Raw genomic sequence first — 433,765 nt, 5'->3', positions numbered from 1 at the left:
AGCCTATACTCACCGTTTACGCAAATGTGTCAGAACTTCCCCCCCCCCCCCCCTTGATAAGTAGAAAATAAATAATCATAGAATTTTAGTTAAAATTTAATAGTTATTTCTCGCATCGTATTATAAACGGCTAAAAAAACTCGTTTTAATTTTATAATTGTACATTTTTATATTCGTAGAAAGCTGGATATAATACGTTGCTAGACATAGTTTTTTCGTATGGATGAGAACCGGTTCCTATCCACCGGATTCGAATGAATACGAGAAATAGTTTTACAATATCTACACTTACATTGCCATTAGTGTTCCAACCTTTGCAGGAGGTTAATCCAAGAATAGAATTCATCTGAAATACAAATTTAACCAAATGTTTATTTTGATAATTTTGTCAAATGGGTGTAATTCTATGCTCAAATTATCTATTTAGAATATAACTAAAATCTAATTCTTAATCTGCTTTAGGATAACTTTAATTGCTACCTCAGAAGTAGCTACCTGGCCCCTCATCAATAGTTCTCTATGATATAGGCCTTTGAACTACAGATCTCATTATTGATATATTATTATTATAGTGTTAAAATATTGATAACTGTAAGGAAGTTGAAATTCCCCCCCCCCCCCTCTCCCACAAATTGACTTTTGCACTAGATTTATCTTAGTACACAAAGGGAAACTATTTCTTTCCATTATTTATTGGAATCATAAAAGTATACAGATTGTTCCAACTATTTTCCTTGTCAGATGCGTGTAATATTTGGAGTAGAGGGAATGATTTGATCCAAAAACAGGCACAACTCAATGACTAACAGTTATCAATCAGTGTAATCAAATGGTTGGTTGTTTGTCGACACCTAATTTTGGCATTAGTTTATGGCTTATCAAAATTGCTTTTAAGTTTTATTTTAAATTTAGCAAAAAATAGTTTTAATCCTTAAATAAGTCGTAAGAGTTTCCTTTTAATGTAAATCCCACCCTTGTAGTTAAACATGCCTTTGAAAATCCTTGAATATTTTCACCCTCTCTGCCGCATTTTTATCCCCCTTGTAGCGCATTCCTTTCCAGATCATAGTAAGTTTCTGCAGGGAGGGAGGGGATAGGTTAATTACGTTAATTTATAATCCATTTTGAATTATTACCAGTTATCAATAACGGACTTTTACAGGTAATAGTCGAAGGAATATTAATTTTTTGTTCTATTCCTGTGTTCCTGCGTTTCTATAATCACTTTCTCCTTATTTCCCCCTCTTCCCATCCCCCAACGGATGACACTTGTTGTATGAGTGTGTGTGTGCGTGTCCTCTATCGCCTAGCTACAGGAAAACACCGGTCAACCGTGATAATATCCTGTGCTGGGGGGTGCAAATTTAAACTTTAGTTTTGTAGATTTAAGTTTTTTTTATTACGTGTGATAATTTAAGAGTTCTTAAATGCCAACAATTGTAAGAAATTTATTTTTATTCCAAATTTCGAACAGTAAAGTTTAAGTTTTATTGAAAGGAAAATTGGAAAATATTTTTTTTTGTGAAAATAAATCTAGAATATCTTTGAAACTTGAAATTTGATTTGTTTTGCAAAAAAATATTGATTTAATTTGCGCTGTTAATTATGATTTAGTAATCAATCCTATAGCTTTCTGTAAAGGGGATTAGAAAGTTTTTAATTGATTTAACCCTGTGAAAATTTAAGATCATTTGAAGGACATTTTTTTATTCCCCTTTAATGTTAGGGTTAGTCAGGGATCTCAAGGGATAAGACAATACACTCCCACTTACGATAAACAAAATTATAAGATTACAAATGACCCAAAAGCTAGCGAATAAGAGAACGTATCTTTAAAACTGTTGGGTCCAATATAATTTATAATTCAATGTTTAAAATTAGGTCTTTTTTATTCTAATATAAAACTGACTGATATGTCCTAATTTAAGCTGCGCTTCTATAAGCTTTTATAGATATATTATCTTGTTTTTAGTAGCGAAACTACTCTATAATTCATTTTGTCAGTCCGTCCGTAACGCTATGGGGGAAAAGGGATTTACTCAGCTCCAATAGAAAATAAAATTCTGAAATTTTTTGACTACATTCCTATCATTAAGGAGCACAATAAACTTTAAAACATCAATGGCGGTCGGACGGCTTTTAAGCAGGTTTTAGGCTTTTTTTAATTTTCCACATTTTCCTCCAGATCTTTGGTGTTTATGGTCCGATTTTCAAAATTTTTTCGGTTAAAGATATCAAAATTAAATTTTCCGACGTTTGGAGAAAACAACAATGACGGTCAGGCTTCCTTTTTGCAGGTTTTTGGCTATTTTTATATTTTTTACATTTTCCCCCATATCTTTGGTGTTTATGATCCGATTTTCAAAATTTTTTCAGTTATAGATATCAAAATCAAATTTCCCGTCGTTTGAAGAAAACAACTATGAAGGCAGACTGCCTTTTTGCAGGTTTTTGGCTATTTTGTATTTTTTACATTTTCCACCATATCTTTGGTGTTTTTAGTCCGATTTACAAAATTTTTCAGTTAAAGATATCAAAATTAAATTTCCCGTCGTTTGAAGAAAACAACAATGACGGTCAGTCCCATCCACGAAATTTTGTACTTTGCTACTTATGGATGTTGTCATCCTTGTTTTCCTTTGAAAGCTTTTTTGTTATTTCAAGAAACATCTTGCAATATTTATGCAACTGTTCTTTTCTTCTCTGGGGATAAGAGATGAAGTTATTTGTTCATATTATTTGATATTATTGATATACCTACTAAATAATATGATTTTTTTAATATTACCAAATTTAGGATGTGTTTTATTTTATAGCTTGATCTATGAAAATTAAATGAAAACAATATAGAAACTAATACTATACTTTTACTTTTCGTAGCAATCTGTATATAAGATACGATGCGAATTAACGCATAATTTGTGTATTTACGTTTCCACGGAAAACATTCTTTAAAGGGTACATTTGCCTTTTATTTTAAACACAAAACAGAAGGACAACTTCTTAATTTTTTTCGGATAATATCAGCGCGCTTATAAGAGGTAAGTACAATGACAGAAAGTATTTTTTCGCCTTTTAAAAATAAATCTAAATAAATATAACATGAAATATCTTGTCATAAGTGAAGTTCCCCCCTCGCTTTACACTTCACTTTCTCCCAGCATCTGAGCATACAATGCTTTCCTCGTACATTTGAATGGCCAGAAAAACAACCCCCCCTCTTTTAATATTTTCTTGATCACAATTATTATATAAAAGGTCATGTTAGTTTCTTGTAATTGACGTAATTATCCTTTTAATATATATGTGTATTAAAAATTTACTTTAAAATTCAGAACAGGAAAGTCAGCAATCCAAAAGTGATATGATTATCATTGAGACAAAATGGATATTTTTCTGCATTAAATTGGGTCACATTCTTCAATGCAAAAACATTATTCCTACAGTTTGCAAAATTAACAACTTATGCTAATCAGAAGCTTGAGAATCCTGCAGATTAAGAAAATATTTTTGTCGCTTTTCATCATTACATTGTCCACACCACACTTTAAGTGTATTTGATTTTAGTGAGGGAGAGAACATTTGACTGTAAATTACAATATTACCCAAAGTTTTAAAATAAAATCTCTCGTTTGTTTGCTTAACTTTGACTACTTTTTTCAAATCCTGATAGGTTGTTCAAAACTTGAAGTGTCCAAATTATTCAACCAATAAGTTTAATCTACAGAAGGGGTAATTTGAATTTGATCATGAGGAGTTTATTTTATTATTCAATTTTTATCGTCCATTGCTCATTCCTTTCAAATTTACCCCAACCATTTATGAGTGGGTATTTACCCCCAACAATAAATTTTGGGGGGGTAAACACCCCCCCCCCCAGAAATTTTACCCTGGGGGTAAATTTTGGGGGGGGGTAAACAAAATTTACTCCTGCCAACAGATTTCAGGGGGGGTAATTACCCCCCCCCAAGCTAATTTTACCCCCGGGGTAAAAATTTTGGGGGTGTAAAATAAATTTGCGGCACGCCATTTTACCCCCCCCAAAAAACGAATTTCCCCCCCCTTAAAAAAATTTTACCCCCCCCCAAAAAAAAAGCTTGGACGCCCCTGCATTTTTACAATGAAGCTTCTCGTATATCATGGGATGGTTTATATAAGGTTGGGAAGGTTTTGGGGAGGTTACCAACACCTTCCACTGAGAAATCACCCTTTGAAAAAATCCCCCCCCCCTCCGTTTTTTAATATTTCTTCAATCTTTCTTTATCAAACTAGAACGAAAATGAAGATGATTAACTATCACCCCCCAAGAAAAAAAAGGGATGCTAGAGCAGTAGAGCTACTTAGGTTAGGGAAGAAACCAAAAAAATCAAAATTCATTTGTTTCCTTGTCCTTCAACCTTTGAAATTCTAGAGGGGGGGGTCATGAACCGTCAATCCCCCCCCCTCCCCCCAAAGACTTAATTGAATTCCCCTCCGCACTGCAATCGCCCCTAGAGGCCTCTAGGGGGTGTAGCCGCCGGTTTAATGTATTTAACAACAGTTTTAAGATATACTTAAAATTAGGTTTTTTTTATATTAGGTATTTTAAAATTAGGTATTTTTAAACTTAGGTATTTATAGTTAGGTGTTTATAAAATTAGGCAATTTTAAAGTTAGGTGTTTTGTCACATTAGGCATTTTTAAAATTAGGTATTTTTAAATTAGACATTTTTAAATTAGGTATTTATAAATTAGGTGTTTTGTCACATTAGACATTTATAAAATTAGGCATTTTTAAATTAGGTATTTTTAAATTAGGTGTTTTGTCCCCACTCCCATTAATTTATCTGCCATTGTCATATCCCTTTAGATTCCTGACTAAAATTACTTCAATACAGAATGCTTAATATGGCCATACTTTCATTCTGAGACTTGATTATAGAGAAGCTTCGCTTATAACATTATGTCGATTGGTCCAATACATTATTGATTTTTGATCTATCTTTCTAATATTGACGTACTATCGAATGGAAACGCCCAAACTATATATAAAGCTTCGCTCCCCAAGATGGGAGAACCATCATTAAATTTTAGTTTAAGTGCCAAAAAATGTTAGAAAATTATTCTTTATGCGCTGCGGCCAATTTGTCAAGCATCTTTTAATTCACTCCTCTTGCAAGGTTATGTATCAGGGCAGCCTTATTAAATCACGCAACAATACGAAAAAGATTTATAAATTTATTTATTATGTGTCTGTCTTTGTTTGTATCGAAAGATCCCGCTAACCGCATAGTCTATTTAGTCATGGGTTTCCTTTACAGTGAAGCTTTTTTCGGGTCCCTATAACTTTGTTGGGGGGTTGATACATCACCAGGTATCCTCTCCCAGAAGTTCAAAATTTATATAACAATTTAATTTAGACTCAAAAATTAATATTCAGCTCGTGAAGTTCTCATATTCATTCTGTTCTGTTATGTGTTTATATTCGTTTGTAACATTTAATTTTAGAGCTTCGCTTTTATTAATGTTATCATTCTTGTTTTAAAATCATGAAAATTTAATATCTTGCTTTCATTTCAATTAATGAATCAATGTCTCTCTATCTCTCTCTCTCTCTCATTGGATCTTGAGGGATAAATTTTAAATATTTCCAATACTAAAAAACAAAATCACCCCCTTCTGTAGATAAAAATTATTGGTTGAAAAGATTGGACTCTACTCAGGGGCGTCCAAGCTTTTTATTTTATTTAGCGCGCCGCAAATTTTTTTTACCCCCCCCAAAATTTTTACCCCGGGGGTAAAATTTGCTTGGGGGGGGGGTAATTACCCCCCCTGAAATCTGTTGGCAGGGGAAAATTTAGTTTACCCCCCCAAAATTGTTTGGGGGGGGGGGTAAATACCCCCTCCTAAATGGTTGGGGGTGCCTACGGCACCCCCAGGGTAGGGGTAAATTTTGAATGGGGGGGGGGTAAAATGAAAAAAAATTGTTTGGGGGGGGTAATCGCCCCATTACCCCCCTCCCCCTTGGACGCCTATGACTCTACTGGTTTGGAATGCAATTTTCAGTATCTTCGATACTTGCGTCGATTTTATGATGACTATTACACATTTTCTTTAAAAAAATTTTTAAACATTTATGTTTAAACTGCACAAATGGATTAAAATCGCCCAAAATTTGTCCCCGGCGAAGCGATCAAGAATTTTGAATTGTTAAATAATGACCCAAAAATAATATATATGGGGTCAAAGTATAATTAAAAGTAAAAGTTATATGATAATTTTTTTATGATTTTGATTTAAGCAAGGACGTCCAAGCTTTTTATTTAGCGATGCTCGCCATAACATTTTTTATATCAACCATGGAGGTAAAATTTACATGGGATGGTATTATCTCCCCAAAATTTGTGCTGGGTTAAAAATTGGATAAAATTACAAGTGTTTACAACTATTCTTGTTCTAACAAAAAATAACTGTTTTTACTTTTTTCTTTATTTCTGATATAAAAATATGATATAACCGTAATATGTTTGATAGATTTTTACACCATGATTAAACATAAATTTGTTTTGAGCTTATATATTTTGAAAACCAACCCATCCACTCTTTCGACGTTCTTGATGGCTGATATTTTATCGACGTAACGATATTATAATGTCAGTATGACAACTTATGTTTTAAAACTTATTTAAGATATTCAGAGAATCATTGCACAATAATTGTATATTGTATACTGGCGTGGCGGCTAAGCCTCTAGGGTCTTCCCCCAATTTCAATTTAGTTTTTAAAAGTAGAAAAAAAATTTAGGTCAGTTAATTTTTTTCCCTTAGGAGGGTTGTGGCACCCTTCACCTCAAATAGTTATAAACCTTCCAAGGACCTATGAGAAGCTACACCATTATGGTGAATAATATCGGTTCAGCGGTTAGCGAGATCCTTCGTTACATAAAAAAACAGACAGATATCCTGTTATTTTTAGATAAGTATTGTCTTAGTTTCTATTGTCTTATTTCTTATTTTTTGGTCGTTCTTAGAAAACCCAGCCCAAAGTTGATATACTCAAAACTTAGCAATTTCCCTTATTCTACAAGATTATCATATATCGCCTTCCCCAAGTTTTAGGCGGTTTAAGCTTGGGTTTTTAAGAAAGAAGTTTAATATAGCAACAAATAGAAGTATTTTCAAAAAGGCTACTTTGATAGCAAATATCAAAAAGCTTATATAATTTAGATATAAGGAAAATGAAAAAATAACAGTAAATTGTAAGATATACAGTAAAAATTAAATAACTTTTGGCATGGTTAGTTTTCTCACAGCCTCTAGGCATAGAGTAGCTACACTTTAAAAAAAAGTTTTAAATAAAAAAACTTAAAAAGCCCTCACTAGAAATATTTAAGATTGAACTCTAAACATCTTACTTGACTTGGATTAACTTAAGAAAAGCATCCAGAATAAAGTGCATTTATCTTTATCAGGATAAAAGTAAAAGAATGATTGTCTGTCTGTATATTATGATCACGCTAACTAATGGACATATTTTGAACGAGGGTACCTCCATCCTACTAAGAGAAATCTCCCAAGGAAAAGAATACCTCCTGCTAAAAAAGTTTTTAAACATTATTTTTGAAAGTGAAACTAAGATTTAAATTTGTGGGTCGACTACCCCTCCCCTCATATTTTAAGGGCCTAGCATCTGGTATGTTATAAAGTAAATGATCTTTAAAAACCTTAACTACCTTGGATGTGCTTTTCAAGAGAGCTGTGTTTAGGCCGTTTTGTATGACTTAAGAAAATTTTCCTCTCATTGATTTTACACTTTCAAACTTTTCATATTTTGTCCCTAAAAGAATTTAGCTTATTTTACACGGCGCAAATTTTAAGTCATTCCTTCGTAATCATCTAATCGTGGGCATAATTTCACACAATTAATTTAGAGAGAAGTGAGGGAGATGGTGGGGGTGGGGGGGGGGGTTGAGTCAACAAAAAAAACCGTTGATCGATTTTTTGAGGGGGACTTTATATCATTTACTACTTTTTTGTTTTATTAAAAAAAATTGCTGAAAATAAGAATATTTCATTTCATTTTCTTACATACTATTACAGACAGACATAGAAATATTAAAAAAATATAATAATTTCAATATTAAATTTCAAGGAGCAATTTCTCTATGATGGGTGGTGGTAGCCTCCCCCAAAACAGTTATAAACAATCCATGCAACATGTGAATCAATACATTTGGATATCCTTCTGTACACACAGACACACATAGCTCCTGTTACTTTTATTTAAGGATTATAAAAATAGTTAAGGAATAATAATATCACCCTTCTACTCCATTAACGCCAATTATTTACCGTTAAACGATCAGTGAAAAAGTAAACGTTAATGGGCAAACATAGACAAGGATGGCAACATCTTAAAAGCGAAACTCACAAAAAAATTTAATTTTTCCTCAAATCATATGGTCCAATAAGTTTTTTTGTTTGAGAAAAGAAATAAATTTTAAAGGTTTATTAAAAGTTAGGTTTAGTAACAGAAAAAGAGTCCCACTGGGATAGAAATAAACCTTATAAGGAAAGGACAACGAATATTTATACCCAGAAGTTAATTTTAAAAAAAGGGGAAAGGGTAGGAAGAGTGCGATTTATTTGATGGTCCAAGAAATTTTTTTAGAAATTAAATCCTGGTTATTATTATATAATAGTTTTGCTTCTTAAATTGTGAAATCACCACATATTATTCGAAGTTTCAGTACAATTCTTTTGTATCTTTACAAACCGCAACTGACACACAGACCAAATTAGTAGAGAGCTTTGCATTAAAAAATTAACCTTCAATAAAGGATAAATCCTATTGCCGTGCGAACATAATTCAATTGTAGCGTGGCTTCTCTATAACTTACTTATACTATGGCATAATTGTTAAAAGCGAACCATTTCTATAATAAAGGCCGGTCGGTCCGTAATGATTATCTTTTTACATTTAATTATACATGTTATAATTATCCTATCGTTTTCAAACTTTGCTATCTGATTTCTTTAACAGTTATGTAAGATATAGAAAGCGTAACAACTCTATAGTCGTTACCAGAAAGTCCGTTCGTACATCTTAAACGTGCTCATTTTAACTTTTTTGACAAAAATTTTTTATTATTTAATCTATACTATTAATCTGATCTTTGAAATAATGATTCCTAGGACAACAAGGTAGAGTATTATAAGTAAGGCATCTCTGTAATCAAATTCTAAAAATGAAAGTATGTGTATCCTGTATTTACGCAATTTGGCAACAAATTTATGTTTAAAACTATGAACCTTTTCTTGCAATCCAATCTGCGATACTTTGTAACCCAATCAATCTTGTTCTATCATAATATATTTGTATTATGTTATTTTAATCTCTTTGTTTGTCCAACAGCCAGTGTAAAGTTTTTAATGATTAATTTTGTAACTGTGACCAATCTGATTTCCAAGGCTTTATGGTCATTAACGAACTATAAACATCTAACACACATATATTTGTATGATACCAGAATCGTATTTCCAGCTCTTTTACCAAATCGTATCATGCCTAAGATATTAAAGAATTATAAGATGACTTAAACCGTAAACGTGTATTTAAAGCAGATTATAAGTAGCAAGCATTTTTTTTATAAGAAGACTCAGTAACCCCCGTCAAAGGCCATGTAATCAAATGGTTGATTGTATTTCAAACAATTCTTATTAGATTGATAGCCAAATTTTAAAGGAAAAGATTTTTTAAAGAAGCCTAGGTTTAATTTATAATTAAACTATCGATTTCTAGACAATATAATGTTTCAATATAAGGAATAAAGGTGATAAAACTATTTTAATTCTATAGATTTTTAAAGGATATATTGTAGATATAAACAATCTTGATTATATGTTTCGCAACTACAAATATCAAATAAAACACACAATAAAAAGTGCCCATAACAATTTTAAGGTTTTGATTAGTAAATCATGTTTTTGTAAGCGTAGCTTTTATATCATTAGTTTGGACTATACTTTAAAACTATCCGTTATTTATAATATGTCGATAAAATGTTGGTAACATTTTAGCATTTTATTTCTAATATTTGAAGGAAAAAAAATCCTCGAAATTCAATCTGAAAAATCAGGGAAGAAAAAAATAGATTGTGTTTTAGTATTGAACTACATTCGAAGGAGTTAACAAGTTAAAATTGAAAATGGAAAACAATAACAATCACGATAACACAAACGACCAACAGCCACCTTTCGAGGTGATCGTTCATTTTATTGATCCTGAAGGAGCTACCGGAGTGTCGGATCTGGGAGACGACGGCGCCGCTGATCACCATCATTTCCCCGCAGAGTTTCTCAACCATATTCTGGCACATATTGCTGACAATGACCTGCTACTCAATGACGAAGTAGTTGTTGCATCCAATGAGGACAACTTGAATGATTTAGCTGCACTAGAAGACACCAATAATGAAGTAAACAACAATGAATCTAATGATAGCGTAGCCATTGAAAACGTTCCATCAATTCCTACTGATGAAAATGCAGTGGAAACAATTTCAAACGAAACTGCCATGGCTTCCATTGACCCTGCTACAACAAGTCAACTAAAACCTGCCAAGAAGTTATCCAGAAAAAGAAAACTAACTCCCAAGCAGAGCACTTCAAAGTCCCAAACAAAAAAGGCAAAAATCTCCAAAAGGAAGCCTAACAAGAAAGTTAAAAAACCAAGTAAAGTTTCAAAATTATCAGCAATGAAACTTTCAAAGAAAAAGTCTCCTGTAAGAAGAGTTAAAAGAGGCAAAATTGTGAAGAAAAAGGCACAAGCCCTAAAGTCAAAGAAACAAAGTAAGTGAACTTTATAAATATATATTCTATATATGTTTTTGTGTTTTGTAAATAAATTTTCATTAAAAATAGTTTTTTTATTATTATCAATATAAAATTGTAGTATTAGCGAACCTAATTCATTAAGCTTTATAAAGTAACTTACTTTTACGGCACACGGGAAGAACGTATAGACGTACGGACATGTTTACATTTTTTTTAGACTGATAACTAACAAAAAACTTTAAATGTAGCTTAGAAAGTTTCCGCAATGCCCATAACTAAAGTTATTTTTAAGAATGAGAAAATATTGTTTGTTTTAATTTCTATTTATGTGGAACATATTTGTTTTCTAATACTCTTGACATTTAAAATAATTGCTTGCTGTGCTTTCCTGTTTATTATTTATCCTTGTTGGTAGCGCAGCTAATATATTAATTGTTTTTTATTTGACGGACTTCAAATAGAATTAAAGCAATATTAGATTTATTGACAATGCTTATAAAAGATAAATTTAACTGAAATATGATATGATAAGAAGTGTGCAAGAGGGGCTAAATTCCCCATATAAATTGATTTTGGACAGTCATGTCTTCCCTTTTTATGACACGCCATTATCATGATTATTGCTGCGTTTTTACTGCTACTTGTGAACATTCTTGTTCTTGTTTTTTTTTACTACCTATGCATTAGCCTGTCCCGGATTTGAAAAATTTTGTTAAAATTTTTGCCCCCAGCCATAATATAGTTGATTTATGCAAAATATTGACCCATGCAAAATATTTTTTCTGTAATGCAAAAATTGTGATGGTACAAGCACTGCAAAGTTTTTAAAATTTGATAAAAAGACCTGTTTTTAAAGCTCTTGTACCATCTCAATTTTAAAGATTTTTACAAAATTTCAATTCTAGTGTGTCTATATAAACCTGAAATTTACCAAAAAAAATGGGGGCAGTCTCAATTCTAACATATAATGGAAGAAGGTGTAGCAAGTAATTTTCCAAAGTAAAAATTGCCAGATTTCATACATAAATAATGTGGTTGGGCTGGAATCGATAGATACAGATATCCGGCTGATTCATAATTCTGGATATCAAGTATTTAGGGTTATATTGACACACTAGAATTGAAATTTCGTAAAAATCTTTAAAATTGAGATGGTACAAACTTTTTAAAATCTGCAAAAAGACCGTTTTTAAAGCTTTTGTTTCATCTCAATTTTAAAGATTTTTATGAAATTTCAATTCTAGTGTGTCAATATAAACCTAAATACTTGATATCCAGAATTATAGATCAGACGGATATCTGTATCCATCAAATCCGGCCTAACCCTATTATTTGTGTATGAAATCTGGCAATTTTTACTTTGAAAGATTACTAGCTACACCTTTGTCCTTCATATGTTAGAATTGAGACTGCCCCCATTTTTTTTGGTAAATTTCAGGTTTATTTTGACACACTAGAATTGAAATTTTTTAAAAATCTTTAAAATTGAGATGGTACAAGAGCTTTAAAAACAGGTCTTTTTGCAAATTATAAAAATTTTGCAGTGCTTGTACCATCGCAATTTTTGCATTACAGAAAAAATATTTTGCATGGGTCATTATTTTGCATAAATCAACCATATTATGGCTGGGGGCAAAAATTTTAACAAAATTTTTCTAAAACGGGACAGGGTACTATGCATGTAATAGAAGTGAATGAACTCTAAAGCAAACTAAATAGTGATGTTTTAACCTAAATAATCTTATTTTGTCTCTAAATCCCATGCGAAAAAATTCTTTATCTAAATTCAGCAACATGGATAGATAAATTTTAATTGATTTAATTCACGTAATGTTTTGTTGTAACCAACCATGTTTCAATTCTTGGTACTTTTCTTCAAAGTGCCTGCATAGACCCTGCAGGGGTATAACCATGCAATGTCTGTAACTGCTGTGCCCTAACCCTGCGGGACTACCCGTACCAAAATAACCTGACCTATGTTTCTTTCTCTAGTATAGTCACATTTTTTAAAGCGAAGCTTTTTCTATAATTAGGGTCGGTCCATACGTCCATAAAGGTTAGGTACGACTTAGAAAGCGAAACAACTCTATAATCATTACCAGAAAGTCCGTACGTCCATTTCAAAGATGCTGTTTTTTTTTGGACATCAAAGTTTTGTATGTTAAAATTGTAAACGAAGCATCTCTATAATTAAGTCCTAAAAATGTATGTATGTCCTTAAACAGTTTTGCAACAAATTTACTTAAAATTTTTTTTAAACGTAAACATTAATAATCTGCTAATTCAGTTCTGACACTCTACAAGTGTTCATGTTCGTTTGTCCTTCAATTTCAGAGCTTCACTTTCATGGATGTTGTCATCCTTGTTTTGTTGCTTTTTGCAAAATATTTTTTCTCGCCCTACGTATATTTATTTAAACCTGTACACTTCTTAAACATTATTGGAGTAAAGCTACTCTTTAAGTCCTAAAACTTTTCAGTAATTCAATAACAAACATCTATACTTTTTATTTTTATATTATAAAGTAAATATTCTTTCATAGCAATAATTATATTCTGAAACATAAAATATTTTTTTATAATTGTGCATTATTTTGAAATGGCTAATATACTATTGTTCAACATATTATCCTTTAGATGCTTGCAAAATACTAGCGGCTATACATACAGGCAGACAGACACAAATTTTGAATTGCGACAAAAATTGCAGACGTAAACAACTGAATTCGAATAATTTATCCGCTGCAATCATCATCAGCCAGCTGTCATACTATTTTCTATCATTGAATTTGAGCCGCTACTACATATTTCTTAATTTTTCTCCGCCAGAAAATCTTTTTCATTTCAGCAGCCGAACGGTTCATTCATTTCAACAAATCAAAGCTGTATTAAGCTGTCTTTAAATTGGGCGGCTGCAAAAAATTCCAAAATAATTTTGCATTCACTAATTGATTTTAGAATTTTGGGTCACATTCATAGCATTACTAAAAATGCAGCATATTTACCTTTTTTTCAAACATTTCTCTCAGGGCTGGGGGGAATAGGTTAAGATAAAAGATTTTAAAAAGAATTTAATAAAATATAAATATCTTTGAAATCAGCCAATAGCGTCGGAAATATAAACACAGCCAAGTCCATGCAAAAGATCAAAAAGCAATTTGCTAGCAGACGAAAAAGGGTCTCGACCACTTGGGCCAGGGAGTTATCTTCTATATACATTTATAGTCGAATTCCAGAATTCCTGATTACTTTACACACACTTAATTATCTAGAAACAAATGTTATAAGAACTTTTTCAATTAGGTAATTAAAATTTTGCATTTTCATTTACTTTTTAAGAGTTTTACATTCTTATATCTAAGTACTAAAGAAGCGCATTTAACCCGTGGCATTAATTCTTAACGTGTCGCGTCAGCTTGCAGACGTCAGAGAGGTGTCGGTTTCGAGACAAGACCACATTGGTGAAGATATATGATACCTTCTGTGCTAGGTCAGGCGCTTGACAGCAATAGTAATGTTATAGCCCATGATCAGGCGCAACTCAGAATTTGCTCAGTTAGCACTACTAGATAAAGTTCGTGGTAGTAGACATTTATAATAGGTAACATCCCAAATTTTACAACTACCTTTGATTGCACGACCTTTGTCTTGATGTCCAAACTGTGTATGGTGATGAGTTTTGCCTGTTCTGTGCCAAGGCATTTCCCTTTCTCTTACTATTAATGTCGGTTACATGAATAGGAGCGTAAGATATAGCTCTTAATGTCTTTAGTTATGACGCAGTTTTGGCCGCGATTCGAACCAATTACCTCCCCAATGCAATGATGAACAGATTCGCTGAGTGATACTGTATGATTGTAATAAAAGATATGCAAAAGCAATCATTACATAAAACACTGCACAATTTTAAATGAAGCCTTGACTTAAAAATATAAAATTATGCTGAGAATATAATTTCAAATTTACAGCTACCAGAGATAAAGGTTTCATTATGTGGTCCTGATAATATGTTTAGGTTGGCTTATTCTAGGTGGGTGTTAATGTGTTACTTAAGACCTTTAACCTAATTTGTAACTTTCGAGAATGTCAAATAGTTTTAGGAAGGTTTTGGTCTATTTTATTAAAAACGAAAAATACCTTAAAACTCAATTTTTGTCATAGAATATGTTCATATTTCTTTAGATATATTTAAATAGTCAAACAGTCGAAGCATTTAAGAATGTAGTCATAGAGTTATTTTAGGATTGCCTAATACTTTTCTTAATCGATATAATTTTTCGATACTAGTTCAGCAATATATGTTATAAGTAAAGAATTATAACCCAGACAACTACCTGACCCCTGTCTTGGGGACATTTTTTGTCTGCCAGCAAATTGCTATCTGTTGTTTAGCAGCGACTTGGCTGTGTTAATATTTACGATGTTTTTATCCCTGGAATCGACTTAACTTTGAAATGTTGAGACTTTATTAGTCTGGACGCCGTGGCCTAAAAATTATTCAAATTCACAGTTTTTCCAACAAGCAAAGTTTTTATACAATACAATTCGACTTTTGCATTACGGATAGCAATTTTATAAAATATCTAATTGTTCATAATTATAAGGGCAATTATATCCATAATTTAATTATGACTAAGAGGTTTTTTTAAGTTAAGTTGATTTTAAGGTACTAAAATGCAACAAAAAAGAAGAAAATTGCCATTATGAATAGAAAACACCTTACATTTTTAATTCTGTTGAGTAATTATTGAAAAAATCTATTTTGTTGAACCCTGTTTAATCAAAACTTTGAACTTTGGAAGCTCGTCACGAATGGGTTAAAACAAAATCACAAAAGTTAGGACACGTTCTTTAGGACAAAATAATCGTTGAATTTATTTGAAGTTAGCTTTTTATTTTTGGTTATTGCGATTCTTGTTTTGCGGTTCATACATACGTATGCAAGTGTAAATTGATTTTCACAAATGTAGCTACTCTTCAGTTTACATTTACCTTTGTATCTTTGGGATGAAAGCTGCTCTATACATTACCAGTGTTCCTATTTATAGAATCCTTATACTAAAGTAACAGGATGTCTATGTGTTTGTACCGAAGGATCTCGCTAACCGCTGAACCGATCGGGTTCTCCTTAACAGGGTAGATTCTTATAGGTTCCGGGAAGGTTTATAACTATTTTGGGGGAGGATACAACCACCCTCCCAAGAGAAATAAATTTTTATTTTACTTTTCTCGATTTAAAAAAGAGAATTCAACGAAACATAAACGTCAAATGCAACATAGACATATTTAGATGTAAAAAAACATTTAAATTGCCACTAGAGGCCTCTAGGGGCGTAGCCGCTCGTGATAAATATAGTAGTTCTAAATTCCTTATCATCAAATTGTATCAATTAGAACACACTATGGCAACAAGCTGGTCATATTATTGGTTAGAACGTATATCTACACATTTTGGTAAGAAAGAGCAATGATTCATATTCACATGATCAATCATTAATAAAAGTCTATGTGTCCATGCTGACCGCTGAACCAATATGATTCTCATTTACAGTGTACTTTTTTTAGATCCTTGGAAGCTTTATAACTACTTTTAGGAAGGATACCACAACCAATTTAAAACTAACAATGAATATGGGGAGGGTCAACTAACCCCCACTCCCTACCACTGCAATTGCACCTAAAGTCGATCGTTTTTAATAAAATTAATAATTTGAACCAATTTTAAAAAAAAAATCTTCGTCTGCTAAAAGTTCCTTTTTTAAGTTCGACGGATGGTTCGTTTGTGTCTGGTAACCTATCTGGGGCAATGAGTCTATCTGTAGAGTAGCTGCACTTGTAAAAAGGCAAAGTCTAATTTATCTTTTCAATCAATTCCTATTTTGGTGTTTTTTCTCACTTGAATTGCCATTTTTTTCTATTAACTAGATATTACGTGTTTATGTTAGTTTCTATTTGTTTCTTCAGGGCTGGAGGATTAGGGGAAATTTTGACTTCGCCCCTAACATCCAAAGGCAACGCTGAAGAGGTGTAGTGGGCACTTCCCAGGCAGGGAGAAGACACTTGGCCATACATTATACAAGCACACTTTGTTGTACAAATACATTTCTCTTTCGTTTGCTTAGTTAATGGATACATATCTTATATCTAGATTGGTTGGTTAAACAAGCAGTGTCAACACTTTCTAACCAATAATGTTAATCTACAGATGGGGTAATTTTGTTTATCGTCAATATGTAAATAATAGTTTTTTCTTGCATCGTATTATAAACAGATTTCCGCGGATCTAAAATGTAAGAATATAAGATTAACACCAGTTTTTTTAACCACTAGATGCAGATATGGTACAATGCTAGACATAGTTTTTTCGTATGGATGAAAACCGGTTCTAATCCATCGGATATTAATCGGTTTTCAATGAATACGAGAATAGTTATTTCTCGTATCGTATTATAAACGGCTTTCCGCGGATATAGAATGTACAATTATAAGATAAAAACTAGTTTTTTTAGCCCCGTGGTGCCGAAGGCACCGGCTAAAAAAACTAGTTTTAATCTTATGATTGTACATTTCTATATTCGTAGAAAACTGGATATAATACGATGCTAGACATAGTTTTTTCGTATTCATGAGAACCGGTTCCTATCCACCGGATTCAAATGAATACGAGAAATCAATTTATCGCTCATTGTCTTATTTAATACCTATATTTGAGACAACTTTTATTTAATGAAATCTTCCAATTTTTAACATGTATAAAACGGCCTGCTTTATTGCATCAAGATCCATGACAGATCTATATAGGAAATAAACGTCTATAATCAAGCTCGAGTCTTCCAAGCATATAGTGTTAAAAACTCATAGTGCTTCAATAATCCCTATTAAACTCTCACTGACCAGAACGTTAATACCCATTATTCTACTTTTTGCATCATAAATTCAGTTTTTTTAAATTCATGTTGCTATTCAAATAACATTAAAGTATTTGATTTCTATTCTTAAAGCAGAAAACTTAAATTTTAAAAATAGTATATCTTAGAAAACTTAGTTTTAAAATGAATTGATTCGTGCGACACTCCCGTAAATGTGTTCAGACATTGAACTAAATGTTTTAACCCCTTCAGGACGAAAATTTGAAATGAAAAATATTAGGATTTTAATCTTTAATAAATGATTTTAAAAAAGGAAGCAAAACGTTAAATCGTGTATTTTTAAATTGGGTGAAAATATAAACTAATTACTGAATACTCAGTTAAACAAATATTCTAACGTAAGACATTAAAAAGTCGTAGTAACGAGACAGAGAGAGGGGGGAGAGAAAGAGAACGGGGGGGGGGGAGAGAGATAAGGAGAGAGAGGGGGTAGAGAGAGAAATATAACGAGGGGGGGGGGGAGAGAGAGAGAAAGATTAACAAGGGTGACAAAATCCGTAAAGAACTACTAAATACTAAAGAACATTAAGAAATATAGAGTAACTGCACTTAAAAGAGAAAATATTTATATTGCAGCAAAAATTTGAGTAAATATGTCATTTAATACCTTAAATACAAGTTATTTTATTTGGACATACTAACGTCAAGTGATGGGGAAACTATGTAAAGCAATGGTAAAAATTTACTTTGACTTCATTGCAGGACAGTTTCATGAATTTTATTGTCAAGTTTTAATTCAATAGAACAATTCTAATATGCCAATATTAACAATCAGAACTTTCTTTTAGGGACGTACGGATGGACAGAACAACTGTAGAAATAGATCATTAACATTTTACAACCCTTCTACCCCATTTCCTTCCCTCTTACTGGATGAACGAACTGACCAATAAATGAGGTCCACACTGACAAGCTATGTAGGGAATATTTACACAATTTTTCAGGCATTGAATTGAAAAATTGAAGAGAGAAAATCACATTTCCCCCTAATCCTAGCCATCAGACGAACGGACGGACATTTTAAATTATAAATAAGCTTCGCTACTAAGTAACAGCGGAATTTGCAAATGTTCCATTATAATCTTGATTAAAAATTTAAGCCATTTAATTTTGATAGCAGCTGAGAAAACAAATATTTTAGCTATTAAAATATGATGTCTCCAAAAGACTAATAGACCATATGAATTTAGAGGAAGAAGGATAGTTTCAATACCAAAATTTCTTTTCCTCAGGGAAGGAGGGAACATTTGACTGTAAATTACACTGTTAACCAAAGTTTAGTAACCACTTTGACTAAAAAAACTTAATCAGTGTTTCATCAGTTCTATACATACTAGAAGTGTCCAAACTTAAATTAACAGAAGGCTTACCTTTGTTTATCATCATTTGGGATGTAAAATAAATATAGAACATTATCTCCTAAGATCCCTAAGTTTAAAAATCATCAACAATGATGATAATATCCATAAGTAGCAAAGTTCCTAATAGTAAAAGTAAAAACACAAAAGTTAAAAGTTAAAAGAAGAAAACGCGGTATAAGCGACAGACAGACGAACGATGATACAAATCTTCACACAAATTAGTCTCTGATATCAGAAAATAAAATTATGTTTATGTGCAGTACTGATTGATCGAAGGATAGGCGGACAGAAGTACATTGGTCTGAAAAAATTCAACCTTCTATATTAAATAGCAGAAGGGAAAATAAACATTTCCCTTACAGTAATTTTATTTATTTCGAAGCACTATAGACAGAATAACAGACTAAGTGAGGAATAAAATTATTTAACTTAATATTAATTGACTTTCCTACTAAAATTTAACAGGTAGATAAGGATGACAACATCCATAACCATAGAAGCTCTTGAATTTAAAAAAAATAAAAGGCAAAGCAAATGAAAGCAAAAAGGGTGCACAACAGACAGACATAGTAAGTACACAAAAAAATATCTTCTATAAAAGCTGGGAAATTATTTAAGAGCATTACCAATAGACCGACAGACAATATTATTCTTAGAGTAGAGGTGCATTGGTCAGTAAACATAAAATAAGTCTTCTGTCTTAACCCTGAAAGATCGGGCCCTCTACAAATTCTTAACTGATCGGATTTTATACCTTAATAATTGCATCATTCTTCTACCTTTCCAGTAAGGATATTTAATATTCTTAAGAGCATTACAGACCAGCGAACAACGTGAGCTGTAGGCTAGTTTCTTTATATTCGAATTTAGTTTTATAATCCTTTGTTTCACTAATTGTAATAGGAATGATTAATTTAACATTACCTTTATCAATACCTATTATTTCCCCTGTGTATAAATATGTGACCAAGCCCCTAAAAACTATATTTTTAAACGTGTGTTGTACCTAAAATGACAAAATTTACGTAAAATTTTTCATACGTAATTGAATTACTGCGAGCTAAATTTTTACATAGAAGGGAGATACAGCCTAAAATTTTACTTTAATTTTTAACATTATTTTACTTTATATCAAACTAGCATTTAACGGAGAGAGGAAAGAAAAATAGCCTAAAATCTTCATGGGACATATAATTTTTTTGCCAAAATGGAGAACTTTATCGGTTCAGTGGTTAGTAAGATCTTAACCAGCAAGCTAATTTGAATTAGTTTGGTGTCTGCCCCTTATGCAACAGCCACTGGGCCGACAGTAAAGTTTTATATGAGTTCCTTGCAAGTTTCATAAGTATTCAAGGGTGTGACTAAACCCTATACACTATACAGAAATCAGAAATTAAAAATTAACCTCCACATATTTATTTTAATGCATGCTAAAATAAAAAATTGCACATCCTTTCTCCTTGTGTAATTTCCAAATTTTTTATTCATGTAATCAATAAAAAGTGTCGAAGTTTCCGTGTATTGGCTTTGCGTCAATGTTTAAATTAAGCAGCAAAGCTTCTCTCTAAATGAGTGATTGTAGTTTGCAAAGTTATGCTAAAATGGAAAAGGCGCGGTCCCTTGGGTTTAGGGACTCAAAGAGTTAGAGCCACGTAAAAATATGATGTATTTATGGGGCATATTGATAGTTAGGTTAGGTTACTTAAAGGTTAGATGAGCTTCCTTGGTATAGGACCCTGCAGGGGTTAAGAGTATGTTTTTTCTTAATTTAAAATAAAATGGGACAGAGTTTCATAACCAAAAAAGATTTGAGTTAAAGCACAATAATATTATTGTTGGGTATAGGGTTAAATAAAAAAAATACCTCCATCCAAATATTAAATACTAGTGGTAGCGCCCCTAGCATTCAGAAGCTTTGCTTTCTAAGGAATAAAAAGGGGCTTAGAAATAGTCTTAACTCATCTAAAATCTTAAATAAATAGCCTAAAACCAACCATGTAGCTTACTTAAAAAAGAGAACTTAATCAGTTTCAGAATTTGAAACCCTAAGCTTTAGACAGAAAAAAAACTTATTACTTTAATAGGTTTTCTAGCGGTTTCGCCCCTAGAAGTCTCTAGGGGCACTTATGGTGGGGGAAAGTCGATCCCCATAATGAAAATTCTAACAACCAGGCCTAGTAGTATTGTTTTTGGTTTCCAATTGATTAATTTATCATTATAGAGTTAACGTTGAATGGCACCCTTAACCAAACAATTATTTACGTTTAAACCATTTTTTTTCAAGCTTTACCTAATTGTTTCTTTTGTTAAGTTTTGGTGCCTTCTTAAATCTCTTCTTTTCAGGGGGAAGTTGATACATAAATCAACAGAATAATATTAAGTTTAAATATGAACTTATTCACTCGTTTTAAAGACAAGCTCGATAAAATTCTCTGTGGCTGGCCCTTGTATTTAACAGCTTTAAAGATAACTGGTACTTGTCTGCACCTGTTTATTGACCAAGACATTCTCCTTACTTTAACCCATTTTCGGCGCCGGTAATAGCAATGTCCAAAAATATTTAAAAACCGCGTCCAATAATAACCGCGTCATCTGGACAAAACCCAGTTGGACGTACAAAATTTTTTTTTAACATAATATTTAGTAAATTTAATTGCCTAAATAAAAGCAATTTGGAATAACCTTAATAAAACAACTCCTTCCCACCCTAAGTGCCTATCAAAGCCTTGCGAACGGCAAAAATCGCCAAAGACCGGCGCCGTTGATGGGCTAATAGAAATTTGAAATTATGGAAATCTTTTTTGACACACACACACACACACACATCCAAGTAATTCTGTATAAGTCTTTCTAAAACAAGGATGATAACAACCCTAAAAGCTACTATGCTCATCCATTCCAACAGTCAGACAAAGTATGTAATATTCAACATTTTTCAGAAGTCTGAACAAAAACTATATCAAAATACTTTTTAATACATTTTAATACTCAACTACCTATAGATGCTTCACTGATAATATTGTACTTTATCGTCATTTTATCAATATTCTAAAACTAAGTTACGTATGGGTTTTTGAACGGATGGACTAACCATAAATGTAGAAAATTAAACACTTAAAAGATCTTATCTAAATAATTTACTTATATCTTTACCCATGTAGTTCTGTGACAAATTTTGGTTAATTTATTTTTACACTAATTCTACACACATACTTACACAACAAGGATAATTAAGTGAATAAGTAGCGCAGCAACAATACGCTAACAATAACAACAGTAATATGTAACACAGTAAAATATGGAGAAACATATCGTATATTTAGTAAATTTGACAATTAATTACAACATGACATTTAAAAGGGCAAACTTTATCTTCCTATGTAGAGTCTACAATGTTTCAAATATTACATACGGAGTGACAGACAGACAGATGTACATACCCTAATTATTGAGTGGATTTTCTACTAAAATGCAAATTTGTGTTGGAAAAAATCTACTGGAAGTTTTCTGTGCGTCCATAAACCGTTGTTTTGAATGCGGACAAACTACTTTAAAGCGCATCCACGCTTCCAACAATTTTTTTACACACTGGAGTTTTTGTGCCAAAAATCCTCCTTTTCGTCGTTTTGTAGCGATATTTAGATATTTAGGGCCGTAAAGCTGATTTATTATTAGAGCCCCATAAAGAGACTTTCTCGTATTTTGTTTTATTTGTAGAAACTAATCAATGGTAGATACATTCAGCTTATCTACTATTTTATAAAGTAGCAAGGTTTATCACAACCACTGAACCGATTTACTTTTCCATTTTGAGGAATTTCACATTTTTCTTTGGGGGGGGGGGGGGGGCGTAGGGGTTAATGGAGCAATTTGTCTTTGGGTTCCAATAAGTAGGCCAAAGAGGCTAAGGTCAAAAATACAATTTGATAAAAGTACAAAATAATTAAATCAACAAATAGTTTAAAATATAAATTGTAACAAAAAAACTAAAAATATGAATGTCCTTTTATAGGCATCCTCGCCAATTTATGTTACACATTTATGTGACTCAAAATTGAAGGGCCTGAGGTTTTTTTGTCACAAAAGATCACACTGCTCTTAGGGCATTTTGATATATATGATCAAATTGACATTAAAGATTTAGTTGACCTACTTCTGAAGTTTTGAAAGGAGACATTGGACTGTAAATTATACTGGTACCCAAAGTTTTAGAGAATTTGTTTTTTATTTGTTGGCTTCAAAACTTTTATTTTTATCAGATCTTTTTTGATTAATAAAAATTAGTAGTGTCCAATTAATACATCAATAATTTTAAACTAAAGACGAGATAGTAATGTTGTTCATCATGGAGTATACACCAATTTATCTTCCATTGCCTTAACCTTAAGATCCAGGGAGTAAGGGAGGGGACAATGGGCAATTAATTCAATTTAAGAGTTTTTGAAGAAAGGCCATGAAAACAAGAATAATCCCGAAAATATGGTGGAAATTGTAAAGTGATTGTTGATTAAATCTAGAAAACCATAAACTAAGAAAAAAGTTCCAAGAAAAAAAGCAATCATTTGAAAATAAGATTACCAGTATTACAGACTGACATAACCATTCTGTAATCAATTACTAGAAATATCTCCCTGGATCTCTTCAGATGACAGGGAAAGAAAAAAGAGATTTGGGGGCAAGTGATGTGAACACGGAAAAAAGGGGCAGGCAGGCGTGTAGCTGGATGGGCAAGTATGTATATGACCCGCACGCCTTCCTGCCCCTTTTTATCCTGTTTTTTTCCCCCACCTCCCTTCTCCATTTCCCTTTCTCGTCTACTTTTAAAAAGGAGGTGGGGATGAAGGGAGTGAAATATAGTATGGGAGGGGGGCCGTGTATTATAAATTTGAACTACTCTCTGTCTGCAAAACTATATATATTCAAAACTAACATAGCGAGTAACGGCATTTCTTGCGCAAGTCCCCAAACTCAGTCAGAAACTGCTAAATTCTTGCACATTCCCTTTAAGCCAGTCCCCAAAGTCTGAGACTCCTAAAGATTGAATATTCGATCCATTGTCCCCTCCCTTACTCCCTGCTTAAGATCCCTGAAATGGTTTGGTTTTAAGAATAATTGCATGGAGAGCCATGCATGGCTATGGCCACATGCATAAGCTAGAATGTAAGAGAGAGAAATATTTACCCTTGTCAGAAAAATGCCTACGGCATTAATTAAAGCTTATAGGAAGGATAATTTTGTTGAATGAGTTGTAGGAAGTCAAATTTATGACAATCAAATGTTCATATACTGTAAAAAAATAGATAACATTATTTTATTAAGGTAAATTCTAAAAAAAATTGGGGGGGGGAGAATTTTTTTTTTTTTTTTGGGGGGGGGGGGGCGTAGTCGAAAAAAAATTTGGGGGAGGGGAATTTTTTTTATTTTAGGGGGGGGGTATTTTTATTTTTTGGGTGGGTTGGGGGTGTTCCACTCCCCAAGAAAATAGTTATAAACCTTTCCGGGACCTATGAGAAGCTACACTGTAAAGCAGAACCTGATCGGTTGAGCGGTTAGCGAGATCCTTCGCTACAAACAAACAGACAGACAGACAAACAAACAGACAGACAAACAGACAGACATCGTTCTACTTTGTATTATAGATTAGATTGTAAGTTTTTTGTTGTCTAAAGCTTATGATTTTTAAAACTACTGAACTTATTTAGATCTCATTTATAGTGTAGCTTCACATAGGTCCTGTGATGGTTTTTGGCTATTTTATTCTTAGATGAAGCTATTTTGTAGTTTTAGGTTTACCCTTAGATCAAAGAGACCATAGATGGTAGGGGCGCACTCGCTAGTTTTAAATACTTCAATTAAACTATGTATATATAATGTAATCATCACAAAGGCTCTAGCTACTTATAAAAGCGGGAAGTTTGTAAATATTTTACTCAATGCACTAAATCGTTACAATTTTCATGAGAAATACGCATTTTATAAGGCATACAAAACGCTCTAATTTTCGTTCTATTTAACGAAATTTTGTAATTTTTTTTGCTGGTTATTTCATTTTACATATACTTTTATCATTTTATCAAAAAAAATTTGATCTTTTTTCATCATTTTTTGGAGAAATTAATGCTTAAACTAAGGGTATCTTTAAACGCAAAATTGACGCACTTAGAATTAATAATGCGTATTGAGTACAAAGGGGGGATAATTTCAAGACATGTATGTTCCAAAGATATCTTTTTTTCCATAAAATTTTAATGTTTAGTCCACCGGAGATTACCCTGAAAATCATATATCAATTTAGGAAGATAATTTTTGTAGAATAATTACAGAATTTACAACTTTATGTACTTTGAAAGTATAGTTAAGATCAAAGGCGTGCAAAAGGTTGGTATAGGGGTTGTTTACACAACCCTTGTAAAATTAAGGGGGATGGATACACCTCCCTAGGTGTCCACCCATGTCCACCCTCTTGACAAGAGCCTACACCCTCAGATACAACCCCTCTATAAATTCCAAGGGGGTGTAAAGGAAATAAATTTACACCCCTTAAAATAAAGTGGGGTTGGGGGAGTTTAAGGAGGGTGTATTTAAGCAAGTCACTGATTCAGATAATTCTATGCTATCTATTTTTAGGTAAATTAATTACCAGACTTTACTAAAAAAATCTAGCAATATTCTGTACAACTGTACTGTACAACTTTTAATTAGTAAATTGAGACATGAGGAAACTCTCATACATATGTAGGGGGGGGGGGGGAGTTAATGCAACCATCCCATAATCAATTAATCCAAATTTTGTTATGAAAATTGGCATGTGTAATCCTTAGTAGGTCTGTTTTTCAAAATTTAAGAAAAAGTTAAGCTTAAGGGGGGGGGGGGTTAAGGCAACCATCACGTAATCAATGCACAAATGGCACCTAGAATTCGAATTTCATTACAAAACTTGGCATGAGTAATCCTTGGTATATCTTTTTTCCCAAAATGGAACAAAAAGTTGGAAAAGTAATGGCTAAGGGCTGTTTGCTCAGCTGTTTAGCCATTTTTGGGCTATTTTCAGGGCAAATCCAGCAATAATTACGTAGGAATCATCCATTATGGATAGGTTTTAATGAGTTGAGCTGAAAAATACTACCAAAAATAGTGGCAGCTGGGTAATGGCTTATAAGGATATAAAAAATTGAATATTTCCATGGAATTCAACATTTCTTAATTAACATTATAACTTTATGTCATGGACATATTACTAAAAACACTTTTTTAATTTCTAGATTTCACTGTCATAACAGCTAAAAACTGCCAAAAATGGCTGAGAACAGCTGTCAACAGCCAAAAGTATATATTGTAGATTAAATCATCCTGCCACGGAAAACCCAGTAAAAATGTGGCTGATTTAAGCAAAAAAATGACCCATGCTAAATATTTTTTTCTGTGATGCAATAATTGTGACCTCACAAGCACTTCTAAGTTTTTGAAATCTGAAATTACCCATGCTAAATATTTTTTTCTGTGATGCAATAATGGTGACCTCACAAGCACTTCAAAGTTTTTGAAATCTGCAAAAAGAATGTTTTTTTAGTTCTTTTGTGTGATCTCAATTTTAAAGATTTTTACAAAATTTCAATTCTAGTATGTCAATATAAACCTGAAATTTACCAAAAAAATGGAGCAGTCTCAATTATAACATATGAAGGTGTAGCAAGAAATCTGCAAAGTCAAATTTCATTTTTGCAGTTTTTCTTACCTAACTTAAAAAAAAATATTTTAATTTGCTTTAATGTATGTTAAATTATACCAATAACCATATTTTAATTTTCAGTACCACCCACTTTCCAGCTAGAACTGGCTGAAAACAGCTGGGAGTGGCCAAGAGTATGATAAGTAGATAGGGCTTTTGATGTATCTAAGGGTAGGTATTTATGGGTGCTGAGCTCAAAAATACCAAAAAAAATTCATTTGGCAGCTTGCTAATGGCTGCAGCTCAGCTGGGAGCAGCCAAGAGTAGAATGAGTAGATAGGGCTTGTGACGTGTCTCTAGGTAGGTTTTTAACAGTCTGTGTAACAGCCCCAGCTGCCAAATGGATGGACCCTTACTATTTATAGTAGTATTTTTGAGCTCGGTACCAATAAAAACCTACCCCTAGACATGTCACAAGTTCTATATACTCTTCATACTCTTAGCCGCTCCCAGCCATTTTCAGCCAGTTCTAGCAGCTGGTACAAGAAATTTTAAAAATGGATATTTAAAGCAAAAATATGTTTCAAAAAGTTGATTCCTATGCAATTAATGTTAGTTTCGCCCTGAATATAGCCCAAAAACGGCTAAATGACTGAGCCGCCAGCTGTTAGCCGTCACTTTTCCAACTTTTTGTTCCATTTTGGGAAAATAGATGTACCAAGGATTACTCATGCCAAGTTTTGTAACGAAATTCGAATTCTAAGTGCAATTAGTGCATTGATTACGAGATGGTTGCATTAAGCCCCCCCCCCCCCCCCTTAAACTTGAGTTAATTCCTTTAATGATCTTGATAGCTATATGTTTATAACTTTTAATATATTTTACAATAGTTTTTAAAGTTAATGTTGGGAGGGAGATATATCCCAATCCTCTTTTTATAAAAAAAAATTTAAAATGTAATAAATTTCTTATGAAAAGTAGGTTTGGTAAAATCTTAATAAAATCACCCTTGATTTTAGTTAAAGGGGGCTGTTAAAAGTCATAAGTGGGGTGTCAAAAAATTTAGTTGTTAATAAATTAATGGAATATAACCTGATATTATAAATTTGAAACTAGGGTTGGGCCGGATATCCGGTGTGGCCGGATATCCGGCCATTTTCAATATCCGGCCGGATACCGGATATTGAAACTATCCGGCCGGATATCCGGCTCTATAATTTTTTATACTTTACACCAAAAATCTCTGCTTTTTAAAATTTTAAATGGCTATAATTTTCTTATTATTGAAGCTAGAAGAACATTTTTTCTGAACAAGTTTAACTTTATGTAAATTTATATAAGGTTTCTGAAGAAATTTTTTTTTTGCTACTTTAGTATCTGGTAATTTGGCCGGTTATCCGGCCGGATATCCGATAATTTGGCCGGATAACCGGATATTTGCCGGGTATCCGGCGTTAGCCGGATATCCGGCCGGTTATTGGATATCCGGCGTTTGAAATCAGCCGGATATCCGGTATCCGGCCAAAAAAGTATCCGGCCCAACCCTATTTGAAACATATTTTTGATGTACAAAAAGAATAAAGGAACATGTATTACGCTTTTCTTCATAGAAGAAATTGAATCATTTTTATTTGTTTTTTTTCAACACAAGGTTATTTGTGTATCTCTTGGTACAAGATACCACCATATTATTAGGTAAATCTAATTTTTTATAAATTAAGTGAATAAGTCTGTTAGACCAAGGGTAGAAACTCAGTAGATAGACAGACAGACGGGCAAGAAGAATTATCAAAGTTTTACTAAAATAGACAATTAATTAGATAAAATCCAATAGAGAACCTGTGAATGATCAGACAGACAGAGGAACAGACAGACAGACAGAGGGACAGGTAAATAGTAACAGAGAGTCTTTGAGGCATTAACAAATTACAATTAGGCTATGCTAGATGATTCATTGAAATCCAAAAGAGAGGCAGTTAGACAGATAGACAGACAAGTGGTGGGACAGACAGACAAAAGGACAGACAGACAAAAGGACAGACAGACAGAGGGACAGACAGACAAATGGGTATTGCCTAAAACAGTTTGGCTGCTATATGAATCATTAAAACCCACCGTAGAAAAGAAATTTACATTAGTTTCTTATTTCGATACTCAACGCCCCCCCTCCTCCCCCACTCAAAGGGGTTTATTATTTCTTAATATCAATAAGTGACTTTTCAGCTTAAGAAAATTGAATGTAATTTTTATTTCATCAATATATCTTAAATAGAACGAAAGTTATAATCATTTTATTGTCTACAAGATATATGCTTTGAGTAAAAATCAACATAATTGTCAGTAAAAACGTCATATTTATGCATATTTACACAGTAAATAAATTTTAAAATTGTATTTTACTGTAATGAATAACTCAAGGGGGTTGTATGAAATATCAAAAACCTAAAAAAAACCTAATTTGGTTAAATTGGTCCAAGTAATGATTGATTTAGTACAGTACGTATGAATAAGTTGTCAATTTCCTACCAGAGTCCTTGTGTCATAATAGTGAAGCATCAGGTATTGTACGTAAATTTAATAGTTGTAGTATGTACATTAAATTTTAAGATTTAAAATTCGTCATTATACAAAAAATAGGGACCTTAATGGGATAAGACAATGGACAATAATTAATGGTTGATGTTCATCCCAAATGATGATAAACAAAACTACCAAGTTAATATTATAGAAAATTTTGGACACTGCTAGCTTAAACCAGCAAATCAAGATTTAATAAAAGTCACTAACTTCAAATTTAAAAATCAAACTTCTATAAAAAAAAAACTAAAAACGAAATAGTTTTTGACAGTGTATTATTAATTAGTAATTCTTTATACAAACAATGGTTATTAATCAAATAAAAAGAAGGAAATAAAAACTATTTATTTTTTTCTTGAAAACTTTTAGCAGGGATAAGACAATGGACGATAAATTTGTAAACAACCTTAATGATGAAAAACAAAATTAACCCTTCCCTAGATTAAATTATCGTTTGAATCCACTACTAGTTTGTAACCAACAAATCAAAATTTAATAAAAGTACCCAAATTTTTGGGCCAACGAATAAAGTGGATATTAACCTTTGGTTAATATCAAAACTTACAATTTAATGTCCCCCCCCCCCCCCGTCCTGATATTTCTCTTTGAGGCGATTACCTCCCCTACAAAAGTTAACTTTAAGTTTTTAATAATCCCAGTTCAATATTCATAAAAAAATCACATTTATAAAATTATTTATAAATTTTTATGTATGATGTGTGCTCTTATTAGATAATGTTTGATGATGCTTTCGTTAATGATGTATTAGATTCGTGATTTTTATTGTCAGGAGCATAAATTTTAATAGAATTTTTGTCAGGGCTCGGCAGCATTTCATCTTTTTGACGGTTCTTGACTAAATGAGTGGATGATTTTGTTCAGAAAGTATTACATTTTTAAAAGATTAAGAATGGTGATTATGTTTTTTTCTCTGGCATTATTAGCTTGAAAGTGCGATTTTCTTAGGTTTCTTGATATATTAGACAATTAAAGACAAATTTTTGTATGCCATTGAATATATTTAAAATTACTACTGATGTAGATTAGAATCATTGAAGGAAAAACCACTTTATACAACCCAATCAAGATGTAATTAAAGTCCCCAATGTTATTTTGCCAAAAATAAGTAAAGGTATTTTTAAAACTTTTGTCGAACGGTGCAATATACACTACAGTCCAATGTCCCCTCCCTCCTTGAGGTTACAAAAGGTACGGATTGACGTTAGGTGCTGAGCTGTGGCTTAAGAAAATAGGACAGTTAAATACGTCTCCGGTTGCCGAGCCCTAATTTTTGTATGTATATTAAATAAACAGTTTTGCCCCATGTATAGGGTCCAAAAATTGTCTATATTTGGAAATTAAATCAGAATTTCATGATAAACCATTTTTTTGAGGGCGCACATGGTTAATAGGGAGTGCTGTGGAGCTTGGGAGGGGGGGGGGGGAGATTGATTTATTGCCCTCTCGCTAAAAGGGGTAATAATGATAATAATAATAGTCTGATATAAACTATTTTCATTCTTTTAGATCACGAATCATGCATTTTTACATTTTTGCCTTTTTTGGTCTAATAATAACATGATAATAATAAATTGTTTATGTCTATATTTGAGCTATTAATTTTACTGTTTAATCCCTTAACTTAAAATTAAAGGTATGATATTAATGATTATAAATGAAAATTGATGTAATAAATGATAAAATAAAGAATAAAAATAATAAATAAATGAGAAGCATCTATCCATATTCATTGTGAATATATTCCATATATGCATAATAAATTTTGGATTAACAAAGAACATAGAAGAAAAATATAGATTATTAGTTAAATTGTAATACTTTCAAATTTCTGATGTTATAATTATATTGAATACCACCCATTCCTAGCTTTAATGGAGGGGGTGGTGGGAGGGCAGTGAAATCATTACAAGAATCGAAATAAATAAAATAGCCTAAATCCATTACAAAAACTATTCAAAGCTTCTCTAAAATGGAGAACTCGATCGGTTCAATTGTTGGCGAGGCTCTAGGGAAACTTGAGAGGGGGGAGACAAGTAGCTTCACTGTAAAGGAGCCCCATACCAGATCAGTAGTTAGCGAGATCCTTCGCTACAGACAAAAAAATCTTACTACTTTATATTATAGGATAATAAATAGTCCATTTTTCATAATTATTAAATGATCAAATTGTAATTACTCCATAATTTTAATCTTTTTTATAATTTCATGTACTCTCCTTAGTGATATTAAATCTAAATGGTTTTATTTTCTATATATTCTATGTCATCATATATAAACACTACATGGTTATAAATCTAAATATAAAATTATTCTATGTATTCACTAAGGTCCAATATCTAACCAAAACTGATTGTAGAGATATCAATATTTAGTCAAAATACGTGGCCCAGACTAGCTTCATTTTCAAATAAAAATTTAAGTAGCGCAGTTTCTCTATATCTAAGGTATGTCCGAATGCCTGACTGTCTGCTTAATAAAGAATACTAAATAACTATAGATCTAAGAAACAGGGATCTAAAGGGATAAGACAATAACCGATAAATTGATTTACATTCCCATGGATGATACACAAATTTAACCCCTTGTAGATTTTAATTAGTGGTCAAAACCTTAACAAACCAACTAATTAGAATTCAATAAAAGTCACTAAAGTTGTTAAACTAACGAATAAGAAAACAGTCTTTGGGGACTGATGTAATACACAGCCCATTGTCTGCTCCCTACCTAACAACTAGATTTTTAAAACTCAAATAATTTAAAGATTTTTTCTTTTCTTATAATTGATGTTTTTTTATTTAAACAAAAGCCTCCAAACTATTTTCAATTTCCCACCCAAAAAATGATTTGCTATTTGTTTCTAATAGTCATAAAAACACTTGAGTTTACGTTCTAAAATTTCATAACGATAAATTTCTTGAAAAGTTGGGCAGTTGGAAAATTATGACTTATTAATGAAAATTGTCTGCCCCTTAACGCTTAGCCTAATTCCTTTAGGAATGATATTGAATCTTGATTGGGTTGTATAAAGTAACAGTGTCCAATAATTTTACTCTACATAAGGAGTAATTTAAGGGATTAATGGATTATTTCATCGTCCATCGTCCAAAATTTCTAAAAATTTTAAAAATTAAATATACATTAACGTTTAGTTATAAAAAAGATATTTTCAACTTGCCAACTGGTAAAAGTTAATAAGTCTGCCTATTTATAATTTATGTTCAAAGTGTTATCTTTTAAATTAAATGGTTCCTACGCTTTCTTCGTTTATTTTAACTAAATTCAAAATATTTTTTCTCAAACAAGTAGGGCAGGATTAAAAAGTTTAAACTTGTCAAGAGAAAAATATGAAATAGTAATACCAAATCTTAAAATCCAACAAACAAGGAAGTGACGAACGGACGTACTAGATCCTTAAGTTTATATAAAAATCTAGTGGCTGCGCCCCATGCATATAAAGGCCATTTATTTAAAGGGGTGAGAAGTGGGCAGAAGTATCCTAAAACCATCCAAAGGCTAAGAAACAAATAAAAAAGAGTATAGCCATTCCGTAACTTTTTAAAGCTTCCCTAAAAAGGCGAGCTCAATCAGTTTATGAGTTATTGAAATCTTAAGCTTCAGACCAAAAAAAATTACTACTTTATTATATAATAGAATAGGATATTTTTTTGTGATATTTTGGCAGGGAAGCCACAAAAAAGTGCAGCGTCCCTTATCAATTTTATTGTATAACTTTTCTCTGAACGTAACTGCACATAAAAATCAGTTTTTCTATCGTAGCCCATTATCTCAAGTGATTTTTATGACTGACGTGCCTACACACTACTCGCTGCACTGCATTGCATGGCCATACACACCCCGCTAAGACTTTTCTTTTTTCATTCAGGTGGTTTCCTTCAAAATATTTAGTCCAGCACAGAAAAAAATCTCCTTATTTTGAACCAAATTGAAAATAAGTAAAGTTTTTATTTTGGTCATTGTTAATTTTTTAGGTTATGCTATGTTATGTGTAACGTAGACATTAAGTAAAAATCTAACCAATAATCTTTGTCTGCGCATTGTGAGTTTTGTATTTTCGACCAATAAATGTCTGGTGCGATAATAATATAACATGTGTAAACCTTGGGTAAAAAGACATTTAAAGATAAACTTAACCTATAGGCATCGCCTGCGCATTGTGATTTTTCGTATTTTCGACCCGCAAAGCAACATATGCGGGCTGTGATAATAATATAAAGTGCATGGCTTGAGAGCTCCGCAATATAGATTGAGAGAGCTAGAGAGAAGCGTAGAAATCTTTCTAAAGCCTCCACCGACATTTTTCAGATTAGATTCTCCGCCCACGCATCTATCCCCCCGACTCCACATGCCCATTTTACCTCTACCCCCACGTCAATTCGTTGATTCCCCTCTTTCCCCAATTTTCATTCAATCTCCGCCTCCCCATTTTCCCTTGTTATACCTGTATAACATCCCACAACATCCACCACCTCCCCCCCACAGTGAAATATTAGAATAATTTTTGAATATTTCCTTAAAATATAATATAATACGTACTATGTGAAAATAATTAAATAAGATTAATTTACGAAAAAATTGCTAGTTTCATCAAAGTGCTTTGTCTAGCATTTAATGCCCCCCCCCCCATTATTTTGAAATAAATTGAAAATATAGGACAAAGGTTATTATGGTTACAGGTTAACCCCGCAGGGTTAGGGCACCGCTGGTATAGGCTCTGTAAGGGTTAGGCAAAGGAAACACTTTTTTCTTCTTTATTTACGAGGGGTCCGTGCTCGCTAGACACTTTGAATGAAAGCACCCTACATAATTTAAATATGCAAGTAGTTAAAATAATATAAAATATGTTGCCAGAAAACAAATCAAATAAAGTATATCCAAGAGAATCAAAACATAAAACTAATTATTTCATAATTATGAATGATGTATTTCATTAAACTTATTAATTGTTGAGCAAATTGATAAATTTCAAGACTCTAAACAAGCGCATAAATTTAACTGTGCGCCCACCGCTTTTCCTCCCTTCCCAACTGGCAGAAAAATGTGCGAACAGCCGCACAACAACATCACATCACAACACTCAGCACACACACACACACACACTCATTCAAGATTCAACAACCGAACACACTTTCAAGAAGAAAGACCCCCAACAACCGAACAAACTCTGCTGACTGAGAAAGAGCTCGTCCGAGCGCTTTCTTCAATCTTTTTTGAGTTTTAGTTAGGCGCTAGCTGTTAGCCCGTAACTTTGGAAGACGCGCGTGCGCGTTTTGTTGTTGTGCTTGCTCATATCTTGACCCACACAGCTGTGCGTGTGTACATATGTGTCTAATTATAATAGATCAACAATTTGATGCATATTTCATAAAAGTGAATAGAATATTTTCTACATATGTTTAGATTTATAGATAATAAATTTGAAAGTTAAACCATTGAAACAATAGATAAAATTGAACCCACTGAAAGCTCATATGAATTTGAACATCATGGGTTGATTCATATCTTTACCCACTTTTAAAACACATTGACCAATTTTTGCCCATTTTTGGGCCCGGTGACCATTAAAAAAACTTTTGAAATCAACTAACAAAAAAAACAGAGTGAAAATAATAAAATTATTAAGTGAAAAAATAAAATGATGTGAAATTAAAAAGTGAACCTATACCTATGCTAAAATAAAAGTCAACTACAAAAAGTTTGTAAAAAGAAAGTTGGCAAAAAGTTACGTGACACAGTTTAAAGAGTTGTCACTTTTTAATATATTATTTTATTTTGTGAGCCCCGCTAGAAAAGCTTCAAAATTGCGGGGATAAAAAAGATGATTTACGTGGACGAGACGGAGCCGGATGGAGGTAGGCACATTTATAAATTGATGGGATATTATAGTGAAATGTTCCTGGTATCACTATCGATTATCTGTATAAATCTATAAACTTTCAACGATGCAAACGGCAAGTATGGATTTTGATTGACAAAATTTTAAGGAAGGTTTGCAAATAAAGAAATTGCCATTAATCTGTTGTCTTGCAGCACATATAAATGCGCTAAAAATACTTTTTTACGCTTTTTCTTTAGTTAATTTTTCTTTGGGCTATTCCAGATTATTTCTAAACCTTCGTATGTCAATTTAACACGGTGTGCAGCAAAAAATGTTCATTGATTTTTTTGTCAATAATCGAGACAAGGAACATTTCACGTGATCTGCACTAGATCCGATTGCTGGTTTGACCCTTTGATTGCAAGATCTTTGTGAGGAGGTCCTATTTGCAACATGAGCATAAGTTTGTTTAAATATAAAACAAAAAATATTACTTTTTCACACACTACTTTTGGTAAAAAAGAAAATCTTATTAAGGGGTTATGTTTTTAGGGGGTTCACTTCCTATAACTTGAACCAAATACTACACCTTTAGCTTCAAGGGTAGTGTAAAGGAAGTTAGAAAAACAGCCTAAAACTAACCCAAGACATTTGATAAGCTTTCTTGAAAAGTACAACTTTTTCGGACCAGCAATTTCTAAGATCTTCATCCACGGACCTAAAAACCCTTACAACTTTATATTATAAAAAGATGAAAACCAATCAATCACCAAAATAAAGCTTTCCTAAAATAATCAGTCCTGTCTAGTGTCCATAAGAGACAGGGGTGGAGCGAACATTGGGTTATTTAGTCCCCAAACTTTTATAATACCTTTCCTATTCGTTGGCTCAAACACTTTAATTGAGTTTTGATTGGTTAGCTCATAAAGTTGAGTGTCCAAACGTTTTTACCACTAATTGTAATCTAAAGAATGGGGTAATTTTAAGTATTATCATTAGGGATGTACATTAATAAAGCGGCCATTGTCTCTTTAGATCCCTTCATAAGTGAAATATTTTTAGACATAATTTATACATACATTCTTTTTTTATAAGATAACATTTGTCATAATTTTCTTTTAATTTTATAATGGATTTCTAAGTATTGTTTACATTTTAAATAAACCTAAGTTTTTACAATAGCGCTTTGCTTTAATTAATGCAACTTAAAATAATACTTCATTTTCTTTGACATAAAAATGGGTTGGTTTGTTGCACTAAGAATCATATTATAATATTGCAGTTTATATCTATGTACATTTATCAAACTTGTATGTCAGTTTTCATTTTTCTTTTTTTACACTTTAAAATGATCCAACTTCAGAATATTAAACAAGGATGACAACATCTTAGTTGGTCATTGTTCATATTACATATTGCTTTCAATGACCCAATTATTGATGCCTTATCGTCCAATAATCACCTTTCTAATATACATAGATTTATAAATTATTATTCTGTGGTAATTATCATTGCAAGGTTGCTATATTTAAATAGTATACATAATCGTAACAGGAATCTTCATGTGTTAGGATGATTTTAAGTTTTAATAATTAAGTTTGCTATTAATATATGCTTTGATTTGTGAAATCTTAAGATTGAATATTGTAAGATATGAATATTTTGGACAATGTAATTTGCATATGGTGCTCTTTAGATCTACCATAAAAGTGTTTCATTAGTTTACATTTTATCCAAAAGACAAAATAAAGGTATTATCTAATAAAGTTTATGAATAAATAAGGAGAGACTGTATGTTCTATAATAACAATTTACAGAACTAATATTTTTTTTCTGAGAATATCAGGGAGGTAGGAGACATTGTGCTAAAATTATACTGGTATCCAAAGTTTTCTAAACAAGTTTTTTCATTCGTTGGCTTAAAAACTTGATTGGGTTGTATAAACTAACAGTGTGCAGCAAGATTCTTAACTAAAAATTTCAATCTACAAAAGAGATAACCTATTGATCTTGATTTGGGAAATACATCAGTTTATCGTCCATTGTCTTATTCCTTAAGATCTTGGAGAATGTCGGAATAAAGAACTTTTGCGGAAGGCATGTCACCCCCTTGTTTATACCCAGAAATAGGTCAGCTAAACAAAAAGTTTGTCTGCTAAGGTCAGCCTCAACTTATTTGTCAATTTCGATTTTCACTATTCTTTTTTTTTGTCAGTGGATAATGTATTCAAAATTTTGCTATTTATTTCGTGTTAATGCTTTTACTAGCGTCTAGGGGCGTGTGAGGGGTCTGAAACTATTCCCATTCTACACATAATTCAGAAAAAAAAGCCACAAAAAAACATTCCAGACTAAAGAAGCAGTGTCATGTGTGACGTCTAAAAAGGAAGGATGAAAGGAAAAGTGAGAAAGAAAACCCCTAAAAAAGATATGGATTTAGACTTATTTTTATGATGTTACACATGACACTTTCCAGCGCTTCCAGAATAAATATCTTAAGCTCCTCTAAATTGGAGAACCTTTTGATTAAGTGGTTAGCAAGATCCAAATAGATCTAAAGCTTACTACTTAAAATAAGAAGATAGTTGCTTTATTAGCCTCTAAGGGAGGGCAAATGAGGTCAGGGAAATAGCCTAAAACTAAAAAATATTGTAAAGCTTCCCTGAAAAGTATAATTAATTTGTATCCGAAGTTTCAAGATCTTAATCTTATTCTTAATACTTTATATTACAGTTTTTTAAAAATAAAAACAAATGTTTCATTAAAAAGTTTTAAAAATTTTTTACGTTGACGTTAAAGGTTCGAAACTTTTCAATATGAGAGCGAACTTTTTTAAAGTCACGTTTTTTTTTAATTTTAAGCATATGTACTACTGCTAAAAATGTGTATGACTTGACCATTATAAAATATATATAATAATAATAATAAATACAAATTCATGGTGGTTGCTGAATCTGATCACAGAGGGTATTCACACAAAAAAATCTAATTAGCAAAATAGCAAAATTGACAAATACAACAATTAAACAATCTACATACCCAATAGAGTAGCTAAAATGTTTATTTGTAGAAAAAGGATAAGGTAACTATTTTTACAATAAGCAAGACTTGCCAGTAACTGAAGTTAAGTAAAAAAAATCCTTATATCTATATCTACGCTTATCTTAAGTTGGTCTTAAAAAATATAGCTTAAATATCCAATTTCGTTATTTTTTAAGTATATAATGAAATATTTATTAGAACTAATTTTAAACAATAATAATGGTGATTTCCATGGCTATTATATTGATGCATTATTTTTGGGTGTAACGTAGACGCATCTACAACGACACCCAACTGCCCCCACCTACGACCTTTTTTTGGTAATAGTAAACAGGTTCTAAAAATATGTGTGTCTGTGTGGTTTTCTGTGTGTGTGTTTGTGTGTGAGTTTGTGTATTTGTATACTTTTGCTAAATCATTACTAACAAAATGCCTAAAATAAAGCATTAAAAGTCAAACACAGAAACATTTCTCAAAACTAAATTTTGTCTTTTATTAGAAGCGCAGCTTCTTTATAATTAAGGTCGGACTTTATATCTGTTCGTTAGACATTCAATACTCGTTTATACAGTTCCTACGAAGTCTACGACAGCTTCTATCTACGCAGTGTCTCCACCTAATAAGACCCATACAGCTATAATTGTAACTGAATATTCTTTTGGATTAACTGCATAAGACTTTACTATTTTGTTCTTGTACATATTATTTGAATAGTAAAAAAAAGTCACTGCAAAGAAAGTTTTCCATCATCTAGGTTCAAAAATAGAATATTTTCTTAAAATACAATGACTAAATTTTCACGAATTTAGGAATGGGTAATTATTTACTAAAATTGTCCTAATTATATTAGTCAAACTTTTCAAAACTTCCTTTTTTTTTGAATTTGGGGGAAGATTACTGCATCTTTAAATGCCGAACAAATGTACTAACAAAGTGTTTGTATAATCAGGGAGAGATAGGATAATGGTGCCCAAACCAATCTACACTCCTTTTAACCCCGATTGGTAAACAAAGGCTTAATTTCAACAAGAAAATTTGAGGTGTGTTGATTAATGTCCATTTTCCGATCCCTGAAACCCTGATGTGTAACGCAAAAGGAAAGGATCTAAAGCATGTTAGTATGTGTGTTTTTAAAGAAAAGCTTTTCTAAAACATTGCAATAGTGTAGCCCAGAACTGTGTTTATTATATGTCGATTTAGACTTAGTGATTCTTCAGGCGATTTGGCAATTCCAAGTCATATAAAGATGGTCTAAACGATTGTTTATAAAAATCTTGTCGTAAATAACCGTCTTTCCGTTAAAGCATTTTAATTGTCTAAGTATCTATCCTATGGTATAATACGTTCTTGTTTATTATACATTAATATCATATTGTCATTGCTGAGCTACTGCTGAACATAATTGTCCTTGTTATTTCTATTTGTGTGTGTGTGTGTGTGTATATGCGTGTATGTGTATATGTGTTTGCGCTTGTTGAGATTGTTTTTCCCGTATTTATTTAAATGTGTTTACAAAACCTACAGAGCGGTAAAAAGTTATCATCAGCCTTTTGTCTCCCAAGAAATTTTAATACATTTTTTTGTCTTTTTTACCCCTTTTCTCTCCTTTTTATTTATGTAAAAACTCACCTTTCTTTCTTTATATGTCTATTTAAAAAAGACTAGTGGCTACACCAATAGCCTCTAAAATGCTTCAGAGGTTTGTATAGATGTATCTCTTAAATTTGTTTAGTGGCGAGGGAGGACTTTTTACAGATGGGTTAGGATACTTTATAAAACTTTTTAAAAAGACCAAGAGAATGTTTTCATTGGAATAGTCTATCAATCTGTCTACAATTTACAATGCTTAAACTAACATGCAACTTAATACTTTGGCTTAGGATTTAAGCCATTTTTTATCTTAGCTAATGTTTTTTTTCTCTTTCTGTCCACCCCTGTTTTACTTTTCATTAACTTTTCCCTGACTTTTTTGTGTCATTTTTAATCTAATTGAATTTGCTGAAAGCTCTTTAATTCAATAAAAACAATCTACTTCTTCAGAACAATTTGAACGACAAATACATGGGTGTAAAAAGAAAGAAAAAAAGTTCTCTATTAACGTCTTTAGATAAAAAAATAGTTAAAGTTTTGATGCCTCAATTTATTTATCAAACGCAAAAATAATATCTTTCTTTAAAAAAATTAACTTTTTTTGATGCATTTTTCGCCTTTGAGCTGTAATCCCTTAAAAGTTTTTTAATGCGAAAAGAAATTAGAAAGCTTTTAAAATTAAGAAGTAAATACAGGAGCTTTTTAGAGCTCCTATTTCACTGATTGTCCATGTAGTAAAATATATAAAAATTGAAGTAAAATGTCACAGAGTATCCTGAGTATATAAAGTAGTAATTTTTTATTTATTTTAATAACCATGAAAGTGATCACGTTCTCCATTTTTGGGAAGCTTCTCATAGGTCCTAGAATAGTCTAAGGCTACTAATTTTTAAGTTTTAAGTATTGGTATGGTTTTAAGCTATTGTTTTCCCATCTTTCCACTTCGAATACGAAGCGCCTAGATGCTAGGGAAGCATTCACTAGTTATAGTTATAAAGTATGTAGTCAAAATTAATGTCATAAGAATATTGTTATATCGATTCTATGTCAGCAAGGACCTTTTTTAATGTCATATAATCGACGTAGATAACAGTCAATGTTGGTATGTCGAAAATGTGTCAGTCCTGAACTCTTCTACTTTTAATATAAAGTCAATAAGTTACTTTAAGTTAACCAGAATATATTTTCAGCTTAGCTATACTATGATATGAATGATGTTATTCTTGTTATCATTCTTAAACCTGTTAAAAACGTGAAAATGTATCAAAAATTTGCATAAAAACTTCACAATAGATTTTCAAAAATAGAATATATAAAACTGAAATTTGAATTTTATTGAGAACTTAAGTGACTTTTAAAATAACTTAAGTTTAAGTTAAGTTTAAAAGCAAAAAAATTCTCTATAATTTTCTAAGTTTAAATGATGTAGGTTTTTCTATTAAATATCTCATATGTAAATTTGATATTATTTTAGTAATACTATAAATCTTCTTAATAAACTATTACTGTCTTCATTAAATTAAGGAAAACAAAACTAGGAATTTCGGATAATGGAAAAAAAAGAAGTAGCGCGTTTTGTCGCAGGGGCTAAAAATAGGAGAAAAGCTACCTACTGTGAAAATACGACAAAACCCGCTACTTCGTTTTCTTTCCATGATCCGGATTTTTTTTTACATTATCGAAGCTAAGTAATAGCTAGAATCTGCCCGTAGGTCTTTTTAAAGTTCCACCGATAGTCAACCATAAAAAAACGTTTCAAAAATATTTACAAATGTAGGCGGTTGTTTTGTAACACCCTTTCCAGTATGGCTTCGAAACCGATTAATATCCGCTGGATTAGAACCGGCTATAAGCCATATTGAAAAATCATGTGTAGCATCGAATTACAGAAATTTCCTTCGGATATTAAAATAAATATCATATTATTAATACTATTTTTGTTAGCCCGGTCCTTCGGCCTCTCGGGACTAACAAAACTGTTTCCAATCTTTTATTTTTTTATTCTAATATCTGCAGAAAGCTTTATATAATACGATGCGAAAAATAACTATTAATACCTACAAACAACTTATAATGTTTCTTTGACGATGTTAAAAGCAAAATATTGCTGCCCTTTGCTTATAATTTTCATTGGATGGGTTACAGACCTGGTTTCAAATTCAAGAAGAGACAGACATACAGACAGACAGTGTTGTAATAAAGCCCTAAAATATATCTAACAAAGAGTTTTTTTTATGTTTGTTCAGTAAAGTTAGAAGCATTAGTAACCCGACCAAAGTAAATAGTAAAAAATAAACATAAAAAATCAAAAAGAATAAAAAAGACTGGAAATTATATTTGAAAATATGAGAAACTGTAAAAATAAAATTGTAATTATTAATAAAAACAAGGATGACAATATCAAAAAAAGCAAAGCTTTAAAATTACATGGTAGGACAAACGAAAAGTAACACTTGTAGAGTATCATACCTTAGTAAGTAAAATTGATTTATAAGTATGAAGAAAATTGTCTACAATTTTGTTGCAAATTGTTGAAAAAGAGGATACTGTTTAAGAATGTACTTACAATTTTAGAACTAGGTTATAAAGATGCTTTTAATATTACCTTGTTGTCCTAGTCATCAAAAATCAGGTGTATAGGTTTATTAGTATTACATCATAAAAAAATCTATCATGCTGATATTAACGATAGGAGCTATCCATTATATACGGACGGACCGAAGCTAATCATATAAAAGCTTCGCTTATACAAGATAAGGAAGAAATATAGACATACTAAAAAACATTAAACAATGAAAATTATTTGCTAACGGTACAGTCGAACGGACTCGGATATGCCTTAATCAAAGAATAACTACGCTACTATAAGTACTTTGAAACACTTTAGCTGCGACTTTCCAAATTATTTCAATTATTTAATTAGTTCAAATAGATAATTATTAAGTACATGCGCATCTGAAATATAATTAAGGAATGTCCGTATGACAGTCACAGCTTTAAATAATATGTATGTACATAGATTCTTTTGTAGATGTTGAAATTAAATGAAATATGTAAAAGAAATCACAAATTCAATGATTTATTTAACATTACCTTACATTTTGATTGGTTGGTTATTGGCTTTTTGTTGCTGCGCTGATTTTGAAGAAAATTTTCCTTGTTATTATTTCTAATTATATTGGATAATTAGGGTTAGCAAATTTTAATGAATTAAGCTAATGAAGTTTTAAATCTTAATATTATCTAGACATGAAATTCACTAATTCAATTAAAAAAATTAGGTCATCGTATCATACGTTTAAATCACTTATCACTGTTGATATGTCAGACTCGTGGCATCAATAGGTGTTTCAATTCTTAATTATTATAAAAAGTTTCTGGTGATCTTTCAAAGTACGACTAGAGTATGGGATAAATTGGGGTATTATTTTTAGATTATCATTGGGTCATCAGTAGAAAATACAAAAAAGAGTCTTTACCAAATATCAAATTCGGTTCGGCTGCAACTGTTAGTTTACTTGCGACTGCGGATTTTCAGAAACTGGGTAGGCGGCTGCGACATAGATAAGATTGAAAAATATCGAAGACGTTTTCCGCGGTTAGTAAAATAAAAATTACAACAAAAACTGATATTAATTTTATGACATTTTCTTGGAAAACTGTCTATTATACGACGCGGTTTTCATTATGGCTCACAACCGGTTCTAATCCAGCGGATAATAATCGGTGTGGAAGCCAAACTGGAAAATAAAATCTCCTAGTCTACCCTATGTTTATATTTTGTACAAATATAATCAACCAATTATCTCATTAAATATGAAAGGATGCCAAAATCGTTTCTCTCCCCCAATGAGATGAATTGGAAAATACCTTTATGTCGGCTAGTGTACCAACTATTATAATCCCCCCTCCCCTTACTCTTAATTATTAAAGATTTCTTATATATGCTCTTTTTTTCAGGTAAGGTTGATCAAGGTTGAGGTCCCTAAAGACGGTTGACCCCTAGGATAAGATAATCGAAGATAAACTGATATACATACCTAAAAATATTAAACAAAATTATGCCTTCTGTAAATTAAAATTAGCGGTTGTAAGTTTTGACACTAATTTGGAACCTATTAATTTGGAACCCATTAAATAAGATTCAATAAAAGTACCCAAAGTTTTGGAGCTAACAAATAAGATATTGTGTTTATAAAACTTTGGGTACCAGAGGTATTTGAAGTCAAACAGCTCCTCCTTACCTTGTTGACCCGCAAATCTGTGGAAAATATTTGAAAATAAGGACAAAAAATGGGGGTTGGTGGTCCACTCACCAAATAATCTATTCTACTGATGATCTTTCTATTTATTCATAGGAGCGTCTAGTCTGTCTAGCTTTTAATTATGACTCCATCTTTTTATTTTGCCGTCTGATTTTTTTTTAAATATCTTTTTCATTTGATTATCTTTTTATTAATATTTCAATATTCTTTTTCTATTTTTTCTTAAAATTAAAAGTCTTGGATTTCGTTAATATATTGGCTTTATATTCGTGAACATTATCTAATTCTAATATTCTAATTTTGTCTTTCATTTTTGTATGTAAATTTGATTAAACATTGCTATCCATCAAATACATTTATTTGTATGCTAGATTTTTGTTTTGTCTGTCAATTTGTCTTAATAATCTGTCATTTCATTTTTTCTTTATATTATTATTTGTCAACAATTGATTGTATAATAAGTATGATTTAAACCAATGACCTAAATGTCAACTTTCTACACTAATTTTCAATAACTACACATTTCCTGAGAAAAAAAGACCAAAAATTTGATGAAATCTGTTTTTATTTATGGAACAAAAATAACGGCTTAAAATCCATTCAATCTCTTTTTTTAATATCGAAGCTACTCTATAATCCACTTTGTCAGTCCGTCCGTCAGTCCGTCCGTAAAATGTGATTTTCTCACCTGTCATTCAAGATAGATGGCTGATTTTTTTTGTGAAGTTTCCCTATATCAATAGCATCTAGTATGTAATTTATTTTGTACGTCGGTCTGTCAGTCATACTACAAAATATGAATATTAGAAAAATAAGAATATATGAGAAAGTTTCATTATTCTTGATTTTAACAAATGCACGTTAAATCTCCTTGTCCGTATTCCCCTCCATGATAGTTTTTGCTTCTCTACTTATAGATGTTGGCATTCTTGTTCCCTTTTACGTTGACTGGGATTGGAATTTAATCCCTGGTGTTATCCGCCTGTGCAATACCTTTTTATGTCAAATTTGTGTGAAAGAAGGCCCAAAAAAGGCATTTTTTTATTCTTACACACTCTAATTCTGTTATTAGTAGCGAAACTGTCATGTTAGTAGGGCTTGTCCATGCGTATGTCGGTCCGATTGGCTAACAGTTCATCAAATGTCTAGTTGTTTAGTGTATGTTTTTTTTTGTATTTTTATTAGAGGTTCGCTCTTTCATTCTAAAGCATTATATCAGCAATGTACAATTTAACAAAATTTGTTTGAAAAATTAGCTTAATAGTAATTACAAGTTTTGTTACCCCGGGCCTTCAGCTCCTTAGGGTTAACAAAACTGAACTTAATCTTAAAATTTTCATTGATGTTCGTGGAAAGCTGTCTATAATACGATGCGATAAAAAACTATTCTATGCTCGAAATACTGTCATGGCAATTTCATTCTTGTTTTTTTACACTTAATCCCTAATTCCCATTCTCTTTTTTCGACCCTTTTGAACTTTTTTATCTTTCTATAAATCTGGATGTCTTGTCTAATGTCTATCTATCTATCTATCATTTAACAAGGATTAAAATTTTAAAAGAAAATTAAAAACTTTAAAGAAATGAAACGATAGAGCTAAAAAAGAATAAGAACATCTATTATAAATGGCTTATCATAGAAACGAGAACTAATGAACTAATATTTTTGTTTTAAAATATATCTATATTGATTGATATGCAAACTAGATGCTCATTAGGCAAGGGAATATTCACAAGGAAATTTATGGTCTTAACTGACCTTATAACCTACAAAATAAGTGTTACAGGGTAGCTTTGCTACTAAATGTGCTTTAAAAAATGTAAAAAAGGCCAAATATGTTTAATGTCTGATATTGTCAAAGTTTATTGTTAACATCACCCTCGCTCCCACCTTGGAAATGTTGTTTTCTTCAGGGATTAGGGAGAAACAAGGTCAATTGTGTTCATAAGTAGCGCAACAACATCACACTCGCACCTTATAGATGTTGTTTTCTTCAGGGTTTAGGGAGATCAAGGACAATTGTGTTCATTAGTAGCGCAAAAACATCACTCTCGCTCCCACCTTGGAGATGTTGTTTTCTTCAGGGATTAGGGAGAAACAAGGACAAATGTGTTCATAAGTAGCGCAAAAACATCACTCTCGCTCCAACCTTATTAATGTTGTTGTCTTCAGGGATTAGGGATAGACAAGGACAAATGTGTTCATAAGTAGCGCCACAACATCACTCACGCTCCCACCTTGGAGATGTTGTTTTCTTCAGGGATTAGGGAGAAACAAGGACAATTGTGTTCATAAGTAGCTCCACAACATCACCATCTCGCACCTTATAGATGTTGTTTTCTTCAGGAATTAGGGATAGACAAGGACAAATGTGTTTATAAGTAGCGCAACAACATCACACTCGCACCTTATAGATGTTGTTTTCTTCAGGGATTAGGGATAGACAAGGACAAATGTGTTCATAAGTAGCGCCACAACATCACACTTGCACCTCATAGATGTTGTTTTCTTCAGGGATTGGGGAGAAACAAGCGCAATTATATCCGCAAGTAGCGCCGTAAAAGTAATTTACATTATCTCCCTTTCTCTCCCACCATAATAAATGTTTTTTTTTCATCACAAATTAGGGATAAATAAAGACGATTGTTCTCAAATAGTGCAGCAAAAATATCTCATTGGGATCCTTTAACCGTGGACAAGTCAAAGATAAAGGGAACTATGAACTGTAAATGAATCTTCCCAATAAAACTTATAGACTTTGTTTTGCTATCAGGAAGAATATTTGTTGGGAAAATTAACTTACCGTCAGTTATCCTATCCCTGGATGCGTGGGTTTTATTGTTAACACCTGTCAGTTAGAACGGCTACACAGACATGAGAATTAAACACAATACACAACAACAGGTTAAACTCAAATTTTGCTCCAAGCCAAAACATACCACATAGAAAAATGTTAGTTGCAAGAGCTTGTGTGTTCTATAAGTTTTAAAATTATGTAATAATTTTTATTTCTGCGTTTTCATATATGATCATCATTCACACAAAATTTATTTTCTTCTGCTTAAAGTGCTTTAAAAGATGTTAGGTAATGTTAGAACTTAAAACTGGTACTTTTAAACTTTGGAGACAAAATAGATTTTAAGAAAGATAAGAAGAAATGTGATATTTAAGAGTGTTATTATTCATATTTTTATGAGGCGAAAATATAAATACTTAATAAAATTTGACAATTTTTGAGTAGAACCATACTGTACCAATGTACATGTCTAACTGAATGTTGGCACATATATATAAAATTTATAAATGGTGTGCATTCATTTCCACATAGTTACATAAATTCAAAAACAATAGCAAGGTGTTTATTGGTAGCAGCATGTGACGTCATAAAAATGAGGGAGATGAGAGGAGAAGTGGGAAAGAAAATCCCTAAAAAAGAGATGAATAATCCCTCATTTATGACGTCACGTATTATGTTGTTGAAAATGAAGCAAATGAAAATTTATAACAATTTTTGGTTCTGATGATGTGATAATATCTGCGGAATTGTGTTCACACCAAAGCATATCAAGGTCTAGCACAATGATAAAAAATAACATTTTAGGTCCTTTTTGGGCATTTTGACTTATCATCTCAATTCATTATTAATATACTTTTTTAGTAATATGTAATTTTCCTTTCTTATTAATTATTTTAAATTCCCAAAACAGCACAGCAAAACATAATGTTAAAAGTAACAATTAATTATTATCCAGAAAAAAGAGTTAATTTGATACTGAATTTGGATTGGTTGGTTCAATACGTTTCTCCCACTAATTGTAATCTAAAGAAGGGGTAACTTTGAGTATAATCAATGGGGATGTACATAAATCTATCGGCTATTGTCTTATTCCTTTAGATGCGTTTAACTATATACATGATCAAAAAACATAAAGTTTTTTTAGATTTATTACACAAAGTTGTGTTCTTTTATCAAGAGAATCTCAATTTGAACGGTATTGTCATCAAATACAAATATTTTCTCAACCTTTGTTTATAAATCCTGTGTACGTCATGACAAACTGAAGAACGGGAAAAGCGAACAAAAAGGCAAATTTTTTGGCATTGTAAGATTTATGGGGTCAAGCTAGAGGGCGCCTGGCTGCATCAATAACCGCCAAGATTCGTTATCAGATTTTGTACACTTTTTAGTAAAAACGTTGTTCTAATTTCAATTCAATCACTATGGTTTTTTTCTCTGGGTTTTCTTTCTCTTTCTCTGTCTGTCTGTCTGTCTGCCTGTCCCCCTCCCCCTCTCTTGGCATTCTGTTATTCTTTCTCTTTATCTTTTCTCTCGCTATATCTCATACTAACATTCTAATATCCTTTTTTGATACAAAATATGAAAATTATTGTTCTTGTTATTAAAGTACCTTTTTTTGTTATATGCTGTATCAATATTGAAATAACTAATATGTTTACTGTACCTTTTGTACATGTTATATGATTACTGGAGTTAAATCTAGGCAACCACGTGAACAATAAAGATTATTTGTAACATTTATATTGTAAATGTTGTATAAATATCACAAGAAAATATAAGTGTTCAAGATAATTTGTTTAATTCAAGCATGTAAGATATACTGGAAAAACGTTTTTTTTAATAAATAAAATCTACTTGTACATGATGTTCAAATTTTGTAAAAGAAAAGTGTCATAGTAATATAACAGTAGCTTTTGAATTGTTCATTCTATTGCAAAAAACGCGATCTTTGGTTTGTTTAAATGTTCATTTATTTAGCATTTTTCAAGAATGTCAAGCGTGGGAAAATTTTTAGAATGTGGGAACCATTTATTTTGATTTAAATGGTACATATGATTTTCATTTAAATTAATTTTTTGGACCCGTGAGAAAATTTTTTTAACGTGAGAACCATTTAATTTTCATTGAATTTCATTTTTTGGAAGTGTGGGAAAAAACGGGAGAAAAAATATGTTTTAGTATAAAGAAATGTTCTATCAGTTTCAAACCTTTTTCATTCGATAGATCATACTGACTTTGGAAAAACTGTCAGACCGATTTTTGAAATTCAATCTGTGAAAAAAGATATTCAAGTTTTAATTTTTTGTTTTGAAAATATTATTTTACATGTATTGACGCCATCTTGGATTATGATAATTTTTGTTTGTTAGAAGATTTTTTTTCTAAAATATTTTTAAAAAATTTACTTTTTAAAATAAAAATAAAAAAATCTTTGAACTTAAATTGACCAATAATTCAAAGATTTTTTCTCTTTGATTTGGAAGATTTTTTATGATTTTTATTTTTAATGTCAAATAAAAACACAACAGTGAAAAAAATGAAAATTAAATGAAAAAATGTTTTATGATTTTATTCATGAAATTATTTGCTAACATCACCTTTTTGTTGCAATAGAATGTTATTTAAGCAAACAAAATTTAGCATAAATGGATATTTAAATCCCAAGGTATTAAATGATCGAGCGTTAGCTCATCATTTAATACCTTGTTAATATTTTGTTTGCTTAAATAACTCAGTGTCGTTTGTTAAAAATTAAATGTAAAAGTAAATCTTAGCGAGAATAATAACAAAGGTTATTTGTACTAATAAATTGTACAAGATGTATAAATACAGGTGATAAATCATAGCGACTTTTATAACAATAATCGTTATTTGTACAACGAAATCCTATTATGTAAAGAAGTAAGGTTTTTTTTTGTTAGTCTGGTAATATCCTGCAATCCACTGAACCGATTGAGTTCACCATTTTAGGAAAGCTCAACATATTTTATATTTATATGGTCCCATGCTTTGTATTATATTTTAACCGCTAAAAAACCTAATCTAATTTATATTATACGCAATATGTTTTTATGAAAATAATACAATACCATGATAATTTTATTCGTGTCATTTAATAATAAGGTTGTTTTAACATGTATGATACATGATATTAGGAGCGCAGCTACTCTATAACGTAATTTGTCTGTATGTATGCTTTTATTTAGCTATTTATTTTAAATATTTTCTGTATCATCATTGTATAACAGTTGAATGTTCTTTTTTAAAGAATTTGTTAGCTCGTTGTTACTGCGCTAATAATGTACAAATTGTCCTTGTTATAATAATATGTACATAAATGATGTTATAAAACTTTTATTGTTATGTAATAAAAAGATATTATATACAGTGCAGCGTAGCTATTCCCAATTTGTTATGTGTGGCTTTCAATCAGACAGGAAATAAACAGTGGTTTCAAATGATTTATAAAAAAATATTCTCTCATTGATTGGCTTTTATCAAACCTTGATTACCTGGTAAAAACCTGAAATGTCCAACCAAACCTTTTTATAAAAAAAATTTAAGGGGTAATTTAGTTTAATTATCATTGCGTGTAAACATAAATTTATCGTCCATTATCTTATCTCTGCAGTTGTTCAAGGGTACGAAAATGAAAAATAAAAATGAGAAAATAAAAATAGATAAGGGTGACAACATCCATAAGTAGCGAAGCTCAAAAATTATGAATGGATATCGGGAAAATGTTAACTCTTGAGTAGTGTCATAAAAATGAACATTAAACTTCATAATCACGAAAACTTTAAAATCTAGGAATCGATCTAGCACCACAATTAATAGACAAATCTTAATGAAACTTTGTGAAAATTTGTAGAATGTTAACTTATTTCTTCCCTGAAAATTTCATCCGTCAATCTGAAATAGGAACAGATAAAAAACACAAATACCTTAAAATCTAGGAATCGATCCAGCACCCTAATTATTTTGCAAATCTTGATAAAATTTGGTTGAATATGTAGAATGTGAACATGTTTTATCCCTAAAATATCAGCTGTCTATCTTGAATAGGAGCCAAGAAATTCACGTTTCCCCCATAGCGATAGGGACTGACGGACGGAAAAACGGACTGACGGACGGAAAGACAACGTTAATTGTAGAGTAGCTTCGCTCTACTAAAAATATATTTTTTTGTTCACTTTGAGGGTTTGAAAGCTTGGGCAAACAAGAAAGGTTGTTTGAAGTCTGTAGGGTCATTCCATCAGTAAAGAGATATTCAGAAAAGCCACGTTTTTGTGTTGAATATTGTTCTTATTTTTTTTAGTTGGGAATCCCTCGATGTCTTTTTCATTCTTTATCTTAATCTGCTTCTGTCTGTCTTTCTGTCTCTATTTCATGATTATATCTAGCATCTAGTATGTCCTTTTAGCTATCTACATTTCATTTAGGAAGAGTAGCAACTCTAAAATTCATTATTACTTACTAATCACACAAAATTAAATAATCGTATTATTTAAAGTAGTAAGGATTTTTTGTCTGAAGCTTAAGATCCGTTTGAGTTCTCCATATTAGGGAAGGTTGACATAGGTCTTTTAGGCTATTTCGTTTTTAGATACAATTTTTTGTATGGTTCTAAGCTACTTTTATGCCTTTCACCGCCCCTTTGAATATAAAGCCCCTAGTTGCTAGGGGCGCAGCCGATAGTGTAGAATAAGTGAATGATTTTGAGAGAAGGGACATTTGCACAGTCTGTCTCTAAAATAAATGTCTGTTTGTCTGTCCTTCTGCCTAATACTGTTACCTAAAACCCCTAAAATATGGGAATTTTATGTCTTTAGTTTGCCGAGAAGCTTAGCATTGGTTTTAGGCAGGTTTTGGCTCTGTTTCGTTGAGTTAATTTCACCATACATTTTTTCATTTTAGCTATTACGGAGTTAGCTATCTGAGATAATCTGACTATTCATTTACTAATGATATTCATAATTCTACCTGTTTGATTGTGATTAATGTAGGTTTTAGCTCTTTGACCCTTCATTTATGGTGCAATCCTGGCGAGGATGACAAATTCCATAAAAAAAAACAAAGAAGTTGAAAACACTTTGAAAACTTGAAGGAATAATGAATAACATAAGCGTTCTGACTATTGGTTATGATTGCACAGTTGCTACGCTTGTAAGACTATGCCTTTTCTTTGTAGTAATCATCAAAATGACAATTTTAAAGATAATTTAAAAGATTTCTAAATTGTTATAACTTAAATTTACTAAGACAAAGCTAACCGTCAATAACGAAAGAACTTACGGACGGACTTATTTATATATCCTTTTGTTGACCTATGATCTATGATGCTCTTTTAAAGTGGTAAAAATTGGAAGATTAATTTTGTATTGTTAGGATGAACTTTATACATAGTTAAGCAGGAATAAAGAGAATAGGTAAATGAGATTAATAGCTGAAAGCTTTGTTTACAATAATGACTAGGATTTATTCATAAATTCATAAATTCGCTTGACTGTTTATGTTGATTTAATTGATTGACAAAATCGTTTTATTTTTCATGGAAAAAGTTGCATGTTATAGCTGCACTACTTATTAACAAAATTGTCATATAAATGGTAAGGAGCTCTTTATTCAAAGGTACAGCAAAATAGTATAAAACCATCATGGGATCTTTGTCAAGATTCCCTGTAATGGAGAACACAATCAGTTTGAAGCAAACAACAAATCTTACTGCTTTATATCATAGGATATGATATTAAGATTATGTTGTTTACCTTTATTTCTGTGACGTTAGAAAAATAATGTTACAATGTAAATATCAGTAGTTTTAGCTGTTGATTGTTGGTTTCATTGGTAGCTTATATAATTAGCGACAGCTGTTATTTACCAAAAAAATAGGATGTTCAAGACGGCTGCTAGATAGTTAGAGCTGGCATGCAGGGAGGGAGGGGACATTGGGCTTTCTATTACACTATTCCCCAAAGGGTTATAATTACGCTTTCCTATTCATTAGCTAAACAACTTAGGGGACTTTTGGTAAATTTTTATTGGTTGGTTCATTAAGTTTAGTGTCTACATGTTTAAACCACTAATTGTAATCTATAGAAGGGGTAATTTTAAGTATTATCATTGTGCATGTATATAAATTTATCCCTTTAAATCACTGGCTAACTTCTAAATAGATGTTAAACTTATTTTATTTGAAATGTGTAATTTGAATTTATCTTCTTTATTTATTTCTGTGTTTTGTTTTTGTACTTTTTACTTTAATAAATTACTTGTGCAGTATTTGAAAAATAATGCTTTTAAAAATTACATTACTCTGCACAAAAGATAGAGAAAAAAAGAGAAAGGAAGATAGAAAGATAAAAATAATGAAAAAGTGAACTATTTAGGCCCACATTCTTTAAAAAGTGTACAATATAATGATGAAACTCTTTATTTTTCTTGTTTTATACACATTTGGACATAATTTAATCATTAGAATAAGAATTATTATTTTTCAGTCTTTCTGAAGCAAAATCACTGTTTAACTAATAAATAATGAATTTTGGTGCTTTCACCCAAACTTAAATTTTAGAAAATATAAATATAGTTCTTGATCCTGTTTGGAACTCCAACATTACGAAGACCTATCCCTGCCGGTTTCTTCTATCTAACCTAACCTAACCTAAAATACATTAAGATCAAAAAGATTAGTTGTGTTTCATATTCCATAGGAAATCCGCCAAAAAACGCCTTATAAAGCAAAATAATTATATCTTAGAAATTTTACAGACCATATTCACAAAAAGTACAAATGCGATAAATCTTCAATAAATGATTTTTTTGCAAAGTCTCCTAATTTAAAGAATTTAACTTTGCCATCCAAAATGAGACCAGACCAAAAAACAGTAGAAAAAAAGATATCTTGCTTTCATGTAAAATGGGGGATGTTTATTCAATGCAAATAATATGCTAAAAAACATAATTGTCTCTAAAGTAGCACATCTATCAAAAACTATACATTCAGATTCAGATTATAAGAATAGTAAACGAAGCTTTTCATAGTGCCTATAAAAATGATATATAATGGCCTACCATTGGCCAATTAAATTGTATACTGGCCTGCCATTGGTAATTTAGTCTGTGTATTGGCCTATCATTGGTCATTTTTTTTTTAACACTATAATTAAGAGCTTTATAGTAAACTGTTATGCAGTACAGATTTAAAGAAAATAATAGAGGTTATGAGTGATATCACTATCACAGTGTTATGTTTAAACATCCAAACTCAATTGTAATGTTTTATTGACAATATCTGCAGTTTTGGGTAAATATAACAGAGATATGTTAAATTGATGAAACATGATAAATGTAAATTAATTAAAGCTAGCTAAAATTGTCTCTTCTCTCTCTCTCTCTCTGTCTCTCTCTGTCTCTCTCTGTCTCTCTCTCTCTCTGTCTCTCTCTGTCTCTCTCTCTCTCTCTCTCATTTTTTAGACCTATCTCTCTGTTTTGGCCTACAGTATCGAGGCAGTTTATCACTTTATAGCTTTTTTAAAACACATACAAACACGCTTGCAGCAGATATAATCTTTTAGGGTACTATTTTATACTTTGCTAATTATATCGGTTTGACATTACATTTACAAAGTATGCCATAAGATGATGTTATTTTTACTTACTTTTCGAATTCTACAGTTTGTTCGAGCTTCGCTAGTTTTGAACAAAAATATTTTCAAACACAGACTTCAAAATGTCGAGTCCTTATTTAGAATTAGAGATAAAAGAGAAATTAATTAGAGTAACAAACAAATAAGAGAGAGAGAGAAACAGTGAGAAGAGAAAGAAGGGAGAAAGAAATAGAGACATACAGACAGAGAAAAAGAGAGAGAAAGATAACAATTATAGAGACACTATGCATCTCAAAAACTTGAATTATAAAAAGTCAGTTTTGCTAATGAAACCGTATCATGAGTCCATTAGTAAAAACTACAAAACACGATATTCATGTTAAAATTTTATGTTAAAACGATAAAAAATCGATCAATGTGAGATTATAGAAAACAAGGATGACAACATCCATTTATTTTGATGTTCATGTATTTATCATGTAATTTATGCTTTGACAATTTAAAATTGACAAAATTCTAAAAAAAACCTAACAAATGGTAATGAAGTAGAATGATGTCTGTCTGTCCGACCGTACGGATGAAGCATAAAACTTTGCTGCTTTTAAGGGAATATACCTACTAAATACTAGACTTTGAGTACGCATTCCAGTGTGGTTCGACGGAAAGACGGACGGTTCTACGTATGTACAGACAGACTATTTATTCATAAAGTTTCTGTGCTTTTATATAACGTCCAAGACCATGTTTTTAAGATTTAGAGAAGCTGCGTTGTTTGAACTCTATGTATTTAGAACAGGCCAATAAAAGTTTTTAAAAAATATCATGCCGTATATTGATAAAAAGTTATATAACACTTAACATTGGACTAAATCCTTTATTCCGTCATTAGCCTGTAAATAATTCTCCCCATGAGTTATATTTCCGATTTAGTATAAGTTAAGTAAGGTATGGGGAAGCATTAAGGGTTAAAGCTCCCTGCAGGGGACAGATTCTTTAAAATTGATTTAAGGGGGGGGGGGGGGTTGAATTCCCAAAAGACGATACAAATAATTCTACCTAAAATCTTGTGATCTGACACCATTTTCTACTTTTTTACGTAAACGCTTAAAAGATATCTGTTATATATAGACTACATTTTATTTCGTCAGCATTAATACAAGCGAAGCTTTTTTTTACATGTATGATTGGCCCGTCCTTACGCCCATAACGTATAAATCTGTTAGTTTTGCATGTTGATTGCGTTATATTGATTTAAAAAAAAATACACTAGGATTCCTATAGGAATTAGGTAAAATTTGGAAGCATTTAAGTTTCATAATTGTTACGAGAATTTTTTTAAATTTATTGATTTTATATTTTTGACACCCAATATTTTTAAAACAACTAAGAAGGTATTGTTTTTTTTTATTTTGTTTCATCATATGAGAATTATAATTTACTTTATATGAGTAGTGTCTGTATAAATACGTCTAAATAAAAAAGTAAGTCTACAGTATACTTTCTTTTATTAATGAAATTAAAGCGCCATTACTGTATAATTGTTAATAGAATTTTTCTAGCTATCTGTCTTATATGTTATTTAGCTTTGATTAATGTTATATGTTTAATTTTTAATCTTAATTTTTGATTTTTAAAAATATTGTTAGGTATGTTTTTACTTCTGAAATTATGGTCGTTAACAGGAATGATAAAATCTTATATTAAGAATTGAGAATGATGACTACTTTGTATAGTATGTAAAAAAAAAAATCTTTTCGATTTTTTTATCCAGGGTCGATTGCTATTGTGAGGTTGAAGGTACCCGACCTCAAAATAGTTTTAAACATTCCTTGAATATTCAAGATGGTTTCACTGTAAAGTTGAACTATATCGATCATGTAGTTAGCGAGATTTTAAGCTACAGAAAGACATTCTGTTACTATTAGACGTATTTAACAATTCCTTTGTTTAAGTCATCACAATATTTTTCTTTGTGCCTGATAACCCAACATGGTTTGCTGGCATACTGTTTCCCACAAACAGATCACAATTAAATAATTCAAATTTCCAAGAGATATTATTAAAAAAAAACACTTGTTATGCCCTCGTGTCAAAAGTCAAGATGGCATAACATGAAATTTGAGCCTTGGGTAGATATAAAAAAAGTAAGATAAACAGTTAGATAGACAGACGGACATCATGGCTTCGAATCTGATTAATTTCAGATGGATTAAAATAGGTGTTGAAAAATCATGTATTATAGAAAATGTTCCACTAAAAATAGAATAATTTTTTTAGAAGTTACTAATTCCTCTTTATGAAAACTATAATTGATCCTATATTTTTTCATTTTCTTATCAGTGGATAATAGCTTGTGTATCAACATATGTTCATTGATTTCACCCCCTTGAATAAGAAACATGTGTACGCCCCTGTGTAACAAATCAAGTGGCATGACGTGAAATTTGAGCCATTTCAACAATTTCTTTAAACACGTATGGTCTAATCTGAGTCTGAGAGAGATAGATAAATAGATATATTATTACCTCATACTGTCGAGGATGCTGTCCTGGGGTATTAGGTTAAGTAACACCTATCAGACAATCAACTCTTTGCACAACCTTTGAAGTCCTAACTGTGTATGGTAATGAGTTGCACCTATTTTCTATCAAGGCATTTCCCAATACTCTAACTATTAATATCGAGCACCTGACATTGCAACAGTTGAAGCAATTTATAACGTCTTTAAAAATGATGCGGTGTTTAGCCGAGATTCGAACCTATAACCCCTCCGACAACGAGCGGATGCGCTACATGTTGAGCCACGGTCGCGGTTAGAAAGATATCAGATGGGAAAATAAAAACATAAAAAGCAAGAGAAAAAAAAATTCAAAATTGTTTTATGTTTTTATTTAAAATCTATTGTCATTTAAATAAAAAATATTCTATTTCTTGTTTTCTAATTGAAATACAAGTAAATTTTCATTAAGAATAGTTTCTTTGTTTATTGCAATCAATGCATGTTTTTTATTTAAAAATCCTTTTATGTAAAGTAAAGTCTAAAGCTTAAGATCTAAATAACTCCTTTATTTAAGTCCTGTGTTGGTTTTAGACTATTTTTATTTTTAATATAAGTCTTGGAATGTTTCAAGCTATTTTTTTAATCCCTCGATCTCTATCACTACGGATAAATTTAGAGTACCTAGATGCTAGGTGCGTAGCTGCTAGTTATTTAATTTAGTCTAACAGTCATAGTTGCAAAAGTTCACGCAAAACACAAGTAAACGTGCGAAAAGACAATTTTAAAGGACACACAGACGGACGGGAATTATTAAAAATCTTAACACGTGGAGATTTGAATTAAATCATTTGTCTATAAATAAAATTAATACTTCTCTCTCCGTTATTTTATAACTTTTGAAATTTAATGTAATTTGATACTTTTACTCAGCGCAGCTACGTCATAATTTGGGATTGTCTATGCATCCTTCTGTCTGTCTGACACACTGAGTTTTCTTGCACACACACAAACACACACACACACTTGCACTCCTGCTCAGACCAGTACACAAAATAAATACAAGCAAACACAGGCTTTTATAAAATAAACAGTCGTATTTTTAAAAAATGTATTATATCATCTATGCAATTATTTTTAAATTTTCCTAACTAAATGTGATATTCTTGTATATTATTATCCTTGTAACTTATAATTGATTCAATTATATGATATTTTTCATTTCTGTCTATTTAACCCTCTTTATCTAATACTCTACATATTATTTTTTGTCCTTTTTTCTCTCTTTATTATCAAATTTTATTCTTTCTCTCTATTTTTTTGTCTAATAACCTTTCTCTTTCATTCTATTTTAGTCTCTAGTTGTCTGTCTGTCTTTATCTCTTGTATATTTTCATTCTAAATATTATAACCACCCCCCCTCCCAAAAAAGATATCCAATAAGGTACCAAAGGCAGTAATTTCTACATGAATATTGATATAATAAATACTAATTTATTTTCAATGTCCTATCTCTGTATCTCTCATATAAAACTCTTTTTCTGACAATTGTTAACCAACCAAAAATAATTTCTGTGCAAAATTTTTTTATTAACCATGACGCTCATAATTATAAGGGTTAACTCTAAAAAAAATGCGAAGTTTTGCCTAAAATCTAGGGGTATAGTCCCTTTCGTGGCAACGCCCCTTAAGGGGCGATTCGTCGTATTTTTAAAATGGCTTTTAATAGTTTATTTTAGGTTAGGTTAGGTTATATTGGGTTAGGTGATTGCCCCGCTGGGTTAGGCAATTGGCCACGCACGGTTAGAGACCCCCCGAAGGGGCTAGAAATAGGAGAAAAGCTATTGTTAAAAATACGAAGAATCGCCAGTTAAGGAGCGTTGCTACGAAAGGGACTATACCCAAATCTAGTAAGTTTTTAGCAAGGACTTTCAAGCTTAATTTTTTTTTTTGGGGGGGGGGGGCAGGGAGGGTACAAAATTTAACTCTCCTAAAATTCTTACCTCAGGTGCAAATTTACGGAGAGTGTTGGTAGGAAAATCAAATATAATATAATTCCATATTTTTTTTTGTATCTACGAAAACATAAATTTTTTTTATGAGTTTATCACCATTTTATCCAGCCCTCCCTACTCTTGGAGGTCCCTGGCTTTTAGCTTTTCTTTTTCCAAAGGTACTCCTTATGTAGATTAGTGTAAAAGTTTGACCATTGATAAAACAAATTAGGCCCCTATAATTTAGAAGCTAACAAATGAGAGAATGTGAGAAACCATGTAAAGTAAGGCTCGGCAGCTGCTTATCAGCAATCTATAAGCAGAGGAGGTAATCCGACGATTTTATTTACTAAGTATATTTGCGATAACTTTTATTTAATGAAATCTTCCAATTTTTAACATGTACAAAACGGCCTGCTTAATTTCTTCAAGATCCATGTCAGATCTATATAGGAAATAAATGTCTATAAACGAGCTCAAGTTTTACAAGGAATATATGATTAAAACTCATAGTGCTCCAATAATCCATAATAAACTCTCATTGCCCAGAACGATAAGACCCATTATTTTACTTTATTAAAAATAAATTCATTTTTTTTAATTTCATGTTGCTATTTACCTTATATTGATGTACTTAATTTCTAATCATAAAAAAGAAAATTTAAATTTATAATATAATAAATTTAAGAAAACTCTGTTTTAAAAGAATTCGATTGTTGCGACATTTTGTGTGGTCAAATATTAAACTAAAATTGTAATCATCATCATTAACCCTTTGGTGATGGTAATGTAAAGGAAAAAGTATAATTTAAAAAATCTTTTTAAAATCATTTAAATTATTAAATATTTACTTTCTTTTAGACAGTAATGCCGGGTGAGGAAAATAGATTTATTGAGAAATAGATATGCATATAGAAAACTAGCCAATAGGGAGATAATTATATCGAGCCAACTCTAGTAATTTAAATATCAGCAAGGCTGAGCTACTCATAGACATAATTGTCTTTCTTTCATAGGATTTGATCTAATAATATTTAATATGAGTAATAATCTAATGCATTTTTATACCCCTCCCCCTTCTCAAGTCCCAGTTTTAAAAACCCTTTAAAAAAGATAACCACTCCTTTTATCAATAATTGCATATATTACATGAATTTAGGATTTGGTAAATCTGTTCATGTTTATAAGTTTTTCCTAAATTTTTGTTATGGCACCTGAAACCTTTCTCTATGGCTATTATAATGTTTTGCGCCTTTTAAAGTGATCTTAGAAAAAAGCACCTTGAAGATACAACGTCAACGGCTGAAATTTCGGCATCAAATGGCCGAAGCAACGCAATTTCAAAAAGCTGCAGGACACGGTTGCGGTTTGGGTGTCTGCGGCTCCGTTTTGATGACTTACCTCGAATTAAAAAAAACAATTTACAGATTTGAGATCTAAGTTATGTTTTAATGTCAGCTAACTTTGAAGGGTGTCTAGTTTTACACCCCTAACCACCTTTGATAAGTTAAGGGGACCTATTTAATCTATCCTTTATCCCTGCGCTCTAAAACACACACAGACATACACACTATTGCTCTATTTGGATGTTATCCCTACCCACCAAGCCCTTTATCATCCCCTTACCCCTGCAGGGAATCTAATAACCCAAAATTACTTGATATTTTGACCCTTTTCAATGATCTATAATGTTCATAAAAAGGCCTCTTTGCCCTTTTATGGAATAGAGAAAGAGGGAAAAAGAAAAGAGATTGAGAGAGAGAGAGAGAGAGAGAGAGAGAGAGAGAGAGAGAGAGAGAGAGAATGAAAGAAAAAGAAAGATTAATAAAGAAAATTAGTAAGGACCAAAGACAGAGATATTTTATCTTTGAAAAACCAAGTTATAAAATAAATTTTTCCAATAATGATAAAAGTTTTATATTTTCAAGTTTCATAGGACACAATTTTTATTTAGTGGAACATAGATTTATCTTTCACTGAATTATCCCTTTCCTATTGATAGAAATAAAGAAAACATGCAAATATGGCAAATTTATGACCAAAAATGGACATACACCGCCCCTCTCTCTCTTTTCTTTTCTCCCGTTTTGCTCTCTCTGTCGCTCTCTTTCTCTCTCTGTCTCTCTCTCGAGCTATTTCTCTCCTCTTTTCAGCATTTCAAGAGTCGTTCTCTAATTTTAGAATAGGAAAATCAGAGAAATAAAGAGGAGCAAAAATACATCAGACATCTTAAAACAAAAACAAACAAGGATGACAACATCCATAAAAGCGAAGCACTGAAACGGTAGGACAAACGGACATTAACACTTGTATAGTGTCTAAACTGAATTATCAGAATATAAAAGTATAAGAGTCGAAGCAAAATTGTAAGTAAAATTGTTGAAAAACTTCTTGATACAGGATAATGTTTATTGAGTTTATGGACATACTTACATTTTTAGGATTTGATTATAGAGTTGCTTCGCTTAAAATATTGTTCTTTGTTGTCCCAGGAATCAATATACCAAAAATCAGATCAAACGGATAATTAGATCACATAAAAATTTGCTGTTAAAAAATTAGAAAAATCAACATGTTTAAAATGGACGTACGGACATTCTGGTAATGATTATAGAGTTGCTACGCTTTCTAAATCGTACCTAACTACTACAGGAATCATCATGCAAAGTTTGAAATCGATAGGACAATTCTAACATGCCTAAATTAACGAATAAAAGCTATCTATCTCGGACGGACGTACGGACGGACGTACGGACGGACGGACCGACCCTAATTATAGAAAAGCTTCGCTTTAAAAAATAGAAAGGAAAAAGATAAAAGAAAAAAATGTGAAATGTTGTACATAAACAATTTAAGTCACCAACTTACTTATTAAAGTAAATCCTTAAGTATGAAGTCAGGTTTTTATTTGTAAGAATCATTGATCTGAGAAATTGCTGGTCTAAATAGGTTGTACCATTCGGAAGCTCTACAAATTTTTTGGTTAGTTTCAGGCTATTTTTCTCACCTCCTTTGTCCACCCCTAAAGGCGAATTTTTTTAGTGTCAGATTTGTTTTTTAAAAATCATTTAAAATAACTAAAAATGTTATTTTTCGTCATTTTACGTAATTCTTAGTGCTTGACTTCTCAGGCCCGTGGTAAACCCCTAAGGCAGATTTGTATATATATATTAGATCTTTTCATGAAAATACCCTTTTTCGAATTTCAATCTTCTGCTAACCTAAAAAGTTACTTTAGGGGCCTAGAAATATATGTACAAAATTTCAGCTCTCTATCTCTACTGGCGACCTAGCGCCAGGCATGTAAAATATCAACAGATAACGGTAGCACGGCGGTTTTAACAATATCTCAGTAATGTGCAGGTTTTTAGCTCTTCTGCATATTTCAATTTAAACACATAAGGCCAAAGATATTTTATCCAAAAAATCTTTTGTCAAAGTCTACTCTAGACCTAGCGCCAGTCAGTTTTCTAAAATCATGCATTTTATACCTGTGAAAAATGAAATCGCCAGCGCTAGGTGTAGAGTAGACTTTGACAAAAGATTTTTGGGATATCATATCTTAGGCCTTATGTGTTTAAGTTGAAATATGCAGAACACCTAAATTCACCTTCCAAGCCATTCTCTAAGCATTTTAATTTTTTTTTTGAAATAACGGGATTTCAAAACTGCCTTTTGAAAAGGCCTAAAAAATATCTTTTTTTGTCCCTTTTTTCACTGTATATAGTTACAACTTATTAAGATATTATTCTCAGTTAAAAAAAAATTGGCGCTTCCAGCACCCAAACCGGCAAAAACAGGCAGTTAAACTTCTAAACCCCTACTTAACCCCCTGACAGACCCCCCCTCTATCTCGGCTCCTGTTACAGATAGAGACGTAAAACTTTTTTCTGGTTGTTCATGTGTATTTTTAAAGAATTGCTTTTTTCTAGTCAGACCGCTCCTTATCCGCTTTTTAGCGGCCAGTTGCTAAATATTAAAACAGCTGTAGAGCGGCCAATTTTAAAGCTAAGAAAACCAAATTTTATGACAAACTATTATTTTTTTATAATAAAGAAATACCTTTTCTGACCATCGCCAAAAAACGACAAATAACAGAAACCGCCAATTTTGGCGGTAAAACGTTGGTTGGCGGCGCTAAAAAATATTTTAATCTGTTTATAGTTACAACTTATTAAGATATTATTCTCAGTTAAAAAAAAATTGGCGCTTCCAGCACCCAAACCGGCAAAAACAGGCAGTTAAACTTCTGTATCCCTACTTAACCCCATAACAGACCCCCCTATATCTCGGCTCCCGTTACAGATAGAGACGTAAAACCTTTTTCTGTTGGTTCTTTTGTATTTTTAAAGAAAATTACTTTTTCTAGTCATAGCGGTCAGACTGCTCCTTATCCGCTTTTTAGCAGCCAGCCGCTAAATATTAAAAAAGCTGTCTTTTGTATTTTTAAAGAAAATTACTTTTTCTAGTCATAGCGGTCAGACTGCTCCTTATCCGCTTTTTAGCAGCCAGCCGCTAAATATTAAAAAAGCTGTAGAGCGGCCAATTTTATAGCTAGGAAAACAAAATTATATGACGAGCAATTATTTTTCATAACAAAAAAAAAATGCTTTTTCTGACCAACGCCAAAAGACGACAAATAACGGAAACCGCCAATTTCGGCGGTAAAACGGCGTTTGGCGGCGCTAGTTTTATCTGTTTATGATCACAATAAAGACTACATACAAAAATTGGCTGGTCTAGAGCTGTTTTAGAATTTCGCTACTGGCAGCTTAAAAACTGCAAAACTACAGGTAGGAAATAAAAAATCAGTTAAAAATCGGTCAAGGAGTGGCCAAACGGTCATGGCCTTTTTATTCACGGAAGTTTATTATTACTCAAGAATAAATATATATTTATCAAAAAATTTAATTGATTTGAAGCTTACATGGACTGCCGCCACTGGCTGTGGTCAGCTGGAAACAACAGCTGATTTAAAAAAAAAATTTAATATGTCATGTAGGCATGTAAGATAAGCTTAATTTTACAATTTTAAGTCTATGAGTAAAAAAATTAAAATACACTGGAGCCATTCAAAGTTATTTGAAGACTAGGAGGATTATATCCTGCTGGATCATACCTGAACACCTAATTTTCATCTTATTTTTTACAAAGGTTGATTAAATATTACAAAAGTAATTACAAGAGAGTTGTCCTTACTTCTGATCTTAGAGCTTTGTCTTTATGGATGTTGTCATCCTATTTTTTTGTCTGTATTTAATCACTTATTAATGTTGTCATCATTGTCATATTATTTGATAAAAATATCAATGCTTTACAAATAAAATTTATAGAGAAGATCATCTTGATGTTTTTAATAATTAGATTTGTATATTTTAATTTTGTTGTTAACCCTTTGTAGACAAATTGATAATATTTCTAAATGTTATTTTTTTTAATTGTCTGCGTCTGGCATCTGACTAAAATAAAAAATCTATTACATTAGTTTAAACAATTAACTGTCTTGACCCTTTCCAGACCTTAATCAGCCAATTTTTGTATGTAGTCTTTTATTGTGATCATAAACAGATAAAAATATTAATTGGTGCCGCCAACTGCCATTTTACTGCCAAAATTGGCGGTTTCCGTATTTTGTCGTTTTTTGGCGATGGTCAGAAAAAGCATTTTTTTTTTGTTATGAAAAATAATTGCTCGTCATAAAATTTGGTTTTCCTAGCTTTAAAATTGGCCGCTCTACAGCTTTTTTGATATTTAGCGGCTGGCTGCTAAAAAGCGGAAAAGGAGCAGTCTGACCGCTTTGACTAGAAAAAGTAATTTTCTCTAAAAATACACATGAACCAACAGAAAAAAGTTTTATGTCTCTATCTGTAACAGGAGCCGAGATAGAGGGGGGTCTGTTATGGGGTTAAGTAGGGATACAGAAGTTTAACTGCCTGTTTTTGCCGGTTTGGGTGCTGGAAGTGCCAATTTTTTAAAACTGAGAATAATATCTTAATAAGTTGTAACTATAAACAGATAAAAATATTATTTAGTGCCACCAACCGCCGTTTTACCGCCAAAATTGGCGGTTTCCGTTATTTGTCGTTTTTTGGCGATGGTCAAAAAGGTATTTTTTATTATAAAAAATAATAGTTTATCATAAAATTTGGGTTTCTTAGCTTTAAAATTGGCCGTTAAAAAATAATAGTTTGTCATAAAATTTGGTTTTCTTAGCTTTAAAATTGGCCGTTTTACCGCCAAAATTGGCAGTTTCCGTTATTTGTCGTTTTTCGGCGATGGTCAAAAAAGGTATTTTTTTATTTTAAAAAATAATAGTTTGTCATAAAATTTGGTTTTCTTAGCTTTAAAATTGGCCGCTCTACAGCTGTTTTAATATTTAGCGACTGGCCGCTAAAAAGCGGATAAGGAGTGGTCTGACCGCTATGACTAGAAAAAGTAATTCTCTAACAATACACATGAACAACCAGAAAAAAGTTTTACGTCTCTATCTGTAACAGGAGCCGAGATAGAGGGGGGGTCTGTCAGGGGGTTAAGTAGGGGTTCAGAAGTTTAACTGCCTGTGTTTGCCGGTTTTGGTGCTGGAAGCACCATTTTTTTTTAACTGAGAATAATATCTTAATAAGTTGTAACTATATACAGTGAAAAAAGGGACAAAAAAAGATATTTTTTAGGCCTTTTCAAAAGGCAGTTTTGAAATCCCGTTATTTCAAAAAAAAAATTAAAATGCTTAGAGAATGGCTTGGAAGGTGAATTTAGGTGTTCTGCATATTTCAACTTAAACACATAAGGCCTAAGATATGATATCCCAAAAATCTTTTGTCAAAGTCTACTCTACACCTAGCGCTGGCGATTTCATTTTTCACAGGTATAAAATGCATGATTTTAGAAAACTGACTGGCGCTAGGTCTAGAGTAGACTTTGACAAAAGATTTTTTGGATAAAATATCTTTGGCCTTATGTGTTTAAATTGAAATATGCAGAAGAGCTAAAAACCTGCACATTACTGAGATATTGTTAAAACCGCCGTGCTACCGTTATCTGTTGATATTTTACATGCCTGGCGCTAGGTCGCCAGTAGAGATAGAGAGCTGAAATTTTGTACATATATTTCTAGGCCCCTAAAGTAACTTTTTAGGTTAGCAGAAGATTGAAATTCGAAAAAGGGTATTTTCATGAAAAGATCTAATATATATATATATCGGTGTTCATACAACCTCGTGTAAGTGTCATGCAAGGTTTAGCAAATTTGCAAAAACACACACATCAAAATATATTGGAAAAAGAAGTTTTATAGTGAGATGGTATTAGAAGATAGAGTCCTCGCCCCTAGGATTTGGGGTCTCTTGGGAGAGGACTGAAATAAGCCTAAAAACATTTCAAAGACTTTAAAATGAATAATGTATCCTACAAATATCCTAAAAACTTGTTAAGCAACTAATTGTGTTTAGTGTTATTGAGATCTTAACGTACAAACAGACAAAACCTTATTACTTTTAATAAAACAGAAAGAAAAATGCGCATTTCATTGCTTGTAAATTAGCGGAGGTGGATGTACACCACGATTCGGGCAATGGCGGCGTGTGTGGTAAAATATATCATCAGGCAGGCAAGGAGAGAAAAGGGGAAAAAAGGAGAAAAAAATGGAAAAAAGGAGAGAAAACAAATCCAATAATATAAAGTAGTATGTTTTTTTTTGTCTGAAGCCAAAGATCTCAATCACTGCATATCCAAATTGGTTAAACAATATACATTTGAGGTAGTCTTTAAATATCTTGGGTTGGTTTAAAGCTATTTTCCTCACCTCCCAAGATCTCCCCTAGAGTCTAGAGACAAAGCAAGTATGTACATATAAACATGGAAATGTGATTTTAAAGAGAGTGTTTTTTTTTTAAAAGAGAATAATATATAATTAAAGAGAGAAAGGTTAAAATAGAGAGAGAGAAAAAAAGATAGAAGAAAGAGAAAAATAAGGCAACCAGCAAATATTAAGCCAATTAAACTTCTTGAGCATGCCTTGGATATTCCTTTATATCTACTTCTTATAAATTTTAAATATTTGTTGGCCTATAATAAATTTAGTTAATATTTTAATTAATTGAAATTAAATCAGGATATACTATATTTTATTATCTTTATATAAAATTACCAGGATTTACTTTACACTTTAGTAGGTCTATAACTATTTCGGGGGAGGGTACCCACCGTCTAAGAGAAATCATCCCAAGAATCTTTAAAACTAGAATTGAATGTGCATGGTCGATTTGCTGAAAAAATGTGTATTATGCATACGTTAGGCACTAAAAACGATTAAATATTTGTTTTAATTATTTGTCATATGATTATAAGCTTAGGAACGCTTAAACTGCATAACGTTTTAATTAATTATTATGTACTTTTTAACATCAATTACATTCATACATTATACGAAAAAGCTACACATGTACTCAGAAAAACGTTGCACAGGCCAAACCCTTTTTTTCTCATTAATTCTTTTATGTAACTTTAGTAATAACAAAAAATAAAAAGAGAATTAGTCATGTTTTTAAAGCTCTATTCAGCTTTAGTTTTATACTCTCCCTCTCTCTACCTATCCAGGGAGGGAGGGGACATTATAATAATATCTCTTATACGTTGGGAAAATTTAAAACTGTTGATTGGTTGGTTCATTAAGTTGAGTTTCTAAACGCTTGAACACTAATTGTAATCTACAGATAGGTTAAGTTTGTGTATCATCATTGAGGACATACATGAATTTATAGGCTAATGTCTTATCCCTTTAGATCCCTGCTATCTATCTATCTATGATTATATTTATCTATCTATTATCAATTCATTTTCTATCTCTTTCAACTTTTTCTTCTTTTTTCTTTTTATCTTTCTCTCCCTTTCTCTTTTAACTTTGTTTCTTAAATTTATTATTTTTTTTATCTATTTTTATTTTACTTAGGGAGGGAGATGATATTAAAGATTAAATTTAGTTCATCTCCAAAATGAAAGGGGAGAGGGAGGAGATTAATTTTTCTATCTTTGTTCTATCCCTTTATCCCTGTTAATCCTTCTCTTTTTTACTTTTATCTGCTTTGCAGAAGTTAAAATAGCGATAAGTACGATAACGTTTAAATAACATTCTTTATATAAAACTTATTGTTCAAATGGTAAATTTTTCCTTGCGCTTCATGCACTCCTATAGGAAAATCATGTGTAAGCACCTAAAAATAATATTTTCTAATAATTCATCATTAATGTTTAGAACCACTTTGTTAATAGTACTCTATAATTCAAAATGTCCGTTTGTATGTCTTTTCTCTTTTGTGTAAATAGGATTTTCTCAGCTCCTATCTAAGATAGAAGGCTGGAATCTTATGTGAAGATTCCTTTCTGCAATAAGCTTTCATTATATAATTTACTTAGTCCGTTGGCATGCCGGCCATGAAATAAAAAAATTTAAATAAAAATATATTATATAAATGCTACTTTTTGCTATAAATTCGCAATATTTTTCCTGTTGTTTTGTAGGAACTGCCTCAATTTTGTTCGTCTATTCAAACAACCAATTTAAAAAGTGCGGAACACCCAAAAAGGGCCATAACTAACTTTCTATCTTTCTATCTTAATAAATATCTATCTAGCCACAAGTAAAAAATATTAGAAAATCTAGAAAATCTAAATTAAAAGTTGTTTGTCTGTCTGTTTATTAAGATCTCTCAAACCAAGAAAGATAAATGTAAATTTTTGGTACTTGCAGGGTTGAAAAATTACAATTTAAATCAAATTACAAAATTGTAATATCAGCGCCCCTGCAGCTCTACAGTAGATTATATGACACGTGTAAAATCCCTCGTTTGGGACAACTTAAATATAATACTGAATAAAAGAATCTCAGAGGTTTTTAAGATCATATAGGACAACAAGTCACTTTTTATATTTTTATATTCTGTATGTATTTTGTAACTAACATGAAATATGAGTCATCTTAATATCAACTCTTATTTCTATATCTCTCTCTAACGGCTCAGCTGTTAGCGAGATCTTAATCTTTGGATTGACAGACAGACGGACAGACAGAAATACTTTTACTTTTTATTATAGATATAAGATATGAGTCATCATATCTAGCAACTCATACCTTTTCCCTTCTCTCTTTCTCTCTCTTATTACTATTGGTATGTTTTTGCAATACTGTTTTTTTTTGCAAAATAAAAACAGCAAATTTTTGATATTTAAAATACCCTAATACCTTGTGGTCCACATTCTTTGATGAGAGAAAAACCTTTCTTACTAATAAGAAGACAAAAGGGATCTAGATTGATTGAACTTTTTTTCTCTTTATAAAAATTTTTAAAAACAAATTTTTCTTGTATATGAAGTGAATTTTAAATAAAATCTTTATCTGCTCTGAACTTCATTTAATGTTGTGTGATAAGAAATCTTAAAATTATACTACAACCCACAAATTATTTAGATACATATTTTATGGAAATAAAATGATAGAAAGATGGGTAGATGGAAAGAAAGTTGTTTAAAAGAGATCATATTTTTGTGCATTTGAATTTCCCTGTACCCCCCGGTACACCCCCTCCCCAATGAATACCAGTTTTATTTGCGGGGTCCTAGAATAAAAATCTAAATTTTTCAGGGATCTTAAGAGATAAGACAATGGACAAAGAAATAATCACCGCCATTAAATGATATGAATAAATCTCCCCTTCTGTAGATTAAAATCATTGGTGGAATCGTTTGTACTATCGAGAACAACTAATAATTAAGACTTTTGGTATCAGTATAATTTACAGTAAAATTTATTGTAAAATTGACTGCGAGGCAATGAGCAGTTAGAGGCATAACAGTTTTCGTTCATATGCTCTTTCCCTTGTAAATATAAAACAAAATTCGCTATTTTTGATGTTATCAACCTTGTTTTTTTTCCATATTAGTAAAATTCAAACAGAAAAATCTAGAGCCTACTTTTAGTCATACACTAACAAGATTGACTACTTACGTTATAGCGAAGATAAAGAACGGCAGACATAGGAAAATGCGGCTATTTGTTCAATAAAAATGCGTTAAATATTGAAGCCCTTCCTCCCCCCCAAAAAAATCCTAAAAATTCTTCAAAAATCCTAATTACTCATTAGACTTGACTATTGAATTTGTATCTTATATGTTATGGAAATGCTTTAACGAAATGTCCTATTGTTCCTGGGAATCACCCAGGAATAGGAATCACCACCTTAAATGATAAAAAAATAAGACAATTCTATTCATTTAAAGTTAAGTATAAAATAACCATATCCTAATAAGTTTAAAAGGGACGAACTAACTTTTTAGTTAGAATTTGAGTTGCTACGCTTTCTGCATTCAAAATATCACATTATACCATATTTTTTAATACACAGGATTCTTCATAGAACTGATTGATGTACAACATTTTTTCTCGTATGAAGTAGCTATGCTACTATATATTAAGGAGAGTTATTGAAAAATTGAAAATGGAAGAGAGAGTTTTTGAAGATGTATAATGCAATGGTTAGAAAAAGGCATGAGTAAAATATCATTGTTTATGTAAAGTAGTAAGGATTTATATTTTTTACTTAACTGATAGAGTTCTCCATTCTAGGGAAGCCTCACATAGGTTGCAGGATATTTTATCTTTTCATTTAATGTCTTAGTATGGTTTATGCTATCCTTTTATATAAAGTAGTAAAGATCTTTGTCTGTAGCTAATGATTTCGATAACTATTGAACCGATTTAGTTTTCCACTTGAACGAAGCTTCACATAGGTCCAAAGATTGTCTTAGGCTATTTTACTTTCAGGTTAAGGTCTTTGGATGGTTTTAGGCTATTTTTTTCATTCTTTCCTACCTCTTCTAACACAGAGCATCTAGTTGATAGGAGCGCAGCCGCTAGATATTTATAAACTAGTAAAAATATGACATATTTTTATGCAGCAGAATTTCTTTTTGAATGGATTTAAAGCTAATAATACTTGGAATTTTAAAATCCTCTTTTAAAAATCTCCTTTTCCCTGAAACGATGTTAAAGTCCTTATTAGGGCAGAGGAAGCTTACCTCATTTCTCAAATGTTCAAAATATACTCATTCCCTATTAGTCAGCACTGGCTCCCTGTCACACTGGGAAGATACTATTGTGTCGACAAACATTGGTCAATGAGTTTATGTCAACTACCATCGGCTGCGCCCCTAGCAATATTGAGTTTTATTTGCCTAATACTTTGGTCGAAACTATGACAATATTAGGCATTAGGCAGTTTTGAAAAAATATTCACTGAATAACGCTATTTTCATAATAACCTAATGTGTGTGAGAGAGAGAGAGAGAGGGGGCCCGGGGGGTGGGATAAAAGAGACATAGAGATAGAATAATTGAGAAAGGAAATGAAATAGAAAAGAAGTCAATTCTGAAAAAATACATTTTTGGGCTGCTATTGAGTAATCTTACATTTTCAAGTTAAATAGAATTATGAAAAGTAAAATCCAAGAAAACAAGGTTGACAACGCCCATATACACAAAAACTCTATTCAAAAAATTATATTTAGTCTATTAGCTGCGCCCCTAGCATTTATGGAAGCAAAAAGAACTATGGGAAGCTTTCCTAAATTAGATAAAACAATCGGTTCAGTGGTTAGCTAGATCTTAACAATAAAATATTTTTACTTGTGCATAAGAAGAGATTAAGGAAAGCAGAAAACTAGCATAAAACCACACCAAATAATACAAATGAGTAGGTTATTGTATAAAACTATAAGATAAATATATAGATAGTAAGGAAATTTATACACAGATAAAAAATTTCAAATTGAATTTGCGCAAAAAGGTGATTTCAGTGGTCAAATTATAACTTTTTGTACCTTGTTGAAGTTTTTAGGGACAAAATTACTGAAATTACTGTTTCCCGAGACTAAGTGGTAAATTGCTCAATGGCTTACACTAAAATTTAGGGTTTTGCCAACAAATCTATTATTTTTTTGTGTGTTTTTTTTAACAAATTTTACTTTTTAATGTAAACTTTCTATCTCTCTATCTAACTGTCATTCTATCAAACTGTCTATATCTTTCATTCTATATATCTGTCTGTCTATCTATCTGTCTATCTATCTATTTATCTGTCTATCTATCTATTTGTCTAAATATCTGTCTGTCTATTGATATATATGTCTATTAATATATCTGTTTATCTATCTATTTGTATTTAATATCTATCTATCAATCTATCTATCTAGCTATCTATCTAACTAACTGTCTAGCTATTTATCTGTCTGCCCATTTAGCTATCTATTTATTTATCTGTTTATCAAACTATCTAGCTGTCTTTTTATCTAACAGTCTAACTACCTAGCTGTCTTTTTATTTAACTGTCTAACTATCTAGCTGTCTTTTTATCTAACTGTCTAACTATCTAGCTGTCTTTTTATCTAGCTGTCTAACTATCTAGCTGTCTTTTTATCTAACTGTCTAACTATCTAGCTGTCTTTTTATCTAACTGTCTAACTATCTAGCTGTCTTTTTATCTAGCTGTCTAACTATCTAGCTGTCTTTTTATCTAACTGTCTAACTATCTAGCTGTCTTTTTATCTAACTGTCTAACTATCTAGCTGTCTTTTTATCTAACTGTCTAACTATCTAGCTGTCTTTTTATCTAACTGTCTAACTATCTAGCTGTCTTTTTATCTAACTGTCTAACTATCTTTCTGTCTATCTAGCTATCCATCTATCTATCTGTCTCTCTATCAAATATCTTTATATGCATGTCTGTCTGTATGTCAGTCACTCCCTTTATTTGTGGAAAATTTGAAGAGGATGGATTTCAAATTCTTGAGTTTTATTTTTTTTATTATTTTGTGTGTGTGTGAGTGTAATCTTGTGTGTTTTTAAAGTGCTTTGGAGTAATAAGTTATCTGAAAATAATTTCATACTTCAAAATAATTAATAAATTATAACTGTTTTCAAAATTCCGTTCTTTAAATCGTAGAACTTACCTCATTCGTTTGAAATTCCCAATTCCTTAATTATTTATTAATTTTACCTAACCAAATTCGATTTTTATCTCTATGTAGTTATTTATTTTACAATTGATTTAGAAATAAGGTTTATTTCGAGATTTGATTAGGATAACCATTAACATGACCCTTTTTTCTAAAGATACATTTTGGCTGATTCCTTTTTAAATATCCTAAACTGTGTCTTTGATGGTTGTGAAGAGGGAGAGACAGAGAGAGAAAAATATTGTTTTTGCAAATTGTGTTATTTTACAACGGATTCAAGGCGATGATTCATACTTCAAGGTTTTATATGAGGTTTAGGTTTAAACCTCTAAAAATTGCTTTAAAGCCCAAAAGTGCTTAGTAAAACACTGCTCAGGACCTATTTCAAGCTTCCCTGAAAAGTAAAATATATTATATAAAATTTATGATTATAACTAGGTTTTTATCATTATTTCATACCAGTAATATTTAATTGTCAAAGCAAATATATATATATATATAGCATGTCCGTTGGACTGTCCGACCAAGATATGCCGAAATGGCCACCCTACTTTGTTTAATGACGGATTTGTTGCTACAAATAAAGTCAGCCATTAAAAAAAATAAAGTCAGCCATTAAAAAAATGTTAGTTTTTGTGATTTTTTTTATAACACTTGCCAAAAAGAATCGGTTTTTATAGAAATATCATATGATTAAATCAAAACACGAATTAATTAATCTTTTAATTTAGGTAAGTTCAATAAGTTTCGAATTATTCAAAATAAGAACAAGAATGGCTTCTTCCATAATAATCATTCATCAGATTACAAATATTTTAAAAATCTGTTAGCGCAGGTCAATTTTTTTATATGTAATAGAATTAGAAATATTAATTAACAATTTAAAGTGTTGAATTTACCATTGGTTTGTACTAGGAAGGGCGGGGGGTGCCTTTGTTTACAACCCCTTGGGCATTTGCACTTTCACTATAATTCTGTGCACGCCACTGAATGGGAGACACTTATTTGTATTGGTATGATTATGAGTTTAGTGAATGGATTGCGTGATACTGTGAGAGGTGTCGTAATTATAGGCTACCCAATCAAATATCTGCCAACTATTATTCATTTTATTGTCTTTTTTTCTAGATGCAAATCTACTTTAAAATTCATATTTATCAAGTAAATCATTTCAATATAAGTAGATGAAAAAGAATAGTAAAATTATTTACAGTAGTATTACTAAACTCAGTTTCTAGCAAATTATCCGTTAAAAATTTTCAAATCTGTCAATAATAAAGTAACCTATGCTCTATTTTACCTCTCATAACGCTCTTTAGACGGACATACATACCCCAGTTATAGAACAAATGCGCTGCTCAGAATAAACAAACCAATTTAACTGAATTCCAATATATTTCTAAATATAATTAAATATCAGGTTATTGGTATTTAATAATAGTTATAGAAATTGGTTTATTTCTTTTTGCAAAATCTATCTATTTGATATTTATAAGCAGAATAAAAATTATATGATTTTTATACTGTATAATATTACCTTTTATTTTTTATACTGTCTAATATTACCTTTTATTTTTTTATACTGTCTAATATTACCTTTTATTAAATTACTGATTTTTGAAAAATTATGTTAACTTTTCAACAATTATTTTGTAAATGTTTTATTGCCTTTTAACGTTAAGTGTAATAATGGCTGGTATAGTGTATATATGATAATGTTAGTCTTTGCAAAAACATTATACACATACACAGAGTATAAAGTGTAATACTGGCTAGTATTGTATATATATGGTAATGTTACTCTTTGTAAAAATATTATAAACATGTAAAGAGTATAAAGTGTAATACTGGCTAGTATTGTATATATATGGTAATGTTACTTTTTGTAAAAATATTATACACATGTAAAGAGTATAAAGTGTAATACTGGCTAGTATTGTATATATATGGTAATGTTACTCTTTGTAAAAATATTATACACATGTAAAGAGTATAAAGTGTAATACTGGCTAGTATTGTATATATATGATAATGTTACTCTTTGTAAAAATATTATACACATGTAAAGAGTATAAAGTGTAACACTTGCTAGTATTGTGTATATATGATAATGTTACTCTTTGTAAAAATATAATACACATGTAAAGAGTATAAAGTGTAATACTGGCTAGTATTGTATATATATGGGAATGTTACTCTTTGTAAAAATATTATACACATGTAAAGAGTATAAAGTGTAATACTGGCTAGTATTGTATATATATGATATGTTTTGCCTTTTAACATTAAGTGTAATAATGGCTGGTATAGTGTATATATGATAATGTTAGTCTTTGCAAAAACATTATACACATACACAGAGTATAAAGTGTAATACTGGCTAGTATTGTACATATATGGTAATGTTACTCTTTGTAAAAATATTATAAACATGTAAAGAGTATAAAGTGTAATACTGGCTAGTATTGTATATATATGATAATGTTACTCTTTGTAAAAATATTATACACATGTAAAGAGTATAAAGTGTAATACTGGTTAGTATTGTGTATATATGATAATGTTACTCTTTGTAAAAATATTATACACATGCACAGAGTATAAAGTGTAATACTGGCTAGTATTGTATATATATGATAATGTTACTCTTTGTAAAAATATTATACACATGTAAAGAGTATAAAGTGTAATACTGGTTAGTATTGTGTATATATGATAATGTTACTCTTTGTAAAAATATTATACACATGTAAAGAGTAGAAAGTGTAATACTGGCTAGTATTGTGTATATATGATAATGTTACTCTTTGTAAAAATAATATACACATGTAAAGAGTATAAAGTGTAATACTGGCTAGTATTGTGTATATATGATAATGTTACTCTTTTTAAAAATATTATACACATGCACAGAGTATAAAGTGTAATACTGGCTAGTATTGTATATATATGATAATGTTACTCTTTGTAAAAATATTATACACATGTAAAGAGTATAAAGTGTAATACTGGTTAGTATTGTGTATATATGATAATGTTACTCTTTGTAAAAATATTATACACATGTAAAGAGTATAAAGTGTAATACTGGCTAGTATTGTGTATATATGATAATGTTACTCTTTGTAAAAATATTATACACATGCACAGAGTATAAAGTGTAATACTGGCTAGTATAGTGTATATATGATAATTAGGGTGGGTCGATTTTGGACATTTTTTTTCTGAGGCCAAAGCGGGGATCTGCACTCAATTTATATAGATATAATACACCTCTAGATGATTTAAAATTTATCCTAAGTCTTAAAACCGCTGACGACCAGACATTCAATTGTATAGCTATTTGTAAATGGGAGTCAAAAAATTATTGAATCAGAACTATGGCTTCATGGTGCTCCCGGGAAAGGCCTTGAGGAGCTGAGTCAGCAACTTTTGTCTGTTTCAAAAGATCTTGTTCCTAGCCTGAGAAAATCTAAAAAACCTCTGCAAATTGGACAATTCTCAATAAACCTTAAAAAATTGTGGTTTTTTAGTGATTTCTAAGGCTAGGAACGAGATTTTTTGAAACGGACAACAGTTCCTGATTCAGCTCCTCAAGGCTTTTCCAGGGAGCACCATGAAGCCATAGTTCTGATTAAAACAAAAATTTGAATGTCGTCTTTGCATACTAATAAGTAATGAATTATATTTTTAAATGGTCGTGTTCTAAAACTCAATTTTTTAAAATTCTTTTTCAGTCAGAAATGTTTTTAAGGTTAATTTTATCTGTTGCATATCCCCGCTTTGTCTAATTCCGATATGAACCTGCCCTAATGATAATGTTACTCTTTGTAAAAATATTATACACATGTAAAGAGTATAAAGTGTAATACTGGCTAGTATTGTGTATATATGATAATGTTGCTCTTTGTAAAAATATTATACACATGCACAGAGTATAAAGTGTAATACTGGCTAGTATTGTATATATATGATAATGTTACTCTTTGTAAAAATATTATACACATGTAAAGAGTATAAAGTGTAATACTGGCTAGTATTGTGTATATATGATAATGTTACTCTTTGTAAAAATATTATACACATGTAAAGAGTATAAAGTGTAATACTGGCTAGTATTGTGTATATATGATAATGTTACTCTTTGTAAAAATATTATACACATGCACAGAGTATAAAGTGTAATACTGGCTAGTATAGTGTATATATGATAATGTTACTCTTTGTAAAAATATTATACACATGTAAAGAGTATAAAGTGTAATACTTGCTAGTATTGTGTATATATGATAATGTTGCTCTTTGTAAAAATATTATACACATGCACAGAGTGTAAAGTGTAATACTGGCTAGTATTGTATATATATGGTAATGTTACTCTTTGTAAAAATATTATACACATGTAAAGAGTATAAAGTGTAATACTGGCTAGTATTGTATATATATGATAATGTTACTCTTTGTAAAAATATTATACACATGTAAAGAGTATAAAGTGTAATACTGGCTAGTATTGTATATATATGATAATTTTACTCTTTGTAAAAATATTATACACATGTAAAGAGTATAAAGTGTAATACTGGTTAGTATTGTGTATATATGATAATGTTGCTCTCTGTAAAAATATTATACACATGCACAGAGTATAAAGTGTAATACTGGCTAGTATTGTATATATATGATAATGTTACTCTTTGTAAAAATATTATACACATGTAAAGAGTATAAAGTGTAATACTGGTTAGTAGTGTATATATGATAATGTTACTCTTTGTAAAAATATTATACACATGTAAAGAGTATAAAGTGTAATACTGGCTAGTATTGTATATATATGATAATGTTACTCTTTGTAAAAATATTATACACATGTAAAGAGTATAAAGTGTAATACTGGCTAGTATTGTGTATATATGATAATGTTACTCTTTGTAAAAATATTATACACATGTAAAGAGTATAAAGTGTAATACTGGCTAGTATTGTGTATATATGATAATGTTACTCTTTGTAAAAATATTATACACATGCACAGAGTATAAAGTGTAATACTGGCTAGTATAGTGTATATATGATAATGTTACTCTTTGTAAAAATATTATACACATGTAAAGAGTATAAAGTGTAATACTTGCTAGTATTGTGTATATATGATAATGTTGCTCTTTGTAAAAATATTATACACATGCACAGAGTGTAAAGTGTAATACTGGCTAGTATTGTATATATATGGTAATGTTACTCTTTGTAAAAATATTATACACATGTAAAGAGTATAAAGTGTAATACTGGCTAGTATTGTATATATATGATAATGTTACTCTTTGTAAAAATATTATACACATGTAAAGAGTATAAAGTGTAATACTGGCTAGTATTGTGTATGTATGATAATGTTACTCTTTGTAAAAATATTATACACATGCACAGAGTATAAAGTGTAATACTGGCTAGTATTGTGTATATATGATAATGTTAGGCTTTGTAAAAATCTTGCCATGGGGCAATGGCGAGCCTAAAGTAAAGACACACGAATAGTAAAGGATAAATCTTCAATTTTAATTTAAAATATCTTTCCCAAACTTTAATAGCATAAATGTCTGTTTGGAAAGAGGGGGGAATGTAGAATGTCGACCATCTATAATCAATTTAATTTTTAACATATTTTGAAGGGAGGTGAAAATTTTTTTCTCTTGGTGATTTTTTTTTGGAGGGTAGAGGTTAGTGTTACCCTCCCAAAAATAGTTAAAACTTTTTTGGGACATATAAGAAGCTTCACTATGAAGGCGAGCCATATCAGCTTAGCTCAGCTCAGCAATATCTGAAAGTACAAACACATAGACAAACACACATCCAGTCCCTATTATGTAAAGAAAAAATTGCAGCATATGCTTTTTCCATGAGATCAAGTGAGCTAGGTGGTTGAGCTATTGTTTCATAATATGTACCCAAAAATGCTCAACAACAACAACGGGAAAAAGGGATAGATAGCTTGGTAAAAATAAGGAGAATAATATCAGCTAAATTTTATAACGATGATAAACAAAATTACAACTCCTATAGTTCAAATTATTCCTAATAACTTTTTACATTGCTAGTTTGAGCCAACCAATCAAGATTTATAAAAGTGCCATAAGATTTAGAGCTAACAAATGAGAGAACGTTATTTAAAAAGTTTTTGTACCAGTAATTGCTGTTTTTATACTATTTTTAAAAGCTTTTTAGTTTGAACTTATATATCCATCCATTTTTCACATTCTTTCTCTTTCTTTCTCTCTCTCTCTCTCTTCTCTCTCTCTCTCTCTCTCTCTCTCTCTCTCTCTCTCTCTCTCTCTCTCTCTCTCTCTCTCTCTCTCTCTCTCTCTCTCTCTCTCTCTCTCTCTCTGTCTCTCTCTTTCTCTCACTCACTCTCTCTCTCTGTTTTTGGGGCTTGAGTAGTTATTTATTATCTTATTGTTTTAAAATCTGGTAAACATACCATATAATACTTTAAAAGCGAAGCTTCTCTATATTTCAAATTTCTGTCCGTCTGTATCTATGCCTGTATGTTTTTTTTGGAAAATATGTCTTTCTCGACTTTTACTTGAAATAGACTGTTGAAATTTGAAATGAAGATTTACTAAACCATGAGCACCTAGAATATAATTTACTTGTTCGGTTGTCTGTCATTAGGCTCCTTTTATTCTGTTACGGACAACTTTGGTCGTTAATTTAGGCATGTTAGAATCGTCCCATGAATTTCAAACTTTGTTTGGTATTTTAGGGCACAGTTTAGGGAGGATCGATCAAATTCTATAATTATATTCAGAAAGTTCGTAAGTGTATTTCAACTATTTAAATGTATAGTTTCTACATTTTTTTTACATGAAATGATTATCTTATTTATTGATTTTTTGAATATTGATTCCTTGGACGAGCTAGGACAATGTTTTTAAACATAAGTCGCCTTATGTACAGATAAATAAAATTTTATAGATTTAATATTTCATTTCTTAATGATTAAAAACTCATTTAAAAATAAATGCACCTGCCTTTAGATATATTGATATCATTTAAGTCTTTAGGAAACACAGATATCTGTAATTTGTTTATTTCTGCCAAAATCTAACTTGTCTTGTAGGCAAATTCTTGCATAGAAAAAATGGCTGTTTGTCTGATAGGTGTCTGAATTCTATATATTTAGAATGGCGATTTCCCTCAAAGTAACCGCCGATCTCTTAACCACCCCCTGACACTTAATTTTGAAATAAATTGGAGGAAGGGGGGGGGGGGGTGTTAGTAGTTTTTCGTAAAAGCAATCGTTTATGTGTTTTACCCCGGGTTAGGTTATATAGGTAACATTAGGTACAGTGTAAACCTACAGGGTAAGAGACCCCCGCAGAGGTTAGTCATAAAGAAACTATTGTACTTTTAATCGAACAGAGATCGAAATTTTCATTTGATTTGCTCCTGTAAAGTTGTACTTGGTTGTACCTTAACTTTTAAAAATAAGAGAAGACGGGGGGGGGGTTCTTTGGTCAATAATTGATTTGAAGGAAAGCACCCTTGTAACACACCTCTTTATGGCAAGTCTTGCCTGAGGACAATTGACCAAGCAATTTGACCAATTATACCCAGGTATTCAGGGATTATGGGATTGGGCAAAATTTATTTTTTACAAGTGCCTATCTACAAATTTATGCCGAGGATTCAAACTCCTATTTCTTCCTTATTTTTGGAGAAGGGTGGTTCAGTGTTCATTACTCAGCAACCCATTTTATAAATAATTTATTGCCTGAAATAAGTTGTAAGGTCTAAATGTTTTAAATTAAGATTTTTTTCAGGATTATTATTAGTATAGGCAATTTATTTTTTTTGCCAAAGAGGTGATGGCTGACATAATAACTTTGTGACAATATACCTATGTTGATATAATAACTACACATGATTTAGACAAGATTATTATTCCTATACTCCTGCGCTGTGTAATGTTTTTGTTCTTGTTGTACTTTATATCCCCAGTCCATACCACAATCAAATTAATTAAATGTAATCATTATTAAAATTTTAATACACAAACAAAACATGGAAAACCTGGCTGGGATTTTTAATTACGAATGTCAGAAAAACAATAATTTGACAGAGAGAGAGAGAGAGAGAGAGAGAGAGAGAGAGAGAGAGAGAGAGAGAGAGAGAGAGAGAGAGAGAGAGAGAGAGAGAGAGAGAGAGAGAGAGAGAGAGAGAGAGAGAGAGAGAGAGAGAGAGAGAGAGAGAGAGAGAGAAAAGAAAGGAAAAGTAAGAGAGAGGTGGGGGGAAAGATAGAGAAAGAGAGAGAGAATAGCGTAATAAAGAGAAAGAAAGAGAGAGAAAGAAGAAATAATAGGTAATTCAACCTAAAAAGAAGTAAAAAGAAAGAGATTTTAACGAAAGCAAAAAAGATAGAGGTACAAAAAAAATCTTCCTGTAAAAATGTAAGGAGGCAATTATGTAATGCTAAAGAAAACTGCAGAAATGCGCAAAAAAATAAAAGAGAGAAAAATACTTTGGGAATTTGAATTGCACAGGTCATGCCTGGTTTTCTGTTGGGTCATATGTCTGCTTTTTACCCGGGGGCCTACATCTTTTAACAGGGAATAACGGAATGGTAAGTAAGTAAATTCGTTTCAAACATTTATGCTGTTATTTATCGACGTAGCACTGTAGTTACTAGTTATAATGTCATTTAAACAATTTTTCATCCATGACAATTTTTATTTAATAATACACAGAGGATGTTACTAATTTAATGGAAAAATGTTTTTATACCAATATGTCAACTATGACCACTTTTAATTATTCTGCATTAGAATAACGTTAAGCGATGATATGTAAGTCACGACCACTTTTATCACTTTTTTTTGTCGGTACTTAACTCCTTGAAAAACAGTATTAAACCTGCCCAGGATTACAGTACAGCATTCTTTAAAAGTGCCTTCGGCACCCCGGGGCTAAAAAACTGGTTTTAATCTCATAATTGTATAAACTTTAATTTGATGATAAATTTTCATTGAAATTATTTTTCTATTTTTTTCCAGAACCAATATTGAATAATTAAATATAATTTACAAGGTAAGCTAACTCCATAGATCTTAAGGGATAAGGCAATGGGCAATACATGATGATAAACAAAAATAACTCTTTTCAAGCTGATTGAAAAAATTAAAGACTACTAGATTATAACCAGCTAATCTAATAGAATTTGAAAAAATCCTCAAGATTTGAAACCTTCGAATAAGAGACCTTGTTTTTAAAACTTTGAGTACCAGTAAAATTTACAATTCAATGTCCCTTTCTTCCCTGGCAAACTCTAGTCCTATTATATGAATCATCCTTCTTAGTTTTTTGGTAGTAGCGTCTGGTATTTCAAGAATATAGAGACAGGACAATTGAGAAAAAAGTTTACTAAAAATTACAGAGGCTGCTTTCTAGAAAAAAGAATGTTCGTCCATCCGTTCGTTAGCCGTAACCGATATTTATGAGTTACTTATTTCAGTTATTTTTTGAGATTGAATTTTACAAAAAAAAGTGATATTCAGTGATTAATTGACAATACAAGTTCTTATTTTTAAAACTCTTTGGAACATTTAACCATTTAATTTTAAAGATATTATTTAACTAATCAAAAGAATACTCTATCCTTTCAATGCTGTAAATAATTTTTTTACTGTTAGTTACTCCTTACAGGATTTTGACCTTTTATTCGTTATTATTTTTTAACAAATAAAATTTCATATCGGGTTTTCCATCTATTTGTCTTTAACGATTGGAAAACATTTTTGAACATAGCTTCGATTATTTCCGTAAAATTAGAACCGGTTCTGAGTTATACTAAAAAATCATGTACTTTATTCTATTATAGCGTATTTTACACGATATACATTTATGATGGTTCCTTCTGCTGCTATTTAAGTGTTTGATGCTAATGGTAATAGTACAAAAAGGAGTTTATTTGTTAGAAATTCACAATAAAATACAAAATGGAATGTATCGTAGGACATACAAGCCCTAATTATAGAGTTTAAAAAAACGCAGCGGTATAGAGCTAAACTGCACAAAAAAGAATAAACTTCTCCAGTAGAATACTTATCAATTTATTCAATTCTAATAGTTTTTCGTTTCTGTACAACAATTATAGATTTGCTTCGCTACTATAATATGTATGCATTTTTCAGCACTAAAGACAGTTTTGGCCCTAGGAAGAAAGTACATCAACCATCATTAAATCCAAGCCAATGACCATATACAAACATACATACAAACCTACGTACAAGCACACAAATTCATTTTAATCACTCTAAAAATTTAGACGTTGGTCAATTTGGGTAGTTCTAGTCAGCTGAGGCAAATAGATTTAATAAAATATTTATATTTATAAACAATTGACTTCATGATATTTGTTTACATGTCCTGACCGTGCAAGGTCTTGAGTTGCACCTGTTAATGGGCCAACGCATTCTTACAATTTTTAAACATCGAGCATTCCCAAAAATGCGCCAATAGCAGAATTAGGTACTTGTTCCTTCATCTATTTGTTTTTCGAAACTCCAAGTATCGCAGACTTAAAAATGTGGAATATTTACATTTTAAACTGAGATAGGTAGAGATGCGCTAAGAAGGGTGTGACATAACTTCCTCACATGTATCATAATGATAAATCACCAGAACCGCATAATTATTACAACAGAACGAATTGTTTCTTTTTCTCTTTTTTTTCATTCTTATAATCAAACATTGCATCATATATATATATATATATGTGCTATTTTTTTGTGAATGTGGAATGCTTATATGCGGAAGTGAAAACACACCGCTAAGAAATAGTGAAAAGATGGCATCACTAATAACATTTTATGACCATCCAATGTATATATTTATTATGGAGACTGTAATGTGCATGCTACGCTTTCATTTATCATTAGCTATAATTAGTATAGAACGAGGTTTTATACTTCTTTCCAGCCTAAATTAGTTTTGTTTCCTAGCTTACAATTATCCTTGGTAGAACAGTAAGACCATGAGATTTTATGAAATATTTCCTGACTAAATTGGACGATTAGAATAGCTAAGGCATTTCCGCCTTTAAGATGCTTTTCAATGGTTAAATTGTTTTCAATTTTATCCTCTTGTAGCTTTAATTGGAAACTTGTGGTTTTGCCTCTAGCCACTAGGGGCTTCGCCTTAAAGAATGAGGGATATATCTCTTCAGATCTCTACCCTCCTTCCAAAATGATAAGATTATTTGATCAGCCATTTTGTAATTCTTTATCCTTAGATTATTAAATCTACTATAAAGCATCTTCCCTCTCCATATCTTTTAAAACCGTTGTTGGAACAAAAATGTAATTTTCTCTAAAATCTTTGGCTGCAAGGGGACCTGGTAAGAGAGAGAGAGAGAAATGGGAGGGGGGGGGGGAAGAGGAAAATGGAAATTCATTATAGTGTAAAAAGTTGCTAAACTTGTATTCTTAAATTCACAATTGTAAAAACTAACAAGATCAATATTTTCCATGTTTCAGTATGACAGCTATAAAAAGTAATTGTAGCAAAAGCTAGACTGAATAAAGACAAATCTATCGAGAGTTGGATGATTTATGTCAAACAGTATGTCGGAACCCATTAGACTGGTGAATACACTAAGTTCATATTACTCTGCATTTGTACAGGTCAGGGTTTAAGCTTTTTTTATTAAGGGTGGAGGGAGGGGACTAGGTTCAAACTATCAAATGATACAAAATATTACACAAAGACTCCCCCCCCCCCCCAAATAAAGAATTTGACCATTTTAACAGTTTTTAAAAAATTTTGATTTTTAAAAATGCAATTTGTATGTGTAAAAACTAGTTTTCGAGCCTAAACCTTAATTACAAGGCACTCTAAGAAGACGTTTGAATCTCATAGGTAAACCAGATTTTTAAATAGAGTGCTCTAATATGAGAAAATTTATTGTAATACCTATGTACAATTTAGGTCTAGGTGATTTAAATCAATGCGCCAACCCTCTTAAAAAAATTACAGCAAGCTTTAAACCATAATGTTTTTCTAAACATAAACTAATAAAGAATGCATGTTATACCTTTAAAAATTAGTGCTGTAATCATATCAACACAAAACTATAAGCATAGGTTAATATCGTAGATTAAGTATTTTATTAATGGTATTGCTTAATTTTGGTCATATTGTCGACTAAAATATCTCGTTAGGATATTTTATCGATTGTTTGTCAACCATGACCTCTTCTAAATATAAGATGCTGTATATCAGAGATAGGACAACAAACGACAAACAAATATACATATAAATACAAATACAATAAATACATTTACACCTTTTAATAAATCATAATTTTCGTGGATTAAAGTTTGGACAACTAATCAAGGTTTGATAAAAGTACGAAAATTTTTTAAGTCAACGAATGAGAATGCCTGTTTATAACCTTTGGTTGGGTAATGGTATGAATTTTCATTCAAATATTTCCCCTCCCTCCCTGTATGATATAGCTTTCTTAACTATGGGATTTATGACATTCTAAATTATATAAAATCTATTGTATACGAATACGCGAACACATGTGAAAAATTTATATTCACAAAACCAAATGCTCATATTGACGTTCATACATTTAGACACATCATATAGAGTAGCTTTGATTTAAATGGAATAATCGAAGCCCTAACTTTAAATATAAATATAAGTATTACAATATCCCCAAAAGTGAAGCTAAATAAATCAGGCAATTAAACAAATGAAAAGATACATTTATAGAGTAGCTTACATTAATCTTGTAACAATGTGCCTTTTCCTTCTAGGAATCACCACTTGAATGAGCAACCAATGCAAGTACAGATTTTAATACTTTGGGAAAAATTTATTTTCTTTTATTTAATACTAATTGCTAGGTTAAATCACACTGTGTCTTACGTTTTAGACAAATAATTTAAATCTACATATGGATAGTTATATAGATTCTGTTGGTTATGCTGGAACACCTTCCATGATATAAGAGGGGTGGAGCGTCCCTAAAATATATAGTCTTACATCATAGATAACCATAGATACATAGCTAGGTACCTTTTTTTGCCATTACAAACAATAAATAAGGTATTTTACAGAGTATTTTACACAAATATATTATTCTACAAACCAAGTTTTGATCAATGAAAGGAAAAATTTTACTCGTAATTTATCGTTCATAGCACTATTGATTATTCTATGTTTCATACACAGAAAATTTGTAGTTTGGAGGTGGTAGGCAGGTCAAATTTCAAATAAAACTGCTAAAAAAATATTTAGCAAAAACGAATGGACAAAGACTTATCTTAAATATATTAATTGTAACTATTATTTTCTCTTTTTTGTTATTGGTGCAAATATTATAATTGCTTTTTTAATGATGTAAAATATTTGCTGTAATGAATATGAACCCTAGGTTAATATGATCATAAATTTATCTATCAATAATGAAGTTGTATGGGTAAGTAAATAGACTAAAACTTGCCCTGCTTAGGACGTTTATGAGATCGTAATACTTGAACAAACATGCATACACCTAGCTACTTTATCATATATCAAGCGGTTGTGCCTCTACCATGTAGAGACTTCATCTGGGGATGGAGGGGCAGAAAAATAGCCTAAAATCGACCCAACACTTGAATCTATAGCATTAACACCATCACGGGATCTTTGTGACGCTGCACTTAAACTCTATCGTTTCAGTGATTAGCGAGATCTTAACGGACACACAATAAACCGTTACAACTTTATATGATAGAATCTTTGATTCATGGAAAGAAAACGAAGTAAAAGGATTTCGTTTCTAGCACCTACGGGGGTCTAACCCTGCGGAGCTAACATTTACCTAACAAAACTTCGTTTTCTTTCCATGATCCGAATCTTTTAAAAATATTTTTTCAGTCAATTTATTGGAGCCTTAATCCCAAAAATGAAAATGGTTTTCAATGAAATGAATCTGATGTGCGCCTATCTTAGTGTGGCATCACTGCTGCAAAATATTCACAACATAAAATCATAATAAACGGAAACTTTTACTACAGCACAAATGCCCCTTCCTAGATTCTTCTCTAATCAACCACTTTTTTATAGCTTATTTGCTATTTTGACTTTATGCAAATAAAAAAAATTTATGATGCTAAGCGGATGTGATAAACACTAGGCCTATCTTCACTCCATAAGTGATTTTATTTATAGATATTATTATAAACATGCATTAATAATTTTATATCAAATATATACAGTTACAAGAACAGTATCAATAAATAGTTGCGAAGTTTGTTATTAATAATTTTAAAAAAGACTTAGGACAAACGCAGGAGTGACAAACGTCGGAGTGGACACTTAACCTAACATTACCTATTTTAAACTATCTTATAGCTTTTTAAATGGCTAACCCTTGCTGGTGATTATTTTTATATTCATAACTTAACCTAACCTAACCTGTATAGAAATGGCTGTCATTCTACTTTTATGTAATTTAAGCCCGTGTTCCTGAATATGTTATAAGGTTATCTATCCTATTTCTATTTAAATTATACTGTATTACACATTACTGTTCTTTTTTAAAGTTTTGTCAGTTTGTATACAACCAGACGACAAACCAACACATACATAAGTATCATAGAGTAGATTTGTTACGTTAGGTACATGTACAAAATATATATTACATGTACATTTTTATATCATCAATTTTATTGAAATTGCTGATATATCTTGGATACAAAATAGGTACACATTGCCTAGAAAACAAGGATGACAACATTCAAAACTTCAAAAGTAAAGAAACACATAATATAAAGATTAATATATGAATATCTAAAAATATGAAAAAAGAATAATGTTTCTGGCGAACAGATGAACTTTTATAGGTATAGAGCAGGTTTACTAAATAAAATTTTCGAAAAGAATGGTCAAAATACAAAGTCATTTTGTGATTTAACCAATAAGATTTCAAGGTGGGAGGGGATATTATGTTGTTTATTACACTAGTCCCCAAAGTTTTATAATTCCATTTTCTTATTCTTGATGGACTTTTAATGAATTTTGATTAGTTGGTCTACATAGTTGAGTTTTCACACTTTTTAACCACTAGTTGTAATATACAGAAGGGGTAATTTTGTCTAGCATTTTGTGTACATCAATTATCTTTCTTTTTTCTATGGTATTACGTAACGTTCAATGCTGCGCTACGTATGGACTTAATTAAAATTGTTTTAATTGAAATAAAGAGCTATCAAGTATAATCAATATTTTACAGTAAATAAGTTAAACAATAATCTATTATAACATTTGGTTAGGGATCATTTTTTACTTTTATTACTTATACAAATTTACTTTAAATTTCATTTCTTTTTGCTTAATTGATGTCATTTTTTTAGGTAAGCTTTGAATTCAAATGAAAAAGAAGAACTGAAGATATTTGTAAAGTTTTATTATCAGAAGCGAAGTTACTCTATACCTATATGGTATGAACAAAAAATCATAAGTTGTCATTATAAAATTCTAGTAATATGGAAGCTACTCTATAATTTGAAATATCCGTCTGTCTCTGCGTTTGTACGTAAACTTCTTTTGGAGTGAATTCTTCAATGCTATTAAAGAGGATATTGTTTTTTTGTGAAGATTCCCGTAAAATTTCACTTTGAAGAACGGCAGTTAATTAAGTTATAGAGGAACATTACTCTATGATTCTAAATGTTCGTTAATACGCTTCCAGCTTGTCTGACCGTTAGCCACATTAAGTAGTAACATAATTTCTTGTCTGCTACAAAAGATAGATGTCTAAATTCATTGAAAAGATTTTTATTATTGATTAGCATATAACTCTAACCATGTCTGTCCGACTGAAATGTTAATCAAATATTCTATAATCATAAGCTTCACTTCTTTGTAATGTTGTCATCCCTGTTTAATGATGAACGACTTACAAATGACTTTTAAGATTATTATTGTTGCCCATGTAAAATTGTGAGGCGCCTTATGTCTACATCTCAACCAATACATTCAATTCAATACATTTTTTTGTCAACTACGTATTTTTAGAAACGCAGCTACGCTTTAACCGAGGTATATTTAAAAGTATGTAAAGCAAATATATTTTTTCTTGTTTATTGATGGAATATTGAATTCCTTTACATAAATCTGGGCCTAAATATAAGAAGCTACACAAAAGCACAAAAGGAGAACCTTATCGGCCTAGCGGTTAGTTAGAACCTTACTCACTACAGACAGACACGTATACAGACATCTGTTAATTTCATCAGTAACTTATTAATAAACATGCAAAGGTTTTCATTTTAATATTCCAATCTTTAGAATTTACTTTAATTTTTTTTTATAAAACTAGTTTTAGCTAATAATACCACACATTATTTTCTTATTCTTATTTTATATTATAATGTTAAGCTTGTTGTTGCTCCGCTACTTATGAATAAACAAGTCCTTGGATTTATAGTCATCTACGATTTTTTATTTAACTAAAAAGTTTTTTAAACCCCTAAAAGGAAAAAAGGGAACATGAAATAGGATAAAGAAATTAAAACATCCTATAATCTTTAAAAATAAGTCAAACTCTGTGGTTTTAAAAGCATAATTATTCGAGAAAAAGTTGCACCTACTTGGAGGTAATTTTTTAAATGTTTAAAATTGATTAATTTTTTTTAACTGGTATTAATTTTTCGGTTAAAGTTAGCATACCTTTACCCATCTAACATATTGGTTTCACAAAGACTTACAACAAAGCTTATTGAAATGTATTGAATCGTGAAGACAACTTATATCATTCCAAATTTCATTTTAAACAAACCTGGAGACTATATTAGTTATATATCGTATCGTATTATAGAAAGTACTCTGCGGAGAATTGAATCTAAAATTATGGGATTAATTCTCCTTTTGTTTGCCCTGAGTGGCTGCAGGTCCGGACCAATAAAGCTGGGATTAATTCTATCATTCTTATTTTTTTTTTTTTTTAAAGTATAGATTTTTCAGCTTTGCTCAAGACTGATTCTAATCCAACGGAGTTAAATTGGATTTGATTCCTTAATACAAAATTGACTGTTATCTTTGATACTAAAAACTACCTTAAAATTTCACATATCAAAGCTTTATTTAGAAATTCAAATATTTATAACTTATTATATTGATTAAATGAAAAAATAACTGCCATTTCGTTTTTTACAGGCAAATTTTTTTCACTTTATTGCCAATAATGTGGTCTGATTGTTCCTACATTTGTTACTATTGGTCCAAATGAGGGATTAGGGATCTAGTCTTTCCATTTTTATTGAATTACTGCTCTATCAAATGACCAGAAAACCAAAATAAGCTGAAAAAAATTAACAATCAAATAATAATCATAAGACAATTATTTAATTCAACACAGCAAGATATTCTACCCATAAAAATATACATAATAAAAATTTTAATAAAAATAAACACATTAAATTGTAATAAAATTAACATATAAATGTTATCAAAATATAATTCGTTGGTAAGAATTTTTTGTATATAAAAACGAATTTTTTATTCATTGATTTGTTGTCAATAACTGTCAAATATTAATCAAAAATATTATTAGTTTTTCATTGAAGCGCTACTTTTGGAAATGATTATTTTAGCTGGTAAAGGTTTATGTTCAACTTTATGTATATTATAACTGTCCTAATTTATTATTTATGCATAAAAATGTTTTTAAAGAAATGCAAAAAAAACGATGTTTGAAATAAGAATAATTTGCTGTCTCTCTTTATCAATGTTTAATGCTCAAAAAAAAGAGATAGCGGGAAAAGAGATAAAGGGAGAAAGAAAGAGAGATTTTTTGGTTGGGGGGAGGGGGGGGCATTAATAAAGAACTAATAGCAAATAATAAAAAATAGAAGAATGGATGGAGGAGGGGGAAGGGGGTTACAGCAGAAAGAGGGATGCTTTAGCTTAAAGAGCTTAATACTAAAATTTTGATAATTTATGAAAGAAAATTAAGAATAATATTAATTTATTTTTTTACAGAAAATTATTTCTTGTGAGTAAAAAATGTTTTTTGAAAATGTAAATTAAACGATTAATCTTTTTAATCGTCTAAAATATGTTGACAAAAAGTAAATATTTCCTTTTTAAGGCCCCGACTCAGGCGCCATTGAGGCATATTGCGTAGGAGGGCCTAGTAGGCCTAGGCTCCATCCAAGCCCACACCAATAGAGGGCCTCGTAATACTATCTGTTAAGCAAAGGGCCTCGTAATACTACCAAAAAATTAATAGATGAAAAAATATAAAAATATTTTTGATTCTTTCAAGACTTATCATTCTTTTTTATGATTGAAATTTTTCTAAATTTATAATCTCAATTATTGTCAGGGGAATATTCACAAGAATTTTCTATATTATTGTGAACGGACAAAATATTTGAGTTTTAAAATAAAAGCCTACGGAGGAATCATCCCAAGAAAATATTACGAACAGGCAATGTTAGCTAATGATACGATCCTTATTGGTCGGTGAATTTTTTACGAGTGCATAATCCCTCCTACAGTTCTATTGCTTGTTTTGTTAAGCTTTTTTGAGCTACGCATCATCTGGAATTATTTGTCTTTGATGTTGAAAAATTCTTTGACTTTTGTCTGTGTATTGTAAAATGGCAAGTCAGTCCGTAGAATGTATTTATTTCAATTATTCAAGTACAATTTTATAATATACACAGTTCTAATAGCAAATAAAAGAGTTCAAAGATCTCTCTCTTTCTCTATCGTTCCCTTTCTCTCTCTATCTATCTTACTCTCTTATTTTTTCTATGGCTAAAGGTGCTATTACTTTAGACAAAAAAATTTCTAAACCACTTAAATCACACAAGAAATAAGTAGACATAGAGAAAATTGACTGTTCTTCCAATTTTAATCAGCTATTGGTTAAATACGCTTTCATAAGTAAGTATTGGGGCTGAAGATTATTTTATCGTCTCTTGTCCTATCCATTTATCATATATGACGCTATACCTATCCAAATAGGCCTAGGTATCTTCAAATAGGCATAAACATATACCTCATGGGGTAATCTATATAAGTAGATAGGTATATCTTACTTTTATAGTGCCCTCAATATTTATACATTGTTCGTCAGTATGAGCAGATAGCTAAATTCATAACATATGCTTGGTAGAATTGTCCAATCCATTCAAGCATTCTAATTTGTGTAAAAATATAAAATTGTATCAAATTTTAAGATTTTAATTTTTCTATTCTTTTATTTCTTTTTTCTTTCTCTTGATATGAGTTTGCTTTTTATAAAAGAACAAAACCAAAAGATGTTGCGATAAAGAGACACTACTACATATTATTTGTTTCATTTAATGGAATAGAGACTGAGCCCCTATCCTTGAGGGAAACATCAAGAAAAATGATGACAAATTCCAATATAAACACTGCATAGTTGTACAAAAAAATATCAAAGAAGGAATAATTTACTGTCGTCTATCTTTACTGGCAACTGAGTAAATTCAGCCAGTATGATATATACAGCATTAAAAGAACTTCCAATCTAGTATATCTAGAAATATCCTCCGTCATTTGTTTAACCTCCTTTTAGTATCCAAGATACTCTATAATTTACTTTGTCTGTCTGTTGATGTATGTCACAAGTTCGCAACTACTACGCTATACTGGGGAAGGGACTTTCTCGGCTGCTAGGGTGAGATAATGCCTGTTATTTTTAACTTTTGGAAAAGTTTAATGAAAATCATTCTCTAAACTTATATCATTTTTTTTAATTATGAAAATTTATTAAATTTATTGCAATACTGTCCTATTAATTTACCACCCAACTAGTTATAAAAAACATGACACAACCCTTTTTTAAAAAAAAATCAGATAGATTAATTTATAGATAGATGGGTGAATTGATAATATATTAATTCAAAGATAGATTGATGAATTGATAATAGATTAATTTATAGATAGATGTATATGCTTATTATGATCTCGTAAACGTCTGGACTTGCCGCTTCATATTTTTCTCTCCTTTGCAGGTTAAATAATATGATTGGAAGGGTTGTTTTAAACCACTGACTTGAAAGTCCCCCCCCTTCCCTCGTTATTTGTTTTCTTTCTTTAATTAAACCTAAAATATATAAATGTAGGGTTTGGATGTCTACCACCATCCACATTCTTGCAATGCTCCTAGATGCTAGGGGCAAAGCAAATAATGTTTATGATAGTAGCAAGTCTTTCAAGCCTTTTTAGGAGACCTTCTTATCATTTTTAAGTCTGTGCTAAGTTGTTGTGTTTAGCCATAAAAAGATTGACACAAAATATATGTTTTTTATTTGAAAAGCGAACCTTTTCTACAAATATGATTTATAAGGCAATATGAGGAATAGTTAAGATATGTTTTTTACGCCGTTTCTACATTTGTATAGACCTCTAAAGTAATGGTCTCTAAAATGTCTGCCTGTGTGTCTAAAAATATTTCTTTTCTAGGTATGTTTTTTAACAACATTTTACAAGAAAGGAAGAGAAAAAAATATTGAAATAAGTATAAAAAGGCTTAAGAATAATGCATAGAAAAGTTTTCTTTGTTTACGATAACATTTTAAAAGTTAGATAAATATCCTAATCATGTTTTAGGCTATTTTGCAGATAAAAGTATCAAAAATATCTAAAATAACAGATTCATATTAGGTTATTAATAGATAGATAGACAGAGAGTCTTAGAAGATTTAGAATAATAGAAAAAAAACAAGGTATGCAATTTGATGTTGATTGATAGATAAATGAATAGATAGATAGACAGTTAATTTAAGAAATAAAAGAATGGATGGATAGATAGTAGTTATGCTATTTGATGTTAATAAATTGATTAATCGATAGATAGATAAAAGAATAGATTGAAGAAAAAATTTATGCCATTTGATGTTGATAGAAAGATAGATAAATGTCTAGATAGATAGCCAGAGCGAAGCACTACCTAAAATAGTCATGTATAGATCTATATTAGATAAAGAGTTCCTTTGTTCAACATACCTCTTTTTAGCGCAGCTACTCTGTTATTTACCTTCGTCAAATTGGTATGTTTGAGGTTTGGTAGATTAGGCAGACATAGTTCTGCTTGATTTTATTGACCATTATGTCGACGTAAATATAGGCAAACTTTTATAGATTGTCAGCTGTACGAACTTTTGACACTGACTTTGATGAGTAAAATTTTCCTCTTTTAGAAATGTAATGTATTGGTACGAATTTTATTAGTTTCCTCTGGATTAAAACGAGGTCTAGGCCACACTAAAAATCATGTATCGTAATATTTTTATTACGGTGAAAAACCTATTCTATGGATTTGATTGCTCTTGTTTTAAAAACGCAAAGTTGGGTTATAAAAGAGTTTAAAGAGATTTATTATACAAATTTATAACTTTTAGAAAGCAAGAAATAGAAAGAAAATGAGAGAGAGAGAGAGAGAGAGAGAGAGAGAGAGAGAGAGAGAGAGAGAGAGAGAGAGAGAGAGAGAGAGAGAGAGAGAGAGAGAGAGAGAGAGAGAGAGAGAGAAATGAAAGAAAAAATAGAATAATAAAAGCTTGTGATAGATTAGCGGTATTTGAATTTGAATATGAATAAAAGTTTAAGCTGTAATAATAACAATTATTAAAATAGAATATTAAATTATGATTGATAGATTGACAACCGTATTTAAATAGTTGATCTACAGAGATACAGGGATAGGATAATGGGAATCTTTATAATAAAGAAACAGGATGTTTGTCTGTATGTTTGTTTGAAGAATATCACTAACCGTTTAACCCATACGGTTCTCCTTTATAGGGTTGCTTCTCCTGGAATGGTTTATAATTATTTTGGGGGAGGTTACCACCACGATCCTAAGAGAAATCGGCCCTAGAATTAAATCCCCCCCCCCTCAAGCCGCTAGTGAATAATATATCAATACATCCTTTAATGTAAAAGTAACAGTCTCTGTGTGTGTACTTTAAAATTTTGACAACTGATGTTCCGATATGGTTTTTCTTTTTCGTGAATATTCATTTAGGTCCAGTGAATGTTTACAAATATCCACCCTCCCAAGTAAAATCTTTCCTAGAAGTTTTTTATATATATTTTTTTTATTTACATATCCCTAAATCCAAATTCGATAGGCGTTGACATTATTGTATTATATTTCATACATTTTCTAATTTTATCTATTTTAGGGTCATTGATTTATGTAAATGGTGGACACTCAGTTATATAGAAACAATTTTTAACATCTTTAAATTTTCTTTATTCTAAAGATTATCAACTTTAGTTGAAAAATTATTATATTTAATAAATTTTTACTTTTTTATAGGTCATTAATTTATACAAATGGTAGACAAATTGATTCTAGAAACCTGTGGTTTCAATATTTTGCTAGTTTTAGCATTTTGAAATTGTTCTCTTTTCAAGAGAGTTTTACTTTAGTTGAAAATCTGTTATATTTAACAAATTTTCATATTTTATCTATAATACAAAGGTAACCACTGAACTGATTGGGCTTTACTCTTCAGGGAACGTATATACTGGTCCTGCGGGGATATTAAGCTATTTTTTGATAACAATTATACGGGAGTGAGGAGAAAATTCCCCCCCCCCAAAAAAAAATATTTTTATCTTTTTAAAAAATATTTAAAATCAATGAAAATTTTGAATATTTATTTAGTTTCAATGTTTCTTCACTTCAACAGATTTGTCAAATTAGCAGAGAATAGCAAAATTACAGTTTAATTATCCTCCCCTTACTCTCCCCCTCCACTAAATTATTATTTGTAAACAAACAAATGAAAAAATTTGGATTAAAAATTTTTTTTTTAAAGGAAAGGGGGTGGGAGTTGTGGTAATGTAACACCCACATTTTCATTAGAGGGAGGGTTCTCTAGGGGCTATTACCCAAGTGAATAAGGGGGGGGGGGGTGCCGAAATCGCCCTCAAATGGACTGAAACCTTCCCTTAAATTGTGGAAAGAACTATGTAGACATTTGCGAGATCTTAGCGGACATATATTCAAATAGACAGCATATTACTTTCGTATATAGGATGACACACTATATAGATATAATAAAATGCGGATTTGAATGGACATAATTTCTTTCTGGGGTCATCCAACTTGTAAATATATTAATGAATAAATTATTACTTGGATAGTACACCAGATTTTCATGTTCTCTAATAAAGTGAAACACACAGCGGGCTAAATTAACGATTCCCTAACTTGACCCCCTCCTCTCATACTGGATGAATGAACTGACCAATAAATTAGTTCCATGTTGGCAAGCTAAATTGACGACAATTTTTTTTCCTGTTATAAAATCCACGTATATCTACATCCATTAATATATTATACATTAGATTATAATGTATTTAAATAATAATTGATAAACTCAGAAACTTAATTATTTAAATTACATAAATTAACATGATAATTAGAAATGAAATAGAACAGTTACATGGAATACGGTTCCAGGAGTGTTAAAATATTAATTTAATTTAAGTATTTCTATACAGATTAGGTTAGGTTAAGATATGTATGTACTACTAAGCCCCCCTGCAGGGGTTAGGCATTAAAAAACCTAAAAGATGGTCTAAAATAGGTTAGGTTAAGTGTCCTGTTCTGCGTTTGTCCACTCCTACGTTTGTGGCGCTAACTAGAATATGTAAATAAGTACATGGTTTCCACTCATAATATTGGTTTGTGGCTCTAACTAGTATATGTAAATAAGAACATGGTTACCACTCATAATATTTGTTTGTGGCTCTAACTTGAATATGTAAATAAGTACATGGTTACCACTCATAATCTTTGTTTGTGGCTCTAACTAGTATATGTAAATAAGTACATGGTTACCACTCATAATATTTGTTTGTGGCTCTAACTAGAATATGTAAATAAGTACATGGTTACCACTTATAATATTTGTTTGTGGCTCAAACTAGAATATGTAAATAAGTACATAGTTACCACTCATAATATTTGTTTGTGGCTCTAACTAGAATATGTAAATAAGTACATGGTTTCCACTCATAATATTTGATTGTGGCTCTAACTAGAAAATGTAAATAAGTACATGGTTACCACTCATAATATTTGTTCGTGGCTCTAACTAGAATATGTAAATTGTAAATAAGTACATGGTCGTCACTCACAACATTTGACAATTCTTTATGCATGTTTCATATAACATAGATACAGTGATAGGTCACTAGCTCCAAAATAATCTTGCCATTCCGTTAAAAATTGATAATTTATAAAACAATCTTAAACATCTGTTCTAATTTACTTTATTTATATTATTGGTTTAATTATGCAAAGATTACAGCTAAAATACGTAAATTCAGAGGCATGCAGTAGGGATTTTATCAACTCCCTGGCCATATTAGGGATGGTTGTTGCACTTCCCTTAATTTGGGTTGTCTGTCCAAAAATCTCTTTAGGCCCCCCCCCCCCCATTGATTTTGGTTCAAAGGGGTGTCAAAATTGTCTACTGGCAAAACCTTGTGCGCGCAAATGCGCGCGGATGGAAATTAAATTATTGTCATGATAATATATAATTACTAAATTAGTATATTGAATAATTGTATAACAATGCCTGCCAAAAATGCTGTAAGTTTATTGTTGCCACCCTACTTTCGGCTACATTTTTTTCTTGTTCAGGGATATTTTTTTAAAAGGAATTTTGATGATAAATAAAACGATCCCTTTTTCCCCGACTAAATATTTGTGTTTATGAATAATGTCTGTACTAAGCTAATATTGTCAAATGCTAATTATGGTCATACCATGGAAAAAAAATTTAGAAATTGGAATTTTTAAAACTTTTGATAGAGCAAACGTACTATTGAAATAGATAGTTAATATCGGGAAAACACTTATGGCTTTGTCATACAATAATGCCATAGGACCCCCAAACAAAGGTTTTTCAATAAAAATTTCAAGCTTATTTAGGCATCTTCAAATTAGGGTTGGGAAATTCTTTTTTGGTTCAAACTTTTCAGCCAGCCAGTATCATTGTTTCTTTTAAATAGAATTTAATTTTCCTTATTGATGACGATTAAACCGACTCTTTAGACGGTCCTAAATTAATGAACTGCCTGAATAATTTCACTGTGGCTGCTGTTTAGGATTAGCAACATTGTTGTTGTGTTGTTGAATGATGCTGTGCTATGCTGTTGCAATACAATTTAACTACATTAGAGTGCCAATAGTAAGTTGTTGGGTTCTAAATATCCATGTACCTAAGTTTACTGTTTACTGTAGTTATAAGACAATGGGCGATTAATTTATATGAATCCCCAATTCGAATGTAAATTAAACTGGTACCAAAAATTTTATTACTACGTAATCTTAATAATTAGATCAAAAACTTTAGGTATCAAATGTCCCCTACCTTCCTACGAAGCTCTTTATATAGATCTTATCTAGTTTTAGGCTGTTTTTCAAGTAGATATCCCCTCCCTCCATCAAAAAAAGAACAGTTTAAAAACTTTTAAAGTGAAGTACGTGTGAATTAAAAATTTAATGTTTTATTCACACTTGGTAGCTCTATTATTTTCGGTGATATAAGATATTGAAATTACAGAGATAAACAAGGATGGCAACATCCATAAGTAGCTCAGCTAATAATCATAATTCAAATTTACATTGATTATGCTAATATTGCACTGCAAATCGAGCTGGGAGGGATAAGACATTCGACTATAAATTAACCAAAGTTTTATAGATACGTTTTCTCATACTTTGGATAAACAATTTTGGGGACTTGTATGAAATCTTGATTGATTGGTTGAAGATTGCAATTTCCAAACTTTTAAAAGAATAATTAAGAAGGGGTATCTTGTTTATTACTATTGGGGATGTACATTACTTTTTCGTCCACTACCTTATATTCCTAAATAACAATGATCTAGGAATACAGTTTACTTTTTTTCCCAATAATGATCATTTTAAAACATTTTAATGATCCTTTTTAAATATTTTATTGATTCTAGAGTGTTGATTAATTCACTGACGGACATTCAGACAAAGAAAATTATTGATAGAGTGGCTACGCATCTAATACAATGACCTATACCACGTACTTATTCTAGTCCTTACTAGAACTATAATAATGGTAATAAGCAATCTATCAAGCTACAAAGTTAGGCAGCTGAAACAATGCATGCTTATATTTTTTCTGTCCTCAAAAGTACATAATTTAGATGATGGGGCTATACATAAAAAGTTTAGGTAGAACTAAAAAAGAAGGCTTTATTTAGATAGCTACATATTTTTTATTGAGGCAAAAATAGGACAACCCCATTACTAATAAAAAAAAATAGTAATGTAGAATACAGTAGAATGAAAAAGACTAAATGTCATAATAAAAAAAGAAAACATTTTTTGTTGGTGTAATCATTACAAAAACTTTTAATAGCATTTTTGCGAGAAAACGTTATGATTTTAAGCTTTTATTTTATAAAAATTAAAATTCGTTTTCAAATAAAAAAGATTACCCTTGTTGTAGAGAAACTTCATTAATAAACAATTTGAAAGTTTTGATTAAGAAATATGACTCATGTCTGTCTGCCCTACTATAACAAGCTACAAGATCTTAAGAAAAAAAGATGTAATATTGATAACAACATTTTTTTACTTACAGATTTACTTTCTAGTTTACACTAGAAATGAGCCATATTTCACTTTTAAAATTGATTATATTCTTTAGTGGGTTGTCATGTTTTATAGCTTTAAACCTGCCAGGAATCATACGAAGCGTTTCTGAAAAATGAGGATGATTACTATTATATATTTCTAGATATCCTATGCAGCATACATTCAGCTACGTTGGCAAATAAGTTTTTAGAATAAAAAGTTTTATAATCTTAAGACAATTCTTTCGCGGAAATGTTACTAAACGTTTTCTATAAATTAATCTAGTAGCATACAGAAAATCATCGTTAGGCATTTTTAAAATCTGCTAAAAAATTAAAAGTAGATTGAGGGAAAAAAGAGACTTTGACGCAGTACTAGAAAGACAGCGATTTTTAGAAATGATAAAATAAAATATGTTTATCCTTCACTAGCTTTGGATCATTCATTCTTGCCAGGGCTCGGCAGCCGCATCCGCAGTCTGCTTCAGTCAATACATCAAATTCAAGCACAGCTAATATTTGTATAAGCAGCATTATAAGTTACTTATCACTTTTGTTTTGTGCGAAGCGCATCAAAAAAAATTCAGACAACCCATGACGATATTTGAAACCCCCCTAAACCAAAATCTATGGGGGTGTATTAAAAACACCAAGAGGGGTGTATTTTTAGTGTCAGTGGATTCGCCCCTAGCCTCTTTTCACATGACAATCTTTTTTCAACTTATCTCTGTATCGTTTCTTTTATCTATCTATCTATTTTAATGTCGGTCCTTTAGCTCATCCTAGATTAGTTAATTCATGCGAATATTAATTTTATGTCAGGCCTTTTCCAATTACAAATAAGAGGAAATGTTAAAATGCTAAAAAATAGATTTATAGTGTGTATTTTTGTAGAGCAGCTAATCTATAAATGCAATATACCTGTGCACGCAGTGTTCAGTCAATATCTCACACATTAACTTAATTTAATTATCTTAACTTTTTTGTGAATTAAATTCATCTCCTTGTGACTGCGCTACATTAATGAAGCAGCTGTTAGTGCCTGATAAAAAATGACGTCATACAATGACCAATGATAAACCAGTATACATATTTACCATTGGTCAATTACAATGTATTCTGTATCCTTATACTAAAGTAACAGGATGTTTGTGTGTCTGTGTGTGTGTTTGTTTGTACCGAAGGATCCCGCTAACCACTGAACCGATCGGCTTCTCCTTAACAGGGTAGCTTCTCATAGGTCACGGGAAGGTTTATAACTATTTTCTTGGGGGGTGGGACACCCCCAACCCACCCAAAAAAATGGAAAATCCCCCCCTCAAAAAAAATTTTTTTTGCCCTCCCCCCAAAATTTTTTTTATAACTTTTTCTTTTAAAATCTAAAATAAGAAATTGGGTTATCAACTTCCACTCTCCCCTCCTCAAGTGCCCCTAGAGGCCTCTAGGGGCGTAGCCGCTTGTTCTTATAATAAAGTAACAGGATTGATGTTTGTCTGTGTGTTTGTACCGAAGGATCTCGCTAACCGCTCAACTGATTGGGTTCTCCTTAACAGGGTAGCTTCTCATAGGTCGTGGGAAGGTTTATAACCATTTTGGGGGAGGGTACCACCACCCTCCCAAGAGAAATGAGGGTGTATCAAGTGTCCCTAGAGGCCTCTAGGGGCGTATCCGCTAGTAGTGTTTAAAGCAGAGACCAATGATGATTGTCGATTAAATTAATTTACAACCGTTTCCAAGTAATTACAAACTACCAACTAAGTACATTCAAAGATTAGTAGTAAATAAAAAAGAATAATTTATCGACAATAATCCCATCCCTGTATCGCTATTTAAGCACACATAATATATATATATATATACATATATCAATGCATACCATCAGATTTAGTCAGGGTGTAGTGTGTATTCATAAAACAGGGTTATATTATGCAATTTATAAAATATTAAAATCATATAATGATTTTTAAAAAGATTGTAGGTATGCTATTTTTCTTATATTATAAATTATCTAACTTAAAAAGAATGATAGGAAGGGGGGGGGGGGGGAAGAGAACCACCTTTATCTAATTATTAACGGTGACTGGTTATCAAATATTTAAAGATTCACTTTCCTTATACATTTTTGATAAGAGAGATTTTAATCTTTTTTTTTCAAAACGATGTTTTTTTTCATTCATTTTGTCCACTTTTCTGAAAATGGTAAATAAATAAAATTGAATTATCAAGTGGCCACAGATGACAAAATATCGAAAAGATAAATTTCTTTGTTGATACTTGAACACTAATGAAATGTTTTCTTAAATCTAATGGAACAATCTATTATGTATAAAGTTAGACTTTAGCGATTTATGAATAATACCTGCCAAAAATAATATCAATATTTATGTTTCAGATCCCGAGTGTGCGTTTCACCACCGGAAAGTTACCCTCAAACGCCAGAAGGATGTTCGCGCTGTCTTCGAGATGCTCAATGAGATTGGCAGGTTGGTAGATGGATAGATAGATAGACAGGTTAAAAACAGATAGACAAACAAAAAGACAGATAGAAAATATAGAAAGTCAGACACAAAAATTGTAGTAAGACAAAGAGATAGAAAGATATAAACATAGATAGTAAGATAGAAAGCTAGACAAAAAGATAGACATACCGACATATAGACGTTCTAGCGAATACGCCCCCTAGATGCCTCTAGGGGCACTTAAGTTTTCAATTTAAGTTTTTAAAAAATAATATTTTTTGGGGGAAAAAAGAAGTAAAAAGAATCATATCGGTTCAGCGGTTAGCGAGATCCTTCACTACAGAAAAAAATCTTACTTCTTTAAATAATAGGATAGGTGAATAAACATGACATGGACTTGTATAGATAGACAGATGACCAAAATACATATAGACAGAAATACAGACAAATATAAGGATAGACAGAAATACAGACAAATATAAAGATAGACAGACAAATATAAGGATAGATAGACAAATATAAGGATTGACAGACAAATTTAAGGATAGATATACAAATATAAGGATATACTGAAAAATATAAGGATAGACAGACAAATATAAGGATAGACAGACAAATATAAGGACAGACAGACAAATATAAGGATAGACAGACAAATATAAGGATAGTCAGACAAATATAAGGATAGACAGACAAATATAAGGATAGACAGACAAATATAAGGATAGACAGACAAATATAAGGATAGACAGACAAATATAAGGATAGACAGACAAATATAAGGACAGACAGACAAATATAAGGATAGACAGACAAATATAAGGATAGACAGACAAATATAAGGATAGACAGACAAATATAAGGATAGACAGACAAATATAAGGATAGACAGACAAATATAAGGATAGACAGACAAATATAAGGATAGACAGACAAATATAAGGATAGACAGACAATTATAAGGATAGACAGACAAATATAAGGATAGACAGACAAATATAAGGATAGACAGACAAATATAAGGATGGACAGACAAATATAAGGATAGATAGACAAATATAAGGATAGACAGACAAATTTAAGGATAGATATACAAATATAAGGATAGACTGACAAATATAAGGATAGACAGACAAATATTAGGATAGACAGACAAATATAAGGATAGACAGACAAATATAAGGATAGACAGACAAATAAAAGGATAGACAGACAAATATAAGGATAGACAGACAAATATAAGTATAGACAGACAAATATAAGGATAGACAGACAAATATAAGTATAGACAGACAAATATAAGGATAAACAGACAAATATAAGGATAGACAGACAATTATAAGGATAAACAGACAAATATAAGGATAGACAGAAAAATTTAAGTATAGACAGACAAATATAAGGATAGACAGACAATTATAAGGATAAACAGACAAATATAAGGATAGACAGACAATTATAAGGATAAACAGACAAATATAAGGATAGACAGAAAAATTTAAGTATAGACAGACAAATATAAGGATAGACAGACAATTAAAAGGATAAACAGACAAATATAAGGATAGACAGAAAAATTTAAGTATAGACAGACAAATATAAGGATATACAGACATACTTACAGCTTCGAAAGAGAGACAGAGCAAACATTTTAATAATTGTTTAGGGGTAAATTTGGCCGAGTTATGAAATGTCGCAGAAAGGATGGAGGTCAAATTTTCGCCGCCAAATTTGTCACGTGCACCAGAAGAGAGGACAGGTAAAAATTTCCAATCCGTACGTTAGATGTCAGTAATTATAAGCTATAAAACTTCGTCATAATTAAAGACATTAAAATAATCAAACTTATCCTGGATTGTTTGTAAATTATGATCTAATTGTTGGTTGTGCCTTGTTTAAATTTGTGTTGTTATTAGACAATGACATGTCACATAAGTGTCCTTGTTTTTTTTTATTAAACTCCACTTTGAAATTCCTTATGTCTGTATGCTTGCAGGAATAAGGTATAACCAACAAGCGAAAAAAAATCTAAAATTATATTTGGGATGCAAATAGGGACTGAGAGGTCGTCAGTTTTTACGATGTGTTGCCCACAACGACAGCTGAAAAACACGTATAGGTTTCGTGATTTATTTTTGAATTAATTTCGTTATTGGTAGAAGCTGGTATGCTTGTATGTCAATCCGTGATATAAAAATTGTTATTTATTTATCGTATTGTAGACAGCTTTCCACGAGTAGAAAGATTATAAGTTTTGTTACCCCCGAGGGACCTAAGACCCAGGCCAACAATACTAATAATAATTCTATGACTTTTATTTTAATATTCGTGGAAAATTATCTATAACACGGTGCTATAGATAATTTTTCAGTATAGTTGAGAACCGGTTCTAATCCAGCGGATATTAATTGTTTTAAAGCCATATTGGAAATTGTCTTCTTTAAATGATAACATGAAAGTTATTGAAAAATTAATGAAATCACACTTAAAACTATCTTGACCAATAAGCATCTACACTTTAACTTATTTTAATTATCTGTTTAATCTATAATACAAAGTAGCTTGATGTCTGTCCGTCCGTCTGTTTGTCTGTCTGTCTGTCCGTCCGTCTGTCCCTTAAGATCTCGGTAACCGCTGAACCGATCGGATTCTACTCTTCAGGGTATATACTTATTGGTCCTGTGGTGGTTTTAAGCTATTTTCTTGGGGGGTGGGACACCCCTAACCCTTACAAAAACAAAAAAATCCCCCCCCCATTTTTTTATTTTTTTTATTTTGAATTTGATACTGGGGCAGATCTAATTTTTTTTTCCCGAAAATTTTAAAATTGATACTGGGGCAGCTGCAATTTTTTCCCCCGAAAATTTTGAAATTGATACTGGGGCAGCTCCAATTTTTTTTTAATTACCTCTTGGGGCAAAGCCCCTAGAGGCTAGGGGCGAAGCCGCTAGTATTCTTTTATTTCAATAAATTGTCATTTTGTATTTTTTTTTTAGGAGAAATGTTGAAAGAGAAATCGAGATAATGAATCAGCTTAAAGCTGGCAAACTGCTTCAGCTGTTCGATGCTTTCGACAATGGAAGAAATGAGATGTGTCTTATTACTGAATAGTAAGTAACTTTTTTGTCATTGCATCAATTGTTAGCTGACAGAAATAAAAAAAGATTTCCTTTAAATTTCATTTACTATAAAATTGACACCCCTTCCCCCCCCTCAACAGAAAAATACACTTCACGCCATAATTTACCCCCACCCCCCCTTAAAATACAAATTTAAAATGCCTCTCCCTATTTTCACCCTAAAATTGTTTCACAAAGTAAATCACAGTGCACGCCACTGCTTCATAATATATTTGAATGCATTTAATACTTTATATACTGTTGGCTAGTTATGACTGCGCTACATATGGACATAATTACCCCTGTTTTGTAGCCATTAGGCCCCATTATGTAAGAAATGTAATGTAAATGAATGATTTTAAATGGCCGAGCTGTGATTTGATGAGTAAAACAATTAGTCTTGATACAGTTTTGACATAAGAAGTGCAATAATTGCTTGCAGTCCGATACTTAAATATTGCAGGTTTAATAATATAGTTAACAGTTCTCTTCTCTTTCCTAATTTTTATGGAAAAGTAAATCATAAAAACTTTTCTCAGTAGCCGTTTTCTGTTATTTTCTACAAACGTTACTTAAATTTTAACGATTCAAACAACTAAATATTCAATCTTTTCTTTAACAAACCCCAGTGTACAAAACCATTAAAAATCAGAAAGGATTTTGAGGATCGAACTCCGATTTAGACGTGTAAGTGAGTGATGCACGATTTTTAGATAATTCATCATTTGCGTCAAAATTAGTTAACACAAATTATTCAATATTGGTATTTTTCAATAGAGTAGCTACTCGTTAACATATTTTATGATTTATTAACACTACCTGTCCAAATTGTTTCAGCTTACACATGTTTAGCAGACTTTTCATTATTCTATTCCTATAGGACCCATTTGACTGTAACAGTGATGCCCAAAGTTTTATAACCTTTAGATCTTATTCGAGAATTGTGATTGATTAGTTCCAGACCACTTGCTTCCAAACTTTTCAACCAATATCTTTTACACATAATCTTCCAAAGTCTTATTCCTTAAGATCCTTGCTAGAACCCCTTATTCTACTTTTATGTTCTTCCTATATATTGTAGTAGCGGATTCGCCCCTAGCCTCTAGGGGCTTTGCCCCTAGAGGTAATTTAAAGTAAATTTAAAGAAGAGAAAAAATTAAGTATTTCTGGTGCTGCCCTTTTTTGTGAAGTAGTTTCCCCAGAAAACTATTTTTTTGTTTTTTTTTGGGGGGGGGGGGGATTTTCATTTTTGGGGGGTTGGTGGTGTCTCACCCCCCAAGAAAATAGCTTAAAACCACCACAGATCTTAAGGGACGGACGGACAGACATCAAGCTACTTTGTATTATAGATTAAAATCTAACCAACAAGCTCAACTTAAAGTTTAGATTCGCCTTTAAAAAGAATTTATCAATTTTAACAGAAGGAAACTTAAGCTTTACAGAACACCCTTTGCGTCAAAAATGAAAGAAACGCGCGAAGGAAAAAGGGCTAAAAAATAAATTGATAAATTACCGTTAAACTATTATTAGAGAACCTTAAGGCCTAAATATGTCTTGAATTGTGACTTTCGAAGCAGCGCAGCACTTTTACAATTGATTTTAATAGAAATATTTATATAAAAGATATCAGGGTATGTGATATTGATAAGGGGGGGGGGGTGGTTGACTTCTCTCCCCACCCCCTCCCAGCGATATAACATAACCGCTAGTTTTCATTGTTGAAGCTAAAAATAATTTATGTTATCCATAATTTCGTGCCCCACTTTCTGTGTTATTCTTGTTGCTTCAAAATCAACTTTATTTTTTTTCTTTGATACTGAAAGTAGTTACAAGGTTTTTAAAATTACGTTAACCATGGATGATGTCATCCTTAACTTATGGCCTGTTACAAGATACTTTTAGAGGAACAACTCTAATACTAATTATTAGTTTATTTTATTTTGCAATTGACCTGTCCCCAACCTGAATCAGTGGCGTGCAGAAGGGGTGTGTATCCGCCCCTCTACACACCTCTTACACAGATAATTAAAAAAGTCACAATTCCCTCGATTATGGTTTAAAGGAGGTGTCAAATATTTAGGCGAAAAACGATGTGCACTACATGATTTTTTGCTTTTTCTCCCAAAATACTTTTTAAATTAAGCACACACCCTAAACCCTAATAAAGTAGCTTCGCTACTAAAAAATTAGTATGTACAAGAAGTTAATGTCTACTATGGGGGGGGATACTTGCTATGGCCTTACAATGATATTGATTCTTTAGCTAGCCATGAGTTGCTACATTTTATATTCGACCCATTAAATTTATTCAATACAACATCTTTAAGTTGTTTTTCAGGGAAGCTAGTCTTTGGTAAATTTATCTAAATATTTTGAAAGAATACAAGAAAAGGATGGAGAGTAAGCTCATCGATTTAAGTATATTCCGTAAATTAATGTTTAGACTTATTTTTTTTGATGATATGATTTAGGTTTTGTGTGTAATAGGTATTTGAGTAGAGATAAACTGTGCATAAAGAGGCTGCGTATTATGACAGTTTTACTTTCCTTCGGACATTTTTTAACTATACAGAAGCTGCACTGATAAATAGAAATCTTCAAGTAATATTTTTTTCAGTATGGCCTCGAAACCGATTAATATCCGATGGATTAGAACCATACTGAAAAATCATTTATAGCAACGAATTATAGACAATTTTCCCGGAATATCAAAATAAAAATCATAAAATATTATAATGTTTCATTTTAATATCCGCGGAAAGCTGATGCGATAAATAGCTATTCTGAGCAAAATTAGTTTTCCATTTTTCCTGTCGGTGTGTGTGTGTGTGTTTTTTTGTGTGTCTATGTGTAATATGTGTGTGTTTGTGTGTATGTGAGTGTGTGTGTGTGTGTGTGTGTAGAATCAAATATGGTTAATGTCAACATTCTTAAGAGTTTCTAGGATCCACAAAATTGTTGTTGATAAAAGAGCTAAATTAATATTTTACAAATTAATTTTTGTATTACATTTTAAAGCAGAAGAACGATAAATCAATTTTCAATCTTCTTTTTTTAATCATATAATTAAGAATTTAGCACTTATAAGAAGTAGTAAGAATTTCCGATCCGAAGAAAGAGGCCGGACAGAAACAGCTTAAAAAATGACGTCATGCAATACAAATGACTAATTTTAGGCAAGTATAAATTGTAATTGATCAATGGTTAAATGTATAATGTACTATCATTTATCATTTGTATTGTATGACGTCATTTTTATTCGTCACTATAAGCTGCTTCTCCCAGAAATAAAAATGAAATGTAGGCAGTACATTATTTGACAGTACAAAAACTAAAGATTTGTTATTTTACAGCTTTGTATTGGCACCCCCTATTGTTGTTGTAACACTCACAATCAATGGCTACTGATCATCCCCGCAGGGATGGATCATTGGGGAGGCAGGATTAACCCCCCGCACACCCCTCTTTAAATATAAAAGCTTTTCCAAAACTATTTATTTAACACATAGCAGTATTAAAATAATTTATGATAGAATTGTCCTTCTCATATAAAATTTAATATGCAAAACTAATATGCAGAAAAAATAAAGGTTTATGACATTTAAATAAATCTACAACTCTTCCCCCCCCCCCCAAATTGATCAAAACAGACTTTGAGAGAAAGACTATTTGCCCAATTCATGTTTTTTTTTTTTATCTTTTATCTGCTATGATACATGTGAATTTAATTGTCCTTGTTGCTTTTCCAAGTACGTAACTACGTAGTACTGGGGGGGGAGGGGGGGGGTGATGTAACCACACCCCCGTGATCACGTCCCAAACATGCCCCTGTCAATATTGATAAATCAGACCATTGGCTACTTATACATATCAGGGATCTAGCGATAGGACAATGAACGATAAATTAATCTTCTCTCAAATTTAAATTTAGGGTGATTTTGCATTCAGTAGGTGGTAAATATTGTAAGAAGATTTAAACCATAAATTCTAAGGGAAAAGACACCGGAAAATAAACAATTACCCCTTCTGTAGATAAGAAATGCTAAACAGTAGACACCGAGCTAAATTTTATAAAAATACCCAAAATTTTATAGCCAATAAATGGAAGAAATTGTTTGGGTACCAGTAAAACACTCCAAGATCTCCTTTCTCCCTGCATGTATTAGACCAAATCAAGAAAGAATATTTACCAGGGATAAGACACTGAACAATAAATTAATTCACATCTCCAATGATGTTAAACAAAATTACATTGTGTATTGGTTGAAAATAGTGGACACTAATAGTTAGGGCCGCACTAATCAAAATGAAATAAAAATACCCAAAATTTTAGAGCCAAAGAACTTTGGTTTCAGGTGTAATTTACAGTCTAATGTCCCCTTCATCTCTGATATTTATATAACTAAAAACGTATTCAACTGAAGATTAAAGTAGCCTAAAAGTTTAATTGAAGATTTTTAAATTTGTAAAATTAAGTAGCGTAGCAACTATATTATAGATAAATCCAGGGAAAGTACGTCCATAAGAAGCGCAGCAACAACCTTAAAACAGGACTGAAGTTCATGCCCATGCGTAGCGCTGCTACGAAGTTTTAACAGTAATGTTTTAATATTACTTAAATGACGTAATGGCTAACCATAATTAAAAAGAAGCTGCGCTACTAAATATGAGTTATAAGAAGTTATCATTCTTGATTTATGCATTTTTAAAAATTCAATTTGACCCGATATTAAAGTCAGATTAATGGATATGAAGATTTCATGAAATCTCTTTAACCTATATTTTTTATTGATATCGCTCCTGGCTTGCAATGACCATTATAAAGCTTACCTAATTACTTAATCGGTTCAAGCGTGATCCTTTTGAAAAATGGATATAGAATGCGTTGCTATTGTGAGAGATCATTGCATACCCTGTTTTCTCCCAGCTGGTTAATATAACAATATCTCCCACCCCTTTTTCATGGAGGAACATATTGACCATTATCAGGGGGCTATATTAGCAACCTAAATTGACGACAGTAATTTACAAATAGTCACAATATAATTCCACGTATTCTTGATCCATTTTCAAAACAGAAACACATCTCTTAAATATGAAGATACAGGAAAAAGGTAAAGGAAAATCTAATTCTTCCATTAATCTATCCCTGTAATACTGCTTTGTATAGAAACTAAATGCAATTTTGTATTTTTGATAAATGCTCTCCATTATAAGATTCCAAGAGAATCTACCTAACTTTTAAATGTTTTAAATGTACAGTAAAAAGCTTAAAAATTTTTCCCTTACTTACAGGGAAGATTCATATTAGTCCAGATCAAGTTTTAGGGCGTTAAGTGGGGTTTTATATATATCCCCCTAAAGGAAATATGGCTCTGTGAAGAAAAATATAAGGCACCACTGAATGTAATTAATCGGAGGGAATGACCCCAGAGGCTAAGTGCGAAACAACTAGCTTCAAAACTGACCAAAGCACAAATACCAATTGTCCTTTAGCAGCGCAGAAATCTCAAGCTAACTAATTTTGGCTTATTTTATCCGTTTTTAGAAACCAAATCTTGTTAAAATGTAAGAGTTTACCTTTATTGCAATTTGCATACAAGTCTTATTATTAGTGAAGTGGGTCTTCATTTCCCCGCAAATTATCATGAACGCAAATCACGCCAGTCTACATTGAATCAAGAAAAAAGTAAGTGCCGAGCTCTGGGACCTATGTATGGTGAAATTAGACATAAAACCATGATGATCTCAGGTAAAACCAAAATATTTCAGCGGGGGCTTTTTGAGAAAATTAGATTTGAAAATTTCAAGTTTGATTTTCATCCACTAGGAGTTACCTGGAATCATCATGGTTTTATGTCTAATTTCCCCATACATAGGTCCCAGAGCTCGGCACTTACTTTTGTCTTGATTCAATTATAGCCTGGCGTGAAATGGTTTCACAATAACAAATCAGCCAATAAGCAAAGATTGGGAAATTATAATAATGGAAACTGTTTAACAATAGCAAATCAGCCAGTCAGCAAAAATTATGAGTTGTTATACTGAGATTAAAGCAAAGGGAGAAATGAAGTTTGCGCTATCCTAATAATTTGCTTTCTGATGACTGAATAATGTGATGCATATGTGGAATTGATAACTCACCAAATTATTAATTGCTTTAAAATACGTAGATTTCAATGTTAAAAAATTAAATCAATTTTATCTTATCAAACTATTTTAATTAATATTTCATTATTCTTTTTAAATTCTTACACAACTAGAATGGCTTTGCACTGAGCCTCTTGATATTTTATAGGGGGGGGGGGGGGGGGGGTAGATTACAAACTATCAAACAATAATAAAAAAAACAACTCCTTTAATTCTGGTATGCAATTTTTGTATGGTTAATGTCTATTAAATGACTTTAAATATAAATGGTGATTTTGGTATAATAAATACAGAACTTTTAACAGGAAATACAAAGATTCCCTAAAAACTTACACCTATCGGTCTTGTCGTGTACGGTATCTTACAGGACATACTGATATATTCATCTACTACTTCAAATTAGGAATTGTATGCTACGATACCTATAAGCTCTATAGTTGACAAAAATTATATATTTCTTTGTCAGTGTGGCTTCAAAGCCGATTAATATCCGGTGGATAAGAACTGGTTTTCAGCCAAACTAAAAAATTATGTATCTTATCGAATTGTATTCAGTTTTCTACTAATAAAAAAAATGTACAATCATAATCATATTCGACATCTCGGGGCTAACAAAACTGGTTATAATCTTATAATTATGCATTTATATATTCGCCGAAACCTGGTTAACTTTTACAAATTTATGCTTAAAATATAACACATATTTTATATTCAGTATCGGTGGTGGAGAATTGTTTGACAGAGTTATTGATGAAGAATTTGTGCTTAGTGAGAAGGCTTGCAGGTATATTGATATCATAGAGAAGCTTTGCTTTAACAAGAACGATTACTTCCAATTATAGTAAAGTTATTGTACAATCTATATATCCTTATAATAAAGTAAAAGGTTGTCTGTTTGTCTGTCTGTGTGTCTATTTGCCTGTACCGAAAGATCTCGCTAACTGCTAAACCGATCGGGTTGTCCTTAACAAGGTGGCTCCTCATAGGTTTATAACTATTTTGGGAGAGGTTAACACCACCCTCCTAAGAGAAATCACATTTTTTACGTAGAGACTTGAACGCAACATAGAAATGTTACGTATTATTAAAAAAAAAAAACATTTAAAGTACAACTAGAGGCCTCGAGGACCTCAAGGGGCGTAGCCGCTAGTTTGTAAGATAAAGTACTAACTTTGGCAAATTTTTTTGTAACTTTTTTGTTTATTTTCAAAGTTTGGAATTAAAAAAATTAACATTTTTTCTTGCCTTTTTCGTAAGAGCCCAATTTCATTTTTTATTGAAAATATCTATTAGAAGTAAGTTTTGTCTAAAACAATATATTTTTTTACTAAACTTTTTTTACTAAACTTAAGTGTAATGTTGCACTCTTTTTTAATGAAATGTATATTTTTGTAGGGTATTTATGAAGCAAATAGTTGAGGGAGTCCACTATATTCATTCCAAACAAATTATTCATCTGGATTTAAAGGTAGGTTATGTTGTCTCAACCATGACACTTTGGTTGAGTGTGACTTCCGAATTAGCGGGAAGTTCTCGAGATCTGTTGGCGAACATACAAACCCCCAATACCAGGAACCATCAAGTTTCAACAGCAGGTTTGAATATAGATTTATTGATGAAATTATTTCAAAGTCCTGAAATTACAAAATCAATTAGTTCATAATTCCAGTTATTTATAACCACGTAATCTTAATTGCTTTTTAAAAATCATTTTTCTCTACGGTTAAGAATCTTTGGAAACTTTGGCTTTAAAGGAAAATTATTTGGTTTAATAAATCATTGTTAAATGCAAAAATAAAGGCACATAAAAATTACTAAAACATATATTAATCATAATTAAGTTTCATGCTTAGCTGGCTAAAGCCTTTTTAAAACTACATATAATCGTCCTATACACCATTCTTCCTAATAAAATTAACAAATTCTACCTGAAGTTCTTATGGTTTCAAATCCCTGGTATACTAGGGTCGTTCACACACTATGAGACCAATGATAGGCCCAATTTTGTTCTCCGAAATCTTCACACACTCATATCTCATTCAAAAGTAACGAACGTGCGCATCAAAATATATAAACAATCCATGCCGCGCCACATTATGAAAGGAAAGCCAAAAAAGACGACATTTGCGCTTAGTTTTAGGATAATGATAAGGAATTAATTTCGAACTTGATAAACACAAAGCTTCCTCGAAAAGAGGTTAAGACACACCCCCCGTTTGAAAGTCAAATTAACTTCCTTAACGAGATTCAAGGTTTTTTGCGCTGAGCACTAGCAACATTTCTCACTAAACTCAACTCACCATAATCACATGAGAATAGCCACATCCCGAAAACGTGACAATTTTGCTCCTAACTAAATGAAACCCCGTGAAATGCATACACAATATTATACTCCTCACTAGGACTCATAATACCTCACATTTTAGGATAGAAGGATGGGGATTGGTTTGTACCATACAACATTCCATGCACATGACAATCACAAGATCACATACACAAATCCTAAAATAGATAATCCTATTAATCATGATGTTGTAAATATAACAACTTATACTAAATAATAATCATTTCATAATCAATAGGTAATAAATCATTATAAATAAATCAATAAGTACCTACGAAATCAGGTTGAAATGTAAACAATAATGGTAAAATAAAACGAAATAAATCTTAGACAAGAAAATTAAGATTTATAGGTACTTAAAACTAAATTTGTTAAGCATCAAAAAGAGTAGTAAGAAAAAATGTTTCAAAATCCTTGGGCAGAAAGTTTTTCAAACTTAATGAATAAGAACTGTAATATCTTAATCAACAATAAAACTTTTTAATACTTAAAGAATAGCAAAATACTAATATCTTCGTTAGAATTTTCATCGGAATTATAAAAAAAATACCAATTTTTCTTTGTAAAAAAAATATGAGACTTTAAATATGAATTTTCAATCATTCCTTGATCTGAATAAAAATGTTTTATTTGATTGAAATTCATATATAATTTTAAAAAAAATCTGCTAAAAAAATTCTTGATTTTTTTCTTAGAATAAATATCGAATCACGCAACCTCGACACATTTATTCCTTTTTGTTAAACTTTTCAGGTAAGTTTTATAATGAATTGTACTTTTGAAAAGAATTTAAACTCAATAAAATTAAATTTGAGCATATGAAATAGAATAAAATTTAATCGCATTTCATTTGATTCTTATTTTAGGCATAAAAATAGGCATATGAAAAATGTGGCTTTTTACTAACAAAAAATCTCAATTTCCATAAAATAAGAATCAATTATTAATCATAATTTTTAACAACTGCCTGACTGATACAGCATGTTCTTCCAGGGGAGATTTATCTGTCAGCCTGAACAAGACTCTTGCAGTCTTGCTCCCATCCTCAATTCTCGTCACTCGGCCCATCCTCAAACATCTCATCAGCGGATTGGTACTCGTAACCAGAACTATATCTCCGTCAGCTAGTGGCTCCGCCATCTCATCCTTCCACTTGGACATCCGTAATATCTTCGGTAGGATCTCCTGGCGGTAGGCAGTCCAAAACTGGGCAGACAAATCTTCTAACAACTTCAACCTGGAGGAAATTTGGTCCTCCGGTTTCATCGCCACATTGCACAACGGCTGGCGGTCAACATTTCCCAGCAGCTGGCCAGGGGTAATCAGCCGCCAATTCTCCACGTCGTTCGCAGCTTCTATCGTCAATGGTCTGCTATTCATCAACTTGCTAACCTCCGCCAACAGCACCAGGAGCTCGTTGAAATTAACAGAACTATTCACCAACTTCTTGGACAGCAATCTTTTGGTTAATCCCACCATTTTCTCAGCTTGCCCAATGAAATGGTGGGCTCGGGCCGGGATCTGAGACCAAGAAAACTCTACCTGGCTGCCCAACTTCTGCTCTAAAACCTTGCGAGCACCGGATAATTGTGTGCCCATGTCGCTTACTATGATCTTCGGCAGACAATGGACAGCCTCCAACTTGCGCAGGGACAACAGGATACTGCTGGTATCATACTTTTCCAAGGCATCTAACCATAACGCCCCTGAGAACCTGCAGACCACCACGAACACCCACACCTTCTTCGTTGCTGTCTGACTCCTCGTTTTGGCGGCAGCTCTCCTCGTAACCAGCGGACCCATCAGGTCGACTTGCACAGCTTCAAAAGGCCTGCTCGGAACCAACTTGTCAGGTAACACGTCCTTCATGGTAGTACGACATTCCTTAGCCCTCTCAACACTGCAGGGCCAACACTTCTTCACCTCCATGATGGACAACCTCCTTGCCTTCACAATCCAGCACCAACGGCGGCTCTCAGCTAAAGTTCCACGGACTCCAGAGTGAAGCTCAACATGCGCTTCTCTCATAAAAACAGCAGCTAACCAATTACCAGGCTCCAAAATTATTAAACCTGGCATGTCTTCAAATATCATTTTACGGCCACCAGTAATGGCGTCAATGACGGGCTCTCCACGACCAACCATTTTAAGAATTCTCATCTCCCTGGTCACATAATTTCCTCCGGGACCAACGACAGGCCAGGTCAATGATACTTCATGCACTAATGGATTCAATGACGCATAATTGCCTTTAGCGTCATTTATCCACTCATCCTCTTGGCTTCGTGACACAATGAAAAGTTCCGCCGCCGCCATAAAATTGTACAAAGACGGCTTGTACACAGAATCTGCGGCTGCTACATGACTACCAGCGGCTGTAGTCTTACCTTCTTGTCTGCTCTTTAGCTTCTTCAACCAGGTGTTCGCTACTTGCAGGACAGCTGCCATAATACGTTTGGCCTGTCCAAATGATCTCCTGTGCTTAAACCTAAAGACATCTTCAGCGGCTTCTCCGGCAACTTTCATTGAACATAACTTAACCATTTTGGTATTCAACTCCTCTGGTGGTAAATCCTGCTTGACTTGTTCGGCAGTTTTCACCGGCCACGCACTTTCATCCTGGCGCAACCATTCTGGGCCCAATCTGTACCTGGAACCTGGTCCCAAATCTGATACCTTGCAGGTGCTTCTGGTGCCCAAATCTGCAACATTGTGTGTCCCCGGGACCCACCTCCAGTCATCCTTGTTGGTTGCAGATTGAATTTCTCCAATACGATGAGAATTAAATGTGTTCAACATAGCACTGTTGGAAACTATTTGTGATAAAACACACGATGAATCAGTAAAGTACATCACTCTGATAATATCAAAGGGCAGGGCATCTCTGATGGACTTTGACAACCTTGTGGACATCTGGCATCCCATCAATTCAAGGCGTGGAATTGATTCACACTTGACCGGCGCAACTCTTGACTTGGTGGCTAGCAGAAACGTTTCAAATCCTTGTCTAGTTGGCCACCTCAAATATGCATTACATGCATAAGCCTCTGATGACCCATCCGAAAACATCATCAAGGATGGAAGGCCAGTTGGTTCCTCCGGGACCACACAACGGTCAAACTCCAATTTAGCGACCTCAGCTCTGTCCTCCAGCGACTTAACAAGTTCATCCCGTAGACTTTTTGGAATGAAATCTTGCCAGCCCAAATTCAGCAAACATGTTTTCCGCAGGACAAGTTTAATTCTCAACAGAATAGGGCTGCAAAGCCCGATCGGGTCGAAGGTTTGGGCGGCGAACCTGTGGACCATCTTCTTTGTCAGATTCTCGTCCAAGGCGTCCTGGAGGTTGTACAAATCAGCATCCTCTTTCACCTTCCTTCCCTTGATCTTACCATCTTGGTTGACTCTTGTGGCGATGGACAACACATCGGTGGCTGGCTTCCATATCAGCCCGAGAACCTTGGTTGGCTGGCAATCATCTCCAGAATAAATGACTTGTTTGAAGGAAAAACTACCTTTGCCGATAATTCTGTCGGCCTCTTTCATCATCTCCTTGGCTTCTGGCTTCGATCCTGCTCCCGAAATAACGTCATCTATGAAGCTGTGCTTCTCAAGCTTGACTGCAACTGGAATCTGAGGTAACTTGAATTCCTCATCAGGGTAGGTAGGTATTTGTGGCTCCTTCCATAATTCAGGTTTAGCAACAATTTCACTACCGTTTATCTGTCCCTCTCCATACATCTCCTTGACCTCTGCTTCACTCTTTCCGCCGAACAGGCGGGACGTCAACTTCAGGGCTGTAACTGCCAAATTTCCCGCAGCTAACTCGCCAAAATTCACAACTTTAGTCAGGTAAATTTCAAGTGGACCGTCTGGCGTCGGGGAAAATAAAACTCTCTTCATCTGGCTGTCGAACTCTGTGGCCAGGATGGAGTTATAAAACTTGGAAATATCCGCGGTTATACCAACCTTGTAACCGCGGAAAAGCATCAAATGATAAAAAATCTTCTGCATTGGCGGCGGGCCTCCCAGCATTATGTTATTAAAACTGGTACCTTTGAACGTCAGAGAACTATTTGCACACAATCTCATGGGTGTGGAACTTGAATCCTCCTTGAAAGCAACCACTATTGATGAACAAGACTTAGGCCCTTCATACTGCAATTCTTCAGGCGTGGCTTTTTGAAATACGCCTCTTTTTATGGCGTCGTTGAATACCTCCACATACATTCCATAGGTACCTTCCTTGACCATCTTGGCACGATCCTTTTCAGCTATTTTGCGGGCTAAACTCTCATTGTAGGGTAAAGTGTGAGGATCTTCAATATAAGCATATTGACCTGTCCACTTGTTGGACTGCAAGTCTAGTGTTAAACCTGCCTCAATTATCCTCTGCCTCTCACGCTGGTCCCAGGTAGTGCCGTCGGCCATAGCCTTGCACTCTTGACAGGCAGTACATCCTGGACAAAGTGCCTGCGGCTGTACGCCAAACGATTCAGACGTCAGAAAGTCTGGCAAGGTGCCTCCACTGACACTGACAGCCTTATAAGCCGACTTTTGATCTCCAGCTCCACCGTCAGCACTCGTACAGATAAAACCACTACCAAAAATGGTTCGCCACAACATAGACTGGCCCACTTTCTGGTAGGTTGAAGGAAACACGTCAGGATGTGTATTTCCAATGATGATATCTAAGCCTCCACTAATATATGTAAACCTTTCTGGCGGCATTTTAAATATCTCAGCGGCAGTTTCGGGGTGGACCGAGCGCATCTCGTTGGCCCCGCCGAGGGTAGGCATGACAGCTGCCTCAAACTCCCTCAAATTGCCGTCCCTATCCTTCAGATAAAACACAACATTGCGGCAGGAAGACTCACTGCCGTCAGCTACAGAAATAGTTGTATATCTGCCGGTAGATTTCAGCTTCAACTTGTTGGATAACTTCTCAGACACAAGTGGCAAATTTGCCCCAGAGTCAAACATTACAGTGGCGTGGCAGGTGCCGCCGCCAGGTGCTACAACAGGAACTAACTGAAGTAAGAAGGTACAGGGGCTGGGTGCAGAACTTGACTTGTAGACTGTATTCACACCAGCACTGGCCTCATGGAGTAACCTAGAATGGTATCTGTCGCAATTATTGGTACCACAAACACCAAGCTTATCCGATTTATTACACTTGTCAGCAGTATGGCCGTCACATAGGCAGAGTTCACATAACTTCTTCTGCTGGACAACTTTCTTTCGGTCAACCACATCCATCTTCTTAAACGTGAGGCAACGGAAAATCGGGTGTTTCTCCTTGCAGCTCTCCACAGGACATGCACTGTTCCACTTGGAAGCCTTGTCCTTTCCAGCCTTTCCATTCTTATTGTCGCTGCGGCCAGATACTTGCGCGGCGGCAGCTCTGTCACGATTTCTCTTGCCGGCGTTAGTGTCATAGGACATATCACCGGCCAACATGGCACCCCTGGTCCTCTCCAGCAGTTCTACAATCTTCTGGATGTTTGGTTGGTTCATGCTACCTAGCTCCATCATAATTTTATCTCTCAAATTTTCAGGGCACTTGTCTTTAAAAATATGAATAAGAGTTAGGTGATTGTAATCCTTAGCTGCAGAACCAACGATGGTTTCTACTTCCTGCATCATGCTCTTGAAGGTAGCAATTGCGCTAACCACGTCCACAGGTTTATCCACAGGTTTCATCTTGTTCAGCTTAGTTAAAATCCTCATGAACCGGCGAGTGTTTGATAAAAACATCTGATCAAGAAACGACCATTGTTCATTATGATCTCTAATCGCTGACACTTGCTTGCGTAGTTCCGGGTTGGTTATCACCTTCTCCATACACAACATCAGACTTAACCTCTGGTCAGCAAATCCATAACCAGAGCATAGATCCTTAAAGACCTGTTTAAAGTTTGGGTAATCCGTGTCAGTACCATCGAACGACGGCAACAAACTGTTGTCCCAGCGCCCATACTGCGGGTTGGAACTCCGAATATCCACGGCAGACATACTTCTGGAGAGCATGGCAGGTGTCCCACTCTCATCCAGATTAGATGAACGACGTTCCATCTCTCTAAGCCTTCGGTACATATCACGTACTTCTTGGCGCAACTCCACGGAAATTTTAAGCACTCCCATGTCCATCTTCACCTTCTCAATGACGTCGAGGTTCCTGGCGACAGTGCTTGACCTCGCGTCGTCTGAATCATTGTCAAGCCAGTACAGAATTTTTGTACACTGCTCCAACGACGCATAAACTTTATCTGCAACAGTTTTCTGCTCACTAGCTTCATCCAAATCACGCTTGAACTCGCGCAGCTCACTAGTCTCCACGGCAGGTTTTAGACTTTTTATTAGGTCAGATTGGTCCTTGACCTCACTAAAAATGTCACGAATTGATTTTACATTCACATTTTCACATGAACTAAAACTTTGGCAGGCTTTTAGATTGTCATAAAACACTTTTAACTGTTCGTCAAACACTTCTAGCCTTTCACTGCCAATAGCGATAGCTCGCTCAATTTTCTGCTTTTTGGTTAGTGGCATATTGATTCACTAGGTACTTATTTCACAGAAAAATTGTCACAGTTTATTGCATCAATAATTCACTGGATGCTATTGATCTCTTGATGAATGCTAACGCCTATTCATCAGATACTTTGAAATTGTCTCAACCATGACACTTTGGTTGAGTGTGACTTCCGAATTAGCGGGAAGTTCTCGAGATCTGTTGGCGAACATACAAACCCCCAATACCAGGAACCATCAAGTTTCAACAGCAGGTTTGAATATAGATTTATTGATGAAATTATTTCAAAGTCCTGAAATTACAAAATCAATTAGTTCATAATTCCAGTTATTTATAACCACGTAATCTTAATTGCTTTTTAAAAATCATTTTTCTCTACGGTTAAGAATCTTTGGAAACTTTGGCTTTAAAGGAAAATTATTTGGTTTAATAAATCATTGTTAAATGCAAAAATAAAGGCACATAAAAATTACTAAAACATATATTAATCATAATTAAGTTTCATGCTTAGCTGGCTAAAGCCTTTTTAAAACTACATATAATCGTCCTATACACCATTCTTCCTAATAAAATTAACAAATTCTACCTGAAGTTCTTATGGTTTCAAATCCCTGGTATACTAGGGTCGTTCACACACTATGAGACCAATGATAGGCCCAATTTTGTTCTCCGAAATCTTCACACACTCATATCTCATTCAAAAGTAACGAACGTGCGCATCAAAATATATAAACAATCCATGCCGCGCCACATTATGAAAGGAAAGCCAAAAAAGACGACATTTGCGCTTAGTTTTAGGATAATGATAAGGAATTAATTTCGAACTTGATAAACACAAAGCTTCCTCGAAAAGAGGTTAAGACATATGTTTTTAACACATAGTGTATTGTGTAGGGATCTTAATGAATAAACTAATTAATTAATAAAGAACAATGACGATAAACAAAATTAAATTTTCTGTAGAAAAAAGGATAATTGATTAAAAATTTTAACATCACAATCAAGATACAATTAAAGTCCCCAAAGAATGAAAGATTATTATCATAAAACTTTAAATTCCAACTGATTTTTTTTGGAGAGGGGAGGCATTGCCTCCTTTGATATCGCCTTTTTTTAGTATTCTAATTTAAGGCAAAAAAAAAACAAAAAAAATGTAAAATAAATCTTCCTTTTTATGTACAAACAATGGGTTTACTAATTACCTTAGGTACCCCTAGGCTTTACCATATACAAATATTATATTAGATATAATAATTTTATAGATGAAAGGTTTTTTTTGACGCAAAGCTTGAATAAATTTCTAATTGTAAATTACATTAAAGGGGAAGGGCGAGTTTCTTGGCTGCTATTAAAACTAATTGCCTATTTTTTCTTCTGAATAAGCAGTAAAGCATGTCTATCTGTCTACTGTGCTATGCTTTTTATAGGAATTTTATGAGAAAATTGTCATTTGGGGAAAATCCATTTTTTATTATTTAAAACCTTTAAAAGACTAGTAAAAAGCTCAATTAAAAGTAAAATTAGTTTTTTAAGCAAAGGCCAAAATTGGCTTCAAATAGATGCACACAAATTATTTTTTTTTATTAAATCTATTAACATAATATAATAAAGTTACCACTATAAATAATGATAGAATAAAAAATGTTTGTGTCCGTGTTAATTCATACACCCACTGACTTAATAAAAAAGATATTCCGGTTTTTAAAATATTTTTATTCTTTAAACTTATTGTTCATTGACTTGAAAATCATAACTATAAAATTCAGCCAATTATCTTTCATAGCAGTCGAGTTATATACATTTATCAGAAGTTTGATGCCATCAGACCGACGGAACAATTAAATTGTAATCTGGATGTTAGGTGGTATAGGAAATCTTCATGCAAAATTTCAACTATCCATTCAAAATGTCAGCCACGTAAGTTTAATTTCCTTGGACTTACAGATGAAATGAAGAGTAGTTTTAAGAGGAAATGTAGGAATATACTTTTCTCTAACATAGTTAAAAACCTGACCATAAATAGTAAAAAAAAATTGTAATACACACAGACACACATCCTACTCATTTTATAAAAGGTTATCCATTTAAAAACTGGGCCCCAGCGAACGGCCCGTTTTGCCTAGGATTTTGCTTATTTTTATGGAAATTTTGTGCAATTTATGCGCAAAACACGTTAGCGACATAAATCACTTTAACGCCGGCCGCCATTATTTCATTTTAATAATTGTACAGTAATAATATTATAAGTACTATTTAAAAGCACACCTAAGTATAAACCATTCAAAATGGATTAATTTATGCAATTCTTTTTTTTTCTAATTAATTTATATGAAAATACACGATAATTCACTAAAGTCCCCAAAGCTGTTGAGCCAATGAATAAGAAAACGTTATCATAAAACTTTAGGGACTAGTATATTAATCAGCCCATTGTCTCCTCTCTCTCTCACTCTGAGTACAATAACAAAAATTAAATCTATGTGACCTCCAAGTTTAGGTAAGAGAATTTGTCAAGGATGAGGGAGAGGGGGGGGGGCGGTGCTGTTCCCGGGAGGGCGGTACAGGGAGGCCTTCAGAGGAATAATCAGGGATAGGGGATAAGTGTTACTCATAATAAACATAGGATTATAAACTACTAAGAGCGAGAGAGCGATTGAAGAAAAATGACCTTAAAAAGAAAATGATAAAATCTTTTTAAACAAAATCCTATATAAAAAGGTTGATTCTATATATTTCTGTTTTAAAAGAAAAATAATGGTAAATAACACAATTGTCTTTTTTTGTACCCTACCTCCCTGGTATGAATAAATAAAGATTTAATTTTACATAAAGGATTTTGCTCCTCCCCTCCCCCCCAAACAAAACACCGCCATTAATTATTTTTCATAATTGGTAGGCTTCAAAGCAAAGATAAGAGATAAGTAAATAACCCAAAAACTAGAAACTAATGAACTTTTCAAAATCTGCGGATATGTTTATTTGAATTATACTAAACAATTCTAAGTTTTCTTGGGTTTTAATAGGGATGGGGAGGGGGGGGGGGGGTAACAATATGACGTATACAAAGCTTTCCCAAAAAGGACAATTAAATCGATTCATTCCTTTAGAATACCTTATTTTATTTTCTTCCTTTATTTTATAGTTGCCGATTTTAAACATAATTAAAACAATATCACTTAATTGATATCTAATTGTTTTGCAAGAAACTAATATGTATATTTTCACATGTAATAATTTTTTTGGGGTATATTAATTTACAGTCCATTGTCCTTTCCCTGCATCCCTGACACACTCTCCAAATTGTTTAATTGTTATTATTCAGTACCAGACAAAGCCTTTTTAATAAATTATGAATAAAATGCATATTTAATTAATTTATTTACCATCTATTTTTTTATTAGCTTATCAACTTGTTCGCTAGTTGTAAAGTAGTAGAAATTAGATATGACTCCTACTATGTATGATAATTTATGGCGAGAGTGAGTGAGGGGAATGCCCCAGTCCGAACACAGTCACAACTACTTTCTTCAAAGACAATGATAAATGTATAGTATAGATGTTTATCCCATACAACTACCTTTTTCGTCTGTTAGCAAAATACTTTCTGTTTTTTTGTAGTGTATTGACTCTGTTGATATTTACGATGCTATTGGCTGATATTCAAAGACCCAATTGAAAGTTGGCACAGGATCCACGGTGTTTTTAACCCCTTCCCCCTCTATTGTTTTACTCGATTTCAAAGACCAACAAGCAAAAGTCGAGTAATCTAGGGATTCATAGTCTTCGTGTGCATCTGTAATCTAACTTCTGAAAATATGTAGATCTGTTTATTTACCAAACAAATTGCATAAACTTGCTGGCATTGGGCATAGAGTATCTATGCTCCTACATAATAAAAAATTGATAAATAATATACAGTAATATGTAAATATTTATAGAATTCTTTATTAAAACAACAAAAACGTCGCTTATTATCAAAGGGTTCAAATTCATTTTCTAAAGTTTGTACTGAAACAAAAAAGTTTGAATAATTAAAATATTCAATTTTGTTCTCCTTTTTTAAATATTAACTTTTTGGTCAAGTTTTTATGGGGATATAGGAATAGTTAATTGGGTTTGAAGGATTTTTTATTATACTGGAATAGTTCAATAGCATATGAAAGTAAATTCCTAATGTTGACGTTATGTCGATAAAACAAATGTCAGCCATAACCACTTAGTTTTGATGCAATATACATAGTAAACATTATGAATGAACAAGGATAACAACATTCATAACAGCGAAGCTCTGAAACAGTAGAACAAATGAATATTAACACTTGTAGGTGTCAGAACTTAATATGCAGAATATAAATATATAAGGCTAAGCAAAATTACAAGTAAATTTTTAGCAAATCTGCTTAAATACTCAATACTGTTTTAAAGCATACTTATAATTTTAGTTCTTGATTATAGAGATTTTTTGCTTATAAAATTATATCTTGTTGTAGTGGGAATATTCCAAAAGTTAGATCAATAGGATTATTTTATGACATAAAAAATTGCTGTTTAAAAGATTAAAAATCAGAATGTTCTAAATGGACTTGCCTACTTTCTGGTAACGATTTTAGAGTTGCAACGCTAATAAATCGTACCTAAATTTTATAGGAATCGCCATGCTAAGTTTAAAATGGACAACCAATTCTAACGTGCCTAAAATAAAAAAAGAGCTATTCATTACGGACTTACGGACGGTAAGTTGGACCGACCCTAATTAAAAATCATTCATGTGTTAGCCGACCTAAACTTCAAATGTTATTTTTATAGATTTCCCTGAAATGATTTAGCCTAACAATGAAAATGTATAAAATATAAACTTTGCATAATGGATAGTAATTAATAAAGTTTGTCTGACTTCCCTGTTTTACATTGGTGCTGGTATTATGTTAATGACATGTTAATCATAAATGATTGGACGATGTAAGATAAATTGATATATATCCCCAATGATGTTAATTACCTCTTTTGTAGATTTAGATTTTTGGTTGAAAAGTTTGGACACTTCAAGTTTTAAACCAACCAATCAAAATAAAATAAAAGTATCAAATGTTATTGTGACAACAAATGTATTAACCTGGTTGTAAACCTGTGGGTACCAGAGTTTTGAAACTGTGGGTACCAGAGTTGTGAAACTTTGGGTACCAGAGTTGTGAAACTGTGGGTACCAGAGTTGTGAAACTGTGGGTACCAGAGTTTTGAAACTGTGGGTACCAAAGTTGTGAAACTTTGGGTACCAGAGTTGTGAAACTGTGGGTACCAGAGTTTTGAAACTTTGGGTACCAGAGTTGTGAAACTGTGGGTACCAGAGTTGTGAAACTGTGGGTACCAGAGTTGTGAAACTGTGGGTACCAGAGTTGTGAAACTGTGGGTACCAGAGTTGTGAAACTGTGGGTACCAGAGTTTTGAAACTTTGGGTACCAGAGTTGTGAAACTGTGGGTACCAGAGTTGTGAAACTGTGGGTACCAGAGTTGTGAAACTGTGGGTACCAGAGTTGTGAAACTGTGGGTACCAGAGTTGTGAAACTGTGGGTACCAGAGTTGTGAAACTGTGGGTACCAGAGTTGTGAAACTGTGGGTACCAGAGTTATTTACATTCCAATGTTCCCTCCCTCCCCGATTAAGCTATAAACAATACATATTGACATTATTAATATTATAATGCTTTATAGTTAATGTATGTTTTGCTAAAGATGTCGACATAATAAATAATTTTGAATAATATGTTATTGAATGCCATATTATCGACATTAATACTTGAAGTTTTATGTCAATACAATCTTTCCAGGATTAACTTGTTATTCAATTTTTATGGAGTTTTAAGGTCAAAAGAAAATCCTAATGCACATAATGCTGTGTCATTTTGGAGATATCATGAAACAATCGAATGTTTTTCAATTAACCTGTTCCTTTATCTTTAGCCTGAGAACATCTTGTGTATGACACGGACCGGTAACCAGATAAAGATCATCGACTTCGGCCTGGCCCGCAAGTTCGAGCCCATGAAGCAGCTGCAGATTTTGTTTGGCACCCCCGAATTTGTTGCACCCGAGGTTGTCAACTTTGAACCTGTAGGTAAGTCATCTTTTTCTTTCATGCATCGTAGTTACTCTAAAGTCTGACTCTGTCTTGTGTTAGTATGGCTAAAATTTACAAGGGAAATAAAGGTTGCGTGATATTTTCTTATTTCTTGCTACAAATTCCAACCAAAAATAAGATACTTGTAACTATAGATTTCTTTAACTTGAGTCCTCAATTTTAGACAAGTTTCTTATTGGTCCCAGGATGGGATTTTGCTAGTTTTGACATTTTTAGACCTTTAAATAAAGGGTCCTTAGATGCTAAGGGAGCAGCAGCTAGTATAATATGAAGTATGAATGATTTTTGTCTGTGTGTTAAAAACTTCTTTTTTTTTAAGGAAGCTCTAGGTACAAGTTGCCCCCTAGAGGCCCATGCTTTTTATAAGTTAGGTAAAATATCCCAATTTTTAATAACTTTTTGTTTTTTTCTTATATATATTTATTTATTCTAGGTTACTGTAGCGACATGTGGGCACTTGGAGTAATCTGCTATGTCTTGTAAGTTTTTTTTCTAATCAGCTTCGCTACTCCATAATAGTTACATTCCTGTACGCATTCTAGAATCCTCTATTTGTCCTGTCCTTAATATATAGATCGTGATATAATATGGAAGGTTAAATATAACGAATGACAGAACTTGTTTAAGTTAGATATACCTATCAGTGGGTAATTGCAACAATTTTATCTTTGTAATAGGTATACCTAAGGTGTTTAATAAACTTTCAAAAAAACAAAGCTTAGAAATAAAATACATAGATAAAACATGCTAAACTCATATCCGTTTTTTTAAGTTGATGCGGGTATAGTCCCTTTAGTAACATCGCACCTTATGGTGCGATTCTTCGTATTTTTCACAGTAGCTTTTCTCCTATTTCTAGCCCCTGCGCTGGGCTCTATCCCTGCGGGGCCAATATCCTAACCCAGTGGGGCAATCACCTAACCCAATATAACCTAACCTAACCTAAAATAACCTATAAAGGCCATTAAAAAAATACGACGAATCACCCCTTATGGGGCGCACAATGCCATCGAAGGTGATTTGACTTTTGTGTCAGAACCTGAATTGGGACATAGTGCATTTCATTACCCTAGGTTAGGTAACTTCATTTCACTTTTCAATAAAATCTAAAATGCAGCCGTTTTTGCAGGAGGTACCATTTTCTGTGAAAATTTTAGAGGAAAATTAAACAGTTTTTAGTTAATTTCTACTTCTATTTTCAACTGAAGAAAAAATCCTTTTGTGTATATACAGAATCATTGTTGTTACTTAATCTTATCAAAAAAAATATTTAAAAACTAACCCATAATAGCCGATTTTTCATTTTGTTCAATATGGGTAAAATAAAAATATTACCATCTCCAAAGGGTTAAAATCAAAATTTCAAAGCTCTAAAATGTTGTTCATCGAAAATAAATAGCAGTTTATAAGGACTTTTTGCATCCATCTTCTCATTTAACAGGAAAAAAAACCAAAAATAGAATCTATTTTTTTTCAGTGTTGACATAAAAAAAGCATTTGATTAAAAATATAAATAATAATTTTTTTTAAAAGTGCAAAAAAGTAATACAGACTATTCAACTTTACCTCTGACATTTAATTAGATGTAAAAAAAAAATCTATTTATTATAGCAGACAATTATAATAATTTGTTTACAAAATTTTCGCCAAAGCATTACTGATAAACCAAGGACTTATTAGATAACATACTAATTGCTCCTTTGTAAAAAGATTCTATGTATTCTGTATTCTATAAATGTATTCTATAAGAAAATCATGTTTTCAAATAGACATTTCAAATTATAGAGTAGCTTTTAAAAAGTACAATCTATTTAATCTTTAAAGAATTAAAATAAAGAATAAAATTTTTTTTGAATTTTATCTTGTCATATATATGACTAGCATGGCAGTATACATATAATTAGAAATGTAGATTGTTTTATAAATAATACCTGTTTATACTCTCGAACTTGAAAAGTGTCGCTTAATTTAAACTATGTTATTCAAAAGTTAAATTCGGTAGAAAATGTGATGGAAAGTTTTATTCTACTAACCTTTCACTAACTGCTTTTACCTGGTCCCGGAATGATTTTAGGAATTTCCCCATCCCTTTGAATTAAAAGTATTAAAAGCTTCTAGATGCTAGTGGCGCATCCCCTAGTTTTACATAATATGATTAAAAACAATGTTTTTCTGTCCGACTTAATCCCAAATAAACATAATTTAGAAATAGTCACAATTTTAATAATGGATGTAGAATATTCATGGATATTATGACAGGGGGAAATTGTCGTCAATTAAGCTTGCTAACATGAAACCCATGTATTGGTCAGTTTGTTCATCCAGAAAGAGGGGAGGATATAAATGTGGTAGAGGGGGAAATGTTAATTTAGCCTTATTAGAGAACATGAAAATCCAAATAATAATATATCCATTATTAGTAGTGAAGCTACTCTATAATTCCAATGTCCGTTTATCTTTTTTATATTTTTTAAAACTGGTTTACTTTAGCAATGTATATAGAATACATGTATATATTAACAAGGGAAAATTTGTCGCCAATTTAGCTAGCTAATATGTACCTCGTTTATTATAGTTTGTTCATCCAGGGGGTGGATTGGGGTATTATAACTCTAGCTGGCTGTGAGAATTACTTTATTAGAGTAACATCCAAGTAATAGTAATATTTCTATAGCATTCAGCAAATCTGCACATGGTAGAGAAAGGTACGAATCTTAGCCTTAACAAATTTCATAACTAAAAACAAAATAAAGACCTACTGCTGATATGTCAGATGAGCGGTATTTATAGTAAAAGTAGGGGAAATGCCTTCTCCCAAAAACAAGTGCAACCCATAAACATGATCATTTTGGAAAAAGGGTATTTTACAATATAGTCTGCAATATTTTGGATCATAAGCGTGCAGAAGGGGATGTATACAACCCCATGAAACAACATTTTATGAAGATCTGCATTTCCCTTTTATCACCCTTGAATAGAGAGACAAAGAGACAGAGAAACAAAGAGAGAGAGAGGGAGCATAAGAGAGCGTGAGTTAGAAAGACAATTTTACCTATATAATAGACATTAAACATTCAATCTTGTCATTCTAATATACATACAGTACTAAGGTTTTTTGTCTGTATCCAAAATTCTCGGAAATCGCTGGTCCAACTTGGTTTCACTTTTATTTTGGTGTGGTTTTAGACTATTTTCAAGATCAATATCGCCCTAAAGTCAAAGGGTAGAACAACTCATGGATCTAAAGGGATAAGACAAAGGCCAATAAATTGATGTACATCCCCAATATTGAAACACAAAACTACCTTCTTTAGAGCTTAAGATTAGTGGTTGAAACGTTTGAACAGTTAACTTAATAAACTAACCAATTAAAAAAGTCCTCAAAGTTGTTAAACCAACGAATAAGAAACATGATTGTAAAAATTTAAGGACTAGTGTAATAAACATTGGTATCTCTCACTCTGGGAATAGCTAGTCACTTGAATCTAGTCTTTAATTTGAAATGTCCGTTTGAAAATATGATTTTCTCATAGAATACAAATTTTTAAAGGAGCATTTAGTATGTTATCCAATAAGACCTTGGTTTATCAGTAATGCTCTGATGAGAATTTCCATAAGAAAATTTATTTTAATTGGCTGCTATACTAAATTGACTTTTTTTACATCTATTTTAATGTCAGAGGTAAAGACTGAATAGTCTGTACTACTTTTTAGCACTTTTAAAAAATATTATTATTTAAAGTTTTTTATCAAATGCTTTTTTATGTCAACACTGAAAAAATAGATTCTATTTTTGTTTTTTTTCCCTGTTAAATGAGAAGATGGATGCAAAAAGTCCTTATAAACTGCTATTTATTTTCGATGAACAACATTCTAGAGCTTTGAAATTTTGATTTTAACCCTTTGGAGATGGTAATATTTTTATTTTACCCATATTGAACAAAATGAAAAATCGGCTATTATGGGTTAGTTTTTAAATTTTTTTTTTGATAAGATTAAGTAACAACAATGATTCTGTACATACACAAAAGGATTTTTTCTTCAGTTGAAAATAGAAGTAGAAATTAACTAAAAACTGTTTAATTTTCCTCTAAAATTTTCACAGAAAATGGTACCTCCTGCAAAAACGGCTGCATTTTAGATTTTATTGAAAAGTGAAATGAAGTTACCTAACCTAGGGTAATGAAATGCACTATGTCCCAATTCAGGTTCTGACACAAAAGTCAAATCACCTTCGATGGCATTGTGGGCGATGTTACGAAAGGGACTATTCCCGTTTATGCACTTTGATAGCACACAATACTATTATAATTATGAAATTATTGTTTTCTTAATGCTTATATTGACTGATCTTTGAATTAATGAAGTAAAGACCTTATTGTAGAGAAGGATAACAACAAACAAAAGTTAGAAAATTCTACTTCTTTCTATGTGCATATCTAATACTAATATATATATGCTATGTCATTTTCAAATAACTACTAGACATACAGATTCTTAATAGATTAACCCTATTAGACGTACAGACAGACGTAAGCTTTAATTGTAGAGAATGCTGACATTAAACTGTGTTGAAGTTAGAAATATGTTTGCAATCAGTTTTACACTAATGAAAATCAATCAAACCATCAGATTTATAGGCCCTGCCAAACAAAAGTTGTACTCAAAAAATGCATTAGGAAAAAATGACACGCTAAATATTTGGCGACAAATAAATTATATACAAATCACTATCGGCTTTGCCCCTCACCGTTAGAGGCTCTACCATGGGGAAAAATATTGCAAAAACACTGAAAAATTTATATGAAGCTTCTCTAAATGGCCTGATTCAATCAGACACCTTTCCGAGATTTTTAACTTCAACGGAAGAATCCTTAGCACTATATATTTATTATAGACAGGCACAAAAAACCTTACTACTATAAAAAAAGATTTCTCAAAATATGATTGAAAAGGCAGGAGTCTTGCCTTTTATAATTATTTGCAAAGGATATGTTGTATTTTATTTGACAAGCACTTTTTGAGTATAACTTAAAGCAATTGTGCTAGGTCTGCAAAGCCAAATGACTAACAGCCTATGGTAAAAATATAAATACATACATATATATTAATGTATTTTAAATAAGTTTAATTAAATTTTAGTTGTATAATGCTGAAATGATATTGTTTTTGCATTGGTTCGCTTGGTTTGCAGTAGAGGAAATATTATTTCATATAAACAGGCATAACATGCCGCGTTAAAATTTACAAACGTTCTAAAATCAAAGGGTTGGTTATCTGCGTTATCGATTATCTAAAATCATTTGTATTTATACGGTTTAAGTTAGGTTAGGATTAGGTGTATGCCATGAAGGCCCCGCAAGATAATTGTTTTCAGCAGAGGCTGGGTGTTGATTTGGCCCATTTAAAAAAATTAGCTAGCACTGTCCAGGCCTAGCCTATGTGTGTCCAATAAGATTTTATTTGTGTTTTTATTTTGATTGCCTCATTATTTCATCCCACCAACACATACATACATACAACAGTTTGGAATCTTGAATATATTTCTCTCTACTTTAATTCAATGACCCTCCAATATTGACATTTTAATCTTATCAAATATGCCTTTTTAGTGTATTGTAGTCAAAAAACGTTCAATTTAGCCTGAAATTAAAATCAAATAAAATTGGTCACTTTATTTTTTGGGTTTCTGTGATTTGCTATCTTTATATAAAGAAGCTCTACAAAGTGTCCTAAAAAATGAGCCGTGTGACGTCAATAGATCCATCTCTTTTTAAGGGTTTTTTTCCCCACTTCTCCTCTCATCCCTCATTTTTATGACAATTTGTAAAGTATCTTTTTTAATGGCAAATCATTTTTGTAGGATAAAAAATTTCTCTCAAGATGTGACAAATTATTGGTTATGTATGACGTAATATCAATACATCATCATTCTAACCAGATAGACACGAAGATGTTAGACTTATATAATAATCTTTAAGAAAATATAAATATTTTCACTCGCCCAACTGCGTACAGTGGTCAATAAAAGAATATGAGAGTAATACAGCGAGCACATAAAAATAAATAGTTCAATTCATCTTTATATACCATCAAATATGAGAATACAAATAGTTTGGATTTATTTATATGCATTTTTATACTTCTTTCATTTGCATTTTTTACAATATTGTTTTTTTAAAGACCTGAGTGATGCTGTGAGTATTGGTGCAAAAAATGGGGACATGATTCCAGTGACGTCATATTTTTCTTTCCCGAAAAAGGGAAGGGGGAAGAAAAAAAGAGATGGGAGAAAAGGGGGTTTTCCCCATCTCTTTTGAAGAGATTTTCTTCCCCCCTTCCCTTTTTCGGGAAAGAAAAATATGACGTCACTGGAATCATGTCCTCATTTTTTGCACCAATACTCACAGCATCGACCTGAGTGTATTAAAGAAAATATTCTTTTGTTTACAGCATATTTTAAGCAGGGGTAGCTATTCTAACCAACAATTCTACAAAAAATCACGAAACCTTATAAAGTACCTGGTGGTAAATTTTGTTTTTTGTCATGTAACTGAAGAGGGATGGGAAAGAAGGGGAGAAAAAGGTGAAGGGGGTTGTGGGGAAATTTACCTTTAGAGTTGTTTGTCAGAATATAATTCCGTTGTCCCTGGGTTTTAAGCTGTTTCAAGGGCCTGGAACTTTTTTTTAGAACTTTAATTTCTCTCCAGTACTTTCCCTGTTTATTACAAAATTACATCTGTTTAAAAAAGTAATAGGATATATATCTGCCTGTAAGTATGTGTGTTAATAATAAAAGATCTCTCAAACCTATTTCATCCTTTCAGTGATGTATTCTATACGTCCAAGGAAGATATTCTTAGGATAATTGTCACTGGAAAAGATTCATATGCCCCTAGATGCCTCTAGGGGCGTAGCCGCTGGATTTTAAAAACAACAAAACTAATAAATGTTTATTTTAGGGTATCCGGGCTTTCTCCGTTCATGGGTGATACAGATTTGGAGACTATGGCTAATGTTACTATTGCTGAATATGATTATGATGACGAGTGCTTTGATAAGGTAAACTATTTATTGGGGGACAAAGTGTCTCAACAATCAGCCATTTGACGTCATAAAAATGAGGTAGATGAGAGGAGAAGTGGGATAGACAACATATCAATAAGAGATGGATAATCCCTCATTTTTATGATGTCACATGGCTGATTTTTGAGACACCTTATCCCGATTCAAACAATTTATTTATTTACCCAGCTACGATATTTGTAGAATAGCTACTTTATAACAGTGGTATGTCAGTACGGCCGCCATTAGGTCCGAGATCTATCATATATGACAAAAAACGTTCAAAACATTTAATGTATATTCCTATTTGATTGACAGGCTTTAAAAACTCAAAAATATAAACCATAAAGTCCGTTTTATATGTTCGATCATGTATTTGCCAGAACTAAATCAAAATGCTTACAAAACAGACCTCATACCATCTGTACAAATTATGGCATTATACATGTTCGAACATATACAACTTACTTATTATATTAATTCAGTGGTCTAGGAAAATTAAATTGAAATGTTTTGGTTTGCTTTGTTTTAGAGATATGACAATTTGCTTTAACTCAAGATGACTTTATATATAAAATCTTTGTCTGAAGGCAAAATAATTTTATATTGAATATAATTTGCTAATTTATTTGCTAAGCCCTTTATATTTGAAACTTTAATGTGCATTTAGACAGGGGGGAGGGGATAATGGACCGTAAATTATATCGGTACTTTCTCTAATTAGTTGGCGTAAAAACTTTAGTACATTTTTTTTAATCATGATGGTTTTTTCTAGCTGCAGTATTCAAACATTTTCACCAATGATTTTCTCCTCTTCAAAGTTTGTTAAAGCTGTTATGAAAGACATAAGCCTTTCCTATTTTCATAACAGAATTATGGTTTATTTTCTGTTCCCACCTATAAGAAAAAGTAAGGCTAAAAATTAATTTGGATAAAAATGAATACACGCTTTGGGCCAATACATTTATATGAAATATGGGTCAAACTTTTCGCACTTCAGGTACAAATGTTAAACTTATCTACGATAATAATGGGGTGAAATTATGGGTGCTAGGACAGAAAATGATATTATGAAAAGTTTCTACTTGACTTGACATGTTGATTAATACTTATTGTTGTCAGGGATTTAGAGTCAGATTAATGGCGATATGTTAATTTTTCCAATTATTTTTTAGTCTGCAAATGGGCAATTTTGCTTATCAGAATTAGAGGTGTACGTATATCAATTTATCGTCCATGGTCTTATCTCTTAAGATCCTTGGGAATAACAAAGGTTTCATATTCACTATAAGTCTCAAAGTGCGTATGAAGGTGCTTTGGCTTTTGTGTGAGAACCTAAATTGGGACATAGTGCATTTCATTACCCTAGGTTAGGTAACTTCATTTCACTTTTCAACAAAATCTAAAATGCAGCCGTTTTTGAGAAAATTAGATTTGAAAATTTCAAGTTCAATTTTCATCCACTAGAGTTAACGCATAATCATGACAAGAAAAGCAAAGATTATTTATTTTTTTAAATTTTGAACAACTTTGCTTTTATAAAGTCTGTCATAAAACCTTTCTATATATGATTTATTTAAGGCTGAATTTCGTGACCTTAGCAAAGCAACGGATACGAATGGCCATGAATCAACTCTCTAAAGGAGTGGTTTTATGAAGAACTTTATAAAAGCAAACTTGTTCAAAATTTTAAATAATTACACTTTGCTTTTCTTGTCATGATTTTGCGGTAACTCCTAGTGGATGAAAATTGAACTTTAAATTTTCAAATCTAATTTTCTCAAAAACGGCTTCATTTTAGATTTTATTGAAAAGTGAAATGAAGTTACCTAATCTATGGTAATGAAATGCACTTTGTCCCAATTTTGGTTCTGACACAAAAGTCAAAGCACCTTCATACGCACTGTGTCTTTTTGATATCGTAGCTGCCCTTGAATTTGGGTTTATAAATTACAATATCACTACTAAAAGGTAAGTTAGTTTGTGTAGCATTGATAAAATAATAATAATAATAATAGATATTATTGGACGGTATATTGTGTCTGATTAACCATCTAATGTAAAAAATCTATTCAGTAACTCATAATAAGTGCAACTATTTTGAATCGGTGATTACATATAATCGCTGACAATTGAGTTGGCCCTCAGATAAACATCTAGGGTACAGTTTTTAATAAAATTTTATATCTGTTGTTTTATTATTAATTTCAGAGATGCATTGCGTGAAATATAATAAATGATTTAACAGAAAAAAAAGTAAAAAATCTTTGAAACTCTTTAAAAAAGCTACACATTGTAATCAAGAGCCTTTCTTTTATATTATTCAGGGCTCGGCAACCAAAACCGCACCCAAGCAACACATTTTTTGATAGTATCTAATCGTAGCGGCCAAAGTTAAAAGTCTACATTAGTCTACATAGTACTCAATTATAAATTTTCATGGTTAAATAGTGAACAATTTTACATTGTATCTGTTTATCTATTTATCACTGGCACTTACAAATAGTGAACATAATTACATGGTATCTGTCTATCCATTTATCCCTGGCACTTACAAATAGTCAACAATTTTACATTGTATCTATCTATCTATTTATCCCTGGCACTAACAAATAGTCAACAATTTTACATTGTATCTGTCCATCCATTTATCCCTGGCACTTACAAATAGTCAACAATTTTACATTGTATCTATCTATCTATTTATTCTTGGTACTTACAAATAGTGAACAATTTTACGAGACCTCTTTTGTATAGGTGTTGATTTGTCTTATTGAGCTGTAAATGATTTTATAACAAGTGGTACGTCAATGTCCCATTAAGCGTCTAGTAGAGCATATGAACCCCCTTCCCCCCTAGAGGTTTTAAAAAAGAAAAATATTAAAAAGATGAAGGTCTGTCAAATCACAAGAAATCATTTTATTGTTTTTTTAGATTAGCTAGGTTACTTTGCAGTTCCGTTTACTTTAGCTTTAACTTTTTAAGAAGTAGCTTGGGGGAAGGGGGAGCTACTTTGTGGTACTATTGATGTATCTGGGAAAGTATTTGATTTTATACAAAGGAGCTCAAATCAACAGAAGCATTGTAAACTAAACAGATAAAATGTAAATAAAAATGCTTGTTATAATTTTATTATATGTCGCTAAGGGGTGTAAAAAAGCATAAAAAATTAAAGGCTTAAGATACAATATTATAAAACTTAACGAAGAGACTCTTTGAGCCGTCTGTCCATTCTTTATTTGGATGCTATTAAAGATTGATGGCTGAAATTTGTGTGATGATTCCTTAGACCAATTGAGCATATTTTGTCCGATTGTATTTACGTGGAGACATTGTATTTCTATTGTCTCGGCAATTATGTAAGATAGACTGCTAAAAATTATTGTAAAGATTTGATGATTTCATCGTCTGCTTATTTTTTATTGTCACATTTTAGGAATTCAAAACATTATTTTTTTTATTTTTCAGGTGACAGATCAAGCCAAAGACTTCATTGATAAACTTCTGGTCAAAGATAAGAGGTAAGATTTGAATTCCAGTATGGATTAGATTGATATCCGTTAGATTAGAACCGGTTCTCTGCTTTACTGATAACTCATGTATCATATTAACGACAATATCCTACGAATATGAAGAAAAAAATCATAAAATTAAAGCCAGTTTAAATCTTATTTTTTTAATATCCGCGAAAAGCTGTTTTTAATACAATGCGATAAAAAACTAATCCATCCAGATAACTTTTTGAATATTATGTACAAATAATTATAACTATACTTACTATTAGCTGCTGTGCCCCTAGCCTTAAAGGGCATCTTTAATGTGCAAATAAGACAAACTAAAGCACCAATTGGACCTTTATAAATCTTCCCTGAAATGAAGATTTAAATCACATTCACTATCTATCAATTATTACTCTTTAATTGACATTCTATCAAACAATCATTCTATCTATAATCTAATTATCTATCTACATTCTAATTTCTTATACTTATATTGATATGTAAAGATTATTTGATGAATTCAAATTAATCCTTTTGTTAGATTTTTTATTAAGTTGTCGCTCTTTCTTATTCCGTTTCTTTATCTAACTTTCTTTCTTGTCTCTCTTTTTTTCTTTTACCCGATCGGTTCAGCGGTTAACGAGGTACATACAGACAGACAAACATACAGACAAATGGACAGACAAACATCCTGCTACTTTATTATGAGGATTATCTATTTTAAGAAGACAGATGATAGATGTATCTATCTATTTATTCTGTTTGATCCTTCAAACCTTGAACCACCTACACATCCCACTCCCCCCCCCCCCCGCCTTTTCTTCTCTGCAGGGATAATGAGTTAATCCAAATTACAAAAATGAAAAAACAGGCATTCAGGAATGTACATGAACTGCTAGTGCTTTCTGTTCAATATTGGAGGAAGAAAGGGTTGAAGATTAATCCAAGTGATACCTGTCTTTATTTTTTGTTCAAACAATGAAAATTGTACTTTTTAAAAATTTGGTGATCTTGAGCCATGGGACAGCCAGACAATTGAAAAAAAGTCAGTTATATCGTAGCTATGAGCTTTAAAGTCTTCTAGCGGTCAAACGGCTAAACATTTTTATTATGTTCGCAAACAATTTTAAATGACAAATGTAGGCCCATAAGTAATCGGTATTAGATAATGCTAAATAATGCTGTTTTATCGCAGCGCACTTAAAATTGCGAAAAGGAATAATTTTACTCATATTTTCTTCATTCAAGCATTTTCTGTGGATCATTGGGGTTTGTCTCTTCTAGGTAGTTTGTAAACCTTTTCAAGCAGTCTTTAAAGTCTTTAAAGTCTTTAAACTTTTGGAGATAATCGATTTTACCGTGAGCTGCATCAGAACCAAATAATTTGTCAACTTGTTTATCCCTGCAATCAAACAACCTTCCCTTTTTATCTAATTAATCAGACTCCCCCAATAATTTGCTTTGCTAACCTGTGCAAAATTTGTTTTAATTCCCTCTCCCCCTCTTTACCCATTATTCTCCTTGCAATGGATTGAAGACTTATTAAATTGACAATATTTTTACTACTTAAAAAATAAAGAGTTAGGGTGTTTGAGTTTATCAATAAGTGTCTATCTAAAAATTTAGACAGCGCTAGCAATTTTACTTTTTTTCTGGGAAGCTCGATACTGATCCTTGGCATGTTTTAATCAACATCGAGGGATGGTGACTGTACCCTCTTTCTCACCCAAAATGTACTTTTTTTTATTAAATCAAAGTCCCTTGTGTATCGTCCACTAGGCTTTTTTTTAGACAAGAAACTATTGGATTGCATGACCTTTGTCTAATTGTTGCACCTATTGGTCGCACTATTTCGTTTTCCTACTTATAAAAGTAGCAGTGAGAATCATTTTTAACGTATCTAACTAATCATCTATTGGACAACGGGCGATGCGACAACCAATTTTTTTCCTAGTTACATATCCCTCCAGCCATGGACTTCACCCACTTTGTTGTTATGAATTGTGAATAAAGAAAGAGAGGTCACATTAGAATTAATCCTAATACACATTTCAAAATTGAGGGCACAGACAGGCATTTGCTGATTTGTATTATGTTAAGGGTATTTTCTTTAACAAGGAGTTTATTTAAATCATCCATAAAGCGAAGCTTTACAAATAAAAAGTTGTACAATCAAACGGTGCTTGTAATATGAAAGAAATGGAATATAATTTAGAAGTCTGCTAAATTGTTTAAATGCTAGGAGCGTAGTAACATTTAAGACTTGATTATATAGATACTTCGCTAAAATGTTGTGCTTTATCTTCATAAGAATCGCCATCATAACATAAAATCCCTAGTACATGTCCCTCTGAATGGCAGGGTGTGCTTTGAATTTTAAGTTTAATTTGTCTATACTTTTAGTACTTTATGACCTACTAGTGGCTGCGCCACTACCATAATGGGCTCTGTATTTGCAAGATTACGGTTAGGACAAAAAGTCTTAAAGCCACCCCGGTAACTATAGGAATTTTATTCTAAAATGTAAAACTCAATAAATGTACTTTACGGCTGCGTTCAAGCGTCTAGGGCTCTTTTTTTTAAGGGGGGTGGGGGAGGTGGGGCAGGATCGGATGGACACACAAAAACACATCATATTACTTTGTTTAAATATTTTACTGTACATATAGGCCTATATTTGTATATTGGGAGGCCTATTTTAGTTTGATATGACTTATTTATAGGCCTATGTATGCCTATGCATACTAGGATAATCATTTTGATTTATGCATGTTTGAGTTTGGACTAATGACTTTACTCCGCCCAAACTGTATTTATCCAGCCAGACTTTAGAGTTCGCATATTATCAACATTACACTGCATTTTATTTTTTATTTTTTATTTTTATGTCTTCGAAACCGATTAGTATCCGTTGGATTAGAACCAGTTCTCAGTCATATTGAAAAATCATATATAGAATCGTATTAAAGACAATTTGAAATTATAATCATAACAAAGGTGGTTTTAATCTTATAATTAATTTTAATTTACGGGAAAGAAATGTTTATAATACTATGCGATAAATAATTATTATAATCGTTAATCGAACGAAATAGGGTTAATATAGTGTTGGTATTTATATCGATATTATGTCAGTCTTTGACACCATTATTGACTGATTTTATATGTCAACAAAATGATCCTTAATTTTATAGGATCCATGTTTTTAGTTCGTATATGATTTTGTTTTTCATTCATTAAACTCTTTTTTTATATCTCCCCACAAAAAGAAACACAAAAAAGATAAATAAAAAGGTTATGTTAGGTTAGGAGAGCCCAGTAGGATCTAGAGCTCCCCGTAGGGGATAGGTACGGGTTGAAAATATGAAAGGGGGTAGGGGGTTAGTTTGTTTTACATTTGGTTCATGAGATTGCACCTGAAAGTTTAATCATTTAATTTATATCTATTTTTTCGCCTTTTCTTCAGCCCTCTGTCGATCTACTTTTTCTATCATTCTACTCCTCTCAGTCTCACCTTTTTCTATCTCTTTTTCTTTTTTCCTTCTATCTCTCTATCATATTCTTTGTGTAAGACTAAGATATGCAAATGTGTAAAGTAACAAATTTTAGGCCATTTCTAAGGTTATGAAAAAAAATCTATTTTTACAGTATAGGTTTTGCTTTTGCATAAAAGCGAAGCTTAACAGGATAGACAGACTGACAGTCTAACAATGATAAAAATAGAGAACTGTTTCAAATTTAAAGAATTACCGGGAAATTGCATAAATACAGGCTGCTTTTTGTGAACGTACTTACTACAAGATTTATAAATAGAAATTTCCCTTTTCTACTGTGTCAAATCATCTCGGTAATCCTAATATAGAAAATCTAGTTTATGGGATAATTAAATCTAAATTTTATCCAGCTGTTTTAGAACAATCTTGCATAGTTTTAAATCAATTGGGCGATTCTAACATGTCTAAATTATTTGTTAGACCTGTCCCGTTATATTCAGACGTTTAAGTGATGTAAATACTATGAAATCATGTTCATTAAACTGGGCCTAAGTAAGGTTTATCTTAATGCCTAAACATTGCGACATTCTTTATGATTATATTATATCCATATTATATTACATGTTCAGAGTGCAACACATTTCAAATAAAACAAGAACATGTATGTTTCATAAGTAGCCCAACAATAACAAGCTAAAATTGCATTTGTTAAGTCAGAACATTAAAAGTATTTCTAACATTTGTCAATAAATTTTTTTTTTTTTTTAAAAGATGGCTGTATAAAGTTATATATGTTTTTAATGAAAATAGACCATCATGAAATAACAAAAGTACATTGAAAAGTACAATGATTTTGACTAATTTCTTTTGAATCGTTCTACAAAGACTGTGCTGTATTTTCTGGAGTAATTTTTGCCAAGTTTTTATTAAAAAAACATTAAGAGAAGCTACGCCTTGGTTTTTGTGCCCATTTGGACCAACACTCCTCAAGACTTAAAAAGTCATTACTTGAAAAATATGTTTTGCTGGCTGCCCTTTTTAACCCATCCTATAGATCAGGGACAAGGTGTATGGTTGGAGGAACAAATATATGCAGGGAGGGAGGGGACATTGGGCAGTTTATTACACTAGTCCCCAAAGAGTTAAGCTAACATTTTCTTATCGTTGGCTTAACAACTTTGGGGACTTTTAATGAATTTTTATGGTTGGTCCATTTAGTTGAGTGTCCAAAATTTTTACCCGCCAACTCTAATCTATAGAAAGGGTAGTTTTGTTTATCATCATTGGAGATGTACATTAATGTATCGGCTATTGTCTTATCTCTTTAGATCCCTGAATTATATGTATTTTGGCAGTAACACTTCAACCAAACTTCATGTAAAAAAAGAGATATTCTGATGTTTTTCTTTATTAAAGTTAGATTAATAGTTTGTAAATAAATGTATATAAACCTTACCTAACCCAAGAACTGAGAGAAAGATTGAAACTCTAAATATAACATGCAGTCTTATCCACGAATCCCTGGTTAAAACCCTCATAACATCATTAACCCTTTTTATCCATCTGTATACTAGTAGTCGAGTCGTTTGGCAACTTTTTAGCAGGGCTTTTGTAATATCAACATTTGCTTATGATTGCCAAAGAACAATTATAGTAGAAAACGCACGAATTGACTTAAACACTGCACTTAACAATAGCAATCAATCAGAAAAGAATTAATTGAAAATTACAAGATTTCTAAGAGGTTGACTTTTGTGATATGAATATTTGGGTTCCAAGACAAACGCAGGAGTGACAAACGTCGGAGTAGACATATAGATATGAATAAACAAATAAAAGTGTCCACTTCGAAATTTGTCACTCATGTGTTTGTCCTATGGTCAATATTTGCTTATTATTGTCATTGTCAGATAATGGATAGTATAAACGCAAAAATGCCGCAATTTTAATATCAATCAATCAATACAGAATTATTCCGCCATTTTTAGTATGCCGCCTATAAAAACATCATTTCACCCTCACAAGTTTCATAACTTTTCTGTAGTGTCATCATTGCCATTTATCTCTTCTTTCCAGAGCATAGGCCACGCACAATGGTTCTCCATTTTTTTTGGACTTGGCTTTTGTAGAGGCATCACTGAAAGATGATATTTTTCTCTCGTCCAGTTCACTTAGGAGTTCCTTTAGTAGTGTAGCATCTCTAAAATTAGGTGTGTCAATGAAAGTTAAATTGCAATGGAACTAATATCTATGGAAAGAAATATTCAACTTGATATCTATCTTCTCTTATTCTATGTTTGAAGATGCGAAAATAGATTAGCGCACATCTTTCTGCCAACTAAATTTTAGCAATGGTAAACAAAGCTATAACATACTTGAGGCAATACAACAGGCTTCTCATTTAATTAGATATTTTTGTTATGATTGATTTTAGAAAGTTTCTTAGCCATTACAAGATTAGTATTGTTAAGCTATGCACCCTTGGGCAATTCAAGACTTATTTTTATACTTGTTAAAGATTTCATTAATAGTGATCAATTTTAAGATGTAAAATAAATGGATATAAAAAGAATTATGAAATAAAGAGACAAAATCACCTTCACCACAAAGCACAACAGCATTATTTGAAATAGAATAAAATAATGTTTTATGTCGACATTATGGTATTTGTTTTTCGCCTAATATTTACGTCGATTGGCTGATGGCTGGTATTATGATAGAACAAGTTAGAAATAGTATAGATGCTCATTGGTCAACAGAATCTTTTAGACAAATTTATCTTTAATATATTACACAAAATTAATGTTCCCTGGACCATTACAGAAAGACCAACGGACCAAGAGAGTCAAATAAAAGTTGCGTATTCATCGGTCACATTTGTACAGCACAGTTCAGTCATCTATCTTTAATAGCAGCTGAGAAAGATACATTACCCGTACAGAAATTTAATATTCCCATGAGAATTACAGACAGACTGACGAACCAATGCATGGTCAACCATTGGTCAGCAAAATCTATACATCAAAATTTGGCTATATATCTTTTATAGCAGCTGAGAAACAATACATTTTCCCCCTCGGGATTGACAGATAAAGTAAACCAAAGAGTAGTTTCACTACAAAAAATTGAACAAGTACAAAACAACTCATTAAAGTATAAAAAGTTAAGTCAACACAAACAAGGCCCTTTGAACTCAAGCTAATTTCTAAGCAGGGGGGCTTCTTTTTGCCTGAAACAAAACATCAAAACAGATTTTTATTTTAGTTTTTATCTTCATATTGCAGCTACTGAATATGGTACCTACTTGTCTTAGAATATTTTCTTCCATCAATAATAATCAACATAGCACCAACTTTTAGGTTGGGCAGATGAAAATAAATCAGTTCTCTTATAAGATAATTTTTCTCTAGTCTATTCTTGATTTGCTTAATGGAATAGTGTCATTTGAGATGTAATAAAAGTTTTAAATCAACTAATGTGAGAACGTGTTAATACAAAATTGGTCAAAACACAATCTTAAAATAAACTGATCGATTGTCAACGGAATTTTTAGAGTAGATTCTCCTTGAGCAGGGGAATCTTCACAATAAAACAGTAATTTTTTTTTATACAATAGCCGTTTATCTTTTCTTCTTATTATTATCATTTTGATAAAGTAAAATGTTCTCAAATGCCTTTCTAGTTAAGAGGTTGGGGAGAGGAAACAAAGGTTTACAGAGAGAGAGCGCGCGCGCGAGAGAGAGAGAGAGAGAGAGTATAGATGGAGTTAGTTCGGAGGAAAATGTGTACTTGACAAGGATTACAACATACATAAAAGCGGAAATATTATTCAATTTTTAACAAAATATTATAGTGAAAAAATATCTCAAATTCTATTTCATAAGCTATGTATATGGACGTACAAACATTTCCTTGACCTAATTGTTAAGAGGTTTTGCGTTTAATAATTGTGCCTAAACGTTTTAGGAATGGCCATTTCAAAATTCAATTTAAAAGGATATTCAAATTATTAAGAGTTGGTATCAAAATAGCTTTCCATATATTACGTAAAAATCACTATGCACAATTTGAAATAGAAAAGACGATTTTAACATGTCACTGATCACTGTTCAAACATGAACGTGGGAGTGTATAGACGGACCTACCTTAAATTTAAGTGAGCTTTGCTTATAATAAGAAAAAGGTGCGAAAGCTCAATCCATCAATTCAGTTTTGGAAGCAGTGTCAACTCGCTGAATATTTCATCAATCTTAGATTTCAGATCTCTATCCATCTATATATTTATACATCTTTGTCCATCTTTCAATCTATCTATCTATTTCTATCTATCTATCTGAGGTTATCTATTTACATGTCTCTCTGTGTCTATCTATTTATCTATCTATCTGTGTCTATCTATTTATATGTCTCTCTGTGTCTATCTATATATCTGTCTGTCTGAGCCTATCTATATTACTGTATGTCATTAATCTATCTATTTATCCATCCCTACTACATCTATTTATCTAACAACAGCATAATCTATCTCTCACATAATTAATTATTCATTTTTCAACAATCTATCAATTGAAAATCTATTAGCAAATATACCATCAAAATTAATTAATTTAATTATCAATCTATTAGTAATTTATCTACCATTCTTAATCTATCCACAATCATTTCTTCATCTTTTAATAATCTATTTATCTATTTTAGTCAACGAGCTACAGCCGAGCACTGTTTGAAGCACCCCTGGCTTAATAATATTCAAACAAGAAGGTAAATTATGCATTTAGAACATTAAGACAAAGGATGCGCAATATTGGTATTTATTTGTCTGTAGGTTGGTTTATTGATCTGTAATGCGCTGACAGATATATGCCCTCCCTTTCTTAACCAATACTATGCATATATATATAGTTTATTTTCGAACTTATTATGCAAATTTAGTCCTTGTGCTTCTGCGTTTGGTCACCCAATCATCCAAAAGGATAGCTTTAAAAGTTTAAATGGTCATAATTTTCCTTGTTTTTTTATAATCAACGATTTTTCGCTTTCACCTATCTCTTCATCTTTTTGTCCATAGCTTAAAAAGAATTAATGAGCAGTAAACAATGATGATTATGTAGATATGTAGCAGAGCAGAAAAATAATTAGCAATTTTTTCTAAGAGTTTTTTTTCCAAGAGACATGACAGTGAAATGTCATATAGTAAGCATGATAAGAAATATATTTAATTTAATAACTGTTGTTGAGATCGGACGGACATACCTTAATTATAGAGTAGCAACGCTATTAGAAAAGAAATATAAATAATTATATGCTATTTAAAATACTTTTGTCATATAGTAAGCATGATAAGAAATATATTTAATTAAATAACTGTTGTTGAGATCGGACGGACATACCTTAATTATAGAGTAGCAACGCTATTAGAAAAGAAATATAAATAATTATATGCTATTTAAAATACTTTTGATAGCAATCAATATACGTGTATATAAATGTTTAATATAGACTTGGATTAAAACTTTAAATTAAGTAGTGCTACAAAAGAAAACTGCCAAAACCTACAGACATATGAACTAACATAGAACTTTATTATGTGGTAGTAGTGATTTTAAAATAGAATTTGAACAGAAATATAAAATAAGATTTGAATAGTGAATTTTTTTTTACTTTAACTGATGCCCTTTGATTGCAGAACCTTTATTTCATTCATTTATATTTACCGCAACTTATTAGAATAATAAGAATGAGAAGAAAATTTTTTCAGTTACTGTATCTCTTTAGGAGACTGGTCTATACGCTTTTCGAAAATAGCATAAAACCTGCCCTGAAGCAATTTTAAGCTTATCTTTAAAAAAGTGACTAATCTATGAAGCCATTTACGAGATTGTACTGGACAAACATACCTTCATACATACACCAGTGAAGCTACATTAGTTTATAGGATAATGATTACATTTTCTTCATAAAATACCCCTTTATCAATGGTGACTGATTCTTATCTTCGGAAAAAATATAATGAATCATACACAAATAAAAACGAATAACTAATCACAGACAAAGGAATGAGTAAAAGTTGGGGACCTATGGATAGGTCTTTTGCAAAATAGTTAATTTTACGTGAAGCTTTTTATAGTGCCTATACAAAATGACTTTACACTGGCCTACTAGTGGTCAATTAAAATGTATACAGGCCTGCCATTGGTAATGTAATCTTGTGTATTGGCCTAGTATTGGTCATTTGTATTGTATGGCGTCATTTTTTATAGGCACTTAATTTTCTTATTCAAATAATCCTGTGATATAAAGTAATAAACTTTTTTTTGTCTGTAGCGAAGGATCTTGCTAACCACTGAATTAGTATGGTTTTCCATTACAGTAAACAATCTTATAGGTTCAGGGAATGTTTTAAAGTATTTTGGGGGAGGGTATCTCCACCATCCAAATAAAAAATTACCCCACCAAAAAAATTTTTTTATTATTTTTTTAAAACCCCAAATTAAAAATGAAGGGAGGGTCGACTTTTCCCGACACCAACATTACAGATTAAGGTCTATTTAATGAATTTCACTATCGGACAGAAATCTTAATACAAATATATTTATTTAGATTTACTTAGTAAGCCTAAGGTCTGACGAACGTACGGATGAACAACTCTTGAATGTAAAAAAGCTTCGCCTTTTAAGACAAAGGCAATAGACATCGAAACAAATAAAAAACGCCTAAAAAATAAACATCCTATTTTGAGCAATATTACTTTTTGGCAATTTGTTTTATTAGTTGAATTGAAAAGTATTTTAAAAACAAAAATAAAACAAACAGTATAAAACATTGAACTAAATGCATGTTTGAGAGCAGCCCCTCCCCCCAAAAAATCTTCAAAATCAAAAAGATCCTAGTCTTGGAAGACGCAGCATTTTTATTATATTTATCTGCAAAGAAAGTCTGCTCTATCTCAAAACAATCCGTAGTTTCCTATCTTTGTGGGTAAAAAAAAGGGATCTACTGCAGTTCACGGTAAAATATTGCTGGTAAGCAATATTTCCAAAAATCTATGAATTTTAAAGGCTGCTAGCTGCCAAACGGCTGAACGTACAGATCATACCCGCACACCATTTTAAGCGGCATAAGAAGGCCTACAAATAATCAGGAATAGCCAAGATCCAATTATGCACAGGGAAAGCTTGACTGAAGAAAAAACGCGTAAAATAGGTCTTTTTTGCGCATTTCTCTGCACTGCGAGATAATTATGCATTATTGATTTATGGCTATTCCAGATTATTTGTAGGCCTTCTTATGCCGCTTAAAACAGTGTGCGGGCATGATCTGTACGTTCAGCCGTTTGGCAGCTAGCAGCCTTTAAAATTCATAGATTTTTGGAAATATTGCTTACCAGCAATATTTTACCGTGAACTGCAGTAGATCCACAAAAGCTTAGAAATTATATTGGTAACGAATAATTTATCTGCCATTTGACTTTTCTTGTATCCCTGATAAACCCAATTAAAAAGTCAAGACATAAATCATCAAAGAAAACTTCTTCTGACTATTTGAAAATTCATCTTTAAATATCTAGGAGCAGAAATAAATATTCAAAATTATCACTACTAAGATTGTCATTAAAAGATGCAATTATATTTATTATAGTATTAGAGTTTACTATTTTATTATTTATAAAACATAATTTATTACCTTTTTATTGCTGAGCTTCTTTTGTAGAAAATTGTTCTTTTTGTACTCCCTTGAAATTTTAGTGATGTAATTTTGAAGAACCTATCCGTAATGGTTTAAATGACTCACTTTACACTTTAAAGTATAACAAGAATAAAAATTTACATAGAGGACAATATAGCAACAAATTTTAAATTATGAAGTTTTGCTTCTGAGTTAGCTCTAAACGATTTTGTTTTGTTTTTTAATTCTTTTGAATAGTTATTTTTCACATCGTTTTATAGACAGTTTTTCGCGGATTTTAAAATGAAAAATTATAAGATTAAAAATTTTGTTAGCCCTGAGGGACCGAAGTCCCTGACTAGCAAACCTGGGTTTTATGTTATGATTTTATTGTAATATTCGTGGAAAATTTTGTGTTATACGATGCTATACATGATATTTCAGTATGACTGAGAACCGGTTCTAATACAGCTGATATAATCTTTTTTTGAAGCAATGCTGGAAAAAACTATTTCATTTTCAAGCTTAAATTACTTGAACGACGTTCTGTGTTGTTACGACGTAAAGAACTTATTATAGAAAATCTTGGAATAGTTAAAAAAATTTCGAGAGAAATCCGTGTAAAAGTTAACAAGAAGATGTAAAAATGAGTCCAATTAAAAACAAGGATGATCATTTACAAAATTTTATTGAAAGAAAATTTACTTCTTTTTTCCATCTTTTTAGTATCCCAACTTTTCTTTAACTACGTTTTGTCCGTATACCCCTAACGAATTGAAAAACAATGGCTGTACCATTTTTGTTATTGATGAATTCTTAAGATTTAATAACTTTAATGATTTAATAAAAGTTTACTTTTTTATCCATCTCTTTTTTTATATATTGAACATAATAGTTTGGACACTTAATTGGAACCAACCAATTAAGATTTAATAAAATTACCACCAAATGAATGAAAAAATATGTATAAACTGAGGGTACCAGTACCCCGTGATAATTATAAAGAATGTTCGCTCCTAAAGAAACTTAAAAAGAGTGTAACAAATAAAAACTGTTAATGACGTAATTGTTGAAAGTTGATGTTAATGTTTACAGACACACATGTTCAGGAAAAGCCACAAATATTCACTGATTTTATTCAATTGGTTTCATATCAAGTTAGGGTACAAGAAAAATCGGGTATAGTCCCTTTCGTAGCAACGCCTCCTAAAGAGCGTTTCTTCGTTTTTTTTTCACAGTAGCTTTTCTAATATTTCTAGCCCCTGGGAGGGGGTGGGGGCTCTAACCCTGCAGGGGCAGTAACCTCACCTTACATAAAATAACCTAACAACAGCCATTTTAAAAATACGATGAATCGCCCCTTAAGAGGCGTTGCCAAAAAAGGGACTATACCAAAAACTCAACAGAAACAGATAGTCATAATATCTTTAGAAATTTGAATATAATTATGTCGACGATTAGCCAGTTATGGAACACAGTAATAGTGTCTGACTGATTATGACGTAACAAAAAAAATTAGCCAATGAGAGGCCACTATAATTTTACCATTGGTCAATAACGGCCTCTCATTGGCTAATTTTTTTTTTTGTTACGTCATAATCAGTCAGACACTATTACTGTGTTCCCAGTTATGACCAATTTAGTATAGTATGTCTGTTTTTTGTAGCTTAGGATCTCGCCAACCACAGGACCAATATATTTATTTAAAGTGAAGCTTCTTTATAGGTACAGGAAAGGTTTATACATTTTTCGAGGAAGGATGCCTCCAACCTCTAAAGAGATCTTTGAAAAAAATCTCCCACCTATAAACATTTTTTTTTCTTATTCTTTTAAACAAATTAAAAAGTGGAGGATCGATGCAGTCCTCTCCCCCTCCCCTTCCATCAAGTGCTCCTAGTGCTATATTTGATTATTCCAGGTAAAATAAATTGATACTTTTTCAGGCACAGCGCTGGAAGGGCATTAACATCCGCGAAGGACAACCTGAACCACCAGCGGGCAGCCTGGAACAAGCGGGCCAGCTGCTACTACCTCTTCGATTCTACCTCGCGGACGGCCAGCCAGCTATACGAGGGTAACCTCTGTCTATCACAACAGGAAAATTTGTCAAGAAAAACACAAACACTCTTTTCAGACAGAATTTTTTTTAAAATACTGTCCTAGTGTCATTTTTAAAATTGTTTGGAAAATAAAACAAATACAGTCCTAAAGAATGTGTCTACCAAAAACAAATTAAAATAAAGACATTAAATTAAAAAAAATTATGACAAAGTACAATTAGCAAATTACAGCCTCGTTACTTCCCCCTCTTTTATTAGTTTAAAACAATTTAGCCCTTTTGAAATAACCTAAGCATCGTTCAGTAGGTATTCTTAACCTATAGGATATCACTACATTAATTGCCTAAAAATGTAAAAATACAGTCCTGGAGTAAATTATAACATATAGTGTACAGTCTTTTTACCCCACCTTTTAAATAATAAGGATAAAATCCAGTTAGGGCAAAATGCAAAAAAAATAAAGTTTGCAAATGTCAAAGAAGTGAATAAGCTCGAATACTTTGCAAACAAGAATGAAAATATCTAAATAAGTTTTAGAACGGGGACAAAAATTTTAAGTCATAAAGTAAAATGATTTAGAAGATTATATTTGAAAAAAAAACTAATTTTTTCAGTTTAATTTAAGTCCTATTATTTAGAATGTAATTATAAAGGTATTTTGCTAACTCTATGTCAATATTGTGTCAACTATGATCACTTTCTATTACCATAAACCATTAATATCTTTACCTGCTTTTAGCAAAATAAACCTCTCCATAAATTCTCATCGTAATTTTGTATCAATTATTTATAGTTGAAAGCCAAAAAATTGGCAAAAACAGTTTTATACTTACAAATAAAAATTTATGAAAGACCACTAATTAAATAAGTTAATTTAAGAGTATCTACACTCTGTCGGCGGCGTATGTACTGTATTTTTAGAATGAGAGAGTGGGGGGGGGGGATGAATGAAAAATCCCCCATGACAAATTTATCCATATTTAGCAAGTTGACGCCCCCAGAGAAAAAAAATTCTCATTCATATGCAGGGGTTAAAGACTTATATACCTTAAAATTAATATTTTTCGACCCTTTTTTAAACTAGCAGATGCGCTTTAGAATCTAGGCCTCTAAGGGCTCTTCATTCGAAAGAGTAAGAAGAATAAAAAAATAGCCCAAAACCATCCCAAGGCTTAAAACCAAAAATAAATAGCTTAAAGCCATTCCGTTACCTATGTCAAGCTTAAATAGAAAGGAGAACTCTTCAGACATAAACCTTACTTCTTTACAGAATAGAATATAAAATAATCTGTTAAATAGGCATACCTATAACTGGGAAAGTTACACTTATCTACACTTGGGTATGTTTATATCATCTATGATATTTAAACTTTGTTTCTACTTTCTAGCATTTAAACTAAATCTAGATAACAATTACCTACAACTTTGATAAAAACTTTTTTAAAATTTTTTTATGTATTAATTTTTTAATGTGCTCTTTGTTTTTCTCGTATTCATTCGAATCCGGTGGATAGCTTTCTACGAATATAAAAATGTACAATCAAAAGATTAAAACCAGTTTTTTTAGCCGGTGCCTCCGGCACCTCGGGGCTAAGAAAAACTAGTTTTAAACTTTTAATTGTACATTCTATATCCGCGGAAAGCCGTTTATAATACGATGCGAGAAATAACTATTACTATTAAATGATCCTCGCTGTTGATATGTTATAATTAAAATGCAGGCTGTATAAAAACAAGGACGCTAATTTACACAACAAAGTGCATGTACAGGCGTGGCTGATAGTTTCAAAGGTTTAGCAGTTTTGTATTTTTGGAATTGCAATGGTTCTTTGAACATGGTGCATATTCAAATTTTGAAATTTATTTAGTTTTATATTGATCTTTTGAACATTTATCTATTTTTTCAGATTAAACTATTTCTATTTGCATAAAGATGCAAACATAGAAAAATTGTGTTAAGATCTCGACAACCACTGAACCGATTGAGTAAATCTTCACATGGGACATAGGGTGGGTTTAGGTTATCTTATTTCAAAATCAAATTCTATGGATGGGTTAGTTCTAGATGCTTAAAATATTTATTGATTTGTTTTAATTGAAGCCAAATTTTTTTATAAATTCAAATTTTAAAACCATGTTTTATCCAAAATTAAAATCTAAAATTTTAAAACAGAATGAAAGCATAAAAAAAGGCAAATATAATCCTTTTAAGGATATTTCCTAATCAAATTGTACTTTGAGTTATTCCAACATGATATTCGCCCCCGCGATTATAAATATTAAAATTTTTACCGCGCAGATTGTGGTTTATAACGCAAAATGTCACTAACTCTAAATTCTTAGACTTTAATATGATTTTTCTGGTATTTAATATATCCTACTATAGTGATTTGATTTTGCGATATCCTTTTATTAAAATCAATCATAATGTACCATTGCAGAATAAGGTACAATTGCAATTACTAAATATAGGCGTCTTTTTTCATTATCTTAAATTTTAAAGGCTAAAAAAGTATTCTTCCATTACCTTGTCCTTTATGAAGTAAATACATTAATTACATTCTGTCTAATTTTACTGAAAGCTAAAGGATATCACCTTTTTCATAATTATAGGTTTATTTCTGCTAAGACTATTCAGTGCAAAGTATCCTGATTTATTTGCTATTAAAAATACAAGTTTCCTTATTCAAAATCTCCATGTTTTTGATGTAATCATCCTTGTTTGGTTACTAGGCAGATCCCAATAAAATTTTAATTTACTTTTTATCCTTTCCAATAAAGTTATTGGATTAAATACAAAGTTTTATAAAATGTTTAAAATTAGTTGCACAGCTACTTTATTATTAAGTTTATGTCTTATGTCTGTTCCTTATTACGTAATCCTTGTTAATGTTTATTTAGGTAAAATTATTCATTAAATACTTAAATACATCATCTAACAAAATGTGATTCTTAGTGATTAATTGTAATTGCATGCAAAGAAATTATTTAACTGTTTTGTTTATATCACATGTGTCAGCTAGTTATTGCTGCGCTTTTTTATGTAAGTAAAGAATGAAAAAACAATAATTGTTGAATTTTTCAGAAAATCTTATAGCTTTATTAATTACTACAAAAGTACGATTATAAATATTAATCTTTTATACAGGCAACGGATAAAGGGATAAGGTAATGAGTTACAAAATAATCTACCACTAAATTAAAGAGGGATATGAGGAAGAAACTTTTTTGACACCTCTCGGAAAAATTGGAGAGAAAATTTTTTAATTTGCATCTTGATTGGTTGATACACCCTTTTCCAACAATGATTTAATTCTAAAATAGTGCTTATGTTGCTTAATTTGAGGTGTACTATTCCTTGAGATTCCTGATCTGATCCAAAAATAAACCAGTAGACAAAGGTTGTGCAATAAAGTTGACAAATGTATGTACCTGCAGATGTTGGCGAGCATGGAGTCAACCAGAGAATCCAACAGAGACCATCAATACAGGAATTTATATATTTAAATTATTACAAGCTGTTATGTCAGACGCATGACAAGAACAAAAAAAGATGGTATGCCTAGGCCTTAAATATAAATTAAAGTTGTTATTATTAAAGCACAACCAATGTTTTATACTGTGGCGAACCAACAACTTTTTAAAAAATTACTGCTGCTTTGTCAGACTTTAAATTTTTGAGGGATGCCTTGGCCTTTTATCAGGCACAACTGTAAGGAAGAAGGTCATTACAGGGAGTAGGAGGTAAGGTAATGAGAATCTGCTACCCTCACCGTAGGCTGTTGTTGTGTCGAAAGATAGCAGCCTCGCTCATACAAGGTAAGAAAGATAGCAGCCTCGCTCATACAAGGTAAGAAAGATAGTAAAATTAATCTATTAGAATAATGATAAATAGAAAGATATGTAGAAAATAATTAGATAAATAGATAGTTTTCTGGTTCTAGTGCAGTTCTCGGTAAAATGTTCCTGGTAACGATTAACTCAAAAAAATCGATGAACTTTTAATTAAGGCTCTTAGCTGCAAAACAGCTGAAAGTACATGACATGCCCGCACACCGTTTTAAGAATAAGGATTAATATAGCAGTGCTAATTTTTTAGACTTAGCTATAGAGTTTCTATGCTAAGTGTTTTTATGATAAATATATGCATATAAGTTGACTTAATTTGGGTTGCATTTCTTCAAAAAAAGTGAATTTTAATTTGATCCTAAAATATTTCCTGTTCGTCCTACATATTCTAATTCCAGTATTTTTAGGGAAAAAATTATTTTAATTGGGTTTGACCCAGAGCTTAATTGGTTGGTAATCATCCCTCCCAAATTAGAAAAATACAGTATTATACCTATACAGTGTTTAAAAGTTTAATCCAAGAAAAAATCTTCCAAAATCAAATGGTATTTTTTCTCTATGACAATGTATCATTTAATTTATGAGGTAAATATTTAATATTTTCCATTGTCTTATCCCTATATACCTGGATTTGGCCACACAAATTAATTAAAATCAACGTGAGCTTTAAAGGGACAATTTTAATCTACATATATGCATAGGATTTTGATTAAAAATATAATTTTGCAAAACAAATTACACATTAATGTCAATAAGAGCAGCAAATGATAAAAAATATTAACAATTTTAACATTTAGGACATTTTTGTGAGATTGTTTTATTGATTTTTAAGAAAATATTTGTTAGAGAGTTTAACGATGAATAGAAAGGGGTAGAAATCATATTTTTCTTACAAAAATTAACACAAAGAGAATGATACAGACACACAGATCTTTTTAGAAAAGAGAGAGAGAGAGAGAGAAAGAGAGAGAGAGAGAGAGAGAGAGAGAGAGAGAGAGAGAGAGAGAGAGAGAGAGTGTGAGAGAAGAGAGAGAGAGAGAGAGAGAGAGAGAGAGAGAGAGAGAGAGAGAGAGAGAGAGAGAGAGAGAGATAAAAAGACAAGATTGAAAAGATTTTAGAAAAGAGAGAGAGAAAGAGAGAGAGAGAGAGAGAGAGAGAGAGAGAGAGAGAGAGATAAAAAGACAAGATTGAAAAGATTTTAGAAAAGAGAGAGAGAAAGAGAGAGAGAGAGAGAGAGAGAGAGAGAGAGAGAGAGAGAGAGAGAGAGAGAGAGAGATAGAGATAAAAGGACAAGATTGAAAATAAATGTAAAACTTTCCCACTTAAAAAATGTTCCAATTTCGTAGGGCGTTTCTGCTAAAGATATACAATATAGTACTTTAGTACTATGGGCCAAATCATTCAATTAGGGACAAAAATATGATTTCAGTACTACTTATGTATAATGAGCTGAAGTTTTTGATGATTATCATAATTTACCTTTTAAAATAATTTTACAACAGAAATTCTCAATGGTATTTTTTGCTCGAAGATAATTATTATTTGTAATCCTATTGACTGTATGTTATATTGGTATTTAAAGTTTTATTATTCGTTGGCTTTGTACATTGGGCACTTTTATCAAATCTTGATTGGATTGTCTGTTTTCAGTGCTGACACTTTTTAACTAATTAGATAAGTCTACAGTAGGGGTTATTTTGTTTATCCTCATTGGGGATGTACATTTATTTATCGCCCATTGTCTTAGAAATTAGAGGGTTAACCTAATTCTTTTATAAGAAACCACTGTGAAAAGTGAAGTAATAGGGAGGGGGTTTTAAAAATACTGCCATTTTTATCTAACTATTTCACCCCCACCCCCCACACCTTTAAGGCCCTCCTACGTGTTATCTTTTCGATGACGGGTAAATAAAATCTGAAATATAAAATACGCAAGTGAGTACAAAATATATACGCATATTTTGGTCAATTTTAGTGTTTTTAAAAAAATGCAAAATATAATGATAACTATTAAAACAATTTTTAAGTATAACTTTTATCTTATTAGGATAACAATTAAAAAAGAAAAATATTTTTACTATATGCAATTCGTGTTCAAACACCTAATTGAAAAAAATAATGCAAGATATAGCTTTTATTTTAAGATAGACTAGGGGCAACGCCCCCTAGAAGCCTTTAGGTATTATTAAAGTGCGAGGGGGATAAGTCAACCGTCTTTCTACTTTTTAATTTGAGTTTTAATAAAAAATATTATAAAAAAAATTTAGGTAGGGGATTTGAAATTGGCGCATTTGTATAAACACCAGTTAATGCACAAAAATAAGGGGGGGGAACAAAACAAGTTTTAAAAAATCCGAGATTTCGAACTACTGTCATCATCTTTTCTGGGGCCTATCCTCCCTCCCCCCCTTATTTTCCAAGTTTATCCAATTACCAAGGTCAAAACAAAAACACTGCAAAAAAAGAAATAAAATATATTTAATAATTTCTAAACATTTTTGATATATTACCTAATTTCTAATTAGAAAACATAAAATCTTCAAAATTATTCTCTTGAAATTATATGCCTAGAAAAATTTTAAATTTTACATTGTGTTAACTCGTCATAGTAGTCACCATCAAAATTACTTTCTAAATCTATATAGTGTTTAATCGTTATAGAAATAACCATATGAAAAATTTGCAATGATTTGATAAAATGAGAAAGGCTTTAGAATTTCATAATTCCTAGAATAAACCTTATCATAACAGGAATTTTCTTACCACTCTAAATTTACGATGAAAGATATCCGTATTGACGGACGTACAGGCATACCCAAATTGTAGAAATTTTTCCTTCAAATTTATTTTAAAAGTTCTTTTTACAGTATATGAGTTTAAAATTTTCTATGCATATGTTTTGGGTACTAAAAGCATCAAGTTACACTTAGCAATATCAATCACGGACACAAAGACTTTCAAATAGGCCTAAAATTGTAAATCTATTAGGAATTATCAATTAGGTAACAGAAACTAATGTAAAAATGATAAGATTTCTGTCTGTGTGTGCATTGTAAAGGATCTAGGTAACCGCAGAACCGATATGGTTCTCCTTTACATTGAAGTTTTTCATAGTTCTAGGGATGGTTTATAACCCTATGATGAAAGAAATAACTATTCTTCAATTTACCTATCACTGTCTGTCTGTATATATCGTCAGAAACAATCCCACAAATTTTTGCATGAGCGTAGGAGGACATACACAATAGTAGAGTCATTATAAACATAGAGGGCTTATAGAATTATACAGGGGTTTAATGTATCAATGAACACATACAATAATAGAACAATCATATACTTAAACGGCTTAAATAGACGTCAAGAGGGCAAAAGTACAAACGCTTTATTAGACAAATTTATATTACAAAAATAGAGAAATTAAATTGTAATGTGGTGTCAAAACTAAAAATATTAATGTATAACCATACCCAAAAGTAGACTAAGATTATAACGAGGTAAAATATCAATGTACAAACTTAATTTACTAAATTTTCTTGAATAAGACAAAATATAAGTTACAGAGAATTGTTTTTTAAGCACTATATGAAGCTACCCTGAAAAACGGAGTTTATGGCTTTTAGTCAATCTATGACATGAGTTTTCATTATAACACATGGAACCAAAATTTAAATTTATAGAAATCCGTTCATACTCATTTTAAATAGAATACTGCTTTTATAAAACTTATGTATACTACTTTTCAAAAAAGCAATAAAAAGAATAAAATGAGCATTTATATCCTAGATATCATTTAAAGAGAAAGTTTTGTATATTACAGCCACCTTTGGTTGGCTATTTCCTGCGGGGCTTTGATACTTCTTACTTAACCAAAATGTGAAAAATATTTCAATAGAAATATAACAAAATTACCCCTTTTGTAGATTAAAATTATTCAATAAACAAGACAACGTGGTAAAAAAAACTTTGGGTACCAATATAATTTACAGACCAATGTCCCCTCCCTCCCTGAATCCTTTGAAAATATTTTAGATCCGGATCTGAATTTTTGCATTCTTAATTCTTTATCCTAAAAAGGAGAATTATGAAAACAAGGTTAATGGATTTTTAGGTTGGGTGCTGCTTTGGGTTATTTTACCGTGGAAACTAAGCAGAACATTGCACCTATACGGGATTGCACCTATTCCACAAACTATCCTTTATATTGGTTAGGTTTAGTTTGTAAAAGTTTATTATAGTTAGGTTGGGATAGCACACCTAGTTTATTGGTTAGGTTATTATAAGGTTTAGGAATCCCGCAGGGTATAGGGAACAGGGGGTTGGTAAAATTCCTTTGGAACAATTTTACTATTAAAAGGTTGTTTAAATTGAAGTAATAGGCATTTTAGAACAAAATTACAGCTTAAAATTTTTTTTCATTTTCTTTGTCCATTTCTAATTCATGAAGGTGCCATACGGACGCACGGTCCTAAAGACTTCATTTTGGCGAAGCAACGCTTAAAATTTACGAACTATTTATCTTGTTTACAAATATTTTTGTTTGGTTTAAAAAGACTAAATAGTCTAAATGATTTACAGTTTACTATTTTGACCATTTAGGTTTTTTTACTAAAAGCTGGGACATTTAGTAAAATAGAAGCGAAGCTTTTATAATTAGTAAATAAAAATCTTTATTGTGTTTTAATTTTTGTAGTAAATCTTCTGTATGAAAATTTTGTCCGTACGTTATATATAATATGTCTTTTTCAGAGATTTTTTCTCATTTCTTTCATAGCCTTAACAATAATTAACATACCTCAATTAACAAATTTAATCATTAATTATTAAAATATTTCTACTTCATTGTACTATTTTTTTTCATTTTCTGTGTAAAATCCTTATGCAGTTATTATTAAACCTGCTACCTTTCTATTACTGCTGTAACGGCAAAATACTGACAGACCAACCTACCAACTAACAAACACGAATTGTCTACTAACTTCATTCTTTAAAAAGAACAAATTATATTGAAGATAAGTTTTTAGTAAGTCTATATAATACTAAATAATGAACTGTTTAGTAGAAAATCTACTCTATACATTGAGCCTCAATATCGGTCTATCCAAATGACAGATTTTTATCATTTGCTTATAATTCGCTGAACTAAATTTTACCCATCCAACAAAAGTTACTTTTGATACCGTAACCCTATCTTATTTCTCTAATTTGGATAAAAATCATTACTGGGTGACAACATAGGGTTCTTTTTTAAAATGAAAATATTTTTGTTTTAGCTGCACTACATATGGACATGATTATCCTTGTTTATAAATAAGTCTGTAATACTAACTAATGACTGCACTGGCAAACAACAAAAAAAGACCAAAAAACGGGTATTTTCCAAAAACATTCATTTTGCCCAGTAACAGAGATTTAAACTCTGATATTTATTTACTTTTCGAAACAAATAAAACATAAATACAAAAATAACTCAAAAAATAACATATATGCTTGTGCCTACATCCTTAGTTAGTAGCGCAGCTACTCTATAACTTGGATATGACGTAAGTCACTATGTTACTCCGATTTTATGTAGAATTTAGACATTCCAATCTAAATGTATTTTTTCTCTAAGATTTTTTCTACAATATTACTGAATTACAGTTTACAATCATATCTAATCTAAAAATTAATACTAATGCTGTCAATTTGCCAATTGACAAAATTGTTCTTTTTTTCCTAATCCATTTCCCTACCATTGCATTGGATGTGTCTATGAAACTGGTAAACGATGTTAGTAACTTGTATTATATTCTATTACAGTCTATAGACCTACACTGTAAAAAACAACATCAACAATTATGTCCATAAGTAGCACGGATAACAAATTAACAATATTAAAATGAAAACAATGAAGTTTAATACAATATCAGATACAACTTTTTTTTAAGGAAATCCTAATCACTGACTTTTTTATCTTTGTTGGGAGGTATTTAAAATATATTTACGAATTTATAATTTTTAATAGTGTACCGAAGACAAATTTCAAAGTGCATGTATTGAAGTTGGTCAGTCTTTAACGCGTTAAAAAGTACAGAACTATAAGTCTATAGTCCAGGGCTTTATTATACAAACAGATCTATAGTTTTTGATGTATACACAGATAACTACCTCCTCCCCCCTTTTTTTATTGAACTTTTTCGTCTGCTAGCAAATTATTTTCTGCTACTTGGTGTGTTGATATTCCCGTTACCATTTGTTGATTTTCAAAGACCCAACTGAGAGTCGGCACAAGGTCATTGCGATAGGGAAATACAGTTATTTAACCCTTTCTCCCTCTGTTGTTTTTACTCTAATATGATACAAATAGCAACGTAAGTTAGATATTGAGATAGAAATGCTTAATGATTGACATAGTGTAGAAGTAAATTTGTTTTTAGTAATGCACCATTAAAGTTCACCCTTCAACCCAAACGCAACCCTTTTAAATCATTGTCCATTACGTTGGTGCTATGTAATTGCCATTTTATTGATGGAAGCTACTTTTTTTCAAAATTCTTTTGAAAAACCTACAATAGATGCCAAATTTAGACATAGCCACTGCATGATAAATCACTCTTTTTCTATATACATACACAAATGCAAGAATTTCAAAGATTTTGTGTCAGTGGAAAAAAAACTTATTTATTGGCGGATTTCAGACAAAAATGCGTTTAATAGGGATAACAGAAGGGTATATTTTGGACTCTTAAATACCCATAAAATTTTTAATTTGACCTAAAGCATTATTACTTATATTCCTGCAACTAACATTTTCCTTTGAATAAACCATCTTTCTCATTTTTTCTACTTTTATCTTATTTTTATCTACTTTTTTTTATGAAGTTATAAATGTTGTCATAACTCTTTTATACTATTTATTGTTTATCTATATATTATCAAATGTTTTTATGTCTATTTAAAAGATTTTTGTTGATTCCCATATCTTATTGTATAATATTGGAATTCCTCCCGCCCGGGATTTCACCCATTAGCTGGCTGGTCCTAGCCCCTAGCAGTGATATTGTGTTGGAATAAAAAAAGGGAAGGCAGGCCTCCTCAATTACATTTTTAGGGGGTTGATGGCAACCCCTAGCACAACCTAACCGCACGCCTATGCATGGAAGTTAAGTTGATAATATATAACTTCTTAACCATCGTTATCTCATGATCTAAAATATCGTAACCTGTGATTTATGTACAATCTTCCACATATTTCTGTGTAATTCTATTTTTTCGGGGGTTTTATGTGCTACTTATTGATATATTTGTCCTTGTTTTAAGCGTTTATTGTACCCCGTGTTTTATGTGACAAAATAATTATGTAATTCTTCACTTATACAAGGATAACAATGTTAAAATGCGTAACATTTAACGCATCCTCTAGATATTAAGTAGTCTGTGCTGAGAAAGCTGCAAAAGTTTTTTTTCATTTTGAAATTCAACGAATCTACTCATTACCTAAAACTGCGAAAACATATAGCTAAAGGTCTTGCAATTAAATGGAAATTAAAGAGAATTGTAGAAAAGTTTCTTGTATAAAGAGAGAGAGAGAGAGAGAGAGAGAGAGAGAGAGAGAGAGAGAGAGAGATCATGATAAAGGCCACTTACTTAGTAAATTGAAACAAAATTCTCAGACATTCCAAAGGCTAAGCTTTTTTACAAGTAGGGTCGGTTGGTTCGCACGGAAAGCTTAATTTTGATTTGAAAATTTTTATTAAATTTTTTTATATTAAATAAAATGATTTTTGTTTGAATTTTAGGACCGTTAGTAAAATGCTTTCAGCTTATATTCTCTAAAATGTAAAAAATTAAAATTCAAAACGAATCAACGTCGACTGTTTGTGCCTTGCTAAATTGTAAACAAATGAGCGGACAACCCTACCACCAGGAAGGAAGGGGACATTGGACTTGAAAATACTGGTCCCCAAAGTTTTATAGATATATTACTAATTTGTTGGCCTTAAAAACTATGGATACATTTGTTGATTGGGTTGTGCAAGCTGTAGCTGTCCAGACTTTTACACCAATGATTTAATTATAGAAGGGTTAATTTTGTTTATCATAATTTATGATCTGATGTCCCATCCCTCCCTGCATACCACCCAGACTACTGTAATAAAATGTAACTCAAGAATACCTAGATAGATCAAGGGAAGATAAATCTATCTACCCAGCTATCCAATAAGAAAATACAGGAATCTTACATAAGGAAGCTAGAGGATGTATGTATGTTTGTCCAGTTAGATCTCAGAAACTAGTTTACTCATAGGACCAAAATTTTCAACAAAAAAAAAGGTGATTATTGATACTGGGCAGGTTTTAAGCTATTAAGCAGGTCTAGAAAAAATGAGGTGAAGCCACGAGCTAATTATAAAGATTTTTTCTTTATAAGGCAATATTTTAACTTTTATTTTTTTGGAAAATTTTTTTTTCTTTCATTGATCAAGCCTTAAGTCTTTTCAGTTAATTTCAGTTAACTATAAACTGACTTATATGAGAAGGGGGAGAAGGAAAAAAACTGTATTTGGGCATTAGATAATTAATTTTCAAGATAATTTCTAAAATGATTTATCTAAGTATCTAAATTGATATTAAAGAACCATTTAGAAATTTTCATTTTATCAATAATATATTGTATACGTGCTTATATTTTAGGAAAGCTATGTATTGATTATCGTTAGGTTTAAGGCTATTTTCTGAAAATTGTAACGAATTATTCTAAAGGTTTTCGAGATTTTAAAGTACACTCATACATACTTACTTTTAATATGAACCCCCCCCACCCATATATCCCAAAAACGCCCGCCAGATAAGTATTAATCTCAGACATCAAATTTTTTTAAGCAGAAAATGATGATTTGTAAATAATACATTATTATTTTCATTATCTTACAAACTGGTATTTTTATAATTCAATTTTCAACAATAAAAGGGTATAAAAAATTGTTCCAGCAAAAATCCGACAAGTTTAACCATAAAATTTTAGTTTAAACAAGGATGACAACATCCTCTAAATTAGACTATAGTCTAAAGAATATCATATTTGTTTGTTTTTTGAAATATTTCTTGGAAAATTGCATTAATGCAGAATACTATTTAAGGAAAATTTATAAGGAAACTTCATATAAGAAATACTTCGCTTATAACATTGTACCTTTTAATAATTTTTCTAAAATCAGATATCAGATGAATCAAATAATTACATCATATGGAAAATTATCAGAAAAAATTTTTGGACCTAAAATCTTTCTGGTAATGATTATAGATTTGCTATACTTTCTAAGTAGTACCTAACTGCTACAGGAATCATCATGCCAAGTCAAAAACGATAGGACAATTTTAGACTACCTTAACGATAAGATCCTTCCATTACAAACGTAGCGATGGATCTTAATTAAATAAAAGCTTCCCTGGAAGTGACTCATTCAGGATTGTTGTAAACGTTGTATTAATTTTTAGCATTGTCTAAAAATTACAACAACATTAACGTATAATCAAAAAAGTCGCAGCAACTCAAAAACTTCGCAAATAATTATTTTGTTAATAGAATTATTCTATCTTTTAAAATGATTTTTGAAATGGCAAACCCTAAAATATTGATTGTGAGTTATTATCTTTGAAGGATCTCCTAGATAACTTTCACGGATGTTATTATCCTTGTTTGATTTGATTTAAGACAGTTTAGTAATAGTTGTTGTTATCTTTATTTTTGTGTCATGATATTTACATTTGCCCACGGATACGAGGATAATAAATTTAAGATTAAATAAGATTAATAATATAATAAAAGAATTTTGTTTTCTTTTGCTTTAAAGTCTAAGTTTATCATCATATTACTTTTATTGAAATGTTATTTAGAATAACGTTATGTATATAGTTTGTCAGCAAGAAGTACTATTTTTATCTAATGACACACAGTCGACACTTCTAAGGACGTAAGAAGAATGGTTTGTCGATATGCCATGCAGTTATACTAGGTTTTTTTCCCTAATAAGAGTATAATTAAAAATGTAGTGTTTTCGTAATTGTTTTTTATTAAGGCATGCTATTAGTAAAAAAAAAATTATCCTTATTTAGTGAAATTTTCTCTTCAGACGCTATTAACTATTCCGTGTAACCCTGAATTTTTAGTAGACTTGATGATTAATAATACCATTGTCTACATATCAACTATGCACAACTTCTTGTTTTCATTACATTTTTAATAGCGCGCCTACTCTATACTTTATGTCAGGGGTTTCTGTATGTCAATCCTGTGAATACCCTTAACTTTCACCACATGCTTATTGCTTAAGGTTTGGAGATATGATCCATTTTAGCGTTTAGGGGAAATAAAATCGGTTGCTAATTACTCAAAGTTTAACAACCAAGTTATGTTTTTCGTTGGCTCAAAAAATTTTAGAACTCTCATTGTATTAACTTTAATTTCTTGGATCCGGACTTTCAGTGTCTAAACTTTACAACCAATATTTTTAATCACAAGAGGGGTAGGTTATCATTTAATTGTCTAGTGTCTTAACCCTGAAGATCGCTGGTAATAATTATCTAATTTGATTTGTTTCTAATATTGGATGTTGTCATTTTTGTTTGAACAAAAGTACAATTAGTTTCATAAAAGTAACTTGTACTTATCAATAAACAAGTATCAAATATTTGTATAGTAGCTAAGATTTTAAAAAAATTTTATATCAAATATATTTCTTAGTTTCATATATTTCTAAACACGCTTATAACTATTTAGGGAATATTGTTTTTTTTTATTTGAATACGCGGACAACTGTCTGCAAAGTCATACAGAGAAATGAGAAGTCTTTTTGTTGTAATTTTGAAGGGAAATTTAACTTCGATTAATAAATCCCTGTATAATATAAAAAAATCTAAGATTGTTAAGATATTATATTTCAACAAAACTGGATTATTAAAAAAAACATTTATACCATAGATAACTACTTATTATAGATCAACGTTTAGGTAGAAAGTTTTTCATTGTCTAGCCTGTGTTAAAAAGAGCATGTGGCACAGTTAAAGTAGCTGAACTGCTATTTTTGATAATAACAAAAAAAACTCTACTTATTAATCATCTTTAAATTGGGAACATTCTATTATTTGATTTTAGTATTCTATAATAAGTGATTATCATTTAGTAGACATGTCAAAACACAAACATAAAAAACAAGGACAAAATTGTTATAAGCAGCATAGCATGTCGGATATAATCCAAACCTATAAAATTTCTTAGAATTATACTAGGAGTGGGGGGTTTTCTAATTCTTACATATCCATTTTTAACTATGAAAGGGGAATCCCAAGCTCCTTGAGCTGGTTTAGGATATTCTATAGGATACCATCTGACATTTCATACTTGAGGATTTTTATCTGATATTTACGTAGATTTTAGGTAGAACATCAAAGAGTTCTAATTATTTTTATAGTGTAATCATTTTACATTTACATCAAACTAACTTTAAACTTTTGAAAGGCACAGTTTTTCTGTATTTGTCAATATTCATTTGTTAATATATCTGATTTGTTAGGCTTTAATTTTACAAATGTTTTCATCCTTGTTATTATACATAACAGTTATGAGATGGTATTAATATAAATATACTTGGTTTGTTATGCAAAAATAAGACTAAGGCCCAATTTGCAACCTTAAGTAGGGAATTGCAATAAAAATTGCTTTAAATTTGTACATGTCAAGAAAAAATGCCTGACTTTGTTAGGGAAAGGTATAGGGAATATATTTAACTTTTGTGATGCCATTATAAATTATAGTAAAATTATCGCTTTTAGAATATGTAAGTTATTGTAGGTTTATTAATGATCATACGGCATGTCCACAATATGTCGTAATTTTTGTCGATATTTTGGACAACATTGCACGGCCATTTAAGGGTAATCTAAAAATGACATTTTTACTAAAGTCTTATTTTGAAAAAATAACATCATAGAAGACAAAACCCAATTGTGCTAAAATTGTGTCAAAAATTATTATTATTACTATCAAAAATAATCCATGTTACGTAATAAAAATGAGGGATTATCCATCACTTTTTTAGGGGTGTTCTTTACCACTTCTCCTCTGATCTCAGTCATTTTATTACGTCACATGGAACATTTTTGACACAATTTTAACATAATTTGGGCTTTGTCTCATAGAACCTTAATAAGACAGAAAAATAATGGATGAGGGAATTCAATTCATAGTAGATTGTTAATATCAAAACATGGATAATCATAAAACGTTGGGGAGAGAGGGGGATTATTTTCTTCACCCCCATTAAGGAGCTATAATCAACAATAAAAATAAAGAGTTAAATGCAGGTAGAAAGAGATTGTTAACTTAACTTAAAGCTACAAGATGTTTAATTACAATTTGAAAATTTTTAAAATACTTCCTTCGGTGAGAGTATTTTATTTTGCATCCTAACTTAGAAAGATTAGCATTTTATGACTTTACAATATAATGTAGAAATAAATCATTTTGTTTCAATAATGACATTTTTTCTGTGATATAAATTATATTTAAAAGGTAAAAATTTATTGCAGTATTAGTTTTTATGCTTTGGTGAACCATTTATTCCACTTGAAGGCGAGATTATCCCCCCAATAAGATGTTGAACTTAGTGCCACTTAACACTTAAATACAATGTAATCTTAGTATTATATTTATTCATAAATATCACAGCTACTCTAAAATAAATTTCTGTTACTCTTAATATTTTAAAACATGTAAATTGTAATAAAAACCTTCTTTCTTCATATATAACACAACTACTCTATGTATTGTTAGTTTATTTACTTCCATTTGTGCATTATTTATATTTGTTCATTTGATTAAGGATTGGGTTTAAAACGTCAAAATCGGGTGTTAAGGTTTATAGTGAACCATGAAAACTAGGCTTATAGTAAATTATGAAAAACTAGGCTTTAAAAGAAAAAAACAAGGCTCACTCAGTCTTCAGAGTAAATTATATATAAACTTGGCTCATAGTAAAACAGGGAAAACAAGTAATTTATTCTTAATATATATATTGTATACAGTTTCTTCACACCTGAAGGAGTCATTGCAGTTAGAGAAAATGTTACAAAAGCTGCAAGCCAGGTAAAAATACTGTTCTATGCGCGGCTACTTTAAAAAAAATTTTAGTATGAATATTTCATTTCCATTTTATTCAATAAATAATGCACATTAATTTTAAGGTAAAGGTGAGGCAATTAACCCTCACCCCTACACACAAGAAAAAATATAAAAAAATGTTTGGATTTCCTTAACAAACAACCCAACACTTGTAGAGTGGTTTTGCTACTAAAAATATGTACATATATCATAAGAAAACCATTGTTTTGGTTCAAAAATTCTTCTTTAAATACCAATGTTTTTCCTATAACTCTTTCTTTTTAAAAATTTCTTACATAACTCTGAAATTCCTATGATCTATCCAATTGTTTTGTTGGGCAATTTTTAGTAACGAAGCTACTCTGTTACCACGGTTTGTCTGTATGTGGTGTTTTTTCTCCCTTCCCTTTCTATTTATTGTGACCTATTGCCTTTAAAAGCATTGCTTTCATGTTTGTTTTAATTTATAAGTAAAAAGGAAGCAATATGTATATTGATTTTCATAGAAAATTCATTATAAACGATCATAAAACTTTTATATAAATAATTTAGATTTAATTAGATGTTTTTGTTTAAATGTTAATCATTAATCTTAGCCCTTTACCGTTCCTTATTCATGAAAAATATCATTACCTTTGTATTGCTGCGCTCTTTAGGTATATAATTTTTCTTGTTTGGAAATAAATTTTGTGATTGATTGATGAATTGACCGAAAATCATCATTGTAGGAGAAAGAGATGCTGAAATCTGGAGAGAAGAGTAAGAGTTCAACTCCGGCCCCGGCCATCAACACTTCGGAGGACAGGAATGACGGAGACAGGGATGCAACCTTAAAAAATTTGAGCCATTTTGTCAACATAATGTTTTTATTTAATGATTGAACTTTAAAATATTTTCATTGGAAACTATTGCTGTTTTTATCAATTATTGATTTAAAAAGTTAAAAATGAAAAAAAAATTGGAATTTGATTATTTAAGGTTCGACCTTAGGAAAAGAAGTATTGAGAGTATGGAAACGACAACAGAAGATAGTTTGGAATATGTTGGGCTTGTTAAACGTCCTAAAACCCCGTTGATTACTGCTGAGTAAGTTATTATAGATTTCATTTATTAAATAAAACAAAAATGGAATTATCGAAAATAGCGAAGCTCATATTTTTAATTTTTAATACATAGGTCTTGTTAGATGTCCTAAAACGTTTTCGATTACAGCTAAATAAATTAAACAAGAATGACCACAAGCGTCCAAACTTTTTTATTTGGGGGGGGGGGTAAAATTTTTTTAAGGAGGGGGTAATTTGGTTTTGTGGGGGGTAAAATGGCATGCAAAGCGCGCCGCAAATTTTTTATACCCCCCCCCCCAAATTTTCACCCCGGGGGTAAAATTTGCTTGGGGGGTAATTACCCCCCCAAATTTTGTTGGCAGGGGTAATTTTTTTTTACTCCCCCCAAAATTTACCCCCGGGGTAGAATTTTTTGGGGGGGTAATTTAATAATGTAAAAAGTACCTAACTAATTATGAAATATTTGGCAGTAATAATATTTGCTAGGGTAAAAAATTTGGGGGGGGGGGGGTAATCACCACTTTACCCCCCCCCCCCTTGGACGTCCTTGGATGACAATATCATTAATGGATATTTTTACATCACTCAATTTATCTGTCCATAACGCAAAGGGGAATGTAATCTACAGGTTTTAACATGAGATAAACTTCTGAAGTAATCTGTGAAGATTTTCCTTGTTATGAATTCTTAATTATATTAGTCATTTTTAACCGTTTTAGTGATATTAAGCGGCGAGCGGAGGCTATCTATGAGCGTAAACACTCCAACTGTGGTTCTCTACCCGATATCATTCCAAATAGAGAGGAAATGGAAAGGTGAGACATTGGTATAGGAGTGTAGCTAGTCTATATATTGGCTATGTCATTGTCTGTACGTCCTTCTCTCCTACAAAACACTTTAATTATAGTTCTCTACCGGATATCATACTAAATGGAAAGGTGAGACATTGGTATAGGAGCGCAGCTACTCTATAACTAGTGTATGTCTAATAAAGTGAAACTCGTAGCAGGTTAAAATGATCCACCTTCTTTACCCCACTCCCTCTCTTCCTACTGGATGAAGGAACTGACCAATAAATGAGCTCCATGTTAGTAACGAAAATTTTCTCCTGTTATAATATCCACGCATATTCTAGGTTTAGGCATTATTTTAGGAGGGCAGCTACTCGATTGCTGCTGGGGTTTGTTCCATAGTCTATGTTCGCCCTATCACATTACATACTCAAACTGTCCTTAACTTAGTGATATACTGACAGACATACCCTAATTATAATGTAGTTGCGATACTAAAAAGAGAAAAGAAAAGACAAACATACAAAGATAAACTAATCTATCCATCTATCTGTCTATCTGTCTGTCTATTTATCTTGATGTCTTGATTTATTATTTATCCAAAACCTTTTTTGCTTAACTAAGGACTAACTCAGATAAAAAAAAACAGGGAAAATGGAACCTTTTCTGTTTTAACTATATTAATATATGACTTATGTTAATACTTAATGTTGGTCATAGTGTCAACGTAAATACCATTTGATTAGCTCCTATAATGTCATGTCGTTGATATATCAATAATGACCTTTTATGAAGTTCCAATATCATCAATTGCATGAATGTCGAAAAAATGTTTTCTTATTTATGCATTCTATATGACATATAAAGAATAGAAAAGTAGCTTAAAACCGGCCAAAGTTTTAATTCAGAAATAGTCTAGAACCTTCAGATAACCTCTGGTGAAGCTTACCTATCAAAGAGAACCCAATCGGTTGACCAGTTATTGAGATCTTATTCCTCAAACCTTATAACATAGAATCACTAATTTGTTTTTATCCAGTTTCATGCCCGGATTATTCAGGCTAGTCCGAAATTGCATATCCCTTATACCTTGAATGAATTTCTAAGTGAAAGTTAGTTTCTTTCCTGATTATCTAAAATGAAAAGTAGAATTTATTTTACCAATTCATGTCCCATATTTTATATTCTTATTTCCCCTTGGAAAGTTAACAAGGACAATAAAGTACGCCAGTAGAACAGCATTAACAAGATAAGAACATTTAAATGAAGAAACAAAAGTGAAAAGAAAAAGAAAAAAATTATCTATACAACAATATTTCTGTTCAACTACAAGCTCCTTATAGTGCCTGACGTCATATTAGAATAATAGACTATTCTAAAAAGATGTCATTGGGGATGTTTCGGCCAAAAGTTTTTTTTTTAATTATCCTCTTTTGAAACTATCTATCTATTCCACTGTCTATTAATTCAACTATCTATATATATATATATATATATATATATATATATAAATTATCTGTCTATCTTTCTACTTTACTATCTATTCATATTTTCAGAGCTTCAATGGAGAGCTTATGTGAGCTGCCAACAGACGAGGACACCCCCGGGACCTCCATAGCACCCCCCACACCCCCAAGCACCTCTGTAGCTCCCACCCCGGGACCCTCAAGTGCTCCAACACCCGCCCCACCACCTTGTCACTCCCTACCAACACCCGGTCACCTTGTTCAAGGAATGTACATTAATTTAACATACATTACCCTATCTCTATATTCATTTTTCTAGTTGCTTCGCCCCTAGCCTCTACGGAGGGAGAGGGGAGGTCAACAATTTAGCCTAATCCCACCCTTAAACATTTATATAGCTTTCTTGAAAAGTACAACCCATTCGGACAAGCTATTTGCGAGATCTTTAGCTTGAGACAAAAAAAAAGCTTCATATCACAGGTTTACCCCAAACAAATTAATTTTGTATTAAAGATACTAAAAGTTGCGTCATTTTCTTTTAATTTCTTTTTAATAGGACAACAAACATAGGTCTTAAAGACATATGTTTGTTGTCACTTCATCATAAATCAAGTTAGGTAAAGGGTTATGTTTAAATTGATATACAAGTAAATGATTATTAATTTTAAATTTTGCCTTTGATAACTGGTAAAAATTGTATCTTCCCTATACCCCTTCAATATTCATGTTACAAGAGCAATCATGTCCAAAGTTGTATAGTTCTTGTTAAAAATGTACACATTGACGATACAGAAGAGACAGCTATTCCCGTAGTCCTTGTAGATGAAGATATCACAGAGAAAGAAGTTGTACTCAGACAACTACTTGGAGAATCACCTAGGTATGTTGGAGACGGATGGATAAATAGGTAGATAGGTAGTTGGATAAATAGACACATAGATTAATAGAAGTGAGAATAAACTATAAATATACAGATAGAAATACAAACATAGAGATAGATATACAAATATACAGATAGAAATACAAACATAGAGATAGATATACAAATATACAGATAGAAATACAAACATAGAGATAGATATACAAATATACAGATAGAAATACAAACATAGAGATAGATATACAAATATACAGATAGAAATACAAACATAGAGATAGATATACAAATATACAGATAGAAATACAAACATAGAGATAGATATACAAATATACAGATAGAAATACAAACATAGAGATAGATATATAAATATACAGATAGAAATACAAACATAGAGATAGATATACAAATATACAGATAGAAATACAAACATAGAGATAGATATACAAATATACAGATAGAAATACAAACATAGAGATAGATATACAAATATACAGATAGAAATACAAACATAGAGATAGATATACAAATATACAGATAGAAATACAAACATAGAGATAGATATACAAATATACAGATAGAAATACAAACATAGAGATAGATATACAAATATACAGATAGAAATACAAACATAGAGATAGATATACAAATATACAGATAGAAATACAAACATAGAGATAGATATACAAATATACAGATAGACATACAAACATAGAGATAGATATACAAATATACAGATAGAAATACAAACATAGAGATAGATATACAAATATACAGATAGAAAAACAAACATAGAGATAGATATACAAATATACAGATAGACATACAAACATAGAGATAGATATACAAATATACAGATAGAAATACAAACATAGAGATAGATATACAAATATACAGATAGAAATACAAACATAGAAATAGATATACAAATATGCAGATAGACATACAAACATACAAACATTCAGACAGACATACAAACATACAAACATTCAGACTGGCATACAAACAGACAGACAAACAAACAGACAGTCATACAAACAGAAAGACATACAAACAGATAGCCAATATAAATATAGATAATTATAATGTAGACGGACAAACAGACTGACAAAAGTAAATTTGCCTGCAACTAAAGCTTGATTTAAATACGATGTCTTTCTCTCAATCGTTAAAGTCTAAAATTTTAGTTTAAATATTAGCAAACTGTTCAGCGATTGATCCAGCCGTTTACGAGATCCTAGCAGACAAACGAAAAGATAGTTATTATTGATTATCTTTATGTTTTTCTTTTCATACAGGAAAGAACCTCCAACTGAAATCTTAAAATCTTCGAGCCTAACCAAATCAACACCAAATCTTCAGAACGACAGTAATTTAGGTAATCATTATTTAAATTTTTTTAGGTTACATATCTCTTACTGAATTGGTGAATCTATTTATCTTTTTTAATCTATTTTAATATCTGGTGTTAAAAATCTCTGTGAAAAATCAACCCTAAATTAGCCTGGCATTAAAAAGCGGGATTAAGGTAAAGATGTTTTCACCTTTTCTTATTTAAGAGTTAGGTTCTTCGCTGTTATTGGGCGTGGTTGTTCTATTTTAGATTTTAAACTAGCTGTATACTAACACCGCACACGGTTGGACCCTCAGATGTAAAAACTTTATTTTAGTTTTTGGCCAAAATGACTTAGCAATTGTATCTGTAAGTACGTCTAATAACACCCTTTGCTATTTTTAAAATCCTAGAAAATTTTTTTTGCAAGAAAATTGCATAAATTCGCAACCTTTTTTAGAACCACTACATAACTCGAGTTTTAAAACTTTTTATATAAAATCCTTTTTACAAAAAATATCAATAATTACTTAAAATTAAACCTGAAAGAAAAAAAATCTCATTACACGTGTTAATTTGCATGTTTTAGGTCTTTTTTTGAGGAAAGTATAACTTCCACATTTTTGACAATAATATATTTTTTTAACATTTCAAAGTAAAATAAAATAAAACTTAAACAATTTTTCTTGAATTATCAGTTAAAAATTTCATCAAACATGCAATTTAAGTGATGAAAATTTAATAAAATCATTTTTTGAATGTTTAGAATTACCAATTTTCTACATTTAAAACAAAATTTTAACAAAATTTAAAAACATTTTAACATATAACTTCAAAAATCAATAACATTTTATAAAAAGATGTTTCAAAAAATAAATCATTAAAAGGTATTAAAATGCATTTGAAATTACTTAAAATTAAAACGAGAACATCTTTTTACACTGTATTCTGTGTAATAGAGTTTAAATGACATGATTAGTGAATGAAATATTTCTTAAACTCATTAAGCCTTTTTGTGACTATATTAAAAATAATTTATTTTGTTTTATATTGTTTTTTTATTCAAATATTTGACAAAATTTTCCCTACGTCAATAAAATAAAGTCAGTTTTTTACTGTTTCCAGGTTTTTCTTTATAATTATAACAATTAAATATAATATAAATCTTCATTATCTTTTATTTGAATTATCATACACATTAAAATGTAAAGTATAAGCTAGAATAGCACTTTTTTCAACGAATATTTTAATGACATTATATCAAAATAATTCCTCTTAAATATCACACAACATATGATTGGGAAGTATAGCCATTTCTTGGAGGTATAATATTTACAAAAATACCATTAATTCTGTTTTTATCAGAAGTTAAAAAAATTGAACAATTTTAAAACAATGGTTGGCTGTCTAGATATTGAGTACACTAAGACTACGGCTCTGTTCTATTGAAATAACGTTGCAAAAAGAGGGGTTCTGAAAGTAATCTACCTAATTTTTTTTAAAGAACCAACAAGTACTGTCAGTATCTTTTTTCTTGTAATCTAGCAGACAATCAAATCATACCACAATTTTCATGATAAAATATTCAGGTTTCTACTTCACATTTTAAAAAATATACTGATCAATAAAATGTTCAAAATTTTACTTTGTACTAATTGAAAAAATATGTTGTAATTCTTATTTTAAAGTTACATTTTTATCTCTGACAAAATCATAGACGACTTTTAAAGGCATCTTATCTAAACTTTTTGAAGAAAAACTTAAAAACGTTAATTAAGTATGAAAACTATTTTCTTCGATTTTTCTGAAGTTATTATCGCATTCTATGGTTTTTTTATTATCATTTACTTATATCGAAAGTGCCAAACATTGTACCCTAACTTATTCATTTAATAAAAAACCAACCGTGCGCAGCGTAACACATAACGTTGGTAAGGTGATTGGTTCGAATATCGGCCCAAACTGTGTTATAACTCATGAAGACGTATAAATTTGTAGCAACTGCTGCCCATGTCAGATGGGAGATAATTATAATAACAGTAGGGAGAATGCCTTGGCCAAAAACAGTCGCAACTCATTACTAAGCATTGCACAGTTAGGACTTCCAGACAAAGATTGTAAAATCAAAGGGTTGATTTCTGCAATAGCTGGGATATTAGTGCCTTGCTTCCTTCTATAAAGTTTTGACTTATGGTCAGGGGACGGGACGGGGTATAGTTATAAATGAAATGGAATATTAGCCAGCTGGAAAAAAAAACTTTTTAGCAGAGTATGTGAGAATATCTCACAATATCAACGTAATATCTGTGTATATTACTAAATATGATTGATTATTCTAGGTTTTATTGACCCAGCAGGAGAAACGGAACATTTGCCTTTGCCAGATATACTCAAGAAAGATGAAAATGGACAATATACTCAAAATTTTGCGGTAAGTCTTATTTTTATAGTCAGTATGTTGCCCCCCCCCGCTCCCCCCCCCCCCCGGCCCCCCCATAGTTTTTTTTCTTTCTTTATGCTTTTCATAGACCAATAAAGATTCATATAGGAAACCCAAAGCGTTTCATTAAAGGAAGCCTGCAAGAAATACCACGCTTTAACTGCTGAAAGAGGTCCTACCCCAAACGTAAGAGTCCCAAACGTCAGAGTGGACAAACGCAAGAGTCCCAAACGCAAGAGTCCCAAACGCAAGAGTCCCAAACGTCAGAGTGGGACAAACGTCAGAGTGGACATTGCTTAAGTAAAACATCAGAGTCTATGCTATTTTAATTATATGACAAAAAATAGACAGTTAGGCCCCCTAGTCTGCCTAGCCGCGGGCGCTCGGCCCCCTAGCCTATAACCTAACCTAACCTAATCATAAAGAAAATGACTCTGGCTGCAGCACTCAGCACCCTGGCCTACCTAGCCGCAGCGCTCGGCCCCCTAGCCTGCCTAGCCGCGGGCGCTCGGCCCCCTAGCCTATAACCTAACCTAACCTAATCATAAAGAAAATGACTCTGGCTGCAGCACTCAGCACCCTGGCCTACCTAGCCGCAGCGCTTTAATGATTATAAAATCGAGTCTCATACGTTTTACTTATAAAATGTCCACTCTGACGTTTGTCCCAAAAATCCTGCGTTTGTCCACTCTGACGTTTGTCCCACTCTGACGTTTGTCCCACTCTGACGTTTGGGACTCTTGCGTTTGTCCACTCTGATGTTTTTCCACTCTGACGTTTGGGACTCTTACGTTTGTCGTGGAACCCTGAAAGACTGCCACAAGTAGACCAAATACCCCAAAATTTGAAGCCTTCAGCTTCTATAACAAAAAAGATCTAGGCATTTTAAAATGACATTTTATGTACAATGGAAATTTTGAAAGAATTGCAATGCTCATGTTGAAAACTTTAAAATAAAACTACGTGGCCTAGAAACAAAATTATAAGCTTATTTTTGTCATAAATTTAGGTTTCCAGTACCTAATTATATTTTTACAATAGAAATACCCATTTTTATAGTCAAAATCATTTAAAAAAATTAATATTTTACTTGCGTTGTACCGAATTTACTGTAGCAAATCAGAAGGCTAAATCAGCTTAACAACCAATCACAGCTAAGCTTGTATTAGTTTACCCCTTTGTTTCCGCTATGATTTTCGTTTAAAAATGCAATTTAAATCGAATTTTTTTCATAGATTTTGACTATGAAATGTGGTGTTTTTATTGTAAAAATGTAATCAGTTACAGGCAATCTAAGTTTCTGACAAAGATAAGGTTATAATTTTATGTCTAGGCAACGTAATTTAATATTGTATTTTCTTTTATGAGCATTGGAAATCTTTCAAAAATTCCATTGTACATAAAATGCTATTTTGAAATGCCTAGAACTTTTTTGTTATTGAAGCTGAAGGCTTATAATTTGGGGTATTGGGTCTTCTTGTGGCAGTCTTTTAGCAGTTAAAGTGTGTTATTTCTTGCAGGCGTCCTTTAAGAGAACGCATTCTTAAAAGTTTGGGTACCACCTTTTTTCAGTCAGTGATTTTTGTTTGAAGCGAAATATCTTAACGGCTGCTATTTTCATTTTTATGATAAGCCGCAATCATTCGCAATTTTTATGGCTGCGGCAGCAGATTAACGAAAGAAGTTCTATTGACAAATTTGACACATAAAAAAGTTTTTTATCAATACGTGTTAATCATCATTTACAACACAGCTTAATACAAACATATGGACGTTAAGACATATAATTAAAGAAAAGCATCGATTATTATAATGAATGCAAATATTTTTTGTACAGTATCAATCATACTTTTTGTTTTGATTCAGATGTCACCAGATAATCTTATTTGTTTAAGCAAAAGAAATTTATTAATCATCATTCAATAGTTTAAAAGATACATTTTTAGCAGTAGCTACTATATATTTCGAATTGTTCGTCTGTCTGAAATATTTTAGAGAATCTCGTCAGTTTTTTAAGGTAGACAGCTGATTTTTTGGTGAAGATTCCCTATCCCATAAGTATCTAGCTCATAATTGACATAGTTAGTTTGTTATATTTATATACTAAGTTTTCTTTTATTTAATACATTTAAAATTTAAATTTTCTGTTTTATGGATAGAAATTTAATACTTTAATATAATGTGATGTATAGTCCCTTTCTTCCTGATTTTAAGAGCAATACATGTATTATATAGTTTAGCTTTTAGTTCTGGTATCCACGGTTTCGGAGCAAGTCATTGCTCTGCAACAGGATACGAACATAAAGTGAACAGTTGTTTTAATATTAATGTTATTATTGTATGTTAACCTTGTATTGAATTAATACACTTTATAAGAATATTTAGCTGTTTGTTCTTGCTATTACTATACGTCATTTTGGCGCAGTAGTGTAGTACGAATCTATAGCTCAGATTTTCTTTTAATTGTATTATTTCTTTGCTTTTGGTTTTTGTTCAGGATATTTGCAGTGACCAGGATGGACATTGCTGAATGGAGAAAGAAGTCTCAGGAGGAGAAGGATGTGTACATGTTAAGTTTTTGGAGTACGGTCAAGAATGAGATCCATGCTCTTGGGACTAGAATTGATAATGTGACGACGGAGCTGGGTGGACGTATTGATAATGTGGTAGCGGAGCTAGGTGGGCGTATAGCGCCGCTAGAGACGAAAATTCAAGAGTTGACGGATAATGTTGATACTAATGTTGCTGCGGTTACTGGACTGGCTACTCGGATGGACGATTTGGAAGATCGTCTTAATAAGGTGGTGGAGCCTAGTGTTGATAATGATATCAAGACTGAGAATGTGACCGTTGTGAATGAGTTTATGACTGGTCAGCAGCGTATTCTTGATAAGATTGCCCAGCAGAATAGTTTGACTGACCAGCAGAATGGTTCGAATACCCAGCATATTGGGTCGAATAATCAGCAGTATACCCAGCAGAATGGGTCGAATAATCAGCAGTATACCCAGCAGAATGGGTCGAATAACCAGCAGAATGGTTTAAATAACTCTATGCCGTGGCAGAGGACGGCTGGTGGATCTGGAGGATTTGGAGGATCAGAAGAAAAGCCTAAGTTGTTTGCTGGCGGTTCTCGGCCTATTTTTGGTGGTATGCAGGGAAATGAAGATAAGATCATAAAACTTTGGGAATTGTCTAGAGTTGATGCTGTGGATAATATCTATAATGGAGTTCTCATGTGGTGGCCAGCCCTTTCTGAGGTTGATGCGGAGGATTTTAATACGCTCAATTTTTTTGAAGCTGGACTGAGTGATTCGCAGGTTAGTTGGTGTAAATCTCTTGTTTATGTACCAGATAGATCTCTGTATGTTTCGCAGGGGGAGGAGAATGTGCATAGGTACAATGAAACGTGTGCTAAACTTGATGATCAGTTCAGAAAAAATGCGCCTGAATTTGCAGTTGACGATGATGTGATTTTCTTTGACGATTATTTGGAGAGATTTTGGATGACTACTAGACGTTATCATATGACTAATCATCAAGTTTGTAAGGAAATTTTGTTTGATAAATGTGTGGGTGTAAGAACCGCTTGTGGTTATACACTAAAACCTGCTGATATGGAGAATAGACAATTAACATTAAAGGGGTATTTGTGTAAGATGCGGGAGACATTTTTACCACCCGATATGAAAAATGTGTGTAAAGATGCGTATTTGAGTGTTAAGCAACATGAGAATGATAAGATTGATGCATTTTTTGATAAGATACTATCTTTCTGGAAACGTGCGTATCCAAAACCAACAGATGATATGTTTATGGACTTCTATTCTCAAGTGTGTAATGTGGTTTTATCTCCACTTTTGGCTAATCAGATGCGTCAATTTTCATTGGATTTGGAACGTGACGGACAAGTGCGAATGATAACGAAGTTTCGGACAGAGTTAATAGTTAAAGCACAATTGATTGTTAAAGGGCTACAATTTAATCAAATTTCAGGGTCAATGGCTAGAGGATGTACAACAAACCAGATGGCTTTGGCTAAGACGATGGTTGGTGGCGTTGGTTCCAAGTCAAATCCTGTAACTATTGATCAGGTTAGTGATGAAGATAATTTGTCATTTGAAATAAATCAATGTGAAATTGATTTAGCCGATGAATTTGGTGGACCAGCTGAACTTATTCCTTTAATTGGCGCAATTCAAGGTGGATTTATTTGTTATTATTGCAACAAAAAGGGTCACATGATGAGGGATTGTTTTGATATTAGAGATAAAAAGTTGCCTAATCCTAAAGGAAAATACTTTTTGCGGTGGGGAAACAAGCCTTTTGTTCCTTATAAGACGGGGCAAAAGAGTTTTAAAAAGAATGAAAATAGTATGGATAAAAAGAAATTGGTTGGTGAAATTGAAGGAGAGGTGAAAGAAGGGGAAGACACGAAGGAAGTGGCACATGTCGATGGTTTAGGGGCAAGCGATTATGAAGACGATCTTGTAGCGGAAGTCGAGGCATGGAATAATGCTATTATAGATGACATTTTATGGTTTTAATGTTTTGAATTATTATAATCATAAAACCTTATTCTACTTTCTACTTGTTACGCGGCATTGTTTTGATTTATGCGCATTGTAAATAAACAACAACAAAACAAAATTAATGATAAAGAGTGAACGACGCAACTCTAATTGTGTGATATTTTGATGGTTTATTTTGAATTATGAAAAAATAACATATTGTTTATAGGCCTATATGAAATTATGAGATTATGTTATAATGGAAATCAAAATAATTAATTTAGTTTTTGATTATGTTTTGTTGAAATTAGGAAAATTCATTTTTGTTTCAGACTGTTGTGAAGACTAACAGAGATAAGAATAATAAAAAAGTGAAAATGAAAAACGAATTAGGAATACAATTTTGTAAAATTGCTATTGAAAAATATTAAATTGAATTTTAAATTGAATTAAATTTGATAAAAATATGAAATTAGATATTTGAAAAGTATTAAATTTTGATGAAATGTGGAAAATTGTTTTTAAAGATGAGTCAGTTATTGTGATTTAAAGTATTCGATTTTAAAACAATTATATTGCGATTTAGTGATGTTGATTCAGCAAAATTTTTAATGAAGTTTAGAATTTCATGAAGCAAAATTGTTATAATGCATTAGATATAATCGTGGAGAAGTCTCTTTCTATGAAAGAAGGGAGGGGCTGTCTCTCGGAGCTGGTATACACAAATATGGTGGAGCTGTCTCTTTTGTTGGAAGAGAAAGGGGGAGTGAACATATTTGCAACGAATATTGCACTACCTCTCAGAGTTGGTATGCGCATATATGGGGGAGCTGTCTCTTTTGTTTGAGAGAGAGGGGGAGTGATCATATTTGCAAGGAAATTTGCACTGTCTCTCAGAGCTGGTATGCGCAATATGGGGCGGTGTATAGAGGTAGCTGAAATGATTATCGGGCGTGGAGCGCGCCATGCGCAGAAAGTTGGGCTGCGCAGAGAAGCAAAGCTGCGCAAGAAAGTGCTCTCAGGTATTGAGATATATAGTTAGTTGAATTTCGACTTTTAAACCTTTTATACATCTCAGTTTGATCTGACAATAATAGTTTTGTTAGGTAATATTTTATTGAATTTCAAAAAATTAAACTTATGGTATTTGCTTGGTGATTGATAATGTTTGATCATGTCATATTTCTTAATACAACTTCTTTTATTGTGTTACAAGTTATTGGATCAGTGAAACATTTATTTATGGCATCTAAAATCATTGTATTTATTTTAGATTGGCTGAGAAGAGTGTTTTTTTGGTGGTTGGGAGATACTGACATCATTGTTTATTTGATGGTGAGTTGTTATGATTTCATGTTGTTACCATTTGATTACCATTATATATATTGCTGTTCGACAAACAGTCTTGTAAATTTGTTTTATATATTAATATCAATATTAATTCTTATGTACAGTGATTTTCTATCAATTGGCATCTAAAATTTTGTAATATTTTAGATTGGTCGGAGAGAAGTTTACTGATTGTGGATTAACAAGTTTGTTGAGTTTCTGTTGGCCGGAGAATTTCTGTTGTTGATTGTGGATTAGGAGATATTTTTGGACATTTCTGTTGGTGAATGAAATATTGTCGGTGAGTGAATTGTTTTATTCAGTTTTTTTGTTATTTGTTGTAGACAGATAGATAGTTATTTGATAGACCATTATTTGGATAGTTACAACCTCATAACTGTTGGTGTGAGTTAGATAGTTGTTTTCTAAGTTTCATGAAGATTCTGAGATGGCGGCTGGAGCGGCTGAAGTCTATGTTCCAACAAAGATCGGTGGCATGGAAATCCTGACTTTAATTGATAGCGGCAATGCAAGAGGCTGCCTGATATCTCAAGTGTTGGCTAGAAAGCTTGATTGTGTGATTGAAGAAACGGATTCGAAGGCCACAGGCGTGCAGGGTTCCAACATCAAGATTGATGGTGTTGTTCGGAATGTTGAATTTCAGATTGGAGGTCACAGTTTTCAAGAAGATTGTTTTGTTATTTCTGGCATGACTGTACCTATGAACCTAGGCAGTTATTGGTTGAACAAAAATAACGTGAAGACGATATTTGCCAAAGACGGCAACAGGATTGAGATGCATGGAATCAGTGTGAATTTAGTAGCTAAACGGAAAATTGTAGTGAAGAATTTGGTTCATACAATTTTGGAGAAAATGGAGAAAGCAAGAACTACGAAACCTGAGATTAATGTAGCTGAGTTACAAGACCAAAAATGGATTTGTTCATTGAAAAATCGAATAGAAATTCCTGCATTGAGTACAGTGGTGGTAGAAGTTTCAACTAAAGGAAATATGCCTGAAGGACAGTTATGTTATATAGCTCCAAGACAAGGTTACTGTAGCCGAAACAACTTGTTGATAAACGAAGGAATTACTGAGGTGGGAAAGAACGGTAAAATTATGACTAAAATCACGAATTTTGAAGCTGTTAAGAAATCTGTTCCTGCTGGTACTTTGGTTGGAAATTTGTTTGTGGCGGAGAAGATAGCAATGCTGCAAGAGAACAGAGTTAAAGAAGATGTGTCAACAACATTAAAGAAGATTCGTTTTATTAAAGATAAATTGAAGTTGGATAATGTTCCGTTTTTAAAGGATAATGTTTCTTTGAAAGGAAGGATAGTTGGGTTGTTTTTAAAGAATTTCAAGGCATTATCGATTGATCCTACGGATATTGGATCTTGTACTTTGGAGGAGTATGATATTCAGTTGATTCCTGGAGCTCAACCTTTCAAGAATAGGATGATTAGACTCAATCCTCATCATGCAGAAAAACTAAAAGAACAGATTGATTTATGGTTGGAAACAGATGTGATAGAAGAATGTAATTCACCGTTTAATTCTGGAATTTTTGCTGTTAAGAAGAAAGTTGGAAATACTAACGAGGTGAAAGTCCGTTTTGTCCTGGACTACCGCTCATTAAATGAGATAACTGAGAAGATCTGTTACCCTTTGCCTAACATTGGTGAGCTGTTTGACAAACTTGGAGGAAAGAAGATTTTTACGTCTATTGACCTAACTTCAGCATATAATTCAATGCATTTGAAGGAATCTGTCAGGAAATATACAGCATTTTGTTCTAATGGACGGCAATATTGCTTCAAGAGGCTTCCGTTTGGATTGACCAATGCTCCAAGTGCATTTGTAAAATTGATGGATAGAGTAATGGATTTGAGTCCTGAATTGAGGGCATTTTGCCTAGTTTACCTGGACGATGTTCTTGTATATAGTATGAATGTGGAGGAACATCTGGAACATTTGAATATTCTACTACGAACATTCTGTGAAGCAGGCCTCAAGATTAATCTTGGAAAATGTACATTGTTTGCAGAGGAAGTGAAATTTCTGGGCCATATTATAAATAAAGAAGGCATATTTATGGACCAAGCATATATTGAAAAGATTAAGAATTGGCCAGTACCTGAAACAGGTAAAGATATTCAAAGATTTACTGGTTTCATAAATTATTATGGTTCATATTTCAAGAATTTTTCTGATATTACAGCACCATTGAACAAATTTAGAAACAGTAGTAAAATAGAATGGGATGAAAAAAGTATGGAAGCTTTTACAAAGACTAGAGAATTGTTCTGTGAAGAAATAAGTAAATCGTTCCCGGATTGGAGAATGGAGGCTGAACCATTTGTGTTGGATACAGATTGGTCATCTACAGCTATGTCAGCGGTGTTAAGTCAAAAACAAAATGGACAAGAAAAGATGATATCGTGTTGGTCACGTGTTTGTTCAACTCATGAAGCCAATTATGCAGCACATAAAGGAGAATTATGTGCATTAGTAAATGCTGTTGAAAGATTTGAATGTTATTTGAGACACAAGAAGTTTATCGTGAGAACTGATTCAGCTGCACTGAAACATCTATCTACTTGGAGGCAGAACGGATATTTTGTTGGTCTCACCATAAGGTGGATAAATTTTTTATCCACCTTCAGTTATGAGGTTGTACATAGGCAGGGCAAGATGCATACTAATGTTGATATATTGTCACGTACTGCATTAAAGGATAGTAAAGATAGGATATCTAAATTATCGACAGACGAACAAGGAGAGTTAATATTGGATACTGTATATCAATTGGAAGATCCTAAATTATGTCTTATTGCAGGAATTGGAGCAGAGACGGCCAGTCAAATATCATCCAGATTGAAGGCGAGAGAATTTAGTCGTAGCCTGGAGAAGGATCCTGTTTTAGTTGAGGTGAGGAAATTTATTGTAAATAATGTCAAACCTACGTCCAGAGAATTGTCTCAAATGCCTTATCGTGGTAAACAAATATTAAGATTTTTTGAACATCTGAGTTATAAGGATGGTTTAATTATTCTGACTTCACCTATGCGGCTTCAGAAAGAATTTCAATTTATTGAACGGGTAGTGGTACCTATTGGAATGTACAATAAAGTTTTCTTGTTAGCTCATGCAGATGTTACAGCGGGGCATAGGGGTTATTTAGAAACTTTGAGCAGGATTAATCGTCACTTCATTTTTCCCTATGTATCTAAATATGTAGCGGCGGCAGTTGCAAATTGTGTCATTTGTTTGAATAGACGTAAAAAACCTAAACATAATCATAATATAGAATTTTCTCCTTTGGCTGGGGAAGCTATGGCAGAGTTGGCCATAGATGCTTTAGGTCCTTTGAATGAGTGTGAATATAATGGAGTCATTTGTAAGCACATTTTAATAGTAGTTGACAGTTGTACTAGATATGTGTGGTTATTTGCTATTGAGGATGTTAAAGCTGAAACAATTATTGAATGTCTGAAATTTAATTTATTTTCTGTTTGGGGACTCTGCGAGCGAATTAGGACTGACAATGCTCAAAGCTTCAAATCAAAAGTTTTTAGGGAAGTTTGTTTAAGGTTGGGAATTGAACAAATTTTTATCCCTCCAAGATCAGCAAATTCGAATTACAGTGAAAGATACAACCAATCGGTGTATTCGTTTCTTAAGACTGATTTACGTTTTCAAGATGGAGATTGGGCTTATAAACTTAAAGCTACACAATTTTGTATGAACACTTCTTTCAATCGGAGGTTAGGATGTTCCCCATATTTTAAGATGTTCCTAAGAAACCCTAAGCTTCCACTTGACTCATTTGACCCGTTAACACGTTCGAAAATTAAACATATGAATTTTTCAGAGTTATTGGAGTGCCTTGACAAGAATTGGAGGACTGGACAAGAAAGAACTGAGAAGTATTTGCAGGTAGAAAATACAGAAAGGATAGGTAGGCCGGTAGCTATAAATTCCTATTGTTACATTTTTTATGACGTCACAACGATTGGTGTAGCTCGTAAACTCTGCTCGTTATGGGTGGGTCCGTGTTTAGTGACAAAAGCAATTTCTGATAGTTTATTCGAGGTTCAGCCCCTTGAAAAGTGTAGATTGAAAGATAAAGGGGTGAGAATTGTACCAAGAGATAAAATATATGTTATTGAGAGTACTTTAGACTTGACTCCAGATGAAAGGATTGACTTAGTGATTACAGATGAATGTTTCTCTGTGGATAATACCTTGAAAGTAAACTATGACTTTCCCAATACTTTGAGAAATTTAACTTGTTCAGGCGTTTCTGAAGAGGAAAATAGTTGTGGCGCTAGTCCAGAGGTGGTTGGAAGGCGGAAGGATGGACAGGTAACACCAGAATTTTTGGAGAAATCTTTTTTGGGTGTTGGGTTGTCACAGCAAAGGTCAAATGTATCTCAGAATGTATCTCAGAATAATGAAAATTTAGATGATTTAGTTGAGGATCTTAGTGATACTTTGGAAAGTACTCATATTTCTGATAGTGTAGATTCAAATGATATGACTGACAAAACTAAGTTAGACTCTACATATTCTACTATTAGTAAGGATAGTGTTTTTCATGGGAATTATGCCTCTGATAATAGCTTAGTAGATAACAGTTTGGGTGTAGAGGATGTTAACATGGAATCTGCTAGAGAGTTAGAGTCTCGGATGAGTATTTTAGAGGACACTTTTCCAAAATTGCAAAGTAAAATTGTAAACTTGGAACAACGAAGGGGAAGTGTTAAACGAGGTAGAAATGTTGAGGAGGATGAATTAGATAGATCGTTAGATAATGCAAAATTGCAAAAAATGTCTGAGACTATTCCTGTTAAGGGTCGTCCTAAAGGTTCTACAAATGAAATGCAATTACAAAAATTAGAAGAGGATAGACAAAACAGAGAAAAGGACAGATTAGAACGTTACTCAGTAGCCGATGTAGTAACTAGGAACCTAGCAAAATTGATTAAAAAATAATATTTGTAATAATTTGTATAATATTTGCAGGAGAAGAGATTACCACGAGAACCGTAGAGAGCGTGATGACAAGAGAGGAAGCGGCGGTGGTGATAGACATCGTGGAGATCGTGGAGATCGTGGAGATCGTGGAGATCGTGGTATGCGCAAGAGGTCACCGGACGCTTGTAGTTCAAAGAGTGGACGTGCTGGACCAGTACCTGTGAAGAAATCCAAGGATGAAAGAGGAGTCAGGTACTTGGATATTTTGTTATTTGTTGTTGTGATGCAGGTTTATTGTTTGATTGTTGTTGGTGGTATGTATACGTCACAGGATCCACGGTTAGCAGCTTATGATTGTTCTCAAATAAGTAATGTTGAACTTAGATCAGCTGCCTGTTTGCATGATAGGATGGAACCGGTCAGATCTGTGGAATTGTTGGGGTTAGCAGAAACCGATTTTATATTGTCAGAAGCCATTAGTTGTGAGGTTAGACTAAAATTGGAGCGCTGGTTTTGCGGTACCGCGAGTCATGTGCACGTATTAGACGTGCCACATGAAAAACAGGTAGAGTTGAGTATGGACGAATGTAGGAGGGTTTTTCATTCTGGCAAGTATCAGCATGATGGAATTAGTTTTAAAGTAAATATAGATTTGCCAACTGTTCACAGTTTCACAGTTAATGGAACATTGTCACCTTTCTGGGATGTTGGTGGTGAAAATATTCAATGCAAGACACTGGGAATATACGCGCACAATATGTGGTTCAATTTAGGTTTTGCTGTTGGGACTTTGCATATTTTAGTAAAAAATACACCCGTTTTGATCAAGGGAAATGTTGTTATGGATTATGATAAAAAGACGATTGTGGCGAATTTTGAAGATAATCATTTGTGGGCAACATCAACTTCTCCATATTTTCCGTATGTAGTACGAAAACCGGCCAGTAATTTTAAGGTAGTTTTTCAAGATACATTCAATTTAACTACTTGGAATGAACAACTTTTTGTTTCTAACTTGGAAAGGAATATTTTAGTTAAAATTATGGGAACAGAGAAACTTACTTTGCAGCATCTGGATTTCAACATTTTTGTAACAGAATTAGAGGGTATCAAGTTTTTAGAGGAACCGAAGGCGGCTGTTAGAAGTTATTTTGGGGATTTGTTAAAACAGGAAGCTAGATTTGATTTGAATGCTATGTTTTTGGCTAGTAGAGAAAGAAACGAGAGGATGATGGAACTTTTTAGTATTTCTAGATGTGCTCAAACAGAAGTTAGGTCAAATGTACAGATGCATCATGGGTTCAGAATTATATACCTGGGAGAAATTGCTAAGTATGAAAAGTGTACAGCGGTTGAAATTCCAGCAAAGTTAGGTGTGGATTATGGATGTGCAGTAGGACACTTAATGGTAGATTATAAAGGTGAAACAGTTGGAATACAAGAATATAGTAGAATGATTGTAGCAGTAGAGGATATAAAATTGTTAAATTGTTCGCAAAGTCCGGTATTTTTGAAGTTGACAGCTAATTTGTTCCTTGGGAATCAGGGGCAGGGACTCGAACTTCTGCATATTGCCAATGAAAAATCAGAACACGTGGGACAAAAGATTTTTCTGAACGATGAAAAGGTGTTTATTGCTGATTTTAATAAGACTATTAAATATCAGGGATTAGAGGATTTTGAGGATTTTAATGGACAAGCTTCTAAATTGGATTTTGTTGATCATAAGTTGTCATTTTTCGAACAGGTTACAGGTCCTTGGTTTGGTCTAGAACATTTGTTCAAAGATATATTACCATTGTTTGCCAAGTTTGTTTTGATTGTGTTAATGTTGTTGTTAGGTATAATTCCTATGTTGGTATTGTTGTATTGTTGTTGTTCATGGTGTCATAAAAAAAGATTTACTGAGGAAGAATTTAATGCTAGATCTTAAATTTTTATGCTGAAATTTAATTATATTGTATTTTTGCAGTTTGGTTACGGCGGCAACAATGAATCAAAAGTTATTGAGCAATGAAGAAGATGGTCGTCACAAACAATCTGCCAATGAAGGAAATCAAGTCAAACCTGGTTTACCAGTATCTGCATTGATCAGCAACTCTGCATCCCGGCTGGTGTTGGTAATGTCGCGCGTTGAGCTGCCCACGTTGAGTGTGGGCAGGGCGACAAGGAACATATTTTTGAGCAGTGAGGACATGCCACTGGCAGATTTAGCTCGTCTTATTGATAATGAACCAAGGTTTAAGTTGAATTTGATAAACATGTTATCAGTGCAGTTGGAGATGGGAAGATGCATCCACTCCATAGACTGGCCTGTGGACAGGATTCCTGTCTTTACCAGCCAGAATTCAAGATACCTCAACCTGATGGCGGCTGGTGAGCATTCTAAAGCTATAAATAAAAAGTTGGCATGGAACGAGACAACTAGTTTGAATAAGTTGAGTGCGACCATATTTCTCTCTAAGCTTGTTTGCGAAAATTTACCAAGTTTGGTATTGCTTGCCAAGATTGAATACCTGGATGGAGATGAGAGAAAAAGCTGTCAAACGTTGGGCGAATTGTTACCCATAATCAAACATATGGGGGAACTTGAGGATTGGCTTCAACTTTCAAAAATTGACGTCATACCTGCAGATGGTAAAATGAGCCTTCAGACGGTGTTGAGGACGGTGGTGGGCAATAGCGTTGATCCGAGGTTGAAGACGCAGGTTGTGTCAGCTGTCCGGCTCCTGGCACATTGGAAAGATGTCGTGAATAAAGTAAGCTTTATTCTGAAGCAAATGCCATCCACAACTCTGTTAGAGTTACAGAAAGATTGGCTTGATGGAAAGTCTGAACAGGATTTGAGTGCTAAAGTGTTTATTGACTCCATTCAGGTGAATGAATACATGAACTTATCAGTCTACATTCCACGTATTATAAACGTGAATTCGGTGAGTCTAATCACCAGTGGAGAGATGCCTGCTGAGATACGTTATGTTAGATTGGATGGTCAAAGAGACATAATTGATAACCTGGTGAGTGCCACATATGCAGGTAGTCTGATGAATGAGAAAGTAGACGCAAGAATTTTGACCTGGCAAATGCAGATGCGCTGCAAGCGTCTTCGTCCGACTCTAGCCAAGCAGATATTGTTATGTGATCCAAATACCACTTTAGAGAATGTAGTGAAGGAAATCAAATTGGAGTTGGATGGAAACGTTTATACAAATTTGTTGACAACCAATATTGAGTGGAAGTTTAATCCTGAACACAAAGTAAATGAGTGGTTCGAGGGTGATTTCAAATTGGTTACTCGGTTTGGGGATCCTGTTTGTGTTCAGATGGATCAGCCCTTAAATCCGAACATTCCTGTTTGTCTGGACCTTGAATTGTCAAATCAGCAATGGCGTGTTGATGAACAAGTGAGGGAGGAAATGAGGTTGGAACACACGCCTGGAATATTGATGATGCTTGATAAATTTGGAGAAGAGGTTAGTCGTAAGCATCAAAAGATTTTGGATAATCAGGAGGAGGTTGATAACGTTGCAACCTCGATTTCGGTTGCGGTTAATAGCGGATTTGAAAGATGTCTTCATATGCTTGGTGATACTGAGGCAAGGATGTCTCAAGACGGCTTGTGTGATGAGACCGCAAAACTTGGAGTGAATGATGAGGAAGCTATTATGCCCATGGATATTGAAGAACCTGGCAAGAAGAGAACATCTGGAAAAAGAAAGTAATAATTATAGTTATGTGTATTAATTCATATTTTATTTTATTTTATGTCTTTAATATTTGTTGAGGCAGTAGTAGTCTCAAAAGTTTAAAATTCATGTTTCATATTAATGCTCTATAATACCATGCTTAAATCTGATTCAAATAGCAACATGAAAAAAAAAATTAATTTATTCTTCATACAGTAAAATAATGGGTCATATCGTTCTGTTTAATGAGAGTTTATTACGGATTATTGGAGCACTATGAGTTTTAAACATTTATCGCTTGGAAAACTTGAGCTCATATATAGACATTTATTTCCTATATAGATCTGTCATGGATCTTGATGCAATAAAGTAGGCTGTTTTGTAAATGTTAAAAATTGGAAGATTTCATTAAATAAAAGTTCCCGCAAATATAAGTATTAAATAAAGATCCCTTGCTTTATATAATAAGAAATAAATGTCCACAATTAGCGAAGCAATAAAAGCTAAAACATTTCTTTATACGTACAGTATGGTAATTTGGTAATTTTTAATAGACAGTGTCAATAAATCACAAAATTGCAGGAGAAAGGTATTTTCCTAAAGATCTCGGAAACTGATTAGTACAAAACTTTCTGGAAATCTTAACAATAGCCTTGAGCAGGCTTTAAACAATTTGATGGGCGGGGGGGGGAGGGGGCGGGGGGGGGTATATGTAAACAACCCCTCTCAAAAAATATTGGACAAAACCCCTATTACATAATAGCCATGGTATACCTATAAATTGTAATACAAAACACCTTAAAAAGTACAAAATACCAATAAAACAGTCATAGTTGCATAAACCTATCAAAATATATTTTATGTTGACCAAAAAGTAATAAAAATTGACAAGTGTCCGAGTCATAAAATAAAGTAAGAACCTAACCCAAGTTTGGTTACAACAAATGAAAGTTTTTTGATTAGATTTATTTAAAACGGTTTTGAAAACGGTTCTGATCCATGCTGAAAAATCGTGCATTATTGCATATTATACACAATTTTTCATGAATAATGAAATAAAGGTAAAAACTAAACCCTGCTTTATTGGTATGGGCCTTCGTCCCCTCTGGGCATACAAAAAAATATTAGATATTTTAATACGTTCATTTATAGCAAAATAAAGTCGAAACTGATAATATAATTAAGATTAGGAATGTAGCTGTAATGTCAGCCATGGTAACTTTTATTTCATACCTGAAACATCGACATAATCCATTAATTTGTATGTGGACACGAGGGTTATAGTATAACCTTTTTATACCCAGGTTAAAATATTTGATAGGGGCTAATGTCTCTCTTTCCATTAGAATGCCAGACATTTATGTGCACACTCTTAAAAAAATTGTTTTCAATATTTTTAAAAAGTTTTCAGTTGTATGGGTTTGTTTAAGTGTTCAAAACATTGTATAATGAAGTTTAATAATGAAATTTGATTAATAAATCTTATGGGACTCTACAAGGACGTTCAATGGGAGGGGTAAAGGTGTGATTTACCCCCATCCCCCCCAAAAAAATGAAAAGCTTGGACGCCCTTTGAACTCTATTTTATTTAATTATTTGCAAGATTGTTGTTGCTGCTTCTCTGTTTTTTGGGGGAAAAATATTCTTGTTATCATTTGGATATCTTAATAATTAAAAAAGTGACTCATAAAATTGTTTTAAAATTGTTCTAAAACTTTTTTCGGCAGCATAAGCATAAATAAAGAATGTACATATGTCTACCACTTGGTTTTGAATCATGCCAAAAAATTACAAGTTTTAGATTTAAGCCATCATAAACAGATAACAACATGGTAGAAAAAAAACATTTTTACAAATGAATGCAGTTCTTTTAATAAACTGAAAAAAAATCTTGTTAAATTAGTACAACAATACAAGCATTTTTAACTTAAAAACCTTTTTAAAAATTAGCTTTTGACGATTTTTTGCAGTGTGTACATTGTACATTGTCACCTAAAAGTAATATAAATATCCATCAATAGATGGTGCTGCTAGATAACAAATTAAACAAGGACGACAACTTGCAAAAAAAAACCTCCAGTATGTAAAATAGTTAATTGTGCTTGTGTGTGTGTGTGTGTGTGTGTGTTACTTAATATCTTTCTAACTTCTTGACCAACTAGGTAATATTTGAAGATTTTTGTTAGATACCGACAAAGTTATTTGTAAAGTAGTAAAACTCTCCAAAAAAAGACTTCAAGAACATTTTAGAATTCTAATTTCATGAATTGTAAACAAAGATACCTTAAGAGGATTGAAATGAAACAAATATGCCATTCAAGATGGCACAACTTTAAATTTATATTTTACCGCTAAAATTATCCAATAACATGTCTCCTTAGTGATATTCATCCAATAAACCACTGGTATTTTGAAAAAGAGACGCGTGATTGGTTTATTTTTAGCGCCTAATTAAGAAATTGGGAAGTTCAACGCCAATCAAATAATTAAATAGACAGATAATAAACAAGTATCAACACATTCAATAAGGCCTAAATTTTAAGAAAAGAAATAGGAAAATTCTAACAAAAAAGTAGAAATTGGCATATTATGTTTTATGTATTACTTATTGACTGCCTTACAGACCAACAGACCTTGTCATAATGCAGAGTAGCCTAGCAACAATGAGATAGTCTTCTGTATAAGATGTACAAAATTCTATTTATGTATAATACTATTTAAATTATGCTACAATTTTGGAGCCTATACCAATTTTCTCGGTCTCCAAGTTTAATTTTTGGTATGTGAGCAGCATTTAATTTGTTAAATACATACTTTAATGTATGGAATTTTATAAATTTTCTTTCTTAATTACAGCTTTTTTTTAGTAGAATTGACGATTTTTCATCTGCCCCCCCCCCCCCCATTATTTTAGATTTATTTCGCTTGTTGGTTGTACCTTATTCCTGTCTTCATGATACAGACAAGACAACAATTTCTTTATTTCAAAGAATATTAATTTAAGTAGACATATATTGCTATATTTCTTTTACGGAATTTACCCTTTCTGAATTCTTTTCTTGTACAGAATGTGCAAATATTGGCAATATCATTTGGGCGGCCAATTTCTCTGCAAAAATCACGTGACTGCAAGTGTGCCAAATTTTTTGGCACCATCCGCCTGTTGATGAGTGACCAACCACATTCATCCAAAGTTCATCAATAAAAGCTTCATTATTTTTATTAAATTATTTGCATTTATCAAAATTAATCAATATTAGTTCTTGGAAAAGTATAGCAATTTAATTAAGTAGCAATATCAATATATCATTTCCTATAAATTAGGAATCAATAAATGCAATAGATGTTGGTCAATAAAAGCTACATTACTTTCATTGAGTTTTTTGCATGATTCAAATTCAATATAAATTAAATAAATCAATACTAGTCTATAAAAGTTTATTAAGGTTATCTCCCTCCATCTTCACTTTTTTATGGTGGTGTATCCAGGGAGGGAGGGGATATTGAGCTTTTTATTACACAAGTCCCCAAAGTTTTAAAGTAACGTTTTCTTATTCATTGGTTTAACTACTTTGGGGACCTTTTATTGAATTTTATTGGTTGAATCATTAAGTTGAGTGTTCGATCGTTTCAAGCACTAATTTCAATCTACAAAAGGGGTAATTTTGTTTATAATCTTTGGGGATAAGCATCAATTTATCAGCCAATGTCTTATCCCTTTCGATCCCTTGAGTGCACACCAACATTTCCCAGGGGAGGGAGGATCTTCAGAAATATTTGCGTCCTAATGAAACGATGAGACTTGAATTGACCAACAATGCACACGTATAGGAGGAGTAAACCTTATTATGACTCACCATAATTAGTTCTAACATGAAATACTTTTTCAACCCTATTTAATTAAAATTTATATCTATAATACAAAGTAGAACGATGTTTGTTTGTCTGTCTGTCCGTCTGTCTGTTTGTTTGTAGCGAAGGATCTCGCTAACCGCTGAACCGATCGGGTTCTCCTTACAGGGTAGCTTCTCATAGGTCCCAAGAAGGTTTATAACTATTTTCTTGGGGGCTGGGACACCCCCAACCCCCCCCCCCCAAAAAAAATGAAAAATACCCCCTCAAAAAAAAAAATTTCCTCCTAAATTTTTTTTAAAATTTTCCTTTAAATCTAAAATACGAAAAATTGGATTGATCAAACCTCTTGGGGCAAAGCCCCTAGATGCTAGGGGCGAAGCCGCTAGTCAGTAAATAAAATGCTTTTTATACAGTTTAGGAGGCTAAACGTTTAAATCTTTTTTGAGAATAAGATCATCATTACATATAAAACTATAGCAATGAAAAGGTAATGAATCGTTTAGAAGACAATATTTATTGAACATTTTTAATTATAGACAGTGGCTTGTGGTAGGAGGGTGTAAGGAGGTGTCAAAGCCCCCCTCCAAATTTTGAAATTGGGTAATGGCTGCCTTTCCCCTTGTTACCTCCAATGATAACCCCCCCCCCCCCCCTCCTGATTTTAAACACATTTCAAGTTTTATAACATTCAAATTTTATTAGTTTTAATAGAAAATAATTCATACACAACGTAAACTTGCCTTTTTACTTACAAATTTTTTAAACCTAAAATATAATATATATGTCTACAGAAATATAAGTTGCGTGTTTTAAACGAAATATTATCCTTACAAATATTATTATCTTATTATTACTGTGCTACTTATGGACACAATTATCATTGTTTAATTATAATTGATGGTCAAAGTCGAAACTGGTGATAAAAATACTTTATCTCTAGTAGAAAGTATGCAGAGCCTTTTATAGAAAATCTCTAATTGCACAGAGTGTATTTAATTATTATAAGTAATTTATACCATGATAACAGCTGATGGACCCACCCTATATATTTATCTTATGCTTATTTTAAAAAATTATATGTGTCAAATTCATTACTGAATATGGAAAACATTTGATTTCTAATAATATGCATTCTCAAATTTAAGGTTAAATTTAGTTTAACGTAACATAATTTTTCATACATTTACTGAGCAAAAATCGAATTGTTTCAATATCGTACTTACCAAAGAGTTCAAGTCTAAATCCGCTTCTTTAAGGGCAATCCGATTGGATAATCCATTTCAGAGATCTTTGCTTCAAACAAGTTCTCGTATTTATCTCATATTGATGAAAAAGTGTTGAAATATTTCTTGTTTAGACCCTTGCTAAGACAACCACTATTGAATCCGGCTTTGAGCGGCCATCAACAGGCTGGGGTACAACGACGACATCAGACATGGACACGTTTTTGGCAGCAAACTCTGCATCAGCAGAAAATACATTTTTGGCGGGAAACGGTGAAGGTGGTGGATCAGCTGTTGTTGCTGCAGCTGTTGAGGATAATGCTTTGCCTGCTGATGGTATGGAGACAGAGGAAGTTGAAGAAGATTCAGGTACAAATTTTGGACTATATATAAACTTGGAACTTAATATTGAATTTAATATTCCAAACAGATCTTAAGATTTAATTGGGCGAATTTACGAAGGTACCTATACTTTGTTAATTAATGATTTAATTTTAAAAACTGTTTTTGTTTTTAGTGTCGGAGTCAACAGAGAGTTCAAGCCTTCCCTCTGAGAGCAGTGGAATCTTTTATGATACAAAATATACACCTCCTGTTTCTGCCTTATCAAATAATCTTCTAAGGAATTATTATATTATGACTATTAAACCTGATTGATAAAATTTTAGGTTTTATATAAACACAGAGCCATTTTTATAGTAGGTAATAACATTCCGATTATTGCAGAGAAACACCCCTTTGACTGCATGACCATTATCTGGAAGTCTATGCGCCTTTTTGGCCAAGGCAAAGCCATACTTAAAATTTAATTTTAACAGACATAGACACGATCTGTTTAATAAACTTTATTTTCTATTAAAAGTTAGGCTATCGATAAGTTTTGTATTTAAGTTTCGCTAAAATGTATGATGTAAAACTTGTTAATTGGTAAATTTTTGAGATATTTTAATCACTCAAAAGTCCTTGTAATGAAATAACTGTTTTGAATAGAATAAGATGAAGGATAAAGAAAAATGAAAATTGGTCAAAAATCTTTTTGTTTTGTTTTAATTTTGAATTGGCATTATTTACCTATTTTGTCATTGGTACAGTCATAAGTCAATGTAAGATAAAAATTTCTTCTTCAAAATAAATGGAGAATGTTTTAAACGAATTATTCTACACATAACTTGTAGCTGCGCCTCTAGCAACTAGGAGCTCTGTATTCAAAAGGTTAGGGAAGTGAAAAATAGCTCAAAACCATCCCAAGACCTATGTGAAGTGAAGCTTCCCTTAACGGAAGAACTTAGTAGGTCGAGTATTAATCAAACTCTAAAGATAAAAACCACTTACTACTTTTTCCCATTGCTCTATCCTTTAATTCCTTTGCTTTTTAAATGGTTGTAAGTCTAAAGCAAACATGCTTAAATTAAAATAATATTTGATTGGTTGATAAAATGCTTAGGTAAACATGTTTAAATATTTTTAGTAGCGAAGCTCCTCTATTAGTATTAATCATTTGTGCGTCCGTCGTATTTGCCGTTATTCCAATTACAAAATTGATTTTTACAATGTGAGTGATGATATTAAAAAAGGTGGTCATTGTTGACATAAATTATTGACCTATCATTATTATAACGACATTACTATTGTCAATTCAATCCTTATAATAAAGTAACAGGATGTCTATTTGTATGTCTGTTTGTGTGTACCGAAGGATCTCGCTAACCGCTGAACCGATCGGGCTCTTAACAACGTAGGTCCCGGGAAGATTTATAACTATTTTGGGGGAGGATACCACGACCCTCCCAAGAAATTATTTTTTTCCTATAGAGACTCGAACGCAAAATAGCAAGGTATCGTAGAGACTTGAAAGCAACATATATAGGTAGGTATCGTATTATTAAAAAAAAACATTTAAAGTGCCACTAGGGCCTCTAGGGGTGTAGCCGCTAGTATCAAATAAAAGTATTATGGCCGAGATTTTATCGACATGACATAAGCACACACACACAAAAAGACGAAATAGTCAAAAGATTCGCTAATGTTTTGGAAAAAATGATTCTTGATTAAATTATGGTCAGGTATGAGTGTTTACTTTATGCATATTTATCATTATCATAAAGTCATCGGTTATGACCAAGTCTAAAATACGAGAGAAGATTTGTTATAAATAATTTTAAAAAAAAACCTACGTGGCGCAATAACTCACATGTGGTGGAAGGCTTGAGAAAACGCGTAAAAATATATATTTTGGCGCATTTTTGTAGGGCCTAGTCGCTAGTCGTTTCTTAATTTTATAAAAAAAAATGGCCTTATTTGTATTTCCATCTTGATTTAAAACATCTCTTAAAACCTTCAATCGACCTTGAAAACCTTTCTAAATTCACTTATAACCCTCGTATTACCAGGAAAAGCTTCCAGACAGATAGGAAAAAATTAGCTTAAAATCGCTCAAAGAAAAAAGCCTTAAACGAGACAAACAAATTAAACCTTACTACTTTATGTAAACTAGGATTAAATTGTTTCAATCATTGTCTGTAATGTTCTTCAAGTTGATTAACCTAACTTTTGTCCATGTTTTTTTGCTTTGTTCATCTTCTTTTTGGAGAATGTTTCCACCCATTCCTTTAGATTAACCAGGGATTAAGGGATTATTCTTTGCCATAACCTTTTGCGTAATTTTATACTTTCTCTATAATATTTGTAGAAATATTGTTTATGGCATTAAAAATTAAAGGCAAATAATATTTCATCCATTTTTATTCCATTTACCAAAGGCAGAAATTTTTCTATGTATCAGCCATAATCATTAGTCATATCCTTTAATCCCTGGGATTACCTCACTTATTGTCAGGGATTTATAAGGATATTGAATTAACAAATCAATCCTGTATTAAAACAATTAGTTCAGAACTAAACTCCACGAAAACTGGCATTATTATAATAAATGCATTTGAAGCTACATTAGAATTAAAGAAAATCAACAACAAATTTTGTCGTAGTGGTTTAAAATTATGATTTGATTTATAGTAGCTAAAGAAAAAATAAGATAACGATCCTTTTTTAAAGAACTTTATTTGAGGCTGCTAAATGTCCCTGAAAATCTCAAAACAACCAACTTGGTTTACTACTTCTTGCAATAAAGACATATGTTAAAAGTCTTTTTGGTTATCCCTTATCCGTGTAATTGAAATGGTTACTTAATAAAATATTTGCTGAACAGACCTAAAGAGAGAGAGAGAGAGAGAGAGAGAGAGAGAGAGAGAGAGAGAGAGAGAGAGAGAGAGAGAGAGAGAGAGAGAGAGAGAGAGAGAGAGAGAGAGAGAGAGAGAGAGAGAGAGAGAGAGAGAGAGAGAGAGAGAGAGAGAGAGAGAGAGAGAGAGAGAGAGAGAGAGAGAGAGAGAGAGAGAGAGAGAGAGAGAGAGAAAGACTTCAAAACTCATTACCATCCATTCATACATTAATTAGAAATGTGTGTGGCGGGTGCTTTTTTTGGGTGTGCAGTGGCCTATCAGGGCGTATTTGGGTGTTTTGCGGTGTCAGCATGTGTGTGCGATAAATTTGTGCGTAGCCTGTTACACTTTTGAGCTGTAAATATATCAACATGCAAAAATTGGAAGCAATACATGCAAATTTCATAGTTTATGTATGTAATTTGTAAAAGTCGCCATAGCTGACATATTAATAACATACAATTATTATACCTATGAGGGAGGGATGATTTGGCTGTAGCAATTTTTTTCTCAAATGTTAGTTGCCTTTCATAAAAATTATGATTGGTTGGTTCCAAACTAGAAGTAATCAAACTTTGCAACAATATTTTCTTATCTAGAGTAGGGGTAACATTTTTTGTCATCATTGGAATAGTGTAAAAATGTATTATAAGTTGTCTTATACCTTAAGATCCCTTAAGTCATTACGGATGTCGAATTTATATTTTAAAGACTAATAACGGATATAAACAATCACAATTGTATGTCAATAGAAAGGTACCAAGTTAAACAGGTCGTGTGTGTTTTTGAATGGATTAAAAAGGTGTGCAACGCAAGTCTAGCCCTTTTTTGCTTTTTATTTGTGCATCTACTCTACAACTTTAATAGGCATGTCTGTAAGTGTACAAACATGAGAAATAAACTAAATCTAGCTCTTTTTTCGTGAATCTTAACTTAAAGTCAGAAAGATTTTACACGCGAATTATCTGGCCGCGCATTCTTATGCTTGTCAATTAATTTTTGTGTATCTTAACCCTTAACTGATTTTCATTTTTATATATTTTTTTAGATATCATTAAAATTTTGAAATTATACTTTTCTTATGAATAAAAAAAGTTTTATGTTAAGTCATAATCTTTGCCCCTGCAGATGAAATTCCAAAAAGGAAATAGCTTATTAAACATTCGTTTCAGAGCCCAATCAGTCCAGCGATTAGCGAGATCTTAAGCTTCACTAGATATTATATTAGTCAGACAGACGGACAGACAGGCATTATTGTACTTTATATTATAGAAAAAAAAATTCATGTATTCATAGATATTTATTTATGAATCGGCGCCTCTTTAAAAATTTGAATAAGAATAGTTTTATTAGAATATTTATAGCATTAATGCTTTTTTATATAGTCGCAATGAATATAATTTACAGAGAGGGAGGAAACATGAATTTTTATATAAATTGTTCTCCTATTCGTTGACTAAAAAACTTTTGGGACTTTTATTAAAACTTTTGGTTGATTCAAACTTTTCAACCAATAAAAGTAATTTACAGAATGAGCTTTTTTTGTTCAACTTATCCTGTTATATAAAGTAGTAAGATTTCGATAACTAATGCACCGATTGAGTTCTCTATTTGAGGGAGGGATCATACAGTTCTAGGGATGGTTTTAGAATATTTTGATTTTAGATTTAAGGCTTGAAATTGTTAGAGTCCTTTCCTACACAAGCGTGAGCGTGGTTGTTAGTTAATTAAATAGCAGTCTTTTTAATTTCTAAAAAACAACATAAATAGATGAAAGATTACAAATATACTTTTTATTTTAAAAAGAAAACGTCATAATATAATGAATTTTATCAGTGTTGAAAACAGAGACAGCTATTGGAAGGTAAAGATTTTTTTTCTTTTCAAAAATCAAATTTTTAGCTGTCTTGGACTGAGTTTTTAGTTTGCTCTAATGACAAAGAACTAAATGCTAAAACTATTTTAGGGAGGTTGTGTGATTTTTAATTATTAATATTTTTCTTAATTTTTATTTTGACATTTAAGCCATTAAATTTGCTTTATTTTACCAAAAGCAGGACTGGTAAATACACGTTATGTATAAAGATTTACTGGTAAGATCATTCTATTTGCAGAATAGCTTTGCTATCTATATTATATTATAAAGATATTGAATTTTAGTATCGTCATTTTAACCAAGTAGGTGGCATTTATTTTGTATTTACTAGTTTAATTAAAATTCGTGCATTAGTGATTAATAACGATAAGAATATTAAAAAATTCAAAGTAAATTGTGTAGATCTTAGCTACCCCCACTCTAGTTGTTTGGCAGCAAAACTATTTATCACCAGAATTGTGAACTTTATAGTTAAAGTTTTAAAACCGCGCTAAATGTAACTAACTTAATATTATTTCTCTTTCTTCTACTCTAAATTCTTTATATCTGTACTCCTAAATCATTTTTTCTCTTTCTTTCTTTTCTTATAGCCTTTTCTATTCTGAAAATTAACCCCCTTTTCTAACGATCTATCTATGTAGGCCTTGCTCTCCCGTGCAACTGACCAGCCTCGCCGCCCCGCCTCTCCCTCCCCCTATTACCGGCGGCGGTCCGTGAGCTCGTGTGACAATCTACAGCCCCCTCCCCCAATACCTCCTCTACCCCAAGGGCTGTCCAAATCAAAATCAGATGCCAAGGTTTGTATATTTTCTTTTTTTTATAAAACAAAATAAAGTGCCGCCAATAAAATGACCAATGATAGGCAAGTAATTGGCCAATGGTAAAATTTATACTGGTCTCTCATTGGGCATTTTATTGTATGACGTCATTTTTTGGAGGCACTTTATGCTGTTTCTTTGTAACTGATCCTGGATCTATGGAAGAATAATCCCCCCCCCCCCCATCCTCCCCATAAAAAATATATTTTTAGCCATTTTAAACAGGCAGCCGCGCATCAGCCGCAAATAAGCCTCAAATTTAAACCCACTTCGATACTTTAAAAGAAAGTTTGAAAAGAGGGATGCCATATTTGGGTCAGGTTTAGACTTCCAACAGATTTTTTAAAATTTTAAAAGGCTTGGGCTTACAAGCGACTTACTCGTGGCGGCTTAGCCCTGACTTTAAGTTACTTTTATATTTGCATTAAGACTAATGATCTTTAACTCAACAAATTTAAACAATTGGAAATAAGATAAATTTGTTTATCATTTTAATTAGATGATATAGCCTAATTTGAATTTAGGTTATATATCCAGAGGAGAGCTACTCCCAAACATTATCAACCTCTACTTGGGGCGTTGAAAGATCTAGGTAAGGAAATATTCTTTTAATAGTAGCGCAGCTACTCTACAACCAAGGTATTGACGTTTGAACTGAAAATTAACCGTTCAATTACATAAAAAATTGCTTTAGATAAAATTTGCAATTGAAGAAAATTATAATTTTTAAGCGAATATACACTAATATTCTGTCTGTCTGTCCGCCCGTCAGTCGGTAAGTCCTCCATCCGTCTTTAACGACATGAAAAAAAATGTGATTTACTCAGTTGCTATCTAAGATATATAACGCTTTTTTTGTTACCAAAGAGCATTATTTCCTTGCACTGTCAGTCTGTCGTTCATATTTCGCAAGACATTCGTATATTTATATGTAAGGCTTCGTGATTTTCTATTTTTCAAAATGACCACTGAACATTTGCTTTATAACTCACTCTGACCGTTGGTACTTATGGATGATGTTATCTACCGTCGAATAAGATTAACGTTTTTTTTAAAACTGTTATTGAATTGTTATCCTGCTTTTTAAATTATCTTTCTCTATTCTTTGTTTAGATTATTTTACAGTTTTATGTACATAGGTCAAAAGCGCAGTCAGAGCCTAGGGACATTGGTCATGAGATACTTATAGAAGAGTCAGAGGGAGAAGAAACTGTTGTCATTCTTGAGGAGGATAATGACAATATTGACAGCAGTGAGGATATGGAACAGGCTATTCATGTTCAGCTTATTCAAGATGATACTCTTGATAACTTTCCAGGTACAAAGAAGGATAGTTTGACAGTCAAGGAGATGAATGGTTCATCTTCTATATAAACAGAAAAACAGACAAAAGATTAACACCCAACCAGACAGATTAAGTTACAGGTAGATTGACAGTCAGTTAGACAGATAAATAGAGACAGATAGATGAAAAGAAATGGAGAGTTACAGACAGACAGGCAAACAAAGATCGACATGGAGGAAAAAGTAATATTCAAAAATAGACATTGGTGATTACTTTGATGAACAGGTTATCAATGGAAATATTATAGGTGATAATGATGAAATAATGGAGGCTGAAGCAACAACAGATAAAACTACTGCTGATCAATTTGTTGCAGGGATGTATTTGTTATATTTTTTAAATGATAAAATTGTCCCATACACTTAAAACTTTCCAAACTAAAAAAATATTTTAAAAATTAGCTTCATTGTAATTCGGAATATTTCGATCAATAACTTTTTTAAGTAGTAAATACAAAATTTTTAAGACTGTTCATTTTATTATTAGCCAATAAAATAAATATATGACGAACCATTCATTGATTCAATAGTGATGGCTGTGGTTGATGAGACTTCAAGTGTTGCCGACAGTAATCTCAGCCTGGTGGAAATCACACCAGATGATCTAGAAGCTTCCAAATCAGCTGATGAAAAACCCACGAAATTACAGTCAGCTGATGCGGCCACAGAGAAATGCGCGAACCAAATAACAACTAATGTCTGTGATAACAAGAATAATCAAGGCTTGAACAAAGGTAGGAATATTCTATTGCTTACAATAATTTGAAGACCTAAATTAAAATTTTAATATTGTTTTAAAAGTGCATTATATGAAAATGCAATTGTAATGTTTTTAGGTGTTGCTTATAAAAGCAATAAAAACACTTTTAATGACGAGAAGGAAACTGTCCCAATTTTGTATAATATTTGCGGAACAAGTTCTAGTTACGTCACATACGTTTCGGGAAAGAGAAAGGGAAGGGGGGAAGAAAATCTCTTCAAAAGAGATGGGAGAAAAGGGGGCTTTCTTACTATAATAGGCTGAGTTGATTAGACAAAAAAAAATCATATATAAAGATGCAACGAGTGCAAACTGCAATGTTTGCTATGCTCTTTGTAAATCTACTTTATGTTGCCTTTCCATAGATAAATTAATTTGTATTTTCTAGAAAATAATTAACTTTTAAATTCATCCAGCTTGGATAGGATATAGGTAGAATTTTGTATTTTGCTTGTTTATTGCCCCTACAGGGCCATATCCTAACATAGAGAAAATAGACAACATAAAGAGAAATCAACGAAGTACAAAAAGAACTTTCTTCTTACTCGAACTAATTTATTTTTAAAACCAGAACTGAAATATATGACTGCTAGCGGCTACGCACCTAGATGCCTTTAGTGGCACTTAATTTTTTTTTATATTTAAAATATGTCTATGTATTTCGATTTTTTGTGATTTCTCTTGGGAGGGTGGTGGTACCCTCCCCCAAAATAGTTAAAAACTTTCACGGGACATATGAGAATCTACCCTGTTAAGGAGAACCCAATCGGTTCAGCGGTTAGCGAGATCCTTTGGTACAGACACACAGACAAACAAGCAGACAAACATCCTGTTACTTTAGTATAAGGATTATGCGTTATATTTTATTCGTGTTCAGAAAAGCATGGAAACAGTATTGAAATAAAAACTACGTCCCATGGCTATGACGGCATCTTAAATTTTTAGAGGATATTATCTGCACTAGACTTTCTGGATCTAGTTGATTTAATTACATTTCCCCGAATGTCCATTAATTTGACATTTTTCACATATTTATAGCCACCCATAGGTGGCTAACTCTCCAAGGCACTTCTACCCCTTTAATTACCTAATCGAGGAGCTTAACTCTGCGGGTCAATTATAACCTTTATAAACTGGCGTTACCTAAAAGCCTAAACTGTCTAAATATTCTTAGTTATCGGCAATGTGTATCGGTCGACCGGGTCTACCAAATAGTTTTTCAAAAGTCTTAAAACAGAAAAAAAATAACAGTTTTAATTTTTATTAAACATAAATAATTGTATATACATAACAACTACAAACTTTAAAAAAGGCTATATAATTTCACAAATCATGGTGAAAACAAGGATGACAACATCCATAAAATCGAAGCTCTAAACGGCAGGTATAACAAAACTGATTTTAAGCTTTTAATTTTCATTATCTACAGAAAGCTGACTATAATACGATGCAATATATGACTATTAATATACAAAAAATACAACATTTTATACTTTATCACAATAAAAAAAAACAATTATAAACAACATTAACTAGATTTTGAAAATTAAATAAAAAAGGGATAAAAAAGTAAAGCTTTTGATTATGTAAGGTATATTTTTTGTTTTCATCTTTGGGAACTTTTCTTTAGTTTTTTAAAATGAAAAGTTTGATTTGTCCATGTTTTCTAATTAGTTTTTATGTAAACAAGGATGACAGCATCCATAAGTAGCGAAGCTCAGAAATTATGAATGTATATTATGAATATATTTACAATATACCAGTGTCATCCCATATATTTGATGAAATAGGGAAATGACAAAAACTTCAAAATCACGCAACCTTTCAAGAACGAAAAATGAAAAATCTAGGAATCGATCTAGCACCACAATTTATATACAAATCTTTATGAAACTTGATGGAAATATGTAGAATATGAGCATATTCAATCCCTGATAATTTTAGCCGCAAATCCTGAATAGGAATTGAGAAAAGAATAGAAAACCTAAAAATCTAGGAATCGATCTAGCACCCCTATTAATATAAAAATCGTAATAAAACTTATGTAAAATATGTAAAATGTAAATTTAAGCAATTCCTGAAAATTTCAGCCCATTATCTTAAAAAGGAGTTGAGAAAATCAGAAAAACATGAAAATGTAGGAATCGATCTAGCACCCCAAATAACAGACGGATGGACAAAACAATGTATAGATTAGATGTGCATATGTTATAAGAATCTTCACTAAAAATTTCAGCTTTCTATCTTTTATAGGAGCCGAGAAAATCACGTTTCCTCCACTTTGTCTCAGACGGACAGACGGACGGACAGACGGACGGACAGACGGACGGACATTTCGAATTATAGAGTAGCTTCGCTACTAAAAAGTAAATGCAATGTTTACATACCCTGAGACAAATAGTAAAAAAGGTTTGACTGTTTTTTTAACATTTATATAAACAACTATTTCATTATGTAAAACATCAAAAATTAACTCTTTTCATATGAAAATAAGGGTAAAATGATATTTCCATTCCACTTTTTTAAACAAACAATTGAAATTGTACAAAAAAAACCCAAAAAGATATGCATAATTTATATTTTTAGACTAGCAATTATTTCAAACAAACTGGTATATAATCTAAAAGTTCTAAAATTAATTTTATCAAGTAAGGTTACTCTTTTTTGTTTTTGTGATAATTAATCATTTATATAGTTGATATTCTATACATGAGTTTTGTGGTGTGACTTTAACGGATTGGACCAGGTTCATTAAAATTTCACTAAGGGGGGGGTTAATGCAACCATCTCGTAATCAGTGAGCAAATGGCACTTAGAATTCGAATTTCGATCTGAACTTTTGCATGAGTTATCCTTGGTAGGTATATTTTTTCCTAAATCGAACAAAAAGTTGGAAAAGTAACGGCTGGCGGCTCAGCCGTTCAGTCGTTTTTTTTGCGTATTTTCAGGGTAAATCCATCATCAATTATGTAGGAATCAACTTTTTAAACATATTTTTGGTTTAATTCATGTTAAATGATAGCAATAACCATTTTAAAACTTCTAGTACCAACAGCTACCGTCTAGAACCGTTTAATAGCGTTTTGGAGTGGAAAAGAGTATTATGTGGAGATAGGTTTCATGACTAATTTGCAATATAGATATCCAAAAAATGGCAAAACGGCTATCCGCAAGCTGTTAGCCGTTACTTTTCCAACTTTTTGTTCGATTTAGGGAAAATAGACCTATCAAGGATTTACTCATACAAAAGTTGAGATCGAAATTCGAATTCTAAGTACCATTTGCTCACTGATTACGAGATGGTTGCGTTAATCCCCCTCCCCCTTATCGACGGCGGTGTTTTTAACTGTTGTCCGGTTACTAAACACTTCCGCATTTTTTCCAGCGTACTGCATGTCACAAAAACGGCTTCTAAATGCGGCGTTGAATGTTACACTGCCGCCTCCGCCGTTACCACCATGACCGCTACAACATGCGCAGTTGTAGGACACTCCCACGGCCTCTGGTTGGCTTTTCTGAAAAAATATATTAACTATTAATGAATTTTGATTGGTTGGTTCATTAAGTAGAGTTTTTAAACGTTTCAACCAATAATTGTACTCTATAAAAGTGTTAATTTTGTGTCTTAACATTTGGGATGTACATCAATTTATCCGTCATTGTCTTATCCCTTTTAGATCCCTAAGTTTTATATATTATTTATATCAACGTATTATAGACAGCTTTCCTCGGATATTATGCAGATAGTATGACTGAAAACTGGTTCTAATCCAGCGGATATACCATCTCCTTCCTCAACCTTAAATCATATCCTTATAATAAAGTAACAAGATGTCTGTTTGATTATACCAAAGGATCTCGCTAACCCCTGAACTGATATGGTTCTCTTTTACAGGATAGCATCTAAGGACCTAAGGTTCTTTTTTTAGGGGAGGGAAAAGAAAGTAGAAAGGAAAGAGAAAGCGCCCCTAGGACCCCCCCCCCCCCCCCCCAAAAAAAAAAAAAAATATTAGGTCATTAGGCTGTTTATTACACTAGTCCCCAATATTTTATAATTACGTTTTCTTATTTCATGGTATAACAAAGGGGGGAGAGAGAAAGAATATTTACCCCCATCCACTTACAGTTTTAATTTCTTTTAAACTTTCGACGGAAATTTTTGGAGAGTGAATTAACAGGTATCTAGAGGGATGAGACAATGGACGAAAAATTGATGTACAACCCCAATAATATTATAATGATACTCAAAATTTCCCCTTCTTTAGATTAAAATTACTTGTTAAAATGTTTGATCACTCAACTTAATGAATCAATGAATCAAATTGACTAACATCCTCAAAGTTTTTAAGTCAACGAATAAGAAAACTTCGGGGACTAGTGTAATAAACAGCCCATTGTCCCCTATTTCTTACTGATTTTTACTGGTACCCAAACTTTTATATAGATATACACAGACAGTCATTTACCCTGTTACTTTTATATAAAGTGAAACTTGTAGCTGGCTGAAATAACAATTCTCCCCATCCCCTCCCCTCCAACTGGAAAAATTAACTAATAAAGTAAAACTTGTAGCTGGATTAAATAACAATTCTCCCCATTCCTCCCCTCCAACTGGATAAATGAACTAATAAAGTGAAAATTGTAGCTGGCTAAAATAAAATCCCATCCCATCCCACTGGATGAACGAACTTACTAATAAAAGATGTTCATGTTAGCAAACTAATTTTCTCCTGTCATAATATCCACTTATATCCTATTATCATAATCAGGGATCCTAAGGGATAAGACAATAAAGGATTAATTGATATACGCCTTTTATTTATTGATTTAATGCTTGCACACGCTGCTATTTTGTACTACCCTATCAAGAATTATTTAAACGAGATGGTTCCATTAAACCCCCCCCCCCCTTACTTCAGATTTTTTTTACGTTTTTTATGTAAAATTTGCTTTAAAATATTATTAGATCCTTGTCTTGGAGTAAATAGAGGTTTAATTTGTAAAGGGGTAGTTTCACGAAAGGCATATGAAATTAATTTAGTGAACCGCATATTTTTTCCTGGTTAATTAGTTAAACTACATTTATATGGCATATATTTGAAAGAATTTCAATTTTCTACCACGTAGTTTTTAAGATATCAAGACTTGAAAATCGTCTTTTTAAATTGCATATTATGAAAAGAAGATTTTTAAGTTTTAATATTTTCAAAACTACGTGGTACAAAATTGAAATTCTTTCAAATATATGCCATACAAATAAAGTTTAACAAATTAACTAGTAAAAAATATGCTGTTAGCTAAATTAAATTCAAATGTTTAGACACCCCCCCCTCCTCAGGAAGGTTTATAACTGACCTAACCTGAAACTGGATCCCTAACTGGCTCCTTAGGGAACCAATGGTCTCTGTACCTCTGGCGCAACACATCGATCAGGGCATCGTGGAACCTGTAAGTTAAACACAATTTTTTAATGGGACACGGAATAAATAACAATTAAATAACATTAACAAATGAACGGTGTCTTAATCTAAGAAATATACTTGAAATAGAATGCATATGATGTTACGGAGGAACAACGGAATATTAATGAAGTTTGTGCACTAGGTACTATACAAGCTTCTTCCATACCTGTGTCCATTTGTTGTGGTTGTGATGTCAACATGGTGGGTTGTGGTAGGCCAACAAAATTGCCAGCTTCGGTGGTTTTTGATAAGGCTGTGGCAGCGTTGTTTAGGGATTCCATAATGGCCGCACTTAACCCATCCTAAAATTGAATAAAAAGATTTTTAAGAATACATACAAGTTTAATTGTCATTTTTTGGCATTAATGTCAATTTGACATTTACTTAAGTATAGCTTTGAAATTTATCCGGTGGATTAGAACCGGTTCTAAGCAATACTAAAATTTATGTAGACAATTTTCTATAAATAATGAAATAAAATCATAATTGGAATTAATCTTATAAATTTTCATTTTAGTATCCGCGGAAAGATGTCTCAAATACTTGACCAATATGCTCGCAATTTATTTCTCGGCTATATTAATCAATATTCTATGAATAATAAAATAAAATCATAATTGGAAATAATCTTACAAATTTTCATTTTATTATCCGTGGAAAGATGTCTCAAATAACTAGACCAATATTCTTCGCCAAATATTTTTACGCAAATGTGTCAAAACTGTAAATGTAAAAATGTAAAACGTAAAAATCAGATATAGACTCCTTTTTAGAGCAAATATAGAGCAAAAAGTAACCAAGACATTTTTGCAAAGTTTGAAAATCTAAAGAAAATAGTTCTTTTTGCTTTTGATATACATATCAGATAAATGTATAAAAAATTAGTGATCAAAAACTATAAAACAAGTTATAACTTTTTTCAACCCTATCATTGATTAAAATGCACTTTTAGGTTTACTCATTACCAAAGTTGCACATAAAAACTCTTTTTTTAAAAGTTATTAAACAAAATAAATTCAAATCAACAATAAGGCGTTTTTTATAATGCAGTAGGCCATTTTGTAGTTGTTTTTTTGGCATTTATTTTGTTTAATTACTACATAAAAAGAGTTTTTATGCAAACGATTATTGGTCAGTTCGTCTATTCAATAGGATGGGAGGGGAAGAAAAAAGGAAGAGGAAGGTCGGAATCGTTAATTAGCCCGCTACAAGTTTCACTCAATTGGAGAACATTAAAATCTGGTGTAAGATCCAAGTAATTAAGTATCCATTACGTAGAGGTAGGTAACAAATTGTTAAAATGTGCTTATAAATAAGTGACAAACCTGATAGTATAGAACTCAGGGGCACTTCCTTCACCAAGCTTAGAATGTTGGATTCCATCCACACGGAGAACTCCACGCTCCTGAATAAGAAAAAAACATTAATTTCATTATTATACCGTTTTATCGAAAGAGTAAGGGAAAGGGGGGTTCAATGATAAAAACACTTTAGATTAAAAGTATACTTAAGACCTTAAAAGAATTAAACTTTTGGTCGCCTACATGTTTAAAATTCAATAAATGATGGTTAAAAAATTAGGTTGAAAATTACTTTACCCACATTTTAGGTATCTATTTATCTTTCAGTCCACTTTATTTGTAGTCATTTAACCCTTAACGGTCGGGGGGGGGGCGTTGAACGCCCCCCCATCCGGTTTTTTCTATCTCATTTTCTGTGTGTGAAAGATAAAGAGCCCAAACTGCGTGACTTTTTAAGTTTGGGTATGACACATAACCGAGAGTTGGAATTTTTTGAATATCTCCATCCTGGCGGGCACAGGATGCCAGCAAACCTGGCAGGGTCATCCAGGTAAAGAGCAAAAATATTTTTTTGACTTAAAAAAAGCATTTTATCTTACCAAAATACTAAAATATCCTCTAGTAGTACATCCTCATATTAAATACAGGTGTTCAAGTCAATTTCAGGTTCCAGGTATGATCCTGCAGGTCCTGATCCTCCAGGTCTCCAGAAATCTTTAAATGGCTCCTGTGGCCTCAATTTTTTACTTAGAGACTTCAAATTTAAAACTTAAGCTTTTCTTACATGTCTACATAACGTATTAAAATTTCATAAAGATCCGCCGCCGTTTTCCCGCCGACCGCCGACTGCGGCGGCTGGCAGCTGCCAAGTACAGCTGCGGCCGCTGAAATTTATATTTTGATATTTGAAATATAAAATTTACATAAAGATTAACATTTTCTGCAAAAAAAATTTTATTCTAGCCTAAAAATAAAAAAATTACAGCCGTTTAAAATTTTTAAGTAAAAAAGGACCTAAAAACAAAGGTTGTTAAATAAAAGGGTGAAGGAAGCGAAAATTGACCTTGACTTACTTAAGGTCGGAAATTCATCATAACACAGGGGACTTACATAAAAATTTTTAGCCCTCTAGCTCTAATAGGAACTGAGATAACATGGGGGGGCGTTGAACGCCCCCCCCCCGACTGATTAAGGTGCGGCAAGGGGCCCGACTGTAAAGGGTTAATACATCGTTCTTTATTTTCACTTATACTTAAAAACATAAACCTATCAAAACTTGTGAATGTTGATTTTAACTTCTTATACCTTGAAGCACCACAAGCTGAGGGCCTCAGCAAGTTCAAAGTTTCCGCTTGGAACAGGTTTACCATTTCCAGTTTGAATCTCAGCCTGGAAAAACTCGTCAGAGAAGAACTCAAGTGAGCCTGAAAATATTAATTTATAATTTTTAGGCAAATCTTTTTCTATATAGGTATACCTTGATACATGCATAGAATAAGCGTTAGTGAATTAAATCATGTTAGAATCGTCCTTTAACTTTGAAATTTCACAAGAAAAAATATTCTCAAACAATTTCACATCTAATCTTTCAATATATTGGCCAAAAACACTAGAAATATTGTAGTATCTGGAGACTTGTTAGACACAAATCCTCTTTTAGATAAGCTAAGGTTAGGTAGAGATTTTAAAAGTTTTGGTTTATAAAAATTATAGAGTAGCTTCGCTACTAAAAATAAAATCTAATAACACACACTTGTGAAGACAACACAATAGTGAGTACCAATTAAAGAGTAGCGCTGCTACTTGAAATCAGATTTAACTTTTAGACAAATGACAAGATAAATTACCCTTAAACCTTTCAAATGTATTACACATGGAAGGCTTGCCTAACTGTCTTCTATTGTATCGGCCAAAAAAAGTTTATTCATAAGTCAAAACAAAGTTGTACCAAAGTAATTTGTCGCAAAACTTATCTTAGAAAAGCTTTGCCTTTAAGAAGAAAGGTTAAGACCATAAAAGTATTCTACAAGATTTATATTTATGAAATATCAATTTATATTGGTTTTGTCATTCTAAATTTTTATACTCTTTATCAGAAGGAAAATTATTTTCATCTTATATCTTTTAAAGCATAAAAATTATGTCATTATCGAATTGATTGTAACATTTGAGAAAGAAATAATTATGATCAACAAAACAACCCTTTCTAAAGATTAAAATATTGGTTGAAAAGTTTTAACATTGCTAGTTTGTACTACCCAATCAAAAGTTCATTTAAGTTCCCAAAGTTTTTATTTGATCAAACTTAGTCCCTTCCTCCCAAATGAAAGTGAACTAACCTGTCTGATATGCACACTAAGATAAGACGTAGCAAACTCCTTTTTACAATGAGGGCAGGTGTGGTAACCGCCTCGGTTAAATGGCCGTTACCCAAGTTCAAATGACTACGGCAGTGCGAACAGACGTGGACACGTATAATTATAGAGAAGCTGGGCTTCTCTAGCTATCACTAAATAACAAACAGAATCTATTCAGATGTTACTTTATTCAGGGTCTTAAGGTTACTGCTTTATAATACAACAAATAATAAATACACAGATTGGAATAATTAATACTAAAGCAAAATCAATATAACTATACATACATTAATCAAAATAGGCAACAATGATCCCCCATCCCTGGAAAGGGGTGGGGGAACCAAACAATGCAGCTTAGCCATAATGCAGCTGTCAAATCTATCATTAATTTTAAAGCATGGGGAGGGGTCAGGTGGACCCCTTCCCCGGTACTCGGGGGAGGGCCCCCGGCCCTCCTCCGAACCAAGGTCAGGGTTGCCACATAACATGGCTCAGGGTCGCCGAATACCACACAGGGCTTCTTTTCCTTAAAATAACACAGATTAATGAAACATAAAATGTTCTAGACCACCTGAAAAAAAGGTTAGGGGTGGGGGGGGGGGTGGTGAAATTTAAAATTTAATTATATAAATTGTTCTAAAAGCCACAATAATACCCCGAGTAAAAAAGACCTTTTGCTCTAGTCAAAATGACCAGAGCAACATTAAAAATTAATTTTTAAATCCCCCAAAAAAAGTTTATTGGGGACTTAATTCAAATTTTGGCTCTGCAGTCTGATTCTATAGGTGTCCTAGTATATTTATGACACCCCATTTGAAAATAGGTTAAAAACAGTTTAAGAAATTGTTATTTTATCAGAATCAATGTTTAAAAGAGGAGAAAATTGCAAAATAAATGTTTTCCCATTGATTTTCTTTGGATTTGCAAAATGAAGTGGATCAGTACAAAATCAAAAAATATAATTTTTGATTGATACATAAGCATTTTACTCTAAACAGAATCTTTTTGTTTTATCATATGTGTTGCTTTAACAAGTAGAAACAATGTACTGTAAAGCTGTACACTTATGGACTATCATAGACAAATTTAGCAAAATGTAAATTGCATAATGAAGTGGTTCAATGTTTAGTTTTGATAAAAAGATCTATAGTAAGTATAGATGTATACAGATAACTACCTGCCCCCCTTTTCCAAGAACCTTTTTGTCTGCTAGCAAATTATTTTTTCTGTTACTTGGCTGTGTTAATATTCCCGACAATATTGGTTGATTTTTAAAGACCCAATTGTAGGTTGACACAAGGCTCTTGGGATGGGAACATAACAGTTATCTAACCCCTTCCCCCCCTAGTGTTTTACTCTCTAGTTTTGATTTACATTTTCATATTGAGATTTTTTACCTGGTTACGGGTAGAAAGTGGTTTTGGTGTGGTTGCTCCACCCATTTCTCCGCCATCCGTGGGGGGTCCTCTTATTCCTGGGGGCGGGCCGGTAGCCACGCTATTACGGGGACTGTTCCTGTATTCATTTGTGATTTTCAAACATTTTTATTTCATGAGCAATTTTGTGTAAATCATACCTATCTATAATTAAAGAAATGTTGTTTAATCTTTTTCTCAAAGTACCTTGTATGTTTAGTTCAAATTTACTCCCATCCTATTGTGTATGAAATAGATTAAAAGCAGGGGGTGGGGGCCAATAATTTTCTTCTAATGCTTTAGGGCACTGGATCTATTGGCCCCGCAGGGGTTAGCAATAGCAGGGGCGTCCAAGCTTTTTATTTTGGGGGGGGTAAAAAAATTTATTCCCCCCAAAATTTTTACCCCGGGGGTAAAATTTTTGGGGGGGGTAATTAAAATTTTATTAAATATATAGTATTAAAAATGCGCCCCCAAAATTGTTTGGTGGGGGTAAATACCCCCTCCTAAATGGTTGGGGGTGCCTACGGCTCCCCCAAAATCGTTTGGGGGGGGTAATCGCCCCATTACCCCCCCCTTGGACGCCTATGAGCAATAGGTATTTAAAAAAAACAGAATTTGGTACATTTGAACATATCATAATTCAAAGATTATTGCTGAATCATTAAATCAAATGTATGAAACCCATTCCTGTCATGCTGATTAGGGGTAGGTCCAGTGGAATCTCTGGGACTGATGGACGGCCGCTGGTCATGAGGACGGCTGCCAGACTGCCGTCCGCTGTCCTAGATAGGCAATTAACATTAATAATATGGTGAAATGCAGCAAAAACAGTGATCCTCACTTTAATATATTTTCAGGGGTGTATATTCTGCAAATGAAATTTGATCCTGATAAAAAGGGAGGGGGGAAGGAAATAAAAAATATGTTAAAGGGGGGCATACAGAAGAAATAAGCAGTCATGAAAACATTTTTCCATTTTTATTAACCCTCCATGATGGAAAAAAAACAAGAAAAACAAATAAGAGGGGGGGAAAATGGATAATATAAAGAGTACTAGAAATATTTCTTTTTTCCCCCTCCTTGGGGGGGGGGGAATAGGAGGGAAAATAATCAAATATTTTGCAGCAGGGAAAAATAAATCTTGTGCAGAATATACACCTCTGAAGTACATATTTACCGAATCAAACTCTATATTGATGTTTGATTCGGTAAAATTCTGAATTGTAAGGAAGAAAGAATAAATGATGTGGCAACTCTAGAAATAAAAACTTTACCTGTTGGTCATTGCCCATTGCCGGTGAGGCGTTTATGCTGACCGTCGGGGGAGCGTTGGAAGGCAATAAAATTGGCGGCGCATTTTTATCCGAAGTTTTCAGTTTGAAATTACTTTATAAGCTCAGAAATCTCCTAAAAATATTCTATATGAAAATATTACTACAAAAAATTTTGGTACTTTTCTTGAATTATGATTATAATAATATATTGTGTCCAAATCTGTCGACCAATAATTTTATTATACATGTGCTTTTGTTTGTCATGTTGTGAGAAAATTTAAAACCCAGCATGGCTAATAATCGTAGTAATAATTTTTATTTAACCTTTTTAGCCTCAAACTTATTAGAGGGGAGTGAGGTTTTTTTCATACTAGCGGCAGCACCACTAGCATCTATGGGCTCAATATTTGAAAAGTGAAAGGAAACCAAACTTAAATCTCTAATAGCCTAAAACCATCCCGAGACCTTAGAGAAGCTTCCCTTGAATGGAAAACTAAATCTGTTCAGTAGTTATTGATATCTTAGGCAAAAGACAAAAAAACCTAATACTTTATGCAATAGGATGAATTGCTACCTTCGTTTTATCCTGTTGTTTGCGTCTACCCCCCTCCCTCTGGGGTAGGCCGTCTGTGATACCTCTCATGGAGTCTGGACCGTTGTTGTTTGTGCCCGGGGACTGGTTGCTGTCACCGTCAGACTTCTGGCGGTCGTGGTCTTGCGGGGGCAGGGGAAATACCTGAAGTATTGAATAAATAGTTATTTATCAAATTGTATTATAAACAGCTTTCCGCAGAGATAAAATGTACAATTATAAAATTAAAACCTTTTTTAGCCCCAACGGAGGCATGGGCAAAAAAAATTATTTTAATCTTATGATTGTACATTTACATTATTCGTAGAAAACTGGATATAATTTTAGTATTGATGAGAACCGTTTCTAATCCACTGGTTTCAAATGAAAATATTAAATACCTTTTCAATGGATTTCCTATCATCCCTTGTAGAGTCCTGTGAGCTGCCGGGCCGATCCTGGAACAAAAAATTGAATGAAGAGCCTTGCCTAACACTTTATAAAAGTGAAGCTTTTCTATAATTAGGGTTGGTCCGTCCGTACGTCTGAGATGGATAGCTTTTTTCGTTAATCTTTAGGCATGTTAGAATTATCCTATTGATTTCAAACTTTGCATGGTGATTCCTGTAGTAGTTAGGTATGATTTAGAAAGCATAGCAACTCTATAATCATTACCATAATGTCAGTAAGTCCATTTTAAACATGTTGACTTTTTAATTTTTTAACAACAAATTTTTATGTGATATGATTGTCCAATTGTTCTGATTTTTTGTTTACTGATCCTGTAACAACAAAGAAGCAAACCAACTCTATAATCAAGTCCTAAAAATGTAAGTATGTCCATAAACATTATCCTGTATCAAGCAGTTTTTCAACAAAGGGATAGTTTCACAAAAGGCGTTTGAACTTATTTATTGAACTGCATATTTTTTCCTGGTTAATTGGTTAAACTACATTTATATGGCATTTATTTGAAAGAATTTAAATTTTCTACCACATAGTTTTTAAAATATCAAGACTTGGAAATCGTCAGTTAAATTGCACATATCACAAAAAGACGATTTTCAAGTCTTGATATTTTAAAAACTACGTGGTAGAAAATTTAAATTGTTTCAAATATATGCCATATAAATATAGACAAACCTATTAACTAGCAAAAAATATGCGGTTCACTAAATTAAGTTCAAATGCATTTCGTGAAACTACCCCTTTGGATTAATCCGACAATAATTTGAGAATCCTATTATATGCAATGTGCATAATGCATCAGATCACTATCCCTGATTATTATTAATCTATCTAAAAAAAATCATTCAGTTTATAAACAGAACAACCATAAATTCAAAATTTTATTTCAACTCACCTTGTTGCCAAGGACCATAATCTTGACAGTGGAGTTACTACCGCCAACTCCCCCCATCTTGGATCCACCACCACCACCCTGGGCCAGTGGATAAATAAGTTTTGGAAAAAAAATGCAGCATAACAAGCTAATAAGGGGGGAAATAAATTGAAAAACATTAAAGTTGGAACAGTAAGGTCTGGCAGCTCTGACGTTTAGTCGTTTTTTTTGGCTTCAAATTATGTGAAATGATACCAAAAACCATTTTATAGATTTCTACTACCAGCAACTACCGGCTAAAACCGTTTGAAAATGTTTTGGAGGGGCAAAGAGTATTATGTGGAGATAAGTTTTGTAATGGATTTGCCCTAAATATAACCAAACAAGGATGACAACATCCATAAAAGCGAAGCTTTGAAACAGTAGGACAAACAGACATTAACACTTTTATTATGTCAGAACTGAATAATCAGAATAAAAATGTATAAGAGTCGAAGCAATATTGTAAGTAAATTTGTTGAAAAACTGCTTGATACAGAATAATGTTTATGGACATACTTCCATTTTTAGGACTTGATTATAGAGTTGCTTCGGTTATAGTATTGTTCTTTGTTGTCCCAGGAATCAATGTACCAAAAATCAGATCAAACGGATAATTAGATCACATAAAAAATTGTTGTTAAAAAAGTAGAAAAATGTTTAAAATGGACGTATGGACATTCTGGTAATGATTATAGAGTTGCTATGCTTTCTAAATCGTACCTAACTACTACAGGAATCATCATGCAAAGTTTGAAATCGATAGGACAATTCTAAAATGCCTAAATTAACGAATAAAAGCTAACTATCTCAGACGGACGGACGTACGGACGGACAGATGTACGGACGGACGGACGTACGAACGTACGGACTGACGTACGGACGGACGGACGGACCGACCCTAAAACTAATCGTTACAAACAGACAGACGGCAAGACCATGTGATTAAATAATTATGAGAACAATCACTTTTCTTAAAACTAGCGTTTGCGCCCCTAGCATCTAGGGCCTAGGGGCTCTATATTCGAAGTGATATGGAAGGGGAGAAAAATAGCTTAAAACCATACCCAGGCTTATTTATAAAAATAAAATAGTCAAAAACCATCTCAGGGCCTATAAGAAGCTTCCCTCTAAAGGAGAACCATATCGGTTCAGTGTTAAGCGAGATCCTTCGCTACAAACAAAAAAGCTTAGTACTTTATATTATACATAGGACTAGCGGCTACGCCCCTAGAGGCCTCTAGTGGCACTTTAAATGTTTTTGTTTGTTAAAGGTAATTTTTTATGTACGATACCACCTTATTTGACGCTGAAGTCTCCCAGATTTTAAGAAAATTTTAAATTTTTTTGTCATTTCTTTTGGGAGGTTGGTAGTACCCTCCCCCAAAATAGTTAAAAACCTTCCAAGGACATATGAGAATCTACCCTGTTAAGGAGAACCCGATCGGTTTAGCGGTTAGCGAGATCCTTCGGTACACACAGACAGACAAACATCCTGTTACTTTAGTATTAAAATATCTAAATAATGCATTTCTAAAATAATTTTAATATTTACAACAAAGAAGGTGTATCAACTATTTTTTTTATAGCTAGCCGGTTCTTTTAGTAAGTAGTAGATGTAAAATTTTTCATAGAATTCAGATATGCAATCGGTTTTTTTGTAGACCTCTTATTTTTTAAGTAATTTAAGTTTAAAAAAAAAAAAATTAAGTCGATTTTAAGGTACTAAAATGCAACAAAAAAAAGAAAGAAAATGGTCATTATGAACAAAAATAGTAAGATCTTTAATTTGACACCTTACTTTTTCAATTCTGTCAGGTAATTATTGAAAAAATCGATTTTTTTAAACCCACGAGAATAAAAACTTTGAACTTAATTTTATTATTTCACAAATAAAAAAATATGGGTTCATATATACCATTAGAATCAGAAAAATATTACGAATCCATTGTAAGCAAAATTGAAAAAAAAAGTTTACAATATAGTATATAAACTACAATAAAAGGAATTATATGAAAATATCATATTATGTTGTACAGGCAACGTCTTAATTCTTCAATTGAGTATAAAAATGGGAAGGGGGTAAAGAGGGGGTAAAGAGGGGGTAAAAAAGGGAAAACAATAGTGTTGTCTGAACAAAAAAAATAATTGGCCATTTCTGTAATTTTTTAATTTTTTAATTTTTTTCAATTTTGCTTACAATGGATTCGTAATATTTTTCTGATTCTAATGGTATATATGAACCCATGTTTTTTATGTCTGTTTGAGAAAATATTTAGGTCTAAAGTTTTTATTATACCGAGGTTAAAAAAATAGATTTTTTCAATAATTACTCAACAGAATTTTAAAAGTAAGGTGTCAAATTAAAGATCTTACTATTTTTGTTCTTACTGACCATTTTCTTCTTTTATTTTGTTGCGTTTTAGTACCTTAAAACCGACTTAATTATTTTTTTAAAAAACTTAAATTACTTAAAAAATAAGAGGTCTACAAAAAAACCGATTGCATATTTGAATTCTATGAAAAATTTTACATCTACTACTTACTAAAAGAACCGGCTAGCTATAAAAAAAAAAGTTGATACAACTTCTTTTAAAATTGTTATGAAAATTATAACACGCCCCTTTAACTATAAAAACAAAAATACAAATAAAGATCAGCTGTTGATCTTTGATCAGCAATGAAAATTGAAGATTTAATTTATTTAAAAAGTAGCAAAAAAAAATAATTTTGTTACAAACGAAGGAAGCAAATACGTTTTTTTTAAATTATTGATTGTTTTTATGATTTTTAATATTTTTTTAAAGCATTAAAATTGTTAATTTTAAAATAAGTTGTTAATTTTATTACTATCAACTCTTACTATTTATATGACGTAATTAGAACTTGTGCCGCAAAAATTATACAAAATTGGGACAGTTTCCTTCTCGTCCTTTTAATCATTAATGGCTATAAACATTAATTGCTTAGAAAGGTGTTTCTATTACAACATTTGCAGCTTAAAGGAATATGTATATGTTTAGAATAAAATTCATTCAGAAAAAACTTATAAAGATTTAAAGGGTCACTCCATATGATTCTATTAATGTTTTTTTTGTTTATCTTTTCTGAAAGCTAAAAACTAGAAACTACAACGTGAAAACTTTTTGGTTGCATGAAATATGAAGAACAAGGAGGTCTAAACTTTTTTCTTAAAGTGGTTAAAATGAGGGGTTTCAAAGGGTTGAGGGGGTTATCAGTTGTATTTTTCAAATTTTGAGGTGGGTAAAATAAAGAGTTTAAAAGTTTGGGGGGGGGGGGGAGTGAAAGTCCTTTTAACTCCCCACCCCCTTGGACGTCTGAGATGAAGGTAAACTTTAAAGCCAATTGCCTTTTCCCGTCTTAATTTTGAAGCCCTATAATTAGTATTTGTATAAAATGTTTCTAATTACTCTAAATGATTAACTTTTATCAGCCAACAAATTTAAACTCTTTTTGCACTTTATAAAGCACAAAAAAATAAACAAGGATAGTCTGATTACTAAGTAGCATAGCATTAATAAAATTAAAATAAATAGAATATCAAGGGATTTTACTTCTTTATATTAATCTATTGTCTATTAATTACTCGACTGTTTTTTTCCTTGTTAATTGTCAAATTGAAATGATTATACAAATTTTTTCCTTGAAGTTCAAAAGCCAAAACATTGTCTCTTTATTTTTAATGTTTATACTGCTGATTTTACTTATATATCTTATTGGTGCGCTACTTATGAACTTAATTGTCATCGGTTTCTATAAACATAAACATTTGACATATTTAAACTTAAAGGTAATAGAGAAAAATGCTAGAGTAGCTTCGCTACTAAATAGTACAGTACGATAAAAAAAGATAATTGAAAGGGAGAGTAAACCAAGATACAGTGCAGAAAGAAACAGACAGTAAGATAAAGAGAAAGGGACAGACACACAGAAAAATGAGAAAGGAGAGCGAAAGATAAGTAGATAAGTACAGAGAGAAAGAGAACACAGTAATAGTGTCTAACTGATTATGACGTAACAAAAAAAATAGCCAATGAGAGGCCACTATAAATTTTATCATTGGTCAATAACGGCCTCTCATTGGCTAATTTTTTTTGTTACGTCATAATCAGTCAGACACTATTACTGTGTTCGAGAAAGAAATAGAATAAAATAGAGAGATATGTAGGAGTAGGAGAGAAGAGAGTGAGAGACAGAGAAAAACAAAATACCGAGAAAAAAGAAAAAGAGAAAAAGAAAGTTAAGTACAGAGAGAGAAAGAAAGAGGGAAAATAGAGAGAGATATAGGAGAAGAAGAAAAGAGAGGAGAGGAGAGAGAAGATAGAGACAAAGAGAGAGAGACAAAGAGACAGAGAAAGAGAGTGAGAAATCTAGATAATAAAGTTGTAAAGGAAGTAAAGGATCTCGGAAATAGCTGGTCCAATTAAGCTATGCTTTGTCGAAAAACTTTAATTATATATTAGGGTGGCTTTGGGCCATTTTTCTACCTTCTGTAGATCCCCTACAGGTTAGGGGCACAGCAACTTTTAGATAAAATATTGCAAGGGGAGTAGGGAGAGATAAATTCATCAACATTCCTGGTAAATTACCAATTAAAATGATTAAAAACTGATATTTCTCTGACGCAGTATAAACCCACTGAAGACTTAACTTTTTTACAAAAGAAGTATATAAACTTTTAAAAATGATTTTTTATAAATAAACTAGCCGCTTCGCCCCATGCCTCTACGGCAAGAAAAGTGGGGGAGGTCAGGAAAATAGCCTAAATCAAACTTAAGACATTTATAATGCTTCCCTGAAAAGTACAACCTATTCAGACCAGTAATTTCATAGATCTTTAGCTTCAAGTAAAAACCTTAATACTCTATATTATATAGATAATATTGGCTTAACCTCGAGCTTCAAGGGGATTCACAATCAGTTTAAAAAAGCCTGCATCTGGCCGAAAATCAATAAGAAGCTTCCTTAAAGGGAGAAATATATTTATCAAGCCGTTGCCGAGTTTTTAAGATACAGACAGACAAGAAATGCTTGTTACTCAACAAATGGATGACTTTCATTGTACTTTTAACAATTTTATGATAGAAATTTGATCTTATTCAATTGAAATTTCATAGCTTTCGTGTCACTTTACCGACGTTATAAGGCAGAAATCTGCACAAAAAAAAGTTAGTTCTCACTTCTTTTATTGGTCTGATAAAGAATTTGCTAGTTGGGTTTTAAATGATTATTTTTTGCACACATTTTTTATTTGCAGAGCTACTCAGCAAACTCTGGCGTTATTTGGTCTAAATAGTTCGTAACGGATAGCTATGACTTTAGATTTGGACATGTTAGAAGTGTACTATTGTTATTGAACTCGGTATTATGATTCCTGAGATAGTAAGATACCATGAATTATTATTGAGAAAGCGTAGTAACTCTACAATCCTCACCAAAAATTCTGTAAAGCCATCTTTTGTTGACTTTTTTTATGTATTTTGATTTAAATTTTTTTACATTATATGGTTGTTCTATTACCAGGATTTTTAAAAAAAAAAAATGGTTCTTAGGGCGACTAGGCTCCATTCTAATCAAGCCTTAATACGTTTGACCGTCTAATTATTATGCTTCGCTCCTTTATGGATCTTGTCATCCTTGTTGTTATCATAGAAAGGGAGGATAAAAAAAAGAGAGAAGGATATAATCATTTAATTTCTTTTAATGTTATTTTATTGCGACTCTTTAAATTTAAAGAGTAAAGCTACTCTATGTTTAAGTCAATTATTTGGTCCTAGGACAAACGCAGGAGTCCCAAACGTCGGAGTGGACAAACACAGGAGTGGACACTTAACCTAACCTAACCTAATTTAAACCATATCGCTTTTTTAAATGCCAAACCCCTGCTGGGGGCATATTTGTATATTCATATCTTAACCTAACCTGTATAGAAATACTTACTCAAATTAATATTTTAACACTCCTGCGTTTGTCCACTTCGATGTTTGGGACTCCTGCGTTTGTCCTGGAACCAATTATTTATTGTTCAATACTAACGTTAGCTGAGTTATCTATACTATTTATTTTCCGTTCAGGTCTTTTTAACCTCACAACCGATTGAGATCACTATTTAAAGGAAGCTTCGTTTTGATCTTGGGATGGTTTTAGGCTATTTTTCTTCTCCCTTACTCACCCTATGAATTAAGACCCACTAAAGACATATATGCTAACATGCAGTTACTTTATATAATTTTGGTTTGAATCTTGTTATCCTTGTTTTTGTGTTATATAATGTAGGGTGGAGAGAATGAGGGGGCGTTGTTAATTGAAAAAAAGTCGTGGATGAGTTTTAAATCTTTTTCCCCTTTGAACACCTTTTTATACCCATCAGGAATAAAGGGCTAAGCATATTTAACTTCTTATTGAAGTTGTATTCCATCTCTTTATAGTGTAGTGTTGCCATGAAAGGGCAGTATGTAAAATTATGTCTTTTTTCCCTTTAAAGACCTTTGGGTCTAGTCACAGTAGCTTTTGTTAGGTTATTTTAGGTTAGGTTAGGTTAGGTTAAATTGGGTTAAGTGATTGCCCTGCACGGTTAGGCAATTGGCCTTGCAGTGGCTAGAAATAGGGGAAAAGCTACTGTGAAAATACAAAGAAACGCCCCTTAAGAGGCGTTGTCACGAAATGAACTATAACCGACCTTTTTATACCAGTAATCAAGCAAATTTAATTTTTTTGGCTTTAGTATGAGGAATAACTAAATTTAAATGATACATTTTTAAGCATACACGTCTGTGGTGAGGGTGGAAATACCCCCCTAAATCTTTTAAACTCCTCTTTTCACTCCCTCAAAATAAAAATAAAAATAAAAATATATATATAAGATTACCCTCCTCAAACCTTTGAAACCCCCTTCAAAAAGGCTTGGACATCCTTGGTTTTTAAGTCTTTTTGCCTTTCTTAAGAACCCAGCTTCCTTTTAAAAAACATTCCATCGACAATAAAGTTTTGATAAAAGGAAATCAAAGTGTAGCAAATTTTAAAAAGTATTCGTGATAATCAAATAATTTTTAGTTTTGTAATCGTGAATATTAAATACATTTTTATTTTGAATGTTTTTTTTGCATAATACACCCTAACATAAAAAACAAGGTCGATTACGTCCATTATCAGCAAGAGAGAGAGAGATAGAGATAGAAAGAGAGATAGATAGATAGATAGATAGATAGATAGATAGATAGATAGATAGATAGATAGATAGATAGATAGATAGATAGATAGATAGATAGATAGATAGATAGATAGATAGATAGATAGATAGATAGAGAGAGAGAGAGAGAGAGAGAGAGAGGTTGAGAGAGAGGTTGAGAGAGGTTGAGAGAGAGAGAGAGAGAGAGAGAGAGAGAGAGAGAGAGAGAGAGAGAGAGAGAGAGAGAGAGAGAGGTTGAGAGAGAGGTTGAGAGAGGTTGAGAGAGGTTGAGAGAGAGAGAGAGAGAGAGAGAGAGAGAGAGAGAGATAGATAGATAGAGAGAGAGAGAAACTTTCCCACTTTAAAAAAAGAGAGAAAGTAAGATAGAAAAAAAGAAGAGAGAGATTGATAAACAAAAGCTATTGAAATAATGAATCTAAGTTTGTTTTATTGTAAATTTAATTTCCCTATACTCTTAAAAATTTTGACAAGTATCTGACTTAGCAGCAGTTTAAGAATTAGCTGACGCGTTTACACTTTGTAGTCTTAGATTACGTATGTTAATGTTGCCATTGATTAAAACATGATTTTCAAATAATTTTGTATTGCCAATTTTACATCAAGTTTCACCCCTATAGCTCTAGCACAGTTGGGTAATAGATAATTTTATCGTTCTTTTCAACCTAAATTAAACGCTTTTACTGTAGCTGTACTGAAATCATAACATAATTTTTAGAATAGCGTTAAATAGTAGATAAATTATTTGCCAAAATAAATAAAAGTATTTACTAAATAATCGAAAAATTAGCTTTTTTAAGGCATGACGATGATTTTTGAAAACAGTAAAAGTGTCTGACTATGACGTCAGAAAAAATTAACAACTAACCAATGAGAGGCCGCTATATATTTTACCATTGTGAATACTGGCTTCTCATTGGTTAATTGTTAATTTTTTCTGACATCATAGTCAGACACTTTTACTGTGGCCTGATTTTTCAGCAAAGACTACTTTGATCATAATCCTGAGGTGGATCCTAAAAAAAAACTTTTTGGCTCGCTGGCTCACTAAAATCAGTGAGACTATTTGTCTATATGTGTCGATAAGGCCGGTGAGATGCCATTTTTCCACAATTTTAATTAAGTTTACTGTTGGTCCATGTCAGGTTTTAGGCTATTTATGGGTGGAGGGTATTTCGACAACACCCTCCTTCTCTCCCTTCTTAGAGAATCTTTTAAAAAAAGTATGGTTTACTCTCTTCTGTAGATAAGAGCCTAGAGAAAGAGCTAAGCCACAAATATTGTAAAGAGAGACAAAGTAGGTTGAACCTCCCAACTCAAATTGAAAACATAAACACAACCCACATTTAGACTATTTTCTAATTAACTTTTTTAACAGCAAAGCTTTTCTTCAATTATATTCTGAACTTTACCAACCATGAGGCAAGAGGGGATAAATTGATGTACAATGTACATCTCTGATTACGTTTAACATAATTAACCCCTCTGAACATTAAAATTATTGTAGGAAAAAGTTTAAACATTGAGTGTTTGCACTATGAAATTAAGATTTATTAAAAGCATACAAAGTGTTCAAACCAACTAATGAGAAAATGTATCTTTTAAACTTTCAATTGAAAACCAAAAGCTAAAAAACGGTGATCGTTATCGTTAAATTAGAATCGCAGCTAGTGAACATAATTTAACCGGCCTTGTTTTATATTAAAGTTATTATGTTACATAATGACTGATAAACTATTTGCAGCAAAAGTCGCTCAATTATTTTAGAAAGTCTAGATGATCAATCCCTTTATTGCACTAATAGGAACTCAGAGTAGGATCAATCTGACATGATTATTAGTTAGAAAGTGTGCATGTTTTGATTCGAAAGGGTAGTCAACACAATTTCGGCGTTCGAATTGTATTGAATTAAATGAGACTAAATATAACCAAAAACTTATCTTTTACAACGAATTCCAATATAAGTTGGACTTACCATCTAGGGTAATACATCTATTATTTACTGTCGATATAAATATTTTGATCATAAAGTATTCTGGTATTTACACTAGGGTTGGGCCGGATAACCGGTTTGGCCGGTTATCCGGCCGGATACCGGATATTAAAACTATCCGGTTACAGGATATCCGGCTGATTTTTGATGCCGGATATCCGGTTATCCGGCAATTTGCCGGATATCGAACGTTGGCCAGATTAGAAAATCAGCCGGATATCCGGTATCCGGTATCCGGCCAAAAAAGTATCCGGCCCAACCCTAATTTACACACGGATGGAAGGACAGATGATAAGCTTAATTGGTCATCTTTAACAGGGACGAAAATGTCTACTGGTTGAAATGCTTTTTGATTTATAATGCATCTACATTGGTTGAACAAAACCAAAGTAAATCCTTATAATAAAATAACAGGATGATTGTGTGTCTGTACCGAAGGATATATTCTATATTTTTAACTAGCGGCTACGCCTCTAGAGACCTCTAGTGGCACTTAATGTGTTAAAATAGTTTTAAACCTCCTTTGTACCTATAAGAAGTCACATTGTAAAGGAGAACCATATCGGATCAGTAATTAGCAAGATCCTTCGTTACAGATAGACACACATTTAGACATCCTGTTACTTTAACATAATTATGACATTTCTTTTATTCCTGATAGTTGCAAAATCACATTAAAAAAAATGTTAATGACTAATCAAGAGCGACACCTTTAAATAAATTGATTATTGCATCTCTATCATTAGTAACTGCTATTAAAAGAGCAATTATCAAAACATTATCATGAAAGATATGCTTAAAATGACTGTTATATAACAAACGACAGAAATCCATAAGAAGCGCAGCAACACAGAGCAAAAATTATTTATATTTATTAAAGTACTTTTGCTAATATAAAATCTTTCTATTCAAAAATGTATTTTCAAAATCGCATCTATCAATTCTGAATTATTTTCCAGGGAGGGTTGTAGTGCCTCGCCGCAGCTCTATCTCAGAAGCTGAACAACAGCAGCAAGGGGCAGTGGGAGGAGGAGCGGCAGAACTGGTATCACTGGGTGCTGCAGAATCAGCTGTTCTTGAGGCCGGCTTAGAATCCAGGGATGTAGCAATTTTTAGTTTTTTTAAATATTAAACTATTAAAAAGGTTCCAAGGTGAGATAGGACAACGGCACAACATACACAACCTTATTGCACAAAAAAAAAACAATGTGGGGGGAGGATTAATTTATTGATAAACCTGCAAATAGATCAATTCTTATTCTTTAACCTTTAATAAAATAACCCAAGTAAAAATCATTAAACAATAGTACAAAAAAAAAGTTGCGCTATCTTTAGTGATGCTATTTCCAGTACAATATCCAGAGAAATGTACAACCTTCTTCTATCCATCCAGGTAAATTATTATATTGGCAGCGCAGATGCTCACGAATTCTGCCGAGACGTCTGTCTGTCCTTAAGTCAAACTTTTTAAAGCTTTTATCTTCCAATGATCAGAAACTACAAATCAGTAATAAAATGTATTTAAGATTATTACAATGCAGAGGCTTTTATTCATCAATTTAATATAAATTTGAAATTGCCGAAAGTTTGAAGTTGGGATAAAGGGGAGAAACAAATAAAGTAAAAAAAATAAGAAATCCCTCCCTTAAATTGCCTGGCTTGATTCCTTTTACTTTTTCCATGATTCAAATTACTCCTTGATCATAACCCTTGCTTAAATGATTATCCGAACATTATAAATTAAATTTCTTTTTACCGTCTTTAACTATTTTAGGCGCTTAGTAATTCTGATGATGAAAAATTGAAACAACTGGCTGCTTCAACAGTTGATCAGGTACATACATATACAAAGAAAGAAAATTGTACTTACAAGTTGTGCACTAATAACAAGCTAACAATATTTTTAATGGATTAAGAGTAGTCCTGTTGTATAATACTAGCGGCTACGCCCCCTAGAGGCCTCTAGGGGCACTTGAGGAGGTGAGAGTCGAATGATACCTCCCTCAAAATGGTTATAAACCTTCCCGGGACCTATGAGAAGTACCCTGTTATGGAGAACCCAATCGGTTCAGCGGTTAGCGAGATCCTTCGGTACAAACATACACACAGACAAACAGACATCCTGTTACTTTAGTATAAGGATAGTAAGGTATTTCTGTCTTAACATTTCGATACTGAACCGATTGAGTTCTTCTTATAGGTCCCTGGACGGTTTTAGGCTGTTTCCATTTCCTTGCTCCATAGAATACAAGCCTCCTATATGCAAGGAGCGCAGCCGCTTGTAAGATATATAGAATTAAGAATAGATAATAAGTAAATGTTAAAGATTTAAATTTAAAGTAGATTATGATTGAAGTAGATTATTGAAGTAAATTCAAAAAGATAAACTGCCAAATAAAATCAAGCAGAATTTAACAATTTTATTGCAGGCCAAAGTTGACAAATTAGAGGCGGAAGTTGAGTCCAATGTCAGGTTTTCTGCTACAAAGGTATGTTGGATAGATATTTGGGTTAGACAAAAAGTAGTTGTTGGATACAGAAAGATGGACACAATGAATAGACATGTTGAATGTTGATGGGCATATGAACATCTTTATTAGACAAACATATATTTTGGGTAGACTTGCAGGAAAGACAGATGAATATATTTAATAGACAATAAAATAAACAAAACACACGATTGATGAACAGAGGAAAATTTTGAATATCCACAGACATGGAAGACAGGTTATGGCACGAAGAGAAAGATAAATTTTAAAAATATGGTGGTCAAACAGATAGTTATATAACGTAGGATAAAAAAGGATTTAGAGATGTCATACAAAAAAAATGTTTTTTTTTAATTTTTGAAGACCTGTCTTTCCCCATTAGTTAGAGCTACAAAAGTATGTTAAAAAAGAAATTGCTGTGTTTTTGTACAATGAACCAAAAAATATGAATTTTTTGATCTCTGCAGTTTTTAAAATATGAAATCAATTTGATACATTTACTATTTGGTAGATTAATGTAAATTTATTCTCAAAAATACAATAGATTAAATTTAAAATTTTAGGAGCTGTTAGAAAGAATCTCAAGTTGTTCAGATATTCAAAGCTTATACAGCATGCCTACCAAAACTCAAAAGGTAATAACTCTATATTAATTCTAATCTGAAATTTTTCAATTTAGACATCTAAACTTTTATGTATGGCATTTGCCCTTAACATTAAACCTTTTTTAGGCCCCAAGCTCAATTCCAGAAAATCCAAGTGAAACTCCTCAAACTAATAACCAACAGCCATCCACTAGCATTAGTACTCAAGAACCCAGCACAAACGGCAAATGGCAGAGAAAAGATTCAAAATCCAGCAGCCAATCAGAGCGCAGGGATTCTAAAAGTAAGAACCAACGAGAACGCAGAAGTCCCAATAATTCCAACCAATGGGAGCGCAGAGATTCCCTGCCATCCCAAGAAAAGGTTACAAAATCCGGCAGCGGTCATTCCTATGGTCGTCGCTCAAGTTTTTCCAAAGCCAAATCCGCGTCGCCGCGTGTTTCACCGGCCAAAGAAATTCGCAGAAGTCCTCAGAAAGAGTTGTCAATTCCAAAGGCGCCAGTGCTGGCTAATGGCGGGAAGATGTCGTCATCCAACGGGCCACTTGAAAGCCTTGTGATCTCACCAGTAAACCAATTTAAATCTCAGGTAATGTTTAATTTTCAAAGTTTTTAAAATAAGAATGTCATACTCTGTGATTTATTGACACTGTATGCCTGATAGTTGTTATTTACAACAAAATCTAATTTTTCAGACCCCATCTCCATGTGAAGAAGCAGAGTTGTTGGCAGCAAACTTGGTGTCATCAGCTAACCAGCAACAGCAACAACAACTGGCTGTTCTTGACTCGTCCAACAGCAATACAACAACAACAGCTGAATCTAAGACTTCCACAACACCTGATCTACTCAAGTTTGCGGATGCTAAGGTAGTTAAATCTATAATTTTATCATGTAAATAGATAGATAGATGGTTAAATACGGAAATGGAAAGAAGGATAAGTTAATAAATGAGTAGATAAATCAAAGATATATATATATATATAAATTTCCCTAGATTATTGACAAATATTGACACTGCATGATATGTCTCTTGAAATTTGAACATTTATAGTTCAAAAATATTCATTCATTTTCATCAGTAAAGCTACTCTATAGCTCTATGCTTAAGAATAGTTTATTCTCTCTGTAAATATATCACTATTGTCACTAAGAAGATTTATTAAAAATGATAGTAAAGAAATCTTTACTTAATATTTTCAAATGTTCGATTGACGATTAGGTTATCTTCAATTAACCTTTCCTTTATTTCAAATTTTATTTTATTATACTCTCTTAAAATTGGGGATCAGTATAAAAGACACTGGAAAATAAATAAGTAGATTCAAGTCATTATTGTAAAACCAAGAAATCAACATTTATTTAATTACTTAAAGTTTTTAATCTAGCGAATTAGAGACTGTGTCTATAAAAACTTTAAGTACAAGTTTAATTTACTGTCCAATGTCCCCCCGGTCCCTGTACTAACTTTGAATTTATTCATCCTAGTTTTTGGATAAAAAAGGGAATGAAACTATTGGGTATGGTAGATGTCTAAATATTTTAACTACAAATAGAAATTATAAGTTTGGTTTTGGAATTATCTTTCTGGTGAGGCATGCAATAGTCTCATTAGCATCTAGCAGTCTTCACTATGACACTAGTATTTATACAGCTGAGAGAATTTTATACTATTACGTATTTTAGTTCACAAAAATAATCTGTTAAAAAAAATATTATTTAAAAAAATATATTTCTTGGTTTCAAAAGATTGTTTAAACTGACTAAATGTAATATGATAATATAACTTGATATCAATTTATACAAATCACGTACTAAGCGAATATATAATGATATTCTTAATTGATAATATTTGAAAATTGCTTTACTACATAGGATTAATATCTGTTATTCAAAACTGAAGTTTATAACACTCTCGTCTCATTAAGACCTTCATAAGCTAAACTGTCTATTAGTGCTTCTAGTTTTACATCATTCATTATTAATTTTTATAAATATAATCATAAAAAAATAATTTTATGTATATTTGATTTAAGTATTTACTTAAGCGTGCAATACTAGAGAAACAAGTGTCAGCATCTGATCTATAAAAAAAAATAGCACACAGGAAATGCCTTAGCTACAAATCGGCAGCTTAATACAAAATAGGACTTCAAATAAACTCTTAAGATTATAGATAGATGTAAAAGTTTTAATTTTGTTAAGGACTTGATACAAATCTTTTTAAGATTTCTGTAGAAATTACCATATAAAAATGTCCGGAAAGGTTTTGTGTTTTTTTATCAACAAGATTTTTTCTTCCAAATTAGAAATCATATCGTTATTAATAATGTTAGATATAGGATTTAGGGAGTGTAAAAAACACCAATATAAAATAGTCTTGTTTTAACTGTCCTCCCCCTTAGCATAAGTATGTGCACACCTCTTTCTTATATTAATTAAATTAATCTATGAGTAATGTAGGATTGTTAATCATCATATAATATCTATTAGTCTGTCTGTGTGTACAGAAGGATTTAACTAACCGCTGAACCAGTGTGGTTCTTCTTTACAATGTAGATTCTCAAAGGTTCTGGGAAAGGTTGGGAGAGGGTACCACCACTTTTTCTAGAAAAATAAAATATTCTTTAAAATCCTAAGTTATATAAATAAGATCACGTTTTATTGTATACTTATGCTTGGAAGTAAAAGCAGGGATTAACAGAATAAGCATATATTAAAAAATGTATTATTCTGCCAATTTTTTTACCAATAATTTCAAGGATTTATATAAACCTTAGACAAAAGAGTTGATTGTTGAAATGGCATTAATCAAAATAAAAATCTTAGGCTGATATAAAAGCACCTCAGATTGACAAAAGTTGGCTTTGACATTAATTATTTTAATTTTGTCAACTTTAAATGCTTTGTTGAAGTCCAAATAATCTGAACCTGTATGACCCTGTTAGGCTTGCTGGCATCCTGTTCCCATCTGGAAGAAGATATTTAAAAAAAACTCTGTTATTTATGATTACCCTATTTAAAAAGTCAGATCTCTATAGGCCTATATCTTTTACACACAGAAAATGAGACAGGATTCAGGGTTAATAATGACACTATGCCAACATACATATGTTGATATAATAAAGGCATATTTGTTAAGCAGGGATACTTTATTTTTTACAGAAAATTTTGCATTTTTTGTGAACACTATTCCTTGTGTCCCTGAACATTAAAGAGAAGTCTGAGAGATAACTCTGCTCCATTTATGGAAATAATTTGATTACAATTTCTTTATTGATGATGGATAGACACAGTGTTACAGGGATATAAAGGGATAAGACAATGAATGACAAGTTCATATTCATCCCCGATGGTAATAAACAAAATTACCCTTCTTTAAAAACTGAAAATTTTAACCAAGGAATCAGGAGTAATTAAAAGTTCCCAAAGTTCATGGGCCTTTGAAGGAAAGAACATGCTTATAAAACTTTAGGTACCAGTGTAATCAACAGTTAAATTTCCCGTACCTCCTGCAGTTTTAGATGAATTATTAGCTTAGCAGCAATGGCGGTATGCTTTAAACTTTCAGAGATTGCCTTGCAGTTCTTTGTTTTTGTTTTAATTATGTCTTTCTATGTCTGCATTTTATTCATTTCTTTACAGTTTTTCTCATTTTTTTTTTCTTTTTTTCTACTCTTTGTTTCTCTCTTTTCTTTTTCTATTTAAAATAATTTCATATCAAAGCAATCTTTTTTTCGTATATAATATATTTTTTTCAAAATGATTAAACCTATTATTTAAACTTTAATTAATCTCGGCATTGAAGGTTGATAAATTCATTTCTCGTATTCATTCGAATCCGGTGGATAGAAACTGGTTCTCATCCATTCGAAAAAATATGTCTAGCATCATATTATATCCAGCTTTCTACGAATATAAAATACGCGGAAAGCCGTTTATAATACGATGCGAGAAATAACTATTAAAATACTTGTCTCTTTATACTTCACTTTTGCAATAAAGAATTTTATTCTATGTACTCTTTGCCATTTTACTCTATGTTTGTTATTAAATTAACACTCAAAATTTCCTTTACTCTTACACGTAATACTCTATGGCAGTAAAGAAAAATTGTTTTTTCTTCTACTTGTAAAATTATTGATTATAGTCCAAACTTTCCTACCTACTCTTTTACATATTACTCCAGTTAGTTAAGTAGTTATCACTCTTCTTTATGTCAGTAAAGTAGATATCACTCTTTTACTTCTCTTTAGTAAAAATTTTATTCTATCTACTCTTTTCTATATTACTCTATGTCAGTTAAGTAGTTATCACTCTATATTTTCTTTAGATCCCAAAATCAAATTTGTCTTTATATGGATATCATTCAAATTCAGATTATCAGGGAAACAAGAAACAAAAAATGGTTCACATAGCAAAAATAGTAATTGTAATATTGTAAGAATAACAAGAAAAAATTATGGATATTTTGTGATGATTTCCTTGTCTTATACAAATTTTATGTATTATTACTTCATCCGCTTATCTAGAAGTATGAAAGCTTTGATTTACTTGTTGTTAGGGGATAGGCTTCTGAATATTATTATTAATATTAACCTGATCTTAGTAAGTTAGTAATGTATATTGTATTGTGTGCTTTGTCACCTATCAATGTTAAATTTCTTGTAAAGATGTAAATAGACCAACACCTGCGCCTCTTGATGTTCTGTAAAGGGCAAAATGATATTCTAAAATGTATAGCAGGCCTTCTTGAAGAAAGCTTAACAAATTTAGGCAGAAATCTTTTCCTGAAACAAAAATCTTACTACTTTACAAGATGAATAATATTTATTAAATTTATAAGATGTTTCTCTCAAATTTTCAGAGAAAGGGGAGTTTAATTCTAATACATCTTTTAAAAATCAGCATGTATCGAATAAAAATTCTTGACAACAAATTTTGGTATGAAAAACAGTAGTCAACACAGCAGTGGGTCTCCAACACTGATTATTATGCTACACACTGAGACACTCTGTTAAACTTGGGTCCTGTTATTATATCAACAAAAGGATACAGTCAAATTTCCATTACTTGTAGGACATGAAATCAAAAAAATTAGCTCTTGTAAAATTTAATTAGTTATACCAACTTCAAAATAATGTAAAAAGTTTTATTGATTTTGTGTAAGCATAATGTTTCCAGTTCTACATAGGATAGAGAGAGATGCGCGGCATTGCTCTGTCCGTACAAAACGCGCGGGAGATTATTTAAATCTGTTGTGTGGTATGTTGCGCGTGCACTGTGTGAGTCCGGCGTCTCACAACTCAGACAATAATATATTAAACAAAAATCAGGCCTTATATGGATTTAATAATATTAGTAAAGTATTGAAGAATCATCAGATAGAGATTCAAGTAGTTTCAGGGATTGAGATCCTGAAAAAAAATAGTGATTAAAGGACTAAAATTATTTTTATAGAAAAGTAAAAATTATATATCGCATACAGAGAGTATATCTTATCTGTAGAATTATATAAGGACAGACAATCATAGAGATTTATAGAGTACATACTCATTGTTTAGAAGAATCTTTAAAACAAAATTCAAATGTTATCTTTTACAGCAGTCAAGTGAAACATATATGAGAAGATTATGTTTCCCCAATTAAACTTTATAGACATTCGTTATGAGAGAATAGATTGGAAAAGATATGAAAATGTTCTTGATATTCATAAAAAAAAATATTTTATCATTTCATACCTTTAAATGAATTTAATTAAAACATACCCCTATCTCTGTATTAAAGAAGTGGAGATTCAAATTTGGGGAAAACTTGTACTGAAGTTGAGAAGCTGATTTATTCTCTGGGTATGCCAACCTTAAATGAAGCCAGTCCATAATTTTTGGTCTTCTCTCTCTCTCTAATACACACTCTATCTCTCTTTCTCTCTCACTCTCTCTGTCTCTCTTCTTTTCTGTCAGTGAATCCATATTCCATAATGGTTTATTAAAAATTTCCTTTAAGATAAATTGTGGATAATTCTTTTTCGTTTTGCAGTTGCTATGCTTGTCAAATTTATTAAAAAGTCATTAATTAAATTCAACATTGCCAAAGAGTTTTTGTTAGAAATGGAAGATGAATTAATCTTCTCAGAAGATGCAATTGATTTATCAAAATCAGAAAAGGAAAAACTTTAGATATTTTGTATTGTCTTTTTTTGACAGGGAAATAGTGTATTAATTTTCTTGTTTTCTAATAGTTCTAACGCAATAATTGTATGTTATTGTTCACTCGTTTGGCTACATAAAGGCTTATTTTCTATTTACTTGACCAGTTTCAGCGTAACCGAACCACTATATTGCGACTGGCTAAATAGGAAAAAACATTGGAAGATTTTTATGATAAATTAATTTCAAGTAGGGAGTTGACATGGATTGTAAATCATACAAACACAAAATTTATATACACGCTCTCTCATTCGTTGGATCATTAACTTTGGGTACTTTAATTTGCGAGGTAGATTAATTTATTGTCTATTGTCTTATCCCTTTTGATCCCTGCTTAATTAAGAAAAACTGTTGATTTTTTTTAAAATTTTCAGGTGAGATATTCTGGGAAAGAGAAGCAGAAAACTCCCCCAACCCCTCCCCTACGAAGAAGCTCATGGAACGTCGACACACGTGCCCCAGGAACTGCCAATCAAACAGCACCAAACGCTGGTGGTAGCACTGATGTAGCTGCGGAAAGGGATAACCTCCCTGGCCAGTCATTGAAAAGTTGGAATGATGGGAACTGCAACAATTCTCTACTGGTGTCTGCGCCCCTAACTGACTCTGACTGTCAGGCGTCTCTAGCAGGAATAATGAAGTCAATATATCATATTTATTTGAGAAGGAATTATTTATTAATAAATTTTAAAATATTTAAAGTTTAGATTTGATTAAAATCTAGGTACATTTACCCCCAGTTTTCGTTAAGCCAAAACTGCAATTACTCTTTAGATTTTGAATTCTGTAGACCAGCCTAACCTTAGCCGTTATAATCTAGGACAGTCTTCAGCTTTAGCCACCATTTTTAAAGCATTTTTTAATAATCAGCAGCAAATAAATTTGAAATCATTGTATGGTAATTTAAGTTAAGTTAATCATTTTATTCAAATTTGATTTTTTGTGTAGATGTTAGATTATAATATTATAGGAGAATAAAAATATATTTAATTGACTTATCCCTGCTCTCTAGGAAGCACAGACTCGGAAACAACGCAGGACTCTCCATCAGGGCGTAGACAGGATTATTACAGCCCCTCCTCTGCCCCCTTTACAGACGGCAAGAGTGTTTATGAGAGAAAGTACTTGACGCTACCCCGCCCATCAGATATGCCCAGCGCACAAGCACATAAGCTGAAATATACAGGTATTCAAGAACAAGAACAACATTATATAAGTAGGGCAGCAACACAACCATACCATAATTTAGATGATAAAGACTATTGTTTTTATTTGACAGATAATAAAATAAAACCCTTAATATATCAAAGTTGTTATAAATCAAATTATTTTTAGCAAAACCTTTCAAACCTAGCCAATCTCCGTAACTTACTTGGATTTAGGACAGAACTTAGTAAGATAGTACATGAAAATTAAGATTATAATAAAAGACTAAGCAAGTAATATACAAGAAGGAAAAAACAGAGAGACATACAGACAGACAAAATTTAAGAGTTAAATAGAGTAATATCTAGACAGGCAGATAGTCAAATAAAAGATTTCAAATACAATATCGAAAGCAAATCATAATTCATTAACTGATTAAAATTGTAGGTCGTGTTCCTGATATGTTGGCTCGAGTTAGCCATGCTCTTGAACATCATGAGATTTCAAGATTCAGTCATAATGGTCATGACAGTCTGGATGCTGTCAAATCAAAGTCACCTTCTAGATTCAGGTATTGATCTCTAGGGGGCTTGGTATCGCTTCGGGTTCTACTTCTAGACCATTCGTCCATTCGCCTAACTGACAACCAACCCTTTGATTACAGGACCTCAGTCTGCTAAGTCCTAACTGTGCATGGTAATGAGAGGCGCCTTTTTAATGGGCCAAGGCATTCCCCCTATTCTTACTTTTTATGTCGCGTGCCTAACGTAGCAACAGTAGGTACCATTTTAACGTCTTTAGTGTGACGTGGTATGGCCCAGACTCGAACCTAATACCACCCTGACAACAAGACGTCACGTTATTAATTACGCTAATGCTGCGGGTTTTCGAGATTCAGGTGTGGTTCATATTTATCAGAAAAGTCCCAAAGCTGTTAAATTAATTCAATAATGGCCATACAGTCTTAATGCTGTCAAATCCAAGTCACCTTCAAGGTTCTTACTAACCAAGTTGGTGTAATTAAAGGTACTTTCATAAGTTTAGCATTTATTTCAATGGGCATTGCAAACAAGTTGTTTATAAAATGCTTCCAAAGTTAAGGGAATCTTTACAAAACAAATAAACTAGGTATATATTTCATAAAAAAAAATAATTTTTTTACAAAAAAAACATTCAAGACATAGTAAAATTCATTTAATTTTATTTTAGTGGGAGCAGTAATAAGCATAGCCCCAGCAACCTATTATCCCTGCGGAGCTCGGTAACCCCCACACTACGCAGCCCAGTCACATCAACCCCACCCAACCTCCGCAGCCCCGTCACCAACACCCCAACCCTGCGGAGCCCAGCCTCGGACTGCAGCAACACTCTAGCCCAACGTCTGGCGGCCGCGGCGAATGAGGACCTTAGCCCGTCCGGCCGGCTGCGGAAGGGCAGCCTGGACAGCAACATGGGGATGGCGGAGGACCTGAGCAGTGCCAAGTGCGAGCTCACCAGCCTAAGGTCAACACCAATGCATGATAATCATAAAGGGTGCGTAGTTTATAGATGATAGGTGGAATCATTTAAAAATTAGTTACACTTATCTCAGAGATAGGTCTTGCATTATAGCAAGATAAGTCTATCTAAATCATTTTTATTTGATTTTAGCTATTGTGTTTTAGAAAAAAAATAGAGATAAATGTTCTTATTAAAGAGTGATGAAATTTAAACTTTTAATACATAAGAAACAGTAGAGAATGGAAACATAAATTATTTTTATAAGGATAAGCTTTTTCATTTAGAACAAATATTAAAACAAGGATAATTTTCATGAAAACCTTTTTGAATGAAAAAAAAAAGATTTCTGTCCTTCTGTGTAAAGACAAACAAACCTTAAAGAAATAGAAATAATATTGTTTTCTAAAATCACCTCAAAATTAGTAAAAACTTGCCAAAATCAAAGAACTATTCATCTTGCCCTATTACAGCAAAAGTTAGAGTTGTTTGCTAACTTACTTAGACGAGTAAGTAAGTGTGATTAGATTTTTTTGAATTAGTGGAAGAAGTGAAAACTAGATGCCCTTTTCAAAAAGGCATAATAATAATTTACTTCTTGACTTCAAGCATAATCTACACTACATCTATGTTCTGTTTACAAATAAAAGTTTATTTTAATTTTAGGAATCATATAAATGCTACAAAAGCAGATCTATGTAAGAGTAGAGAACCTCTGCTACAAATATTTAATCAATTCAAGGTAATTATATTTATTATATGTCCATTAAAATACAAGAAACGACTTGCTAAGGTTTTTATATCTGTATTTTTTAATCTTCAAAATACAATTTGCATAAAATGATGGACATTCAGTGTTATATTGACAATTCATGTAAAAAATTTACTTAAGAATAATAACATTCAGAATTTTGTATCTAAATTACATGATAAATACCTACTCTCCAAGAATAATTGCAAATGGTCAATTTTTTATAAAACTTCTATTGATGAAACTCAACCTATTAGGAAAAATGAAATTGGTATAACTGAATATTTTGAAATAATTAAAACTTAAAAATAAATCTAATTAAGACTGGAGAGCCATGCAATGAAAGACCCAGATACACAAACAGATATGCTAATGCTGTCAATAAGGTAGTTTTATCTATAATAAAACGTGCTTAGATGTCTGTCTGTTTCTTTGTAGCACCTGGTCTGATTATCTTAAGTTAGGTTAGATAACGTTAAGGTTAGAAGAGCCCCGCAGGGATAGTTCCCCTGGGATGTGGTCCCTACAGGATAAGGGAAATGAGGTTTTTAAATAATTACATAAGGGGGTTTTCAGTGGTAAAGAAAGCACCGTAATAACAAGTTAAATAAAAGTACAAAGTTTTGTAGCGACTAGACAATTCTTCATGTCTAAAAATATAAATGGCCTGACTATTCCCGTTACAGTAACATTAATATGACGTACTCAACTTTAATATAGAAATCAAAAAGAAAAAGGGATAACATGTAATATTATTTTAGACAAGTAGACCTGGTGTGTCTCTGCCTTTCTCCATGAACAGAAGGTATATTTTTATTTTTAAAAAGAATATTGTGAGTTAAAAATGAGGAATTTGTGTTAAAGTAAATAAAATTGCATTATTTTTAAAAATTGGGCAGGCAATCATTACAGACAGACAGACGCAAAATTTCATGAGAAGCGCAGTAATAACAACCAAATAAATCATAATTAGTGTCAACGGGTTATTTTGTTTATTTTTTTAGGGACGTACACTGTACCGACCATCAATAAATCAATGTTTAACGTGTTGAATAGGTCTGGAAAAAAATACCTGTCAAATGCTTTGATTTAATCTAACATACATTAATTATTAAATTATTAGAAGTATGAGCCCTGTAAGAACCCCGATGTCATCCTCAACTAAATCTGGAGGCTCAGGTTTGAGTCCCCGTATTACAGAGGCAAACCTGGCCAGAAATAACAATAACCAATCTTCAAATCTTTCTGAAGATACAAACAAGTATGGACCTTTTAGCAGGTAAGTTTTTATTTTAACTATGGAAATGCATGACAACAATAATAAATAGCGAATCACTGAAAAAAAATTAAACACAAAAGAGGCGACACGACATTGAAAGTTTTATAGATAGATTTTATAAGTCAGAAAAATGCTCACAATTCGAAACTTGAATTAATAGTTTCCATAAAAATAACATGTTCCAAGAAACAGGCTGGATAATGTCATAAAAAAATCAACCGTCTATCCAAAACAGTCACAGAGAAAATTAAAAATTATATAAATACTAAAATACAATCTTTAAATTTGTCTATTATTTTGTAGGGGAAGGACAAGTAGTCAGCAAACAGGAAATACAAACGTACGAACAACCCTAAAGAAAAGATCTCCGTCCCCAGTGGTCACTGGAAAGGTCTCATCATTCAGGTAAAAAAAATCCACTAATTAAATTTTAAAAATCAACGATAATAGTTTTTTTTCCTTCAAAAAGTAAATTAATAGTACAAATCAATCGTATTGCTTAGTTACTATTAAATCACCAAGTAATTTCATCTAAATCCATAGAAATGTCAAAATATACGTTTTTTCTCTCCATAATTTGTTGTATACCGTTTAATATCAATTTCTGTCATGATTTAGTGGGTTAAATTAATCAATACTTAAAATTCATAAAAAAAAACACTTTAAAGAATCAATTATAGATTTTAGAAGTCTAAAATAAAATATCCTGAAATGTATTATCCAAATTTAAAGTTTAACACCTAAAAAGTAATATTTTTAAGGCTATAAATGGCGGGCTTTTTAAGGCATTAATCTTGTTAAAAACTGTAGAAGAATTACACATGATTTTCCGAAGCCGTCAGATGGCTGTCTTATTGTACACAATTAACAGCACTGTCAGCATAAACTATAGCTCATGATTTCAGATCAAGATTTGAGGGCACCCCTCCTCCCGTGAAGTCTCAATACTCAGGGGCTGGAAGTGGAGCTAATAACAAGAATGGTAGTAAACCAAACAGGTTTAAGATCAGAGAACCACATGAGGTTAGTTAACACCTTTTTTTGAGGTATTCAGCTATTATGACCAAATTTTATATGTGTCATCAATATTGATTTTATAGAAATAGGGGGGTGGGGGAGAATTATGAACTAGGAAAAATGATGGTAGGTAGATTATAGGCTATTAAAACCTGCAGTCATTATTTGATCTTTTTTATGTTAATATAAAAAAAAAGAGAGAAAAGTAGCCATCCTTTTATTTAAACTAAACCCAAATTTTTGCAGGTTTTGCCAGTAGAAACTCCAAGCCTTACAAGATTGCCAAATCACTATGTTCCTCTACAAAACTCGCCCTCATCCTCTGGGAGGCGTAGCAGCCCTCTCAATAGAACACAATCATTGAGGTATTATTTTTGAAAATAACAAGGGAATTAATTTGTTCATAAGTAGCTCTAAAGCTGACAAAAATTTATATAAAAAGAACAATTACCTATGTTATGCCGTAGTGTTTATTAGTAAGGCAATGACTATTTGAAAAGTTACACGTGCTTGTAAAGACTGTGTAGATACTGTATTAGTACACTTTGTGTTACAAAAAGTGGCTGAAGAGACATTTTAGATTAGAAGATTAACATCATGTTTCCCTTTAAAAATTACTTAACTGTAAAAATACAACAAATTCTTAAAATAATAAAAACAAAGATTAAAGTTTCTAGGTAAATAGTATAGCTCTAATATAAAATGATTATATTGTTTTAGGGTTTCAAGCTCTAGTTCATCCAACTTGAAAAGCAGACCAACCACAGCCTCGCCCACCACCATAGCAGAATCTAGTGTAACAAAACAACCTTCTTTCAACAACAAACATGCTGTAAACGGCGGGCTTAACGTAAACGATCCCGGTGAGATTACGACAGTAGAAGACGCAGTACAATACCTGCGCACAGCAACAACCTTGCCGCGTAAGTCAACAGCTGCCAAACTACAAAATGGCGCCATTGAACATAGTCCGAAGACGACATTGACTCCTACAAAATTTGTGCTTGATAAAATGGCGGGAAACTCGAAACATGGCAGTAGCACTGTGAATGCCAGCAGCAGCGGATGGAAAAACCAAAGAATTGGCGGAAGTGTACCCGGTGCAGGTGGTGATAATGTGACCGCACAGCTGACGGACAGATCAAATATCCGTGATAGGTCAAATATTAGAACTCCTTTTAGTAATAATATGAAGTCTATGTAAACAAAATAAAAAATATAAAGCACTAGAAAACATTTTTAAGATAAATTAAAAATTGTCTAAATATTTTTGTTAAAAATATTTGATCATAAAATAAAATTAGTTTTGTTAGATAATAAATTGAAAAAAAACACTTATATAAAAATATAAAATTGTAATTCATATATCATATTTTATTATATTTAGGCCTCATTCATAATGTAAAATAAAAACACTTTTTATCAGCATAAGTGATTATATAATATATTAAACTTTTATAACTAACCTTAATCAAATATATATAAAATATATTGTTAATTTTATAAATTAAAAGATATTAGTGTGAATTATATACAGAAACGTTTTGAAAGAATGATATTTAGATGAATTTTTGTGTTTGTTAAATGATAATTAAAATATAAGAATGATTTTTAATTTTCTACACTAAAAGAAAAAGAATATACAAAACAATTTAGTATAACTATGCTTTTTCAATCCTTTTAAAATTATTTCCTTATATGTAATTTTTAATTAAGAGTGTAATAAAAATGAAATAATTTTGTGTAATTAAGAGTTATTGTTGAGCTTTCCTTATCATCTTTATTAATAAACATTCATTCAGCCCATTATTTATTTTTTTATAGCGAAGCTACTCGATTATGTGTTTTATAAAATGCATATGGTAAATAACTCATCCTGGGTTAGAGTTGAATATCCGGGTATAGTCCCTTTCGTGGCAACTCACCTTAAGGGTCGATTCTTAATATTTTTCACAGAAGCTTTTCTCTTATTTCTAACCCCTGCGGGGGGCTCTAACCCTGATGGGCCAATTGCCTAACCCTGTGGGAGGCTCTAACCCTGATGGGCCAATTGCCTAACCCTGTGGGAGGCTCTAACCCTGATGGGCCAATTGCCTAACCCTGTGGGACAATCACCTAACCTGACCTAAAATAACCTATAAAAAGCCATTTTAAAAATACGACTAATCGCGCCTTAAGGGGCGTTGCCCGAATATTGTATGAGGAATGTTACAATCGAAGCTGCTGTGAAAGATGGATGTTTATCTTTATTTAAGAGTCACTTTTCCTTCCATCTTCTATTAGTTGAGATGAAAATTATATAGGACAAATTTAATTATCTTGGCTGCTATTGAAGATACATGTCTCAAATTAATATAAAGGTTTTCACATTACAACCTTAAGCATTTATTATATGTCCGACCAGAGAATTGCAGAAGGGGGTGTATCCCAAGGTGGTTTACACCAACCTACAACAGGCAAAGGGGAGTATTTCTAAAAAAATTACACCTCTTTTAATGTGAAGGGGTGTGTTAATTGTTCTATTCCTAATTTTTTAATCCTATCTGACAAACTTTCTGTTGTAAAAACTGTCATCAAATGTATTACTGAGCCTATTTTCTATTCTACAAAAAAAAAATAATTTAATCAATTTTCAACATTTGCTTCAAGTGTGGGATTATTATTATTGACTTACTTACAGTATGTAAGTTTAAGATTACTCAGCTTTTAACATAGTTTCTAAAAAGTAATTAATAATTATATCGTGTTAATATTCAGCTTCTACCAATAACGAAATTAATTCGGAAAAAAATCCCAAAACCTATACGTGTTTGTCAGCTATCGTTGGGGTTGAGACTTCGTAAAATTGACGACTTTTCCATTTGCCCCCCAAATATTATTTTATATTTGGGTTTCAAAATACCTTAAAAAATAAAATAAAAACATAATAAATGAATATACAAATTAATACAGAATATCTACATATGCTTTTCAAATTAAACCATATATTTAGTCACAGGAATAATTTTACAGATTAATCTCATAATTATGAATTTTACTATCCATGGAAAGCTGTATTTTACAACATGCGATAAATAATTATTACAGGATTTAGTGACTGCTACGGTATTGCCCCGTGACAAACTAGGCGTACGAGAGTTTTAATCAATAGTTTTCTATCCACTTTAATGCAGGAGTCCCTAGATGCTAGAGGCGCATCTAAGTTACAAATCATTATCTCATGAAAATTAAATTGTTTATTGTGTTGTTTACTTTTTGTTTAAACGCAACAAAGATAAGTGTTATCAATAGAACAAGGCTGCATACAGTCATAACACGGAGAAAAGTAATAAGTAGTTTATAATTAGAGTAGGGATCACAATTATGGGTGACACTAAGTCACTAAAAGTTAGAAATAATCATTGTATAAAAGTAATAGAATATGTGTCTGTCTGTGTGTAACGAAGGATCTCACTAACCGAAATGGTTCTCCTTAACAGTGAAGTTTCTCATAGGTCCTAGGAAGGTTTATAACTATTTTTTTTTAAAGAAGCCTCTAGTGGCGTATCGGATAGTATATAAAGAAAGAATATCAGAAATGAAAAAAAAAATAAACATACAAAGGATCTAAAGGGTAATAATGAATGATAAATTGATGTACAGTACATTTCCAATGATTATAGGCAACATTTAATCTTTTCTGTAGATTACAATTATTGGTTGGAACTTTTGGACACTCACTCAACCAATCAAAGTTGAATAAAAATCCCCAAAGTTGTTGAGCTAACGAATGAAAAAACGAAGAATTATAGAACACGATGTTTGTTTTATATTTGTAGTTCGGTTCTTTTATGAATATTTATTTGTATTAGTACATTTAATTTCTTGAAGAGAATAATGTTTAGTGATAATTGCTCTTTATTTTGGTTTTGACTTTTCTTTAATTGGGTTTCTGACGTCAAAAAAAAGGACTTATGGGTGTTTTTTTTGCAAATGTTATTAGTGTGCTCATTTTTTTGCTTTAATTCAGTGGAAAGTTTTTTTTTTAATTTAAGATAGTAGCTATAAATCTAAATAAATAAATCTAAAATAATATTTGGGGGGGGGGGGGCAAATGGAGAGGGCGTCAATATTACGATGCGTTGCCCCCCAACGACAGCTAAAAAACACTTATAGGTTTCGTGATTTTTTCCGAATTTATTTCGTTATTAGTATAAGCTGCTATTCCACACTCATAACCCAATGTCAGTACGTCCATTAATCCTCGTCATTCTTGTTTCAAAAATCTTTGGGCCACAGTCTTACCAGAGCCTCCATGAAAATAACGTCGTGCCATTAACTATCCTATTAAATTATAGAAATTAGTAAGCTTTGATGCCTGTATCGAAGGATCTCACTAACCACTGAACCGATATTGTTCTCCTTTATAGTGAGGCTTTTTATGGGTTCTGAGGTGGTTATCTTAAAAAAGTCTGAGTATGGTTTTAGGCTATTTTTCTACTCTTTCATACGAATATATAGAGCCCAAGAGACTAGGGGAGCAGCCACTAGTATAATTATAAGTTGTACGCTGGGGGAGATATCTCCACCTACCAAAATCGCACCCTAAAAAATATATCCCTACAAAAATTCTTTAGTAGTGTCGAATCACTTCCTTGAGTAACCCTAGAGTCCTCTATGGGCGTAGCCACAATTCTATAATATATTCAGAGATATCAAGCGGGAAAAAATGAGAATGTTACTTTTCAACTGTCTTATTTTAGTTATAGGTAATTTATTTTTAGAAAGTTTTTTTTAAAAGCGAAGCTTTTCTATAATTAGGGTCGGTCCGTCCGTCCGTCCGTCCGTCCGAGATAGATAGCTTTTATTCGTTAATTTAGGCATGTTAGAATTGTCCTATCGATTTCAAACTTTGCATGATGATTCCTGTAGTAGTTCGGTACGATTTAGTAAGCGTAGCAACTCTATAATCATCATTAAAATGTCCGTACGTCCATTTTAAACATCTTGATTTTTCTACTTTTTTAACAACAAATTTGTATGTGATCTAATTATCCGCTTGATCTGATTTTTGGTATATTGATTCCTGGGACAACAAAGAACAATGTTATAAGCGAAGAAACTCTATAATCTAGTCCTAAAAATGTAAGTATGTCCATAAACATTATCCTATATTAAGTAGTTTTTCAACAAATTTACTTACAATCTTGCTTCGACTCTTATACTTTATATTCTGATTATTCAGTTCAGACACTATACAAGTGTTAATGTCCGTTTGTCCTACCGTTTCAGTGCTTCGCTTTTATGGATGTTGTCATCCTTGTTTAATAAGTATATAATAATATTTAAAAAATTTTTCCCAGTGTTGCTTTGAAATTGTTTAATATCCGCTGGATTAGAACCGGTTATATGCTTTACTGTACAATCATATATCGTATCGTATTTTAGCCAATTATCTGCGAATAACAAAACAAAAATAATAATATTTATATGTCCACTTGGTGCTCACAAAACTTGAATTAATCCTACAATCTTTTATTATACAATTGCGGAAAACTGTCTTTAATACTAAGCGATAAATAACTATTACAGGATTTAGTGACTGCTACGGACGTGTCCCGACACAAATCAGGTATAAGAGTGTTTCAATCCAGGGAGTAAGGGAGGGGACAATGGATCGAATATTCAATTTTTAGGAGTCTCAGACTTTGGGTACTGGCTGAAAGGGAATGTGCAAGAATTTAGCAGTTTCTGACTGACTTTGGGTACTAGCGCACAAAATGCCGCTTACTTGTTTGTTAGTTTTGAATATTACAGACAAGTATCAATGTGGCTGGTTTTAACAATTTTTTCTCTCAAGAAAATATCATTTCATAGATAAAAACTTTATTGTAATATTTGTTTAATAAACAATCTAAGAATACAATTAAATTTTGGGTTATGGGGCTATGGGTTGAATGGGTTCCAGGGAGATTTTTCTAGTTAATAATTACAGAATGGTTACGTCAGTCTGATGTGCTGGTAATATAATTTTCAAATGAATGCTTTTTTCTTGGAACTTTCTTCTTATTTTATAGTTTTCTGTATTGTATTAATTCTCCCTTTACAATTTCCTCCATATTTTCTGGATTAATCTGGATTTCAAGGTCTTTCAGCAAATACTCTTAAATTGAACTAATTGCCCATTGTCCCCTCCCTTACTCCCTGGTTTTAATCAATATTTTTTGTAGCTACTCTATAATTGAGGTATGTACGATCATCTTTAAATGTGTTTTAGCACATTAAGGGAGGGGGTAGGGGCAGTAAATTTTCCTGGGGGCGATTTCTCTAGGGAGTTTGGTGGTACCCTCCTCCAGTGGTACCTTTCCTGAACCTATGCAAAGATACATTGTAAAGGAGAAACTTATTGGTTCATTGGTTATCAAGATCCTTGGGTACAGATAGACATCCTGTTACTTTTATATAATCATTATTTTATTTCAGAAATAGACAGGTTGAAACAAAATACCTTCCCGAAGCATTGGTAATTTTATTTTCGTATTCATTCGAATCCGGTGGATAGGAACCGGTTCTCATCCATACGAAAATACTATGTCTAGCATCGTATTATATCCAGCTTTCTACGAATATAAAAAAGTAAAAATTTTGGGGGGGGTAAAAAAAATTTGCGGCGCGCTTCGCGCGCCATTTTACCTCCCCCAAAACCGAATTACCCCCCCCTTAAATAAATTTTACCCCCCCCCCAAAATAAAAAGCTTGGACGCCCCTGTAACATACTTTGTTGCATATAATTTTCTCTATGTGTTTATACACACAAAAAAAAATTTTAATATAGAAAGATTGGTTGGTTTCAAACTGGCAGTATGCAACGTTTTTGACCAATAATTTAATCTACAGAAGATTGTCTATACTCAGTAAATAATTTTCTTTGTACGTTGGTTTGTCAGTTATGCTGCAATATACACATATCAAAAAATAATAAGTACATGAAAAAGGTTTCGTGATTTTTTCTCCAATACATTTTTATTCTTTATTTTTAACAAATAACCGTATATATTATAATTCAATTAGCTTTCAAAAATTATTCTAAAGGTTGCACCAAAGATGGATGAGACAAATATGAAATTTACCTTCTACGTCTGGGAGAATGCTGGCAGGTATAAATATGTACATTTCCAGTGTGGCTTTGAAGCTGAATATCCGCTGGATTTATCCGTTTCTGAGTCCCAGTGAAAATTCATGTATCGTATTATTTCCAGTTATCTACCAACATAAAAATGTACAATCATAATATTAAAACCAGTTTTGTTAGTTTTGCACATTTTTATATCCACGGAAAGCTGTTTATAATAAGATGCGATAAATAACTATTACTGCCAGTCAGATCTGCCTTTGATAGGCACATTTATACATTAAGACGGGTATTTTCTTGTATGTTAACAGTGATGACAACAACCATAAGTAGCGAATCACAAAAATCATAGATGGGTAAAGGGAATATGTGATTTAAAGAGCAGTTTTTGAAATCAATAATAGATTTATTTGGGAAAAAGTCACGAAACCTTACAAAAATATTTTTGTATTTTCTTGCATGACTGACAGACCGACGACGGGCAGGTCAATTAAGTTATATAATGCATGCTCCTTGGTATAGGAACTTGAAGTCTTCACAAATAACTCCGTCTTCGTTGAATAACAGACAAAGAATCACATTTTCCCCATAGCGTTACAGACTGACGGACGGACAGACATAAATTGGATTTATTATTATTGACGCTAAACACATCCAGAACATAAAGACATGTATTTTATCCGTAAGTTAAATAGATTGATATTTAATCTGATTCTATATACATTCAGTTATATCTCTAAAACTGCTGATAGGTCAATATTTTTTTTTATTTTTTTCCTGGTCAGTTTTTAGACTATTTTAATGAGGAGGAGTGTTATATAATCCTCAAAATAAAAATTGGGATTCTTTCCCATTGTAAGTGTACGCTATATAATTGTCCTTGTTTTTAAAATTATCTAATTTTAGTTTTTTGATGGAGAAAGAGAAGCCTCGGTTTGTTGAGCGTGGTCCTTATGTTTACAGGGTAAGTTTTAGTAGCGAAGCTACTCTTCAAGTATCAAGTGTCTGTCTGTACTTTTATGTGTCTGTTTGTCAGTAATGTTAGGGGGTTTTAGAAGTGCAGATTATTCATTTAAGTTCTATCACTCCGCCTTGTCTTCAAATTTCATTTTCCACAATATTCTGTTAACTCATTATTACTGCGCTCTTTATTGGCCTAATTGCTTAGTGCATTATGTTGACTACTAGCGGTTTCGCCCCTAGAAGCCTCTAGGGGAATAAGGTGGGAGGGGAAAAGTCGACCCCCTTCACATTCAATTTGAGTTCAAAGATATTTTTTGAGGGGGAGAGGGATCATTGTTATTGGGAGGGTGTGGATACCCTCCTCAAAAATAGTTAAAAACCTTTCTGGGACCAATTAGAAGCTTTATTGTAAAGGAGATCCATATGCTTTCCTATAGTCAATTTAAATAGGTAGTAAGAGAAAAGAAAGAACACGAGGCCGGAGAAGATTTTCTGGAATATTCTCAATTTAGATATTTTAGCTTCTTGCCAGAATTGTCTTGTCAAGGTAATATTTTGTTTTATGATGTATGTTCTAATGAATATATTATTACTTGGATCTTACACCACATTTTTCATGTTCTTTAATAAGTAAAAAAAAACAGACAGCGAGCTAGAATAATGGTACCCCTCATCCACCTCCTTTACTACATATCCGCCCCTCCTACTGGATAACTACACTGATCAATAAACAAATTCCATGTTAGCAACGACAGTTTTTCTCCTGTCATAATTTCCACGTATATTCTACATCCATTGCTGTTCTATAAAGTAGAACCATTATTGGTGAAGACACACTTTTCGTCAATAGATATAATCTAGATATATATTATCTAAATCAACCAATGGGAAAAACAGTGGAGAAACAGTTCTGCCCTATTATTGGTTGGAAGAATTGCAAATAACAAAAAATAAACAAAGGTGTTTGTCTTCTAAAATTTCCTTCTGAAGTTTGACGGATGATGGGGCTAGTTTGAGTATCTAGATCTACTATATCTATTGTTAAACTATTCTATTTGTTGTTAATATAGAAGATAGTTAATACCCCTTCCCATCTTCCGTATGATTTTAAAACATTTACAACGTGGCTTTAAAACCGAATAATATCCGCTTAATTAGAACCGGTTTTCAGCCATAATGAAAAATCATGTATATCATAGTATTACAGATTATTTTCCACGAATATCAGAATGAAGATCATAAATTTTATACCAGTTTTAATCTTATAACTTTTCATTTTAATATCCGCGGAGAACTTTCTATAATGCATTGCGATAAGTAACTATTATGCTTTAAAAAAAACTTTTATATGTTTTTAGGTTGTTCAGACAAAGATACTGTTAGCATATTGAACATGCCTTTAATTGGTGCCGTTGATGGGGTTATGAGTAAGTTTTTTTTCCCCAGTTACATAATACATATCCCTGTTAGTCTTAATTATGGTTAACTAAGCAGTTAAAAATCTTTTAGCATTGGCGGGTCTAAAATGTTTTTTTTATTGAGGTATGTAAATAGATCAGACGTGTACGTTGTAGGGTCGTAAGATATAATATCCACCCCTTTCCCTGAAAAATGTACTGAAAATGGTATAAAAATAATGCAGTTAGTAACTCACGCCACCAAATACACAAAAAAATATGAAAATATTGATATAATTGATAACTGAAAATTTTCTTTTTTTTCAGAGGAGAGTCCGTTCTTACAGGTAATCTTAATCTTAGAAATTACATTAAAAAAAACAACATCTTTTTGACATCTTTATAGCAGCGATGTAAATCTGAAATGTCTGGTTCAGCTCATTGTCCTTTTAATTTAACCCTAATCAGGGCATCCAAAATAACGGCTGCTTCCCATAGTGTTTTGTGGGCTGTTAGCTGCCGACTACATTCGCGCAACCACCCCCCCCCCCCTCCCCCTAATATTTAAAATCTTATACATTTTTTATATATTGCTAGGGTGTAGCATTACTCACCTTGGCTGCAGCAATTGAAAATACAGAAAATTCCGGAGATATTGTTCTTACCGATACTGTTCATAACATCTTATTTGGTGGTAAGAATATTTTTTTTCTTTAAGTTATTTCATTTTAATTAACGGTCTTACCCCCAGCTTATACAAATAACGGGGAAAAATCACAAAACCTATACGTGTTTTTCAGCTGTCGTTGGGGGGCAACACATCGTAAAATTGACGACCTCTTCATTTGCCTCTTCATTATTTTAGAATTAAATCCCTTATTGGTTATACCTTATTTCTGACTTACCCCCAGCCTCTTCTATGTTTCTTCGCCTAAAACAGGACAAAATATTTTTTACTTTAAACAGATGCTATGCTAAGACGAGAGCAATTGATTCTAAGTAACTTCCAGCAGTTATAAAAAATATAAAAATTATATAACTTTGAACGCTACATTATCAACCATATATTTAAAAAAAGGATAAAATTTGCTTATGGATAAAATCATTTCACAGAAAATTATATAAAAAGCGATTTTTTACGTAAAAACAGTTTATATTTTACAATAAAAACAACATAACTTTTATTATTTTTTATCAATTTAGAAAAATTGTTTCATTTAGTTGTTTCTATGTTATCAGGTGTGAATACAGACCTGGTAAATCTTCTGGTTAACAATCTTCTTTTCAGTAAGTATTTTTATAAAAAATATACTATGACACCAGTAGAATAATACTGCAGCGCAAAAAATACGAATATGCCCCAAAATAACTTTTTTGGGGGATTTTAAAGTTTTTTTTTACTATGGATTGAGAATGTTTTTACATATCAGATGTTTTTTTTTTATTTTGGGGTAGAAATTTAGCTTTTAGAGTGATTTGCTTTATAAATATTGTATTCTAGTATAGAGTAAAATTAGGTTTTATATGAAAGATGTACATAAATGTATTATGCAATACAACAAGTTTATTTTTGTCATTTATACAAATATGATATAAAATAAGATTATTCAAACTTATTTCTTAAAATATTTTTTAAAAGTAAGTATCTTTTATGTGTACAGTTTTCATTCTTTTCATTTTAATTAAATAAAAATTATTTAACTATATTGGAAATAAGTCACGTTGTATGTTGATTCATTGATATATTGTAAAGAATTAATGAATTTGATAGATGAAATCAAAAGAACTAATTGTACTTTACAATAGAATACAATATTTATGAAGCAAAACCCTCTAAAAGCTATGAAATTTACCCCAAAATAAAAAAAAACCTTCTGATCTGTAAAATCTCTGTAGTATGATTTCATAGTATAATTTTTATAATTTATATACCTTTTAAAAATAGGTTAAAAACAACTTTAACAATTACTTAACCCATTCTAAACAAAATAAATACTATTGTTCTGTTGTTATTTTTTCACGGATTTATTGAATGATTGCTGTGCTTATCTCTGCCTAATAGTGTTGTAACATGTTTTCCAAACCGATTAATATCCACTGGCTTAAAAAGTTTAGACCTGTTCTTAGTCATATTGAAAAAGTGTTCTACGAAAAATAAAATAAAATGATAAAAATAATATATTCGTTGACCTGGGCCTTCGGCACCTCGAGGCCCACAAAATAGGAATTAATCTAATAATTATAAATCAGACTATTCGTGGAAAGCTGTCTATAATACGACACATTAAAAAACTATATTTATAATTAGATGGAAAATTACCACCAGCAATTCAAGATAATGGTTTTGCGATTTTTAACAATAAGGTAGTTTTTTCTTAAGTTTTAAGGGTAATTTTTATACTTTACCATTAAAAGATTTTTTAAGAAACTTTCATTATAAAACGGATCTACTCTATAACACCTAAAGTCTATCGTCCGTCACTTTTAAACGGATTAACTAAGATTTTCCTGGCCTATATTTTAAGTTATGTTGAGATTCCTATGACAACTGAGCATATACTCTAAAAATTATGCTTTGGTGAAAACTAAAATTTTACATATAAAATATTTTTAGCCCTGTCCTTTTGTGTTTGATAACAATATAGATAGATGTATAATATTTCGTTAGATGTAGAAGACATGATTGATTAAACCAGGGATAAGGGATAGGAAACCTGGCCATAAATTAGGTCTCGGCCTGGTTTTGAAAGGGATCATGCAACTTTTACCATTTGCCTAATTTAATGACCTTACTGGCGGACGGCTCATATTGGCTACCGCTCTAAACCAATAGTGTTCTGTGATTTGGGCTTGTTTTGTATCAACCAATCACCAATTGGCGGAGCCAATTGGTGATTGGTTGATACAAAACAAGCCCAAATCACAGATGGCGGAAATTTTAGAAGCAGACAATCTAGAAAAAATAATGATTTCGTCTGCTACGAAAAAATAAATATAAATGGTGTTAGATCACATTAGTTTAATTTTTAAATCTGCTTAGAGTTAAACATTAAAAAAGGGCCACATAGAAAAAACAAAAATAACGGGATTATTTTTTTGGAAAGAAGGTAGCTACGAATTTTCATTTGGTAGTTTATAAATTAGATGTTGTATTTTGAATTTTAAAAATTTAGTACGGAGTTGATACAACACCTTCACCCTAATTTTTGTACAATACAACACAGTACAGATATATCATTACATTATATCCAGTATAGTATCCAAAGAACTTGATAGAATGTTACCCAAGTGCATATTTATTTATTTATTTTGAATTTTAATTAGCAATGAAATTTTCAAATAAAATTTTTACTCATTAATAAAAATGCAAATAATACAAACTAAAATCTGTCTGAGGGAAACCCAACGATAGCTTTCTGACAGTTCAAATTACCAAAGTAAAAGATAAAAAATTTTGGGAGAGAAAAAACTTCATTTTAACAAAAGCCATTATTATATAGGTTTATAAAAAGTTATGTTTTTTACTTTAAACTAGCTACCTGAATTTGATTCTATACTTTATCTACACACACACACACAGCTTTTTCATTAGCATTTTATACGAACCACTGCGCTATCCCAAAACTGGTTTATTAGGCTAGAAATAGGCCTAGGCTTGAAATAGGCCTGAAATAATATTTTCCTACGTTTCCCATCCCTTATCCCTGGATTAAACTGATACCCAAAGTTTTATAAACAGTATATAACTATATCTTGTTTTTAGAACGGGTCCAGTATTAATGATAACTACAGAATACTTACTCAGCCAGAGGAAAGGTAAAACTTAAAAATTCTTTGAGGTAGTGGCGTACGGTAGGTGAGTTATGGTTTATATGTTTTGAAAATTAATGAAAATTGATAAAGCACCTTCTACTGGTCCAAAAAGTTTTATTAACACGTCCACTCATTTGTGGCTTAAAAACTTTTTAAAAGTCTTGTCCAAACTTTTCAACAAATCTTGGCGCGCAAATTAACACAATAAATGACGCCAGATTAAAGAAAATATATATTTAGAAAGTCTGAAATTGAGTTGTGGGGTAAAACTATTGACCAGTTGGTTCCAGATCTATCAACTACAAGTAAAATATATTTTTATGCGTGCAAATGCTCTATAATCAGGGTACCTTCATTCACTTATGCGAGAATATTTTTATGTTTTTGATCACAAATTGCAAGATTTAATGAAAAAAAATATGTAAAAGAATTATATTGAAACACCCCTTATTATAAAAAATGTAATAATCATTAATACATTGAAATAAAAATTATATAGATTAATAATTTTCACAAAAAAACTTTTGTGTACAATTGATGTAATGATGTTTTAAAAATAATGACCTTCCTCCTTGCATATATTTGTTTACCCAAAAGGGGATAAGTAGCACCCCCCCCCCCCTTGTTTTTTTTTCTTCAGAATGATGCAAAACCCCTCCACCTCATATACATATACCAGGTTGCTAAAATAATCCATGTTTAATTCTATCTATATGCCTTCTTAGTCTTAAATCCTGTCTCCTAATTTTTTTTTATAAATGCAGTAATGAAATGTTCGTTATGGCGTTTCAAAAAGCTTTACTAACCTTTGACGAAATTGTCCTTGTTTTAGAAACATGTCCTAGTACAATCAATGGTCATGAACATGCTTGTGCCAGGTAATGCATTAATGATTATATCAGCTTGGAGTTTGGACAAAATCGTACTAATGATGTTTAATTAATTGGTGCCTTTCGCTGCTATGTAAGGCGCATTGCTTAAGTAATAAGAGTAGAAAAAGGCTCTGATCCACAAACAGTAAAAACTTATTACCTGGAACAGTTATAGCTTCCAGATAAGATTCGTTCAATCAATATATTGTTTTAATTGGACTGTTGCTAGCGCGCTCCAACTATAACTATGTCAGGTGAACACTTTAACTGATCAAGGCGAATGCGATAGTTACGATTACAATTAAATTAAAAGATTTACAAAGTGTATCAATTTCAATTTGTACACTTTGTCGTGAACAATCTGTGAAAAACTAAATTTGCTGTAACTTTACAATATTAAAGTAAAAGAATAGAAGGGCAAGGTTTAAATAACTGTATGTTCACGGGTTGGGTCTTTTAATATCAGCCAATAGCGTCAAAAATATTAACCCAGCCTAGTCGCTACAAAAGAGCAAAAAGCAATTTGCAAGCAGCCCTAACAAAAGTAGCCCTGACAAAAGCTATCAGTTTCTAGCACATTGCACTTTTTCACAGTCTGATTAAAACATTTTTCACTTTTTTTATATTTTAGATCCGATCCAACCTGGTGGCCTCATCCAGACGGAGAAGGTAAAACAAATTTTGAAAAGAAAAAGATTTTAATTAATTGTAAAAAATTAAGAACGGATTTAGATTTTCAGACCTGAAACAAAAAACAAAAACCCAAAACGTTAGGCAATGCATTGGCTGCTGTAAAGTTAATTAATTGAAATCATGATCATAAACTACTATTGGACCTACAAACTGAAACCTTTTAGCTAAAAATATAATAATAACATAAATTGTGAATTCTAATATTAAAATAATTCATACTTTTGAAGGTGAAATTGCTGGTAGTTCCTGCAATGCGATAAGGTATTTTAATTTTACTTTGCAAAGCATGATTACGTAAAAAATGATTTCTCGTCCATTAGTTTTATGCTAAAAAGTGATCTAAATTCCAGAGTAACAAATCAACAGATCAATTGAATAAGAATGGGTGGTACAACTTTTTAGTGTTCAAAATTTTCCATAAATATTTTTTTATCTGTATTTTCAATGATTAACTTTGTTTAATTTATTGTAATTTAAGTTACTTACTACTTATCAATTTATCGTCCATTGTCTTCCTTTTAAGATCCACAGAACTCTACTAAACCTTTAAAGTTTTTGATTAAAAAACAATATTAGTTTTTATGAAAACATCCTAATAGCGAAGCACAGAAAAGGTAGGAAAAACGGACATTAACACTTGTATAGAGTCAGAACTGAATACTCATGATATAAATGTATAAGAGAATTGTAAGTAAATTAATTGAAATACTACTTGATACAGAATTATGTTTATGGACATACTTACATTTTTAGGTTTTGATTATAGAGTTGCTTCGCTTATAATATTTTACTTTGTTGTCTTAGGAATCAGTTTACCAAAAATCTGATCAATCGGATAATTAGATGACATAAAATTTTTTTGTTAAAAAAGTAAAAAAATCCACATGTTTAAAATGGACGTACGGACATTCTGGTAATGATTATTGCTACTCTTTCTAAATCGTACCTAACTACTACAGGAATCACCATGCAAAGTTTAAAATCGATAGGACAATTCTAACATGCCTAAATTAATGAGAAAAAAAATTCCGATTCGGACGGACGGACCGACCCTAATTATAGAAAAGCTTCGCTTTAAGCAAATAATGTCTTTCTATGGAAAGCCATAATAAGTCATGTCTTTAAAGTTTTAGGAAGATAGGTTGAAAAATATAGAAATAAGGCTTTATATCTAAATTGATCTTTAATTATATTTTTTTCTTGAAATAATCCAACATAGAGTTATGTAGAGCAATTGTGCATGATTTTGAGGGAGACGGCATGTGTTCCGCTGCGCTGAGTGTATCATTCTTGTTAATATTGTCAGAGGAACGACAGGAGAAGAATTTCCGCCACTGGTCGGAGACGGAGTAGACGAAGATTTGTGGGTGTTCACCAATGATATTTGTAGATCCATCTATTACAGATATTCAGGTAGAGATAATTTGTAATTAGTAGCTTAAATATTCTATAATAAAAAAGCGGTTACGCCCCTAGAGGCCTCTGTAGTGGGGGGGGGGGGGTCAATATCCCACGGATTCTGAGAAGCTACAGAGTAAAGGAGAACCATATTGGTTCTGGGGTTTGCAAGTTCCTTCAATACAGTCACAGTGATAGAGAGTAGAAAGTTAGAGATTTATTGTACTTTAGACTAAAGTAAAGTGTTTTTTATGTAGCAACTCGGACCGCGGGTTAGAGAGTTCTTTGCGGTGAATGACGTAACCGAAAGATGTACAGACTGTGTCAACTTTTAACTATTGTTAAGCTTCACTCCTAGATATCAATAACGACAAGAAAAAAATCTATTTACAAGGTGTATTGATTCCAAAGGTAAATTTGGCAGTTATGTCTTCTATCCCTCCCTCCCTGGCCAATGATCAGTAAGGGGGGGGGGGTGGACAGCCTGATCAATAACGGATTCTACATAATACATGATATATAATAAACATTGGACAATAACAAATGGGTGGCACCTGCAATTTCAGGCTCTAAATCAATAACATACAGTTAGAAATTTTATAATTTCTCAAAGAAAAACTATTCTGAATCTACAATTCTGCGGGTTGGGCTTGCACATTACTACAATTAGGTAAAAGTTAAACTTTTTTTCTACCTGAATCAATCATTTCAGCCCTTTGCCTATTTTCATTTAAAATTTTTTATTCCCTGTGGAATTGGATTTATCTAACCCTGCGGGGTACTTTTGAAGGATGTACAGCCTATTGGGGCAATATTTCGATACGATATACAGGGTAAGGCTAACTTTGCACAGCTAACCTAACCTAACCCAAAAAGAGCAATAAAAATACAGGCTTCTCTAAATAATAATTGTTCTTTTTTTGTATCCAGAAGATGAGGATGTTGATGGAATTCCTGTCCTCAGATTCACTGTACCTGAAGGTAAGTGTAATACTAAACATGGATTACAACATTCATTAAAGCTCTCAAGATCAGACCATCAAACAACCGACCATAAACATAAAATACAATATCAACGAAATTAATATTCCATATTTTTAGACAAAAAATCTACATAAATCCCAAAAATACATTTAAATAGGTTTCTTTAACTGCATATTCTAGCTTAATGGACTTGATTTTAGATAAGGGTTCTTCCTTATGTTATCAAAATTGTAAAAATCAAAGTTCTTGTAAGTTCTATGACTTCATAGCCAAGACACCAAATTTTATAATAATGTAGTGACTATTTAATAAAGAATTTAATTATGTTTAATTTGGTATTAATTGATATAAACATGAGGGCTGTTTTTTTTAATATGTTCATGATCATATTCTTACACTAATGTTCGTCGATAAGATTGGGCCGCCTTCAGTAAATTGTTTTATATTTATTGGCTTCGCTAATGATCGATGTTGTTATTCTTGTTTCAGATTCAACTAAAGTCAACAAGAAAAGAAACATTTGTATGTGTAAAGACTTTGATCCCAGGTAATATCAACTGCAATCAGAAGCATTTTCAACCCCCAGGTAATATCAATAACATTTCGAGACATTTTTTTAACACCCAAGTGATATCAACTACAATTAAAGGCATTTTTTTTACCATGTAGGTAATAATAACTGCATTACATGGCAATTTATTTATCTTAGGTAATATCAACTGCATTCAGTAGCATTTTGTTGGCAAATTGCAACCACAGATACGTGCCTTATTGATTAAGCATCAACACTAACTCAGCTCTTCTGCTTTTTACAGCTACATACAGCAGAGCCTTATGTGCTATATAAAATTGACGAGCGGTTTCGTCCCTAGCCTCTAGGGGCTTTGCCCCAAGAGGTAATTTTGAAAAAATAATTACTTCTGGTGTTGCCACTTATTTTAAAATAACTGCCTAAAACAAAACAAAAATGAGGGGTGGGAATTAAAAAAAAAATAAGTACTTCTGGTGCTGCCACTTATTTTACAATATACTGCCTAAAAAAATCGGGGCGGAATTTTTTATTTTGTTTTTGGGGGGTTTGTGGGTGTCCCACCCCCAAGAAAATAGCCTAAAACCACCACAATAGCAATAGGTATATTCCCTGATGAGTAAAATCCAATCGGTTTAGTGGTTACCAAGATCTTAAGGGACAGAAGGACAGACAGGCATCATTCTACTTTGTATTATAGATGTCAAACTTTACAGCTCCCCAGTACAGTGAGTACATCTTCTAATCCGAATTCTTAATTTTTAGGGAGGTTCCATCAAATGAAGGTTGTCTAAGACCTTTAGAAAATTCAGAAGATGAATATGACATATCAGGTAATGGCAAACCTCCAGAGATAGGCAAGGCGAAATAAAAAATTCCATAACAGATGGACAATCTGAGATCTACCCATCCAAAAAAGAAATATATTTGTTAAACTAGATACAATTTGAAAGGAAATGACTTTGGAATTTTATAAGCACTAAATTTTTAATTTCATTGCTCTCCCTACTTTCGGCATTCATACCTTTTTATATTTCTACCTCTTACTTTCTTTACTCTCTCATGTCTCCAAAACAACATACAGACAAGCACAATGATTTCTATTCACTGCTTCTCTTGTCCTGAATTTTCTCCTATATCAAAATCACAAAAGCAATAAGATTATCTCTTTATCAGCTTTACAATGACAGAATTCAATTTTGAAATTTTTTTAGATTGTGAAATTACATCTTGCTATGATGGTTTACAAAATGTTGAAAATGTAAGTTAAATTCAAATAATTTAATATTCGTTATATGTGTTTGACTTAACTCAGATAATCATATCTCAATATCTATTGAAGAAAATATTTTCTCGTATTCATTCGAATCTGGTGGATAGGAACAGGTTCTCATCCATACGAAAAAACTATGTCTAGCATCGTATTATATCCAGCTTTCTACGAATATAAAAATGTACAATCATAAGATTGAAACAAGTTTTTTAGCCGGTGCCTTCGGCACCTCGGGGCTAAAAAAACTAGTTTTAATCTCATAATTGTACATTCTATATCCGCGGAAAGCCGTTTATAATACGATGCGAGAAATAACTATTTCTGTTTTGCTGTATAATATCTAATGCAACTCTATGACACCTCTCCCTAAATAATACTCAATTATTAAATAACTTATTTTAGTGTCAAAAGTCTCCAGTTATAATGAGTGCCCCTCATTTCTACATGGCTGAGGACCAACTTCAAAACTTCGGTAAGTTTCAGTGCTTTCACACAAAGTACCTGTTAAACACCGCTACCGTCGCTTTACACATAACGCATCCGCTAGGCGTCGGGAAAGTGATGAGTTTTAATCTCGGTTCAACATAACGTCACAACTAAAGATGTTAAAATTAGATCCTACTGTAGTATGTCAGATGCGCGAGTATGTAAGAGTATGAGGAATGCCTTGGCCAAAAACAGGCGCAACTGATTACTATGCACAGTTTGGACTTCTAGTCAAAGGTCGTGCAATCAAAGAGTTCGTTGTCTAATAGGTTTTACTTAACCTGATAGTCCCGGTGTTTTGATAGAAATAGAGAATGATATGGCTCCCCTTTGCTATTCTTGGTTGTTGGATCTGACATTAAAGTTTCATGTACAGCAATTAACAAGTATCTCCTTTCTTAATTTGGAAAGGGTAATTAAAAAATCTTAAATACAAATGTAAAATAAATATGGAGGGACTATAATGGAGATTTTATGGTTTACAGAGATTTCAGTTGGGTAAAACACCTTTTCTTCGAAAATGGGTGTATTTATTCCTAATACTAGCCCATTAGATATTCATGGCAATGTTTAGGCGTTGATTCAATATCTATTTTATTTTCTTGTTAAAATATTCAAATAAGTATTATGTATTGTTATAGATTCATCATTTGCTGTCCCAAACAAAGAAAGAGATGAGAGTTACCTTGACATAGAGCCATTCACTGGTGAGGTTCTGAGGGCAGCCAAGCGTCTACAGGTAGTAAATATTGAGTCAGGCTTTTAATCAAATAGCAATACGCGGCATTTTGCGCAAAACTAATTGTTGCTAGCTCATTATCTTCGTCATGTCGAACAAAGAATGCTAAAGACTTTTGTAAAAATTTTAGTGCAAGAATGGACAATTGACAGTCATATTTTTATTAAAGGCTTAGCTGATGATTATACATGATCTGGTTTGTATTTCAGGTAAACATGCCTATTGTGCCAACTGGGCGGTCAGAAATTCCATTTTTGGAGGCCATACAACATGTTCCAGCCTTCCCAGTTCTGTGGTTTGAGGAGGGATACTGAAGAAAAGAACATGCCTAATCTGACAAGACTTTAGTAAAGTTCACTATTATCTTGCTATATACATACAGTGTGTTTTATCTAATGGAATAAAGTATTGCCTTTTTTAACCCACTTACCATTTACAGATATAAAAAATCAATAGGTATATTATATTCATAATTGGCTTGGGAGTTTCAGGACAAGCACAAAATATTTCAAAAGTAGCTTTGTATCAAAAAAGTAATATATAAAGAAACTATGTATTTATGAGAAATTAATGAATATAATGATATATTTATTTACATTTATTGGTCAATAATCACATTTTTATGAAGGCACAATTTCAAATTAAATATATTAATTAAAGACCAGCTATTTTAAACAAACTTAAAATTTATGTAATGTAATTACTATATAATTTAACTCGCAAGTAAGTCATCATTGCGGTTTAATTTATTTCTGTAAATTTTTAGGCTAATAAAACTATAATTAAATATAACTTTTCACGACCTTTCATATTTTTAAATACGTTTTCTTAATACCTATAAATTTTGAAAGCAAAAAAATTAATTACTATTTCAATAAATGAATGATAAATGGGATAATTTCATAAAAGCACTTTCAAGAATTATCTCCCTAAGAAAGTTGTAAAAATTCAAAGTAATTAAAAGTCAACAAACTTTTACCACAGGGGGTTCTAGAGAAAATTGGGTCGGATGAATATGTATTTAAAAACATATTGAAGGAAGTATAACTTTTATTTTAAAAAGTTAGATCTAGGGTTCGAACTCGATAGCCCCCAAGTTTCTCTCTGAATGGTTCTTTCTGCTAAGCTCGGCACGGAAGTAGTCAACTGTTTTCTTTAGACCTTTCCTGAAAATAACAAATTTTAGTACACTAGGAGAGGAAGATGAGTGGACTTTTTCTTAATATTTATAGACTTGCTTTGTAGAAATGTAAAAAAATGGTACTCTTACACAAATTGCCTGTCAAGCGCCGATATAAATAAATTGGAAATAAGGGTAGGGCACTATGTTCCACGGGTGACAAAAAATCGTTTTTTACATTTTGGAAAATACACTTTTAAACAATTGTTTAGTAATATACACAAGTTTTTGGAAATAAAGCCGAAAGAATTAGCTCTTTACTATGAAAAATAAGAATTTTATGTGTAATTATACCAGAGGTATGGAATTAAGTTCCTTTTCATCATTGTAAACAACTATTATTAAGGTCAACTAAACTACATTTCAAATCATCGTGGACCCTTTATTTTTAAAGCTATTTTTAAGTATTATATATTTTTGGAATCAGTATGTAATAATTTATACGTTTAGCCTTTAAAAGAAGTCAAATCTCCATTTTTTGTTGTAATTGTAGATGGTTTTCTTAGCATACCCGATTTGTGTAAAATAGACAATTTTCTTCTAATGAAAATTTTACGTTTGGTTCCAGATCTTTTAAGACCAAAAAAGTCCAAGCAAATCCTCTTACATGGTGATATTAGATGTATGTATAATATCAGAGAACTTTACCCTGTGTATGCGAAGCTATGCGAAGTTTGTTTTTTTAAGCCCTAAAGATACTTGGTCTATCAAAAAATAACAATTTTTTTAGATATAAAAGTAATTATTTTTCTTCTTATTTCCAACACATATTCAAATAAACTAAAATTAGAGGAAAGATTTAAATAAAGATAATCCCTAAATGTCTAGGCTCTTATATGAACCATTTTACCTTTTTATTTGGGGGAGAGGGGGGGGGGGAACGCTCCACTTACATCCTCATCTGAACCCATTAAAGCTAGAAGTTAAAATAAATTTATGTGGTTTCCTAGTTCAAATATATATTCTTATTTAATTCGTTAGCATTATTTACTCCCTTCACCCTTTTATTAAGCAACCTTTTTCCAAAGGTGCTTTCATACTTATTAAAAAAGAATTTGTATTGTTTAAGATAGAAAATGCTTCCTTTCAAGTAAATTGAAAATAAAATGAAAGTCTTTCATATCAGAGATTTATAGGGATTAGACAATGGCAGAGAAATTAATGTACATTCCCAATGCTAATGCACAAAATTGCCCCTTCTATAAATTACAATTAGTGATTGAAACGTTTGGACACTCAACTAATAAACCAACCAATCAAAATTCAATAATAGTCCCACAAATTGTTATGCCCACAAATAAGAAAACGCTATTTTGTGAATTTGGGGACTATTATAATTAACAGCCCATTGTCCCTTCCCTCCCTACATATACACACAGAAAATAAATAAGAAATAGGCTCATCTGTATGTAAACTTTAGATTAGAAATCTCAAAATATATATTTCGGCGGCGGCGATCGGCGGGAAAACGGCGGCAAATTTTCATATAATTTCAGTAGGTCATACATGCTTGTTAGAAAAGATTATGTTTAAAATTTGAAGTCTATAGGTCAAAAATTGCAGTCTCAAGAGCTGTTTAAAGATTTCTGAGGGATCAGGACCTGCAGGATCATACCTGGACCCTGAAATTGACTTAAACACTTAAATTTCTTATTGGTATGTACTAGTATAGGATATTTTAGTATTTGGTAACTTAAAATGCTTAGTTTAAGGCAAACAAAATATTTTTACTCTTTACCTGTATGACCCTGCCAGGTTTGCTGGCATCTTGTGCCAGCCAGGATGGAGATATTAAAAATTTCGCCATTATATTGAAAGATATATGGATACTTATTGCTATTCAAATAAAATTTCATCAAAATTTTATAATATACACTCTCTATGATTTTTTGTCATTTTTTGGCTTTTCTGGAACACGGTGTAGGGGGTGGAATTTTTTTCCCCTTGTGTCCAATCTCTGCAAGCCTAGGCCTGTGTTGCTATCCAGTACTCAATATAACACATTACCTAAAGTACTAAACAAACAAACAAAAACTACTCCCCCCCACACCCTTATTTTTAATTCATTTCAGAATAAGAAGGGGTTTGGAGGTTTCAGTGCTCAACAAGGTACTTTGTGTAAAAGCGACAAATAAATTACAATTTACAACAATCATTAAGTCTATCAAGTCTATTTCAATCAATTTATAAACCAATCAATCTACAAATCTATCTATCAATCAATATAAAAATCAAATATAGAAAATCTCAATCAGAGATGGGTTTTTAATAAATGCCGCGTTTTTTCGACAATTTTTTCGACATTGATTGATTGAACGAAGACGATGGGATTTCAACACAGAGTATACAACATATGAATTCAAAATTTTAAAATTATTATTTTAGCCATTTGTATAATGTCTAATACAACTTAAATCCATTTTCGCTGCATATTTATTAATGCATCTTTTTAGAGCTGTGTTAGACATTATACAAATGGCTAAAATAATAATTTAAAATTTTTAATTCTTAAGTTGTATACTCTGTTAAAATCGTATGGGGCATTGATCTTCAAGATGAAATAAGGTTTTTAACAGAGTATACAACTTTAGAATTCAAAATTTTAAAATTACTATTTTGGCCATTTGTATAATGTCTAATACAGATCTAAAAAGATGCATTAATAAATATGCAGCGAAAATGGATTTAAGTTGTATTAGACATCATACAAATGGCTAAAATAATAATTTTAAAGTTTTGAATTCTTATGTCGTATACTCTGTGTTGAAATCCCATCGTCTTCGTTCAATCAATCAATGTCGAAAAAATTGTCGAAAATACGCGGCATTTAATAAAAACCCATCTCAGATATTCTGGAAAATTATCAATATTCTGTTCTATCAATCAATCAATTAACAATTTATTTAAATGTATAAACCTTAGTGGGACAGTTGGCTCCCAATGAAGGACCTTCTTGGCCAAATCAATGATGGGGCGACGTCTCTGAGGGTCGTCTTCGACTGGGGGGAGGTGACGGATCTCACTCTTGCCCCCAACCATCTCCCTATAAAAATCAAGAGTTATTTCTTTATAAATTTCTTTTTCTACCTATATTTGCCTATCGTCTAACAATTTATATGTAAGTCTATAACCATTCAATCAGTTTTTTGGATTTGTCCATTTTTGTTGTTGAAAGGTTATCCATTTTATTATCTCTAGGTGCACGTGGGTTTATGAATATAAAAATCAATAGGCATCAATTTTGAGAATTGGGGTTAAAACTAGGTAGGTATTGGGTAAAAATATGGGTAATTGAGTATAAATTAAGTGATGGGGGATTTATGAAAGCGACCTAAAGAAATAAAGAAAAATTTGATTCTTCACAAACAAATAAAAAGGCAGGATTTGAATATCAATGACCGTCCATCTGTAACCTTTTTGGAAAAAAAGGCGTGGAAATAACCACAGTCGTCCGCCCAAATAATAACAATCTACAGACAAACCTTCCGTTATTAAGTAATTCACAATCCCTACAACTTACACATCTGCCGAGCCTTAGTGGATTTTATAATTTCTAACTTACTTGATTTCTTTAGCAAAAGTAATAATGGATCTCTCGTCAGGATTTCCAATGTTTACAGGTTTGCTATAGTTGGACTCCATCAAGGCCACCAAGCCGTTTACTAGATCACTTACATACTGGAAAGATCTAAATAACGCAGCAATTAACGAAATGGACACTCCTTATTGATATTAATGGGATTTGCTTCGTAGCTTTAATAGAAATTGCATTAAAATTTTGACCATGTAACTTTGGGCTGGTGACACCCAGCCACCCCCCCCCCCCCCCCAACCTACTAGTGAGACTGTTTATAAATCAATAATTACCTGGTTTGTTCTCCATTTCCATAAACAGTAATTGGGTCTCCTTGTAAAGCCTTGAAACAAAATGAAGTATTTTAATAATAGAAAAATTTTATTCGAATGAATAAAACAATCATTAATTGGATAATAGTAATTTAGAGAATAGTTAAAACAGCTTTCCGCGGATATAAAATGTACAATTATTAGATTAAAACCAGTTTTTTTAGCCCTGAGATGCCGAAGGCACGGGTTAAAAAAATTTATCTTTATAAAGTCAAATTACATTACAATACTTAAAAAGGTTAATGTAAATACAAAAACAAGTCAAAATTATATCTAATTTTGTCCTTTTACCTGGATGATAAAATTTGAGACCACCCGCCCGTCATTGGCGTGCATCCTCGGACCATAAGTGTTGAAAATTCTTGCAACTCGTACGCTCACATTAGACTTAATTAAAAGCAAAGTTGATTAAAATTTTAAAAGTTTTGTGCACGATATTTAATTGTATCATCCACAAAGAGGTAATAATAGAATAAAATACAAAAAGGATTTTCTAGTGCTTTTCTGGGTTAGGTTAAACAAGAGAACTCCGTCGGGATAGGACAGGGATAAGAACTCTGCAAGATTAGTTTTCATGAAAACTCATGCCTTTTCAAAATGAAAACCATTGTTTTAGAGGTATTTGGGACCTTACAAATAAAGAGAGAGCATTGCATTGGTGAAAATTGTAAAAACTACATGCCTTTTTAACATAAAAATAAAAATATGTAGGAAAAAAATGTAAACAATTTTTCATTAGATTTTAAAAACATTACAGAGAAGCAACGCTTAAAAAATAAAAACCTGTTTTTCATAAGCATAGGCCAAAGTTTCTGCCACCCTCTTGCCTTCATCATAACACGCCCTGGGGCCAATAGGGTTGACATGCCCCCAGTAAGTTTCAGGCTGGGGATGAACTTCAGGGTCTCCATATACCTGTTTTAAAATTAGTAAAACGGAATAATTTCACTATTAATGTATACTAAAGTGTACCTAAAGTTTATAGATTTTTTGTAGGGACGAAGATGATTTTTGAAAAAAAACCTTCCCTGGATTAATCGCTGTATAGGAGAACAAAATCAGTCCACCGGTTGGCGAGATCTTAAGCTACAGTCAGATAGACATCCTAATATTCTTATATAATGATAAAGTCTTTAGAAAAGAAATAATATTTTTTTTAACCAATGAGAAGCCTTGATTCATCAAGCAATAAAATCATTAATTTTTACCTAATAAGTAGTCTAGATTTAAACTGCCATGATATGACCAATGAAAATCTTACCTCACTTGTAGAGCCAATAAGGATCCTAGCCTTGACTCTCTTGGCAAGACCAAGCATATTTACTGTTCCTACTGTGTTCGTCTAAAATAGTAAAAATTGAGATAAAAATCTATTTCCATTACGGCTTTGAATTCAATTAATATCCGCTGGATTAGAACCGGTTCTCAGCCATACTTAAAAATCATGTTTAGCATCGTAATCCTTGTTCTAGAGGAGCTACACTACTGTTAGTATTTAAAAGCGTTTGAATAAATTTACGACAGTTTTATGTACTCTTTACAGTGAAGAAGATTAATTTAACATTGATCTAGCTAACAAGTGTAAATTTTGCACATGTAAATGTTTAAAATAACAGACTTTCATTGGGTCAAAATCATAAGTAACATAATTAAGTTTTTCTTGCCAATATTGACACACAAAAATAATTTATTAAGAAATTATAAAAGTATTAAATAAAATCTGGTGTATTTTTTGGCGCTTTATATTAAAATGTATTTTTTTTTTACAAAAATTGCTCGGTATTATATTTAAATAACTAAGTAGTTAATACACATTAACCCTTTGTAAAAGATACTTTGAAATAAATACTGTTACCTTAATAGTCTTGACAGGGTTGTACATGTAATGAGGAGGGGAGGCGGGGGAGGCTAAGTGGTAAATCTCGTCAACTTCCAGGTACAGAGGATTAACTAGAAAATAGAAATATTGAAGGAGACAGACTTTTGATGGTTTTAAACTGTTTTTAACCTATTTTTAAAACGTATATAAAAAATATACTATGACACCAGTAGAATCAGACTGCAGAGCCTAAATTTGAATTTGAATTTTTGGGGGGATTTAAATATTAATTTTTACTGTTGCCGTGGTCATTTTGACGAGAGCAAAAGGCTTTTTTTTATTTGGGTAAAATTCGTAGCTTTTTGAGTGTTTTGCTTCATAAATATTGTATTCTGGTATAGAGTTAAATTAGGCCTTATGATTTTACTATAAAAATTCACTAAAAAGTTAAATCTTTACAATATACCAATGAATTAACATTAACATGTTTGTGTTCTCTCACCTATTTTAAACACATAAAAATTGGCTGTAAAGGGTTAAATTTGATGTCAACATGACAAGATGTCAACAAATGTTTATGCAATACAACAAAATTATTTTTGACACATATACAAATATGATATAAAATAAGATTATTCAAACTTACTTTTTAAAAATATTTTTAAAAAGTATGCATCTTTTACGTGTATAGTTTTCATTCTTTTCATTTTAATTAAATAAAAATTATTTAACTACATTGTAAATACGTCACTTTGTGAAAACACTCTTTCGGAAATTATAAATAATTGAAATGAAACAAGAAATCTTATTGGTTTGACTTCAGCATTATGTGTTTTATTGTATTATGTTAAATTTTTCACTGAAATTAATTGTTTTAGAAAAAAAATTATTTCCATCGAACAGAGTAGAGTTTTTTTATTATTGTATTGATATAAACTGAATCATATAAAATTGTTCTGTAAGAAACAATTTAACCCCAAACTAAAAGTTGCCTTTGCTCCCGTCAAAATGATAACATATAAAATAACATATAAAATTAATTTTTAAATCCCCCCAAAAAAGTTTATTGGGGACTTAATTCAAATTTGGGCTCTGCAGTCTGATTCTACTGGTGTCATAGTATATTTTTGATATATGATTATTGATTAAAAAATAGGTTAAAAACAGTTTAAGAATTATTCATATCCATAGGTTGAACAAAAACCTAACTATATAAGTTTGCCCCTAAAATGCCTTGTTGAGCATAAGAAATACCTAACCAATCCCCCATAATTTAAAAACATATTTGGTACTGGGTAGCCCTGCAGGTTTAAGGTTCCCAGCAAGATTAATATATACCTATGTTTTTGTCATTTATTTATCTTCGAAGTAAACAAAGCATTAGATAATTTTTAAACATAACTTTGTTTACATTGATTTTTTCCCTCGTAAAACTCAGGTGTAACAGACTTTTTCATTAATCCGTCTACCTAGAAGAACCCAAGAGAAGTTTAAAGACAAGAATGCAGTACTTACCAACGTCATGATGTAAAAGCTCAAAATTTTCGTGGCCCAGCCAATGCTCCACGTTGCGTTTGCGACCCGTGAAATAGTTATCAACAACAGTCACCTAGAAAAATTACAGCGACGCGTTAAACCTTTCATTGATACGATTAACATTGTGTCTGCTACTTGTGAAATATTAAATGGATATAATGGATGCACCTGGGAATCTTCACAAAAATTTCAGTCGCGTCGGTTATTTTAAATAGGAATTGATAAAATCAAGTTTCCTAAAACAAATTATACAGACGAATATTGCGAATCATAGAGTTAAAGTCGCAACTTAAAAGAGTAATTTCCAGGGAGGAAGGGGATATTGGGCTGTTTATTACATTAGTCCCCAAAGTTTTTTGATAACGTTTTCTTATTCGTTAGCATAACAACTTTGGGGACTTTTGTTGAATTTTCATTGGTTGGTTGGTTCAATAGAAGGGGTAATTTTGTTTATCATCAATTTATCAACCATTACCTTATCCCTTTAGATCCCTGGTGATATTTACCTCATGACCGTCAAGCATAAGTTTGTCCACTAAATGAGATCCTACAAACCCAGCACCACCAGTTATCAAGATTCTTTTTCTGTCTTTGTATGTTCTAAAAAAATATTCATTAGATATCCATCTATTCAACTAATTTTTTTTGTCCTATTACCTTTTTTCCCAATAGAATTAAATAGTTGACCCTGTACTTGCATTTGTTTTTAAATATATTGAATTTGAAATAAAACTGAAATAACCTAAATTTGATATCTGGATAATTTTGTTGATTAGGTTGAATTCTGGAGGCTAACTCTTCTATTTTATCTTCTAACAATCTGAAAAAATATAAAGTAATATTTTTCAATAGCACAGGTACTTTATTACAAGGCCTATTGTTTTATTTATTAACTATTACGGCCCTAGAGGCCTCTATCGGCATTAAACGTCAGTGGGGGAGGAGGGGGGGAGGGTCCACCCCGCTCAGATTAGTCATAAAAATTTCAATGACCTAGCTATGCGAAGGTAAATTGTACCTAAAGGAGAACCATATCGGTTCAGCGAGATACTTTGGAACACACCAACTCATATAGACATCTTGTTACTTTTTATAAGGACTAGTGGCTTCGCCCCTAGCCTCTAGGGGCTTTGTCCCAAGAGGTTTTATCAAACTAATTTTTCGTGTTTTAGATTTTAAAGAAAATAAAAAATAAAAAAATTTGGGGGGGTATTTTACATTTTTTTTTTGGGGGGGGGGGGTTAGGGGTGTCCCACCCCCCAAGAAAATAATTATAAACCTTCCCGGGACCTATGAGAAGCTACCCTGTAAAGGAGAACCCGATCGGTTCAGCGGTTAGCGAGATCCTTCGCTACAAACAAACAGACAGACAAAAAAACATCGTTCTACTTTGTATTATAGACTAGCGGCTACGCCCCTAGAGGCCTCTAGTGGCACTTTGAATGTTTTTTTTTTATTTTAAATATCTAATTACAGAAATAATTGGTTTATGTTTCGTAGGAGTCTCTTTTTCGGGAGGGGTAATTTTTTTCTAGGGGCGATTTCTCCTGATAGGGTGGTGGTACCCTCCCCCAAAATAGTTATAAACCTTCCCGGGACTTATGAGAAGCTACCCTGTTAAGGAGAACCCGATCGGTTCAGCGGTAAGCGAGATCCTTCGCTACAAACAAACAGACAGACAAACAGACAGACAGACAGACATCGTTCTACTTTGTATTATAGACTAGCGGCTTCGCCCCTAGCCTCTAGGGGCTTTGCCCCAAGAGGTTTGATCAACCTAATTTTTCGTATTTTAGATTTAAAAAGAAAAAGTAAAAAAAAATTTTTTTGGGGGGGTATTTTTCATTTTTTGGGGGGGTTGGGGGTGTCCCACCCCCCAAGAAAACAGCTTAAAACCATCACAGGACCAGTAGGTATATTCCCTGAAGAGTAGAGCCCAATCGGTTCAGTGGTTACTGAGATCTTAAGCTTCAGACGGACAGACAGACGGACAGACGGACAGACAGACGGACAGACATCGTTCTACTTTGTATTATAGATTACAGATTGCATTAATAATAAAAGTGAAAAAGATAGTTTTACCTAATTTTTTCTTGTGCCTCCTCAAGCTCTAATTGTTGAAACCCGCTATTTTGATTTATCTAAAAAGTGAGATATTTGTATTTTTGCCCATTCGGCTTTTCAAGACAGCTTAGGGAAGCAATCAAATTGGCTATTTGCAGGTTTTAAGCTATATTTAAGAAAAATTTAACACTGACTATTACACTCCAACAAATACATAAGTATGTAGGCTACTATAATTTTATAAGAAAAAAAAATGTGAAGTAAAACAATTTCTGTGATAGGAACCTTGTTTAACAAAAATGTGTTAATATATTAGATTAGGTTAGACCGGGTTAGAATAATACCACAGTATCTCTAAATATATGGACTGCAGAATCAGAGCCATTCATAGGGCTGATTTTTCAAAAATTCAAAATAAGAAAAAGGAGGGGAAGAGGGTTCTATAGTACTAAAAAAGGGTTTGAGTAACAAAGCCAAATTATGAAACTGTTACTTATAAAATATTCCACCTGCAATCTTGTAGATTGGTAAAAATGTAAAATCCTACCTTACAGCTGGCTGAAGCTTCTAAATTACAGCTTTTCTCACCAGGTGGCGACGGCAGTTCTGTCACCTCAAGACAGTACACACTGTACACTACCACACTAAATAGTAAAGTATTATGTGTTTATCTATCTGTCTATCAATCTATCTACCACCTGTCTATTTGTCTATCCAGACTATCAATCTGTCCATCTGTCTTTATAAATCTATCTGTTTTTTGACTCCCGTCCCTATCTATCTGTCTAACTACATATCTGTCTAGTTTTAGTATGAACAAATCTTATTCCGATTTCACTCGTAGGTATCTATCTAAATATTATTTGTATCATTTCAATTTTGTCAATTAATAGAATTATTTTTAATTAGTAGTATAGCATTAAAAATTTCGTTATATATTATTCATCTACCTTTATCAATAAATTTTTCATTACCTAAGAATAAAAGAAACAGAATATCTGGGAAACATTTTAAATTTTCTTATAAACCGTTGTCAGGAATAACCATAGTCTGAAGTCTAAAAAAAAGAGGTCTTATAAAAAAAAACAAGCGGCTAAGCCCCTAGTATCCAGGGTCTTTGTATTCAAATAGGTAACTAAAAGGCACAAAAATAACCAAAAAGCAACCCTATTCTAACAGTAAAATGGCCTAACACCATCCCAGGACCTAATGGAAGCTGCCCTAAAATTAAAGACTCAATCAGTTCAGTAGTTATTGATATCTCAAGCTTAAAACAAAAAAACATTACATAGGAAAATCAAAATTAAAACTCGGGGGTCAAATGTGCCTAGGGTTGAGAAAAAAGAAAATCAGCGTGTTTTATGAATCATATAATTCTACTTTGCACTTAAAATTTACATAACCCCACCAAACCACCACCCCCTCCCCCTTAACTTAAAAATAATAAAAAGTCCATAAAACAATTTTCCGAAATATTTAGTAGTAATAGGTAAATAAAATAGAACATTTAATAGGTACATATTACAAATATTTACATCTGCCCATATAAAAATAAAAACTTTTCAATGGTTTAAGTACTGACATTAATTAAAGAAAAGCTAGGTACAATAACAAAAAAAAATTAAATGATTTAAAAAAATATCACTAAGAAATTAAAGCATATGTTAACTCTTTATCACTGTATGTCTATACTAAAACCATAACATTCAATAATATAATTTCTTATTTAAGGCTCCTTCTTTAAAAATATTTCCTTTATTTTCTTTAGAAGGTTTTGTTACTAGAAGCTACGTAATATACATAGATAGGACCATGTAAGATTAATTAATCACTTTCTCCCCCTATAATTCAATATCAATCATAAGGATATAACGTCACTTAAAGCATAATAAACTTTAACTAACAAAATTGGCTAAGATACGCAATTATTTAAATAGACAGACACACATTTATCTTGTTTATTTGACAAATAAACAATAAACATCCAATTGATGCATAAAAAAAAATAAAAAAAGTTTAAATACTTTTAAAGACTTACTAAACAGGACACTTACGAAGGAAAACTTGCGTGCGTGCGTAGAATTGTGTGTCTGCGTGCATGTGTATGTGTGTGTGTGCGCGCGCGTGTGTATGTCTGTGTGCATGTCTGTGCGTGTGTATGTGTATATAAATTAGCATGACAAGCATTTTTTTTTATTAATATTGAATTTTCTCTATAATATTCTTTGTCTGTTAGTCCGTCTTCAGACAGTCAAGAAACCCTACAGAATGGTTATGAAAACAGAAAATAATAAAAGTTTAAAACCATTAGAACAGAGACAGAGATAAAACAAACTAATCTAAACATAAATTGAATTCCATATCCTAAATTAAGCAGCATTTAGAAAATCTATGGAATCCTATATTATTCCTGTTATCTTTAAAGTAAACTTGTACTTTAACATTTTTGTTTAATTTGTGGGGGTAATGACAGACTCATTAAAAAAATATAGACTATATTATCTGTAAAACTAAGGGAGAAGTACCCAAAATAAAATTGTTGGTACTATAAGTATGTAGATTACCCCCCCCCCCCCCCACTTATTTTAAAATTCCAAAGTGTTTGATGTCAATAAATGGATGAAAATTTAAACAAAAAAAAGAGTTAAATTGTTGATAAAAATATAAGATAAGTAGAGGTATTAAAGATCCGTCCATAAACAAGGAAGTATTGAAATTGCCTCTTTAAGACATAGCTATACAATAACAAAAAATATATCATTAACGAAAAGAAGTTAAATAACTAACTAATGAATAAAGTCTTGTCGATTTATTTAATTAACCCTGCCTCACGGGTTCAGGGATAGGACAATGGCCGGTAAATTAATCTTTAAAGTTTGAGCGAGAATCTGCCTTTGGTAGCTGGTAAACTTTAGGGGGGAAAGAGGAGGGGGGGGGGGGGGGTTATCATATATTTTTAAAGTCAGTATGTCCCCTCCCTGTTTATAACAACTTTGACGGATTAACAAGAAAAATGTAATCCTAAGTTTTTTTATAATTATTATAATACTAGCGGTTGCATGTAGAGATTGTTTTGTGTTCTAAGGGATAAGAAAGAGCAGAAGAAAATCCTAAAACCATCCTATGACCTACGTGGAGCTGCCACAAAAGGGTGTACTCAATCGGTAATTCAAGGGTAACTCAAACATCCAAACTATGGTTATTTCAAATTAAAATGGCGTATCTTCTCTACAATTTACAATATGTTCACCTGTCCGTAACGTTATGGTCGACATATGATTTTCTCGTCTCCTGAATAAGATAGACTGCTGCTTTTTTGGTAAGATAACCCTTATCAAAGAGCATCCACCATACAACTTAAATGGTCCTTTGATCATGCTACAAAAGAATTAAATGAAAAGAAAATAGAAATAATACTGTTAAAACTCGTAATGGATAGAATTTGAGAGTAGCTGCGCTCTATAAACATTGACAAGTGTGTTAATATCAATAAACTTTCTCTTTTATATAGAAAAGATGATATTAATTCATTTTAAGCTAAAATTCAATATTATTAAATTGGTCAGAAAATAATTTATCATTAAATTTAAATAAGTACGGTTGTTATTAGGCTATTTAATTTTTAAATTAAAGTAGCTCTGGGTATTTTAGGCTATTTTCTGCTCTTCCCTAACCCTTTAAATACGGAGGGCTAAAAGTGTTGGGGGCACAGCCGCTATTCCTTTAATATAAAGTAGCAAGGTTTATTTGTATAACGCTAAATTTCTCAGATATAGCTTGTCTTAATTGGTTGTACTTTTAAGGTGAGCTTTTTAAATATCTTTGGGTAGTTTAAGGTTTTAAGCTGCTTCCCTGACCTTCCCCGCAGGTTGGGGACGATGCAACTAGCAGTTTTATTAAAGTTAGTTAATATGCCATACTAATATTAGCTATTGTAGTATCTGTGCTATAAAAGGGCAGAATAGATATCTACGACTTTTAAAATTATTTTGTTTCAAAATTTGGAATTTCGACATTTATTAAATAAAGGAAAAGTTAAAGGCTTTGATCAAATGACACTTAATTGATATAGAAACGTTTTTTGATAATCATATTAATAATACTGGATCAAGTGCAGTAAAAAGTTCCTAGGATCGATTATTCTCAAAATCTATGACCTATAAATTTTTCAAGCATATCGTTATAAGCGGCATGGGAATGCCTATGTTAAAAATATAGAATAGCCAAGATCCAATGATCCACATGAAAAGCTTGATTAAAGAAATCATACGCAAAATTAGTTATTTTGCGCATTTATGTGCACTGCGAGATAATTGTATTCTATTAAGTAATGGGTTTTCCTGATTATTAGTGGTCTCTCTTTTGTTAAAAATGTTTGGCCTCAAGCAGCCTTTAAATTTCATGATTTATTAGAGATATTCGATCCCAGGAACATTGAACCAGATCCATAATATTATTTGTCACAAGTGTGCAGTGCATCATAGAAGCAAAGCTTACAAATAAGAATACATTTGTTTAGAGTTAATTAAGAATACATAAGGAGATTTAGGGATAAGACAATGATTTATAAATTGATACACACAACAAATGATGATAAACAAAATAATTCTTGTTGATTAGGATTATAAGTTTAAAAATAACACTAGTATAGTTTAAAACCAAACATTAAAATTAAATAAAAACATTCGGTACCAGTAAAATATACACTGATACAGTCCAATGTCCCCTCCCTTCCAGGCCACGAAATTTATTAACATTTTTTTTCTTTACCAACCTGTTTATTAAATTGCAAATTTTCATTACTTTTTAAACTTTTTGGTTTCCTTCGCATTTTTACATATTTGCTCTGCAATAAAATATTGATTACAAACTAAAGTAAAGTAAAATATTTATTAAAATAAATAAAATGCAAATAAAACATGCATAAGTATAGATAAAATGAAAATCCATGCTGATAAAAAAATAATTAAAAACAAAATTTATAATGTTTTTTAGATAAAATATGAATTATCACAGTAAATATGCAGGTTAAGATCTTATGAACAGATTTTTCTTTTTAAATATCACAGTAGTTTACACTTTCGAGTTATTTGAGATTCAATAAAAAAAATAAAAAAGATAATTTATAAATATAGAACACTTTTTTAATGGCATTTTTTAAAATTTGCTTTTTATAGCTGGTTATCACAGATTTGAGCTGTACATTAAAATATTTATAAAGAATAAACATTGAACAATGAGCATGTATTTTACTACTTTATGCTTTAGTGCAATATTCAAGCATTAAGATAGTCAACTCTAGCCATCCTCGGCTTGAAGGGAGACTTCTGCTTGTTGTACTTGTGGCTCTTCATTCCCTGAAATATTTAAGTGGTCAGAATGGATGTAGAATATAAAATGGGAAAAATTGTCGTCAATTTATGGTGCTAACTTGCAGGAACTCTTTTTTTTCTCAGTTCGTAATCCAGTAAAGGGAGGGGATGGGTTTGAGGGCAGTTTCCCTCAAAGTGTCATGAGCACTGAAACCTCGTCCCCTATATTTTAAACAAAAAACTTAAGAGGATTTGTACTTTTTGTTTGTATTACTTTAGAGCAGGTTAGGTTAGGTTCTATTGGGTAGCCCCGCAGGGTTTAAGCATCTCACAAGGGTTACACATAAGAAAGAACAACCACCGCCTTATTCTTAATTTATTTAAATATTAAGAGGGGAGGGGGGTCAATTGCTCAACAGGCACTTTGAGAAAAGGCATCCATTAAGGAAAGGAAATGTGTCCGACTTAATTTCTAATCTAAGATATTTTAAAAGTATAATTTGACATCTGTAATAGCAAATGAAAATAATGATAAACCTTTAATAATATCAATTAAAAGATTAAATCTTCTAGATGATTTAATTGTACATGTCTACTGTATAATAAACATTATTTCTAATTAGTTTGATGATAAAGCATTTTTTAATATTTGTTCATTACTAAGACTGCGTATTATGTGGTATAAAAGTCAACTAAACAAAAAAAACTCCTTGAAATACGTAGAAAGCCGTAAATAGTAAAGTTGATTAATAATGTACACAATATAATAAATGAATCATAATAAAACTACAATCAAGAAATAAATTACTATCAAGAATAGTTATCATGATAGAGAAGATTACTGTCCTTTCGTGCAGAAAACATATAAACCTTATCTATCCTTATACTAAAGTAACAGGATGTTTGTTTGTCTGTGTGTCTGTACCGAAGGATCTCGCTAACCGCTGAACCGATCGGGTTCTCCTTAAAAGGGTAGCTTCTCATAGGTCCCGGGAAGGTTTATAACTATTTTTTGGGGGGTGGGACACCCCCAACCCCCCAAAAATGAAAAATCCCCCCCCCAATTTTTTTTTAATTTCTTTAACTAAAATTAAAAATGAGAGGGGAGGCAACCCCCTCCCCCCCAAAAAAAATGTTCGCCCCCCCCCTCCAATTTTTTTTACTTTTTCTTTTAAAATTTAAAATAAGAAATTGGGTTATTAAATTTGACCTAGAGGCTCTAGGGGCGTAGCCGCTAGCTATAGGTATAAAGTACTAAAGGTTTTTGTCCGAAGTTTAAGATTTCAGTTTTAAAAAACCACTGAACCGATTGTGTTCTCTATTTGAATTAAGCTTCAAATAGGTGATGTTATTGTTTAGGCTATTTTTTTGCAGATTTAGGTCTTGGGATGGTTTTAAGGTATTTTTCTAGCTCTCTGCCCTATCGATTGAAGAGCCCATAGATGCTAGGGGCGTATCAGCTAGTAACTTTATAAATTACTTACTAAAACTTACAGGCTAAACAAAACCTAAGCACGAAAAAATATTTAAATTGGTGGAAGAAGTGAAAACTACAAATCAGCTAAATAAAATCTTTGCACCAAAATGAAACTTACCTGATAAGTACAAATGACACAGATAGAGAAAAGTACACAACAGAAAACACCAATCATACAGACTCCGAACATCATGTCACTATAAAAAGCATAAAAATATTTTTACGACAATTTTCGCTCTGTAGGACCTACAAGCCAAAAACTTGTTCTAAGGGGGGGGTTTTTAATGCAACCATCTCGTAATCAATGTATAAATGGCACTTAAAATTCGAATTTTGATCTGAAATTTTGCATGAGTAGGTCAATTTTCCCTAAATAAAAAAAAAGTTGAAAAAGTAACTGCTAACGGCTTAGCCGTTTAGCCGTTTTTTGGCTATTTTTAGAGCAAATCTGTCATAAATTACGTAGAAATCAACTTTTTGAAACATATTTTTGCTTTAAATCATGTGAAATGATACAAAAAAACATTTTTTAGATTTCTAGTACCAGCAACTACCGGCTAGAACCGTTTGAAAACGTTTTGGATCGGAAAGGAGCATTATGTGGAGAGAGGTTTCGTGATGGATTTCGCTTGAAAATACCCAACAAATAGCTAAACGGATTAGCCGCCAGCCGTTAGCCGCTACTTTTCCAACTTTTTGTTCGATTTAGGGAAAATAGACCTACCAAGGATTACTCATGCAAAATTTCAGATCAAAATTAGAATTCTAAGTGCCATTCATACATTGATTACGAGATGGTTGCATTAAAACCCCCCCCCCCTTTACATTTTCACATCAATATTTATCAAAAAAGTTTAGTTCATGTGTTTTCAAAAACTCTGATGTTAATTTTTATGCAAGAAAGTTTTCCTAATATTTGTTCATGTATCCACTTAAATAAAGTAGTAATGTTTTTTTTTGTCTGAAGCTTAATATCTCAATAAATACTCGATTAGGGTCTTTATTTAGGGTAAGCTTCACATATGTAGGTGCCATGGCGGTTTTAGGCTAATCTATTTTCCAGATTTAAGTCTAGGGATGGGTTTAAGCTATTTTTAGCCTTTACCTTCACTTTTGACTACAAAACCCATAGATAGTAGTAGTAGTAGCTGCTGGTTAATATACAAATAACCTGGATTTCCTTTTTTGAGTGCAAAAAAGGTTGATATGGCTTAAAACAGGCCATTTTTTCCGGTGCAGTAGTTAGCACACACAGTGGGTGTAACTGCAGGCATAGAGTTGCTGGAGATAATTGTATCTATCCATCTATCTATCTAAGCTACATGTACCTAATATATTCAGTGAGTAAAACTGCAGGTATAGAGTTACTGGAGATAGGGGGGGGGGGGGTAATACAACCATCTCGTAATCAGTGAGCAAATGCAGGAATAAGGTATAACCAACAAGCAAAATAAATCGAAAATAATATTTGGGGGGCAAATGGAGAGGTCGTCAATTTTACGATGTGTTGCCCCCCAACGACAGCTGAAAAACACGTATAGGTTTTGTGATTTTTTCCCGAATTAATTTCGTTATTGGTATAAGCTGGAGCAAATGGCACTTAGAATTCGAATTTTGATCTGAAATTTTGCATGAGTAATCCTTGGTAGGTTTTTTTCCCTAAATTGAACAAAAAGTTAAAAAAAAAGTAACGGCTAACGGCTGGCGGCTCAGCCGTTTAGCCATTTTAAAAATACATTCAAGGCAAATCATCACGAAACCTATCTCCACATAATACTCTTTGCTGCTCCAAAACGTTTTCAAACGGTTCTAGCCGCTAGTTGCTGGTACTAAAATTTTTTTAAAAAATTTTTTGTATCAATTCACATGATTTAAAGCAAAAATATGTTTCAAAAAGTTGATTCCCACATAATTTATGGCAGATTTGCCCTAAAAAAAGCCAAAAAACGGCTAAGCCGTTAACCATTACTTTTTCAACTTTTTGTTTGATGATTTAGAGAAAATAGACCTACCAAGGATTACTCATGCAAAATTTCAGATCAAAATTCGAATTCTAAGTGCCATTTGCTCACTGATTACGAGATGGTTGCATTACCCCCCCCCCCCCCCTTTTATCTATCTATCTATCTATCTGAGCTATACTACATATACCTAATATATTCAGTGGGTGTAACTGCAGGCATAGAGTTGCTGGAGATAATTGTATCTATCCATCTATCTATCTAAGCTACATGTACCTAATATATTCAGTGAGTAAAACTGCAGGTATAGAGTTACTGGAGATAAGGGGGGGGGGGGGGGTAATACAACCATCTCGTAATCAGTGAGCAAATGCAGGAATAAGGTATAACCAACAAGCAAAATAAATCGAAAATAATATTTGGGGGGCAAATGGAGAGGTCGTCAATTTTACGATGTGTTGCCCCCCAACGACAGCTGAAAAACACGTATAGGTTTTGTGATTTTTTCCCGAATTAATTTCGTTATTGGTATAAGCTGGAGCAAATGGCACTTAGAATTCGAATTTTGATCTGAAATTTTGCATGAGTAATCCTTGGTAGGTTTTTTTCCCTAAATTGAACAAAAGTTAAAAAAAAAAGTAACGGCTAACGGCTGGCGGCTCAGCCGTTTAGCCATTTTAAAAATACATTCAAGGCAAATCATCACGAAACCTATCTCCACATAATACTCTTTGCTGCTCCAAAACGTTTTCAAACGGTTCTAGCCGCTAGTTGCTGGTACTAAAAATTTTTTAAATTTTTTTTTGTATCAATTCACATGATTTAAAGCAAAAATATGTTTCAAAAAGTTGATTCCCACATAATTTATGGCAGATTTGCCCTAAAAAAAGCCAAAAAACGGCTAAGCCGTTAACCATTACTTTTTCAACTTTTTGTTTGATGATTTAGAGAAAATAGACCTACCAAGGATTACTCATGCAAAATTTCAGATCAAAATTCGAATTCTAAGTGCCATTTGCTCACTGATTACGAGATGGTTGCATTACCCCCCCCCCCTTTTATCTATCTATCTATCTATCTGAGCTATACTACATGTACCTAATATATTCAGTGGGTGTAACTGCAGGCATAGAGTTGCTGGAGATAATTGTATGGCCCAGAGTCCACCCAACTTCGGCTCCATTTAAATCTCTTACGAACTTGAAAGAAAATTAATTTTACAACTTCTAATATTTTGGAAATTTTTTCAAATATCTGCTAAAACCATTTGAAAGAAAATAACAGACAGACATTTTAGGGCACAAAGTTATGACACCATTTTCTTTGTTTGAATTAAAATAACATGCCTATAATATTCAAAGGTTTTGAGTCTTTAAATTTTTAGAATACTATTTGTGATAAAAAAAAAGACTTTAAAAAAAGCAACCTGAATTTGTTCATAGCTGTGTTGATTAAAGTGATATCCCTCAATTAGAAGCTGAAGCATGAAGAGAGCTTTGAAACAGGCAGAATCCACCACCTTTTCTTCGATTCCAGCTTTCAATAGGCGGGTCCTTTAAGTATATAAGGTTGAGCACAATAAAACATATTATAAATTCTGTGGCTTATAATGTCAGGAAAAAGGTATGGTGTAGAGGTCGTCAATTCTACTGTGTGACCCTCATCGACAGCTGTTATTGCGTACAGAATTATTAATTTCGTTGGTGGTAATATAAGCTGTTATAATGTAGTAATATATCATTATATTTAAAATATTAAACTATTAGTATTTATAACCATTTGGGATATGTAGGCTAGTTTTCAGTGTATTTTAAACAATAATTTACAGCGCACACATGGTTTAATGTGTTTTTATCTTTTTAGACTGATGACAAATCTCAAGTTGAAGAGAAGCTACAAAGGGGGGAGGCGAAAGTGACACTTTTTGAAACCAAAACTAAAAGTCAACAAAGGAACTCAACTAAAAAAAAAGTTACAGGTCTGAGATTTTGCATGGCAGTTGCTTTATAGGGGTAAAATATGGAACTGTGAAGAAACGGCGGCGCAACCGCCAAAAACCCCCGTTTCCCGCCGAAATTTTTTTTGCCTTTTCTCGGCGGATTTCGGCGGTTGCGACGCCGTTTCTTCACAGTTCCATATTGTACCCCTATAAAGCAACTGCCATGCAAAATGTCAGACCTGTAACTCTTTTTTTAGTTGAGTTCCTTTAACTTTTAGTTTTAGTTTCAAAAAGTGTCACTTTCGCCCCCCCCCCCCCTTTTATCATTTCATATTATGCCTATGCCTAAAGTTATAAATAGTCAACAGCAGCTAAAAAGTCATGTCTCTTTCCAAACTGTAAAATGGTCCGGGCTTAGTGCCTCTTAGTTATCACCTGGTTTCACAGTTATCCTGAAAAGTAGGCGGGCCAGGCTGACCGCCAAGCCTGGCGACGAGCCCGCCTAAAACCCGTGGAGGCTGGACACAGACAACATCTCTACCCAGACCAGGTGAGAGCTAATCTTATTTCCGCAGGATAAATGTCAATTATTAGCTATTATCTATTTCTTGCGGTCTTTGAAACGAATATTCAGTTGAATTTTGATCAAAACAGCAAAAATGTTTAAAGGACTTCCTCCATCTAACAAAATTATCAAACATTTAATAAAAACCTTACCTTGGTGTAATACACATTTCATGAACTTTCTCTTTGTACCTTAAATAATATTTCATTTAGATGCAAAGGACGATAATTTAATATACAATACATCCCCAATGATAACAAACAAAATTACCTCTTCTGTAAATTAAAGGGGTAGTTTCACGAAAAGCATTTGAACTTAATTTAGTGAACCGCATATTTTTTGCTAGTTAATGGGTTAAACTATATTTATATGGCATATATTTGAAAGAATTTCAATTTTCTACCACGTAGTTATGAAAATATCAAAACTTGAAAATCGTCTTTTTGTGATATATGCAATTTAAAAAGACGATTTTCAAGTAAATATAGCTTTACCAATTAACCAGGAAAAAATATGCGGTTCACTAAATTAAGTTCAAATGCCTCTCGTGAAACTACCCCTTTACAGGAAAACCTAGTAATCGATCTAGCACCCCAACTAATATGCAAATGAAAATAAATATGGAAATATGTAGAATGTGAACTTATTGAATTCCTAAAAATTTCAGCTGTCTGTCTTAAGTAGGAATTGATAAAATCACAAAAGCATAAAAATCTAGGAATCGATCTAGTACCCCAACTAATGAGCAAATCTTAATCAAACTTGGTGAAAACATGAAGAATGTAGACTTATTTAATCACTGAAAATTTCAGTCGTCTATCTTAAAAAATAGCCGAGAAAATCACGTTTTCCCAAAACGTTTACGGACATTTAAAATTATAGAGTAGCTTCGCTACTAAAAACGTTTAAAATATTTTGTTTGACAACAGGTCGCTTCGACTAATTCTAATATGGATCTACTCTGAACATCAACAATAATAAATAAACTTTGAGTACAAGAGTAATTTACAGTTTAATGTACCTTCCTCTATTTATAAAAATGTAAATATTTGAGCAAGGATCACAACTATACTAAGCAACGAAGCCGGAAATATAAAACAAAAGAGGAGTATGCACGAACGAGAGCAAGTGATTCTAAGCACCTTCCAGCAGTATTTCTAAAAGTTCTAAACATTTTAGAATCAATGCTGGAAGGTGCTTAGAATCAATGCTGGAAGGTGCTTAGAATCACATGCTTTCGTTCGTGCATACTCCTCTTTAAGTCTCCGGTTCTCAGATAGAATACTTACTCTTGCATAGAATGTGTGGTTGGTAGGTCCAAGGCATCTATCAGATACCAGTAGGTTGAAAAGGCGTAAAATGGTCTTTTGGGAGGAGGTCGGATTTCTGAAGGGTTTAAACAAACTGAGTCTTCAGTGTACTGGATGAATCTAAAATAAGAATCAAATGTTTAGAAAAAAAGCATGGACATTAGACGATAAATAGAATTACAACCCAAACTTGCATCTTCTCTAAATTACAATTGTTGGTAGGTCACTGAAAGTTTGTAAAATCTAATCTAGATTTAATAAACAAAAATAGCTTATGTTTTTAAGCAAACGAATAAGAAATTAAATGTCTTCTTTCAATACTCTCTATGCAAAAGAAATAATGAAACTAAAAAATTTCTCCTAGCTATTGCAACCATTATTGCGACGAACGACAAACTTAATTATTATTACTTTTAGATAAAAGAGTTTAATTAAAAAGTGTACTCACTTTTGTGTACAAAGAGTGTAATTACCTTTGGATGCAAAGAGTATAATCACCTTTGGATTCAAAGAGTATAACTAACTAGGTACTAGGTATACCTAATACCTTTGGATGCTAAGAGTATTATCATTACCTTTAGATGCAAAGAGTATTATCAACTTTGGTTGCAAAGAGTGTTATTACCTTTAGATGCAAAGAGCATAATGACCTTTGAATGCAAAGAGTATGATTACCTTTGGTTGCAAAGAGTATTATTACCTTTGGGTGTAAATAGTATAATAACCTTTGTATGCAAAGAGTATAATTACCTTTGGTTGTAATGAGTATAATAACCTTTGTATGTAAACAAAGAGTGTTATTACCTATTTTATGCAAAGGATTAATACCTTTAGGAGCAAAGAGCATAACTAATTATTATAACCTTTGGGTACAAACAGTATAATTACCTTTGTGTACAAAGAGTATAATTAAATGGAATGGAGGCATGTGCATGACATTGGGTTACATTTCCAGTTCCAATAAACTGAATCCTTCCCTTTGACTTATTCTAAAACAAAAAGTTGTTGTATAATCAACAACAATAATTTATCTGTTTTTTATATAATGAACACAGTCTTGTGTGGGTATTATAACAGGATGAAGATTGAAAATTAACGAAATTTTTGTTAATGGAATATGAAATTGATGAGTATTCAGTGCAGAATAATAAAAATACTTACAACTTTGCCCATAAACTCGGCATCCGTGAATTTTGTACACGCAGTTCCAAACAAATCTATAGGAAATCTTTTATTAAACTTTTTTTAACCTATTTTTTAATCATATATCAAAAATATACTATGACACCAGTAGAATCAGACTGCAGAGCCCAAATTTGAATTAAGTCCCCAATAAACTTTTTTGGGGGGATTTAAAAATTAATTTTATATGTTGCTGTGATCATTTTGACGGGAGCAAAAGCAACTTTTAGTTTGGGGTTAAATTGTTTCTTACAGAACAATTTTTATATGATTCAGTTTATATCAATACAATAATAAAAAAACTCTACTCTGTTCGATGGAAATAATTTTTTTTCTAAAACAATCAATTTCAGTAAAAAAATTAACATAATACAATAAAACACATAATGCTAAAGTTAAACCAATTAGATTTCTTGTTTCATTTAAATTATTTAGAATTTCCAAAAGAGTGTTTTCACAAAGTGACTTATTTAAATGTAGTTAAATAATTTTTATTTAATTAAAATGAAAAGAATGAAAACTATACACGTAAAAGATACATACTTTTTAAAAATATTTAAAAAAAATAAGTTTGAATAATCTTATTTTATATCATATTTGTATATGTGTCAAAAATAATTTTGTTGTATTGCATAAACATTTGTTGACATCATGTCATCTTGTCATCAAAGGGGGGGGGGGGGGGGGCGAAAGTGACACTTTTTGAAACCTAAACTAAAAGTCAAAGGAACTCAACAAAAAAAAGAGTTACAGGTCTGACATTTTGCATGGCAGTTGCTTTGTAGGGGTACAATATGGAACTGTGAAGAAACGGCGTCGCAACCGCCGAAAACCGCCGAGAAAAGGCAAAAAAAAATTTCGGCGGGAAACAGCGGTTGCGCCGCTGTTTCTTCACAGTTCTATATTTTAAAATATTCTATAAAGCAACTGCCATGCAAAATCTCAGACCTGTAACTCTTTTTTTAGTTGAGTTCCTTTGTTGACTTTTAGTTTTGGTTTCAAAAAGTGTCACTTTCGCCCCCCCCCCCCCCTTTAACCCTTTACAGCCAATTTTTATGTGTTTAAAATAGAAGAACGAACACAAACATGTTAATGTTAATTCATTGGTATATTGTAAAGATTAAACTTTTTAGTGAATTTTTATAGTAAAATCATAAGGCCTAATTTTACTCTATACCAGAATACAATATTTATGAAGCAAAACACTCTAAAAGCTACAAATTTTACCCAAATAAAAAAAAAGACCTTTTGCTTTGGTCAAAATGACCACGGCAACAGTAAAAATTAGTATTTAAATCCCCCAAAAAAGTTTATTGGGGACCTAATTCAAATTTAGGCTCTGCAGTCTGATTTTACTGGTGTCATAGTATATTTTTTATATACGTTTTAAAAATAGGTTAAAAACAGTTTAAATATTTATCTAAAGTTGACTTTTAAACAGCATATGGAAAAAACATTTGAAAGTAAACAATATTGAAGCAAATATAGCCTTAATTTTTCCTTGTTTAGTTGGATTATACCTCTTAATCTCAATTATTTTGAATGCCTTAACCTTTAGGCCTGTAAAGACGATTAGCTAATAAAAATCCTGGTAAATAATAACAGACAACTCGTAACTTAAATTTAGTCTCTGAAGGCTTTGCTATTAAACTGTTTTTAACCTATTTTTAAAACGTATATAAAAAATATACTATGACACCAGTAGAATCAGACTGCAGAGCCTAAATTTGAATTAAATCCCCAATAAACTTTTGGGGGGATTTAAATATTAATTTTTACTGTTGCCGTGATCATTTTGACCGAAGCAAAAGGTTTTTTTTATTTGGGTAAAATTCGTAGCTTTTAGAGTGTTTTGCTTCATAAATATTGTATTCTGGTATAGAGTAAAATTAGGCCTTATGATTTTACTATAAAAATTCACTAAAAAGTTAATTCTTTATAATATATCAACGAATTAACATTAACATGTTTGTGTTCTCTTACTTATTTTAAAAACATAAAAAATGGCTGTAAAGGGTTAAATGACAACAAATGTTTATGCAATACAACAAATTTATTTTTGTCACATATACAAATGCGTTATAAAATAAGATTATTCAAACTTATTTTTTAAAATAATTTTAAAAAGAATGTATCTTTTATGTGTATGGTTTTCATTCTTTTCATTTTAATTAAATAAAAATTATTTAACTACATTGGAAATAAGTCACTTTGTGAAAACACTCTTTTTTTGAATTGTTAGGAATTGAAATAAAACAAGACTTCTTATTGGTTAGATTTCAGAATTATTTGTTTTATTGTAAATGTTAGATTTTTCAATGAAATTAATTGTTTTGGAAAAAAAAATTATTTCCAATGAACAGAGTAATGTTTTTTTTATTGTATCAATATAAAGTGAATTATATAAAAATGTTCTGTAAGCCACAATATTACCCGAAGTAAAAAAAGAGCTTTTGCTTCGGTCAACATGATTACAGCAACACTAAAAATTAATTTTTAAATCCCCCAAAAAAAGTTTATTGAGGACTTAATTCAAATTTGGGCTCTGCAGTCTGATTCTATAGGTGTCCTAGTATATTTTTGACCCCTTATTCAAAAATAGGTTAAAAACAGTTTAAAGAAGGGGATAAAAAAGTTATGGATATAATTAAATTATTAAATAAAAGATTCCTTTGAATGTGTGTTCTTTGATGCTTTCTTTTGGTCCGCAAGGTTCTTCAAGCCTTAAATAATATAAGAAAAATACAATCTAATATTAACTTAATCTATAAAGTAACATAGTAAAACTACAATTTTAATGTCAGTCAGTTAAATATAAAGGGAAACATGATAGACAATAAAAGTCAGATCTATGTTTACTTTAGGGTAAGTATAGGTAGATGTATATTGTATAACCCAGACAACTACCTTGCCCAAGTTAAGTGTGGGGACCTTTTTAGTCTATTAGCAGCAAATTACTTTCTGTTCTTTTGTAGCGACTTGGCTTTGTTTATATTTCCGACGCTTTTGGATGATATTAAAAGACCCAATTTAAAAGTTACTAATAGCTTGTGCCCTCTATTCTTTGATTTGATGGAAAATATTTTTAAATGTAATATTGGTTGTATTGTAAGAAGACTTGGAAGATGGTGGATTATTACCTCCTCTTCAACAAGCCAGTTTCAAGATAGGCCTCGTACACCAGTTGGGCCCGGTGACGATATATAGCCATTTTCTAAAATAAAGTAGTGAGGTTTATATTTGTCGGTGGTTACTGAACAGATTGAGTTTTTCATTTTATTGAATCAACATAAAGGTCCCGGGATGGTTTTAGGCTATTTTTAGTGTCTTTATGTATTATGTGTCCTTGTTGCGAGTCATATTATAGTATTGGTCTGATTTAAAAGTTTTAAAAAATAAGGACTAAAAAGAAGAAATGATAAATCATAATGAAGAACGGACCTGCCCATAGCAGAGATGAGAAACAGTGAATAAATGATGATTTGCTCCATACAGGGTTACATCATAGTTGGCATCACTAATTGGAACCTAATAAATAACAAAATTAAATGTACGCCTATTTAGTAGCGTAGCGACTTAATAATTTGAAATGTCTGTCTGCCTATCCGCCTGCCAATAAAGACTTGAGAAAAAACGTGAGTTTCTCTCGGCTGATAGACAGCTGATTTTTTTAATGAAGGTTTTTCTGATCCATGAGCATCTACTCTACATATCGCTTTTTCCGTCAGTCTGTCATTAATGCTCTAAATTGCATAAAATTAAAAATCTAATCTATAATAATATTACCTCCATCGTAATTTGTGCCGATGCCCCGCCCCAATCCAAGGCTCCATAAGTAAGACCTTTCACTGCCATATCATTAAATTCCTTCGGGTCTTTAATTAATGTCTCGCCAAGGTAGTTAGCGGTAACCCAGCCGGCAAGACCCTAAATATGATACATAACAGTTTCAACAGCAACCACTATTGCCTATTTTTTATTCTAGGATAGGGCCCCAAAGGTTAGGAGCCAGTACAAGTTCTAGAATTGTCCTTTTCTTCTTTAAAATAAAAAAATAGAAGGTTTCAATAGCCTAAAAATAGGCTTCAATTGGAAAGATTATTTTGTCATTTTTTTGGGATATAGACTTTGTTTCAACCCAGACACATGTTACCTGTATTATACCTCCTTGATCAAATAAAATATTTATGCTATGTCTAACATGCTAATTTCAAAGTCCTCTCTAAATATGACAGGTGTTACAGTTATTTTGCTAGCTCAGACAGGCTAAATATCGGTTGTAAATTAACTCGATATTTTTAATGGAAATCAATAACATTACCTCTGACATTCCAGAGATAATTTTGACATACACCTCCCTCTGGTTGTTTGCTAGCTTTGTCAGGGCCATCGTGAGGTTACCCATGATCCATTGTGTCTCCAGGGGAGAGGTTATAGACAGTACTCTCATTCCAGCAGTTCTAATATAAAGATATTTATATAAGGACAAAAGCTAAATCTAATAATAACTAATATATATTATTCGGGTTTTACGTAACATATTAATTTAACCTATTTTTTAGAGATTTTAGCATTTACCCTTAGTTATTCTAGGTACCTATCGAACTATACAGCTGTCTATATGTAGATATTGTATCTGAGTATGAAACTTACCCAGCTAATACGACAGGGGCTGCAATATCATGTTCCTCGTAAACCATATCAACAGCAGATCTATAAACAAGATTGGTTTACATTAACAAAAGCATGTACAGTAAGGATGACAATTTGAAGCACTCGTCGCAAAACCGGATTCAAACCCAAATTCAGATTCTTGTTTTGGCTTATTATTTCAAAAAAAGGTTTAGATGTGGATTCTGATTTCTATTCCTTATTAGCAGGCAACAGGGAAGTAACTATGGTTTTTATGTAAAAGAATGAGATGCACCCATAAGAATGTTTTTACAAAAGTTTGTACATGTATAAGAATAAAGAAAATTGTAAGTAAGATTTACCTAAAGCAAGTGGAGTTAAAATATTTGATAAGAAGTTCTGGATGGTTGGCAAATGAGGAAATTCCAACCTAATGCAACAAACATAAAGAATTAAGATTTGTGCACTTCTATATCAAGTTCTCTCATTCGTGGCTTTAAACCGACCTAGAGGGTACTTTTATTAAATCTTAATTGATTGGTAAAAACAGTCTAATCTTTTCCACAAATAATTCTAATTTACAGGAGGGGAAACTTTGTTCATCAAATAAAGGATGTACACCAATATTTAGTCCATTGTCTATTGACTGTAAGCTCTATTGAGAGGGGAGGAGAGGTAGAGAGAGAGAGCGGGGAAGGTGGAGAAGATGAGGTATGAGGTGACGGACCCAGAGTCTGGCCTTGGTGATCAACAAGTTGGCTGTGCAGCCCAGGAAGATCACCACCTCTCCCGAGGTTATCAGGTTATCCCTTAAGATCTCTGAATAATACCTGGTTTCCAATTTCACAGTTTAGAACTTGTTCAATAACTGCTGTATCGTGCACTTTCCGAGAATACCTGAATATTTGAATAGATAGGTAAGTTTATTTTTTTTATATATTATACTATTTAAAAAGGGTTTATTCTTTTAAAAGAGACAATCGGAATTGCGACAATGATAAAAACACCTATTAAAAAAACGCATAGCTCAACATTAACCGGAAAGAGGTACTTAGTTTAACATTAAAACATAAAACAATGTTTCAGAAATAGTTTCCAGTTTAGCTTTACACGATAAAAGATGATTGAACATACCCAGAATATAACAAATAAAAATACAAAGGAAGACGTTCCATATGGAAAAGTGTCCAGTATACATGTAAATAAAAATAGATTTATGTAGACACAGCACTTAATATAGTTAATAAATACAAAAGAAGACGTTCCATGAAAAGGGTATAGCTTACCTGTACACAAAAACAGATGTATGGACAGACCCAGCATCTAGCAGTACAGTGTAGACAAATGGCTGCTCGGGTTCTTTCATATACAATGCCAAAGCACATCCTAGTATTGTAGGTAGATTTTAGGAAAACTTTCAAAATAAAATAATCTTCAACTAACGTACGTTACCTGTAATAAATAAATATGTACACAGATGTTAATGGCAATGTCTCGGCAATTAAATAAGAGCCATATATCCATTATTATGCAGTTAAACTAAATTTAGGCAATCAAATCATTGTGATGATCAAATAAAGCAATCAATGATCAACCAATCTCTCTACCCAGGGTATTATCCTACCTAGTATACAGAGTCCAAAGATGAGAACAAGAGAGGTTGGTTTCCAGCAACCTGTCCATGGAGCCCAGATAGCACGCTCACCTGTAACAGCATCTGTACATAGTAAAATTAATTAACAGAGTATTAGGAAATATGAAAGAATATTTATGTCTTTATAGGTTAACTTGGTTTGCTGCTCACGGCCAGGACCCATTATAACCTAGGTAACCTAAGCAGACAAGTAAATATTTTAAAAAGTCTGGTTTTATGAGCGTTATCTCTAGCCGTGTGGCGTGTACTTCTAGCTGTACAATGTACGTACAGCACATTATTTTGTCGTGAATTTACCAGCAGATGCGTAAGCTGATAATATTGCTGGATCGATGAGCAGAGCAGTGCAACATAAGTTCCGTTGTATTTTATAATGGAACCCAATAAACTCAATTAAAAGGGAGAAGAGGACATTGTTCCATAAACCCATCCTTTTTTCCAAATACACAAATTAAAAATAGAAGAAGCGATTACCTTGTTCCAGGTAAAGAACATCATCCTCAACAATGCCCGCATCGGCTACGGTCATATCTTGGTCCAGAATACATCCAGATTTGTCCTAGATAGAAAGAAAATCGAAACACATATTATATTTAATGTATATAAGAATCGATGTGTATTCAAGAAAGCTATCTGGAATGTAATATTATAATTATAATAAGTTGTTTTTATTGCCTATCAGATACCCATTATAATCTAACCTAAAGTACTAAACAAACAAATGCAACACTAACCCCCCCCCCCCCCCCCCCTATTTTCAATTTGTAAGGGGGGGGGGGGGGAGAGTTTGCTCAACAAGGCACTTAAAAGGAAAAAACGCAGAATAAATCAAGATATTAAGAGTCGAGCGGAGGTCACCCACATTCTTTGCCCATATTTCCCATGAGGTAATGGTAATGAATCTTATCAGTATTACCTTTATGACAAGTGGACAATTACTTTCAACACTCAACAGGTCCAAGTACTTCTCAACTATTCTGCCGACCCTTAATAAAAAAATGCCCTTGAAATATTTTGGACAAAAGTGTCTTGTTGAATTATAACCTCATGAAAATTAATATACACTAAAACGTTGATTGCAATATCTTAGTAAGGAAAACCTTCTATTGGAAATCAGTCGAGCATTGATATAAAATCTAAAGTTGTACGAAATTATATTTAAGCAAACGCAAATGAAAAGTTAAATTTATTGACGTACAAGTATCTATTAATTTCATTTTCCATACCATTTTTTTTTAAGATAAAAAAAGTTACAATTTTTCATGCGTGTTCTCTCTTGGATGTAATTACCCTCCACGAAAATAGTTATAAACCTTTCCTAAACCTTTACGAAATTCACAATAGATGAGAACCAAATCGGTCCATCGGTTAATGAAAACTAAAGCTTTCTTTTATATAGGAATAAGAAATTGTTACTTTTCTTCAGGTTCCACATAAATCTGTTCTCTCCTGCCCAGAGTTGTGTCCACAGAGTTCTCAGCAAATACTCTACATACAAATAAAATCATGCTCAACAGTTTTATTAACATAAATAATACAATAAGGCCAGGGATCTTAAGAGATAAGACAATGGACAGGACAATAACTGGATGTACTTCATCCCCCATTATGACAATCAAAACTTAAACAACACACTCACTAAAATAGAATTATACGTTAAAAATTTAGACACTGTTTGTTGGAATCAACTTATCGTGATTTTTAAAATTTCCCAAAGTTTTTAAGTCGTTAAATGATAAGAGTGCATTTAAAAAAAAACTTTGGTTTCAATTACAAGTATAGTTAACATTTTAATGTCTACCCCCTCGATTAAGCTTTATTCGACAAATTTTTTATTAAAAGTAAAAAATACAGGAATGAAAATCCTATGTATTTTCTCTTTTCAACTTTCTATCTATTTATGCAACTTTCTTTTCATGCATCTTTCTAAATCTATACTAAAATTCCACATGGTGACTGAAAGAGTTATGATTTTAAGTCCACTTAATAGAAACTAAAAAATGTTAACTTTAACTCCAAAGATACAATTTGATGCTAACTTACTTTGCTAAGAATGATTAAAGGACTCCGCCTGATGTACAGGCAGGCAAGCATTAATGAGCAAGCTCCAGGTAGGATTAGATAAATTCCAAACTATTTAACCCATTAATGGAGAACATATTAGTCAACAAAACAATAATATCCCTAATCTTCTACCTTATTGTAACCCCAGTAATTGATTGATTTGGCACCACACCATAGCTGGCTTTCAATGCCCTCAACTGACCAAGTATTCTTTCACCATTCACAGAATGGGTACTGAAATAAAGAGAATAGGTATGAGTACGGTTATTCAAAATGTCATTTACTAAAATAAGGTAAGGATTTGCCAGAATTATTATTGAAAATCTTGTAAGGTATCAAAAGCGAATTCAATTAAGAATTTATTGAGATATACTAGAAACTATGCCGCAGTTACTTTTATATAAGGATATTTTTATTATACATAGTTTTAGCTCAACTTAGTTAATTTATATATACAACCACTTATCCCATATTTAACCTTATTACAATAACTATTAGGACTTCATAGGATGAAAAGAAGGACGCCTGCCACCAAGGATGTATATTCTGCGCAAGATTTTTTACCCGGATGCAAATATATTTCAAATTATAAAAATAATGAAGTAAGATCCCCCCCCCCCTTCTTCTGAATTCTTGCAGTACAACGAGTTAATTAAAGTTTTCTTCTCAATTTCACTATATAAATTATACATATTGCTCAATAAAACCAGGACTGATTTATTTATTTCCCCCCTCCCCTTTTTAGCCGGGGATCCCAAGCAGAAAATACACCCCCGCCTGCAACACGTAACAAAACTTTTGTACCATTTCCTTATAAATGTGAACATAAATGCAATATACACTATTCAAAAACTAATAATACCAATATTATAATGATTGGTAGTATCTCATCCCTATACACATGAGAAAACTATACCTAGCAAACGCAAAAAATATAACAGCAATTTTCAATCATGTAGGTATGTAGATATTTATTTCTACCTTTGTTTTCTATCAGGTTGAACCAAAGGTTCCGTCTCGCTCACAGCCATTTTATCTATCACAGTCTAATCTCACTTCTGAAAATAATTACACAATTGTCATTCTTACATAGGTATTTAATTTTTCTTGGATTAGAACATTTTATATTTCAAGGAATATAAATACCTATCTTCACAAAATTATAAAAAAATGCAAAAACAATGCAAAATTAATAGATCTTAAGGGATGAGACAGTGGACGATAAATTGATGTAGATCTGCAATGATGTTAAACAATATTAACCCTGGTCTTCCGTAAATTTAAGATTCATTGAAAGTATCCCTGATTGAAAGTACCTACCCAAAGTTTTTTTCAACCATTGAATAAGATAACGTGTATTTACCATCCAATATCCCCTCCCTCCCTGGCAAAAACAGATATTTTTCAAAGAGAGGGGTAGGTTTCTGGTAGAATCCGTAAAGGTTATGTGTTATAAGTTAAAAACAGTAGTAGAACGATAAAAATTTATGTTAACTTTTTTAAAAAAATTTTTGTCCATACTTCTTTTCAATAAGAAATACACATATTTAGTGAATATTATCGTTCTACTACTATTTTTAAGCCTTAAAACACACACCTTTACGGATTCTACCAGAAACCTACCCCTCTCTTTTTTTCCTTAGGAATTAATAATTTATTCTTAAGTATGTCAAATATGTTAAGGTAGGTAATAAAATACTTGTACAATAAATATAAAAAATCACAATAAAAATACTTTTAAAAAATGTATCTTGCACCCAACTATCTATCGGGTTGAGCACTAACAGGACGTATCTTAAAGCCAAGGAGGCCTTGGCCAGACCAGGTTCGTGGGGTCAGCTCAACTTTCAGGTGTTGGTCATCTCTACAATTTAGAGGATTCCTAATTAATATCAGCAGAAAATTAAGGTTTTACAATAATTTATGGCAAAAATCCTAATTTTTTATACAGTAAAAACATTTCTAATTGTATAGATAATATATCATTATCTATACATATGAATTTAATATCTAATAATGAATCCTTTCCTTAGCAACCAAACAGCCAGTGGTTTATCCTTGCTGTGTTCAACAACATCAGAAATTGATTTTAATGATGAAAAATTAGAATTATCCACAGAGCCAAATTGAGTGATCAGATCGTTTTGTTGAATGCCGGCGTCGGCAGCTGGTGAGCCTAAAAAGTAAAAATAATCCAGTTAATATATTGATCAATGTCCATAGTAGCGAAGCAATGATAAGTTTACAATATAATGGTAATTGAAATGGTCAGTGACAATAGATGGTTAATCTTAAGAAAATTTTATCAACCCCAATCATCCAGCAGAAAAAATATAAAAAAATAAAAAACTGAAAAGGACGTGCAATACATACATGAATTCATACCCTTGTAACAAACTAGATAAAGAGTAGCCTAGCTATTAAAATTTTATATAAGATATTATACCCAGGGAAAGGGGAAACATACCCACTTATTTCACAGTACTAGATTTAACAGCTAAATATTTTCAATTAAATCTAAAACATACCAGGGCAAACGACTAATACGCGGGCAAAAGGGCTTCGTTCTTTTTCAGATGTCACATTGCTCAGCGTCAAGCCATTAGAGATGTCAGTTTCGATTCCCACACCTTGTCTTGCCTGAAATAAATATCTTTACACATATAACATTTTGTTAATCAAACACATAACTTTTGTTTTTTGTTTGCGTTTCCGCCCCAAGCATTTGGGAACTGTTGAATTCTAAAAGATAAGATGAGGCAAAAATAGCCTTACAGCACCCCAAGGCTAAAATCTACAAATGAAAGAGCCTAAAACCATCATGGGACTATATATGGGAAGCTTCCTTAAAAAGGAGAATTCAATCAGTTCAGTAGCTATTGAAACCTTACGATCAGACAAAAACATTACTACTTCACGGCGCGTTAAATCAAAACTAATTGGATTTATGGTGTGTCACAAATATTACCATTAAATTTCAGGGTCGCCAATTTTGTCGATATATTTCCCCAAAGTTTAGAGTGATTTTTTACATGTAATAAAACGATTTTTGAAATTAAATTATAGCTTAAGATAGAGAAAACTAGTTTATTTATTTATATTAATTCTTAAATTAACTGCTTTATAAATAAAATTTCTCAAAATTGACGACTAAAGTTTATGAATTTTAAAGTCTGATAATTTTTAAAATCGAGCTTTTATACTTATTTTTTAGAAAGTATTTAAAAGAAAATACATTTTTAAACACACCCTAGCAATTTCTTTTCATTCTCATCACTAGAACCAACTGTCTGTTACTTTTTATAGAAATGGGATCATTATTATCTTCGTTAAGGTATGTGTTTTAGGACTGTAATACAGGAGTAGAATGCTAAAATTTGAAATGGCAGTTGCTCTAATATCATACAATATGAAATTGTGAAGAAATGGTTGCAAAACTGCTGTTGCTGCCGAAAACTGCTAATCCCCCCAAAAAAAGTTTGCTTGTTCCTAATAAATTAGACAATTTTGAAAAACTTTAAGGCTCAATGGGTAAAAACAATGTTCAAGTTGGACCCAAGCATAACTGAGATAAGCAAGCCTATAGTAGAAACCAATCCATTGCTTTGAGCTAAGAAGGAAGGCACAAATTACGGGTAAGACGGTACTAACCACTACCGCACGTAGTATAGCTAGATATCTTATGTTCAAATGCAGATTATCACAACCATATTTAAAGTTTTAATTTGTTCTTTAGAAGCTACTGATACAAAAAAATGTATTTCCAAAATTTTAATGAATATTATTTTTCAAGGGGAAAAAGTTTCCAAATTGGCAACCATGTTATATACTATTACTGGCTGTACTCTGTAAGCTGATATAACAGCTGATCCTAAACATTACAAATGTTCAGAAGTTACAATAGGATTAGGAAAAATATGTTCTTTAACGTACTGTGATTATTTGGTGTAAAGTGACTCTAGAGATGCAAAATGATTTGTAGTGACTCAAATTTTATAGTACAGTAGAAGTGCTTGCCTAAAGCGCGGTGACTTCAAATCATGGGAAAAGCATAACAAAAACCAAAGTGAAAAAATAATAATAATAAATGCATAACCTGTGCATGAATATTGGCTAAACCAGCTTCGATCTTTTTCATTATTTCCTTCAGATCTGTGGTCTTGGTTCGAATCCCGTGTCTAGCATGTCGTACCTAAATTCTAAAATCTATAGATAGAAATTCAAGAACTTTTGAAATTAAGTTTTTTAAATTCATAATAAGTTGATATAATTACGGTTTCTCGTCCATGTAGGAAGTTAGATAAGCTTTAACCCTACAGGGTTTTGTAAATTCTTAGGTACTTAACCTGACCAAACCAAGAAATGCCGGCCCCACAGAATTATAAATTTCCACCTGATACACATCGATATCTGCCCTGGGGTATCCTTCATCGTCGACTAGCGGTTCATCCATCCCTACACCCTGGCTCTTCAGCACTTCAGATAGCGCGACTATATCCTTCTCTAGGTTTTCTTTATCCTGAATACCATAGTAAGGTATTATATCTTGTTTTCATAATATAATAATGTTAATTTGTAATATATAAGTGACATAACAGTGCGAAAAGTGGTTAGTGTCTGTCCATGTCTATATTATATAAGATCTTGCCAACCACTAAACTGATCGAATTAGTTCTTCATTTCGGGAAAGGTTTATATAGGCCCTGAGATAAGTTTTATCAATATAATTTCTAGTTTTGAGACTTGGGTGGCATTTAGCTCCCGCCGTTTAAAAATACAAAGCCATGCAGTTTAAGCTTGGGACCAAAATCTCTGATCGGTCTTATTTTCGATCATATTAACACATTTTTTCTCTTACCTTCATCAATTGTAACAACTCTTCTCTTGTAACATTTCCCATTTTTGTATATTTCAAAAGTTCAGTACAACAATAATCTTCACATAAAGTTATTTAAATAATAATTAAGCAATAAATATTTACATAAAATTGTTCGTGTTCATTCAAAATTTTCTTGTAGAATGCAGACGGAATTTTGCCCTCCTAAACGTAGAAGTGACATTTGACAAGGTAATTAACTTTTTTACTTTATGTATTTTTTTAACTTTTAAAATCATTGTTTTCAATATTTGTTAAAATAAATTTTTTATTGACCAAAAAGGAAACCAAATAATTCAAAAGTTATCTTTTTTATATAAAATTTGGTTCTAATGGATAACAAAAATAAAAAGTAAAAAATAAAAGTTGACAAGTCTGTGCGACGAATACCGCGTTGTATTTTTCAAATTTGAATTTAATTTTCGGCGCCTTTTAATTTTTGTTGCTGCAAAAAGTGAAACTTATCAAGTGACAAGTTATCTGCGATCTTTTAATTACTTTAATCAGATTCCTTCTTAAAAAGTGTAATTTTGTACTAATAAGACATTTTTAAGCAGAAATGAAAATGTTTTGGTAATCCATAAGAAATATAATGTATATTTTTATGCTAATTTAGTCAAATGAAATTTTTTCGAGTTTTAAGTACATGATATTGACTAAATTATATTGTTATTTTGTTTATTGCACAAAATTGGAATCGAATTGTCTAAAGATTCCGAATTAAATCGAGCTAATATAAATTTTTTCTGGTTGCCGTCCCTAATTGTTAATGTTTTAATGTTAATATATATATAACTTGCCCTCCCACTCTACGAACTTGTCATCTCCATTCCCCCCCTTATTGTATCTTTAATAAGGGGGGGATAGTTTTTTGAGGGATTTTCCTCAACTTTTAACCTGCCCTTCAAAACTATTTGTTATGTTATTTGAAATAATATGTTTTGTTAATTCCACGAATATTTGTTTTGTTAAGATTATATAATACTTTTATATATTTGTTAGGTAAGAAGGTAAAGTATAGGTTGAATAATGGCGGCTCCTGCGCCCTTGATCAACCGGTATCTACGCCTTAAGAAAGAGGTTAGTATTGTCTTTAAATTTCATTCCTTATCGTCATTACTTATTGACTTATAGTTTTGTACTAAAAAAGTCTTAATCTTATTGTTTGCTTATTCATCAAAGATAAAATAAACACAGGGATTTATATTTTGCATGGTTGAACCTGCTAAAGGAAAAAATAAAGATGTGTGGTTGGGGAGAAAAAAATGTAAAAATAAAATTAAGATAACTGAAATAATTTTATTCCGTATTTCTCCCCTCCTTTGTGATCAAAATCTAAAAGAATATGTGGGAGGGGTTATAATATGATTCAAGACAAGCTAATTCTTTAAAGCATTTCAGATATTATATACAAAATAGGGTTTTATATGTTTTTAGCTTTTATTTTCAAAAATTGTTTTATTTCTAACTCAATGCAGTTCCTCTTCTTAATTTTGTTTTCATCTTTAGGTGTTAGACCCTCATGAACCAGGACTGAGTTTTGAGGGTCTTATTGATGCATTAATGTGCTTGTATGAACATTGCAGCTCCAATCAACTCAAGGAATTTACATATTATATGAAATATTTTGATTAAAATAAAATCGGTATATGCAAAAAATGTAACTGAAAAAGTATACATACCTATTAAGTAGGTATATAAAATATCATCATTTAAATTCATATTACCTGATGTTCCAAAGCATTTGATAAATATGTAAATTATAAATAAAATCAGAATCAACATATGGTAGCCGATTTTGTAAACAAGTTTCAAAGTCACATTACAAAATATCACAAGTTAAGGTAACGCTTATCTTTGACATTACAAAGGGGGAGGTAGGTTGTGCTAAAATTCCGTAAATGTGTGAGATTTTAAAGGATTAAAAACAGTAGTAGAACGATAATATTCACGAAATATAGATATATATATTTTTTTATCTGTGGTTCTATAAAATAAGGAATACACATATCTAGTGAATATTATCGTTCTACTTCTGTTTTTAAGCCTTAAAACTCACACCTTTACGGAGATTTAGCAAACCTAACTCCCCCTATTAAACTTACAAGGAAGGCAACATCCACAAAAGTGGGGCCCAAACGAACATTAACATATATAGTCATTTGACTCATTTGATACCTATTTAACATTATTTATAAGTTAGAGCTGGAATTCCCTAAAATCTACTCCAAAATTGATTGAATTCTTGAATACTAAAGGTTTATTATATATTATATATACTTACATTATACGACTAGATTATAGAGATGCTTCACTTATAACCTTTCTTATACCCGTTGGTCTTAGAAATCCATATTTAAAAATCCTCAAAATTACTTTCTTAAGGGGGGGGTGCGTAATGACATAAGCTCTTAAACCGTGAGCAAAATGGTCTAAATATTGAGCTAGACCCTTCAAACTTGGTATATAAGCCTAGTCCTATAGGTATTACATCTAAATGGCAAAAAAATCCAAAAATTTTTATTTTTAGGTTAGGTTAGGTAAGAAAAACCCTGCGGAAATGGGGTTTTTAGAATTTTTTGGTCTATTTTGATGTGGAAACTTGTCTTAAATTGTTTTTTCTTAGGGTTTTAACTTAATTACACTGTATCTCTTCATATTGACATTATTTAAGATGATTCAGCAAGTCGGGGACCGACCCCAGGGGGCTAGGTGGGTGGCCCGCAGGGGTTAAGTTCATTTTTCCCAATATATTTGTTGTGATACATCAAATTATAGGTTTTTTAGGTCAAGGAACTCAAATTCAGAGCTAAAATAAGCATTAGACTAATCTGAAGCTAGCCCCAGCGGGCTAGGTTGGTGGCCCGCAGGGGTTAAGTGCATTTTTCTAATATATATCTTGTTATATATCAAACTATAGGTTTTTTAGGCCAAGAAACTCAAATTCTGAGCGAAAATTAGCATTAGACTGACCTGAAGCTAACCCCCCCGGGCTAGGTTGGTTTTCTGCAGGGCTTAAGAGCATTTACCTAACCTAACCTAGAAACTTACTTATATTTTTACAGGTTTTTTTTCTTGAATAAACTGTGTCTATTAATGAGGACTTTATTTAAGATGATCCAGCAAGTCAGGGACCGACCCCAGCGGGCTAGGTGGGTGGCCCGCAGGGGTTAAGTGCATTATTTCCAATATAGATCTTGTTATATATCAAAATAAAGGTTTTTTAGGTCAGTTAACTCAAATTCAGAGCTAGAATGAGCATAAGACTAATCTGAAACTAGCCCCAGCGGGCTAGGTTGGTGGCCCGCAGGGGTTAAATGCATTATTTCCAATAAAGATCTTGTTATATATCAAAATAAATATTTTTAAGGTCAAGAAACTCAAATTCAGAGCTAAAATTGGCATATGACTTACCTGAAGCTAACCCCTGCGGGCTAGGTAGATTTTCCACAGGGCTTATGTGCATTTTACCTAACCTAACCTAGAAACTTACTTATTCTTTTTGTTTTTTTCCTTGATTAAACTGTGTCTATTAATGAGGACATTATTTTAGATAATCCAGCAAGTTGGGGACCGACCCCAGCGGGCTAGGTGGGTGGCCCACAGGGGTGTAGTGCATTTTACTAAAGTATGTGTTGTCATACATCAAATTATAGGTTTTTTATGTCAAGAAACTCAAATTCAGAGCTATTTTAAGCATTAGACTGACCTAAGGATAACCCACGCGGATTAGATGGGTGGCCTGCAGGGGTAAATTTTCCAAATTATGTGTTGTTATACATCAAACTATAGGTTTTTAAAGTCAATTTGGAGCTAAAAAAAAACACAATAGCAACCTGATGCTAGTTTTTTCGTGGTATGTGGTATACATTAAATTAAAAAATTGTATCCTATTAGCATATTAAATTCTTCCACCGCTAACACTGTACTATCAAATTTGAAATTCTTTCAAATATATGCCATATAAATGTAGTTTAACCAATTAACCAGGAAAAATATGCAGTTCACTAAATTAAGTTCAAATGCATTTCGCGAAACTACCCCTTTGAATTTCTGGACCTAAAAAACCTATAATTTTATGTATGACAACTAAAAATGCACTTAACCCCTGCGGGCCACGCACCTAGCCTGCTGGGGTCTTGAATCTTAAATAATGTTCTAATAAATAGACACAGTTTATTCCAGAAAAAAAACCATAAAAAAACAAGTAAGGTTCTAGGTTAGGTAAAAACTTGCAGGCAACCCACCTAGCCCGCTGTGGCTAGCTTCAGATTAGTCTGATGCTTTTATTAGCTGTAAATTTGAGTTTCTTGACCTTAGAAACCTATACTTGGATGTATGACAACACATACTTTTTTTTAAAAAATGCATTTAACCCCTGAGGGACACCTACATAGCCCGCTGGGGTCGGTCTTCGACTTGCTGGATCATCTGAAATAAGGTCCTCATGAATGGACAGTTTATTTGAAAAAAAACCTATAAAAAAAAATATTAAGTGTAAGTTTCTAGGTTAGGTTAGGTAAAATGCACTTAAGCCCTGTGGGCTACCTATCTAGCCCGCTGGGGTTAGCTTCAGATTAGTCTAATGCTTATTTCAGCTCTGAATTTGAGTTCTTTGACCTAAAAAACATATAATTGGATTTATCACAACATATATATTGGGGAAAATGCACTTAACCCCTGCAGGCCACCCACCTAGCCCGCTGGGGTCGGTCTTCGACTTGCTGAATCATCTAAAATAAGGTCCTCATGAATGGACAGTTTATTCTAGAAAAAACCTAAAAAAAATAATAAATGTAAGTTTCTAGGTTAGCTTAGGTAAAATGCACTTAAGCCCTGTGGGCAACCCAGCTAGCCCGCTGGGGTTAGCTTCAGATTTTTCTAATGCTTATTTTAGCTCTGAATTTGAGTTCTTTGACTTAAAAAAACATATCATTTGATGTATCACATCATATATATTGGAAAAATACACTTAACCCCTGCGGGCCACCCACCTAGCCCGCTGGGGTCGGTCCCCGACTTGCTGGATCATCTTAAAAAAAGTCTTCATTAATAGACACAGTTTATTCAAGAAAAAAACCTGTAAAAATATAAGTAAGTTTCTAGGTTAGGTTAGGTAAATGCTCTTAAGCCCTGCAGAAAGCCAACCTAGCCCGGGGGGGTTAGCTTCAGGTCAGTCTAATGCTAATTTTTGCTCAGAATTTGAGTTTCTTGAACTAAATAACCTATAGTTTGATATATAATATAACAAGATATATATTAGAAAAAATGCACTTAACCCCTGCGGGCCACCAACCAAGCCCGCTGGGGCTAGCTTCAGATTAGTCTAATGCTTATTTTAGCTCTGAATTTGAGTTCCTTGACCTAAAAAACCTATAATTTGATGTATCACAACAAATATATTGGGAAAAATGAACTTAACCCCTGCAGGCCACACACCTAGCCCCATGGGGTCGGTCCCCGACTTGCTGAATCATCTTAAATAATGTCCATATGAATAGATACAGTGTAATTAAGTTAAAACCCTAAGAAAAAACAATTTAAGGCAAGTTTCCACATCAAAATAGACCAAAAGAATCCTAAAAACCCCATTTCCGCAGGGTTTTTCTTACCTAACCTAACCTAAAAATAAAAATTTTTGGATTTTTTTGCCATTTAGATGTAATACCTATAGGACTAGGCTTATATACCAAGTTTGAAGGGTCTAGCTCAATATTTAGACCATTTTGCTCACGGTTTAAGAGCTTATGTCATTACGCACCCCCCCCTTGTTTCAGGATTAGTATAAATGATTTTGATGTAAAAAGAATCATTGGTCGTGGAAACTTTGCTGATGTTAAACTTGCCAAGGAAACAATAAAATGTGTTTAGGATCAAATTTTAGCTACTACAGTCATCTTAGAAATGATGTATATTTTGAATAATGTATACTACAATAGAAAAAATATATATCCAATGTACACTTTGATTTGGTATCTTTTATTTTGATTATGAATAAAAGAAATCTAAAAACTGTCTTCATAAGTTATTTATTTTATTGTTGAAAATTAAAGGAAAAATGCAGTGGCAATGTATACGCCCTGAAAGTAATGAAAAAATCCAATGGTGGCAAGAATACAGCTTTGTATGAGGAGGAGAGGAATATTATGGCCAAAACCTCCAGCCCTTGGCTTACCAAGCTGGATTATGCTTTTCAGGTAAAGCTTTCTATTGCATCTCATCCTTATGCCATTGATGTACATATTTTACCAGAGGATTTGTCCATCTGACCAAATCCAAGACATTTCAGTTGTTTTCTTCACAATATGCAGCATGGTACACCTGTACACATTCAATTCGCAGAATTAACTCTTACGCTTCTAATTCATTTTTCTATTGGATAGCTAAACATTCTGAACCCCTTTTTGAATACATGTTGCCTGTCTTATAAAATTTTTGTTTGACTTTTAGGTTGTTCAGATTCAATTTACTGTTCAAAATTGAATGCTTTAATAAATACCTTTATTTAATTTATCACTATCTTTATTTAGGATGCAAAACATTTATATCTTGCCATGGAGTTTCATGCTGGTGGCGACTTCTTGTCCTTGTTGGACAAGTTTGGCCACAAGTTGGAGGAAAAGGCCATCAGATTCTATGTGGCAGAAATTGTTTTGGGTATCCATGATCTACATAAGATGGGGTAAGCAGAAAAAATGTTCTTTTCAATTAGAAATCTAGTAGGTACAAATGTTACATTTATATGAATATCTCAATGTACTTTAATGACATGGGCAATGTTAAGCTAGATGACCAAAATCCCCCCTAAACAATTTATTTTTTTTATAAGTTTTTTAAACTTTGTTTTAGTTATGTACACCGAGATATCAAACCTGAAAATTTGTTATTGGATATCACAGGACACATTAAGATTGCTGATTTTGGCAGCTCTGCTCCTTTAAATTCCTCAGGTATTTTTAACTTATTTTCTGGGAAAGAAAAAGATTCGAGTGCAAAGTGATGTTAAATAGGAAGTTTTTAAGAATATTATAATATAAAAGATTTCTCAAGATTACAATTTTAAATGAAGCATCTTCTTAGTACTCTTAGAAATCACTTTGCAGTGTATATGATAGCAATAAATTGAATTATTAACATGATATAAATGTAGCTGCCTGGTTTAAATTAACCGTTTCTAGAAGGCTACAACATATAACATGGATTAAAAAATTTTTTTTTTGTTCTTTTAATGTAATGTTAGATATTATAATATCTATCTATTTAAGGATTGGTTACAAAAGCAGTTCCTGTTGGAACGCCAGAGTATATTGCCCCGGAAGTTTTACAATGCCTCCAAAATGTAAGTCTATTGTCATATCATTATTTTCCTGCATTTCGTAGGAAGATAGATTTGTACAACATTTTTAATAATATGTTAAGTCTAGGAGGATTGATTTGATAATATGATAGATAAAAAGTTTAGTTTATAGGCGGACAGCGGGAAATTCGACTTTAATTTTCACAGGTATCCTAAATATTATAGACACGTTCTTTCGTTCGTTGGTCTAAAAACTTTGTTTACTCTCAATACCCAAAATCTTTAAATGATTTTTATTTTGTTTAAGGATGGAGATTCCCACGGCCGCGAATGTGACTATTGGAGCGTTGGTGTGCTAGCCTATGAAATGATGTACGGCTCCACCCCCTTCTCAGACCTGGATGGCAGCATACTAAAGACATATTCAAATATTATGGGACATGATAACAAGGTAGGATTAAATTCTGTCATTAGTTAGTGTCCTTGAACTTAAAGAATCTAGTGCAATATACGGTAAAATGATCCTGGTAACGATTATCTCAAAAAGTATATGAACTTTAAAGGCTTCTACTGGCCAAACGGTGGAATGTATAGATCATGCACGCACTGATAATAAAGACTTATTTTAATATTTGGTTACATATTAAAAAAATTATTGGGGTTGATAGAAGGTTTTTAAAGAGGATGAAGTTTTGCGTGCGAAATAGTTGTAATAGGAACAAAATTTCTATAATCACTGTAGGTTATACCTAGATCAATCTTAAAAAGATATCTAAGGGGGGGGGGGGGAAGTTCTGACACATTTGCGTAAACGGTGGGTATAGGCTTTATCTTTGGACTGAGAGGATAGGTTATTAGGGATAAAATCATTCTTATATGATGAATTTTCCCCAGATTTAAGATTTTTTGGATAGGCCTCCAGGTTCCGGAGCTCCAGGCCTCCAGGTGGTCTCTGTACAGGTAAAAATGAAAAAAAAAAAATTTTTAAGTTAAAAATCAACTTATTAAACAAAATATGCATATTTTTTCTTCAAATATGTGAATAATATTAAAAAAGATGCATATTTTGTTTCATAAGTTGACCTGTAACTTCAAAAAAAAAAAAAAAAAATTTTCATTTTTACCTGTACAGAGACCACCTGGAGGCCTGGAGCTCCGGAACCTGGAGGCCTATCCATAAAATCTTAAATCTGGGGGAAATCCATCATATAAGAATGATTTTATCCCTAATAACCTATCCTCTCAGTCCAAAGATAAAGCCTATACTCACCGTTTACACAAATGTGTCAGAACTCCCCCCCCCCCCCCCCTTTATGTTTTTTTTAATCTTTGTTGTGAAAAGTAATGAAGGGAGGTTGGAAGAAAATAAACGGGAAGTAAGGATTGATAAAAGAATTAATGCAGATTGAATATACAGTTATATTTCAAATTTTAGGTTCAGTTTCCGAGTTCGGAGCCAATCTCTAAGAATCTGAGGGATTTGATTGAGGGTCTTCTCAAGACACCTTCAAAGGAATTTTACAATGTTTTATTTTTATTTTAAAGAAAAAGATATTGATCTCATTTTTCCTACGCTAGTGGAGTCGTGTTTATCTTAATTATAGACGTCTTTTAGTGGCATGTGTAAAATTGACAAAGAAGTTAAAAAATGCCGCTCTTCAATTACTTTTATTTTAAAGTAGTAGATAAACGAAAGCTTCTATTAACTAGATGGCGTATGTGATTTGAATCCAATTCCTGAAGAAAGTTTAGGGAGAAAGAAATGGATGTATTAAGGGGGGGGGGGAAATTGTCATTAATTTAGCTTACTAATATGGACCTCATTTATTAGTCAGTACGTTATCTAGTAGGAGGAGAGGTGTTAAAGTTTGTATTGTTATTTTAGCCAGCTGCAAGCATCACTTTATTAGAGTACTTGAAAATATAGTGCAACATCCAAGTAATAATATATTGATCAAGGAAAAAGATATCTGTTCTTTCCCTCTAAGTGTCCATTGAGCACCAAGATAATGGAATGGGTGTAGTTTTCTTTTCCTTATCCTTTCTTTTGCTTGGTTAGCCAGTTCCTAATATAACCCTACCAAATAAAAACTACCCCTCTGAACCCCCATTATTTTTAAAGGGGGGGGGGGGGGTTAATGCAACCATCTCGTTATCAATGATTAAATGGCACTTAGAATTCAAATTGGAAAAGTAACGGCTGGCTGCCTATTTTCAGGGCAAATTCATCATTAGTTACGTAGGTATAAACTTTTTAAAACATATTTTTGGTTTAATTCATGTTAAATGATAGCAATAAAATAACTATTTTTAAATTTCTAGTACCAATAGCTACCGACTAGAACCGTTTTATAAAGTTTTTTAGCGACAAAAAGTATTATGTGGAGATAGGTTTCGTGACTAATTTACTCCTAAGATAGCTAAAAAATGGCAAAACGGCTGAGCCGCTAACCATTAGCCGTTACTTTTCCAACTTTTTGTTTCGATTTAGGGAAAATAAACCTACCAAAGATTATTCATGCAAAATTTCAAATCGAAATTCGAATTCTAAGTGCCATTTAATCATTGATTACGAAATGGTTGCATTAACCCCCCCCCCCCCCCCCTTAAAAATAATGGGGGTTCAGAGAGGTAGTTTTTATAAAAAAAATTAATTTAATTAAAAAAATAGAATATTGGGTCAATGGTGTAGTCAAAGAAAAAAGTAAAAATTACTAAAGCAAACTTGGATGGAGGAGGGCAAAAGGAAAAATGTTATTTGATTTAATTTTGAAAGGTGATAAAATTCCACTCAACATTGCTTCGCACCTTAACAAGTAAAAACATTGTTATATAAACAGAGATACAACTACAATCAAATCATTCACCATCCTTTCTTTGGAGATATTGACTGGAGTAATATGAAGAACGTCACCCCTCCTTATGTCCCTCAGGTTTGTTTAGTTTTAAATGCATTGCATCTTTATAAGTATACCTTTACTTTTCTCAATAATCTGCTTATTCATGCACACCCTTTTTTTGTCATTCAATGTCTAACATTGTTGTTTAAGAGTAGTCGTAATCTTTTTTTTAGAAGCAAGGCCACACTTTGATTTAAGGTTTCTGTCCGTCTCTAACGCTGTGGAGGAAATTTTACTTTCTCGGCTGTTGTTTAAGATAGTAAGATAGATTGCTGATTTTTTTGTCAAGATACCGTTTACCAAAGTGTGGCCTGTTGTTCTGTTGGTAATACTTCAAGAAGCCTATATATATATTTTATAAAGTTTAGTGAATTTCTATCATAAAATCACAAATTCTTTCTTTTTGTGGCCACTGAAAATCTGGTCTAAATCACTTTTTTCCGTTTGTCCATCAATGATATTTTTATTCTATTCAATTAAATAACCTCACACTAATAATTAGAATTTTAAGATTAGCGGTTGGGGAGTGGAGTTGAATAACAAATGCTAATTTTGATTTTAATATCCATTACCGTCTTAAATGGCATAAAGTTTTTGATAAATAAATATTTCAGGTTAAAGGGTCCGATGATGCTTCCAACTTTGATGTCATTGAGGAATAGTTTTGTATAAATATAATAACATACTTAGACTCAGGGGCTGTGATTCAGCAAATTAATTCCAGTTGGTTATTTCAATTTGAGTGTATGTCACTTGGCTAAAAACTTGTTTTGTGCTTTGACTAAAGGAGAGTGGGCAATAAGGGGGGGGGGGGGGAGAAGGAAGTGGGTTGTGGATAAATGTTCACTTAGAATTATTGGTCAGAATCCTTGTCTCTTGTCTTGCTTAGACTAGGTACATTAAGTTGCGGATTTCCATCTATGTTTTTAGCCATCATTTTTGCGCGCGAAAGGGGAAGGGTATACTAAATTTCTTCAAAAAGAAAAAGTTAGCCTTGCTAAAGAATTTCCTATATTGGTATTTTGATTTTTATGCAAACTTGAAAATTACCTACAGGAGGAAATAAATATTGATACTTCAAGCCTGAAGGAGACAAACAAGTTAGAAAATCTTCCATTCATTGGTTTCACTTTTACAGCTGATAAGGTTAGTGTATGTATTCTAATTGTAGAAAAGATGCGTAATTTAGAATTAAACAAGGATGACATCTCTATACATGCAGATTGCAGAAGCTCTTAGATAAAACTGATCACAAGGACAGACAGATAAGAAGGACGGTCAAACTGAGATAGAAAGTACAGTGATAAAACCCCATTTATTTGATAAGTCAGTTGATGGTTTTTCTTGGTTATCTAAAACAAGAGCGCATTACTGATAAGCGTAACTATAAATTTAAATATTCCAGTTGTTTACAGTTTTTTGAAAAGTAATAATCAAAATCCATTAAAAACCTTCAGATTGCTAGCAACTTGGCACTTGACATTGTGATTTTTATGTTAAGAAAAAACTTATTGTTATTCAGGGAAAAGTGAAGTCTTTGGACAGCAAGGACAATAACTGCTTGGAAGAGGAATTGAAAAACAAGGCAAATGAATTGGACAGATATAAAATCAGGTATGCCTGCCTGTTCTGGATCAGATCTAAAATCAATCCCAGGAAATGCCTCCTACATATATTTTAAAATGCCCTTGTTTTATCTTTGGTAAGTTATCAATGGATTAATACTTAAATAGTTTTTATTTTTATTGCATTTTTTTAGAGTTCACCAATTGGAACAACAAATGATGAACCAGACTAAAATTGATGAATCCAGCCAAAGGTAATCCAGTGTTTATCTAGCGTGAGCGGCGCACACGACGGACGGATTTCACTAAGTTCTAATTTTAGATAAGCTTCGCTTCAATCCCTAATAACACAGATGTTCGATACACAAGTTAATTTGTAATCAAACAAAACAATACTGATATGAATATTTATACAATTAGGATGGGTTTAACAGGATAACAATGATTCCTTTCCTTTATATATTTTGGGTGAAGGAAAAGCAAATATAAAAATAGATTACATTAATTAGCATGATACATTTAAGCAAATTGTAGGCAAGAACATTATTAGTTGAGCCCATAGCTACTCTATAAGTTAGTCGGACCCTTTACGTTTAGTTTAGTATTTGTCTGAAATGTAATATTCTTTATGATGATTCAAAACATCTTTCCTTCCATTTAAAAAAATTTAAAAAGTTATACAAAGGCACATTATTTTAAAAAGATATTAGTTTTGACTCAAAGACGTCTAAGCCTTTATTTTTATTTTGAAGGGGGTGGTTGGTCTCTGATATATAGAACCAAATATTTTGATAGACATATAGAAATATACGGATAATTCCATCTATATTTGAATATACATTAAGTTTTTAGTTTTAAGTATTGTAATTTCTAAGGGAGTTTGAAGCTACGGAGAAGCTGACAGTAGAACTAAGTGTCACAGAACAAGAAAATGCTCGTTTGAAAACTCAGTGTCTTAATCTGCAAAGAGTTTTGGAGGTATGTTGGATGTTTTTTTAGTTATATGTATAACTGGAGAGAAAAATAGACATTAGTTTTTAATGTTTTTAGAAATAAGCTAAGATAATGTAGGATCAAAAATTTTATTTCAATAATGGTCAGACAGATAAAAGTAAATGGTGATCGAAGACAAATATGTATACAAACAAATAGAATTTAATAAATATTATAATAATATTGAAGGCATGAAATTAGAATATATCATTTTCATCAATTGCAGTACTTTCAAAAATCCAAAAAAAATAAAAATATCATTTTAATTAAAAAATTGTTGAATTAGGTTGAGAGGCAAGATAGAGCAGCTATTGAACACAAAACATTACAAGTTCTAGAAGATGTAAGTAAATCATTTTATCTAATATTCCAGCAGAGAGAGAATATGTAAGAGATGGGATAATATGAATAAATGTAAGAGTTCTATAAATATTTTTCCATTTTTCCCCTTTCTTGTTGGTAAAAACCAGGAGGGGAACAAAATAAAAAAAATTGCAGCAGGGGGAAAAAATGAATCTTGTGCAGAATATACTCCCCTGTATTCCAGTCTATCCAGTTAGGGAGGGGACATTGGACTGTTAATTACACCGGTACCCAAAGTTTTATTATCCTATTGAATGGTGTCCATACTTTAGGCTAATAATGTTAATCTACAGAAGGGGTAATTTTATTATCATTATTGGGGTTGAATATCAATTTATTGTCCACTATCCAAATCATTCTAAGACTATTTTTTTGTTCTAGGTTAGGAAAAAGTGGGCCAAGAATGAAGAGATCAAGCTGGACAAACTTAGAGGTCAACTCAAGGCAGAACAGGTATTGTCCTGAAATCATTCATTGAACACCATAAGAAAAAAAGGATAAGAGGATGAATACTCACCCCTTTTTCATGGTAAAATACTACTTCCCCATCCCTAAATTTAGAAGCAGACGAAAATCAAAAGCCGCCCAGGGCTTTTTGTAAGTCAATCATAAATAATAATGTGAATAAAAAGAAAAGCGATATTTAGCAAACAGCCGTGGGCGGTCAGAATCAGCTGAATGTTCATTATGAAAAAAATTCCCCCTTTTTAGAAATAGAAGGATTTATCTTTCATGAACAAATTTTTTAAAATAAAAATAAAATTCTATGTAATTTTTAATTAAAACATTAAAACGAAAATATCTAATCTAATATTCTTGCCCTAAATATGGAAACAGTAAAATGTAAAAAAATATTTTTTTTAATAATTTTTAATCCTCCCATTTGAAAAGTAGTGGAATAGCAATAAATTTTAGCGCGGCAACAGCGCTGAGTAGGCCTCTAGGCCCACTGCCTATTTTCGTCTTCTAGTTGCTTCGATTCCTCTCTTTTATTTTTTTCTCTATGTTGAACACAGAATGCTTAATACAGACATATACTTACATTTTAAGACTTAATTATGGAGATGCTTCGCTCATATCAGGATACAAACTAGACCTAGGAATCAACATTGAAAAAAAAAATGAATAGGATATTTTTATTATAATATAGGTAACTAACTTAAAATTATATAACATGTCATTTGGACATTCTGAATTTCTGGTAATTATTATAGAATTGCTACGCTTTCTGAATTATCTCTAACTTACAGGAATTATCCATTTTGAAATTGATAAGACAATTTTAACACACCTAAATTAACAATAAAAGCAATCTGTTTCCAACAGACAGACGGACGGACTCCGCTTTCTGGTCAATTATACCGTTGGTTGATTTTATCATTTTGTAATATGTAATCTTGTTAAATATTTAGGAAAAGTTTGAAAATTTGGAAACAGAAATGCATGTAACCAAGAGAGACCTGAAATCTACACAAACAGGTAAAAATTCTATCCCTTATTGCTAACAACTTTCCCAGTACGAAATTAGAACCGATTAATATCCGCTGCATCGAATGGAAATAGTTCTCATGTTCGTACAATCATGTATATCATCGTATTACAGACAATTTCCCACGAACATTAAATTAAAAATTATTAAATTAATACCATTTTTGTTAGACCATGATTCGGCCGCTCGGAACTAACAAAACTGTTTTTAAGATTATATTTTTTCATTTTAATATCCGTGAAAAGCTGTCTATAATACCACAAATAACTATTCCAGTATGGCCTCGAATCCGATGTATTAAACTGGTTATAAGCTATACCTATTTATAAAACATTTTTTAATTTTTCATTTACTATCAGCGGAAAACTGTCTATAATACGATACATAACTTCTATAATTCTTTATCTGCCTTAACAGTTCAATAAGAATTTGATACAAATTCTTAAATAAATCACGAAACCTTTCCGGGAAAAATGTCTAATACCTAATGTTTTAATTAATTTTGTTCTTGAATTGAAAAAAAATTATCTATTAATACACAGACAATTTTGTCTATGACATTGTAATTAATGTATTTCTTCTGCACGTATATTTTTTACAAACTTTCCACCATTATTAATATATATTCATTTTAATGAAAACAAGGATGGTAACATCTGTTGATCGAAATGATTTTGTTGGAAATCGACAAACGCAAATTCTATAAAAATTGTTGCTTCGTCCAATGAGAGCGGGGGGTTTCAGGAAAATATCTTAAAACCGCTACACTATCTTTATAACTCTTCCCTGAAAAGTACAACCTATTTGGACCAGCATTTTAGGATATCTCAGACAAATACTTACTACTTTATAACCTACTGTATAAAAAACTATTCATGAAGATTGAAGTCACTTGTATAGAAACTTCGCTGCTTGAAATTAATTTTAATTTTTCAACCTTTGATAAGTTTTTTTTACCAGAGAGAGAGAGAGACTGGATAATAGACTATGAATGAGTCCCAAATGTAAATGAAATCATGTCTTTGGTAGCTTACAAAAGGGCAATTTTTGAATCAAAATTTTATAAAAGTTTGAGGATTGTTTCTGTCTGCAACTTACGATCTCGCTAACCGCTGAATCGATATTGTCCTCCTTCTCAGTGAAGCTTTTGAATGTCGAGGGAAGGCTTATAACCATTTAGGGGGAGATAAATCGCCATTGGAAAAAAATTCCCAACCCCTAATTTTTCCCCTTTTCCTTTTTAGTACTAAGATAGAAAGTTGATGGTTGGCCTTCCCTCCATTGCCTCTAGGAGCATAGTAGCTAGTCATAAATAATTGATCTTAATTTGTCTTGTTCTATAGAGCTGGAGTCTGTGAAGGGAATCAAAAGTCAGCTGAAGAAAAAGCTGCAGGATTACAAACAACGGCTGGAAAATGCCATCCAACTGGAGACTAAAACGTCTCAGGTAATAAATTCATAATGATGCAAAAACAAGAAAAAAAAGAGGAGGGGCGGTGTTATTGAATTTTTGAGTAATTGGTTGATTTACATGTAGCATTACAGTATTTATTTACATGCAGTAAGTCCTTTTCAGTTCCTCAGTTCTGTCTCTCCTCCTTTTGGTCATATATCCTCGATCTTATATTTCTGCATTTAAGTGTTGCAAAACAAAATTATAGGGTGGCCCTTTATAAGGTTGACAAAAGTTGGAATCCAAAAACCCAAGAAATGCATACATACTTCTTTATTTCATTTAGTAAAAAGTTACTTGTCCTCTCATATACAGACACTAAAAATCCCCTAAAATTATGGGAAATTTAAGTTTAACTAGCGGGGAGTGGAGGGGAATGAAATTTTTTGCAGCAGAAGGAAAAAAACGAATTTTGTGCATAATATACAACCCTGCGAAACAACTTTAGAAGCCCGAAGATTACATTGACAACGATGGTGGTTTGGCATTTTTTCTCTTTTATTATCGAAAATATGTATTTTTTAGATGCTGAAACATTACCAGAACAAGGTTTCATCGGTTAGATTTATATTTTGTCTTTCAATCTTTTTAAATGGGATTTTATTGTATAAAGTTTTTAGTTTGGAAAACCTGGTTAGGATATGACCAGGGGCCAAGATTCAGCATATTAATTAAATGTGAAATTGCTGAAAATTTGGATATTGTAGTGGCGTAATGTTGGCGTAAAACTTGGGTTTGTGGTGTAACTAAAAGGAAGTGGATAAAGATGAAGGAAAATAAGGATGAGAGTTGTGTTTTCACTTAGAATTGTTTGTCAGAATCAATGTCCCCTTCCTTATATGGAAGTAGGTTTGAAGGGAAGATGATGAAGAAATTGGGTTAAGATATAAAAATTCCATAAAGCATTGTTTGTAAGAGTCCTGATTTCTTAACCCTGGTCACTGGCCTAACCTCTTAATTATTTTAACAAAAACTAATTCTTAAATAAGTATTTATACCTATTAGTTTGTATTTAATTTTATTGGGTAATAATTTGAGAAGACTCTTCTATTAATAATAAGTCGAGTATTTTAAAGTAATCTAAACATATGTAGGTAGTTGTCTACATAAATCATTATCTTTGTCTATATTACATGTATGATTAATAAAATTAAACTTAAAAGAGAGGGAGGGGGGGGGGGGTGGATATGACACTTTTGGAAACTTTTTGTCAAGAGAAAATATACATAATAGACATTTTTATGAAGAAGAAAAAATAAGTTTGTCTCAAATGATTCCAAATTGTGAAATTTCGGTGGAAATTTCAGTAGGTACTGAAACTATCTATAATCTAGGTTACTTTGACTTTTGATTTTGTTTTTTAAGTGTCACATCCGCCCTTCCCCCTCCCCTTTAAATAGGGAGTAAGTAAATGAAAGCTAAATATATAGAAAAAAATTCATCTCCTATTATAATGTCAAAATCAACCAATTTTTTTTCATTTTTGAGTATAATTTGATAGCAAGCGTAAATTGTTGAGATGTTGAAAATTCTGCCCACTTATATTTTAATGGAAATTAACCCATAACTGTTATTTTAGGGGTTTTGTGTTCTTTGCACGTCTTTACAATATAGCAGTTTATAATTGGATAGTTTTAATTAATATTTTTCAAATTACTGTTTCTATAATATATTGTATATATGTATTATTTAGGCTGCTGCTAAATTGGAGGATGAAAATCTGAAGTTAAAGGAAACATTGTCGGAAACAACCAGTGCTCTCAATACAACAAAGCAAGCTGAGGTAAGCTATAATCTTGTACATATTTTAAAGCCAACTTTTTTTTATTGGAATAATAAGTTTTGATATAATTTATTTTGTTTATGAAAATAAAAAGAAACCTTACTGGGGGTGGGAATTTTTCCAGGGCTTATTTTTCCTTAAAAGGTAGAATACCCTATTCCAAAATAGTTATAAATCTTCCCATGAACCTATAATAAGCTTCCCAATAAAGGGATATCCATATAGATTTAGCTCTCAGCGATATAGATAGACAGATAGACTTTTATATACGTATTATCTTGAATTTTTAGAATCTCAGCTCCAGCGTTAAAGATCAAGATCTCATATTAAGGCTTTAATTTTATTTTCAGAGTAAGTTAGAAAAGCTTGAGAGTCAACTTGCCGAAAAAGACGAGGAAATTTCCCTAAACCAATCACAGCTTAAGCTAAAGTAAGTATTAGTTGCAAGCTATTGAAGCGTCCCCGCGTGTTGTCATACCTAAAGACGTTTAAACACACTTTTAGTTCAGATATGTCTTACTGAAGTGTTGTATCATTCACATATGTATTTTACGGGATAAGACATTAGGAGATAAATTGAACAAAAATGATTAACATAATTACCCATTCTTTAAATTTAAATTATTTGTGGAAAAGTTTGGACACTGCTAGTCTGTTTGTTAAAGTCTCTAAATTTGTTAAGTCAACAAAAACATGTAGTATTCAACTTTGGGGACTAGTATAATAAACAGCCCATCCTATTGTCCTCTCTCTCTCTCTGCAATCTACGAGTTGTAATGATTGCTGCAATAACGAGTAAAGATTTTAGGATTTTGAGAAAGAAAAGTTTCAATTGAATATTTCAGGATCAAGGAGGTTGACAGCCTGACAAAGCAGCAGAAGGAAGACAAGGCCAAGATTGCCGACATGGAGACAAACTTCAAGAAAATTTTGGTAACTTGAATAATTTTTATCAGAGATTATTTTTACTCTAAAAGTTTTAAGTTAGTTGGTAAAAATAATTTATCAAACTCTTTTTTGAAGTCTAAAATACGAAAATTGCCACAGCGAAAAAAAAGTTTCCCGAATTTATTTTGTACCTAGCTCTTAGTTATATTTGAATTTTTGCCTCGTAAATAACTCTTAAATGCTTTTATTCCAGTGGTCATTAATCGGTTTCGAAGCCATTAGGGAACGACTTATCATATTATTTATAATTTTTATTTTAGACTGAGTTAGGTAAACTAAAGAAGGATTATGATGAATTACATCTTGAGAAAGAAAAGGAGCAGGTGACAAACAAATTTTTTAGCAAGTGAAATTATTCTAATATTATTTTGCATTTATACCAGTAAGTTCTTTAAGTTCTTTTAAGTCTTAACTGTCAATATAAAACCGTTGGCTCCAAAAACCCTGGATACTTTTTAAAATCTTGATTGGTTGCTTCAAACTAGCAGTTTCCAAACTTTCAATCTACAGAATGATTCTCTTTTAATATTATTGATTATTGATATCGGCTTAATGTATAGATTTATAATACTTTGTTTAGATTATTTTTTATTGCTCATTAAACTCAGCATTTTCTTGTAGGTCGTGAACTCTACAGTTGCTCAAGTGAAGGATGAGCTGACCGACTCCATGAAAGAGGTGGCCACGCTGCGCCAGAACCTGGAGGCAAAGGTTGCCGCTGAAAAGGAACTCAAAAAAGAACTGGACAACATTAAGGTAAAAAAGATATAAAATACTAAAAAGTATCATTCAATACAGCAGACGAAACTGTGTGAAAAATGTGCTTTTGTGATGTATATTTTTTTACTCATTTTAATCATTTCTACATTTTTGTGACCGACATTTAAAGAATACCTTTTGAGTTTTTGCACTATTAAAGCGTGGGTGCTGTTAAGGTTTTCTTAAGGTTAGATTTACCTAGTTTAGCTTATTTGGATAGTATCACCCATGTTTAATAGTTTTCTTTATAATTAGGATGAAATGAAGGCAAAGATCACTGAGAAGGCTGAGAAATTAAAGAAAGAAACTGAATCCAAGAAGCAACTTGAAGAGGTATGAATTTCTTAGAGATTTTTTAGATTTTTAGAACTTGAATATAAAGATTGGCATTTAACCCCTCTAGCCACTGAATTTTTCACACAAACTTAGATGTTTGTTTTGGGTGTTCCTATATAATATAACTAGCGGCTTCGCCCCTAGCCTCTAGGGGCTTTGCTAGGTTTGATCAACTTAATTTTTCGTATTTTAGATTTTAAAAGAAAAAGTAAAAAAAAAAATTTTTGGGGGGGGGGTATTTTCATTTTTTTGGGGGGGGTTGGGGGTGTCCCACCCCCCAAGAAAATAGCTTAAAACCATCACAGGACCAGTAGGTATATTCCCTGAAGAGTAGAGCCCAATCGGTTCAGTGGTTACTGAGATCTTAAGCTTCAGACGGACAGACAGACGGACAGACAGACGGACAGACATCGTTCTACTTTGTATTATAGATATTTGGACAAAATCAAGAGCTAGAAGTCTAAATATAAGAAGATACTATTATACTAGTCTCTCTCTTATTATTTTAAATATCTGACCAATCTATCTAGGAGTATAAAGAGAAGCTAAAGAGCCAGCAGTCTAAATATGAGAAGAAACTTGTTGACCTGAATGAGAAGCTTGCTGTGGCCAAGAAACAACAGGGATGAATATTTTTTTTATTATTGGCTTGGTTTTAGGCTATAAAGAATGGATATTTCTAACTTTTCCCTTGCAAGAGGTATGACAAAGGATAAAATATCACTCCCCTGGGAAAAAATTCTTTAGCATTAAACTAAAATATTTGATGAGGTTTTTCTGATACCTTTCTAATTCTTTTAGTGGTTTCTATTAAAGGGATAGTTGCATTAAGTGCATTTCAGAAAAATTTTTCAAGTATAAGTTACAAATATACCATAATGATTTAATGTTACAATAAATAGTACCTAGTACCTAGACAATTAGACATCACTTAATTAGTCGCCCTGCTGTTTTAGAGTAAATAAACCAGCTGTACAAATTGTTTATATCCCAAAAATACGATTTTCAAGTCTTTATATTTTTAAAACTACGTGGTAAAAAATTTAAATTCTTTCAAAAATATGCTCTATAGGTGTAGTTAAAACCATTAAACAAGAAAAAATATGCGGTTCACAAAATTCATATTCAAATACATTTCGTGCAACTACCCCTTTGGCTGGGGATTTCTCTTGAAAGGTTGGAGGTAAAAGGTTCTTCTGTGTTAATGAGAACCACTTCAGTACAGCTGTTGGCGAGATCCTTTGCCACAAACAGACATAATCATAAAAAATATCATGTTACTTTCATATAAATATTCTATGAGCAGGACGGTAGCAGCAATAATGCTAAACAGGACATGGCAAAGTTGGAGGCACAGCTGGCCAGCATGGAATCTACTGTTGATAAGGTCAGTTTTTTTCATTGAAAAAAAATGGTTATTAATCGCATCGTATTAAAGACAGCTTTCAGCGGATATAAAAATGAGAAATTATGATAATTTATTAGATTAAAACCAGTTTTGTTTGTTAGGCTAAAGACCCGGGATGATAAACTGGTATCATTTTTATTTTAATATTTGTAAAATTTCTGTAATACGATGCTATACAGCGGATATTGATCGGTTTAAAGATGGATTATGATATTTCTATTTGAATAGTAATGGATTGATGGTTAATACATAAATATTCTTGCAGTTAAAATATGTGTAGTTTAGAACTTAAAGGGCGAATATAGGTTGAATATAATATGGGCTCAAAAAAACCGTGCAATTCCATAGATTATAAGTAACTTTAAGATATTGACATATCCAAATGTATAAGTCTGTTATAGCTTAAAACCTGAACATTCTCAGGATAAATTTATGTAATAAGTGTGGTTCCCTAAGAACTCCAAACACCCTAGCATCACACAAGGCTTCGGTTTAAGGTTGAATTAAAAAGCTTTCGTTAAATGATAGTCCTAATAAAAGTGGAAACCAGTTATCAATCTATTTTTTGTATTGTGGATTGTTTCTTCCTTGACAATATTCCCCAACAAAGTGTAAAGTATATGAATTTTATTTTTAAAAAAAAACCTTTACAGGAGAAATTTTATTTCATGTAAGTATGAAAATTATATGGTAATTGTTATAATTAATTTAAAGAGGACAAAAATAATAGGTGAATAGTGTTTTTTTTCTTATATTTTTTTCTGGAGAAAATCTGGCGATCGGTGCGTTTGTGTGTGTGTGTTGAAAAATGCGTACTAGGGTAATTATATCATCAAGAATTAATCATTGATCTTTATACAGAAAAAAAAACTTTAAAACGTATTATTTACCCTAGTAATTACTCCGGACGCAAATTGACGCAAATTATTTTATGCTTTTTAAAAAATCAATAAAATAGTATATAATGTAAAAAAATAAACACTTTAATTATCAATTAAGATGCATGCCAATGTAATAATCAATTAAACTTAAGAAAACTAGTCAAAAAAAGTCTTGTAAAGGGGTAAAATAAACGATTTTGTTGACTTTCTCATTTATCATATGTTGAAGTAAAAGCAAAAATTGCAAAATCTACTTAAGGATTTTTTTGATTTTTTAAATTTAACATAGATATTTTAAAAGTATGTAATGGCACCTTTCATATAAGCTCTTATCATATTGAAACTATATTCGCCCTTTAAAAAAGCATTTAATGGACAAATTATACTTTTATATAACTGCATTTTCAATTTGTTTTAATTAGATTCAAATTATGATTGAATAAGCATTCTTATCGTTTCGTAGTAATATCTAGATTGTAATATTCATGAAATAACTACATCGTGTGACAGAATATACAAAGGATAACTGTCGTACGGTTTTATTATCCTAATCCAATAATATAAAGTAGTAGAGGATGTTTTTGTCTGTAGCTAAAGATCTCCGATTTTTTTGGTCCAAAGTTTTTGTACTTTTCAGCGAAGTTTTTTTTTTAATGTCTTGGGTGATAAAATTGGCCCAGGGCCAATAAAACAGGTAACTTTAGTAATAGTACCTAGTGACACGTGGCCGGTCTACACACACACGTACGGTAGCAGTACACTCTCATTTTTAATAGCTATACTGAAAATAGATTGTACAAATCAAACTCTAAAGCCTTAACTACTTTATGACATTTATATATCTGTAATGATAACAAGATTGATTGTTAAGTTATATATTTTCATAGACATGGAAAACTGACATGTTATTATTATTAATGATTAATATTTACAATATATAAAACTTTGGTTCTCGGTAAGGCAGAACTCATACCTCTCCATCCTGGAACAATAAGAAATCATTAGGAGGGAGTGATTTCTTCTCATTAATATTATTTTTCTTGTTTCTTTCCCTTGCCCTTCCTTTTCTTCTTTTCGACAGACTTCTCGTTGACATCCTCGAGCAAGTTGTCGTAGAGCTTTGCTAATTCGGAACGGCTGTCCCTCAGCTCCTCCAGCTCTTTCCTGGCATCGTCCCATTCTTGGCGCATCCTGTAGAAATCCTGGATAATTCTGTCACATTCACTTTTCTTGGTTGAGAGTTGCTTTTTGAGCATTCTGATGTAGTGCTCGGAACGGGTCAGCTGGTATTTGTACTAGTAGGGTTGAACCGGATACTTTTTTGGCCGGATACCGGATATCCGGCTGATTTCAAACGCCGGATATCCGGTAACCGGCCGGATATCCGGCTAACGCCGGATATCCGGCAAATATCCGGTTATCCGGCAAAATTACCGGATATCCGGCAAAAAAAAATTCTTCAGAAATCTTTTATAAATTTACATAAAGTTAAACTTGTTCAGAAAAAATGTTCTTCTAGCTTCAATAATAAGAAAATTATAGCCATTTAAAATTTGAAAAAGCAGAGATTTTTGGTGTAAAGTATAAAAATTATAGAGCCGGATATCCGGCCGGATAGTTTCAATATCCGGTATCCGGCCGGATATTGAAAATGGCCGGATATCCGGCCACACCGAATATCCGGCCCAACCCTAATTTGTAGTTATCTAATTACTTCTCTACATTTGCGGGTTTTTTGTTCAAAGTGTTTAACTTGAACCTCTGAAGCTCAATCAGCTGCAGATTGAGATCCTTGATGTCTTGCCGCATCTCAAAATTCTCCATGGACAACCTGCCGTAAGCATTCCACATTTGATGGAAACGCTCCCTCTGGTCACCACCAAAATCCACCGGGCTGGTCACATCGTCAGGACCGCTGACCGCGTTTAAAAACATGGTGTCAAGCAGGTCATTTGACAGTCTCTCCACCGCTAAAACCGCCGCGCCAGACTCACTGCTGGATCTCCCTGAGGATAAGGAGCTGCCGCTGGCTCTGGAGGATCTACCGCTGCCGGATGGCCGCGCACCGTCACTGGAACTTGAGGGTCTACCACTGCCGGATGGCCAGTGGTCATTGCTGTAGACGCCGCTGCTGCTGCTGGAACCACGTGAAACTCTCGCAGGGAGTTGAACTCGACCTGGAGGAAAGGCAGCAGAAGGACGGGGTTCAGCTGTCTCTGGAGGCACAGGGAAGGGGCAACGCCGCTTCGCCTCAGACATCCTCGGCCTTGACAGGGACCTGGCTCCCTTCTTCTGGCTGGAAGCAACAAACAAACCACAGTTTTTCATGTATTCTACAACCGACGGCGATTTTAAAAACTTTGCCGTGCATCCTGGGGGGGTTGGAGTAAGTGAGGACGGGTCATTCCGCGCCACCAGGGGGTTGGTGCATCTCATCCCGATAAGCAGGTGCTTGACTATCGGGTTTATGAACTTCTTCATGCCATCTCTTGTTAAAGACAATCCCATGCTGGAACCTGCTAGGAACTCTACATATAATGTAGGATTAACGCAAAGCACGCCCTGATTTTTCTGGCAATCTAGTAGCGGTTTGTGGCAGTACAAGAGCTGGGTGCCAGACTCAATGGCTAACTGCTGGAGGCGTTTGTTGAAAAGGGCAAAATCTTGCCAATATGCGTACAAATCCGGCGTAAACACACAGCTGCCGCAGGAAAACTTATGCATGCCCGATCTTCGAGCTTTTTCATGCATGTTCACAACCGTCTGAAACACATCATCCTGGAGATTCTCTGGGATATGCTGCTGGTGAGCTACCGACACTACATGGACTGGGGTCTTGGATTCCAAAATTAGGCTGATTCTGGTCTCTAACTCCACCAAAGTACACCCTGCAAGGTTGTACCATGTGATGCCATGTTTCTCCTCAAAAACACTCTCTGTTGGGCGTGGAAAATCTGCAACCACAAACAACTCAGCTAGGTAGGGCTTGATCTGCATCTCCATTTCGGCCGGGGCTCCCGCTGGGGCTGTAGCTGTAGTCTTATCCTCAGACATCTAAAAAATTTTAGATGATTGCAATATTATTCCTTTTTTAGAAAGTTAAAGGCTATGACTTTTTAGTGGAAATGATAAATTTTCTTAGCAGTGGAAAAACTATTTTTGTAATATTAGTAATTTTTCACTTTGAAAGAAAAGAATAGCAACTGTTATGGTTAAAAAAATATCTTTGGAAAATAAGAAAGAACACAATTTTTATCTTGTTCTAAAAAAAAACTTTATGTAGTTGTCTTAATTTTTGAAGAAAAAGTAATTAATTTTCTTAGCAGTGGAAAGCAACAATTTTTGAGTTTTTCGCATTATAACTTAGTTAAATAGATAAGAAATTTTTGTAGATTTATCATAATTTTCAACTTTTTAGCATGCAAAATATCATTCTTTGCGAGAAATGTATATTCTTAGTTTAGAGAAACTTAAAAACAAAATTTGTAAGTAAAAAGCTTAATGCTTTTAATTATGCCAAAAAAATAATCTTTTATTGACTTTTTACAGTGTATGGTTATCAAAACAAGTATTTAGACGTAAAAATCGTTTTTGCGGAATTAAAATCCATCTATATGTTTTGTATAAGACAAAAAAAACGATATTTTAATAAATTTTTGTAAAATAACTTACTTTTGGAAAGTTTGAGCGGTTTGTACAACACTTTGTAGGATTGGTAGAATGAAATCGAACTGATGATAAACACATATTTTTTGTATAAAGTAATATTTCTCGTTTCGATGCTGACCAATGAAAATCTTAAAATGAACTGAACGTGCGGCGCTTGTGGTGCGCATTAAACCGGGGAATGCCGCGTCAAAAATCCTGATTTTTGCATAACGATGACTTAGGTATAAGTATATCGGTTATAATGAAATTTGTAGGAACTTTGATTGAAAATACATGTTTATTGCAAAAAAAATTTATTTACAAATAATGTGGAATTTTATTTACAAAGTTTTTGGTGTGGCTAAACTTTAAGCAAGTTTAGTAGTTGCGCCTAATGGCGTCTAGGCTCTCGGAGCTCAAAAAACCTGTTTGTAGAACAGTTAGAAGCTTATTACTATCAGCTCCTTTCTTGGTGAGAACATCACCTAATTGATGTTCACCTTTAACCCAGATGATGCTGCTGACTTCTCCATCCTTTAGGCACTGCTGGATGGCTGCAATCTCTCTACGAAGTTGCCTTTCTCCTACATTTGTGCTGGAGTGAATAGCATCATAAGTGTCCTTGTTGTCAATTATGGCTCTTAGTTTGAGCTCATACTTGTTAGCTGTCATGTCTTGCAACAAATTTCTTGTAGCAATGGCTGCGTCTAGGCCATTGTAAAGGCTAAAAGCTTTGGCACCTAAAGTAGAGTTTACAACTCTACAAAAATGATGTAGGCACCTGTACTGTCCTTTGCTTCATTCAGATTGCCATGTAAAGCATCTGTGAACAAGAAAATTTCAGCTGTTTCTAACTTGATGCTGGGAAGCTTTACATAAGCTTCATCTTTTAACTTGAGAAGTGTTTTCTTAGCTGCTTTGAGGTCGGCAACTTTTCCACCTTTGCATTTTGTGGAAAGATTTATCAGCTAGAAGGCTAAATCAGGTCTGGTGCTCCTGACTGTCCAATTCAAAGAGCCAACCATTTGTTTAAGCATTGTAAGCTCATTCTCAGTCATATCGCTATCAAGCTCTAGCAGTCTTTTGGCTTCAATCACTGGAATTCTGACTTTTTCAACATAAGCCTTTTGGTCAAGAGTAATAGAATTTCTCTCTTGATTCAGCTGAAAGCCAGTATACATGAAACTCTTCTGTTCAGATTTGCCAACTTTAAAAATTGACAATACTTTGGGCATAATTTCTTTGTTAAAAAAATCTGTGCCCGCGTGGATAAAATCATCCACATGTAGCCCTATGAAGCCTTGAAGGACTCCATCTTTCACAAGATAGAAAAGTCCATAATCATTATTGGCTTTCTTGAAACCCAGTTTTAGTAGCCTGTTTTCAACTTTGCCATACCATTGTTTGCTGGCATCTTTCAGTCCATATAGGCATTTGTTTAGTAGCCATAAGAAACCTTTCAAGTCTGCTTCTTTTGGTGGCTTGACATATTCAATCCTGTCAAGATCATTTCCTTGTAGGAAAGCTGATTTTATGTCTGTCGTATGTATTATCCAGCCTAGAGCTGTGGCCAGTGTTAACACAAGTCTTAGCGATGATTTGTGTAGTGTAGGTGAATCTTTTGGTATATCTTCTGCTTCCTGAAAGCCTCTGGCTGTCAGTCTGGCTCTTGTTTCTGTGCCTTTTTCAGTTAATACCCAGGTTGTTGTGATTCTTTCCTGGCCTTGATCTTCAACTACTTTGTAAGTGTTGAACTCTTTTAGCTTTTCAAGCTCATTGTATTTGGCTTGTATGCATTCTTCTGATTAATGTCTATCTTGTGGAACTAGGACAGCTAATAGTTCTTGGCTGACTGTAAGCATGATCTGATGCTGTTCATTGATTCTTTTAAACTCTTGCTGAGCCATATCAGCTGAGAATTTTTCTCCAGAATCAAGTTCAACATTGTACCAGGTGTTACTGGCTTTACAGGTAGCCTTGCCTGCTCTGTTCATAATCAGAGCTGATTTCCATTCATCATTAATTTTCAATGTTTCTTTTCATTTCTTTCTTTTTCATGTGCTTTGAAAGCTAGTGTACTTGCTTGATTCTTGGCTTTGGAAGTCCTTTGTTTGTCTGCAGCTTTTCTTTGCGCTGTTTGTTGCTGCTCATCTTGAGCTTCATGAAAGATCTCATTGTCATCAACAGGATTGGAATCCTGTTGTTCAACATTGTTTTCAATGTTGATATCTGTTGGAGTGTCAACAGCATTGTCTTGCTGGTCACCGGAGGCATCATTATTGCCATGAGTCTCATTGACAATTTCAGTGTTTTGCATGATGTTGCCCCTTCTTGTTGTTCTAACCGGGGTGTCTTCAGCAGTTGTGTTGTTGCTGTCATCGACGGGTTTTAGTGCTTCCCTTTCAATGTCAGCTCCTGCAATCTCTCCAGCATCAATCTTCTTTCTCAATTCTTCCTTAACAGGTAGAAGCCTGTTAGCACTGACCCTTGTGCAGTATCCGCCATGCCTGACCATGATAACTTTGTTATCTTGCCACATGACTTTGCCTGGGCCAAACCATCTGTCATCCTTTTCACGTCTATAATAGACATAATCTCCTGGATGATAGATGTGATCAGCAGTTCTGATCTTTGATCTGAGTGCTAATTTAAGCTTCTCACAGTTATGTGCCTTTATAAAGGCTGCTTTAGCTGCAATCATGGATTTCAGGTTGTCCTCAAACACTTGGCAGTGTGTATGGACTTCCTGTGCTGTGGGAGGTGATTCTAAGATATCAACCATGTGAGGTTTTCTACCAAATACTAGCTCATATGGTGAAAAGCCATATATGTTTGACAGAATGTTTTTGGCATAACATGCCCAGGCTAAATTAGTTTCTAAATCTAGTTCTGGGTAATCCCTAACATTTTGTTCAAGGATGTTTTCAACTACATAATGGTGCTTCTCAGCCATCCCATTTTGCCAGGGACTTGAACTCCCTGTAGTGTGTATTTTAATATCAAGCTTACTACACACTTCCATCATTGTGGTATTGCTAAATTCCCCACCATTGTCAAACCAGAATTGTTTAGGCTTGCCAAAGATTCTGATAATGGCTTTGATCACCACCTGTGGCTCCTTGGAGGGAATGACTGTGCCTAGAGTGTATCTAGTGAAGCAATCGACCATATATAGAATGTATTTCCCTTGAAAGATTTTTAAATCCATAGCAACAATATCATTGAAATCATTAGCAGGATTCAATGCTACTGCTGGTCTATCAGGGCTTCTTTTGCGAAGCAGACATCCTTCACAACCGTCTATGATCTTATCTATTATGGGAATAAAAGAGTCATTGAATTGCTCTGCAGACTTCAGAAAGTCTATGAAAACCTTGCGGGGCCTATGCCCTAATTGCTTATGCAACTTGTCAAGGTGTTTGTGCACTCTTTCAGCAGTCTCTTCTGTCAAGTCAATATTCATCACTCTGCAAGTAAAATTGTGTCATCATTGTCATTTTCACATAATAAGTTGATAATGAAATGACCTGCTGATGTTGTGTTAACCTTAAGAGGTTTGCCTTTAGCGGTGGCAGTGTCGTTAGCCATATCTAGAGCGATACCTAACTGTTTCATGTGAGACTTGGAGAGTAGCAATGGAATATCACTAGGGATAATGTCTACAGTAATTTCATGAATATCACCCGCAACTACTATCGGAATTTTGTAAGCTTTCCCTGATTTTAGGGACTGACTATTACCAAATGTGAATTCAGTGCCAGTTGAAAAGGGACCTTTGATTCTATTTTGTAAATGTTTAGGAATAGCCTTGAGATAAATTTGCATCCATTTATCCCCACTTACGGAACTTGTACAGCATGTATCAAGCGCGGCACAATTTAGCGATTCTGCGGTGAATCTGCTTAATTCTGCTTTATCATTTGTAAAAAGGACTTTGTACGTTGTCCTGAGCGTCCTCATATTCGTCACTCTCTCCTTCTGTTACTGAGCCCCTGTCAGAACTTGGTCCATGTATGCTTGCTGATCCCCCATCCTTTTCTTGTAATAAGGACATTGTTTTTGTAAGTGTTTGTATGACCCACACTCTTTACACTTTAACACTCTCCCCATTTTATCTTTTGGGTTCTGATCACTATCATTTTTGTATTTTGAATTATTTGTATTGCTAGAATTGCCCTTATAGTTTTGAGAACTATTGGAATGATTATTATTATATCTATTGCTACTTGGATACAATTGTCCTTGCTTACCTTTGTGTTGGTTTTTCTTTGCTTGCCAAGCAGCAAAGGCTTCTTCATGTTCTGTAAAAAAGCTTCGTCCAGCGGCTGGGACTCGACCTTACCTTGGCCGCATACTTCACCTAATGAATTTGAGAGAACAAACATCATTCTTTCTTTTACTTTATCATAGATCTTGCTTTCATCACAGTCGTCCATGTATCCCTTGAGCATCTCGTACTAATGATTCTCAAGGGATGCACCGAGCAACAGGATGAAAGTCTTTTGTGTTTGATCTATGGCTACATTTTTATTTTTGCATTTATTACATGCAATGTCGAATTCGCATATATATTACGCAATCTTTTGACCAGGTTTGCGCCTAAAAAAATGTACCTTAGCAAAGGCCTCAATACTTTGTGATAATGGAGTTTTGCTTAAAATGCTATCCAGGTATGCTAATACCTTATCATACCCCAACTCGTCATTGGCGAGTTCTGAGGGTCTATGCTTGGCAAATAATCCCTCTTGGATGTTATTGCCGAAAGTTTTACTTTTATTTGGCAACCCTGTAACAAGATATGCACCGAGCTTTTTCTTTGGATGGTCTGTGGTGACTTTCCATAGCTCTACAACGTCTTTATATGCGTCATAACTGTCGAAGTCATTCAGTCTTGGAATCTCCAATCCTATCTTCAACTCTGTTGTCTGTGACATTTTATCTCACCGTTTAGGCTTAGTTTGATTAAAGCAATATACACCACCTTCCTTTAAAATCCTTTACTTTGAATAGTATGATTTATGAAGGCTAAGCTTTATAGAACCAACCTTGCGCGGTTGTTAGTTTCTTATTTTCCTACACTATAGCTTTATAGAATCCACCTTGCAGGATTTTGATTCTTTACACTGCCTTGAAAGGCTAAGTTTTGCAATAATAAATGCTGTCCTGAGATGTGTACAACTTGTACTTATGTGTGTTGACCGCCAGTGGCCGTAGATCTCTTGTTTTTTGAAAAAAATTAAGCTACGCTCATGCTAGCATTGATAAAATTGGCCCAGGGCCAATAAAACAGGTAACTTTAGTAATAGTACCTAGTGACACGTGGCCGGTCTACACACACACGTACGGTAGCAGTACACTCTCATTTTTAATAGCTATACTGAAAATAGATTGTACAAATCAAACTCTAAAGCCTTAACTACTTTATGACATTTATATATCTGTAATGATAACAAGATTGATTGTTAAGTTATATATTTTCATAGACATGGAAAACTGACATGTTATTATTATTAATGATTAATATTTACAATATATAAAACTTTGGTTCTCGGTAAGGCAGAATTCGTACCTCTCCATCCTGGAACAATAAGAAATCATTAGGAGGGAGTGATTTCTTCTCATTGGGATGGTTCAAGCTTTTTTCCTGCAAATCCCGCACTCCTACAGTATAGGGGCAAAGCAACTTAAGTTTTCTTTAGCATATTATACGTATCAGGTTGTAGAGAAGAAAGAAGACGCAGAACGCAAAGTAGCTGATCTAACAAAACAAATTGAAGAAATTAACAAGGAGAATGAAGTTGTTAAAGAAAAGCTTTCTAAGGTAAATTAATATTTAAGGGGAATGTTACTGAACCCTTTTGAATTCGGGGAAGGGAGGGGGGTTTTCTGTAATCACTTGTCGAACCGTACAGATATTTTAGATTTAAGATTCTATAGGTAAAAACTAACTTTTGGTTTAAAAGTAATTTATTTTGGAAAGCTCTTCCGTTATTGGAATTTTGAAATTATTATAATTTTTTTCATACAATTTTCTTGCGTTAACCATTAGAACAAAAGCATTGTATGAACTGCATGGTTGAATTATCCTATTAATTTCAAACTTACTTAGATGAACAAAGAGAAGGATTCTTTGGAGAAAACAGTGGCCGAAGAGAAAGAAAAGGTTTCCTCGTCCCTAGGAGCTGACGAGAGAGGTAGGTCATTTAATGTAATGGCTGCTTAAATTATGATTTTTTGTTGACGGGGGCGAGGGTGGGAAAGTTAGACACCCCACTTTCATTTTATTTTTTTTTTCTTCATATTTTAATGTTTCTAAGAATTTTTTTCTAAGGTAAATTATCTGGTAAGGGGAGGGGGGAGAAAAAGATAAAAAAAAACCTGCTCGTGACCTATTCAAAGGTTTTCTTTAAAGGAAAGTCATATTGGTTTAGTAGTTAGTACGGACAAAGTTTCTACCTTTTTATGTAAGGATTGTAAATGTATAAAAGTTTATGATGATTTAAATACTAAAAATTAAATTTTGCTATTCACATTATTTTTCTTGATTTAGAAACATTGATGAAAGAAATCCGCGAACTGAAGTTGGATGTTAGGATTGAGAAAAGCGAGAAAGATAAACACGAGAAGCTTTATCATTATGTTAGAGACAGAGAGAGGGAGACTAGAGCTAAGGTCAGATTTTATATCTTTCTGGATATCTTGTGGCCTCTAATGGCACATAAAATGTTTGTCTTTTTAATCTAAATTAAGATCAGCTGTTTACCAAAAAATATCCGATAGGCTGCGCTAGTTCACTTTTTGGTTTTATGGCGATTTCTCATAGTAAGGTGTATGTATCCTCCCCCAAAATAGTTATGAACCTTCCCAGGACCTATAAGAAGCTATCTTGTAAAGCAGAACCTTATTGGTTCAACGGTTAGCGACAGACATGTTACTTTTATATCATGTAATAGGATATCATGACTTACAATGTCAAGAAAAAATATTTAAAAAAGTTATTTGAACTTTTCTGAAATTGTTAATTTTGAATATTATTATTGTTTTGCATACATCACAGTAATAGAAGGTATGAAGGTTCTGTGAAAATTTTTAATGTGTATTAGACTAATTTATATATTATATTCTCTCTTTTTATATGTACTAGTAGCTGCGCCCTTAGTATCTATGGGTTTTATATTCAAAATGGCTGGAAGATGCTAAGAAAATAGCCTAAAACCATCTTGGGTCCTATGGGAAACTTAACTTAAATATAGAACCAAAACAGTTCTTTAGTTTTTGAGATCATAAGTTTTAGACAAAACAAAACAAACCTTACTACTTTATATAATAGGATGTCTTTAAATTTCAGGTTACTGAGCTAGAAACTAAGTTGGCAGAATTGAAGAAGGAAAGTGATACTCTAAAGACAGAGAAGGAAGCTTTGGAAGAACAGAAAACTGCTATGGAAGAAAGCAAGGTAGAACTTATCATTAGTTTTAAAAGCTATTATAGCTGGGAGCTGAGGGGGCATTTGGCTGTCACCAAAAGTTCTATAATAACGTTTCTTATTTGTCTATTTATCTACTTTCGGGTCTTAAGTTGAATTTTGATTGGTTGATTCCTTAAGTTGAGTGTCCACACGATTTTCAACATATAATAATAATATACAGATGGGATAATTTTATGTATCACCCATTAGATCCCTTAATGTATTTACCTGCAATTGACCTATTCTAAGTTCGATTGAATTTATTTTGTTATATCTCTAAATATTTTCTCGAAACAAAAACAAAAAAATGTACTGTGGCTATAATATTAGATGTGTGACGTTGATAGAAAGTATGGGAATGCCCTGACCCTTAACAGATCAATAATAGATCAGACTTTCTGACAAAGGTTATACCATCAAGATATTGTTTGTCTCCTTCATATGTTATTCTTTTTTATGTACAGGAGATAATGAAAGGACTCAAGGAAGATATGGAAAAGTTGAAGAGAGAAAAGTTGGATGTCACTCTTGAAAAGAAAAGATTAGAAGGAGATATTTCAGGTAAACTAAATATATGTTAAGATTTCAAAATCTGCCAACAATTAAGGAGCTTATTTAATAATTTAAGGATCTTAAGCGTGCGAACACACTGACTACTAATTTTAGAGAAATTAATTTTGATTAAAATCAAGAAATGCGCAAATATTTTGTAAATTTCGTATTAAAGAAGGTATGTGTCCTTCTCATTAAGAAAAAAAATTAGGTATAGGGATAATAAAAATAAAATTTTATTTGACATAAGCAGCAATAGCATCTTTTTAAGCGATTTTAGTCAGTATTTACAAGGGACTACGCCCTAGCATATACGGCCTATCAATCCTAAGCGGGTGGAAAGTACATTAAAGCCTAAATCTATCCCAAGACTAATTTAAAAAATGTATATAGCCCTAAAAAATCTTAAGAGCTACGCTAATCTTCCCTGAAATGAAGAATCCAAATGACATCTGACAAACAAATGTAAAAACCTTTCTACTTTATATATAATGTTATATTTTAGATTATGAGAGACAGATCAATAGATTGGAGAAAGATATGGAAAGATTTGAAGCTGAGAAAACTAAAATGGCTGGCCTACAAGATGCTAATGAAACCATGAAAAGTAAGTTAATAGATTATAGATAGCTAGGAAGATAAACAGTATACTTAATAGTTGCATAGGTAAAATATATTTCGAGGTTTATAAATAGTTAGATTCTTAAGTTACACTGACATACAACCATTTTTTGTTCATTTTTTAAAATTGTTAAGGTGCTGTAATTGAGCTGGATAGACAGCTAACCGAGGCAGAAAGAGAGAATGATATTCTCCAGGATAAGATTAACCGACTGGAGGCTGACAATCGTGAAGCTTCGGCTAAAGTTGATAATGTACAGGTAAACTATGTTTAGTTGCTTAGATAGGTTAATTTGTATTTTCAAAAAAAAAATATTGTTGTACCTGTGCTTGCTGAGCACAGATAACCACCCTCCCATCAAATTATAAATAATAGAGGGGGAATTTTTTTCCCTTATGTCTAACCCCTGCGGGACGGGGACCTATTACAAAAGTAAGCTAAGGGGTTTTAGTGCCTAACATGAAACTTTTATGACAGCGCCGATATAGGGTATATGATTTAAATATTTTCTTAAAACATTGATTATTTTAAGTGCACTTATAAATTATTGACGAAGTGGATTTTTTACTGATTAAATTGTAATATTTAGGAGGACCTTAGAAAGGCAAGAATTGCAACAAACGAAGAAAAATCCGCCAAGCTTTTTGCGGAGCAGAAATTGAAGGTAAATTTTTTTTATCTTGATCAGAAATTAGGCTTCTTCTATCATTTAAATGCCCTCACTTAACTTACTAAAATCTATTTCTAAAAGGTGAATGAGTCAAGATTGGAAGATCAAGAGAGAGAGTCTTCCAGGAATAAAGAGTTCTATGATAAAAATCTAGCAGAGTATAAGGACCTCTGCAAGAAACTTTCTGATACTCTAGAGGAATTGACAGGTTTACAACACTTCGATAGATATTTAGTATTGCATGAATGTATTTGGTTAGCTTATTAGACAGATAGTAATGGCTTTGTAGACAGATAGACATGGCTTGATAGACGGATAGATATGGCTTGATAGATATTTGTCTTGAGGGACAGATATATGGATTGAGAGACAGATATATGGCTTAATAGACGGATAGAAGGCTTGGAAGACAGATAGTTGGCTGGATAAACATTTGGTTGGATGGCTTGATTGACAGGTAGTTGGCTTGATAGACAGGTTGATAAAAGGATATCAAATATAGGTATTTATATAAAATGCCTGCAAATAATTCTTACATCCCTTGTTAAAAATTTAGGCAAAAATGTTCGAATGGAAAGTGAGATGAGCCAAACAACGAAACTGAAGTCCCACCTGGAAATTCAAATTGATCAACTTAAAGAAGAGCTGACAGAAAAGATTACTCAACTTCAAAGCCATAAAGAATCAAACTTCAAGCTTACCCAGGTTAGGTTTTGCCCTGATTCTCAGGGGGCCCTGACTGCTTACGAGGAGGTTTTGTTGGGTGTACGGTTCCCCCACATTTGATTTTAAAATATAAGATTTAAAGAAATTGTTTCTTTTTTTATTTGAAAAGATATATTTTTATTGTGCATTTTCTTAGAGCGGGGGGGGGGGGGTTGACACTTTTCCCATGGAAATTAGCCTTAAGCCTTCCCATGATCAATATTTAGTTTCTTTTAAATTGAAATTTTGGAGAAATCGGTCTAGGATTTTTCTGGACATACATTTACACAACTTTCTACACTTACCCTTACCCCCCTCGAAATAAAATTTTTTAGAGAAGGTATTAAACACCCCCCCCCCCCCCCTCTACCCACCCCAAAAAAATTGTAAACTATTAAAAAGATCCTGATTCCCTTCGTTTGACTAATTTTGGTGGTGGTAAAACAAATTTCACCCACCTAAAATAAATAATCCTTACGTCCTTGTATCAATCCTTGATCTTATAAAATTAATATCATAAATAAAGTTTGATAATATTTTAATTTAGTGTTTGGAGGAAGCAATCAACAAGATTGAAAATAGGAATAAACAAATAGACAACCTTAATCTCAAAATTGAGGGAGATGCCAGGTTGGTTGATAGATAGATACAGGACAGAATAATGGATATTAACATAAAACAATATAGGTACAAAAATTTGATTGAAAGTCAAATAAAATAAGAAATAGGTATATTGACTAAGAATAATGAAATGATTTTGTGTTATTTTACACCAGGAACTTAAGTGATAAGACAATGGACGATAGATAAATGAAATGAAATCTTAAAAGATGAAAAACTAAATTTTAGATTAAAAACAATAGGTTAGGTAAAAAGTTTAGACATTTCTAGTTTGGAATTAACTAATTAAAATTAAATAAATATACCTACAGTTTCAGAGCAAACAAATAAGATATAGTGCTTATAAAACTTTAATAACAATGTAAGTCTAATATCCCTCCCTTTATTTTCCAACATATTAGCAGTGTTGTATATTTTGCACAAGATTCTTTTTTCCCCTACTGCAATTTTTTATTTTTCCCCTCCTAGTTTTTTCCAGCAAGGAAGGGGAAAAAATGGAAAATTATTTACAGGACTTTTTATTTATATATATTATCCCCCCTCCCACATATTCTTTTAGTTTTTTTTTCACCTCACCAAGAAGGGAAGAAAAATGGAAAAAATTGGTTTCAATTCTTATAATTTTTACATTTTTTCGCCCAACCACATATTTTTTATTCCCCCCCCCCCCCCCCCGGCCCCCCTTTATCAGGGTCAAAGGGGTAGTTTCACGAAATGCATTTGAACTTAATTTAGTGAACCGCATATTTTTTCCTGGTTAATTGGTTAAACTACATTTATATAACATATATTTGAAAGAATTTCAATTTTCTACCACGTAGTTTTTAAAATTTCAAGACTTGAAAATCGTCTTTTTAAATTGCATATATCACAAAAAGACGATTTTCATGTCTTGATATTTTCAAAACTACTTGGTAGAAAATTGAAATTTTTTCAAATATATGCCATAAAAATATAGTTTAACCCATTAACTAGCAAAAAATATGCGGTTCACTAAATGAAGTTCAAATGCATTTCGTGAAACTACCCCTTTGCAGAATATACACCCCTGCAATTGCATATTATTCAGTCATGTAATATACAACCTCAAATGTTACGTTAAAGTCAAACTGACTTAAAGTTTACAAAATTAAAGTTTAACAAATTAGACAAGAGGCACATTATTTACGAAAAAAACATTTTTCTGCATGAGGTCTCAGATTTTGATAAAAACTTCCAGTCCCCTTCATTTGGTCATAAAACTAAGGGCTAGATGATTTTTAACCTTTTTAATCCATTTAAAGTCCGATTTTTTGCGCATTTTCTCATTGTGGTGTTTTCACAATGAAAAAAGGCATTTTTTCATGATTTTCAAGTTTAAAATTTTTACATTAATTTTCAACTTATATACATGTTTTATATATCAAATTAATCACCCAGATGGGTACAATATAGAATTTGTCTTTAAAATCACAAAATTCATGAATTACAGGGTGTCCCAAGAAAAATGTCAAAACAGGTTTTTTAAACTTTTGACACTGTCAGGAAACGAAGTTTGCCCATTTCTTGCCTTGAGAGTGAATATCATCCATTTTACAACACATATGAAGTAAATTTGGCGTGGTAACTCCAAATTTAGACACCTGAGAAATTTTTGAAACACCCTGTAAAAGTGATTTTTGCGTCTGTAGAGCTAAAAATTGGTCAAAATTGATTATTTTTTTCAAATTAGCATACAAAGTATCTAAGTGTGTTAGGCCATAGTGTTTTCTGACCAGATTACAATTTTTATATTTTTTGGACACCCTGTATTTTCAAAAAAAATGAGAAAATTTTTTTTTGTTTTTTTAAGTTACCTAAAACTGTCATATAGATACAGATTTTGACTAATAACAATAATATTTGCCTATTTTACAAATTTACACACTTTTGGGACACCCTGTGCATGTTTTTAAAAAATGATGGTTTTTGCCCCTTTTTGGGGGGAAGGAGTCGTTTTAGGGCCAGAGACTATTTCTTCATTTTTGTACAACTTTTCAAGGCACATAATTTGTTATTTATACATCAACCGCCTCCGACGAACCGTTTTGCCGTTATTCACCGCCAAAGGCGGAATTTTGACCTTTTTTACCGTTCACGAGGATTTAACGGGCATTTTTGGCAAGAAGGCATTGATTTATCAAAATCACTCTGAAATACTTTTATTTAGGCTATTTTATTTACTAAATTTCATGTAAAATAAAAAATTTTGTATATCCAACCCATTTTTGTCAAAAGGAATTTTAAATGGACGTGATTTATGTTTCTTTTATTACTAATGTTATATCAATTATTAATATTATATATATTCACTTCATTCACTTGTTTTAACAATTGAAATCCATCTTGACGAAAAACGGTTAGATTTACAAAAAAATTTACTTCACATGAAATTTAGTAAATAAAATAGCCTAAATAAAAGTATTTCAGAGTGATTTTGACAAATCAACGCCTTCTTACCAAAAATGCCCGTTAAATCCTGGTGAACGGTAAAAAAGGTCAAAATTCCGCCTTTGGCAGTGAATAACGGCAAAACGGTTCACCGGAGGCGGTTGATGTATTAATAACAAATTATGTGCCTTGAAAAGTTGTACAAAAATGAAGAAATAGTCTCTGGCCCTAAAACGACTCCTTCCCCCCAAAAAGGGGCAAAAACCACCATTTTTTAAAAACATGCACAGGGTGTCCCAAAAGTGTGTAAATTTGTAAAATAGGCAAATATTATTGTTATTAGTCAAAATCTGTATCTATATGACAGTTTTAGGTAACTTAAAAAAAAAAAAAAAAATAAAAAAAAAAAAAAAAAATTTCTCATTTTTTTGAAAATACAGGGTGTCCAAAAAATATAAAAATTGTAATCTGGTCAGAAAACACTATGGCCTAACACACTTAGATACTTTGTATGCTAATTTGAAAAAAATAATCAATTTTGACCAATTTTTAGCTCTACAGACGCAAAAATCACTTTTACAGGGTGTTTCAAAAATTTCTCAGGTGTCCAAATTTGGAGTTACCACGCCAAATTTACTTCATATGTGTTGTAAAATGGATGATATTCACTCTCAAGGCAAGAAATGGGCAAACTTCGTTTCCTGACAGTGTCAAAAGTTTAAAAACCTGTTTTGACATTTTTCTTGGGACACCCTGTAATTCATGATTTTTGTGATTTTAAAGACAAATTCTATATTGTACCCATCTGGGTGATTAATTTGATATATAAAACATGTATGTAAGTTAAAAATTAATGTAAAAATTTTAAACTTGAAAATCATGAAAAAATGCCTTTTTTTCATTGTGAAAACACCACAATGAGAAAATGCGCAAAAAATCGGACTTTAAATGGATTAAAAAGGTTAAAAATCACCCAGCCCTTAGTTTTATGACCAAATGAAGGGGACTGGAAGTTTTTATCAAAATCTGAGACCTCATGCAGAAAAATGTTTTTTTCGTAAATAATGTGCCAAGAAACAAATATTAGTATTTAAAGTTATACTAGCGGTTGCGCCCCTAGCATCTAGGGGCTCTATACCAAAGGAATATGGAAGGGCAGAAAAATAGCCTAAAACCATAACTACCCGGACTATTTATAAAAATAAATAGCCTAAAACCATAACTACCCGGACTATTTATAAAAATAAATAGCCTAAAACCAACCCAATACCTATAAGTAGCTTTATCGGTTCAGCGGTTAGCGAGATCCTTCGCTACAGACAATAAAAGCTTATTACTTAATATATAAGAATAATATCACATATATTCATATCAGTGTTCCGCTTCGTTTAAGTAATTACAAAGTCAATAATATAATTTCAACATGTGAAATAGGCTTTACAATATGTTTTAAATATTAAATAGGTAAATTTTCTCTGTCGTACAGACTTTTTAGTAATCCTTAGTAACAAATATTCAAGATAACATCAAAATGTTACAGGGATTTTAAATCAACAGGACGATTCTAACCTGTCTATATTATAGATCAATGTCCGAGAAAGTAACAAAGTTGGAAGGAACAATTGCCCAACAAGTCAAGCTCATTGATTTCTTACAAGTCAAGGTAATAATATTAGTGGCGGAGCTTCTCTTTGAATTGTGTTACGTTGTCGGCGTCGGGTAGTCTTATTATGATATTGTTGGTGAAGGAATGGTTACAGGGGTGTATATTTTTAAAATTGACCCTGCTGAGGGGGGGGGGGTAGAAAAATAAAAAAAAAATGGGGGGGGGAATGAAAAAAATTTTCTCTCATCCTTGGTGAAAAAAACTAAAATAATGCGTGGGAGGGGGATAATATAAATAAAATAAAGAGTTTTGAAATTTTTTTTCAATTTTACCCCTGTCTTGCTTGAAAAAAACCAGCAACAAAAAATTTTAGTGGGGCAAAAGTTTTTTTAAAGAATTCACCTCTGAAGTATTTTTTAAATAAAATTTACCTAAATCAGATATGGAACCAATCCCCAAAAAAGTATTTAGAACTGGCTGCGATATTTGGCTTTAGTGACGGTTCAGCTGCCGTTTTTTTTTTTGCAGTTCCACACTGTACCAACCAACTGTTCTATCATTTCTCACGCTTTTTTAAAAGTTTGCTGTTAGGTTTGGTTTCCAAAAATTGACACATTTGCCCCTTCCTTCGATTATAGTGTGTTTTGTAGTAAAATTGAGACTTTTTCTTACAATTTCCAGACAATAAAAGTCGGTTGAATTGCCTGATATACTTAAAATTTTCTTAGGTTGAGGAATTGGAGGGCAGAAAGAAAACATTTGCTGATAAATTGTTCGGTGGTAATAAAGAGAATAAGGAGAATCATCTGGTTGTTGGATATCAGGTAAGTTTATAACAGCTGCGCTCCTGGCCTCTTAGGCATTTTAGATGAAATTTAGTTGTAGAAATAAATAATCTAAAAAGTAAACAAAAGGGGATGAGTCAAAATATATTTTCTTTAAAAAAATATTTTGGGAGGGTGGGATAGAACAGCCCTTCTCTGATAAGAAAAATAATTATGCCTTGGACAAAACAAAGCTTACTTGAAAATGTAAACTCAACAATTCGATGTTTAGCATTGTAATCAAATTTTTTTTTAGGATATTCAACAACAGTTACAGTCTGAAAAAGCCAAGAATAGAAAACTTACAGATCAACTCACAAGGAATCATTTAACTTCATTTTTACTATATTTTAATTTACATGCGGTTTATGTTTTTTTTAGTTTAAAATTTTACTTTAAAAGTCTATTTAAATATAAATCCTAACTTCAGATAATCAGATTTTCATTTAAATACATACATTAGCGTAGGTTGACAGTATCCATTAAAATATTCTTTTTATTTCGACTTGATAATATTTGATTATCAGAATCTTTTTACTGAAGTTAAAATATGGTATAAACTATAGGGTAAGGTCCGAAGTAGTAGCTTTGAAGACCAACACAATGTCACAGAGTGAAACTCACCTCCCAAGAAGTGTCCTCAACCAGATTGACCCAAGCAAGACAGCTAAACATAATATTCCCCATAGGTAAAACTTTCTATCTTTCTATCTGGCTTATTCAAAAATGTTTCTTTATCAGATTTTCTGGGCGACAACGAAATAGTAGGTAATACTATTACTTTCTAAATAGCAAGCCATCCTCTTACCTATACCTTGGATTCTAGAAGAGTAGATTTTAATTTCTTATCTCTTATAAAATCACTTTTCCAACTAACATAGCTTACTGACTGACAGACGGACTACTTTTTGAGCACTAATAGCTCAGATAATAGATGACACGTGTGAATCTTTTACTCTGTTCATCTGTCTGTCTGAATATAATCAATCTCTAAAATTATCCGGAGTTCTGTCAATCTATCAACTTGATTAAAATTACATTCTAATACGATGAAGAAACTAACAAGATAATATTTTCCCTATATTTATCTTTATATCTAATTGTTTATCTTTCTCATATTAATTAAAGCAAATTGGTCAATATAATTATTTATGTATCTTACATTAATTAGGTTACATTCTGGCACAATGAAGAAAACTGGCAAGTGTCCTGTCTGCCAGGAAACTTTAGGATTTATGAACATGGCGCAGATTTGCAAGTAAGTTTTCTGCAATTTAACCCTTTATTGCCGAGTTTCATAACATTTAAAAAATCAATGATTTTTATTCTATGTTTATTTTATAACTAAATAATAAATTGTTACCAGGGATTGTGGAGTCAGTGTACACAGTGGTTGTAGCTCAGGTTTACCATCTACCTGTGGTTTATCTGCCAGCCTGGTATCTGCTCTCCAGGTATAGATATATAGTGTACATAGTGGTTGTAACTAAGGTTTACCATCAACCTGTGATTTATCTGCTCTCAAGGTATAGATAGAAAGATAGTGTACATAGTGGTTGTAGCTCAGGTTTACCATCAACCTGTGCTTTATTTGCCAGACTTTTATCTGCTCTCCAGGTATAGATAGATAGTGTACACTGTACATAGTGGTTGTAGCTCAGGTTTACCATCAACCTGTAGTTTATTTGCCAGTCTTTTATCTGCTCTTCTGGTATAGATAGATAGTGTACATAGTGGTTGTAGCTCAGGTTTACCATCAACCTGTAGTTTATTTGCCAGTCTTTTATCTGCTCTCCAGGTATAGATAGAAAGGTAGTGTACATAGTGGTTGTAGCTCAGGTTTACCATCAACCTGTGGTTTATTTGCCAGCCTTTTATCTGCTCTCCAGGTATAGAAAGATAGATAGATGGTGTACATAGTGGTTTTAGCTCAGGTTTACCATCAACCTGTGGTATAGATAGATAGATTTTTCATAACTGATGGACCAAAGTTGTCCCTGGGTATAGGAAATCTTAACACAAAAATTCAATCGTTCACTTAAATAGGAGCTGAGAAAATCTTATTTCCTTCATTGGGTTACCGACGGACAGACAGACATGTATAGTATAGAGTAGATTTGCTACTAGGAAAGAATAAGTGTATTGGTGACCTAATAAAATATATATTACTTAGCGAAAAAGCTTTGAGGAAAATTGTATTTTCAGGCTTCCTCTCCAGTGAGGCCTAGAGCCAAGTCTGAGAGCAGAGGACGTAGTGGGACTAGCAGCATGAAGGACAGGCCCCTACCAGTTCCTCCTAATACTATCAAGTAAGTCTCCTCTTACATCAAATCTAGGATTTTGGTTTTTATGAAATATTTACTTCTAGAGTGGGATGCAGCTTCCAGTCAAATGCGCTTGTTGACCAAACTGCATAGTATGCGTTTTGTTATAATTAACATCAGTTTGACCTAATAAGTGCATTTGACTGGAAGCTTGCATCCAATTTTACGGAATTTGGCAAAATAAATATCCTCTTTTATGACTGTTTCTTTAGATTTGTCATATTGATATCTCTATTTCTAATTATTCTACAATCATTTTTCCAGAAACTGTTCATTGTTCATGTATTTATCATCCTATGACTAGATTTAAGTTTTGGAATGGGGGGGGGGGGTCTTTTAATTATTTCAATTAATTGAATTAGTCTAATGTCTAACCCCTGTGGGTCTACCCTTTAACCAAAATAACCTAAGCTGTCCTAAATTAATCAACAAACAAACGAAAATCAACCCCCCCCCCCCCCCCCCCCAACCAATTTATTTTCAATTTATTTCAAACCCCCCAGGATATCAGTGTTTAACAAGGTACTTTGTGTGAAATGAAAGCGCCGTAAAACATTTATAAAAATTTAGGGAGGGCGGAGTCCAGTTTCTGCAGCAGGGAGACTGGAACGACGTGTACTTGGTGATAAATAACAATCATATCCTTGATATCTATGAGAATAATTCTAAGAGCATTAGAATTGATCAGGTAACATTTCAAATCTGCATATGCATTACGCATGTTCTATCACAATTTTAATAAATTCTAACCTTTATTTTTAAGTAGGTTAATTTCTTAAATCTACTTAATTTCAAAATTACTGTATAGGTTTCCGAGAAAACTTTGTTTTAGCAGGGATCCAATGGGCTAAGACACATTGATAACACAAAATTACCCCTTCTGTTGTAGTAGTGGTTAAACACTCAACTTAATAAGACAACCAATAAAAATTTACTAATAAACAAAAAATGTTAAGCAAACAAATAAGAAAGGTTCTTTTAAAACTTTGGGGACTAGTGTAATAAACGGCCTATTGTCCCCCCTATCTCTCTCTTTCTCTGGTGTTTTAGGCTGCTATTCAAGAAAGACGGTTTATTTGTTTGTGTGAATATTTCATGATAATATTGAATCTAGACTATAACTCGTTTTTTTCGTCCGTTCTTCTTCCTTAAGTTGTAAGGTATTGAAAATAATATGGAGTATTAAGATATATTCAAGATTAAAGATAGTTTTAAAAGTATTTACATCTAAGTTGGAATTTCTCGTTAATTACCTATTTTTAGATATCCTTGGCATCACACAACTGTCGTGTGTCTGTCCAGTCTACAGTGGCATTCTCTGAGGTGTACTACATCAATTCTAATGATAGACCTTACGCTTTCAAGATAACTGTTCATACCAAAGGTATATAAGATAGATAGATACAGTTGATATTTGTTGATTGATTGAAATTATTTCTAAACTTTTAAATTTAACATTAAAATAGCCTTAGACCATGACCTAGGTACCTTTAAAGTTTCCTTAAAATGGACAACTCAATTGTTTCTATAGTTTGCGAGATCTTAACATACAAGCAACTTTATATATTAGGATTTTTCTTTTTTGATTATCCTATTATTTAGTTTTTGAAATAATGATTTCTGGGACGATTAGACACTCTGTTCTGAGTGAAGCAAAGCATCTCTATAAGTCAGTTTTAAAATGCAATGAAGCATGAGACATGTTGACATGTTGAACATTAAATGCGTTATTACTTTATATATCAACTAGCGGCTTCGCACCTAGCCTCTAGGGGCTTTGCCCGAAGAGCTTTAATCAAACCAATTTTTCGTATTTTAGATTTAAAAGAAAAATTAAAAAAAAAAAATTTGGGGGGGGGGGCAATTTTTTATTTTTTTTAAGGGGGGATAGGCGACCCCACTATTTTAATTTTAGTTTTAAAAAGAAAGAAAAAAATTTTTTTGGGGGGGATGTTTTTCATTTTGGGGGGTTGGGGTTGTCCCACCCCCCAAGAAAATAGCTTAAAACCATCACAGGACCAGTAGGTATAATCCCTGAAAAGTAGAGCCCAATCGATTCAGCGGTTACTGAGATCTTAAGCTTCAGACGGACAGACAGACAGACATCGTTCTACTTTGTATTATAGATGTCAATATGCGCATGTCTGTCTGATTAGCAGAGCTTTGCTGTTGGGGATGTCTTATAAATGTTCATTTTATTTAGGTAAAGCAGAGAAGGCTTTATACTTCATGTGCCAGAATTTCAACCAGAAGGTGGATTGGGTCAATAAGCTGGACGAGATTGTCAAGACATTTCCCTCAAACACGGCCCCAATTCCCTCAACAGAACAGGTAAACTTCAATATTTTACAGAGATAGGTCAATTTCCTAATTTTCAAAGTACATTTCTTATTTATCTTTCTAAAAAGGGCATTAAGAGGCAAAATTGAAAAAAAAAACATTATAATCTTTTCATCTTGAATATTTCTGCTCAACAATCAGCCTAGCCTAAATATTTTTTTTTATTTTTTCTATAGTTAAGTTTGAAACATTTTTATTCGTATACTTTAATTGAACTAATAATCTAAAATGGTAAGATAATGGAGAATAAATTGATGTACATTCCCAATAAATAAAATATTAAACAATACTACATCTTTTGTAAAATTATCGGATGCAAAGTTTGGACACTACTAACCAACTTGTAACAAATTAATTATAATTTTTTTTATAAATTGAATGATTAAGATAACGTGGTTATAACACTTTGTAATTTACAGAACAATTTTCCCTACCTCCCTGACAAAGTTAAATTTCATAGCATCCTTTTTTGCTTATTCTATTTCTAAATGAGCGATAACTTTTTTGTTATTTATTAAATATTTTGGATGTATTTTCTATTATAGGAGGGTATTAAAGAGCTAGTGGCTACTGTACCTGCCGACAATGAAGTTCTTTCTATGGAGCATGCTCAACCTGGCATTGTTGTCATCGGAACTATTAAGGTAGTTAGATAGATAGCAAAGAATACATTGAGATAGACAGACTGAGTAAAACAATAATCCATGAAGCATTTGAATATCAAATTATCATGGTTCTTAGGGGATAAGACAAAGGAGGATAAAATGTCCACCTACAATTATGATAAACTATAATACCTCTATTGTAGATTTAAGTTATTGGTGGATATGTTTGAATACTGCTAGTTTGTACAACCTAATAAATATTTAATAAAAGTACCATAAGTTTTTTAGCCAAGGAATAAGAGTGTATTAATAAACTTTAGTATCACTTACAGTCATAAGAAATAAATACAAATATTATTTAATATTTAGGGATTGTATATGAGAGATATGAACAATGGAAAGGGAGAATTGAGAAGAATTGAGGGAGTAGATGCACCTATTCATAAAATTGTCTTCATTAAGACAACACAGGTATGAATATGTAACAGTATGTCAGAAAGAAAATAGGGGGGGGGGGGAATATAAAATACTAATTGAATGACTTACCGGCCATTTCCTTCAAAAATCATAGTCGCATATAGAATTCCTCCTTTTCATATTTTTTATTGAAATAAATTGACAATAATAAATATATGGGTATTATTCACTGAGTAGCCCCGCAGGGTTAGGTCAATCCGCAATCGCTACGAATACCCCTCCTTATTGCTTGATTGGCACTCGGAAGGAAAGCACCGACATACCTTAATATTTCAATTTTTCTGCTTTTGTTACCTATAGTTTTTTTATATTTATTTTTACAACTTAGACATTGATTCTCGGATGTGGCTCTGACGGTGTGTCAGTTAGTCAGCTTATGTGCGTGGACGCGCGCGCAGTTGCCGCGGCAACAGCTGTCACTCCAGAACCGGTTCCGGAGACGGCTGGCGCGCATATCTTTGCTGCGCATGAAACTGAATCTGGGTAAGTTATTGATTAACTGCAAGTTTTTACATAGTTTATAAATAGAGGGGGGGGGGGGGACTGGGGAGTAATACCATTCATTATTGTGTATATATGACAAAAGAGATTCTAGAAGGATAAAAGCTCCCCATAAAACCTAGAAATTAGAAGTAAGGTGGGGAATTTAAGGAAATTCAAGTTTATTTAAGAAACTTTATTGCATAAGGAAATGCTCCTATTTCTATTTAAAATTCCTCCAAGTTTCTTAAAGAACTGTTATTCTTAAAGATTGAATTTCGTTTATAAATAAAGCTTTTTTTTAGAAATTTGTTCATGTGTTGTGCATCTAAAGATATGGTTTCCATTTTTGCCTGGAGCCCTAAAAGAGGTAATTTTAGTTTGAATTTAATTTTTGAACTTTCCAAACAAATAGTTTTTTACATCCTATAATATAAAGTAGTAAGATTTGTTTTGTCTGAAGCTTTATATTTCGATGACTACTGAACCAATTAAAGAGCGTCACATAGGTACCAGAGGGGTTTTAGGCTAAAGATTTCATAACAAACTAGGGCTTAGTGACCTTTCTAACATGCCTAAACCAGTTTTAACCCGAGTTTACCCATACAGTTTCTCCAAATTTTCGTCAAATTGCATTGAAACACTTAAAACCCACCGATGAAAACAAATCCTGTTTATTCTAGTTGAGTTTGTGATTAGAAACAAGTTTTCCACAGATACTTATACCAAGTGCATCTTCTTTACGGATTCATCCGTCCTTGTTGGAACTACTAAGGTTAGCATTACTGTATTACATTTAATTGTTATTGGACTTTTTTGTAGCAAAGCTACTCTCTAATTCACTTTGTCAGTCCAGTAAGATATGGGGGAAATGTGGCACTTTAAATGTTTTTTTTTATATATAAATATGTCTATGTTGCGTTTGACGTTTATGTTTCGTTGAACTCTCTTTGTTTAATCGAGAAACGTAAAAAAATTTATTTTTGTGATTTCTCTTGGGAGGGTAGTGGTACCCTACCCCAAAATAGTTATAAACCTTCCCGGGACCTATGAGAATCTACCCTGTTAAGGAGAACCCGATAGGTTCAGCGGTTAGCGAGATCCTTCGGTACAAACAGACAGACAAATAGACATCCTGTTACTTTAGTATAAGGATTACGGACCACTTTTGTTAACAAAAATATCTTTTCAGTTCTATGATATTGATTTGAAGACCTTCGCTGCAGAAGAATTCTTGGATACTTCAGATCCTGGCATCAAAAAGTAAGCAACTAAAGTTTTTCAAGCGTTTTTAGGCTGAGGATGAGGGGACAATGCGCTGTTTTCTACACTAATCCCCAAAGTTTTACAATAATGGTTTCTTATTCGTTGAATTAACAACTTTGGGAATTTCAGTGAATTTTGAATTGCTGATCAACTTGAGAGTTTAAACGTTTCAACCACTATTTTTAATATACAGAAAGTGTAATATTTTGTATCATCATTAAGGATGTACAGCACATCAATTTATCGGCCATTGTCTTATCCATTTAGATTTCTAGTTTTTAGAACAAAGTCAATTAGTAATGGTTTTTTTTGTGTTTTTTTAATTACACGTAGTGCAACCACTCTAGTCTTCAGCCAAATATGATTTTTTTGTTTATTTATTTTTTGAAATGTAAGAGAAATCTAATTTCTAATTTTAGGACACTGCACGACCCTGAGTTTATGGGTTCTGAGCCCCGCCAGATCCTGCAGATCAGGACAGCCAAGGATCCGGAGTTTGTGCTGGCTTTTACCAGGTAATAAGCACTGAAGCAGTCTTCATAATAATTTGTGCTTTCCCTCTAAGTGCTTATCGAGAACTGAGGTGAATTCTTTAAAAACTTTTGCCCCACTAAAATTTTAGTGAGGCAAAATTATCCCCTCTGAATATTAGTTTGCCTCACTGATTTTAGTGGGGCAAAAGTTTTTTAAGAATTCACCTCTGAACCCCCTTCCCTTCTTATTTTTAAAGAAATATAAACTCGTTATTATGGTTATGATTTTTTGCTTAGCTTTTATGATTGTTTTTAAGTTTCCTTTATTTTGTATGAATAATTATCATATTTATCTGATTTTTGTAATAATGAATCCTAGGACAACAAGGTACAATATTATAAGCGAGGCATCTCTAAAATCAAATTCTAAAAATGAAAGTTTGTCCTTTTATTGTTTCCTGTATCTCACGGTTAGTTTTTTATTAAATGAATAAGTTAGGGTACAATGTTTGGCACTTTCGATATAAGTAAATGATAATAACAAAGCCACAGAATACGATAATACCTTCAGAAAAATCGATGAAAATAGTTTTCATACTAAATTTTGGTTTTTTATATTTTTTTCTAAAATGTCATGACAGAAGATGCAAAATGTCGTCTTAGTTTTTTGAAAGAATTAATCTTCTCTGAAATCTAAATTAACAAAATATTTTTTTTGGTAAATGATTATACGATATATGTAAAACATTTTATCAGAAAGAAATATTTAAAATTGTGAAGTAGAAACCTGAATAATTTTTCTTGTGGAAATAGTTTTCTGCAAATGTTGATAAACATATGTCTGCTAGCATTAAGATGTTTGTACTGCCAATACACGTTGGGTTTTATTTAAAGAATTTCTTTAAAATGTTTTTTTTTTTACATTGTATACCAATAACGCAATATTTGCTATCAGAAAACCCCCGACTAAGACTCGCCTACGACCCGATCTTTTAGGATTGCTTTGTAATTTACACTTTTGAAAGTCTTTCAACAGTATACACAGCAAATTCTCTCTTTTTTAACTAACTTTCCGAATAATATACCTAAAGCATTTGAATTGACAAAGGCTATGCTAATATTTTTACCATTCAAGTTTATTTAATATTCTAATAAATAGCGCAACCCTCCAAGTTTATGACTACTTTTCATGAACATATGATCTAAAGAATAAGCTCTGACGCAATGTCATATAAGGATATTATAATATTCATTTAAAAAATTGTTATTTTTGCATATATGTTACATTTTACAGTGTTTTGTGGCTCAAAAGAAAGACAATTAAAAATTATTTCATATTATATAGTTTAAATTACATAAGATAACCTAGAAATAGTAAAAAATTCCCTTTCTTTTTTTGTCGCAAAAGAGAATTCAACAAAGATTTTCATTAAAAAACACCTTAGTGTAAAAATTAAAAAGTTTAAACATGGTCACAAAAAGATTCAATTAGTTTATCAAATGTTTCATTTTCAGCAAATGACGATTAATCTCTATTACAAAGAATAAAGTGTAAAAAGATATTCTCGTTTTAATTTTAAGCAACTTAAAATGCATTTTAATACCTTTTAATGATTTTTTTTTAAAACATCATTTTATAAAATGTTATTGATTTTTAAAGTTATATATTAGAATGTTTTTAAATTTTGTTAACATTTTGTTTTAAATGTAGAAAATTGGTAATTCTAAACATTCAAAAAATGATTTTATTAAATTTTCATCACTTAAATTGCATGTTTGATGAAATTTTCAACTGATAATTCAAGAAAAATCGTTTAAGTTTTATTATATTTTACTTTGAAATGTTAAAAAAATATATTATTGTCAAAAATGTGGAAGTTATACTTTCCTCAAAAAAAAGGCCTAAAACATGCAAATTAACACGTGTAATGAAATTTTTTTTTCTTTCAGGTTTAATTTTAAGTAATTATTGATATTTTTTGTAAAAAGGATTTTATATAAAAAGTTTTAAAACTCGAGTTATGTAGTGGTTCTAAAAAAGGTTGCGAATTTATGCAATTTTCTTGCAAAAAAAATTTTCTAGGATTTTAAAAATAGCAAAGGGTGTTATTAGACGTACTTACAGATACAATTGCTAAGTCATTTTGGCCAAACACTAAAATAAAGTTTTGACATCTGAGGGTCCAGCCGTGATCTGTAACAAATTTTGACTTAGGTACAAATTAATGTTCTGCTCATTAAGTTTTGACACTCTAGAAGGGTTATTGTTCGTTTGTTCTTCCTTCTGATTTTAGAGCTTTGCTTATAAGGGTGTTCTAATCTTTGTTATTTTATATGATTACCCTTCCCTAAATTATCTTTAGTCAAATGTCTGTAATACTTTTAGGCATCTGTTGTTTGTTGATATGTACGGTCAAGAAACCAGAGGACCAATTGTTTTCTCCAGCCTTCCCATGGAACATCTGGTTATTCATGGGTATGTTTGAATACAGACATTATGAGTTGTAGAGTAGTTGCCTTTGCAGTTACAAATTCTACAATTACATTTTATTTCTAATTTTTGGGAAGAAAATGATAATTTTCATATTTTTTTGCTTTAATTTATTTTTATTAAATTCAGAATGTTGTGCAGCAGTTTCAGTGATAGAATTATCATATCCCACTTAAACTCAAAGGAGGCTAATGAAAGCAAGGTAATCTTTATTTATAAGTAACAGGATATGATGTCTGTCTGTATTTCTGCCTATCTGTAGCGAAGGTCTTTACAGTAAAGCTTTGGGGTTAGATATTTTAGCGGGAGATGCCTCAAACATACCAAGAGAAATGAATCGTCATTAGAAAAATATTCTCTTAATTCCATTAACTGAACTATTCTCGCAAGTTGGTGGTCGACTTCTCTGATATGTATTGTATACTTATAGCCTATGAGTTAAGCTTTCTAAAGTCTTACATATTTCTTTTTCAAGGAAAACCCTAATTCATAGCCTAGCCTAGGAAGTTTTTAGGATTGGCTTATTATATAGCGTACAGATAAAGATAATATTTGCTGATTCTAAGTATCGTAGGTATTTAAAATAACTTGCAAAATTTCTTTTAGAATGCCATCCTCGCCCGATCTTATTATAGACTTCTATTTCGGGGAAAAATATTTAAAAATAAAATGATTTGTTCAGGTTGAAATCTTCACCCCTGTGCCTCATTTGGTGGCAAAATCTAACAATAAATTGTATTATACTACATCAGGTAAACTATTACTATTTTAAATTAAATTCAAATTATAAGCAAGTTATGATTTAAAAATATATATATTAAGAAACATCTTAGAAAGCTTTGTTGAAATTAAATAACCAATTTGAAGCACAAAATTTGAAAAATTTTCGATTTTTCCTATTAGCGTTTCTGTAATACTGCATTAGTCAGTCCTCTGTTAGTTGTTCCGTCTGATTTGTTAAGCTTCGCGTTTATGGATGTTGTCATTCTTGGGTTTTGCTGTTATAGTCTTACAAATTAATGAATAATGATTTAATAAATTGAATTGTTTTTAGGTGATACAGCTTACAATCTAGTGGCCTTTGATGTCAACAAGTTAAACGAAAAGCAGTAAAAAAATAAGTGTAATAAAATTATTTTGTAATATGTTTGTTTAAATTCGAATTTTAACCGCATTTTAGTTTAGATATATTTTAAATTTTTATAATAACCTTATTTTAAACCGATGATTTTTAGTATTTTTAATCTTAAAAAGACCAAATGTGTATTAATGTGTAACATTGTATGAATATTGTACTATTTTTTATATTATAATGTAACGTTTAGGGTAAATTTAGATTGTTTTATTTGATATTTTAAGTAATTGTATATTTTGTAAATATTAAAATATTTTTGAACAACTAGAATAATCTAAATTTTCTGTAAACCGTATTTTTTACGCTTAATTCAGCTTATATGATCTCAAAATCGTACCCTGATAATTTTAGGTCTTTATTATTGTCAACTTTAGTAGATTTCTTAAGACTTTGAATTTAATCGTCCATGTTTTATCAGTCTCCTTAAGTCCTTCCCTTTTCTTCCCCAACGAATTAATTTTTACTACGGAAGGGAGGAGTCATTGGGTTCGTTTATTACACTAATACGAAAAAGTTCTATAACTTTTCTTATTCGTCGGCTTTGCAATTTTGTTATTTGGGTTGTATCTCATTGGCCAAGTCTTACCCCTTTAGTTCCCTGTAATTAACTGTGTAACAGGATGATTAATATCATGATTCTGAATCTTACAGAAGTTTCTAAAGATTACTCAATAAAACTAAATCTTATCAAAAGAATATACCTGTACCATTAAAATTATGTGTAGTAAGTCACAAAGTAGTTTTTTTTAGAATTAAAGTATTATGTATATGTATTTCTTATAATTTGTAACCTATTACGCTTATCAATAATAAATTCTTATAAATCAAAATATTTATGTTTGTTACGAAGATACTAAAGGTATTCGTGTCCGTCTGCAATCCTGTATTTGTATTGCAGATGATCCTATTTTTTAGCAAATCCGTATTTTACATTAGATTTTATTTAACACTATTCTTCTTGATTAAATTATTTCTAACAGCTTCGCTAAGTAATCCTATTCCTTTTTATTCATCTCCGAAGAAGTTGCAAATATACATCCAGATACTTAAATCTAACCTGAAACCTGGATGATAACATCAATAAAAGCGAATCTCTTAAATCAGAACAGTCATTGTTAGGATTTGATTATGGAGTTGCCTCGCTTAAAATAGTTTACCTTGTCCTAAGAATCACTATTCAAAAAATCAGATGACTAGGTTGATCATCATCCAAGAAATTTTTGTCAAAATGTTAAAATGGACATACGGACTTTCTGGTAACGATTATAGAGTTGCTACTCTTTCTTAGTTGTGCCCAACTGTCATAGGAATCATCATGCAGTTAGAAATCGATAGGTTAATTCCAACATGCCTAGATTAACGAAAAATTACGAACCTACCCTAATTATTGAAAAGCTTCGCTTTAAAATATACCTGGTATTAATTTTGGGCGTTCCTGAAATGGAGCCTCTAACCAAACTATAAAGTTTTTAAATTTAATATCCTTCGCTGTAGAAATAGTAGTTAGATTATTTGCTCCCGTAGGAGCCTTCAGAAATTGCCTCAGGTGATGATATTTCACATCTCCACGGCGGGGTATTGGTTATAGTTTTCAACTAGCAATAACAGCACCTCTCTATTCGATCATTGGTTACTGTATCGCCACAGCGCAAAGTTACCTTGTATTGCGTTATTTTACAATCACTTCAAATTGTTATCAAAAAGGATTATGACCATTTTAAGAAAATTCTTTTTTTACTTTTATAAGCATACATTTTAGTTTTTGAATTTAAGCTAATTCTTTTGTAATTTATAACTTCAAATGATGGCTTTTCTTACTTTAGAAATAACAAGATCTAATTTTATTTGTAGCATCTAGCGGCATAATTTTTAACTACATATATTAAAACTTTTAAAATTGGGCATATTGAAACATGAATTCAAGGCCATTTCTAAAGTTTTATTATAAGGATATTAATTCTATTATGGCTTCGAAACCGATTATTGTCTGCTGAATTAGACCGGTTTTGAGCCATACTGAACAATCATGTATCGTATCATGGACAATTTTCCAAGAATAATAAAATGAAAATCATAAAATCAATGTCAGTTTGGTTGGCAACGGAAAGTTGCTTATAATACGATTCGATAAATCCTTATAATATAGTAACAGGATGTTTGTCTGTGTGTTTGTATGTTTGTACCGAAGGATCTCGCTAACCGCTGAACCGATCGGGTTCTCCTTAACAGGGTAGATTCTCATATGTCCCGGAAAGGTTTATAACTATTTTGGGGGAGGGTACCACCACCCTCCCTAGAGAAATTAATTTTTTTTAAATTTACCAATTTTAGAAAGAGATTTCAACGAAAAATAAACGTCAAACGTAATTTTTTTTAACTTTTTCTTTTAAAATCTAAAATAAGAAATTGAATTATTAAATTCGACTCTCTCCACCTCAAGTGCCCCTAGAGGCCTCTAGGGGCGTAGCCGCTAGTAATTAATAAAGTTGTGCATTTGAAACAATTTATTACGGATAAAAAATTTATAACGGCATCAAATATTTTATGTAAATAAGTATTTTTTTAATGTTTTCGATATTTTTTATATCATTTAAGTTTAACATATCTAATTTACTTATGAAATAGAATAACAAAATACAAAATAATACAATACACAACACATTAAAACTTTTTATTAAAAAAATCAATAAGGATTTAAAGATTAGTTTTTATTATTTCTTTTCTTTTAAAATAATTGTTCTTATAGAAAAAAATCACGAAACCTATCAGAAAAAAATATTTAAAATAATATATAAAAAAATCACTAAACCTCCTAATTTAATATTTTTCATAAGCATATATATTTCTCATTTTCTATTTTTGTATTAGTCTTTAACTTACTTTTCTTTTAACTAAGCCAAGTGTGCATAGGAATTTGCAAAGTGGTTGTATGCCATTCAGGTAAAAAAAGGGAAATGGTTGAAATCTAAAATATTTGTTTATCGTCCGTGTTGACACCCCCCTCTTTCACGCCCTTAGTCTAAATTGTGTAAAATTTTATCGTAATAAAGAAATTTTAGCAAAAGTTTGCGTTCCACATTTTAGAGTTTTAAAAGTTTTAGTCACTTAACTTTAAATAGCTTTCATTCATTTCAAGATGGATAAATTTATAGTTGGATAGATAGATTAAGAGTTGGATAGATAGATTGATAGTTGGATAGATAGACTGATAGCAGGATAGATAGATTAATTGTTTTATTTGGATAGATTGATAGTTGGATAGTATAAATTGACATTTCAATGAATAGATTACAAATAATGTAGATAAATTGTTGGATAGAAAAATTGATATTATGTGGATAGATTGATAGTTAGATATAAAGATTGATAGAAGAATTGATGTATTGGTAGTATGGTGATAGATTGATAGTTGGATAGATAGATTGAAAGCTGGTTAGATAGATTCATAGCTATATAGATAGATTCATGGCTGGATAGAAAGAATGATAGCTGGATAGATAGATTGTTAGTAAGGTTGATAGACTGATAGTATAGTGAATAGTCTAAAAGTAAGTTGGATAGATTGATAAAAGTAAGGTGGATAGATTGATAAAAGTAAGGTGGTTAGATTGAGAAAAGTAAGGTGGATAGATTGATAGCCACTAAGGTGAATATATGTTTAGTTGGATTGATTGATGATTAGGGGGATAGATTGATAGTAGCATTGTTAATTTAATAGTTAAATATAAAGATAAGAATTAGGTTAGATGATTGTGAGGTAAATGGATAGATAGTTAGATGTGTAGATTGGTAGATGTGGATAAATTGATGGTAAGGTATATGGATGAATAGATGGATAGATTGACGAAAAATTTATAGCTATTTTGGATAGATTTTGAAAAAAGATGAATAGATTGATTTTTAGATAACTGATTTTATAAGAAATAGATTAATGGATGCATAGATAGATAGATTGTAGAATATGTGAATGGATAAGTGATGTTTAAATAAAAATAACATTCTTTTTTGCATAGAAAAGCAAAAATGTAATTTCTATTTTAAAAAGAAAATATCTCTTAAGTAGAAAATACTCTTAAGAATAAGGCTCTCGTGATTATGTTGTGTGTATATTTTATGTGTGTGTCTGTTTGTCCGTAAGGATCGAACAAAGAGAAATTTACCCGGGTTTCTCTTTGCGTAGCCCCGGCGCAATACCGCGGTGAAATCGGACACTATACGGACCCCTTCCTACATGGACCTCGTAATGGTCCCCATACCCTTTTATTCCCCCCTTTTCATTTTAATACAGGGAAAATTGGGGGTGAGAGAAAAGGGAAGGTAAAGAGAATAAGAGCAGTCATTTTATAGTTATCATCACCTATGGTTATTGCTACGCTGTAAGCACGTTATTTCCGTGATTTTTCTACGATAACCAATAACCATATCCTTAGTAAGTGATTGTTATTACGTGACAGTGATTTTTAGTGTGTTATTAAGCCGGTATATACTATAAAAATAAACTGTTATCAAGCCGTACATGGTGTTTTAAATATATGAGAAATAAATGATATTTTATATTTTTGGTTGATTTACGTTTTTAGTATTGCAGCCTCCGTATAAAATTATATATATACTCACAAGTGTAAGAGAGAAAAAGAGGACCTCCGTTAAATAGGCAAGGGTGTCAGATTTATATAAATAATTCCGTAAAATAGATTTCACGGTTTAAAACGTTTTAACCATTTTCTGAAAAAGTCAATAGTTAATTATTGGTTGAAATTATCTAATTAATTAAGATGCTTTTAAATTTTTCCTCAAGAAATAATCTTAAATCTAGATTTTTTCATATTGTATATAAGTTTATTTTAATGCCAGAAAACCCCCCAAAAAATAAATGTTGTAAAATCTAAATCGCTTAAACAAAACAAAATAATTCCAAATATAATAATTTTATATCTTTATTTTTAAACGATTATACATAATATATAAAATATGTAAATTAAGGAAAAGGAATTTTACAAAAATCATTAATTATTTTGTTATTCATTAAATTTATTGATTTTTAACTTTTTAATCTTAATTATGCATTCAAAATTTATGTAAAATTAGAATATTTAAAAATTAGTTAAGGAATATTTATTTATCTCATCATATTATATATATTTTTCTGGTGATAGAGAAATAAAATATATGAGATTGATAAAATTTTTATGGGCTCATTCAAGGGACAGAAGACCAGAGGGCCAACAAAACAGATATTATTTTGATATTTATGATTTTTCGTGGTAAATTCTCTGTAATATGATAGGATACATGATTTTTCGGCATGGCCAGTCTTAATCCAGAGAAAATTAAACAGATTTGAAGCTATAATAGAAAAATGATCTATATATTTGTTGAAGATATATACAAAAACTAAACGTTTAATATAAATATGCCTCTATTTAAGATTTTTTTATTTTTAAAAACAAGAAAAGATTTTGGCTATACTATAAATCACCAAGCTACCAAAAAGAACTTATTTATATTTTAATAATCCATAAAAAAATAATATTTTGTGTAAATGTGACACCCTGTATCGCCCCAAGGTTACTGTGCCAAGAAATAAAGAAGCATCTTTACTACCAGGAAGCTTCCCTCTTGTCCCCACACTCCCCCCAAACCACGTATATCTTATATGAATAGGGGATAAAATTACGAAGATTAATCTCTGCTGACGTAATTCCAATTTTAGGAGAGTTAGGGTTGAAACATAAAAACGATTTATTTCTAAGACTTTACGATAACTGGACCATGGAAAGAAAGCGAAGTAGCTGGTTTCGTCGTATTGTCACAGTAGCTTTTCTCCTATTCTAGTCCCTGCGGGGAGCTCTAACCCTGCTGGACAATCATTAACATCTACCTAACCTAACCTCAAATAACCTATCAAAAGCTACTGTGAAAATACAACGAAACTCGCTACTTCGTTTTCTTTCCATGATCCAAATATCTTAATCAGGACAATTATGTCCTTAAGTAGCCAAGCAATAACAAGCTAAAAACATATTTGATTCCATTTATAGTTAGATATCCTAAATGTGTTTATCTTAGCAAGGTGTCTATGTCAAGCTTAAGATCTTGGTAACCGCTTTACCTACTGATCCCTTCCCTCAATTTTTTTTTCCATAAAGTAGGAGAATCTCTTATTTACCCATAGGGGCGAAACCCCTTTAGTGATTATTAAGTGAAAAATACAAATGTCAGTTTGGTTGAATAGATTTAAAAGTTGTAGGTATATTTTCAAATATTTAGAAATCGGCCATTAAAGAAGAATATTATCAAGAATCTCTTATGATGACAAACGGACGCACGGACAAACTATAGTTTTAGAGTTTTAGAGATACTAATAAGTTCTTTTAGGCACCAATAAAGGTTTATAATAATTTAAAACTGTTAATTTAATTCGCAAACCCTAACTCAGCCAATAATACAGATAACCGACCAAAACAAACACAAACACACACCATGGCGTTTTCCCAGATGTCAATATTTGTTAGCTGCCTGTGCGTTGCGCTGGTAGTCTCCAAGTCAGAGGTTAAGGAGACCAGCAACATGCTGCGCGCTAGCGCACTTGTACAGAACCCACAACAGGAAATTTAAGATATCTTTTAATTATTCATCACCTGGTAGAAAACCATTGACCCTCCCCTCACCCCGGAACAATTTTAAAGAAAAATATTTTCAAGATTTGGATGAGAGTAGATAAAGAAATCTTGTCTTATATCGATTCTAATTTTGGCTCCAAAAAGGTTGTTATATTTTCATAGAGATTGAATAATGAACTTGTTCCAATTTTTTATCATCTATCAACATATTTTTAAAGCAGCGTATAGTGCTTATAAAAAATGACGTCATTCAATACACTTTACCATTGGTCAATTACAATTTATACTGGCCTATTATTAGTCATTTGTATTGTAAGACGTAATTTTTGTGTAGGTACTATAAGCTGCTTCCATATTTTAAAACTTTTTTTGTCATATAAGGGATCTGTTCCTTAAGATTTGTGGGGGGGGGGGGGGAGGTTATTCTCCTAGCCTAATTTAAAATAAGTGACCTAACTCTCTAATATATAAGTTGCCTTAAATCAACCATAAGACATTTATAAAGCTTTCCTCATAAGTATAATTCAATCAGTTAGATTGTCAAACATTTGATTTTCTTGTAGATAAAATTTAAAATCTCTTAAATTGTTTGTCAGGCTGACAAGTTATCTGTTTGTATTGATGACAGCGACTGCCAGGCACTTGGAGCCAACTATGCCTGCTTCCAGGAACTTTATAGTCTAATAACTCAGCAATTATTTGAGATAGTTGTATGATTTTTTTTAAGACGATGTGCTTTTTTAAAAGGAACTATGAATAAGATACAAAAGTGTAGGGATAAACAATTTGCATATCCATATATATATTTTTAAAGGTATTCTAATGTATTTAAAATTAATGTGTTTTTTTTTACAAAGAACATGATTTAACCATTTAAAACACATATCATTTCCTAACTTGGTTTAAAACAGGTAAAATTATAATATGTATAAAATTTGATGTTTAAGAAATAAGAAATTTCATGTTTAAAGAATAAATCAAAATAAAATTTGCAAACATCCGAATTTTAAAGTCTTTATAATCCAACGTATCGTGATAGTATATTATTAGGTTGGAATGGACTGGTTTTATGCTGTAATTCTGAGCTGTCAATTGGTTTTAGATTTAGCGTATAATATGTCATATATGGTTTCAAGTGCACTCACAATTTCGCACATTTTTGCAAAAAAAAATGCAAGTATAATTTCAAAATCGACCATGACTATATATAAATTTATGGAAAATAGACTAAAACCACCCTTTTTTAAAAAACACTTTCCTAAACAGTACATTGAATTCTGTTAAGCAGTTTTACTGATTAAGTCTTCTACCTTTTTGCTTTTGACATTCTGATCTATTTATTAGTAAATATTGTCATTTTTGGCAGGAATGTTTGCACTCACTTATTCTTGGTTTTTGCACACATATTATGATGTGTTGACATAGGAATTTGCACAGTTTTCAGCAATACAGGGTCATAGTCATAGGCAAATAAACAGAAAATATATTTTAAAAGTTTTCAATATTAAGAAAACCTAAGTTATAATGATATTTGATATGTCGATTTTATGTCAGCATTTTATTCTGATTATATGTCGTCCATGACGACTTCTATTTAATACCTTATAGTCGAATGTTATTAGAATAACTTCATGCTGATATTTATGTCAGCCATTACAACAAAGAACAAAATTTAAAAACGGAAAATGTGAAATTTAACTATTCCTGTATTTTAATAAATATATGTAAAATTATTCCACAAATATTTAGCGAATATTTACATTTTACATACTTTTAAACACCATACAGCATATAGTTACATATTTATTCCTTTCGAAAAATAGCCCAAAACCTGATCTAATCAAATGTCCGTCTATTGGTTTAAAATATTTAATGCCTTTGATATAAAAATTTATTTTTGTTAATTTAGAAAAGGCTAAAATAACTATCAAATCCGTTTATTAATTAATATGTTAAAATGATTAGAAATCATTCATGCAAAAATATGAAAATAATAATTAAGAATTTCTCATACATTCATCGATGTACATTCATTTCCACCAATGTATTACATTATTAAATTGTAACAGTCGCAAATTATTACAAAAGCACGAAAAATGCTTAATTTACTTTAAAAAACAACCTCTCTTTTTTTTATTATTTGCTATTGTGTGTTTTCGTAAAAAAAATGTCTGATTAAGAATGCGAAATTATACGAATGAGATTGCACACCACTATGCACTAGTGAAACTTTTGGTTAAAATCATTTAGGAAGAAATTGATTGGTTTTTAACAAGATTTACGTCCATATAAAATTATTGATTTGGTCACAAATAGAAATAGCGCAGGAAATTCCATCATTTGAAATCATAAAAAATGTACCAATCCTTTATTTAAATATTTGCGATGTTTTTTTTTGTGTGTGCAGATTATAGCATTTAATAACTTACTGTGGCTGATGTAATTATACATATCCTAGTATATAAAGTAGTAAGGGTTTTTTTCGATTTAAGTCTTATTTTGTTTTTAGGCTATATTTTAAATCTTAAAATTTAGAGCCTCTAGATGCAAGGGGAGCAGCCACTTGTCCTATATATACAGCAACTGCAGCCAATGAAAGCAAATTGAATTTGCTATTTGATGAAATTGTAAAATCCAACAAACATATTGTTTTCCCAGGTTGTTAATGAAATCTGTATGTGATTATTGGCCGATTTCAACATTGTCTCACTCTGTAAAATTACACTAAAATTGTAGTAAAATAAACTTTAATGGTCAGCTGTCACACTGCTGCCATATTACTACTAGAAACCACATTAAATGTGTGTGATAATGTTTAATGACAACAAACCAATTTTTCATAAATCTCACACCTTTATTCAGGGATAGGATAATAGATTATATATTTATCCCCCCCCCTCGCCCTGTTTCTATGTTTGGACATTTAGTGACGTGCACAGCAATTTACTAGAGGCGTGTAAAGCCATTAGGGGATGAAAAAAGGGCAAGTGGGGTGTTGACACCCCTAAATACCCCCTTCCGCACGCCACTGCTTGAAATTCTGCTTCTATATATACATACTAGCGGCTACGCCCCTAGAAGCCTCTAGGGGAACTTAAGTCGACCTCATCCCATTTTAAATTTGAGTTTCAAAAGAGTAAAAAAATATTTTTTTTTAGTGGGGGGGTGAAGACACACTCCCCAAAAATAGTTTAAAACCTTCCCAGGACCTATGAGAAGCTTCACTGTAAAGGATAATAATATCGGTTCAGCGGTTAGCGGGATCCTTCAGGACAGACAAAAAACGCTTACTACTTTATATAATAGGATAAAGGGGTATAAATTAATATGTTTACCTATTTGGGAGACAGACAAACTACTTTGTATATAGGTAAACAGCTAATATTTTTTGTCCTTTCAGTTAATCTATCTCCTATGCTTTTTATCATCATTTTCCAAAATCTTTGAATCTATGGATATTATTGTGCTTGTTATCTAACAACAATAATAGAAAAGGATCTCACACTTTTTTTTTACCGGACAACAAGGACAACTGTGACAAATAGTATTGTAGCAATAACTAGAAAGAAAACTAAATTTCAGAAGAAAAAAAAACAGTACAGCAGTTGGTTGTTATGGCATACCATATTAAAGTAATAACTATTCAAAATTATATTAATATATAATATATATATAGCTTATTTATTTTTCAGTATGGTTCTTAATCCGTTCATATCTTATCTGAATAGAGAGGCGTATGAATAGACTGGAGTTATAGAGAAGCTTCAGTTCTAACAAGTGACAATAGTCTTCATTATAGACTATCATTTCCCCCACCCCCACATAATACACCCCCCCCCCACATACATATATAAACTAACCACAATCCCTCCTTAATTTTCTTTGTCCAATTTATAAGAAATCCCCCCCCCCCCCCACTTCCTCGCAAGCAATATCTTTAACAAAAATTCCCCCCATCCTTTTGTCCCACATGGTCTAATTATACTTGTCGGGGGATATTCTTCCCATGAATTATGCTGGACATTTGTTACGAGAAAGGGGACAAATACCCCCCCCCCCCCTCCCCTTAACTATCATTTGTGGCTGGATATCCCCCACTCCCTCTCATTTGATCAAATATGCTTTCTTAATTATAAATATAAAAGAAAATTTAGGGGGAGGGGAAAATTTTTGTAATATTTGCTTCTTAATATTAAGAATATTTTATCATGAACATACTAAAGTTTCTGATTGTATGTCCAGCAATATCTCGTAAACAAGCTAACCAATCATTCACTATTCTCTGGAAGGGGGGGGGGAGGTTCTCTTGTAAGCAGAGCCCCTAGTTGCCAGGGACATACATCAGACATCAGAACTAAAAAAACTTTCTATAAAAAACGACCTCAATTGAAAGCTTACAACCCTAAAAATTAATGATATTGATTAATTAGCTATACATAAAAGTACGTATTTTTTGGCTGCTAGGAAAAAAAGGCAATGTTTTCTATACTAATATATTGCACAAGGATACATATGCTCATTTTTTCGCAGCTTGAAAAATATGAAATACATGTATGTTAATTTATCTGTGTTATTACATACGATCTAGCTGCTTATACAGTAACTAGTGGCTACACCCCCCCCCCCATTGGCCTCTAGGGGCACTTAAGCTATTGAGGAGAAGTACCCCCCCCCGTCTTACATTAAATTTTAATTTTAAAAGGAAAAGGGAAAAAAATTGTTAATTTTTTTTCTTAGGGCGATTTCCCAATTCGGTTCAGCTGTTAGCGAGATCCTTCCGTACAGACATACAGACACAGATCCTATTACTTTTATATAAGCATATGTATATATATAGAGTAGTTGCGTTACTTATAAATATGCATAAAGGCCCAGATATTTAGACACATTATGGTAATACACAAATAAACAAGGATAACAATATTAATAACAGACAAAATAAACAGACCATTAAAATCAAATAGTTGTTACCCATTTAATTTCAAAGCGCCTCTCACCATTAAAAGGAAAGAAATATTTCAAAAGAAAAGGAAAGTTATATCAAAATGTTATAAATGTTATGTTGTGGAGGTGCTTCGCATGAATAAATCTATTTACATAAAAAAAGAAAAAAAGTAGGAATAATGTATTTATTTCTACATACATTATATATTTATTATACTTTTTTTTCTTACATTTTTATACATTGAAAAAGAGATTTCTATTACATATATTATTCTATATTATACCTAGTATTTTTAAAGATTTTTATATCAATATAATCAAAGCAAATGACAATTAAACAACCATCCACCTCAAAATAAAACAATTCAACGTCTAGTAGCTGCTTCATATCGGTAGGTATAAAGGGTTGTAGATTTATTTAACCTCCATTATCCCCTCCCTTCCTGGGAAACTGTGAGTAACAGGAAGGAAATATAATTATCTTGTGATTGAGTCCCTAGCCAGCAAGATAATATAATATAAGGTTGTGGCAAGCTAACAGCAAGATAATATAATATAAGGTTGTGGTAAGCTAAAAGCAAGATAATATAATATAAGGTTGTGGTAAGCTAAAAGCAAGATAATATAATATAAGGTTGTGGCAAGCTAACAGCAAGATAATATAATATAAGGTTGTGGTAAGCAAACAGCAAGATAATATAATATAATGTTGTGGCAAGCTAACAGCAAAATAATATAATATAAGGTTGTGGCAAGCTAACAGCAAGATAAAATAATATAATGTTGTGGCAAGCTAACAGCAAGATAATATAATATAAGGTTGTGGTAAGCTAAAAGCAAAATAATATAATATAAGGTTGTGGCAAGCTAACAGCAAGATAATATAATATAAGGTTGTGGTAAGCTAAAAGCAAGATAATATAATATAAGGTTGTGGCAAGCTAACAGCAAGATAATATAATATTAGGTTGCGACCAGCTAACAGTAAGATAATTTATTATAGGTTGTGGCAAGCTAACAGCAAGATAATTAATATAAGGTTTTGGCAAGCTAACAACGCAACAATGAGGTGTAAATGGTGTGGTCAAAAATAGTATTTTAATTGGGATCAGAGGCAATTAAAAAATATGATAATTCTGCAGACTGAGATAATAAAAAGTTGCTTAAAATCAAAACACCACAGTTCAGCTCTTGATCCAAAAATATTCCCTAAAGTGTGAATATGATTAGTTTTGAAAAGAAACAAAGCATGTAATATTTTAATATAATGTTACATAAAGCATATAATTATCTTGTCAGCTTGCTTAATTAAATCTTGCTAACAAGGCGAGGCTACTAAATAGCATGTTGATTGTATCTGTAAATTTTGAATTTCTAGTTTCACTCTTTAAAAACAATTTCTCATAAGAAAAAAATAGTGGCGGTTTCCCACACAATGAATCTAGACCAAAAAACGTATTTTGATGCCTTTTTAAGCTTAGTTTTAGTTAAGCAAACAGTTTAGCAGATACCTTCCGGGGAGGAGGGGGAGGGAGGGGGAGGGAGGGGCAAAGAATTAGAGCCCCCCCCCCACCAGGGGCATGGATTAAGTTTTTCAAACTTTATATAAAAGGAGTGTTCAGTCAAAAGTAGGTTTAAGTGAAAGAACCAAAATAATTTCTATGATTAAACTATATTAAAACCTGTCTTTTTTCTCTGATTAGAAGAACACAACAAATCGCATGTACAAATTGCTAAACAAAGAAAACTTTAAAGTTCCACTAGAGAAAAATATATTGGGTATTTTGCTCTCACAATACAGATAAAATTTAAAATTAGCAAAATATTAAAATATATAAGACAAAGCAAGTTGTTTGTTTCCTGAAAATAAATGCTGAGAAAGCTTTGACAAAAATAATAAATACTGATTATAACATACCTTTTACATATGCTGTTCTTCTTTGCTATTATGCGATAAAGGCTGTATTGTATAAGCATATCTTAAGTATATTTTAGATAATAGGAAGTAACACATTTTTCTGCTAAAATTGGTCACACTAGCTAATTATAACACATATTTGCATGAGTTATAGGACAAAGCAGACTATGATTAAGATAATAGTTGTTTATCACATCGTATTATAGACAGCTTTCAGCGGATATTAAAGTGTAAAATTATCAGATTAAAACCAGTTTTGTGAGACCCGAGGGTCAAAAGTACGCGACGGTCTAACAAAACTGGTTTTAATTTTATGATTTTTATTTTAGTATTCGTGAAAATTTTTCTGTAACTCAATGCTATAATACATGATTTTTTAGTAAGGCTGAGAACCAAGTTTTGAAGCCTTACTGGAAATATGTCTCTTATAATTCTTTAATTAAATTCACTTCTTAGAAAATGCTTGAGTTGCAGCCACTATTAGCCAATAATTAGATAAAGAAAGGAAGTAACATTATTCCGGCTAAAATTAGTCTCACTATACAATTAGTTAAAATATTTAAAGATTAGGTCCAATATTGAGTAAATTTTACACTTTGGGTAGTAAATCTTCTCTGCAACTTACTGCAACGTCTATCTGTCTATCCTTAAAAAATACCTGGGAGAAATTAGATATTCTCAGCCGAAGGCCCAGCTGCCGAGCCCTATAAAAGAGGATAAAAGGATCAATTGACCCAAAAACTTAGTCGCTGTTTATTCATGCCTGTTTTTTCTTTCTTTGTTATCCACTTGTGCTAAAAAAGAACATCTTATTTATAGTGGTTTTTAGTATTTTTTTTACGAAAGTACAACAGCATGAAACTAGTCTATGTAGACATTCTACTGTTATACTGTTTTTATTAAGTAACTCATACCCTGCAAATAAGGCCTGTCTTTGTAACCATTAATTGTTCTTTACATATCCATATATATATATTTTCCATAAAAAATGGACTAATGCTTCTTTTACTCATAGCCATGGAATATTTAGTACCTCCATATATTTACTGAAAGCCTTAGAAGTAACAAATCTATCTATTGTTTGTTGTAATTTGCAAGATTTTATTATTTACTTAAGCTAAAAAATCTATCTATTTCTATTAACCTAGATTGATAGCATCTTTATCAAACTAAAATGCTTTATTTACTGAAAGCCCTAGATTGTTCGCATTGGTCTGAATAATTGAGAACATGGTCTAATGTTTCCTTATAATGTGTGTTAATGTACAGACATTCGGGATGTAAGAGACAGACATTCTTAAAAATAACATTGGAATAGTCAACGTTAGGAATCAAAGTTTAAAAACTGAGGTTTTAATTAGTTTTAGGTTACAAAAAATAAATTACAAATTATAAGAGGTAGATTGACTGATTTTTTTTAATTAGAATTCCTATACATCTTCCTAGAGGAAACCTAATATTCTTTTTACATAATATTCCTTTTTCTTTTTTTTCTATGGAAATAACTTTTTTTCTGGTTTGTTTCTTTTACATAAACGTTTATGGTTAATCTAGTTTGACCATAATATTACAAAAATAGAATGGAATATGAATGGATATTCATTTATTTGAATCGTGTGATTTGGTGCCTTTAAGCCTTCCCTTATTTTTGAAAAATTGAATACGGGACTGGTAGTTTTTTCCTTTGTCTAGTGTCTACCCCCTGTTGTAGGTTCTAACGGTGCGGGGCTTATACCTGTAGTGCTAACCCTGTGGTGCTACCAAGAACCCAATTTAATTAAACATAACCTGATCTAAATTAATAAACGAACAAACGAAAGACTAACCCAAGACCTCTTATTTTCAATTTTGTTTAATAATTGGGTTAAACTTCTGCCTAAAATTACCATTAATTTTGGAACACGTTTAATATGACACAAATTTGTTTATAATTCAAATGAACATTATTCCTTTATATGTAAAAGAAATTATTATAATTGTAAAAGAGGGCAAAAAATCTTTAATCATAGAATAAATAACGATGAATTACATATTTTCTGGTTCTAAATAAATATAATAAGTAAAATTGTCTCTTGGGGGTGCTGACTTATGTAACTATTAGAAATTAGAGGACTATACTCATTTTTTACGTTTTTTCAGTTTTTACGTCAATACAAAGTTTTAGCAATATATTCTGTAGAAGTTCATGTTTTAGTGTTAATGTTAATATCCTAGAAAATTAGCTTAAAACCATGCTATGGCCAGTAGGTTTATTTCTTAAAAGAAGAACCCAATTGTTTAAGCGGATTTTTAAAACCCCAATAAAGGTCAGACATAATTAACGTTTGTTTAATGAAATTAAAAGGGGTGAAAATCTATTTTTGTTAACTTTATTGTAAAAATCTTCCCTACTATACTATAGAAATCAAAATGGTCTGTGCCATACATGCCGCAAAATAAATAAAATTATCAAATCATCAGAACCACAAGTTATTACTGCAGCACAAACTGTTCCTACTCTAATGTTCAAAATAAAATATTCCCTATAATTTATTTGCTACTTGTCTTTTTAAAAACCTCAAACTTTTTGTAGCTATGACAATTGGTGGAATTGATGGTACAACAAATAAAATGGCCAGTCGAACTATATTTAGTACATGCTATTAACACAAATTATATAACATTAGACACTTTTAGATGGATAGATGGATAGATACTAAAAAATACGTAGATAGATAGATGGATGGATAAATAGTGGACAGATGTACAAGGACTATTAAACTAAATTACAAGATATTACAGACATACTCGCACCAAATTAAAACAATATCAAATAAAGAATATTTTATGTTACATTTTATATAGAAAATATATTTTATTTACCCATTCTTCTCTTTTCAATGTTTATTAATTTTTAGGTTTTTTAATAAAATGCTACCATTTTTATGAATAAAGTGAAAAATCTAGTATGAAGTGTTGTGTGCTTTATATTGCTTTTAGGATGGTTTTTGGCTATTTTATTATTGATTTCCTTGTATTTATAAATAAAATAGGCAAAAATCTTTAAAATTAGAGAAAACAATTGTCATATAAAAGCATATTGAGTAGATGCGCTATTAAAAAGTCAAAGTTGTAAAATGTAAAAAAAAAGCTTGATGAAAAAATCAATTTATTATTGAACAAACAAATTTTTGACAGTTTGCAGCAAAAAACTGATCAATTGTGGAACATTATTTAATGCTAAAAAAAATATATTAATATAAAGATTTTTAAAAAGAATTAACTTGCAATTATTTTAAATGTTTATATGATGCTTGCGGCTAAACGGCTGTTCATATAGCCTCTACAAATTTACAACAGCCAAAACTCTAAAAATTGCTTGATACATTTAGTGTCTGATCAACTGAATGACTAACAAATAACATATTTAAAGAATCTTAAAATCGTGAATATTTATTTTTTTAGAAATTTTAAAAATAGATTCGTGACTTAGATAAATCTTTTATTTGAAAATGTGAATATTTATTAAGTAGTCCCACTCCCCTAAAATTTGAATGGTGGGTGGGTGGATGGATTACACACCCCTAATTTCATCCCCAAAGAAGTGTTATAATGGACTAGCATATTAATATTAATGTTTAAACCTCTTTTTAATTTGTCTGATAATGATTATATGCAGCAGGATAATAAACTTTGTCGCATTGATGACCATTATTACTACCAGAAAAATAGAACTTTTCTATCTTAATATTTTGTACACATTTTTTCTTGTTTTGTGAAGTTTTGTGGGGCCACTCCCCTTGATTTTGTTAAAGATTGTTCAATCAAGCTCCTATTGTCAATATGCATATGACAGACAGGGAAGAAGGGAAATAAAAGGAGGGTGGTTGTTTCCAAAATATGGGCAATAAAAAATTCATTATTAAACGCCAAGCATTTCTAGGGCTGGTATGGTACTATTTTCCAAAGTCATGCACAAGTAAGAATTGTCTGACCGTTATTTATAAGACTTGATTTGCTTAAATCAATCACCTTTGAGCTTATCAAAATCAACAATTTATTTTTTTTTAGGGATGTAGTTATATTTTTCTTCTCTTTTTTTTGTATGAACACTTTAATATCTTTAGCATTTTGCGGATTTTTCTATAAACCTAAACTTCCTTAATGAGATTTAAAGTCTTTTGTACAGAAATGTCACAGTAGAGTTAAAGTCATAGTTAACCTACTTTTCGTTGTCATTATACAGTAATAATTTATTTTTAGAACTTGCTTTTAGAAAAATGGCATTCTTTGATAAAAGATGTTTCATTATTAACTATTTAAATAGATGATTTGATAGATAGGTATTTCAATATGAATATAGATAGATGGATAGATAGATAAATATATTTGAATAAGTAGGTAAAATGCAAAATGTGACACATTTAAATTTTTATTGAATTGAATAAATTTAAAATTTTACAAAATTTAAGTCAAGTTGAAGTGTTGCGTCAAAAGAGCACTTTACAAGCAGTTTTCATCTATCTTTCTATCTACTAATCTGTTTATCTATCTATTTCTATCATCAACTACCTATAAAATCCATCTATGCAAAAAAAAGTCAAAGCTCTTTGTGAGGAGGGGGGGGGGGGGTAAATGAGGTGTTTCAAAGTTTTGAGGGGGTTAACCCCCCTCTTGGAGTTTATGCATTTATTTATCTTTTAATTTATCTTTCTATATATCTATTTGAATTTTTTACATATTATTTTAAGTGCCTAAATAAGGAAGATAGTTTGAAGATTAGGATACTTTTACATAAACTTTATTTTAACATAGTTTTCAAAAAAAGTTTTAACATATTTTTTCAAAAAGTTTTGCCAAGTTCAAAGGAAAGAAAATTTTCTAAATTTGCATTTCTCGTATTTTTCTTTGTGGAACTTTTTGTTTGTGTGTGTGTGTTTGTGTGTGTATGTGTTTTCGTATGTGTGTGTGTGTGTATACTTAATACATATGTATAAAATTATATAAGAAGAGCAAGGACATTTTAACCATTAGCAGAGCAGCAACATTGATTTTATGATCTTTATTTTAATATTCTTGGAAAATTTTCTGTAATACGATGCTATACATGCTTTTTAAGTATGGCTGAGAAACGGTTCTAATCCAGCGGATATTTTGGATTTTGAAGCCATAATTGAAATGTTTTCTGTTCAGACATCCATGATTGGAAAAGTAAAAGGGAAAATAGAATAGAATAGTTGTGTGAAATATATGTATAGGAAATACCAATGAGACGTATGGAACACCCCAATTTAAGAGTAGTTGCGCCACTATAAATTAGGCCAAGCAACATAACATGTAATGTTGAAAAGTATATTCAATGAAATAAGACATTTTATGCGGGTTTTCTAATTTTTAAATTATTTATTTTCAAGTACTTATGTGTCATTTATATTTATAGATAGATATAATGATAGATAAATTAATAAATGGACTGAGAGATAGATAGATAGATACATCCGTAGAAAGGATTAGAGATAGATAGATATGCAATACAAATGCCAAAAATCTAATATAGTAAGAAAATTAGTTGTATAATGAAGAGATAAAGATCGATATAAACAAATCTCAACAAATAACATGGTGTACCATCACAACCACCAATATGTCAAATTTTCAAATTGTAATAACCACTATCTTTTTATATAAAATAGTAAGGTTTTTCTGTTAAGATCTTGCTCACAATTGATTAAGCTCTCTTTTTAGGAAGGCGCCACATATGTCCCGTTATGTTTTTAGTTTATTTAATTTTAAAGTAGAAGTCTTGGAATGGTTTTATGCTATTTTTTTGTCTCCTACGAATGAAGTGCCTATAGATTCTAAGGACACAGCGCTAGTTATTGCAAATTCTTTCCATTCCCTTATCTTTATTTTCATAAAATTATGTTCTTTGCAAATATGAAAAAGTTTGCAAAAAAAGACAATAATCTGAAGTGATGGCTCACGAATAACCTACTCCATATGGACTAGTTATAACAGTTAGGAGGTCAACAATATTTGTCCTCTATTTATTAAACTTTTATGGTTTATTTCGGTTTCTTTTTGGAATAAAAACCACAGATTGCATCAAAAATGGACTAAAATTCATTCTTTGCAATTTAAATTTTACACTTTTTTCGAATTGTATTAAATTATACTTTGATATATTTTGATATAATATGAATATTTCCATTCACCCAACTATTATAAGCAGTAACCACTAAGGAATAACCATGTTATCGGTTTTGTATAGGATAACAAACAAACAAGTGAATAAGGTTCCCCTTAATAAGAAGAGGGGGGGGGGGGAAGCTAACTATACTTGTCGTAACATAGGGAGATTAAATTCAAATTCATATATTTATTGGGACAAAATAACCTATACAATTAATATCAACATTGCATTAAAATGCATTAAAAATTTATTAATAAACTATTTTTAGTTAACAATGAATACTATAGGTTTAACACAATATAACCCAATCAAGGATCCAAGGACTGAAAGATGCCTACGGGCGGAGAAAACCCTTGGAGGTATAAGGTTAGTGTTACAATAGAGACGTTATATTGCTGCTACGTCAGGCGCATAACTTCTAGAGATAAGGGTGAAGAAATGTACGTTTCCATAGTGCACAGTTCGAATTTCAGAAAAATATCGTGTAATCGAAGGTTTTTTTGTCTGTAAGTAGTTCAATTCCCCAATACTCACAGAGCACGAGGTAAGTAGACTTAGGATAAATATGCCATTGCTTACGAGATGTTGAGAAGATGTGCCCTCTCCCCTTTCATACATACATAGACCCCTTACTGAGCTAGCAAATATTTGAGTATTTCCTCAGGGAACCAGGGATAGATAATTGGAAGATTTATTTTAACTCAAATCCATTCCTAGGTATATATTCAGATATGATTTAGAACTGATTTTTGTGTAGGGGTATTGTTGTTTTTTCTTGAATTGTGTCTCTGAATTCCTGTGTATTTACATATCAGGGGTTCAAGGACTTGGCTTCCAAAATTTTCCTACCTTATGTAAATCTATCCAAAAGATCTATAGTTTATACAGATAGCTACCTGCCCCCTTTCCAAGGACTTTTTTGTCTGCTAGCAAATTATTTTCTGCTACTTTGCTGTGTTAATATTCCCGACACTATTGATTGATTTTTAAAGACCCAATTGAGAGTCGGTACAAGTACCTTGGGATGGGGTCATACAGTTATTTAATCCCTTCCCCCTTTAGTGTTTTACTCTAATATCTATCTATTCAAGGGGTTAAAAACGATAATCATACAAACATTACATGTAAGAACTAGATTAAAATCGCTAACTCCATCCTTTGGATCTACTAGTTTATTATATTAGGATCATTACACAATCACAGAAAGATAGAAAGGAAGCGAGATAAAGTAAATTGATGAGTGGTTTGCTTAATATGATAGAAAGATAAATAGATATCTATGAATTGATAGGTTCATTAATAGATAGATAAAATTATATGCGTGCTAGATGGACAGATAATTTTTTAGAAATCAGTACAACTTTCAAGGAATTGTTTTGAAAAGTACTAAAAGCAAATAACTATAAAAACATCAAGTAACATAAAATAAAATTTTCTCTTTATTTTCACTTTTAAAAGAGTTTAAGTCTAATTTAATTATTTAAAACTATTACAGATTTTTCTACTTAACAAGGGTGACAAGATCCATCGCCGCTTTATCATAGCTAAAACTATATAAATAGATGTTTGTTTAATGGCCTAGGAATCGAGGGGAAAAAGTATAATTTTTATAAAATAAATATCTTTATTTTAGTTATAAATTTTTATATATATGAACATATTTTTCAATTTATTTAAAAGGTTTTTAAAATATAAAAGTTGTATATGTTGTAACAGCTCTTTATTTAATTTTTTTGATGCATTGAATAATGGAAACAAGGATGACAACATCTGTACAAGTTTCATCCATAACGTTTCTAACGAAAGCAGATGTGGACAGACAGACATTTCAAATAAAAAAGTTACTCTGATAATTATAAAGGAACATTCGGAATTGATTTTTACGTGAGAATAAAATTATAAAACCTAATTTTAGCCTATCATTATAGATGTTAGAAAAAGATTTTTGACAAAGTTTTGATATAAAGCATATTCAATCAGTAAGGAAGAGAACAATGGCAGAATTAATATTTATACCATTCTTAACTAAATGTAAATGGTAAAAGTAAAACAACAAGTGGGAGAAATAAATGTAAAACAACATAAAAATGGCCCAAAGAATTTTTCTCTTGATTGTATCTGGGGGAAGTATCGCAGGGATTGCGGGGATAACTAATGTAGAATTGAATTTTGCTTGTATAACAGTCCTTATTTAAAGTAGAGACCAGTGTCTATCTGTCTATCTGTCTATCCAGTAGGATAACCACTGAACCGACATGATTCTTCTTTGCTTTGTAGCTTCTCATAGATTCTGAGAAGTTTTATTTAGGGGAGGTTACAACTTCCCTCCTAAAAAAATGGAATACAGTAAGGGAGGATCAATTTCAGGGCTCGTGATGCTAGTAGCTAATATGCAAAGTTATCTGTACAACTTTTAATTTCTGAATACCTTATTTTAGCAAAATCCTTTCAAAACCTGATAAAAATATGTCTTTCATTGTGTACTTGGGGAGAAAAATCTCTAACCCCTATATCCATACTTAAGTTTGGACACATTTATAATTAGACTTATACCTACTTTACCAATTATAAAATCAACAATAAATCTTATCAAAGGTCCAGGGAAGGTTTATGACTATTTTGGAAGATGGTACCAGCAGCCTACCAAGGTCGACACCCTTCCCCTCTAAATCAAATGCCTCTAAAGGCCTATTTTCATTATTTATCTAACCGATTTTAATATAAACATCATCCAAAACATTTAACTATTGATCCATGATCTATTTTTTTTTGTATCAATAGAATGGCAATTTTGTGTCTATTCTAAAATTGTCAAATTTCTCCACCCTATCAATTCTATCTGCACTAAAAGTTTGCCATAGAAAGGTGTTACAAAAATACCTCTAATTAGAAATAACATACACAAATGTAGGATACTTAATATTGACTTACTTACCTTTGTCGGGATAATTATTGAGATGCAACGCTTACCTATTTGACTTGGTCTTATCATTTAAAAAGTTAAAAAATTGGTTAATTCTTTTAACTTAAATTTGTTGTCAAAATTACCAAAAATTTTTATTTACTTATTTTCTTTATGGTAATAACTAATTGAGGACATTAATTTTCTAATCAAACACTTTTAGCCTTTTTCCATTGGGTAAAATATAGGATACTTTATAACCCAACCCCCAAAGTATAAAAGTTTTAGTATACAGGGAGTTGTATTAGGTTGTATTAGAGTATTTTCATTGTTAAGAATATCCCCCCATAAATAATATAAATAATGTGGCGATGGGGGATAAAATCTTCACCCCCCCCCCCCACCTCGTTACCCCACATAAATTATACAAATGGGGGTAGGTACCATTCTAGCTATCAACACCACATATTGGCTATGGTTTTAGATATATATCTATCTTTCTATCCAACTATTTTTTTTATGTTTTAAATCTATTTTAAATGAGATTTAATAGTTATCTAATAAATACTTGTATCATATTTGGTGATTTATTTACAATATCCTTATCAAAACATTTGTTAGCTCGTTATTGCTGGGCTTTGTATCATTTTAATTATCCTTATTTCAAATTAACATTATCCCTTTCCTTGTAGGGATCTAAAGGGATAAGACAATGGCCGTTAAATTAATATATATCCCCAAAGTTGTTAACCCAACGAAAAGAAAACGTTATTACAAAACTTTTGGGACTAGTGTAATAAACTACCCATTGTCCGCTCTATCTCTCTGCTTTCCTTGTCTGTGGGAAAATGTAGAAAATAAAATTAATTATTTCTAGACCCTTCTTTGATATTCCTCTACTAATTTTAAATTAATAGATTTTTACACTAAAAGATTAGACTAAGATAGTGTTTAAGATAAAACATATTTCATTAAATAACCTAGTAGTTTTCACTAAATGTATTTTATCTTTAAATAACCTTTATATAAATTACTAAAAATTAAATATTAAAACTTTATAAAATGAAAAATAGAGAAAGGTCAATTATGTTTATAAGTAGCGCGGCGATAGTTAAAAATAGAACATTCAGACGGAGTAACTAAAGGACAGAAATTTTAGCTTCGCTGCTAAAAAGCAGAGAAAAGAGTTTCATACTTATTTTGAGTCTAGTTTGAACTAAATGAATTATGACGGATAGACAGACTCCAATTTATAAAGGTGTCAGAATAGTGTGTTTACATTTCTGCAAACTTAAAGTGTTTCATAATAGCAAAGGTCTCATAATGCTATACAATTGATGAAAGGGATTATTTTGTGGTGTCATTTGATTAAATCATATTTTTCTTATATAAAATTTCAGCTACGTTGAAATACTAAAAATTAAGTAAAATTGTTATTTTCTAACGTAAAATTTCAGCTACATTGTAAAAATACTAGATTCTATGCTTATTTAAGAAAGTATCGCTACTTAAACATCCTTTTCCACCTTTCTAAAAATGATTGATTTTAATTCTAACTAACCCTTCACCCGCCCTAGCACCCTTAAATTTATCTCATTTAGTGTTCTAAATATAAATAATTAACAAGGATGATAACATTGAGATAAGGAATGCAACTTATGTTTATTCTTGTATAGACAGGAGACAGATAGATAGATAGTTAGTTGGTCAGATAGACAATAATATCCTGTTATTAGAGTAGTAAGGTTTTTTGTCTGAAGCTTAAAACTACTGAACTGATTGAATAATCTATTTTGGGACAGCTTCACATAGGTACTGTGATGGTGTTAGGCTATTTTATTTTTAGTTTAAAGTCTTTAGCCATTTTTCTAGCCCCTTTCTTCACCTTCGAATAAAGAGCCTCTAGATGCTAGGGCGTAACCGCGGAAATAAAAAAAACTAAAGAATATATGTAGTCTATTTATTGATTACTTTATTTACTAAATGTAAACTTTTGCTGGATTATTTGATCTTTTAGATAGCTCTTTTTAAAAATGGGTGTGAAAAATGCGTGTGTTTATGTTTGTGTAAGAGAAGTTTTTTTGACGTTAATCTTGAAAAATGATGTTTAAGTTGACAATAAAAGGAATAAAAAAAAGTTAGGGAGAGAAAACAACATTTTCATAGTGAATATATTAAAGTTTATTTATAAAGATAGAAGCTCTTTATAGTGCCTATAAAAATGACGCCATACAGTACAAATAACCAATGATATGCCAATACACCGACTAAATTACCAATGGCAGACCAGTATACATTTTAATTGACCAATTGTAGGCAAGTATGACGTAATTTGATTTAATTAAAAGCTTACTCAAATTTTGGCTAATAAAAGATGTAAAGCTACAAAATATGTAATATGATTTCCACAGTACATACAATGAAAATTAACTAATATTATGTATAAAAATGATGTATATATATAAAAGTTTGTATTTGATATATCAATTATGGCAAAGTTTAACCATTACATAACCAAATATAAAAATTACATTACATGCTTGGATTTAGGACATGTCAAATTGTCCAAAAACACGTTTCTAAAGCAACTGAACTGACATGTTTAAGATTGTAATAGAAAAAATGGCTTAAAAGTCAGCCCTCCTAAAAAAGAATACGAACACTTATGCCATTTTGAAATATAAAAACATTAACACAGTAAATGTTTAGAAATTTTCTAACATAAATTAGCTTTCTCTCAAAAACAAATCAAAACATATTATATTCACCCCAATCAGCATAAAATCATCACTAAAATAAATCAAATTTGCGCATTCCTTTCCCCCCTGTTGAAAATTCCACTACGACCAACTCGTGGTTAGGGCTCCGTCGGGGTGGGGTTACAACTTTTTGACAGGGATAATGGACATTCAATGTTTACACGAAACATACAATTTTCACCCCACTTTCTACGTAGTAGCAGAACAATTCTATATCCTTAAAATTAAGTAACAGGATCTGTAACAGTATCTTCTCATAGGTCCTGGAAAGGTTTAATTCTATTATGGGGTAGGGAACCACCACCCTCTAAAGAGAAATAGCCCCTAGAAATTGGTCTACAATTTTTAGGGAAGATTTTTATTGGGCATTGGCAGGTTTTAGACTATTTTACAATAATTATCTATGTTGTAAAAACATACAAAAAATTGTAACTTTTTGACATGGATAATGGAAATTAGGAAAACTTTTTAGATTATTTCTGACGTCATTATTCACAGAAATATAATATTACAATAGCCTGCAAACTTAGACTTCAATTCTAATGTTATACTATATTATAAAGTGTCTCTGAAACTAGCTAATATTAATGTACTTGCTCCTTCTTTAAATATGCAACATATTAGTTTGAGGTTATTATTGATTTATGTAATTTTATTACTTTTTTAGAAACTTTTGATACTTCTGTTCTATGTTTAATAAATAATGGGGGGGGGATTTTTTTTGTTTTTGGGGGGGTTTGGGGTGTCCCACCCCCCAAGAAAATAGCTTAAAACCACCGCAGGACCAATAGGTACATTCCCTGAAGAGTAGAGCCCATTCGGTTCAGCGGTTACCGAGATCTTAAGCTTCAGACGGACAGACGGACAGACATCGTTCTACTTTGTATTATAGATAAAAAGATAAAGGTGACAGCATCCATATAATCAAAGCCCATCAAATCAAAGAGTCTGACAAACGAACATTGAACTTAGGCTAAATGTAGAAAAGCTTCCCTCCAAGAAAAATATGTATTGAAAACTGCGTAGGAAGATAAATATTTGATAATATCTAGGTGGATTTCTTATATGCCATTCTATTTAGATGGACAGATAAATTTTTGATAGATAAACAGATAGATGAATAAAAGTCTGTTTTTGGTATAATTTTACTTCTTGTTTAGTACATAAAGAGAACTGTTTTTTTTTCAGAGAGAGGGAGGGGACAATGGGCTTTTTATTACACTAGTCCCAAAAGTTTTTCAATAACACTCTTATTCGTTGGGACGTTCACTGAATTTTGATTGATTGGTTTATTAGGTTTTAATCAAAGTACACAAAGGGTAATTTTGTGTGTCATTATTGGGTATGTACATAAATTTATTGACCATTGTCTTATCCCTTTCGATCCCTTTTTTTTCCTTCTTTTATAATTTATTTGTTCCATTAACAGTCTGTATATTTACCTCTGTATTTTATAAAAAGGCTATGCTTCTATTGTACAAAATCTTCCTTGTTTTATTGATTTTGAGAAAACATTTTTGTCAAAAAAAATGGGAGACAAGATTTTAAAAATTTGCCGAGGGCAGTTTTTTTTAATCTGCGTTGACAGCAACGGATTTTAACATTTTCCCATTCAAATAAATTGATTATTCCCCCCCCCCCCTCTCCTAAACCCTGGAATAAAAAAAGAGAAATTGCTAGAAACGCCTATTTTTCAACCTAACTTTAAATCCAAAATTAATAATTTTTCTGTTTTTTTCAATGTCGGAATAAAAAATCTTTTTTTTTGACCAAAAATATATGAAATTTGAGTAGTTTTAAATTTTAATTTTGCACTCTATAATTTTCTTCTTAGCTTAATTTAACATTATTTTACATTTTTTAACTGTTCAATTATTTTATAATAAAATTTTGAGGATTTTTAATTTTAATATTGAGACAATTTTTAAATCGTAAATTTTCCAACCCCCTACTTAAAAATGTTTAAGGGTAGAAAAGGGAGTCAACCCCACTTCACACCTATCAAAATTCTAGCTACGCCTTTTCACATAAAAATGGTTTTAAGAAAATTTAGCAAGACAATACTGTATAAAAATAACTAAGGCTTATAATTCATTGTGATTCTACAGAATCAAATGACTGCAGAAATCTTCTTTAATGTTTGTTGATTTTAAAAAGTTCTTGATTTTCTCCCTGGAGTGTTTAGACATACAAATTTCATAACATAATAATTTAATCATTTCACATTTATCAACTAAAGTTTCTGTGAGAAAATTTATTAAAAGATAAAATGTAAAAACAAGGATGACAACACTCGTTAGAATCGAAGCTAATACTAAATACAAGGATAGAAATTGAATAACTTTCTGTTAGTAAGCATTATTAAAGAAATAGCTAGAAAGATAGTTAACAGATATTAATTGATATAGTAAAAACAAGATAGATGGATAGATAGATGGAAAGAAAAGATGTAATTTGAAGTACGCTTTTGTTTGATAATTGAATAAGTCCTTACAAGTGCTTTTGAATAATCTAACACAATAAAACATGCACACACACACAGACACACATACGTAAACACACACACACTCAAACATACTCAACAGTTCAAAGGCATATGAAACATAGATTGGCAACAGTTATGTATTGCATCGTATTATAGAAAGCTTTCCGCGGATAATGAAAAATTATACAAAACTGGTTTTAATTTCATGTATTTTTTATTTTAAAATTCGTGGAATTTGTCTGTAATACCGTGCGGTACATGATTTTCCAGTATGGCTAGGAACTGGTTCTAATCCTGCGGATATTAATCGGTTTCGAAACCATACTGGAAGTCTTAATCTAAGATTTCATTAGTTAGTTAAATAAAGTAGTCCATTGAAATCAAAGATAGAATGACAAACCACATAGCATATGAATGGTAGAGGAGCTACATTTCTAAGAATTACAGAATTTGAATCTAGTACCTTTATTTTCCAAACATGAACTAACCATTCAATAATCCTTGAATATTAGAATCAACAAAGAAATAAATGCGTCAGCAGGGTGGATGGGCGAGGAAGGGGGGGGGGGGTGATTGTATTTTTTGCTTGTTTGTCATTTTCTTTCATTATAATTATCTATTAATCTCTCTAATGATTTATCTTATACCTTTTATAAGTACTGCAAAGACAGTTTTGTTCTATAGTAGTAGAGATAAGTTATTGTGCAAAAAAGGAATTTTTTCTATGTTTTTTATTTTCTTTTTCGTAGACACTTGTGTTAATACGATAAGATACAGTTTTTTTTATAGTACTGGTTGAAATAAACAAGCTTTAATCAAGCCCTTCGGGAAAGGAATTAGCTAAATATAACTTTATCATATCAATCAAAATGAGATTGTTTTGTATTTTGGCTTAGCAGACAAACCGACATACAAGGTGTATAGAAATAAATAAAAATGTTATACAAATTTTAATAATAATTAGTAATTATATTCCAATTTACCACAAATAGTGTATTACAAATATTATTTTGGCTGCAATTATAACACGGAATCTCCTAATACACATTCAAATTATAATCTTTGGTTTGACTTCATGCCAAAATCATTAATATTTTATGACTTTCTAATAATAATTTCACCCTTTTATGGTTACAACTTGAGAAAGTAGGAAATCACAATTTTACAAAGTGATTTTTATCCTCTTACATTATGATAAGGGGAAACAATCGATTACTATGTATCATGGTTTGGCAGCCGTGCCTCAGCCACGTATAAGGCTCAAATTTAAACCTGCTTGTGTGCAAAAAAGAATTTCCAAAAAAGATAAATTGTCTGTTTACATCCAGCTGAATTTTAAAGTAATGATATAAATATTTAGGAAAATTATGATCATATTTCAAACGTAAAAGAATACACTTCAACCTTTTAATCACAATTAAATCATTTATTAGTTTAAAAATTGGCTCATTGGGCTCTTTGCATCTTCTAATTCTATCATCTAATTGGATTAAAATTCGTACCATTGAACTCTTTGTATTTGAGTTTTTTTCAATAGGTTAATATATTCATTTTGAACTCTTTGTATCTTTATTTTAAAAAAGCGATTTAAGTAAACCTAGAATATTTGTAACACAGTTACCTGACTATATTGTTATTACCAGTACATCTGTTATCCGTACCAAAATGACGACCTGATCCGCAAGGACCTGAAGAAAAGACAATGCTCCAGAAATGAGGACTGTGGACCCAAGGAAGCCTGTCACAGGTAAATATTTTTATTTCATAAAGCAGGGCTTGTTTGAGGACTCCTCTGACAATTGGATATAATCTGGAAAGCTTAACAACTCTATAATTATAAACTTATACTTTTTTAGACTAGTTGACTTTTAGCTATTTATTTTTCATATCAAGTTTTTACATGATAGAAGAACCATTTTAACTTAACATTTGAAATGGTAATTCCTAAGATGACTGGGTAAAGCTGTAGTAGTATCTATATGATTACTTCTTAAAATGAAAGCTCACTAAATTTAAAGCAATTTTACACAGACTGATGTCTTATTTTAGGTTTTTAGATTTCTAAAAATATTCAGATACATCAATATTGAATTTTTATGTTAAGCTCATTTTTGATGTGTTCAATGTTCATCCTTGTCATTTGAGTCATATAAATCACTGAAATGTAAATTTTCTGGGTTCAATTAAACAGCTAGAAAATCATTAGATTGTACAAAAATGCAGCTAAAAAATTCAATTTATACTTAATGATGTTAATTTATTTTAAACTTGAGCTTGTCAGTTATAGTCAGGAAACTAAAATAAACAAATTGGTCAAAAATCACACGAAATATATAAACATTTATGTTGTTATATATAATTACTTGATAAAATAAACATGAGTACATCAAGGAGGAAATATTTATTATGGAAAAACATTTCTGATGGAAGTTAAAATAATGAAATGAAAGGGAAAATCAATTTGAATCACATATCATGAAACAATATAATTGTATCTATCTTTTAATTAACTTTATATTTAATATGCCTTAATTCAATTAACATAGGGCTACCTAACTATTATGTAAATTTCTACAATACAGCTACTAATTCTTATACTTAAATAGTTGCTTCGCCTCTAGTTTCTAAGGGAGGGCAGAGTATATCATGACAGTGGCCTAAAACCACCCAAAGCATGTATAAAGCTTTCCTGAACAGTACAATCCATTCGGACTAGTAACTGTTGAGATCTTTATCTTTAGACAAAATAACCTTACTACTTTATATTATAGGATAGACTGTTGACCGCAAATACGTAAATGAAAAGTTATATAATGAATTTCTTGTTTTGTGCCAATGGGATTGTGCAAATAATTTATAAATATAATCATTGTTGTTTAAAATTAATTTTTTATTATGATTGAGAACAAGTTTTAATCCATAGTCGAAAAAGTCTGATTTATTAAAAAATGATCTATCCATTTATCTAAAGAGGAAATAAAGTAGACGAAGAGTAGACAGTTGTAATGCAAAACTTGGTTAAAACACTTTCCATCCTGTGCAGTGCATATAATATGCTAATTCATTACAATAGAAAGATAGTTACATAGTTTCATACACATTGCTTTACTTTTGTATAGGTAGATAGATAAAAAGGGATCAATCCTAAAATAAATCATAACAAAGTTGGAGTTTTCTAAGACTAACATTTTCTTTGATATCTAAAATGATATGGCTAAGATGAGCCTTACTTCTAGTATAGCCTAGGAAATTTGATAATATTGGCCCTGAGACTTAAAAGAATAGGTAGATATTAGTGAGATAAACAGTGACAGGTAGATAAATTTTCGATACTTATGGTTTTAATTATGATATAATTTCACTATCTGAATTAAATTTTAGGAAATTGTGACAAAAATACATAAAAATAATTTTGAATATTGATGTGGAAATGTACTTATTGGAAAGTAATGGCTACAAAGCCTTTGAAAAGGGTGTACTGTATCTAAGATGAATGGAAGATTAATATCTCTATTTTAGATAGAAAGACAGATATTTGAAATATAAATTAGAAAAATAGAAAGATAGTATCATGTCAACTTGCTGTAACCTTGAACCAAATATAAATTTAATTAAGTAACTTTAATTTCATCTTGACTGTTTCACACACCTGGCTTAAAGGTAATTTAGGTTTGGTCTTTAGTGTGTCATATTTAACCCATAATATGACCCAATAATATGTCAAAATTGTTTTTAAAAAATGTTGAGAAATATATGTATATAAAATGTATAATTAAAAAAAAATTTGTTTTGGGATTAAACATATCTTTATTTAGATTTACTTAGGGTCCAAATTTAGTCTAATTCATAGAATGGTAGTAATTTCAATGATATTATAATGTTTTACTTTGGAATCTACGAACTATATACACACTCTTATACTTTACACTTAATAGGTCTCTTCTGGCGTTTTTCTTAATTTAATCCTATTTGGATTTCAAGGCGGGTGTGTTAATTTAATTACTTGTCTTATGTCAGTCAAACTTAATATTCAAATCAACTATTCAAGTCTTATCAAGTTCTTAGTAACCCATAAATTAACAAGTACAAATGTATCCATAAGTAGCACAGTTGGAAAGCTATTGAAAGTTTTGATAAAGAAATAAAATCAGTAAAGTATGGCAGGAAGGTTGGGGACATTGGGCTGTTAATTTAACTAGTCCCCAAAATTTTATAACATCGTTTTCTTGTTCGTTGGCTTAACAACTTAAGGGACTTTTATTGATTTTTAATTGGATGGTTCATTAATTTAAGTGTACTACAAACGTTTCAACTTCAATTCAAGCACTAATTGTAATCTACGGTGGGAGTAATTTTGTTTAGCATCATTGAGGATGCACATAATTTTATTGACCATTGTCTTATTCCTTTAGACCCCTGAAAGTATGGTATACAAAGCTTAAATTTTAATATTCTTTCATAGACTTGATATAATGCATATATATAGTGTACTGTACAGTGATAGAGTGTTTCTAATTTTAAGTGTTATAATATAATGGTTTTATATACAATGCTTAAAATACTATTTCATACCTATGTACCTTTCTTATTAAACTATTTTCTGTTTAAATGGATATTAATTTATCTAACTATCTATCGTTTAAAGAAATGCATAAAAAATACATTTTTGTAAAAAGTATAAAATTCGTTTCTTTTGACAATTGGAGGCTGTATGTATGTGTGTGTACGTTTTGTGTATGTGTGTGTGTGTGTTGTGTAGATGTCTGTGTGTGTATAAAATCAGTGTCACACTTTAGAAAACAAGAAGGGGCTCCGAAAAAGAGGTTATGACGCAATTGTGAGGGGGGGGGGAGGAAATGTTCCTTCTCCCTTCTCTAGAAACAAAGATAAATTGTGTTAAGAGAGGGGCGAATAAGCCTTACACCCCCCCCCCCCCCAAAGGGAAAGGTTGGTTGTCTTACATTGAATGGCCTCAAATACGCAATAGTAGAATGTTTCTTCTAAAATATTAAGTTTTCTCGTATGAGATTTTTTACTTTATGGGATAAAACCTTTTTCGATTTGAAACCTTTAATAACCAATTCAGAATTAAAGACCTAATTAAAAGCTTTTCCAGTATGGCTTCGATTAATATCCGCTGAATTAGAACCGGTTTTCAGCCCTACTGAAAAAATCATGTATTACCAGTGTTGCGGAGCCGGAGCCGGGAGCCGTGGAGCCGCCATATTTTGCTGGAGCCGGAGCTGGAGCTGTAAATTTCGTTAAAAAACTGCTCCGGCTCCGGACTAGATAAATAAAGAGATTTTTTATGAATTATACATAATTTGGTAACTCTGTTTTGTCATGTGCAAATGCACCTTTTAAGTTATTCAAGTACATTTTTATCAAAAATTGAACTTTTAAAACCTTCAAAAGTAAAAAATACACGTGGGAATAAAATACGTCGAGTTTTTCTTGATACTAGGTCGGAGCCGGAGCCAAATCCGGAGCCGAAACCGGAGCCGCACCAAAATCAAACGGCTCTGCAACGCTGTGTATTACAGATAATTTTAAATACAAATCATAATATAAATACCAGTTTTGTAATTTTTCAATTTAATATCCACGAAAAGCTGTTGTAATACGATGCGATAAATAACAATCATAGTTTTGTTTCTTTTTTTAGTTTTTCTACATGGACACTAGTTGCTCTAAAAGATCCTCTTTCTTTATTTTAACACTCTTAAGTCTCATATGTAATTTAAATATAAATTACTCTAAAAAAAGGATGACATCATCCATAGGGACAGAAGTTTTTACATATAAAACCAAACAACCAATCAAAAATGATTTTGGTGTAATGGATCATTTTTTAAAATTAGCATTTTTGGAAAGCAACCGAGAAAATCTCGTTTCTTTCTGACAGATGGACAGACGGACATTTACAATTAAGGATGCACAACTTTTAAAAACTGACAAAGACCAAACTGCTGCAAAATTGTGTCAAAAAAATAAGGGAATATCCATCTCTTTTTTAGGGGTTTTCTTTCCCACTTCTCCTCTCATCTCCCTCATTTTATGACGTCATATGGATCATTTTTGACACAATTTTGCAGCAATTTGGTCTTTGCCATAAAAACTTTAAAAATTAAAACGTTTACTGCGAATATGTCAATATCAATTGATGTAACAATCAAAATTTTTCTGTTAATTTTTCATTTTTTTCTATTTCCTCTAGCCAGGGATAAGACAATGAATGATAAATTGATTTAAATCTTTAATGATAATAAACAAAATTACACCTTTGGTAGATTAAACAATTGGTTAAAACTGCTGATTTTAATCAATAATCAAGATATAATACATTTTTAGCCAACAAACCGAATTACCATACTATAAGGTTTACAAACTAAATTTTCAAAGAGGGTCAAAATTAATTTGCTTTATTGCTTTCTTTGAACATGAAATGAAATAATAATTTCACATTTTTGACAGTTAAATCACCAATAAATACATCATAATAAGACATAAAAATCAGCAATTCAAATAGATAGATAAAGATACATTAAGCAATAGATAGATAGATAGATAGAAATACTTCCATTATATTCAAAGATAGATTCATTGTTCGATTAATAGATAAAGATAAACTTTATGTAGAAAGATAGATAGGTAGACAGAAAGATAAACAGATAGATAAATAGATATTAGTGCAGAAAGATAGATAGATAAATCAGGGGTAAGGGGATAAGACAATGGCCGATAATTTGATGTTCACCCACAATGATGATACACAAAATTACTCTTTCTGTAGATTTCAATCAGTGCAGTGGTTGAAACGTTTGTACACTCAACTTAATGAACCAACCAACCAAAATTCAATGAAAATATCCAAATTTGGAAAGCCAACGAACAATGAAAACTTAATTATAACCTTTAGGGACTCTAATGTCCCCTCCCTCCTTGCAAATAAATAGATTTACATAGGAAAATTCTAAATTGAGATAATAGATGGATAGAAAAAAAGAACCTTAAAATAACATATCATAAAAATGTTCAAATATGACACATTTGTAATACATAAATGTTTTATTTTCAATGTTTGAATAATATTTTTTAATACTTTAGAACTAATATTATTATTACAGGGAGGGAAACAATATTAGCACATGCTTGCTTGCTTGGTGTATATCCATTTTCGCACATTTATCCCATTCACAAATCATCAGAACTGCATATTATTAAAACAGCACAAACTGCTCCTTTTCATTTGCTTCTATTTCACCATTAAGAAACGCTTCTTTTTTGCATTGTGTCTTTTAGGATATTATGAGGATATGATTATATGCAGAAATGTGTAAACGCCGTTTGGATTTAGGTATTAAAAAAGGCATTAAAATAAAGTAGTAAAGTTTTTTTTCTCAATTCTTAACCCATGAGGATCCTATACCCACGGTGCCTTAACCCTATAGGGCTACCCAGATATAAAAGTACCCTAACCTAACTTACTCCAAAGAAATAAACAAACAAACGGAAAGCTATCCAGGACCCCCCCCCCCCCCCACCTAGCCCTTTTTTTCAATGATCTGCGCACTTTGAAAGAAACCGCTGCATTTTTCTTTATATCTATTGATTCAAATATATCCAGCTATCTCTCAATTTTAACAAATATTCATCTATATAATCTACTATTCCATTTATTTATTTTACTTTACAGTATTCTATTTCCCCTTATTTCTTATTATCTATCCATCTATCAACCAATTTTTTTTTCAACTGCCATTAAACAACTTTGTATATAAGTACATCGATTTTTAATTCTCTTCTTTATTGTCTGAAATGCTACCAAAAATGTGTTAAGAACCATGAAGGGAGGGGGTCTTAGGCTGTTTGTCCCTAAAGTCTAAATATTTACGTTTTCTTAGTCAAGGCTTAACAACTTTGGCCACTTTTATTAAATTTTGATTGGTCGGTTCTTTAAAAAGAGTGTCCAAGCGTTTCAATTAGTAATAGTCATCTACAGAAGGGGTAATTTTTGGTATCATTATTGAGGGTGAACATAAATTTATCGGCCATTCTCTTTTCCCTTTAGATTCCTGGTTAAGAACATGAAATAGTATTCAGATAAATAGGACAAATTGAAATGTAGACGCACAATGATAATTTTAGAGTAGTTTATAGGCATCTTTACATTATAGAATTTCTATTTTTATTCCTTTCTACTATTAAATATATTCGCTCAATTAGAGGAATTCTGTCTTGTTTTTAAATTGGCCAAATTCTCAAACCGCTGCTCAGTTTTTTGGTCCCAAAAGGATAAATTTTAAATTTTTCCGTCAAATACTAAAACATCAAATTTCTGTCCTAAAATATTTTTAGTACCTATTGCGTTCAAGGGTTTTAATTTCTTATAAAAAGGATTTATCAATTTTTTTTATTACTTTAGATATTTTATTATAAAAATTAATAGATTCTATAAGAAAAAAATTCTAATATAAAATGTTTAATTCCTTAAAAAACTTCATTTTAACATGGAACGTATTTGATCCACTTAATTCTATGAGAGGTTTTAGGTATCCGTTTTCATAACTGATTTTTTTTCAGCATTTTTAGTTCATTTTTTTGGGTAAAATATATTTATGACCCTTTTAATTCTTACGGATGGACATACAGACAGATTACGACTTTAAACGTTACTTGTATGTTTATTTTATAAGGAAATATCAAATATCAGAAGTGATGTCAAATAGAAGGCGAATAAGTTATTTTATAGAAAAAATGCATTAAAGAACAAAAATTTTCCAAAAAAAAATTATGAGGAGATACAGGGGCGTCCAAGCTTTTTATTTTGGGGGGGGTAAAAATTTTTTAGGGGGGAGGTAATTTGTGTTTGGGGGGGGTAAAATGGCGCGCGAAGCGCGCCGCAAATTTTTTTTACCCCCCCCAAAATTTTTACCTCGGGGGTAAAATTTGCTTGGGGGGGGTAATTACCCCCCCTGAAATCTGTTGGCAGGGGTAAATTTAGTTTACCCCCCCCAAAATTTACCCCCGGGGTAAAATTTTTGGGGGGGGTAATTTAAATTTTATCTATAATACAAAGTAGCTTGATGTCTGTCCGTCTGTCCGTCTGTCTGTCCCTTAAGATCTCGGTAACCACTGAACCGATTGGATTCTACTCTTCAGGGTATATATCTACTGGTCCTGTGGTGGTTTTAGGCTATTTTCTTTGGGGGTGGGACACCCCCAACCCCCCCAAAAAACAAAAAAATACCCCCCTATTTTTTTTTTTTTTTTTTTTTTTTTTGCAGAAGATTTCCTAGGTCCTTTATTTTTTTTGCAGAAGATTTCCTAGGTCCTTTATTTTTTTTTGCAGAAGATTTCCTAGGTCCTTTTACGAATTTCACCTCAATTTTTTTTTGATCACCTCTTGGGGCAAAGCCCCTAGAGGCTAGGGGCGAAGCCGCTAGTTAAATATATAGTATTAAAAATGCGCGTGAAGCACGCAAAATTTTTTTTTATTAGAGATTTTTTATTTTGGGGGGGGTATTTACCCCCCCAAAATTGTTTGGGGGGGGTAAATACCCCCTCCTAAATGGTTGGGGGTGCCTACGGCACCCCCAGGGTAGGGGTAAATTTTGAATGGGGAGGGTAAAATGAAAAAAATTTTGGGGGTGCCTACGGCACCCCCAAAATCGTTTGGGGGGGGGTAATCGCCCCATTACCCCCCCCCCCCTTGGACGCCTATGAGGAGATATGCAATTATAGGGTAGCTTTCCTACTAGAAATTATAGCAAGAACTGAAAATGTATAGGAATTAAAGGTCATTGATTGGATGAAATTATAATAAATTTTTGATGGACATATGTCAAGCAGTGACAATTTTCTTTTTACATTGGGGTACCATACTACTCTCCCCCCTTCCTTATATTTTCCACTATTAGAAAACTTGTTTGTAATCCCTGTGGGGCCTTTTTACCTCTAACCAAAACTATTTAACAAAACACACACAAAAAACGTTTACCCAAATTTTCTAATATCAGTTAAAGGGATTTTGCCAACTTACTATGTCTTAATTTTATTATTCATAAATAAGTATCAAATAATAACCCTCCCCCCCCCCCCTTTAAACCGCCCTTTCCTATTTTCCACTTTATGATCAAAGCTTCAATCTTTGACCTCCCCCCCCCTCCCCCCTCCCCTCCCAACAAGAAACACACATCTTATTGCTAAGCTATCCTATTTCTTTATGCCTAAGGGTAGTGCCACGTAAGTTTATTCTGAAAAACTATTGGCCTCTATATATAAAAGAATCTAAATATCACAACTACTGTAAAGCAAGTCTGTTCGTTTGTCTGACGCAAACTCGTTGTCTCAAAACAACTATAAGATTCTTGCTTTACAAAGAACATTATTCTCGCACGCACGCACTCACACACACACACACATCCATACAGACCAGTACACACACACACACACACACAAACACATAAAAGCATCAATCCCTTTGTCTAACTAATGTATTTCTGTATCATATTATACTTTTCTATTTTTAAAATTGCCAGCTTATTCTTTTGCCGAACACTATCTCTTTGACTTCTGCCTTTCTCATTTTCTCTCCTTTTCTCTAGCTTTGCTACTATTGGACGTAATAATTGTCCTTGTTTATTAGAATGTCTATCCTACTCCTATGGGTTCCATCCCACAGGGAAATGAAAGCCCCGTATGGATGTCTTCATTTTATAAATTTTGATTATTGGACAAAACCCCCAAATAAATTTTTCCTTAAACTAAAATTTAAAACAAAATTTAAGTACCGAAATTAAAAAATGGAATTACTCTTTTTAATTTAACTTTTTAATAGCTGTATCTTTGTAGTACTCTACCGTTAGGTTTTTTTCTGTGGGGGTTTTGTCCGACAAATAGGCAAATATTGCTGTAATATTTCACGTATTAAATTACAACTTGTCTGTTTCTATTCTGATTTTATCATGCACAGATAGACAGATAGATAATATGGAAAGATGGATAGATAATATGATTATATGGATGTGTAATAAACTTTGATAGCTACTATTTTTAGGGAAGAGTAACTCAATTCTTTGTCTGCCTGTTTTATTTGATTTTAAGCTTACATTTACTCAATATGTAAAATGAAATATGTTTAGATGTTATTGACAATAAATGTTAACAATTTACATTAAATGTCGATTAAGATCTCTCTGTTATTTATTAAATTTTAATGAATATTAAATGTCTTATTCAGCAGGGGTTTAGCATTATGAATTATTTGTAGCGTAGCCATTCTAAAACTTTGAAATGTCTGTACGTCTGTATGTCATTGCTTCGATAGCTCTTAGTGTAATTGATTTTTTTTTCAGTAATAGTTGGGCAGGTTAGGTAGAATTATAAAATCAAGTATGACAAATAGATTATAAATAAATTTAATCTATCTTACTTACTTAACTTATTATGACGTACGTACATCCAAGTTATAGAGTAGCTGCGCTACTAACAAATAGTAAACGAGGGGTTAAGGAAAATATTTATAAAATATGATGAAAATGTTACTCCTAACTGTGGGTGGTGGCCGCAAACACACTGGGTTCAAATCATACAAAAATGTTATTATAAAAATGAATAAAATGTGTGTACATCCCGAATTATAAATAACAAAATTACCCCCTCTGTAGAATAAAATTATTGTTGATCATGATTTAATAAATTGACTCAAAGTTTTTAAGCCAACGAACGAGAGAACTTGTTATTAAAACTTTGGGTACCAATATAATTTACGTTCGAATTACCCTTTCCTCACTGGAATAAATAGTGTATCATTCTTTTCGACTGTATATTTAGAATAGTTAAAGTAAATGGTCATATCAACGACATATCCAACATATAACTATGCATTATCAAAGGCCTATTAATTATAGTCTTATATATATATTCAATAACTGCCTAGAATTTAGAATAGTTTTTTGAAACTTTGAAACCTTCTTAATGTTTTTTGTCCAACCTGTAATAGTTTTAGCTCACTGTATAACTGCATTGTTGCTTATGTGATAGGGGTGGGGAATTAGCAATTTAAATGCCAGGAATATAGATATAAACAATTATTTATTTTATTCAAATTCAATAGTCCTATATAAAAAAATTATTGGGATTCTATAAAAGTATTAAAGGCTGACATATTATACACAAAATGATTTTCAAATGAAAGGACAATATTGACTCTATGTCAGTATATAAAAGTGGCCATGGCTGACATAATTTCTAAATTTGTGTACCTAAGTCATATAAAAAATACAACTTAACTGTAGACTGTTTTTTTATCAGGTAGTATCCCTAAATTGTAGATGAAACCTCCTGCTGCAGATCCTTGTCAATCTTTTACCTTATGGACCTTTATAAAACACATTGGTATCAAATAGGCAAACAATTATATCTACACTTCTGCTAGGGGCGTGTTGTGTACAAACACGATAATGTGAATTAGCCCCCAATGGTTTTTCAATATTTATGGGACACATCATGTAAAATTTGTAGAAAGATTGCACTTTCAGACGAACTTCTCACTAAGGTAAGATTTTCTGCAAAATTGATCGATTTTAGCCCAAAGTTAATATAGAAAATAGGAGAGGAAATATAGGACATGTGCAATTGATAGCAGGGTGGTTTAAATTACACTAGTCTCAATAGTTATATAATAAAGTTTTCTTATTCGTTGGCTTAACAACTATGGGGACTCAAATGAATTTGAATTTGTTGGTTAATTAAGTAATTGTATTCTCTAGAAGGGGTAATTTTGTTTATCACCACTTAGGATGTACATCAATTTATCGGCTATTGTCATATCCCTTTAGATTCCTGAATTGATAGATAGATAGATAATTAATTGCATAGAAAGATGGCAAGAATAATGTACAATTATGTTAAATGAGGTGATTGATTGACAAGTAGTGATTATGCTATGCAATTTTATACTGATTGTGGCAATAACAAGCAAAATTTTAAATATTATCCATTATTCTCAACAAATTTATGTTTGAGACTTGCAATGTCAGTTTCATAGGGAAGAAATTTTACTATATCTTCTTTGTTTACTGTCAGATTTTAAAATTTGTATTTCTGCAACATTCATAACATATCTAAGAAATATTTAATATTCAGTGATTGAATCAATACACCTGCCAAAAAATAGAAAGTTCTACAATTATATCTAAAACTAGAGTCTGCGCTCCTATCATAAAAGGTGTCAATATTTATAGGCATAAATTTTGGAGAAAAAAATAGGCTAAACCATCCCAAGACTTAAAATATATAAAAAAAATTTATCAAAACCACCCTGAGACTTATGTAAAGCTTACCAGAAAAAGCATACTGAAACAGTTCAGAAGTTTTGGAGATCTTAAAAACAGACAAAAAAGACTTCTCCATTTAATAGGATTTTCTTACATTACTATGCATATAATTGCCCTTGTTATGATTAAATCTTATTCTTGTTTTAATTTCAGGCATCACGACATCAGAAACATCAACGTTGGCTTGTGCATGGATGACTTTGGAGACTGCCGTGACAATGGAGAAGCTGATTGTAAGGGTCAGGGTAAGGGATCATGTGAATGTCGTCATACTTCTACATTTTGTCGCCTTCCTGTTACTACTACATATGCATATAGAAGCAGTCAATGTCGCCTTCTATAAATGTTGTATTTAGTAGAATTAATGTCGTATTTATATTGTGTAGCGCCCCCCTCCCCCCCCCTTTGCTTGTTACAAACGCCATGTTTGCGGAATGAATTTCTGAATGTGTAGCCATTTATTTTGTAGATCGAAGCTTTTAAGTTTATTTTACTTGTTTAGAGTCGTTAATGATAACAATTCATTACGTTTGTCTTGAATTTAACATACTTTTCATAGTGATTTGGATTGTCTAAACAGAATCAATCATATTTTTACCTATACACTTGAAAGTTTTGCTTTAGAGGGGTATGCTAAAAGGGACTTCAGAATGCTTGATTCTTTTTACTTTTTTGCTGACAAATTACTATGAAACATGTAAATACTAATTTATAAATTTTGAAGAGAAAAAAAAATATTTTTCTTTGCATTTTAGATTATATGATAAATGGTAGATATGGAAAATTATCAAATTCATTTAGAAAAACAATTATTCTCATTTCTCATACATTTTTCTTGATGCTGCTCAATTCTAAAGACAATAACATGCAGCATCAGCCATTAGTTTAGTCAATGTTACCTAGTTATAATTCTTGTTCATACAAGGTCCTTGCATATTTATGATAGGCATAAAAATGAAGGAAAAAACTTGCTGTATGCATGCCCCCAGTGTAGTTAATAATTAATGAAACCCTGTCATTAAGTTATTATTGATCATATGTTATTGTCAATTATGCATGGTACTAATTATAATTAACATTATCATACTTGTAAAGTAATAGAATGTGTTTGTCTCATAAAGTCTCAAAAACAGCTAACATTCTATGCATTTAAAGAAAAAAAATTGATTTTAAATTATGTAGCTTAAAAAAATCCTGTAATAAGTTAAAGCAAACAAGCGAAATAAATCTAAAATAATATTTGGAGGGGCAGAAAAAAAGGTCGTCAATTTTACTATGTGTTGCCCCCAACAACAGCTGAAAATCACGAGTAGGTCCATGGTTTTTGACATAAGCTGAGAAAAATCTAACTTTTAAAGGATTGTTAAAAATTTAAATTAAAAAATTCTATGATAAAAAGAAAAAAGAAAAATTTTCTTGCAGACACAGACGTGAATAATTAATGAAATTTTACGCAGGAAATATAAATTTGAATTTAATCCTTTTTCTTTACTTTCTGGATTTAATGTAAGCCATACAATGTGATTAATGCAGAAAACAAAAGAATTAAAAATAATCCTTTATTTTTCTATGTGTGTAATGTATGATTATATGAAATGACCTCATAGCCAAGAAATTTTTAGGATTACTTGAAACAATTTGGATTTTTTTGGATAACTTGAGAAATAATAAGTCTATTAAAATAAAAAGAAATTTTTAAAAATAATTGAAGATCTTGTTTGTACTTTTAAATGCATGAATCATCGCTAGATACAATGCTATTAAGAACTTTGAAATTATTGAATTTCTTGAAGCTCAAAATGATATTTTCATATGTCATATGCAAAGGCGTGCACAGGGTTTTGAAAGGGGGTGTAAAACATGAAGGGATGAAAAAAGAGTAATCTTAAACTTAAAGGTGGGTTTTGACACTCCCCTTTTGCTCGCTTATAAGGGTTGATTTTCTATTTAGATGTTTTGACGCACATGGCACAATTGTAAAAAAGTATTTCATTTCATGTAAATTGCCTGATTCTATATAGTTAAGTAGAATATTGCATCATACATTTTCTTCTATTTTTTACTAGAAATTCGAATGATTTTTAAATCTTATTTTTTCAACGGAAATAGCTTAATGCCGTACATATTCTACTAGCGGCTATGCCCCTAGGAGCCTCTAAAGGCAAAGGAAAAAGTAGACTCCAAACATTATCAATCGAGTTTCAAAAAGTTTAAAATAATTTTTTTGTGGGGGGGGGGGATTTTTTACTGGGAGTGTGGAAATACCCTCCCCTAAAATAGCTAAAAACCTTCCCTTGACCTAAGAAGCTTCACTGTAAAGGAGAACCATATCTGTTCAGCGATCAGCGATACAGACAAAAACCCTACTACTTTATATAATAGGATAATTAGACTTTAAATTTTGACAAAAAATAATACCCTCCCCCCACATAAACCAAAATCGAGGGGGATATAATAGTAGTGTAAGAGGGTCGACACCTAGGGGTGTATTTACCTCCTTTTTTTCTGCAAGGAGTGTGGATACACCCCCCTTCTGCTCGTCACTGCTTAATCTTTACAAGAAGAAACAGAAATTAACAATTCCACCATTACTGTCCAATATTTTTGTTTAGCCTTTTTTGGGAATAATATCTTTCCTTTAATTCAATAAGAAATCTTATTCTGTTCTGATGATTAAAATAAAATTCTTGTAGAATTCAATTTGATAATTTCATAATTTTTCCTTGTTAAATGCTAGGATACAGGGATATATAAATGGATGGTGAATTAACCTTACTCCCATTTCTTTTTTGAATTAATACTATTAAATAAGGGTAAGATTAATCTATTTTTTATTTTGACTTATCCCCTTTTCCCTGTTTTTCCTTATTTTAGATGAAACAATTGAAAACTAAAACAATTATGTCCATAAGTAGCACAAATACTCATAGACGTCCAAGGGGGGGGGGGTAATGGGGCGATTACACCCCCCCCCCCCCATTTAAAATTTACCCCTACCCTGGGGGTGCCGTTGGCACCCCCAACCATTTAGGAGGGGGTATTTACCCCCCCCAAAAAAAGCTTGGACGCCCCTGCAAATACTGCTTTATAACTTCACCTGGTCTATCTGTACGTGCGTCAGCTAGTCAAAATAATCTGATAAAAAATATTAGATGATATATTATACTGTCATCTATAGCTTGTTTAGGCAAATTGCATTTTAATGACTAATGGAGAGTAGATGCGCTAGTTTAAAATGAAAAAATGCGTCACATTGCATGTTAATACTTTATGTTTAAATTGAAACAGTGTTAATTCAATACAGCTAATACTTTACATAAGCAAAAATCTGAAATTGTCTAATTAAGCATAAATCTGTAAATATTGAAAATTTGATATACTGATATATTTTCTTCTTGTAAACCGTTCTGGTTGCATACAAAATAGGTTAAATTAATGGAAACCGTAGAATGGAAATAAAATTTGCTGCTTTTTAAAATATAAATTTAATTATTTCCAAGAAGATGAAATTCACAAAAGGATTAAATTTTGAAAAATTTAATCATTAAACTAGAAATATATTTTACATAATTATATTTTTTGTTCTAAAAGGATATGTAAGCATACATCTTTTCCTTCTGGATCCTAAATAACTTAAAATCTTCTATTCTATTTAGGGTTTAAAAAACGCAACCCCCCTTAATTAAATATTTTAAGAGGCCTTTCACTAACAATGTTTAAGGTGGGTAGTTTTGAGAGGTGGTTTAGGCTCTGCAATCTTTAAAATGAATATTATTTTTTTTTAATTTGACAAAAAGCCCTTTCTATAACAAATTTTGCTATGTGGGGTAAAAACCCCCCTAAAAAATTAAATTTATCCTTTTCCCCCTTGGAACATTTTGCCCCCCACCCCTTTCCCCAAGATAGTATTTATTCTAATAGCATATTTATTAGCAAACATAAATATAAATATAATGATCTGTTAAAACATATTTGTATAGAAAGAAATCAATAAAGATAGAAATTAATTACTTTTCAATATGAAAACAAGCATGACTGCATCCATAGATATTGTGTCGACTATTTCTATTTCGACTAAACTAGGACATTTTTCAGGGAGGGAGTGGACATTAGACTGTAAAATACACTAGTACATAAGAATTTATAACCACGAAATTTGCTGGCCCAATCTTTAAAACCCTGCAAAATTTTCATAATTGACTTTATTTAAATTTAGATAATAATCAAACTTAATTAAATTAAAATATAAATAAAATTCGAACCCAGTATTTCCAAGTTCCAATAATGACACATTGATCATTGGAGAGCTTCTTCATTTAGAAACAAGCTAGCTGAGGAAGGGCGGACGGACAAAATGAATCAATAAGAAGCTACGCTCCTGAAAAGCATTCTGGTATAGATTATAATATTGTAATAACCATGCTCATTTCCATGGGTAATGTTTAGTAGGAGATGATTGTATATTAATGAAAAACCTAATGGTCTGTAACAACGTACAACGTGTGTCGAGCTTTTGTTGATGATGTGTTTTTTGAAAAGTCAATTGCAGTCGTTGATAGATTTCCATAATGTTTTCGTAAATTCCTGTGACCAAAAATTTATTAATGGGGTTGACTTGAGCACTTTTATTAAAGTAAACAATAAGTATAATTTAATTATATTTTTAATAAATTTTAATTTCTAGAATGCATAATTTTTTCATCATTTGTTTTATAAATCACAAATTGATATTAAAACATATGTTTTTTTTTCTGTTTATGAAGTAATTTTAAGGTGATATTAGCACCTTATAAACCAACATTTTACTATTTTTAACAGATATAGTATATCAAGATAGTCAACCTGGCCCAATAAACCGTCGTACTTAAAAACCCTTTTGTTTATTTATAACTGGCTTGTTCCTATTGATTGATTTAAAGAATTTATATCTAGATTATATATCTTCTATTTACATAATTTTTTACCTACTTCTTATGTAAAAGCCATGTGATTATGAAAGGATAGAACCCACTTATACTTGTTCAAGGGCCCTACAAGAAAAACACCAGATATTCTTTTATATAACTTCTAAATAATATTGCCAGTTATTAATGTTAATTAGTTTTATTTTATAAACTAGCGGCTGTGCCCCTAACATCTAGGGGCTCTATCGAAGGGAACCATATCGTTTCAAAAGTTAGTGAGGTCCTTCACTACAGCCAAAAACTGAATACCTTTCATAATAGGATAACACTAGTTTCTTCGAATCAAGACTCTAGGGAAGGTTGGTGGTGGCGTAAGAAATAGCCTAGCCATAAAACCACACATAGACATTTAAAAAGTTCCCCTAAAGATTGCAACACATTTGAAATAGCAATTTGCGAGATCATAAGCTTCAGACAAAAAACTTACTACTAAATATAAGAGGAATGAAGTATTTGAATAAAAAGAAAAAATACTGTTATTGAATATGATAAAATACAATAAAAGAGGAACAGACTGCGCAAATTTTTCTTCCTGGGTTCTTCAAGAAAGTTGGGGACAATGGGCTTTGTATCATATTATTCTCCAAAGCTTTAAACAGCGTTTTCTTATGCGTTAACAACTTTGGGGACCTATATAGACTTATAATTGGTTGGTTCATTAGTGATCTAAACGTTTCAACCACTAATTGTAATCTACAGAAATTTTGTTACTCATCATTTTGGATTTCCATCAATTTATCGGCCATTATCTTATCCCTTTAGATCTTTGAGATTCTTCCTTTAGTAAAAAGTATAAATCTCGACCTTCCTTGAAGCTGGGAAGAATGGGCAATTTAGATTAGAGAGATTATAGCACAAAGTGCCTGATCAACACCTGATTTACAATTTGGTTTTATTGCTGGTTTATTTTGTCTTTTATTGGTCTGATACTTGGCTTAACATTGCTTAATTAAAACCTACTATGTACTAAAAGATGGTGATATTTTAAAAAAATACTTAAGCAATAATGTTATAAAATAAAAGAAATATGTGACAACTCAAATTTCTACTTTTACTTAAATGCTAAAGATTTATTAGACTATGATTCAGCGCATGACAGTGAAATGATATTACCATATTTGAGAGAATTACACAAAATATTCTTTTTAAAGAAAAAAAAGGAAATCTTAAATGCCAAAAGTTGATGAAGTATTCAGAATATGTTGATTTATGGGAAGTTTAACAAAACTTTTTTGTTATTTTATGCTTAAAAATTATGAATAAAAATAAACAAATTAAGTCTTTTGAGCAATTTTGATATCTATTCAATAAATATAATAAGTATAGATGTATAACCCAAACAACTAACTTGGGGAGCTTTTTCGTCTGTTAGCAAATTGCTTTTAATTTTTACAATGTTATTGGCTGATATTCAAAGACCCAATTGAAAGTCGGCAAAGGGTCAAGTGGATGGGGACATTCAGTTACTTAACCTCTTCCCCCTTTAATTTTTATTGTTTATTCTAATATCTATTCCTTGTTCTAGGTACACATTTTTCTCCTGAAATCGTAATTAATCCTTCTTTAAAGGGTACGTGTAACAATTATTAAGATTTTTGAAATTTCTTGGCCTTTTCCCAAGTGTGACTCATAACTCAGAACTTCTAGTATTTATGCAATTAAAGTGTTTATAAGCAGTATTAAATTCATATGTACAAAAATCGACTGTTAAATATTGAGGATTTTTTTTGTGAATCATTTGCAACAACTGAACAGTGGTTAACATGGTCTCAAAATAAAAGGAGGGAATATGGAGACTGACATTGATGATATAAAAGTTTCAACAAAAAGCTTCCGAGCTTAGCTTTGTTGTACATCAATCTTCTCGAAATTGAACATAAAAGTTATTTAAAAATGAACGCCGCGTCTGAACATGAATTTCCCCCTATCAATTTCAAAATGCACATTTATGTTGAATAATGTATGAACTTAGTTTAGTCCCTTTAATACATATGTGTGTTGTGTGTTCATCTAATAGACCAATTACTTGTAGATTCCAATTTACAATAGTATTTGGTCTGCTGCTTAAGATATCCAGAACAGCATGACCGCATCTTTTATTACATAAAACATGGTATTGGTTTTTTAGATTATAAACCATTGAAGGATGTGGGAGGGTAAACCCTTTGCCCCTTCCCCCTTTTATCACAGCTGGCTTAATTCCTGTTTTATAGCACTCTATTAAACATTTATCTCTAATGTTGTATATTTGGCTAATAGAATATAAATGATCCCCAACAAATCTAAATATACTCCGCTAGCGACCCTGCTAATGGCTAAAAAAATACGGGTTAAATTTTATACGTTTATGTTGGACTGTGCCCCCCCCCCCCCCACAAAATATACACATTTGTGACAAAAACTGTTTTTGGTAAGTAAATTTGTAATTATCTTTACATATGTTAAACTTTATTATTCGCGGAAAAATGCTTAAATACGATAAATAAAGTTGTAAAAAGGGGGATGAAGGGGGGTGGGGTAAAGTGAGATGGGGGGGGGGGGGAATGCTTTTACATCGATTAAACGACAAACCGCCCCTAAAGTTAAAATATACTTTTTCGTATTTTTCAATAAGGGCGCATTTTGTAAAGTAAACGTAAGTTCTTATGTTATAATATAAAAATATTTAAATAATTGTAAGGCGATTTTGTTGTAATTTGCAATCAAGTCCAGTTAAGTTTAACTTTAGATTACGATAAGAAAATGTTCGAAAAAACAACAAAATCTTAGATCTGCTTAATCTTGGTCATAATGTTAAATCCTTATAATAAAGTAACAGGATGTTTGTCTGTGTGTTTGTATGTTTGTACCGAAGGATCTCGCTAACCGCTGAACCGATCGGGTTCTCCTTAACAGGGTAGATTCTCATATGTCCCGGGAAGGTTTATAACTATTTTGGGGGAGGGTACCACCACCCTCCCTAGAGAAATTAAATTTTTAAAAAAAATTCCCAATTTTAGAAAGAGAGTTCAACGAAAAATAAACGTCAAACGTAAATTTTTTTTTAACTTTTTCTATTAAAATCTAAAATATAAATTGAATTATTAAATTCGACTCTCTCCTCCTCAAGTGCCCCTAGAGGCCTCTAGGGGCGTAGCCGCTAGTTAAATATAAAACAAAATTTGTCTATTTTTTTATTCTATGCTTTACAGTCTTTTTCTAAAAAGACACCCCTTGTTACGCTAAGTAAAAAAGTATCCCTTATAACAATACGATTACATAAAAAGTAGCAATGTTTTACAAAAAAAGGATCGATGAAAAATTCGACTTAAATTAATGACATATAATTTATATTACTTAGTTATACGTCATTACAAAAAAGGGAATACGTTTTCTGACTTATAACTAGGAGTTTTTTTCCATGCAAAGCTACTCTATACCTCTTGATGTAGATATTAGATTTTTATTAAAAATAGATACAAAATTATTGAGTAACTTTTCTATAAATTACTTTGTCCATCCGTTCATTTGCTATGATGTTGTTGTGATGAATGTTCCTTCAAATAATAATTGATTTCTCGGCCGCTATTAAATATAGAAGTCTGAAATTCGTCTTATTAACTAATGAGCATCTGTTATAACTTCTATCTCACTTTGATCGCACGTCCATTTATTAAGCTGTGTTGATTAGAATGGTCTTAATTTGCAATAACATGTTTGTATGCCCATTAAGATTTATAAGTTTAAAGTTTTTTTTTTAAAAATCCTTAAAATTTGATGCAGATTTCAAATCTACCTCTAACATTAAAATTCTTTCTTACTTATATATCTTAATGTCCATCAGGCATGGAAGTTATGGAGTAACTATGCGACACTAACAAAAAATGGCTATACAATCTAGAAAAAAATATGATATAATATCCCTCTAACCCTTTAACCTAATAACAAAAAGACATTCTTACCCCAAGTTAACCTACTAGAAGCATGACAACTCTACTGATCCCATTACTCTTTATTTATTTTTTAGTTTATATTTTAACCGCAAGAGGGTTTATTTTGATTGTTGAAACAAATCTAAAACTACACCATGAAAAAATATAAGTTTCTTTTAATAATTGAAATAAACCTCTTAATTGTTTTATTATTTATTATGTTTTTGTTAAGTTGTATGTTTATTTATTTTGTGTATATCCATTAATTTTTTTAACCTTAGAAATATTTTCTACTTGTATATTTTTATAGTTTATGAGCACTGCTTATCTTAATAAGTCCGTCATTAAAATCTACATAAAGCTATTGAGTTTTCCATTTTAGGAAAGTTTACGTAGGTTCTGGACAGGTTTTTGGCTATAAAAACCTGCTAAATAATGTGTGTACTGTATTATACTCTATGACGTCCGAATAAAGAAGAACCAACATTTAAAATACAAAACTTAAAAAAATCATTATTCACACAAAAAGTAAATTTAAAAGGACATAATCCTTTTAATTCAATAACACGGGGAGCTAAATTGGTTTTTGGAGGGATTTAGATTATCATGATAGAAAAAAAAGTAGGAGATAAAGGGTGAAAAAAGTGACAGGTTTTGAATTAAGAAACGGGATAAAAAGCACGCAGATAAAAAGTCAGGGATGCAGGGTTGTGAAAATGTAACCATCTTTTCTTATAATAATAATGTTTGAATAGTTATTTCTCGCATCGTATTATAAACGACTTTCCGCGGATATAGCCCGTGCCTACGGCACCTAGGGGCTAAAAAAATTGGTTTTAATCTTATGATTGTACATTTTTATATTCGTAGAAAGCTGGATATAATACGATGCTAGACATAGTTTTTTTGTATGGATGAGAACCGGTTCCTATCCACCGGATTCGAATGAATACGAGAAACTTTCTTAATAGCTTGGGGAAAAAGGGGGTTTAACTTAATTATACCGCATCATTATCCTCTCACTCCCTGATAAAAAGTATATTTGATGAGAGTTTTATCTGGATTAAAAGCAGGGATGCAAAGAAAAACTAAATGTATATAAAAAAAATTCGAAGATTTTTAATCAATTATCCCTAATTAAAAGAAAATTCTTAAAGGTTTTTGATTTTAAATAACATTTTGCTATAATACTTCTTTTGCTTTTTTTGAGATGATATAAAAAGGATTAGTGATTCTTTTTTCTCTTTTCTTTTTGTCCACAACAGATGAGTATCATAAATTAAAATAAGAAGCAATTTTGCTACGTAAAAAGAGATTCAAAAGAGGAGGTATAAAATTGACGAAGTGTTGAATTGTAAAATTAACGCTATTCTGATGAAATTAAGTACTCTATTATGTATATATACTATTTATTGCAATATATAAACCTTTCCTTAATCAATAAAAAGCTTCACTTTTAGTGAGATCCTTAGTCACAGACAGACACACATACACGCATACACACAAACAGACATCCTGTTATTTCTTATAGGGACGAGAGTGAGTGATTCTTAAGCTTGTATAATTATTCCTGTACATATATGTAATTATTTATGTAATTTATATTTTCATTATGAATTATAGGTTCTATTCCTAGGTCATATTCTCCATCTCTTTTTTAGGGGTTTTCTTTCCCACTTTTCCTCTCATCTCCCTCATTTTATGACGTCACAGGAATCAAAAGTGGTGCAAAAGTGATACAGATTTGGCTTCTTCATTCCTAGATGATACTGAAAAATAGAATTGGAAAGAATCTAAAGAATTTTCTGCAATATTATTTAAAAGGTTTCGTGTTTTACAATAATATTTTCATAATAATCATCCCTTTACCTTATTTTTCTGTTACAGGTCAAGACAAGTGTTGCAACGGACAGTTCTGCTGCGAGTCCAAGTATTTCAACGAGTTGACCAAGCTTCCCTGCCTCAACAACCTTATGTGCAAGGATCTGGGATACGGTAAGTTCCTCCCCCCCTCAACTTTTAAATCTTGTAAAGGTCTTTTCCTTAGCGAAAATGCGCTTTTTTTCAATAGAAGCTTTTTAGAAGATATTATTTCAGTTATTAACTGAAAAGTACATTTGGAAATATTATCAAGAAATAATAAATTAAGTTTCGAGTTTTAAGCAAGGGATAATTTATACAAAAAATTAATTATAGTACGAGATCAAATTAGAAAAAGGTGTATAAAATAATTTCTCAAACATGTATTTTTCAAAGAAGAAAAAGGGTATAGTCAATGTTTTATATGCTCAACTAGTGGCTGGGCCCCTAGCATCTAGGGGCTCTATATTTGAATGGATATGGAAGGGCAGAAATGTAACCTAAAACGTCACCCAGACTTTTGTATAAAACCATTAGGACCTATAAGAGGATTCACTGTAAAGGAGAACTATGTCGGTTTATCATTTACTTAAATTTTTTTAATATTATTTGTCAAAGTTTCTTGTAAATTATTGAATTGATTTATTTCTATTTCTGCATTGAAATATTAATGATAGAGTCCACCAAACTTTCTTAAGTGTCCATGCAATTCTGCACAGGGATATTATTAGCAAACAATCAGAAGCTCAAATTATTAAAACAGCACAAACTATCCTCTATTCCTCTATACTTTATTCTCTTCAATAAACCTTCTTAATTTTAACATATACTTTTTGTACGCCTCAAGAACTTTTATTAAAACCTTTAAAAAACTATAATGAAAAAGTTAAAAAAAAACAATGCTGTAAGAATTCGTTTGGCCTAAAATCCGTGCCTTTGTACTTTTTAAAAAAATAAAGCAATGGCTGTGTGTCTTCAAACTACAAATTTTGTTAGATATAAAAAACGTCATTTCAAGTTTTGCCTTAATTGTGGTTTCCCTAGTTGTGTAAGACCAAAGTATAACATTACATTTACTGCCTGAGACATCCTGTCTCTAAGCTTTCATATAGCTGTCACATGGTAACTTTAGGACTGTGTCTTAAGTTTGATTAATTCCAATAATTTAATAATTGCAAAAGTTTTATTTATGAAAACAACCGCTGTCTCTAGGTTACAAATAAATTCATATTTGAAAAGGATTTTGATGAGCTTTTGTTATTCTCTTAAATTCTTACATATCAAGTAAAGTGTAAGTTGATACCACTTATATTTAAGGAATATATTTTTTATTAGAGGCTACGCCCGTAGTATTCATGATAGCTTAAATCTAAAAATAAAATAACTTAAAACCATCTCAAGGCATAAAACTAAAACAGAAATAGCCTAAAACCATGCTGGTAACTATTTAAACTGTAAAACTTCTTGAAAAAGGATAATCCAGTCGTTTTGCTCATGATTACACACTTACATACACACCTTCAGCATATAGGATAGTAAAAGTATATCATTTTAATATATTAAATCTTACAAATCAAAAAAATGAATGACAAAAAATTATAAAAAGTTTTTTTTTTTGACTATTTTATGTTATTCATTAAAAATTGTTGATAAGACAGGTGGTCAGATGAAGACGCATTTTAGTGTTAGTAAGCTCAATAGTATAATAATTTAGTATCAGTGACTCAAAGGCAAAAATTTGACTGTGAAACTATGATGTGAAATATTTATGGAAACCATCATTAACTTATTTAACCATTAGACCATAAACTCAAGTTGTAAAGATAATTTTAGACAGTTGATAAGGATGACAATATCCATGAGTAGCGCAGCAATAAAAAAGCAATTGCAGTGAAGTGTAATAAAGACTAGGATTGGGGTTATATTTAGAGGGAGGGGACATTGTTTATTACACTAGTCACTAAAGTTTTATAATAAAGTTTTCTTTTCGATTAGATTAACAATTTTAGAGACTTCAGTGAATTTTGATTGGTTGGTTTATTAAGTTGAGTGTTTGTACTTTTTAACCACTAATTTTAATGTACAGAAGGGGTAATTTTGTGTATCAATATTGGGATTCACATCAATTTATCGGTCATTGTCTTATCCCTTTAGATCCCTGAGTTATAGTTCATAATTATTAGATGACTGGCAGTAATATACCAAATTTAGCAAGAATTGTCGATGAATCACTGAATATAAATTTATCTTTAATGTAGATCTTTATATTACTCATATATTTCACTTTAAAATTCCTGCCATCGTTGATTCATTTTTGAAATTCAGCTATTATTTAAGGCATTGCTCTGCTGTTTTATAAAAATATGTTTAATGATTAAATTGATGGTTTTTCAAAAGAAAATCTTTTCCAATGGAAAGAAATTTGATTTTATATGGTTTTGGTTCGGTTAGTTTTCTCCATATATACTGAATTATAATCTTTTTAGCGGGTTCAGTAAGATTGAAAAAAAGTTTTAGTTTATTTTTTTATATGGTTACTGAATCAGTAACCATATAAAACCAGTAATACTGATATTCAATAAAATCAAAAATAGTTATGACTATATACTCTATTTATGTAAAGTCTACTTATTAAGTCTCATACTTATAAAAGGGCTTTTTATAGACAAAAACCTGCTGAAGTAAACAAAACGCTGCTCTAAATCATGTAGGACAAACATACAGAAAAGTACATAATAAAATGCGTACCTAACTGTTATAGGAATCATCATTCAAAGTTTAAACTGTATAGGACAATTCTAAAATGTTAAAATTAACGAAAAGAGCTAACTGTTACGGACGTACGGACGGGCCGACTGTATTTATTGAAAAGCTTCGCTTTTATAAGAAACTATAAAACATTATATTTCTTATTTAATCTTTAAGTTAACTACTCCACAATCTAAAATTTAATTTTCTTTGAAGTTGCCAAGATCTTAAAGGACACGCTACATTATTTGTGGCCATAGTGAACAATTATCCAAATGATTCACGGAGCTCCAAATTGAGACATTTTTCATGGTTTTAACTTTCAGTGTGTTATCACTTCCCCAAAAATGCATTACATTATTAGTCCATGAGATTCGCAAGTTTTTACAGTATAAATTGCACCTGCATAAATATTATTTATTCTCTTTTTCGAATAATAATAATAAATTATATGCTATTGTGTTTTTGTTTTGTAAATTCTTTACTTTGCAGAAGTAAATACACACCTAAACTTTGATATCAGATCATAAACTAGCGAGGCTGCAACCGTAGCCTTAAATATATATGATCTAGAGGTAGGGTTAACAATACTACTTTTTGAGGGGAAATGGTACCTATTGAAAGCTTACGAAATATTCTTAAGAGCTCAGACTAGTTTATAATACCATGGGGGTTCACTGTTCCAAAACCGGCTTGTATCCAACAGAAATGTAGCGGATTCGAAGCCATGCAGGAAAAACGACTATATATGTGTTACATTTTTAAATGATGGTTTACTTTACATTGGTATCTAATTTTCATTTAATATAACATATTTAATAGTCTTTCTTTCAGAAAGTCGTAAATTTTAAAGAAAAAAGGATAACAACATCAATGAAGCGAATCGCTAAAATCAGAAGGAAGAACAAACGAAATTCAGTTAGTGTTGAATTTTATTTTTACATATTCTGCTAAAAAAGAATTTTCAACATATTTTGGCAGGGAGTAGGGAGGGGACAATGGATCGAATATTAAATTTTTAGGAGTCTCAGACTTTGGGTACTGGCTTAAAAGCAATTTGCAAGAATTTAGCAGTTTCTGACTGAGTTTGGGTAATAGCGCATGAAATGCCGCTACTCGCTGTGTTAGTTTTGAATATAGCAGACGTTTTTGACATGGCTGGTTTAAAAAAAAAATTCTCAAAAAATATAATTTCATAGATAAAAACTTTATTGTGATATTTGTGTAATGAACAACCAAATAACCCTAATCTAACAACCTAAATTTAATTCTTGTGCATAGTGGCATTTAAAATCTAGGAAAATTGATTGAACGAGTTTCAGGGAGATTTTTCTAGTAATTAATTACAGAATGGTTATGTCAGTCTGATATACTGGTAATCTAATTTTTAAATGATTGCTTTTTTCTTGGAACTTTTTTCTTATTTTATAGTTTTCTCAATTTTATTAACACCCCCTTTACGAACACAGTAATAGTGTCAGACTGATTATTTCATTTCATTTCATGACATAACAAAAAAAAATTAGCCAATGAGAGGCCGTTATTGACGAATGGTAAAATCTATAGTGGCCTTTCATTGGCTAATTTTTTTTGTTACGTCATAATCAGTCAGACACTATTACTGTGTTCCCCCTTTACAATTTCCTCCAAATTTTCTGAATTAATCTGGATTTCATGGCCTTTCTTATATATAAAACTATTAAATTGAATTAATTGCCCATTGTCCCTGATATTTTGGGCTGTGAATTCTTTCGCCAACATTGTTTATGTTCACGCGTTTCAGCAAAAAAATGAGAAAGAGTAGCAACTATGTTAATTAGAGTTTTCAGTTATCTATCTTTTATGGCAAAAGAGAAAATTAGTATTTGTTAGTACAACTATAAGTTCGTAAGAAACATATGGACTACTAGAATTTATTTTGGTGTTATTTTAAGTGTATTTATGGAATTAATCAATACTTTTTGGCTAAATCGTATAAAAACCTTAAACTTTTAGTTTCTATATATATCACACAGAATATTAAAAAGAAATATTTTCATATATAACATTCAGCACAAACACCCTTCTATTAATACAGATTTGTAGAGGGTTCCAATCCTAAATGAAAAAAAAACCTACGACAAATAGTAACTTGCCTAAAAATTGTTTAACTATCTTTCCAATTACTTTCGGGATCTACTTTGCATACAATATCATTTATTGGTCATTTCGTTCATCCAGTAAGAGAGGATAGGGTGTGGTAAAGGGGGTTGAAGGGGGGAATCGTCATTTTAGCCCTCTACGTGTTTAACTCTTTGAAAGAACATGGAAATCTGGTATAAGATCAAAGTAATAATATATCTATTTTTGTTATGAACTTTTAAACTCCTTACCCCTCTATTACCGATCTTTGATTATACATCTAGTATCTACCTACAACAGAAAAGTTTTATATTTTAACAAGCTACACAAACTTTCAAAAATGTATATTTTGGTTCAGAAATACAATTTCTAGGAATATGTTTCTATCTTTCTAGAATGGATAACTAATTATTTCATTTCTCTCTTTCTACCTACCTATTTCTCTCAAATAACTATCCATTTGACAATCAAACTATTTATATCTCTCTCTCTATCTATCTGTTTTATCTATCTATCTGGTTATCTCTCAATCTTCTAATCTATTTATCCCGTTTATCTATCTATCTACAAATCTCTTTATATTACAGGAGATTACTGCTGCCCCCAGAAGGGAAACAACACAACCAAAGTTTGCTGCGACACCAACCCCAACCCTCCTCCTCCACCAACCATGGCCCCCAAGGTTGACAGCCTGAGTGGAGCGTCCACAACCTTCGCCGCTAGCCTTCTATTGGCTGTCATCCCCCTCTTTGCTCTTTTACCTTAATCTAAATAGAGTGAGGGAGGCTAAGCTTTGAAAAAACAAGCTTTGCATGTTAACAAAAATAATTAACAACCAGTTATTTTCATAAAATAGAATTTAATAAAATAAATGTTTGAAAGTGAACTAAAATAGAATTTTAAAATTACAGTTTTTTGTTGAAAAAAAGTGAAAAAAAATGCCAAAATAAATTATTGTTAACTGTGATAAAAGAATAACAGATCCAGCAAGAGGACGACGATTAAAAACAGTGTAAAAAAGTTCTATTACTATTTTAGTTCTTTTTGGTTTTTAATTGTAACTAAAGATTGCAATATCAAAAAATGAAAAAAACAAAACAAACAAGACAATGTTATTAAAAACATCCTTTTTATAAGGTTTCTGTGAAACTTAAAATGGAGCGAAAAAATAAAATTTTTTGGCCCTTGATTTGTGAAAGGCCTTTGACTCTTTACTCCATCAGATATTGAAAAAGGCCTAAATTAAATATTTGGAAATCTAACTATTAGTAGAAATATCATTTTTATATAAAATGTTCTTGAAATTTTATCTTTCTGTAACTGATTTATCAATTAAGGATCTCTATGATTAAATAAAAATCTCAAAAATGTATTTTTTAATAAAATAAAATTACAATTTAAAGTTCTGAATTCTCAATAATAATACTCTTTTTATATCTCTTTAAAACAGCCTAAAGTTAATAAAATTTTGTATAGTAATGTTTTTATAGGCTTCAGATAAAATATTTCATATTTTTACCCTTAGCAATGAATTTTATAGGATCAAAAAAAATTCACAAGTTTTTAAAATTTTAAGGATCAATTTTTCAATAAAATAAAGTATCCAAAAATCACATAATTCTAGATTTTAAGACTTTTATTTAAGTTAAACTTATTTAATGATAATGCCTTAAAAAATTAGAAAATCCATGTGGTTTCAACTGAGACTTTCAAGTAATAATACAAGAGCAATGTGAATTATTAAAAAAATGTACAACAGTTCTGATATTACATACCTCATTAACTTTAAAAATTGGCAAAAATAATTTTCAACCCCAAATTAATTAAATTTTCAAAAATTTTGTAAATATTTGTAAGAATAATAAAATTACTGGCCCCACTTTAAGTTAGCAAAACAATGAAAAAAAACTCTAAAACACTTAAAGAAGCAGTTAAATATCCTCCCCTATTTAAAACTTTCACCAAGTTAAAAAGTTTAAAAATTTTCATTGCTTTAAATAGTTTTAGAAAGAACTTTTCTCTCCAAGTGTTAAAAACAAATTTCTGTCTCTAAAGCACCGAGAATATTAAACTTTAAGTTTAAATTAGATTTTAGTCTTCAAAACGTTTTAACTTCTTTTTTTTTCTGCTTTTAATGATATTTTCATATAGAATACTATATGTTGAAAATTTTACAAATTTTTTAAACAACAGAATTAAATAAATATGGAGTTTAAATTTGGAATAAGCATTTTGTAAATTAGGAAAATTGATGTTTGTGAAAATGTAATACAGTATAAAAAAATACTTTTAGCAGTTTCTCTAGTCTACTGTTATAAAAAGCGTACCAGCCGTACTTCCCAGTTATAACTAATTAAAGAGCAGCTTTGCTGTTAATTTTAGATTGTATAGGAATTCATGCCTATAGATATTTCTTACATTTTTTGGATTTAAGGTTTTTATACTTTTTTCTTTTATTTTTTTTTTACTTCTTTTTTGATATTTCCCAGTCTTGATATGAATTTTAGATAATATAAAAATAGTTACACAAGAATGAGATTAAACTTAGAAATGGAGACTTAATTGCAACTTTAAAAAACAACATATTTTTTATAAGCACAAAAATGCAATAAAAATGGCCTAAAAGTCAACTTTTCTATTTTGATTTTATTCTTTTTCTAAGACTGATTTATTCAAAAGTTTTTGTAGTATAACTGTTACACAATTCTTATTTTATTTCAAGAGTAAAATTTTGTTATTTTCATTTTAAAATTTGAATAAATTCCATTTTTCTCTTTAAGGTAAATAATTTGCTGAACTATTAATTTCTTTCAGTCGCCGTTTCGTAGAAATGCTTTATTAAAAGTATGAAATGTTATAGAAAAAATACTATTATTTCTTGTTTAGTGCTAGACAAAAAAAAGTCTTTTTAAATATAATTTTATGAATGTAATTAAAGTAAATTAATTCAATGTTTGTAATGATTAATAATAAATATTGTAATTTAAACTATTTTTTCATGGATATTTGTTAGCGAAGCTTCTCTAGAATTCTATAATATATCTTACTTTGTAGGTAAGTCTATGAGTTCCAGATCTAGGGCTGAATTTTTTCGGATATAGATTTTTCTGATTGAAATATTGTGTAAAAGATCATATGAGTATGACCACTAAGCATCATTACTTACTTTGTTTGTCTGTCTGTCTGTTAGGCTACTTGTTTTCTTGCATTGCTTAGCTGTGATTATATTTACATCCAAGACCTCGCTACTTATTAATGTTGCCATCCTTGTTTAAATTTATTTAAGGGGACGGATGGCATTAAAGATATTAAAAAGGGAGTTAATTATATCAGTGGTGGCGTTCGATTGGGTGGTTGAGGGGAAGGGGGTGTAAACAACCCCCTTAAGGCCACTGAATTAAATACCAAAGCTAGCCAAAAAATTTCGGAATAACATTTAAAGAGTCAACTTTACCTTGAAAATAAAAATAAATAGCTAAAATTGTTACAGCAATAGAAATTTAAATATTTAAAACACCCTTAAAGCCTTTTTTAAAAAAAGATTTTCTAAAAAGATACAATTTTCAATTATAAAAACAATTTAAAAATGATGAAATGAGAAAAATCATCATTGTTAGATTATAAAGTTCTGCTTAGGGCGATAAGAAAGCACAATTACGTTTATTTAAAGATTAAGAAAACAGTTTTTTTTATAGCAAATTTAAACTTCTATAAGCTATTAAACAATTAAAGCTTCTATTAAAAAAGCACTTTATAAATAAGCGTTTTTATTGTCTGTAACCAATCTTGTTTTATTATAATTAAGTTAATGATTTGATCAAGTTTAGATGTTAGAGATAAATGAAATTTTTCATAATTATATCGATATATTTATCTTATTTATGGTTTTATGTACAGCTGACCGGCGGTTACTTCAATGGATAATTTTAGTGGACAATTTCTACATCACAATAAATAAACAAGGATGACAACATCCATAAGTAGCGAAGCACAAAAAATCGTGGATGGAAATACGTAAAAGTAGATTTTAAGTGTATTTATTAAAATCAAGAATAGATTTATTGGAGAAAATAAACACGAAACCTTGTTTTATTTTTAATGATGACGAAGGTCAAAGTAGATTACATAAAAGATTCTCATAGCAATGGGAAAATATATTTTGATACTGAAAATAAGTTTGAAAATTGGACCAAAAACACCAAATATATAGGGAAATATGTAAAACATATGAAAAAGATATGGTGAAAATGTGAAAAATACAAAAATAGCCTAAAACCTGCAAAATGATAGTGTGGCCGTCATGGTTGTTTTCTTTAAACGACGGGAAATTTAATTTTGATACCTACAACTGAAAAAAATTTGAAAATCGGACCATAAACAATGAAGATATGGAGAATAATGTGAAAAATACAAAAAATAGCCTAAAACCTGCAAAAAGGCAGTCTGGCCGTCATGGTTGTTTTCTTAAAACGACGGGAAATTTAATTCTTATATCTATAACAGAAAATTTTTGAAAATTGGACCATAAACACTGAAGATATGGTGAAAATGTGAAAAATACAAAAATAGCCTAAAACCTGCAAAATGGCAGTGTGGCCGTCATGGTTGTTTTCTGTAAACGACAGGAAAATTAATTTTGATATCAATAACTGAAAACATTTTGAAAATCGGACCATAAACACTGAAGATATGGAGAAAAATGTGAAAAATACAAAAATAGCCTAAAACCTGCTAAAAAGCAGTCCAACCACCCTTGATGTTACATAGTTAATTGTGCTCCTTAATAATGGGAATGTTGTCAAAAAATTTCAGCTGTCTATCTTTAATAGGAGCCGAGAAAATCACGTTTCCCCTATTCTGTCTCAGACGGACGGACAGACGGACGGACGGACGGACATTTCGAATTATAGAGTAGCTTCGCTACTAAAAACAATGTTGAGACAAAAAGTACTTACTGCCAAGGGGGGCTCTGATGTAGCTTCTTTCCAAAAGTTCTGTTGGTCAGGTCAGTCCTTGGCAATAGCAGCAGTCAAGCAAATATTTCTAGATAATAAAAAGCTATTAATTTCATTGCATACTTTATATTCTTTATATGGGCAGTATTTAATTATGTATCGCCCCCTTTATGGCACAGCTTATAGGGGTTGCTCAATGGCGCAGCTATGTTGTTGGGCGTAGTTTTATGGGCTTAATTATAGTTTTTTTTAATTGGGTGGGGGGGGATTTTCTAGTCATATATATTATATAACCATGACTATAGAGGCACTACCTTATCTATAGATATATAGAATATAGTGTAGATGTTTGATAATAAAGCAGTGTCTACTCTAGTCATGTATATTGTATAACCATGACTATAGAGACACTATTCTATCTATAGTTATATAGAATATATAGTGTAGATGGTTGATAATAAAGCAGTGTCTACTCTAGTCATGTATATTGTATAACCATGACTATAGAGACACTACCCTATCTATAGTTATATAGAATATATAGTGTAGATGGTTGATAATAAAGCAGTGTCTACTCTAGTCATGTATATTGTATAACCATGACTATAGAGACACTATTCTATCTATAGTTATATAGAATATATAGTGTAGATGGTTGATAATAAAGCAGTGTCTACTCTAGTCATGTATATTGTATAACCATGACTATAGAGACACTACCCTATCTATAGTTATATAGAATATATAGTGTAGATGGTTGATAATAAAGCAGTGTCTACTCTAGTCATGTATATTATACAACCATGACTATAGAGGCACTACCTTATCAATAGTTATATAGAATATATAGTGTAGATGGTTGATGATAAAGCAGTGTCTACTCTAGTCATGTATATTATATAACCATGACTATAGAGGCACTACCTTATCTATAGATATATAGAATATATAGTGTAGATGGTTGATGATAAAGCAGTGTCTACTCTAGTCATGTATATTATATAACCATGACTATAGAGGCACTACCTTATCTATAGATATATAGAATATATAGTGTAGATGGTTGATGATAAAGCAGTGTCTACTCTAATCATGTATATTATATAACCATGACTATAGAGGCACTACCTTATCAATAGTTATATAGAATATATAGTGTAGATGGTTGGTAATAAATCAGAGTCCACTATAGTCATAAAGTGTAGATCGTTGATAATAAGGCAGTGTCTACTTTATACCTTTTTTTAAAGAACCAGTGATTAAATAATAAAAATCACTAATTTTTTACCATGTGACAAGATATATAACAATGCATTAATTTTCATTTTTGGCAATGTGGTGATTCCTTGTAAGATTGGACACGGTCATAATGGGTTAATTTCGTTTGGGGTTGATGAAGGTAAAATCCAAATAGGTTATCAAACTGTGATATGAAATTTGAAACACATCAGCAGTTGATAACCCAAATGGAAATACCATTTCCAAACACCTTATTATACATTAGGAAAAATTTAAAGAAACTTGAAATTATTAATAAATCACAGGATTGAGTTTTTATGATTAATATTTGTATCAAGTATCCCACCAAATGACCAGAAGTATAAATAATATAAACCTTCTAAGGCCACTTAGTGAAAACTCAAGGTTTGGGTTTGATTTGAAGTGGAGGTTTGAGTAACATTCATTTTATATTTCGAAGATATTTGCATCAAGTTCCCCACCAAATGACCAGAAGTATAAATTAATATAAACCCTCAATGGTCAATAAGTGAAAAACCTGCTCGGAGATTAGGTTTTTTTTTAGCAGGTAACCTGTAACCAGACACAACGGAGTGCCATAGGGACAAGGGAGAGGGACAGACGCACACACACACATAAACCTAGAGGGTCTTCATGAGGGTCTTCTTGAGGGTCGGGTGACCAATTGATGGTTCATCGTGGTGCAGGGACACAACAACCAAGGAATCATGTTCCTCAATTGGTATGTCAGTGAGTCTGTCTGTCAGTCTATGTCAACCGGTCCGTCAACAGCTCCTGCCACAGCTGGCAGCAACTCAGGATCCTAGAGTACACACGTCAGCAGTGGTTAAAGAGTTAAGAACACTGGTCATGACACTGCGTACTTTCCTCACCACCTCATGTAATGTACGGGGTAATTTGCACTAGGAACGGACAGAACCTCCCCCTAGATTATGAACAAAAAAAATGCAGGATAACTGACCAACTAATACTTAACATCCACCACTGACCAACCAATATTAACCAACCACCACTGACCAACCAATATTAATCAACCACCACTGACCAACCAATATTAATCAACCACCACTGACCAACCAATATTAACCAACCACCACTGACCAACCAATATTAACTAAACAATACAACTACCAATCAATTAACCAGAATCCAAAGATACTAAACAAAACAACAAAAGAAAAAAGTTGAAAATATCATGTCTCATGTCATAACATCATTGTGTATTAATTAATATTTTGTCTGCACCTGTATATAGCTGACAAAAAATAATTTATAAAATATCAAACCAAAATAAAGTTAAAGTTAAATCATTAAATAATCACTATTTTGTCTGCACCTGTATACTAGTATACAATAGCTACGCCCCTAGAAGCCTCTATAGCACTTGAGTAGGAGTCTCTATACCTAAAAAAATTAGATTTTTTTTCTTGTGAGGATGGTGGTACTTTATTATAAGAATAATATTTAAAAAATAGTCCCCAATATAATGAAAATGAAATTGGTAATACATACGGATTTCTTTATTGATATGCTTGATTACACAATTGATAGGACTAACCATAAGTCATATACAGATAAGTTTTTATACATTATAAATAAAATGTTACAGACAACCTTAATAATTATAGAGAAGCTATGCTATTAAACATTAAGTTTACCTGTAAATACACACTAGATAAGGCTGCAAGGTAGCCAGGAGTAGAATAGAACCTAAAAGAAAATAGTTAATTTTCATTAGATTTAAATTTATCCAAATATAAGTATATAGGGGGAGAGGAGATATGCAACCACAACTAACTTCATCTAATAAATTTGAAGCTTCAATAACTTTTAATATGTAAATCAGGGAAGCTAGTTTATAATTTTAATTTGTGTTAAAAAATAGAATATCTAACTTTTGAAATACAAGTGTTCATTATTCATTATTGCAAGTGTTATTAGTAGGTACAAACTTCAAATTTGAAGAATTAAAGTCGGACCTGATAGTTATCTGTATTATACATCTATGTATACTTATATTTTTTTTGGTTAAGGGTTGAAATATTTAGTCTTACCTTATTCTGTTCTGTAGAGTTACTAAGGAAGAATCTTGAAACCAGAATAGACCTGAAATAAATAAAATATAAGGATGACAACATACTTAAAAGCGAAGGACAAACGAGAGTGTCAGAACTGAATATACTTAATATTAAGTCTATACAAAAATGTAAGTGATTTGTTGCAAATACAGAACACTGTTTAAGGACATACTGACGTTTTTAGGACTTGATTATATAAATGTATTGTACAGACTTTCTGGTAACAATGATTATAGAGTTGCTACATTTTCTAAGTCGTACCTAACTGTTATAGGAATCAGAATGCAAAGTTTGAAATAAATAGGACAATTCTAATCTGTTTAGATTAATGAGGAGAGCAGACAGTTACGGACAGACAATTTTCGCTTCCTTCACCCTTTTATTTAACAACCTTTGTTTTTAGGTCCTTTTTTACTAAAATATTTTAAACGGCTGTAATTTTCTTATTTTTGAAGCTAGAAGAATTTTTTTTGCAGAAAATGTTTATCTTTATGTAAATTTTATATTTATATATCAAAATATAAATTTCAGCGGCCGCAGCTGTACTTGGCAGCTGCCAACCGCCAGGTTTGCTGGCATCCTGTGCCCGCCAGGATGGAGATATTCAAAAAATTCCAACTCTCAGTTATTTGTCATACCCACACTTAAAAAGTCACGTAGTTTGGGATCTTTATCTTTGTCTTTATCACACACAGAAAATGAGACAGAAAAACCCAAAGGGTTAATGTAGGAAATTCATTATCAAACAGGGGACTTGCACAAAAATTTCCTCCCCGACCGATTAAGGTGCGACAAGGGGCCAGACTGTTAAGGGTTAAACAGCAAACGATATTAATTCACACCTATATATTACCCCTAAGATCTTAATAAATAGCAAGATCTTAGGGGTAAGATATAAGTCTGTTAAGTAATTATTGAAAAAATCTGTTTTGCTAAACCCCGTTGAATCAAAACTTAGAACTTTTGGAGCTCGTCACGAATGGGTCAAATTAGATTTAAGCAAGTAAAAAATAATATTTCACCTTATTGGCCTTACAATTTTCATTTAAGTCCATAGTCTAGGAAAGCCTAAATAAAATAAAATTGTAGGGTATTTTATAGTATGAAGGGATGAAAAAAACATATAGATAATCATAAAAGAGTATAGAATAAAATCCAATCAAATTACCAAAAACCTATTTTTTTTTAATTTGAACAGAATATAAAATTTTATCATTAATTATTTCTGCATAAAAACTAGTCTGCTAAATAAGAATTGGCATTTTAGGAAATAATTCAAAGTTAAAAATGAGTTTAAACAATACAAAACGTGAAAACACTGACGCACCTGTAATAAAATCCCATGCAGATTGACAATGTAGAGATAGGCCAAAGAAAAGTAGATCATAAGCCGCAGCAACAAACCTGCAAAAATATTTTTTATTTATTTATAGGACTAGTTCTCAATTTAGAGGACATACACAAAAGCGAAGTACTGAAACGGCAGGACATTAACACTTGCATATATAAATGTATATGAGTCGAAACAAAATTGTAAGTACATTTGTTGAAAAACTGCTTGATATCAACGTATATTTTAAATCATTTAATTAAAGAACAAGGATGACAACATCCATAAAAGCGTAGGAAATTTCTTGTATAGTTTCAGAAATGAATAATCAAAATATAAATGTATAAGAGTCAAAGCAAAATTGCAAGTAAATTTGTTGAAAAACTGCTTAATGTTTATGGACTTTTTAAGACTTCGCTTATAATATTGTACTTTGTTGTCCCAGGAATCAATATACCAAAAATCAGATCAATCGGATAATTAGATCACATAAAAAGCTATCCGTTTCGGACGGATGGATGGACCAACCCTAAAATCTTCACTTTTAAAAAGATGCTAGGATATAAGAAATTATTGCAATACAAACTAGATCGAAATTTAAATAAATAATTCACATCAATTAAATAAAATCAATTAATAAAGAAAGATGCTAAAAGTATATAAATATGAAATAACATCATAGCAATTTGACAGATTGAATCATATTTTCTATAATAACTGACAGACTGGTGGTCAAAGTAAACTTATATCACAAAACCTATGCATGTTTATCAGGTGTCATTGGGGGGCAACACATCATAAAATTAATTTGCTCCCCAAATATTATACCTTATTCCTGGACTTAATGACAACATAGAGAAAAAAATAAAAGAGAGGAATCGAAGCAACTAGAAGACGAAAATAGGCAGTGGGCCTAGAGGCCTACTCAGCGCTGTTGCCGAGCTAAAATTTATTGCTATTCCACTACTTTTCAAATGGGAGGATTAAAAATTATTAAAAAAAATATTTTTTTACTTTTTACTATTTCCATATTTAGGGCAAGAATATTAGATTAGATATTTTCGTTTTAATGTTTTAATTAAATATTACATAGAATTTTATTTTTATTTTAAAAAATTTGTTCATGAAAGATGAATCCTTCTATTTCTAAAAAGGGGGAAATTTTTTTTCATAATGAATATTCAGCTGATTCTGACCGCCCACGGCTGTTTGCTAAATATCGCTTTTCTTTTTATTCACATTATTATTTATGATTGACTTACAAAAATCCCTGGGCGGCTTTTGATTTTCGTATGCTTCTAAATTTAGGGATGGGGAAGTAGTATTTATTATGAAAAAGGGGTGAGTATTCATCCTCTTATCCTTTTTCCTTATGAATGACAAGAAGTTACAGCCTTCTATTATAAATAGCAGCTGAAAAATTAACTTTTCCCCATATCGTTACAGACTGACTGACAGAAGAAACAGACGGAGGAACAGACATAGTGAATAGAGTAGCTTAGCTACAAAAAAGAAGCATAGCCAGCACATATGCAAATATGTTGTAAATATGAAGCAATCTTACCCAACTGATGAGAATATCAACATAAAGCCATTATTAATCTGCAAACAGAAGAAAAAGAACACAAGCAAATAATATATCAAAGCTATGAAAAAATGGAATACCATGCAGGCTAAGTAGAATCAACAACCTAAAATTACTTATAATGTAATTATAAGAAAAACATGTAATAAAAGGGAATATAGAATAATGAAGGCAAATAATAATAAATAATAAGAGCAATTATATAAACAAAAATTCTAAAAATAATCAATTAATAATAATTCAAAGGGTATGAAGATAATTTATAACCATATAATAATAAACATAAATTAAATCAACAAAAACGACAAATAAAGTTTAGGAAATAAAAAATAAGATTAAGAAGGCTATATAGTTAAAAATCAAGTCTAGAATGCTAAAACCATGCTAAATTAAAACATGATATATGTCATGCAAAGTAAAGCACAAAATATTAACCATAATGTAAAAAAATTAGAAGGCAAAATTTAAAAAAAACATAGAAAGTAAAGTGCAAATTTTAACCATAATGAAAAAAAATTAGAAGTCAAATTTTTAAAAATATACAAGTAAAGCACAAAATATTAAACATAATGAAAAACAAATTAGAAGGCAAATTTAAAAAAAAACCATAGAAAACACGTAAATAGAATGACCAAATAATACACAGATATTCATGAACATCATAAAAAATATAAAGTTTAATTTTAATGATAATATAATACTAACATAAAAACTAAAGTTAAAATTGTTTAATAATGAAACATTAACTGTTTATGCACTACTGAATTATAAAATCAAAAACTTCCCTATTTATTAAAAAAAAATTTGAAACGAGGGAATGGTTGTGAGTTTGAATACTCCAGAAATAATCAGGCGGTCAATTTAATTAGGAAAAAATAGATTTATCAATGTAGATGCTCAATTGGACACAATAATTCGACCAACTTAGAAAGTAATTTCCAGTGTGGCTTCAAACCGATTAATATCTGCTGGATTATATCCCGGTTATAAGCCATATTGAAAAATTATGTATTGTATCGTATTATATACAGTTTTCTACGAATATAAAAATGTACAATCATGATATAAAAAGCTGTTTTTAATCTTATAATTGTACATTTGTATATCCGCCGAAAGCTGTTTATAATACAATACAATAAATGACTCTTCTAACAGACGAAGATTTTATTTTTATTTTATCTAAAATAGGTTAAAATTTCTCAAAGCAAAGTTTTATTTTAGAAACTATTTACTATTAACTATTTGTAGACTTATTTTTTCAACGAAACTAAAAAGAAACTGTAATTTTGTACAAACTTATGTATATTGTAAAACAATAATGTGGTCATACTGTTCCTTCGCTGTGTTCCTATAAGCCCAATAATGATTGAGGATCAAAACCTGAATTATTTATTGCAGGACACAACGTCCATTAAAACCCGCGAAAGTGTCGCATTAGTAAAAGTTACAAATCCTATTATATCGAATATGAAGGCTCTTTTGTCTGAATATTAAGCTCTCAATAAACAATTAACTGATTAAGTTTTTTCTATTCTGGAGAAGATTCACATAGATCCCAGGAAGGTTTTCGGCTATTTCATTTTTAGATTTAAGCCTTGTTACGGTTTTAGCCTAGTTTTATCCACCTTTGCCACTTCAGTGGTAGGGGCCCCTCCACTAGTACACAGAAAAGAATTAGCAAAAATGTTTGCTCATATTATAGAACACCCAACTTGGCGTGCAGGTAGCAATAATGTTAGCAGCTACTCTATAAGTGTGCGTGTCACTGTCTATCTTACATTTTGTTCTTCGGTAATGTGAGAATAACACTTTTAGGGACACAACTGAATTTAAATTTTTATTTTTGTCATAAATATGTAAAGACTCTAGGGGGCTAGGTGTCGCTTCGGGTACTAGACCTCTCTTCATGCACCTTGGAACATACCTACAATACTTATCATGAATATGTAACATAAAACCATTATTACAACAATTTTTTAAAGAGAAGCTTTTTTATAATTAGGGTCGGTCGGTCCGTCCGTCCATCCGTACGTCCGTAACGGATAGTTTTATTTCTCATTAATTTAGGCATGTTAGAATTGTCCTATTCATTTCAAACTTTGCATGGTGATTCCTGTAGTAGTTAGGTAAGATTTAGAAAGCAAAGCAACTCTATAATCATTACCAGAATGTCCGTACGTCAATTTTAAACATGTTGATTTTTTTACTTTTTTAACAACAAATTTTTATGTGATCTAATAATCCGATTGATCTGGTTTTTGGTGTACTGATTCCTGGGACAACAAAGTTCAATAGTAATAAGCGAGGAAACCCTATAATCAAGTCCTAAAAATGTAAGTATGTCCATAAACATTATTGTGTATCAATCAGATTTTCAAAAATTTTACTTACAATTTTGCTTCGACTCTTATACATTTATATTCTGATTATTCTGACACTATACAAGTTATAATGTCCGTTTGTCCTACCGTTTCAGTGCTTCGCTTTTATGGATGCTGTCATCCTTATTTATCCAATATTTTGTATCTACCTAAAATAGTAATGTGGGTATATTTATTTTATCTCCGTCGACCTATCCCTGTATGCTAGGAAGAAGAGGACTATGGAAATTTAATTATTCTTTACTCCAATATTCGGGACATCGGAAAGTGTCATGTGTGACGTCATAAAATACATCTCCTTTCCCACTTATCTTCTCATCCTTCCCTTTTATACGTATTTCTATGACGTCACACTTGACACTTTCCTTTTCCCCCCATCTTCCCAAGAAACAGAACTTAGTAAATGAGAGGTATAAATAAAATTATTGAATCTTTATGTATTTATTAAAAATACAAGGATGGCAACATCCATAAAAGCGAAGCACTGAAACGGTAGGACAAACGGACATTAATACTTGTATAGTGTCAGAACTGAATAATCATAATATAAATGTATAAGAGTCAAAGCAAAATTGTAAGTAAATTTGTTGAAAAACTGTTTGATTCAGGATAATATTTATGGACATACTTACATTTTTAGGACTTGATTATAGAGTTGCTTCGCTGATTACATTATACTTTGTTGTCCCAGGAATCAATATACCAAAAATCAGATCAATCGGATTATTAGATCACATAAAAATTTGTTGTTAAAAAAAGTAAAAAAATCAACATGTTTAAAATGGACGTACGGACATTTTGGTGATGATTATAGAGTTGCTACGCTTTCTAAATCGTACCTAACTATTAAAGGAAACACCATGCAAAATTTAAAATCGATAGGACAATTCTAACATGCCTAATTTAACGAAAAAAGCTATCCGTTACGGACGTACGGACGGACGGACGTACGGACGGACCGACCCTAATTATAGAAAAGCTTCGCTTTTAAAAATAAGGGTAGTAAAAATAGGTGATCTGAATAGATCCATATTCACATTCAGTATATTAGGCCAATTGGAAATCAATGAAGCAATCCGGTCATAATATTGATTACAAATTTTATCGATTTTACTACACAAAAAAGAGCAAAAAAGTTTGGGAAATTTCAGGGGGGGAGGCCGAGGGGGCTTAAAATCCTCCTCCCCTAGATTAGGGATTTTGAAGATGTATATGAATATGGTTCATTTATTATTAATTGTCCTCTCCCTGTACTGCTGTCCACAGCTAACTTTATTTGAATATTGAAAGATAAGCTATCATGGAAAATGATTGAAAATCTATTAGTTTATCATTTTTCCGACCTTCAGGGGAAAATGTTTTTAATTATTTTGTTATTGAACTGAATGAGGACAAGCTACTACAAAGTAGCTCAGTCTTAAAAATACATATATTTTTCATATATATTCAATATAGAGAATAATTCATAGACTTTTTTCACAGTTTAAAGGTGAATTTAGGCCATTGAACAGTTTTGTGCAGGTTTTATTTAGTCTGTTGAATATATATCAACCATCTCTCCTCCTGAAGAGAAATAGCCATATAAAGATTTGAAGTGAAGACTGGAGACTTGTGGCAAAGCAAAATATATTTTGTTACCTATAGAAAATTATAAACCAATCGGATGTTTGATAAATTAATTGTCTGTGTTATTGGTTATACGAGGCCGGAAAAGAAAACTACATTTATACGGAGTTGCACTCATTTCACACATTTTAAAAGTTATTTAAAGTTTAAAGTTGGGTTGGGTTAATCCTACGCGATAGTCAAGCAATCGCATAGTTATGCCTGGAGTTTGTTAAATTTTGTGAATGCAATCTGGAAGATTTTTTCCAGTATGGCCTCGAAACCGATTAATATCCGCTGTATTAGAACCAGTTTTCAGCCATACTGAAAAATCATGTACAGCACCGTATTAATGAGATTTTCCCACGATTATTAAAATAAATCATAATATTAATACCAGTTTTGTTAGCATGGGCCTTCGGCCTCTCGGGGCTAACAAAGTTTGTTATTTTCTTATGATTTTTTATTTTGATGGTCGCGGAAACCTGTTTATAATACTATGCAATAAATAACTGTTAGCCTCCTTAATTTGTTAAATATTTTTCCACTGCATATTATCACATCCAATTATTGTTTTCTTTGCAAAAAAATAAAAGAAAAAGAGTATAGATTTTAGTACAAAGGGCAGTTATTTTTTCATTCAGCTATAAAGAGTTGCACTTTTTATAGCTTTGTCTGTGGCGGATTTTAGGAACAGATTGGCCATCTAGATCTTATATATCCAATTGTTAAGATGGGTGTTTAATAAGGAGAATTTCGCTAGGGTGAAATTGCTCGTCTGTAATAATTTGATAATGTGATGTATTAGTGGAGTTGAATTCATACCGTTTTAAATTACTATGTCAATCAGCAATGTATCCAGAAATAATCATAATATTAATATTTATGTTTCTTTTCTGTCACAAACAACAACAATAGCTAAATTTTTAGCCTTTTAATGCCCAATTTCAGGCTTTATATCCAAAAATAATCATAAAATACTCATATATATGTTTCTTATATGTTACAAAACAAACCAAAAATAGCAAGTATATTAGCCTTAAAACAGAAATTTTAATTGCATTACTGCTCTTAAGTTAAAGCAATTGTATCTAATTCCATATGAAGGACATACAGACCTATACCTAGACTACAATTTTATTTAAAGTCTTGTTTGTACTTTGGAGGTTAATTTATTTACGTATCCGTGGTTCATTAAACTATGCAGGAGTACTTTTTTACTATTTTTTACAATTCTTGTATGCTTATATAGACATCTAGACGTTTTTGAATGAAGATTAATTCATAGATTTCTTAATGTTTTCAATGAAACAGAAATTTAATACTGCTGAAAAATTGTAATATACGGGCAGCAAGTCAATTTAGATATCATACATTTTATGTTTAGTTTTTTTGTCTACTAATCAAAAACTTAAAAAAATAACTCTTAATAAAAAATCATTATGTCAATATAAAAGTTTTAGAAAATGGATAAACGACTGCCTCTCTTTTGTCCAAAGTTTGAAATAGTTTATAGATTGACAGATATATTATTGAAATATGTGGGTATCTTAAATTAACTAAGAATTAGGGCTTGGCATGCACAGTTACGCTTAGCCTCTGACGAGCCCAGCTTAAAATAATCATCAATATAAGTGTTTTTTTTTTGTATTTTTTGTTAAATGATTTTGCTGTCCCCAAATACCCAGTAGTCCACGAATATAATATCATGTTTTATGGATTACATATAAAAGCACCAGGATATCTATCGGTTAGTAACTTAGGGTTTTGCTTACAGCTGAATCGATTTGGTTCCACTTTACACTCGGGCTAACAAAACTGGTTTTAATCTTATAATTTTTTCCTTAATATCCGGGGAAAGCGTTCCAAAATACGATCCGTTAAATAACCATTACATTTCTTTCTAAATTTTCAAGAGCCTTTAGTGCCGTAGCCGCTAGTGACAAATAAAATAGAAAATACAAAAAATTGTATTCTGTTTAAAAGTTGATAACCCTGTTTTAATGACTGTTTAAAATAATATTATAATATTTGAATGTAAGGCCCTTGGGAGCACAATCTATAATACAAAGTAGAACGATGTCTGTCTGTTGTCTGTCTGTTTGTCTGTTTGTTTGTCTGTAGCTAAGGATCTCGCTAACCGCTAAACCGATCGGGTTCTCCTTTACAGGGTAGCTTCTCATAGGTCCCGGGAAGGTTTATAACTTTTTTCTTGGGGGGTGGGACACCCTTAACCCCTCCAAAAATGAAAAATACCCCCCCAAAAAATTTTTTCTTTTTAAAACTAGAATAGTGGGGTCAACTACCCCCTCAAAAAAAAAATTCCCCCCCCCCCACTTTTTAAAAAAAATTTCTTTTAAATCTAAAATACGAAAAATTGGTTTGATTAAACCTCCTGGGGCAAAGCGAAGCCGCTAGTATAAACACAAAGTAAATAGATAAATAGATGGATGTGTCTCGCAAACCGCCGAACCGATATGACTCTCCTTTACAGTGTAGCTTTTTATAAGTTCTGGAAAGTTATATGACTATTTTGGGGCGTGTAACACCTCTCTCCCAAAAGATTTCGCCCCTAGAATATGTTTTCTTTCTTTTTCAAACTAATATTATTGAAAATGATGGTCGACTTAACCCCCCCCCCCCTTCTCAAGTGCCCCTAAAGGCATCCAAGGGCGTAGCTGTTAAAGTAATATAAAATAGAACGAAATCAATCTGCCCATTTAGATATACAGAAATATAGATACCCACAGGGGACTTATAGTTCATATTAGCAGATGCTAATTTTAAGATAGACAGATATTTTGAAATATAGATAGATAGATATCCTCAAGGGACTTTTAGTTCATATTGTAGATATTATAGATAGATAAATATACAGATGGAAATTTAGAATTATAAATAGATAGATATACTCTAGGGACTTTAGTTCATATTAGCACAAAGTAAACGGTTGTGTTAAACATATTAAATATACACTAATACAAAAGGACATGTATTTTGAAAAATTAATATAATAAAATTATTATTAATATAAAGGATAAAAAGAGAAATCTGACTTGTAGGCATACAGAAGCCTTCAAAAACCCAATCTCATATGTAAGAATTGCAAATATTAAAAAATGATACACTACTGTTCAACGAATCAAAAAATAAAAATAAAAAGTTCATTTAATCTACATTTTTTTATAAAACACACATAAGCAGACAGAAGATTTTCCTTAAATTTTGTTTTAAAACTTAACCCTTAACGGTCGGGGGGGGGGGGGGGGCGTTGAACGCCCCCCCCCCCATCCGGTTTTTTCTATCTCATTTTCTGTGTGTGAAAGATAAAGAGCCCAAACTGCTTGACTTTTTAAGTGTGGGTATGAGACATAACAGAGAGTTGAAATTTTTTGAATATCTCCATCCTGGCGGGCACAGGATGCCAGCAAACCTGGCAGGGTCATCCAGGTTTTGACTAAAACAAAGCATTTTATCTTACCAAAATACTAAAATATCCTCTAGTAGTACATCCTCATATTAAATTCAGGTATGATCCTGCAGGTCCTGATCCTCCAGATCTCCAGAAATCTTTAAAAGGCTCCTGTGGCCGGAAATTTTGACTTAGAGACTTCAAATTTCAAACTTAAGCTTTTCTTATATGTATACATAACGTATTAAAATTTCATATTACATTTATATTTGATATTTCAAATATAAAATTTACATAAAGATAAACATTTTCTGCCAAAAAATTTTTATTCTAGCTTCAAAAATAAAAAAATTACAGCCGTTTGAAATTTTTAAGTAAAAAAGGACCTAAAAACAAAGGTTGTTAAATAAAAGGGTGAAGGAAGCGAAAGTTGACCTTGACTTACTTAACCCCTTACAGTCGGGCCCCTTGCCGCACCTTAATCAGTCGGGGGGGGGGGGGGGGGGGGGGCGTTCAACGCCCCCCCCATGTTATCTCAGTTCCTATTAGAGCTAGAGGGCTAAAATTTTTGTTTTTTGAAAGGGGCTATCTGAGATTATTACAGATTCTGATTTATACATATATAGACTAATGAAAAATGCAAAAAACAAAATAAAAAGCGTTCCTTCTTGGGAGAAAATCCGGGAAAAAGATTTTAGCTATTTTTAACCCCCCCCCCCCCCCCCCCCCCCCCCGACTGATTAAGGTGCGGCAAGGGGCCCGACTGTAAGGGGTTAATTATGTCGAACATAACGAACGAATATAACGAACGTACATGCCATATTGATGAGAAGCTTCCCTACTAAAAAAATCTTTAATTTTTGACAGTTGGATGGTTAAAAATAGGGTTCTTCTCTTAAGCTAAAGACTAGCCAAATTCTTTCACCAACACAGGTGTCCTTGTATAGTAACTAGTTCCTTTCAGGGATCAGACAATGGCCGATAAATTGAATCCCAACCAAATGGTGTATATAAAATTACCCCTTCTGGAGATTACAATTAGTGGTTGAAACGTTTGTAAACTCTACTTCATTATAAAACTGTGGGGACTAGTGTAATAAACAGCCCAATGACCCCTCCCTCCCTGAGTTGCTTCGCCTCAAACCTCTAGGGAAGTGCAAGGTAGGTCAGTAAAAGAGTTACACAACAACATCACATTTATAGAGCATCCATGAAAAGTACATCCAATTCAGACCAACATTTTCCGAGATCTTAAGCTTCAGACAAAAAATCTTACAACTTTATATTATAGAAGCTCTTTTTAATGCCTATAAAGATTACTTCATACAATAAAAGTGATGTCTGTCCGTCCGTCCGTCACTTAAGATCTCGGTAACCACTAAACCGATCGGATTCTACTCTTCAGGGAATATACCTGGCAGCACCAGTAGTACTTAATTTTTTTTTATATGTTTTTAATTAACTCTTGGGGTAAAGCCCCTAGAGGCTAGGGGCGACGCCGCTAGTATAAGAAAATGAATGATGTATTCTACCGCCTAGCTTATATTCTGACTAAACTATAGGAAGCATATGGGGTAAATGTTTATTTAACACTGTAAAGTGTACTTTTCCTCTTTTTAGTGTGTTTTTAGAGACTTGGAAATTAGAGTATTTTTTTCTCTAAAATTAGATATTTTTCAATGTCCTAATTTACAAAATAATCCATATTGAAAGGGGAAGTATGTTGTTTTTGCCTGTAGCTTTAGATCTTGCAAACGGCTGAACTTCACAACTTTTATGCATAATACAGACCATCAAACATTTGACTGCACGACTATTATCTCGAAATCTGTAACAATGCAGTATAATGAGTTGCATAGACATATCCAATTATATTAAGTAGAAAGAGTGATTTGTTTGAAGCTAAAGATCTCAATAGCTACTGAATTAATTTTGTTGTCTACTTTAAACAAGCTTCACAGATGGTATTAGGCTATTTTACTAACAGACTTTAATCTTGGGATGGTATTAAGCTATTTTTCTATAGAGAGCGGCTAGATGAAATTAAAGTATGAAGTAACTGATGAACTCACGTACCTAACATAGAAGCAGAAAGAATCCTTAATAAAGTTAAAGAATTTAACCCATTAAAAAGCTAACAAAACCCAACAAAAAGCTTTTGCCATATACTCTATTCTACAATTATCTTATATTGTTATTTTAACATTCAATTAACACAAAATGAAAATCTTCAAGTACAGAAAAACTTATTTTTTTTATTGACAAAAACAATTGTCAAGGGAATTATTCAAACAAGAATAAACGCATCCATAAAAAAAGTCAAACGGATATCTCTTTCTTTGCTTTTTATTTATTTCTCTCTCTTTCTTTTTTTTCTCTCTCCATTTTTCTCATTCTCTATGTTTTTTCTATTTCTCTTTCGTTTTCTTTTGATTTATCGGCTATGAACCTAACCCTGTACCAATGCACCTATACTGAATTAATTTCACGGGCAGTTAGCAACTATTTAAAATATATGAAACAATTTAACACCAATTTAGAAAATATCAATCCTACTGTGCTATCACGTACGCAAAACTTTAAATTAAATTGTCAGAACTGCAAATTATTAAAACAGCAGGTCAGACTCATTATTACCCCCTTATTTTTTTATTCCTTTTCTTGTCTTTTTGTTTTTACAAAACCTGGCTAATAAAAATATGCGGAAAAGATAGAAAACGTATACAAATATTATTTTTAGATCAGCAGCAACTCTATAGCTATGGTTTGTCCGTAAGTCTGTTTCTTTGGCATAACAATTAAGTAAAATGGTGTATGGTTTACAAAGAAGAATGCTTCTTGTGCGTACACACAAACTCCTGTATAGAGCAATACACATATTTCTTGTATTTGTGTAGATAATAAAAAGATCTATTGTGGATTTGATTTGACAGCCTAGTACTATACTCTAATTCCTTTTATAGAATTTGCGAATTAAAAATAGGAAGAAATATAAATTATTATCAATCATCAATTTGAAATATATTTAGTTTAATCGATTAAAATCTCTGAATATTGGTCCCTGACGCTACCCTAAATTATGACAGGCAAATTCAGGTTCCGATTCTGTACAGTATATATCTGTATTATGGGTTTTACTATATTCTACTGTACAAAATGTATTATGAAAAACAGTATTAATAGTAAAACGACTTTTGGAAGCAACTTTTTCAACAGTGGCGTGCAGAGGGTTTTGTCGCGCACCCAAAAATGTTTACACCAAATTAAACCACAATTGAGGGAAGGGGTTGAGCTTAAAGGGGGGTTTATATTAAGAGGGGTGTTAGGGGGTTATATACACTCCCTTGGTGTCCACCCACTTCCACAAAAGTCCAAATAGTGTATTGGAAATTGACGCGCGAAGCGCGATAATGTGTTATTTTCAGACCCCCTTGTCTGTTTTAGAGAAGTATGTAGAGACTTATCAAGTGTATCCAGCTCCTTACTGTTTCAAGGGGGTTGGTTGGATACACCTACACCACTTAGCACGCCTCTGATTCTGAAGGTTATTTGTCCTGACCCATTGTTTTTTTTTTATACTGGCTAACATTATCTGACTATTGGGTAACTGCCTCCCCCCCTCCTAAATACTAAATTATAGATTACAATCTTATGTATTGATTTTTAACCATAATTTAAACAATTTTCAACAATTTTTCATTCTCGTTTTTAACTGTTTTTTTTTTGTATTTCGGGATAAATATTAAAAAAACTAGGGTAAGGATTTAAAAATCTAATCAGTAGCTAACAAATATGTCTTTTAAAGTGATTCATTTACAATATCTGTTAAAGATGAATAATTTTGTCGGGGTTGTCCATTCCAAAGGAGTTGTTATTTGTATACCATTCCATTTAATAAATCCCTGTATATACTTGATTTTTTTTGAGTGTAAGAAACTTTTATATTCTTAGTTTATTTAACACTAGCGGCTACGCCCCAAAAGCCTTTTGGGGGCACTTAATTTGCTTGGGGGAAGTCAATTCTAGTTTTAAAAGAAAAATATGGTGGTGCCTTTGTGTTCTAGGAGCGATATTTTTAGGGAGGATGGTTGTACCAATCCTAAAATAGCTATAAACCTTCCAATGAAAAGGTGTATTGTAAAGGCAAACCATAGGATAGGATTTAAAATTTATGCTTGTTATTCCTTCGCTTTTCATGGACATAATAGAGCCTGTGATTTTTTTTTCAGAATAACTTTCCTACTCCCTAAATTTTCATGTGATTACTATACAGGGGTTCCTGTATTGGCAGGGGGGGGGGGGGGGGGGAGGGAACGTGATGACTTTTTTGACATGATAAACTAGGGTGGGAGTTTTGTTTGTGAGGTTTATTATTCCCCACCAAAACCCCTAAAAATGGTTTGAAAAAAAATAAAATAATATGGATGTGTCAATCGGAAATAAATTATGTTTTTCAATATTTCAATATAATTATTATTTGAACCTAATCAAGGTGACTAGTCCACCAATCATTTCAATATATATTACGTAATTGTTAGTCATAGTTTAGAGAGGGGGGGGGGGTGGCTAGAATGAAATAATTTCTCGTCCATTGTCTCATCCCTTAAGAGCCTGACCCTTGACATTTTTGTAAAAAATAAATAATTGATATTATTTGTTATTTATCTAAAAATCAATACTAATTAACATATTAATGCGTATAATATTATTAATTTATAATGTATATATTATTTTTTATTAATTCTATCCTTATATGTTTTTGTAAAGTAAAAGTAATCAATTTACAAATATTTAATGTCTTTTTGACTATTCAACTTTCAAGCATTCGTCGAATATGTGTATTGTGTATTCGATATAAACACAAAAGAACTTGCCAAAAAAGCGAAATAAATGCATCGCATTCGCAGATTAGTACAAAGATTTTATAGCAAAAAATAGAAGCAATCGATTGGATGTTTTGTATGATAACCCTTATTAATTCTATCTTTCCTCGATCCTACCCTTGTTTTAAGAGTTAATATAAGAGATATGGAGGTTTATTTATCTTGTATAATTTTGATAACATTAGCCCTGTGACTAACCTAAAATTTTTGAAGAACAAAGTTTCATGATAAATATTAACTAGATTATTTTTTCTTTCCTGGTTGAAAGCAAAATAAAAGTTAATTTTTACAACCTAAATCGAAGTTTACATTACAAAATGAAGTAAATAAAGAAAAACTTGAAAAAAAGGGGGGGAGGGTTGCTGGTTTTTTCAAAATAAATCTTTTCTGGTAGTAGCATTTTATTTAAAAGATTAATTAAATTACAAAATTTTTCTTGTAATATTTATATTGTTTTAATAATTTTTCTCCTACAGCTAGAAAAATGCTAAAATTATGTTCTAAGAAACTTTTTACATGGATCAGGATAGTTACTTTTGTCATCACAAATGAAGCAAACCTCTATTTCTAAACACTTGTGTTTTTACAAGGATAGGGTTGGCTTCTTTTAATCCTTTTTCCTGGTACACAATAAACATATGGACTAGAAAAAAAGATTATAACCACACAGACCCTCTACTAAGATTTTCAATCAACATTTTAATATAGGCTACTATTTACTAAAGGCAAAGATTTCTGTCCATGAGATAGTAAAGTCATGTCTATTAGCTAAGAATATGTAAAACCCAACAAGTAAACAACCCTTTAATTCAACAACTGTATAATAGTAATGAGTTGTACCAGTTTATTTGCAAGGCATGCAAAGTTTCTACTTGACTTATGGTTTTGATAACTAACTTATAATGTACTCATACAGGAAGAAAAATGAGATATCATATCCTATCATAGAAAGTAGTAAGATTTTTTTTTATCAAGATTGCATAGCCTACTGTACTGATTTAGTTCTCCTTTTAAAGGTAACTTCACAAAGGTATTGGATGGTTTTATGTTATTTATTTTTTTTAGATTTAAGCCTTGTGATAGTTTTATGCTTTTTAAAGTTTAAAGTAATATTACCCCTTTGTATATTGTAAAGATATCTAAGAACTAAACAGTACAAATTTGTCAATGTTGCCTTATCTTAATCTATAAAAACATCCAAAAATATCAAATTAATATCATTATTGGAAAATTGTAATATTAGAATTGAAATAAGTTTATCAATTGAAATATGAAACTTAATTGAAGACTAGAAAGGAAATTTATTTGCTTAAGAGTATTTGAATCTACTTAAAAGATTTTTAAAAGATAGATAAAGGGATAGAGAAAGAAAGAGATATAGATACTCCTACGCCCACACAATAGAATATGACAAAAAATTGAAACTTATATCAAAGAATGAAGTAAAAAGTATTTGAAAGGAAAGAAAATTACAGCATGTCAAAATTTGACGATCTAAAATGATGTTCCCCTAAATGACATATTTTGAATTAGGTATATTTTAAATTACTCAATATTAATCTTTATAATTTTCAAAGTCCAATATTTCAAGTTTCAAATATTGGAAAGGGAATAAATATGAAGATGGATAGATAGAGAGGAAGATAAATGGAAAAAAATTAACATTATGAAAAAATTAGCTATATTACACTGTTGAATGGATCTATATAAAAATAATGAAATAACATTGTTCAAATAAATTCAGAAATGAACCCCCTGCCACCTTCATCATTTTTAGAATAAACAGAAAATTGGGAGAGGGGGGGGGGAGATATATTTTTCTCTCCTTTACCCTGCAGGAGGCCTTCATCCTGAAGGGCTTATACCTGTGGTGCTCTAAACCTGCAGGGTTACCCAGTACCTATAACCTAACCTTACCTGACGTACATCTTGAGGAAAATACATATAAATCAGATCAAAACATGCAAAAGTAAGCAAAAAAAAAGCAAAAACTTTATTGTTTTTATTAGGATTTTTGTAATTGTTGAGAGCAAAAGAATAGATAAACAGTCAAATTTATATAACATTGGATAGAAAGATATCTAGACAGAAATGCATAGAAAGATAGATATAAAGTCCAATATTGAAGTTGGAACTCATCAAATATTGGACTTCTCCCAGATTAGAGGTTTAAAAGCAATGGTG

At 31.8% G+C, this 433,765-nt stretch overlaps 12 protein-coding genes, 1 long non-coding RNA gene and 1 other non-coding gene across 27 annotated transcripts; 8 read left to right on the top strand and 6 right to left on the bottom strand.

Annotated features, from left to right (window-relative positions):
• Window positions 1–34,607: 34,607 nt before the first annotated feature.
• LOC145319356 (myosin light chain kinase, smooth muscle-like) lies at window positions 34,608–150,968 on the top strand. Its single transcript, XM_080161441.1, has 12 exons — window positions 34,608–35,240; window positions 102,074–102,164; window positions 103,807–103,899; window positions 105,137–105,250; window positions 112,125–112,193; window positions 112,805–112,877; window positions 126,246–126,399; window positions 126,857–126,902; window positions 133,386–133,485; window positions 136,957–137,009; window positions 145,181–145,243; window positions 150,091–150,968. The coding sequence occupies exons 1-12, from the start codon at window positions 35,207–35,209 to the stop codon at window positions 150,308–150,310; spliced, it is 1,110 nt and encodes a 369-aa protein (XP_080017567.1). The 5' UTR covers window positions 34,608–35,206; the 3' UTR covers window positions 150,311–150,968.
• Window positions 150,969–153,607: 2,639 nt separating this feature from the next.
• On the top strand, window positions 153,608–235,736 carry LOC145320122 (uncharacterized). Its single transcript, XM_080162561.1, has 25 exons — window positions 153,608–153,698; window positions 167,119–167,179; window positions 167,923–168,056; window positions 168,173–168,280; window positions 168,978–169,073; window positions 170,606–170,781; window positions 171,308–171,395; window positions 172,691–172,770; window positions 175,065–175,156; window positions 194,885–195,119; window positions 195,268–195,373; window positions 199,802–199,829; window positions 200,483–200,638; window positions 201,184–201,251; window positions 201,799–201,977; window positions 202,252–202,320; window positions 202,534–202,737; window positions 226,687–226,825; window positions 227,063–227,120; window positions 227,502–227,561; window positions 228,157–228,216; window positions 228,780–228,851; window positions 228,948–229,409; window positions 229,516–229,689; window positions 235,404–235,736. Exons 1-25 carry the CDS (start codon window positions 153,634–153,636, stop codon window positions 235,734–235,736), a joined length of 3,303 nt encoding a protein of 1,100 aa, XP_080018687.1. The 5' UTR covers window positions 153,608–153,633.
• Window positions 177,352–179,458, top strand: LOC145320329 (uncharacterized). The gene is made up of 2 exons (XM_080162735.1): window positions 177,352–178,485; window positions 179,162–179,458. Exons 1-2 carry the CDS (start codon window positions 177,682–177,684, stop codon window positions 179,246–179,248), a joined length of 891 nt encoding a protein of 296 aa, XP_080018861.1. The 5' UTR covers window positions 177,352–177,681; the 3' UTR covers window positions 179,249–179,458.
• On the top strand, window positions 185,331–187,758 carry LOC145319863 (uncharacterized). Its single transcript, XM_080162267.1, has 3 exons — window positions 185,331–185,374; window positions 186,035–187,354; window positions 187,734–187,758. The coding sequence occupies exons 1-3, from the start codon at window positions 185,367–185,369 to the stop codon at window positions 187,756–187,758; spliced, it is 1,353 nt and encodes a 450-aa protein (XP_080018393.1). The 5' UTR covers window positions 185,331–185,366.
• LOC145319353 (uncharacterized) lies at window positions 206,088–219,032 on the bottom strand. 3 transcript variants are annotated; one of them, XM_080161437.1, is made up of 10 exons: window positions 216,510–219,009; window positions 215,548–215,604; window positions 215,150–215,311; window positions 213,983–214,083; window positions 213,281–213,392; window positions 210,832–210,950; window positions 209,551–209,630; window positions 208,392–208,527; window positions 208,119–208,209; window positions 206,088–206,278 (listed from the first exon to the last, which is right to left on the bottom strand). In XM_080161437.1, exons 1-9 carry the CDS (start codon window positions 216,564–216,566, stop codon window positions 208,119–208,121), a joined length of 915 nt encoding a protein of 304 aa, XP_080017563.1. In that variant the 5' UTR covers window positions 216,567–219,009; the 3' UTR covers window positions 206,088–206,278. The 3 variants fall into 3 exon arrangements, with proteins under 3 accessions (XP_080017563.1, XP_080017562.1, XP_080017564.1); XM_080161436.1 differs by having other exon boundaries at window positions 208,124–208,209; window positions 216,510–219,007; XM_080161438.1 differs by lacking the exons at window positions 208,119–208,209; window positions 208,392–208,527 and having other exon boundaries at window positions 216,510–219,032.
• Window positions 235,737–236,045: 309 nt separating the features above from the next.
• LOC145319355 (uncharacterized) lies at window positions 236,046–242,525 on the top strand. Its single transcript, XM_080161439.1, has 11 exons — window positions 236,046–236,215; window positions 236,623–236,746; window positions 237,385–237,678; window positions 238,339–238,414; window positions 238,747–238,809; window positions 239,185–239,228; window positions 239,547–239,702; window positions 240,006–240,107; window positions 240,608–240,725; window positions 240,966–241,084; window positions 241,440–242,525. Exons 1-11 carry the CDS (start codon window positions 236,179–236,181, stop codon window positions 241,921–241,923), a joined length of 1,617 nt encoding a protein of 538 aa, XP_080017565.1. The 5' UTR covers window positions 236,046–236,178; the 3' UTR covers window positions 241,924–242,525.
• Window positions 242,526–245,386: 2,861 nt separating this feature from the next.
• LOC145319350 (lysosome membrane protein 2-like) lies at window positions 245,387–261,574 on the top strand. Its single transcript, XM_080161432.1, has 24 exons — window positions 245,387–245,467; window positions 246,291–246,330; window positions 247,182–247,221; window positions 247,791–247,855; window positions 248,737–248,794; window positions 249,244–249,340; window positions 250,152–250,220; window positions 250,518–250,537; window positions 250,788–250,884; window positions 251,430–251,477; window positions 252,499–252,554; window positions 253,954–254,006; window positions 254,244–254,308; window positions 254,836–254,881; window positions 255,507–255,544; window positions 255,796–255,829; window positions 256,875–256,981; window positions 257,897–257,947; window positions 258,440–258,497; window positions 259,245–259,312; window positions 259,694–259,740; window positions 260,155–260,224; window positions 260,880–260,977; window positions 261,187–261,574. Exons 1-24 carry the CDS (start codon window positions 245,428–245,430, stop codon window positions 261,289–261,291), a joined length of 1,470 nt encoding a protein of 489 aa, XP_080017558.1. The 5' UTR covers window positions 245,387–245,427; the 3' UTR covers window positions 261,292–261,574.
• Uxs (UDP-xylose synthase) lies at window positions 261,517–276,340 on the bottom strand. Of its 2 annotated transcripts, XM_080161433.1 has the most exons (15): window positions 276,257–276,340; window positions 272,457–272,539; window positions 272,030–272,126; window positions 271,501–271,559; window positions 270,161–270,238; window positions 269,925–270,018; window positions 269,398–269,491; window positions 267,919–268,013; window positions 267,325–267,405; window positions 266,847–266,978; window positions 266,355–266,450; window positions 266,025–266,074; window positions 265,720–265,845; window positions 265,075–265,200; window positions 261,517–262,143 (listed from the first exon to the last, which is right to left on the bottom strand). In XM_080161433.1, exons 2-15 carry the CDS (start codon window positions 272,489–272,491, stop codon window positions 262,047–262,049), a joined length of 1,260 nt encoding a protein of 419 aa, XP_080017559.1. In that variant the 5' UTR covers window positions 272,492–272,539; window positions 276,257–276,340; the 3' UTR covers window positions 261,517–262,046. The 2 variants fall into 2 exon arrangements, with proteins under 2 accessions (XP_080017559.1, XP_080017560.1); XM_080161434.1 differs by lacking the exon at window positions 272,457–272,539 and having other exon boundaries at window positions 276,257–276,330.
• Window positions 276,328–294,643, bottom strand: LOC145319349 (ectonucleoside triphosphate diphosphohydrolase 8-like). 2 transcript variants are annotated; one of them, XM_080161430.1, is made up of 23 exons: window positions 294,560–294,643; window positions 293,711–293,812; window positions 292,931–293,002; window positions 292,431–292,500; window positions 291,989–292,073; window positions 291,485–291,577; window positions 291,147–291,246; window positions 290,691–290,757; window positions 290,223–290,290; window positions 289,882–289,941; window positions 289,550–289,688; window positions 289,015–289,155; window positions 288,670–288,756; window positions 288,369–288,442; window positions 287,901–287,951; window positions 285,208–285,265; window positions 284,935–285,035; window positions 284,026–284,166; window positions 282,889–282,927; window positions 281,659–281,785; window positions 281,331–281,431; window positions 278,390–278,468; window positions 276,328–276,839 (listed from the first exon to the last, which is right to left on the bottom strand). In XM_080161430.1, the coding sequence occupies exons 1-23, from the start codon at window positions 294,607–294,609 to the stop codon at window positions 276,759–276,761; spliced, it is 1,986 nt and encodes a 661-aa protein (XP_080017556.1). In that variant the 5' UTR covers window positions 294,610–294,643; the 3' UTR covers window positions 276,328–276,758. The 2 variants fall into 2 exon arrangements, with proteins under 2 accessions (XP_080017556.1, XP_080017557.1); XM_080161431.1 differs by having other exon boundaries at window positions 291,485–291,565.
• Window positions 294,644–295,208: 565 nt separating this feature from the next.
• On the bottom strand, window positions 295,209–298,655 carry LOC145319352 (26S proteasome non-ATPase regulatory subunit 9). Its single transcript, XM_080161435.1, has 6 exons — window positions 298,437–298,655; window positions 297,972–298,097; window positions 297,675–297,770; window positions 296,107–296,218; window positions 295,609–295,754; window positions 295,209–295,444 (listed from the first exon to the last, which is right to left on the bottom strand). The coding sequence occupies exons 1-6, from the start codon at window positions 298,476–298,478 to the stop codon at window positions 295,340–295,342; spliced, it is 627 nt and encodes a 208-aa protein (XP_080017561.1). The 5' UTR covers window positions 298,479–298,655; the 3' UTR covers window positions 295,209–295,339.
• A 728-nt stretch (window positions 298,656–299,383) lies between these two features.
• LOC145319347 (citron Rho-interacting kinase-like) lies at window positions 299,384–352,175 on the top strand. 10 transcript variants are annotated; one of them, XR_013879824.1, is made up of 62 exons: window positions 299,384–299,534; window positions 299,964–300,056; window positions 300,231–300,298; window positions 304,232–304,308; window positions 304,512–304,651; window positions 304,985–305,136; window positions 305,304–305,404; window positions 305,720–305,793; window positions 306,059–306,202; window positions 307,187–307,264; window positions 308,592–308,684; window positions 309,266–309,309; window positions 309,710–309,797; window positions 310,174–310,265; window positions 310,411–310,470; window positions 311,092–311,194; window positions 311,496–311,552; window positions 311,954–312,025; window positions 312,985–313,051; window positions 314,405–314,508; window positions 316,208–316,297; window positions 316,648–316,727; window positions 317,143–317,230; window positions 317,506–317,568; window positions 317,867–318,001; window positions 318,260–318,337; window positions 318,871–318,964; window positions 319,648–319,727; window positions 329,994–330,098; window positions 330,387–330,471; window positions 330,828–330,949; window positions 331,626–331,733; window positions 332,210–332,306; window positions 332,803–332,904; window positions 333,054–333,178; window positions 333,509–333,583; window positions 333,671–333,797; window positions 334,146–334,294; window positions 334,842–334,924; window positions 338,909–338,987; window positions 339,659–339,754; window positions 340,011–340,076; window positions 340,322–340,443; window positions 340,926–341,012; window positions 341,121–341,208; window positions 341,960–342,063; window positions 342,649–342,766; window positions 343,342–343,462; window positions 344,282–344,409; window positions 344,964–345,062; window positions 345,393–345,494; window positions 345,829–345,983; window positions 346,286–346,350; window positions 346,664–346,755; window positions 347,173–347,243; window positions 347,666–347,761; window positions 350,106–350,195; window positions 350,340–350,412; window positions 350,893–350,962; window positions 351,265–351,536; window positions 351,660–351,696; window positions 352,040–352,175. XR_013879824.1 is itself a non-coding variant. In XM_080161428.1 (60 exons), exons 1-60 carry the CDS (start codon window positions 299,484–299,486, stop codon window positions 351,321–351,323), a joined length of 5,625 nt encoding a protein of 1,874 aa, XP_080017554.1. In that variant the 5' UTR covers window positions 299,384–299,483; the 3' UTR covers window positions 351,324–352,175. The 10 variants fall into 10 exon arrangements, 1 of the variants encoding a protein (XP_080017554.1); XR_013879823.1 differs by having other exon boundaries at window positions 352,009–352,175; XR_013879819.1 differs by having other exon boundaries at window positions 351,997–352,175.
• Window positions 352,176–352,860: 685 nt separating this feature from the next.
• On the bottom strand, window positions 352,861–353,001 carry LOC145320407 (U4 spliceosomal RNA). Its single transcript, XR_013880193.1, has one exon. It is a non-coding gene; the product is annotated as a U4 spliceosomal RNA (small nuclear RNA).
• Window positions 353,002–355,679: 2,678 nt separating this feature from the next.
• LOC145319346 (uncharacterized) lies at window positions 355,680–411,080 on the top strand. The gene is made up of 8 exons (XM_080161427.1): window positions 355,680–355,999; window positions 356,913–357,058; window positions 357,797–357,955; window positions 358,566–358,636; window positions 380,792–380,895; window positions 392,642–392,733; window positions 403,251–403,358; window positions 408,680–411,080. The coding sequence occupies exons 3-8, from the start codon at window positions 357,829–357,831 to the stop codon at window positions 408,856–408,858; spliced, it is 681 nt and encodes a 226-aa protein (XP_080017553.1). The 5' UTR covers window positions 355,680–355,999; window positions 356,913–357,058; window positions 357,797–357,828; the 3' UTR covers window positions 408,859–411,080.
• Window positions 411,081–415,622: 4,542 nt separating this feature from the next.
• Window positions 415,623–419,319, bottom strand: LOC145320328 (uncharacterized). Its single transcript, XR_013880164.1, has 6 exons — window positions 419,280–419,319; window positions 417,713–417,789; window positions 417,408–417,453; window positions 416,362–416,413; window positions 415,966–416,017; window positions 415,623–415,711 (listed from the first exon to the last, which is right to left on the bottom strand). It is a non-coding gene; the product is annotated as an uncharacterized LOC145320328 (long non-coding RNA).
• Between the last annotated feature and the right edge of the window lie 14,446 nt (window positions 419,320–433,765).

The sequence above is a fragment of the Acartia tonsa genome, chromosome 5 (genome assembly GCF_053477335.1).
Source record: "Acartia tonsa isolate MP-2025a chromosome 5, ASM5347733v1, whole genome shotgun sequence".
NCBI classification, from domain to species: domain Eukaryota; kingdom Metazoa; phylum Arthropoda; class Copepoda; order Calanoida; family Acartiidae; genus Acartia; species Acartia tonsa.
The sequence above is the reverse complement of the archived record's forward strand: the minus strand, read 5'-3'. Positions and strand labels throughout refer to the sequence as shown.

Bases quoted from the DNA above. Each gene is read 5' to 3' on its own strand.
- LOC145319356 (XM_080161441.1), top strand. From the start codon at position 35,207: ATGATTTACGTGGACGAGACGGAGCCGGATGGAG. The intron at 105,251-112,124 runs GTAAGTAACTTT...TTTTATATTCAG, and splicing joins ATGTGTCTTATTACTGAATA to TATCGGTGGTGGAGAATTGT. The intron at 137,010-145,180 runs GTAAGATTTGAA...TATCTATTTTAG, and splicing joins CTTCTGGTCAAAGATAAGAG to TCAACGAGCTACAGCCGAGC.
- LOC145320122 (XM_080162561.1), top strand. From the start codon at position 153,634: ATGTACCTGCAGATGTTGGCGAGCATGGAGTCAACCAGAGAATCCAAC. The intron at 168,281-168,977 runs GTAAGTTATTAT...TAACCGTTTTAG, and splicing joins ACCCCGTTGATTACTGCTGA to TGATATTAAGCGGCGAGCGG. The intron at 201,978-202,251 runs GTACAAAGAAGG...GAAATATTATAG, and splicing joins TACTCTTGATAACTTTCCAG to GTGATAATGATGAAATAATG.
- LOC145320329 (XM_080162735.1), top strand. From the start codon at position 177,682: ATGGACATTGCTGAATGGAGAAAGAAGTCTCAGGAGGAGAAGGATGTG. The intron at 178,486-179,161 runs GTTAGTTGGTGT...ATCAAATTTCAG, and splicing joins CTGGACTGAGTGATTCGCAG to GGTCAATGGCTAGAGGATGT.
- LOC145319863 (XM_080162267.1), top strand. The intron at 187,355-187,733 runs GTTAGGTGTGGA...TTTTTCGAACAG, and splicing joins GCGGTTGAAATTCCAGCAAA to GTTACAGGTCCTTGGTTTGG.
- LOC145319353 (XM_080161436.1), bottom strand. From the start codon at position 216,566: ATGGGGGGAGTTGGCGGTAGTAACTCCACTGTCAAGATTATGGTCCTT. The intron at 215,605-216,509 runs GTGAGTTGAAAT...TTTTTGTTCCAG, and splicing joins TTATGGTCCTTGGCAACAAG to GATCGGCCCGGCAGCTCACA. The intron at 208,528-209,550 runs GTTTGTCACTTA...ATTCAATTTTAG, and splicing joins CCTGAGTTCTATACTATCAG to GATGGGTTAAGTGCGGCCAT.
- LOC145319355 (XM_080161439.1), top strand. From the start codon at position 236,179: ATGCCCAGCGCACAAGCACATAAGCTGAAATATACAG. The intron at 239,703-240,005 runs GTAAGTTTTTAT...ATTATTTTGTAG, and splicing joins AAGTATGGACCTTTTAGCAG to GGGAAGGACAAGTAGTCAGC. The intron at 241,085-241,439 runs GTATTATTTTTG...ATATTGTTTTAG, and splicing joins AATAGAACACAATCATTGAG to GGTTTCAAGCTCTAGTTCAT.
- LOC145319350 (XM_080161432.1), top strand. From the start codon at position 245,428: ATGAGAATGTTACTTTTCAACTGTCTTATTTTAGTTATAG. The intron at 252,555-253,953 runs GTAGTTTTTTCT...TCTTGTTTTTAG, and splicing joins TTGCGATTTTTAACAATAAG to AACGGGTCCAGTATTAATGA. The intron at 254,882-255,506 runs GTAATGCATTAA...TTTATATTTTAG, and splicing joins CATGAACATGCTTGTGCCAG to ATCCGATCCAACCTGGTGGC.
- Uxs (XM_080161433.1), bottom strand. From the start codon at position 272,491: ATGTTTCCCAGATATTCTGTTTCTTTTATTCTTAG. The intron at 269,492-269,924 runs GTAAATATCACC...TAATTTTTCTAG, and splicing joins TTATGCTTGACGGTCATGAG to GTGACTGTTGTTGATAACTA. The intron at 268,014-269,397 runs GTAAGTACTGCA...TCTATTTTCTAG, and splicing joins GCTTTTACATCATGACGTTG to TTAATCCTCTGTACCTGGAA.
- LOC145319349 (XM_080161430.1), bottom strand. From the start codon at position 294,609: ATGGCTGTGAGCGAGACGGAACCTTTGGTTCAACCTGATAGAAAACAA. The intron at 284,167-284,934 runs GTAATTATACTG...TTCTTATTTTAG, and splicing joins TATACTCTTTGTACACAAAG to ATTCATCCAGTACACTGAAG. The intron at 276,840-278,389 runs GTAAGTTTCATT...TAAATATTTCAG, and splicing joins GTGTCATTTGTACTTATCAG to GGAATGAAGAGCCACAAGTA.
- LOC145319352 (XM_080161435.1), bottom strand. From the start codon at position 298,478: ATGGGAAATGTTACAAGAGAAGAGTTGTTACAATTGATGAAG. The intron at 296,219-297,674 runs GTTATGCATTTA...TATTTATTTCAG, and splicing joins TAGCCAATATTCATGCACAG to GCAAGACAAGGTGTGGGAAT. The intron at 295,445-295,608 runs AGGAAAGGATTC...CCTCTAAATTGT, and splicing joins CACTGGCTGTTTGGTTGCTA to AGAGATGACCAACACCTGAA.
- LOC145319347 (XM_080161428.1), top strand. From the start codon at position 299,484: ATGGCGGCTCCTGCGCCCTTGATCAACCGGTATCTACGCCTTAAGAAA. The intron at 305,794-306,058 runs GTAAGTCTATTG...ATTTTGTTTAAG, and splicing joins TTTTACAATGCCTCCAAAAT to GATGGAGATTCCCACGGCCG. The intron at 350,196-350,339 runs GTATGTTTGAAT...TATTAAATTCAG, and splicing joins GAACATCTGGTTATTCATGG to AATGTTGTGCAGCAGTTTCA.
- LOC145319346 (XM_080161427.1), top strand. From the start codon at position 357,829: ATGGCGTTTTCCCAGATGTCAATATTTGTTAGCTGCCTGTGCGTTGCG. The intron at 357,956-358,565 runs AAATTTAAGATA...TTGTTTGTCAGG, and splicing joins TGTACAGAACCCACAACAGG to CTGACAAGTTATCTGTTTGT. The intron at 358,637-380,791 runs GAACTTTATAGT...TGTTATTACCAG, and splicing joins CCAACTATGCCTGCTTCCAG to TACATCTGTTATCCGTACCA.